Raw genomic sequence first — 547580 nt, 5'->3', positions numbered from 1 at the left:
AGACCTGGGCTTCACAGATGATCTCGCTCTCCTATCACATACCCAACAACATATACAAGAAAAAATAACACAACTCAACGCATTCAGCCAGCAAATTCAACTGAAAATCAACTGAAATAAGACAGATATCATGACCTTTAATATTGCCTCACCATCACCAGTACAGATAGAGGATTATGTTCTCACCAATGTAGAAACATTCACATACTTGGGCAGCACCATTAGTTAGGTCGGTGGAACAAGCCAGAACATCCAGAAAAAAAACAATAAAGCCAGGAACACCTTCAGGAGCTTAAATACAGTCTGGAAATCATCAAAATACACCACCAAAACCAAATTCAAGATTTATCAGAGCTGTGTACTTTCAATACTACTTTATAGTGCAGAATACTAGGAAATGAGAAAGTATGGCATGTCCAAACTGTCTTCATTCCATACAACCTGCCTTAGAAAAATCTCCATATCTTTTGGCCCAGAACAATCTCAAGCCAAGATCTATTGACACAGTGCAGCCAAGAGGATCTGAGCACCATCATTGCCAGGAGGCATTGGAGATGGATCAGTGCTTTGGATGAAAACTGATTCCATCACCAGAATAGCAGTAAGATGGACACCTGAAGGCAAGGAAAAAGGAGGCCACTTGAAAACAACATGGTGAAGAGCTGTGGAAGCCGAGCTGAAAAACCTGGGGCACAACTGGGGAACCACTAAAAGACTTGCCAGAAACAGACGGGAGTGGAGGAGCTTCGTCACTACCCTAAACACCAGAGGCGTAATAGGAACATGATGATGATCTATCTCTATCATGGCAGCATCATCCAGAGACATCAAAAGCATCCGTCCACCATCAAGAGGATCAAGTGGGCAGTCCGTAAGCAGATGGCACGCTGTTTTCTCTTGAGATCCCCAGGGGCAGGATGGGGAGCTCAAGAAGCTCCAGTGGTAAGGTGCAAGTTAAATGGCCTGTGAGCACAACATATCTTGTAACGAGGAAGGCTCTTTTGGCTCATATGGTTGTTCTGAGGGGCATGTGAGTGCTCATCCAGAGAGACTATGGGACACAGATCTGAGTTGTCTATCTGCTAAGAAATGCGCCAGCAATCCAAAATATATTCCCTCACCACCTGTTGCTGTTCCTTAGAAAGGTCGCATCTGATGTATTGCCGGAGAGGCTCAACTATTTTAGAAAAGGGGGATCTTGACTTTGGCTAGCATGTATGATGTGACTTTGAGATGAAATTGTGAAGTAAGCTGTCTAGATAGTTGGCTGTGTGCAGTAATGTGGCCAGGGTCCTGCCCTCACACCTAATCACGGCAGGAGCAATGTCAGACGAGACAGGAATGTTGGACACTGGAGTCGTCCGGGTTGCACCAGTGATGATGCAAAGGGCAGAGTGGATCATTGAGTCCAACTTTCCACGATGACTTCTGGACCTCATGCTGCCACACACTATTGAACAGCTGCAATAACTAGAGCTTTGGTAGATGTCCACAAGGTTGCAATGCCAGCACCTCACGAATTGCCACCAAGCCTGCAGAGAAGTGCAACACTTGATTTTAGCACATCTTCTTGATGTGCTGTCAGAAGGACAGAGAGTAGTCATGCTTTATAATGATAGTGGCCCGCCTTTGTAAAGTGCTTTGAGATCCTTGGAAGGAAGGTGCTGTAGAAGTGAAGTATTATTAGTCCACTTTAGTATTAAAACAAACTGCAGAAACAAAGAATTTGCCCACATAGCGAAACAAGGTAAGGCATTATGATCCCTCCAGAGCAAGCCAATTAGAGTTTTTATTAAGAACACAGATCAGGGTGGAGGCTGACCTCCAGTGTGAACTTTCAAAGTAGGAGTCCAAAGTCCTGTTTCTCACTTGTGGTGATTAGTGACCATACACTGAAGTCATGGCTCTAGGTCAGGACGGCTTGAAGGTCCTTTTACATTATCTAGCATGGTACATATGGCCCCCCTCGCCACAGTGGCTGGGCACCTGTTTCTGTTCCTGCACATCATTTCTATTAAACCTGTTAAAAGCTGAAGTAGCCAAAGCACAGGCAGCAACTTTCCCCAGGATATGGGAGAAATGCCTGGGGCCTGCAAGAGCCAACTAGCTAGAAAAGCAACCAGTAAATAATTTATATATCGCAATATTGCTGGGGGGCATTCTGCACCAAAAAATTAAAAATTCTGCACCAAAAAATTAAAAATTCTGCTCCCAATATTTTAAAATTCTGCAAAATTCTGCCGATTTTATTTGTCAAAATAACACAACATAACCACACCAGTTTCAATTATTTTGGTAATTTGTTTCAAAATATCTGTCATCAAGCATGTCTGTAACAATACAAAAATTCCCCAGGAGTAGAGAGTTAAAGAAACCCCTATGACAACCCAGTTCCTGTTTCTCTGCTCCTTTCCCCTCCCCAGAGCCCAGCTGGGGGGCCCCTGCAGCCAATATACCCAAATGCTCTCCTCCCCAGAGCCCAGCCATGGGGCCCCACTAGCCCAGATATCCGCACTCCCTCCCCTGCAGAGCCCAGCCATGGGTCCCCCAGCCCAGACACCCACCCCCTCTCCCCCAGGAGCCCAGGGATCCAGAGGGAGAAACAGCCTGATGCTTGGTCCCAGGCTTATGTGGAGTTTCCTGCATGCTGCTGTCTCTTTCCCTCAGAGCATGCTGGGAACTGCAGGTGCCAGGAACCCTCTAGCTCCCTTCCCCCAGCAGTGTCTTCTATGTGCAAGCTGGACTCTGCCAGGTCCAGCAGTCCCTAGTGGTAGCTAGCAGCACTGCAGTCCATGGCTGTGGGGGAAAGGAAATTCTGCGTGCACAACATTAATTTCCGCAAAATTCTGCATTGCGCAGGGGCGCAGAATTCTTCCAGGAGTAATAGCAAGAAGGAAGCCCAAGGAAGACAACCTTGCCTGCTGTACATATCTCCAACTGGCTGTGGTCCAAAGTAAGTTACTCCAGCACCTTGAAAACAGACTCTGTAAGTAATAGATGGCTTTTATGAATGCTGAATATTGGAGTCATCAACCCTTTTAGAAAACAGGTTTTTCCAAGAGCAAGTGAAAAAGAACTGCATGTGGGTGTACCATGCCCTCTGGAGCAGTCAAGCACTTAGAAAATCATTAAGGGTCTAATCTTTGAAGTTTGGAAATCATGTTTTGTCCAGACCGCCAGTCCTCAGGCAAACAATCCCGCTCTGATGTGACGAATTCTTGCTTGACGTACATTTAAAAGAGATCCTAATGGCTTTTAAAGCTGTTTTGGTCATTTTCTTATCCCTGTGGGGGAAGTGTGTTCCAAGTCGCAGTTTGAGCTCTGAGGATCTCTTCACCTTCTCCTCCATCACAACCAACTCCCACCCTCACAGGCCCACGTCCATTATCATTCTTCCAATGGTGAGTGGTAGGATACCCTATCTGAAAATCACGTTTTCTGCTAGTTTAGGACTAATAGGGATACAAGCAGTCCCATCCCTATGGGCTTCATGAGTTTCCTTCTCTTCTTGCCAAACACACACCAGACAGTTACTAAGATAACATTAACTGCATAGGTAACACAAATAGAAGGAAAACTCATGAGCAAAGTCCTCTGAAATTAGTGGTGGAAAAAGGTGACTTGAATGTGAGTTCTGCTTCTGCACTCCTGTTTCCACTAAATTTATGGTATCTACAGCCAAGTCTAACAGTCTTAAATAAAGGAACAAAGAGAAATTTTTACCTACAAAACCTACTGTACTGTCATAGTTCTGTATGCACAGAGGAATCCGCTCCAGTTCCTTTATGGCTAAGGGCAGAGAGGAGAGCTGAATAAAACTGAGGTTCTCCAAAATGTAGTTTATTGAAGAGCCGAACCCACCCACCCTTTCCTTAGAACCTCTTTTTTGCTTAAGCAAACGTGCCTTGGCAGTAGACTGAGTAAGAGTGAGAGTGCTCATAAAAGAGATGGCTAGAGGCTGTTGGCTTCTTAGCCTTCACCCACCACATAAGGATTTTAAATAGAGATGGAGGGTGGGAAATATCTTTAGGGACCCACATCTGCACTTTGGAATTTTATCAGATTTTTCTTTAATTTCCTCCTTGACTTATTGAATGTGTAGTTCTTGTGTTATTATCCAGACAAGGAGTCCTCTTTTTCCTCACAACTAGACATCGGCTTTGCTCTTTGATCTGTCCCAGCCCCACAGAAGTATCACTTGGAAGAATACCTCCTGGCAGGCAGTTCATGGGCAGCTCCCTTTCTCCAGGACTCAGTGGGACTAACAGCTCCAAGCTAGCTCCGCCCAATCAGGGAAACCAACCCCAAAAGTAAGAATCAGCAGATATGCTGGTTGGAGTGAAAGTCACAAATCAGAGGTATCTTTGGAATGTTTCACCTATCTGTTGTAACTTGTCACTAACAAGAAATGTAAGCTCCTTAGGGCAGGGACTGTCTCATCAATACATGGTTCTACACTAGGCCTAGCACCATAGGTCCCTAGGTGCTGCTATAATATAAATAATATCATATGCATACAAAATATTGCACATATAAAATTGCACGAAGAAATCTGAAGGCTAAGTTGAGGCCCCCTTTGAAAATTAGGCTCATAATATTTGTTCTACTTCTCTTGAATATCCAAAGTGCCTAGACTGAAGATTTAGACACTTTCACAACACTAACAAAACTATTCTTATTAAATACAAGCTAAACCCTACATCCAGCAGTAAATCCCACCCCACATAAATAAACCAATCAGCCAACAACAAAAATATACCCTCCCCCTCCACAACCCTACCCTCTGCAGATCTTATTGATACCCAGAATCTGAGCAACTAAAAGGGCTTTGCAGTGCATCCTGAAGTTGAACAAATTCAGGCTGTTTCAGACCAAAGAGGTGAATGGTGATTTTAGGAGCTGCATTATATATAAACATATACCAGGAGGATTGACACTTAACATCCTAGAGTAGACGGACAGATGTTATATAATGTCAGGTAGAACTACCTTTGTCAAGTTTGGCTGATGAAGTGGTCTCCTGGTGCATTTGTTTCAAAGACACTGGTCTCAAATACAGTGGTGTTAATTAAAACACAATGCTGGTGTCATAAATATAAAGGGAAGGGTAAACCCCTTTAAAATCCCTCCTGGCCAGGGAAAAGCTCCTCTCACCTGTAAAGGGTTAAGAAGCTAAAGGTAACCTCACTGGCACCTGACCAAAATGACCAATGAGGAGACAAGATACTTTCAAAAGCTGGGAGGAGGGAGAGAAACAAAGGGTCTGTGTGTCTGTCTATATGTTGTTTCTGCCGGGGATAGACGAGGAATGGAGTCTTAGAACTTTTAGTAAGTAATCTAGCTAGGTATGTGTTAGATTGTGATTTCTTTAAATGGCTGAGAAAAGAATTGTGCTGAATAGAATAACTATTTCTGTCTGTGTATCTTTTTTGTAACTTAAGGTTTTGCCTAGAGGGGTTCTCTATGTTTTGAATCTAATTACCCTGTAAGGTATCTACCATCCTGATTTTACAGGGGGGATTTCTTTATTTCTATTTACTTCTATTTCTATTAAAAGTCTTCTTGTAAGAAAACTGAATGCTTTTTCATTGTTCTCAGATCCAAGGGTTTGGGTCTGTGATCACCTATGCAAATTGGTGAGGCTTTTTATCCAACATTTCCCTGGAAAGGGGGGGTGCAAGTGTTGGGAGGATTGTTCATTGTTCTTAAGATCCAAGGGTCTGGGTCTGTAGTCACCTAGGCAAATTGGTGAGGCTTTTTACCAAACCTTGTCCAGAAAGTGGGGTGCAAGGTTTTGGGAAGTATTTTGTGGGGAAAGACGTTTCCAAACAGCTCTTCCCCAGTAACCAGTATCTGTTTGGTGGTGGTAGCGGCCAATCCAAGGACAAAGGGTGGAATATTTTGTACCTTGGAGAAGTTTTGACCTAAGCTGGTAAAGATAAGCTTAGGAGGTTTTTCATGCAGGTCCCCACATCTGTACCCTAGAGTTCAGAGTGGGGGAGGAAACTTGACAGCTGGTAAACTCTGTAGGCAGGTTATCAGTTCTGTCATTCTTCCATAATTGAATCTAGTACAAAAGAGAAGTGGTCAGTTTTGAATGAACAAAAGATTTACTGAAAAATGGTCTTAGAGAAGTTTAGGGCCTCAGAAGTGCAAGAGAGAGAGAGAGAGAGAGAGAATGCACTATGCACAGTACTACAAACTGCATTGGGAAATGTACCAGCCTAGGTAGGCATTTAACTGGCTTCCACTCTCTACCATAAACAGGTCAATACATAATGGGGCATAATGCAGAGTTCTCTGCTATCCTAATAACATATTTATGGAACTAAAGAAATAGATCAAACCCATCACATCATCATCCTGAAAGCTATAAGACAACACTCAACAGGTCACTTTTTAAAAGTCTCTTCTCACAGTATCATGCCCTGTAAAAGACACGTGCTTAAATTTGCAACTTAGGTTTTAAACTAAGAAAGGATTATGTCCTTATCTCTTTTTAGCTGAAATCTATTGTTCTATTAAACACGTACACAGTCTCATTTCCAGCAAGATCCTCTTATTGATATTCATTAGTAGAAATCTGACAAGGATGGGGAAAAACTAGTAATACTGGTGCTACTTGGTAAAGAACAGACTAGCGGCTTTAAATGAATTGTGGAGACATTACAGGCTAGACCCATAAAGGGATTTAGGTGCCTAAGTGCCACTTTAGGCACCTAACGCCAAAAATTTAGAGGCCCCAAGCACCTGCTCAGCTGCTGCTTAAATCTCTTGGTGCCTAAAGTCCCTAGGTGCATAAGTTTCCACCAGTAAAGTCCTCAAAATTTCTGCTGGTGGGCATACACAAAACCCCCTAAATCCTGATGCAGCCTAACTGCTCAGTACCTCACTCACACATAAGCTCTGGCAGGATCCTCAAACTAGGCATTTCCCCCACCTATCTTGCCTGCAGGGCCTGAACTGATAGGCTACTCAGAGACCACCTATCAGATCAGGCACCACATAAAAAAATGACTGTGGTGCCCCCTCCCATTATACCCTACATCCAAGTGGTTAGAGCACTCACCTAGGATCCCACCTCCCAGGTGAGTGCTTTAATCACTAGGAGGTATAGGGTATTCTGGGATGAGTCTCTCAATCTCTTTGAAAACAACAAGGAGTCCGGTGGCACCTTAAAGACTAACCGATTAATTTGGGCATAAGCTTTCGTGGGTAAAACACCACTTCTTTAGATGCATGGAGTGAAAATTACAGATGCAGGCATTATATAATGACACATGAAGGGAAGGGAGTTACCTCACAAGTGGAGAAGCAATGTGGACAGGGCCAATTTGATCAGGGTGGATGTAGTCTACTACCAATAATAGATGAGGAGGTGTCAATTCCAGGAGAGGCAAAGCTGCTTTTATAATGAGACAGCCACTCCCAGTCCCTATTCAAGCCCAAATTAATGGTGTTAAATTTGCAAATGAATTTTAGTTCTGCTGTTTCTCTTTGAAGTCTGTTTCTGAAGTTTTTTTTTTCAAGTACAGCTACTTTTACATCTGTTATAGAATGTCCAGGAAGATTGAAGTGTTCTCCCACTGGCTTTTGTATGTTACCATTCCTGATGTCTGATTTGTGTCCATTTATTTTTTTATGTAATCTCTTCGGTTGCTGTTCCACTTTTTATAAAATATTTAAATATTCATGGGGCCAGCAAGAGATTGAGTCTATAGCTTAGTGCTTAGGGCACTCACCTGGGATATGGAAAACCCAAGTTCAAGCCATCTGCTCAATGAATATTTATACAACATGGAACAGCTTCAATGGGAAAGACCACACCAGGTTATGCTGTAGGCCAGTGGTTAGGGCATATACCTGGGAGGTGGAAGACTTGGGCTCAAGAGTCTTCTCTACATCAGGCAGGGTGGAGACTTGAAACCAGGTTTCCTACCTCCTGGGTGAGTATTCTAACCACTGGGTTAGAAGGTGGGCCTCCTTCTCAGCTTTTTGTGAGAAAAGGCTGACCTGGCTTAGGAGCCTTACTCCAGGTGAGGGTTCACAACTGAGAAAGCAAGTGGAACCCAGAGTTATTTAAGTATGTCTACACTGCAATTAAAAAAACACAGCTGGCCCCATGCCGGCTGACTCAGACTAAAGGACTGTTTAATTGCAGTATAGATATTTGGGATTGGGCTGGAGCCTTGGCCCTAGGATCCTGCAAGGTGGGAGAGTCCCAGAGCTCAGGATGCAGCCTGAGGCCGAACATCTACACTGCAATTAAACTTCCCCTTATGCCAAGCCCCTTAGCCCATGTCAGCTGGCATGGGTCAACTGTGGGTTTTTAATTGCAGTGTAGACATACCTAAGAGGCATTTCTTCTTTGAGTGCTTGCTCATGTCCATTCCAAGGTAGGAGTGTGCTTTCCCCGAGCACCACTGGCGGAAGGTTCAGTGGTATCCGTCGGCTTGGCTCTGGTGCCCCCTGAAGTCACGTGCCCATAGTGTTGGTATAATGGGTCCTACCAGCCTGCAGTCCCCTCAGTTCCATCTGACTGCCTGTAACGGTTGCTGGAATTACCTCATCCTTGCGTTTGCTAGTACTCCTTCAGTCAACTTTTCTCTGCTTGTTGTATATAGTTACCTTTATTCATAATTGTTAAGTTTTGGTTGTTAGACAGATAGGTTAGCAAACTCCGCTCAATGGGGTTCATTCCTGCCCACTACTGGGGCATGCCTTGGTCTCTGGGGTTTAAACCTTGTGCTTCTTGCCACAAGGCTATGCCCATGTGTCACAAGCTGCCTTCAGTGTCTGGGGGAAGCTCACGCGCGGGATCTGCAAAGACTTCAGGCCCCGCAGCAAAAAGATAGAAACACTATGCGCAGAATTATCCCCATGGAGGCAGCACTTCAACCTCCCTCAGTGCGAAGTCACTTGGACTTGGCACCGAATACTTCAGCCTCTGTTAGGAGCAGCCCAGCTACTCTTATGGAGACTCAGCGCCATTCCTCATCTCCAGCACAGAGAAAGGATGCTCTGTCTGCCTCTCATGAACCTCAGCACCGCGAAGAAGATCACTCCATCGAGGGGCTCTCGGCACTGCTCTCCATCAGTGCTGAGAAAGCAGCAGAAAAATATGGACAGACTTCAATCCTCAACCTCGAGTCAACAGGGCAGAGAGATGCTAGTAGAGTGTGACCCGCGCCGGGCCACTCTGAGGCTCTAACAACCCGTGTGGTGCCGTTGACTCCGGCCATGGAACGGGTACCACTGAGTCCGGCACCGATGGACTCTCCACCGCAAGAGAGCCAGCAAACCTCCACTGCCCTGGTGGTAGCATCAACACCAGAGGCATTTATGGCAGCAAGAGATCTACCCTCTCTTCTGGTACCGCCATTCCCGGCCTTATGGGAGATGTCAGTGGTGGCATCCCTGGGAAGAATTTCCATGGCACCGTGGCCTCAGTTGCCTTCAAAAGGGAAACTGGCCATGATGGTTCAGTCCCAGTCTCCTCCCTTCCAGCACAGCTTGCTGGCACAAGTCAGCACCACTCCAACTTGGTCTCTGGGAAGGGACTCTTCAGACGGACTCCAAGACAGAGTCTTACATCTCCCACTGCAGTTAAACAGCCCGTTAGCACGAGTCCCGTGAGCCTGAGTTAGCTGGCATGGGCCAGCTGCAGGTTTTTAATTGCACTGTAGACATACCCTAATAGACATTTCGTACTGGCTAGCTTATGCAGCTTTTCACTCAGCATACTGGCTTTTGTGATCTGATTCTTTGGAGCTAGCTCTCCCTGTCCATTATATAGGGCAGTGGTTTTCAACCTGTGGTCCACGGACCTCTGGGGGTCCACAGACTGTGTCTAAGATTTCCAAAGGGGTCCGCATCTCCATTCCAAATTTGGTAGGGGTCCACAAATGAAAAAAGATTGAAAACCACTGATATAGGGAAACTGAGGGTCGAACATAGGGATGTGCATTCCACTAGGTGGCAGGGTGCCTAAATGTTAGGCAGTGTGATCCCGATTCTACGTTCCCCTTCTGGATCTAGGCTTAAAGTGTCCCCTGGATCCCACATATTTGTACAAAATACATATTTTGCAAACGCCAGTTGACCTTGTTCCTTTCTATTCACATTCCTAAAAATGACACAAGCAGTATTATTCGATGAAGAGATATGGCACGCAAAGGAATTGATGGGAGTTAATTATTGAACATCTTTGGGCCCTTGGACTATTAAGGGAAAAAGAACATATGACCATTTTGATAAGAAGTATAGCTGTCAACATCTTGTCTGCAGCTGGATTAGAAGGCAGACCAATTATAGCTGTAACAGCACACAAGAAGTAAGTCCTTTCTCAGAGGTGACTGGACTGCCAATAAATCCTACAGAAGGAAACAGAGCCACCTGTCTATCAGACAAATTTACAGAGAGTCATGGGGCCTGAAAATTGCACTTGCAGGCAGGGAGTGTCATTTTTTGCAGGAACTCAGTGTGACTTGATGGAATTCACTGTGCAGGGCAGGCAATCTCCAGCAGGACAGGTGAATTGTATGGCATCTGGAGTGTATAGGTATGCAAATATATTTATGGTTTTATAGGGTTTGTTTTTAACCTGTAGTCACTGTACAAGTTTAAGAACACACATTGACTTGCTGAAAGGTAACTCTAGGGAACATGACAAAAAAATAATTAAGGAGGGCAAGTTACAACATAGCTCAGGTCCCATCTCTCTTCCCCCCAGTTGATTTTTGGTTGATGTGCAGACAAAGCTACTTAAGAAGGTAAATCCTAAAGCTGAGGTATGCTACGGTAAATTAGAGTAGTCTGGGAGCTGCTCTAAATTATGCCAGACACCAGGATAAATAAGTATTTTTGTCACCTTTCTCCAGATGTGGAAACTGAGACAGAAAAAGATTTACCAAAAGCCATTGAGACATTCAGTATCAGGGCTGGGACCAATACTCAGGCATTCCTGGCCCTGTGCTCATAGCACAAGATAACGATCAATGGCTCTCTGTGTTTCTACCACTATGAGTCCAATTCTCCCTTTGGTGTATTGTAAATTACTCCTGATTTGTAGAAATAGGTTTGTTATTTGTAAGCTATTCATCACATAATTTACGCAACCAGGTTTCAAACAATGTTCACTTCAAATCTTTGCTGTGCATGGAGTGTGCAGTTGCTCACATGACATTGTTTCTGCACCCTTCCTGGCCCCGCACCGCTCCTGGAAGCTGCCGGCACCATGTCCCTGTGGCTCCTGTGAGGCAGGGGAGCAGAGGGCTCCGTGTGCTGCCCTCGCCTGCAGGCACCGCCCCCCGCAGCTCCCATTGGCCAGGAACAGGGAATCACAGCCAATGGGAGCTTCTGGTGTGGTACCCACAGGCGAAGACAGTGCATCGTGCAGCCGCTTGCCGCACCCCACCCCCAGGAGCCACTGCCACATATGCTGGACACTTCTGGGAGCAGTGCAGGGGCAGGGCAGGCAGGGAGCCTGCCAGAGCCCCACTGCGCACTGCTGCCACCCTGAACCCTTCCTGCACCCCGCACCCCAAACCCCTGCCCTGAGCCCCCTCCCACACCGCACACTCCCTCCCCACCCCAGCCGTACATTCATGGCCCTGCATACAATTTCCCCACCCAGATGTGGGCCTCAGACCAAAAAGTTTGCCCACCCCTGATTTAATCTGTATGTGCATTCACTATTGGATTTAGACTGTATAGTATGCCGTAATGTAAACAGGACTCCGGCTCTGTACATATACTATACTGAGCACAAGCCTTCAAGGTTCTTTTTTCCCCCTGAGAAAGAAAATATTTGTGCTGACTGTTCAGCATAGTCTGTAAAACCTTAAGTAGGTAATTGCACTTCTAGCTGACTACTGTTTGGAGGGAAAGAAACCAGCAAGCCATGAAAAAGTCTGTATCTATAACTTTAGTATATGCTTCGAGTTTGTACCAGAGTAGACAGCAACTAAACCAAACAACCACTCAAGAAAATTAATGTTTATGCTTTCTTTCAGCAACACTGCATAGAATCATAAAATATCAGGGTTGGAAGGGACCTCAAGAGGTCATCTAGTCCAACCCCCTGCTCAAAGCAGGACCAATCCCCAACTAAATCATCCCAGCCAGGGCTTTGTCAAGCCTGACTATATCATACTTGGGGCTGCTGCAGAGTTTTATAGTGTTTACATGCTGGAGGCTGTGCGTGGGCAAATCAGGCATGGTTGTTCTTACAGCAGATTAGTGTAAAAGGCACCCCAGGCTGGAGAAGTATGGGGACACAGCTGTTCAACAGTCAAGGTTGTACCCTAGGGAATGGCACACTCATCCTAACTCCCTTGCCCCACAAAAAGAAAACAAAGCAAAATCAAGTTGCTTGGTCTTTGGAGTAGGAAACTATAATTTCTTCTTTGAGTACTGTCCCTATGGGTGCTCCACTTCAGGAGTACATGCACCCCATGCACCTTTGATTGGAGACTTTGATTGGTAGCAGTGCCCATTTGGGTCCACATGTGTGCCCTAGCTATCCTCATGCCCCGTACCTGGGGTATATAGGGTATAGATACCCAGTGTCGGACGTACCATCCTCAGTTCCTTCTCAGCCTAAGGTGGAGCATCTTGCAGTGCCCACTTCATAGCTAGTTTTTTCTTAGAAACAGCATTCTAGTTTAACTTTGTTGGTTTAGGGTTTAATTAGACCTTTTCAGTTTTTTCCTAATTATACTAGTTTTAATCATTTTTGATTTGGGCAGAGGACTTCTTCGAGAGACTCTTTGTCCTCCCCTCATGCCTTTCCTTCTTTTGAAAGAGTTTATTCTCAGGTTATGCCGAAATCCCCTGGATTTAAATGTTGCCTCACTTGTTGGGATTCTATCCCAGTTAGTGATGGTCACTTTCACTGTATCCGCTATTTAGGGGACACCCATGTCCCATCTAAGTGTAACATTTTTTCAGGGTTTAAGAGCAGGTCTAGAAAAAGCAGGGAGATCAAGCTTAGGTTTCTCAAGATGGAGTACTCCCTTCAACCTGCCTCAGACCCTGATACCCCCATGTATAGTGGCCTTCCAGTAATCATAGTGCCTCATCAGCCTCCACAGCCCACTCACCCATTAGATCTTCACAGGAGAAAACCAAGGGGGAATACTAGCAAGGCTTCCAGTAAGAGGAGCTCCAGATCCCCTCAGAGAGAAGGCTGTGACAAGAAGCCTAGGTCAGCACAAAGACCTGCTGTTTTCATGACCTCACATCCGAAAAAGCATATTGCTGACATGCTAAGCTCTCCTGGGACCCAAGGCCCCTCCTTATCTAAGGCTTCAGGTACTTCTAAGTCACATGGTACTGACCATGGGCCCTGCTTCCACATTATCAGTGGTACCCAAGTCAACGTCGCAAACTGATCAATGTCATTGAAAGTCACCCTCAGTATCACCATCTCTCACTCCAGAACCTTGCCAGGTTTCTGTTCAGATTCACTGGGTACCACAGGAGTTTAGTTCTTACTTGTTTATCACAAATTGCTAATGGGTACAGAAAGACTCTTGGTACTGGAGCATGATCTGTCATTGCAAACACATCATTCTTCGGTATCGCCCTGTTCATTCCTAAAAAGAACTAGCAACATGCCTCAATACTACCCCTCTCTGCTCCTCCCTTAACCTTGAGGAGGATAACTCCTTTACTGTCAGATATCTGTTTGAGATTCGCTTGATTACCAGCCTAGAGCTACCTCTTCTCACTTACTTTCTGAGAGAGACGCTCCAAGACACAATCAGACTCTTGTCACTCTACATTCTTCCTATTATGACCAATCTTGGATGCCTCCACCTTTTCCTTATGGACCCCCTCAATGGTCATATTAGGACTGGTGGACTGATTATCAGCAACAATGCTCCGGTGCACCCAGCTATACCCATGCAGGAGCGCCAGAGGCCACAATCATCCACTCCTCTTGTCCCTCTGAATCAGTCTCCACCTCAGGAGGAATCTTTCAAAGGATAGGAGAAAAGGGTTGATGAGGACACTACACCCCAAACTAATATTTCTGCCTTCTCACCAGACGAGGCAGTGACACCTCCCCCACCATATATGGATAATTTGAAGCAGTTCCAGGAGCTTCTGAAGAGGGTCACTGACTCCCTTCAAATCCCATTGGAGGAGCTCTGTGAGACCCAACATAAACTTTTGGACAGTCTCCATATTGCACCTCAGCTCGGGTAACCTTGCCCATAAACAAAGCTTTACTTGAACCTGCCAAAACAAGAAGGCAAACCCTGGCCACCATACCTCCAAATTGTAAAAGAGCAGATGAAAAACAGTACGTTTGTGCTAAAGGTTCCAAATTTCTGTTCACTCACCCTTTAATTCCTTTGCCACTGATGCTGTGAAGGAATGTAGTAAGCAACACCGTCCTTAGGCCACTATGCGAACTTTGGTTGCGAAAGTTACTCATCTGTCTCACTACAGTTTAGAATTGCCAGCTATCAAGCCCTGATCACATAACATAACCACACTAGCTATGGGAAGTTTAACTCTTTTATTGACCATTAAGAGCAATTCCATTCAATCATCACGGAGCGTCAGTTATTAGCAAGGACTTTGTTGCAGGTTTCTCTGGATGAATCTGACACAGCAGCTCAGTCTATCATTACAGCAATTGTCATGTGCCATGCCTCCTAGCTGCAATCATCAGGAATCCCGAGAGAGAACCAGAACAGTGTTGTGGACCTTCTTTTTGATGGGCTCAAGCTCTTCAGTAAGTCCACTGATGAGTCCTGTGAGTCCTTGCACTCTCTCAAAGATTCAAAGGCTACTCTCCACTCCCTCTGCATCTACATGCCTCTGATTTAAATATCACAGATGGTCCATCCCAATTTTCTGCCTATCAGGCCTTCAGAAATGCCTAAGGAGAGACCTAGGTTCCAGACGAGAAAACCATCTGCCACCCCAATGAAAACTGCTCAACCATCATTGTCATCTAAGAGTCAGTTCTGACGCTTTGGTTGAGGGCTAAGAACTCTCACACCTTCCAGATCTAAAGCTGCATTATCCTGCCCCCGCCTACCCCCACCACCCTCTGGAGATCATCTCTCCCATTTTTAAACCACATGGGAGCAGATTACTTCTGACAGATGGGTTTTAGGGGCCATAACATTGGGCTATTCCATCCATTTCCTCCCCTTTCTTCCCTACTCCCCCCACATGAACATCTGCTGAGACAGGAAATCTTATCCCTTCTCCACCCAGGAGCCATAGAACCAGTTCCCACCTAGCACAAAAGGAAGGAGTTCTAGTCAAGTATTTTCTGGTTCACAAGAACGGAGGATGGGTGTCAGTCTTAGATCTGAGGCTGTTGAACACTTTCATCAAAACACAGCAGTTCAGGATGGTGACACTCACAGGTATAGCTCCATCTATGGATCCAAGGGTTCACAGCCCTTAACCTAAAAGACATGTATTTGCATACAATCTCACAAGATGTTTCTACATTTTGTAGTCTACCGGGAGCACTTCCAATACTGAGTACTCCTCTCAGACTCTCTACTGCCCATAGAGTCTTTATGAAGGTTCTGATGTTGGTAACCACTCAACTATGGGAAAAAGAACGAGGAGTACTTGTGGCACCTTAGAGACCAACACATTTATTTGGGCATAAGCTTTCATGGGCTAAATGCTTATGCCCAAATAAATATGTTAGTCTCTAAGGTGCCACAAGTACTCCTTGTTCTTTTTGCTGATACAGACTAACACAGCTACCACTCTGAAACCTGTCAACTATGATAGTAATCAGCTACTCTTATCTTGATAATTGGTTCCTCAGTGGCTGCTCTGGCAATGAAGTTCATTCCACAGTAAGAAAGCTATGACACTGTTTGACAACCTAGGTCTCCAGCTCAACAGAGAAAAATCCACTTTGACACCAATTCAGTCAATATGGTTTGTAGGTGCCACAGCAGATGTCACAACTTCCAGAGCTTACCTACTGACAGGCAGATTTATAACAATAATGAATCTGATTTTGCAGGTTCAAATGAGTCCACAGACAATAGCCAGGACTTGTCTGCAGCTCCTAGGTCACATGGCAGCCTATTCCTTTGCCACACTTCATGGCAGGTAGCACTTTTAATGCTTCTGAGGATGGTTAAGAACTGTTTACACCCCTAACAAATCGTCTGAACAAATTAGTGTCAACCCCTTATCAGATTCTGGAGTCATGTAGTGGAAAGACCTGGAAATGGTCTGTGCCCCCTCACTCCACCTCACACCACCATAGCATCAGATGGATCTCTCATAAGGTGGGATGCTCATCCTTGAATGCAAACCAGTCAAGCCAAAGGACCACCCAAAAGTCCATTCTCCATATCAATTTCCAGAGCAGTCAGAACTCAGAGCAGTCAGATTTTCCTGCAAACACTGCCTTCCCATGATCAAGGGCCAATCCATCAAGATCATGACAGATAACAGAGCCAGCATGTACTATATAAATGAACAAGGAGGAGCAAAATCCCTCTTCTTTTGTGCAGAAGCAATAAAACTATCGAACTATTGCACAGCCCATTGGATTTTCATCTTGGGCTCAGATTTGCTAGCTCTTCAGAAAACCATAACTGATGGTTTGAGCAGACACTTCTGCCAGAACCACACATGGGAAATCAACAACCTGATTCTTAAGCATATATTCCTTACCAGGGGTTCTCTCTTGGCCATCACCATCAACACAAAGACCCAAAAGTACTGCTCGAGTACTGCTAGCCTTTTGTCTGAGAAACTGGTTTGTGGCTGCTTCCCCAGATTTAGAATATCTCTTGGTGATATCATACAGTAGAATCTTATAACTTTGCATATAATGTTGCCACGCATATTTTACCAGGACAGTAATGATCCACAAATCATGAGTTTTCAAATGATACCTGTCAAGGTTCCCTCCCCACTCTGAACTCTAGGGTACAGATGTGGGGACCTGCATGAAAACCCCCCTACGCTTATTTTTACCAGCTTAGGTTAAAACTTCCCCAAGGTACAAACTATTTTACCTTTTGCCCCTGGACTTTATTGCTGCCACCACCAAGCGTCAAACAACTATATAACAGGGAAAGAGCCCACTTGGAAATGTCTTTCCCCCCCAAATCCCCCCAAGCCCTACACCCCCTTTCCTGGGGAAGGCTTGATAAAAATCCTCACCAATTTGCATAGGTGAACACAGACCCAAACCCTTGGATCTTAAGAACAATGAAAAAGCAATCAGGTTCTTAAAAGAAGAATTTTAATTAAAGAAAAAGTAAAAGAATCACCTCTGTAAGATCAGGATGGTAAATACCTTACAGGGTAATCAGATTCAAAACACAGAGAATCCCTCTAGGCAAAACCTTAAGTTACAAAAAGACACAAAAACAGGAATATCCATTCCACTCAGCACAACTTATTTTATCAGCCACTTAAACAAAACAGAATCTAACGCATATCTAACTAGATTGCTTATTAACCCTTTACAGGAGTTCTGACCTGCATTCCTGCTCTGGTCCCTGCAAAAACAACACACAGACAGAGAGAACGCTTTGTTTCCCCCCCTCCAGCTTTGAAAGTACCTTGTCTCCTCATTGGTCCTTTTGGTCAGGTGCCAGCAAGGTTGTCTTAGCTTCTTAACCCTTTACAGGCGAAAGGGTTTTTTCCTCTGGCCAGGAGGAATTTAAAGGTGTTTACCCTTCCCTTTATATTTATGACAATACCTTACAAGGCATAGTTTATGATAAATATTGTACAGTTTTGAAGAAGGGGTGGAAAGAGAGATACAGATTGTCACACCTTGTTGGCCAGTGTGGGGTTCACATCACAAAAAGTTGCCAGTGTTTGCTTACCCCAACACTTACAGATTCACCAGAAGATTAGTAAAACTTTTTCCACATTCAGGGAACCCACTCCTATGTGGATCTTGAATTTGGACCTCATCTTTCCAATGCAGCTTCTTTTGAGCCACTAGCTAAGTGTTCTCTTCTACACTTGTCAGTGAAGACTGCATTTTTAGTAGCTAGGAGAATTGGTGAGCTGAGGGCCTTAATGTCTAATTCCCCACTACATGTTTTCTATAAAGAGAAGCTCTCTCTCTGGCCACATCCCTGATTTGTACCCAGGGTACCCTCAGACTTTCATATCAAACAGGTCATTCAGTAACCAATTTTTCACCCTCAATCTCATCTGACTAGGAAGAAAGCTCCCTTTGGATATAACGTGTCAGGAGGGTGTTGGCTTTTTATTTGGACAGGGCTAAACCCTGCAGGGTCTCTCCCAGGCTTATTATCTCTGTGGCAGACAGTATTAAAGGGGCCCCAGTTTTGACCCAAAGGCTCCTAAGTGAGTTTCAGGTTGTGTCCTCTTCTGCTACAAGGCAGCTAATGTCCAGCCTCCTCCCAGGGTTATAGCCCGTTCCACCAGATCTCAGTTTACTGCCATTGCCCTGCTGAAGAATGTACCCACTGTGGAAATACGCAAAACTGCCACATGGGCTTCAGTCCACACCTTCTCTAAACACTGTGCCTTAGTACACACCTCTAGAGCATAAACTGCCTTAGGGTCTGCAATTCTGCAAACGGTCTTAACCCAAAGAACCCACTTCCTTTTGGAGATACTGCTCAGGAGTCACCTGAAGTGAAGTACTCATAGGGACATTACTGGAAGAAAAAGGAGTTGTTACTTACCCTGCACAGTAACTGAAGTTCTTTGAGATATTTGTCTGGATGGGTCTTCCACTATCTGCCCTCCTGACTCTCTGATTCAGAGGCCTGTCTTGGTGGAACTTTGCAAGTGAAGGCATTCATCTGACACCGCCCTATAGACCCTCAGTATGGGGCATGAGGCTAACTAGGGCGCCTGTGCGGACCAAACAGGCACACTATCACGTCACTGATTATAGGCACGTATGCACCTGAAGTGGAGCACATCTCGAAGAACACCAGTTACTGTACAGGATAAGAAACATCTCCTTATTGTCTTCTGCATCTAGAGGCAATCTTTATTATTTGAAAGTTATTGCTTTGTCTCTCACTTTGTAACTTTCATTTTCTAGGATGAGAGTTTTATTTTATTTTATTGATGGGTTTATACTTTAAGATCAATTTCATGCTGCTTCCATAACTTTCCTGTTGGTGTTTTTTTCCCTTCGGAAATTGAGTTTACTTGTTTCTATCTCACTTCTGATAGAAGCTCTAGGCCTATAAGGGGTGTCTGTCCCTATCTGCCTTATGTCCAGATTCAGCCACTCTTACTCATGTTGAGTAGTACCTCACTCTGCAAGTAGTCCCATTGAAATCAGTGGGAATATTTGTGGAGTAAGTTACCACTCAGTGAGCTTGCTTGTAACCCTGAGCCTGAGCAAGGGGAAGTGCATAGTTATGCTGTCCCAGGAGAAGGGTAGGAATCAGACTGTGACTCAGAGTCAGAATCTGGTTCCTGCTCCTCCCTTGCATCAACACGCAGGCTGACATGCCATGGCCCACTCCCCAGCTCTGCCTGCCCACTCGTTTGGAAGGGGGAGTGGCAGCCCAAGGATGGCGGTTCTCCTCTCCTCTTAGGCAGGCTCCAGCGATGTGGGTAGTTCATGTAGCAGCACAATCGCTCCACCCATTATTCCTCTGTGCAGGAGCACTTCAGGACCCACGACTGAGCCCAGTGGTGGTAAGGGTGTCAGGAGTAGGCCGCAAGAAGTTAATGGAAGTTGAGGCCGCTCGATATCTGGTAGGAGACGCTCAGCACCTTGTGGCTTTGGGCTGTGATAGTCATCAGGTCTGGTTGGTAAAAGTGGAGATCAAAATTCACATCACATTTTTCATTTTGTATTAAAACTGCTCTGAGGATATCCACCAGGAGAGCAAGAGCCCTAACCCTCACAGAGGTGATATGTCTCTTCACTGTCTAATGACTCCTTAATGAGTGTATAAGCACTGCACCATTATTGAATTTTAATTGACTTCTTTGTGGCTTTGTGCTATAATAAAAAAGACAGAAAACACCAAATGTAGTGAGCTAGGCATAATTAAAATAATAATACCTGAGAGACACAGAGGCCTTTGCAGAAAAGGCGGCAAATGTAATGCAATGTGAGAGAGAAAGCAAATCGTCTGTAAGTACAATAGCTCTTTGTAGAATAGCAGGACATTTTTACAATCATTAAACATTCAAAGTATTTGGTGACTTATCTTAAAAGGGGACATGCACTGACAGGAAGGAAATGTCTCACTTTCTGGAATGCCATAGTGGAATTTGCCTGTAGTTGTGGGAAATATTCATTTTCACCACCTTCCCTAACCTACTTCCACACACCAAATGTCTGCCCCAATTATCTGGTTATTTGAGGGGAGAGATTTTCAAAGGCACCAGCGGCAGTTTGGTTTCCCTTTGGGAATCAGCTGCCACTGGTGCCTTTGAAAATCTTCCCTATGACCTGTACCTCCCTCCTCTTCCTCTCCTCATACTCCAGCATTTGTTATGATCAGTCACACTATGTCTAACGTTGGCTCTGCAAGCTGCACAAATGCACCCTCATAGAGCCCCATTAGCTTTAGCAGGGCTCCGTACAACCACAGGGGTCAGCCTGTGTGGATCAGATTACAGGACTGGAGCCAAAGATTGTGAGCTCTTCGGGGCTTTTTCATCTGTCTGTAAAGAGCCGTAGACACTATTGGGACCATAAAAATATTCAGTAGTGTAACAGTAATAATAACGGGTGATTATATGCACTTCCTTCAATTACTATGTACATTTACCAGACCCAACGATTTTAACATTTTCCCTGGTGATACATACTACAGGTGCGGCCAGGCAGGAAAGATGATCTTGTGATCAATGCACTGGCCTAGGATTCAAAAGACCTGAGTTCAAGTCCTAGCTTTGCTACAGGTTCCTTGTGTGACTGTGGGCAAGTTACTTAGTCTCTCTGTCCCTCAATTCCCCATCAGCAAAATGGGGATAACAGTGCTTCCCTGCTTGGCTGCAGCATTGTGAGGATAAATATATTAAAAATTGTGGGGTACTCAGATACTGTGGTGGTGGGAGCCATAAAACATCTAGCTAGACAACCAGCTCTGAGCTAACAGGACCTTTTATGTTAATGAGCATTCAAATAGGCCCATCTCTCTCATTCTGGGATGCTACCTAATTGGAGTTTGTCTGGGCAGCTTAGCTATAGGTTTAGATGCTTTAACAGCTCCAGTTTGAAAATGCAAAATTAAAATCGTAACCACTTTAGAGGTTAGTCAGGAAAGTTTTGCCCCCCAGAGCACACACAAAAAGGCAAATCAGCTGGCCTGCTCTGCACAGAGCGGAATAATTGTCATTAGTGCATCTCTGCGTCAGCTCATTCCAGAACCCGGTAATAAGTAACCAGGACGGTGCTGGGAAGAATCTGGAAAGTAAATCTGCTTTGTTTCCCCACGGCCATTACATTCATCAGCTGCAAAGATTTTTCTTTCTTGCTTTTCTTTTTTAAAAACATCAGAAACATGTGCACCCTTAGAAACACTTGAATCAATCCATTAAAGCCTAGCAAAGGAACACGGAGGAGATGTCTCAGGGCAAAGTAGGTCAAACATAAAATCACTGCAAAGGAGATTGTCAAGATCTGGAAAAGGAGCCAACACAGAGCATCTGGATGTTTGGGGGGTGAAATAACAAAGAAAGAAAATCCAGGTTACTTTGCACTTCCGTTTTCAATAACCTCTTTGCTCACCGGTCTGCGGTGCACCTAGAGTACGTTTACCAATTTCCAGCAACAATGTGAAGAGCCAAAAGGCAGGTGGTATATGAAGGAGGGTTTTTAATGTTTGAGGTCACCTAGACAGTGCCAGGTAAGCACTTTAAAAGTCTCCAGCATGACAATTAGAGGCTTCTGCAGGAGCCCCAGACACCAGTGGAGAATTCAAGCAACACATGAAAGTTGAGAAAATTTCTCTCCAGTATCAGCACTGCCGCACGCTGCCTGATTCGCCACTCACTTACCCTGGTGTAAATCAGGAGCAATTCTACTGAAGTAAATGAACCAGATTCTGGTCCCTATTTCACCCTGCTCCAGTGCTGTACAGGGACTCTAAATGGCCTCTGGAGGAATTTACCCACTGAAATGGCCAGGATAGCATGGGGAAGTAATGATGGCAAAAAGCAATTTTTATTTCCCATGGTGGGACCTGCACTGAGAACAGCTCAGCTATACCCTAAGATTGAACCCAAAGTTCTCAAGAACCTTTAAACTGGTTTTGTGTCTTGGTGCCACCAAACCTCAAGTTCAGTACAAGCGAAAACAATGCCAGTGTTCACAAAGAAAATCAAACTGACTTGCTTATTTTCCCTCATCCATGCCATGTGGTCTATCAGTTTAAGTGATCTTTCCATGTCTGTTATCTCATTTGAGTCACCAATTGTGGGAGAACAATTGATCAATTTAAATGCAATTTAAATGTTGGACAAGGTTTTAATGATTGGTAGGCTAAATTACTATACCTGGAAACTCAAATCGCCCATGTTCTTTAAGAAAAGATTACTTTTGATTTCAAGAATAATTAATTATGAATTAACTTTTACACTCATTCCTTGTAACATATATATATATATATATATATATATATATATATATATATATACATACACACACACACCCTAATCCTGGACATCAGCACAGAGTCCTCAAGCTCCATTGTCAGCACTGAACTACCAACTGGATGGCCATTATATGGCTGCCTCACATGGCTGATTTACATTTCATTCCTAGCTGAAGGATTTTTTTCCTCACCTTACTGACCACAGGGAAAAGAGGGGAGCACAGCTACCACGGACCCCACAAGTCTAGTTTGGCAGCTTTGGATGAGTGAAGGAAGTTGACATGTCCGTAATGAATTCCCTCTTGAAGCAGAAAATGTCCTAGATCAGCATTTACTATGAACCCAAAGAAATCTACATAGGGGAAGCAGTTAAAATTGAGTACCAAGCGATCCCAGTGCTTTCAGCAAGTACCCACCACAAAACTGTCTGCCTCTGTAGGCCTTGCTTTCTCTGTCTGGAGGGAATCCATGTCGTCAGTGTGGCCAGGCAGAGACAGGTCATGCCTGGAAAAATGATGTCCACTCACGGTAGGTGGGATTTTTTACTATTCTCTGTCCTACAGAATGAATACAAAGTGAGCTGGAGCCTGCTCCTTACTGCACATCATCGACAGGACTCACCTAAATTCCAGTCCGTTGTACCAGTGCAAACCCACTAGAGGTGTGAGGCCTGCATGGATGTTATCGAGGACATAACCTGAGGACAATGGGATTGCTCACATGTCACTGATGTCCCAGTTTGAGCTACAGAATTTCTGTTTCTGGTGATGATGCATGAAGAGCAAAGAACACAGCTTGACTTTACAGAGCTGGCAGTCTCTTGTCAATTGAGCACATCTGGCATGAGCAGCCTTGAGAGGCAATAAACACAGTTCTACTCTTAGAGCGTCACTTTCAGAGCACAACTACATTGGAAGAACCATATAGCTCCTTCGCATACCTTAGGCTTGAGCTCAAACTCTGCATTTGTTACTGGTTCCAGCAGACTGTCGGACAATGGAGGGCCAGATGGATAGCAGGGGTGGCCTAGTCTTGATTCTTGTGGTTAGGTCAGAGTTGTTTTTCAGTCAAGCTTCTTTGCGATATCACAAGTCTGGTCATCAAAGGTACTACCAGGCTGGCTGGCGTCTCAGGCCCAGTTTGCCTCGCAGGTATTTGCTTCTTTGCTTGGTGTCTCAGCCTGCCTTATCAAGTGTTCCTGGCTCTCTGAGTCTTCATGAACTCTCATGAAAAAGCCCTTCTCCCTCTCTCTTGCTCTGTGGGTATCTTATACATTTGCTTGTCTCTGGAGAGCTTCTTCTCGGGAAAGTTTAGGATACTCTTTTTTTTCTTTGAATTGTTATAGCTATTTCCAGGCTCCCTTTGGCACCACAGAAAAGTGTCTCAGGCCAGATTTTCAGAAAGCTGTGTGTGCAGCTGCATGTACAACTGTGGTGATTTCACATGCACATGATTAGTCAGACATGTGGCCAGGCAGACATGCAGTCTCTGTTGGTCCACGTGCAGATCAATGGCACAGTGACCCATCCAGTTTGCCTCATTCTGTATAAAGTACAGTGATTGTCATCTCAGTTTATGGCCAAGTTTAAGTTAAGGCTTAAATTGGGAAGGGAACAGTTATGTGCAGTTTATGCGTTCTAGTACTACTCACTTTGCCTTTTGAATGATGCCAAGGCCATAGCATTGGTGATATTCATCCTCTCCTCATGCTTTCCTGACATATTTCTCTGCTTTACATTTGAACCTTTCCACACAGCTCAGATTCTTCAACTGTTGCTTTTTTGTTGTTGTTGTTGTTCTTTTTTTAAAAAAATCTTTGAAATAATTATAAATAAGAATTCTTTCAAAGGATGATAGGCAGACAAGCAGTACGTCACGTACAAGATTCTCTATATAAAAAATATCAATTCTCACTAAAGAAAGTCCACAAAGGAAAACATCACAAAGAGAAGTTAAAGAAGGACAAGATTTTTTTTAAGCTAACATTTGTCAACAGAAGCATGATTCAAGATTTCTTGGCATGTAACAAAATACCCAATAAGAAAAAGACAAAGCATAATAAGAAACTTTTGATATTTAGGAAGCAATGATGTTTAGTAAGATCAGCATCTGAATCTAGTTCATCTTAAAAAAAAGGGTTATTTTTATTATTAATTACTATTATCGTTGTTAAGATGAGACAACAGAAGGACACAGCAGTATTATATTCAAAGAAGCTATACAACTTTTCATTTTTTATTTCTCTAAAGTTGGGCAGGAGAAAACACTGAGCCCTGAAAAACCCAGAGAGGTGAACTTGGAAGATGAGGTTAACACTTTGCTACAAGAATGATGGGCTCTTTGAGAAATACCAGAGAAATTTGAAATTTTCAGTTTTACAAAACTACAAGTTGCCTCACTCATTCATTCTGTAATACCTGATGTTACAAAATTGACGTACAGATGGGGGCCTTTTTTTAATCCAAATGTGATTCATTGCATACTTCCACTCTATTCAGTTGCAATCAAGGAGGACAGACAAATCTTCCACAGCAGTAGACCCAGGGATGCCCAAAATCTGAGTGTTTGTTGATTTAATAAAGTTTCCCAGAAGTTGTAATTTATGGGGCACTAACACTTGGGGGGATTCTTCTCTTTACTCCTGCAGTAGAGAGGCTGTAAAAGCCCCACGGTGGCTGGGAGAAAATTATCCTAGTGCAGTCACTGTGAAAGACAGCCAGTGCCTGCCCTACACAGGCCCCCTCACAGAAGAGAAACTCAGCTATGATCATAGGCTACAGCCATTTTGCACATAAACATCCTCCATCTTACCACCTGCCTCACTATTCCTTTTATGAATGTATAGGTCATTGTTTAATTTGACCCAGATGAGTCCAAATTAGTTTAAGGTTCTTCTTTTAGGAAAAAAGGTATATCCAATGAGACATTATAAACCTACTGTTCCCAGGTTGCTAGCCAACCTACTTCTAAAACAGCTGAGGAGAGTGGGGGAGAACAAAACAAGCCTATTGCTTGCCACCTTGTTTAACGTCTCAATGAGGTCTTGTGGTAGGACAGATATCTAAGACTACTCCCTCTTTTCCTTTCTGCCTTCTCTTGGGTGATAGGCTGAAGGAAAGAGGGCAATGAAACAAGTCCCCCTTAAAGGCAAGAAATCTTTCGGCGATAATAAAAAACAGTATAGTCCTTATTATTCTCCAGGGTGGTACCTCACCGCAAAAGGTAAGTGGAGGCCAAACAAAAGACAAAAAAATAATATCAAAAGTATCTATGTTTCAGTAGATATGACAGGTCTTCACATCAGGTGGGCAGAGTTTTGGGTTAGCAGCCCCTAGCTGGCCCTGTCAGCAGCAGGGAAGTATATGGGGCTTTTAAACCTCCCCCCACCTCACATGAACAGGTCTGCTGGTAGTAGCCCCCACAGCTGGCTCCTTAGCGGTATCATTTCCCAGTGCCCGGGGGCCTGAGGGAAAGTAGCAGCAATAGTGGCCAAGTGCTGAAAACACAGCCCAAACCAAGGGAGCTCTTGGACAGCTCACCCCACCGACACCACTTCTTGGAGACTGGATGGATCTGCTGCTGTTGCCATAGTCCAAGAGCAAAGCAGCTGCCGTGACTGTAGAGACCTAATGAGGGTGGGGCAGGGCGGGGGCAGGGAAGAGAGGTTATCCCACATCTGCCTGCTGTGGGGTTCTCAAATCTTTCTCAAGCATTTGGTACTGGACACTGTCTGAGACAGGTTTCAGAGTAGCAGCCGTGTTAGTCTGTATCCGCAAAAAGAAAAGGAGTGACTTGTGGCACCTTAGAGACTAACCAATTTATTTGAGCATAAGTTTTCGTGAGCTACAGCTCACTTCATAGGATGAATTCAGTGGAAAATACAGTGGGGAGATTTATATACACAGAGAACATGAAACAATGGGTGTTACCATACACACTGTAATGAGAGTGCTCAGGTGAGGAGAGCTATTACCAGCAGGAGAGTGGGGGGGAAAAGACCTTTTGTAGTGATAATCAAGGTGGGCCATTTCCAGCAGTTGACAAGAATGGCCATCATGTACCAGCAATGCCCCTCTGCCATGTACATTGGCCAAACTGGACAGTCTCTACGTAAAAGAATAAATAGACACAAATCAGACATCAAGAATTATAACATTCAAAAACCAGTCAGAGAACACTTCAATCTCTTTGGTCACTCGATTACAGAACTAAAAGTGGCAATTCTTCAACAAAAAAACTTCATAAACAGACTCCAACGAGAGACTGCTGCATTGGAATTAATTTGCAAACTGGATACAATTAACTTAGGCTTGAATAAAGACTGGGAGTGGATGGGTCATTACACAAAGTAAAACTATTTTCCCATGTTTATCCGCCCTCCCCACCCCCCCGCTGTTCCTCAGATGTTCTTGTCAACTGCTGGAAATGGCCCACCTTGATTATCACTACAAAAGGTTTCTCCCCCCGCTCTCCTGCTGGTAATAGCTCACCTTGCCTGATCACTCTCGTTACAGTGTGTATGGTAACACCCACTGCTTCATGTTCTCTCTGTATATAAATCTCCCCCCTGTATTTTCCACTGAATGCATCCAATGAAGTGAGCTGTAGCTCACGAAAGCTTATGCTCAAATAAATTTGTTAATCTCTCAGGTGCCACAAGTCCTCCTTTTCTTTTTGTCTGAGACAGGTAACAGGGCTAAATGAACCACAGGTCTGATACAGTCAAGCTGCTTAAAATCTAAGCATCCTTCCTACGCCTATAACAGACTCTTAGGTTGCTGGTAAGTGGTGCCTCCCTACGCTAAGTTAATTAACCTGGTTTGTAATTCAACTAGAGCAAAGTGGACTCTCATAAAAAGTCACTATTGAAGTGTCAAATATTATTATTATTGTTTCATCCTAATGGCTTTCTACATATTATTTATGTTTATCTCTATTCCGTGTGCCTCTCTTTGTAATACTCTTCTAAATGTATTAGGAGCAGTGGGATGTTGATGCTGAAGAGAGGAAGCAATTACCCAGTCCTACTACCCACGCATAAGTTACTAATTATAGTCTAGGTCGGAGCAGAAGGAAGGAGCCAGTTACATTATGAATTTATTTTTATTAATGAGGACGTGGATAGACATCGGGGTTCCAATTATACCAAGCTGCATTTTGAATGGGTTTGCTTATAGCCTAGCCTTGTTGCAGCTAATCACTGCAGCAGCCCTGTGGAGTAGAACTGTATCCCCTACATGGCCCTGTTCTGAACTGGCTGAGAACTGGTTGGCCTGATGTGCAATGGATTTACGTAGTCCTAAAGGGGATGTGTGTATTTCTTAAAGACATATACAGTGATTCCAGGATTTGTCCTTAAGAGATACATATCCAGTGCAGGAACAGGACACAAAGCCATTTGGCGGTGTGGTGGCGGGAGCTAAGACCTCATGTAAATGAGGCCTTCACTCTCCCAGGAGCCCTCCATGAGTTTCAGGGGTCACTACAGTCCTAGGACATCAATAACCCTGACACATAGGAGAGATGGGATCAAGGATGTGAAAGCCTTTTTTTTTCAATTACTCTTTGAAAAAAGAGGAAAGATGTGCGCGTGTGTGTGGAGGGGGGAGAGGGATCATCCTTGGGGGGTGGCAGGAGCTGTACATTTACCCTCTGTCACCCTCATAGTGGTGTGGTGTGGTGCAGTTCTTCAGCCCTGACTGTTCCCTTCCTAGCTGAGAGGCCACTAGCACCTTCAGAGCTGTCAGCAAGGAAAACTCACTTTTTGCTGTGCAATAGTCTATTTAAGGTACCCCATGACTACATGACAGTCAGTCAGGGGAACCCATCCCCATTGCCAAAGCCTTTGAGAGGATCCGTATGTGCAGGTCCCTCCATGACATCAGGGCCAAGTGTCTGGGAGGAGTAGAGCAATGTCATGGACTCAGCCCTTGGGAAGTGTTGAGCAGCCATATACAGGCTATGAGAAGTGCCTACAACATTTGGGATCTGTGGAAAGCTGTGTGGCTGAAGAGTCCCTCTTCAGAGGCTGGTAGGGTCAGGATTTGTCCATAATTTTTAAACAGAAAGACAAGCGTCAGCTTGGATTGTGGAAGGCAGTGCTCCTCAGCTGATTCAATAAAAAATAAATGAATAGGCAATTCCACCATGTGTCCTTTAATATCTAAGTATTTCTAAATAAGTGGAGCCTTTGACTATGATTGAGTCGCCCACTAGCGCTCCTCAAAGCTGAAATTGAGAAACAGTGGCCTGCGAACTTTGTGGCTATTAAGGTACATGCTTTTAAAAGGTTTCCTAGCCTATGCACATTTAGACAGCAGGATCAAAGGACTGATTCATTTAAAGTAGAAGCCCCTTTATTGGAATGAGTGTATTAATGCCTCCAGTTCCCCAGCTCAATGCAATCTAGATTGCATTGAGAAGTCCCATTTTGTAGAGGGGAGATTAGTGTTTCCAAGTTTAAAAAAAATGTTCGTGGGGGATGTGATAGAAAGAAGGTTGAGAACCTCTGCTGTAGCCAAACACAGGTGTAACTGCATAAAATTTAATGTCCTGAGGTAAGACTAGATGATCTAGTGGTCCCTTCTGGCCATAAATTCTATGAATTTACGAAGCACTGCAGCTATATGTTGTATGTAGCACTGTACACATTAAGCAGCAGCTACTTTGTGACCAGGGCCCTTAATAAAATACCAGATTTAAAGGGTTTGGAAGAAAGAGCAGAGCTCATTTTAAAAAAGCAGCCAGGAGCGTCTAGCATTCATATTATTCTTTTCTGAACGGAAAGAGAAAAAATGCACAGAATTTCTGGCTTTCAGTAGACAGTCTTTCTTAGCTGATCAGATAACAAAGGTTCTGAGGCATACTTACTTCCAATTGCAAAGGTAAAATGCAGACTTCTGTTTTTACATGCGGCACATACTATTCTGTAAAGACTAGATCCAGCCATTCAATCTTATTAAAAGTGCTCCAGTCTATGAATAGCTGCTATTTTGAGTTAGAAATGAGCTGCTGCTACTGCTGCTAACTAATCTATTAATTCTTCTTGGGTTAGACTGATGTAACTTGGATGAGGGCTTTCTTTGAAAGAGGATACATCCGAGTAGGCTTGCCACATTCTGGTTTAATTGGCTTAAACCCCAGGCGCCAAGCATTCGGAGCACTGAAGTGACACTCCTGCACAAAAGGGTTCTCTCTGTCTGTTTTATGTTGGCTTCTTTGGTATCTGCCATGAATTCACTCTCACTGTAGATCACACAAGTGTACCTGCTATAAGACACTGAGCTTTGATGGGGGCTGTGTCTGCATTCTAAAGGCAGGTTTTACATGGCGTGTCAACGAGGTAGACTGCATCGCAGATCCAGGGTTAGGTAACAACGTGAATATGGTTCTAGGTAGATACAAACTAGATACAAACTCTGAGGAGGAGAGACTCCTCCCTGCCTGGTGACCTGTAAGAAACCACCTGTAAACTCACAGAATCAGAGGGAGGCAAACAGGAAAGTCACAGAGGGATCAGGCTCTTAAAGAGATAGACGCTCCAAAAAGTACATGCAGATCGACTACCACTATGTTATAGATTGAATAGATATCTGCAGGTGTTTTAAGGTAGCACTCCTTATCAGGCACAATATTTAATTTAAATATTAAACATTTAATATTAATATGGAATCTGCGCCCAACAGAAGTAAAAACACTGCAGACAGCATAGAAATAGATTGCTTCTTTTTAAAGATTGGTAACAGCATATCATTCACTGCTTGCCTATTTCACTCTCACTGGCCAGAGAGAAAAGGGTGTACCAAGTGAATTTTCCAAATGTAGTGTCTATACAGAACTCTGAAGATGTAAGTGCTAAAAGTGATAAGTTATTACTACCATTCTTATCATTTATTTGTTTTCATATAGGCAGACACTACAGTAGTTATTAGCAACTTTCTGAATGGTAAGGTCTAATGGTTATTGGTCTAATCGGCTGACACTACAAATTAAATATTCATTGAAAGCTGTCTGCTACCAGAAAGCATTCAAACATTGGAACACTGTCAGGAGTACCTGTAATGTTTGACACTAGGCAAAGTTTTTATCTTGCTTACATGGGTATGCTGTAGGCAACGGCTCTTTTCCTAAGAATTGATTCAATTAGAGAGACTCAGGCATAGAGAAAACCTTACTGGTGACATGCTCAGCTTCTAAAAAAACTAGACCACAAGTCAGAATACAGCATTTCTTCCAGAATGTAACTACCTATACATTCAGTTACACAGAACTTGTAAAACTCTCCTTAACACCATCTGGTGACTCTCAATAATGTTATAATATCCATTTCATAAGAACAAAGAGGTACTTCTAATTCCCACAATTGCTATTTCTCCGATGTTCCTGTAGAAGACACGGAGATAAGGATCCTGTTCTGTTTAAATTGCTAGCTATTACTTTCTTTGGTTCAGTAAGAACTACTCAACATTAGCTGAGATTATTGACTCCAGCCCTGTGTTTGGCTCCGTGCTACGTTACTCAAGAGAAAATAGAGCCTTGTTTCACTCCTAGATTCCATAAATTTTCTGGATACAGATGGTTTTCTGGGAATATAAATTGCTACCCCTGAGCCTTTAAATACACGGTGCAAGTAAAGCTGTTGCAGAATTGGAAACATGAAAATGTTGCTCTATTATTTCTAGTCCTTCTGTTTTGGGGAAGAGAGAAAGTCCCTGCAGCTGACCTACTCAGACCTTCCAAATCCCCGTAGAAGGTGGATCTTCAAACCAAGCAAAATCTATACTATGACACTAGTCCTACAAAACATGCTTCACTTTAAGCCTGTGAGTAATCTCATTACTTCAACGATATTACTCATGTGCTTAATTAAGGTACATACATAACTGTTGGCAGGATCAGGTCCTAAGATTGCTGAAAAGGATGGAGCAACTTACCCATTATCACTGCTGCCTTTGCCTGATGGACTAAGAGCACATGATGTACAAGAGCTGATGAACACACCAGCATTAGGATAAAGACAACTGAGGTCAGAGAGGCTACTTTCCTGTGGACGGCCTGAAGAGATGAGGATAGAAAACTGGATGACAATTTATAGCCAAGAAATTGGTCTCATTTTAAAACTTTGCTTCTCAAACATTTTCTTTGTGCTATCTATGAGGCTACAATAGCTATAGTGATGGGGGAACCTGGAAAGGGGTTGGAGTTCAGATTCAGTCTGGGTAATCAGGCAGAATGAAGACTTCGCTTTCAACTCATATTCAGATTGCGAACTCTTTGGAGCAGGAACCATCTCTTTTTATGTGATTGTACAAGGCCTAGCACAATCTGATCCCTTATTGGGCCCTTAGGTGCTATGACAAGAAATAAAAACCACAATAATATGGATGCTTATTCAAATTACCGTGCTTACAAAACAGGGCTGAAAGCATCACAAGAACAGGTTTGCACATGGAACTTCTGGCTGGTAGTATCATGACTAAGGCTAAGATTCTGTCATGGTTATTTTTAGTAAAAGTCATGGACAGGTCACGGGCAATAAACAAAAATTAATGGAACCTGTGACCTGTCTGTGACTTTTGGTGCTGCGGCACCATGGTTTCCCCTACCACTGTGGTGGCTGGTTTCCCCTCTGCTGCCGGAGGGGCCCTCTTGACCCACAGCAGATGGGAGCTGCAGGATGACCATATTTCCCAAAGAAAAAACGGACGCCTCCCTGCCGCTCACCCGAGGCGTCCCCCTCCCCCCATGCAAGGCTGTCGCCCGTCACTGGCCCCCTCAGGAGTCTGTCATCGGTCCCTGGAACCTTGCGGAGGGCCCCCTGTCGCCTGTCACTGGAAGCCTGCCAGGGCCCCGCTGGCTGCCAGCTCCAGGATCCCACAGCCCCAGGGGCTGAAGTGGAGAATGTCACTGAGGTATCTGGAAGTCAGGGAATCTGTGTCTGCCATGACCTCACGTAGCCTTAATCATGAGAAAGTCTGGTCTCACAGTATCATGAGTGGAAGGATGGTCCAGTGGTTTGGGCAATTGGAAGGCCTGGTTTCAATGCCCCGCTCCAAGAATATCAGAGATGGAACCACATAAATAAAATGGAGGGAACCAAGAGTGAAAATACACAAGATGTGCAACTGCCCTGAGGGAGATATTAACAAGAAATGTTGGGGAATATGTTCACGCATGCACCCAGCTGTTGACTATTTCTACTCCCCTGTGGTTTAAAAGAGAGAGAAAACTATCTGAGACACAAAAACAGACAGCTTGTCATAAACATAGCTAAGGGTAAGCCTAGAATTACCCAGAGCTAAGCTAAGGGTAGCCTAGAATTCCTCCTTACCTGTAAGGGGTTAAGAAGCTCAGATAACCGGGTTACCACCTGACCAACAGGACTAATGGGGAAAGAAGATACTTTCAAATCTTGGGGGAAAAAGGTTTTTTTGTGTGCTCTTTGTGTGTGTGGGTGTTCTCTCTTGGGGCTGAGAGGGGCCAGACAGAAATCCATCTTCTCCAACCCATCCTAATCCAAGTCTCCAATATTGCAACCAGTATAGGTAAGCCAGGCAAGGCAGATTAGTTTATCTTTTGTTTTGCTTCTGAATTTTCCCTGTGCTAAGAGGGAGGTTTATTCCTGTTTTCTGTAACTTGAATTTTCCCTTTGCTAGAGGAAAGCTTATCCTTGTTTTGTTGTAACTTTGAAACTAAGGCTAGAGTGGGTTCCTCTGTGCTCTTTGAATTTTCTGCTACTCTGTAAGGTTAACTACCAACTTAAGTTTACAGAGATGATTCTTTTACTTTTTTCTCTTTAAATAAAATCCTTCTTTTAAAGAACCTGACTGATTTTTCCATTGTTCTAAGACCCAGGGGTTTGGGTCTGTAGTCCCTTTGTAACCAATTGGTGAGGATATATGCTCAGGCCTTCCCCAGGAAAGGGGGTGTAGGCTTGGGGGAATAGGACTCCAAGTGGTCCTTTCCCTGATTGTTTGTTAAATCACTTGGTGATGGCAGCGATCCCAAGGCAAGAAAGGAATCTGTGCCTTGGGGAAGTTTTAACTTAAACTGGTAAGAATAAGCTTAGGGGTCTTTCACGCGGATCCCCACATCTGTACCCCAGAGTTCAGAGTGGGGAAGGAACCCTGACACAGTTCTACCACCAATTTCCACTCTTGATCACTTTAGATAAGCTATTACCAACAGGAGAGTGGGGTGGGGAGGGGGGGAGAAAACCTGGATTTGTGCTGGAAATGGCCCACCTTGATTATCATACACATTGTAAGGAGAGTGATCACTTTAGATAAGCTATTACCAGCAGGAGAGTGAGGTGGGGGGAGAGAAAACCTTTTGTAGTGATAAACACCCATTTTTTCATGGTCTGTGTGTATAAAAACATATTCTGTATTTTCCACAGTATGCATCCGATGAAGTGAGCTGTAGCTCACGAAGCTTATGCTCAAATAAATTGGTTAGTCTCTAAGGTGCCACAAGAACTCCTTTTCTTTTTGCGAATACAGACTAACACGGCTGTTACTCTGAAACCTGAAAGTACATAGTTCTCCAACACTTCCACACCAAGAGTGGGTTTATTGAATGAATAAAAAAAAAAAAAGCTAGGGAAACAGAAAAGTCAGAATTATTAATGAGTGCCATTCCAAAATACTGCACAGTATACAGAGATGGATGTTAAAACGACCTGTGATATGTATGGTATTAGCTAGTTATCAGCCACTTCCATAGATGGAGCTTTCTGAAAATTCTGACTTTTTTCATTCTTAGAACGCTTGCTGATCTTCAGAGGCTGGAGCCTTACCCGGTGTAAATCAGCATAGCTCCACTGGTTTCAATAAAGCTAAACTGCTTTATATCAGCTGAGGATCTGGCTCCATGAGCTTTCTGAGTTTGTTCAAGAATTTGACCAGCTTATTTCATGAATCTGCTGCTACAGGCCTGTTGATTTTTAGAGATGATCCTGAAACAAAACATCAGATCGCAAATGAGCCCAAATGATTGTGAAAATTTGGATCCACCTCCAAACTTTGTGGCTTAATTGTAGTTTACGGCTACCCCTACAGCTCAGCAGCACTGGAGCCGACAAAGAGCCTTGATACAGTGATATCAGAGGTCAGAAAGAGACACATGAAAGAGGTGCCCACACAACAGAGCAGATAGGAAAATATATAGAAAGAGCCTAAGAGAGTAAAAGTAAAAAACCGATGCATGTTGAAAAAAAGCATTTCCAATACATTTGGTGCTCACGGTCATTGAAGAGGTCAGGAGAGCCTCAGAAGGATAAGATTTTAGTGACAGGAATGATAGGCATTTTGAGAAATGTAAATTAATTCTTCTCTCACTGTTCCTGGGGGATAATGAGGGCAGAAGCCAGAGACAGAAACACACTTTTGAGGGGGAGTTAAAGAAATAATGAAGGAACACAGGGTCATGCCAGAACAGGTGAAAAAGGAATTCCACTTAGTGTAGAGCGTTAAAGCATGAGAACAAGATAACAATTCCATCCCAGAATACCAGTCATGTGATATGAAACGAGGGGAGAACTTGTAGCAGAGAAGGACAATGAAATGCTCCATGGAAACTAGGGACAAAGCACAGTTCTGCAATAAATGGGTGTTATCCCCATATTTGACAATGATCCTGGAAATTCTACAGACCATGGGATTGATTCACCATGGTGTTCCTTCTGTTTTATGCTAGGGTAATTCAATGGACCAGGCAGTGATGAAATAAGGCCCCTTGACCACTGTTCCCTCTAAGCTGTGTGCGTGGGTGGCTCACACGGCGAAACACCGCGTGCACAAAAATTTGCACAGAAGCACAACAATTTGCACAGAAGATATTTTTTGCGCACACCACCTGTCAAAAATTAGAGGGAATATTGCCCTTGACCTCAGAAGTTTGGAGGCTACAATCTAATAAGACTGGATGGAAGCCAACCAGAGAAATGCAGTTAGATTCAAAATAAGCTGCATGGATTTACAAAAGAAAATCATGCCTAACACATGAAGAGGGCAATTTGAAGAGCTGACCGGTGGTTGCTGTGGGTGTAATTTACCTGACCTTCAATATGGCATGAATGAATACATTATATTTGCATTTATATAGTTACTTTTCATCCACACGCTTAGCAAAGCACTTTGCAAACACTGCACGAACCACACAAAAGCTGCATCCATGACAGGTGAACAAATAGATTGTTAGGGATAAGCTGTTTGAATAGAATACTAGTTTGGAGACAAGAGACTGATGCTTCTAAAGGCAGCAGCATGGTCTAGTGAATAGGGCAAAGGACTGTATATTAACATAGCATTCAAAAGCCTCAATTAGAGCTGGTCAAAAAATGTTAGTTGGAAACCTTTTTCATTGACGAATAGACTGTTTTCAACTAGATTTTTTTTAAGGAAGAAAAATTGTTGGACAACTTTCAGGCTCAGGCTGGAGCACAAGCACTTGGATCCACCCCCAAGCCGGAAAGTCTACACTGCAATTTTAGAACTCTGTACCCCCAAGCCCTGTGAGTCCGAATCACCTGCCACAGGTGAAAGGGGTGTTTAATTGCCGTGTAGACATACCCTAAGAGGCTATTTTCAGTTCTCTGGCTACTGTGATTTTCCGAATATGTTGTTTACTACAAAAAGGTACACTGTAAAAATCTTTCCTTTCAAGTTAATTTAAAGGATGCTTACTAATTATGTGAGGGGAGACATCATAAAAATTGCATTAGGACTAGGGTGACCATATTTCCTTGTGCTGAATACGGGGCACCTGGTAAAATTATTCATATTCAAACGAGTTCAACAGCAATCAATCAGAATTATGCAGTACAAACATTCAAATTAACATCAAGTTTATTGAGCCCCCAGTAAAAAGAAATACTGTGTAGTTGGATTCTTTTTATTTACCTTATCTTTAAGGCTTTAGGGTTTACACAGGGAGGGGTGTGTGTCACCCCTCCCCACATGGGGAGAGGTCACACACACTCTCGTACACCTCTCTAACATGGGTGTGGGGTGGGAGCAGACCGACCAACCTGCCCCTCCCTGCCCCGCGCTCTCCACCCTGCATGCCTGGCTGGGCCCCCAGGGATGGACCCAACTCTCCTGGTACCTGGCACTGTGTCTTCCTGAGGCAACACGTGGGGTGGGGACACGCAGGGTCACATGTCCCGTTCCCTGCCCCCAGATTCTTTCCAGGATTCACACCAGAACGTGGCCAGCAGCAGCCTTTTGACACTGTGCAGGAGGGAAGGGACAGGAGCTGCTTCCAGCCGCAGGGGAGGAGGTGGGGGGAAGAGATGACCTGGCCTATGTCTTTGCAGAGCTCATCTCTTCTCCTCTCCTTTCCTCTCCCCTCCCCCCGCCCCCCTGTAGCTGGAAGCAGCTTGCCTCTTCTTGCCAGCGAAAGGCAACTAACACCTCCAGGCTGCTGCTGGCCACCGACATAACCCAGCCGCCGCCTGTCCCCCAGCTACAGCACGGGTAGGAAGGAGTTAAGCCCTAAGGCTGTATTGTGCACCAGGGCCCAGGGAACCTGACTGCAGGGGCTTCCGCGAACTGGGACAGAGACATGGCTTAGCAGGGGAGGGGCAGGCCCTTGATCCCTAGGGGCAGGACCCGGGGGCGGGGGTGAAGAGGGTGCTAAGCCCCTGCCCAGGGGGCTGCTGTGGAGCCTGCAGGTTTGGGGCATGAACAGGATGGAAATAGCTTCCCCCCCAAATTTTAGAGCTTAGATGAGGGGCAGAGAGGCTTCCCCATGCCAGCACTGTGTGGGACTTTGGCACATGCAGGGTTTGGCGCCTCCTGGCCAGTGCCCCAGGCCAGAGGCTCTTGGGCTTTCCTGGGGCACCGGTCCAGCCAGAGGTAGTGGGGGAAGGAAGGAGCCTGCTGGCCGTTGGTGAGCTGAACGCGCCGAGCAGGATCTGGTTCTCCGCACCGCACTGAGAGTGGGGCATGTGCCACCGGGGGAGATATGGAAGAGCAGTGGGGGTGAAGGGGCAAAGCAGGGGGAGGTCAGAGAGGGAGCGTGTAAAGGGCCGACGGGTGGGCAGCAGAGGCGATTCATAAGCAGCCATTGCCTGGCACCTGCCTGCACTTACCAACCACTGCGGCTCAGTGCGCAGGCAATGCCGCCCAGAAACGGGACGGGGGGCAGGGCCCTGCTGGCCGAGAGCCAGCACACAGCAGGGGCTGCGCTGACAGACCAGCACGGGGAGTGGCCAGCCTCAAACGCTGCATCTTGGCCCTGCCACTTGCCTTGCACACCCACCCCACCATTGGCCACTGGACCCCCCTCCCCCAACTCCTGGTGGGCAGGAGGCTGGCGAGCAGGGATCCGGCCAGCAGGAGGATCCACCAGTACTGGTGCGGGGGGAGGGGAGAGATAAAAAATACGGGACAATTTGCCCATTTTTAAGAAAAAGTTGGGATACTTGCCGGAGGGCTTAAATACGGGACTGTCCCTTTAAAAATGGGACGTCTGGTCACCCTAATTCACCACATTTGCTGAAAGAATAGACAACTATGTAACTGAAAGAGACTGTTAAACTTTTCAGAAGGGTCCTCAAAACAAATGTAGGCTGAAATGTGCAGCTTCTATTGAAGAAGTTGGTGATATTGAGCTGCCCATTAAATGAATATTTATCAGTCACTTACATGATTTTCCAAAGACATTGGTGAGAGTTTTGTGTTTGTTCGATTTCATCTTTCCCCTGGGTTCTTCATAACTTGTGTCCATTAGTTTAGATTTAAGTCAGTGCTGGATATAAAGACTCTCAGAAGCTTTGCTACTGGGAATAATAATTTTTAAAAAATCAACTTCAGACTGGCGTCTTCTTCAAACAGCCTCTGTATTATTTCCAAACAGATTTACTACATGAAATGGCTGTGAGACATGCTACTACGGGCCCGATTCTGATCTCATAGTGGTGTAAATCCATTGCAGACAGTGGCGTTACATCATAGGAAGTGAGACCAGACCCAGACCCTAATGTGCTCCAGTGCACCTTCTCTAGCAGTTCTCTTCTTCAGGCAATTTGACCACGAGAAATAATACCATCACTTGAAGACATGTAGGTCTAGCTTCTGCTCTCAATTAGCTGGTTTTCATTAGAGGACACCAAGGCATCCTAGCTGATGGCAAGCTAGAGAATTGGTCTACAGTTAGTCCACATCAATCTTAAATATATATCTCCTGCAAGACTTATCTCATCTTATCCAATTTTAGAAACAACTTAATAAAGCACATTTATCACCTCTTCTCAATATAGGAGGTAGGCCAGCTCTGTCTTTATTTGGCTCTTAAACACAGCTTAACCTTGATACTCTCCCCCTAAATAGCCATGTCCCCATCAATCTTCTTATAAAGGGCATGCCACTTTCTCCTTTTTCATTTCTTGAGGATAGCTCTCTGGCCTGGTATTCATGTCTGTATCTCAAAATGGTAGTCTTTAGGAGTTTAGATTGTAACTAACCTGATACTATTCATACTTAATAATGGCTGCAAAAGGGATCCTCTTCCTTCCATGTGTCTGCATTATGCACAGTGATTCAATGAATGGGTTACCAGATTTATGTAATGGCATTTACTCACCAGCAGGCCAAAGAATATTGTTGCTCCTTTGGCTCGAGCAGTTAGCTAGTTATTCAAGGCCTTGCAGGTTGTTTCCATTAGGAGGAGAATACGATGATATGATTCAGGCATATTCTTTGGTACAATCTTGTTTAATTATGAAAATTGCATAATAAAGCCTGTTTTCCCTGATTGCAGTAGAAATAAACAACAGCAGACAATATCCTTGGTCAGAAATCCCAGAACTGCCACTCTAGCAAGGTCCGTGCCCAAAGCAGCCCTGCCTCTCTGTTGCACACTCAACTTTTTCTCTGGTTGTCTCTGCCTCCAACGCACACAGCCTGTGAACCACTACACTAGCTCCTGCATTTGCCACGAGGGAAATCCCTCGTTCTGCACAGAAGAGCTCTGACCTATCACGCAACCTAGTGCTGGTCCCTACATTGTTTCCCACTGACTTTACTACATGAAGGGACTCAGTTGGTCTTTCTTTGAGTCTGAAGTATGGTGCTTGGCACACACACTTTTTCATAGAATCATAGAAGATTAGGGTTGGAAGAGACCGCGAGAGGTCATCTAGCTCAAAGCAGGACCAACCCCAACTAAATCACCAGTGCTTTGCCAAGCCGGGCCTTGAAAACCTCTAAGGATGGAGATTCCACCACCTCCCTAGGTAACCCATTCCAGTGCTTCACCATTCTCCTAGTGAAATAGTTTTTCATAATATCCAACCTAGACCTCCCCTGCTGCAACTTGAGACCATTGCTCCTTGTTCTGTCATCTGCCACCACTGAGAACAGCCTAGCTCCATCCTCTTTGGGAACCCCCCCCTTCATGTAGTTGAAGGCCGCTATCAAATCCCCCCCCCCACTCTTCTCTTCTGCAGACTAAATAACTCCAGTTCCCTCAGCCTCTCCCCATAAGTCATGTGCCCCGCTCCCCTAATCATTTTCGTTACCCTCCGCTGTATTCTCTCCAATTTGTCCACATCCTTTCTGTAGTGGGGGACCCAAAACTGGATAGAATACGCCAGATGTGGCCTCACCCATGCTGAATAAAGGGGAATAAACACTTCCCTCGATCTGCTGGCAATGCTCCTACTAATGCAGCCCAATATGCCGTTAGCCTTCTTGGCAACAAGGGCACACTGTTGACTCACATCCAGCTTCTTGTCCACTGTAATCCCCAGGTCCTTTTCTGCGGAACTGCTGCTTAGCCAGTCAGTCCCCAGCCTGTAACCGTGCATGGGATTCTTCTGTCTTAAGTGCAGGACTCTGCACTTGTCCTTGTTGAACCTCATCAGATTTCTTTTGGCCCAATCCTCCAATTTGTCTAGGTCACTCTGGACCCCATCCCTACCCTCCAGCATATCTACCTCTCCCCCCACCTTAGTGTCATCTGTGAACTTGCTGAGGGTACAATCCATCCCATCATCCAGATCATTAATGAAGATGTTGAACAAAACCAGCCCCAGGACAGACACCTGGGGCACTCTGCTTGATACCGCTTCCAACTAGACATCGAGCCGAACTCCTGGTAATGCACTGAGTCCCTCAGGAGCAGCGGGGAAGTGGGGCTTTGGCACGTAGAGAGAAAATGCTGCATTCCCTAGGGAGAATTCTGCTTCCCAGAGATCTTCTGGGATGGTGCAGGTTCACATTGTCCGTCTGCCCCTTTCATGCAGATGAAACAAACAAGATCTTCACATCAGCAAAGTGTTCTATGTAACTAGGATGCTTGGTCTGGGGGGGGGGGGGGAATCGATTTAACTGGAAGACTCAGACCAATCAATTGTTCTGGTGTGAGGATCAAAATGACTATTAAAAATTCATCATGCTATATGCTTATATTCCATATAGACAAGGAACAATTTTCTTTATAATCACTATTCTTATTTTTAACTGCAACAGGCTGACACTTCAAAGTAACAGCCTTTTAAAATATGTCATTTTGTTTTAGCTTCCCCTCACCTCCTTCATCAGAATTTTTAAAACCTACACTTGGGTTAAATCTTTCAGTCAGGAATTCAGATGATGAAGGCAGTTCAAAGACAGCTCTTGGAGATTTATATGGGCATGAACTCTTCCCCGCCACACTTTTTTGTGTGGAATATTGGTACAAATTTTGGGGTGCAAAGCATGTTTGCATTAAGCACAGCAGTAGGCCCACTGAGTCAATAGATGGTACAGTATCGCCAGCCGTGAGTGTTCAAAAGCCATAATTCAGGCCACCCCATATCACGAGATTTTTTAAAAATAATCAATGTCTGAGGTCTTCTTATTTTTGAGCCTTAAGGGTTCTGATTGCTAGTTTTTCTGCACAACCAGGACTATTTTAAATGCAAACTGACTCTCACGAACTAATAGGGTTGCAGGAGCAAAAGCTTTAATAGAAAACACCTAACATTGCAAGACTTGCAATAAAACTGTGAGAGGCGGCAACAATCCTGGCCTCATGGTCACTCTGGCTGGTGCAATAATCCTCAGTAGACTATGTACTTTTGATGATGATTGATGTACCCATGGAATGCCTGGGAACATCAGCAATAACACCGTTCCATATGGACAGCACTACTAAGCCAGGCAGTAGTGTTCGTATGTATTCAGATCTGAGTCAGGCTACCTTTTTATCGCCCATATCTCTGGTTTACCTCCACTGTTATCAGTTGCTCTCTCTTGGGACTCTGGACTAGATTCCCATTCTCCATACATTTGCCACACTAGTATTGCTTGTCTACTTACTACATTGGTGCCATCAGCTGCTACCACCTCAGTCATGGCTAACAGAGCACATTCATGTCTACGTTGGTTGCTATGTTTCGAGGCAGTCTCCCATGTCTGCGTCTCCAAAGGCCACAAAGTAAGGTGCTTGTGTAGCTTTAGGGTAAATATTACCTCTTTCTTTCTCTGTCCCATTCACCCTCAAAATTCCCAGGTCTCTGCTCACATTATAGTTTTGTGTGGATTTGATGGCATAACCATGCACCCTATGCTTTTTCCCGTTAAAAGACATTTTGGAGTGTCTTGTTCACTTGCAGGTTTGTTTACTCCAAAGGGCTTGTCTTCTTTTAACCAAGCAATGAGGAACTTTCACTGGGCTGCCCACTTGTGATATTGGAAAGATGGAACAAGCACCAGGCCTCTTATCACAGGTGGGAAGTGGAGGTGAGAGTAGGGGAGGGAAAGGAATGCCCATTAGAAGACTGTGTGGCTCATACACAGGAGCAGGGAGCAAAGACAGACCTAATTTAACCAACTGAATGAAAGGATAGTAGACAAATCAAAGACTTGTCCCCTCCCTTTAAAGATGACTTGGCAGTGTCCCTTCCAGCAGAGATGAGAATGATATTGTCTTCTGCATTCCAGTGGGAGCTATAATTCATTCGTGCATTGTTCTCATGACAAAGACGGAATGAGGGTGAGAAATGGCACAACATGAATCTAATCCTATGACGAACACAGTAGTAATAATGGATTGGGTTATAGAGGCAACTCGACGTCGTTACAATTCCCATGCAGCACTGTTCAGTGCTATACTCTCAGGATCTCCCTTGGAAGCTAGTTTTCAGTGAGAGAATGGAAGCTATCAAAGTGTTTTGCAGAGAATGTACAAGCTTCTGCTTCCTGATTATATGCCACACACACACAAAACAAAACAAACTAAAAACAAAAGCCACCTATTTTAGTCAGTCAGATGCTACATAGCTACAGGGATCCTTAACCATCCTCATTCTTCCTCTCAAGTGGGTCAACAGCGTGTATTTGCAAAACGCTGTCATATTTTGTTTCTTTGGAAGAAAAAGAAAGACACCATTTATTACTAATTAAAGATCTAAAACACTGGCACTTCTGCTTGGTTAAGCAGCATGCTGGATAAACAGAAAAAGTAGAGCTTGGAGAAAATGCACAGAATTCACCACATATAATAGCATAAGTGGCACTCTGGGTCACAGAAATGATAAATGCACATTAGCATGATGCTGCTTGACAGAGACGGCCAGATCCTCAACTGGTGAAAATGGGTATAGCTCCTCTGAAGTCAATAGAGCCACACTGATTTGCACCAATGGGGCTATATTGGTTTATACCAGGTAAGGATCTGGCCCAAAAAGAATAACCCAGATTCTTCAGGTTCTGGCTTTTGAGTGCAACTACACATGAATTCCTAACATCACTGTCTTCCCAATGTACCACTGTCCTGAAACATCTGTGCATCAACAAATCATAGGCACCCAAGTATTTTTCCACATAATTTACCATATCTCCCTGCAGAAAGATGGAAATAGGTAAGTCTTTAGTGAATCATGCTTCCTGATAACCAGAGCTACATAAACCACAAAGCTTATTTTCTACTAACTGCAAGAAATTATGTTACTGCGACACTGAAGTTTCTCAGCTGGGGTTCAACTGTGGCCTACTCCGTGTAGATGGGCAAAGCTGGAGGAGGGCACAAGTCTCCTCCCTCCACTGCCTTTTACCTGTGTGCATGGGCAGAAGACAGTCACAGTCCAAACTCTCACCTAAGGATGAGCATCATGTGAGGAGCCACTGTTGACCACTCTAGGGGTGCCAGGAAGAGTCTGAGCTATAATCCTGCCCCCACTCCTAAAGCTGGAGATTGCTGCATAGCATTGTGCATACTGAGCTGTAGCATTTCCTCGTGTTCCCATGTGGCACAGGGCATATAAGACACAATCCAGCTCTTAAAAGCAAAGGACCCAGAAGACCCTCCCTAATTTAGATTGCCCGGGCCAGGCCTGGCACAAAGATTTGTGTATAACCTTGAATTCTAGCTAGAGGGGAAATGCCTTGCAGAAACACTGAAAGCCCTACTATTGATCTACAATGAAGCCTGACTCATTCACACTGGTTTGCACTCCAGCCCCGCAGCACCCACGGAGTCACTGCCTATGAATAAGTGTGTCCTAAATGCACCCAAAGGTGGCCAGACATGGGCTCAGACAAACTGTCTGAAGACATGAGACTTGAGAGCCTTCCTCTGAAAACACCCCATGACCAACCCACCTCGTCTTCACACCTTTGCTCCTGGGCCCTTTGCAGCAGGTAAAATCTATGTGATCCATTAGCATATAGGGTCTGTAAAGGGTAAGTGGCCCCTGGAAGAAGAAGGGCAGTAGATAGGGTTGCTACCTTTCTAATGGCTGGTAACTGGCCCCCCCACACCTGAGGCCCTGCCCCCGCCCTGCCTCTTCCCCCAAGCGCCCACCCCGGCTCCACCTCTTCAAGGCCCATCCCCTTCTTTGCCTCTTTCCCCGGGCCCCAATCCTTTCTCTGCCTCTTTCCCCCACAAAGCCCTGCCCCGGCACTCCACGAGTTGCCATGAGCCGCACGAACAGCCAGGCCCTGGAGGTGGCGGTGGCTGCTGCTGTGCTGCCTCCTTCCTTCCACTTCGGGTTGCCACAGGTAAAAAGACAGAGGCATCAGGGCTTGTCAAACGGCACCCAGACACGCAAGCTGAAACTGGGACTGTCCGGGTGAAAGCCAGATGGGTGGCCACTCCAGCAGTAAAGCTTGGTGTACACAGACCAACTCTGCCTCACCTCACTGCCTCAGTGGGGCTGGCTAGAGGAGGAATGGAGTTGGCAGGGGCTTCTCTCACTTATGCTGGGAGCCACACCGGGACCTAGGAGGTGCAAACGTTGGTTTAAACTACCCCTGGGCCTACATGCAGTCACACCCCCCCCCAGGCTGCATCTTCTGTGCTGTGCTTCTCCGAATGTGCCACAATGCAGCAGCACTCCTTTGTTCCTCAAGCCCAGCGGTTCCCAAACTTGTTCTGCCGCTTGTGTAGGGAAAGCCCCTGGGCCGGGCCGGTTTGTTTACCTGCTGCGTCTGCAGGTTCGGCCGATCGCAGATTCCAGCGGCCGCGGTTCGCTGCTCCAGGCCAATGGGGGCTGCAGGAAGCGGCGCAGGCCAAGGGAACCACTGCTCTAGTTAATAACGTGCAAGAACAGCTTCCTGGCAGAGCACACATTAATCACTAGAATACCCAGAGCATGGGATAGGATAGCCCAATTATTCCCAAACACTTGGCAGGAAGGAGCAACAGAATATCAAAGAGTCATTCCAAGGTCACACAGTAGCAGTGGTATTTCTGTAAGCCCGCACTGTACGCTCAGCGAACATAATAGTTTATATTGCACCAAAGTATTTTCAAAATTAATAGTCACCAAAGAAGAAACACCCCAACATATTTGTTGTATGTGCAACAAATACATAGCCCTCTTACCTCACACTGGGATATTATTTGCCGCTGCAGACACTGGGAATGGAGATTCCTAGTTCTTTCCCCTTCCGGCCCCCCCCCCCATATTTGCCTAGTCCCTGCTACATTTTACCTCACAGAAGTTGCATAGCTTTCTTATGGAAGTTGGCTATAAAGCCTCAAATTTCCAGCCTCCCTCTAAATTACGTTGTATTTTTTCCATAATCACTTCTTTCTTAGCTGCTCCAATCACTCACTGAGAGACAAGGTGGGTGAGGTAATCTCTTTTATTGGACCAACGTCTGTTGGTGAGGGAGAGAGAAGATTTTGAGCTTACACAGGGACCTGAAGAAGAGCTCTGTGTAAGCTTGAAAGCTTCTCTCTCTCACCAACAGACGTTGGTCCAATAAAAGAGATTACCTCACCCACCCTGTTTCTCTAATATCCTGGGCCCAACACAGCTACAACAACACTGCATATATCAATCACTCACTGACAACTGTTGTAAATAAGTAGTAGCAAATTCAAGAAGCAAGCATTTCTCCTTCATTTGCAATATGCTTCTTTGTTACTGAATCACTGATTAAAAATAATATAAAGCAAGGCAAGTATTTCTTAGGTTTTGTACATGTCTGAAAGTGAAAACTGAGAACAATTTTTTTTTTAAGATACAAATTCTTTTATATTGTTTGGAATATGAACCAAGTGTGGGGGATTTTCAAAGACACAAATGGTAGTAAAATGTCTAGGGTAAAATTTTCAAAAGCACCTAATTTTCATTTTCAAAACAGACCTTACTAAGAATAATGGGTATTCAGTATTTATCAGAATCAGACTGTGTACACGTGTGCATACCTAATCCACATAGAAAGATGAGTGAGATTCCTGCACCACTTCAACACTGGAGTAGAATTTTCAAAAACATCTAAGCAACTTAGAAGCCTACGTCTTATTTTCAAAAGTGGTTTAGGCATGTAGAACCTGATTTTAAAGGTGTTTAGGCACCTAAAGATGCAGATAGTTGCCTAGTGGGATTTTTCAAAAGCTCCTAGGTGCCTATTTCCCATTTGGGCATTAGGCACTTTTGAAAATCCCACTAGACACCTATCTGCATCTTTTGATGCCTAAATACCTTTAAAAAAATCTAGCCCTTAATATTCTAAGTCTTACTGAAAGTCAATAGGATTTAGATTTCTAAGTACCGAAAAAAGAAAAGGAGTACTTGTGGCACCTTAGAGACTAACCAATTTATTTGAGCATAAGCTTTCGTGAGCTACAGCTCACTTCATCAGATGCATTCAGTGGAAAATACAGTGGGGAAATTTATATACACAGAGAACATGAAACAATGGGGGTTACCATAAACACTGTAACCATAGTGATCAGGTAAGGTGAGCTATCACCAGCAGGAGAGCGGGGTGGGGGGAGAGAAAACCCCCTGAAGTGATAAACACCCACCCCCTCATGGTCTGCGTGTACAAAAACCTCCTCACTGCATCTTCCACTCTATGCATCCGATGAAGTGAGCTGCAGCCCACGAAAGCCCACGCTCAAACAAATTTGCTAGTCTCCAAGGTGCCACAAGAAGTCACTTTTGAAAATGGGACTTGGGCAGTGGTAGTGTGATTAAAAAAAAAAGAGAAAAAGTAGTGGGTAAAACTAACCTAAACTAAACTCCATATTTCCTCAAACTAGAAGTGGGTTAACTCCATTTACCAGCGTTTATCCTTTACTACATTCCTGGACTTAGGCTCTTAAGTAACTTATGTGCTTTTGAAAATGTTAACCCTAACTCTCCCTGGGACTTTCAATGGGAGTCAGACAGCTAAGCTACTTGCCATTTGTGCCTTTGTCAAATCTTCCCTCGGGTCATCTGTGGTAGACTTTCCAGTGACTATGCTAACTTTAGATTGGCCTGTAATAAATTATGCGGCTACTGTATATATCACTGAAGTTCAACAAGTATTATTCAACCATTCTCTATATTTGCATGCTGAGGTTGTAACTCTGATAAGGTTAGTTTTCCTGCCGAAAGCTGGCATTTCATTCAACTAATATGCAACTATTATCATTGAAAGCATATCTTTGACAAGAATCTCAACACGAAAATACCCCTCTACATTGCTTTAGGTAAGGTTGGTGACGCCCATTTCTTGTGAATGCAACCCCCCAAAATAAAAATTGAAAAATAAAAAAAATGGAGAGAGAAGGTTCTTTCCCAAATTTGAAAAATGACTCTTTTTCATAAACATTTCAGTCAATAAATTCATATATTAATAAGAAATCAAAAGTCACATAGCAACCTTAGCTTTGATTACAACAAATATGAATTTAACTTCTAGGTATGTTTAATTAAATATATTTTTATATTTGCAACATGTTTAGACCATTAATGAAGACCCCTGCATTCTTAATTATATTCTTATATCTCATTTGTTTACAAACATGCATGTGCTTCTTAAAATAGAATTGCACCAAAGTAACAGATATATCAGAAAACATTATCATGATATGTGTATATTACCACACAAAATAATTACTGAAAATGCAAAAATATATAAATAATTTCAGAATGTCTTTGATAAACATAACATCCTGCCCCCCAATACTATAGAAAGATCTGAAAAAAATGTATACATATGTTTCATGAACTTTAAAATATAAATTACATTAATATTCTGATATTATGCCTATCACTGTGATTTAGGCCAGTTTCTACAGAAATATATCCTCAGAGTCATCTTTATTTGCAGCCACAACATTTTTTGTCCAGAAATTTAACCATAGATTTCAATTAATATGAAGTAGACTGCGCTGTTGTGAAATTGAGTTCTAGCTTAGAGGCAACATTCCATACTCTTTTTAGTGTAATAACTGAACATAGTGAGAACATATGTACTCTTGGTTAGGAAGTTAAAGTTTGCAAAGCAAGCCTGTTCCGTAGTGATACTGCCCCATCCTGGGAAGAGTATACCTATCTCTTTTGGAGACCTGAAAATGCTGCCTATCTAGCACCTTGGCAATGCCTGCATAGCATGTCATGCCAATAAAGCATAATTAAACTGAATTTAAATAAATTGAATTGATTGTAGAAGCCTGTTTCTCTGCAGGCCATTATTGGATAGGTGTGGGGTCTGCCAGATACAGGCAGCTTTAACTTGTGGCCAGAGCTACATGTGTGTGTGTGTAGGTAACAGGTTTGGGGGAGGCAATATACTAATATCAAATATAGTATTTGGTTCCCCTTCCTGCACCTTATCTTGCCTTCCAGCTGTGTGCAGCACAGACAGAGTTTAGTCTTTTCAAAATGTTGATCTTTATATCTATATATTATACAAGTTAAATCTCTGCTAGCTGGAGAATGACAAAATCTCTACAGGCAAATTAATACTAAATCTATCTATCTATCTAAATACAGTACATGACAGCTTAGTAATAGCCCTTGAAGCAATTGTGAATATAGTCAGTAACAACTCATTTAAAGATGCTTTCTAATGTAAAATATAACTATGCACAACACATACATACAGTCTGCTAGGGCTCTCCCCTGGGAGGCTTTACCTTTCTCTGTCTCTGTGAAAGGGTGTTCAAACTCTCTGTATGGCACACTAGCTCTTTAAAGTCTGGGAGACAAATGATAGTCCCACAGTCTCCTGCAAACACCCCTTGAGGCTCTGCAATGACAGCCTGCATTCTGCTGAGCCTGCACCAATTCTAGTCATCCTCTTCTCAGGGGGGTGAAGGAACCTCCAGGCTAAATCCAACAAACTGCCAAAGTCCCTGGACAACAGATCTTGCAGCAGACCTTTCTGGTTCTTGCACCACTGAATCTTTTAGTATGAAAGGCTCCCATGCCTTCTTCTTATAAACCCATCCATTTCCCCTCGATTTCTGTTTGGTGACACTGGGTGTGTCCTGCCCAGGCTGCTTGCCAACAATGGAAATCACACAAATAACTTCAAACAGGTAATGAACATTCCTAGTGCCTGCCATACTCAATTTCTAGATGATTCTGGCCCATCAAGAAGAGTCACCCGACCCAACAAGTCTGCACAAAAAGTACCCCAAAACAAAGACAAGAACTGTGTATCCTGTCTATGGTTTCCTCCCGTATTTTCACAAATAAATGCTGCAATGCAAGCATCTGGGTTGCATACACCCTCTTCCACCCCCAACCCCCCCACCCCAAGATGGTCAGTTTGGAAATATTAGATTATGGAGCACAAACTGTAATGCTCACCAGACAGTTCGACAGGCCTCAGCCCACAGACACCATGATTCCATTTCTAGCCCCGCAGGTTTTATTAGTGTATTTAAGAATTGATAAATAAAAAAAATTCAAATATTCACTTTTTTTTTTAGTTAGAGAAAAGGGTAGTGATTTTTAATCGGCTTGCAATAAAGAATCCACTTTGCATCCAATTCCAAAAAGCCAATAGCAGAAGGCAAGTGGTTAAAAAGCAGGATAAAGTAGAGATTAATGAGACATATCACATATTTCCAATTCAAACTTGATTTTCATATTCATCAAGAAAAGGAGGAAAGGAAACTATCACTATATTTCTCCAGCATGAGGCTCCAGCAGTCCTTTCTAGGCCTTAGGTTGCGTGAATGAAGCTGGAGGTGCTCAGTTAAACAAGCAACTATGATTCATGCTCCTTTAAAGCAGCACTCCTACACTACTGGGACTTAGTGCAATAAATTGCAGATGTGGGTTTTGACTCACTTCCTATCCTACAAATAAAACTAATTAGTTATTATGTAGGAGCTTAGTAGGTTATAGCTGGGTTTCAGCCTCAGCATCTGTACATTCAACTTCACAGTCTACTTATTGTCCAGTTTGTCTCCAAATTGCAAAAGGTTAGGCTAGTCTCTTGGATTATGAGGTTGAATCAAAGCACATTTCACTTGTGACCATTAAATAATAATCTCTATATGTCCTTGAAGAAACACCCAAAAAGTCTGACTATAAGGACAGAGGGATAAATTTAGAGATATGTCTGGTAAGAAATGTAAGTAGCCACAAACTCCAACAGCTTGCCTGTTACAAAGCATGAAGGATACTTGTCCCAGAATTCCCATGTCAGTTTGCCTATAGAGTTCATATTGAACAGTAAAACCTATGTGCATGTTATTATGCAGTTGCTTCATGTAAAATCTAGTATCAGAGGGGTAGCCGTGTTAGTCTGTATCCACAAAAACAATGAGGAGTCCAGTGGCACCTTAAAGACTAACAGATTTATTTGGACATAAGCTTTCGTGGGTAAAAAACCCACTTCTTCAGATGCATGGAGTGAAAATAACAGATTCAGACATTATTATACATGAAAAGAAGGGAGTTACCTTATCAGAGGAGAACAAGTGTTGACAGGGGCAATTCAATCAGGGTGAATGTGGTCCACTCCCAATAGTTGATGAGGAGGTGTCAATTCCAAGAGAGGAAAAGTTGCTTTTATAGTGAGCCAGCCGCTCCCAGTCTCTATTCAAGCCCAAATTAATGGTGTTAAATGTACAAATGAATTTTAGTTCTGCAGTTTCTCTTTGAAGTCTGTTTTTGAAGTTTTTTGGTTGAAGAATGGCTACTTTAAATCTGTTATAGAAAATTGGAGATTGAAGTGTTCTCCTATTGGCTTTTGTATGTTACTATTCCTGATGTCTGATTTGTGTCCATTTGTCCTTTTGCGTAGAGACTGTCCGGTTTGGCCCCTGTACATGGCAGAGGGGAAGTGCTGGCACATGATGGCATATATCACATTATGGCTGGGAGTGGCTGGCTCACTCCAAAAGCAACTTTCCCTCTCTTGGTATTGACACTTCCTCATCAATTACTGGGAGTGGACTACAGCCACCCTGATTGAATTGGCCCTGTCAACACTGGTTCTCCACTTATAAGGTAACTCCCTTCTCTTCATGTATAATAATGCCTGCATCTGTAATTTTCACTCCATGCATCTGAAGAAGTGGATTTTTTACCCACGAAAGTTTATGCCCAAATAAATCGGTTAGTCTTGAAGGTGCCACTGGATCTGTTTCCCACTCAGATTTTCTACACATGGTTCAACAAGAGTGTTACCTGTGAAGTATTTGGAACTTAGAACTCTGCCAGTGTAGCTAACTGTGGTTACTTATGCCCGGACACAGCAGCTCATATCAAAAACATGGGTCTTTAATCACTGGATCTAAACCTGTAGGAGGTGAGGCAGCCCTCAAGAGGGTGTCATGATCACATAGACGAGGCCACTGTAGTACATACTTCCAACAGTAGATAAACTCATCGTATCTGCGGTCTCACAGAGCTTTCTGTCCCACAGTGCATGCAGATTTATAACAAACTATGACCAGATACAAGGGATTAGACCAAGACCCCAAAACACTAAGGAAACCTCCTTTACGGATAAGCTACTGGTAAGCTGTATAGTCACTAGGAAAGGCCACTAGGGGGAGCCAAGATCACATGAACCAAGCCAGTATACTACATGAGCATTTTAGGAGTGTTTTAGTTGCTACCATATTCTTCCTTAGATTTTAAATTATGGCTCAGGGAATCCCATCCTTTTGACTTAGAGTTAGCTGTTACATACCGGCATTTTCAGATATGGTTCCCCAAACAGAACCCCCCCCCCAGGTGTCCATTGTGTATCCTCCATCATAACATCACTGAATCAAATCCAATAGCTATTCTAGCCCTACCCCCACAGGATTTACAGCAATATTACAACTCCAAAAAAAAAAGATTAAGAGACTGTTTTAGCTCCTGGTCTTCCAATCCATGGGACGGAACACACAGTAAGGATTACTCATGGAGTAAGGGTTGCAAAATGGAACCCTTAGTGCTTTCTTTTGGAGCATCCAAGATTGCTTGCAACTTCTTTTGATTCTTATATTTGTTATTATTATTTTATCTAACATGTAAATTATGGTGGAGCTTATAAACCAAGCAGCGTGGAGATCCACTGTGCTAGGATTTGTAGGCACACATATAGTAAATGACAATCACTTTCCCAGGTTTCAGACTAACAGCCGTGTTAGTCTGTATTCGCAAAAAGAAAAGGAGTACTTGTGGCACCTTAGAGACTAACCAATTTATTTGAGCATGAGCTTTCGTGAGCTACAGCTCACTTCATCGGATGCATACCGTGGAAACTGCAGCAGACTTTATATACACACAGAGATCATGAAACAATACCTCCTCCCACCCCACTGTCCTGCTGGTAATAGCTTATCTAAAGTGATCATCAAGTTGGGCCATTTCCAGCACAAATCCAGGTTTTCTCACCCTCCACCCCCCCACACACAAACTCACTCTCCTGCTGGTAATAGCCCATCCAAAGTGACAACTCTCTACACAATGTGCATGATAATCAAGGTGGGCCATTTCCTGCACAAATCCAGGTTCTCTCACCCCCTCACCCCCCTCCAAAAAACACACACACAAACTCACTATCCTGCTGGTAATAGCTCATCCAAAGTGACCACTCTCCCTACAATGTGCATGGTAATCAAGGTGGGCCATGTCCAGCACAAATCCAGGCTCTCTCACCCCCCCCCCTTTTCCCGGGGACACACACACACACACAAAAACTCACTCTCCTGCTGGCAATAGCTCATCCAAACTGACCACTCTCCAAGTTTAAATCCAAGTTTAACCAGAACGTCTGGGGGGCGGGGGTAGGAAAAAACAAGGGGAAATAGGCTACCTTGCATAATGACTTAGCCACTCCCAGTCTCTATTTAAGCCTAAATTAATAGTATCCAATTTGCAAATGAATTCCAATTCAGCAGTTTCTCGCTGGAGTCTGGATTTGAAGTTTTTTTGTTGTAAGATAGCGACCTTCATGTCTGTGATTGCGTGACCAGAGAGATTGAAGTGTTCTCCGACTGGTTTATGAATGTTATAATTCTTGACATCTGATTTGTGTCCATTTATTCTTTTACGTAGAGACTGTCCAGTTTGACCAATGTACATGGCAGAGGGGCATTGCTGGCACATGATGGCATATATCACATTGGTGGATGTGCAGGTGAATGAGCCTCTGATAGTGTGGCTGATGTTATTAAGCCCTGTGATGGTGTCCCCTGAATAGATATGTGGGCACAGTTGGCAACGGGCTTTGTTGCAAGGATAAGTTCCTGGGTTAGTGGTTCTGTTGTGTGGTATGTGGTTGTTGGTGAGTATTTGCTTCAGGTTGCGGGGCTGTCTGTAGGCAAGGACTGGCCTGTCTCCCAAGATTTGTGAGAGTGTTGGGTCATCCTTTAGGATAGTTTGTAGATCCTTAATCATGCGTTGGAGGGGTTTTAGTTGGGGGCTGAAGGTGACGGCTAGTGGCGTTCTGTTATATATCTCTGTGTGTATATAAAGTCTGCTGCAGTTTCCACAGTATGCATCCGATGAAGTGAGCTGTAGCTCACGAAAGCTCATGCTCAAATAAATTGGTTAGTCTCTAAGGTGCTACAAGTACTCCTTTTCTTTTTGAGAATCACTTTCCCAGATATCTTTTAGATTGTAAGTTAAGACATAAAAATGGATGAGACAAACAAGTAGGTTGAGAAAGGAGGCAGAGAAGCTGGAATAACCAAAATAACAGGTTGCATGCAATTTTTAGTCACTTAGGAGCAGTGATCACAACTTGCCACCTGCCTAACCATTATCATATTGCAGTTATTGGTGGATATCTCGGAAGAGCTAAGTTTTGCAGAAGGCCTTGGAGGAAAATAGTACAAACATTCCTTTAAAAACTCTGTAGAAGTTTGAGATATGATAGTTACAAAGCCTGTAGAAAGTGGCATCATCACATCCTTGGTTTTACTTACAATTCTTCTCTGTACTCACTAGATAATGTATTGGCCTTTTGGCAGTGGTATTGAATTATGAGATCTCATTTGTTTTCCTGTTTTGGCTCACACAGATTTATCTCGTCGACATCAAAATGCTGATCCATCAGTCAGTTCCATGGTATGCAAATGAGGCTTTATCAAAATTCATGTTAAACACTGGGCCTTGAAAACCCAGAGTCAGCAGAGGCTTTCAGAGAGCAAATAGAAACAGGTGTCTGAATGAAAGTTTTCAAATGAGTAGGTACTGCACCGAGTAGATATTAACAAAAAATAATATTGACAGAGTGGACATAATTGCTACTTCAAGGAAAAGGAACATGACAGAGGAAAAAGAAGATCACAATAACATAGGAAGTAAAAGAATAACCCTGAAAATCTTGCCAAATGGCTTTAGGGCTAAGATATGACAGAATATAAATATTAAGTAACATAGATGCTCTTGCTCAGAATAAATGAAGAGTCTCGATTCACAAGCACTAGATTCACAGTAAACCCTAAAAAACAAAACAAAACAAACAAAAAAAACCAACTGATTTTGTTCTGCATAAAAAATTTTCCAGCAGGAAAGCATGAAAAGTGGAATGACATCTTGCAAAATACAGCATAAGAGGTCTATAAATAAGACTTTATGTTCTAAAGTCTTGTCTTGTCTCATTCATTATAACTTATGTTTAAGTCCTAATTATATGTCACAGAACCTTACAAATAAGGAGTAGAACCAAGCAGCAATGCCATTCCCCTTGTGTTCCCTTGTATCTCCCCTGAGGAAAAATAGACCTGTGTGCCTGAGAAAGTAGAATTTATGCTGAAGCAATTTTCAGGCTCCTTTTACCTTATTTGTGGTATCTCTTTTCATGCAAGGGGATGGGGCCACAATAAGGAAATCAGAATTCCTGACATGTTGTTGGTGAGAGGAAGAGGCGATTATCAAAAAGCATAAGGACTAAGAGCTTTGAATTCTGTAGTAATGCTGCAGTTCCATAAGAGCCTGTAATTCTTTTGGCTCTTATTCACAGCACTGAGTATATAAAACAATAATCATGACTGCATTATTTATTCACTTATTAAGGCTTTCATAAAAGGAAATGAATAACTTTCAAAAATACTCTTTATAAGGCCAACGCCATCATTACCTTAAACGGCATTATATATTAAAGAACAAGATTCCCCTGTAAGCCCAAGGAAATGCAGTGTCAAAGCTGAAGAAAAGTAATAAACTTACTCCAAGACCATGACGTGAGTCATGAGCTATTCCTTTCGTTATTTGGATATATCTGAAAAAATGCTGGAGGTTGTAAGTGTCATGGCTAACTTGGGATGGAACCTTAGTGAAAGGGATTTGAAGAAAGAAACAAAGAATACTTCACCCGTTGGACCCATAACAGGCTATGTGACAATACTGTGAGCTTGTCACGGCGCACAAGCTAGGTTTCTGAAGGGCATACGTCTCCCCTCAGGGTCAGCCATTCCTCAGAACGTTGCCATTAGGTCTGTGCAAACCTGACAGGGTTTAGCTCACATAAGTTTTACAAACTGAACTGCAAAGGATTTGATTCACAGGGACTATCAATTAACCAACTGTTGTAGCTTCACATAGATGTTCAGGTTTATGTACAACCCAAACCTCCACAATATCCCCCAGACGCTGAGCTTCCCCCTTCCCAGACAGCCTCCTTTTTACCATTAGATATGTCTGAGGGACCTGTGGTATGCTCACTTGCTTGCTGGAGCTCGGTGCTCTGGGATCTTCAAAGGCTACGGTGTGCATTACCCTCAGCAAGTCTTTAGGAATTCCATTCAGGGTCTCATATTGTGCTCATCACCGTGGTATCTGAACACTGAATGACTATTGGCTCCCTCTCATCCTGCGAAGCTCTTCTAGAGGGACAGAAAAACCCTGATCACAAGGCAGTAACAGCTAGGAAAGAGACCCTGCCCTGCTGCAGTCACTTAGGAACTCAGCACAATCACACAGCCCCCATAACCCTTAGCTTTGGGTTACTAGGGAACCCCTGGGTGTCAGATCTAAAAGCCACACCATGCTGTATGTTAGCAATGGGCCTGAGCCACAATGTTCAAGTCCTGATTTAAACTTCTGCAAAGTACGGTAGTGTCTGGGGCTGGGTTTTTGGTGTGGGCCCATCTCCTCTAATCACAAACAAGTCAAAAATGTACACAAAACAATGAGTCTCTATCAGGATTGATTGTGAACTCTGCATTTTTAAGCTGAATTTGTACCCCAGGTTTTACTTGTTCTGTCTTGAAGTGAGTTAACATTTTGGTTTGGAAAAGGATGAAGAAAGGGGTTTGTGTTCAGGATGTAGTATTACCTAATGGGAGGTTTCCTCAGTAGTGGATCGTCACCCACAGGAAAATGTGGGTGGGTAAACCTCTCCTGTACAGGCTTTTGAGTGAATACAAGAACTCTACTTGCCCATACAGCAGAGACATAGACAGTGCCAGCTAGCTGCTCAGTAGGGAGGGAGGAAGGGTTGGAACTTGGCTCCCCAACATGGCTAGACCAAACCAGGGTCAACTCTTAACACATGCCAAGCCTCTCCCAATTCATGCAGCAAAGGTTAGATATAGAGCCCCCTATTAGGAAGAGGGGCTGTGGGATGGGACACAAGAATTCTTAGGGGTAGGTAGACAAACTCTTTTGGAGGGGGAGAGTGAGCTAAGGAGACAGGGGCTCTTGGGAAAAAGATAGAAGTGGAGTACATGCCACAGTCTAGCCCCCTCATCAAACAGGTTCCCACTCCCCAGCAGCATCAGCCCACTTTCCAACTCACAAAATGCATAATGCCCAAAATACTGCCCCATGACCAAATCCCAAAATCCTTTGCAAAGGATGGTAGGATATATGGGTCACGGGAAGATTGGGGGGAGGCATTTTTTTGGGTCACAGCCCAAAGCAAAGTTTGAGAATATACTTTGCTTAGTAGCAAGCTGGAGAGCAGTGGGGGTATTCTCGTTCTTGGCTCTCTGCTGCATTTGGCTTTGTTTTTTTATTTATTAGGCTGTGCTGCCTTTTAGTTTATGATTTGTGCTAGTTCCATTTTGTCAGGTGCCCAAAACTGTGGTGTAGGACACACTAGAAATAAAATGAATGACCCTTGTTTTAAAAATAAATCTGACAAAAAGAACAATTTTAGTTTGATTCCAACAGGTTATTTTTAATCAGTATGCAGTTAAAAAAAGTAGAAAAATAACCTTGTTTTTTTCATACTAAATGCAAAATTATGTTATTTTTTTTGGTTGGAAAAGGGCACATCATCTGAAGTAGTAATTATATGCAGCTGTTATGTAATTGTTCCTCATATTTCGATAAAGGACAGCAGCAATTGGAGGTGTTTCTTGTGCATTATTATGTGGCATGTACCTTTTTGGCAAGAACAGCAGTAGCTATTCATCTGGAGGCAAAAGTATCCCATAGGGATTTTTGAGCACCAATCACTGAACTGGGGAAGATGCAGTTTCAAGTTTTCAATCTATTTGCTGTGGAAGAAGGCACTGCAATGTGTGTAGACATAAACTTGTGTCAGCTCCATTTGTCTTGTAAGATCTGCACTGAGAGATTCAGATTTAAAAACCCACAATCATATACACCCCCACCCCTACAAAAGTTCAGGAGCTAAACCCTGAGAGAAGTTGAGCTACAAGTCCCACAGAAGTCAGCAACTCAGGTGATTTTTGATGGACGAGAGCAGAGCAGGCCTTTAGCTGAGGGTGGAGGACATTTGGGCAGTTTACATACAGGCTTGCAATGTTGTGCTTACTGAACAAAGGGGCAAATTCAGCCCTCTCCCCCATGGCTTTGAAAAACCCCTGTGCAGTGGAAATGATGAGGTTCTAGTGCTCAGGGAAGTTAGAGGATGAGAGCTGTGCAGGTGGAGAGCATCCTCTGTGCACCACGGAACACCCTGCTCATGGTAGGTGGGGCACGAGTGGGCCCAGGCCAAGGGACTACCACTGATCCAGTCTCCATGGAATGGCTGTACAGCTGATCCACTACTTGGTTGGATCTCCACCCATCTCCACAACTCAAGCCAGCCCTGCAATCCGGATTTGTACCAAAGTGTGGGAAGGAGGAGAGCTGTGATCCTGGGACCGTGTCCCTAGCCTCTGTTTGCCAGAAGCTGTGAATGGGTGACAGGGGATGGGTCACTTGATGATTACCTGTTCTGTCCATTCCCTCTGGGGCACTTGGCACTGGCCACTGTCGTAAGACAGGGTACTGGGCTAGATGGACCATTGGTCTGACCCAGTATGGCCATTCTTATGTTCTTGCTCCCAAAGCTCAGGAGCCTGCCCTTGAGCTTAAAAAGAATCTCCATTAGCTAGTAGCAATATAAACATACATTGGGACTGGAGCAATGTGGATTGACCTCAAGAGCACCACAGGCTGATTGCTACTAGGAGGTGATGGGAAGTGCAACCTCCTCAAAGGGGAGAGCATGAGCCTGCATGTGTGATATGACTGGAGAGAGAGAGAGAGAGACAGACAGAGAGAGAGGCCGATATCCTTAAAGATACTTAGGCATCTGTCTGCCTCTTCAGGCACCTAAATCCACCATTTAGGCACCACTGGCCTTTTCAAAGCTGCTGCTCAGCTGTTGCCTCTCCCCCTAGGTGCTCAAGTTTCCATCAATCAGCATTTGAAAGCCACCTAAGTGAAAAAACACTGTCCCACGGCTAACAAGCTGCTCACAATCTTAGCTCAAGCTGAAGCAGGATTCTCAAACTAGGCAGGGGACCGTCTAGCTTGCTAGTGGGGTCCAATCCCATAGGCATGCTCACAGCAGACCTAACACCTGGTACTTGCCAGTCCCCGCATCAGGAGGGCTGGAGGCAGGTGCAGGGGGCAGCAGAACACCCTCACAAAACACTGGGGTCACAGGGAAATGTAGGGCGATTGCAAGAGAGTTAGCGAGTGTGAGCAGGAGAAACAGAGAGAGAGAGAGATCCAGCTGCTAGAACATGGGCTACTTAAACAGCTGACCTTGCTTATATGCGCAACTCTTGGAGAGAGTTTGCAGCTGAGGATCCTGAGCTGAGGGTGGTGCCTGTCTCTTGCCTGTCAGCCAGGTGCACCAGGTCAGTCACTTAGGCGCTTAAGCTCCTCACCTCTCCCTGTGCCTCTCCATGGCATTTCACTAGGCAGATCCCTGCTTAACTGGCTGGCTTCTGAAAATCCCTTCATTAGGTGCCTAATTCTCCCCAAGCATTGTACGGGCAGCCCAGGTACCTAGGTTGGAGCTGAAAACTCCACTGGGCAGCAGGCCCCATAGGGGTTAGGCATTGCAATTCTAAATAACGTAAAGGTCTCCAGATTGACGAGTATTGTAAAACAACATAGAAGTACAAAGTAAACAGTAAGATACTATCAAGAAAGCCCAAACAGGTTGGGATATGTCTCCAAAAGTCTGAAGGCTTCTCCAAACCACTGACATCTGGAGGCACACAACAGCCCCTCATCTCCCCACATTTTTTATTTATTATTATTTGCATCATGGTGGCACCTAGAGATGCACTCAAGGTCAAGGCCCCCCCATTATGCTAGGCATGTACAAACACATCGTAAGAATCAGTCCCTGTCCTGAAGATCTTACAACCTACATAGACAAGACAGAGAAACTGTGGAAGAAAGGAAGTGTTGTCATCCCATTTTACAGATGAGAAACTGAGGCACAGAAAGATTAAGTGACTTGCCCAAGGTCACACAGGAAGTTAATGCCAAGAACTGAACCCTAATCTTCTGCACCTCACATTTCCCTTTCCACACTCCCTTTAGTGTCCTTCTTGTAGCTCACATTCCCACCCCCTTACTTTCCTGTCAAGTTTCCAACCATACAGCATAGAGGCAGAGCTCCTGTCTCTTTCCCCTGTGCCAGCTCTTAGCATCCTCTGCACGGTGCTTCTTTTTTTGTTGTTGTTCGCTGTGTATCCTGGGGCCCTTTATTGGCTAGTAATGATCTGTGACCTTTCCCCTCTAAGTATATTTGTGGCCCAGTCCTTCCCCTCCAGATTCTGCTGCAGGGGAGAGTAGAGGTTCCCCAGTGATGGACCAACTTCATGTCAGTATTTTACTATATAATTTAGGTTTAAATATTGGCTTAAAGTAGAGCCATATTTTAAAACAATGTTTAACTATTTCAATTTCCCAGGAAAGTTTGCAATGAAGTTACATGGTTTTCCTTAGCTTACTGAAATGGGCTTCATTAATATCCATTGCGCAAAGGCTAGAGAGAACAGTACAACTGGTAGATACAGGAGCCCACAGAAAAAATAAATGCCAATACAAAGGGGTTCCAGACACTGGGATTTCATATAGTGCTAGCCATGACTATGGAGTTAAATGCAGCAGCCAGCTGTTACAATTCATGTGCAAAGCCTGCTCATTTTAATTAACCTTTTGGGAAATAACATTTCATGTGTACAGTACCTTTGATTTTTCTGCAGCACTAGCAAAAAAAATTCCCTAAGAGATTCCTAGCAAATTTCCCTATTTTTACTAGTATTCTGCATAATTACTCTTATTGAAATTCTCAACTTTATCAGACAATGTTATCATGGGATAAAGTCTGTCCCCACTACACAGAGTTTGAGCAGCAGACATCCTTGCAATCTCCATCACAGAACTATTGCATTGGTTCACTCAGTGCAGGTGTCATAGGAGGGCTACTTCTTTAAATACCCCTTGCAGGGAAGCAGTTGCTTTACAGTCTCCATCAGTACATGGCTCACAGTCCCACAAAGCTGGAATTGCCCAGGATGCTCCATTGAAAATAATGACCTCTTTCTCAGGCCTGGGAGCCACAACAAGGAACCTGGTATCTCACTTGTTTCACTCCCTCCTCGGCACTGTTTCCCCTCACATGTTCATAACTGTGTCTGTCATTTTCAAGCGTCTTCTTCTAATCAGCAGCCATACTCTTTGCTTCTCCCAGGTAATATTTCTGTTCTGTCTCTATGGAATCACAGTGCTACCCGCATTGGAATGGGAGAGATGGCTGAACCCTTCAGAGGAGACATGGGGCGGAGGGAGATCAGAAACACTATTTACCATTAGGGCAATTTGGTGCATTCCAAAGGCAACACAACAGTTTCTTCAGAAACACTTGTGTGAGCCAAATGTTCAAGTCTTGGACAGGCTGTAAGTAGCACCAGGCTCTCAATGGCCTGGCCACCCCAGAACACAAGTAGCCTTTAAGAGGTAATAGAATAGTTTACCTTTTGACATCTAATTTAAGTGGCCTAACCTTCCCCAGTTGATTTCTAACTGTAGGGTGCACAAAAACCAAAGATCCCTGGTAGTCTCGTTGCTGAGATTACTCTAGAAGAAACTGATGGAATTCCTCTGAGAAGCCTATGTCAGCTCAAAGGAATTTTATGAGACACATTGCTAGGTAAAGGGAATCTGGGTCTAAATGTAGTATATTCCCTTGTATCTGAGACAATAGGTCTGGACACTGCTAAAGAGAAAGAGGTGCAACCAAGCTGCATTCTACTCTAGATGTAGTTTCTGAGTGCTCTTCAAGCCACCCATGTAGAAACATTGTACTAAGCCATCTGGATGAGACCATGATACAATAACCAAAGGGAGCTCCCCATCCAAATGGAAAAGCCACAGTCTCTTGGCTCAATGGAGCTCAAATGTGTTTCTAGAGGGGACCACATCCTAATACAGAGATTGTCTCACTGATACCTCCTCTCCTATTCGCGATTGCACATACCAACTCCCCCCAATCTGTGACCATACCAACCACCTCCCCTTCCATTCAGAACCACATAAAATCCTGGAGGCAACTGCTTCTATGGAAAAGTAATATTAAGAAACTATTTAATGCTGTTATAGCCAATTGAGATTTGGCAGCTGGAAACAAGGTGTAGAGGCAGCATTACCAGGCTAAAAGCCAGCTCTCAATGGTTGGTCAGCAAGTGCTGCACAAACTAAAGTATTGGAACTACTATCCTGGCAATACAGAGCCGGAAAAGCACTCTTAGCTACTTGTGCTATTTGACCCTCTTAAATCATCTGGGGACCCATTCAACAGTGGGGAGCAGGTATCAACTCCAGCATCTTCTCCAGATGTTATCCCCAGCCAGCAAGATAACATCACCTCTGTCTTCTTGGAATGAACCTCAGCCACCTAGCCACCAAAGCCTCAGTCAGACATCAGGAGAGCTGAGAAGCTGCATCATCAGGAATGGATGAGAGAGAGATGTAGGGCTAGATCACCAGGCTGGCTGAGCAATATGCTCTCAGTCACCTTTCCAACCCCCATCCCCAGTCTTGGGGTTGGTCAAAGGCCAGTTTGCGCCAATATAACGTAGAGCAGGTGCTCTAAGTCACACTAGCAGAAGTGGTCCCCTAGGGCCGACTATGCCAGCTTCAGACCATCTAGTGATTCTGCTACGTCAGGGGAATCTCCAACCACTCCTTTTGGGCAACTCTCTGGCTGTTCTCCAATTTAGAGCCAAGTGTCTGGTATTCTACTCCACTATACAACACTGATCAGTGGTTACTCTCCTTTCTGCTAATGTGCTATGAACTAAACAAAACAGTTAAGGTGACCATCTTAGTTTGTCAGCAGTTAATCCATTCTCAAGAGCTATTACTCCTGCCATCTGCAGCAGATTGACCTTAACTTCCTGCCATTATTTTTGCTGTCTTTTGATAACTCTGAAAATCAAAGTGGCTTTATCAAACAATGGTGAGTTGGGTTCTGAGTGGAACAGCAAAGGAGCACATCAAAGCCATATTTGATCCAGAGGACTGAGACAACATTTGATCTTCATTTGTTGTCTTTCAATGGCTTGTGCCTGCATTGGAAGCAAAGTACTTTTATCTTTATCTGGTTTTGATGATTTCACTGGAATCTTCAGTAAAAATTAATGAAACCTGTTCTCACCAATAGTTTTCCCTCTAGGATGAATTATGTCATGTAGCAAGACAAACAGGAAAAGCTGGCAAATAGATGTTTTCCATGGTCATAAAAAGTAATACAAAAAACCCAAAGATTAAAAATTTTTCTGTCAAGCAACAATCTGCCTGCCATTTAGGACATAAATAAGTAACACAAAGGAAGAATGTAAAAGATGGATCTAGGTCATTTGGAAAGGAAAAGCAAATACCTTCAGCCATTTTCCTAGCAATTTAGCAGTCACTTCAGAAGACAACATAAAATTTATACCATTAGCAGAAGAAAAAAGTAAGGTAATCTTCTATCAAAGGAGTCATCTTCTGCATGTTGCCTGATTGTGGGTTTTTTCTTTCTTTTATTCCATCTCCAGGTGTACCAATCTTGCTGTGAAATGAAATAATTAACTGCTGGATTGCAAAGGAAGGTGATAATTTGCAGCACATTCTCTGCTCATTTTCTTTAGAAATTTAGTAGAAAAAACTCAGTTCTTCTCAAATGCAATTTCTAATTTTGCTTAATGGCTTCTACTTTCATCTCAGGAATGACTGATTTCTTTCCATTTTGTTTAAAAATAAATTGATCTGGCCTTTGTACATTTCAATCCCTTGGAGAGTACTTTTCCAATAAATGGTTTAACAGATTTCAAACCAGTACTCTGGTTTCTCTTCAGATCATATAAATCTTTCGCCTTTTACTGAAAAATTACTAGTAAATGCTCAGCTTGTCTACTGTTATCCTGGACTCACAGATGATTACAGGGGTTACAGTGGACAAGAAGCTGGATATGAGTCAACAGTGTGCCCTTGTTGCGAAGAAGGCGAACAGCATTTTGGGCTGTATAAGTAGGAGCATTGCCATCAGATCAAGGGACATGATCATTCCCCTCTATTCGGCATTGGTGAGGCCTCATCTGGAGTACTGTGTCCGGTTTTGGGCCCCACACTACAAGAAGGATGTGGGAAAATTGGAAGAGTCCAGCAGAGGGCAACAAAAATTATTAGGGGGCTGGAGCATGTGACTTATGAGGAGAGGCTGAGGGAACTGGGATTATTTAGTCTTCTGAAGAGAAGAATGAGGGGGGATTTGATAGCTGCTTTCAACTACTTGAAAGGGGGTTCCAAAGAGGATGGATCTAGACTGTTTTCAGTGGTAGCAGATGACAGAACAAGGAGTAATGGTCTCAAGTTGCAGCAGGGGAGGTTTAGGTTGGATATTAGGAAAAACTTTTTCACTAGGAGGGTGGTGAAGCACTGGAATGGATTACCTAGGGAGGTGGTGGTATCTCCTTCCATAGAGGTTTTTAAGGTCAGGCTTGACAAAGCCCTGGCTGAGATGATTTAGTTGGGGATTGGTCCTGCTTTGAGCAGGGGGTTGGACTAGATGACCTCCTGAGGTCCCTTCCAACCCTGATATTCTATGATGGGTTTGGAAAGGGCCTCTTGGGACATCTACTCCAGCCCCTTTACATAAATAGATCTAATCTCAACTCAAAAATGGTTTGTGAGTTTGCTATAATTACTTTGTTAGGCAAAACTGTTTTATCATCAGATTGTCCTTACCAGTAAATATGATGGCCTGATTCTACACTTCAATACACTATTTTTACATTGGCTCCTTTGAGGTCAGAAGAGTTACACTGGAACACAACTAGTTTAATGGAGTGGAGAATCAAACTATTATTTTATTTCTTTATTCCTGGTACCAAATGAGTGCCTTTGTTAAGAGTCCATTAACTCTAAGTCCATACTCATGTTGTTTCCTCTTCATTCCCTTCATTGGGATAGGGATGTGTAGGAAAAAAGACAGGTTTGCACCTCAGCAAAAAGACAGGTCACTCATATTCCAAATCCCCTGGATCTCCTGGGATCCACATGGATCTCAGCATGCCCCAAAGGCATGGAACTATCCAGGTAGAGGCCTCAGGCCAGATGTACAGAAGTATTTAGGCTCCTAAAGCTGTGGAGAAGCACCGAGTGGGATTTACAACAGCAGCTAAGTGAGTTAGATGCATAATTCCCATTGACTTTGAAGGGAGTTAGGTGCCTAACTGGCTTCCGAGCTTTTGTGTATCTCACTAGGTGCCTATTTGCATCTTTAGGCACCAAATACCTTTTTAAGTCTGGGCTCTTGTGACTCCACAATCCCTCTCACTTCACTGAATGTCTCCAGCCTCTTGGCAGGAGCCAAGCTTGCAGGGGATCCTCTGAATTTCAGCCCAGTAAGAGACTTACTTCATAACTTTCCATTCTGTGTTCACGCAGATTATCTCTGATATTTTGAAGCACTGTTTATTTATGGATGTTTTAAATGTATTTTATGTTATCCTCTAGTTATAAAACACCAGACAGCATCTGAAAGTGATGGCAATTCTGAACATGATGGATGAGGCTCCTCCCACCCCCAGCTCCCATCAGTTTGCTAATGAGGAGTCATTTGTTAATTTCCTCAGATAAAACTGACAGACAATTACCATTCATTTCATCCCAGGCAAATGGATTCCTTTCAGAGCTTTCTGGCTCTCTTTTGATAGCAGGGATTATTTAAAAAAACCCTGCCTGCTACAACACTATCTCTCTTCCAGAGCTTTAATAATTTATCCTCTGTTGCTTTGAATTGTTTTTTGTCTTTTTTTTTCCCTCCCAAGGGTCTGCTCATTTATATATATTTGTACCTTTGCTGCTCAGAATACTAGGTCTATATTTGCTTCTTGGTGACACATTTAAAAAGAGGGAAATTTTTGTACACAATTTTTCTAGAAATACTTGCTAAATTGGTGAACATTTATTTTTAAAGAAGTCTGTGTTACAGAACTTAGTGAACCTCTATTTACTTCTCATTTTTTAAACTAGAGACGAGGAGGATTATTTCAAGTGCATTTGGTGTATGTGATACAGTACTTCAACTAACACAAGCCCACCCTGGGCCAGATGCTTAGCTGTGCTAGGATAGGTTTGCACTGCTCCCCTGGCACAGAACAAGCCAGTTTGCTAAAGTTCTGGAGGATTTCCCTTGGATAAAGAGGTGCTAGGGAGATGCAGAACGCTTATGGCTGATTCTATGCAACTCACCGCCTACAGCTGGTGCAAGGGGCATGACTGTGATCCTTATGCCCCGTGACAGTCAGCTGTCATAACAACCCCTTAGGGTCACAGGCAGATGGTACAACTTAGAACAGCCTGAAGGCTGCACTGTGTTGTTCCAAGGAATTGGCCCAGTGCAGATCAATTTAGGATTGAAGGAATGCAAATGTAGCTTTAAGACCATTTTGCATATCTCTACACCCACATGCTTCCTAGAGCTTTGCCAAGTGCTCCTTGGCCACAGTTCAGAATCTGGTCCATTTGTCCTTCTGGGACTGAACACTGCCAGCCGCTGTAATAATAAACATTATTAAGGACTCCCTCCCCACTCTATTGACAAAAAGAAGTTAATTGTAGAGCTCATGAAAGGTGCCAGATAGACTGGTCTGGAAAGTGAATGATTCACTTTATCCACAGGACAGCTACAATATGCAACAACTTGTGGCCGCAAACAACAGATGTCATAGTCAAAAGCTCAACTGCACACAGGACTTGATCCTATGCATTGAAATCAATTGCAAAGCTTCCATTGACTTCAATGGTGCAGGAATGGGGTCAAATGTGGTACTGGGTATACAATCTCTACCTCCAAAAATGCAAGCCCTTGAGCCAAAGGACAATGTCTATTAGCAATGGAACTAATAGGGATTAAAGCCACTCTGGCCAGCCACTAGTGACAGTTTTGGGGCAAGTCTGATATTCCTTTCAGTAAGATGCAGTGACACACACGACTGGGCCTTTGTACATCAGTGAATGCCGCTTAGTGGACCCTTGAGCTGATGTAAATCTCCTTGAAGGATCAAGACCTTAGCTCCTACATTAGGAGCAGCGGTATTAAAAGTTTTCTCTCACGCATTGCCTTTCTTTCACATATTGTATTGCCATGCAAATCTCCATGCGTCTTTACTGTTTGGCATCTGTCTTATGGATTCCTGTATGTGTTGGGCTGGCCTGGGCTCACTTCACATAGACCATCAATTAACTGTTAGATAGTAACGTGCTTCAGATATTCCCAACTGGGCCATATTTGAACAAGGGTCCTAGACATAAACTGAGACCTAGACGTAAACAGAGACAATCCCTATGTGTGTACAACACCTGGCACAATGGGACCTGACTGGTGTTTCTGAGGGCTACCATAGTACAAATAAACAAAACCAAATAAATAAATCATGCCAATAAATAAAAAGAATAATAAGTCACGTGGGAAGATTACATATTCGATTAGAAACCACTTCCAGGACCCAGCCTTTATATTTCTGAGACTATATAATGCTGCTAAATCTGTATTTGGAGTTTTTGTTAAAACGAAGCGATCCCCTAGCCAATGTGTAATTTCCATTGTTTTCTTCTGCTATTTGAACAAATCAAATTGCACTTTGTTTTTTTAAACACACCTTTTTGTTCTTCTTCACCTTGCAAACCTCGCAGCGGGTGACCCAGTTTCAGAAAGGTGGGGCACTCTGAAGCATTAAGGGAAAATGTATCCCTTTGTAAGAGAAATGGTGGCTACCTATGAAGTAAATCAAAACCAGAAAGACCCCAAATGTCAGAGGATTTTGCTCATTGTTAGCACACTGGGAATTCATTTTTTCTTTTAGCTGAGTGATTCCCCCCTCCCCCATTCCCTGCCCAAAGCCATCCACCTTTCGTACATATCCAAGTTGTAGGCAAATGCAAAACGCCAAACATTGATGGAGTCAGCAGAAACAAGGGTGCTCATATATACTTGCTCCACAGTAAAACATGCATAAGCTGCACACATACGATGTAAAGGGGTGCAAAAATTATCCAGGGTCAGATTTAATTTAGGAATCAAAATGTGAACTCAATTAATCTGTGTTAGAATACACCATCCCCTCCTCCCCGCCCCAGCTGGATCTTGACAAATCATGAGGAGATTAAACATTAAACAGTTTCCTTAATCTTTGTTCTTTAAAGAATAATTAGCCATCACTTTCAAAGAAACCTGTTCCTTTTTGCAATGCACATATATTTGTGTGCTGTTTCATAGTGAAACTGTTTTAAATGAAGCTTAGTACTATGCAGACCAGAGGAGCCAGGAGAGAGGTTCATATCTGACATGTCTTGTGCCTGGAGACTATTTCTTGCACAGGCTATGAGGTGGTGAATCATTGAGTAAGTGTTCCCGATTTCTAACTTCTGTGAATTTAAAACTGGGGTGGTCACTTAAACCAAATGTCAGATGATTAATTCCTTTCTCTCTCTCAGTAATTCCTAAGTGGCATTTGGTAATCACACATGGCTCCATCTCATAAAGTATTGATGTCACAAGCATTTATTGCTACAGTAATCAGAGGAGGGAAAGGTTACTGTCTATGTATGTGCACATTCATATGTATGACTTCTGCCTATTCTTTGTGTTTCTCCCTTTGATTCTTCAACACATTAAAAAGAATATGTAGAATCTAGCTGAGCACCAGCCTACAGGGAGGGGAAGGCAGTCCAGGTTAGCTTTCAGCCTTACCACAATGGCCCAGCGAGGGCAGGGGGTACTTCCAGCTGAGCTCTCTGAAAAAAGGCTGCCTAAAAATGATTGTTTAAATTTCAGCTGTCCCTAGGAGAATGTCGAGCACTTCTTTTATGTGACTATTTTTGTTAATGTGCTGCCTCAGACTGGTGAGAGCTACATATGCTCTATTATTTTGTTCAGGTTCAATTCTTCCCCCAGTCCCACTGAGCACAGGGGAGGGGGAACAATCAGGGACCTGGTAATGTCTCCCTGATTCTGTGTCAGCCTAGCCATGGCATGATTTAAAGCAGCCTGAGTGCTGCTCTAACTTACAGCACTTGCATAAGATCCCTAAGGACCTAGATCAGTGTAGGATTGGCAAAAGTGCAGTGGATTTATGTCCACCCAGATATGTCTTCTCCCTCTCCTTGCATTCCCACTATACTTTGGGGAGAGAGTTGGGCTTTGGAACTAGCTCCACTGATTTTACACCAGAGGGGAGATAAATCTTCTGTGTGCCACTGATGATCAGCCTCTGTCCCCTTTGTGCCTCTTGAGGAGCACAAAGAATCCTGACCATGATGGATCTGCCCGTGTACTTTTATTGTAATACATACTGTAGATTGGATACACACTCATCTATTTATACCTGCAGCCAAGGTCTCTTTGCACATCACAAGGCTGTCTGAGCAGTCTGGTCAGTTCCACAAAGCTTGGTGATGATCCTGCCAGACTTGACGTGGGAGTGTGACCACACTGTCGAGAGAGTGGAAATAAACTTTCTTAGCAGCATGAGATAAATATGGAATCAGAAAGAAGCAACTGTGAATTTGTGGACTGCCGCTAATGTACAAGTAAGCTGATAATTCTGGGGCTAGCATCCTAGCGGTGAAAGATTAAACTCCAGCTAGTTCATTACTGCGAGTTACCCAAAGGGGAAAATACTTTTAAAACAAAACCATGTATGTGAAGGCCTGATCCAAAGCCCATTTAAGTCAATGTTCAGTTTCCCGTTAGTCAATACATTTTAAAAAAGTTATCTACGCTCAGTCTACCCAAAACTCAACATTTATTGCCAAGCAATGCGTTATGAGTAAGGACCCACAGCATGTATAGGAGCCAACCTTTCAGAAAATGATGAGAAAGCAGAGCCGTGTGAACAACTGATTTTTCAGTTGGTTGACAACACCAAAAAAGTCGGAAAACAATTGTTTCAGGTCAACCCGGAAACAAAGTTTTTCAAAAGCATTGGTGAATCAAAAAGTAAAAAGTTGTGAGTCAAACAAAATATTTTGCTCAGCTTAATTAGTTTCATTTTGATTCTGAGCTTTTTCAACATTGGTTTAAAAAAGTAAATAAAAATGGAAGGACATTTCTAAAGGAAAAAGTCATTTCAAATAGAAAAAAAACCCCAAACATTTCATTTTAAAAATGTCATTACAAATTCCCAAAATGTTTTGCTCTGCCTGAATCTGCAGTTATTGCTGAAAAAAATATTTCAGCTGAAAAAAATTCACCCAGCTGAACTGACCAGACTGCTCAAACAGCCTTGTGATATGCAAAGAGACCTTGGCTGCAGGTATAAATTTTACCCACGAAGAGGGTAAAACACCAGCAGTGATTACAACACTGATGATGATGTAGGGCCAGACAGTTCGAAAAGAGCATGTATCACCTGTGTTGAGAGGTATGTTGGTACCTCACTGGTAGCTCCATGGGGGGAAGAAAGGATATTTCTGCACAATGCAAAATTAGACTCTGAAACTTCCACTTCCCACTTGTAAAAGGATGGCAGTGGTAGGGATGTAACCAATCAAGGAAAATGGGAGGCAAAGATGACTGAACCCAGTGTTGCCATCCCTCCTACACTTCTTCTGGAGTGGGCGGGCATATGCAGTACATGCATCTTCACACCAGGTCCCACTACTGAACCCCAGTCCTCAATTGGATCCTCATGGGCACACCCTGGCAGCTGTATGGAGTTCCACGGTTTTCAGAGCTGAGCCTGCACAGATCTGACTGTAAGACTGGAAACCTGGTGACCAGTGTCTGCTTATTTCCTAATGCAAAATTTGGGTTTGGACAAAAGTATTTGCTCTAAGTCAGAGTTAGCTCATCCTTTTCTTTAAAACAGACTTGGGCAAACTACAGCCCGTGGGCCACATCTGGCCCATGGGACCGTCCTGCCCAGCCCCTTCCCCACAGGGACACCACCCCGCTGCGCCGCCAGTGCTCTGGCCCGCAGCTCCTGCCAGGCAGCGCAGGCGGTGGGGCTGGCTCTGGTCAGGCGGTGGGGGCTGGCTCTGGTCAGGCGGTGGGGCTGCAAGCTCCTGCCGCTCTGAGTGGCATGGGGAGGGGGCGGGCAGCGGGGGGGGGGGGGGAGGCTCCACGGGACAGTCAGGGGATGGGGAACAGGGGGGTTGGATAGGCGTGGGAGTCCTGGGGGGCCTGTCAGGGGTCGGGGGTGTGGATAGGGGTTGGGGCAGCCAGGGGACAGGCAGCTGGGGGGTTGGATGGGGGTGGGTGGTAAGGGTTGGGGGGGGTCTCGGGAGGGGGCAGTCAGGGGACAAGAAGCAGGCGGGGCAGGATGGGTCGGGGGTTCTGAGTGGGGCAGTCAGGGGGCGGAAAGTGGGAGGGGGCAGAGGCCAGGCCACTTGGGGAGGCACAGCCTCCCCTACCCAGCCCTCCATAGAGTTTCACAACACCGATGTGGCCCTCGGGCCAAAAAGTTTGCCCACCCCTGATTTAAAACAATAGAAATAAATGTGTGTACGCGTAGAGACACACACACTTTTTTTTTCCTATGCAGAAAATGGTGTTTGGAAATTACCATCACAAAAATTAAAACCTAATTTTTTTTTACTGGTTATGGAAATTTCCAAGCACTAACAATTTCAAAGCCAAACTAGCCCCGCGATGGAATGCTTTAGAAGCAGCAAGAAATATATGGATTTTTAAGCAAATACTCTATGAACTAAACAGTACTATTTCACATCAACAATCACACTCACATAGGTATGGTAATACTAAGATTTATCAGCACTGTTACAGTAATTTCACCAAATTCTACCTTGCAGCATACTCCACAAGCTCAAATATCCGCACAGCGTTGGATCTTCTTGCCTAATTATAAGCTTTATTTTTATTTATCTTTATTTTTTCACCTGCAGAGCAGTTTGACCTCATAATAGCTACATACATGGCCTTCCTTCGTTGTTTCTCTGCTTTTTTCCCCCTTGTTATTTTGATTAATCACCTGCTTCTTTTGCATCATTTAATTCCATCACTTCTAGTGATGTGTTTATGTTTCTCTCTAACGGCTGAGTTCTGGCCCCCTAATTCACAGTGGTCCGCTACTTCACACTATTGAAATCAGGAGGATTCTGTGAGGGGAAAGGTGCTACTGGGCCTGAGTCAGGATGACAGATTCAGGCTCCTCGTTCCTATTTTGACACAAAGAGTCTCTCACGTCCTAACTGTACCATTCTCATGTGATACTCCAGCAGCGGAGTTCTTATCAGGGTGAGTGTAAATGAAAAACAAGAAAATTTGCTTGACAGAGTCTTCACTGGGAATCTTCCTTGCAGCTTAACAGGCTGCTTGGAGAGCAGATGCTTGAGTATGTGTCATTTATTGACCTTGCCACTTTGACCATACAGCAACAGCAGCGGTATACATCAGATGGCCCAGGCACACCTGTCACATCCGCTCTCCCGGGGAATTGACAGATTAACTTTAACATTCAGCTTGGCTTAACGATGATGTATCCAACACCACCTGAAGTGAAACAGAAAAGAGGCCACGGTTACCCAGACTCTCGACTGAACAACAATAACAATAGATTTTTTTATTTCACTGCATTATTGAAGGCTAACAAATGCCATTTTATCCACAGCTGCTGCCCCTCAAGATTTCTTCTACATATGTGCTTTGTGTTTGCCTTACTGGTTTTGTAAAAAGCTGTGCACACAGTGCTAAATAAGCAATTCATACTAATACTTACAAACAACAACATGGAAATCTAGGCTTCCCTGGAGCCCAGAATATTTCTATATTACTCCGATGCCTGAATTTAACTACATGGGCCATATCCAAGTCCGCATGTGGAAGACAGTCATTAAGGGCCAGATTCTGTTTTCAGTTACTACATGCACTGGTGTAAGGCCTTGAATCCAAGTTAAACACTGAGTCGGATAAAGCCTGTGAAGTTACTCCAGATTTATCCCAGTGTAAATGACAGCTGAACCGGGCCCTTAGGGCATAAATACAAGTTGGGATTCAGTTGTGTGGAATGAGCCAAATAAGACAGGTGTGGGTCCCAAGCGCAGTAGGTGGGCAGGCTGGAACAACGTGATTGGCAGGCTGCGAGAGTTGTACTACCTGGTGTGCAGAGGCCAAGCAAAAAGCTGTTCACGGACACAGTAGAAAGCACTTTTGACAGGCAGGAATAAACCCAGAAGAATGATGCCAAAGACAGAAAAAACAAACACTACAGCTGCCCAGGCTACCCACGGAGAAGATAGTTCAGGACCAACCAGGGCCCTAAAGACCCCTTTCCGTTAAATAATACATTGAAAATATGGGCAATATTCAAAATCTATTTCAAATATAACACAGGAGCCTTTTTAGACTATGTAAAATATATAGACTATATTGCATATACATCATATATTTATAGCCAGTTTGTTTTCACACTGTGTCAGTAAGAAGCAAAAATGGAGCAGTGAAACAGGTATAGTCAATATATTAAAGATATTTAACAAAAATCAATCAGGAAAATATAAACATAATGGGACAGCTCCTGACCTGCGTAATGGCCCCTTTGCAACACTTGGAGCAGGTGTGGTCACCCCAGTTCAGAACGTGAACTTTTCACAAATCCATATAGAAGCAGTGCGTCATTTGTGCCAGGGCTGAGCCCCGGCACTTCTAGGCCTGGCAGTTCATAGCCCCGGCACCTCTGGGCTTCCCGCATCAGTTGTGAAAGTAAAAAATTGTTTGAGCCCTGGCATCTCTTTCATTACAAATAAGCACTATAAATAAGCATGTGTGGATCTCACCCAGCTCCAGACCAAATGCACTACATCCCCCCGCCCCCTCTCATATTGTAGTCCCAGCTTACCTTCTTCCTGGAGTTTACTTTGTCTGGTACTAAAATAATAAAACAAACCTCGGGTCAAACTTTCTTCCCAAACTTGGCTACAGCATCTTACAGCATCCGCTGCAAGATCTCACTCTCCTGCAGACCCTTGTTCTCTCTGCCCACCAGGATACTACAACCCTTCTTCTATCTTGGCTGAAGCTAACAAGGATCTACCTGCTAGGAGTATAATTTGGTAGTAATTGCACATCCTACCTTTATGCAGGATTCAAGCACTTAGTGTCAGAGTGACTCGGAAGAGGCCAGCATTCAAGGTCCAGGAATCTGCCATCCCGTTACGCCAAATGACAGAAATTTCATTCTTGGATACATATAGACCGTTTCTGACGAGTTGCCCTGCATGCTGCTACACTGGTCTCAGGAACAATAACCGAATTCCTTAAACCTACCTTTCACAGTTTGATCCCTCTGCTGCTCCTCTCCATGGAATCTATGCTCCTCCCCCATTACTGCAGTGGTCATGGCACAGTGCTTAGGCCTTGCTATACTACTAGGAAGAAGCAGATCAGGACAGAGTAGGCTGTGCTCTGCATGACCCCAGAAAACATAAAAACGTCTGCGCATCCAGACTGCCTTCTCCGCTCCACAATCTGCTGTAAGGAACAGCACCATTAAATGTTAATCATCAGGTCCATCTCAACTTCATTTTTCTGAACCTACTCACATACTATCAGTCTATTGGCCAAGCTCTAGTGCTGGGCATGGCACATCTGAAATGCCCATCAAAAAAGGAACACAGGGCCATATTCTACCGGGCCCAATCCTGCCTCTCTCAAGCCATGATGAAACTGAAATTTAGACTTGGTCCACACACTTCGGAAGGAGCTTAAGCCTTCTCCACTAAGCGGTAGTTAGAGAGCTAAACCTTGCCTGACATCTTTTCACCACATCCCACCCTCTTGCAGCCTCAGCGAGTTTTTAGGCAAGCTTCCATTTACCCAGGTCTGCTATTCAGGAAGTTAAGATCCCTTCTGTATTCCTAAGCAAGACTTTGGGGAAATTTCAGCATTATTCATTATTCTTATAAATCTACCAACCAAATTGCACCGGGTGCTTTAGTAGGACCCAAGAACAAAAAGTGCCTGCCTATAGAGCTGATCTTCTAAATAAGCAGCGAAAGTTCTTAAAAGTCTAGCCCAGGTTTTACATGGGAACCAACACACAGTAGAACAGGATATTTTGTGGGTTTAACTTAGCTTCAGGGCAACGAATGGCCAGGCCAGCCATATTTAATAAACCTACATGTAGTTTATCTTAACATAAAATGTACGAATTAAATATTTTCCAGTAGCCTCATCTGCCATGCTCAGTATTTTAAATGCTCCTGACCTTTGGCCATTATAGACAAGCAGGGAAGAAGGTCTCATCATTGCCAGGTGTTAAGTACTGGCCCCCCTCCAGAAGGGGCTTTTATGGACAGCACAGAAATCACTTTCTCTAGCAGCATGGCACAGCACCTATTCTCATTTGTCTTTTTGCATCTCAGATTCTAAAGCCTAAATTGTATCCGGTTTCCTCTCCTCCAGCTCTTCCGTCCTCCTGAAGAGGAAACCTAGCAATCATTTGAACAATGGCTCGTTCTATTTTTGATGAGCCCATGGAGAAAGTTAAACTGCAGAGCTAATAAAAACCCAACAGCCAGTCAGAACAGCTTCTTTGCCTTTTTTTTAAAATATTCACCATATTCTGATTAACGCAACTCTCTCCATCCCGAGCCACACAGGGGTGCTGAATGACACTGCTCAACTCAACAGACAGCAGTTGTCTTCCTGTTATTTACACCTCTTTAAAGCCTCCCGCTGCCTTGACCTCAATACTCGTTAGAATGCGACTTAATTCACAACATTTTTAAAAATGGACTTAGAGTGATGCTATAAATGGATGGTTCCCAATTTATTTGGGCTAAGGACCTATTTGTAAACCTTGATGGCAACCCAGAACATTCCCCAAGACCCACCAGACCCAATGACCCCACACAGGAGTGGGGTTCATATATAAGGTTCCAGACACTTTGGCCAAATGTGAAAGGCTGTGGAATCCCTGCACTGGTAACTGGGGGATGGGTGGCAAGTTGAGACACCCCCCACCCAAAAAAACCACACAGCCCTCCCATAGGAAGCAGAGACTAAGGGGTGGGGGGATTTGGGGTCGGGGGGTGAAATGGGGAAATTAAGGGGACTGGGGGGTATAATGAGGAAGAAGTTGGGAGGGGCCGGGGAAGGAACTAGGGGGGCTATGAGTGTGGGGGTGCAGTAGGGACCTGGGGGTAGGACATAGAGAAAGAGGGGTCCAGGTGAGGGGGAGGGGGCTGATAGCTCTCCCAAAAACACATGACTGACCCCCCCCCCAGCACATGGGAACAGACGGTAAAGAGGTGGGGGATAGGGGCTCCTGGGGATGAAGTGGGGAGGAGCAGGGGAGCAAAAGGGGCTGGGGATGCAGTGAGGGAAGATCTGGGGATATTGGGGGTCAGGGTGGGTGCTATGGAGGGGGGTTTCCCAGCTGTAGGGAGGTGTACATTGTGCAGCCTATTTGGGAAGGGCTGGGAGGGAAGGACGGACCGTATAGAAGACAAAGTGTCACCCGACTGTGGGGAGGGGATACGTCAGGGGTGTGTGTGCAATACTTACGTATAAGCATAATCTGGAGAACCAAAGAAGGGGCCACTTTTCCCCACCCCTGTGGAAAGAAGGGGCAGGTTAGGAGGAGCGGTCAGGATCCCCAGAATCCTTGCCCCCCTTCCCGCTATCCCTTTTGCCATCTACCAGGACTGCATGCCACATACAATGCAAACAGTCACCGACTGCCTCCTCCTGGCTCCTGTCCCATGGGACTGGGTGGGCTCAACTCCCCGCTCTGGGTATTGTGACGTCCAGGGTCACAGCATGGCTCTGATGGATGGCCAGCAGGACCAAATTTGTATGGGTGGCACTGAGTCCTGGCACATGGAGTTGCAACACCGCCCACTCAAATTGGGCCCAACCAGGCCCCCAGCATCACGATGGAAGGGCAACTCGACCAAACCTGAGTGGTGCTATGTGAGCTTGTACACCAGGTCACAATGCCTGGAGCAGGGAGCTGAGCCCAGCCAGCCCTGTGACCCTTTGTTATGTTCTGGTGACCCAATTTTGGATTGTGATCCACAGGTTGAGAAACCCTGCTATAAATAATTCACAGCTATTTGTATCCATCATAGGTGGAATCAGAGTGTCCTGGAAGGGCATGGGGGGAAAATAAAACCCATTCATTCTTCACCAAACTAGCAGAAGCAAGATATCCAAGCACTGGAAAAGATATAGAGGCAGAGTCTCAGCTGGTGTATATTGTTCTAGCTCCATTGACATCAATTTAACACTGAGTTGCACCTTCCTCAACAAGTGGTTCCACTGATTTCAGTGGGACCCCTTATGGAGGACAGTGCTATTCCGCAGGAGTAAGGGTATCAGACCCTTAAGAGGCTAATCCAGCTACTCCTCAGTGGAGGTTGCTCAGGCAGAGGACCTGACCCAGTTTCCCTGCTCAGGGTGGTGGAGGGCCTGGAGTTTCAAGTTCCCTGCCTGGTGTGGAGCTTAGCAACTTGTAGGCTACTGAATTAGGAATGGGACCACAGAACTCCTCCTTTTACATGGAGTCCTACAGAATTTCATAGAAAATTCTAACCTTTCTCTAAATTTTTGGATCTCATAGAATTTCAAGGAGACCCCTATCCCTGAGATAGGATTTTTGAACAATCCTATATTCAGAAAAGGACTGAATACCTATGACACTTTATAGGAACAGTCTACAAAGAAATTAGAGCCATTTCCACAGAGCTCTGTTAAATCTCTTTAGAACTCTATTGGTTTAATCCCTATTAAAATCTACAGGAATTGTCCATATACTTCACCCCAACCTCAGCAAATCTACTGATTGCCCAGCCCAGATACTCCTGAGGGGTGCAGAGTATTTGCCCCATGGTCTTGTTCACAGTCGGGCCTGTAAGAGGTCTGATGAGGCAAAGCCTTCTCAGGATGGCAATCCGTGCTCTCTCACACAGTCTCATTGAATCAGATAATGAATTCAACGGGAGCTTGTCTGAGCAAGGCCAAAGCAAAAACTGAGTAAGGACCTGAGGATATGGCCCGCTGACATGAATAGGGCTACTGATGTGGTTAAAGATTATTGGCATGAATGACAGGATTGGCCTTGAGTTTGAAAACACAATTACAGTCAATGATAACATTAAACAGGGTTACATTCCAACTCTGTTCAGAAAATGTGGTAGAACCCCGCTAGGGATATGAAGTGGATAGCAAGGATTTTGACAGCACATTTCCTTTCTTAAAAAGCTCCTGTCCACTCTGAACACACAAACAGTGCTAAAAACTATGCTAGCTTCAACCATGCTCACCCACAGCTATCAACACGGTCCATGGACAGAGGCTGCTTTACCTCCACTGGAAGAAAAACTGCGGACATAATATAGAGGACTGAGGAGTAGCATGCAAAAATTATATCCCAGAATAGCAGGCCAGGATTTTTAAAAATAAGGCCCAGAGGCTCATAGGTATTCAGGGGCCTGAATATCTTTGAGGAGCTGGGCCTAAGAACCTAAAGTTAACCTCCTAAATCCAAATATGAAGCACTTAAATATGTGGCTTGATTTTCAAAAGTGACAAGTACCCAGCAGATGCCATCAAATCAGTGGAAAGTGTCAAGTGCTCCCACTTTAAAAAAAAAAAATTCAGCTACTTATTTAGGATCTTAAATTTAGGCTCCTGTTTCAGAAAACCTTGGCTGCAGTGAGCACAACATAAAGTGCAATCAGATCCTCAGATGAACCCTTCTCTTTTCTTCTTTCCTTTTTTCTCCTCTTTTTCCCCTTGCTTTCAGCTTTGATTTCTGTGAACTTTCTGTTACATGTTGCTCAATCTTTGCATCATGTTTATTTGTTCAAATGATACTGAAACTTAGAATCATAGAAGGGACCTTGCTTGGTCATCCAGTCCGGTCCCCTGATTTAACTCAGACTTTCTAGAGCTCTGCTCCTGCTGCAGGAAAATACACTCACCTCAATTCCTGTGAGCAGCTTCTAAGCCAAAAATAAAATAAATAAATAAAAAATAGTGACTGGGCTTCTCAAATCTGGCTCCACGCCCAGTATTTAATTATGAAAACAGGAGCTTGAGTGGAAATGCTGATATCCCAGGCAGATCTTCTATCTTATCTCCAGCACACTGTCCAAAGGGAATTCATTAACTGCTTCCCTGTCTTACCGTAATTGGTAATAATATTTTTTTTTTAAATCCCCACCTTTTGGAACTTGCTGTTGTTAAGATTCCCCCCTTCCTCCTTCTCTCCCATCCCCAGTACTGCATGTTTTTACAATACTCATGCTTTTTGAGAGTTATCAATAGGACCACTTGCAGAGTGATGTGCCCTGACAACAGGAATGAGGGTGGCAGAATATGAGTTAGAAGGTGACCTGGTGGATGCGGGCACTAAACTAATAGATGACCTCATTAACTTTGCGCACTTCACCTCTCTGTGCGTGTGTTTCCCCTTCCACTTTGTCAGTCTTGTTTATATAGATAGTTCTTTAAGGCAGAAACTGTCTCAAATGTATAGTGCCTAGAAAAATGAGGCCCTGATTTCATCTGGGCTCTCCAAGAGCTATTGTTGTTATTAATTATTATTATCAATAATAAATAATAATAATCAGATCCTGAATAATAATTTCAAGATATGATCCTTTGACAAAGGGCAGATCACTGTTATCACCTATTCTGCAATAGAGTCCATTGAGCCATTACAGGGAATGATATCCATGGAAAAATACGACCTACAACCAAAACAATGAAAGACTTGAAAGCATGGAGGAACCTTTTCAGACCTTGTGATGCAGACTAACCACAATACAACACCAACACTTGTGGGACTATAAGAAGAAATGTAGTTGGCCCAAAAAGGGTTGGGCTGAGTTAATTAGATTGCTGTGCTAGCAAAACAAATAGAGCCCCTCTCTTGCTAACTTGTTTTCTTGCCCTGGCCAGTTATGGGAAGGAGGCGCCAGGCAAGCAGTATGCTTTGAGTCTCTTGATCTGGACGGCAGATGGATGACTCCGTCTCCTATAGGAAGGAGTCCCCGACCACCACCACCCGTCTCCTCCCCTTGGGAGTTATAGTTGTGGAACCCCCATCCCTAGGACAGTGCATCCCATGCCTTCCAGTCAATGGGGGTCTCCTTCTGATCCCTTCCCTCAGATAGCTCTTCCAAACCATTCTCCACTGTAGTACCTGTGCAGAGAGCCTGAAAACGGTTTCTTACCTCTATCTGCACTGGTGGGTACATGGGTTCTCCTCTTTCTTCTTCTGGAGGTCACATGCTGCCAATTTTCTTCCCCGTCCTGCACTGCCCTTTCTGATTCTTCAGCTTGCTGTGCCTGCAGTACCAAATGCTGACTTCTATCCAGAAAGTCTTCTTTTTCTCTGATGCAATACAGGGTTGATACTTGGGTCTCTCGTCCTTTAACCTTCTCTTCCAATATGGAGACCAGCTTGCACTTCGTGTCTATCCTCAGAGAAAAACAAACATGGTACATCCTGTGCAGGTCACAACAGTGGATCACTCACAATCCATAATGTCGTCCTTCTAAGAGCCTCCTCAGATGTTGTATTTACTGCTCACAGAAGCCTGAAAGGCAAAAAACTCTGTGGGAACTCCCCCATACAGAGCCAAACTTCATAACTTACATATGACGATAGCACATACAATCCAATGAGATATTAATGTCTAGCAGATCAAGACTTTTAGAGTGGCACCTCACAAGGCATACTTGGCACAAAACATATCCTAATTATATGACAGTGGTGAATATTGAGGTGCCAGGGTGTCACAGCGGGGTCCCTCAAGGACCTCTATTGGGACCAATGCCATTCAATATATTCATAATGATCTGAAAAAAGGGGTAAACAATGAGGTGACAAAGTTTTCAAATGATACAAAACTAGTCAAGATAGTTATGTTCAGAGCAGACTGTGAAGAGTTACAAAGGGATCTCACAAAACTGAGTGACTGGGCAACAAAGACGCAGATGAAATTCAATGTTAATATATGCAGAGCAATGCATATTGAAAACATAATCCCAACGATATGTAAAAAATTAAGGTGTCTAAATTAGCGGTTACCACTCAAGAAAGAGATCTTGGTGTCATTGTGAATAGTTCTTGGAAGACATCTGGTCAATGTGCAGCGGCAGGCAAAAAAGCTAACAGAACGTTAGGAACCATTAGCAAAGGGATAGATAAGAAGACAGAAAATATCATAATGCCTCTATACACATTGATGGTATGCCCACGCCTTGAATACTGCATGCAGTTCTAGATGCCCCAACTCAAAATAGATAGAATTGGAAAAAGTACAGAGAAGGGCAACAAAAATTATTTGGGGTATGGAACAGCTTCCGTATGAAGAGAGATTAAAATGACTGGAACTGTTCATCTTAGAAAAGAGACAACTAAGGGGGGATATGACACAGGTCTATAAAATAATGAATGGTGTGTAGAAAGTGAACACCACAAGAACCAGGGGTCACCCAATGAAATTAATAGGCAGCAGGCTTAAAACAAACAAAAGGAAGTACTTCTTCACACAATGCACAGTCAACCTGTGGCACTCATTGCCAGGGAGCATTGTGAAGGTTAAAAGCATAACTGGGTTCAGAAAAGAATTAGATAGGTTCATGGAGGGTAAGTCCATCAATTGCTATTAGCCAAGATGGTCAGGGACAGAATCCCATGCTCTGGGTGTCCCTAAACCTCTGACTGCTAGAAGGTAGGATTGGATGATAGGGGATGAATCACTTTGATAAATGGCCCTGTTCTGTTCATTCACTCTGAAGCATCTGGCTCTGAACATTGTCAGAAGACAGGATACTGGGCTAGATGGCCCATTGGTCTGACCCAGTATGGCTGTTCTTATAGTCTTTATATCAGCTAGAAAATGTGTCTCTTTCTGTTTTATAACATGAGGGCAGTTTGTTGCTGTATGACCTTATTGAAATGTCAAGTACCTGCACCCGCAGTTGAATTTAATATTGCACTGTCAGTGTGTCACTGTTCATACAGAAACTTAATGAAAAGATTTATTAAAAAAAGCTAGAAAAGTATAGATTTTCTTTTTAGCATTGTAGTTTGCGTATTTTTTCTGAACACAAAAAAACTTCACAGACCTGTCTTTAACTGGGCTTCTCTTGTGCACTTTGCAATTTTGCAGGCCCAGTTCATGTCACTTAGGGATAGGATTCCAGAAGTGCTCAGCATTGGCCAAGTTTTACTATTAACTTCAAAGTGAGCAAAAATAGGACAATCCTGAGTACTTTTAAAAATTTCACCCTAAATGTCCACCTATCTGATTGCACCTGCAAAACAGGTACTTAAGCACCTAAGTGACCCAAGTAAGCCTACAAATTGAGAGTTACAAAAAAGGAGCCAGATTTAAAAGTCTGGCCACACAGGGTTACAGTTCTTTCCCGTGCCTTAATCTTGCAAGACCCTGGGTGATGCACAGCAGAGAATGCAAGTGCTTTACCATTTAACTTTAATTAAGCCTCACAACACCCCAGTGAACAAATTGTGGACTTTTAGTTTTCCTCAGGTGTGCTCCACCTCTGGTCCACCCTGAGACCCCACCCCCACTCCACACCTTCCCCCAAGGCCTCGCCCTCACTACACCTCTTCCTGCCCCTGCCCTTGCTCCTGCTCTGCCCCCCTCCCTGAGGCCATGCCAACCCACCAGTCGCTGCTCTCTGCCCTCTCCCAAGCTCCTCCCTGAGCCACCAGACAGGTGTTTGGTGGCGGCGCTGAACAACCATGGCTAGTGGGTGCTAGGCACTATTTTTTAACACGGAGTCGGTGCCTATGGGAACAGCAGCCATATTTTACAGCTGTGGAAAATAAGGCATGGAGATCCTATGACTCAGATCCAGGATGGCATTTTGGCACCGAACACCCATTATTTCAGTGGAAGTTTGGAGCCCAAATACCTTCAAGGATGTGGGCCTGTGTGGCTTGTCCAAGGTATCACAGTGAGTCAGTGGCAGTTCTTGGAGTAAACCCCAAAAGTCTTGATCATCAAGTACCTGCTGTAACTACTAACCCCCATTGCGACTCCCTGTGAAACTGGGCCTGTTGCTTTAAGCACTGGAGTTTATCTTGGAGGAGATAATCAGAGACCAGTGGAGGGTTCATGACACCTCTCCATCTGGAAGTAGCTTTTCAAGCCTGTTCATGCCAACTGTGAATGAGTTCCTCTTTGCATTCCATTCCCTCGCAATATAATGCATTAGGAATCTTTTTTTTGCTAATGGAGTTACAGGCACACCAGTTGAAAGCCAACAGCCTTTAACACTTCACTGGGAGTGAGACCAAATAGAGATTAAGTTATTGGAAATATTAGTAGCAATAGTATCTGTGGCTGCTGGAAAACAAAATGAAAATGTGTTAGCTGTTACCCGATAGAATACACAACATGCTAGTTACTGTCAGTTATGACAGGACTGTAAAGTAAGTTCTGCCAGGCTAGGATAGCATAAAAATGCATTTACAAGTGTTGTTTTGTGAGTTGATCCATTTGCCTCAATGAAATAATTGCAGGCTGTGTAGTTCTATGGTTATCTATATACCACTTCACTAACCCTGTTTTGGTGTGTGGATAAGATGCATGCAGTGTGCAGAGTGGAGAAATACCATTATCTAGCAAGTGACAACAGGTCTGTTCCATTGGTACCATTGCTGAAGTGCTGCCTTTTAATGTCACTCTAATGCAAAGCTTTTCAGGCTGATGGAAAAGTCCCTTTGCTGGCTCTGCTTACTATTTATTACCAAAGCCACAGAAATTCATTTGGGATGCCATTAATCAGGCTGAACTGACCTGACAAGCTCGCATAGAATGAAGACTGAAATGTTAAGCACACCCTCGGAGTCCTGATTCTGATTTCAGTCTGCACTGTACATTGGGAGACATTCTAATGACATCAAAGGAATTATCTCAGATTTACCCCAGGGCGAATGAGATAAGAACACAACCTATAGTGTGTACCTTTAACTCCTTGAAGATAGGGTGAAGGAAGGGATGGGTCTGCCAATGAACCAGCTGAGCAGCGGGGAACAGCAGAGCAGCACACAGCAGGAGTTTGCCTAGGATTGGTGAGTATCGAGTGCATGTTTGCTGAGTGAGTATCCGAGTGTGTGTTTGCTGGGAGGGCAGTTTGATAGCCTGAGCAGGTGCCTGATTGGGTGGTAGCCTGAAGGGGGCCAGGATTGGGGGTGTCTGTTTGTTTGTTTCAGGGAAGCCTGGCTGCTTAAAAATAGCCAGAGCTCCGCGAACCAGCTGAGCAGCGGGGAACCAGCTGAGCAGCACACAGCAGGAGTTTGCCCGGGAGTTCGCCTGGGGTGAGCCCAGTGAGGCTTACATCTTGCCAGCTTCTCTGAGGAAGCTCATAGTAGGAAGGTGATATGGGGGGGGGGAGGTTCAGCTATTGTGACCTGCACTGGATGTGCCATGTTTGTCTTTCTTCCACAGGACAGAAGCGACTTTGTCTGTACAAAGTGCAAGCTAGTATCCATATTGGAAGAGAAGATCGAAGATCCGGAGCAGCAGATATCGACCCTGCGTTGCAAACGAGAATCTGAGGATTTTCTGGACAAAAGTCAGGATATGCTTCTACGGGCACAAAGCTCTAAAGATTTAGAGCAGGTTGCACAGCGGAGCCAAGAGGCCAGTGTAGAAGCTTGGCAACATGTGACCTCCAGAAGAAGAAGGGGGAATGTCCAGGTACCAGCAACACAGACACAGGTAAGTAACCGTTTTCACGTTCTCTCCACAGGTACCATTGCGGAGAGTGGACCAGATTATACATCTGGGGGGAGAAAGCAGAAGGAGACTCCGCTGGTTGGAAGGCATGAGATGCGCTGTCCTGAGGTTGGGGGTTCCACGACCACCACTCCCAAGAGAAGGAGGCGGGTGGTGGTGGTTGGGGACTCTCTCCTCAGGGGGACTGAGTCATCTATCTGCCGCCCTGACCGGGAAAACAGAGAAGTCTACTGCTTGCCAGGGGCTAAGATTCGTGATGTGACGGAGAGACTGCTGAGACTCATCAAGCCCTCAGATTGCTACCCCTTCCTGCTTCTCCACGTGGGCACCAATGATACTGCCAAGAATGACCTTGAGCGGATCACTGCAGACTACGTGGCTCTGGGAAGAAGGATAAAGGAGTTTGAGGTGCAAGTGGTGTTCTTGTCCATCCTCCCCGTGGAAGGAAAAGGCCTGGGTAGGGACCGTCGAATCGTGGAAGTCAACGAATGACTACGCAGGTGGTGTCGGAGAGAAGGCTTTTGATTCTTTGACCATGGGATGGTGTTCCATGAAGAAGGAGTGCTGGGCAGAGACGGGCTCCACCTAACAAAGAGAGGGAAGAGCATCTTTGCTAGCAGGCTGGCTAATCTAGTGGGGAGGGCTTTAAACTAGGTTCACCGGGGGAAGGAGACCAAAGCCCTGAAGTAAGTGGGCAAGCTGGATACCGGGAGGAAGCACAGGCAGGAACGTCTGTTAGGGGAGGGCTCCTACTTCATACTGAGAATGAGGGGCGATCAGCAGGTTATCTCAAGTGCCTATATACAAATGCACAAAGCCTTGGAAACAAGCAGGGTGAACTGGAGGTCCTGGTGATGTCAAGGAATTATGACGTGATTGGAATAACAGAGACTTGGTGGGATAATTCACATGACTGGAGTACTGTCATGGATGGTTATAAACTGTTCAGGAAGGACAGGCAGGGCAGAAAAGGTGGGGGAGTAGCACTGTATGTAAGGGAGCAGCATGACTGCTCAGAGCTCCAGTATGAAACTGCAGAAAAACCTGAGTGTCTCTGGATTAAGTTTAGAAGTGTGAGCAACAAGAGTGATGTAGTGGTGGGAGTCTGCTATAGACCACTGGAGCAGGGGGATGAGGTGGATGAGGCTTTCTTCCGGCAACTCACAGAAGCTACTAGATCGCACGCCCTGGTTCTCATGGGCGACTTTAATACAGCGGTGCATAGACAATCCAGGAAGTTTTTGGAAAACGTAGGGGACAATTTCCTGGTGCAAGTGCTGGAGGAACCAACTGGGGGGGGTAGGGGGGGAGCTTTTCTTGACCTGCTGCTCACAAACTGGGAAGAATTAGTAGGGGAAGCAAAAGTGGATGGGAATCTGGGAGGCAGTGACCATGAGTTGGTCGAGTTCAGGATCCTGACACAGGGAAGAAAGGTAAGTAGCAAAATACGGACCCTGGACTTCAGGAAAGCAGACTTCGACTCCCTCAGGGAACTGATGGGTAGGATCCCCTGGGGGAATAACATGAGGGGGAAAGGAGTCCAGGAGAGTAGGCTGTATGTCAAGGATTCCCTATTGAGGTTACAGGGACAAACCATCCCGATGTGTCGAAAGAACAGTAAATATGGCAGGAGACCAGCTTGGCTTAACGATGAAATCCTTGAGGATCTTAAACATAAAAAAGAAGCTTACAAGAAGTGGAAGATTGGACAGCTGACCAGGGAAGAGTATAAAAATATTGCTCGGGCATGTAGGAATGAAATCAGGAGGGCCAAATCACACCTGGAGCTGCAGCTAGCAAGAGATGTTAAGAGTAACAAGAAGGGTTTCTTCAGGTATGTTTCAGAGGAACAGCCGTGTTAGTCTGTATTCGCAAAAAGAAAAGGAGTACTTGTGGCACCTTAGAGACTAACCAATTTATTTGAGCATGAGCTTTCGTGAGCCACAGCTCACGGCAACAAGAAGAAAGCCAAGGAAAAGCATGGGCCCCTTACTGAATGAGGGAAGCAACCTAGTGACAGAGGATGTGGAAAAAGCTAATGTACTCAATGCTTTCTTTGCCTCTGTCTTCACGAACAAGGTCAGCTCCCAGACTGCTGCGCTGGGCAACACAGCATGGGGAGTAGATGGCCAGCCCTCTGTGGAGAAAGAGGTGGTTAGGGACTATTTAGAAAAGCTGGACGTGCACAAGTCCGTGGGGCCAGATGCGGTGCATCCAAGAGTGCTAAAGGAATTGGCGGCTGTGATTGTAGAGCCATTGGCCATTATCTTTGAAAACTCGTGGCGAATGGGGGAAGTCCCGGATGACTGGAAAAGGCTAATGTAGTGCCAGTCTTTAAAAAAGGGAAGAAGGAGGATCCTGGGAACTACAGGCCAGTCAGTCTCACCTCAGTCCCTGGAAAAATCGTGGAGCAGGTACTCAAGGAATCTATCCTGAAGCACTTACACGAGAGGAAAGTGATCAGGAACAGTCAGCATTCACGAAGGGAAGGTCATGCCTGACTAATCTAATCGCCTTCTATGATGAGATTACTGGTTCTGTGGATGAAGGGAAAGCAGTGGATGTATTGTTTCTTGACTTCAGCAAAGCTTTCGACATGGTCTCCCACAATATTCTTGTCAGCAAATTAAAGAAGTATGGGCTGGATGAATGCACTATAAGGTGGGTAGAAAGTTGGCTAGATTGTCGGACTCAACGGCTAGTGATCAATGGCTCCATGTCTAGTTGGCAGCCGGTATCAAGTGGAGTGCCCCAAGGGTCGGTCCTGGGGCCGGTTTTGTTCAATATCTTCATAAATGATCTGGAGGATGGTGTGGATTGCACTCTCAGCAAATTTGCGGATGACACTAAGCTAGGAGGAGTGGTAGATACGGTGGCAGGGAGGGATAGGATACAGAGGGACCTAGACAAATTGGAGGATTGGGCCAAAAGAAATCTGATGAGGTTCAACAAGGATAAGTGCAGGGTCCTGCACTTAGGACGGAAGAATCCAATGCACCGCTACAGACTAGGGACCGAATGGCTAGGCAGCAGTTCTGCGGAAAAGGACCTAGGGGTGACAGTGGACGAGAAGCTGGATATGAGTCAACAGTGTGCCCTTGTTGCCAAGAAGGCCAATGGCATTTTGGGATGTATAAGTAGGGGCATAGCGAGCAGATCAAGGGACGTGATCGTCCCCCTCTATTCGATATTGGTGAGGCCTCATCTGGAGTACTGTGTCCAGTTTTGGGCCCCACACTACAAGAAGGATGTGGATAAATTGGAGAGAGTCCAGCGAAGGGCAACAAAAATGATTAGGGGTCTGGAATACATGACTTATGAGGAGAGGCTGAGGGAACTGGGATTGTTTAGTCTGCAGAAGAGAAGAATGAGGGGGGATTTGATAGTTGCTTGCAACTACCTGAGAGGTTTTTCCAAAGAGGATGGTTCTAGACTATTCTCAGTGGTAGAAGAGGACAGGACAAGGAGTAATGGACTCAAGTTGCAGTGGGGGAGGTTTAGGTTGAATATTTGGAAAAACTTTTTCACTAGAAGGGTGGTGAAACACTGGAATGTGTTACCTAGGGAGGTGGTAGAATCTCCTTCCTTAGAAGTTTTTAAGATCAGGCTTGACAAAGCTCTGGCTGGGATGATTTAATTGGGGATTGGTCCTGCTTTGAGCAGGGGGTTAGACTAGATGACCTCCTGAGGTCCCTTCCAACCCTGATATTCTATTATTCTAATGCTCTCTCAAAGTCCAATTCAGGGTGACACACTCTATAAACTCATTACCCAGCATTGAAGGGTTAACTACTAAGGTGCATATGTGGGTGCATGAAATGAAACCTATTTCCATGAACCTCTGAGATGAAACTCCCAAACTGCACCGGCACAACACACAGCCAAACTGTAGAACTTTTTGCCAGAAGATGTTGGGAAGGCCAAGACTATCACGTGGTTCAAAAAAGAACTAGATAAATTCATGGAGGATAGGTCCATCAATGGCTATTAGCCAGGATGGGCAGGGATGCAAAAACACGTTTGAGTGCCCCTAGCCTGTTTGCCAGAAGCTGGGAATGGGCGACAGGGAATGGATCACTTGATGATTACCTGTTCTGTTCATTCCCTCTGAAATGCCTGGCACTGGCCACTGTCGGAAGACAGGATACTGGGCTAGATGGACCTTTGGTCTGATCCCGTATGGCCGTTCTTATGTAGATTCAGTACAGTGAATGAAACATGGATTTCCATTGCCATAAATGCACATAGCAGAGTTAGCTGAGCTGAACTTTCAGTACTTTGTGACAAGTAATTATAATTTGCAAACATAACTAGCAATTACAATGAACTATTTGTTTTGTAAAAGCTTAGTTTTTATAAAGTAAGCTATCAGCAGCTTCCTAGCACTTTTTAGGGTTTTGTCTGTCAATAGCGTGCAGAAAACATTAACATAATCTACATTATGTAAGAACGGTCAGGAAGGCACAGATGTAATCAGTCACAGAGGCTGTCAGACACATGTTAAACTCAAAGTGAAACTGCCAGAGCATCTGGAGTAGTACTATGAAACCTGACATAGCACAGAATATTAACCACAAGAGCTATAAATTTACTATTTGTCTGATCCTGAGTTCCCTACATACTCAAACATCCCATTATAGTCAACAGGAATTTGGGGTGTGCATGATGAGGCCCTACGTTTATAAATCTCGGCTCACATGAGCAGAGGTTACAAGTGCTTTGGAGGATCGGATTAAAATTCAAAATGATCTGGACAACCTGGAGAAATGGTCTGAAGCAAACTGAATGAAATTCAATAAGGACAAATGGAACGTACTCCACTTAAGAAGGAACAATCAGTTACACACATACAAAATGGGAGATGACTGCCTAGGAAGAAATACTGCAAAGGGATCTGAGTGTCATAGTGGATCACAAGTTAAATATGACTCAATGGTGTAACACTTGCAAAAAAAAAAAAAGAGCAAACATTCTGGGATGTATTAGCAGTAGTATTGTAAGTAAGACACAGGAAGTAATTCTTCCGCTCTACTCTGCGCTGATTAGGCCTCAACTGGAGTATTGTGTCCTGTTCTGGGCGCCACATTTCAGGAAAGAGGTGGACAAATTGGAGGAAGTCCAGAGAAGAGCAACAAAGATGATTAATGGTCTAGAAAACATGACCTATGAAGGAAGATTGAAAAAAATTGGGTTTGTTTAATCTGGAGAAAACTGAGAGGAGACATTATAACACAGTCTTCAAGTACATAAAAGGTTGTTACAGAGGACGGAGAAAAATTGTTCTCCTTAACCTCCGAGGATAGGACAAGAAGCAATGGGCTTAGGTTGGACAATAGGAAAAGCTTCCTATGTGCCCGAGTGGTTATGCACTGGAATAAATTGCTTGGGGAGGTTGTGGAATCTTCATCATTGGAGATTTTTAAGAGCAGGTTGGACAAACACCTGTCAGGGATGGTCTAGATAATACTTAGTCCTGCCTTGAGTGCAGGGGACTGGACTAGAAGATCCTTTGAGGTTCCTTCCAGTCCAACAATTCTAGGATTGTCTCTCCAGCATCTTGTCCAAAGTATTACAAACTATTCCCCTAATCTCATACAGACATAATTTGGTAAATTGTTAAATGATTAGGAGTCACTGCCAAAGACAGACCAATAGAAACAAATGAGAATGGACAGAGGGTCTGAGGAAGGTTGACGTACTAACTGTAGGTTGTTCTCTGAAGAGTAGCTTTCAGAAGGCCTCTCAGTGTGTGCACTCAAGTTTGTATCCCAGTCTGTAAAGGGGTTAGCCACTTTTCTAACCTTTTTTTAAAAAGTTCTAACATTAACAAAACTATTTAGTTTTGCTATAACCATGTTCTCAGAAATGGCTAAAAGTTGAAACTTTAAATATAATAATACAAAAAAATTAAAACTCATTACCACAGTACCTGAGCGCCTCACAGGCTTAATGCATTTATTCTCACAACACCTCTGTGACGTAGGTATTCTATAGCATTTTACAGATGGGCACCGGTGCACAGAGAGGCTAAGTGACTTGCCCAAGTTCACACAGGAAGTCTGCAGTACAGCAGCAAATTGGCTCTAGGTCTCCTGTGTCTCAGTACAGCACTGTAACCACTGGACCATCCTTCATCTCATTTTAGTACCTTCAGAATTAAATATCAATAAATGTGCACACAATTAACTGGTCCATTTAACTCTGGTAATTGAAAATAAAATAAGTAAACATCATGTTGTGGTTCATCTTATGATTATTATTGAATAGCTTTGTTTTCTATTCTCATCTCTACTCCAAATGTCCTTTAGATACTTCATGTGTTTCCTTGTCTAAGGTACCATGTGTGCTATTGATCTAAACCTCTTTCTCAGGTGATCTTTCTAGGCCAGGACTATGGTTACTGACTAAAGAGCATGGTAAAGTTCACTCATCCTCCGACTAAAATGCATAACTTCCATGGACAGAGTGTCGGGTCCAGATTGCCATAAACAAGTACTATTTATCCACCCCACAATTCAAATGAACTCATCTGTCTATGTTTAAAAATACTGATATTGCATCAGAAACTAATTATTTGAAACACCTAACTGTTGTAATTACCAAGCTGTAGCAGGTGACTGGAATAATAATGATGAGCACTTGTACAGCACTATATATTATCAATGGTGTATAGGTACTAATGAATTCATCATCATAATGCCCCTGTGGAGGTAAATATAGTCCATCAGTTCATACTGTATTTATCTCCATCAATATTATTCCCAGTTTACAGATAGGTAAAACAGACACATAGATTAAGTGAAAAAAACCACAGTCAGCACTTGGGACTTCCTGGCTCCCAGCCCCATGCTCAGTCCACTATCCCATGCTGCCTCTCACATGTATGGATCAAGCAGTGACTATAAACTCATTCATTATAGTGCTGCATAGTTAATACTCAGCAAACGTGTTGTTAGTACGATGGTATTTAACATGTCTCATGTTTCCTCGATCTCCTTTCCTATTTGCATGGCAAACTCGATTAGACTTTCTGGCTATAATTTCTGACCCTTCTCAATTCTTTTTCCCTCATATCTAAATTTTCCACTAAATTCTATCAGTTTGCTTGCTTTAATATAACACACATCTGCTTTTTCATCATTGTCCTTACTGCTACAATCCTTGATTCCTCTCCAAAGCTGGTCTCTGGCCTCACCGGCTCTTGCATTGTTCCCTGTGTCCCAAAGCCATCTTCCTCTCCTGCCAGGCACATCAAACCCCCTCCTTAAATCCTTCCACTGGTTACTTCTTACCACACCAGATTCAGTCTCCTCATCCTAACCTGAGAGAGAGTGTTCTTGCGTGGGCAAGACAAGCAAGGCAAAGTTTAAAAAATCCTCATTTATAGGGTCTTGAGGCAATCAATTCCTCTGAATCAGCAGTGTTCATCTTGAGAAGACCTCCAGGTAGCCCAACATGAAAAGAGCAACCATCCAGCATCCTCCACAGCATCAAAAGAGGCATGATGGGCTGTCCTGGATGCCCCAGGCATGGTTGGTCTTGATGCAATGAACCATGCCACACCTGAAGCTGTTCAGCTGGCTCTAGAGGCAGTGTGGGAGCCCAACACCAGGTAGCCAGTCATCCGGCCTAATGCTGACGTGGGAGTTCTTGGTAGTGGCAGAGGCTGTCTTCCATTCTGTTGGCGATAGTGAGCTGATGATGTTATCAGCTGGATGGAAAGTGTGCAGCATAGGATTTCTGCTATGCAGTTCGTGGCAGGGTACATCCCATATATCCCTGAAAAGCAGCAAGCACCTTGCTGTACCTTGGTGATCAGTTTGTTGGCTGCATTCCAACACTGGACATTAGGTGGAGAAATATTGTCTAGCACTGTAAACCACACATATTTGGTTGGCTTCAGTGTGCCTGTGATAATTCTCATGGTATGATTAAAGTGTACATCTACTAGTCTAATGTGGGCAGAGTTTAACTCAACCGGAGCACAGTATTTGCCAACTGAGTAGCAGAGAGCAAGCCCCAAACTACTCAGTGTTTGCACATTGGTTCCCCAGGTAACCCCTACTGCTTAGTTCAGGAGACAGTTTCTGCTCTTGCTCTTTTGAGCTCTTTTAGTGAGATGGTATTTGTATGTGAGTGTGCCATCTCCGGTGACCCCTAGATACACTGGCTTTGAATAATTTGCTGATCATTCAAAAAGATGTAAAGCTAAAGTTGACTCTCAGGCCTGGTCTACAGTACGCGGTTATTTTGGAATTAGCTGAGTTACCTCAGAATAAAACTGGTTCCATCCACACAATTAAATCAGTTTTTTCGATTTAAAGGGCTCTTTTCGCCGATTTCTGTACTCCACCTCGGCAAGTGGAGTAGCGCTAACATCGAGATCGCAGTTCCAGGTTACGGGTACTGTGGATGCAATTCGATGATATTGGCCTCTGGGAGCTATCCCAGAATGCTCCCTTGTGACTGCTCTGGACAACACTGAACCCTGATGCACTAGCCAGGCAGGCAGTAAAAGCCCCGGGAACTTTTGAATTTCCTGTTTGGTCTCCATCAGCACGGGTGACCATCAGCGCAGTACACCATCACAGGCGACCATGCAGAGTCTACCATCTCAAGAGGCAGTCCTGGATTCACAGACGAGCTCCATCATGGTCCAAACGGGAGTTACTGGATCTCACTGCATGCTGGGGAGACGAATCTGTTATGGCAGAGCTACGTTCCAAAAAAAAAAAAAGGAACACAAATACGTATGCTAAAGTCTCCAGGGCCATGACGGAAAGAGGCTACTCCATGGACACAGAACAGTGTTGTACAAAAATCAAGGAGCTCAGGCAAACATACCAAAAATCCAGGGAGGTGAACGGGCGCTCTGGGTCACAGCCCCATACATGCCGCTTCTACCATGAGCTGCATGCAATTATGGGGGGTGACGACACCACTACCCCACCACTGTCCATGGACACCTGCAAGAGAGGAGTAGTACGGAGCGAGGAGGATGATTTTTTGGAGGATGAAGAGGAGGAGGAGGACAGTGCACAGGCGGCAAGTGGGAAATCTGTTTTCCCCCCTAGCCAGGAACTATTCTTAACTCTGGAGCCAATAGCCTCCCCCTACTCCCAAAGCGTGCTCCCGGACCATGCCCTTGGAGAAGGCATTTCTGGTGAGTGAGAGCTTGATCGGAGCCACGCGGTGGTGGGTGGGGGGAAACCCAGCCGTGCTGGGGTGTTCGTGTTTAGTTTAAAGGGCTCATCCCTGCTCAGAGCCTCATCGGAGTCCTGCGGTGTGTGTGTGTGTGGGCGGGGAGGGTGTTGTGTGAAGCGATCATCCCAGAGAGCCCACAGGCTGCCTGCAAGCTGAATTTTGTTGCCTGGCTGCTGCCTGCAAGGTGAATTCTGTTGCCTGGCCGCATGTGATAGCTTACTCACACCAAAGTGGCAGGCACTTCAGTATAGGAGGCAAAATGAGACCTTGTACAGAAAGAACATGTGCTGTGTACTATGATTTGCCTGTTTCACTGAGAAACAGTGTCCCCTTTGTTCTCTAAAATGTATCTTTTAAAATACTACCCTACCTTTTTCTCCTCTTGCAGGAGGTGCAAATGTTTCAATGTGGCCCCATCTACTCCATCCCAGAGGCTGGTCCAGATTAGAAAGTGGAAAAAACGAACTCAGGATGACATGTTTGCTGAGCTCATGCAGTCCTCCCACACTGATAGGGTCCAGTTGAACGTGTGGAGGCAAACAATTGCAGAGTCGCGTAAAGCGTTACATGAATACGAAGAGAGAAGGGACGTACGCGATGAGAGTAGGCAGGATGCTATGGCCAAGCTCATGGGGGAGCAAATTGACATGCTCTACTGTATGGTGGATCTAATGCAGGAAAGGCAGAAAGACCACAGACTGCCGCTGCAGCCCCTGAATAACAACCCTCCCTCCTCCCCAAGTTCCATAGCCTCCTCACCCAGACGCCCAAGAATGGGGACCCACACAGTCAACCCCAGAGGATTGCACAAGCAGCAGAAAGCTGGCATATCCTAAATTTTGATTTGGTTTCTGGACTTGTCCTTCCCTCCTCCTCCACCCATCTAGATTCTGATTTCTCTCAATGTTTTGTGCAACAAATAATAAAAAACGTTTTTTAAATAATTGTGACTTTATTTCCTTTAATATATATATATAGGGGCGGGTAACTAAGAGAAACAAACAACTTTCACACCGTACCCTGGCCAGTCATGAAACTGGTTTTCAAAGCTTCTCTAATGTGCAGCGCATCCTGCTGCGTTCTTCTAATCTCCCTGTTGTCTGGCTATGCAAAACTGGCCACCAGGCAAGTTGCCTCAACCTCCCACCCAGCCATAAACATCTCCCCCTTACTCTCACAGATATTGTGGAGCACACAACAAGCAGCAATTACAACTGGAATATTGGTTGTACTGAGATCTAACCAGCGTGCCAGCATGCTTTCAAATATCCAAACGCACATTCTACCACCATTCTGCACTTGCTCAGCCTATAGTTGAACTGCTCCTTACTACTGTCCAGGGTGCCTGTGTATGGCTTCATGAGCCATGGCATTAAGGGGTAGGCTGGGTCCCCGAGGATAACTATGGGCATTTCAACATCCCCGACAGTAATTTTCTGGTCTGGGAAGTAAGTTCCTTCCTGAAGCTGTTCAAACAGACCGGAGTTCTTGAAGATGCAAGCGTCATGTACCTTTCCTGGCCATCCCACGTTGATATAGGTGAAACGTCCCTTCTGATCCACCAGTGCTTGCAGCACCATGGAAAAGTACCCCTTGCGGTTTATGTACTGGCTGCCCCAATGTTCCGGGGCCAAGATAGGGATATGCGTTCCGTCTATCACCCCGCCGCAGTTAGGGAACCCCAGCACATTAAAGCCATCCACAATGGTCTGCACATTTCCCAGGGTCACTACCCTTGATATCAGCAGATCTTTGATGGCGTTGGCTACTTGCATCACAGCGGCCCCCACAGTAGAGTTGCCCACTCCAAATTGATTCCTGAGTGACCGCTAGCTGTCAGGCGTTGCAAGCTTCCACAGGGCTATGGCCACTCGCTTCTCAACTGTGAGGGCTGCTCTCATTTTGGTGTCTTTGCGCTTCAGGGCAGGGGACAGCAAGTCACAAAGTTCCATGAAAGTGGCCCTACGCATATGAAAGTTTCTCAGCCACTGGGAATCATCCCATACCTGCAACACTTTGCGGTCCCACCAGTCTGTGCTTGTTTCCTGGGCCCAGAATCAGCGTTCCACAGCATGAACCTGGCCCAACAGCACCATGATCTCCCAATCGCCACAAGCCGTGCTTCTAGGAGTGTCTGTGTCCATGTCCTCATCAGTAAAGTAATCGCGCTGTCGTCGTTTCCTCCCCCGGTTTTGCAGGTACTGCACATACTGCTGGATAATGCGCGAGGTATTTACAATAGTCAAAACTGCAGCAGAGATCTGATCGGGCTCTGTCAAGATTCCTTCCCCACTCTGAACTCTAGCTTATAGATGTGGGGACCTGCATGAAAACCTCCTAAGCTTACTTTTACCAGCTTAGGTTAAAACTTCCCCAAGGTACAAACTATTTTACCTTTTGCCCTTGGACTTCCGCTGCCACCACCAAACATCTAACCGGGTTTATTATTGGGAAAGAGCCCTTTGGAAACGTCTTTCCCCCCAAAATCCTCACCAAAACCTTGCACCCCACTTCCTGGGGAAGGTTTGGTAAAAATCCTCACCAATTTGCATAGATGACCATAGACCCAAACCCTTGGATCTTAAGAACAATGAAAAAGCATTCAGTTTCTGAAAAGAAGAATTTTAATAGAAGTAAAAAGAATCACCTCTGTAAAATCAGGATGGTAAATACCTTACAGGGTAATTAGATTCAAAACAGAGAATCCCTCTAGGCAAAACCTTAAGTTACAAAAAGACGTAAAGACAGGAATATCTATTCCTTTCAGCACAGCTTATTTCCTCAGCCATTTAAAGAAATCATAATCTAACACATATCTAGCTAGATTACTTAGTAAATTCTAAGACTCCATTCCTGTTCTGTCCCCGGCAAAAGCCTCACCCAGACAGATCCAGACCCTTTGTTTCCCCCCCGCCCCAGCTTTGAAAGTATCTTGTCTCCTCATTGGTCATTGTGGTCAGGTGCCAGCGAGGTTATTCTAGCTTCTTATCCCTTTACAGGTGAAAGGGTTTTTCCTCTGGCCAGGAGAGATTTTAAAGGTGTTTACCCTTCCCTTTATATTTATGACAGGCTCCATGGCTATGGCGCCTGCATGGGTAATCCTGGAAAAAGGGCGCGAAATGTAGGAGAGCAGAGTGGCAGTGGAAGCTGTGCTGTTCGGCTCACGGTAGCTGTCATAAATATAAAGGGAAGGGTAAACCCCTTGGAAATCCCTCCTGGCCAGAGGAAAAATCCTCTCACCTGTAAAGGGTTAAGAAGCTAAAGGTAACCTCGCTGGCACCTGACCAAAATGACCAATGAGGAGACAAGATACTTTCAAAAGCTGGGAGGAGGGAGAAAAACAAAGGGTCTGTGTGTCTGTCTATATGCTGGTTTCTGCCTGGGATAGACCAGGAATGGAGTCTTAGAACTTTTAGTAAGTAATCTAGCTAGGTATGTGTTAGATTATGATTTCTTTAATGGCTGAGAAAAGAATTGTACTGAATAGAATGACTATTTCTGTCTGTGTATCTTTTTTGTAACTTAAGGTTTTGCCTAGAGGGGTTCTCTATGTTTTGAATCTAATTACCCTGTAAGGTATCTATCATCCTGATTTTACAGGGGGGATTTCTTTATTTCTATTTACTTCTATTTTTATTTAAAAAGTCTTCTTGTAAGAAAACTGAATGTTTTTTCATTGTTCTCAGATCCAAGGGTTTGGGTCTGTGGTCACCTATGCAAATTGGTGAGGCTTTTTATCCAACATTTCCCTGGAAAGGGGGGATGCAAGTGTTGGGAGGATTGTTCATTGTTCTTAAGATCCAATGGTCTGGGTCTGTAGTCACCTAGGCAAATTGGTGAGGCTTTTTACCAAACCTTGTCCAGGAAGTGGAGTGCAAGGTTTTGGGAAGTATTTTTGGGGGAAAGATGCATCCAAACAGCTCTTCCACAGTAACCAGTATCTGTTTGGTGGTGGTAGCGGCCAATCCAAGGACAAAGGGTGGAATATTTTGTACCTTGGAGAAGTTTTGACCTAAGCTGGTAAAGATAAGCTTAGGAGGTTTTTCATGCAGGTCCCCACATCTGTACCCTAGAGTTCAGAGTGGGGGAGGAACCTTGACAGTAGCCAAACAACGGCTGAAAATGGTTGTCTTCTGTGGCTTTCACGGAGGTGGGAGCCCAGGACAGACAACATGGCGAAGCTCGGAAGCGTGGCAATAGCGGGAGAGCAGAGTTGGCAGTGGAAGCTGTGCTGCTCGGTTCACGATGGCTGAGCACAGTTGGAGAGATGGATTCATAGTAGCAGGAGAGCAGCGGTGCGCCATCTGCCGAAAGCAGTATGGTGTCTGCATGACAAAAAGGCATGAAACGATTGTCTGCCATAGCTTTCCGACGACACACACCCAGAAACACCTGTGAGAATGTTTTTGCCACATCATGCACTGGGAGCTTAACCCAGAATTCCAATGGGCGGCAGGGACTGCTGGAACTGTGGGATAGCTACCCACAGTGCACCGCTCCGACATTCAATGCTAGCCTTGGTACTGTGGACGCAATCTGCTGAATTCATGCACTTTAGTGGGGACACAGAAGACCGAATGTATTAAATAGCTTCTGAAAATTCGAATAGAATAATTTCAAAATAATTTCGCACTGTAGATGTACCCTGAGTGTAGCGGAAGTAGAAGCATGTTGACACGATCTTTGATGTACTTGGTTTCTGTCTCTATTTTTTGCAATAGTCACCAAAGGCAGCCAGATCACTTCAAGTTTTCTTCAATCTTTTGGAAGTCATGGTCCCTTGAAGTCAAGTGGATATCATTGGTGTACATGAACCCCCTTGGAGATGACATTCAATGGAATACATTAAATAAAGTTGGTGCAGCACCAAACCCTATGAGAGTCCATTCTTCTGCAATTTCCAGGTGCTGGTTTTGTGGCCCAGAGCCAATGGAAAATGTTTTCTCAGAGCATCAGCTCAGTTGTCATGACAACCCATCTCAGAAAAACACTTGAATCTTATACAGCAGACCAACTTGTGACAAATAGGCACAGCTGTAAAATCAAAAAAGAGCTCCAGTTTTCTTCTTCTCTTGAAATCCATCCTGGAATGTATGTAGTAAGTGCTAACAATTGGCCACAGGTGCTTCAATCTGGTTGGAAGCCTGCCTGATTATCACTCAAAAATTGTTCTGTCATGGGCATAATTTTCAGTAGGATCATCTGCTCCAGGAATTTGTAGATACAACTCAGGAGTGATACTGGATGATTGCTGGGCTGCTAAAGAGTGGTCTTTACTTAGGTTTGGTAAAGCTGTCACCTTAGTTTTCCATCATATCTTGGGTATCATGATCTCCTTTATGATGTGGGACATGAAGTTAGGCAACTGGTGTTGGCTTTTCTTCCCAAGATGTTTTAGTAGTTTTGATGAGGCAATGTCAAAGCCTCAGGCTTTCCTGGTTTTCAGTGACTTTTCTTTTTCTTCCCTAGAGAATGAGTGGGAATTTTCATCTTGGTCAAGCTGTGGAGATTGTTTGTATTGACCCTGCTCTTTTGTGATTGACACGAGGGAAATTTTAGCTTTCTCTGCTTTAGCAGTGTTGATCAGGTATGTGGTACCATTGTTTGGAGAGACCTATTGCCATGTATCTGGTGGGCTTTGTGTTGCACCAGACTTCCTGATGACTGTCCATGCTCTCCTGCTAGATCTTGACATGTCCATTTCTGATATTGCTTTTTTCCAGCATGTTCTTTGGACTAGATTCAGACTCTAGGAGATAATTAGCTATTTCTGACTCACTGGGTTTTTATGCTATTTAAGGAGCTCTGCACATTCTTTGTCCAGACATGGTATATAGGGGTTTGTTTTTTTGCCAGCCATGTGGGATGGACTTGGAGGCGACCTTAAAGATTGCTTTCGTAAATCTTGAATATGCTTGATCTATTGAGATGTTACTTGGGACACACACAGTATATTGGTCAATGGGCTTAGTGTAATTGTCCCAGTCTGCTTTTCTGTAGATCCAATCTAGCCTTGGCCTAGAGGTCACGATAGGCATGGTAACCCCTATTTGGAGGAGGATGAGGTGTTGCTGACTTTGGGGGAAATTTCCAAGGACTCTACAGATGGCTGGTAGAGGGTGGCCTCCAGCAGAAGTGACGCAATTGAGGTCAGGGAAGGTAGCCCTGTTTCTAATGGGCAGTGTGAAGAGTTGCTGGTTGCTTCAGGTCAATGTAGTTCCTTGAGAGAGGCCCAGTTTGCAAGGTCTATCCCACTTTGATTTGATTCTTTATAACCCCAGGTGGTATGGTGGCTATTGAATTTTCCATCATAGATGGCAGGATGCGGGAATGATTGTAGTTGATTCAAGGGCTTGCAGAAATTTACCACTTTAAATTGACTGATCCTTATGATGTCACAGTAGTCACATGTAGATGGTAGACTCTCCACATCGGTTAAGTTACATGAGTGTCTCAGCCATATTTTTCATGCAAAACCAGAGATTATGAACCGCCTGGCAATAAGGGAATTAACATGGATTACCTGAAGGCAGAGGACATCAGAATTGTGATGTCAGGTGATGTTTTCAGGACCAGAGAGCTTTGTGCCCAACAGGGCCTTGACATTCAGTTGTAGAACCTTGAGGGAAATGTCGTGTCTGTGTTCCCAGTAACCGGGATCCAGTAGCTTTGGTTCGCTGCTTTGGTTCCCCTGAAGGGTAATTAAAAAGTACATTACAAGAATATAGCTGCATTGTGCCCACCTTCACCTACGAAAGTCTCTATATTTCCCATACCTACATTTCTGCTCCAACATCCATCTACCTACCTTTCTGTTGTGTGAGCTCAGCTCTACCCCATCACCTTAGCCCATCCTTTGTTTCTGTCTCACAGTCTTGCCATCATGCTTTTGACCATGCCATGGTCCATGCCTGGAGCACTCTGCCCCATCCTCAGCTCCTGAGCTTTCACTTCAAACCCACTTCTTCAAGCACTCCCGTCATCCCTCGCGTTGTTAACAATCCTCACACCTTCCTATTGTACTGTGTCTGGTCTCATTTCGATTTTTTAGCATCTTTAGTGTGGGGAATGTGTATATATGTATATTTGGCTCAGCTCCTGCAAAACACTTACATCACATCACAGCCAGTGGACTAGTCATGTGCTTTAAGCCAAACATGTGTAAGTAAGTGTTTGGCGTATCCGCGCCTGTGATTGTGAAGTGCATTGTAAATTAACAGCAATATATACACAGATAATCTTATTTTATTAGGTTTCCTCCTGTATTAGGATTAATAAATTAGCTATTATACAATTTTTGAAATATCAGTTATTTTAACACTGATGTTTAATAACTGCATGGTGGTTTTATTAAAACCTCACTATGCTTCTAAATAAGCAATTATTTTTTACTAGTGTACAAGTCTCACTACACGGGAACTACTAGTTAAAGCATTCGCTTCCAGGGACTTGATGACAGCACCTGATTACATGTCTGATACATGACTACATTTTAGACAGGAGCATGTTTCTTGTTCGATCAATGCAAACATTTTGGACATCAATAAAGTATGATAGATTTGACTGTGGGGGGATGAGTAATAAGGAAGAAGGCCAGTGCTTTTCACTTACATGCCTAAGTTAAAGTTTCAGGATTTGATTTGTTTGTTTTTTTAGAAGAGTGAAGAGAACAGACAGCTTTGCCTACTGGAACAATTTCACTGAACTGTAAACAGGAGATGCTTGAAATCTCGTCACGCAATCTCCCAGTCAGTAATGAACAAACTGCAAACCCCCAGCTCCGGAGGGCAGACAGGCACACACTGAGTAGGTAAAGTTAAAATGTTGTTCCTGTCACTCATTTACTAATTGATGGGCTGGTAAAATGATCCTTCAACAGCCACATTATAATTGTACGTGAGCATATAACTTCTTCACAATTAAAAGCATGGGGGGATTGCCAGACATTTTCCTGAGTAGGTGCTAGCCAATGTACTAAACACATTCACAATGCATAACAAAAGACTGCTTTGTATTTCAATATCATGAAGACAGATTCCCTGAAATCCCTTTCATTTTGTGTGCATGACTAGGGCAACAGCTTTTACCTCTTCATCTAATAGTCAGGTTTCGGCAACAGCTTTTACCTCTTCATCTAATAGTCAGATTTCAGATGCAATGCAGTACAATAGTAGCATATCCTGACATAAAACGCTAAAAATTGTGTGTCTGGTGTCTGACACCTCTCCATGCTGATAGCCTTTTGGCTCAGAACCATGATCTTATGTATTCAAGACCTGTTGAGAAACCACACGGGAACATTTCAGTGCATCTTTTCTTGAGGGGTAAAATATCAGAAAGATGAATATTTTAGAAATCAAACAGCAATGTCATAGAAGATTATTTACTCTTTCTTAAGCGGCATACAGGGAAAGAATTATGTTGTCTTGGTGTGATACAATGGGGTACAGGTGGGAAGAAATCAAATCTGTTATGTGTCATTGTTATGTTTCTCCATAAACAAGAAGCAACCCTAAACTTTCAATCTCAGTGACTTATTTTAGCCTAAGGACAATCAAGAAAGATCAAAAGCAAAGTCTCCATAGAGACCATAGTGTTTGTGTGTCTCTTCTGTAGCAAGCTCTAGTAACTCTGAGAACAAAATGTCTGTATGATATTTCCTGTAGACAAAGGTCAAGCTCCTGGAGATTTAAAGTTGCAGTACACAGAAAAAGGAACAACATTGTCAATCCACAGCCACCACGTGTGAACCAACTGTAATGCTCATTCTTCCTATGTCTCCCATACACATTCTGCATGATTCTTAGTGGGATGGAATGCATCTGCCAACAGACTAAGTAACCAAAACCGTAATTCATGCTGTGATTTTTTTTTCTGCACTGATCAGCAGCACATGTTGCATGACACAGGAGATGCCACATATTTTGCAGAATATATCAGACGGTTATCACGGTGGTAAAATCCATGGAATACTGCTTTAGCGGATGCCACATACAAAAAGCCTTAGTTCTATTCAGTGTCTGTACCTTGCCTAGGAGAGGTGAATCACATTGTTCCTCAATAAAACAGCATGTCACAGTGGGACCTTCTTCAAGGTTATTGCTGTGAGCACCTACAATAAAAAAAATCTGAAAAAAATTTAAAAAAAAAATCACACTGCCCCCCCTTCTCAATCTCCCACTAAAAAGGATGAGGTGGGGGGACAGGATGGTCAGAGAGATGAACTTTACGCAGCTGCTTATAAGAGTGTGTTAGAAATATGAAGCACATCAGATAGTGCAACCTGAATGATAGGAAATTAGGTTAACAGAAATTCTGTTACACACAAGTCCAAAGTTCTACTTCAATGTATAATTTTTTGCCAGAGGACTTTACACACTGAAATCTTTTTATACTGAAATAAATGCCACAGAAGAGAAGGGTGGCTCACCAGGCTATCTGGATTAGAGTGGGGCAAATACTTCAAACCATTTCCGTGTTCACATTGGAAATTGCATTCACTTTGATTGTCTGTCTTATGCCTCTTTCAGGTTCCATTAATTAACATGCTAGCACTGAAGATTACTGGCAGGAACATGCACACTAATTTTAATCTGACTATTCCATTATTCACACAATGTGATTTTTGAAATCACACTGGGGAATATACACCCAGATATCCTAATTCGAAGAGTTACTGCATGCTAATCCAAATCAGGGAACAGAAACATATTATGGCCCATGTGCATTCAGCTAGAAAATTCTTGGATTTAGAATATCAAACACACGCAAGCAGGTGGCATTCCATCCTGTAGCAGGAAGTGGAAGAAACACACACACACAGAATTGTTAGTTCTTATGTTACCAAACTCAGATTTTGTGGTGTTATTGGAAATCAGATCTTCACATACCCTGCACTTGTCAGTATTTGAATTACAGAGCTGCAAACCCCACTGTCCTTTCCAAAAAACAATGTATAAATTCATCTATAGTTCTGTCTCAACAGTTTTTGACTTCTGGTTTCTAGACTTACACTAAAAGCCTGCATTAATACATCGTCAATCATAGCTATTTTGTCTCACTGCTGAGGTGTAGACTCAATCAGCCTAATGAGTGTTAAACTTCTATGCAATAATAGGAACAGTTAGTTTCTTCTTTAACAGTTAGTACTTCAGGACCTAATCTAAAGTGCATTGAAGCCAATGGGAATCTTTTTACTAATTTGGGTTTTGGATTATCTGTCTATGGCTACTTATGTAGCTACCTATGGCTCCAACACCATAGAATCTGAATGTCTCATAATCTTTAATGTATTTATCCTCATAGCACTTTAATGAGGTAGGGAAGTACTATCAGCCCATTTTATAGATGGGAAACTGAGTCACAAAGCAACTAAGTGTCGTGCCCACAGGAAGTCTGCGGTAGATCAGGAAAATGTACTGAGACCCACCACCTTGACAATTGGACCATACTTTCTCATATGTTTGTTTACTGCGAAAAGGGATTCTAGTCTATTTGAGAGGGGTTTGCTCAAACTGAGAATTTGAAACATACCACAGATTATAAGTAACTCTGCTGCTGTTAACACAGCCTTGGGGTTTGATTTCTGGAATGCATGGGTGAATGGAAAAGACTGTCTCCTAGGATTATAGGATTGTCCTCATCCATTATACTTCACACGAAACGCATCCCTTTCAGATGTCTTTTCATTATGGGGCTTAGCCGGCTGCATAAGTAAGTTGGGGACTTACTTAATGGGTCATTGGGGTTTAACATGCTGTCACGGAGTGTGGGGGAGTCTGGGCCCTGCACCTCTCTTCCTGGGATTCACCATGACTCTCCAGCAGCCAGTAAAACAGAAGGTTTATTGGACAATAGGAACACAGTCTAAAACAGAGCTTGTGGGTACAACCAGAACCCCTCAGTCAAGTCCTTCTGGGGGGCAGGGAGCTTAGACCCCAGCCTTGGGGTTCCCTGTGTGTCCCACCCAGCACAAAACAAACCAAAACCCCTCCTGCAGGTTCTCTCCTGCAGCCTTTGTCCAGTTTCCCCGGGCAGAGGTGCTACCTTCCCCCTCCCCCTCCTGGCTCAGGTTACAGGCTCTCAGGTATCCCATCCCCAATGAAACTCCCCTGCCACATTCCCAGGTCAACACTCCCCCCTCCCTACTGCGTCACACATGCCCACTTCGCTTTCTGACATTGCATCTTTCTACGGTAAATTCTATAGTGAACAATGAACAAATTTCCTGGTTTGGGGTTTTTCTTTTGTACTCCCCATCTCCACTAGAGACATAGCAGGGCTCTACAAATTAAAATTGCAATGGTCTTATTGATTTATTTTATTTATAGCACAAAGTATACATGTAATTGATTTAAATTGTTACATCAGGTACTGCATACTTGCTACAAAACAATGCAAGTCCTTCAGAGAGGGACAGCATTTCCTGTGTAATTTTACAGCTGTAAAGTGCCATGTGAAGTGGTATACAAATAAACACCACTACAGGAGTTTACACAGCACTGCAGCTGCACAGGACAATTTACTACAAGGCAGAGATACTAAGCAAATGCAATCGACAAACTGTATCCCTGTACATAGACTCAAGTCATTAACTGATACACAGTACAGATAACACCCAGAGTTGCAACTGGATGTGATTGCTTCATGAAACAGGTGTATTCCCAAGTTAGATTTCAAGGAAGTCTGGGAGGGTACATAGGATGCCATAGATCAGGGGAATATTCCAGTATAGGGAGAGACATGGCAGAAAGCTGTACATGTATCAACCAGTCTATTTAAAAATGAATAGCCCACAGCAATAGTCATAGTCCCCATTTTCGCTTAGCTGCCTGTTCACAATTAAATCTGCTGCTCTTCTTAAAAGTGACTGTCCCAGTAGCTTATTTTAAAAATAGCAAAGTTTGTTTCATACAGGAATTGTGCAAGACACAGCGGTAGAGATACGATTATGGGGAAGATATTCATTGATATGCTCAGCTACCTTGCCCGATGCTGGCGACAAAAGGCAGCATAAACCTAGTCTAACTGGTTAGTTATATCAAGTTTACTGCTGCTTTGCTTTGGCAGTGATGTAAAGCAGCAGGCTCATATGGGTCAATCTGGCCAGTGGCTTGCACTGTAATGTAGGTCTACAGAAGCTTCTTTCCGCCAAGGCTTGAGTCAGAGGATTACATTTCAGAACCCAGCACAATGAGGCCGCAGCCTGATTAAATGTAAATAGTACAGATAACAATAACCTGGACCTATTTTGTCTATTTTTCCCCCCTTTCTTATCTGAGGAGCTTTGGCAATTGATTTAAAAAATATGGTCTTAAAACAGAAGAAGCCATCATAATAGTGGTAAAACAGTAATGAGTAGAAGGTGGCAGGTGTACATTATGGGGTCTCAGCTGAGCAACTCTTTTAAAATCAACAGATTTTACAAAGGCAAAATCCTATCCAATTTTGTCACTTGATGCTCTTGTTTCATAAGGATCATTCAGTATAGGTACTTTCATATACATTTTCTACTTTATTTTGTTGCATTTTACTTGTGCTATTTAATCATATATAGAATTATGTTAGAATAAGAACTAAGTTTTTAAATACAGTAGGAAGAAAATGAGCACTGTTGAAAGAAAAGCCAGTGGCCACTCCTCTCCAGAGTATAATAGCATCAAGGTAGGCAAAATTATGGATATAAACTATACAACAACCTTTCACTTTACTATATAATTATTTACATGCCAGCAACACACTCTGCATTGTATGAGGCCGAATGGAAATATCAAAAGGAATTGATAAAATGTCTGTTACTCCTAAATAGGGTTAGAGAAATGCTGCAGCACCAATTTAAGTATTGGTTCAAAGGAAATAAACCCTTGTTTATTGCCAATAACCAAAATTTGTGGCAACGAGTGTTGGAAGGATATTTGACTTCCTCCTGATACCATTTTACCACATAATGTACACCTGACACCACCTACGCATTCATTTACCACTTCTATGCTGGCTCATTCTGTTTTAAGACCATATTTTTAAATACATTGCCAGCGTCCTAATGATCTTCAATAAAGAAAGGAAAAAATCAAACAAATTCAGCTCAGATAATTGCTAGCTGCACTATTTACAGTTAATCAGGATGGGGTCTTATTGTGCTAGGCTCTATACAAGCTTAGAGGGAAAATAGCCTTTTTCCCCAGAGAGTTTATAATCTCAGATAGTGTTGTCAATTAATCACAGTTAACTCACATGATTAACTCAAAATAATTAATTGTGATTAAAAAATTAATCATGATTAAATCACACGGTTAAACATTAGAATACCAATTGAAATTTATTAAATATTTTGGATGTTTTTCTACATTTTCAAATATAATTGATTTCAATTACAACACAGAATACAAAGTGTACAGTGCTCACTTTGTATTTTTTTTTTTATCATTTTTACAGTGCAAATATTTGTAAACAAAAGAAATAGTATTTTTTCAATTCATCTCATACAAGGACTGTAGTGCAATCTCTTTATCGTGAAAGTGCAACTTACAAATGTAGGGTGTTTTGGTCACATAACTGCATTCAAAAACAAAACAATGTAAAACTTTACCGTCAACAAGTCCACTCAGTCCTACTTCTTGTTCAGCCAATTGCTAAGATAAATAAGTTTGTTTACATTTATGGGAAATAATGTTGCCCAATTCTTAATTAAAATGCACTGAAAGTGAGAACAGGCATTTGCCTGGCACTATTGTAGCTGGTGTCACAAGATATTTATGTGCTAGATGCACTAAAGATTCATATGCCTCTTCATGCTTCAGCCATCATTCCAGAGAACATGCTTCCACGCTGATGACGATTGTTAAAAAAATAATGCGTTAATTAAATTTTGTGACTGAACTCCTTGGGGGAGAATTGTATGTGTCCTGCTGTGTTTTACCCACAGCCTGCCATGTATTTCATGTTATAGCAATCTCAGATGATGACCCAGCATGTTGTTCATTTTAAGAACACTTTCACTGCAAAATTTGACAAAATGCAAAGATACCAATGTGAAATTTCTAAAGATCACTACAGCACTCGACCCAAGATTTAAGAATCTGAAGTGCCTTCCAAAATCTGAGAGGGATGAGGTGTGGAGCATGCTTTCAGAAGTCTTAAAAGAGCAACACTCTGATGCAGAAACTACAGAACACAAACCACCAAAAAAGAAAATCAACCTTCTGCTGGTGGCATCTGACTCAGACGATAAAAATGAACATGTGTTGGTCTGCACTGCTTTGCATGATCATCGAGCAGAACCCATCATCAGCCTGGACGCATGTCCTCTGGAATGGTGGTTGAAGCAATAAGGGACATATGAACCTTTAGTGCATCTGGCATGTAAATATCTTGTGACGCCGGCTACAACAGTGCCATGCAAATGCCCGTTCTCACTTTCAGATGACATTATAAACAAGAAGCAGGCAGCATTATCTTCTGGAAATGTAAACAAACATGTTAGTCTGAGCAATTGGCTGAACAAGAAATAGGACTGATTGGACTTGTGGGCTCTAAAGTTTTACATTGTTTTATTTTTGGATGAAGTATGTTACATTTTCATGATAAAGAGATTGCACTATAGTACTTGTATTAGGTGAATCGAAAAATACTATTTCTTTTGTTTTTTACAGTGCAAATAGTTGCAATCAAAAATAAATATAAAGTGGGAACTGTACACTTTGTATTCTGTGTTGTAACTGAAATCAATGTATTTGAAAATGTAGAAAACACTGAAAAATATTTAAATAAATGGTATTCTATTGTGGTTTAATAGCGCGATTAATCACGATTAATTTTTTTAATCGTTTGACAGCCCTAATGTCAGGCTCTGATTCTGCAAGCACTTGCTCAGTGGCTTCCCTGGGATGGTTCACACGAGTAACATTATGCTCACATATCTTTGCAGGAGCAGGACCTAACTTCTATTTATATTACAGCCCTGCCTCAAATCAGGGGCACCAAGTCTCAATTTTTTGTGAGCTTCTGCAATTTCACATAATTAGTATTAGCTGCTGTCACACCCAGAAATTCCTGGGAAAGGCACAGGACAATATTAGTTGGAGCGCAGCACAGGGAGGGGGCAGCCTAGAGAGGGGAGCAGAGAATGGAGCTGGGGAGAAATGCCCAATGCAACACTTGTGGGACTGCTAAATGAAGGGAACTAGGGAGCGTCTCTATTATCAGTGAAGAGAATAAAGGGCTGGATTCTGCAGTTTCACACGTATGCGTTTTTTGGTAGGATTTTGACCCACACACTCAAGGAGAGGCAGGCTGGGGGGTAATAAGTTTTCCTGCCAAGTTTTTCAAAGTCGAGAAAGATATATTTTAAATCAGGATTTTAAACCATTCATAATTTTTCAGGGGGTCTGTCATGACTTTTGAGCTTGACAATGCTGCAAAATGTGCTAGATACTTGTCAAATACAGAGGAAAACACAATCCCTGGGGTTGACTAATGACAAGGGGAGCCACCACCTTCAACCTCAAAGCACAAAGAACAAATATCCAGCACCTCTCCTTTGCAGTTTTGCACTGCACCTCTGGTGATGTCTAAAAATACCGCAGTAAACATCTTTGGCCTTTTCCAAGTACAGGCTGGCAGCTGGGTTTAAATAATTTTGTATCATTACACTTGCGAAGGATTTCACTCCTCAAGATTAATTCACCCTGTCCTTCTCTTGTGCAAGGCTCTTCATTAATCAGAAGAGGAGGAAGGTGGGGGAAAATTAATGACATGAAATAGTGCAAGTTTTCTGAAGCCAGATGGGGGAACAGGCTAAATAAATAAATGTTGAAGCTCTCAACTAGGTCAGAGCAACTATATGCATCCTCTAGTCTCCAATATGTCTTTGAGATAAACAAGGCAGCATCAGCTCTAAATTGTCTTGGGAGAGGGAGAACATTTAAATTGTTAATCTCTTTCGGGCAGGAACTGGCTTTTTCATTATAAGTGTATATATAACAAACCATTCAGCATGTGTTACCCATCCCCCTCAGCGTCCAATCCACTGTGAAAGCGCATCTATAACAGCTCCCAGCCACAGGATTTATTCTTTTAGTATGTTCTCAGATCTTGAGGTCCCTACTTCAATCCCAGGTCATGACCAAGATGGAACTCCTGACATTACAGGGCCTAGGAAACCAGGGCCTGGATGCTTAATTGGGATGTCTAGGCACTACCTACATTTGAATAAATCATATTGTTTACTTGTATCATGCATTTGAAAAGCACATGAGTCACCTGAACAAGAGCTATCCTTTCCCAGCCAATGGTCCAGGTAATGAATTACTGGAATCTGCTGGTTCCTGAGATAGGCCACGATATGTAACTGTGCCTTGGGGGTCATAACTGAGAATGCCAAATTCAGGACAAACTGCTGAGAAATAGGGCAAACACAACCCAAAACTGGTGGTTATTCTTTTATAAGATATACTAAACCAGACACAAAAGTAAACTCCTGTTTCACCACACTGGCTAACAAGAAAACATAAAGGCAGTTTCCTCAGGCATTCCAGTCCTTATATCACCCCCAGAAACACTGGATTCAGAGATGAGTGGTTCTTTACAACCGGTCTCATCAAATAATAGGTTCTTCAGATCCCAAAGGACCAGCTACACACCCAGGTCAATATATAACTTAAATCTTACCCAAAAATCACACTGGTGCCAACCCTTCAGTATTTAAGATCTAAAGGTTCATTAATAAAAAAAAGAAAAAAAAAGAAAGAAAGATGAAAGTTAAAATAGGTTAAAGGAATGGTTAAAGGAATCAATTACATACAGCAATGGCAAAGTTTTTGGTTCACGCTTGTAGCAGTGATGGAATAACTTGCTGGCTTAAGTCAAGTCTCTGGAGTACATCCACAGCTTGGATGGGTCATTCAGTCCATTGTTCAGAGCTTCACTTTGCAGCAAAGTTCCTCCAGAGGTAAGAAGCAAGATTGAAGACCAAATGGAGAGGATGCAGCTGCCTTTAATAGTCCTTTTTCCATGTGGAGGGTATCCCATTGTTCTTATTGTGGAAAATTACAGCAACAAGATAGAGTTTGGAGTCACAGGGGCAAGCATGCATTTTGCCTAGTCACAGCAGGACATTCCATTCAGTGTAGATGGGCGTCTCCCATGGTCCATTATCAGTTAAACTGCTCTTTCAATGGGCCACTCAATTAGAACAGGCCCTCCAAGATGTGCTGGCTAATTACTTTGTGGGCGTTCCACCAGGGGCTAACATTTGAAATCCAAGTATAGAGCCAATACTTATAACTTCACATACAAAAATGATACATGCATACAGACAGCATAATCATAACCAGCAAATCATAATCTTTTTGTAGACCCCTCATTTGACAACCTTTGTACAATATTTGCTGCAAATATATAAAACAGTGGTTGCAACAATGATCTACATGGTCATATTTTAATCAGATAGCCATCATTTCATGGAGCATGTTTGGGACCCAATTTCATACTGAAAAGGAGAAACTAACATCAAAAAGGAGACTTTCTAAATAAATCTTATGAACCATTAGTTTTCTATAGCAATTAGCATATGCAGCTACACAAGCTTTAAAGTAAAAGCAGAAAGAGCATGTCTTCTTCACCACTGGCTCCACCTCCCCGAGGACTGATGTGATAAGCACTCTTCTCCCTCCTTAGCTGCAGCAGACATACATTCTCTAACTCAGTCAGCAGGATGAAGCCTTGTGATGAGATGTGCAGGACAGCCAAATGAGCTAACTCCACCCGGAACTGCTTGGGAATAATATGGGTTCATAGATTCCAAGGCCAGAGGGGACCATTTATGATCATCTAGTCTGACCCCCTGTAGAACATTGGCCATAAGATTTCCCTGAATTGATTCCTGTTTGAATTAGAGAAGATCTTTTAGAAAAGTATCCAGTCTTGATTTACAAATTGCCAGTAATGAAGAATGTGATGGGTTGCCCCCTATTCTGGGGTGCCACCTGATATACTGGGGTACCACTGAGCCTGCCTGTTCCACCAGCATGGGCTCCCTCTCTCTGTCCTGCTGATCCAGGCCCTCTAGCCTCTTTAGCATACACACATACAATCACTTCTGCTGTGCCTCCTTCTCCAGATGGATCTGCCAGTACCCTCTAGTTAAATCCAAAGTACTGAGGTATTTGGCTTGGCTCAGCACATCCAGCATATCACTAATTCTTGGCATGGGATATGCATCTGAGTCTTTAATGAGTAACAGCATTAAGTTTTCTATAGTCCACACAAAAGCTTACAGCGCCATCCCTTTTGGGGACCAAGACCACAGGGAATATTCACAAGCTGTCAGATTCCTTAATTACTCCCTGGTTCCAACATGTTCTGTATCTCCGTACAAATTTGTTCTTTCACCTTGCCAGTGGCCCTGTCAGGCCTGGAAGGGGGAGGGAGATTGTATCCCTTTTGTGAAGATTTTATGGGACAGCAAATGCGTTCTCCCTGGCTTGTTGGAAAACACCTCCCTGTGTCTTGCAGCGCTGACAACAGCTCCCCCCTTTTGACTGGTGTTAACTCTTTACAGATTTCAATGCTTTCCAGTGTTGATCCATCTTGCCATTCAGCCATCAAATCAGTGGGGGGTGGAGGAGCCTCAGTTTCCCCTTCCACACAACAGATCATGTTTGCTCCATCCTCCCTACTGTGATAGGCTTTGAGCCAGTTCATGTGTACCAGCTGGGGAACAGTATCATGATGGGGCTTTTTGACTTGACACGTGTCCTCATTTGCCAGTTTTACTTCCTTGAAGGGCCCCTCCCAGGAGTTTTGCATTTTGAACTTTTTTGCAGGGTTGAGTACCATCACCAAATCTCCTATGTCAAAAGTGTGTTTACAAGTATCATACCACGCCTTTTGTTTGGCCTGAATGTCTTGGAGGTTGTTTTGGACAACTTTCATTATGTCCTTTAGCTCCCTTCTGAACATACTCAGTTACTGTTCTTCCCTTACCTCATTGCACCCTTTCCATGAGTCTTTAATGAGATCCAGGGGTCCCCTTACTTTTCTCCCATATAAAAGGTCAAATGGATAAAACCCCATAGACTCTTGGGGTAACTTCCTGTAAGCATACAACAGAAATGGCAACAACTCATCCCAACTTTGGCCCCTTTTCTTGGCATACATTTCCAGCATAGATTTTAGGGTCCCATTAAACCTTTCTACCAACCCATTGGCCTGGGGGTGATAAGGGGCAGCCTTAAGTTGTTTCACGCCACACACCTTTCATAGCTCGTTGAATATCTGCAATAAAGTTTGTGCCCCGATCAGACAAAATCTCCTTAGGGAAGCCCACTCTGCTGAATATAGTGAGAAGGGCTCTTGCTGCTGTCTCAGCTTCTATATTAGACAGAGCAGCCACCTCAGGGTATCTAGTGGAAAAATCCACCATCACTAAAATATACTTGTTCCCCCTCCCAGTGGGGTGTGACATAGGACCCACAATGTCCATTGCCATTCTCAGGAATGCCTCCTGTATGACAGGTAAGGGATGCTGGAGAGCTTTCTGGGGTTCTACAGGTTCCCCCCCCCCCTCTTGACACACCACACAAGACCTGCAATAATCTCTCACATTATTCTGTATTCCTGGCCAGTAGAAATCCCTCCTTAGCCTGTCATAAGTCCCCTGGACCCCCAACTGATCAGCAAAGGGACCATCATGCGCTACCAGCATTAATTCCCCTTGGTGCTGGCTTGGTACAACCAGCTGCTTACAGGGTTGCCTGGAGGCTCTGTTCTTTCCCACAGGATCCTCTCTATATAGTTTTCCAGCCTTTTCAAAAAACTTCTTCCCACCCCCCACCCCATCCCTTCCTGGAGTTCCCTCTAGGACACACTTCCTTATACTCTCTAGAGAGGCATCTGCCTTTTGCTTTGCTGCAAATTCCTGACAGCTAATACTTGGCATAACTCCCTCAGTCATTGATACTCTGCACCTGGCCCTGGGGACTTGTTGCTTTCAGTTGGGCAGAGGCCTGACTCCACCTCTCCCACACTTGGAAGCATGCTGCCACCCTGCACTGCAGTGCCAAGGGAACTGTCACCCACCTCCTCTGTGGATTCTAAGGTTCCAACACCCTTCTCTGGGCTCCTCCCTGAGATACACACCTCCATGCTCTCTAGATCAGGATCTATCCCTTGTTTAGCTGTGTCAGACTTGCAGCCACCCGCTGGAACAGGCAATACAATGACAGGCAATACACTCTCCTCCCCCTTTGAGGACCCTGCACAATACTCCTCCTTCCTGTGAGTTACCACACCAACAGTCTTGGCCTTGTGGAAAAAATCGTTCCTTACCAACATGTCCACCAGGATGTCCTCTAGCATCCCCACCAGTAAACCGCCTTCCAAACCTTCCCATTCCACACAAATTTTCGCTAGTGGCATGGGAAACCTGTCTGGCCCCACCCTCTTAATGCTGGCCATTGGGCCTGGTAAAATACTAGCCTCTGGGACCAACTTGGTTGAACCAGAGAGGGCTGGGCCCCAGTATCCCTCCATCCCAGGCACACTGTGCCATCAATCTTGATAACCTTAATGTGTTCCCTGTCTGGTTCACCAGGCCCTGTATCCACCAAGCTGGTATGGTAAGTCGTGGGCGTACCCTCCGGGGCCTCGGACAACCGAGCCAATATGGGTCAAGGGAGGTTTATTTTCCGTCAATTTGGGGCAGTTATGTATCAGGTGCTCTGTAGAATTATAGTGGAAGGACCTTCTAGGGTCTCCTGATTTTAAGGGTGGTTCGGGATGGGTATAGGAGGTAGGAGTGCCCCACCTCCTAGTCACCCTCCCTTTTCCCAGAAGCGGTGACCTTGCTTCCCACCAAACTTAAACTCCTCTGCCTGTGATTTATTTCTAATAGCTGCTTGGGACTGTTCAAATTCATCCACAAAAGTAGCAAGTTTGACAGTTTTTACCCTCTTATCCCATAAACACTGTTTTACATCATCACGACACATATTCAGGAAATGCTCCTGAGCAACAAGATCACACATTTCTTCAAAGCTTGAAATATATCTTTCCCCCTTACCCACTTATCCATCAAATCTCTCATTTGGTTTACATATGACACATTACTCATTCCAGCCTCTCTCTTAAGGCTTCTAAATTTCACTCTACAAGTTTCAAGGTTAATCTGAAACTGCTTTAAAACCGTTTCCTTGAATTTACCATAATTTGAAGAATCACCCATTGGCGTCTTATTGAATATATCCAGAGTTCTCCCAGACAACTTTGCAACCAAAGTGGTCATCTTTTGATCATCAGGAATCTCATGGAGCACACACAGCCTCTCAAAGGTGATGGAATAGTCAGCAATGTCCCCTGTCTCACTGTATGCAGGACACAACCATTCCCATTTGTGGATTTTTGGATAGGTAGGGCCCCTAGGGTGTGGGGTTCTGTTTCTGACACTCCATCAAGGCAAGTTCATACTTTCTCCCTTTTTCCCTCTTCTCCATTTCCTTATCTCTCAGTTCCAGGGCAGCTTTTTGCCTGGCTGTTTTTGCCTCCATTTCTTTGGCTTGTAGTCCCATGGTCTGCTTCTGGGCTTCCATGCCTTCTGGTGTGCTGCTTCTTGTCTGACATTTTCTGCTTATCTGGCATTCTCTGCTTCCAGCAATTCCATACATCTCTTGTATTCTTTTTTGTTTTCTGCTGCCTGCAATCTGCAGAGCTCCAATTTTGCAACCGTTTCACTCATCTTGCTGTTTTCTGTTCCTACTTCCTTGAACCAAAATAAGCAAACAGAAAATAACAAACCGATAAACACTTTGTCTGTTCTCTAGCCAACACACTTAAAATCACCACCAGTGTCTCGGAGCAACAAGCTGTGCATATGACTCTGCTCGTTGTGCCACTGTGATAGGTTGCTTTCCATTCTGGAGTACCACTGAGCCTGCCCGTTCCACCAGCCTAGGCTCCCTCACCCTGTCCTGCTCAACCTCCTCTAGCACACATACAGGGATACACCCAGCTGCAGAAAGATATGGACACTGAAATCAGCTCTGCATGGGAAGACTCAACTAGGGGATTGCTCAGCACTCAAGTGCACTCCCCCTCTGGGGTGCAAACCCAAAATTGTATGGTTTTGCACTGTACAGAAAAACTGTACAGCATAAGTTCATGAAATTTGGTCCTCCCTCAATGTGGAGGAAGATATGCACAGCTCCCCCCCACCCAACCCCCCGTAATGAATTTCACAAACTGGTTTTGTGGAAAAAAAAAAAACAAGAGGAACAAAAACAAGTTTATTAACTACAAATGATAGATTTTAAGTGATTATAACAGATAGCAAACAGATCAAAGTAGATTACCTTAGTAAATAAACAAAACCCACAAACTGATCTTAACACACTAGATAGGTAGGATATAAATTAGCAAATTCTCACCCTAAGCGATAAACAGGCTGGCAGATTCTTAAAGCACAAGCTGCCTTAGCTTTCCCAGGTTTTCATACACAGGCTAAAAGATTCTTCTAACCTGGGACCATCACTTCCCACAGTTCAGTCCTTGCCCCTCAGGTGTTTCCAGGTGTTGTTGATGCAGGGAGAGTGAGGTACCCCAATGATGTCATTGTTCCCCTTTTATATCTTCTTCCCACTTGCTGGAAAGCTCTTTCACCGTGACCTGGGTCAAACAGTTCCCATTGTGTAGTGCTAGCTCTGAGAGGTTTCTATTGTACACAATTCCTGGGGTAATCCTCGTGCTTGTGTGAATTCCCTCAATAAGCCCTTAACATTGTTTGGCCTTTTTACTGTTGTACCTGAAAGGCAGCTTGTGGGTTCTCTCAACCACTCAACATGTTTCAGTAGTACAGACATAGTCCAACTTCACATATGACGATAGCACATGCAATCCAACGAGATATTAAGATCTAGCAGTTCAAGACTTTTAGAATGATACCTCACAAGACATACTTTGTACAAAACTTATCCTAATTACATGACAGTGGTGAATACTGGGCTGTCAGGGTGTCACAGTTCCCCCCTTAGATTACTGACGGAGGGTTAGTCACAGACTAATGCGAAGGCAGTGGGCCCAATTTCCTCTTTCCTAGACAGGGCATCATCTGCTACCATGTTCTCCCTTCCCTTTTGTGTGCACAATCTCCATGTCAAATTCTTGCAGGATTAGGCTCCAGCATCCACCTTTGGACGCAACATTTCTGGTTTTGTAGGAGTGGAAAATGCCTCTTCCTCATTTATAATAGGAAGCATCTTAAGTGGAGATAGCCTTTTAGGACTTTAAAAGTCCTAGAATTTAGGACCTCCCAATGTGAGAGTTGGTATCATTGCTCATTAGAGCAATTTAGCTTACTGAAGTTATACACTGATTTAAGTGTACCCACACAAGGGTACACTTTCGTATGTACATGAAGCTTTTGTATGTACATCAGGTAAATCACAGTACATGGGTCACACCAACAGCGCGCATACAGAATGCCTGTTCCATTTTCAATTCCCATCCTGTGAACACATGGCAGTAGTTTGCTGCAAGCTGAGCACGTAGCATGTTCTGGGGGTAGCCCCTGGCCCTTTGCTTCAACTCTGAGCAGCTTGCATCCTGGGATTGGTTTTGCCAAGAATTGTGGCAAGCCAGGTGAGTTTAAATTAAATTTAAAAATCCCATGATTCCCCCACGTCTTCTTTCTGGGCTGGCTCGTGCTATTTTTGGATTGCTGTTGATCAGGATGAGTGGGAGGCTGAAGTGCGGAGACTTGTTCAGAGGCTTGAGCAGCCAGCAAGGCATCCCATAGAGAACACAAACGTGAGGGAAAGCTGTAAGGGATGTCAATTATTTGTATGTTGAGTCCCATTGCTGAACCTGTTAGCCAGTAGGGGTTGTGTGGGGGTGGTTGAAGTTCAGCATTCCCTATGTGCTTTTGCAAAACCCATGCATTATTTTCTTTGTTTCAAGGATTTTATATATTCACTGCAATGTAAACAGTTTCTTTTATGAAACAAAAAAAAAGTTGTAATGAAACCAACGGAAAAAATCATCTCTCTGAATTTGGATATACATTAAATTAACCAAGCTACAATATAAACTATGCACAAATCTTTAATGAATGGAACAGTGCAAACAGAATTGAAAGTGCAACAGTAAAAATATTTCAAATACAACAATTTTGGGAGGGGGCTAAAGTTACAGGTGAATATAAACCTTGTCCTCAAGGTTTTGGGGCTGAGTGCCGCAGATCAAAAATCTCAGGGGCATTGCAGGCCTCAAAACAGCTGGATTCCCAGAGGCAAGTATTCTTTGTGCCAAGCTTGGATCTGGGAGATGAACGGGAGCTGCTGGGAGTACTGCTGCGGGGATGTGATGGTTAGGAGTTCCTGCTGGTCCCAGTAGCCAGCACTGTCCAGGGGATGAAGGACATGGCTGGATCCCAAATTATGGGATTGCAGGGCCTATTGGCCTAGCAAGGATTTCTTTTGCAGGAGGGCATTCTGGCTCAGCACAATGTCCATGAGTTGCCTCTACATCTCTCAGTCTTTTTCCATGCTCTCCTGTGTCATGGCGATGCTGTCCTTAGCCACAGTCAGTTTTCCTGGCTACTATGACACAGTCCTTGGCCATTGCCATGATCTCCTGGGACAGTTACATTTCTTTCTCTCTCTTGGTCATCAGGTACAGCTTCCACCTGTCAGCCAGCCTGGCTTTCCTCCATGACTCAGGCATGAGTTCTGTAAACTTGTCCTCCTAAGTCTTCCTTTTCCGCCACCCTCACCTTCAGGTTGACCAGCCTGTCAGCAATAAATAGAGGCCCTGTCTTTGATGGTACGGCTGTTGCAAGTGCTGGGGCTATGGGACTAGGGGGGAAAAAAGCATCAGTCACTTATTGCTCATATTCCACATAAATCATAGGCATTTTTTTAAGTATGTATGCATATGTACTTTACCTCCCTGAGACTCTTCCCATTCTTTGGGGGAAGCTCAGAGATCGTAAGTGGTCTGCATATATGAAGGATGCTGGGTGCATTTGGATTCCAGTGTATTGTATCTGCTTTCATGTTGCTAAGGGTGGTTGGGGTGGTCAGACCTATGTTCCAGATTTGCTTTATCAGTTTGATCTGCAAAGCACTGTGGTATAGCCATTGGAGGCATGCAGAAATTGGTGAGCAGCTACTCTGTGCATATGAACAAAATATCAAACTAATACAATTCAAAAGAAAGCTTCTTCACTTTGTAAGAGGACCCGAGTTCCTGATAAATGAGGAGTTAATGCACAGGTATGGGATGTGTCACATGTACACAAATGTTTTCAAATGGGATTAACTCAATTTGATCCAGTTTAAAATTCCCATGTACACAAGCCCATAGTGTTTATGGAAAGGAGGAAGGAACACTGTGCCCAAGTAACACAAGCTGTAACTCTTTTGCTGATCCATTGCAGTGGGAACATTAAGGTCTTTCAAACTTATTTTGGATTCTGTTCCTGTGCTAGTCAGACCCTTCTATTATGGTTATAAAACGAATCCTTAATACCTACTCCCCCCGGAGAAGAATCTGTTATTTAAATATAAATTGATAAGCCACTTACACGTCAACTGAATATACAGGAAGGTGGATAAAACATTCTGCCCCCCAGATTATCACAGTTGCACACAGAGCGATGCAGCACGAGGCAAATCCTCTCTTCATTCTGCAACAGCTAAGCAAGCCAGAGATACCTCTTTTGAAAGTAAGTGCAGAGAAGCTGCAGAGGGTTGGAGGGCGATGTTGATGCAAAGAGAGACTCAGGCAGCCAGGACTCCTTGCCTTGCTCTATGGGAGGGAGAGGGGTCAAGCACTTGCAACGAGGACTCCTGCGTTGTTTCAAGCACTGTGAGGAAGGGTTGTAGACAGCATTCCTGAGTTATCAGCCCAGTTAGCGTACAGAGGGGGAGCAGGAAGGAAAGTGCCTTTACAGCATAGAGACCGTTAGGATTCCTTGATTCTATCCTTCCTCAACACACAGACTAACCGTCTGCTGCCTTCTCCTTACCCCTGCAAGATGTGGTGCACCCTTAGGCTGCTGTATTTTGATATTCCCTATTGTATGTATCATAAGCATAAGACAGGGAAGTGTTTGACTCACTCCCCCTGTCCCCCGCCCATTCCAGAAAGAAAGCGAAACCAGCTTGTTTGTCACAAAACAGAGCAATTTAAACGTATTTCTGCACTTCTGGAGAAAAACAGAGCAGGCACTTTTGTTTGTTCAACTCATCAATTTGGTGAACTGGTAATTTTTTGGTGATAGCAATATTTTTAGATCTAGAATTGGATTTTATAGGAAACTGCCTTCCACACCTCGTCACCTATTTATTTATGAGCTGTTAATTTTTTTAAGCATCTGTATTAATTCATGGAGACAGTAGTCACAGATAAAGATGCGGTCATTCCTTTTACAATCCTATATTTTTTGTTAAATTATATTAAAACTCACATCCAGCAGATATGTTCTCCCAGGTAACATGGGGGAAGAGATTACAGGGACCCCTTTCCCCTCTTCATCCATAATAGGATATCTCGGGTAAAAAACACATTGGTTAATTCATTTTAATTAGCAAGCTACCTATACTTCACTTGCTATTGTTGGAGTCAGGTTGCTTAGCTAGAGTATGGTACATTTTGCTTGGGTTAGTCTTGAAAACACTCATTTCACCTTGACATTTCCATTTATAAACCTAGGTGCTTTTGAAAATCCCACCCTATGTGTTAGACACCTAACTTGCTTGGACCCTTTTGATAACTCCACCCTAAATATTTATCCTGGTATTTACTGGCACTGGCATCTTTGACATCATTGGTCACTAATCACATTTATTATTTAAAAACAAAAATCATCATCATCATGACACACTTTTGTGGTTTCAACCTATCAACAAAACCTCTTCAAACTGACTTTTCACCGTCAAGGGGTCTGCGTCTTAAATGCTTTAAATACTCTTAATTCTCCATATAGTTTCTCAGACTTAATCCTTTCCTTTCTACAAACCCAGTTTCTAATCAGGAAAATTTGAGATATTATGGAATTAATTAGTAGGTATTGTATCAACGATGACAACATTAAACCATCATTCTATAGATCACTACACATAAGATCTGGAAAAAAAAGGAAGTTCCTCCCTTACAAATACAACAGGAGTTTAGTGGGTTCTCAAACTAAAATCTCATTTCCTAGAGTGTATGGATGAGTGGCCTATCATCCACTTATATAATAATGAATTCTGCAGAGGATGTAGATTTTGAACTTCTATTTGTTCTCATAATGCAAAAAGTAGGGGACATTCAATAAAATGAAAGAAGTGGCAAATAAATAGATTTTTTCAAACAATGAACAATTAATCTGTGGGACTCAGTTGCACAAGACTTCACTGAGGCCAGGGGCCTTTCAGGATTCAAACACAGGACAAGATAAATTAATAAGAATATCCACTGTTAGAAAAGTAAATATTAAAAAAAAAATCCAAACAAACCCAAGAGCTTTGGAAGGGACATAAACCTTTATGTTTTGGGATATAAGCCAATCTCTAAATATTTGGGGTTTGGAGAAAATTTGCCCTGGGTGAAGCATATCCCATAATTATCTACTGAAAGGTTTTTTTAAAACCTTGAAGCAGCTGGTGTTGGCCACTGTCAGACAGGATACTGGACTAGATGAAACATGGCAGGTCAGATCAGGTATGACAATTACTATGTTCCTGGTCTAATTAATTGCACAGATGTCACCATCACACTTTCTACTGATCTACTTTTTAAAAAAAAACCTTTTTACTTGTACCTGCTTTGACTTGATTCTCAAAGTCTTCAGCGCCTCTCGCAGCATCCATCAGAAAACATTTCCATACTTGACTCAGCTTATGGGACAGGACCTCATGGTCTATGTCCTTTTAGGTGAGAACCCAAGGTGGAGTTTCTCTGAATATTTCCCAGAATAGTCCAAGACAAGATTTATTGAGAACAGAAAGAAAATCATTCAAACAAAAGCAGTGGTTTTGTATGACATAGCTTGTCTTACACTCTGAAAAGTTAAGCCAGCTAGGTACACAAAAATGGTTCAGTGATAAATGGCACCACCTTCTATTTTATCACAGAGCTTTTTCCTCTCAGCCTGTCATTTTCTCAGACAACAGCTCACACACACTTTCTTGTTGCTTTGTCCCAGGGTCCTCATGGCCCTTCTTCAATTTCTTGGTCATTTGCACCTTTCACATTCCTTTGATATCCCAGAGCTGCTATAATACTGAGACACAGTTCACAGAACTGTTTCCCCAGATGTCCGGGATGTGGACCTCAGCACCACCTCATATGCAAAATTCATTGTATATTTTGAAGTTTTCTTATGCTTATTGGCCCAGTTAAACCATTTTTGGGGAGTGGATTTCCCCATTTTCTTACTTTTCAAATGATTCACAGAGGGCGTACGCACACCATAGGTCGACTTTCAGTCCACAATTGCCTCTGTCCTCCCCTGTCCCTCACCCTGATTGCCTTAACTAAACTTGCTAACTTTGAAACCAAGTCACTCTCTTGAAGAGGTAGGTTGTATTTTCCTCCCTACTACGAATGCCTCTTCTAAAAACTTGTACTTCTAGAACTTTTAATTCAGGAAAGTCCCTACAGTCTGCTTTATACAGGAGGGCAGACTAGTTGATCACACTTGTCCCTTCTGACCTTGCAATCTATGAATCTAGACTTTATGAAATGTAGATAGACATATCAAATCTCCCATTCCACTTACATATCATTTTACACTTGAAAGATTAGATGACAAATTCCTCTTCTTTATTATGAAAAGTTTATTAATGTTAAGCTACATTTGATTGGTTTCTTTACTTTCATTCTATATGTGCAGCTGCACAGTATTAACCACTGCAAATATAGTTGCACAAAAAGACATGAATGGCTGTCTTTCAGATACGCCTTTAATTTACATTATATTCACAGAGCAATAAAAATAAAAATAAAATTAAGACGTTATAAAAACTTGGAGGTTCATCAGGTCAAACATTGAAGGGTTTATCCTCAGGAAACAATATCATTGTTGCCAGCAGGAGGCTAAACTGCAAGTATTAGTAGGACCATTCAATGCATCAGATTACGACATTCCACTTTCTCATGGACACTTAAAAAAACCAATTGGAATACGTGACTTATGGAAAGGGCTAGTGCTAACTTCTTAGCAATGTACTTCTAAGGTTTATGATATATGAGCATTGGTGACTGACCTGATCTTTATTTTTGAAGGGGTAAAGGGAGAGAGTTATGCAGTATCCCTATTTACTTATACTTAGAGATACTTGCTGAGATTAAACCAAGCTATGTGGTAACAACATAGATATTACCAGTTCACAGTTCTGTATTGTGTGCACTAAGTATATCAACATTATCCTTCCCAAACTACTATGTCCCCTGTGAATATCTAATGTGTGTAAAAGGTATACTGTATCCAAGAGATTAGAACAACAATTTCAAACTACCTTCAGTAAATTTCAGGGATAAACGAAGATAACTAACTCCATGAATATTGCTTTTAAATAGGATGGGACCTCACCTCTGGAATGGGCATACATATTTGTTCTCAAGGTTTCGGTAAATTGTTTAGTAAAATATAAAATACATTTTAAAGTACATCAACTTTTGTCGTGAAGCTGCACAAAATTAATGGATGGATTTCGTGACAAGCATTACATGAACTGTAGACATAAAATGGGACTTTACCTAGGGATGCACTCCTCCCCAACATTACATGTGAATGAAAATCTTATACCATGCAAAGTACGTGGTAGGCAATTAGGTGCTAATTCAGCAAACAGATAGGCACATACTTAATTTTACGCTTGTGATTAGTCCTATGGACTTCAAAGGAAACGTTCATGCAAGTAAAGTAATGGTTAAAAGAATCAGGCCTTTAAACAGTAAATAACTTACGGAAGGTAGAGAAAGCCAAAGGGAGAGTACTTGCACTTTGACCATTATAAAAGAATACTTGGGTAGAAGATAAGAGTGATAGGGAGAAATTAATTGTACAACAGACCCCTCACACTCGGCTCATTTTTGTTAAATGACGAAGATGACTAGGGCAGGCCCAAAGGTCTTCCATAACCATATAAAATGTCAGATATGAAGACAATTGAAGGGGACATATTTCTCCAGAGACAGTATGCGAGGGACATTTTCGTGAAGTTATCAGAACAAGCTACCACTGAAGGGGACAAATAGGCAGCAACTGTTGTCCTTGTGTCCACATTACTGAAAATGTCTAGCCTTTCTAGCCAGCCAGCACTGTCACCACTCTTACCAGACAGACACTGCTAGTCTCATTCTTTCCTCTAGGAAACTTACATTGTATAACTGTTGCTCTAAACGCATAGCATTAAAATAAAGAGGAAAGGCACTTTGATGAAGAAAGGGAAATGAAAGGTGGAAAAGATTACAGCTCCAGAGGCACTTCGGGGCAATTGCCTCTGGTGTTAGGCCTGAGAAGAGAGAGTTAGAATTCTTCCCCCCTCTCCTGCCCCATTCTACTCAACATTTTCAAGTCCATTCTTTGTAAAGTCCTAAACAGTCCATTTATGTCCCCAGATGGCTAAATGGGATATTTAATAAATTTTATTTTCTGTTTAGTCAAAGTTAATCAGTACATATCCCACAGGGGAAAAAATAACTATACATTTTGTTCTGTGAATAGTCTCAACTTCATCAATCATGTAACTGATGCACATAATTCCAAGACAATGGATTTAAAGAAATATAAATCTTGGCAGTCTGTGAAAGGGAAAAAGTTACAAGAGGCAATTTTGTAATGTAAAAAGATAAGTCAGCAATATATCCATTACTTTGCAACCCTTCCCTCAGACACACCAACTTACCACCACCCACTGTTTTAATATGGTTTTGGAACAAGTAAATCTTCCTACCTGAAAAAAAAAACAAACCCAACAATGTTTGATGCGTTCAGGTCATTCAGCTAGAGTGCAGTTTCTGGGTTTATAATTGTTCAGCATTGCAAAGTTCACAGAAATAATGTGCACATTCTTAAAGATGTCAATACCACTAAACATATGTGACAGAGGGATCCGTGAACTGGAAAACTTCCTGATCGTACAAGTCTTCTGGTAGCTCTTCTTCTCCATCAGCAAAAAATGTGGGGAATGGAGGATTTTTATTGCAGTCTCGGTAAGTCGGTAAATTTGTATCTCTGACCTAGAATGAAAAAAGGTTTAATAAATCAAACAGATGATTCACAGATAGGAATATATTTAAACCCCAGGAAATCACTCTTTTTCTATGCATGAGGAAAACAGCATTCAATTACACTTATTTTTCTAAAGAATTCCATGTCTGGACATTAGTTAAATTAATGACCATATCAGCTCATGAATCTAATATTTTGTGCTTGAGTCATTAGACTTTAAAAACTTAATAATTCAACCTTTGTACCGTGCTATGGGATGAATCAAAGTCAACCACTAAGAAATCAGAGTAAAAAATGACACCTACCATACAACACTTTTAAGTCGATAGTCTGCATATTTTTAACTACTATTAATGTAAGTAAAATCTAAGATTAATCTAACAAAGATTAGAGAACTAGGTCTGTTCACTTCTGAACCTGGTAGCATTTTGTGTACAAGAGTTTCATGTTTTGCTTCATTTAGAAAATTTCCCTACTGCACCTGTGAATTTTTTGACTGAGCAACAAAGAATTTTTTTTTTTAAATGGGAAGATGTAATTGTAAAAGTACAAAAGGATGAGAGAGAGATGAAACTACTCCATTCATTTTTTTTTTAAACTGACCAGATTTTAAGTTGACTGTGTCCCGAGAAGTGAAGTACGACTGTACTTACAATTTCAGAAACTCAAGCGCTAGACATGGAGTTTAACATTTTCCTACTTATCTAAACATATTTCTTTATAAAAATAATAGAAAGTCACATGAATTTTAGGAATTGGGTTTAATATGGGTCACCAGTTTGCATTCCTCATTAACCTTTGTACAACCAAAATACTAGTCTGAAACTGTATTTACCAAAAGCTGATTAAATTGTAATATCATTTAGATTTTTATATTGGATACACAAAATGCTTGCTATAAGAAGATATTAAAACTTAATTAAAAGCTATCACCATCAATTCTTCCTGACTTAGAAAAAACTTAATGTCTGTTGTATTTAAAATACAGTAGTTTAGTAACAAAGAAAGTACAAACAGATTGCTATTTCATATAAGAATTTATGGTAAATACCTATATAATCAAAAGAACACAAGAAGCTATGTCTTTTCGACTGTTGCTCTTCAGTATCTAAGAAGTATTTGGTTACTTTATATCTCCCCGCACTCTCTCTCTCACACACACAATTTTGGCAACTCATATGAACTGTATGCTCATATGCAAATGACCAGCTACACACAACTCCCTATTTGCATGTGCAAATCTGGTCATTATGCATGAATTCACAATACTTCTCTGAGCAAACTAGGAAGACACTTGCACACAGAATCATAGAAATGTAGGACTGGAAGGGACCTGAGAGGTCATCTAGTCCAGTCCCCTGCATTCATGGTAGGACTAAGTATTATCTCTAGACCAGGGGTCCTCAACCTTTTTCTTGCTGAGGCCCCTCTCAACATGCTATAAAAACTCCAGGGCCTAGCGGGTGTGTGGGGGAACTCTGGGCTCCAGGCTGGGGGGGGACGACCCTTGGGGATAGGTGTAGTTAGACTTCTTTTTTTTTTGTGGGGGGGGGGAGGGGAAGAGGGGGCTCAGCCAGCTCCACACAGCGGGGTCCAGGGAGGGAATGCTACCTCCACCCCCTGACTCACCTCAGCAGGCCACCCACTTGCCTGAGTTGTGGAGGGATGCAACCAAAAAATATAACAAAGCAGGGACTCAGCTCAAAAAGTTTGAAAACCACTCAGGGTACAGGCAGAGGGTAGCTAGGGGCTATGTGCGGGCAGGGGGTAGCTAGGGAATGCATGGGGGAGGGGTGGTAGGTCAGGGTGCCAGCAGGGGGTACCTAGGGACTGTGTGCGGGGAGGGGAGAACAATTTTTCCTCCCTCCTAACCATCTTTTATATACTCTTGAAAACTGTTACGTCAACTCACCTCCTGAGTAAACACACACAATTTTTTCAATCTTCTCTCAGCAAATGGAGGGTGGGGGGGAGGAGGGACAGCTCAGCGGTTTGAGCATTGGCCTGCTAAACCCAAAGTAGTGAGTTCAATCCTTGAGGGGGCCATTTGGGATCTGGGGCAAAAATTGGGGATTGGTCCTGCTTTGAGCAGGGGGTTGGACTAGATGACCTCCTCAGGTCCCTTCCAACCCTGATATTCTATGAGCATGCTTTCTAGACCTTTAATCATTTTTGTTGCTCTCCTCTGGATTTTCTCCAGTTTGTCCACCTCTTTCCTGAAACGTGGTGCCCAGAACTGGACACAATACTCCAGCTGCGGCCTAATCAGCATGGAGTAGGTTTTTTGAATATGTGCAGTTGAAAAAATAAATAAATAAATAAAATGCTCTTTATGTTTCAGAGCAACAAGAATTCATTTATGAAATGGATCTAATCATACAGCATTCTGGAAGTTCCTAACAAGAGACTATCCTCTAACTCAAGTGTCACTTATATTCAGGACTCTTAAAAAATTATGCACTTTTGCAAATTGTGCTTTTCATTCCTTCATGTGTTTGATTTAATTACTTTTATGCCCCACTCATCTTTCTTAGATGAGACACAAGTCAGATTATTTATGACATCTTGTGACAATATCTGCAATCCGACGTGAATCTGGTGAAAACTAAACTTGGGCCATGATACTGCTAAGGCTTACAAATGAGTTTAATTTTATGCAGTGAAAGCAATCCCATTGTCTTCAATGGAGCTACCTGAAGTGTGTGAAGTAAAGCACAAACATAAGTCCTTGCAGAAGCAGGACCCAGGTTTATAGAACATAAAACTTTAAGAAACAGTAAATTTTCAAGAAATCTATTGCTACAGTGAAAGTAGCATACTGACCTTTTTCTACTGACCTTTCTACATGTGAAAAAATTTTAAATTTAGCCTTGCAAATCCAATCTTTGAGGAAAATAAGTAGGTAGAATTATCAGTAGAAAAATATTTTCCTCATGCCCATAGGTTGTATGAGGTAGATGATAAAGCCTGGTATCTGCAGAAAAAGGAACGACCCACTGAAGGGCAATGAAATCTCATTTAAAACTAACCTCACCATTTCTATATTACTATATATGGAGTTCTTTCTGAAAGCTATAATAATCCCCTTCATCTACTGAATTTAACTATATTCAGAAGTAACATATTACAACAGAGATAAATATGCTCTGCAGAGACAGGAAATTTGTTTTTTTTATTACCCACTTTTATAACAGATCATGCAGTAAGTTTAGTAATTGAAAGACTGGTCTCACTTGATTGGAAAACACATACAATGGAACCAGTTGTTTATGGCAGAAATTGAACAGAACAAAAGACAGGCCTGAACAATCCGATACCAGCTGACAATTCAGTTCTGATAGGAAGACAGTACTTTACTCAGAATACTTGATAGTACTTTAGCCTCCCCACAGAGTCCTACAGAGATATCAGGGTGGATAAAAACAGATTTAAAAAGTATAGTAAACAAAAAAATATTAAGCAGTTCATATTTGCTGCCAATATTTTAAGAAAGTCACTCCACTAAACTTATGGAATTCATTGGTTAAGCATGTGGAACCAGAGCTTCTGAAGTGCTAAAGCAGCTTTGAACAGCAGTAGCTTCTTCTGAAAGTACAGAGAGAATATTTTCATTTTAGTTTATTCTACTAGTTCAGTTCAACTACTAGTTCACCCAAGTTGAGAAACACATTGAGAGGTGAAAAAGCAGAAAAACCAGTTTTCCACTTCTAATCTAATCTAATCTAATCTAATCAGGAAAACTACGTGTGAAAGAATGAGATCTACTAGTTCTAAAATCTTGAAGGACAAGGTAACCAGAAAGTTAAATTCACCAACTACAGATATTTCCTTTGTTTAGTAAGTTAGTTTTAAATGAAAAACATGTTTTGATAAACTTTTCTTTAATGTAACCAGCACATTTAAGGTCGTTTTAGTTAACAATTTTAAAATGATGTTTTTGTGCATTTAATTGAATTCCAATTTCCAAAGGCACCCTGACACAAATCACAAGTAAAAAACAAAATATAGTAAATAAGAAATGCATCTTTTGCCATTTTCTAAAATGAAAAAAATGTAAAAATTAAGAATCTGAATAAATGCATATTAAGCTATATAATTGCTTAAATGTGTAAGAATATAACAGTTTATCCTCCTGATTAGCAAAATGTAATGCCAAATGGCACCAACCAATTTAGGAAAATAACTAAAAAGTACAAATGCCAAGTTAAGATTACAATAGATAATTTAAATCGAGGCTTCCTATTTGCTAATTTAAATTACGATTTAAATCAATCCACCCTGACAGATATACATTTTGGGACCACACCATTGCTAAAGGCTTGTCTACATGGCAAATGATTTGCTGGTATAGCTACACCAGCAGGATCCCCTAGTGTAGGTGCACCATTAGCAGACAGGAGGAGTTTGATAGCATACTAACACCATCTCCATGAACTACATTACCTATGTTGACAGAAGTGCTGCTCTCTCAGCACAGTTGGATTTAAACTGGGTTTTTTTCTAGCACAGCTAAGTCCCCTGGGAGGGGAGAAAGTAGGTGTGATTTCTCCCCACCCACCTTTCCACCCACTCCTAGTTTACCTAAGTATGATGGCAAAACTTTATAGTGTGAACTAAGCTTTAGATTTAACATCCTAGCTTCCTATGACAGAAACTGCAGGTTGGAATTTCAGCTGCGAAGTCTCAATAGCTTCCTAAATGAAACGAGTTTCCAGGCTTAAAACACAATTTTTCTTGCTAGAGTTAGAGGAGGAATTGGTTTCACATGTCAAAGTGGCTCTCAAATCCTTGAGACTATTTTAGGTGGTCTTGGAATTATGTGCTGGTTATGATACATGATGTTTTTGCACAATCTATTGCTCCAGGATGCCATATTTCTCTTCTGCCATATACTTATTAACGCTGTTCTCCAGTCATGCACAATCTCCACCATGTATCTACGACGACAGCTGCAGTGTGAGTGGACTATCATTTGCATTTTACGTCTTATGTCAAACAAATCTTTTATGTGGATTGAGGTTAAAATTGGAAAGTCATGACTGCCAAGGTTCTAGCTCACAAGAACGAGGTAACCTAAACAGTAAAGTTTAGTGCCATCTTCATTGTAAAAAAGGAAATGAGTTACTGAGTAACTGTTTCAGAGTGTTACCATGTTAGTCTGTATCAGCAAAATCAACAAGGAGTCCTTGTGGCACCGTAGAGACTAACACATTTATTTATAACACATTTATAAGCTTTCGTGGGCTAAAACCCACTTCATCAGATGAATGGAGTGAAAAATACAGTAAAAAGAATATATATTACAGTACATGAAAAGATGGGAGTTGCATTACCAAGTGGGTGCTAACGAGCCAATTCAATTAAGGTGCAAGTGGTCTATTCTCAAAAGTTGACAAGAAGGGGTGAATACCAAGGGAGGGAAAATGACTTTTGTAGTGCAAACGAGGCCAATGCAATCAAGGTGGCCCATTTCCAGCAGTTGACAAGAAGGTGTGAGTATCAGCAGAGGGAAAATTACTTTTTGTAGAGACCATCCACTCCCAGTCTTTATTCAGGCCTCATCTGATGGTGTACAGTGTGCAAATGAATTCCAGTTCTGCAGTGTCTCGTTGGAGTCTGTTTTTGAAGTTTTTTTGTTGAAGAATTGCCAATTTTAAGTCTGTTTTTGAGCGTCCAGGGAGATTGAAGTGCTCTCCCACTGGTTTTTGAATGTTACAATTCCTGGTGTCAGATTTGTGTCCATTTATTCTTTTGCATAGAGACTGTCTGGTTTGGCCAATGTACATGGCAAGGAGGCATTGCTGGCACATGAAAGCATATATCACATTGATAGATGTGCAGGTGAACGAGCCCCTGATGGTGTGACTGATGTGGTTAGGTCCTATGATGGTGTCCCTTGAATAGATATGCAGAAAGAGTTGGCACCGGGATTTGTTGCAGGGATTGGTTCCTGGGTTGTGTGGTGTGTAGTTGCTGGTGTGTATTTGCTTCAGGTTGGGGGGCTGTCTGTAAGCAAGGACTGGCCTGTCTCCCAAGGTCTGTGAGAGTGAGGGATCGTCCTTCAGGATAGGTTGTAGTTCCTTCATATTATCAGGATATTAGGGCTGGAAGGGACCCCAGGAGATCATCTAGTCCAACCCCCTGCTCAAAGCAGGGCCAATCCCCAACTAATGCGCTGCTGCTGCTGATGCGCTGGAGAGGTTTTAGTTGGGGGCTGAAGGTGATGGCTAGTGGCGTTCTGTTATTTTCTTTGTTGGGCCTGTCCTGTGGTAGGGGACTTCTGGGTACCCTTCTGGCTCTGTCAATCTGTTTCTTCACTTCAGCAGGTGCGTATTGTAGTTGTGAGAATGCTTGATAGAGCTCCTGTAGGTGTTTGTTTGAGGGACTGTAGCAAATGCGGTTGTATCTTAGAGCTTAGCTGTAGATAACAGATCGTGTGATGTGGTCTGGGTGAAAGCTGGAGGCATGTAGGTAAGTATAGCGGTCAGTAGGTTTCTGGTATAGGGTGGTGTTTATGTGACCATTGCTTATTTGCACTGTAGTGTCCAAGAAGTGGATGTCTTGTGTGGACTGGTCAAGGCTGAGGTTGATGGTGGGATGAGAATTGTTGACATCCTGGTGGAGTTCCTCAAGAGCCTCCTTCCCGTGGGTCCAGTCACTGTGCAATCCTATTAGCGCTGCCCTTGTCCTTCTCTTCCACTGGCCTACCTTCTTGTCCATTTTTGAGCTTTATTTGCCTCATCACTTAGGAGTATGCACTTTGGGGCAGAAGCCAGGTTTTTACGTGATGGCCTTTTAGTTCATTCCATTGATAGCTTACTCAGTTGGTTAGGTTTTTGTTTGTACATTTTTGGCGATTTTGAATCGTTCTCATTATGAAATGACATACTGTGCTTACCCATTATGGACTGTTTTGAATTCCCTGTCAGTAAAAGGAATTAAGAAGTTGATCAACCACTTGTTTCAGCACATGAATATTCAGTTTTATTTTCCATTGAGAAGTTTTAAAACACCCTTTTATTCTAGGATTTAGGAATAAAGTATCTGTTCTTAACTGTTGATATTTATAACCTTCTCAAACTTCTGTCCAATGCCAGTTCACCTGTGTTCGTCCAATAGCCCTGTTTGGCCTTAACATTACATTCTGCACATTAATTCTAAAGTTGCATTTTGCAAAGCATTTTTTTTTGTGTGCGTTCAGGTGGGTTCTTATGTATTGCAGTATACTTCAAAGAGACCCTCTGTCCTTTTCAGCAGAATACAGCAATACCATTTTTCTTTACAACACCCTTTGGAGGTTTCACACGTTCCAGAAACACAAGGCACATTTGATGTAACAACTGTTTTCTTTTGATTTGTTAGTGTAACCGAAATTAGCACTCTTTTTGTGTTCTCTTCCAGCGTTTTACATCCAACTCTTTCACCAATTGTGGGTTGACTGCGTAAGCTTTGCTGTTGATGTCACAGCAAACACAGGTGCATTTATGCCAAACTGAAAAAAGGTCTCGTTTCCTTTTGTCTTTAGAAGGTTGCTTAGAGGGCTGCTGTTACAGGTGTATGCAACCAAGGAAGGAATTTAAAATTTTCACTTTAAAAATGTGCTTCATTGTTAAAAGGCAATGTAATGGTTCTCTCTTTTTAAGATGGCTATTAAACGGTTTCTTTTATGTTTATAAGGACAGTACACTGAAGACTTTAAATACTGTGTTACTACAGTAAGCCGTGGACCAAAAACAAAACAGAAGAATTAGTTGCATACTACAGCAGTTACACGCTACTGTGATTCAAGTATAAGTGCTAGTAAAGTGCTCATAACCCAGATACTAAGGGACAAGAACAGCCTGAGGATATCCTGACCTAGTAAAAGTGTCAAAAAAGAAGAGCCCCCTATGAGCTTTTTTGTTCTTCAGTGTCCTCTGAAGTAGCAATGCAAGAATTCAGCAATAGTATATTTCAGAGCAGAGACTGATGTATCTTGGAAGATATAAATATCCAGGGAGAAAGTCAGTGGTTGAACTGACCACAGCCCAAATCTCCCTCCCTGCAGCATCCTGGAGCCATGTGCTTCTCTGCAGAAGGCACCCTGCTGGCTGGGAAGCCTATGGATTGCACATCACTTCCATAGGGGGCGCAGCACACTCCCTCAGGATTCTATGAACTCAGTAGCATGCAAAGCTCAGTTGGTTGCAGGATCAAGCCTTTAATTATTGTATTCTTTCTATGTATTAATAGCAACAGAAGCATCAATCTGATTATAGGGAGAGATCTTGAGGGGGAAGGGGGGAGGAATAGTATACAATCATGTAAGGAAGACTACATCATAATAAATACACACAAAGGGACTGCTGAGGTTGCTTGATCCCACACAATGCGTTGTGTGGGTGCAAGGTCTGCCTGCATGGAGCAGCTTGCAGGATTTGGGCCTGTTTTCCATGACGCTCTCCTAATGAACCTTTAAGAGCCATTATCTTTATGGATTATAAAGCCAAAAAAAGCCATTATGATGACCTCGTCTGACCTCCTGTACCACAGAATTTCACCCAGTCATACCTGCATCAAGCCCATATCTTGAGGGTCAGCTACAGCATATTTTCTTAAAGACACCCACATTGATTTAAAGATGCCAGGTTATGGAGAAGCCACCACGTCCCTTACTGACCCAGTTACAATGGTCAATTGCCCCTTTTTAAAAAAAAATAAAAAAACAGCACCATCTCTCTAGTAGCAGTCTAGCTTCATATTCAAACTCAGGACTGCAGAGGAGCATGGAAAGGAACATACATGCAAAACACACACTCTACCATTAGCGCTACAGTCAACATCTTGAGCACACCGGTATCTAGTTTATATATTGTTAGAGTTGGTACTGTAATACTTTTACACATATTAAAAGCACTCTTTGTAGGTAAGGTACTGTTCTCCAAGAACTGAATTTTATTGGCCATCCTAGGGACAGAAAAAGGTCTGAAGCTTTAATCCACTATGTTCTCTACCTGAGATTTAAGAACTGATCCATGGAAGGTAACATTACCAAACACTAGTATCCTGTTAGCTTTGAGTATCCAGTAATATTTAGGTGGTATAACTAAATTTAGTAGTGGTATTATGTATTTTGTTTTGCTTATCTACAATATTATATTCCCTTTTATATCTGTTTATAATTTTTTATTGAAGAGTGAATAAAATAGTTTAAACAAACGAAAGGTTTTTTACATGCAGGAAGTTAAAACTGGTTTGGTCACGTTTTTGTCATTAAGTCTATAAAACAAAGGCAATGGACTTTGCAGATACTTAATAAGCTGTGGATATACATTATTCATGTACTGTCAAGCATAATTGGCAGTATAAACAGAAATACAATTCAATTTCAGAAATCCATCAGCATAAAATACTTAAGCATCAAGTTTGATGCCCATTTAGGAACCGATTAAGTCATATTCACATTTGCAGTTTAATAGGGCTGCAGGCTATGTCAGTGTTAGCAACTACAGCAGCAAAATGCAGACTGCTTGTGAAGCAGAAAACTTGTTGAAGTGTACAAACTAAGTCTAATATTTTTGCTTCTGTCCTAATTTTTCTGATGTGAAAAGGCTAGAAAGTTGTGGCTACAGAACGCATACTGAACTACCATACCTCTTCTAGCCCTATAGCATCCTTAAAAGACTAGACAGAACATTTAAGTTGAAGAATTGTATCTTTACTTCATACTTTTCCTCAAAGGAAAATTGCATATATGCCATAGTTTTCCTTCAACTGAAATAGAAGTCTCATGTACCAGGACAGGGCAAATGCAAAGGACACACTGAGAAAGCGGGAGGATCGGCGAATTATCTCAAGTGCCTATACACAAATGCAAGAAGCCTGGGAAACAAGCAGGGAGAACTGGAAGTCCTGGCACAGTCAAGGAATTATGATGTGACTGGAATAACAGAGACTTGGTGGGATAACTCACATGACTGGAGTACTGTCATGGATGGATATAAACTGTTCAGGAAGGACAGGCAGGGCAGAAAAGGTGGGGGAGTTGCACTGTATGTAAGAGAGCAGTATGACTGTTCAGAGCTCCGGAATGAAACTGCAGAAGAACCTGAGAGTCTCTGGATTAAGTTTAGAAGCGTGAGCAACATGGGTGATGTCGTGATGGGAGTCTCCTACAGACCACCGGCTCAGGGGGATGAGGTGGACGATGCTTTCTTCCGGCAACTAATGGAAGTTACTAGATTGCAGGCCTGGTTCTCATGGGAGACTTCAATCACCCTGATACCGGCTGGGAGAGCAATACAGCGGTGCACAGACAATCCAGGAAGTGTAGGGGACAATTTCCTGGTGCAGGTGCTGGAGGAATAAATTAGGGGAAGAGCTCGTGACCTGCTGCTCACAAACTGGGAAGAATTAGTAGGGGAAACTAAAGTGGATGGGAACCTGGGAGGCAGTGACCATGAGATGGTTGAGTTCAGGATCCTGACACAGGGAAGAAAGGAGAGCAGCTGAATACGGACCCTGGACTTCAGAAAAGCAGACTTTGCCTCCCTCAGGGAACTGATGGGCAGGATCCCCTCGCAGAATAACATGAGGGGGAAAGGAGTCCAGGAGAGCTGGCTGTATTTTAAAGAATCCTTATTGAGGTTACAGGGACAAACCATCCCGACGTATAGAAAGAATAGTAAATATGGCAGGCGACCAGCTTGGCTTAATAGTGAAATCCTTGCTGATCTTAAAACACAAAAAAGAAGCTTAAAGAAGTGGAAGATTGGACAAATGACCACGGAAGAGTATAAAAATATTGCTCAGGCATGCAGGAGTGAAATCAGGAAGGCCAAAAACACACCTGGAGTTGCAGGTAGCAAGAGATGATAAGAGTAACAAGAAGGGTTTCTTCAGGTATGTTAGCAACAAGAAGAAAGTCAAGGAAACTGTGGGCCCCTCACTGAATGAGGGAGGCAACCTAGTGACAGAGGATGTGGAAAAAGCTAATGTACTCTATGCTTTTTTTGCCTCTGTCTTCACGAACAAGGTCAGCTCCCAGACTGCTGCACTGGGCAGCACAGCATGGGGAGGAGGCGACCAGCCCTCTGTGGAGAAAGAAGTGGTTCAGGACGATTTAGATAAGCTGGACGAGCACAAGTCCATGGGGCCGGATGCGCTGCATCCGAGAGTGCTAAAGGAGTTGGTGGATGTGATTGCAGAGCCATTGGCCATTATCTTTGAAAACTCATGGTGACCGGGGGAGGTCCCGGACGACTGGAAAAAGGCTAATGTAGTGCCCATCTTTAAAAAAGGGAAGAAGGAGGATCCTGGGAACTACAGGCCAGTCAGCCTCACCTCAGACCCTGGAAAAATCATGGAGCAGGTCCTCAAGGAATCAATTCTGAAGCACTTAGAGGAGAGGAAAGTGATCAGGAACAGTCAGCATGGATTCATCAAGAGCAAGTGATGCCTGACTAATCTAATTGCCTTCTATGACGAGATAACTGGCTCTGTGGATGAGGGGAAAGCAGTGGACGTGTTGTTCCTTGACGTTCGGAAAGCTTTTGACACGGTCGCCCACAATATTCTTGACAGCAAGTTAAAGATGTATGGGCTGGATGAATGGACTATAAGGTGGATAGAAAGCTGGCTAGATTGTCGGGCTCAACGGGTAGTGATCAATGGCTCCATGTCTAGTTGGCAGCTGGTATCAAGTGGAGTGCCCCAAGGGTCGGTCCTCGGGCCGGTTTTGTACGATAACTTCATTACTGATCTGGAGGATGGTGTGGATTGCAGCCTCAGCAAGTTTGCAGATGACACTAAACTGGGAGGAGAGGTAGATACGCTGGAGGGTAGGGATAGGATACAGAGGGACCTAGACAAATTAGAGGATTGGGCCAAAAGAAATCTGATGAGGTTCAACAAGGACAAATGCAGAGTCCTGCACTTAAGACGGAAGAATCGCATGCACCGCTACAGACTAGGGACCAAATGGCTAGGCACCAGTTCTGCAGAAAAGGACCTAGGGGTTACAGTGGACGAGAAGCTGAGCACATGACTTATGAGGAGAGGCTGGGGGAACTGGGATTATTTAGTCTGCTGAAGAGAAGAATGAGGGGGGATTTGATAGCTGCTTTCAACTACCTGAAAGGGGGTTCCAAAGAGGATGGATCTAGACTGTTCTCAGTGGTAGCTGATGACAGAACGAGGAGTAATGGTCTCAAGTCGCAGTGGGGGAGGTTTAGGTTGGATATTAGGAAAAACTTTTTCACTAGGAGGGTGGTGAAACACTGGAATGTGTTACCTAGGGAGGTGGTGGAATCTCCTTCCTTAGAAGTTTTTAAAGTAGATATCCCCTACAAAAAACTACACTGATTGGGTTAAAGTTGAGAGTACTCATCAGTAATTTAAGTGTAAAAAAATATTACAGAGATGTTGTAATTATCCCCAAACCCAAGCATTGTAAACCCAGGAAATTCAGAATTAAGGTTACCCATAAAAGATATCTAATAAAGTTTCTATTAACTTTGTCTAATACTCTAACAATGGTTAGAGTTTACCAGTTTTTAAACAGCAAAAAGGTAGATGGATTCCTCCTTCTTAAACTTATAATGTGTGAGTAGGGTTGCTTAGTGTTTGCAAGAATCCATGCTTTCACTATATGTGATATATATCAGTACAGTAAGTCCAAAGGCAACTGTGTGCCTCAACAAAAGATGAAAAAAAAATCCTAAATTGTGATACCCCCTCAGGTATTACAAAACCCATTTAATAAGGAAATAGTCTTGTGCTTTCCCTTTAAGAATATAACAGATTAACTTGTGTATAGGGCAAGGGAGATAACTCCAGAATCGTGAGCTCCTAACAGAGCAGATTCTGCCTCTTTTCTTCTCGATTACATCTGTGGAACAGCCAGTAGTTCCAGTCCCTCTATCTCAGTAAAAGGAATAGAAAGAAGGACATAGGTATTACCTGAAGTAGGTTGCTTCAGTAATCAAAAATCCCAGTTTGTAAGTGTTCAAACTCATATTGGTATCAGAAAAGTTCTTCCATTCTTGCTCAAAGTAGTTTTTTTTTTTTAAATTATATTCAGCAAGCTTTTCTAGCTGATTAGAAATATTACTTTGTCAAAGTTATTTACCTGCGTGGTTCAGTGCAAAGTATAAAAGGCAAGCCCCTTCTAATTAAACCAGGGATTCACCAGCATTCAGTTCTGAAACTTCACTCTTTCACTGCTGAAAACAAGGCCTGAAAATTCATGTGATTAGTCACATTCTGGACCTATTGTGGATACACGTATTCCTAAATATACATACACACAGACACACACACACACAGTATATCCGCAAGGTGCACTAAAAGGTGGTTTAGTGGTTGCCAAGCAACAGACAGGGGCTCTAGTGCACTGTCCCTTTCCTCTTTTCTTACGAAAAAATATTGCTACTATGTTCCTGCCTATTCTGGGCTCAGATGAAGAGGGGTTTCCAGCCACCAAGTGCTTAGTCTCATTCAATAGGACTGTTACAGGCAGCTTGTACCGGAATCCAAAGCAACCTATGAAAGGTGGTGTCCCAGGGCAGCTACCCCTGCCATAAGACCAAACTACTCTCAATCTGGAGTAGAGAGAAAAAGTATGTGTAAATGTAGACAAAGAATCCTGGAAGGAAGTTAGGAGGTGTGGGCTCCAAATAAGGAAAAAAAAAGTGTAGAGAGGTTAGTTGAAAAGGGAGAGAAAAGGAGAGAAAATCCATGCAAGAGGTATTCCACCAAATGAGTTTAACAGAGAGATTTCCAAAAAAATGGGCTTATCCTAGCCCGTCCTTAGGATGCTTATTCAGATGGCGGTAAAGGAGGTGTCTGAAGCAATGAGTTGGATTTATGACTACAATAAACCTCAGAATGAGCGTGGGGACTCAAGCACTAGGTAATATCTAAGGAATTAGTTTTGATTAGGTATCTGATATCTGTAGTATGCCACACTATGCTGTTTTTGGAAAATTCTTCCTAAGGTAGAACCCGCAGACCTAGGAGCTCTCATCTACTGAGTGGCTACAGACATGCTTCAGGGCTATGTGGCAGACAATGTATTTGGCAGCCTCTCTTCATTTGGCATGAAGGGCTTAATTCTCAGGCACAGCACTCTACTGGACTTGTTTATTGCTAATTTAACTGAAGTTAGTTCCCTATTTTATCAGACGGTCTGCCCCATTCCTTCACTCATTGATTTGATATTCCCCCTTCCCAATTACTGAATGTGTTTGTGCAGGTGATTTTTATATTTTTTGTAATAACTGTATACTGTACTAACTAAAGAATGCTCTAATGTCAAAGTAATCAGCTATTTATTGCCAAAAAACAAGGGTTTAAAAATATTAAGTTTGTAGCATTTATGGTTGTAATGGTGTTAGTCTGAAACCGTTTTGAAATGTGAATTGACCCTATTCTTCTCAATCAAGTGTTGACCCTGAAGTCTAATGATTTCAAATGATTGCAAGTGCAACATGTACTTATTTGCCTGTTCCGAAATGTCTACTTGTAGACATCTGAAATTTGGTGGAAGCTAAGGTTACTCCTCTGTGACTTAGCATATTTTCAAACACAAGTGTGCCGTTGCATGTAATTTGCACATGATTAACACAGTCTGTACACAAAACGTGGATACTTCCACATGTAAATTGCCAAAAAAAAAAAAAAAAGGAGAAATATCAAAGCAGTCCTAAAAGTACCTTGCATCATATTTTCCCAAAATAAAGCCCAGTAACATTACTAACTATAAAGAAGACATTTTGCCTTTGATCTTTGTGCAAGCTTCCAACGCACGTCAGTAGGTGTCATCCATGGCGGACGGACAGTGTAAAGTATAAAAGGAAAACCCCTTTCTAATTAAATCAGGGACTATATTAAAAATTTTAATTCAGTGTTCCACTGACTGAATTTGTCATCACTGAAACAGGTAATGTAACAAATACCTATCCACTTAAGTGGCACAGCAAGAGACTGCCATCACAATTGAAATTTGTTATCCTGTTCACTTATAGATTTCCATGCATTTGTTTTACTAGGTTGGCTAGTGTGGTTTGGCTCAGCAGTTTTCAGCTTCCTGTTAACAGTTTTGCTGACTAGAGAAGCAGTGCTGTCTCAAGGACTTTTTAACATCTTTTTGGTCTGCTTTCAAGAGCAGGGCTGCTTTTAAAGCAAAAAGAAAGCAACAAGTCTAAATGCAAGTGGGAATACTGTATAATCGAACTGAATGTGACAGCTCAGTAAAGAAGGAAATAGACAAGGGAAAAGATCCAACCCTGAGACACAGCATGTTGCACTTACAGTACACTTTTTTCAAAGAGAATAGTAAATTGTTCCCTGCTGTAGCCCTTTGTTTGCAAGTCTAACAGTGCTGGGTTTTAATAAGACTTATCTGATGTAAATAAAATGCGATTCAAAAGTTAATACTGCAAAAGGAGAAACAAGATTTTTTTTTTTAAATACACCTTCATATGGCAGGTGATTTTCTTTAAGCAACTTAAAGCCACTGCTCAGAAAATGAATCTGTAGGATCCACTTAGAGTGAAATCTGACCTTAAAGTCTAGGAAAGCTGTAGGCTGGCAGAAAATAGAATACAATATTCTGAGTCTCAATGACCTCATAAAACAAGGATTAAAGAAGAACCAGTCTTACTCTATTTTTACTGCCACCAGACGTTTATTGAAGATACCCTGTTGTTATTAAAACAAGACAAGACAATGGCACCCCAGGCGAAAGCAGCTTCATCTATGAAACCAGAGCTGAAACCTAGTTAGTTCATATGGGCTATGTGAAATGGCCTCAATATTTACTATTTTGATCTAATAAAAGTTCTCTGGAATTGTGTGCACAGCAATAAGGGTTATACTATCAAAATAACACTCCAAGGAATGCTGATTATCTAATAAATGTCCTCCCCCCCCCCAATATAACTATTTACTTTTTGTGTGCGCTTTTTTTGTTTACAAAAAGCTGAATGTTCTTGATTGAATCTATCACAGGCCCAGATTAATCCATTCAGCACACCAGATCTGACCTGCACGTTGGAGTTCAACACTCCATGGCTTGAAGAGTATTAATTATCATAAGCATTCTTTTGGTTGACAGTACTGTGTGAATTGCCTTTAGGATTATTTATATATATACATTTTCAGCCACCTATCATTTTTTGAAGACCTCTTTTCAGAAGAGCTTACAAAATATAATCCCCCCTTTAGCTGCCAGGCACATACATAACCTTTCAAGGCAAGTGACCATCTAGACTATTTTCTTCTAGCAGAATCTTTCTTTGCAAGTACTGGACTAAGGAGAAGAAGAAAACAGAGCCTTTTGCGGTGACAGGACTGTGTTTCTTAAAATTAATTTTAAAATAGTTTTCAATATCAAAAAACTATACTATTGAACCCATTCTAGCACAGTAATAATCCACTGCTATGTTGTGCATTTGTAGGCAATTGGTGCATACCTCTGGTATCTTGAGAGCCTATCTATGAGCCTTCAACTGCCTAAGGAATATCCTGCTAATGCACACTGTGGTATAGTTCATCACTATGTGAAAACAGAGTCTTGTAAGTTTTTTTAAAAATTGAAAACCAACTAATATACTACAACAGAGTTTTTAGTAAAACGCTAAGAGAAAATAGAAAACATTGTAACATTTTCACTCAACTACTTCGATGAGTGTATTGTTCACTTTCCTGACCCTCACCCTATGTTTTCTCCCAACCGCATGCCCAAGAGACTAGCTGGCCTTTTACAAACTGTCTGTAGCCCAAATACCAGTAATTCTCCTGTAAGGAAAAACATTAAAGCTACTTAATCCCTCCCAATTTAAGAACTATAGAGAGTAGGAGAGCTGCACCAAGCTCAAAAGTGGAATATCAGGTGAAATTTTCAGAAGTGCCTGGAGTGACTTACGAACACATACCCATAGAAAGTCAAGAGGACATGTGCTCCTAAATCAAATGGGTACTTCTGAAAATTCCACCCACAGACCTCATTTAGTAACTAAGCTCTAGAGGGTTACTACTGTAGAGGGGGTCAAAAAAGCAGCAACAGGGACAAACACTACAACTTACAGAAAATCTGTCTTTAGTTTACAGACATATAGTTGTACAAGCTCTCCTAGTGAGAATACCCTTGCTCTGCAGTATCTGAGATTTTAATGGTCAGAAAGGCCTGTTACAATCTGCTGAACTGTAATTCTCATTCTTTGCTATGATAACTAAGCAAAAGTCTTATAATTCAGAAAGGTAGAAGTACCTACTTGACCCAAATAAGGGCTGAATCCTTCTTGGGAGATACTGAGCACCTCTTGTGAGGTAGAGTAGAGATGGGCAAAATTGTTTGAAAAAGACAATTTATATTCACCTAAACATACAGTTCAGTTAATCTGAAACTCTTTGCAAATTTGACACTAATTCACCCAATAGTTTCGGCCAGCTTTTTTTTTTTTTTCAGGCTAAATTCACAAAATGGCAGGAAGAGGTGGTGATGGTACTATCTACCCATTTTATAATTTTTAGCCCAACCATTAAAGCACTCACTGGGCTGTGGGAGATATGGGTTTCAATCCCCGCTCAAGAGCATTGATTTGAACCCTAACCTCAAGGCTGAACAGTCATTTCTTCTGTGTCTCTCTGGCCTAATGACTACCCAGCTATTTCATACAAAGTTGAACTGCTTCACCAGGAGAGAGAGAGACAGACGTCTCGGAATACCCCATAGTATGGTAGTTAGGAGACCTGAGTTCAAACCTCCGCTTTGAAATGGGGATTTAAACCCAGGTCTCCCACATACGAGGTCAGTGCCCTAACTTGGCTAACTGTTATAATACCAGCATTACAACCTGCCCCTCCCTTCCCCCCCCCCCCCACATTTTGTGAATCCAACCCTTTAAAAATCACCAAGACAGGCTTTTTTAATTTGGTTTCAGCCAAACAGAATCCCACCCCCATTTCTCAAAACTGACAGCAAACCAAATAAATAAAATAAATAAATAAATTTGCCCAGCCCTACTACTGAGCAATTTAGTATATGTCCCCTTCTTGCACATTTCATTATTATTCATAATATTTTAATGAAAGAAAATTTTAAAAGTTTAAAGATTCCTGGGGGAAAAGGTCAAAGTATTTTTATAGCTTCTTTCAGTTTATCCAATGAATATCTTTAAAAAACAAAAGCCTTGGTACAGTATACATTTATACTTAATTCTATAAGAAATGCATTCTCTCCCTGCTTCTCTCCCCCCCCCCCCCCATGGGGAGTAGGGAGATAGAGAATGCGGGGCAAGAGAACGTACAAAAAACTCCAGTTTTTCATGTAGAATTCACTAGAACATTAACCCAGATAGTATGATTCCATTTTAAAAATCTGTTCCATTCTTTCATACCAATATATCTGTAAACTATTTTGCAACCCAATATCATGCTAAACTAGACCTCAGTGAGATTAATACCATTTATGACTCTTTCACTTACAGTTCTTTATGGTTCAAGGCCCTTGTTAATAGCAATGTAGAAGAAAATGCAGTGCTAAGTACATTATAAGTATAGAATCATAGAATATCAGGGTTGGAAGGGACCTCAGGAGGTCATCTAGTCCAACCCCCTGCTCAAAGCAGGACTAATCCCTCATTAAATCATCCCAGCCAGGGCTTTGTGAAGTCTGACCTTAAAAACTTCTAAGGAAGGAGATTCTACCACCTCCCTAGGTAACACATTCCAGTATTTCACCACCCTCCTAGTGAAAATGTTTTTCCTAATATCCAACCTAAACCTCCCCCACTGCAACCTGAGACCATTACTCCTTGTCCTGTCCTCTTCTACCACTGAGAATAGTCTAGAATCATCCTCTCTGGAACCACCTCTCAGATAGTTGAAAGCAGCTATTAAATCCCCCCTCATTCTTCTCTTCTGCAGACTAAACAATCCCAGTTCCCTCAGCCTCTCCTCATAAGTCATGTGTTCCAGACCCCCAATCATTTTTGTTGCCCTTCGCTGGACTCTCTCCAATTTATCCACATCCTTCTTGTAGTGTGGGGCCCAAAACTTGGACACAGTACTCCAGATGAGGCCTCACCAATGTCGAATAGAGGGGGACGATCACGTCCCTCCATCTGCTCGCTATGCCCCTACTTATACATCCCAAAATGCCATTGGCCTTCTTGGCAACAACGGCACATTGCTGACTCATATCCAGCTTCTCATCCACTGTCACCCCTAGGTCCTTTTCTGCAGAACTGGTGCCTAGCCATTCGGTCCCTAGTCTGTAGCGGTGCATTGGGTTCTTCCGTCCTAAGTGCAGGACCCTGCACTTATCCTTGTTGAACCTCATCAGATTTCTTTTGGCCCAATCCTCCAATTTGTCTAGGTCCCTCTGTACCCTATCCCTCCCTGCCACCGTATCTACCACTCCTCCTAGCTTAGTGTCATCCGCAAATTTGCTGAGAGTGCAATCCACACCATCCTCCAGATCATTTATGAAGATATTGAACAAAACCGGCCCCAGGACCGACCCCTGGGGCACTCCACTTGACACCGGCTGCCAACTAGACATGGAGCCATTGATCACTACCCGTTGAGCCCGACAATATAGCCAACACTCTACCCACCTTATAGTGCATTCATCCAGCCCATACTTCTTTAACTTGCTGACAAGAGTACTGTGGGAGACCATGTCAAAAGCTTTGCTAAAGTCAAGAAACAATATATCCACTGCTTTCCCTTCATCCACAGAACCAGTAATCTCATCATAGAAGGCGATTAGATTAGTCAGGCATGACCTTCCCTTGGTGAATCCATGCTGACTGTTCCTGATCACTTTCCTCTCCTCTAAGTGCTTCAGGATTGATTCTTTGAGAATCTGCTCCATGATTTTTCCGGGGACTGAGGTGAGGCTGACTGGCCTGTAGTTCCCAGGATCCTCCTCCATCCCTTTTTTAAAGATTGGCACTACATTAGCCTTTTTCCAGTCATCTGGGACTTCCCCCGTTCGCCATGAGTTTTCAAAGATAATGGCCAATGGCTCTGCAATCACAGCTGCCAATTCCTTTAGCACTCTCGGATGCAACGCGTCCGGCCCCATGGACTTGTGCACATCCAGCTTTTCTAAATAGTCCCTAACCACCTCTTTCTCCACAGAGGGCTGGCCATCTACTCCCCATGCTGTGATGCCCAGCGCAGCAGTCTGGGAGCTGACCTTGTTCGTGAAGACAGAGGCAAAAAAAGCATTGAGTACATTAGCTTTTTCCACATCCTCTGTCACTAGGTTGCCTCCCTCATTCAGTAAGGGGCCCACACTTTCCTTGGCTTTCTTCTTGTTGCCAACGTAGCTGAAGAAACCCTTCTTGTTACTCTTGACATCTCTTGCTAGCTGCAGCTCCAGGTGCGATTTGGCCCTCCTGATTTCATTCCTACATGCCCGAGCAATATTTTTATACTCTTCCCTGGTCATATGTCCAACCTTCCACTTCTTGTAAGCTTCTTTTTTATGTTTTAGATCCGCTAGGATTTCACCGTTAAGCCAAGCTGGTCGCCTGCCATATTTACTATTCTTTCGACACATTGGGATGGTTTGTCCCTGTAACCTCAACAGGGATTCCTTGAAATACAGCCAGCTCTCCTGGACTCCTTTCCCCCTCATGTTATTCTGCCAGGGGATCCTACCCATCCGTTCCCTGAGGGAGTCAAATCTGCTTTCCTGAAGTCCAGGGTCCATATCCTGCTGCCTACCTTTCTTCCCTGTGTCAGGATCCTGAACTCAACCAACTCATGGTCACTGGCTCCCAAATTCCCATCCACTTTTGCTTCCCCTACTAATTCTTCCCGGTTTGTGAGCAGCAGGTCAAGAAAAGTACCCCCCCCCCCCCAGTTGGCTCCTCTAGCACTTGCACCAGGAAATTGTCCCCTACATTTTTCAAAAACTTCCTGGATTGTCTATGCACCGCTGTATTGCTCTCCCAGAAGATATCAGGAAAATTAAAGTCACCCATTGGAACCAGGACGTGCGATCTAGTAGCTTCTGCGAGTTGCTGGAAGAAAGCCTCATCCACCTCATCCCCGTGGTCCGGTGGTCTATAGCAGACTCCCACCACTACATCACTCTTGTTGCTCACACTTCTAAACTTAATCCAGAGACACTCAGGTTTTTCTGCAGTTTCGTACCAGAGCTCTGAGCAGTCATACTGCTCCCTAAAGTCTAATCTTTAATGTCATTTAGTTTAAATAAAAAAATGTGAGCAAGATCTCACAAGGTATTCAGATTCTGAGGTGATGGGGCCCATCTATGTATTTACCAATTTTAAATACTTGTCTCCGACACAAAGATGTGACCTAAATGCAAGATCTTTTGCAAAAATATATTTTAGTACAAAAGAGACAATTTATAGTTCTCATGTAGTGATATCATTAAATAGGAGCATAAAGACATGGTATGCTATTCATCCACCAGTTACAGACAAGGTCTCACAAATTAAGACTTAAAAATAATGGCCTACAACAAAATTATACTTAGACTCATAGACTTTAAGCCCAGAAGGGACCATTGTGATCATCTAGTCTGACCTCCTGCACACCACAGGCCAAAGAACCTCACCCATCCACTCCTGTAATAGACCCAGATTCTCTGGCTGAATTACTGAAATCCTCAACTCATGATTTAAAGACTTCAAGTTCAAGAGAATCCACCATTTACTCCAGTTTAAATCAGCAAGTGACCTTTGCCTCGTGCTGCAGAGAGAAAAAAGGGTTATATATAGTTTTAAAATGAAGAATTATTTGTACCACAGGCCTAAATCACCACTTCTCCCACTCTTATTTCATTGAACCTCAAACCCATTAACCATAACTACATCAACCTCAGTTGTGTGTCTCAGGATTGACAAGAACCTCTGAATGCAGCTAGAGAAAAGACTGGTTTTTCATCTGTTTAAATTAATGAATAATCACCCACGGTTACAGTCCAAAGTACTGATGTCATGCCCACTACTTTTGGAGAGAAGTCTGATTTATTTGCCAAAAACATCTTTCTGGACATCTGTATAATCCCCCTTTCCTCCCTCACTAAAAAAAAAAAAAAAAGACTGATTTGTGTAATCCACCTCCTAAACTAGGAAATGAGGTCATATCCAAAGCAGGGTTCAAAGTTGCCTCTCAACTCTGAAATGATTTTGAGACCAAAGTCAGAAAAAAAGAAAAATTGATGCGTGATGTGATGTTATTCCCCCCCCCCCCCAGAAAATGAAACATTTCCCTTCTAAAGTGAGGGGTTTTGTTTGTTTTATTAAAGCAAGCAAAAAAGTCTGTAATGCTGTTCCACAAACGGTGCAGTACATATCACAAACTCAGTGTCTATAATAGAACACATACCAGAAACATGAACTTCTTAATCACAATATTCAAACCTTCTGAACTATTAACTTAGAGATTTTCAAGAGGTGGATAATTTAATTTCCCCTGTCCTGATGCACTGTAAGTATATATTGTGCAACTAACACCTGGCAATCTGTCCAATTGTTATTGCTGTCTCTCTGGTCACTGATCTTAAAGGATATGTCTACACAGAAATAAAACACCTGCAGCTGGCCCAGGTCAGATGACTTGGGTTTGCACGGCTCAGGCTCTGGGGCTGAAAAAAAAAAGTCATTGTATAGACATTTGGTCTTGGGCCGAAGCCTAAGCTCTGGGACCCTTTCGGGGTGGAGGGCCTCAGAGCTCAGGCTCCAGCGAAAGCCTGAATGTCTACACACTGATTTTTTAGCCCTGCAGCTAAAGCACTGTGATCCTGAGTCAGCCGACCCAGGACAGCTGTGGGTGTTTTACCCCTATATAGACATAACAAGGTATTGAGAGTCTTTGGGTATCTACTCCAACTCAGAGGAACTGGCTTAACTTCCTGCAAGTAGTAGATACCTGCAAGTACCTATTTACAATATGCTTAGGCAATGTTGGAAAGAAAGGCAGTAAGACAAGTCTATTTTGAAAGAGTCCTTAGAGCCAGTTGGTTTCTGACTTGCCCATGCCTTGTCTTTTATTTCACTATTATGGCTTCTAGAATTATGTATGCATACTTGAAATACACATGTTCCAACTATTACGGGAAGTCAGACTAGATGATCACAATGGTCCCATCTGGCCTTGGAACCTATGAATCCCGAGAAGATTTCATGGGATTTTGAGATCATTTCCTTAAATGCTGCAGAAAATGGCAGTATTCTGTGCATGTTAACAGAAGAAAAACATCCCATGACCACTAGCTGCCCCATTTTCACCTTTACTGTTTTTCAGAAAGCAGTGTTGGAGAAAGACAAAAAGGTAGCATTCCAACTCCTGCCATGTATGGTCAAGACACCAGATTGCTCTTAACCAGATGTCAACCACACTTCTGTTCATTCATGATCAGTACAGCTCTCAGAGCAGGTACTTTGAAAAGCTCACCAACAAATCCAGTGGCTCAGTTTAACAGTGATAAACAGAAATGCACGAGATTGAAGCTACCTATTACAGAATCATATTCAAGGTGTGTTAATGTACTGAAGGCTAAACATCGATAGGCATTTCCATTACAAAGCAAAAACAAATCTGAATAAGGGACTCATCATTATCTCTACTGATTATTCTCCATCCCAGTCCTAATCTTGCTCCCATTGGATTCAAAGGTGCAAGATCAGATCCTAAACAAATAAAGAGCAAAAACAACTATTTTCCACTACAAATCAACTTTCAAACAGGGGAAAATGTAGACCACATAAAATACTGTCAAGATTATGAATAGTTATTTGATAAATGAAAGAACTTGAAAAACAAACGTACCTTTACCAAACAATTTTTGTGACCTGGGACAGAACCATTTACATAAATAATGTTGTTCTTTGTGTTGATCCTCCACACCTGCAGGATTAAAAAAAATGGAAACCTATGCATTTTATTATGGTTTCAGGATTTATTCAATTTACTATTTATAGCCAGTTAAAAGTTGGTAAATGTGAGCAATTGTGGAGTAAAATATAGCTCCGCAATTGGGATGCTTATGCAATGTAGGAATATATTTTATAATATATTGTGTATGCATACAAAAGGCATAAGTATGCCCATGTTGAATGGCAAAATGAAGCACAAATGTGTTAGCAGAAGTTGGGACTCTGGGGAGAAGAGGTGTGACTGAGCCTTTTATGTTATTTGTCCTAAATTTGCCCCAACATTTGAATCAAACTCAACTTTGAGCTGGCACCTCTCAAATACATTTGAGGCTTGAACCATAAGTCAATAGGAGCCTGTCTGCCGACTTCAATCAGCCCTTGAAGCTCAGATCTTAATCTAGCAATCACAATTTTACTTCAGTCTCTCTTCCCATTATAGTGAGAGCTATAGCAAAACCTTGTGGGACAAATTAGCAGGATAAGCAAGTGTCACAGAAATGTTGTAGAGTAGCAGCCATGTTAGACTGCATTCGCAAAAAGAAAAGGAGTACTTGTGGCACCCTAGAGACTAACAAATTTATTTGAGCATAAGCTTTCGTGAGCTACGATGAAGTGAGCTGTAGCTCACGAAAGCTTATGCTCAAATAAATTGGTTAGTCTCTAAGGTGCCACAAGTCCTCCTTTTCTTTTTGTCATGGAAATGTTACTGCAAACAGCTGCTAATTTTTCAAGTACTTGTGAAAGTGCTGAATTGAACACCCTGAAAATATAAGTTCTCTACTTATCCACCAACCAGATAACAGCAGCACAAACTTCCTCCCACCACAGCACTAAAATGTTTCTTGTACTGTCTAAAGAGGTCACCTGTATGGGTAAGCGTGTCTTCATTCCCATTTAGCGCTGTGACCATGTGTGCATCAGGAACTGGACTGGGACGATAACCTCATCTGATACAGGGCAGTGAACGGGGCAGCCACCAGACTGTAAGAACTTATTGCACTGCTGACCTGGCCTGGATCCGAACTAGAGCTCGCACAGGCTCTAAGAAGTCAGCTGGTAACCTTCCAAAAAGTACTTTTCCTGCCCGCCTCGCAGAAAGACAGTGAGGCATATACCATGTGTGCTAAAGCCTCATCTATAACTCCAATCCCACCTCCAAAACCCAAGCCCTTAGGATGCGTGCACATGGGGGAGCAGAGCAGATGCCTTCTTTTTAAGTTACAAGATGAGGATGGACACATGCTGTTTGGGCCTTTTTGGCTCTCTCTTTCATGGTCCAGTTATGCTGGCCTAGTTTGGGTTCTGACTGAAATGTGATATTGCACTGTGGAGTGTTCCCCCTTTTCAACCCAAGCAGCTAGTCAAAGACTGGGACCCCAGGGATGTTCCAGGTGGGAGCAGAAATTGGTGATAGTGAGGTATTTCTTTGATGAAGTTTTATTTATAAAGAATGCACAAAATCCTGTGTCACTGAATGCAGAAAGAATCAAATAGCAGGAAACAGCTTCTTTTGTTCACAGCACCAACACCCAAAAACCTCTCCCCACATTTCTTCCAGGGTTAGACGCTGTGTTTTCAGCTGCTCTGCCTCTTCATTCAGGGTGTTCTCAGTTTCTAGGTATTCTGCCTCCCTTTTCCCCTCACCTCTCCGCAAAAAAACGATACTCAGCAAGAACATCTGGATGGGTTCACATTCTTTTTTGGCTTAGGCCATGCCTACAGTAGAGAGCTTACAGCGGCACATCTGTACCAATGCAGCTGTGCCACTTTAAGATCTCTCATGTAGCTGCTCTATGCCGACGGCAGAGAGCTCTCTGGTTGACATAATTAAACCACCCCCAACGAGCAGCGGTAGCTATGTTGGTGGGAGAAGCTCTCCTGCCAACATAGCACTGTCCACACCGGCGCTTCTGTTGGTGAAACTTATGTCGCTCAGGGTGTGTTTTTTACACCCCTTAGCGACATAAGTCATACAGACAAGAGTGGTAGTATAGATATAGACTTTGATGGGGGCTTCTGATTAACTCATCCTGACAGTTATGGCAATTAAAGGAGGCGTTCACACCCAATCTGAAAGAGGTTTGTGCTCCAAGCAGTCACTAGTACCTGTCAGCATAACATGGTGTTCTAGCAGCTGCCAAGCCTCATTATCTGACTGAAATAGAGTGAACTCTCTCCACACGTGACTACTATATTTAGAACTCACCTTTAATCCAAAAGCGGTCCTGTAGACATTACCCATTTTCCCAGGCATTTTCGTTCCACGGAAAACTTTGCCAGCATTCTGTACCAAAATAGGGCCAAAAATTACATAGTTACAAAAGGTACTATTGCAAACTGAAAGGGGTAGCAATTATAAAGCTTCCTGGCAAAGTTCATGGAGATAAGGAAGATAGATTACAAATTCAAACAGAGAAAGCTACATTTGTTAACGTAGACTGTTTCACATATTGGACAAATTGACACCAAGAGGAATCTTAAAGATGGTATTTGCAGTGCTGAAGATCCCCATTACTGATTCGCATTTCTAAATGCTTCCTACTGGTGCGCAAAGTTTGTGTGTCATCGGAAATAGTGTAGACTCACTGTATTATGGCAAGCTGAGACTTCCTGCGCAACGTACAAATACACTGTCAAGTTACACTGAAACAATTCAGGGTGTTCCAGCCTTGACAAAGCTGTTTACAGATCTGAGGTAACATCCTCACTCCTGCACCTTTACATCAGGTAAAGTGGTCAAAAAGGGGTAAGAGCTCTAAAAGCCCTCTGAAAAAAAGAGGATTCCCCTGCCACAAGCCTTTATCCAAGGCCCCTTTGATAAATCCTGGAGCAGGGGGTGTGCCAGAGGAGGGCTGCGGCATGCAGCACTGCCTCCCATAGCACAGCTCAGGGAGGTTGCTGTAGACTGCTTTTCAAGGCTCTCTAAATTACCTTGTGGCCCATTCCAAGACCCTTCAGCAGCCTAGGATCAGGAGGGTGCAAAAATGGCTTAAAGTCACTTTAGCCCACTTCACCCTGGTCCGAATTCTGGTTTTTGTCTTCTAGATGTGCAGCAGAGAATCTCACCCTTAGTTTCTTTTCCTTTTAATAGGAAGGTATGTTTTCAAAATGAAGGTTGTCTCTACTTCCATACCATCATCTAGGATTCTCTGCTGCTTCCTTCCCATGTGCATTTGTAGTGTTTCTTTTTCTTTAACTTGTGTCAAAGCCATGAGCCCAGAGAATCAACTGCAGTAAGGCTAATGGGGGATGTTCCTGTACTCAACACTGAAATGAAACCCACAGTAAAAACGGTCCATATGGATATGATCCAACATCACGGACATTATTTTGCCCTGGTCATCTTATCTTCCCTCTTTACTTCTTAGTTTCCTAGTCTAGTTCTATTTGTTTCATGAAATTACAAATGGCACAAACCCAGATGAAATTCAGAATACCTACACAAGAATTACTTCAGGTTTCTTAATGATTAGTACCAGCTGCTAAACAAAGTGTTATATGGCCAAAAAAATCAAATTTTCCAGCATTATACGAAAAAAAATGCCAGAAGTAGAGCTTAGCAGCCCAATTTGCAGCTGGAATGGAGATCAGTACTAGTTGTTCCTATAGTCTTATGCGGCCTGTCTTGTGCAGCACAGTACCATTTTGTTCCTGAAGTTTTCTCAAGTGTCATTAATCATTTCATCCATTCTTTTGGACATTTTTTTAAAAATCACTCCAGGAAATTTTTAAAAAAGACGACATAATCAGGTCTCAGTACAATGGCTTTGTTGGTCCCAGCTCTGGTTCCCTGGCATTCAGATAATACAACTGTTTATATAACACCAAGTTTAGTCCCAATAATGTGCAAACTTCACAGGTCCAAAGTTTCTATACGAGATAAATATAAGTTTTACAGTAATTTTAATTAGAAGCGTCTAACTGTAAAGTCCAGACCACCTATCTAGGGAATGGACTTCTTAATAATAAGGAAGCATGTAAATAAATCAAAGCACACTTTATTTTAGCATTGAATGCTATAGTTTGAAAGAGTTGTTAAATAAGGACTATACAAGCTAGTTAAGTTCAAGAAGCTAGATAAAATTCCACTGTAAACCCTTCAAGTCAACAAAATACCAGCTGGATCTTTGGCAGATAAGGCAAAATGCCCAAACCCTTCCAATCTAACATCAAAAGGTTTGGCTTGTGACAATGGTTACATAAATGAAATTATAAAGAGATTTCAGATCCCTCTTAGCATTCATTTAAGAGTGGATTTTATTTCTCCCTACTTTATTATGAAACATAATGTTTAGTAATATCTATTAGCCAAATTAAAAAAATTATAAAATATAATCTTCATGTACCAAAATATAAACAAAACATTACTACCTCAGGTTAGGAAGAAACTTCTATGGACATGTTATTCCATATATTGTCTATGTAGCTGTTTGTACCTTTCTCTGAAGCATCTGGTACTGTCAGACAAGACACTAGACTAGAAGGATAACGGGTCTGTTTTCGCATGTCTAAATACTGTAAAATGGTTTGTTTTAAAACACACAGCTCTCTCCCCTGCACTAAGTTTTACTCCAAAGCATGGTGGTGAAGAGTATCTAAAATGAGATAAATGAAGTTCAACTACTTACAGTATTGGATATTGCCCCAGGTCTTCTGTGTGTTTTAGTCTGGCCATGGCTGGCCGGTTGGCCTTTAAATCCCCATCTTTTCATGACTCCTTGAAATCCTTTACCAATTCTGAAAATAAACAAAGCCAAATTAAATTTGCTTTCAAATAGATTACCAAACAAATAAAGATTCTGGCACAGTAACTAGAGGTCCAGTTAGGCTCCCGATCTTTCACCTTAAGTAAAGCTCATCAACCAAAACATATTCTAAAGTCTTCATTGATTATATTATATTACTTGTGCTGCTTTTGGGAGAAAGAGGCAGTGGAGGAGAGTCAGCTAGGCAAAAGATTAATTTCATCAACATACACTAAGGTTTCTTGCTGTACTGGTCCTCATCTCAAAATACTGTAAATTAAGTGTCACCAACCAATTGAGTTTAGAAGCAGAAAGGAAGAAAAATCTAAACTCAATTCAAAAACTACACTTTGCAACTCAAGCAAGAGACTGGAGAGGCTCAAGTGTTGCTATGATGAGCCTTGCAGTGAACAAAACAACATTTTGCTTCCCAAACTACAAAACACTTATCACATAAAAATCAAGTTTTGAAAATGTAGGTCTAAGCAACAATGAAAATACTTCAAAAATGTCTAAATGATCAGATCTGGACTGATTCAAGAAATATGGTCTAGAAATTAAATATTCCTTGTGGTTCTTTCCTTAATCTTCTCTAACCTGAATGATAATTTTACACACCTTGAAGTCCGCATTTACACAGAGCTCAAAGATCATGTGGTCAGATTTCAAATGAAGTATCAATGGTTTTTACCAATGAGGAAACTAGAAGAATAGTAAAATAATTGTTTAACCTGTAATATTTTACCATCCAGAAGCTTTTGGACCAAAAGGGTGCACCATTTTAGCCTGAAAATATACACACTACCTTTTCTTCAATCAATAAAGAAAGATCTCAATACAACCTTTAAGTGAGGAGGAGAACTGTGAATGCTGCCTTCCCCCTTTACAAACACTGACAACTTTTTACATTTTCCTCTCATGCTGGGGAATCCAGAGTTAAGACTGAATTCTGTGTTAATGATAAAATTTGTGAATGTTGTGCAGATTTACCATCTACTGTATGGCCAGATGCAGCAATTTAGCTACAGTCGGAATATAATGCACTTTAGTCTTAAGTATAAAAATGTTCTGTCTAACATCTGACTTCTGCATTAAACAGGCAGTTCTCTGAAAAGAAAATCATATGCACTAAGTGTATTTACTCCTCAATGTATTCCAATGATCATTTATATGACCTGCGGATGTCTGCAAGACATAAAGAGGATAAAATTTCAATTATATTAACTTGAAAAAAAACATTAAGAGATGTGCTCATTTAAATGTAGTCATTACAAGTACAGGCATGCACTATTCAGAGCCTTCAGGGGGAAAAATATCCAGCAGCTCACAATATTGCTTGGCAACAATCTACACAGTAACAGATTTTTTATTATTGGTATAAGGAGTTGCAAAAGTTCACTGTCGAAACATAACTTAAGCAGACAACATAAAGTCATACTTGGCCCTGGTGGATGAAGGTGTTTAAGCACTCACCTATCTTTCAGCATAAGAGTTGTTCCACTGAAGTCAATGGACTACTTATGTGCCTAAATTTAGGCACATGCTCCACCGAAGTGGGCCTTAAAAAGAGTGATTTTAACCATCTCACCAACCCTCTCTTTCCCAACACATACAAAGCAGCTTCTCTCACAGAGTTAAAATAATTTGGCTCAATTTAACAATATATGATAACATGAAGCAGTACCCCTATTGGTAGTAATTATCAGTAGAGTAGCTATAAATTTCTTCTCAGTCTAATACTAGTATATGTCATGCTGTTATAGTTTGTACAGTAGAAACATTTTCAATAAGCATTGAAAGATGGAAGTGAAATCACATGGGAAATTTCCAGTTTAATTCAGGCAACTAAAAGAAAAATACTTGCTGACTTAGGGGTTTTACAGGTACAGGTTGAACCTCTCTAATCCAGCACTCTCTGGTCCAGAAACATCCGTGGTCCAGCATAGGTGCTGGCTCCGTGGCTGCTCCGGGACTGGCGCACTCATAGGGAAATGTTAGTGGGTGCGGAGCATCCAAGGGCGCCAAGCTACCCCCTCTGCCCTCCTCCCCCCACGCCTCTCGCGAGCCAGCAGCCCCACACTTACCAACTCCTCCTCCTCCCTCCTAGCGCTTCTGGAGTGCCGCAAACAGCTGGTTCCTGGCATTCAAGCTCCAGGAGGAAGGGGGAGAACCTGGGGCTGGGACCCCGGGTGGCAGCAGAGCCCCTGGGCGAGGGGCCATGCTGGGCGCAAAGCCTGAGAGTGCTGGAGCACCTCCCACACCCCTACTTCCTGCACGTATGGAGACCCACGGGCACTCTACATTGACCTCCCGTGGTTCGGCAAATTCTCTGGTTCGGCACCAGTCAGGTCCCGAAGGTGCTGAACTAGAGAGGTTCAACCTGTATTTAAAAAAATCAGAGCCCACTTTACAAACAAAACCAAAAGCCTTTAATACAGTTTTAGTTAAAATAATAAATGAATCTGGTCAGTGACATGAGGTGGAGTCAACTGTTAAGCGATTTGATGTACAAGCCACTTGTATGATATACAATCATTTAGCACACACAACTATCTATTGGTAAAAATTGGCGTTATTTTAAGACATTTCATATATAGCACTAAGAGTGACATGTATTAAGACAAAGGGCTCATATGCCAGATCTACACTTGTTAACATTTGTCTTAAAGTTCACATTAAGTTGCTGCACACATAGGAACAGCCATCCAATCTGAATTTGCTGATATATGGGGAGCAATGTTTGCAAATCAGAAATAGATTTTTAATATACATTTTATAGATTCTACAAACACCGTGCAATAAAATGATAATGAAATTCAAAGATGGCTAAGTTTAATTTAAATAAGTGTTCTAAATGAAGCAGCTTTCAGTTAAAAGGTAGCTTGCACAAACCAATGTTTCCCTTTGCCTTTTCTGCTGTATAGAGAAGCCCTGAAAGTGTTGTGTACATGTGTACACGGAGGTGGTGGTGGTATTGGATTAATATTTTTTCTGATATTTTTTTATTTTACAAATATCAGGACAATCAAGTCTTATCCTCCCTGTTTTTGCTGGAATACTAAGACTACAAGAGAACCGGAGGGCCCTCTTATCATTTAGTTGAACAGGTAGAGTGTTGAAGCTTCCACAAAGAGATCCTTTCTCCCAACATTTTGCCAGGAGTGGGTTATTTGTTTAGAGCCAATAGTATACTCAGCACTGTAAAGTACACTCAAAAGAGCAGTTCTTGCCTGTAATGGTTTCTAATATAAAAGATTTACATCTATTCGAAAACAAGTTGTTAATAAAATACAGACAAGAAAATTTAACAGTCTGATTAAAAATCCCTTTCCCAACTCGTTTGTTCATTTTTCTCTTATTAGTTACCTGTGATGTCATAATCCTACTAGTTCAATTGTTCAGAGGCTTCTAAGAGAAAATGCGTAGGTAAAAAACTTTAAGGTCTTGTATTTGTATGAGTATTTTTACACACATGGTTTGGATGAGGGGAACTTCTGTTTACATTCTTGCTTATAAAAAATCATAGCATTAAAACTAGTCAGAAAACTACTTACTCTGCAAACATTCATAGTTCACATTATTATACAAATTAATTTGACATCAATTTCAAAATCGTAAAACTACAACAAAACTAGTCAAACATGGAACATGTCTTCAAAATCACAAAGCTTACATCAGATACCATATATCTGAGAAATTTTTAAAGCTTATCACAGCAAGTTTCCACCTTAATTTATTATTGCAAGCAGAACTAACTTCAGAATATAATTCTTAAATTTTTATTAGCTTTAATATCTCAGAGTTTATTTTTTCTCTGCAGCAATGTCAGAAAAATATCTGTGAATTTGTAACTTACAAGAATCAGAAGTGGGAATACTTGAAGTCTCACATGTATGTTCTGTAGAAATTCTATTCTTCTCTTTAAAATACGTTATCTATTATTGCAGTGTAAGTAGGCCACTTCTGGCATCTCTAGCAGGAAGATGGACCTAGTAAATAACCAAACTCCAAAGCAACTAGGTCTCATTATAAGTGAACAGTGACCACACAGAGAAATTGGGACATAGTTCTTCAGCAGCAGAAAGGCATTAATAAAAACCAAAATTCAACATCTGAAGAAACCAGTATCAAATAAAATGGTCCTGTCAACTTTAATCAAGCAGCATAATCCCATGTGTCATGAAACTGAACATCCACCTCAAATAGTTCATCCAGAAAGCCAATTGTTTAGACACAAACTATCTACTCTGCTGTAAACTGTACTTTCAAAAAGTAAAAATCAAAAAGCAATTTCACCAAGTGTATATATTTAAGGGGCAGCACTCCAGGAATAATCGTTTACTCCAGTATGTACTAGAAGACTTGTTTTCAGCAAGTGCTGCTTGTACTATGGGATAACGTTTCCCATTTTTAATAATTTATGCAATGCAGTAGCATACCGCACTCACCTACTTTCTGCTCTCAGTTGTAATCCAATTGTTTCCTTATGCATATATATCACTTTGAACAAACGCTCAAATTTTGCAGGATTGGGGCCCTAAATGAATTTACAGGAAACATGGACAGACTAAAGAATAGTGTTCTGATTAATCTTAAATTTCCAGTGTGTTGAACTGGAATATGAAAGTATTCTTTATTCATGGAGGTCTGAAAAATCCTTCTCTTACACTGGCTAATGTAAAGGAAATTCTTCTAGTTTCACAATGGAGGCAATATATGTGTTTAGTGCTTTGAGGTCTACCATGGCTCTTCCATCAGATCTTTTTGCACTGTGAAGAATGGAATGGAGACCTTTGAATTGCTTTACCAGAGCAACTTGCCCTATAGCCTTTCTGGACATAATATTTTGATTTGCACATTGCCTGTAATACTTTTTATACAGAAGAAAAAGTTGCCTTTCATCTTGAAGTAAGTTTAAGCACTTATAATGTACAATCATTTATTCTGTCAATTTACATTGCAGGAAAAGAACATTACACAGAGCAATGTATATTTTTTCCCCAGTCACATTCACTTTCTTATGCTACGTTTGTTTTAGAGGTTTAACTGTCCATTTCCCTTTTTAAAATACAGAACAATTCAGATTTAGTATTATTTAAAGTAAGGGACTATTACAAATGGTTTAAGTCAAAATTAGTGCAAAGGACCTGTATAGGTACATCCATGCTCGTGGGGCCAATCCACTGTGATCCTTGCTAGCAACATGAGACTGTTCTAATCTGAGCCCTTCTTGAACAGAGATGGCAATCTATACAAACCTGTGTGCTTCTCTGCTATGCACAAAATGGATTTTTCATGAAACCTCTACATTTATTTTTGCCACTTAAGAAGGATTTTAACCTATGGGCTGACCTTACAAGGTCCAGAGTGATTTGAAACTAATGTGAGCTGAGGGTACTCAGCACCTCACAAGATCAGGTCCCATACTAGTAACTCAAGGAAAAGAAAAAAAATACTACAGCAATTAGAGAATTAGTAGGCTTTTAAGACACCTTTTTACTGGTACTTTTAAGTAGGTTAGTTACCCGGTTTTACCTGTACTATATTCTAGTGAATGGAAGGGTCCTACAACCTAGAGTTTTATTTTAAACAAAAACCACGTGTGTGTGCATTGCCAATCTGAACGAGTATGTGATCCTAAACAATACAGCATAACTAATGAGTCACGTCAAATAATAAGGCAAAAAAATTAATAAAATTTACTAGGTCATTCTCCTACACAAAATACTACTGAACACCAGAGTTGAATTCTATATAATTTAAGCCTCCCTGTCTCTAAATTGTTTTGAAATCTGTCAGTGCCTCAATCAGTATTTACATTAATCTTGCTGACTTTTTAAAGCATATTTAATGGACAAGGTCTTAATTTCAAATACATTTGTTTTGAAATGGCCTATCATCATAAGTGAATTTGTACAGCTACTAACAACATATATGAACACAACAATATATACTATTGAGGTTAAACCTAAATAAACATTTTATAACAGTTAATGAAACAGGAATAAATCCCCAAAGCAATGTGAATCTATTAGCTGGGTCACCACTTCCTCGAAAGGTGCTCCATTTCATGTGCCACTCTTCAACACACATTTTGAAATTGAACTTTGAGTGGGCAAGATGAATCAGATGATTGAAATATTTCAGAGTTAGAGCTGTACCACACTTCAGTATAAATCTTTCTTCTAGAATGTGATCAGTTGACATTCTCATCCTGTTCTTAAGGCATACATGACAAAATAATGGCCAAACCTCCCCTTTTTTAGGCGTTTTGCTTCATTATTAATTGGAGTTACCACTTGATTTATGGTTGACTCAAAGAACTCCTGCAAGGTCTCATATCCTGACTTCCCGTTTCTGTATCTACTGAACAAGACCTAACCTCTCCAAACACTGTGCACAATTTTAAACTGAATACAATTATAGTTTAATACAAACTCAAATCAGGCATAAGAAAAGTATGATCCTGTAAGCTTGTACTCATGGATATAATCCCATTAACTTTAAGGAAGGGTTTGCCAGATTGGGCCTTTAATTTGCACTTTCATACACAAATTAGAAAAGGAGTACTTGTGGCACCTTAGAGACTAACAAATTTATTTGAGCATAAGCTTTCGTGAGCTACAGCTCACTTCATCGGATGCATTCAGTAGCTCACGAAAGCTTATGCTCAAACGTATTTGTTAGTCTCTAAGGTGCCACAAGTCCTCCTTTTCTTTTTGCGAATACAGACTAACACGGCTGCTACTCTGAAACCATACACAACTAAGTTATGCAAAATTAGTATATCCACCCCACTTTGACCGAATCAAGTTAAATTTATCATATCTGACATGATATATTTAGAAAATACATATTAGAAAGTAAACTCACTAGTGTGAAAAATAGCCAAATAGTATTTTACGAAGATTCTGATATGTTAAAGACAAAATATCTAGGATATAAAGCATCTCCTAAGGTATTTCCCATCGCTAGCACAAACTATAACCAGTAAGTGCTTCCCATTCTGAAGAATATGGTATTGGCTATCATTTCATACAGTACTAGTATAAATGAAGTTGCTAGAGAACACTCCTTTTATAAAATCCAATATACATCACTTCACTCCTTTTCTATGGAATGAATTGTCTTCCTGGTGTTACCTGAGGGAAAACAGCTGTTCAAGTCAACCATATAATACTGTATAATACCTCATTTTTCAGTTTTAATGTAAGCAAAATGTCAGCATATAATGAGATGACTTATTTAAAATAAAGAATCCTATTTAAAACTACCACTTAGCTTGTGGCAAATATGTCATACATAACAGATCTGAAATAATGCTTACTGTGGCATTTTGGGGATAAAAATTATTTTAATGTTGTAAAGGAACAAAATCTCAGTTGTTTAGTCAAATATTTTAGAAACGCACAATGTATTTTTCGGCTTGAGTAACACAACTTAAGAAAACTGAAACATGGCGTTAAAGTATACCAGTGAGTCTAGACTCTTATTTTGCTACCAAGTATTTAAAAAAAACAACCAAGAAGGCTGGTTTTTGTTTTGTTTTTTGGTAAGTGCCAAAATCCCTGATATGTCAATGGTCATACCTTTCCAAATACTCATTAAATGGAAGTAGCAGCAAAGTATAATAGAGCACAGCATGTGTCCAAATGGCAATAAGAGAGCACCTTTCCTGGACCGTCTGCTTCAAAGCATGTTGGGATTATACAATACCATGCGTCAGGTCAGAAATATTCTGCAGGTTACAGCTGACATAAAAAAGTTATCATTAATAAAATCTTTACACTTTTCTTGCATGTAAAAAGAGGTTCAAAACTGAAATGTGATGCTCAAAACTGAAGTTATATTTTGCCCTCAACTAAGTGTGTGTTCTCTCTTTCCAAGGCACGTTCATAAGTGCTACTAAATTCTGGTTCCCAGTTCCACTGAAGTCTATTATAAAAAAGAATTTTTAAACTATACCATAAACTTTATGCTGGATTAAACACACATATGATCACTTTCCAAAATGCAAGCGACTACCAGTTGACAATAATCACTGATTTTGTAAACCAGAGCATTTTACCACATTAAACAACAAACAACAAAAAGGGAAAACACACACATATAAAAACACCTGAGCATTTGACTTTACATCATGATCAAGACACGTAACAAAAAGTGTCACTACAGAAAGATCACCTATCAACTTCAACTCCTATTTTAATCTCCAAAATGCCCTTCTATGATAATGTGCCTTTACTAGGCCTACCTCTGCTTTCATTTAGCAATATAAATGTCCAGTGTTAAATCATATTTAAAAATCAAAAAAGCATTCTTTGAAAAACATTAGAAAGCAAAAAAACCAAAACAAAAACACCACAATCACAAATTATTCTGTTTTTCTTGCCTTCTGAAGCAATGTATGCCTAAATTTTACATGTCTTGGTCATTTAAACCTATCTAAAATGAAATGCAAGAAGCTAATGAAATGTAAGATTCACTTTTTTAGCCATTTCCTCAAAAAAGCAACAACTCTTTCTGCTGTCAAAGTTAAGAGAAAAAAAATGAAAGATGGCAAATTTGTTTTTCTTTAAAAACGAACCTCTGTAAAACTAATATTTTTAAAACATGTAACCACCTCATCTCATACCTGATGAATTTGGAATTAGGTTTTTGAAGGAAAACAATTGTCTATTCACTGAAGTAACTAGCAAACTTTTAAGAGCATTTCCAGCAGTTTTGGAAGTTACAAATGAGTTCAGACTATATTACTTCATGGATCAGATCTCTGTGAAATAGTGCAGAGCCAACTGCAAAGCTTTTTGATTGTTTTTTTATTATTTTTCTTCTTGACTAAGATGGAAAGTAAGATTGCACCCTTGCAATAAGTGCTTTTCAGGTTAACTCCAAAACAAAGCTTTTTAGGAAAGGAAAAATAAGGCTTTTTGAGAACTGTTAGACCTCAGAGTGCACTGAACTAGGAATTTTAACATACTGAATTTTTAGCATTTTCCCACAAGGGCTTATTTTTGAGTTTAACTTTGTCAGGGATGAGTGTGTGTAAGATTCAGTGTAATACTGCATATAACTCATTCTGTTTGTGACATTACATTTAAAGAATTATATTCCACAATGTTCTTTAAACATCTAGGTGAAAGGAACCCATTTCTCTAAAAGAAATCCATAACATTACACATAGTAGCAGCACTATGGTTACACATCTGATTCAGAGACCCTGAATTTTGGTACATCAATTATGGTGTATTTTGCTGTAATCTAGAAGAATGCATTACTATAAGAATGCTAATAGCTCTCCACCAGCTACCAAATACACTTGTATCTGCCAGAACTGCACTTTACTTAGGGAATTTTTCTTTAATATTGGATTTAAGACTCTAGAGCTCTAAAAAGTTTTGTGCATGAAGCTCTCAGTGATCATAAAATTAATTTTTAAAACAAGTTTACACAAACCATTTATTGGCAAAGCTAGTGAATTAATGGCATTAGCTGGATGAGAGTCAAATGCTGCAAAAATATCTAAGGACAACTGCCACTGTCATTTTTCCTCACTTTCAACTCACAAACTATCAAAATACTCAAAATTTATTTAACTACCTTGTGTGCCTGTGAACTTTGGTAATGTAGGAACAACCTCTGAGAAGGACTAAGGATCTAAAACCTATGGGTTTTCTTAAGTTATGCAAGAAGAGTGAAAAATACAGTGTAGAAAAGAAGTCATGATAAGGAACAAGGTGGATGGAATATATACAGAGTGTGTGTGGCAGGTGGGAGCTGAGCATGAGAACAGACTGGAACAGAAGTCCCAGTCACAGGAATAATAGCAAACTACAGAGTTCAACAGCCAAGGTTGGTTCCTCAAAAAGCAGAGTTGACACAGCAACCCCATTCATTGTTTGTTACTGAGAAGGGAAGTATGCCATTCCATCCCCTTACACCGATACTTGAGTTCTTGAAAAATCTGTCACATCAGTGAACCGCAGCAGTGACACACTATGGCCTACATGCTGAAAGAGTAATATTTTTTATAGTGGTGTATAGCAGCATTATGTGGGAGACAGAGAATGGGAGAGAGAGTTTAATCAATAGGTCTTCCACAGTCAGGAGAGAATCACTGCCGTTCCAAACCCTGTGATTGTTGCAGGCATATTTTTAATGACAACTATATAAAACAGTTGTAAATTACTATAAAGTAGAACTTCCTGTATTCCCAGACAGCATTTCCAATCACAACCCCAACATGGAATATCTCATACTGAAAGCATGGGCCAGGAAGCATTACAACTCATTAGTAACCAGCATCTCCAAAACTCTTTCAATGATCACTATCATTATTTGTATTAGTGTGGTGCTAGGAGCCCAGGACCTCATTATGCTAGGTGTTGTACAAACACAGAGCAAAGAGACAGTCTCTGCCCCAAAGGGTTTACAGTAAGTATAAGACAAGAGATAACAGACGGATACAGACCAATGAGGAAGTACAAATAAACAATGAGAAAATGTTGGTCAACATGACAGAGAGTGATCGCTGCTCACTAACAGATGGTGTTGTATTGTTAAAGCTAATCCACACGAAATTGGCGTAGCCATTTCACAGTTATAAATCCTGATTCTCATGGGTGACTTTAATTTTCCTGATATCTGCTGGGAGAGCAATACAGCGGTGCATAGACAATCCAGGAAGTTTTTGGAAAGCGTAGGGGACAATTTCCTGGCGCAAGTGCTAGAGGAGCCAACTAGGGGGGGCGCTTTTCTTGACCTGCTGCTCACAAACCGGGTAGAATTAGTGGGGGAAGCAAAAGTGGATGGGAATCTGGGAGGCAGTGACCATGAGTTGGTTGAGTTCAGGATCCTGACACAGGGAAGAAAGGTAAGCAGCACGATACGAACCCTGGACTTCAGGAAAGCAGACTTCGACTCCCTCAGGGAACGGATGGCCAGGATCCCCTGGGGGACTAACTTGAAGGGGAAAGGAGTCCAGGAGAGCTGGCTGTATTTCAAGGAATCCCTGTTGAGGTTACAGGGACAAACCATCCCGATGAGTCGAAAGAATAGTAAATATGGCAGGCGACCAGCTTGGCTTAATGGTGAAATCTTAGCGGATCTTAAACATAAAAAAGAAGCTTACAAGAAGTGGAAAGTTGGACATATGACCAGGGAAGAGTATAAAAATATTGCTCGGGCATGTAGGAATGTTATCAGGAGGGCCAAATCGCACCTGGAGCTGCAGCTAGCAAGAGATGTCAAGAGTAACAAGAAGGGTTTCTTCAGGTATGTTGGCAACAAGAAGAAAGCCAAGGAATGTGTGGGCCCCTTACTGAATGAGGGAGGCAAACTAGTGACAGAGGATGTGGAAAAAGCTAATGTACTCAATGCTTTTTTTGCCTCTGTTTTCACTAACAAGGTTAGCTCCCAGACTGCTACGCTGGGCATCACAAAATGGGGAAGAGATGGACAGCCCTCTGTGGAGATAGAGGTGGTTAGGGACTATTTAGAAAAGCTGGACGTGCACAAGTCCATGGGGCCGGACGAGTTGCATCCGAGAGTGCTGAAGGAACTGGCGGCTGTGATTGCAGAGCCATTGGCCATTATCTTTGAAAACTCGTGGCGAACCGGGGAAGTCCCGGATGACTGGAAAAAGGCTAATGTAGTGCCAATCTTTAAAAAAGGGAAGAAGGAGGATCCTGGGAACTACAGGCCAGTCAGCCTCACTTCAGTCCCTGGAAAAATCATGGAGCAGGTCCTCAAAGAATCAATCCTGAAGCACTTGCATGAGAGGAAAGTGATCAGGAACAGCCAGCATGGATTCACCAAGGGAAGGTCATGCCTGACTAATCTAATCGCCTTCTATGATGAGATTACTGGTTCTGTGGATGAAGGGAAAGCAGTGGATGTATTGTTTCTTGACTTTAGCAAAGCTTTTGACACGGTCTCCCACAGTATTCTTGTCAGCAAGTTAAGGAAGTATGGGCTGGATGAATGCACTACAAGGTGGGTAGAAAGCTGGCTAGATTGTCGGGCTCAACGGGTAGTGATCAATGGCTCCATGTCTAGTTGGCAGCCGGTATCAAGTGGAGTGCCCCAAGGGTCGGTCCTGGGGCCGGTTTTGTTCAATATCTTCATAAATGATCTGGAGGATGGTGTGGATTGCACTCTCAGCAAATTTGCGGATGATACTAAACTGGGAGGAGTGGTAGATACGCTGGAGGGGAGGGATAGGATACAGAAGGACCTAGACAAATTGGAGGATTGGGCCAAAAGAAATCTGATGAGGTTCAACAAGGATAAGTGCAGGGTCCTGCACTTAGGACGGAAGAACCCAATGCACAGCTACAGACTAGGGACCGAATGGCTAGGCAGCAGTTCTGCGGAAAAGGACCTAGGGGTGACAGTGGACGAGAAGCTGGATATGAATCAGCAGTGTGCCCTTGTTGCCAAGAAGGCCAATGGCATTTTGGGATGTATAAGTAGGGGCATAGCGAGCAGATCGAGGGACGTGATCGTTCCCCTCTATTCGACATTGGTGAGGCCTCATCTGGAGTACTGTGTCCAGTTTTGGGCCCCACACTTCAAGAAGGATGTGGATAAATTGGAGAGAGTCCAGCGAAGGGCAACAAAAATGATTAGGGGTCTGGAACACATGAGTTATGAGGAGAGGCTGAGGGAGCTGGGATTGTTTAGCCTCCAGAAGAGAAGAATGAGGGGGGATTTGATAGCTGCTTTCAACTACCTGAAAGGGGGTTCCAAAGAGGATGGCTCTAGACTGTTCTCAATGGTATCAGATGACAGAACGAGGAGTAATGGTCTCAAGCTGCAGTGGGGGAGGTTTAGATTGGATATTAGGAAAAACTTTTTCACTAAGAGGGTGGTGAAACACTGGAATGCGTTACCTAGGGAGGTGGTAGAATCTCCTTCCTTAGAGGTTTTTAAGGTCAGGCTTGACAAAGCCCTGGCTGGGATGATTTAACTGGGAATTGGTCCTGCTTCGAGCAGGGGGTTGGACTAGATGACCTTCTGGGGTCCCTTCCAACCCTTATATTCTATGATTCTATGATTCTATAGAACCAGGTTTGATGTAACTGGGTTCTGACAGACATCTGACCTAGTTAAAGCAAACTAAAGTTTTCAATTAGTTAAAGTTAATAGTTCTTCCCATGACAAACCCTTTGCCTACCCATCACTATATCGCTCAAGTGTATTTGTATCAATGCATTCTGTCTAAACAGCTAGCGGCAGCCTAAAACATTGTGGGCATTTTTCAAAGAATTGCCTTGCCCTCAACAGCTCAAAGGTTTCTGTGATATTTTTATGCTATTGCTCACTGAGCATTGCACTTATGAATAGCTGTTCAGGCAGCTGCATCCATTAAAAAAAGCTTAGAATGAAACCAAAAAGATGGGAACATAAGTGTTTTGGAGGCAATGTTGGATGAAACTGAATGGAAGCAAGTAGAAGTAAAGGGCACAAAGGGGAAACCATATATTCAAAGACAATTTAATGTTTGCCAAGGGGTCATGAGGCAATCTAAATATAGAGTTACAGAAAAGAAGCCAATGTAGATGAGCACAAAACACACACAAAAAAGGAGAGGCAAAAAGAGGTACAGAAAGAAATTTATAACACATCAGATACAGAGGAGCACTGGAAAGATTACAGAATCATACTGAGAGCAGGAGTACTTGTGGCACCTTAGAGACATACCATACTTTTCCACAGTATGCATCCGAAGAAGTGAGCTGTAGCTCACGAAAGCTTATGCTCAAATAAATTGGTTAGTCTCTAAGGTGCCACAGGTACTCCTTTTCTTTTTGCGAATACAGACTAACACAGCTGTTACTCTGAAACCTCTCATACTGAGAGCAAAACATCATAAGAAAACCTAAAGTTAATAATAAGAGTTAAGAATTTAAGAGTAATTTCTATATTAAGAGCTGCATATATAGGTTATATGGAACAGACTACCAAAAGCAGCATTAGGAATAACTAATTTAGATACCTTTTAAAAATTATCAGGCAAATAACTAGAGGGAAAAGATATTCTAGATTACAACTCGTAACTCAAAAGATGGGGTGGATCTGTCATACAGACTGAAAGAGGCCAGGAAACCAGTTCTATATTTAGTTTCCCAGTAATTCTAAATAGCATCTAGCAAGATATATTGGTAAATTATATATGAGCTTTAACCCGCTCTCACCTCCACAAGGAAACTTTTCCTACATCTTGATTTAAAAAAAAAAATACTGCTGACATCTATTTCATAAAACACATTAATTATTAGATAGCACCTTTGTTATACCTGGAAATGTACAGACATAGTTCCTGCCCTGGAAGCCTTGCTATCTAGAATTTAGGATGGCCCTTTAGCTTCTGAGAAATTATTTTTAATTTATTAAAAAAGCAAAGCACTCAGGGGCTTTTTTTGAAGTGTTCTAAAAACAATCACCTAATGTACTAATGATACAGTGCTTTGCTTTGCAAACAAGCTGCTTTGTTAATAGGACTAGTCTTCCAAGACAGATAGAAAGGTGATTTTAATATGCTGCCACGTCCCACAAACATAATAGAAGCAAGGATTTACTTCCCTATTTCTACCAAACAATTCATTCTGATTGATACCTCACCTATTCCGGTCTGAAAGATTGGACATTCTAAGAGATTTTCCTTCATATATTGTATTGATATAGTTTCTAGATGTTATAGGTATTGAACTTAAAAAAACAACAACAAAAAAACCACATATCAAAGACCTTAGTTTACAAAACTGGTATCTACCACCACATACAACCGGTCCATCCCAGAACATTACACTTTTCTGAGGGGGTTTTCTAACAAACAAAAATAAAGGCTTGTTTATACAGGGAAATTGACTGGCGTAGCTATAATGGAATAAGATATTCTGGTATAGCTATGCAAGAAAAATTCCCCATGAGGGCATTATTCCCAAATTAAGTTACTTATTTCAGAGTAACTGCACAAGGAGTTATTGTAATATAGCTATTGCTTATTCCACTACAGCTATCCCAGTCCATTTCGCCATGTAGACATCCCATAATGCTTTGTATTTTCAAAGCACTGAATATTAGCCAATTAAATCTCTCAACACTCCTATGGAAGCAGTTAGGGATTTTCAGTTCACAAAAGGGGAAACAGGAGTAGAGACTGGGCCTGCTTCACAGTACATCATGACACAAATATACTTTATTGAAATAAGATGATTTGTGATTCCTATTGTCTAGATCAGTGGATATTACGCATGTCTCGGAAAGGATAAAACTGATTTTTGGTGGCAGGGTGCACCCTCTATCATTTGAGCCATAAACTGGTATTCACAGTGGTGTGAGCAGAAAGCATTCCTCCCACCCTACAAGGAAAGGTATAGCGATGCTTGTTAGCAGAGAAGAAAGGCTGGAATGTGGAAAAAAATATAACAGACCACATACTGTAGGTGTCTGGCAACCCTGTTGCTCCCACGCACCGCACGTCTATTCAAAATGCTGCTGCTGAGGTCATCTTCCTGACCTGCCATTCTGACCACATTAACCCCCTCTCTTTGCATCCCTCCACTGGCTCTCCCTCCTCCACCAAATCAATCACAAGTTTTTGTATTTGCATTAAAGGACCTTGACTCTTTATCCACATCCTCTATATCAGATATATTAAGTTACTGAACACTATCTTCACTCTGCTAATGATGGCAGCCTTGATTGCCTGCTTATGGGCTTCTTTCTCCAGTACCTCTGAATTTTCTCCCATCCGTTTCACATGCATGCGGAAAACTTCCCATCAATTACTGTAAACCTCCACCTTATCCTCTACAAAAACTACCTCTCTGCCCTGATGCTGACAAATTATTCTGGTCTGACATTGGCTAGGAAAGTGCCAAGTGATGATTGCAGTTTTTCCACTAAACATCCTTCTAGCCCACCCTTCAGCCAGTGTGTGTGTTATATCCCATCTGTCACATCAATTGTGAGCACTCTCAGGCAGAAACTGTTGTCTTTGTTACACATCTGTTTCGTGTCTACCACAAAAGGCTCCCACTCCATAACTGAGGTTCCTAGGAAATAATGTAGTACAAATAATATATCTTCCTAAATAGCGCTCCACCTTCCCCTCATATAATATGGTAATATCAGAGCACCTATGATGAACAGTATGCTTTGGCACACACTTTAGCAGCATGGTGATATGGAAGAAAAGTGCTAAATCAACAAAAATAAGTTTTAAAAAATAGTCATTTGTTCCAACTGAAATAGCCCTCCTTCATGTTTAGATATGAAGAAACAACATCTACATTTATTTAATAAAAATAGAATGGTGAAATCAGTAAATATCAATTGTGATTAACAATGCAATTCACCTGTTTATATTTCAATAACTAGAAAATGGCCATTAAAAGCCCAATTTTCACCACTTTTTTTTTTTTTTTTTTAACTTCACCAACTCCTTGAAGTTTCTCACGAATGCTTCGCTGCCAAAAATTTGACACTGGACTTTTTGTTTTTTTTTTAAATATAGGGAAGTCTGGCAAGAAGTTTGTGAGAAACTTGGAGGGTGGGGTGAGGAGGGGAAAATCAGACAGATTGTAATTATTTGAAACATATCTCAAAAAAATAGGTGAAATAAACCCACCAAATTTAGCTTAGTTTACTTGTTTTTTCTGAACAAGGAGTGGTTCCTTTGCATATTTTTTGGAAATCCTGGATTTGGGACTCTGGTTCTATGGACCAATTCATGCCAAATTTTACTAACCTATAATTGCTATGGAGGAGAGTATTAAGAACGTCTGCAACTGAACCATGACACAAGAAATGGTACCACCTTGTACAGCTTGTCTACACTACCTGCCAAATCGGCGGGCAGCAATCGATCCAGTGGGCGTCAATTTATTGCGTCTAGTATAGACGTGATAAATCGACCGCTGAGCTCTCTCCCATCGACTCCGGTACTCCACCAGAATAAGAAGAGCAAGTGGAGTCAATGGGAGAACGTCAGCTGTCAACTTACTGCAGTGAAGACACCGTGGTAAATAGATCTAAGTACGTCAACTTCAGCTACGCTATTCACATAGCTGAATTTCCGTATCTTGGACTGACCCCAAGCGGTAGTGTAGACAAGCCCATATATAAGATTTACATTGGTATTTATATCATGCATATCCATTCTTTTTTGTCTCCTCTCTCTTGCAATGTTTTTGTAAGACTCCTCTTCTGCCTTTTCCAACTTGAAACAATTTCCTACCTAAAGTGTTTTTCCCCACTGAAACTTTCATTCACATCTTTTTCCTTATCAAGTTACTCCTCAGAAGATAACAGCAGCCTTTAGTCATACAACAAGATCCTCTGCCCTCACTTAATACTGCTGTTGACCTTAAGAATTAGAAAACCTACATGGGAATTTGGCAAGCATTGTGAAACACTGCAAATTCAGCCTAACTCATACCCACAACAATCCTTGACCCAAACTCAGGAAAGAACCTTACACAGGAATGCCAACCATCTTTAACACTAACAGTGAGACACACTCATTATACTGTACCATATTAATGAATGCATCCCCCACACAACCCCTGATTACTCTACAATTTGTGTGTTTTTTTCAAATCTACCTTTGCCAACAATTAATGTTAGGTGAAAAGAGAAAAGAAAAATAAATGACAAAATATCTGAAAGGTAAATACAATATATTAAAAAAAGTTAGGAACCTACGTTTTGGCAGTGACATCCACAAACTGCCCTGGACGAAAGTGAGCTGCATACAGAGGCGTACCTTAAAAAGGAGGGAAAATATATCATTCAATTAAGTGCTGAAACTGCCAGCATCCACAGTTGTTAAAAATAATTTTTACGAGAAAATATCCATTTAAATCCTGATTCTTTAAAAAATTGATTTTTTAAACAGAATGTATGTATAATTAATTAGAAAATTAATTTATAATTAATTTTTATAATTATAAAAATTATAATTATAATTATTGTAATTTATATTATAATTTATAATATTATATATATAATATATAATATATATTATATATAATATAATTATATTATAATTTATAATAATTATATAAATTATTAAAATTTATAATTAATTACAAAATCAAGTAATTTAAATCACTCTACTCTATCAATGTCAGATTTGTCAGTGAATACAGACAGTGATGAGGTGACCCTCTACTAAATCACCAAGCAGAAAAATATCGACATCTAGTATAAATAAATAATGAAGTGTATATAACTGTACGAGCCCAAAGAAAGAGAGACAGACAGACAGCCAAGGGCAAACAATTGAGAGGAGAGAGGAAAGATGGAAGATGCTGCAGTAATGTTTGTAGTACATATTTAGGACTTTAAATGCACCGAACTTTCAGCCTTTGCTTCAATTATCAGACCACACTTTCTCCATATGCCTTACTGGATAGTATTAATGAGTAGCTGCAATAAAGTCTAAGATCTGTTTGCAGACTCTCTCCACTGGCTACAAAAGAAGTCATAATATTTTAAATAGACCATTAGGACCCTGTTTTAATAAAACTAATTATTAATAAATTAATAAAATGCCTGGAGCAAAATTATGTTGGCAAAAGCATGTAATATAAACAACCCAAATTCACATACTAAATATATCCTGAAAAATTTTAAAAACAATTTTTATGAAGGTTAAGTGTCCAAATCTTCTGGTTAAAAGACAAAATTCTCAATGGAAATCAATGCTCCATTTTGCTTAATCCTTTCTGCCTCAAATAGTCTGAAACAATGGGATTTCAAGAGGTACCTAATTCTTCTCAACCAGGAAAGCACAGAGAAGACTGAAACCTCTTAAACAACAACTTTTCCAACCTCCTGCAAAACATCACTTATGGTGTCCTTATAAGAGTGCCAAAGTCCTTTGGGAAGTGTATTCACATTCATTTCTAATACTGATTTGCATTTTAGCCAGTTTGCATTAAACAACTTTTCCAAGAGATGGAACTGATTTGCTACAAAAAGGAGAAATGGCGGAAGACGACGACAATTCCTTTCTCCACCCACAGAAAGTAAAGGCCATTTTCTATTTTCCTCCTTTTCAAAAATTTGATTTGGCCCCAGTGATAGGGAAAAAATGTTTTAAATTCACTTTCATACCTAAAAAAAAAAAAAAATCAATCACACCTTAATGTCCTCTGTTTACGTAAATCTAAACCAAGAGTAAATCATACATGTAATGTATTCCAGCTCAAAAAGATTACCTGGCTTAATTATAGCATTATCTGACACCTTAAATATTGTAGTTTTCTGCTTTGGTGGTACTCCTGCTTCTCTGAAAACCTCCAGTGCAGACTCTGGTTTCTGGAAGAAAGAGCACGCATAAAACAAGTGAACTTAAATTATAAATTCATTATAAATTCAGTGACCACCAGAAAACTGTTTACAACTGTCAACACTATTTAAAAAACAAATGCCACATTGTATTTTTACTTTCAAGAAAGACTTAACTTTATATTAAATTACTGTAGCATAATTTCTTCATGAACTTCCTGAACTTCAATCAAGGCCATTGTTGGATCTCATCTGATCCATCGATCTCATCAGATGATCACTGCACACTTAGACTGTGTCACTAACACCAAGGGATCTGTAAAAACTTCCAAAGCTAGGAGGGAGAAGCCAACCGCCACTTTTTTTCATGTACACAAATATTTTTATTTAGAATACATTTTCACTAACCGTAGAGTAATTTAAAGTGTAATCTTTATTTCAGATGTCATTATAAATGCACATTTGTACTAATGATACTGCTTTACAGTGCCACAATGTGTATGTAGTTTTATAGACTGTAAACCCTTCAGGGCAGGAACATAATCTAAGGCCCTGATCTTGCAGAGACTTCTTGAAATACTTAACTTTAGAGAAGTCAATAGTTCCACTGAAGGAAATGGGGCTTCACACAGAACAAGGATCCACTGCATAGTCAGAGTCTGAACAGCAGAAGACCCCAAGAACAAAGTTTTTATGTATTTATTTTTATTTAAAATATACCTAATTCATTTCAATGACAAATCATCTTTGGTTACAAATGAGAGCTTTTTATTTTATCAGACACATCAGCAGCTGCCTTTTAGAAACATTACAGCACTGACAGAGTACCAGCCAAATGGAAACCAAGTATATGAAAACTGAAGTTGTATACAGTGGCTCAGCTGAGATTTTTCTTCAAATGAAACCTCCTAGAAAGCAATTTAAACAACTGACAGCAGTGTCACACTTGGATAATCCCGTCAGTGAGGGGGTCACTTTTAAAAAGTTCTCTGAAATTATCCTTTTCCCAATAAAAACACTTCTCTGAACTTTCAGACAAATTTATCCGGACACCTCTTAAGGCTGTTTAGCTTCATTTGAAAAATCAGCATATTGTCCATGATTTTATTAATAACTATATGTAAATACATTTTATAAGAACAGCAAAAACCATATTATGCTTGGTTAGAAACCAATTGATAAAATTCCTTTGATTTCTAATTGATTGGAGGCCAAAACACCTTTATGAAAATGTCGCTCCTCCACTCAAGTAAGAATGCTGATATAGGGTTCAGCAGTTCACTATTTTTTTTAAATGATTTGCTGACTTGCATTCATATAGTAAAACATTTTAAACAAAAGATTTTTAAAATAATCATGATTATTCTATTTATATGTTTTCCAAAGCTGGTTGTATTATTGGTCTGATGACTGATCACATGTATACTGTACTATAGTGCATGCAGAAGTGAAAAATAAAATAGGTATCTCCTTTATCAGATGTATTTAAGTAAGTCTTGATTTAGATTGCAAAGTAAAATTACATTTGTTTAATTGACCAGAAACTGAATGCTTAACAGTATATTCAAAATGGGCTTGTGAGGAGGGCTAGAATGACTGTACACACACATACTGAAGTCAACAAGGGATAAGAAAGCTTTTTTCCATTTTTCATCAAAACATCTGACTATAGCTTTCTATTGCCTGACTTCAGCAAATGAAACAAAATTTCATCAAGTGCTCTAATGGACAAAGACAAAGGTAGGTATTTTTATGTACACAAAACATCACTTAGCCTCCTTGCAAAGATGGGAAAAAACAGATTTTTAAATGGCAACATTACAGAGGATATTGAATATGTTCTCAAGTGAATATCATTTTAAAAGGTCTATTGAAAACATACTGAGCAGTATAGTATGGACTGTTGCAAATCAGACTACATCTGCAAAATGATTAATAGACCTCAAAACCAGAGTTTGCTTATTTTTTAAAAGACATTGATAAAAACAGTCACAGTACCATGCATTTTGGGAAGGAGACCAATTAACTGTGCATTAAAAAAAATAATTTAGAAAGTTTATCCACTTGAAACACAGTGGCATCTGCCAAGCTAAAAAAACCAACACATTCCTAAAAAATGTATTTAAAAAAAAATTAAAATAATTTGACATTTACAAGAAATACATAAAACCTTCATTGTTAGTGAAATTACTAAGGGATTCATCAGACGATTTACTAAAGTGAGTCACTGTCAAAATCTGGGGAGGACAGATGTTACTATGGGGAACTAATGAAACAAATTAATTATGCTGTCACACAGAACTAGTTTTCCACAGTTTAGCTTTTCAAACTCACATTTGGAAGAAAATAATGAAGTGATAAATATAAAAAGAGGATGAAGCTTCAAGTTTCAATGTAAACCAGAAAAAGGTACCATTATTATATTTGCAGAGTTCATAACAAGTGTAAACTGTACAGAAATAAAATAACCTGTGTCAAATTCTTTTAAGCTATCTAACATTATGGGACAAATTTACTCCAGATTCAACCTCAGAAGTTACCAGTCAAGGTCCAGATCTACATAATTTTTTTTTTAATGGATATAGTTGAATAAGTTTAACATAATTAATAGAATTATCTGGAAAAAAGCAACAATTTCCTATTAAGGAACAGATAATTTAATAAACAATAGTCAATCTGATATTTTAGATCATTGTGCATCAAAGAAAGCTATACAGATCACAATAAGAGCAGTTTAAATTGGACATGCGATTGCATGAATCCTACATTTTCCTATATTATCCTATATTTTCCACGGACTGAATGCACTTTGTTACTCAGCCAAGCAAGAGGACAATGTTGAGCGTCAGGACTATCACGCATGCATTTCTTCACAGTTGTGCTTCCCTGGTGCACCACCAGCAGTTTCAAAATGACTAGATACATATGATTTTTGTCAGTGTTGAGCTAACACAGCCAGGAGCACCGGTGTAATTTCACCAAGTGAAAAAAATGTTCCTTTAGTAGAGGATATGCACCAGAGAGACAAGGCATGTGGAAACCAAAGTAAACATTGGTAAGATGTGCACCAGCAAGCAAATAAAACTAAGATCACACAGAATATAAACCCTTTTCCCATGAAAACTTCACCGACTTTCAGTTGGGGTTTTGGGTAGATTCCCTACTAGAAAAACTGAGGTACAAGCCCTCAAGAAAAAAACAAACAAACAGATCTCCAAATAAGCCACGTAAAGCCTTTTTGTATCTGTTTAGGTCAAACAGAGATGACCGCAAGAACAATGCAAAGAGAAGCGTGACAGTTTTATAAACATAATGAATCTCAAAAAATGTGCTCTTTTGAGGGAAGGCTAGGTTACCATTATGATTCAATCTTTCCCCCTGGGATTGACAAAACTGCTAAATTGCTTCAGCCATTGAAGACTGGCTTGGACTTCTGCATCAGACATCTAGAGCTGTTAAACAAATCAGTGGTTTGTGACACCATCATCAATAAGCTATGTTCACAACTGTGCATATTTTAAGTTTGAAGTTTAATTCTTCTTTCAGGAATATTATACGCAAATGAGCAAATAAAACAATGGTAAAATTAAAGCAGAAATGAATAAATCAGAATACATCAGCCAACTACATTATGAGAATATCCAAAGGATTATCAGAATCGAAAGAGGCCCACCGTAACTCCTCTACTCCAGTGGTTATTAACTTTGTGGGCCAAGATTCCAAATTAGGTCCAATGCAAGTTTGTAGACCTAAGTACCTGCTCCCCCTTCCACTGCTACTACATGTTCCCATTTCCTGCAGTTCCCTCCATTACCAATACCATGCTTCAAAGAAGCTTTCAAAAATACAGCCTTCTACCATTTCCAAGAAGGAAAAAATGCTAATGTAGTTGTCCTCACTTCCCAGATTTTTCTAACAGATTTTGGAAAAGGTTGGGGTGAAGAGAAGGAAGGGAGAATGGTGCACTCCTCCTCCCCATGTCACCCCCACCCAAACCACCCCATGGCACACGAGTGCGTGAAGGTGAGAGACAAAGATGAGCCTCTGAAACATGTATGGTTGCAGACTCATCTTTTACTAAACACCTTTTAATATATCACTGTTTTGTCTGAAAGCATTTATAATTAGTGATCCTTATTGAAATAACAATTCTAACCAAAAAAAGGAAGTAGTACACTTACATAAAAAGGAGATGAATGTTTCCCTCCAACGATTAGAGTGGCTGTTTTTCCATTATACTCTTCCTTCGGTGTGTACTTTAAAACATGGCAGTCTTTCACCTTAACAAATAAATCACAGTAAACAGGGTCTTAAAACAGACATCTGCTCATATTCTAATTTAAATTAACAATAGATATTAAACAATGTGAGCAAAGTCACAGTGTCGACTCGATTTCATTTGTCTAATAGATGACACAAAGTTCAAAGAGAAAATTTTAACCATTTATAATGAAGCATCTTTCTTTCAAGTAACTGTTCACCAGAAAGCCTACTAGAACAGACATGTGTAACAGAGAGTATTCTTATATAAATCCTAAAAGTAAAATCAGGTTTTTAGAACGATGAAGTTAGGTTATATTATCACAACTTTAGCTTTAATGAACGATTTTATATCCTAAAAGTAATGTTAAAATGATCTAATACACAGGTTAAAGAAAGAGTTTCTATACATCTGGGTATAATAATGTTTAAATTATCCAAAAGTACAAAGCTTGGTTTAAAAGTAATAAAATACATTTATTCGTGATCTGCTGCTGGAGCATGCAAAGGGACTGAAAAGCTGGCTTCAACAACCAGTTGGGGGATTCCAGGAGTGGCATAAAGCTGACAAAACTGGCTCTACACCAGTGGTTCTGAACCAGGGGCCCGGGATCAGGTTTCAGGGGATCCGTCAAGCAGGGCTGGCATTAGACTTAATGGTGCCCAGGGCAGAAAGCCAAAGCCCCACCCCATGGGGCTGAAACTGGGGGACCTGAGCCCTGCCACCTGAGGCAGGAGACGAAGCCTGAGCAACTCAGCTTTGTGGGGCCCTGTAGCGTGGGGCCATGGACAACTGCCCTGCTTATTATCCCCTAATGCCGGTCTTGACGTTTACATGCAGAAAAACAGTTGTTGTGGCATGGGTGGGCCATGGAGTTTTTATAGCATATGGGGGGGGGGGTCCTCAGAAATAAGAAGGTTGAGAGCCCCTGCTCTACACCACTTGTCCCTACTTTAGCCTTGTTGGGGTTGTTACTGCTCGTGTAAGTTAGAGCAGCCCTGAGATTACTTCAACTTGACTAAGGACTAACCCAATTCCCAGTTGCCTCTAGGACTGGGAAAACAGAAAGGGGATAAAATGCCACCTATGCTGTCCCCCTCCTCAAGTGCACCACACACGATCCAGGGCACCTGACAGCCCCTGCCCTGAAGAGTTTACAATCTAAAACACAGAAAAAAGGATGCACTGTGCAACCCTTAAGAAATGGGTAACTTTGGTGGGTTTTCCCCCTTAAAAGCCCTTCCCCCCCACTATAGAGTTTAATTTCTTGCTTAGTCTAGAATTTTTTATTAAAAATCTAAACACAATATTTAAGCTTAAATTCAAAGTATCTCTCTTACCTGAAGTAATGTGACAGCATGTCTTTCACCATTCTTGGTCCACAATGGAATCATTCCCAACTTTATTGCAACAAGGCCAACTCTGCGGGAACCTTTAGATCAAAACAAACCATGCCCATAACTTTAGACTAAATATCTGACAGAATTGGAGTCTGTTGATCGTTGGGGTATGCTACCAGATCTTTTTTCCTCTATGGGAGAGATTAAGGGAGGAGAGAATAAGTTCTTAACTTTGTGGGCAGGTTGGGAATAGCAGGGTTTCTTTAATATACTACTTATGTTTGTGCAGAGCAATACATGGGCTCAATATTAATTACAATATATAAATTTCTTCTTGAGAAGTCACTTCTGAAAAATACTAACATGACTTCCATTTTTGGCAAACCAGATGAATATCTAAAACAAAAATTAAGTGTTACGTGAGAAACATTATTTCACTAGGTTCCCCCCACAATATTTAAGTTTTTATTTTATTCTCAGCCACTGTATAACAAATCTATCCCATTAAAGGTTCAGATGCTTAGGTCTTTAGCTTGGAACACAGAATCCACAAGAGGAATATTTAAGAAATAAATATTTCAAATGTGTGGGGGGAAAAAAGCATTTCCAAATGTGTTATACAATATTTACATATTGCATCAGTCACTTAGTGGCCATTCTAAGTATATGAAGTCATCATCTGCAATGCCAGAGGCTATATTTTTCCAGAGGCATCTCTAAAGTCTTGGTCAGCGTCACTGCTGCAACAATAAGCTAATTAACTAAACCATCAAAAAAAAAATCTAGAAAATAAAATGCGTTCGTTTAAGACTGGACGTCAGAGGGTTCCTGTGGACACTGTGGGACTTTAAACACACAAGCTATGCTACCTAGTATGCTCTCTTCTGTGCAGTGACTGGGAGTCAATCTGTAGTCCCTTATGGATCAGGAATGCTACTGAGCCAAAGTCCCTGATTTTGGAATGAAGTCGTTCACATCAGTCAACAACAGCTAATTACGTGGTACCCTTTGATGTGTTCATGACAGTCATATTCCAAGGGTATGGAAGCAAGACAGGTTTTGAGGGGGCGATGGCTGGAAAGGGACGATAAATGTGTTGAAATTGAAGGAGAAGATCCTCAGAAATAAGAGAGGAACTTGAAGACTGCTTTGGTCCTTGTAGAGGTAAAGAAACTGACTAAGGTAACAAAGAAGAAACTTTATATGACACCAGTCCGATATCATTTGTATACTGTAACAACCCAATGACAACTACAGCCAGAGCTGCATCTATTCATATACTAACCTGGTTCCCATGAGTGCAGTGGCCAGGGTTCATCTTTCAGTGGACACAGTTTGCTGGCTGTTTGAGCTCTGTATTCTTCTGCTGTTACCTGCTTAAGGAACTGGGTGTTCTCTTCAGAAAGATGTTCATCCCACCAGGTGGTGCTATTAATATGCCTGACTATAGAGCACCAGGGTCCCCTACCAAGTTAAAAAAAAAAGGGGGCGGGGGGGGAAGTTGTTGTTGCTTATTAATATAGATAATGCCTTTTACTACTGCATCTCATCACAAAAATTACAAAAGAATTAAAAATCATTAATAAATCATGCTCAAGTGATGGCACTCAAACTGTCCCACCCTGATCATCATCCTTCAGATTAACTTACATTTAATTTACTAAACACAAATAAAAGTCAAAAATAGAATCAATAGGAGCAATCAACCACATGCTAAAACAAATAAATGGGTCTTTTATCCTACACACTAGAGCTCACCAATCTCAGGAACTAGTGGATAACCAAAGAAGCAAATTTCAAAATGGAAAATTTCGAGCTGAGAAAGCCACTGCTAGATTTCATTATCAGCCTCAAGAGAGGTTTTTAAACCCAGGAACTCTCAACCAGCACATCAGCCCCTCTCAACTGCCTTGACAGAGAATAAAGCAAGGGACTGCTTCTCAGGTAACCAGGGACCACACCATTTGGGGCTCTGAAGGACATCAACTCTACCTTACTTGCACCCAGAACCAAACAGGAGCTCAGAACAAAGACTGAGTCACAATTACTATGTGCTCACAGAAGATACCACAGACTCAGGAAGCAGGCAACTGTGCTTTGTACCAGATTAAAGACTTCAAGGTGGCCTTCATAGAGAGGATATTACACTGCTTCATCCCACTTCTTTATATTCTTCCCCATGTCAAGCATTGCTTCCATTTTAACAAGATTAAGTCACAGCCTGTTTGCTTTAGGGATATTCAGGTTCCTATAAAGGCCAAGCACTGGGAAAAATAATGAAATTGTAGAATCTGATTTTCATGGAAGAGTGATGTCAGGATGACATACAATGGTGGAGGAGACCATGTAGATAGATAATCATGGGCATACAGATAGCAATGAAAGCAACAACCTCTCATACTCCTCAAGTTGCATTTACCCTGATTCACTGCCAAAAGAAACCAATCACTGATACGCCAGTCTTGGTTCCATATCCTACTTTAAAGCCAAACTGATGAATTCCTTAGGCCTCCTGTGAAATTCGAGGGTTGCTCCATCAGTACTTCCTCATATTACAAACAAAATAGGGATATTCTTAAAAACCAGTGATGTCCTTGAGTGGATGGTAACTGAGAAGATTGTTACCTGTGTGTTACTATAGTATGAAAATCAGGGTAATTACCTCATACTGCCTCAGCATGGAAGGATGCACACAAAGGGTACATCTACACTGCAATAAAACACCCACAGCAGGCCAGAGTCAGCTGACTCAGGCTATAAAATTACAGTGTAGAGATTTGGGGTTGGGAAAAGAGACAGGGCTCTGGGACTCTGCAAGGGGACAGGGTCCCAGAGCCCAGGTTCCAGCCTGAACCCAAACCAGGTTGGATAAAAATCAATGATTTTTATTTTTAAAAGATTTTTTTGATAAAATGCTTTCTGAGGAAAAAAACTATTTAAAGATAATTGTAATTAAGACACATTATAGCTCAAAGATATCTCATCATGGAATAGGGATTATACATTCTAATTCTATAGTTTGAGAATATATTCATGTAATGTTTAAGAATGTAAATGAGTTCCAATAGTTCATGGATTAGGGACCCAATCTTATGGGGTTCCGGGGGCTTCTGTATAAACTTAGGTTAATCTTTCTATCTACCCAACAGTACTCAGCGCTTAGTCTAGAAGATACCTTCAGAGATGCTTAGTTTTGCAGTTCTCAAACTGTGGCTCCAGAGATAACATGCTTGTTAACAGCAAAAATGTTTTAAAATAAATAAATAAAAATATATAGAGGTGAGAAATAACAGACCTCAACCCTGTTGTCCCTCTCTCTAATACTTACCCCTCTCTAAAAGTGCAAAGTTTCAACAAGTTCAATGAATAGAAGATTGTTGGGAGCGGAATAGATCTGGACAAGGAGAAGTAGTCTGGAGATAAATGTGAGCAGGGAGGGACGGGCAGTAGAAACAAAAGTAAAACTGTTTGGGCAGCATATTCCAGACGTCTTGAGGTCTTTCTAGATGTAGCGTTCATTGACTGGAGATCTACCATACCGTTCTCTCAGTAGAAGGGAAAACCTATAATGGCAGCAGGCCGTAAAAGAGACCCAATTTGGGAATATTTGAATGAAGTTCCTCTACCTGTGGGTAAGACAGGCAAACGTGGAAAATGCCAACAGTGCAACAAAGAAATGCAATGCCTGGCTGCCCGAATGAAACATCATGAGAAGTGATCCTTCTCAGGAGGAAGCTGCAAATGATGAAAGAAACATGTCTGAACATGCAAGATCTTCAGGTTGGTAAACTTTTTTATTTCATACTTCTTTCTTAAGGGCTGTCTGTCTTCCTTCTGGACTATTTTTGAATTCTCATGTTTGAGCAAAAAAATAGTTGTTACTCTATGGTACTATCATTTTAGATGAAGTTGTGATAAAAAATAAATAGCTGAAATAGGCAGATCATCCTTTTACAATTTCACCTTTAAAGTAGTACTGAGTGTCAGTGAATGCAATGAGTAATACTAAATGAGCAGTATGGTAATAATAATTAAATAACTGCACTGACTTATTTTGTTTAGGAGAATCCATCCTCAACATACAGGATTCTGAAGACTCTCCGCCTTCAAGATCACCATTATTTTCTATAGTTTCAGAGTTATCTGCCAATGACAGTGTTTCAGTCACATCATGTATGTCACATAGCCACAGTATATCACCTGTAGCAAAAAGAAAAAAAAAGAGTCTCCATCATGCAGAAACAACCATAGATAAGTTTGTGATAAGAACCAGATTACAAAAAGAGGTAACTGATGAAAAAAATGACCTGTCTGTTTATGCAACAAACTCTTCTTTCCGTATGATTGAGAACCCACACTTCATTAACATGGTTCAGTCAGGATACAGTCCACGCAACAGAGTAGATGTCGCAGGCAAATTGCTGGATAAAGTGTATGAAAGAGAAATTGAGCAGTGTGCAAAAGGTCTAGAGGATGAAATTGTTAACCTGAGTCTTGATGGGTGGAGCAATGTCCACAATGATCCTGCTCTATGGGCTTGTGTGACAACAGAAGAAGGGAATATCTTCCTTACAGAAACAATTGATATATCCGGAAATGCACACACAGCAGAATACTTACAAGAAGTAGCAGTAAAAGCTATAACAAACTGTGGGGGAAAAAATTCAAATGTCTAGTACGCAGCTTGGTCACAGACAATTCTGCAAATGTATCCAAGATAAGAAAAAATTATTCAGAAGAGAGTCCCAAGCTAACATACGTTTGCAGTGCTCATTTGATGCACCTCCTAGCCAAAGACTTCATTGTTCCAGAAATAAAGGCTAATGTTGTTGAAATTGCAAAATACTTCTGTAGCAACCACTTTGCAGCAGCAGCTCTGAAAAAAAGTGGGAGGAACCACACTAATTCTCCCACAAGACATGTGATGGAACTCAGTAGTGGACTGTTTTGAGTACTACATCAAGAATTGGCCTAATATGATGACAGTTTGTGAACAAAATCGTGAAAAAATAGATGCCACAGTCACAGCCAAAGTTCTCAACATTGGGCTTAAGAGAAATGGTGAACACATGCTGAGTACCCTGAAGCCTATTTCTGTAGCCTTGAACAAAATGCAGGGAAATAGCTGTTTTATTGCTGATGTTGTTGAAAATATGGAAGGAACTAAGTGAGATCTTAAAGAGAAATATGCATGACAGAGTTAAATTACAAGCATTAAAAAAAACAAATGGGGGAAGCACTATCTCCAGCTCATTTTCTTAGAAATATTCTCAATACTCGGTAGCAGGGTCAAACCTTAACTGCTGAAGAAGAGGAGTTGGCTATGACATGGACATCCAGCAATCATCCCTCCATAATGCCAACTATAATAAACTTCAGAGCTAAGGGTGAACCATTCAAGAAATCTATGTTTGCTGATGATGTTTTAAAGAAAGTCACACCAGTGAACTGGTGGAAGTCACTTAAGCACTTGGATTCAGAGACTGTTGAAGTGATCATCTCACTTTTAACAGCCATAGCTTCTTCTGCCAGTGTAGAAAGAATATTTTCTTCCTTTGGACTAATTCATTCCAAGTTGAGAAACCATTTGGGTCCTGAAAAAGCAGGAAAGCCTTGTTTTTCATTTCCAGATTATGAACAAACTGGAAAACGAAGGTGAAGACGACTGAGTTAGCTGCAGAAGCCAATATTTTAAGTTTCTCATGTTGACTTGGCTGACATAGTTGATTTAATTTTGGGTTTTTTTTTTTTAAATGTTTCATTTAACTATTTTAATTAAAAACAATTTTAACAAAAACAAACCAGATTTTAAAAAAAATTGAATGTTTAACTAAATTCAAAAATTCATATGCTTGTTTGGTTAAAATATTATGTTTGCTGTTGAAGAAAAAAATCCAGAATATATAATGTTGTTGTTTTAATTAAATAAAACAATTTAAATGTCTGTCTGGTGATGTTCTCCTAATACAGCATGGCAAGAAAATCTTCCAAATATTAATGATTAACATGTTGAATTGAAGATACTTCACCTCCCAGTGACTTCATAAATATCTGCTTCAATTAGCTTTGGTAAATGAAATAACCAAACAATCATTCATTTTCTGATATAGCTGTAAAACTAACCTGAAAAGTTTTCAAAATAAATCACTTTAAAAATGTAAAGTGTGTACCTTCTAAAAATGAAACCTACATCTACCTCAGAGTTGTGAAAAATCTGTATTAAGGTTATACCAACCAACAAGAACACACTTTTATGTAGAAATCCATGATTAAATTGAGTCTTCCCGACTAGTGATTTAAATCAAATCCACCCTGATCCAAACACCTACTGTGCAATTTTATACCTCTGCAGCTTGAGTCCAAGTCAGCTGACAAGGGCCAAGCACAAGGATTTTACTGCAGTGTAGACATACCCAGAGTGGCCCCAGTAGCAGGGAGGGAACACATTCTGGAGGGCCTAAGAAAGGACTGTGCAAACCCATTCCCACAGACGTGGTAAGAGGATACCGTCCATGCTACGAAACAGCATCATGTCCAACCAGTTACAGCCAAGCAAGGAAAGCATGTGCCAGAACAGTGACTTGTTCTGACCGAGTATTAACCCTGGGGTGTGTGGACACACATCATTCCTCGCTATTGGTACTGCGCTAGCTTGTAGGAACCCCAGCCACCCCACTGTTACTGAGGCAGGCAAGGGAGAGGTACAAACATGTAACAAGCCAGTCCTTAGCAGACATGCCAAAGCTGCGAGAAAAAAAACCCCACAGAAATTGGGCTTGTTTTTGGGTTAACTAGCTTGTGAGTTGCTTGTTAGCTAGTTTTTGGCTTGTAGCTCGTTTGGCTTGTACCTTGTTGTTTTTGATCAGCTCCAGGCAAGCAGGGGCAAGGAGGCGGCAAGCGGGTGAAGAGCGTTGGGGTGAACAGCAGTCCCACCACAGTCCCAGACTGCATGCGGGGGGTTGGGAGATCTAGTCACACACAGTGTTGGGGGTCTTAAGGATTGGCTGGTTTTGAAATGGGATTAGGTTGATTTTTGGCTTATTGTGAAGGTCGGGGTGCTTATTTACTGCGTGAAAGTTGGCAACTGTGGTGGCTAGTCACAACCTCGGGGGAAGGCTGCAGCAGAGGAAGGGCCTTAAAGAAGGAGCGACCGGCACCCACAGACGATGAGGCCAAGCCCCGCGGCGCTGCCAACACCCCCTGCCCCGGCGCACCCCCGCAGCCTCTGGGGAACGCGGCGGGCCGGCACCCCTCGGGCACAGGCCGCAGCGCGGGCACCCGAGCCCAGGTCACCCGAGCCCCCGCCCCGCTCAGGCTGGGGGCGGCGGGGGCGGGGCTCTGCGCGCGCCAGTCCACGTGCGCACGGAACCAGGCAACAAATCCCCCGCCCCGGAGTGAGCGCGGGCCGCACCCCCCCCAACCCTCCCGGGCCGTGGGGCTCTGCTGCGTCCCCTCCCCATAGCTCCGCACCCACCTGTTCCCGGTAGCGGCCGCCGCTCCCGCTCCCTGCACTGGGCCGCCCGGAACTCCCGCCAGCAGGCGCCCCCCCGCCCGGCACAGTAGCTGCCCCCAGCCCGGCATAACTCCCGCTCCCGGCACAGGCTGGTCTGGCCCGTGCGCCAAAACCTTCCGCCCGCCCCGACGCCCGCGAACAAAGTTCCGGACACTGGCTGCGAACGCCCCGCAGGGGAAGAATTCCGAGGGCACCGCGCCAGGGCGGGGCCTTGTCAAACACCAATCTCCGCCCCCAAGGCAGGGGAGACCGAAGCTCTCCTTATTCCATTCACGCGCAGGCCGCTGCGTAGATGGCTGTGGGGGGGATTCTGAGAGAGCCATAGAGTAAAAGGGAGTGGAGGGAGCGGCCACAGGTCCCTGCAGCTGGAAAGAGGGGGAGAACTTCCCCCTGGTGGTGGGAGTTGGTTACTGCAGGTCAACAAAGTGCTGAGGGAAAGGAGTACTTGTGGCACCTTAGAGACTAACCAATTTATTTGAGCATGAGCTTTCGTGAGCTACAGCTCACTTCATCGGATGCATACTGTGGAAACTGCAGAAGACATTATATACACACAGACCATGAAACAATACCTCCTCCCACCCCACTCTCCTGCTGGTAATAGCTTATCTAAAGTGATCACTGTCCTTACAATGTGTATGATAATCAAGTTGGGCCATTTCCAGCACAAATCCAGGTTTTCTCACCCTCCGCCGCCCCCCCCCCACACACACACAAACTCACTCTCCTGCTGGTAATAGCCCATCCAAAGTGACCACTCTCTTTACAATGTGTATGATAATCAAGGTGGGCCATTTCCAGCACAAACCCAGGTTTTCTCACCCCCCTCCCTTTTTCCAAAAACCACACACACAAAAAGAAAAGGAGTACTCCTTTTCTTTTTGCGAATACAGACTAACACAGCTGTTACTCTGAAACCACACACACAAACTCAGTCTCCTGCTGGTAATAGCTTATCCAACATGACCACTCTCCTTACAATGTGTATGAAAATCAAGGTGGGCCATTTCCATCACCCCATACACACACAAACTCACTCTCCTGTTGGCAGGAGAGTGAGCTGGTGTGTGTATAGGGGTGGGGGGTGAGAAAACCTGGATTTGTGCTGGAAATGGCCCAACCTTGATTATCATACACATTGTAAATAGAGTGGTCACTTTGGATGGACTATTACCAGCAGGAGAGTGAGTTTGGGGTCGGGGGTGGGGAGGGGGGGCAGAGGGTGAGAAAACCTGGATTTGTGCTGGAAATGGCCCGATTTGATTATCATACACATTGTAAGGAGAGTGATCACTTTAGATAAGCTATTACCAGCAGGAGAGTGGGGTGGGAGGAGGTATTGTTTCATGGTCTCTGTGTATACAATGTCTTCTGCAGTTTCCACAGTATGCATCCAATGAAGTGAGCTGTAGCTCACGAAAGCTTATGCTCAAATAAATTGGTTAGTCTCTAAGGTGCCACAAGTACTCCTTTTCTTTTTGCGAATACAGACTAACACGGCTGTTACTCTGAAAAGGGCTGAGGGGCACCACAGTGCAGCCGGTTGGCCAGGCCACGTGGGTTCCCTGGACATTGCTGGGCAGGGCCCCAAGCTCTTTGCTTAGCATCTTGGTGTCACTTCTCCTCAGACCACGCAGACAGTGTGTCCATGCCTGCCCAAAGTGTAGCTCGCCTTGCCGGGGTTGGGCTTTGTCTTTGCATGAGTCTAGGCACCTCCCCAGGGCAGTAAATGCCATGGTGTGAGATTCAACCCAGCACCAGCTGCCCCATCCCCGCTTTCCAGCTAGGATGGCCTGCAGGTGCAGAACTCCACGCAGTTACGATAGGTCTTTCTTCACTATTGCTGTCCTTGTGATAAAGGCGGGTTCCAAGAGCTGTTTCACATCTCAGTCAACTTCCATCAGGACGGTCCCAATAGTGGAATGGGAAGTCATCCTCATGAGTCCAGGACTGGTTTGAAAGGAGGGCAAACCAATCTGGATTCCAACTGGAACAGTTTAACACACAGGGCGTGGATCAGGCTGGTTTACTGTTAAGAGCTCTTGCCACATGGCAGAGGAGAGAGTCTTACATAGATCTCAGATGCTTGAACACACACTCAAATTGAAGCCTCATGCTACAGTGTTTCCAAAATACTAGATCCTATGTAGAATAATAATTTAGAAAAACAGATCATAATTATACTAAGCTCACAATAGCGCTGGTCATCTGTAGATCTGAAAGCACTTTACAAAGGTGAAGTGGGATGTGGCTGAAGTGGAAAACACACACTCATCAGTTATGTGGAGTGTTTGGGAACCTCATTGTTCGAATGGTCACTAGGCTACACACAGGAGAGGAATTCAACCTGCAAAACAACTAAAACTAGTCACTTGTCATGGGGTCCACTCACCACAGTGGCTCCTCCTGCTGGCCATCCTGGGGATTAGCTCTGCCAGTTGGTGTGCCCTCTTCAGGTGGTGCCTCTTCCATTATCTTCTCAGCCTGCAGACCCACCTCACTCTAGGAACCGTAGCATCCTCTTCATGACTTGGCCCCCTGGCCGGGTCACCAGCCATGTTTCCCCCTTCCAGGGGTACCCCAAAGTTTTTCTTGGCAAACAGTCCCAGGCAGTCTTCTCCTATGCTGCCCTGATGATGCCACTTCCCCAGTGGCCAGTAGGGGAACCTGGGCCCACTCTCTATTCTGGGTTCCAGTCCAGGGACCCTCAGCTCAGCAGTTCTGGGCTCTTACCTCCACTGCTCCTTCCCTGGACTCTTCCTGCTCCCCCGCTCCTTCTGTGGGAGTGCCAACTCCTTCTTCCCATGGAGTGACTGCTGCTTGCCTTCCTGTAGCCTTTCCCAGCAGCCTTATCTGTTCTCAGCTCCTGGGCTTTTTGGCCCCACCTATTTCTGCCCCACTGAGCCTCCTTAATCAACTCCCTGCTCCCTGGCTACTCCTCCACGTGCAGCCTGGGCAGTTAATTGGCCTCCCTGGCAACCTTAACCCCTTCTAATCCTGCGTGGGGTGAACACCCAATCACATGCCTCCTCACATGAGTTACTTGGGAAGCACTCTGCTCCAGTGGATTTGGCGTGCATTTTTCAGTCTTGGTTTTAATCGTGGTTCTGATTCTGATTTATTGTGTAATTACCTTTGCCAGTCACATAGCCAGCACTTTCAAAAGTCTGTGTGGCCAAAAGTGGCAAGTGGGGTAGCTAAATAGGGTTTTTCTTGGCCCTTGAAAGGCCTTGGTCAAGTAGGCTGCCGGAAAGGACGTGTGGGAATCAGCTCTACCAGCCCTATATTTTTCAGGGACCCATTGTCCCATGCTGGGTGATCTTCAGCTGGGGGCGGGGGGGGAGGCGGGTTCAGTCTGTGTTACTGTGCAAGAATCTGAAAGTAAAACTGACTAGAAATACGTGACCTGACTAGTCTAGTTTTTCACTCCAAGCTGAACAAAATTTAGATAACAAATAAACAGCAGCACAGAAGGTGATAAACACAATGGGTTTGTTCATAATCAAAAGGATTATTAGTAAGGTAGTGGTGAGAACTTGTTGTGTTTTTTTAATATATGAATTTTCCCTGAAGAGTATGAACTATACTGTTGTAGGCTAAGGCCAAATTCTGCCCTGGGTTGCGGTATGTAGGAAGCCACCTCCCTCCACAATACACCCAAAAATACACAATACACAACCTGTATCTTAGGTGGGCAAGATTCCCACCTAAGATACAGGTTGTCCCCTCCCACAGGTTACGGTAGGAAAACGTTGTGAAGTTCTCCTTGATCAGTTTACTCCAAATTCTTGGTTGGGGGAGGAGGGATATTCCCCATGGGATTGTTGGAGAGGATGATGTGCATCCCCCCAGTCCCATCCTCTTCTCCATGGATCCAGAACCATAGAGAGACCCCTCCTGCACAGAGGAGATTCCAGTTCTGAGGCTAGAAGATAGATGGTGCCATGAAGATGGCTGTATCCGCACTTTCTATGCAGATGGGGACAGTTCACTCACAAAGGGCCTCTGCCACACATGGTATGGGTCAAACAACTGGGTTCTAATATTAAAGGAGTACAACAAGGGAGCCCTGCTACCATGCCCTGTGGCACATCATTGCCCCGAGGATGCGTTAATGACTGAAGGCAAGCCCCACAGTGGGCAAGTGTTCATGGTGTGTTCAGCAGTACAAAACAATCAAAGATGTATGCTGCTTCTTTTCAGAGAATGGTGCACCTAATAGCATATCCTCCTTAACCCCCACCCCATCCCTGGTCTAACCTGAACCATCCTAGTGTGAAATAAGAGATGTCGCTTGAACCAGGTACATGAATAGTGCTGCTCCACTCTGCCCTTCCGCCCCTTTTTGCATCTCTGGCCTGTAAAGGGATAAGATTTCATCTTAATTCTGTGTTATCATATTTAGTAAAACGATGTATCTCAGCCTTCTTAAGGGCCAGTCAAGGTCCTCTTTCTTTATATCTTTGAGTTCTTCTATTCTAAACATTGGCTTCATCCTTCAGGAAAAGTACTTTAATATATGACAGTCAGATGGGAAAGATTGAAATTATGTCTCACTTTTTTTTTCAGGTGACATATTACTGGGCTAGTCAGAATCTCCGTGTATCCCACCAAAAGCTCTGGAAGCAGTTAATTAATCTGGAGATGTTTCAGGCCTGAAGATAAACGGCTCAATTTACCCCCAGTATTAGTAGGTGCTGCTGTTCCCAGAGATATCCAACCTCCCCCTCGCCCCTGGGTGGGCAGGCAGTGCCTGAAGTGTCACCTTCGGCCCCCCTCCCTCCTCCTTCCAGCAGGGGAGAGCAGCTGAACTTGCAGCTGTGGTTCCAGAGAATTGTCACTGCCGGCGGCTGCTTAGGGGTATACTGATGCTCAAAGACTTGATTGCTTAAATGTTCACCGACAGCAAACTCCAAAGGGGCGAGAGTTTGGCAGAAGCGAATTCATTATTAAAGGCAAGCTAAAATCTTTGCAGTGATTGTTTCACAGTATTTTTCTCAGCTTTTATGAGGCTAATAAAGAAGAATAAAAGTGTTTTTTTTTTATTGTTTTCAAATACAAAATGGGAGAAAAGACCAGTAGAATATAAATCACGGTGTAGTTACAACAGGCAATTATACAGAAAGACACATATGTAGCATACTGAGATAAAGATAATACCACAGGCATAACAAATAAACACAGCAAATTCTGCTGATTTAGCAGTAGAAAAGTATTGAAAACAAGTAATTGACATGTAAATACAGCATATGGGCCAAATCCTGGTCTCATTTGCATGGCAGAGGCTTTCATTGATGTCAGTAATATTCTCCCTACTCTTCACAGTGACAGCTAACACTTCAATACAGCAGGAGGATTTAGAGTCCAAGCCTGCAGCTGTACTATGACCGTGCCTGTTGGGGTTAGTCCCAACTACAATGGCACTGTTCAAATCAGGGAACCCAGGCTTGGTATTAAGCATGAGATCATTAGAACACCAGGGTTGGAAGGGACCTCAGGAGGTCATCTAGTCCAACCCCCTGCTCAAAGCAGGACCAATCCCCAATTTTTGCCCCAGATCCTAAATGGCCCCCTCTAGGATTGAACTCACAACCCTGGGTTTAAGCAGGCCAATGCTCAAACCACTGAGCTATCCCTCCCCCCAGATTTCCAACTGTGTTCAGTATGAACCTCTCTTTGCTTCATTTGAAGTCCGTGGTAATGTTTACATTGAGTTCAATAGGCGAGAGTTAGGGCAGTGTGGTGTATTTTTGAACATCCCACTCCTGACAAGGGTGAAATTCTGGCCCAGTGAAGTCAGTGGGGAGCTTTGCCATTGACATCAGGGTTTTGTGTCTTATCAGAATTGAATGCTTGATTATAAGTGGTTTGCAGTGTTGTTGTAGCCATGTCTTCACCAACAGAAGCTGGTCCAATAAAAGCGATTACCTCACCTATCTTGTCTCCTTAATCATAAGTGGTGGTGTTAGCATGGTTACTTGTCCATAAGATTTCAGTGGAAGCTAAGCATGAGACGAGAGGACAGAATTTGAACCTAAGCATCCTCTTTCGTTTTCTAATATAAATGGCTTATTGAAATAAAAATGAAATAACCTATCAAAACGATTGGTTGGCGGTCTTTATGTTGCTGTTTCTCTTCCACTTGAGCTGTACATTCATTATCTTTTTCCATTTTGATGGACAGGGACCTTCTGCATTCAGGGATAACAGGTTTAAGAGGTTTCAGAGTAACAGCCCTGTTAGTCTGTATTCGCAAAAAGAAAAGGAGGACTTGTGGCACCTTAGAGACTAACCAATTTATTTGAGCAGAAGCTTTCGTGAGCTACAGCTCACTTCATCGGATGCATACTGTGGAAAATACAGAAGATGTTTGTTTTTATAGACACAAACCATGAAAAAATGGGTGTTTATCACTGCAAAAGGCTTTCTCTCCCCCTATCCCACTCTCCTGCTGGTAATAGCTTATGTAAAGTGATCACTCTCCTTACAATAGCATACACATTGTAAGGAGAGTGATCACTTTACATAAGCTATTACCAGCAGGAGAGTGGGGTGGGGGGAGAGAAAACCTTTTGTAGTGATAAACACCCATTTTTTCATGATTTGTGTGTATAAAAACAAACATCTTCTGTATTTTCCACAGTATGCATCCGACGAAGTGAGCTGTAGCTCACGAAAGCTTATGCTCAGATAAATTGGTTAGTCTCTAAGGTGCCACAAGTACTCCTTTTCTTTTTAGGTTTCAGAGGCTCACCTATAATACACATATATATGGAGAAGACAGGTTACTTGTTAAAAGTATGTATAATTTTGGGACATTATAGTTTTTAAACTGTATTTTCCAGGTCATTATATACTAATAAAGCTGACCTGGCAATTACACACTGTTAAGTGTAAATGTTGCAAACCAAAGCGAAGATTTCAACCAGCCAAAGAGCCACCATGCAAGAACTACCCAAAGAGCTTAAAACGGAAGGCACCAATCCTACAAAGATTTAGGCATGTGCTTCACTTGATGCACATGGTTCATCCCATTGCTTTGAATGAGAGCATGCAAATGCATAAGTGAAGGATGTACCTAAGACCTGGTCTCTACACACAAAGTTGCACCAGTTTAAAGGTGTGATTTTCAACCAATTTAATTAAATTGCTGCGATTTTGTGTGTGGCTACTCTTAAATTGACATAAACCTAGATAATGTCAGTTTTGCTTGGCCCTGTAAATTTAGTTTCCAGTGCCATTCACAGGGACAAGCTAAACTAATTTAACTAGTTTTAAACCGATCTGTTTACACAGGCGTTTACACAGGTTGCGCTAACCTGGTGCAAATGTGTGTGTGACACGTCCTTAGGCTTTGCAGGGTCAGTGCCTAAAACACACATGTAAGACATCATGAGATGGAGCGGGTGAACAGAGAAGATGAGGCTTGAGACAACAAAGGAGCAGGAGAAATGAATCGGGGAGAGCATATTTTCTTCCTTTTCCATAAGCAATGAGTTTCTTTCATTGAGTTGTCTTGCTTCATAATTTTAAAACATCCTCTGTATCTGGATAATGGCTGTTGGTTAAGCACAGGAGTGACAATGAGCCATGCCAAAGGGGCGGTGAGTTGAACACAAAGGTTGAGTTTTAAATGTGAGCTGCACTAAAATACCCTAACATATCTTTCAACAACATGAAGATTATCTTGTGAGAGCAATGTTTTGCACTTACCTTGTTTTGTTCTGTTTCTGCAATGTATAGCATTTAATCATCTCTTTTTTCCTTTTTCCTGTTGATTTATAAATACTGGAGCACAATGGCTAAGGGGTCCAAACCTTCTGTCATTTTAGCAGTCTTTTCTAATGTTCACAGTCCCACTGATATCAGTGTGCCAAATTCAATTATTGTCCATCGTAGGTATTTCTAAGGTTGTTGTGGCTTTGCTCTCTATGCAACATTAAGAATATGAGGAAACCACACAGGCACAGATGGGTTCCAACTAACAACATGGCTTAGTTACATACACTACAGAAGCTCTTCCAGGATTCTGGTGCAACAGAAGGTTTTCTGCACAGAAGACAGGGAAGCCCACTAGAGGGCTCCCAAACGATTTAAAGGGATATTACCAAATTCCGATATATTACAATAGCCTTCACAATCTTTAATGTATTTATCTTCCCAATGCCTTTGTGAGGTAGGAAAGTGTTATTACCCCCATTTTACAGATGAGGAACTGAGGTCTGATTAAATGACTTGCCCAAAGTCAGGCTGGAAGTCTGTGCTGGAGCAGGCACCCTAATCCCAGCTAGTAAGCTAACTATGGGGCCATTCTTCATCTCATTTATGTCACTGTGAATCTGAAGTGATTCCCTTGACATCCGGGGTGTAATCACATGGGTTTGTAAAATGTGATGCACGCTTATGTAAGTGGAAATAACAACCCTGATGTTAGTACAAGTCATATAAATGCATGCTTGCAGGAGTTGTTCCTTTGGTTTTTTTTAACCGCAGAACTAAAGTTTCTCCCTCCCTTTTTTTTTTTTTGATTTGCAGTCAACATGCTGATGCAACATCAGATCTTTTCTTGCAGATTTTTATAAAGCTAAAGACGCAATCTCTTTTTGGCTGGATGACTGCAGCTCCTCAGCGTGTAATCAGATTATGAATTGGCTGCTATGTAATCAGTCAGAAGTGTATCCCATGCTCAGTGAGAACAGAATTGAAGGCTTCCTGCAAAGCAGCGAAATGACTAAACTTTTTTCTGGGGGGGAGGCATGCAAACAATGTTACTTAATTAAATTATTTTCCATTCATATACATTGACACGTATATTTTTCAGAATCTAAGGACTGAGAAAATGAAGATTCATTCTGCACCTTTACAGGAGAGAAGTCATGTTGTGTTGATTGATTTGGTTCTGGGACCTTCAAGACTATTCTACAAAATCAGGACAACAAGAGGGGGCAGGGAAGAAGGGTTTTGAGTGCTGTAGCAGAAGAGCAATTCATATTAAAGTTAAGTGACGAGGTGGTTAGACTGCAATAATTTAGACTGCTACTAATTCTTCTTGGGTGAAACTCCACCCCAGTGGTGATGGTCCACATAAAGACCTCTGGATTATTTAAACCCGGAGTTAAGGATTTAGAAGGGCTTTGGTGGTGTAGAGGGCCTCATGCAGGCCATCTGTGCTGTGACAAATTTCACCCCCTCAGAAAAGGGAGAGAATAAACACTGTGAATGGAGGCAACTGTTTTCTTATCCTAGGAGCCATTCAACTGACTTTAGAACTCCTTCCAGGCCCAAATGTGTGAATGAATTTAATTACCTGTGTGTAATATGGGGCTGAATCTTCTCTTAAAGCCACTTTAAAGCATAGGGACTTGCTCCCTATGAACACAGAACACAGTAAGGTCACTCCCTTCTGAAACCTCACTTTAGTCAGTGCAAAGAACGCATTTGGCACCTCGCCCACCACACAAAACTCAATAGAAAGAGGGGACACCTTTGCGAAGTAAAAGCCTGTAGGCAGAAGCAAGCAGATGGCGGCTGAGTTCAGTGGGTTGGTGGGAGGACGAGTGTGATTAGGAGGTTCCAAATCCAATCTTCCTGCACAGGCAGCAATGCGCTGGTAGAGCTGCTTAATGAGGCAAGGTGGGTGAGGTAATATCTGATGCAATCTTTACATTAGAGTCAGGTGCAGAAGGCAGTTGGCATGGGCGCCACTTCTGCCAACTTTATACCAGCTGAGAGTTCCCACACACCAGGGGAATTTTTAGCTGGCCAGAGCTCAGCCATTTGAGTTGTGCAAACTGACTGAAATAGGAGAGAATTTGGCCTTCTGTGCACGGAGGCCAACTTCTGTTGGTCCAGTAAAAGGTATTACCTCACGCACCTTGTCTGGCTAGCATCCGGAGACCGACATGGCTACAATTACGCCTCATGCTTAGTGATTGTTTATCATGTTCAGTGACTTCAGGAGAGGTGAGGTAGATGCGTTACAGTTTGCCTATTCCTGGTCGTTTTAAACTGGAATAGAGATGCCAGGGTAATGACATTATTTTTGCTTCGTTTTGTGAAAGTACTACCTAAAGATAAGACATCAAATATACCTAAAGTATATAATACTACAGTCATTCCTGTTCAACATGCCAGGGGCAAGTGTCAACACTTGCCTCCACTGTTTGCCCCAACTATGGGTAAATTGCTGTCGAGCGCCTGACACTTCAAAGAACATCACTGCATTTGACTGCTGTTCCATGGCTGCAGTGTAGGAGGGCAGCAAAGCAGTTGAGGCTAGAAAGAATGAGGGCTAAAATGGCAGGTAGTAAGGTAAGGTAGTAAAATTACCACATAGACTAGAATTTAGAATTTGGTGCCTTTCACACCCATTCCAGCATGTTAGTATGTGATAAAGTGATCTGAACTCCCTCTCTGTTGTGGGCTGAACCAAAATCCCAGATCCAAAATCCCAGAACTTGAAGGGGTTGATACTCATTTACCCCCAGGCCGCTGGACATCCAGGCCCAGAAAGGTGCTATCATCATCTGCAGTTGCAGGGTAGGCCTCTCGCTCTAGCAGCGTTCAGAAAAGGAGTCAGAAATGCCAGTGCATTAATCCTCACACGCAGCAGGACTTTGACTTCCTTCATTATTGCATTTCCACCCTTCCCCCACTGGAGGCGCTAAACTTCGGGAATATGTAGCTAATGATTATCTTAATTATCTTCCATCCCTCACCTTATGGCATAATAAGGAGTACTAAACAGATAATCAATTAATACAGCCCCTTTACACTGTTTGCAAATTATCTGCAAACAGACTCTAATTTTTGCAAATGTGGTTTTCTAGTCAAAATTATTCAGCGGATGTTTTATGCAAACAGAATTCAGCTTATCTGTCATGAACTATTCACTGTGACTTTGGATACACTCTAACCACAATTTACTATTTACACTGTGTAACGGTCACCTTGGTCATGGGATATTGATTCTGCTCTTTGACTGCATCACTGAAACTTTCATAAACAAGGGGAGAGGTTGAATAAGTTACTTGTGACACGAACATTCATGTGAACACGTTAGCAAAAGTAATCATGACACTTTCTGTTTTCATGAATGTTCTTGCAAAGGGAAAAAAAAATCATGTATATGAATGTGTTTTTGAAAAGCAAAGAGGTTGCGAATATTCAATTGTATTTCAACTAATGCTCCTGAAAACTATTTTTCTCTAGTACTTGCTCAGCTCTGGAAAGGACCATGATGTAACTTATTTAAGATAGAATGTGCTACAGATTCCAAATGGAAAATAATAAAGCCCATCTTTGATAACAAGCTAGTTTCTTTCCCTCTAGAATAAAAGTTTTCAGTGTTAGTGAAATTGAAGAGACAAGCTCAAAGAGGCAGCTTTATTAACTAGCAACCCTTGAGCTGTAATATGATGGGGGGAACTCAGTGAGCCAAATTCTGTTCCGTTTAAGACCCAGTCCTGTAAATAGGTCTGTATGGGCAGACCCACTGAAGTCAATGGGGGTCTGCACATTTTCAGTAGTCCATCACACAAATCTGCATGCAGACCTTTACATCTGTGCAGTCATCCCCCAGGGAGCCACATGTATAACTGAAAGCAAAATTTGGTGCAGTAAGTTTTTCCCCCATTATGTTTTGGCTGAAAGTCTGCTAACGAATAAAGTCATCACTTTCAATTTTCCTCTCCAGTTGCATTACCAAGAGAACATTTGATCTTTGGAGAGAAAAATAAAAAAAGAACATGTTTTCCCAGGGTCTTAAAAATTATTTCTTCATTGTTTCCATTTGAAACCTGTAACACCTTTTTCTAAGAGGACATTACATTATGTTGCTTATCATGGTGCAACATTGTGATGATAGATAATTACTTCAATTGTAAGGTAATAATAATTGACAGGATTACTATGGCTTTTCCCCTAGTATATGAGGTTTCGCTCAGGTAACTGGGAGGAGAATTTGGCCCATGATCTGATTTATGAATTATGGATTTTAATGTGTGCATTAAACCAATTGTGATTATAAATATCTTTGAATATTCTGAACAGACCAATGGACAGAAGTTTGAGACAGAAAACAGGGACTCAGGAAAAAGAAAAAGAAGAGATTTTAGATCACTGATTGCCCCACAAGGACAGGATGCAGTCCCTGATAGAGGACCCATCAGACATTAAAATGATACATTTATGAATTAAGGACTGTGGAGGAGACTTGCAGAGTTTGCTCAAAGGATCTACAGAGAACTCTGACCTGTCCAACCTTAAGACAGAACGGTCACCCTGAAATCCTAACTGAATTAAAGGAAATGTGAGAAATACTAATTTGTGAGCTGTATTTGTACATTTAATGATATTACTCATCACAAAGCCTTTAGTATCTGTTGAACTGGGCCTTTCTGAGTAATAAATTATTTCTCAAAGCCATATTAAAACTCTTTTGCCATATGGCTAATTATGCTTTCAGCACACCATCTCACATCAACTCATGTATTACTTAGATTTGGTTATGTGACCTGATGGGGATTTCTAGCTGACTTTTCAGTCGTGTGCATGTGCCTTTTCAAGTACTTATGTGTAACATGGGAAGCCTTTACTATGCACTGAAGCAGAAGAGTTTGCTGTTTGAAACCTGCAGTGCAAACTCTTTTTCATTCAATCACTGGCGATGGCTATTTATTTTTCAGAACTCAAAATTTTATTCTGTTCAACCAATAGAAAGCTCTGCAGGTTCTGTAACTTTCTCATGAAACTTTCATATACAGTCTCCGATATATGTGAAAATGATAGACAATTTATACACTACAGTATATGGTATCTGTTTCAACAGCCAAGATCTCAAAGCTGGTATTTAGGTAATCATATATTGCGGAACCTAAACATAACACTGTGACACTGCACCACATATTCTTCATAGTGATATTATTATGCTATGCTTAGGGTATAATAATGATGCATGTTGTACAAGACGGGTCATGTGAGGTGTCATTGGAAAAGTTACAATTTGCTGAATATGGTTATCCTATTTTTATGCACGTATCATTTTTGTATCTGAAGTTATGAATATTGACTATGTATCTCTTATTTCAAATGTACTTACACCTGGGTGACGCCCACTAGGCAAGATGCTTTCAGTCTAGATAACTGGTTGGGAAGGGACTATTCAGGGTAATGAGCCATTAGAGAAAACAATAGGCCTTAAGAAAAGCTTATCTACCACCTGGTGAGCCTTCCTGAGAATACTCCGGACAGCCTGTAAGGAATGGATGCTATGACTCTGCAAGAACATGTGACCAGGCCACATGATTCTGGACTCCATCTTAGGATGTCAGTGTTTTTCCACAAACTAAGTTTGGGACAAAGGGTTCCTACCATATGCTAAAGCTATATAAGGCAGGGAGTGACATCATCTGTTGTTCTTCGCTCCTCACACAAGAAGACTCCTGGAAATACCTGAGAAACAAAGACTGAACTGGGGGAAGTGTTGGACTCAGGCTAAAGGGATTTCTACTCTGTGTATGAAAGACCTGAGTATTCCAAGCTGTAAAGCAAGTGCAGCTTATCCCTTAAGAATCTGCAAACTGCTTGTATCATCAGCCAGGGTGAGAATTCACTAATTCATATCCTATCTTTCTAGTATCTTGGACTTAGTTTGCATTTTTGTTGTTTGCTAGGTAATCTGCTTTGATCTGTATGCTATCACTTACTATCACTTAAAATCTATCTTTTGTAGTTAATAAACTTGTTTTTGCTTTATCTAAACCAGTGAGTTGGAGTGAAGTGCATGGGAAATCATAGCTCAAGGGGAAAAGGCTGTTGCATATTCCTCTCCACGTTGAGTGCGGGAGGGGTGGTGAACTCTATGAGTTTATGCTGTACAGTTCCCTGTGCAGCACAAGACGGTATAATTTTGGGTTTATGCTCCAGAGGGGGCGTGTGCCTGGGGAGCTGAGAGTTACCTTGGCTTTAGCCTTTCTACTGTTGGTTCATCCAATGGCTAGTCAGAGAGCCTGCCTGTGACTGCAGCTGGGTGTGACCCTACCTGTGCGAATGTTGATGGAAGCGTAGGGCCGGGAGCAGGTCTGCAGCTTGTCACAGTAGCACAGTGAGAGAGGAAGCCCAGACAGTTGGGTCATAGGGCTCAGTGGTACCCCAGTTCCAGGTGGCATCCCGGGGGGAACCCGTCACAAACACCTCCAGTAAGTGACCTCCTGACCAAATGTAAGTAACCACTTTTGGGTAACCACAAAATCTCCACTACAATTTGGTTCAGTCAAAGACTACCTTTACGAGGAAATCAATTTTTTTGCTGATCCATCAAGACAAGGTTCACTGTGTTTGTCTGTGAAAAGAAAGAATGACTAATTGAAATCTGGAGCCTTGCGCACCAAGACAGACAGTATCTTATAAAGAAAGGAGATGCTATTTGATTTCTGTCTCCACCGTACAAACCAACGTGCAGAGCACAGAAGAGGACTCCTAGAATGGCTCTAGCTGTCTGACATTCACTACCCTTCATCTTTCTCACTCACTTCTAACAACTGAAAAATAGGTCTCTTCAGGAAAAATCAAAAAGTAAAAATGTAAATGTGTAGATAAGTGGTTCCCATCCCTTTCCATCCTTGGACCTTGAGTGACCACAAAAGAAAGAGTCACGATTCCCCTTCCCATCTCTACATGAAGAAAGGGAGGAGAGTTGTGACCCCTGCCTCCCATTCCCCAACCCAGGCTCACCACCCCATAAGCTGAGAAACCATGGTGTAGACCAACTCCCCTCCCCACCAAAAAACAAACAAACTGTGAGCAATGCCCCACCGACCAAGCATTACTAACTGAACCTGGACTTCCCCAAAACCTAAGGAGGCTGAGATATGCAAAGCAGCGCTCTATTATGTCATTTTTGACATGGAATACCAAGGTGGCTATGGTAAATGTGCAGTAGGTGAGTTAGGTGATCTTAATGACAAGTTTCAGAGTAGCAGCCGTGTTAGTCTGTATCCGCAAAAAGAAAAGGAGGACTTGTGGCACCTTAAGTCCTCCTTTTCTTTTTGTGATCTTAATGGTTTCTTCTAGCTTTAGAATCTATGAATCTAAACATTGACTCTGTTGAAGAGAAAATAGGTGGTGAGCCTGGGTTGGGGAATGGGAGGCAGGGGTCACAACTCTCCTCCCTTTCTTCATGTACAGATGGGAAAGGGAATCGTGACCCTTTCTTTTATGGTAACACAAGGTCCAAGGATGGAAAGCGATGGGAACCACTTATCTACACATTTACATTTTTACTTTTTGATTTTTCCTGAAGAGACCTATTTTTCAGTTGTTAGAAGTGAGTGAGAAAGATGAAGCGTAGTGAATGTCAGACAGCTAGAGCTATTCTAGCAGTCCTCTTCTGTGCTCTGCACATTGGTTTGTGCGGAGAAGACAGAAATCAAATAGCATCTCCTTTCTTTATAAGATACAATCTGCAATACCAATAGATAGGAACATAGGAACTGCTAGACTGGATCAGACCAGCAGTCCATCTAGGCCAGTATCCTGTTTCCAACTATGGCCAGAACCAGCTGCTTTAGGATATGTCTACACAACAGCTAGGTAGTGCAATTTCCAATGTGGGTAGACATACACATGCTAGCTCTGCTTGACCTATTACCTACAAATAGCAGTCTGGGTGCAGCCACCCGGGTGGCAACTTGGGCTAACTGCAATCCTGCCCAATCCCTGGGATACAGACACGGATGGCTAGCCTGAGCCACAGCCTACACTGCTGCAGCCACCCTGCTATTTTTAGGCAGTAGCTCGAGCAGAGCTAGTACATACATTTTTACCCTTGCTGAGAATCACCCTGCTCAATTGCTGTGTAGAAATACTGAGAGGAAGGTGTAAGATCCCCGCAGTAGATCAATGTGCCCTTCACATAGGTCCCATCCTGATCGCTAATAGAGATTGCTTTAAGCCCTGATGCACTTGGTTTACATCTCTTCCAAATTTTGTGTATTTGTGTCTTTCTGATAGAGTTAGTTAGGAAGCAAAGTACTACATCAATGATCATTATTTAGAGAAGCTTTAGCACTTGATACTACTAACTCCCCTCCTTTAAAAAAAGTGAATTTATTCTCTTGGTCCTCACTCATTGTCCCTCTACCACCTCACCCTTTTAGTTAAGCAGAAGTCATTGCTATATTCAGTCAATGTGCACTGATATAGTTTCTTCTCTATTAATTATAAGTTGATGAAAGACCCTGACAAGAAAAAGAAATTGGCTATTAAATTTGTAGGTCATGAAAAAATGTTTTTTTTAACTGAGTATAGCACCTTGCCATTCAGGATCTCAAAGCATCTTCCAAAAATTAATGAATTAAGTCACACAACACTCCTTTGCAGTTCAACTTGTTAAAAGTTATCATCCCACTTTGCAGATAAGGAGTACTTGTGGCACCTTAGAGACTAACCAATTTATTTGAGCATAAGCTTTCGTGAGCTACAGCTCACTTCATCGGATGCACACATGCTCAAATAAATTGGTTAGTCTCTAAGGTGCCACAAGAACTCCTTTTCTTTTTGCGAATACAGACTAACAGGGCTGCTAGTCTGAAATTTTGCAGATAAAGACACTGAAGCACAAAGAAATTAAACCACTTGCCCTAAATCAAAGAATAAGTCAGTGGCAAAGCTAGAAACACAGAATGACTGAATTCCAGTTCTTTGCTTGAACCACTCAGCTGACAAGGCTTCCTTTGGGAGTAGAAAAAAAGACCAAAAATAAGAGGAAAATCAGGACTGGGAAAGCAAGGGTGTTATAGGTCAGTAATGAGGTGCGTTTGCAGATCTGGGTATTCTATGATAGGAGAAATCATTGTATTTTCTTGGAAAAATACATCCCTAGAGGGAGAGATCTGCTGCACACTGGTGTTAGCTGATATCAGCTGACACAGACCCTAAGTGCACAGTCAACCATTAAATGAAAAAGTGGATTTGAGATCTATCGCCTGGGACATCTATAGACAATTTACACCTATGACCAAGTAAAATTGGCCAACACATATCTCTGCTGTTCAACATCAAATCACCTGAAGGAATACTTATTAGGCAGTTAGAGAAATTACTCTGCAAGGACACAGATGGAATAGAAGTGAAATGTGCTGGACAGGTAGCCACACACTTCACGGATATACATTATCTTCATTGAACGGTACCAAACCATCTATCAAAACCGATTCTTTGGAAAGTACTTTTAAATGAAAACAAGAAAACTAAAACTATATATTACGCAGAAATCCATGCTTTTAAACAAACTACAGGATAAGGGTGGAATTTTCCAACGCACTCACCATTAGCCTGATTCTGTTGGAGTCAATGGGCAAAACTCTCATTGACTCCGATGGAAGCAGAGTCAGGCCAATACTGAGGGCTTTGGAAAAACATCTCACCCTAAATAGCTATTTTTGGCCAAAATTTCACCATCAGCTTTTAACAGGTTGTGTGTTCAGCTGCTGTGTATTTTGCAAAACCGAGTGTTAGACCTCAGACACTAGAAATCATACCCTGATTTTTTTTAAATGGAGAGATTCTAAATCTAAACACGACTTGTTATTTTCCTCCCTCACCCCATTAAAAAAGTAGGTCTAATAGTCTTCTCGTATAAAACAGCTTTTTCACTGTGTACAGGCAAACTCTGTACCAATGAAGCCTACAAGCTATTTTCCTTGTCAAAATTAGGCCATGCAATATCTGTCTTGGATAGTGCGCCACGCAAAAATTTGGTATTGTGAGTGAAATGAAAAATACAAACAAAACAACTAGAAAACAGGTGGGATTATAAATCAAAGGTGGCCAAAATGTTGCCCATATACCAGCCAGTCAAGTGGGGATGCGTGGATCAGATGGAACACGGCACTTAAGCACATGTAGTCCTTGAGGACCATACCTCCATATTAAAGATAAATGCAGCTATAGTCTGCTCATGTTACACTAATCAGATATGCCCTTGGGCGCTACACAAGTTGCCAATGAAGCTATAGGCTGGCTGGGCTTGTTTGGGCATCCCTGTGATAAGCTGCTGTCATTAGAACTGTCCATGCTTTGGGTTGTAGTCTTTCAGAAGTGTCTAAGAATGCTTTGGTCATTCTTTCCTTGAAGGACAGTGTGCTGAGTAGAGGGTTTAGAGCAGGCAACTTTGTGGCAAGAGAGAAATAAAGACAACAACTGCAAAACTGTGTTGTTTTTATTTTAAACATGCAAAATACAGTTCATGCATCTGCCATTTTGAAAAATCTTTCGTTTTGCAGCAGATAAAGCCAAAGATATTTTGGCTATCCACTCTCAAATGTTTCAAAATGCTTTACAGTGGAAAGATAATAAGAAATTTAGCAAAATTTCAACAAACCTGTATAAAAATCAGATACAGATAACTTTTTATTTCAAGGTGGCATGCTGTAAAGAGTTCGTTTCCTTCTTCTCATAAAAAGTTTTCAACAATAACAACTGCTTAACAGATTCAAGCCTTTAGGCTACACATGCAAAAAAAAATTATTTTAGTTAAAAATCACCAAAACGTGCTATTTTGTTGTTTGTTTTAAAGTACTGTAGTTGTAGTAGTAGCAGTTTTGAGCTCTGTAAAAGTGTGCGGGGCAGTTCATGGCGCTAGTGTCCTGGAAGACTCGTACTCTGACATACATTTTGGTTTAATCCCTTTGCCATTGTAATAGTCCACCACTTGATTTGGAACTTCAGCCAAAACGCTTTTTGCTAGTGCAGCTGGGGATGCCTGCAGGAAATGGTAGAAAACACAGTGTTAACCTGTCGCTATGCAAAAGGTGCCGACTGGTCTTATAACCAGAGGCGCTGGGAGTTCATGGTCATAAGCATGGAATAAAAGCAGACCAATAGCAATTGAAGTACATGACACTACCTCAGGGCCTAATACTGCAAGTGATTCTGTGTCAGCAGACTCCGGCACCTCACTAAAGTCATCAGGGCTTTGCTCAGCCTGCCCCCTGCTCAGTTCTGAGTGTGGGATGAGGACGTTACACTGCAATTGCTGTACCACTGTATATTTTTGTTTGACTGCTGTCCACGAGAGTGCCAAGTCATAACTAAAGGGATTGCCTGGTGAAAATTCTCTTGTCTGTGTTAACTATAACACTGTCAAATTGAAGAGGATTTAAAAGTATGTGAAAAGACTACTTTACTTTTCACCATCCCTGACGTTTGCTTACCCTTCACTCCTAAGCGGTCTAGACAATAAAACTCAACGAGTTCAGGTCACTTTAGTTTTTAGGCTCCAATCCTGCAAAGACTTATGCATGAGCTTAACCTTAAACATGTGAGCAACTCCACTGAGTTCAAAGTCAACCATGTGAAAGGGAAGCCTTTGTTTAAGTTCTGGGGGAAGTTTTAAATTCAAATAAAAATGTTTTTATTGAAATTGAAACAAACACGAAAAACATTTCGCTGATAGGCTTCATGAAGCCTTAAAACAACCCAAATTTGAATTACGGGTCGAACCTAGTGGCCGTGTCTCTGCAGGTGCTACATATTTTCACTCAACGATCCTTAAATGCAGAGAGATTCCATAGCTGTGACCCTCTGCACGTGCAGAGGCCACACATTGTCATTAGAGATTGCTACCCTGAGAAAAGGCTGGCATACATGATCGCAATTCCTTATTGTAAATACAGTAGGATTTTGCCAAGGACATCTTGAAACATCCTGGCTGACAGCAGAGGAAATATCCGTGCATATTGTGGGGTTGTTATTAAGTTGACAAACCAAGGCCTGATCCTGACATTAGAGCCGGAGGGCAGACCCTTGTGCCCAAACAGAGTCCCGCTGGTCTACCCACGCATTAAGGGGCCAACCCTGCCCTGCTTTTCAATATGCCTATTTCCAGTCCTCCTCTAGTTTTGACAAGGAATGCTAATTAAGGGGCCTGATCCAACTCCCATTAATGTCATCATAAAGGCTCCCATGGACTTGAACAGAACTGGAGTGGGCTCTAAATCAGGTACAAGCATTACTGAACTGACAGCAATAGCAAAGCACAGGTGCCTGACTCTCTCTTCTTAAGCAAGGCGACTCTTGCAAGGGAGTATTCAAAGGCTATAGTCCTTGGATATTTAACTTATTTTCTCTGGCTAATAGATTTTCCCCTCGTCACTCTTTCTAGGTAATATTTTAGGTTCACGGTATAAGCTGCACTGTCGGAAATGAACAAATTACCGCCCCTGATTTATTCTCCTCCTCTCTGTCATTGGTTCAAATGCTTATCCCACCAGATATTTAGAATTTGATTCATATAGGAAGTATACTGTGCATTTACTTATATTTATAAACATGCCAATCCAAAGGTACAGAAAAAATGCAGTTAATTTAGATTAATTTAATAGTAACAAAGTATATAAATAATGAGGAAATACAGGCATAAATTAGAGGAAGCAAAATTAATATCTGCATTTTGAGTTTTTGTACTTTACTGGTAATGTACCAAAAATTAAAACAGTAAACACATAAAAGGGAAATAGCTTCACATTATGACATTTGAACTGAAATCTGCAGAGACAGTCAAGTGTTCAAATGCATGAGACACTTCTGCGTAAACAAACAGAGAAGGCAAAACAAACCCTTCTGGTGACAGCACACGTACATATATTTTTTCCAGGTATAAAAAGTTACAAAGCCCTTCAGTATTAATCCCTTTTGAAGGACAAATGTGGAATTTTCACACTGTTCAGCAATGGCCTAACTCTGCTCCCACTGAAATCAATAGAAAACACCTATTGACTTTAGTGGAAGAGCAGCAAATTTAGGCCAGGGCTGAGAATTTTGGAAAATGCCACCCCAAATACGCAAGAGCTGTTACTACACTGACCGCCACGTCCAGGCTAAATTAACACAAATAGACTCATACAAAGAACAGAAAGGTAAAAGAATGAACAAAACATGTACAATGCAAAACCAAGAATCCACAGGACTTTGCATGGCTCAGTTTTCAAAGCAGCCCTTATTGACTTCAGTGTGTGGTGGGGACTGGCATTCGATACTTCTGAAAATCATTAAATACCAATACTCCTGCCCCACCACATCATCACCTCTTCTCTCTGCTAGTGTCAGATCCAGTTTTATTTAACGAAAGAATCAGTTCTGTAAAAGGACCCTATGTCATAAATATAAAAGGAAGGGTAATCACCTTTCTGTATACAGAACTATAAAATCCCTCCTGGCCAGAGGCAAAACCCTTTCACCCGTAAAGGGTTAAGAAGCTAGGATAACCTCGCTGGCACCTGACCAAAATGACCAATGAGGAGACAAGTTACTTTCAAAGCTGGAGGTGGCGGGGGGGGGGTGGAAAACAAAGGGTCTGTCTGTCTGTGTGATGCTTTTGCCGGGACCAGGTCAGGAATGCCCTTCAGAACTTCTGTTAAGTTAGTAAGTAATCGAGCTAAAAATGCGTTAGATTTTCTTTTGTTTAATGGCTGAGAAAATAAGCTGTGCTGAATGGAATGTATATTCCTGTTTTTGTGTCTTTTTGTAATTTAAGGTTTTGCCTTGAGGGATTCTCTATGTTTTGAATCTGATTACCCTGTAAGGTATTTACCATCCTGATTTTACAGAGGTGATTCTTTTACTTTTTCTTTCATTAAAATTCTTCTTTTAAGAACCTGATTGCTTTTTCATTGTTCTTAAGATCCAAGGGTTTGGGTCTGTGTTCACCAAAGCAAATTGGTGAGGATTTTTATCAAGCATTCCCCAGGAAAGGGGGTGTAGGGCTTGGGGAGATATTTTGGGGGGGAAGACATCTCCAAGTGGGCTCTTGCCCTGTTCTTTATTTAACACGCTTGGTGGTGGCAGCATAGGGTTCAAGGACAAGGCAAAGTTTGTACCTTGAGGAAGTTTTTAACCTAAGCTGGTAAGAATAAGCTTAGGGGGTCTTTCATACAGGTCCCCACATCTGTACCCTAGAGTTCAGAGTGGGGAAGGAACCTTGACACCCTATATTGTGGGTTCACATTACAGAGCCCCATTCACTTCAGTGGGGCAAGCCTGGAAGCAGGAGTCCATTCTAGTGGATCTCATTCCAGAATTGGGGCGCTAGCTGGTAAGTTTCTCAGTGTATGGATCATGATTCTCCTTGCTCTGGCAACGTGCACCCACTTTAAGGCCAAAGTGGTGTAAAGAGGCATTTGTGTAAATGAGAATAACACCTTATTTATGTCTTTGGTCTGTAAAGCACATGCACTCCAATGGCACTGCATCAACAATAACAAATAAGAGTTATTCTTCATAGGAGTTTAACACAGATGAGAAATTAATTTTCCCTATAACATTTTTCCTGCATTTAATGATATGCTTGAACAGCATTGTAGCAACAAACAACTCAAGATGAATACTTCTCAACTGATGGTTAATACACAACAATCAATTCAGCCAGCAGTGGGAAAATACTTCCCCCTGATGATAATTGGTATATATTACAAATTACTTTGATTCAGTTCTAGAGGCTCACCATGCCTAATCTTTAATTACAAAGCATAGTACAAAACATTGCTCCTTGCAGAGGTAGGGGCTTGGCTTTGCACACTCTTCTGTGATATGTGTTATTAAGTCACAGTTGTTAGGCTTTATGATTAAACACAATGGAAAATGGAAAATGATCCACAGGCTGCATCAGATTTGTGCATGGTGCATCTATCATGAGTCCAAAAGGCTGAAAAATTCAATGCTTAAAATCTCCATCGCAGAATGCCATTCATTACGAGATTTTCATATTCTTATACATTTTGGCAATTGTTCATGGGCATCACTGTTCTGCTTTTGTTAGATAATGACACACAAATATTTGGATGATGATAATTTTGGAGGACAGAAATTCAGTTCAGTCCAGAAAACATTTTTTCTCTCTATTTTCATGTTACCCCGTAGCAGTCAGGCTAAATGTGGAATCTAGTAAAGATGCACAATACTTGTGGACAATTGTTTTTAACTGTAGTGAGTACCTGGCTGTTATCAAAGCCCCATGATTCTAGGATTTGCTAAGAACCACCCCTATTATAATTCTTTCTACAGCATCAAAGGTGTGCATTACCCTTGAGAGACTAGTCTAGAAGGCAAGGTCCCTGCGCTGAAGAATTTACAAATATAAAAATCTTATCCTTGAAGGTGCTAAGTGACAACATGCAGGAATAGCTTAGCACCTCATAACACTCGGCCTTCATAATGAAATTATATTGTTGGTATTAAAATGACTGTGAACACTAGCAAAGGACAATACTCACTTCCTTGAGAAATCCTGATCCAGCAAAGCACTTAAGCACATGCTTAACTTTAAGCTTGTGAGTAATCCCAATCACTTAAATGAGACTATTTATGTGCTGAAAGTTATGAATATGCTTAAGTGCATTTCTGAATCAAGACCTCCCCAAGGGATTGATTTTATACGCTCATTTTTACTGACTCTCCCTTCCAGACTTCACCTCTTTCTCCTGTAATTATAGTGATCCAACAAGTTATTCTAATATTAGACTCATGAGGTAGATTTTCAGTTAGGCTAGTATTGTCCAAATGTAGGCAGGTAAGGAACCTCACCTTGCTAATAGAAACATTATCTTGGGTACTTCCTGTAATAAAGAGATTCATCAAGAGGTGGTTATCATCACAAGCATTTATTTTGCACCTATTACACTGGCATCTGTGCACCTTAAAGTGTTAAGTTGAGACACTCAAGATCTCAATAAAAAGAGACTGAATACCATGCTTTATAAGTTACATGGGTACTTCTGATATGGAGAGAATATTGTGTATATCTAGAGAGAAAGAGAGAGAGACCAAGTTTCTCTTCTTTTAATGAGTGAAATAACTTTCCAAGATTGCTACCCTTTCAAATTTCTGAAAGTTAACCTAAAACTACTAAAGACAATAGATACTTGTAATTTCCCACAATTAGCAATTAAGATCACAGACTCGCTCACAAGTTAGCAGCAGCACGATCTATTCAGTGTCCAGAAAGAACTGCAATGGTCAGCATCAATCAAGGATGATTTCAGCTCTGTCCTAAAGTTACAGTATGGCACTAAAAACAGAAAAAGAAGCTGGCTTTGCGAGTTCCTCATGGAAACATATTTTCAGCTAACTAAAAGCAGGTCTAGTACCAACTCCAATAACTCACCTTTCAATGCTTTCACAATACACTGCACCTCATGTGAAAAGCTGCACACTGTGATTAGCGTAGAGGGGAATTTTTAATTGGGAGCAGGTCACAATCGCACCTTGTTAAAGCTTCTGTTTCACAGCTGGGGTAGTAGCACTGCTGACAAGTAATGGATACAACTACACCTTCAGGGGAAGATCATCAGCTGACGACTTCAGTGGAACTATGACAGTTTACACTGGCTGAGGATCCGCCTCCCAGAGTCTAAGTTTACCCCAAACTAAAGCTGGAGAGGCGAGAGAAACCAGGTTATTCGGTGAGATTGGGGTGAACGTCGCAATGGGACCTTATGGATGTAGGAGGGAGGTGTGTTTCTCGTTAAAATGTGGCAGAATGAGATTTGGGAGAGGAGAAGATGAATTGAGAATCTCCTTGTGGTAATAAAAAAAGCAGAGGGCAACAAAATGTAAGCAAGAGACACGTATTTGAAGACACAGAACAACCCACAGATGTAATAGGCCCTCAACAATCCTAAAATCAACATAACCTTTGGTGGAGATAAATCCAGAACTGTGGTTCACTAGTACATAGGAGCTGCATGGAAAGGTCTATTCCACAAAGAAAAAGAAATTCAGTTAATAGGATACAGTAGAGTGGAAAGAACTAGTCAGAATTAAATAGTGAAAATATTGTTCCAAGGCTCCTTGCTGCTAAAAGACAGGAAACAGCTTTACTAAAGTAGGAAGGAAAAAGGGGAGAGACAGAGAAAGAAGAGGAGGACTTGTGGCACCTTAGAGACTAACCAACTTATTTGAGCACAAGCTTTCATGAGCTACAGCTCACTTCTCAGACGTTCTTGTTAAACCTTGGATTTGTGCTGGAAATGGCCCACCTTGATTACCATATTCATTGTAAGGAGAGTGGTCACTTTAGATAAGCTATTACCAGCAGGAGAGTGGGTTGGGGGGGGGGGGTAAGGGGGTGAGAAAACCTGGATTTGTGCTGGAAATGGCCCAACTTGATTATCATACACATTGTAAGGAGAGTGACCACTTTAGATAAGTTATTAGCAGCAGGAGAGTGGGGTGGGAGGAGGTATTTTTTCATGCTTTGTGTGTATATAAAAAGATCTTCTACACTTTCCACAGTATGCATCCGATGAAGTGAGCTGTAGCTCATGAAAGCTTCTGCTCAAATAAATTGGTTAGTCTCTAAGGTGCCACAAGTACTCCTTTTCTTTTTGCGAATACAGACTAACACGGCTGTTACTCTGAAACCTGTCAGAAAGAAGAGGGAAAGGGAGAGAAATGAGGCAGGAGAAAGAACAGAAGAGGGAAAGGGGAGAGATAGTTGAAGACAGATAAGAGAAAGTTGGCTCACACACACACACACACACACACACACACACACAAAATATACCCTCCGTTCTCACAAGGAAGAAAATGGGATCCTGTGAAGCCTCATTGTATGTGGGAGAGTTGCTTCTGTGACATGGTGCCTGAGTTTCCCTGACCCAGAAGAAAGTCAGGGCTGATGCCGAGAGTTTTAGGTGCTACCATGTAGGAGATGGTGACTGGAGATGGGAGTGTGCAGGGCCAGGGCATGGCTGCACTCCATTTGCCATGTTCCCCCTTCAGTTTTAGCAGGTAAGTTAAAGCTGGTCCACTTTACCCTTTTCATAATGTATCTCCTCCCACCCACTGCATCCCCTAAGGGTGCATTCTGGGGAATAGTGGCTGGCAGTGGATTCAAGGTGCCATGCTTACACAGAGTTTGGGGAGACGGAGTGGGGGTTGGGGGGGGGAGGCAACAAGGAATCACTGGCCCTCCCCACCGATGGTCCTGCGTCTGCTGGTTTAGGAGGCTGAATTCTGACAAGGAAACAATCTGGTGTAAACCGGGTGAGCTCAAATTCACAGTGATTCCAGTCTCTATGTGGAAATGACCCATCTGGGGGATACTATAGGGCTCAGGGACAAGAGCCAACAGAGAAGGAAGAAAAACGGAAGTTTAAAATAAATCAGGACATATACAACTGAGAGGAGAAAAACTGAGAAATACAGAACCGAGGGCTCATATTGTAACCAAACAGGAGACACCTCAATGTCCCATTGATATATAGTTATTCTCCTCTCTCTTTTTTTCCTTCTCTCTCCCGCATCTTAGCTTTATTCCATTTCATTTTCAAAATAAAACGCTGCCATTTTGCTGGGACTGGCGCACTTGAGTTCTTGTTTCAACCTAAGGTAAGAGCAGCCTCTGAAACACAGCCTCATAACCGAACAGACTGAAAATCCGTCTTACGTGTTTGAAGTTCCTAAATGGCACAAACTGGACGATGTCTCGAAGAACAGGCTCGCCTTTGGGGGACCTCAAAATGCCATCGTCGCCATCTAGCATCTGCATGTCGCTGAAATCAGCGTTTCCAACCCCAACGATGATGACTGACATAGGCAGGTGGGAAGCATGAACGATGGCCTCCCGGGTGTCAGCCATGTCTGTGATCACGCCGTCTGTCAGAATCAGCAAGATGAAATATTGCTGCAGGTTGCGAATGGAGAGAAGAGCAGGGGAAAATGTCATTGGTTATATAAACCTTTATCTTAAGCTTCCTCCCTTTTTCTAATGCACATTTATGGCAACCATAAACCATGGCTTTGGACAAAGTCTGTTTTTAAAAAAGAAATGTTCTCAGAGGTAGACTGCATCCCATAGGAATCAACTTCCATTGGGGTGATCCCTAGATTATCTTGGTGTTTTTTAACTGGGGGTTGGCTAATTTCCAGGGGAAAGCCAAGAGGAATACTATGTTGAGGAGAATGGTGGATTCCTGGCTGCTTGGAGCATGGCACGTGTCAGGACTTTTGCTTGGAGTCCTGACTGGTCTGGCTCCCCCCTTGGGTTGTGATCCCTACATGACTCACTTTCCTCTGCTGATAGTTTCTGACTACACTCTTTTGCTGAGAACCAATGGAAAGAGAAGAGAGACGGAGATAGGTGCTGCATTCCAGCATCGGAAGCTGGGGAAGAACTGTAATGGAGATCACAATAGCTCTGTTTAGGGAGCCAACATTGCTGTCAGGCAGAAAGGGAGAGTGCAGCTTTCTGCCCAGTGGAGGCTGGCTTACCATCTCTTGGCACTCAGGGGAGGAATAATGCATGGGGAGGGTTCCTAGTTTGTCCAGGAGCATGACAGGGGCTCCTCCAGGAGAGGAAATATGACTTGGGAGTGGAGAGAGAATGAGGAACTTTTCCAAATCCACTGTCAAACCTGGAGGAGAGGTTTAGTCATTCTCAGGTTTCTAAAAGAGACTAAGCATTTTGGTGCATTTCAGTTCCTTTCCCTACTCTGAGTTACACTGAACTAGATGAAATGGGATACGAGACATTCATTTGATAAATGAGGAAGAATGACTCTCACTTGGGCCTTTCTGGACAGCGAGGCAGCTGGAGTGCACTTTATACATTTACTTTACAAGGAAACTGATTCCTGTACAGGGAGTAGTAGAACTGAGTCACAGTGTGCGGGGGAACAAAGCAGAGAAACACTATACAGTTAAAACTGAGCTGTAATATTATCCATATATAAAATGTACACACACACACACACATTCACTGCCTCTCGTGTGTGAAAACCAAAACACACAGAGATTTTTTTTTCCTGAAGAGTCATGCTGCAAAGTAAAATAAACGTGTTTTTTCTTTCCTTGCCCAATGTGCGAAATACAGCCCACAGTGTTCTATATTTTGGTCAGCAGCCATCCTCCCAACCTGGACATCTCAACTATGGAGCAGTGATTATAGTTACATTTTAAATGAAAATAGAATAAAATATAATTATAATACTATTTATTACACATCTATTTATTATGCTATTTATTTTTTCATCCAGAGCCCCTTAACAAAAGGTGGTTAAGGGTTAATATCCTCATTTTGTAGATGAGGACACCGAAGTACAGAGAGGTGAAGTAACTTGCTTAATGTAACACTCTAATTCAGTGAGAGAACTGAGAAGAAAACCCAGGTCTTCAGACTCCCAGCGTAATGTCCTGGGACTAGATGGACTCTGTCCGGCGGATTTAGGGTGACCAGATGTCCCAATAATATTGAGATTGTCCTGATATTAGAGACTGTGTCTTATGTATGCAACTATATCGCCCCCTCCCCTTCGAGAAAAAAAAAAGTGTCCCAATTTTTCACACTTGCTATCTGGTCACCCTAAGTGGATTCTTTTAAGAAGTCTAGCCCCTAAGGACTATACTATGCCATAATTCATTCATCTTCCTCTGCATTAAACCACTCTATTTAAAACAGTGTTGCGCGGAGAACACCACTGCAGCGATATACCAGACAGAAGAAGAAAACTCTGGGAAAGCCCTAGCTGTGGTGATGACAATGATGCCATTGTACAGATCTGTTCTGGTATGATATACAGTGCAGTCCTCTTCCCCTCAGAGACAGGCAAGAATTTCTTTGATCTCTGACTTCAATATCAATGCTATTCCTGCACATTTTTCAGAGCCAATTGTAGATGAGGCTTCACAGTGCTAACACATTTTCCCTCCCTCATTTTCAGTCCTGCTGGGCAGAGGGAGAATAAGTACAATGCATTTCAATCACATTTAAAATAAATTCTGTACTTAGGTCTTTCAGCTGAAAGAAACTGTCATGGGTCTTCTCATAAATGGAGAGGGGCAGACCTTTCTTACTACTGTTAAAAGCAACAGAACACTTCATGATGGGAAAAGCAAACAAAATTCTACAGCCATAGTTGAATATGATTCCAGGGAAACAAAGGAGCTTCCAGTATGGGCTCTGTGATGTGGCCATCTTTTTTAACGCTTTGTCTCCTAAGATCAATGTATTTAGGGCCAACCCCTAATGCTTCATTCCAAAATGGCTCTTTTGTTCTTACAAATCAGTAAGTTCTAAATAAAGTCTGTGCCTCCTAATCATTTGTAGAGCCCATCACTCTAGTATCTAAGCATCTCATGCAATCGCATCAATGATCTACTGGCTATCAAGTGGTTTGGCAGAAATCATGCTGTAATATGGTGAAGACGGAATGTGAAAACAGAAAAAAATGGCAGGTAATATGAAGAAAATGCCCCACACTGTATAAAATGACAGACAATTAGTAGGAACAGTGGGCAAGCAGGGATTTACATTTGAGTGCTCCATCAATGAATGGAGCTCTGTGTCTTTTCTGTGGGATGTTTGTCATGAAAGTCTGGAGTAAGCTCACAAGGATCATTGTGTCAGGGTCTAGCACAGTTATCACTACCAACTCGCTGTGGGCCTTGAGCATATCATTTGGCCTCTCCTGTGTGATTATTTATCCATGTTTAAAACAGCAATAACAACATTGTGCATGTCTATAGCACCTCCCATCTAAGCATCTCACACAGTTATGTGAGCTAGTCACAGAAAGGGTTTGAGACTCCTGGGTCCGATCCCTGCTGATGTAAATGGACATAGCTCCAATGGTAGCCATTTGACCTCCGGGGATCTACACCAGCTTACCCCTGCTGAGGATCAGGTCCAATCTTTCCTGATATGACATCAAGCCACAATTTATATTATATTGGATTGGGAAAAAAACAGGTTTTAGAACGAGCTTGGGAATATTTATCAGAGAAAATGTCAAGTACAGGGCCCTGTGTGACACTGATTCTATTTGTCTTATGTGAAGACATTTATGGAGGCTGCTAAGATATAGCAGCACTGAGAAATTATTCATATATATCAAAATGACCCAGATCATGACTGCCTAGCAAAGATCCAATATATAGTAAGACAAATAGGTCCTAGCATAGCTTGCAGTTTGCTGCTATTCTTACCGATGCCTCCTTGGTGTTAGTCTCCTCCGAGGCTGACTTAGCCACCTTCTGGATGATGGGAGCAATGTTTGTCGGCCCATAAAGCTGTAGCTTAGGAAGGCAGCTCTGATACGCTTCAACGACTCCTTGTATCCCTTATATAAAAATGAGCAAGCAGAGGAAGTTAAGAAGGAAAGTAACAAGGAGCACATATCTGGTACCATGTTTAAGTTGCAAGTTAAAGACTCTTGATCAATTTTTAAATGATTTGTGCAATTCTAGCACATGAGGAATAAACTGCCTCAGTCAATTTATTCTGCACAGTTGTGAATTTGCACAATTGTTTCAAAGAAGCTGTGTCCAGCTGCCCTGACCTCCTGTAGCTGTTTTGTAATATATAATTCATTACCCTGCTCTTCTCCTTACTAACAGCACCTAGTATACATTTTGCAGGGATTAGCTGTAGTTTGTTCAAGTTAACATGCACAATTTGCAAATGCATTAGACTCATCATCTTCAGCATAGACGCTAAGCGATCACTTGGGCACCAGTGAATGTTCATACTTAAGGAATATAGACTTTAGTGATGAAAAGATGATACCCCTTTGACAGTTCTCTCTCTTATTAGAGAAAGCTTTACTTCTGCTTCATCAAAGCAGCTATCAGCAGGCTCCCTCTTTGTTAATACATTTGCCAAGAAACCTGAACATTTCCCTGGTGTTATGAAAAATATTTTTTTCAGGGTTAATTTGACTAATGGTTCTCACAATTTAAATCTCAATCTGAGCAAAAAGCGTACAAGCTAAAAAGAAACAGAAAAGCACTTTGCTGTCTACAGCAAAATGTACTTCAGTCACCAGGTCTTGATGAAGGAGGAGCCATTTTTGGACATTGTGTCACCCTTCTTTCATCTCTGGGAAGTGGGAACTGAGGCAGGTCAAGGTAAATTGTATTTGCAGACACCGTGTAAAGATTGGAGCTCAGCTATTGGTATTTTCAGCTCCTTTTCCTTGAGAACAGGAATTTCCCTGGTGTGTTAGTGAAAAGTGAAGGAATTTCAAAATTTAGAACTCCTGCTGCACAAGGCTAGAGGGTTAGTAAGAAAGTGAAGGACCGAAGTACTTTGAAGAAGGAGGCTGAACAGTGTCATTATTTCACTAAGATCCTAAACTGATCTTGTTCTGAAGAGGAACTCTCAATGGAACTTGTGGAAAATGACAATAAACAACCCTAACAAATCAAAGGAGGCTGGAATTACATTATACAAATACTATGGAGATTAGAACACCTTGATCTTTAGACAGTTATGTACCTACCGAGCTTATTTTCCCTGCCACTTACTACAGTACAAGTTAAAAGAATGCTCTTTAACTCTAGCTGTGATTACTGGTTAGATTGTAAGCCTACTATTATAGGTTACAAACTTTTCACCAGTAACTCCAGAGAGGTTAAATTAGATAGGACACCACATAGCAGGGCAGAAGTCCTTTGTCTGGGGGGTCCCTTTCCTTAACACCCAGTTTTAAACTCGATGAGAATCTGGTCCTGATATACCTATTGTCTCTTCCACTAAGGCCTGCAAACTTTATTAAGATAAAAACACAAAACAAAGTTTATGCATATATTATATTTATTAATAAAAAGATATTAAAATACACAAAAATAAATCCTATCCCATGTAGTCTGGTATATTTCAAAGGGTTTCTCTGAACCAGGAAAGGGGAACATATTATATACCAAATATACCTTTTTTTTGCATATATCCTCAAGCAATACCCATCAGAAAATATTTACTCTCCTGTCATATTATAATAAAATGCCTCTTTTAGCTTAAAGTTTATTACCTCTTGGATTGTTTGTCATCCTTGGACATCCCTTTGTTTTCCAGACTGCCCTATTAGCTTACATACAACTTACTTCACAGTGTAATTCATAAAGGTTTGTTATACACTTTGAGTTCCTTGGATAAAGTATGCTATTAAAATGCAAAGAGAGTGTGTGTGTATCTACACACAAAGAAAGCAAAGATTATTGCTCAGATTGCAGGCTCTACAATCTCTCAGTTATCTTTCTTTCTCAAACAATAAATAGTATGTGAGCATGCACAAAAATAATTGAATTTAAATACCTAGAGTATTGAAAGCTTGTTTCTCCTCTAAAAAGTGACTCCGTAAAAAATGGCATCACGGGGTTCAATATTTATTGTCCACCCCCAACTATTTCCATATCAAATGCGCTCAGTTTACAGATAACTTTTTTTTTAACTGCTTGCCTGAAAACTCACTGTGCACTCAAAGAATCAAGCTGGGTTTCCTTCCATCTCATGCAAGACAACCAATAATAAAGGTTCTGCAGGCCAAATGGTGCTCTCTGATACAGCTGTGCATCCTTAAGAGTTTTCAGTGGTTTTAATGGGTTTGCAAGGGTGTAAATGATTGGAACTTAGTAAGAAATTCTGCTCATGTACAACTAAGAAAATAATCCAGTTCCTACTTTCTTAGCTGTGTTAGCACTTTTAAGCTAATAGGCGTAAAAAACAATAAAAATTATTTTAGCTGCTGATTTTCTGAGTAAGGATATGCGATCTTTACTCAGTCACTATTCAAATAGAATGGCACTCACTTTTATCCTGATGTCAGTGTTCCCTAGTGACCAGTGACAGTTTGCTATTCACATACAAAATGGGATTTCATTTTTTACTTCTAAACGAATCAAAAGAATGCTTTTTCACTACAGGAGTCATCAATGTATTGGTCTGCACCAAGAAGCATTCGGCAAGAACTTGTTATCACACTAGCTGTGTTTTCTATGATTTTTGTAAGTATAAAATAAATTATATGGGGAAAAGTGGGGCCCTTACGCTCTTTATTTCACCTTCCCCCCGCCCCCAGGAGCACCCGCTTGTTACAGAATATATTGGGGTTCTGACAATTAAAATCTAGGGTGTTTAAGGAAGCTGAAAGAGAGATCACAGAATAATTGGTTTAGGAATTAATCAAGAGTCAGTGGCAGGCAATGAGGAGTTGCGCCAAATGATTAAACTGGATGCTCTGTGATCTCTCTCTCACTTTCATCCAACTGGACATTATTTTTAATGGTACCAAGTAGAACTGAATAATAATAATAATAATAATACCTAGATCTTCTATAGCAATTTCCATTAGTAGATCTCAATGTGCTTTACAAAAAAGATAAGCATCATTATATCTTTGTATTATAGATAGGGAAAGTGGGACAGAGAGCAGTGAAGGGATTTGCCCAAGGTCACCCAGCAAGGTCACCCAGTAGGACTAGAACCCACATGTTCTAAACCCGAGATCAGAGTATAATCCACTAAGCTATATTTAATAAGCCCAATTGAGATTTTTTTTTGAGTGTGGTTTTAAAAGTCTCCCTCAGACATTCCCATGCTGCACCATGTCTTCCTATGCCTCTCCGTCTTAAATATCCCTGCATTCTAAATGTTAATTGATTAGATGACTGAGTCCTAAATACAGAACATGACAAAGTAAAATGAATAACAAAAAACTAACAAAATAAACAAGCCAATGGTAAGTTCAAACCACTACTATGGAATGTCTCTCCCGTCCCTTTGCTTTTCACCGGCCAGGATACTGAGCTACATGGACCGCTGGTGTGACCCAGAATGGCCATTCTTATGTGTTCTCATGGGATCCCTCAATACTCCCACCTCTGCTGATAAAAAGAAAATATTCTAAATCTCTAGTGTGCTCTCTCTCCAATACTTTGTACAAAGTAAGCAGTAAGTTATGTCACTACATATTAGTGTAAAAGCAGCAATCATTACTGCCCATCACTTATAACTACAACACATTTATCAAAATCTAATCAACAATTTTATCCTTTAACTACTGATGATTAGCAATAATAAATTTCAGCTATTAGCTAGAAATCAAAGGCCCAAATTCTGCATTGTGTTGAGACCAAGTTGTGCTGCATCACTAGAGTAACTAAGGGAAAGGGGATATGGTCAGGAATGTCTTATGCCACAGTGATCCACAGCTGCTGTTCTGAGCCCTTGACACCATATGCAGCCGGTGTGATTTACAACAGTCAAATTATGTCAGGGGACTGGCTGTGCACACACATGGCCTTGGATCAAGAGAGTGCAAAGACTGCCTTTGCATCTTCCATCATCCTGAGCTGTGCAGCATTTCCCTTAACCATAGCTGAGGATCTAGGCAAAAATAAGGAAACACTGGAAACTCAGTTTTCAAAAAGTGTCCTGTGATTTTGGGAGCCTCAGTTACTGGGTATCCAACTTGACACACTTTAAAAACAATCTGATTTTCAGAATGTAGATGCTAAGCACTTTCTAAAAACCAGGCATCTCATGTTGGACACTGCAAGCTGAAGCTCCCAAAATTACTCGCCACTTTGCATATGGCAGAAGTACAGCAATCTGCTTTCCTTAATGCGAGTGTTACCTGCACATTCTGGGTTGTCTTCATTAAAGTTGATTGCAAAGTCATGAGAGACCTACATATTGACAAAAAGGAAAAAAGAATAAGACTTTAGTTCAGAAAAATGATTCCAAGTTGTCTTTCAGTTTCCAAACACCCATTACATGCTTTCTGTGTTAAACCACAGGAATCTTTTAAACTTGGAGCCAATCAATTTGAAATGCAGAGTGAGTCGGAGCTCCCTGCAGAGCTGAAGGGACAAGAAAATTTGCTGGAATCAAAGAAGTATCTGCTGACAAAAAAACAAAAAAGAGAATATAAAAAAAAAACACTTCAGCACATGAGAACTTCAGTAAATATGCTGCAGAAACGGCACTGCCAACATCTGTCACAAAAGAAAGGCCTAGATTTCAGCACACATTGAGAGACATGCTCTCTCCAGTTGAAAGATGAGAGTTAAATAAGGTTATGCTACACTGTAAAAATCACTATTAAAATAACTATGGGTCTGTAGTAAACCCCTCATTCAGACTGATGAGCAGTTACTCACATGAAACCAGTGGGATTACGGCGAGGAGAGGAGTAACTGCTCCCCAGTGTGAACCAGAAAATCACAATCTGGCCTATTACGATGAAGGAAAAAATACAAATAAATACATTGATGAAGTTGAGATAGGTTGATGCTTAAATTTGAACCAGGGCTAGGGAAATAAAAAAATAATAATAAAAAACTCAACCCTCAACCACCAAAATTATTCTAAATGTCAATAGAGTTGCAAATGCCCCAAATGCAAATAGCATCCTCACAAAAATAGTTATGTAATAAAATACACACAGATCCCCTTCCCCTGGTTCCTTGTCTAAGAAAAAATACTGAAAATGCAAAAAGTGGATGGTTTTTAACTAAAAGGGAAGCGTATTAGACATTAAAAACATCTGTTTCCAAGCCCCCTTCGGCTCTCTGGCACTCTCAGCGTTGGACCCCACAGTGATGATCTGCTGGGACTGATGTTCTCCTCTGAACCACCTCTCCATTTCTGAGGCTAGTCCTCTCCCCCTGGTCTGCATCTTTCTCTGGTTCTCGTCTCCATTTTTCTCCATCTGCCTCCACCATTGTAGTCCTCATCCTTTTTACTCTCTTTAACTTCACTGCCCTGTCACTTATCACCCATATTTCTCTCCTTAATATACACATTTCAAACATCCGGCCCAAATTCTGTGTCATGCTGCACTGTCCATAAACTGTATGTGGCAACTGTAATGGTGGGATAAGTGCATTTTAAGGGAGATTGACCCTTTGAAACTGCATCTATGAGACATCGGTGTTGTACTGCTAGCCTAAATATGGCTGCGCACCGATGGTGTGTGGAGTGGCTGGCATAGGCCATAAAGAGGGTTTGTTTTGCGTAAAAGGGAGACTGGTTGACACAGAAATATGGTAACATGCAGTCACCTGCAAGGGTATAGTTCTGAAAGATAGGATCAGGTACCTTTATCCCTGGTCCACAAGTCTTCCTACTTAGAGATCAAAGGTTATGTGCTAGCAGTACACTGTTTGCTGTCCACAAAAAGCAACGTGATGGGCTCCACCCATTTAACGGTTACATAAATGGGCTGGGACAAGGCCAGTAACTGCTGTAATATTGAACAGCACCTGCTAACTCACTTTAGAATGGGCCCTGCATGATCTCCACCAGTGGAATTCATGTGTTTTGCTACTTTAGACAGGTTTTATATTTTCAGGAGAGAGACATCAAAAAGGTTGAGTAGGTTGTTCTGTAAATGCACGACTCTTAATCATATCAGTGATGGCGGGGTTGGGTAGAAAATGTGCTACCCTCATTTATAGTCTTACTCACTATGATCATGCTTATCATTATTTAAAAGATACTATGAAGGAGTTGAACTTGGGTAGCTACTAACATCACAAAGGAATTAAGCCAGCGTCCATCAAGGAATCTGTGAACTCATCCCAAGCCCAACCCGAAGTTTGGTATGCTAAACCCACGTTTTGGTTGTCACGTTCATGGGGTGTCACATGACCACTCATTCATGCAGTCATGACAGTCTCCCGTTTGCTTTGTAGAAGAAAAAGCAGTAAGCCACCAAACATTTTCCAATATCAGCAGACATGAAATGGCAAGATTGTCAGATACACTTTGGAGGTGTTCCAGAACATTTCTGTCTCGCCAAACTACATGCCTAAGGGCACTATCTGACCGGAAGACCAGCTGCTATCTGCCAGTCTCACAGCCGGCTGCAGGCCAAAGGTAATTGCAACTGTCAAGCACTGTTATGTGAGTTTTCATTCAGTAATAATTTTGCTGTTGTTCACTCGATTCACTCTTTCTCTGCTTGCTAAGTTTTCTACTAGCTAGGTCTCTGCAAAAAGATAAAAGAATCACATTATATACGTACCACTGTTTGGTTTGTTCAATGCTATGGCTATTCAGTGTTTCTGGGTCCTAACTTTCTGAATCCCTAATGTAGCTGAAAGTATAGCAAAATAACTGCACATCAAATAGTTCCATGACACCGTGTAGGTCTTTGTGGCTGTAACAGTTGACAGATCATCGTGATTAACATCATTCAACTGGTTCAATGCTGCAGCACCAAGGTCCATGTGCTTATTTCAGAAATACTTATTGATCAGGTTAGACTAATGAGGAAACCACAAATCTAGCAAATATGCATGATAATCAGAGTTAGAATATTGTCAGAGCAACAGATATTATATTCTTCCATCCTTACTCACACTGAGCAGTGTTTTATTCCAAGAGCAGCTCCATTTTGTTCAGTGAGACTACTTGCGGAGTACAGGATTATTCAGTGTGAGTAAGGGTGGCAAAATCTACCCTAAATAAGTGGCAGGAAATATCATGAAGACACAAGCATTTGCCACCTCTTCAAATTCTCTTAGAAATGAACCATCAGGAATAATGCACAGGTGTGAGATTGTTTTAATGGTTACGTCCTGATTTCTAGCAAGAAAGGCACCACCTATGGAAGGCAAGTGATGGTTGTTTCTCAGGTATCTTTTCCCAAACTTTTGAAAACTGAGCCCCCTTCAGGAAAAGGAAACCAGCTGTTCCCACATCCAATGCATAAACCTTCCATGTCCCCCTGTTTAGGCCTTCCTGACCCACCAAGGACACTTCTGGAAATGCTGCTCTAAGTATCCTTCTCTCTACAGCATCTCCGGTGATAACCCACACATCACTGATATGTGATCACTGATCACATTACTCCAATCATGGGAGTTGTCCCACCACGTCTCTGTGATGCCAATTAAGTCATAATTTTCTTCATATACCATGGTTTTCAGTTCATCCTGCTTGTTCTCCATACTCCTGGCATTTGTATATAGGCATCGAAGATATTTCTTTTACAGACTGTCCTGTTGCTTTTCTTAATGCAATTGTGATTTCTAGACCCTTCTCCAGAAATTAGCCCCTTCCCCTTGTCTTTGTTACTTGAGCCTAGATGTGCATTGGCCAGATTTTTGTCACCATTCTCCATAGAACCTAGTTTAAAGCTCTCCTGATCAGGTGGACCAGATGATGTCCAGAGATGCTCTTCCCAATAGTTGATAATGGAGCCCATCCCAGCACTGTAATCTGCTTTCCTGGAACATCAGCTCATTGTCAAAGAAGCCAAAGCTCTCTTGCCAACACCACTTGCATAACCATGCATTTACTTCCACAATTCGACTGTCTCTGTCTGGGCCTTTTCCTTCAACGGAGAGGATGGACAAGAACATCACTTGCTCCCCAAACTCTTTTATCCTTCTTCCCAGAGCCAAGTAGTCTGCAAAGTCATTTCTATCCTCCAGGAGAAAGACAAACATGGCACATCCCAAGCAGGTCACGACAATCCCTCTCTATCCATATTTCCCACCTTGTAATGTAACAAAAAATCTCCTTAGATGATGTATGTACTGCTTGCAGAAGCCTGAAAGGCAAAATCCTGTGTGGGCTCTCCCCCTAGGCAAACTTCCTCTGTTTGTTTCTCCTCTGTTCACTGCATAATTTGACTGTTACCTCGTGTTCCCCTGTGTCTGTTTCTTGTACCACCTGTCATCTCTCTTCATATAAGCTTAGACTGTAAGCCTAGACTGTAAGCTTTTTGTCAGCGACCATCTTTGTTATTTGTGTGTAGTGTGCTGAGCACAGTGGGACCCAAATCCCTGACTGGAGTTTCTCAACATTAAAATAATACAGATACTAATAGAATAGTAATAAGAGAAGCTCATGTGACATTTAAGCAAGCTTTTTACATGAAACAAGGAGTGTCTGTGAGAAAATGGGAGAAAATCAATATATATTAAGTAATTTAATATGAAGCCTAACTGGTATGGTCAACGTAGAGTTGTTTATGACAGCAAGCAACCAAAAAGTGTGATAAATGAAGTATTAGGACATTTGTGCTCAAACAACATAGGGGCATACAGGGTCTACCTGTTTATGGTAGGTAAAAGTACTATAGTTTTGCACTGATATCACTAAGAACTGATTCATATTTTTCAAGTGATGCAAAGTTACAGACTATTTACATTCCATACTCTGTAATATAGAACCATATTGTATTGTATTTATAGGGAAGACAGAATAATCACTGTTCATCACTGATATCTGCTCTTAATTTTCCATAGGTCCAACTCTACTGAGTTGGGAGAGAAGGAGGTGTATATATAAGAACAGACACTGGCTTTAGAAGCATCTCCTAAGGGTGCCAAGATACAAAAGGGACCAGATTAGCAAGGACTTCCATACAGGTGACAGGTATTGCGAATCTTGATTTGGACTACTATTGGGCAGGATCGCTGTACATTGCAAACCCCTCTGATGTACACCAGAGGCTTGATCTAAAGCTCCTTCAAGTCAATCAATGTCTTTCCACTAACATCAGTAGGCTTTGGATCAGGCCTCAGATGCTCCTGTTTTCAACACACTGCAATAAGTAAAAGTGTTGGCTTTTTTAACTTTAACATGAGCTGGGTTATCAGGCTGAAAGGTCTCAGCAAACCTGATTCTGATATTTGAGCTACATGAAGTGATGCACTAGATGGTGTGTGTTCCACATGGAACAACAGGATAGTCATGCACTACCATTCAATAGCTCTTCTGAATTGGTAACCTAGTGGCAGGAGCGTACGTTCGATGCACTGCACATTGGGAAATGCTTTAGGCAATTATACATTGTGGAAAATAGCAATGCCAGGTGGCTGTTCAGAAGTAGGCATGATATTGTGATCTCCTCTAACGGGGTGCAATGGGTCAGAATTTGCCAGAGCAAGGTAATCTTAAATGCCACGAAATCCCACACGTAAAAGATGAGTACAGTATTAGTTTACTTACATTTGAAACATTGACTACATGGTACATTAAGCTCTGCAAAGAATTACAAAGAAGCAACACACTGATACATTCTATCTGCACTAAACATCCCCAAGGAGTGTCACGGAATAATTGCTGATAATGCATAAATGGTTCCAACCACTTGAGCACCTGTAAGGCTTTCTGCTCCAAAAAATAAATTCTACTCAAAGAGAGATAACTTCATCAGAACGTCAGTGATGGCTACATAACATTAGTCTGGTATTTCTTAGTGTGCTGCAAAAATAAATTCTCTGAGCCGCCTGGTAAAGGACAATTATTTACAGTCTGGTTATAACCATATCTCCTAGAGGCTTGCATTGTGGCCAGTTTAACATTCACTGCAGGACTATTACATGGATTTTGTCATACCAAAGAGCCTAGGACTGTCCCTAACCATAGGATACTTGAAATTCGTCTCTGTAGCCATGATGGTTACAAGATGATGTCATTATTAGAACTGGATGGGAAACTCTTTTCATCCCACAAGAATTCCAAATTTCAAAAAATTTTCCAGTCCTGAATCAGGGAGAAACATCAAAATTGTGAAAATTTTTATGAACTGAAAATACCCCCAAAATTTCAGATCAGGTCAATCAAAACATTTTGTTTTGAGATTTTTTAAATATTTTATTTCAATTTTGACCTTTCATTTTTTAAAAACGTTTTAAAAATCATAAATAACATAAATTTCAAAATTAAAAGTTGTTCTGATCACCCAAAATTGAGCTTTTCCTTTGAAAATGTCGAAATGTGATATCTGACAATTTTTAAACTTTTTTCAAAAATTTTGTGAAACAGGAAATTAGTCAAACTGACCCTTTCTAGTGAACACTTTTAGTTCTGACAAAATGGCATTTTCAGATGAAAAAAATATTAATTGAAAAATTCCTATCCAGCTCTAGTCATTACGCTGTAATGAGCATTTCCTTAGCTCATACGCCAATGTCTTGTTTCAAAGATGTGTACCCTTGCAAAAGTACTGAAAAGACCTTGGACTGATCATAAAGTATTGATTTGCCAACTATTTTCTTTCTCAAACCATTGGGTAACTTGTTCAGCATTGCAAACTGTGCGAGACAGTAGCTAGGCATGGGTTTCACTAGCAAGATGTGACTGCAGTGCCAACGCACAGTCCAGAGCAATATCATATAAATGAACTAATGACTAGTAATTGCTTATGTACAACTTGGCCTGACAGCTACAGACAGCACCTTGCACAGATTATGCACTAGGAACACAGTACTTTGAACATTTCACTGTTTTCCTGCAACATCAATGTGATAGTACTTGGATTGCCTGACAAAATGATCTGACAAATTCCGTGAAGGTTAGGGACATGCTTTATTACTTATTCAAATACAATTTGTCAAGGGTGCATGAACAATAATGTACTGGGTGCATACAAACAGAAATGCTGAGATGCACAATGTTTTACACTCACATATGAATGAACAATATTAAGCCACCAAAAACTGAAAATGAAATTTCAAATCCAGAACTGCATCATATTTTGCACACTCTTAAGACACTGTCAAATGCAAAGAATCATCAGTCAAAAGCTATTATTTCCAGTATGCTTAATAATATAATAGTCTGGCAGTTGCACTGCATGCAACTCTGGCTAAGAGCATTTCTACTTGGCAAAGCTTGTTAATTTTTTAAAAATTATTTTATAGTTTACCAAAGAGCATCTTGCAAGTTTCCATAGCCAGCAACCAGATGATAAAGGAATTTAGACTCATGATGGCAGGATCTTCCTTTCTTCCTTGGTCTGCAATGTCCACATTTAGTAGGCTTTATTTGTAGTTTTGGTCACATTTTGTCCTACTTTCTAAAAGGGTGGAAATGTCATAGGTGTACACATTTTTCAAGGTCAAGGCTGGCTACTAACAGGAGAAGTATGGTCAGGTTCATGCTTACCATAGCCTAAAGGTGCAGACTCCTGAATATGTTTTTGGTCCTGGGACAGCAGCAAAGTTTTCTCCTGCAGTCTTCACAACATACGCAGCTGGGATGTTTCATTAGGGAAGTTAGCATCTCTTTCAGGAGTAATGGAGAGTTGAAGAAAAACTAAACACAGCATTCCATATGCTGCTCCTTACACATGGCTATTCAGGCATCTGTCTCCATTTATTTTTTAAATAAGTGCTCTAACTTTTGGCAATTCTCTTTTCCGGGAGTTGACACAATTTTAACTGCTCCTTTTCTACTTTAACAACGTCTTTTGTGGTGGTGTGTGGTTTGCGACCACTGCTCTGAGTCACATCTTCTAAAAGACAAGTTTGGTCAGTCTTCCCCGCTTCCTAGTCCTCCTCATCATGGTTTTCCTCATCATCCTCTGAATCCATACTTTTTGCCATGCCCTGTTCTTTTTTATGACTCCTCTATATAAGCTTCAGAGTAGCAGCTGTGTTAGTCTGTATTCGCAAATAGAAAAGGAGGACTTGTGGCACCTTAGAGACTAACCAATTGTGCTATTCAAGACATGGGCGATCAGTATAGGATATTGCCTTGGGATAACTTGTATGTGCTCCGACTTGCGTGTTCTGCTCTGGGCTGGTGAATGAAGCTTCTTCAGTCTCTGAGGGATCTGACTGCTTTTGCTCAGCTGTAGAAGCAATAACTAGCTCCGCTTGATAAAGATCACTGCTATCTCGGGGTTCATCCACCAGTAACACAGCAGAATTGTCTGACAGAACTATCACCTTCAGAGAGGTGGGTGTCTGAGAGGCCTACTCTAGTCCAAGTCTGAGCAATCAGTATTCTCAGAGTTACAGTGCGTCCTCACTTGGGTTGGAGGGCAGCCTGATGAAGAGAAGAATTACCAGAGAAAAATGATCATACTGCAAAACATCAGATAGCACAGCTGGAGCTTATGAGGAATGAGGCGTGCGCCACTTGTCACTATTTCTGCTCCGAAGGATTTCCTGTCCCACCCCAGAAACAGCCGTTCAAACTCTTTAGCTGCTAGCAAGAAAAGAATCAAATCTGAGCATTTTCATTTGGAGCTGAAATATGGAAAAATGTCACAGTCAGTCAATGTGGCACAGCAGAGGTGTTCACGCAAGGGAAATACTGTAGAAACTGTGTATAGAAGCATGTTTTAAAAAGAGCTCACACTCAGAAAGGTTCTGAAATGCCTGTGGAGATGCACATTGCCATTGCTCCACACTGTCAATCTAAAGTGGAAGAGAGACAAGGTGGGGGAGGGAATATCTTTATTGGACCAACTTCTGTGGGTGGGAGAGACAGGCTTTCCAGCTTACACAGAGCTCTTCTTTAGGTCTGGAAGTAGAAGATGCATTTTACCTGTAAAGAACAACAGTTAGCATGTTGGACATTGCACTTAATGCAGCAAATAAGAGGAGGTTAGGAGGTGATGAATAGGATGGAATATATTGAAGCCAACAATAGACTCTTACCTTCCTACGTCAATCCCTAACTACTAACAGAAGCCCAACATGTACTGAAAAAGTCGAAACTGTCCAGCACTTAGGACTATATAAATTCTTCTGAAAACATGATACAGTGTACTCATGAGACACTGACCCAGATTATAGTTATGGTCAAGTTGTATGTAAGTGGCATACAACTGATTATGAATATTAAGGAAATGTTCAGTAACTGCTTTATAAACCCTAATGCACACTTAATAGTAAGTTATGGGCCTTTTTTCTATTTTACATAAAAAAGACCTGTACTTTGTACACTTACCTTCTTCACTGCTTTTAACAGCTACATTGCTCTGGTTCTTTCTCATCTTGTAACTGCACAATGATTAGTTGGCTCCTATTTGGACCTCATGTTGTCTCACAGTCACCACTGATGTGGATGCTCCCATCTGAGACAATTCGTGAGGAATATTTGGCATCTGGGGATATGTCTACACAGCAATTAGAATCTCATGGCTGGTCCATGCCAGCTGACTTGGGCTCGTGAAGCTCAGGCTAAGGAGCTGTTTAATTGCAGTGTAGACTTTCAGGCTGGGGCTGGAGGCTCCAGGACCCTGTGAGGTGGAAGGGTCCCAAAGTGAACATGTGCAGTGCAAGTAAACAGCCACTTCGCCCAAGCCCCCTAACCCAAGTGAGCTGACACAGGCTGGCCACAGGTGTCTAATTACAGGGTAGACATATGTCCCTTGTCCCACAATAACCCTTATTAATGTATCAATTTTGAAACCTATTTCCTTCTTCCCAGGGGACACAGGTTTTAACTAATTTAGAAAAGAAGTTAAAACAAAGCTGGGAGCAACAGCAGGTGACAGTCTATGGGAGAACATAGCTATTGCATACAGACATGATTTCAGAAGGATGTACTGGACAGCCGTGTTGACAATTATTAACATCATTTCCAGCTGTGCATGCATGTGCTAGTTAAGATTTACAGATGTATACTCACATAGTAAAACTGATTTCCTCCTTCCTCGCCAGTTATTTGCTCAGCATAGTGTTGATAGGGCTCTCTCTTTCGTGGGAGCTCGGACCAAATTGGTTGCAGGTCCCCCATCTCTTGCTGTAACCTGGTTATTCTTTTCCGTGGGTTTTCATTTGACTATTTGAGGTCAGACCATTGCCACTCCATCATCTCTATGGCACTTTCCCCTTGAGCAGATTGCAGATGTTACTTTGGTCCATTGTTTTTTCTTTTGAAAGTCTGTGTGCTTTGTGGCTCCCTTTGCTCACGCACACACTCAATTTACAAGTAATCGAATTCACAGGTTTAAACGACTTCTCCTGAACCCATCTCCATCTCCTTTTTGTGACTGTCCTTGTCTGTCATGGTATCATAGGGTCCTCTCACCGCTAGAGGCGCCTCCTTCTGACCGTCCTGGGAATTAGCTCTTCCAGGCTTACGCTCTCCCTCCGGAGGTGTCTCCCCCATCCTGTCTCGGTCTGCGGCTCCCAGATCTGCAGTCTCCTCTGGTCAGGTCACTAAGGTCCTCCCCTTCTGCAGAATTCACAGTTCTCCCTGACCTGCTGTCTCCACTGCCCTTGCCACTCCCCAGTGGCTGGTAGGGGAACCCAGGCCTGCTTTCTACACTGGGTTCCAGCCCAGGGACCTTACAACAAGCAGCCAAGGTCTCTGCATGGTCTGACCCCTGTTGCTGTTTCCCTGGGCTTCTTTCCACTCATCTGCCTTTCCTCTGCACCCCACCCTCCTAGAGTTGCCAGCCTCCCAACTCTCTCCACTCAGGGACTAACTGCAGCCTACTTCCCTGTCTTCCTGTAGCCACCTTGCTGTTCACTCGACCTAGACTTTATACTGACCCCAGCTTGTTCCTGCCTAGCTGAGCCTCCTTCTAATTAGTGGCATGTTCCCTGGCTCCTCCTCCAGATGCACCCCATAAAGTTAATAGGCCTGCCTGGTCACCTTTACTCCTTTCAACCCTGTATAGAGTGGTTGAAGCATCACACATTGCTTAAGTCCTATGAGACCAATTCCTTACCACCACAAGGGCAGCCCTTGCTACTGCATTTAAGACTTCCTACGTGCCCTGAGTTGCAATGTTCAGTGCAAGTCCCCAACTTTACTATGAGTGCTTGCTTGTATGGTTTTCAAAAGGAGTGTGCAAACAACAGTTTTGCCTAGCTAGGAAATCACTCCATGATGGTGTGTCTGTCTTTCCTACAGCACCTCTGACTCCTTTGAGAGTCAGGTAATCTGTTACTGAGGTGTAACAGAAGTACGATGTCGCCAATACGCTGGTCAGACTGGCACAACCTGCAGGCTGATTATTTCTGCTGGAAAAGGAGCAAAACTTCATGCTGCCCATTATAATGTACTATCACCATCAGATGTCTTGTCAAGGAATTGCAGCCAGCAGAGTAACACATTCCTCTAAGTAGCCTCTCAGATAAGCATGCCTTCTGTGACACATTTTGCTGTTTGCCAATGCACTGCACACTTTGGGCTTGATCCAGTGCTCATGGAAGCCAAGGGAAGTACTCTCACTGACTTCAGTGGATAGTGAATCAGACCTTTGGTTTGTGCTCTATACAGCTGAGTCCTAATGGCATTGTCACAATTTTTCCTTCCTCCATCTGCATGGGGTACAATACAATAATACTATGCTGAGAAGAAATCTGCTGTGTAGACTTTGAGGCTGTCTTCACAAGGTGTGTTCTTCCCAGATTGCACCTGACTTAAACCAGTGCAGAATCATTAGATAGCTTCGTGTTTCTTATCAGCTCAGGAACATCATTTGGTTATTCTCCACACACCACTTTACACAAGCAACACAGAATTTGGACTCCCGTCTCTCTGTTCTCAGGCACCTTTCTGACTCTATTATCCCCTCTGCAGATTTTATTTTCTTATGTTCACCTCTTCTAGCCTCAGTATCAATCTAGTCCTCACTCTTTTTGCATGGGTACCACTTGTTTCTAGCATGGATATTTTCTTGCATTCCATTGCTTGCACTGATGATAGTCCCTTGGGCACACAAAATTGCCACAACTTAGCACATCACTAAAGCCATTATTTTTGGGAACAACGTCAACTTAATCACATCCTCTGAAAGCATTAGCGCCAGCCCCAACATTAAAGCGAATCTTCCAAATGTTGGGTCTGTGATATCAAACCTTAAGAAGTTTTTAATGGTTCCAAAATATTGCTCTTAAATATTCTTCAAAACCTAATCTGAACCTGAAAAGATAAGGCACAGTCATCCTCATGTCAACCTCATAAAAAAGGATATGGGTGTGTGAATGCCATTACATTGTTTTTGACGTAACATCATTAATGTTGGACTGACTCTTAGCATTGTGTATGTAATGAGATAATATCTTGAGCAGAAAGTCATCAGAATGAAACAAGCTGAGGGAACTATTTCCCCCAAAGATAAACCATCTCACCAACAGCAATACACTGTGCCATATAAACCATGGAAATTAGAAAGATTCACCTGTACACCTACTTTATATTCTGGTGGTATCCTGGCTCCAAAACCAAAGGCTGGGAACATTTTATCACTGAAAACAAAATAAAAAAGGGTTTTTTTTCCACCAAGAAATGTACATTGTTCCACTAAACATTTATTCCTTCATATTTGTTCATGAAAATGGTGACAAAGCAGAAGAGCACAGAAAAGGCTGCTAGATCATGCATGTCATTTGGTCACCGTTATTTATGTTTGCAAGAATCGTCACCCTTTACTCGCACATTTAGATTCCTGTTTGTGTTTCTCAGAGCATCCTGAAACACAGACATTACTAGATTCCCAACACTCTTCTCTGAGATGGACTGTTATACTCTATATTCTGACATGCCGTTTGGTTTTCTTTTCCTATTATGTCCTGTTATTTGATATGCCTACTGTAATAGGTTGCAGATCAAGGCCCTGATCCTTGAAAGATTTAAGCACACGGTTAACCTTTTGCACTACGAATAGCCCCATTGACTCTACTGGCACTAATCACCGTGTATACTGTTAGGCATACGAGTACATCTTTGCTGGACAGAGTCTACAACTTCTCAGATTCTCCCGACTCTAGCAATTCCTCCCTTATTTCTACAGCTGGTGGCTGTCTGCCTTTTGCTGGTCATTGTTGCTACCTGTAATTAACTGCTAGTTATTGCTCTCTCTTTCTCTCCTTCCTGCTCCCCCATCCAGATCCAGCAGGACACCTCCATGAAACATAGCACACTGAAATGAATTTAGCACAACATCAAAATGCACTTCCCCATCACACAGCCCGTCTCAAACAGAAAGAAAAATGGAGACTCCACCAAGTGAGACCAAGAGAAAAAAACCCAGAATAAATCAGTAATGACTATATTTAAGACTAGTATGAATATCGCTTTCACAGTGGAAACAGCACAAGCTCTGTGTTGGAGAGAAAGTATAAATGGAAGAAGTTTATGACAAGAGAAATAGGAGACAGGAAGCAGAGGAGGGCAAGAGAAGAGTGGAGTAAGACAGTGTGCGGTGAAGTGCAGAAAGAGACAGGGGAGGAGTGTCAGGTGAAAAATCTAATGTTTTTGGAGATTCAGACCAACTGGAGGAGTAAAATGGTCTTGAAGCATCCCACAAGTGGGGAAACGGATACAGAGCATGGTAAGTGTAGTCCTATTCTGTTTTCTGCCCCATGATTGAGAGTAGCGTGGGTTCCTTACAGTATTTTAGAAACAATCTTCATATAGGTAAGATCTGTGACAAAATAGTTCTTCCAGGTAAGAAGAGACAGGATCATCCTACTCAAGATGACAGCGTCTAGTGAAAGGAGGATTGTGTAATTAAGTGTGTTTGTGATTTGGGTTCACAAATCCAGGTGGGAAGTGTCTTCTGGCAACATTACAGAAGGGGAAATTTCACCTACGACAAGTTGCAGATTGAATGAGGGTTTCCACCTGTAACCTGACTGGTGTCTACTAAAATCTGTTCAAAGATTTTATTTTACGTTAGACATAGGTTGGGTGATGAGCTGGTATATTTAATGTCATGGTAAAATTGCTTCCAAGTGTTACAACGAGATGCTTTGTTCTTCATTCCAGTTTGATCATCTGGATGGAGATGAGAGAGATCCTGATTCAGAAGACCAGGAGACTACATGGCCATTGATTTCCTTCTCACTTCACAAAGCTCATTTGTGCAGATGCTATAGACTCCTCTCTCTCCATAGGGTATATGAAAACTGACAAACTCTGATGACATCTTAGCCCCTTTTCAGCAAAACACTTGGGCATGTGCTCAGTCTTAAGAATGCTCTTAAATTGGTCATCCTACTCAGCAAAGCATTTACATACATGCTTAACTTTAAACAAGGTCTTAAGTCCTAATGGAGTCATTAACACATATGCATCAGTGCTTTGCTGACTTGGATTCAGCTCCTCTGCTTGAAGACTGCACTGAGTAGTCAGGAGGGTTCCCTGAGAGGCTGAGTTTCTGTTACTATCTTGGGAACCTCCAAAAATACACAGTTTTGGGCAGAACTTTTAATTGACTCTGTGGTCAGTCCTTGCCTAGTGAATAACTCACGACTGCAGACATACTCACAGAAATATATCAGCACCCACTACAAGTGTCACACCACTCAGTTGGGCATCCTGCCGGAAAGGTGCCATGGTATTTCTGGTCAATCTTTTGGGAGCAGAGCAAAATGGAAGTTGTTTTTTTTTTAAAAAAAGCTCTCAGTCCTTGGGGACTGCCTGGCTCAGGGGACTGACAATGGGATGTGGAAATAATCACCACGCCCAGATCAATGGTGCCTAACAATGGCTTGGCTGTAGTGAGTAAAAGTTGTTCCCACCTGAGGGCTAAGCTCTTATGAACTGCTGCCTTGCTATGAAATGTACTTGCTGTTTAAATCTGGGGGAATGTAATATTGTGTCCCATATGCTATCCTATATGACAATGAATCATTTGCATGGTAATGAAACATTCATTCCAAGAGATGTCATAACCTAAGGGGGCAGTGAAATTTTATGCCAACCATCTGCTGATTGCCTTCCCTTTGATTAAACACTTCTGGAAGTGGGCAAACCCTTTATAATAGATGCAAATTAGAAGTCAGCTACCCATTAAGAGGATAAGAAATAAGAATCAAAGAGACAGCAAAATGGGACAAAAATTTTGTGTTACATCAATGATTAAACATGGTTGGTTTATCAAATTAAACCCTATATTGCTGTGATTGACTAGATTTTAAGACTAGAAGGGAGTATTATGATCATCTAGTCTGGCCTCCTGCATTATACAGGTCATAAAATTTCATGCTGCAATTACTGCATCAAGCTCCAAAATTTGTGATGGATCTAGAGAACACCTTTTAGAAAGAAATCTAACTTTGATTTCAGTGGTGTCCCTCTACAATAGGTATTTCAATTGTGTAAATGCTGCATATCTAGATGGAAGGGGAAATGGAATTTATCAAGATGATAAATGATTATTGCTAAAAACTTCTCTTGTCTTTTATATCTCATCACCATCTCATTTCCTTTAACCCCTTCCGCTGCAGCTTTGTGCACAATATGGAAACTCTGGGCTTGATTCTCAGCTCCATTTCTGCCTATTCTTCCCTGCTGAAACGTAGCAGGAAAAAGGCTGCCAAGGGGCTGCCGAGAGCTCCCTTGGCTGCAGAAAAATTCCTTTAGGTGCAGGGGATGGGTTAGGGCTAGGGAGGAGACATGACATAGGCTGGAGGGGCATGGCATTCCACCACTGCAGCTGCTGGCAACGTAATTTAGAGCAGTCCTACAGCTGCTCTATGTTATGTCAGGAGTTGTTTTGGCATCTGGACAGTGCAGGATGGGGGCTGCCCCAAGTGTTATTGAGCCCCAAGAATACACCTCTGGCTTTCTCTCACATGTCTTCTTTCAAATGTATTTATACAAAAAAGAAAAAGAAGAAAAATCATTACAGCAGAGTGTTTGGGTAAGAGTGGGCTCTGCTGTAATGATTTTTTTTTCCTTTTTCTTTTTCATATAAACACATCTGAAAGAAGACATACAGCCAGAGGTATATTATTGTTTGTCCTCCCTATTCTGTCACAAAGAGCTTTGGGCATACACATGTAAACTGCCATCCACATCATGACGGACAGCACTGCCAAATACATCGGAGGAGACAGCAAAGGCAGGGAAAGACAGTGGTGCTACACAAAACCTAAGGTTGACTCTGGAGTGTTAATAATAAATAAATACGACTACTACTACTAATAACCTCACCTCGGGCAAAACCATTTAAAAAAATTACAAAGAAAGAACACCTTGTCAAGTTCACTTGATATTTTTTTGCAGCTTTCCCATCTACACAGAGCAGGAAAAGCTCCTCTGAAACTCAAAGCAAAACATAATTTGCAAAATCCTGAATTATTTAACTTCAGGGATGCTAAATATTATAAAACATACATGTCACCGGGAATAAAAGAAAATCAACGTGAAGGTCAGCTATGACAAGGATCATACATTTTGGAAATATGTTTTGAGAGTTTGCATTTTACATAGTGAGAACTTTGAGCTCTAATACATGTAAAGAGGAAACTAGTGAAGCCAGTGACAACTACAAAGCTGTCCTGGTAGGTTAAATAGTTGCCATAATTGTGCTGCTTCTTATTTGTCTGCAGAGATATAACTATTGGTATTTTATTCGGCTAAGCAGATGCATAACACTTAAGGGATACTATAGGCTGATTGAGTAGATCTAGATTAGGTTTAGACTCATAGATTCATAGACTTTAAGACCAGAAGGGACCATTGTGATCATCTAGTCTGACCTCCTGCACACCACAGGCCAAAGAACCTCACCCATCCACTCCTGTAATAGACTCAGATTCTCTGGCTGAATTACTGAAGTCCTCAACTCATGATTTAAAGACTTCAAGTTCAAGAGAATCCACCATTTACTCTAGTTTAAATCAGCAAGTGACCTGTACCTCGGGCTGCGAGAGAAAAAAGGGTTATATATAGTTTTAAAATGAAGGATTATTTGTACCACAGACCTAAATCACCACTTCTCCCACTCTTATTTCATTGAACCTCAAACCCATTAACCATAACTACATCAACCTCAGTTGTGTGTCTCAGGATTGACAAGAACCTCTGAATGCAGCTAGGGAAAAGACTGGTTTTTCATCTGTTTAAATTAATGAATAATCACCCACGGTTACAGTCCCAAGTACTGATGTCATGCCCACTACTTTTGGAGAGAAGTCTGATTTATTTGCCAAAAACATCTTTCTGGACATCTGTATAATCCCCCTTTCCTCCCTCACTAAAAAAAAAAAAAAGACTGATTTGCGTAATCCACCTCCTAAACTAGGAAATGAGGTTATATCCAAAGCAGGGTTCAAAGTTGCCTCTCAACTCTGAAATGATTTTGAGACCAAAGTCAGAAAAAAAGAAAAATTGATGCATTCGCAAAGTAGGAAAAAGTGTGATGTGAAGTTATTTTCCCCCCCGGCTCACAGAAAATGAAACATTTCCCATCTAAAGTGAGGGGTTTTTTTTGTTTGTTTTATTAAAGCAAGCAAAAAAGTCTGTAATGCTGTTCCACAAACAGTGCAGTACATATCACAAACTCAGTGTCTATAATAGAAAATATACCAGAAACATGAACTTCTTAATCACAATATTCAAACCTTCTGAACTATTAACTTAGAGATTTTCAAGAGGTGGATAATTTAATTTCCCCTGTCCTGATGCATTGTAAGTATATATTGCGCAACTAACACCGGGCAATCTGTCCAATTGTTATTGCTGTCTCTCTGGTCACTGATCTTAAAGGATATGTCTACACAGGACTTGGACTTGAGTCAGAGGAAAAGTCAGGGCTAGGGTTCAGGTTCAACAGAAACGTTGTTGATAAATATAAGATAACATACACGGAAAGGAATCATGTGAAACACTCAAACATCATGTGAAATACTCAAACATTCTAAACTAACCATTCAGGAAAAAGACTTGAGAATCATCGTAGACAGCTCAATGAAAACATCTGCTTAATGCACAGAAGAGGTTAAAAAACCAAAAGATAAGGATGTAGAGAGGACAAGATAAAAAACAATCCTGAAAATAAACCTTCATCTTGAACACAGAGTTCAATTCTTGTCACTTTATTTAAAAAAAAAAAACAGCAGAAATAGAGGGAGTTCAGAGACAGGTGACCAAAATGAGAAGAGATATTTAAATGATTTGGACTGTTTAGTTTCGACAGGAGACTAATGAAAGGAAATGAAAGCATTTTGTAAATTTGTGAATGGTACAGAGAAAGTGAACTGGGACATCCAATGAAATTAAATGGCAACACAATTAATACTTATAAAAGGAGTTATATTTTTCAACAACACATCATTAACCGGTTGGACTCCCTTACACAAGCTATCACGGAAGCCAAGGGATTAATTATTTATATGAAGAATATCCACAGTTTTATTCAACTGAATAAAACTTACTAAAGACAGAAACCCTTATGCTTCAGGGCAGGAGTCAAACGCTACCTGAAGGGAGATAGGACAAAACTTCTCTGGGTAAGTCACATGAACCCTCCTCTGAGACCAGTGGTACTGGCCATTGCTCAAGACACTGGATTAGCTGGATCATTTGTTTGGTGATGCCTTCGTTCCTAAATTCATGGAAGTCACTGAGAGCTATCTTTGCTCAGCATCTCTGAAAATCAGGCTACTTTTATTAAGTATCTAAATACAGATTTAAGTACCTAATTTTAAGGCATCCACATTGGGAAATTTTGCCTTTAACCTGTCTGTGTGTCATGTTACCGATCTGTAAAATAAGGCTAATAATTATCCACCTCCTTTGGTTTTTGTTGGCCTGCTTTTATCAGTGAAAGTACTTTGGCCGCAATTCAGCAACTTGTGCACCTGCTAACTTGAAATACATGGGTAGTTCCATTGACTTCAACTGCTTCTAGTTAAGCATGTGCTTAGGAGACCCTCCCAGGAAAATGTGGTTTGCACTGAGAATATAGTTGCAAACTAATAGCACTGTGCTGGTGGTAGGGGAGTGGGAGGCAAAAAAAGTCTAAAGATTAATTTTAGGTTTCAGGTGGCCTCTTGGCAAATGACTACCTGCAGAATATATATTCTTGCTTTTCCTGATGTTGATCACATTGATATTATAAATGGACTAAAACTAGAATCTCAAATTATTTGAATTTCTTGCAGCGAGTGTATCTGATCAGAATTCTTAAATCTAAACCTGCCTCTGTAATTTTGGTTCAGGGTCAGAGCAAAGCTAGGAGGAGAATATTTTCCAATTTCTAGTTCGAAGGTGACCAAAATCAACTAATGAGTCTTTCATTTTCCAATCTAGCTATAAAAAAGCCACTGAACTCACTCTGTTACAGTAAATTTTCCCATGATAATATCAAATGTTATTCTCACTTAAATAGACATCTCAAATTGCCAGATTAAAATCTGGATGCCCATTACACATTTCATTTTTTTAAAAACCAGGAAAAAGAGCAAAAAGGCAAAAGACAGAATCATCATTAAACTCTATTAAAACTGTAATCTTTTATGTTTAGGGAATGACTTGGAAGAAAATGAGCTGAATTAAGTATTTTATCCCTAAACCATATGAGTGAATCATGTTCCTGAGTATATTAAGTACTTATCTCAGAAGGTCTTGATGCCAATAAATATGGAATCACAACAGCTTATAAGGGATTTGCTGTAGCTCCAAAGAAAATATAGCAACCATTTGAAATACTTTAACATTTCCAGTTCCTTCATCACAACTGGAGTTAGGTAAATTTAGGATACCCAGGGCTGATCTGCATGATCTGACAGGGCCAAACAATGATGACCTGGGTTTGGGTCAGGTTGGGTCCAACTGCTCCATGCTCCGTACAAGTAGCCTCTCATGGTCCTGCACAGCAGCTGGGCACAATTGCATCCCTATGCTCTCACAGGGGTGGGCCATGGCTCAACAATTCCTCTCTGCCAGCCATCAATGCTGCTAGATTCAGGGCTTGTGGGTTGGAAGAGGACAAGTGGAGGAGTGTGGCAGTAAGCACAATCCCTCTGCATTCAGAGGGATTGTATTCTTCTCCGTGTGGGGCCAAATCACTCCCAGAGCAGGACAGTACTTGTTAAATACAACTGAGCCCCCAGTTTTTAGTAAGTCCCTGGTTAAGCAAACTTCCATTGAGGTTAATGGACCTCAGGATTTGGCCCATAATGCACAGTAGGTTTCCATGGAGCAGCAGGAATGGGTTGACATTACTTCTTGTAATACAAAAACTGCTCAGAGAACCTAAAAGTATGATAAACTAAGGCTATTGTTGCCCTGTTTGGCTGGACACAGACAAAAATTCTACATGGTCCTGTCATAAATATTCAAAATCTAGACATTAGCATTCATGCATCAGCTTTAGTTATAGCTGTATTTGAAATACAACAAATTACAAAATGCTTCTTAGTCGCCTTCAGGGAGCTGGAATCTGCTCAATAATATAAATTTATAAAATGGGGCTTCAAGAGTATGAAGGTAATGGCAGTATCCCCTACAAGGGGCATAATTAATGAATAATGGGAATACAAATTCCCTGAAGCTAGCCACTGAACGGCATCTACTAATGAAGTATCTAACAAATCCAAATCCAAATACAATAGCCTTAAACTTCCCCTGATAAACATGAAAAGAAGACTGAAAAAGCTCTGCAGTGCAAAAATACCAAATGAATTCTGAAATTCATAGGCTAAGCAAAAAAAAAGTGTAAATATCTATTGAAAGAAGCCTTTGTAAATGAGGTGGGAAATGGGCGAAGGGAAATGAAAGGTATTGGTGATAAAACGTAAAAAGACAAGATTGTCTTGCTAGATTATAGCCTAGTAAAATGGCATAATTGGAGAGGTGAGACCAAAATGGCAAGCTTCCTTGTTAGTTTATAAATAAATTGGCCGTGACCTGACTTATACTTGCAGGTGTAAAATGACGTAATTCAGGAAACGTCCTTTGTTGAACAAATGGGACTGCATTGTTAGAAAGAGTCTGGGGGTGCTCCATGAGACCATAGAAGGGCTCTTACTAATCTTCCAGATTGCTAGTCAAGTGAGTTCTTAGGAGGATGTGTATGTGTCTCTGTAGTTTCCAAAGGGTTAACTAAATTGCCCTGGAAGATCAATGGAATTGCACAGTAAACTGATACCAAACCCACACAAAGGACAGTTTCACAACCCTTCTGTCTTGGAGGCTTAGAACTCCACCTGTCTTGCAGAGGATATCCTACCCTTCACGGTAAATTTTACTGAACAACTGTGAGAGCCTGTAAATAGGACAAGTGCAGTTTTAAAGTTCCAGACTATACATAACGCTGCATCACATAGCAAAATCATTGCTACATATATATTGAGTTTTATCCTTTTTCATTGCATCACGATAAGCAGGGGTGGAATTACATTATTTTTAGAAAAAAGAAAAGGAGTACTTGTGGCACCTTAGAGACTAACCAATTTATTTGAGCATGAGCTTTCGTGAGCAGTGAGCTGTAGCTCACGAAAGCTCATGCTCAAATAAATTGGTTAGTCTCTAAGGTGCCACAAGTACTCCTTTTCTTTTTGCGAATACAGACTAACACGGCTGTTCCTCTGAAACCTGTCATTATTTTTAGAGTTTCAGTGATGTGAGTGACATGATATGACTTTTCCTTACAATGTTTTTCAGTCATTTTCATTTTGTTTTCTACCAGATCTAAACAGATGGAAAATTCATTGTGTCTGGGAGCTAGGGAAAGTAGGAGCATATTTAGGCATATATATATGTGTAAGAGAGATTTTTAATTTGCTCCTGGAAGGAAATGAATTTTCTAGGATGACCAGAAAAGAAGTATTTGTAGTAACCCTTCTGTGACCCAAGAGAACCAAATTCTCTGCTGGTATAATTCAACTGAAATCAAAGTGACATTCAAATTGAAGAAAATAATAAAAACAGATACAGCAAAATCAGAAATAAAACATGTTGATAATTAGGTATTCAACTAGATGCCCTATACAATATCTAGGAAAAAATTGCCAACCTCCCCCCCCCCCGCTTCCCTGAGCTATTGATTTGGAATCCAAAATCAAGGTAATTTTACAAGGTATTTGCATGTTGCTGAAGTCAGATTCTCACCACAGAACTCCTGAATCAGCCACATTTATGATACTGAGGGCATATATTTATTTCAGGACACTTTAAAGACATTTTCCCTGGCTTCATCATTTCAGTCAAACAAAAGCCAGCAATCAATAACAGCTGTGTCCATGTGAACAAAACACAGACTACTACTCAGAGGTCTGTGGGATGGAATACTGCATCTTCCTTTGGCAAATCTAAGCTTTAAAGGGACAACCACCACTTTCAGTTATACCTGTGTAATCCCACTGACTCCAAAGAGGTGATAAAGATGTGACTAAGCAGGCAATTTGGCCCCACGTCTTTCTGTTATGCTATTCTTTGACAAAAGGTGTCAACTCTTGTTACAGTAAGTGATTAAACTTGTATGAGAAGTACTGGAAAATTGTTTTCCTCTGTGAACTGATGGGTTTCCAACCAGGACAAATATGCAGCTCAGCTAAATGTTAGTATAACTGAGGAGAGCTACAGCGCAGATTATAATATAAATAACTAGTTATATACTTGAAAGATGCAGGGAAGAAATTCACTAGTCTGAAAGCTCCATATAAGTTGTAAATAGGAACATGGGGATTATCTACTAGATCATTATGTTTGTCCCATGCTGGTGGAAGATGCAGCAGACACAAAGCTGGTGCCACACTTATTCTTAGCCAAAATGCCAAAAAGAACCACCACCCATAAAGATTTATGAAATTACCTAGTTTCCACAGTAGATATATCGGGCTATCTGTGGTACACTATTTTCTACTGCATTTGTGAGTTATAAAGATCTGTTCTTCAGGTCACTTTCTTTGGAGGGAATCACCACTAGACAAATTACATCTACTATTATTTACTCGTTAATGCTGACAGAGAGCTAAGAATCGCACAAGACAAAGTTCTAGCCCTGAGGAGAATAGGCTGACTAGATAGATAACACAGACCAAATTGGAGACTCCAGAGGCAGTTTCTCTCTTAGAGCAACACTTCTATTGTTTTGTCCATGGAGAAAGCAGTACATTTTGTTGACATGAGCTAGCATTTGTGAATTTTGAAGAAGAAGTGAATCTGAGGAGGAATTTCAAGGAGACCAACATTGAACAGGGGTGAAGCTGAGAGCAGTAAGAAATGAGAGCAGAGACATGGGCAGGAGCGGAGTTGAATATGTATCAGAGAAACCATTACAAAGTCAATCTTTACCAATTTTGACCACACGATTATCATAGAGATTTCCTGTTCTAATTACAGAGATACACTGTAATGATGGTAGCCAATAAAGGCTTTGTAATGGTGACCACTCCAAATATGTGCATGAGTGTGCAGGCACAGTATGTGATGGCCAAGGTCCTGAGGATCTAGTCCAAGGATGAATTAATATAGTACCTAGTATATAATCCAATGACTATTTAAAAATACCATCTGTCCCAATTCAGCTTCTGACCCTGACTCACCATAGCACTTCAGCAGATGCTTAAGCCCAATTAAAGCCAAATGCTTAACTCTAAGCGTGTGCTAAGGATTTTGTTTAACTGGGGAGTGTAAGAGTATTGTTTTTATACTTCTTTGTTCACTTTCCTGGGATGTAAGTGGTGCAATACATGCTTCAAGAAGTATGAAAATATTCTTTTCCCCAATGGTTTCTAACCTTATTTAGATAGTTTGATGATCTTTTCTGCTTACTAACTCCAGAAAGGCTGCCTCTGTAATTAAAGTGATAAACAGATATGTTCAATAATTAACAATATTTTTATTTATTGAGCTGCATGGGTAGATTAATTTTTAACATGGCTTTAAGTAGTGAATTTATGAAAAAGTAAGTGTTGCATACAGTGAAAACTTACTAATTAAAAGAAACACCCTTTGGCCACAGATTTAATTAATTAGTATTATATTAACATTACGACCAAAGCCAACTTCTGCTCTCCTCCTTGTCTCTGACATGATTGTTTTAATGTATATTCTTCAGATGACTACAGCAAAGGTATTCATTGTATTTCTTCATCCTCAGTGCAGGTACAAAATAGCTATAGAATGAGCTCTATCTGTTGATTTTAAGATATTGGGATGGGAATAGGTTCTGATTAAAAACTAGATCTTATGAACTAAGCCTAAATACTTTATTTCCCTCCTGAAGGCAGAGCACTTAAGCAAGTGCTTAGCTTCATGAATGGAACGCCAATGGAACTTGCTTAACTTGTGTTAAGGTTGCATCTATGACAAAAGGCAAGGGTGCCCTTGGAGAAAAGGGGTGGGCTGGTTCTAGATCTGAGAAGTTTCATTTTTAGTGTATTCCATCGGAATAGTTGAGTTTGAGTCAGCCAGGCATAAAATATTGAGGCAATAATGATTATTATTTTTAATTAATAACAGTACATAATCAATAAGAATTATTATATACCGAGCACCAACAATGTTCTGCAAGTATGAGAAGCTAATATCAAAACTCACCACAACTGCAATGGGAGCACCATCAAACCCTAAAGGGTTTTTCAAATCTTTTATTAAAGTTGGCCAAGATATTGGATTTGTAAAGGGGTTTTGGATTTTCACTCTAAACATTTTGCACTGCTCTAAGCATACATTATTCCTGCACTTAGCTGGAATTATTTACTCTTTGCTCATTAGTAGCCATTAGGGAGGTGGCTGGACACCTGTATTTTACAATTTGGTACTTTAGTATTCAGGGACAATATGGGGATTTAGAATTAAGGAGGTTATTTGCATAAATGAAAACACGATGTTGGTATCTGGGGACAGATATAATCCTGCTTCCATATGTTTCAAGGGCGACTTGCAATGTAAAAATAGAAGATTATCTCTGAAGGTGAACAAGCAGAGAAATATAAACTAAAAATAATTTTGTATCAACTTTTGAAATTTCAAACTTTTAGAATGAGTAAAGTGGATACTGTGTACTATGAAATACTTTACAAAACTATGGGAGTGAGAACACTACAGAATGGTAGCAGCATAGTCAGAATGAGATGTCCCATGATTTTGTGATCTGACAAATATTTTTTAAAAATTGTAAATACATTTACGCTTCATCTTTTTAAAGTTACAAATGTTAATTTGATTATATGGAATCTGATTCTCCTTTACACTAAGGCCCCTTCATATTCCTCTGGTAGTGTAGCGGGGCCTGAAAGTAGGTATAAATGTAAAATTTTGTGTAAAAATTAGTCATAAAAAAGAATCTAGGACCATATTGACTAGTCTGATATTGTATGTTGTATCCACTACTAAGAATAAAGGTTCCAGTTCAGCAAAGCCGTTAAGCATATGCTTAACTCCATCCCTATTTAGCAAAGCACTTAGGTATGTGTTTCCGTCTGATTGATGTACCTGGGGTTTATGCATGAGCTCACATATTTTGTTGAATCAGGGAAGAGAATAAAAAATAAATATTTAATTTAAAATAGAGAATTTGATTAAGGGGGGCAAGAGATTAGAAATGCAATTTATAAGCAGAAAAATACAAATTTCAACATTTCAAACACAGGGCCAGATTTCAAATCCAATCCACTTCTTTTGTTCCACACTTGCTATAATTAAAAAAAACTATACTAATGTGGAATCATTTACAAAATATTTCATAATTCAGCTCTGTAGATAGAGCAGAATTTTAAACAATGTAGCTTTATTTAAGACTGTATGAACAGGCTCTTTTTTAATTAGATTCCAATATACATCTTCCCCTTACAGAGACAATCATCTCTGTGTAATGATGAAGTGATACTCATGGTTGTTTGGTCATTTTCCAGCGCTGTCTTTGGGAAAACAAATCATTGAGGCTCTCAGGCCAGACATTTTAATATACTATATGCTTCTGGAGATATACTGTATTGCTCTGACTTATGCTATGACCTTCAAAGAGAGAAGCTCTAAAACACCATGAGGGATACATCTGTTATATTATTGCACTGTTATGTGTTAACCAGACATGCTAGCTAGAGTTGTTAATATAACAAAAGCACAACAGAGCTGAGCCAATCCTGAGGAAGAGTATCTGTTTGAATTATTCACTAAATATGGCTGATGGGAAATGGTCACGAGACTTTTCAAGGTATAAAAAATGTTCGCTGTCCAAATTGGGACAAATTTCCAAATTGGGACAAAAAGTAAAAAATCTTGAAAATTTTCCTGACTGACAAATTGAAAAAAGTATCACAACATTGTATCAAAACACTTATTTGACGTTTATGAAATGTTTCATTCAAATTTTGATTTTTTTCCTTTTAATCTTTTTTTTTTAGTATAAATTAACTGAAACCTTGAAACAAAAGGTTTTCTTGAACCAAAAAAAAAAAGGAAACTTTGTTTCAAAAACGTCAAAACAGGACATTTTTGACAATTTCAAATTCAAATGTCAAACCCTTTTTTCAACATTTTTTCAAGTCAGGAAATTCATCAACACCAACTTTTTCCCACAGAGAATTTCAGTTTTGACAAATTGGCAATTTTTGATGAAAAAACATTTAGTTGAAAATTTTCCAGACCCGCTCTATTACAAACATTGATTCACTTTGTTCACAAATATATTTGCAGAAAAAGATGTTGGGAACTGTTTTGCAAATATGTATTTATATGAGTATATCTAATCCATCTATCTAGGTTCCTATTTGGTGCTCATCACAGCGGCATCTAAGCACTGGTTATATATGTTCGGTATCAAGGAGATGTTTCCCATTATGAATAGAGAGCAGCAGCATGGTCCAAGGACATGCAAAGTGATTGAGGGCCAGCTGCCACAGACAGGATATAGTGAGCTTTCTGTTTGTTTGGTTTTTTGAGCTAGGGTTTTACCTGTATATGGCCCCAGAGCAAAGCTAAGACTTTCAAAGTGATGAGTGATTTTGCCTCTCAATATTTGGGTGCCCAACTTGAGGCACCTTAAAGGGGCCTGATTTCCAAAAATGTTCAGTATCCACCTTCTGAAACATAGATCCCCTTGAGATTTCTCAAGTTGGGGACTTCGAAGATTGAGGCAGCCAAAATCATTTGTCACTGTTGACAATCTTGGTTCAAGTTTTTACTAGTGTTAGATAAAAAAAACCTGTTATAGTGACACAAAGTGGAAGTTGGAATTTGATCTGCCTCGTGATATCAGTTATGTTATTCCCAGAATATCTATGTTTGGTGGTGATCTAGGAAGCAGAATAGAGCTTGACTTTCAGAATCTTAAAAGGGCTTGCAATACTGCTAGTTAGAAAGTGCTTATTTTGACCTGTAAACCTAGGAAATTGGATTCTGAAATCATTGAGGAAGAACAAGCATGGAACGCCACAATGTGTTTGTTTCTTTTTTTGTTTTGAACAGTCACTTTTGTGACCATAACCACAGATGACTGATTTTTTTTTAATGCATTAAGCATTTCCATAGCCAGAGAATGAAGTCTCTTTATTTCATTTGTCTCACTGGCCAGACACATTCGGAAAAAATAATTAATGGACTTGGCCAATTTTAACATGACTCGATTATAACAATAGTTCTCCCAGGGAAGAAAGGCCTTTGAAAATTTTCAAGTGAAAATATAGTTGTATTTTATTGCTTTTGTATACCGATCTTTAACTTTCTAATGGGTCATTTTCACTAACAGTTTATCTTAAAGCAACATTTCCTCCATGGAGCTGTAGACTTGTTTCACCTGATAGCTTGTTTGATAATATTTAATGTGACTCTCTTTAATTCCAGTAATTTTTTGAATACTTTTTAGAGTCTGATTTTTATTCTAATGAAGGCTGCTCTTTCATATCATATCAACTACCCAGTACTATTTTTTCTTAGCCATTAATTATATCACCTATACACTTCATCTTTTCCTCCCCTTATGACACTTACAAATGATAACATGACTTGAAGCAAGTACTGCCAAAAAAATAAGAATTCTACACAAATGAATGGCTATTTGATCATATTAGGTTATTTCTGTAACACTGTTTCAGGGACATCTGAAGCATATAGGTAAATGGGCTTTTGGATGAACAGGGAATACTGCAGAGCATTAGGGGATGTAACCACAACACTTAATTGAAAGCTTTAGTTACTCAGGGGCCTGTTATACTGGGCTGACCTGTACAGAAGTCAAAGTTACAAGAAGATCTGATTGTGATATCAACCAAGCTGACCATAGCATATAAGACAGTCTTGCCACTTGTTAATTATTGGTGCAATGACATCCAATTGCCCCAGGCTTTCCACTAAACTACAAAGTTATTATAGTTTTTCTAATAATGAAGGTGTTGTAAATAATATCCATACCTTGCCAAGGTCTTTACACACCCAAAAAAGGATTTTTTGTTAAGTATTAGGCACAAGAAGCACTTCAGTGAATAGTGAGTCACTTGTGCTATTTGAATACAAGAAGGGAAAGGTACAAATAACCAGAACTATGCAAAACTCAGTGGTTTCAGTGAACATTTTCTGTTTCATTTCACAACACCTGAGATCTGTTAAGCCGAAGGCCTGTACTCTAACTTGACCAAAGTAACAAAAATTCAACTCAGCTTGTTACATAAAATTGTTTATAAAAGTCAGCAAAGACAGACAGACTGGACTAGTTCAATTAAAAAGGTTTACTGAAACAGCCGAAGGACTGTGGTGAAATCATGTCTGTTACACCAGAGGAGCCCGAGACTGGAAATTAATGGACCAAAATTAGTATGTTGGAAAGTAGGCATAATGGTGGATAAAATAATAAGAGGATCCGATGCACTATTCCAACTATCTTCCGCTTTTGGGATCTTTAAAAAAAGACTTGGTTGGGGATCAAATGGAGAATGGATTCCTGGGAGATTCCAGGAGGAAAGGCAGACAGGCCTCTGACTCTCTGTAGAGACCCTGTACTTTGCTTGTGAGCCATGAGGATCATTATACTATCATGACACCCAGACCTCAGCACACCAACACACCATCTGACCCTTCTGTACCTGCAAGGACTCCAGCCTGATACACATGAGATACTGATCTGTCTTCCTTCCCATATCTGTTCCTTTCTGTCCTTCACTTTCTTCCCCCTGTCCAATCTCTCTCGGCTTTTCACCTAAGTTTGAGGGTTTTGCGGTGTTTTTTGCATATTTTTGCATATGAAATTTAATAATGAAGATGCTCACAGTCCCCTGCTGAAGGAATAGTTCAAAGACATTAAGGGAGAAATAATTCAAAGGCTGCAGTTCAACACAGTGCTACACCTGCCATAAAGAGCTTATGTTGGAATATGAAGACTATTCTGTGAGCGGGCTGGTTTTTTACTCTTTAAAATATAATATTTTCTTCTTTAGAAAATTATTATTGTAATTCATAAAGTGCTCACAGCATGCTGGATGAAATACAAGAAGGTACAAAGAAAAAATCCTTTCTAGAGCTTGTCAAAATTTTTCGAATGGAACAGTTGCTTTTGGAAAGATTCGTTGTGCAAAATCACTTTATGCAGCCCCCCCCCCCCACAGACACACACAGACACACACACACACAAGAATACTTAAAGGGTTTTTTTGGGGGGTAATTTAGATTACTAATGGCCAATCTATTTGACAGAGGCAGGAGAGCTATTTGAAATCAACAGGGGTGCACAACTTTCTCAGAGGGTCAAGTAGTCAGATACACATTCACAAGCACATCAGGAAAGGTACCTACGTTGCATATATAAAACAGTCATGCAGGTGTAAAAAGGACTACCACGCTCCCAAATATGTAATTCAGCATGTAGAAGCAGACAGGGAAGACATTTCCTGTACACACCAATGATATATGTTAGAGACAGATGCTCTCTGTTAAATATACAGAAACACTGGTTTAAAATGAATGAAAATGTGTCAATGTATTTGTAGATTGAAACTTTTTTTACCCATAAGACTTCCTCTACGTGACTAACATTAAATTATTGCAGCCAGCAGCATTAAGTCTTCGGTTCCATACTGTTAAAACACCTTCTAGAGACAATTCTATTAGCAAACATGGTTATTTACCTGTCATAGTCTTGGCAAATCTCCCCAACAGCAACCAATGCCTTCAAATACTCATTAGGCTGATACGGATGGATGTAGTGCAGAGAGCAGCTGTTCCTGGGATCTCCATTTGATGCTGTGAAATCGATAGCTACCTGGAAAAGAAAAGAAACAGTTGCTCTGTGTAGATGTTACAGTGCATAGGTATCTCCAGATCTGCCACATTTCTTTATCATATGCAGGGGCTGGATACCACCGTTTTAAAACAAAAATGAAACCAATTAATCAATTCTGCAATAACATTCCTTTTGTAGCACTGTCACAAGCAGTGTAGAAGTCAGCATAAAGAGCATCATTAGACTGAACGTCCTATATCACAATTAATTTTTCTAGCTAAGAAACGATATGTGGGGTGCATGCCTGTAATGCATCTGTTGAGGTTGTATATATAAGTATAATACTGTTCTTTCCTGTCTTAGAATGCTTGTTTTCTGGCTAACCCTTCAAAGGAAGTTATAAAATAAATTCAACCAAATCAAAACTATTATTATATCTATAAGTATATTTAAAGTAAATGATAATGTTATGATATATGTCTAAAATTATGTAAGTGGAAAAACTATGAATTACATAATTATTCCATTTAGGGAATGATATTCTAATATAAACCTATCTAATTAATTAGCTCTAAGTTCTCTGAGTTTAATTAAATTCTTTCTAGTCAGGTGATTCCCAGTCTATAAATCTGTCTCTAGTATAAAATCTGTATAGAGTCAAAATCCCTAAACAAACATATTCCAAACCGGGTCAAATTCCTTTCTTCATTTCTTTGTTACTGCTTATTGCTATTATTATAATAATAAAAAGTCTAACTAGCCCTTGTACAGTGATTTTCCTCTTCAAAGCATTTCATAATCATTAACTTAATTAACCCTCTCCATTTTGCTGATGGCAGAAAGCTTAATGGTTGGTTCGAAGGCAAAAACAAAAATCATGTTAAGCACAGATTTTTATGCTGAATGCGCTCACTGTGGGTTGCGGGAGGCATCCAGCACTGAATTAAGTTTTAATTAACCTTTTAAAAATTCTGTTTTTCCTTTTTGAAATTCTGTTTGTACTTCCTGGATGCTAATGACATTCCAAATGAATCATTCTGTGACATCACAATCATAGACAGCATGAGCTGGAATGACATTTCTGACATTTGCAATGTTGCATTCTGGGATCTTTTCAGTGAACCAATAGGAACCAAAGGATTTCACAGAGGGAAATAACATTTTTTAACAACCGTATAGTTAGAGGTATTTTCTGATTCCCTTATCCCACAAAACATGGTAAGCGGTGGTATTCAGCAGAGAAGTCTGCACTTAACTCAGTTTTGCTTTGCAATTCACCTTTAAGCGACTTGCCCAACGTGACAAAGGGAGTTGTGTAATACTTGGAACTAGAACCCAGAAAGTCCTGGCTTCCAGACCTGTGCTCAGACCACTAGATGATATTTCCCTTTAGCAACATGTAGCTCCCCTGAAGAGCTCTATCATAGGCAAACATTCTGTGTCTAAGGGTGGATTTTCAAAGGGCCTAAGTGATTTCGTAGCACAAGTCAAGGTACTAACTTTAGGCTCCTAGTTTTGAAAATGTTGGCCTTTGTCTTGATTTTTAATATAGGAATTTTTAACTTGTAGAAATTTTGGCAGAGATTTTCAAAGATGACAAGAGCTTTTGATGCCCAGTTCTCATTAATTTTAATGGCTTTTGGGCATACAAATCTACAGCTTTGAAAATCTCAGTCTTTGTCATTAAAAGTTGTGAGAGCCAATCAGAACTTTTAATCCTCGCACCACTGATGCTCAGTTTCCACTCTGTGATCTAGAATGTTGTTTGCAGATTCTGTTTCATGTTCGATATCTCCTCCTCTTTAAATCTTTAAGAACTGGCCCCTTAATATCTGACTGGAAGAACATATGTTTTGTCATGCTACCAATCAGTGCTTTGTTTGATCAGCCTGGGAACATCTCTGCTGCCTTGACCAACTGCAGTCACCTCTATGACTGACACATCTATTAGGAGAAATGAATATAATTTAAGTGGGAAATAGGATTATCTTTCAGCCCCACTTCCCTATATAAACCTATGCAGCTATCCTGCCAGAGATTTTGTTTGTCCTGATATTTTCCCCACAGGTTTCCCCTTGAGAACTAAGTTAACAAAGAGAAAATTCACCACTTTTTACCTTACATGTATAACATTTTGCATCTATATCATCAAGATTCAAGCTGCCAGCTAGTCACACCTTTGAATAATGATCCTATTAAAATCTTCAGCGCCACAGCTATTGGAGATTGGGCTGTTGACAACCAGTTGATAAGCACAACAAGAATAATAGCAGGAGACACGCTCAGAACATTTTGAGCAGCTGTTCGCATTGTACACACTGAGCCAGATTCTCAACTAGTGTAAACTGGCATACTTCCATTGAAGTCAATGGAGCTATTCTGGTTTATGCCAACTTAAGGTCAGGCCCATTGAAAGAAAAAGTGAAAACAGGTATGGCGTGGGGAAGGAAGAAGAGCCCTTACAAACCAGGACATGGATTTATGGTCTTGTTTTCACAGAACAGAAAGTTTAAAAAAATTATATTTAGAAATGTTGGAACTTTTTGACAAAAAATTCCCAACCAGCTCTAGATTCTCCACCCAAAACCATTCTCCACCGAAAACCAGGGCTTGTTATACCTTGGAAGGAAGTAGGTATGAAAGGGAGTAGAGACTATGCCTTTTGCTTAATCTTACCAGTGTCCATACACGGACTCTGCTCACATTTGTATGAATCCCAACAACCTTGTGTTCCTTGCAAAATATGCTAGATCAAGGACTCTGGGCCAATATTTTCAAAAGCATGTGTCTAAAAACAGGAGTCTGATTCATAGTTAGGCACCTAAATCAGTGGTCTGATTTTCAAAAATGCGAAGCACCTAGCAGCTCCCAGCAGCTGATTTTCAAAGATGACAAGGCATCTGCTTTTGAAAATCTTGGCCTATGTATGCATATGGTTATTTAGTAAAACACTTCTATTTTTGCTGAAATAAAATTAACTTAAAGATTTTGCATAGCTTACAAAAAAATGATTGCTGTTCTACTCCCTGCACAAACATTTTCTCCTGTACCAGAATAAGAAAGGACAGGTGCTCTAAAGATGCAATAGATGTTGGCCTTTTCCCTGATAACCCCAAAAGAGACTCTTAATGAGGTTGGTGTGACATGCACCAGAAGGAATTGGACAAATCCTTCTTCTTGCAATGACTGTTTGCCAGGGTCATGTGGTGCTTTTTAACCAGAAGTGATTGCAGGATGTCAGAATGAGCAGCAGGCTGAGTGTGCAAGGCAGGCCTGTTGTAGGCGGTGTTTTGGGGGGGCGTGTGGGCAGGAACCAGATTGAAATGCGTTTCTTGACTGGAAATTGTCCTTGTAGTACAGATTCACTTAATGCCTGTGTATTTACAGACCGTGAATACCCTCATTTCCTATCATGATGCTTTTATTAAACTTGTGATTTTGCTGCATGGTACAACCTTCTCAGCAGGTATCAGCAAAAGAGACACATGCTCCGTGCTCTGTGTTCTGGGCAGGAGAGGAATACGCTCTCGGTCTTCCATCATCAACTACAACTACAGCTCCATCCACAAATGTGCAAAGCATAACATCAGCTGTTTTCTCTGAATACAGTAAGGTCTTTAAAAGCTTTTAAGCTTTAAAAAATGCACCTCTTGGGACACAGGGGAAATGAATGATGAGTTCTCTTTTCTTGCGCTACTAATAACCTTCCACAAGAAACAACAATGCCACTCAAATGCTGATGCATTGTGTTGCCAAGGCTCAGTTTTGACCCTGCTTCTTGCCGAGAGGAGGATTTCTACGGAAAGCTGAAATGATATCTGCAATGGTTCCAAAACAGCAGCATGTAGCAGCTCTAGTTTCTTAATGTTCCTGTCTGACAATTTAAGGCACTCAGTCTTGCGTGTTAGGACCAAGACTGCATACATGTGGGGAAGCTTTCTGATTCTAAATGAAAGAATCACAGAAATTAGGGATGGAATTTGCTAGTCTAAACCCCCTGCCAAAGCAGGATTTTTTCCCTACAACATGTTTGGTCCAGTGTATCTTTAAATATCCCAGGTGTTGGCACGTCCATCACCTCCCACTGTTCAATGTGGGTATCCCACAGCAAAAAGATTATACACTCTTAGGAAGATTTCCATAATCTGTGTAAAGGTGTTTTTAATGCAAGGATAATTTCCTGCTTAGCCTTCTACCAGCTCAGTCAGCAAATTATCAGCTTGTCCTATTGTCTTGACCTGTTTGACCCAGAAGCGGTCCTGTATGCTCTTTCAGTTGCAGCTCTTAAAATGAGTGTTTCACATCCTTTCTGACATACTTCCTAAAGGGAAGAGAATGTCTTCTGACTGTAAACCCATTAACTTTGCCAACTTCTTCTGACTGTTTTCTCACACCTAGCAGGGAACTCTGTCAGATCACTAATACAGACTTCTGCAATAAAAGCCTCACAGAAGTAACCATGTGGAATCTGCGCGATTGAGCATAAAATTCCCTAGAAGAAAGTTTCACAACAAATCATTATAAAAAACACAACAAAAAAAATTTACTCTTGGTTTTCTAAGATGTTTGTTCTAACCATGAACTATGTAACCACAATGGATGAACAAAGTATCCCAAGAGCACACAGCATGATGTTACAAAAGCTCTCATTAGTGCTTTAAATTAGCAGGAACACTATACGATAGCTTTTTGTTCCCAAACCTATGCTTAGCATCTTAGCTTCCCTCCCCCCATCAAATGCCCTTTCAGATCACAGCTGCATTGTACTATCTGTACACTGCATGAACACAACAGAAACATAATTAATCCTAAAACACAAAGAGGGTTGGATGACTTACTGCGAGTTTGTGAACTTTGCTTCTGTCTTAGCAAAGAGGAGGGCAATATATCACTGTGGTTTATCGGAACTCATTTCTATGTTAACATTAACATTCCATAATGGTGTACAAGAATTCAGGAAACACGGTCCTCTTTCTGATTGCAGGATTATGGATTTCATAGATCTATAGTGTTCCAACAAGCCATCTTTGACAAGTGTGAGCATATGAGCCTATGTAATTAATGCAGAGTCAAACATCTCTGCACATCTTAACTGCAAGCTGCTGGATCATTAAAAAAGGCATGTGTTTTTGCACTGACTACAAATAAATCACTCGCATGAATTCCAAAACAAAATGGCATGACATAGTCTTAGGATGTGCCCCTTTACCAGTGTATAGTTTCTGTGCACTTGAGAGCAAAAATGACAGAATATACACACGATGAATCCATTTGCACGTGCATGAATTGCACAGTGAAAAAAATGACATGTTTGGTGTGAGAAAATTAAATGATTTGTGCACAAAAGTGACAGTGGGTGAAAAAAATGTCACATGAACAAATTGGGGCAAGGCTGCGTCCCTTTTAAAAATGGTGCTGTAGCAAAAATTATGACAGTCATTGTACTGGATGCTTAGACAAATAGTACCTGGGGACTAGGATAGTGGGTTGGAAGTGGAAGGACTGAAAGGTCCAAGAAATAGATGTGGTTGACTGTAGGTGGGTATGTAATATTTGGCCAAGAGCAGGGGTGAAAGTAGGCCGGTACGGGCCAGGCAGCGTGGATGGGTTGGCTGGGGGAAGCTGATCCCCAGCCCCACCTCTTCTGCCCAAGGCCCCGCCCCATACAGGTAAGTCTTTTATGTTACTTTCACCCCTGGCTGAGGGATTGTTTTTCATTTTCATTTCCTTTCCTTTCATTTCATTTCATTTCATTTTTTCATTTCATTTCATTTCCAGTATAGTCACTGGAACTATACTGATTTACACCAACTGAGGATCTGGTCACTGGAACTATACTGATTTACACTAACTGAGGATCTGGCCCTATATATACTATGGACTTTAGTTGCTGTGGTTTGAGTGGTATTGCTGCAACATGCCAAATGAAAATGTTACGTGTTTGATAATCATACTGTGATCCCAGTTTATTTTATAGTCAAAAAATATTTTACAGGAAGAGTTTAGCCATTTATGAATACATTTACAAAATGGCAAATCAGATCACTTTTTCCTGTGAAAGTGATGAATTTGGTGTTTAAAAGGAGTTCCTTTTATTACGGTCAAGGAAATTACAGTCGGAAAACACTTACTGTAAACTGTATTTGGCATCCACCCATGATGTAATCTAAGAAAGAATGCATCTTGTGGATCTGGAAATAAGAAAGCAAAGACATTCAGATGAACTGTGTATTGCTAAAGGATCCAGACTTTGAGACAGCTTGTTTAAGGAAAAATAAAACATGGACTGGGATGGCGTGGGAGAAATCAGAGAGGGAGAGACTTAAAGCTAAGTTAAGAGAGGAAAAAAGAAAGATGAGAAAGCAACACAAACCGTTCTGAAACCACCGAAATTATTTATGCACATCAAGGAGAGAAGAGAACAGCATTCTTCTGCCTGAAGTCACTGGGGATTTTCCCACTGATTTAAGAGAGAGGAGCAGGCATTTTTTCTGAATTCAGAGACATGACTTTGAAAGAATGGGAAGGGAAACATCTCACAGAGATGGTCATCCCGGTGAACTTCGATGTACGGATGCATAATGGCAATGTATGGCATATTTGATTGCTTACTGGTATTATAAAACAACAGGAAGGAGTAATTGGGGAATGTTGATTGTTTGCACACTAGTTCCTCTACAAGGCTGAGCTATTTTTCCTTTTTTGAGGGGCTCCATTTCTATTACTCCTTTATTATCCCAAATCCTTGATTTTATGGATTATTTAACAAAGACATTGTTAAATACACTGAAATATGTTCTAAAGTCCCCCCAATCAGCAAACTTACCTTAAAGTTCTCAGACAAAAACTATGTTAAGGTGGAGTTAACATGGAGAGCAATTTAGGGTACAACACATTACGGGAATGTTTTAATTATGCCCAGAAGAAACATCAGAAACCAGGGAATTCAGAGGTAAAGGTAAACTTAAAAGAAATCCCACTATGTTAAGGTATGGATATTTAGGGCATCCAAACAACCTTCACTCTGCTTGACAGTAACACAGTGTAAAAGTCACATGTTTATCGTTACAACATTTTAGCGTCTAATCCCAGAGGAGATTCAATTGTTTTTTTATTCCCTCCCCCCGCCCAATAGTGTCACTATGCAGGACACTGAAGGTTAAGAAAATGTTGAAAGAGGGTAGTTTTTCACAGAATTCTCTGAAACAGAACATTATCTGTCAGACTCTGCTAAAAGAGAAACTTTCAGTTATGAAGATTAATGGTAACAAACGACAATTAATCCTAAAATATTTTCTTCAAAGATAGCCTTAGCACAAGATCTCAGCGACTTGTTAGTGTATGGGAAGTTGTAAGTGTCTGAGTTACTTCATTCTTAAGATCATTTGGACGGGTGTGGGGGTGAGGCACGGGGGTTGGTCTGACAGACATTCATTGATTCCAAGACCAGAAGGGACCATTTGTGATCATCTGGTCTGACCCCCCTGTACAATACAGGACAGAGCACTTCCCCAAAATAATTTCTAGAGTAGATCCTTTAGAAAAATATTCAATTCTGATTTTAAAAATTGTCTGTGATGTAGAATGCAACTCTGCCCTTGGTAAATTTTTCCAGTGGTTAATTCATCTCACCGTTAAGAATTTATTCCTTCTTTCCTGTCTGAATTTGTCTAGCTTCAATTTACAACCACTAGATAGTGATATACCTTATGCACTAGACTGAAGAACCTATTATTAAATATTTGCTCCCTGTGTAGATACTTATAGACTGTAATTAAGTCACTCCTTAACCTTCTCTTTGTTAAGCTGAATAAATTGAGCTCCTTGAGTCTATCACTTATTCAGCAGGTTTTCTAATCCTTTAATGATTCTTATAGCTCTTCTCTGAATCCTCTCCAATTTTTCAACATCCTTCTTGAACTGTGGATACCAGTGTCACCAGTGCCAAATACAGAGGTAAAATAACTACTCCTACTCAAGATTCCCGTTTATGTAACCAAGGATCGCATTAGCCTTTTTGGCCACAGCATCACACTGGGAGCCAGGGGTGCTTAAACTATTTGTATAGTGGGGGCGCTGATAACCACTGAACCAAACTGTAAACCTTGTATTTGATGGAAACCGCTTTACACCAGGGGGGCGTGGCAGCACCCTGAGTTCCAGCACCTATACTGGGAGCTCATGTTCAGCTGATTATCCACCATGACTCTCAAATCTTTTCAGGGTCACTGCTTTTCAGGATAGAGTCCCCAGTCCTCAATACAGCCTTCATTCTTTGTTCCCAGATGTATACATGTAGAATACATTATACATATACATGTACTGAAATTCATATTGTTTGTTTGCACTAAGTTTACCAAGCAACCCAGATCGCTCTGTGTTAAGAGACCTGTCCTCTTCATTATTTACCACTCCCCCAATTTATGTGTCATCTGCAAACTTTATCAGCAATGATTTTATGTTTTCTTCCAAGTTATCGATACAAATGTTAAATAGTGAAGGGCCAAGAACAGATTCCTATGGAACCCCACTAGAAACACACCCACTCAACAATGACTCCTGATTTAAAATTACATTTTGAGACCTATCAGCTAGACAGATTTTAATTTAGCTAATGTGTGCCATATTAATTTTATTTCATTCTAGTTTTTTAATCGAAATGTAATGCAGTACCAAGTTAAACATATTATGGAAGTACGTCAACACTATTAACTTTTATCAACCAAACATGTTATCTCATCAAAAAAACTATCAACTTAGTTTGACAGGATCAATTTTTCTTAATACTGTGTTGATTGTCATTAATTATATTGCCCTTCTTTAATTCTTTATTAATCGAGTCATGTATCAGCTACTCCATCATATTTGTATGGAATCAGTGTCAAACTAACAGGCCTATAATTACCTTGGTTATTCCATTTCCCCTTTTAAAATACTGGCACAACATGAGGTTTCCTGTAGTCTTCTGGAACTTCCCCAGCATTCCAAGACGTATTGAAAATCACATTTACAGTGCAGTGAGTTTCTCAGCTAGCTCTCTTAAAACTCTTCAAAACAAACTATCTGAACTTGCTGATTTGAAAATGTGTAACTTTAGTAGTATCTATTTAATATCCTCCTTACAGTCTAGTGGATTGAAAAGAGTCATCTCATCACATGATAGGGCTACACCAAATACGTAACAGAAATATGTATTGAACACTTTTGCCTTTTCTGCGTTATTACCAGTAATTCTATCATTTCCATCTAATAATGGAAATTACCACAGGGTGCCGCATTTCTTAAAGGAACCACTTTAAAATTAATTTTAACTCCGTGTAATGAACCCATTTACTGTGAGTTCTCAGAAAAGTCACTCTAAACTTGAAAAGAAAGAGATGTAATTTTGGGGAGGGTATGATGTATTCTTCCTGTGTAACAAAGTGGTTGAACCTCTCCTTTCAGTGCAACATTTTTTTATGGGGCCATGACCAGCTTCCCTATAGTAATGCTCAACTTTGAACAGTGAATCTATAAATATGGCATTAGAAAATTCCATGTTTACTGAGTCTTAATGATTTCCATATCAGTTTACAGGTAAAATATGTTTTTACAGCTTCCAGCCCCTCAAACACAACCTGGGTTCTGACTCAAGTTGGGCTGTTTCCTTTTTCAGCTTATTATGACAGGTTTTGCTGTATTTTTTATATGATATGCCTAAGAAAGGATAGACTGCTAGAACCCAAATAGCTTCCCTTTGCCCTTCCCATGTCACAATTTTTAGTTCCACACTTGAGATTTTCTTTGCTGGCTCCATTTCCAAAAAAATCTTTATAAATACATTATTAACAACTGGGAGGAGGAATAGACAAAGTATTCTTTCAAATGCAGGTACCTTGCACTGGTTAAGAATGACAATGCCTGAATTCTTGTAACTCTTCTTCTTTGCTTTGTACTTGGGGTTTATGCACTCCCACTGTACCTGTGAAAACACCAGTCACTGCATGAAAGAAAATTCATGTAAACAAATTGAATTAATTAAGGTTGCATGGTATGTTCTCTATAGTTGATTAAGTCCCATCAAATGGCCCAAAGACAAAGATGGCTAAACATTAACTGTACAAGGAGTGATCTTAACCTAGTCCCACCTACATTCTGGTCTGCAAATATATGCATAGTTCTCAAACAGACATTTAACTACCCAAATCTGTGTACGCCCATGCAGGTTTTACATGTGAAACATTTAGGGTTTTTATAAAGAGATCATTTCAGAAAAAGTGGCTCCGCATATAAATAAAAATGATGGGGGGAAATTGTCTGATACTTGATATTAAATACTTTACTCCCTACATATTAATATAACATTGAGGGTTTGCATTAAACGACAAAGAACACAGCAATTTAGACCTGAGATTGAAGTACTTTCCTTAACCCCTTTTGTTGGAAATAGATCCTTGAGAGTGCAATATTATATGCTGTAGATACTATGAGAAAATAAGAAGTTAAAAATAAGAAATTAATCTAAGTACGTAAAAGGAAATTAAATAACGACCGCCACATAGCACTCGCTGGAACGCTTTCAACTAATTTTTGTTGTTGTTGAAATATGCTGATTTGTTGAAGCTGAAATGTTGTGCAGTAGAAAGATCAATTTCAACTTAAAAGTTACTTGGTTTTGGTAGTTTAAGACAGACCAAACGTTCAAACTTTGACCTCTAAGTAGTACCTTCAAAAATATGCATACCTGCCTCTGCACAAGCACAACCCACATTTGCATGTGCAAATACCTGTCTGCACATGTCCCATTTTGCATGAGCGATTGCATATGCACACTTAGGGCCTGAGATTTGAAAAATATTGTCTTTAATGTTATTTCAGGGGCATTTTTTGAAAATGGGGGGAAAACACTCAAGGAAATGTGTGTGTACTGACATGGTGCCAGGCAAGATGAAAAATCCATCTACAAAAGGGGCCAATACTATGTTGTAGTGGGGCAGTTACTCCACTCCTGAGGGAAAAGGCTAGGCTGATTGGGGAAGCAGCCACAGCTGAAGCCATGCCCCAATCAGGCCACAGCTGGCCCTATAAAAAGGGTTGTGAGCCAGGAGCTAAGTCAGTCTCTCTCTAGTGGTGGAGAGAGAAGGACCCAGCTTCCTGGGAGCAGGGTACCAGAGGTAGAGCAGTGCTGGGAAAAGGCAAGAGGAGCTGGGGAGCTCCAGCCCAGGCTGCAGGCCTTGTGCAAGGCACTGGGCTGCAGGGAAAGACAGCAGGTCCAAACCCCCCTTGCCAGTGATGAGTGGTTTACAGACTGCAGTCTGCCCCAGTGAGCAGGGGCTAGATGATGACTGGCAGTAGCCACTGAGGCAAGGTGGGGATAGAGGTTTGGGGGTTCCCCTGGGAGGGGAGACCTAGACTCTGGGTTACTGCTGAGGGCAGAACCCTGAAGAAAAGGGGCATCAGGGTCCAGGAGGGACATGGGGGGCCAGCGGCAGGCAAGACACTGGCCAGGATGAGGTGCTCCATACACTGGAGAGCTAATTCCCAAGAAGACCAGCAGGAGGTGCTGCAGCGGTGAGTCTTTGCCTTGCTACATATGTAAATAAGTATTTAGACCATTTTTTAAATTGAATGATGTTGGCTTGAAGTTACTGTATTTTGTGTATTTGTGGAAGAAATCCTTAATTAGGTCCTGACACATTTAAAGATGTGATGCATTTTAAGCATGTAAATAGCCCCGTTGACTTCAATGGTCTTTAGGCAAAGCCCTAAGAGCAATTGTACCAGCCATCATCTTGGCCAACACACTGGGGATTGAACTCAGGACCTCCAGAACGAAAAGCAAAAGATCCAAGCTGTTGCAATGAGAGGCTGTAACAACTCATATCCTCTGTGGATCAGCACAGCTGGGGCCTTGTAACACACACCAGTGACTTACACAATTACTTTGAATATTCAACATTTCAAAATCAGGATCCCTTTCAAAATATCTAATAGGGAAGGATACTGCTTTAGAGCAGTGTGAGACCTTCTCTTCACCAAGGGCTAACTGTGTGCCTGTACTGCACTCCTAACCTCGTGGCTCCTGGAAACAGGTGACCTAGCTGATAACAGAGAAAACGTTTAACAAAAATATTTTCAAGCTGTATGAAGTAAGCTGCCTGTGCCCCAGTTTGCCCTACAGCTCAATTATTTGTCTTGTGAAATGAATTTTCTGACTGAGGTAATAGGAAGACACAGGACCCCATGTTGCTGGGAAATTCTCCAAAACTGCTTTTCTAATCTCAGGAGGATAGTTCAGGCTCCCCCCAAAAAATTTAACAGAGTTCTCCATGACAGGAGATGGCAGCAGAGTAGAGGGAAGAAATGTGATTGCAATGCAAAATCATTGATCACTCGGCTCTGAGTATATTTTACATTAAACTATCTTCACTGGTAGCAGCTATTCTATAAACTTATTGGATGCATTTATAAAAAAAAATTGCTTAGTTTACCAGTTACAATGGAGGCAGCAGTATCTAGTGGACAGGACAAAATATAGGAGCCAGGAGTTCTAATCCCAACTCTGATACCGAATTTCACCAAACAGATCATCACAAACCTCACCACCTTCCACTCCAAGTGCAAAGTGCACTTCTCTGATCTTGCCTTCTCCAGGATAAACTCATAGCAGTGTATACATTTAAAAAAAATAACACTTCAGTATACATACAATTCTCCCTTAGGGAGAGGATGCACCACACATAATAGATGTTGGTCACAGCCACCACTCCCAGGAGGAAACATAGGGTAGTGGTGGTTGCAGACTCTTCTGAGGGGGACAGAGGTGCCCATCTGTCACCCTGACATGGCATCCCAGGAGGTATGCTGCCTGCCAGGAGCCTGTATCTGACATGTTATGGAGGGATTGTCGAGGATCATCTGGCCCTCTGACTACTACCCTATGCTACTCATCCATGTGGGCACTAATGATACTGCGAGTCTGACCCTCAGCAGATCAGACGTGACTACAGGGCTCTGGGAGTAGGAGTGAGGGAGTTGGGAGCGCAGGTGGTGTTCTCTTCAGACCTTCCAGTCAAGGGTACGGGCCTTGTTAGAGACAGATGCATCTTGGAGGTGAATGCCTGGCTGCGAGGATGGTGTTGCCAGGAGGGCTTTAGCTTCCTTGACCATGGGATGCTGTTCCAGGAAGAAGGACTGCTAAACAGAGATGAGGCCCACCTATTGAGGCAGGGGAAAAGTATATTTGGCTGCAGACTGACCTAGTGAGGAGGGCTTTAAACTAGGTTCAACGGGGGCAGGTGACCAAAGCCCACAGGTAAGTCAAAAACATGGAGACCTGGGAGAAGGATCAGAATCTGGGGGGCGCATGGACTGTTATAGCAGAAATAAAGGCGAGACAAGACAGAATTGGGGGAGAGGGGGGTATCAAATCCATATCTTAGATGTCTGTATACTAATGCAAGAAGTACAAGGAATAAGCGGGAAGAACTCAAAATGCTAGTAAATAAACACAACTATAACACAGTTGGTATCACTGAGACTTGGTGGGATAATATGCATGACTGGAATATTGGTATAGAAGGGTACAGCTTGCTCAGGAAGGACAGGCAGGGGGGGGGAAAGGGAGGAGGTGTTGCCTTATATATTATAAATGTATACACTTGGACTGAGGTGGAGATAGAAATAAGAGACAGACCTGTTGAAAGTCTCTGGGTAAGGATAAAAGGGTAAAAAACAAGGTGATGTAATGGTAGGGGTCTAGTACAGACCACCTAACAAGGAAGAAGAGGTGGATGAGGCTTTTCTTAAACAACTAACAAAATCATCCAAAGTACAGGACTTGGTGGTGATGGGGGACTTCAATTACTCCGACTTCTGTTGGGGAAAATAACACAGCAGGGCACAGATTATCCAACAAGTTCTTGGAATGTATTGGAGACAATTTTTTATTTCAGAAAGTGGAGAAAGCTACTGGGGGGAGGCTGTTCTTGATTTTTGACAAATAGGGAGGAACTGGCTGAGAATTTGAAAGTGGAAGGCAACTTGGGAGAAAGTGATCATGAAATGGTAGAGTTCATGATTCTAAGGAATGGCAAGAGGGAGAACAGCACAATAAAGACAATGGATTTCAAGAAGGCAGACTTTAGCCAACTCGGAGTTGCTAGGCAAAATCCTATGGGAAGCAAGTCTAAGAGGAAAAACAATTGAAGACAGTTTTTCAAAGACATTATTAAGGGCACCAGAGCAAACTATCCCACTGTGCAGGAAAGATAGGCAGTATGGCAAGAGACCACCCTGGCTTAACCAGGAGATATTCAATGATCTAAAATTCAAGAGCCCTACAAAAAGCAGAAACTCAGTCAGATTAGAAAGGATGAATATAAACAAATAACACAAGTATGTAGGGACAAAATTAGAAAGGCCAAGGCACAAAATGAGATCAAACTAGCTAGAGACATAAAAAGTAACAAGAAAACATTCTACGAATACATTAGAAGCAAGAGAAAGCCCAATGACTGAGTAGGCCTGTTACTCATTGGGGGCAGGAGACAATAACAGAAAATGTAGAAATGGCAGAAGTGCTTAATGACTTCTTTGTTTTGGTTTTCACCAAGAAGGTTGGTGGTGATTGGACGTCTAACATAGTGAATGCCAGTGAAAATGAGGTAGGATCAGAGTCTAAAATAGGGAAAGAACAAGTCAAAAATTACTTAGACAAGTTAGATATCTTCAAATCACCAGGGCCTGATGAAATGTATCCTAGAATACTCAAGGAGCTGACTGAGGAGATATCTGAGCCATTAGCAATTATCTTTGAAAAGTCATGGGAGACATTCCGGAAGACTGGAAAAGGGCAAATATAGCGCCCATCTATAAAAAGGGAAATAAGGACAACCCAGGGAATTACAGACCAGTTAGCTTAACTTCAGTATCTGGAAAGATAATGGAGCAAATAATTAAGCAATCGATTTGCAGACATCTAGAAGATAAGGTGATAAGTCAGCATGGATTTGTCAAGAACAAATCCTATCAAACCAACCTGATAGCTTTCTTTGACAGGGTAACAAGCCTTGTGGATATGGGGGGAGCAGTAGATGTGGTATATCTTGACTTTAGTAAGGCTTTTGATATTGTCTTGCATGACCTTCTCATAAACAAAGGGAAATTCAAGCTAGATGGAGTTACTGTAAGGTAGGTGCATAACTGATTGGAAAATCATTCCCAGAGAGTAGTAATGAGTCCTTCACAATCATGCTGGAAGGGCATAATGAGTGGGGTCCCCCAGGGATCAGTTCTGGGTCTGGTTCTGATCAAGATCTTCATCAATTCTTTAGATAATGGCATAGAGAGTAGATTTATAAAGTTTGTGGATATTATCAAACTGGGAGGGGTTGCAAGTGCTTTGCAGGATCAGATTAAAATTCAAAATGAGCTGGAGAAATGGTCTGAAGTAAATAGGATGAAATTCAATAAGGACAAATGCAAAGTACTCCTCTTAGGCAGGAACAATCAGTTGCACACATACAAATGGGAAATGACTCCCTAGGAGGGAGTCCTATGCAAAGGGATCTGGGGGTCATAGTGGACCACAAGCTAAATGTGTAACACAGTTGCAAAAAAAGCAAACATTATTCTGTGATGTATTAGCAGGAGTGTAGTAAGCAAGACCTGAGAAGTAATTCTTCCATTCTACTCTGCGCTGATTAGGCCTCAACTGGAGTATTGTGTCCAGTACTGGGCGCCACATTTCAGGAAAGATGGGGACAAACTGGAGAAAGTCCAGAGAAGAGCAACAAAAATGATTAAAAGTCTAGAAAACATAACCTATGAGGGAAAATTGAAAAAAACTGGGGTCGTTTAATCTGGAGAAGAGAAGACTGAAAGGGGCCATAACAGTTTTCAAGTACATAAAATGTTACAAGGAGGAAAAAATGTTCTTAGCCTCTGAGGATAGGACAAGAAGCAATGGGTTTAAATTGCAACAAGGGTGGTTTAGTTGGACATTAGTTAGGAAGTTTTTCCTGTCAGTGTGGTTAAGCACTGGAATACATTTCCTAGGGAGGTTGTGGAATCTCCATCGTTGGGGATTTTTAAGAGCAGGCTGGAAAAACACCTGTCCGGGATGGCCTAGAAAGTATCTAGTCCTGCCTTGAGTGCAGGGGACTGGACTAGATGACCTCTCAAGGTCCCTTCCAGTTCTTTGATTCTAAGGCATTTCAGTGCTTAATGCTCTTCAGGAAGGTGTGCAGCTTCTATGACAATTTGGGTGGTAGAAGAACATACAAAATAGAATAATAGTGTGCCCTTGGGCAAGTCACTGCACTTTTCTGTGCAGCAGTAAAATGTGGATAATAATGCTTACCCAGCTTTGTAAAGCACTTTAAGATCTATGGATGATGTTCTAGATAATTCCTAAGTATTAAAATATGAAATGTACAAACAATGAAAACCTAACTGATCAATTAGCATCACAAGCCAAATCATCTTAGGAAATTCCTGGCAAGTAAACAAACAGAAGGAAAGAATAAGTTTTCATCAGGTAAATACACTACCTGATTTAGTGAACTGAAAAGCTTTTTGTAAAATAAATGTTTAGGCTCCCTGACTGTGGGTTGACTTAAAAATGACAATTTTAAAATCAAACTCACCTCCTCCTTTACTTATCTGCCAAGAACTGACCCCAGAGCTCTGCATTTACACAGCAGGAGCTGATTATATGACAAGCATCATTTTCTAAAATTCCCTAGACAATCCTTTCTGTCATCAGCTCTACTTGAGGGAACAATCTGCAGCACAGGTCTTGACAGGTAAGTAATGATGCAAATTGTTTTGAATATTTTGCTTTCACTGCTAAGACAAGTTTGTTTTTTGTACTCCTACATTCTGCTATTGATATGGTGTCTGTCACCTTTATTGATTTTTTTTTTCCATCACTTAAATTAACCTTTCAGCTGAGAGGTAACTAATATGAGAGTCTATACTCTGACATTATTGTTAACCACCATAAAACTGAGATTCATCATTCTAATAGTGTGCCAGTTAACATTTCTTCCATGTGCCTGACAGCTCTGGGCTATGAGCTCTTCTCTCCTCATGAAACAGGAGGCAATATGACTTCACCGCTTCCTGCTAATTTAATACAAGAGCTGCGCAAAAGGTTTTACAACGAAAGGCCAAATGTAGGTTGGTTTGTTTCTTTAGAACCCACAACCCCAATCCAGATTGAGGGAAACAGCTGAGTGAACCTGAGCCATTTTCATGTTTTTTTCCTTCGCTTGCCTTCCATGAAATTTGGCAAAATAATGCTGACACTTGCAAGGCAGTCATATTTCTAAACCTCCATTCTCTGAAGTGAGACACAGATCACCACAACAAGGGACACTACTCCCTGAAATAAAGGACATTGTTTGCTTCCTCAAATGTTCCTTCTCTTACCCTACCAATCCCCCAGAAGTGGAGTGAAAAATTATGGGTCCCACTGAGACACTTCTTTCCATATACATGTAAAGGAGAGAGAATGTCTACATTTGGTTCCATGTGTCAAGAAAACTTCCTAAATGTAAACTTCTAAAGAATAGAAATTTTTAGCAGCATACTTCCAGCAATGGCATTGGCCAGTATGTCAAATAAATAAAGGTACCAGACTGAAGGGGTTCCATGTACCCTGAGGCAAGAGTAACTGACACAGAGCTTTTGTTTTCACTTAGGACCTGTGATCACATCAGATATACCCCAGGAAAACACATGTTAGGAATATGAAGTATGACGCCAGAGTAGGTGACACCCATCCAAAATGGTGCATGGACCATCATCTGTGTATTTTTCTCCAAATAATTGCTTTTAATTTCCTTTTTCTTTTAGGACATTGACATAATAATGGGTTATTTTTTGTTTCGGCAGCAAGTCACTATTTAATATGTTATTCTGTTGACTCTGGGTGAGCAATTTGCTTTCAGGGCATTCATTCCTGCTGGTTCCCAAGGTTCAAATGGCACCTTTCTGTGCCTGTAAGGGCCATTGTATTCCCTGCCTCCCCCCAGGAGGACAGGTGGTGTTTGCACACTAGCTGCTGCGGGGGCCCACCATGGGTAGGCTGGCTGCTTTTAATCTCTGCCAGGGCTCCACAGGAGAGTCACAGGTGCAGACTGCAGTGAATATCTGTGCATCCCCTGTTTTCTTGACCAAGACTCTAAAGCTTAGCCAGCACTTCTGGAACTGCGCTGGTTGCCTGCAGATTACCTGATGAAAGGGAGATTACTGATGCACTGTGCTGTTGCAGCCCCCCTTTTCTGCCACCAAGCTTCTGATAGTGCAGAGCATCGAGTGGATTTGACCTTCTGATCTTAAAAAGAGAAGTGGCGCTGTCTACTAAAACTGGGCAAATTGAGACTTGCCTTGGTACATTACTAAAATCACTAACTGCTTTACTGTCTCACACATGCCCACTTATGCGAGTGCAATAGAACCCTGATCATCTGAAGAGTTTGGGACAACATTCGAGAGTTTTGGATAGAGGGGGGAGCTTTGAGCTGGCTTTGAGGCCCCCTCCTACTTTGCCTCAGAATCTCACTTATTGGAATCCCCAGAGAAGGCACAGTTTTGTCTGACAGAACATTCTAATGAATGAGGCACATACAATGGAAATGCTATGGGGAAGTTAAATAATCTTGTGGAAATGGCAGAAGAGATAGCAGATGTAGGAAGGTTTCTCCCTTCCCTATTTTTTTCTTTGTAGAGACAGATTTTTCGATTACATAATTTCTCCCATTAGGGTCCAGGTGGTTTGTTTCTATGGCTTTTTTTCCAATCCATCTGGTTCTATTGCCTCTATTTTCAAAATTGTGTGGGTTTTTGGTTTTTTTAATTAGAGGAGGATTCCCCCCAGTTCAACTGTGAACAGTTTTACCAATTAGTCTTTATCATTCTTTTCCATTCTGCTTTTTAAGTGGCCAGGTTGTTTAATGCATTAATAAACATTATAAAACAACTGCACAATATAGGTGTCCCGATTCAGGAAAGCATCTTTACTCAGAACAGCACTTAAGCTAAACTTTAAGCCTGTAATTAACGTCTCACTGAAATCAATGCTTTCCTGGATAAGGGTATAGTTAAGCATGTGTTTAAGTGCTTGTCCTGAATTGGAGCCATTGAGACAAAAGCTATGGTTAAATTGTGAAGGACCAGTTTTGGAATGATAAGACTCAAGGAAAGGTACAATAGAAGGATAGGATATGTTTTGCAGATGTTTGTTAGAGGTTCAGTTTTTTAAAACAACCCTAATATGCATTCTCCTAAATAATGTTTAGCATCTGCTATAAAAATAGGTGTCTTCCACTTTAAAGTAGCAGTATTTTGAGATGTGCAATGTCTGCGTGTCATATAAGGGGAATGACTGACTACAAAATCCTGTGACAGTACAACTCTCCCCATACCATGCTGGGGATAAAAATGAACTTTGTAAAATTGTTCCTTGTGTTTTCTCCCCTCATAGCACAGAATACTTCATTAATCAACCTGGGGCAGCCCAGATGTTATGAATCCCATGTCTTCAATGCTTTCCTATCAGCTTTATGGTTCAGAGTGTCTCTGATCATTGTGTGTGTCACTTTTGGTGACAGAGCACCTGTCTTTTGAAGAAATTTCCATCAGGGATGCACACATTTGACCATTATGTGCTCCTTCTCCCACTCATAGGCATTTACTTAAAGCTGCTGTTTTCTCAACAGGCTGGCCTTGCTATTATTATTCAGCTTGGTTCCTGCCCCCTCTTTGTGAAAGCTCTCATTCCACTTCATGATTAATTTTTGACATGCACCAATGCATGCAATCTAGTAATTGCTCTAAAATGTCTGAGGCCAACTCAACCCTGGTGTAAGTGGGTCCAGCTCCACTGACTCAATTTGGCCCTGTAAGGACAAGTTTGGATCAGGCTTCATATTAAGGCTCCATTTAAATGATTTATAAAGGATTAGTAAGTGGCTGGCTGATGTTAGAAGCATATTGTAGACATGAGTCACGTGTTATAGCATAGATGGTTATAAACACATCAGCAGAAAATCTTATAGATGGTGATAAGCAACCTACTGACTCGGACTCTGAACCAATTGGTTAGCCATTTATTAACCTTATTTATAAATAGAACCTTAATATAAAGTGTGAACCAAGTTTGTTTTGCACTTTTAGCTTGATTCTTGCATCTCCATTAGACAACACGGGCAACAGTCTAGGAGTCCAACATTATTAATTCCCACACAGAGAATTTATCAACACTAATGGCTCCAGGATGAAATAATAGGAAATGACAACTTCTCCAATTAGATATGCCAAATCATTTATCTTTTTCAATAACTGCCATCAACCCCTATTTGTGAGGCTCACACTGACATAAAGAAGTAGAATTATTAATGAGGTAATTCAATTTTCTCTTAGGAACTGTAATTCATAAGAAACTGGTTAGTTACATCATGATGATTTCCAGTAAGAGCTGGTGGCAGCAAAGGCATGGAAAGCAATGGGGGAAAGGAGCAGGGAAAGAGGGGAAAAATGACACTCAGCCAATAAAGGGTCTTTAGCCATCACGTGAGTTGCATTCCAGCAGCTGATAGAACTTCTATGCTTAGACTTGCATGAATATAAATAGGAGAATAGTTGTATTTCCAGACAAATTTCTATCAGATACATAATTACAGTAACAGTGGCACCTTCCCTTTTTGCTGACTTCATTTTCAGAACATCTTGTCCAGGTAATAATAGGATATCATACCAGTTAGTTCAAATATCCTTCCCAGAAGCAGACTGGCAACTTTCTGGATCTGAGTGTTGCTAATAAGTTAGTCTTGTGATGGGGCGCTCAGCTGCCCAGGGAGGGATAAGCATGCTCAGAAATTCCAATTAACTCTAACTCATCTCCAGTTTCTGCTGGAACCATTAGTGATTTTTTAATTTAGTGTAATGCCTGCTGAGGAACATGGCTGGGAAATAACTTAACGTTTTAATGTAGCCACTGTTAGGCATCTTAACAGTGTATACTAAACACAACAAAACATTTAAAATGTAAATTAAAGAACCAACTACCCCCAAATGGAAAATATCCAATTGATTTCATGAGGGTCAGGATTTTACCTCAAATTAAAATAGAAAAGAACAAAATGGAATTTCAAGGGCATTTTCTACATATTTATAAATACTCTATTAAAGGAAACTGCTTTATACACTGATGCACTGAGTTCCCCTGGTCCTAGACCATCCTTGATTCTACCTTGTCCCTGCTCTACATGCAGTTTTCACTCTCTGACTCAATCCTGCCCAAATCTTGGGGCTCTCCCTTTTCATCTTCCTTATTCTCCCAAATTGGTTTGTATACCACTGACCACTCTCTGATTCTTAAAATTCTGTCCTCCATCAGCTTTTGCAGCTCTGTCCTTTCATGAGTCGTCTCCTACTTCTCCAATGTCTACTTCAGTGTCTTGTTGGGTGGATCTACCTCCCCCTCCAAATATAACCAAGATATTCTGGAAATCTTGTGAGAAGTAAGATCAATATTTTCATAAACTTCCAGCTCAATTTCAGAACATAAAAACAGCTATACTGGGTCAGGCCAAAGGTCTCTCTAGCCCAGTATCCTGTCTTTTGACAGTGCCAGGTGCCCCAGAGGGAATGAATGAAACAGTTAATCATCAAATGATCCATTCCCTGTTGCTAATTCCGAGCTTCTGGCAAACAGATGAGGGACACCATCCCTCCCCATCCTGGCTAATAGCCATTGATGGATCTATCCTCCATGAAACCAAACAGGTTTGGGTAAACTACCAAAATGCACCTCCCAATCTTTCAGGGGACACCCAGCACTGTTCTCCAGGTCAAATTCTGGACTCAACAATGAACTTCAGTGAAACTCTCCTGATACATCTAATAAATAGGTAGGCTCAAATTCTATACTAACTTACATTCCATTTAAGTCAATGGAACTGCATAAGGAGCAAGTCAACTTGAAATCTGGCCAGTAAATTCAGATGTTATACAGGGTTTGCACCTACCTGTCTCCCTTCCATTGCTCCTCGCATTTCCTTGAATGTTGAACTAAATTCTCCAATGAAGTCATGTTTGCCATTGGAATCCCAATCCCAAACTATGCACTGGTGAGGGAGAGGAAAGAACAGAGGAAAACATTGTTCTTTAGGCAACAATTTTGCAACTGTGGAGCAATTACAGTATTTATTTGATTAAATGTTATATATGGAAACAAAACTAAGCATACAGTAAACATATTCTTGTCAAGATCGGAATGAAATGACATGTGAAATCTCAACATAGCTCACCAGAAGGGTGAGATGTTTATTGTATTAATGGCTGAAGAAAGTGAAATTGCATGTTTAGTGAAAATTGATTGAACAGATTTTATATCCAAGTATAAAGCATGTTAGGTATAATTGTATATTCATGTTCACCCAGTGTTCTTAGTTATAATAATACTGAGCACTTCGCTCTGCAAAGTGCTTTACAAACATTAATTCATCTTTATAACACCCTTGAGAGGTAGGTAAACATTATTATTCCCATCTTACATTTAACAGAAGAGAAACGGAAGTTACACTGAACAGTTTCTACAGTGGCCTTTGCGTTTGTGTGCCTCTCTGTTAGGTGCCCATCTTGAGATACCTGGTCATCTGCTGTTCCAGTTGCCTTCCACTAGAATTGTGGGGACTCAGCACTTCTGAAAATTAGGCCCAAAGTGTCTCAGGTTGGCACACATAAATGGAGGCACCCAAAATCAGATGTCACTTTGTAAATGGTTGCCCAAGTGACTTGCCCAAGGCAAGAAACTAAATCAGAGGAAGAACTGGGGTTTGGACCCAAGAGTTCCTTGCTCTAAAGAGTAGATCACACTGCCTATTAATAGGTACATATTTTAGCACCAGCAGCAGAGCTGGCCATAATTGCAGGCCATTTCCATTTTAACTGCTTGTTTTCAGCCATTCATAACTTTCATTTGTAAACATAGTCGCTCTGGCTAATTTATAAGAGAATACATCATCACCTTGAGCTTTAGAAAAGTTATTTATTATTTTTTTTTATTACAAACATATGCAGAAAAACCCACAGTGGTGAAACATTTCAGGGTCCAGCTGCCCACCTTGACTGGCAAGCAGCTTAGCACTCATAGAAAAATATAATTGTTAAACAACCAATTTTAAAATTGGCACATTGTCAGCAAATATTCCAACACACCCCGTAAAAGACAGAACCTCACATTGCTCCCCATGTTCCTTCAGACCAAAGCTTATGTACTTGGACACGTCTTGCAGTATGCCTGGAAGGTCAATAAAAATAGACTCTAGGGTCCAGGGGACCAGCTTGGCAAGCCAGGGACCTGACTTCAAATGTAGGTGTGAAGTGTTTGTTTTTAATCTCTATATATCAGACAGATTCTTAAATTCATTAGTCTGTTTTGTGGAGACAGGGTAGGGAGGTAACTAAATTCATAGCTGAGACTTCACAGGTGAATATGCCACTGCTCACTTTATCACTTAACTTCCTTTCTTCCGAAGACTTTATTGTAGTTTGACCTTTCAGACTTTCCCATTTAGAGTGCCTAATAAGTGATGTCGTCTACTGCAGTCAAGTTTCTTTGATTCACAAACAAGCTATATCTAGCAGTCACACAAGGAAGATTACAGCATCTGTGCTCTTCCAGACTCTAGTCAGTGGGAATGGTTCACGGATTAGACAACCCTCCTGTGTTGAGTGTTCTGTCATCTTTACCATATCGGGTGCGATGACTTTTTTTTTAACCTTTCTATGAAAGGGTCCCAAAGGGATGGAAAAACTTCAAATCAAACAAGTAAAAAGAGTTCTCTCTATAAAGCACAGAATTATTTGACAGTTTTGACAGATGAAAGAGAAATGTTCCTCTGTATGCATGTTTATTATATTTAGTTTTACTCAGCAACAATAGTATAGAATTGGGTTCCCTGTTCTGATAGCAGGAATATCTCTTGAAATATAACTGGAAACAGCATTTCCATCACTAACAGTGAAGATGAACCTTTTATAATGAAATCTTCAAACAAAAAAACTCTGGTACACATTAACTACAGCAGTTAGAGGCACTGGTCAAAAAACCCACAAACATGATTTTGCCAACATTTTTTAAAATTTTGAATTGTTTTCTGTTCCACATAACTTGAAATGGATCCACTTTCTGTTTTCTGTGGAATGGTCTGTTACTAAAATTTTCAAAATGATTGAAATATTTTCCCAATTTTTTTATTTGCTGACAACACAGATTTCAGAAAGAAAACACTGTTTCTGGTGAAATAAGTGTATAAATTGAATTATTTTTATAATTTAGAAAACAATGAGGATATTGGTAAAATAAATCTTGGAAAATTTAGTGAAAATGGAATTTCAAAAATGTTGACAATGTTTTTTGAAAAGTTTTTTACTTGCAAAAGGGCAATATTTCAATGGAAAAAAATTCCATATGAAAAACTTCAACAAGCTCCAGTGTTTAGTGTGTGATTAAGCTCCACTGGAGGATGAACATAGGATCAGACAAGGTTACCTCTAACCTCCACCATGAGCAAATAAGTTTTGAAACAATAAAAATCAGTTTCTGCATAAGAAAACTAAGTTAGAGCTCTTCACCCACAGAGCATAATTAAATGCCCAGTGTGATAGTCCTGTAGCGTACAAAACGGTTATTGTTGCACAAATGGAATTCCAATTATTAAATAACTCAGGACTGTTGAATGTGTGACTCAGTGAGATTAATTGATATAGCACAAAACAAACAGTACTGTGCGGTTTGGAGGAATTTCTTGGATTGTATTAAAAGCTTCATGAATATTTATTTTGCCAGTAAGTGGGCAATTGCATCACAATGATAGTGTAACAGTCTGAGATTCACGTGATACTGTTCTACATTAGGAGTTTTTTATTGTATATATTATATATCAGTTCTGCTCAATTGATGTCGCTGTCTCTTATAGAGGATAAGGCCACATTCACAAGTATGAGCCAGATGCTTTGCCTCATTGGGGTGAGCTAAAGCAACACTACCCATGAGTTTTTGGCTGGTTTGCATCAGAGAGGCACAAAGCAGCCAGAGCATACCCCTTATTGGTATGTAATATACAAAAACACCCTAGGATAAAATAATGGTATTTAGGTTTCAAATTCAAGCACTTAGAAGTTAGAAAATGCTAGCTTTAAAGTTACCAGTGCAACCTTAATTCTGCCCCTCTGAGTGCCCATCCAATAAGGCACAGATACTATATATATTTTTTTTACAGGATGTGATCATGTAATTAGACTGTAACATAATGCATACGCAGAAGAGGGCTGAATAAAGGTTGCACAGGCAAAGTGAATGTGAAATTTTATCAAATCAGTATGATAGTGTTTTACACCTACAGTACTTTGCAGAATGAGTATGACTAGATAATGGGACAGGGTGTGGAAATCACTCAGTATGTCCTATAATCTGATGGCATTACTGTATTGTATAAGTATGTTATGCACTTCAAAAATTAAAGTTTTTAAAAACAGAAGTGAAACATTTCAAGGTCCAGCTGTCCACTTTGACTGGCAAGCAGCTTACCTGCTTTCCCGCCTCATGTCTGACATAGACAAGATAGTCAGCACTAGTAGCTACAGAGGACAAATGCTAGTGGCCCCATGTCCTGAACAGAAGTACTGAACTGGTGGCAAATGCTGCTGAGCACTCATACAATACCCGTCAATTTTCGTTAGTAGCAAGTAAAGGGGTTCAGTGCTAGAGCATAGGACTAATCTTCTTCTGCAGCTGCAAGTCTCTCTCTGACAAATGGAAAAGAAAAATCCAATGAAGGGAGACAGGTTCATAGAAATCTATGAACAACAAAAAATGTGTTTCTTTGCCCTCAGTATTATGTGGCCACTAAAGTTTGCAGGAGAAGGACCAATATTAGTTTTTCAGTAGCCCTTGCCCTTAGTATTTTAACTCCAGTTATATCCTTTGAGTTTTACCTCCTAAGGTGGCCCTATGTGATCTCGCTCTAGTCATTGTTGAATTACTGGATCCACTTTCCTTCTCTAAAACACAACCACAGGTTACTGGAATATACAAAAAGGAAAGAATCATGTTGCTTTAGTGACTCATCTATTATCTGCTTTTCATTAGGATTCTAAGCAGAGGTTAAGAAGGAAGGACTATTAGGGAGGTTAGAATTTTAATTGGAGATTATCTAAGTCAAATTATGTTTAACACATTCAACAAAGCATGGCTCAAACGGCTTGTCTGTTTCATTCCAAAGGTGGTCTAACTTTAGTGTTTGAGAAGCCTGTGCTATTTGGCACAACCTCAGCAGTTGAGGGATACACCAGGGATAGTTCACAAGGAAACACAGTATACTGTCTGCAATTGTCTTACGGCAGTGAATACTTGGCAGCTAGATCAAGTACACATGTGACCAGCACCGGAGCTGCAACCTGAGCTGGGGATCCCATGTGGGGCAGCTGCTTCTCCCTTGGGCAGAGGTGACTTTGCAGCACCAGCTCCTGCTTCGCCTCCCTCCCCGTGCCACTCGGGTGGGGGCTTGGCTCGGCCTGGCCTGAAAGGGTGTGGAAGCAGTGCTCTTAAAGCTCAGGGCATGGGGCTCATTGCAGAGCCTGGCCTCCAGCTCTCACACACCGCGCAGGGAGAGAAGGTCACTTCTCCTACCCCGGCCCATCTGGCCCAGACAGGCAGACTGACAACACCCCCCACCCCTCCTGTGATCGCTGCCTGCAAACGCCACCGCCAGCCTGGCCCAGGGCGTGGGGACTAGGGTGCCAGGTCATCAGTCCACCCCAGCCTGTTCTCAGCCAGGGTCGACTCCCCCCTGCATCTTGTAGGCAGGCTCTGCTTCAGCTCCAAGCCCAGCTCTGCAGGTGGCAGGTGACTCCTGGGGGGGAATGAGCAGGGGGCTGTAGGGTCCGGTTTTAGCCTCAGCCCCCCCTTCTTGAACTCCACAGACCCCTGGTTGAGAACTACTGCTGTAACACACACACGTTGGTAGGTTACACTTAGCTAATGGGCAAGTGATTCATCCGTCTTTATGGAACATCATAACTAGGGACCAGCATAGTTCCTGGGCACGGCCGTGATACAAATGAGAATTTTTAATCATCTGTTCTGCGGAACCAAAAATGCAGAATGTTGGGCTTTAAAATTATCAGCCTGAATGAAAAGAAGGGGAGGGAGGAGAATTCTTGCTCTGCCACAAAAGGCAGTTCCTCTCTTTCAAGAGCAGAGATTCAGTTAGTATTTTATTGATTACTGTTACAGGACACCAGGCTGAACTGCATTTACTTCCCTACTCCAGCCCTTGCAGAAAGTCCTTCAGTGTAAAAGGGACTTTCTACGGAATTTTCACTGCACTGCACTAGAGTCTCAGAACCACGGTTTGAAATGGTGAACACATGAGCAGTGAGGCAGCTGGGGAAACCTCACAGCAGGCAGGAACCATTAGTTACCTTCAAAACAGACTGCTTTAACCAATGACTTGTTTATTATTTTTAGTGTTGTTATTTACTTTTGTTATTTTATTATTTTTACTTTGTATTACCGCAGCACCTAGGAGCCTTAGTGCTGGACCATGACCCCACCGTGCTAGGTGCTGTGCAAACAGAACAAAAAGTCATTGCCTTAAAATAAAATCACGTACAATAGCACTTTATGGTCTAGGACCCGATTTTCAGTCACTTGGTAGGTGTGCTGTGGTGAACGTGAAAATGCATACCTATTTTGCACACACCCCACTGGCAGCTTGCATGCAAATCCCCAGTTTGAATGCACAAGTGACTATATAGGTGCCTATCAAGTTCCACACACATCCAAAACAGATTTGTATGCACACTTCTGGTAGCACATACCCAAAGTAGGTACATATTTGTCTATTCACAATGCTCTTGCCTACAAATTTATGGAATATGAGGCTCTCAATAAATTTACAGCAAAAGAGCTCCATGTCAACTACACATTCTCTGCACCCTCAGCAAAAGTGACCCAAGCAACATTGGATGGAGAAACAGAAGTGGAATAATTTTTAAATACCCTGTTTGTATTCATAAAGAAGTCAGAATCTAATGCATGACAAATATATTAGAGGCCACATCCTCAATTGCTGTAAATTAGCATAGCTCCACTTATCTAGCTAAGGATCTGGCCCTATTAATCCATTTTCCCCCACCTTCTACTTCATTACATAAAATGCAACTGTTTCTAAATCATAACATGACGGACATATGCCTGATGGGTACTTTTGCAAACACTTCATTCAGATGCCTTCTTGTTTAAGTGGGAAGACTATCGGCGTGTCTCACTCAGTTTTTCCAATAAATATTCCCCCCCACTCATTCTGTTCCAGTCCTTTGTGCAGAACTGATAAGTCAGTCCTTGCTGAGACCCCTCCCCAATTATTTTTCACATTCACTATCAAGAGATAAGTGGGACCAAATGTGTGCAACTCTAGTCGGGTAATACCTTAAACACCACAGAAGGCATTATTTTATTTAGAGGTTCGTCAGATTCAACTGGGGGCACGTTGATAAAACTAATAATATAATTCGGGAACCTAGCAACTAAAACTCTCAACCCAGAACAAAACTTTACTCATTTCCCATTATCCACCCTCAACCCCAGAAAAAAGCTTGAGTAACTACAGGAACTCAAAGTCATCTGATAAAAATCAACCCTTTGAATGACACCTAGAAATGAACAGCCAGATACTGGACTCTTGGGAAAATGGTGCAATCCACTATCAGTAGTAGCAGCGCTAGAGCATTGCAAATGTCTCCACATTCCACTTGTAGTAATGACAAGTTTTTGTATAAAGTGATTGATTACACTGTAACTTATTTTGTCAATCAAGGAGGGCGTAATGTGTTACTCTGGGGCACCACTATAAAATATGGTCTGGCACACAGTACTAGGTTTAACTGCCCATAACTGGCCCATTTATTAGATGGATGACACCACTGTGTCAGTATTGATGATGCTGGATCTTCTTGGTTATGGGTAATTTCTGTAAGTACGAGTAAGACCTTATGCTGGTCGGGTTTTGCCATAGGGCAATATGGACAATAAATCAATTCACAAATATTAAGCACCCGTAAAGTTAAAAAAATATTTTAAGACTCCAAACCATCTGTCATTACGGAATACAAGAAAGAAAGATTTTAAGATTTCTATATTAGAGGCAGTCAGTGTGTGTTAAACGAGGCATGCGATATAACTGGAATGTACAGACTTGGTTAAACTAAGATATCAACTAGCATATTCAGGACAAAAGTCCCATCTCCCATCTGCAGGGTGGATTTTTAAATTGTGACTCTGCATTCCACGCTTGTTTCATAGGTGGAACTCCCATTGATAACAAAAGCAGCTGCTTATTCTGAAAGGGCCCAATCGTGCAGTTTTTACAACTCTCATTGATATCAAACCTGTCCAAATGGTCTCATGATTTGGATGAAGTACAGAAAGGATGCTGATTTATACATGTGCATGTGTGAGAGTGTAAGTGTGAGAGAGGCACAGCAGAGAGAGAAGGAGACAGATGACACAAGGAGAGTGAGGGAAATGGAGGAATGTAGAAATGGAAGTCAGAGGAAGAGGCCAGGAGAGGGGTAAGCTGGAGGAGAAGACTGGATGAGCAGATACAAAGAGGGGAAGGAGACAAGAAATATGAAGGAAATGGAAGTAAAGGAAAAGATGTGAGAATGAGATTTAACAGAAGGAAGAAACTGAAACAAAATTAACTGAGAAGAAAACCATTTCTCATGCATCTTTGAAAGATTCATCTGCACTCCGCCCACTACAGCCCTTCTCCAGGTGGCTTATTCTAACAATTCACATCTCTGATCAGCCTCAAAATGTTATTAAAGCTAATGTTAAAAAAAATTATGCAATACATAGGTTGAGAAAAGAGTGTCTGTACATCTGGCTATAGAGTTTAGATTATCCACAAATACAGAGTTTGTTTTTAAATCATATGACACAGATTTCTAACTGGAATTAATTTGCAAACTGGAAACCATTAAATTAGGCCTGAATAAAACTGGGAGTGGATGGGTCATTAAAAAAACTAATTTCCCCCACTGTTACTCTCACCTTCTTGTCAACTGTTTGAAATAGGCCACCCTCATTACCACTACAAAAGTGATTTTTCCTCCCTTGGTATTCTGCTGTTAATTGAACTGTTTCGTTAAATTGATCCCCTCCCCACATCCCCACTTGGTAAGGCAACTCCTATCTTTTCATATTTATATATGTATTTGTACCTGCTACTGTGTTTTCCACTCCATGCCTCTGATGAAGTGGGTTCTAGCCCACAAAAGCTTATGCCCAAATAAATTTGTCAGTCTCTAAGGTGCCACAAGGACTCCTCATATGGACACAGAATACATAATCAGCAATAACTCATATTTAGGTGAATACATTTAACAATACAGTTTAGATATTAGAATCCAAATACTCAGGTACATCACTCATGAAGTGTTGTACAGAGAGTTCGTTGTGGAAAGCAAAATTTATCAATGAGTGGAGATTGTCCCTCAGTAATTGAGAATTAGGTTGGTTGTCCATTTAGAAAATACAATCTATCAGGGAAGTATTTCAGTTACTTTCCTTACTGTGCTTCTCATCAGCACTTCAGCTCATCCCTCCTGGTTTTGCCGATGTCTGGTGAGGTGTTCTATGTAGATGTCCCTCGACCACCTGATGGCGTCTGTCACCATGAGATGCCGCATCAGCCGAGCGTCGCGTTGACCAATTCTGCATTCTCTCAGCACTTGCTCATTATACTACCATTTAAAGAAGTACATAACAAAAACACTAACAGAAAAATGTTTCCTCCTCCTGAAAAAGTTTTCCTGGCCTCAGGCCCAGGATGGGTTCAGTGCTGCACCAATGAAAAGCAGACTGGTGCCTTTTTTTGGGTGGAGCTAGAGTATACTCTAAGCATCAAACTTTCAAAACTTGGGCTCTAACTGCACCTACAGAGCCAAAACCACATGCAGAAGTGCACCAAGGTAAAAGCACACAATGGCATTTGTGTGTGAACTTGAGTAATTTCCTTTGCAAACATGCAGTACCAACGTACATGCAATTACCAATTTGCCAATCCACAAAGGTACATTTTCTTGAAAATGTAGCCACATAAAATATTGCTAGAATTAGGAGAGATTTCTGAGCATTGGAATGTGGTGCACTTCTTATGCTAAATAGTGGTAAACTAAGAAAATACAGATTAGTAACTAGTTAGTGAAAAAAACGTTGTGAAAAATACAGCATTAATCTGTTTTACGATAGAATATTCATATTAGCGATTCTTTATGCTATTTTTTAAGATTTGTGGCATGCTTTTGATGTGATTGCTGGTACTATTACTTTTTTCTTCTTCTTTCTCTGATTATTATTGTTGTTATTGGTATAATAGCATCAGTGTGCTAGGCTCTTTACAGAAAGATATGAAAGTAACATCCCTGTCCCGAAGAAATGGCAGTCTAAATAGGGTCAACATGCAAACACAGGGGAGGGGTGGAGAAGCAAAAAAATAAAACAAATAGCATGACTGAATGGAGAAGATGTGCACAACTCTTGATGGCTTCACAATTTTATTTATTTTGTTCAATATGGTGAGCATTCATGATTTTGATCAATCTTAGTTAACACTTTCCTGAAGAGGTGTCCTTAAAGAGTACCGACAGGCCAGTTAGACTAATCGTTTTATTCTGCATGGATGTTTCACAGTATCTGTGCCAAGTCCTGTTTCTCACTGAAGTGTGATTATTTGAATTTAACTACCAGCCAAGTTAATATACGCACGTTTTACATAAGTTTTCCTTACTTCCTGCAATCATTGAGAGATAACTCACCAGCATTAAAAGGAAACAGTTTGTGGTCATAGGTTTCAGAGGAACAGCCGTGTTAGTCTGTATTCGCAAAAAGAAAAGGAGTACTTGTGGCACCTTAGAGACTAACCAATTTATTTGAGCATGAGCTTTCGTGAGCTACAGCTCACTTCATCAGATGTTTACCGTGGAAACTGCAGCAGACTTTATATACACACAGAAATCATGAAACAATACCTCCTCCCACCCCACTGTCCTGCTGGTAATAGCTTATCTAAAGTGATCAACAGGTGGGCCATTTCCAGCACAAATCCAGGTTTTCTCACCCTCCACCCCCCACACAAATTCACTCTCCTGCTGGTGCTAGCCCATCCAAAGTGACAACTCTTTACATAATCAAGTCGGGCTATTCCCTGCATAGATCAAGGTTTTCTCACATCCCCCCCACCCCCATACACACACAAACTCACTCTCCTGCTGGTAATAGCTCATCTAAACTGACCACTCTCCAGGTTTAAATCCAAGTTAAACCAGAACATCTGGGGGGGGGGGGGTAGGAAAAAACAAGAGGAAACAGGCTACCTTGCATAATGACTTAGCCACTCCCAGTCTCTATTTAAGCCTAAATTAATAGTATCCAATTTGCAAATGAATTCCAATTCAGCAGTTTCTCGCTGGAGTCTGGATTTGAAGTTTTTTTGTTTTAAGATAGCGACCTTCATGTCTGTGATTGCGTGACCAGAGAGATTGAAGTGTTCTCCGACTGGTTTATGAATGTTATAATTCTTGACATCTGATTTGTGTCCATTTATTCTTTTACGTAGAGACTGTCCAGTTTGACCAATGTACATGGCAGAGGGGCATTGCTGGCACATGATGGCATATATCACATTGGTGGATGTGCAGGTGAACGAGCCTCTGATAGTGTGGCTGATGTTATTAGGCCCTGTGATGGTGTCCCCTGAATAGATATGTGGGCACAATTGGCAACGGGCTTTGTTGCAAGGATAAGTTCCTGGGTTAGTGGTCATAATTACATTGGATTAAATGTTTGATTCCTCTTGTTCTTCCATTGACAATTATTCTAATGATAGTGTCTCAATTAATGTACCAGAATGATAAAAAAATGTCTACACCTACATCATTTTCCTAAATGCAGAGGAAATTGCATGTTAAGCTGACAAAATGTTGACATTAAGGGATGAATTGTCAGCTCATCTTTAACCAGTCCTCTCTTTCTGTATCTTCAATTATTTGTGGCATAATTAAGGCCATTTACACAATCTAAAAGTACCTTATTGCACATTTAAACCAGGTACTTAGATATCTAACATGGACTGACAGACACCTCTTTTGGTTACTTGCTACCATAAATTGTGGGTAGAAAAGCAGATGTCAGTGGTTGAAAATCTGGCCTTAAAAGAATAGCTATACTTGCTGTAGTGAAGGACACACTTTTTCAAGACACTATCTTTCTTTTCAGTATTATTTCTTTAAATCCTCCAAGCAATGAGAGTATTTTTATGTATTAAAAACAGTGCTGCTATATCTTTCCACTTTCCCCCAAATCCCTTTGCTTCTCTGTTACACACCTTGCATTATAAAAACAATTCCCAACATGTTAACTAGAATATTCTTTTCTCATGGTAACCTGCATTATTCTGCAGCCAGCACAGTATGTGTAGCTGGATAGCATTATCCTGATAAGCAACCATACCAAATTATGTGACTGACTTATTTTTATAGAGACATCATAGGCAGTGAGCTGTTTCCTTTCTTTGAATCCCAGTAGCTCTTCTCTATACTGCTAAATGTACTAAGTTCAAATACAGTAAAGGACAGCCATAAAAAGACTTTCTTTCATTTGAAAGTTGCTTTTATTAACTTCCTCTATTTTGCAAGTTTTGGCACGGAAACATAATGATTTTAATCTCTCTCAGGAGCCAAGTCATCAAGAGCAACAAAAAGAGCCTGGGCTTGATTTCAGTTCAACTGAAAGGAGATTGTGATAAAACAATAAACAATAATATCTTCCATTTTATATTGGCTTTCAACCAAATAATCCCAAAGTAACCTAAGCAAACCCAACAAATGGACAAGCCAAATACACACTGGGATTGCTTCATCCATTACTGAAATGCACCCACCTCTGGGGTGAGACATGGCTACTGTTCAAAAGCTCACAAGAACATTACATGACAGTTCAAGGAAGAAAGCAAAGACTAATATGGTAACCAGTTAAAATGGCAGGGAGAAGTTGAGTAGGAAGAATTTAATTGCCTGTGTTGGCCTCAGACCAATACACGGGGTCATCGCCCTTGTCCATTTGAAAAGTGCTTTGATATCTTCAGTGTCACAACAGCACTTTACGTTGCAGTAGAAACTATTTGAAGCAAATTTGGATCCAGATCCGAATCTCTTGGGGCTGGCCCCCATAATTCATTATGCCAAAACTGTGGCTCCAACCCTCTTCCCTTTTAACTAGGGGTAAATCCAAAACTGAACTTCAGTTTAGTTCCCTCTCTACCTTTTTTCAGAACACGGATAATTTTTGTTTTTCATCAAAGGCTCAGCATTTGTGTACATGGGGAAGAGGGTACATCTCTGTTCTGATTCATCCACAACCCATTGGTAATCGTTCTTCTGTTTCCCTTTATGTAGTTCCTTTATTTACTTCAAAGGCAGAAGATAGTTGATAATGGACATATTTTCAAAGCTGCGACTTGGAAAGAAAAATGTAGAACCACAGGACAGCTTGAGGAATTTGCAGGATTAATTATTTGGTCATTCTTAGTTAACAGTTCTCTGCAGGAGATCTTCAAAGAGTATCTACTGGTTAGACTAATCGTTTTAGTCTGTCTAGATGTTCCAAAGCATCTGTTTAGCTCCTATGTTTCACTGGTATGTACAGTTTCAACTTACTCTTCTGTTTTGTGCTAGGTGTTCAAAATGGAACCAGAGAAATCCCAAGACTAGCTTTATCACAGTGCTTGGTGTTGTGCTTACCACTAGAAAAGCAGACAATATTGGCCTTGATAATCTCTGGAAATGAACCACTGGTCCTTTTCTGAAAATCCTAAATTTGAGCCTGTCAGTGCCGTTTCCTGCTGCTGAGGACTCTCTTGTTTGTGTATAGTGTTTAGACATAAGAGTTTTGCTCACACTGTTCAATGGTGAGTTTTGAATCTCACATATCGAGTACTTGCAATGGAGTGCTCATAAGTGAGGAACAGGCTATTCACAGGAAATATTCATAATATATAAATATATAATTTCAAGGAACCCATCATCTGCTCATGGACAACCCAAGAAGAGAGACAAAATTCATCAAATAAATTACTGTTTACACATTACGTGCTTCGTTCTACTGCACTGTTTGGTACAGATTTGTCACAATAGTGACTCAGACCCATTAGGCCTGAACATATTTTCCACAGCATTCAGTCTGTGTGTAGCAGCAGCAGATAAACCTCTTAGAAATATTGTTTCTTACACTGAAAATTGACACTTTCCCTGTATAGTACCAGTCTATGTCGCTGAATTCCGTATGAGTTTTCATTAATCTAGCATCATGTGTCTTGCTTGCAGGCTTAAAGAGTGTGTGTTGTTGTTCGACAAACTCGCCAAGTGTTCTGTTTATGGGGAAAGTCATGGGGTGAAATCCAGGCCTCACTGAATTCCCACTGACTTCACGGCAGCCAGGATCTCACATCTGGTCTCTAAATTGTCTCCTAGATGTAGGACCTTCATTGGGATCATTTTGCACTTCCCACTTTCTGTTTATATTGCTCCCACCCTCACTCTCCCTTCCACCCATATCCAGATCTTTACAAGATACTCTTTCAAAATGAATAAATTCGAAAGGCTGCTGTTTTCAGCCTCCTACCTTCAGGTCTGTGAGGTGCCCTAAATTGCATGTGACAGCGGCAGCCAGCACACTCCTTTTGAAGTGCAGCACACTTAGCAATCTGATTTTCAGTACATGTTACAGATAGGCCTGAATGGAAAAGTTAAGGGTTCAGATTTGTATGTGAACTTTCCCAGGGTGCTCAGGTCCAAGTTTATGACTGATCTTCTGGTGTGTATGCATATGTGCATGTGTGCGCACACACACACACACACACACACAATTTGCTGCTCTAAAACAAATCCCCAATATATCTTGATCACGATGTATTTCATACCTGTGAAGAGGCACATCTATGGTTCCCCTTTAACCCGGCTCTTAAGTTAGTTTTCAGTGCAACATCTTATTTTACCCTCTATTCCATGGCTTTTTAATTTAGCCATTCATCACCCTTAACAACTTTTGTGGACCTTAACAGCAGCTTTGTGGAACTCTAAATATACCTCACCCTCACCCACTATCTATCTTGGCATTAATATCTTTACCAATTTCCAGTAAGGGTTAAATTAAAATCATGGAATGATATTCAGACCTTTCAGAAATGATTACATATCAATTAAATAATGACTATTGTCTCATTTCTTGAAAACCTCTCAAGAAAGTTAATGTGGAACAACCAATGACCTTATTGACATTTGTGTATAATATTCTAGTTTCTGTTTGTTTTGTTTTTAAAATATTTTTAAAGCTTTTAACAGACAGAAAAAGGATGTCAGTAAATTAGTTACACTTCCTGCCTAAATCTATGCTGGTTTTTCTGAAACAAAATACGATTTCCCATGTCTTTTCCTCCTATATCCCTGAAGAGGTTTTTCACATACTGTAGTCCTTTGGCACTGGGAATCAGATTAAGAAATAACCTAGAAGAGCATTGGACTAGGTAGGGCTAAGAGGACAGAGCAAAACTGTATTACTCATTCTAATTTCATTCATTCAATTGAAAACAACAATATTTTAAAGTAAGGCACAAGAATGTTCAGTTTCCATGGAGTTCCTATTACTCTGTCAGCTTCGACCACAAGACTATCTTTAGTCAGAGCACAGTTTTCTTGATTTGTGACATGTCCCCTCATGAATGGGAACTAAAATCTGTGGTTATGTGGTAGCAAAGAGAACAACAGTGCTTAATGTTATTGTGCCTTATCCAGTGCAACTAACCAGTCACCAATTCAAAGGAATAGATTTTTGGGTCTCATTGTCTTAATTTTTAAGAAAAGTCACAAGGAAAAGAAAGCTCTGATCATGCTAATAAAAAAAAAAATTCAAACCCCACCATGAAATTCAGTAATTACTCCAAATGATCGATTATTGTGCTTTCCTTCACTTTACTGGTTAAGGGCTTTACTCTTGTAAACTACTTTATAAAAAACCATTAGTGATGGTGCAGAGATCTGGACTGCAGGTGGCACCATTATGTCATATGAAATAAAACCACATTATTCCCAAGCTCAGTAAGTCTTCATTATACAGTACTTAGGAGACAGCATGAGTTTCTTGATGACTAACTTGCTCAGGGATCTATTCTATAGACTGCAATCCTTGTTTATGTACAGTACCCAATCCAATGTAAATCAAATGTGGGGAATACAGTTCTCTCAGATGGCTTTTGAAAAGAAAGTATATTTCCATGACATGTACCACAGAAAGCATCTGGGCCTGATCCAAAGTCCTGTGATGTCAATGGAAAGATTAGGGCAGATACTCAGCAGATGTAAATTGTCATGAACTCCACTGACCCATTTAGACAAGCTGAGGATCTGAACCATTGACTTCAATGGGCTTTGGATCAGGCCCTTAGACTAAGCCTGGCACACAAGAGCTGCAAGTAGAGTGAACTGACATCTCTGTCTTTAAAACAATTGGTAAAAGGTAGAGCGACTTTGTCACTACAGCCGATTTGGCCAAAATGAAAAGGTGGTTTATTACCAGAAAAACTCATGCTGGGACAACAGAACATGTCAAATATTACAAAAAAGTGACCGTTTATAACATAATGATGAACACAGAGAAACAGAGAGACTGGACATTAAATTTGCAAAAAATACCATACAATATTTAATATTGTATAATATTTTAAATATATTGCAAAGGAAACCCCCAAATTCTGACTCTGTACTAGGCTGAGCAATATAGGGGATGCTTGGAATGGATATGGGAGGCAGAGAATAACAGGCGTCTATTATCGTCTAAGAGAGATGCTCATAAAAAGAGGGAATACTGCACATTTTGTTTTGTTCTTTGACATGCACGTTAGACTTGTGTCAAATCACACTCTGTTTTTAGGAACACTAAGCTTAGCAGCCTTGAGAGCAGCATAGACATTTGCCCATTCTCTATTCACACAGAAAAAAGTATTAAATTTATGATGCCTCCCATTGTGTGAAGAAACAGAACACACTGGTTCGCAGATGACTTTTGGCTTCTATTGAGCATTCAGGAGAAGTGGCTTTTGCAAGCAAGAATACTAGCACATAAGGCATACTGTACAACATAGTATTCTCTCTCATTGGGAGTTTGCCACTATGTCAGCAGTTTGCTTCACTATCCTTCAGTGTTTCTGCAGTATCATCTGGAGCTTCTTTAGACGTCAGTAACTACTAACTGTCAATTGCCTTCAAGGCTGGTTCCCAGCACTGTTTCAATCTAGTTTGATCAATTATTCCAGAGCAATGCAAGCTATCCCAGAGAGACCTCTCTGTGGTACTGTGGAAAATGTGGCTAGACAAACAAAGGGTTGGTAAACTATTTGCGGGGGGTGGGGGTAGGAGAGGGGGAGATGAGGAGGTGACAGAGTCAGAGGAACTCCAAAAAGGAAGATGGAATCCAGAGGAAAGTTTTCCAGAAAATATGAGAGAATAGGCAAGTAACGCTTTATATGAATGGACACTAGTGTACATTGCTCAAGGAAACTAGTGAGTATTTTATACAGTATCACACTTTTCTCATCTACAATGTTTGTGGCACACTTTGCTTTCCTACTGCCTGTCAAACAGTGTTCGAAATGTCAGGAGTCAGTCCCAACGGTTTATGGAGCTACAGCCTACCACATAAAGGGAGACTGGGCTAACTGAAAACGGATCCCAATTGAAAGTGGATCCCTCATTCTGGTAGCTGAATTTGAGTGAGCAGCTTGGCATTTTAAAGACCTACTGTAAACAACAGTTACTTCAGACAAGTAGTAAATAAAAATCCTATTTATAATTATTGACCTATTTACAAGCTAGTGTTACCCCTAATGAGTGGTTAGTGCATAAGCCAGAATGCCTTGGGTCTAGTCACAGCTCCTCCATGGACCCATTGTGTGACTGTCACTTTCCCTTTGCATTAACACAGGGAAGCAAGGGGGTATAAAGGTGTACATTTCCTTTCCTGGACTGCTGCTTAGGTGGCATAGCTACATTCTGCTCCTAACTATAGGCTACAAACAATGTTGCCAACTCTCATGATTTTAGCATAAGTATCTCGATATTTGATTTTTTCTTATAGCCCCAGCTCCTGTGATTATGTGAGCATCTCAATTCTTCTTTGAAAAATAAAAGAAAGTGTCTAGCCTTTGTGGTTATGGAGAAAAGCTGGAAAACATATCCTAGAGGCTCAAAAGACAAATAAAAAGAACCCTCAATTTATTATTTTTTAAATATCACAGTTCTTAAGTCAGTCTCATGATTTGTTGAGAGCTGACTTGTGACTGTTGAGTGTTTGGGTTTAGCAATACTGTATGAATAATGTGTCAGTCTAGCTCTTAATTTTTCCATGCTTGACCCTAACCATCTATAAATTGGCTACTTCACAGGAGTGATGTATAACTTAATTCATCATAAAGTGCTTCAAAATCCTTGGTTGAAATGCTCTGAATAAGTGCAGAATATTATAATTCACCAAGTACCTGCATTAAGCTTTAACACTAGTTCCTCTGTCAGACTCTGGCCAGTTAATTGTACTGTTAGTCAACATATTTTAGGCATAGCATACACCAGATTACTGGTTATTATGTGCATGGTATTTATATATATATATAGGTGTTGGGAAGTTACGTTAACTGATTTTATTATATTCTTCCCACAATTCTGTATACCCATATGAAGAATCCAGCAACATTTTGCAATCTGGAAGTCAGCCTGGGCATTAGAAAATAGGAAATTAGTCAGAGCAAAGATCCATGAATACTTTGTACGAAGTACAATTAGGGAGTACTTTCATGGCTCATCAACACTTGGAATGTAGTATTCAAAACAAGATATAGGCAAGTAGAGGGAGGTAGCAAAGACAAAGCTGGTACAAACTAATGGATTAAATTAAACTAAGTAATGTGTAAAGAGTTTTCTAACTTGTAAAATCATACTATAAATACTACTCACTGAAATGTATATCTTTGAAGCACACTTTCTATATAAGGTGAATATGCTGCAAGATTAGAATGGCTTCTTGTAAGGAAGGCATATGTCTCCTTTTCATATTGTGCTGCTTTGTCTTTAGACAATATATTTGGCTGGGTTATTTGGTCTCTTGAACACTTTTAAGAACAAACCACGAGTGTAGTCAAACAATTGACTGCACATTTTGGTCAACAGTACAGATGACCCAAAGGGTCAATACTTAGATTGTGATTAGCTTTAAACTAGCATTCAGATTTGATGCAAAATCAGGAGTAGGGTTAGAAACAAATTCAGAGCCGGGGATTCAAATACAAATTCCCTCCTGACAGCTTCTGTGTTTTGACCCATCTCTAACTATCTGTTCACTGATTACTATGCAAAAAACCTCAATGACTCTGGTAACATAGTCAGAAGCTAGAAGTAAAATATAAAAAGAGAAGAATGGGATAAAGAGTTCCCAGTTTTATTTCAGAACAGATTTTCATCAGGAACAAAGAACCACTAGTGTTTAAGTCAACGTGTTCTTTGTAGCCACTATTCTTACCTCTCTGTATTTAAAGGTTAAATCATTGATATCTGAATCAGGAAACGGCACTAAGGAAGGACTGCTAGGATAGCAATGCCAAATGAAAAACTGAGTCGCAGGAAGGAGCTTTAGGGAGCTTGTTCAGCTTTTAAGAAATGGAAGTGGAGTAAAGAGACTTATCAACTTGCTTCTGTAAACTTTAAGCCACATTATTTCAAAATGCCAAGCTGCTTGAGGTCTTTGATTCAAAGCATTTCAAAGAGCTGGTCAGAAATTTTTCAATGAACTGTCTCATTGGATATTGCCGATTTGTTGAAACAGAAACTTTTTGCAGGAATGGGTCTGTTTTGACAAAATTTTGGCTGGGACGGTTTCTCAGGATAGACTCTCTGGTTTTGCAGAGAGAGAGAGAGAGAGACAGACAGGCACCCCAGAATGGCCAGGGCACTCACCTGGCACGTGGCAGACCCAGGTTCAAGACTTTGCTCTGAATCAGGCAGAAGAGAGGCTTCACCTAGCTCTCCCACATCCCAGGTAAGTATCCTACGCACTTGGGTAGAGAGTCAATCTCCTGCATTCAAGCCAAATGAATAATTTAATTATTTACAGAGAGTGAAACAGCTCCAACAGGACACATTGAGATGGACTTTATAGCCCTGGAGCGGAATGTGAGAGACCCTGCTCCAAATCAGGTCGAGCACCCCTCTATTGGTTTTGAGGAAAGTTTCAGTGGAAACTGCTGGTGAAAAGCTGAGACAATGAGCCCAAGTTCAAGTTCATGGTCTGAATCAGCTAGAGCAGGGACTTGAACCTTGGTCGCCCACATCTCAGGTGAGTGCCAAAACCACTGGGCTATAAATGTCAGTTTGTTCTGCTCTTTCAATCTCTCCTATTGGAGCTATTCCACTTTGCATAAGTAAACATTCATTGGGCCACAGAGAGTGACTCTAAAGCCACGTATTTACAGCACCCACCTAGAATGTGGGAGACTTATGTTTAAATCGCTGCTCTGGCTGATTCAGGGAAATGACTTGAACTTGGATATCTCCCATCCCAGCTGAGTGCTCTAACAACCAGGCTATTGGCTATTCTGGTATGACTGATGCACTCCCTCCCTCCCTCTCTCTCTCTCCCCTTCCCCCCACTCCACCCCCCCCCCCCAAAAAAAAGAATTTTGAAAGGTCTTGATTGTTTGATGTGGAATGAAAACAAAAGTTGAAACTTCAAAATTTTTCATGACATGGAAAACTTGTTTTCCAGCCAGCCTTATTTATGACCAATTGTAGATTTACACTATATATGTTTTTCCATTGTAAGAAATTACAGAACATATAATTGTTCTCCATAGCACAATAACATTTGTTTATGCCATGAAGTACCTTCATGGTGAAGACAGAATTTAGCACAATGCTAATGGCATTAACAGGGTAAATAAAAATCAAATTTTTTTAAAATTTAAATTAAATGCAGGTTTATTTTTAAAAGTACATCTATTTGAAATTATGCCAACCTATGTTAAGATGTAAAATTATAATTGATTAAAATAATTTAAGATAATTAAAAATATTAAGTAGTAGGTTTGCGGCCAAATTTTAAGGAAAGTCAAATCACAGAACTGATGGAAGTCAATGGTCAAGAACCTGGAACCAGAGTTTGTTGAAGTGCTGAACCAGCTTTTGACAGCAGTAACTTCTGCAGCTGCTGAGAGAATATTTTCTTCATTTCAGTTTACTCAACTAGCTCAGTTCAATGACTAGTTCATTCATAGTTAAGAAAGTGATTGGGAGTTGAGAAAGCTGGAAAAGTTGTTCTTTAAGAAACAGGAATGAGAGGATGAGATCTACTAGTTCTAAAATCTTGAATGACAAGGTGTTCTGAAAGAGTTAAATTGCCCAACTACAGAAAATGCTTCCTTTGTTTAATAAACTAGTTTTAAACGCAAACCATGTTTTGATAAACTTTTTGATGTAGCACATCTACAGCAGTTTCATGTAGCTAATAAAAAACTTTCAAATGCTGTTTTTGTGCATTAACTAAACTCAAATTTCCATCCAAACAGAACTTGACACAAGTCACAAGTAAAAAATTAATCCTCATCTAGTAAGCAAAAAATGCATCATTTACCATTTTCTAATATAATAAAAATGTAAACTAAATCTGAATAAATGTAAATTAAGCTGTATAACTGCTTGAACAAACGTGTCAGTACAAGATATCCTCCAGGTTAGCAAACAGAAACACCAAATTTACTGTGAAGTCTATATTTAATTGTAAATCAACATATTTTAATGGTTACCAACCAATGAGAATCAAGCTTTCTTTAGGAAAACAACAAACTGGTACAAATAAAAACAAGATTAAAACTGATGATTTAAATCAAGGTTTCCTGCCTGCTGATTTAAATTGTGCTTTAAATTGCTTTGATTTAAATCAATCCACTCTGGGCAAGATAAGCATATCCAGTACACTTGCAAATTAACAAGATGCTTTAAGGGTCCTCAAATACAGAGAATGAAGTCCATAATCTATGAAACAGAAATCAACAGAAAAAACAAAGAGTGTTTGGTGCTCACCTTAGACCCACAGGTGAGCACCAAACTGGGATGTGCAGACACTGAGACTAGGTCTGCCTCCTCACGTATATACATTTCTGCAGGGCACATGGGATCAAGTGCTCTACAGACCGTGTCTATAGAATCATAGAATATCAGGGTTGGAAGGGACCTCAGGAGGTCATCTAGTCCAACCCCCCGCTCAAAGCAGGGCCAATCCCCAATTTTTGCCCCAGATCCCTAAATGGCCCCCTCAAGGATTGAACTCACTACCCTGGGTTTAGCAGGCCAATGCTCAATAGGCTCTTCTAAAAGAGAGACCCCACTACCAAAGAATAGAAGCCAAACTACATTATCCTGAACTGTCTGCTACCAAGTCACTTACTGGAAGATGTTTTGGGTCTGGCCTCCAAAAAAAACCCAACAACAACAACAAACCAAACCACATTAGCTTTACTACCACAGATAGAGGCATCAGAAACTCTGTGGGTCATTTGCTCCCTGCCAGCAGCTGCGCACATTTGACTAACCCTTCCAGTGCGTTTGAGGCCACATGGAACAAATTCGTGGTGGCTGTTCTACTCGCATTAGCCAAACGTTGGTGTTCCCTGTGTGGCTGGCGACCGGTTTTGGGCAGAGTAGACTAGCAATGTGAGTGGGATCCTGGACTCACTTCCATTTGTGATATGCTCTAGTCATATATTGAGGAAAGTGTGGTATACTTACTGCTCTGGAGGGCTGCTGCCGCTGCATCGTTCTGTAGGATTTACAGCAGATTTCTACAGCTGTCTTCCCTCTGCACAGAGTATCAGATGGAAGCATACAGCTCGTGGCCTTTAATCACAGGATCACACCACACGGGATACTGTGACTTAATGCATTTACATTAAAGAAACAGGCCAAGATTTTCCAAAGCGATTTAATGATTTTGGGTGCCCCAAATTCTGGGTGATTCAACAGTTAAAGATTGTGAAGTGCACCGATAAGGGGGACCATATAAGCCCAATAGACAAAGAGAGAGAATGAATAGGAAAGGGAAATAATCTTTATGTCACAGGGTAGCAGGCTCAAGACCCCAACAAGACTCTGTTACTTTTAAGCCCCTGTAGTGGAGTGCCCCCATGGGCTGCGTGAGGAACTCTTGGCTTGATCTTTCACTGAAACATTAAAGGAATTATGCCAAGGGCATCTGTATATTTTAATTTCTGGCAACCCTCGTTAATCCTTTCTTACTGAAAATGGGTGAGTATTTATTGTTTGCAGTGTTGTTGTAGCCGTGTTGGTCCCAGGATACTAGAGAGACAAGGTGAGTGAAGTAATATCTTTTATTGGGCCAACTTCTATTGGTGAAAGAGACCAGCTTTGGAGCGGTACAGAGCTCTTTAGAGCTTGGAGCACCTGCAACACTGAGTTTGTGGTATTCAGAGCATGCTACCAGACATCTAAAAGGGACTCATGTACCAGGGTACTCAGAGCAACTCCCTGTAGGGGGGCTAGTTACAGTACACATTGACGTCTGGTACCAAGAGCCTCCAATATGAATTTGAAATATTTTAAATCCTGGAAAGAGTCGAGTAACTTTTAAAAATGATCTGTGCTTAAAGTGTATCCCACAAAGAAAAATGTAAAAAAAAAAAAACAAAAAAAAAACCACTAAGATTGCTTAGGAGGAACACCCAGCCACACAAATGCTTAAACACACAGAAATATGCAGCTAAGGTATCTTTCTTTAGCACATCTTAACCACCCCAATCATCACATTCACCACTTTATCCACCCCTCTGAAAACCTTTCCCAAACACCTCCAACACGTACAATATAATACATATTCCTTCCAGTTGCTCCATAATGAAAACGCTTATCTCTGACCACAGCAATATCAATAAACTTGGCAGAATTCAATTTTTAAAATAATTTTGATAGATAATATTGATGTTTATTTTAAAGCCTTTTCTTCTATTTTTATCCATTTAAATGTTCACAGTTGCAGGAAATTATGGGGAGAACAGGCAATGGGGAAAGCGGTCTTGCAATAATTATTTAATGGCAATATAGACACTGATATTCAAAAATGTAACACCTTATAACCAAACACAAATTGTCAACATCACATGTCAAAATATACTAAATATATACTCTTAGATCAAACGCTAATAAATTCTCAAGAAGCATTTTTCTTACTTTGCCAAAATGTAAATTTCAATTATTAGCGATGGAAATGTTTTTTCATCAGTTTGTGTATGTGTGGAAAAAATCAACATTTACCTATTAAAAAAAATCAAGTCTTTCCAAATCTAAACATCAACAGCTATGCACCAGTCAACTGTATGATGTTGTTATTTCCCCCGGTGGAAGCATGAGAAGAATAAATGAGGGAATCTGGGTCCTTGGAGCAGACCAGAAGGCGTGGGTTGTTTCTGAGAAGGGGTGGGTTCAGGCCTTATTCCACAAACTTTTAAAGAGTATCTGACAAAGCAAAGAATCAAATTCCAGTAACTTTACTGAATACTAGTATGTACTAAATGCCCCAAATACCCAGGCAAAGAGAAGCAATTAAGCTCATTACTGTTACTAGGGGGACATTCAGCACATGTTACATTACTGGGATTTTGTACTTTACCTTTGCAGGTCATCTTAACACTATGCAGTATAAAAGATTTAATAATCTTAAAGAGATTAAGGTTTCAAATGCTGTGAACAAAATGTAAGCTCCTAATATGACAATTCTAAAATTTAAAATGTACAAAAGCAATTAAAACATGAATTTCTGATTATTTTGTGCATGTTTTACATATTCATAAGCCTGCTCAAAGGGGCGCATGGTGCATTCTGATGAGCAGTGTTATTTCCCCACCTTGCAAGCCAACTTTTGTACAGCAACATACTAGAATCTGTGTAACCTTGCATTAACTGTCCTATTAATGAAGTTTGCCATCAATATGATTTATTCAGCCAGGACTTGGGGCTTTAAGCTGAATTCCCCGTTATGCATGAATATTTGTTTGTAGTATTACAACAACAGTGGTAAAACCTGACACCAGTAAGTCTCTTCTGATCAAATTATAGCCTTGTGCTGAAATGGGGACCCATATGGGCCTTGTAGGGAGGCGAAGAGTCACCGACACGACGCCTCCTGCTGGTCATCTGGGAATTACCTCTTTCCAGCCTTCAGAGTGCCCTCTGCAGGCCGGTGTCTCGCCTGCCACTGGCCCCGTGTTCCTCCTGGACACCGGTGCCCTTTACCCTGGGGTTATGCCCCAACAGTACCCCCACACTCTGGGTCTCCCCTCCCTGGGGAACCCCCAACCCTCTAAACCCACCTTTCCTCAGTGGCTACTGCCAGTCAACATCTAACCCCCGCTCCCTGGGGCAGACAGCAATGTAATGGCCACTCATCATTGGCTAGGGGTTAGGACCAGCTGCCCCAGCCTATTCCCAGGCTGCACCTTTGTAGGCCTTCACCAAGGCCTGCAGCCTGGGGGTTTACCAGGCTGGAGCTCCACAGCTCCCTTTGCCCTTCCCTAGCACTGCTCCACTTCAGGTACCTTGCTCCTAGGCAGCTAGCCCTTCGCACTCCAGGGCTATAGTGAGACTCCTTTGCTTCTGGCCCACAGCTCTCTTATAAGGGCCAGCTACACAATCAGCTTCCTCGAGCTGTTCACACTCCTCTTCCCCCAGCCGCAGCCCTCTTTAGGGCTGCTTTTACTATTGGCTCCCCAGGGCTGTTTTAACCCCTTCAGGGCCGGAGTGGGGTGACCACCATTCCCATTATTAATTCCAGTATTGAAATTTCGCTGCCTTTATCATTTCAAACTGCATCAGACTGACACAGAGTTGTGTGTTTAAGTTATCAATTCAGATAAAAATCATGTTTGCCCCCGAATAAATATATTTCAAGGAAATAATTGTGCTGTATAAGTGATCTTACACCTGTTTGATACTCTCTCCTCTTACCCATGTGTCATAAATATAAAGGGAGGGTAACCACCTTTCTGTATACAGTGCTATAAAATCCCTCTTGGCCAGAGGCAAAATCCTTTCACCTGTAAAGGGTTAAGAAGCTAAGGTAACCTGGCTGGCACCTGACACAAAATGACCAATGTGGGGACAAGATACTTTCAAATCTGGAGTGGGGAAAAAAAGGTTTTTGTCTGTCTGTGTGATACCTTTGCCAGGAACAGATCAAGGATGCAAGCTTTCCAACTCCTGTAAAGTTAGTAAGTAATCTAGCTAGAAAACGCGTTAGATTTCTTTTGATTTTTGGTTTGTAAATTCGCTGTGCTGGAGGGAATGTATATTCCTGGTTTTGTGTCTTTTTGTAACTTGAGGTTTTGCCTAGAGGGATTCTCTATGTTTTGAATCTGATTACCCTGTAAAGTATTTACCATCCTGATTTTACAGAGGTGATTCTTTTACCTTTTCTTTAAATAAAATTCTTCTTTTAAGAACCTGATTGATTTTTCATTGTTCTTAAAATCCAAGGGTTTGGGTCTGTGTTCACCTGTACCAATTGGTGAGGATATTATTATCAAGCCTTCCCCAGGAAAGGGGGTGTAGGACTTGGGGGACTATTTTGGGGGAATAGGAACTCCAAATGGTCCTTTTCCCTGGTTCTTTGATAAAGCACTTGGTGGTGGCAGCGTTTTACCTAATCCAAGGGCAAAGACTTTGTGCCTTGGGGAAGTTTTAACCTAGTCTGGTAGAAATAAATTTAGGGGGTCTTTCATGCAGGTCCCCACATCTGTACCCTAGAGTTCAGAGTGGGGAAGGAACCTTGACACCATGCATACAGTTATAGGGGTTCAGATGCTTTTGCTTTAAACTAAAAAATGGATTAGTTTTAAAAAAATAAACAGTTTAAGTTTAATGAGGGAATTATTTTAAAAGCCAGATTTTCAGGAAATTAGGTCAACCACAGTGCATTCAAACTGTATGCAATAAACAGCCATGCATGTTTGTAGTGTACAAGCACTGGGTAGTATCCTTATAAATAGTTTGGGAGCCTTCTAGTAGACCTTCCTGTGTTCCTCACAGAAGCCCCCAGAATCTAATCACAGCAGCAGTGTATGTATGTAGCTAGTTCTGTAGATTAATATACAAAACAGTAACACAATTATTTTAAACTGAGCTGTGTCTAATTTTTTTGGTAAGACTCAAAGACACAACACCATATTCCAACCGATAATATATCTGAGCAATTCTCATCAATATATGTGGTCTCTCAGATGATCAGGTCCTAATAATTCAGGGCTTTACCAGTTAAAATGAACACTTTGAATTCCACCCAGAAAACTACTGGCAATATTGATGTAATGTGATTTCTTTGATACCCCACTCAACTAGGCAACAGCTCCAATCTGTACAAGCTTCTGAATGGTACAGTGTGTAGTCCTATTCAGAGCACATTACAACAGTCTAGTTCTGAAGTGGTCAAGGCATGAACAGTCGTGTCCAGGTTGCCATTCAAAATTAAAAGGTCACATTCTTCTAGCCAAGTGCATACCTGGCTACTATGGTTACCTGAACAGACAGAAGTGACCCAGTTTCCAATAGATATCACATTCTCAATTAGAATTTTAAATGGTAGATGCATTATTTCAAATTTCTTGAGATATCCCTCACCAACCCTTCCAGCTGCTTCTTTCAATCTAGCAACCAAGCAACACTGGGACAGCCTGTGTAAATTGCCATAGCTCCACTGATGTTCTGTCCCATTATCTCTACCTTATTAAAACTGTAAAACAGTACACTAACCTCCATCCAGATTCTAATCTCAAACAGACACTGGTTTATTCATTCAATTGCACCTGCCAGGTCAGAAGTGATTAAGAAATAGAGCTGAGTGCGTCTGGTATTTTAAAAATACCACAGTCCATGTCTCTTTACTAATGCTTCCAAAAGACTGCTAAATAGTGAGCAAAGGTGACAAATTAGACACTTGTGATATCCCAAAAGGACAGATATTTCAGGACACTGGAGCAATTGCCCATCACCACTCTGCAAATTCTCAGAAAGAAAATAATGAAAACACTCAAGAACAATTCCGTCTACACCAGCTGTGTCAATAAAATCTCATAGCCAACAGTATCAAAGATAGCTAGAAGGTCTAGAAAAATAATGGACATCTGAATGTCATCCATTGTTCCATAAAGATCAACCACTAATGCTGTTTCTGGCCCACTCCTATGTCTGTAACCTAAGGACAAGGAAATCTGAGGATTCCAGGAAACACCAGAGATGACCAACCATAACCTTCTCTATGACCGTTCCTAAAAGTGAGGATTAGATATAGGTAAACAGTTATCAAGATAGTTAGCTCAAGAGATGATGACTTGAGAAAACAAACCCTCATTATAGTTTCTTTAAAAGAAACTGGCTTCCTGTCTTCTCCTCCACCCCAATGTGGAGACATGGCCAACTACTACCAACAATTGGCTCATACATCCTTTTTGGTCTTCACTAGCTAGGAAGAACATAGATACAATGTACAGACTGTGGTCTGAAGCACAATCACTTGCTCCAACTCAAGCAAAGCAAATTAAAGAGTTGCCTTTGAAGATGCTGACCTACCCCCATAATAACATGTGACCTCTCTCAGAAAGTAACAAGAAAATGTTTCACATGGAGAAAAAATTGACTCTGTAAATCAGTGGCACCAATTTCAAGCTATCAACCACCTTGAGCAATTCTGCTGAGCGAGACTTTGCAGATTGCATGGTGGAAATGAAGAACCACTTCTTCATCATCCACAAAGACACATGTAAGACTTCAGAAGATCTATGTTGCAATTGGTATGAAAAATTTGTGGATGATACAGGATTTTAAATTGACAGATTTTCCTGAAGACTTAGACATGAACTCACAAAAGCAAAGAAACTGTTAGTTAGGATTGCTTCACCAAAGCATTTAATTGGTTTTGTGGGTTTATGCCTGCATCTAACTGTTACTTTATTTTGGTGGGAGAGGAGTTGTATTTAATATTCTTTATCTAAGATGGTAAAATTTGTTTCTAAACTTCAGTGCTAAACTGCTGTACAGTTATGGTATGTTATGGGTATAAGAAACATAGCAAATATAGATCAAGAAGCATGTTTAGGTCATATAGTCCATTCTCCAGTCAGTGTGGAACAAGTCCTCAGAATCTCATTTCTAGTGCTTTGTCCAGTTTCATTTTTAAATGTTCCTAGAGATGGGACTTACTAATTTATCTGCTACTGTGCTCACAAAGAACGAGACATCTCTGATTTGTATCACAGTCAGCAACATTTATGGGGAGTTTCTTTGTTCCATTTCAGGGACATGCTGGCTAGTGTTCACTTTGAAAGGGGTGGAGGAGGGAAATAGTAGCGAGAATTTCTCAAGAAACATTTCCTGTATCAGTGCTCTTCATTGCGAAGCTGAGGAAGAAGAAAGCCTGTATTTATTCACCAAGGGAAGCAACCATGCACTCCAATGCAAGAAGAAAGTAGGAGTTTATAATAAAAATGATGCACATATTATTGGAAGCTTCTTTCCATTTGTCCACAAAGGAACAAATGCAGAATCACTTTTTGGAGCCCCTAGTCTAAAAGCAGAAAAACTACAAGACATTATCATGCTGCATTCAATTTTCATTTACTTATTGCAGTCCCTATGCCCTTGTTCCACACACTGACCAGTATCTGCAATGTCAGGAAGAGGGGTTCTTCCTTCTTTTCTCAGTGCTTGAGAAACAGTGGGGCTCTGGCCGAGAACTGAAAGCTGCTCTCAGGCAAACACTGAGTTTAGGCCTGCCAGGATCATCCCAGGGGAGGGAGCAAGATCCTGGCTCTTATTGCTCTGTCAGCAACTCAGCTTTTGCTATGTGTAGCAATTATTCCCTCCATCCCCTACTGCCAGTTGATGAGCAATTTTGGGTCCTTGGAGATTTGAAAATCAGCTAGTTTCCTTCTAACTGTTACATCTCAGATAGACTCTCCTTTGTGTAATAACACATGCACCCCAAGTTGTTATTGCAATAACTCTTGCCACTTATACAGTCCTTTCATCTTCAAAGCACTTTACAAACATCAATTAACCCAAATCTAGATTATTAATTAATCTGACAACTAATTTGCTATACGTGTGACAGCTGTAACAGTGATAGAGCCTGATGCGACTCCTACAGAGGTCAACAGAAAGACTCTGCTTGACTTCAGTGAGAGTTGGATCAGACCCGTTGTATGAGGAGGATTATCATGAACCAGCCTCTTCAATACATTCTAGAGTTTCTTCCCTATAGCCTAATTTCTTTTTTATAAATATAGGCCAGAAGGGAAGAGGTAGGGAAGAGACCTGGATCTCTGTGATCTGTGTCCTGTGGTGAAGGAGGCTAGAACACTGTGGAGAGTCAGGGAGCGGAGCAAACTACTGATTGCCACCATCTACTCCCTGCTCAGATGCATTTTCTTCTCCTCCGAGGTTTTAGTGCCCACCTCCGCTGCTAAGATAAAATCACAGACCTAAGAGAAGAGGAAAGAACTTCTGGACATCAAGGATATCAGTGAAATTATGTTGTCTGGGGACATGGCATGGGCAAACTTTTGGTGCACTCAGCTGGGCTCAGTCAATTTTTATCTAATCCTGAATACATTGTACTCTTCAACTATAGGATACAGTTGGCTATATATATGCTGTAGAGTAACTTGTTAATTTTGTGCAGTTTTCTAGACTACTGGCACCTTAATTCCTGGATCCACCTTGCTTAGAGTTTATGGAGAATATTTGATCAGTCCTCAACTTCTTCATACAAATCAGTGATCAAAATGCATTGCTGAGATTAATGAATCAAGACTACACTCATTAAAAAAAATTGCTGAGGTATACATTAACCAGATCTGACAAAATGGGAAGAGTAGCTGCCACTGATTGCCCGCAACCACTGTAAACTTCGTGAGGAAGAACCAATAGGTTTTTAAAACGCATAGCCCATATAATGGTACTCCTGTAACCACTGGCATGTGGACAGGGAATGGGAAAATGTGAAAAGAAATATAAACATTTAGAAGACTAGAATGTTAGCATGGTCATATACAGGAGAATCAGGACCTATGACTTTTGTACAAGAAGGCCTAAAGATACCCTCAAAGGATATGGATTTTGTGGCATGTTTTTTCCCTTTCATTTTCCTCAAAATAAGTAGATCATTCTCTGAGGGACCAGTTCTGAAACTCTTGCTCTTGTTGAGTGGTACTTATTTACATGAATAGTCCCATTGACTTTTTGTCAGGTTTCTATTGCATCAAATACATGTATGGATTCCACTCCACAATGATCCAAAGAAATCCACATTTTCATTTTGACAAGACTAAGGGAATCTTAGCTGAAATTATCAAGAAGCACATCCTATATCACAAAGAAACTTCCCTGAAAACTCACTATAAAATTACTTCATAGGTACTACCAGTCAAGTAAATACTACTTATACCAGTCAGTAAAGAAACAAACCTCTGAGAATTACTTAGTTATTTCAAGAACTTTAATCTCATCTAATGAAAGAACAGATTTACTGTAAAAACTGCTTGAGACATTTTTAGGCCTCATGTACAAAAGTCATAAGGCTATCTATGTGTAAGTATTTCTCAACAGGACTAAAAGTTGCAGAAGTGGTACTGAATCAGGTTTGACTGACAGCATACTGATGGGTAAATGAAACTATAACCCTCTGCTAGGAAGTTACTTCTAGACTATCTTCTAGCTTTGGTTCTGGCTGTCAGTTTGGTTCTACATGGAATTAAAACAACAGCAAAACAAAAAAAGAACAAATGCACATTCTTCCCAGGAAAGGCATGAAATCCCTAGACAAGTTTAAATTGCCTTTTCAGCTTGCTTGCATTTTCCTTTTTTCTATTTGGCATTTAAAATCCTGCACAAACATTATTGCTGTTGACCATACACCATGTCTTGTTGCATTAGCACTTAGAATCATGCATGACAGATAAAACACAAAAGAGTAAAAGCACTAATGGATTTGTCAGAATGTATTACTTATTGCTTGTCACTTAAGCTTTACTTTTAGTCTTCTTCAGAGGTTTCACAAGGTTAACTTCACCACTGGCTGCTTTCAGAGATTTTGAGTGCTTATTGAAGGATTACGGTGTACAAAATACCTACATTAGCAAGACTGTAGTAAGGTATTGATGGTCATTGTAAGCTTATTGCTCTAGAAAACATTCCAGGGATAACTTAGACAAATATCAAAATAATCATTGCTGTTCACTGTTGCTTCACATGGGCTAGTGCATCCAATACATTTATGGGCCTTTCAAAAAAGAATTGCTAATGATCCAAAGGAATCCATGAGATTCAGCACTTTTGAGCAGCCTAGAAGAAACTCAGGTACAACTACTACTAAACAAAGACACACAGAGGAAACGTCCTGAAAATCCACAACACAACATAGGCTAAAAGTTGAATAGAAAGAGCATCTTGGAAAGAGGATTAAGGTTAAAGTAATGAAGTGATATTAGAAGGCTAATATTAATACATGAATCCTGTATGATAAAATCTACATTTCTAAGAAAAAACAAACCATAGAACATCATCTATAATATTATAAGGCATGAACCACATATAATAGTATCAGACAGGCCAAAGAGGTTATTATGCATATTGTTTATTTAAACAAAATGTAAATCTGTCTTAAGAAGAAAATGTTAACAATCAACCATATCATTTTAGCATAAAGATTCAGTTTTAGCAGCTTTAACAGAGCCTGTTGGATTGAAAAATGTAGTGCATTATTATTATTTATATAGACCCCTATCCTACAAAAACCTATGCATGTACAATGCATCTCTAGTACCATAGATGTGCACAATGCTCTACAAAACAGAGACAGATGGAGTCCCTGCCTTGAAGAGTTTACCACCCAAAAGATCTGATTCTATAATCTTTATGCTGAAGAATAGTACTTAATTCCATTAATAGACCCAATGAGGTCAACGGGACTACACATGTGAGAACTCAACTACAGACTGACAAATCAGGGACTACTTGTGTGACAAATTGCTACTCAGCACAAGTAAGAATGGCAGAATCAGGCCCCAAAATTACTTGTGGGCTTAGGGTGATCAGGTGTTCGTTTTTTCGACTGGAACACCCGCTCAAAAAGGGATCCTGGCGGTTCTGGTCAGCACCGCTGACTGGGCTGCTGACTCTCCAGTTGGTGGCACGGCAGGGTTGGCAGGCTTCCTGCGGGCCTCCACTCCACATGGCTCCTGGGAAGCAGCCAGCATGTCCCCGCTTCTGGCTCCTATGTGTAGGGCAGGGGTGGGGAACCTAGGGCCACGGGCTGGATCCAGACCCATGGTTAATTTCATCTGGCCCATGGCACGCCCCCGCGGGCCTAGAGCCACAAGCGGGGGAAGGCCTGAGCCTCCGCGCCCCCCTGGGCAGGTGAGTGGCTCATGATAGACTTTTTTCTGTGGGTCAAAGGTCCGTGACAGAAAAAAGGTTCCCCATCCCAGAGCCTGTCCCCCAGCTGGAACCCTCACTCTCCTCGCCCTCCTTGCCCCAACCCCCTGCCCCAGCCGTGATCCCCCTCCCACCCTCCAAACCCCTCCGTCCCTCTCTGGAGCACCCTCCTGCACACCAAACCCCCCAGCCCCACCCCAGAGTCTGCACCTCCAGCCAGAACCCTCACCCCCTCTCGCATCCGAACCCACTGCCCCAGCCTGGAGTCCCCTCCCATACTCTGAACTCCCCATTTCTGGCCCCACTCCAGAGCCCACACCCCCAGCCGGAGCTCTCACCCCTCCCCACACCCAGCCCCCTGAGCCAACCCAGTGAAAATGAGCAAGTGAGTGAGGGTGGCGAGAGCGAGCGACAGAGGGGGAGGAATGGAATGAGCAGGGGCGGACCTCAGAGGAGGGGCAGGGCAAGGGTGTTCAGTTTTGTGTGAGTAGAAAGTTGGCAACCCAAGCCAATGTCAAAGAAAGGGCAACATTTTCAATTACGATTAAGGTAATCTATCTTTTTCTATTTAATAATGTGAGGCCTGTTGCATGTGAGAAGACTGTCAGTGGAGCTACTCAAAATAATAATCCTGCCTATGCTTCACAATATGGGGGAAGATTTTCAAATGCACAAATGGCAGGAAGATGGCTAATTGCCATTAGTGCTTTTGAAAAATTCCCCCCATATATTTAAAGCAGGGAAACTATCCTTATTGTACTCTGCAGAGATTTCTCTGATTTCTCTCTCTCCGGCTTTTAGTACTTTACTTGTATCTACCTTTTTGTCCTGGTTTCCTCCCAGTTTTGCATGCGTGTCCTTTCAGACTGCTCTCAGTGCATGCTCCACAATATGCATTCCCTGCAGAGTACACGGTACTTTTTGTACTGTACAGCATGTGCTTGTCACTGTTTGCGCACCGTGTACTCTCTTCTGTGCCTTCCCGAATGTTTATTTACAACAGCAGCTAATGTAAAGGAGACAGTTTCTAGCTTATGTAACCAAAGAGTCTCTGGAATAAGAGAAACCTGGAACTATTAGGATGAATAGACAGAGGACAGACAGAAGCTCCTTAATATGCAATACTAGGTTCAAAATGCCCCTTTATTTAAAGTGAAAGATAGACCACATTTTAGGTGCCAACATTCCACAGCTAATGACGTTCAATGTGTAAGAGGTAAATGAAATTGCTCTCAAAGGGATCATGTTCTCCTTGAGCCTTGTAAATAAATATTAATATAAACTGATCCCTGGTCTTTAGAAATTAGGAAGAAAACATGTCAGCTTTAGCCCAAAGGACACTGTCCTCCCCCTCAACATGCTTACAAGTGTGCAATACCAAAAGGAGTTGCAGATCACCACTGAGGGGTGCCTAGACCCCCAAAATGGTGTCAATGTCTGTGAAGAAAAGCTGAGCAGCTCATAAATCTAATACTCCATTAACATAATACCTTCAGGAGTAGTAATTGCGACTCAGTAAAATGAACTAAAGCTTTACAAACCAGCCTGAGAGAAATAACAAAAATGTTCTCTGCACCACAGCTAAATAGGAAGATAATAAAAAAAACCTCCACGAGGAATCCAAAATTAACAGATTCTGTAAAAGAAACGGATGAAAGAGTTTTGAGGGTGTCTATTCGCTGGCTGCTTTAATCTTATTGACCTTACATGTCTTATTTTAAATACAACACATCTTTTGTGCAAGAATGTTTCAAGTGCCTGAAGCATTCTAAAGCTGTTGTGAATCTGAGACCTATTAAAGGCAAACTTTTGAAAATGAGCTGTATTGTTTTAATGTGTTTTTGTGATGTTAATCCCTGTTCCTCATAATGGGAGTCAAAGCACTGATCTCAATACACATGTGATTTCAATGGCAGAGATGAAAGGCTGGGGCATGCAAGGCTCTGCTCCAATTGACATGTGCAGAGCCTTGCATGGTGAGGTGCACAGACTATTGTTAACTCTTCTTTCATCAGGAATCCAAAGGAAAGAGGTTCCAATGAGTCGTTGCAATCTGTCCATTACTGGGCAAATGTTACACAAGCCTATACCTCCCCCTAAGCTTTTCTGGTTCCCCAAAGGCTCCATTTAGAAATGCCTTTCAAAGTGACATCAGAATGAAATAGCTAGTACACATGCAAATTATCCAGCTTTAAATTATTTCTGTGCCCAGTGTTCAGACTACCCAGGCAAGCGGCTGGGGCTCAGTCAGAATATACTAAAAGCCTCCATATTTAATATTGTGAAGGATTTTTTTCCAGCACTTCGCAGAAATATATTACTCTCTCTCTCTCTCTCTCTCTCTCATTTCATTTTAGAAAATAGAAAGTCCGTTTTTTTTCATAAATGCTCTAGTCTATAAGTATTCCAGCACAGGAACTTTACGCTGAAAAGTAGAATGCTTAGGCAATTTATACTGTACCAAAAAAAGTACACAATACTACAGACTCCCAAAATTCCTTCCTCTGTTTTCCTCTCTGCTGTTACAGGTCCGAAGTTATGGTCCAAATGGAAAGCAAATGGAATGGTAATTTTCGAAGTAATACAGCCCTTGCGGCAAACAACTCATTTTTGGAAACCTCTGTATCACACTAATGTAGTCTTGCAGTGCCACCTATCCAAGAGGCTTAAGGGCCTGAATTTTAAAGAAGCTCCAACCTGGATTCTTACTGGGGAGGTATGATTTTGCACTCACAATTAATGGTAACAGTATTTGTGATAAATTGCTACCACTTAGGTGTCTATTATAGATACCTGATTGCGGGCATAGGCAAGTACTTGGACATCTGAATCTTTGGAGCTGTGCCTGCAATTATTTACATACACAAAATTACAGAAAAAACAAAAGCTATTTGTTAGGGGCTGTAACATGGGCTGTCTGCTCTAGAGGTTAGAGCCAGAAATAGGGTCATGCTCGGGGGTCACATCAGCAGTCCAAACCAGAGTCAGCAACCAGGGTCAGGGCAAGGAAGCAGGATGAGGAAGCAGGGGATCAAGAACAGGGACGAGGCATGGTAACAGATATAGGGACAGGGAGAGAAAGCAGGAATGAGGAGCAGAAACCAGGCAAGGAAGCAGGGACTTGGTCACCGGGGTCACTGACAGCCTAGTTGCTCAGACAAGAGAAGTGACAGGAACAGGAATCTTTGGACACCACCGTGTATAATCAGAAGTTTGCTGTTTGTAATCTGACCTCACTGAGTCAGCAGATGTAGCTTCTGGTGGAGGGGAATTAGCAGCAGTTCCCTTTGCAGCTAATTGGGACAGAGAATAACGCTCCCCCTCACCAGTCACATATGCCTGGGTTTGAGACCATCAGTGCCAAATCCTCCCTCCCTGGGCACCACAAGGTCACTCTTTAACATTCATAAACCAGTCGGAGAACACTTCAATCTCTCTGGTCACGCGATTACAGACATGAAAGTCGTTATTTTACAACAAAAAAACTTCAAATCCAGACTCCAGCGAGAAACTGCTGAATTGGAATTCATTTGCAAATTGGATACAATTAACTTAGGCTTGAATAGAGACTGGGAGTGGCTTAGTCATTATGCAAGGTAGCCTATTTCCCCTTGTTTTTTCCTACCCCCACCCTCAGACGTTCTTGTTAAACCCTGGATTTATGCTGGAAATGGCCCACCTTGATTATCATACACAATGTAAGGAGAGTGGTCACTTTGGATGGGCTATTACCAGCAGGAGAGTGAGTTTGTGGGGGGGGGGGTGAGAAAACCTGGATTTGTGTTGGAAATGGCCCACCTTGATTATCATACACATTGTAAGGAGAGTGATCACTTTAGATAAGCTATTACCAGCAGGAGAGTGGGGTGGGAGGAGGTATTTTTTCATGCTTTGTGTGTATATAATAAGATCTTCTAAACTTTCCACAGTATGCATCTGATGAAGTGAGCTGTAGCTCACAAAAGCTTATGCTCAAATAAATTGGTTAGTCTCTAAGGTGCCACAAGTCCTCCTTTTCTTTTTGCGAATACAGACTAACACAGCTGTTACTCTGAAAAAACTCTTCTCAGGGTGATTGCTGTGGAAGGCCTGTGCTTTTGCAGGGACATGTACACGATGAACTGGCTCCCAAGAGTGTTCTTTTGGCCCACAACCCTCCCAAATCAATCAGATAGTACAGGGCCACTCTGCACATTTGGGAGTCCAGGATGTCATGGACCAGGCACTCCTCATGGTCTTGGTCTTCAACTTGAACCAAGGCGTGGAGGTGGCATATCTGGATGGGGAATGAATTATCAAGGAAAGGCTTCAAGAGGGAGACCTGGAAGACTGGGGTGGATCTTCCAGGATCAAAATATATCAGGACAAAACAGATTGTGCTGGTGGGGGAGAGGTGAATATAATTGAACTGCTTGATAATAGTAATACTAAAATTTAATATCCCTGTGGGGGTGGGGGAGACACCAAAGCAGCATTAAATGGTAGCATTTAATTTCAGAAAGGGGAACTGTACAAAAGTGAGGAAGTTAGTTAGACAGAAAGTAAAAGGTACAGTGCCAAAAGTGAAAACCCTACAAGCTGCATGGAAATTTTTTAAAGACACCATAACAAAGGCTCAACTTAAATGTATACCCCAAATTAAAAAACGGAGTAAGAGAACCAACAACATGCCACCATGGCTAAACAACAAACTAAAAGAAGCTGCAAACGAAAAAGGCATCCTTTAAGAAGTGGAAGTTAAATCCTGTTGAGGAAAATAGGAGCATAAAATATGGCAAGTCAAGTCCAAAAAAGAATTTGAAGAACAGTTAGCCAAAGACTCAAAAAGTAACAGCAAACATTTTTTTAAGTACATCAGAAGCAGCAAGTCTGCTAAACAACCAGTGGGGCCACTGGACGATCAAGATGCTAAAAGAGCATTCAAGGAAGATAAGGCCATTGCAGAGAAACTAAATTAATTCTTTACATTGGTCTTCATGGCTGATGATGTGAGGGAGATTCCCAAACCTGAGTAATTCTTTTTAGGTAACAAATCTGAGGAACTGTCACAGATTGAAGTGTCATAAGAGGTGGTTTTGGAAAAAACTGATAAATTAAAGAGTAATAAGTCACCAGGACCAGACGGTATTCACCCATGAGTTGTAATTGTGGTATGTAACCTATCATTTAAATCAGCTTCTGTACCAGACTGGAGGATAGCTAATATGACGCCAATTTTTTAAAAACATTCCAGAGGCGATCCTGGCAATTACAGGCTGGTAAGCCTAACTTCAGTACCAGGCAAATTGGTTGAAACTATTGTAAAGAACAAAATGATCAGACACAGATGAACACAATTTGTTGGGGAAGAGTCAACATGGTTTTTGTAAAGGGAAATCATGCCTCAACAATCTACTAGAATTCTTTGAGGAGATCAACAAGCATGTGGGCAAGGAGGATCCAGTGGATAGAGTGTCTTAGATTTTCGGAAAGCCTTTGACAAGGTCCCTCACCAAAGGCTCTTAAGCAAAGTAAGCTGTCATGGGATAAGCAGGGAGCTCATGGATCAATAATTGGCTAGAAGATAGGAAACAAAGGGTAGGAATAAATGGTCAGTTTTCAGAATGGAGAGAGGAAAATAGTGATGTCCCCCAGGGATCTGTATTGGGACTAGTACTGTTTAACATATTCATAAATGATCTGGAAAAAGGGGTGGAGTCAGGAGGCAAAATTTGCAGATGATACAAAACTACTCAAGATAGTTAAGTCCAAAGCAGACTGCGAAGAGTTACAAAGGGATCTCATACAACTGGGTGACTGGGTAACAAAATGGCAGATGAAATTCAATATTGATAAATGCAAAGTAATGCACACTGGAAAACATAATGCCAACTATACATATAAAATAATGGGTTCTAAGTTAGCTGTTACCACTCCAGAAAGAGATCTTGGAGTCATTGTGGATAGTTCTCTGAAAACATCCACTCAATGTGCAGCGGCAGTCAAAAATGCTAACAGAATGTTGGCAATCATTAGAAAAGGGATAGATAATAAGACAGAAAGTATCATATTGCCTCTGTAGAAATCCCTGGTACTCCCACATCTTGAATACTGTGTGCAGATGGGGTCGCCTCATCTCAAAAAAGATACATTGGAATTAGAAAAGGTTCAGAAAAGGGCAACAAAAATGGTTAGGGGTATGGAACAGCTTTCATATGAGGAGGGATTAATAAGACTGGGACTTTTCAGCTAAAAAAGAGACAACTAACAAGGGATACGATAGAGGTCTATAAATCATGTCTATAAAAAAACCTTCAAAAGCAGATTGTTGTATCAGTAGCTGCTTAAATCTTTCACATACAAGTTCATCTTATTCCATTGATTGACATGAGAACTATGGAAAGGAAAGAGGGTAGAGGGGGATTAGAAGTATTATAATGGAATGTGCATCATTAGGTGGGAGTGGGGTAGGCAGAACACCACACAGGGCTTTAGCAGACCAAGAAGTCATAAAATGACCCTCAAGCGGGCCTCCCTGGAGAGAGGACGTCCTGAAGCTTCTCCCAAGATTTACAGATCAGAACCTCTCTAATGTTTCAACATCAGGGCACCAATTCAGCAAAGCACTTAAAGATGTCAAACTTTGAGCTTGTGTATAAAAGCATCTCTATTATAGTTATCTGGAGTTAAGCAGGTATTTATGTGCTTTCTGAATCAAGGCCTGGGATGCATGTTCCATTATATAAGGCAAAACATCTAGGCTATAATTTTCTTATCTGGGTGCAATATTTAAATCTAAGTCTAAATCTGGAACCTAAATAAGTACTCTCATTTTCACAGGTGCTGAGCCCTTGCAATGCCCCTTGACTTCAATTGTCCTTCAAGTCACCTTTTGGGCCACCCCTGGATAGCTCCTGCTTTTTCCTTTTGAAGCTGTACATTGCTGTATAATACAGAATACTTGCTCCTCTAGCCTGAGTTTGAAAAATCAGATCTTTTGGTGTTTAGGTAACTAACTCATGGATATTTAATTTTTTCAAGGAATTTATACAAAATGCAGCCTAGAAAGATAATAGAGTAATTGTTCTGACACCTCACAGACTGCCATCCCACACAAGCTCAGGCCCTACGCTACCAGCACTCCCAGCTACCTTCGAGACACCACTGACTTCCTGAGGAAACTTCAATCCATCGGTGATCTTCCTGATAACACCATCCTGGCTACTATGGATGTAGAAGCCCTCTACACCAACATTCCACACAAAGATGGACTACAAGCCATCAAGAACACTATCCCCGATAATGTCACGGCTAACCTGGTGGCTGAACTTTGTGACTTTGTCCTTACCCATAACTATTTCACATTTGGGGACAATGTATACCTTCAGATCAGCGGCACTGCTATAGGTACCCGCATGGCCCCACAGTATGCCAACATTTTTATGGCTGATTTAGAACAACGCTTCCTCAGCTCTCGTCCCCTAAAGCCCCTACTCTACTTGCGCTATATTGATGACATCTTCATCATCTGGACCCATGGAAAAGAAGCCCTTAAGGAATTCCACCATGATTTCAACAATTTCCATCCCACCACCAACCTCAGCCTGGTCCAGTCCACACAAGAGATCCACTTCCTGGACACTACAGTGCTAATAAACAATGGCCACATAAACACCACCCTATACCGGAAACCTACTGACCGCTATTCCTACCTGCATGCCTCCAGCTTTCACCCTGACCACACCACACGATCCATCGTCTACAGCCAAGCTCTGCGATACAACCGCATTTGCTCCAACCCCTCAGACAGAGACAAACACCTACAAGATCTCTATCAAGCTTTCTTACAACTACAATACCCACCTGCAGAAGTAAAGAAACAGATTGATAGAGCCAGAAGAGTTCCCAGAAGTTACCTACTACAGGACAGGCCTAACAAAGAAAATAACAGAACGCCACTAGCGGTCACCTTCAGCCCCCAACTAAAACCCCTCCAACGCATTATTAAGGATCTACAACCTATCCTAAAGGATGACTCAACACTCTCACAAGTCTTGGGAGACAGGCCAGTCCTTGCCTACAGACAGCCCCGCAACCTGAAGCAAATACTCACCAACAACCACATACCACACAACAGAACCACTAACCCAGGAACTTATCCTTGCAACAAAGCCCGTTGCCAATTGTGCCCACATATCTATTCAGGGGACACCATCACAGGGCCTAATAACATCAGCCACACTATCAGAGGCTCGTTCACCTGCACATCCACCAATGTGATATATGCCATCATGTGCCAGCAATGCCCCTCTGCCATGTACATTGGTCAAACTGGACAGTCTCTACGTAAAAGAATAAATGGACAGAAATCAGATGTCAAGAATTATAACATTCATAAACCAGTCGGAGAACACTTCAATCTCTCTGGTCACGCAATCACAGACATGAAGGTCGCTATCTTAAAACAAAAAAAACTTCAAATCCAGACTCCAGCGAGAAACTGCTGAATTGGAATTCATTTGCAAATTGGATACTATTAATTTAGGCTTAAATAGAGACTGGGAGTGGCTAAGTCATTATGCAAGGTAGCCTGTTTCCTCTTGTTTTTTCCTACCCCCCCCCCCCCCCCCGATGTTCTGGTTTAACTTGGATTTAAACTTGGAGAGTGGTCAGTTTAGATGAGCTATTACCAGCAGGAGAGTGAGTTTGTGTGTGTATGGGGGTGGGGGGATGTGAGAAAACCTGGATCTATGAAGGAAATAGCCCGACTTGATTATGTAAAGAGTTGTCACTTTGGATGGGCTAGCACCAGCAGGAGAGTGAATTTGTGTGGGGGGGTGGAGGGTGAGAAAACCTGGATTTGTGCTGGAAATGGCCCACCTGTTGATCACTTTAGATAAGCTATTACCAGCAGGACAGTGGGGTGGGAGGAGGTATTGTTTCATATTCTCTGTGTGTATATAAAGTCTGCTGCAGTTTCCACGGTATACATCTGATGAAGTGAGCTGTAGCTCACGAAAGCTCATGCTCAAATAAATTGGTTAGTCTCTAAGGTGCCACAAGTACTCCTTTTCTTTTTAGTAAATAACTCCTCCACATATTTCTTCATCTGCATTAGAAAGCCTATTTACCCAATTCCCTTTTTCTTACATGTAGTTTAAAACAGAGGCAGTTCTTCTCCACTGCTTATTCTCTTTCACCCCTACAGCTATGTTACACTGCCAAAGCATTCCCATAAGTATTTGCTCAAACACAACTGGTTTGACCTTGAAGGACTTGGGAGCAGAGGGAAAAATCCTGTATGACCCCAGCTTCCTGATGCTGCCTAGAGTAACTCTTTTGAATTCTTCTCCTTTTCACCATCTAACATCTGGCTATCACATATGATCTCATCCCCATTGGCCTACTCACTCTCCCCTACCTCCATCCACCTCATCCTCTCCTCTTCTTTCCTACTCTCTGTCATTCTCTTCCCCACCATCCCCACTCCTTTCACCCTCCCCTGCTGCTTCAGAACTCATCCCTCCACCTTTTCACTGTTGCCCAGCATGCCTACCCCCAGTAACGAACAAAACCCCATGAAGCAACCACAAGCATTTACATGCCTACTAATATGGCCATTATCATCATCATCACACCTACATCACTACAATTCTTTAACACTATCGCTAGTATTAAGACAATAGGTCACAATCACCATAATAAATGCACAAACCTAAGCCACCCTATGATTTCTTGTCCCCTTTTTTCCTTAACCTTAACCTTTCCCCCTACCCATCTGTCTCCTGAATGCTTAGATTGTAAGCTCTTTAGGAGAGAGATTAGGCTTTCTATTTATTTACATGACACACACATTTTGGAGTGCACAGTAAATTATTAACAATAAAAGTCAACTTTCTCTGGGGAATACCCAGCTTCTGATACTGATACCAAAATAGCAGAAGGCTATGGGATTGGGTGTCAAGGGCAGAGAAGGAGATGAACTTCAGGAGATGAATAGAAACTCACTTTTACCATTATTGGACCTCAATTTGTAGTGGAGAAAATGCAGCTTAAACAACAACTAAACCCAATTAAAAATATGAACACACATTTTGGATAGAGGAAAGATTTTTATAGATTTTTAACATTTCACATATGCAGGGGTCGGGTGTGTATATTGTGACAAAGTTCCTCCTCTGCCTCGGTGGGTCCTGCACTTATTGGCGGATTTGCTTGCCTCAGAGATTCATGGCCGCCCTCAGTTTGGCCACTTTTGCTAGTGGCTCAAACCTGCTGTTCACTCATCTAACCTCACTGCTGGCCAGCATGGGGAAAGGGAGGAAAACATCCCTGCAGTCTCTGCTGACCCACCCAGTCGGTCAGGGGATAGGCCAGGGACCTTCCCCTCTGGTGGGACCCACAGTCCAGGTCACCTCCTCTTGTCTCAAATAGGGAGTTGAGAGGGCTGGGGAGAACCCAGGCCCACCCTCTAGTCTGGGTTCCAGCCCAGGGCTCTGTGGATTGCAACTGTCTACAGTGTCTCTTGTAACAGCTGTGTGACATCTACAACTCCCTGGGCTACTTCCCCATGACCTCATCCCAACACCTTCTTTACCCTCACTGCAGGATCTTCCTCCTGAAGCCTGATCACGCTTGTATTCCTCAGTCCTCCAGCAGCACACCTTCTCAGTCCCTGCTCCTTGCACACACACCCCCTAACTGATGGGAGGGCACCTTAGAGACTGACCCATTTATTTGAGCATAAGCTTTCGTGAGCTACAGCTCACTTCATCGGATGCATACTGTGGAAAATACAGAAGATGTTTTTATACACACAGACCATGAAAAAATGGGTGTTTATCACTACAAAAGGTTTTCTCTCCCCTCACCCCACTCTCCTGCTGGTAATAGTTTATCTAAAGTGATCACTCTGTGTATCCACTTTAGATAAGCTATTACCAGCAGGAGAGTGGGGTGGGGGGAGAGAAAAACTTTTGTAGTGGTAAACACCCATTTTTTCATGGTCTGTGTGTATAAAAACATCTTCTGTATTTTCCACAGTATGCATCCGATGAAGTGAGCTGTCGCTCACGAAACCTTATGCTCAAATAAATTGGTTAGTCTCTAAGGTGCCACAAGTACTCCTTTTCTTTTTACATTTCCTTTGAAAACAAATTTGAATCCTTAATTGAAGCTAGCATCAACCAAACTGTTAGGCTAAGAAGAACACCACCAGGCAAAGAGAGAGAGAGAAGGGAACTTTCTGCTCAAGTGTAATGTTTCAAGCATAAGGATGGTCCTAACATCTTCACAAACCCTTTCCAAACTCTAATCACTCACCTGCTGTATGCAGCATTTCTAATAGACCTACAGATTTCATTAGTGAAGTAAAAGGGGCTGGTTGTTTAGTGATGCCCTTCATAATCTTGGAATTCCCCTCATGATTTGCAGGAGTCTAAGAGCAACCCAATTAGAAGACATGTAAACATGGCCCCTGCCTTGGTTTCACCAGAAGCATCAAGAGAAAATGAGCTTCCCCACCATCAGCATGCAAGGCTTTCACCACCAGTCTGTCTGATGGTCCAGAAGTGTGGTGCTACAACATCACATATTCCTCTCTGATCATCTCGGTTTCCACATATTGACAGCTGTATTATTATATAAGTTCCTCTGATAAGCGAAGGTTGTTCATATGTGGGAGTGGGGAAGCAGTGATTAGATGGTAGCTTCCTTATCCGAATATACTTCCACTAGATTAATAATTCTAATTATAAATTGTCCAGCAGCATGTATAAACTGCTTGGCGCTTACATCCACCTTATTTTCCAGGTTACTATAAGAACCACTGCAATTCAATTGACTTAAGTGGAGTTTCCCTTGGAGAACTCACATTGTCAGAAATGGTAATTAGCTGAACAACTTGGACTATCATTGCTGCACATCTCTAATTTGATTTGATTAATCATAATCCAGCTGTGTGATCAGCATTGGTGTCAAAGGAGAAGACATTGTGAAGTTGCAATCTTTCATCGAAAACTGGAAACAAAGTTTGGTTTTCTAAAAGGAAAACTGTTCCATGGTATAGACAGGCCTCTGACCTTTAGTCTGCGATCCTCATCTCCACTGCACAGAGAATTTACAGACACTTTAAATGATTTCCAGGCTGGATTTAAGTTATTCATCACAACCTGTGAAGGAAAAGAAAGAAAGGAAAATACTTGATATCTTCATGTTTCAAAATAGAATGCTAAACAATAACTATGACTTTCAACACAGTATGTTAATCAGAAAGGGGAAAATGTGTAGAGAGTAAACCTTTGATCCATCAAAGTAAGTACACCATATTGTTGGCAATGTTTTTGTAGCAATCCACTGGACAAGCAAAGACTGTTCTGCTTAATGAAATCTTTTCTATGTGTACGGTTATGCTTGGATGGCAACAAGAGAGAATTAATACAGATTAGGCCCTGATCTAAAGCCCAGTGAAGACCACAGGAGTCCTCCTACTGACTGCAGCGGGCTTTGGATGAGGCTCTTAAAAAGCAACAGCCTGAGCTAACTAAAAGCCCAGTGTGTTAAAACCCTTGAAAATGTTTGAAGTTTAAAGAGTTCATACAAGTACTCTTTACTGACATAGTGACTGCTGACCAATTAGTTACCCGGGAGCAAATCCTGCCCCCGCCCCTCCAACAGATGGAACAAGCCCTGAATGTAGCAAAGTCTTTGTGGGTCTACTGTGAAAAGATGTAGAGAGCTAGCTCAAGGACCCAGACCCCTGCATGCCACAGGACTGCGTTCCAGTCAAAGCAGCAGTGTTGGAAGCGACTGTGTCTGCACTAGCAGCAATGTACTGTAGCCCGGTGTACGTAGGTGTGGTTGGGGGGAAGATTCCATCTACTCTGGCCCCCTGGACCTTTCCCACACACAGCCCATTTTCTCAGGTTTTTTGTTAGGAAGAGGATATGGCCCATGGTATGTGCTGTACCAGGTTATTTACCATGATGGTAAGTACCAGTGCCATGCAATTAGAAAGTTAATGATATGGTCTGAATTCTGGATTCAGATTCTTGCCTGTGGCTCCCACAGACTGCAATAGGAGTCAGGCATATGTGCCTGAAGTCAAAATCTGATTCAGTGACTAATTTTTCACAGAATTTTGATTCTCCACTTTGGAATCCATGAAGGATCCGACCCTTTTGTTCTTACGTTGGTAAAATTCCCACTGAACACAGTCTTGGAGCTCGGACAGTGGGATCAAGCCCAAAGACACAAAAAAAGGGCAAGAGCCACATATGTGAAATCATGAAAAAATAGAAAGTTGGGTATACGCAGGCAGAGTGGTCCATCTGGAGAACCAGTCAAAGTAAAGAAAAACAGCCCTGGAGCACCCACGGAGTAAGTGTCTATGGCAAGTGTTACCTGCAAGGCAAAGTAAAGGCTGGCAGAATCCTGAGAAGTCTGCCTAGAGTGGCTAACAGACTAGGGTGACCGGAGGTGTCACCCCATTTGGCACCCGCAAGTCTCTCTTTTGCTAAGGCACAGGGGTAACAAGGTCACCTAGAGTAGGGGTTCTCAACTTTTTTTTTTCTGAGCCTGCCCCCCCAACATGCTCTAAAAACTCCACAGCCCACCTGTGCCACAGCAACGCGTTTTCTGCATATAAAAGCCACGGCTGGTGTTACGGGGTAACAAGCAGGGCAATTGCCTGGGGCCCCACGCCACAGGGGCCCCAACAAAGCTTCATTGCTCAGGCTTCGGCTTCAGCCCAAGGTGGTGGGGCTCAGGGACCCAGGCGTCAGCCCCGTGCTGTGGGGCTTTGGCTTTCTGCCCTAGGCCCCAGCGAGTCTGACGCTGGCCTGTTTGACAGACCCCCTGAATCCTGCTTGCAGTACCCCGGACCACTGATTGAGAACGACTGACTTATAGTTCTGGGTGCCCCGAGAAAGTGTCACCCCATCAAACACAATTATATGCTGTAAATTAAATTAAGCATGCATCTTAGGTTCCAAGAACATTCTCTTCTCATTCCCAGCAGGACTAGCTGTACTGAAGCCAATAGTTATCCTCGTGCGAAACTGGAGGGAAAGGAGTAAGTAGAACCTCAGCGAGTCAGTGTGGCTGCTTGGGAGTGTCCTTTGAAATAAAACTATTGAGAAAAAACTATTCCTTGCTACAGAGCAGCAGTGCCCTTGGAGAATAAAACCAGCCCATTACTCACCTCAGTCCTGTGGACGAGCTGCTGGGTGGCGTCATCATTCATCCGGAAAATCTCCAGAAATGGATCAGATTTGCTGAAAAAATCCTAGAATAAAATTCAGAGCACTTTATTCTTGAGACCCATTAGAGTGTACCCACAGCACCCCTCTGCTTCCCTGCTAACGAAAAAGAAATGCTAATTCTGTTTCAGTGAGACCATTAGGTATCCCAGAACTATCTTTTATCCTTACTCGTCCCACCAGGACTTACACAATGGTTCCGCTGGTCTCAGTTTGGCTATTCAATCATGGCGATAGGCATTGTTTACAGTAATATAGTTGCCTGCTTTCTCTTTCAATGATAACTGCCCCACCTGTATCCAACCTGATTCCTGCTAAGTGCAGCCTATCTAGCGGATTTATTTCTGTCCTAAATATGAGTTTGGTCATTCATCATCAGTTTTATTATATTTGTCAAGCTGGACCAGATTTCAAAGGAGTTACACCATGGATGAATTTAGTCCTATTTAGATAACCCAAACAGAATTTCAATGGCTGGGATATAATTATATTGTCAACAAACATTAGCAGAGGCAAGCTACACTGGAGGCTTGGTGATGTATTCTTAGGGAAAAGAGTCCTCCTAAGTATTAAAGACATGACCTAGTGTTTAAACAATAAACAGAACAGGGGAAAAGGGAAGCTGCTAGATGCCCCTAACTATGGGCAAATCCAAAATATCTCATCATTACAAATAATCCTTTTTGGGCACTTCGCCTGAGTGTCTCAGCTCTGCTATTATGCACTGCATGCAGCTGATTGTAGGAGAGGGCTGCAAGTGTTTACTGGACCCCCATCCTGGATCCTGTTCCTGATGAAGCACTGAGCATCGTTTGAGCTGCTCTAAACTGTGCTGCTGTCTATAGCCCCGAGAGGCTGCTACTAAAGCTGCCGACAGTTGGAGCACAGCAACGTTCTGACCATGGCACCTTTTCTCTCAACCACAACCTCCTACCGGCCCCCTGTAGCAAGGAATCCCTAGGTAGATGGTTAAACCACCTTTCCAAATGCAGCAGAAAGCAGCTGGAGCATGGGCAAGGATGTGGCCTATTATTTGAAATGCACAAACTCAGTGTAGGCCCTGATCCTGCAAAAATGTAGGCATGTGAGTAACCTTATGCACCTGAGTAATCTCACTGTAGTTAATGGGAGTAGTCATAAACATACAGTAAATGGTGGTAAGAGTCTACAGGATCAAGCAGTCACAATGCAGGTTTTTAAAAAGTTTTAACAAACCTAATATGAACACAAAAGCATTTATGGATCTTTGATAAAAGTAATTTCAAAGCAAACCATCCACCCCCTACCCTCGAAAATTCCTCTACAGTACTGAAAATTCAAACAGAACAACAACATTTTGTGAGTACAAGAGAAAAAGAAAACTGGAAATAGACTCAAACAAATAAAGAGAATCAACACAGTGTCACTCTAGTTCAGTTTCATGAAAACACTAAAGAACTGGCTTTAGTGGAGTGCCCTAAATACATTATTTTTAAATCTATGCTGTTTTCATAATCTAGGAAAGGAAGGATTTTTAATTTATGAATTTTAGCTTATGGTGTCTCCTTAAATACATAAGAAAAATCCAATTCTTTCTGAACCTATGCAGTAAACATCACTTAACATTAAAGTTCCTTAGTAACAACTGAGAAAAAGTCTATGCTGAAGAAACACTTATCTGCTAAGAGTGTTATCAAATTTTGTTTCATAGTTATTAATGTTTTCAAACCATTTCAGCTGTTACAGCATGTTTCTCAGCATGTTAAGCTTTATTTTATTTCACAATAATATTAGAGCAGTCCTCTTTCTGGAAGATGTATCGTGCAATAAAGGTTTAATGTCTAAGTGTTTTAATAATGTTAAATGATTCATTAAACGTGTGCCAGTGATATAACGCACAATGTTCTTTCAATACAAAAAGAAGTTACATAATTTTAACACAAGCACGCGACTTACAGTTTCAAAAGCAACGAGTGAATTTTGTTCATTCAAATTTTGGATACCCAACTTGAAATGTCTTCAGGTAGCTTAATCTTTAGATTGTGGGTGCTGAATGCTTTCTGAAAAATCAGGCACCTTTGCAGGGTCTTAAACTGAGCACCAAAATAGTAAAAATCACTCGCCACTTTTGGAAAATTAGGTTTATAACTGCATTGCTAACAAACTGCAGTGCTAAAAATATCCTTGAACAGCATAAAACTAAAAGTGAAATGGTCTTTTATTTCATACACATCACAGTTTGAGACTCATTTTTCTCAAGTTAATTTCCTCAGAATGGGAAAACGATAGTTTGTCTGCCTGAGTGCTCAAACGTGATTACAGCATTCAATAAATGTACCTGCTTGTTAGGGTAATTGTAAGGTAGCTACTCATGTAATACAAGCATTCTGGAAGTTACTGTTCTACTGTGGAGAGTTTCCATTAGATCTCTTGAAACAAAGGTCTGCTATCTGAGCTACGTGGGTTTCAGTAAAATATGAAATTGTAGTGCTACCTTCCAAATGTGTACTACTATAAAAATGTAACCTTTATTGGCTCAATTATGGCAAGCTTTGATAGCTGTGGGTTTTTTATAGTTTTGCCTGAGATGCTACAGCCTTTCCCCTGAAGAGAAACTGACAGTTAGTTTCACTTATTCTATTATCCTCAATCGCCACTGAAGCTTTATGAAAAAATCTTCACCAGTGATTAAACTAGCAACAGACCCTTTCTGTCTGCCAAACCCATATTTCTATTATAAAGTAGGTAGATTTTTTTTTTTGAAAAACAACACTTGGCATTTTAAAAAGGGCAGTAAATACTCATAACACGAATGAGCAATAGCCAAACTAGCGGTGGTGTTTTCCCATCTGGACCAGCACCACCATCTTGCGAATAGCTCTATGAATGGTCTGGTGGTTCCTTACTATTTAGGGCTCTTGCAGAATGCATGGGTTCCCATCACACTTGCAAAATGAGGCCACTGTATTATTTGTTGAGTTTTATCTTCATCAGCTGCGTCACACATATTTGTAGTTGTGGGCTTATTACCAGCAAGCAGAACCTGGATCTCTGAGCCAACACATCAGTCTGATTTTGAATGGGATATTGTAGGCCAGTAATACGTCTCTGAGTCCTGGATTGTCCCCTTGAAGAAGGAAGCCCTTCACCTGTGGAGCTTTGCCTCTCTCATGCCAAAGAGGGGCTCAGCCATCTCCATGGCACTATTTTTCCACCTACCCTCACACCCAGCTGAGGATGCGCCACGCGGGAGAAGGGACTGGGGACTGGACAGGTCAGATGAGGAGTGAGTGGGCTGAGGCAGGGCTGTGGTTGGGACACATATATCATCCCCTTCCAAGCCCCATAAAGCTTAGCGTGAATAAGTAATGAAGCTTGGGACAGTGTTATTATTTCCACAGGAGACTTCTTTTGTTGAGAGATGGGGAGGCTGCCTGTGGTCATAGCTGTGTGGAGGGACAGGGCTTCTGTGTGGATAGCACTGGTCTCTTGTGGATTCTAGGGGCTCCACAAGGTTTCTCAGGTAGGTTCCAAACATTTTTCATGAGGGGAAAACTCCATCCCCATGACTGGAGGAGAAGAGATGATCTTGCTCTAAAACAGGGCTTGACAATGTACATACAAGTACTGTATTCTATAGGTGACATCAGTCCATCTGGTCAGTGATCTGTTAGTTTAGAGGCCTCTAACTGAACCTTAATGGGATGAACCTTCATGAATTATCAGATCAAGCATATCTATAGTTGCATATTACATAACAGTTTGCTATGGCTAGGAAGGTTCCATTACAGAATATTGACTAAGTCATCTCGGTCATATAAAGCCTGCACCTCCTAAAGATGGTTCAAATTAAATGACGTCCCGCCAAACAAACCAGCAAGTAACATTTTCTAAAACTATTTGACTTTTAAACAACAAAATCCCTGCCCTATGAATACAGTAATATATGCTAAAATAACTTAATGATAGCCTTGATTAGACCATTCAGTCCACAAGGAAATTTTATTAATTAAAAAGTTATTACTTCATTGATCCATCAGATCAAACACAAGATAACAAAAAGAGCAGGTGCCACATAAGGACCTTTTGGGCTTGTCTTCACTACCGGTGATCAACACTGCTGCAAGCGGTGAGTCCAGTGAAGACCCGCTAAATCGATGGCAGAGTGCTCTCTGCTCGACCCCAGTACTCCACCTCTCCGAGAAGAGTAAGGTAAGTGGACTGGAGAGTGTCTCCCATCGATAAAGTGCAATGAAGACACCGGGGTAAATCGACCTAAGCTATTTCGACTCCAGCTACGTTATTCACATAGGTAGAGTAATGTTACTTAGGTCGACTTACCCTGGTAGTGAAGACAAGCCTTTTGCTAATTTAGATATGCTCCATAAACAGATACCCTGTGCTTAAAAGACTCTCTAAAACTACCGTGAAGTGACTATAGCTCAAGTGCTGAAGCATAGCTTGCATTAATCCTTTTAACTGGACTCATAACAGCCACAATCACAACCCTCTCAATGCTATTTTCAGCAGATTATGTGGTACGCTCATGGGAAGGAAATGGACAGTTGAAACACCTGCTATGCTGTACCTTTCCTTTTTCTTTTGTGGACATAACAGCATGAATGACAGCTGAAGTGAATGTTGTAAAAAGCAGTGACTAAAGTTAGTTTCTTAAATCCACATTTTGGCACCTAAATAAATGATCTGATTTTCACTGAGGATCCAGCAACTCCCAGTGAGAGGATAATTCATCTTCCAGATGGGAATCATCATTTATGGTCATTAAAGATGCTAAATACAGGGATGCTATTAACCCTTGTGTCCTAATCAAATTCCAGCACTGTTGATGATATTCTGTCTACCTACATTCTCAGTTAATATGCTATTATTCCTCACTTATGGTCTGAGCCTCCAAACACTGTGCACATACATAACTCTACCCCTGTTGATATAATTGAGCCACTCACATGCACAAACTTACATGTGCACATAAGCATTTTCAGGATCAGGCTCTTTGAGTCCCAAACTACTGTGTGGTATTAACATACGTTACTAATTAGGAACAGCGTAATAGCCAAGAAGGATCTGCATTCTAATGGTGGTTATAGGGATTCAGTACAAGAGTGATTATCTGATCTTCAATTATCTGAAATTCCCTGTTATCCAAAACAGGGTCATGGCCCCATGACATCCATTAATTACAATGACGTTTCCTCTTCTACCTTAAATAATTAAATGCCTCCTATTACATTTGGATATTCAAGGTTGTGACTTATAGGCAAAGTTATTGGGGTGCCATAAAGGTGCCATAGCGAGGTAAAGTATAATTAATAACAATGGGCAACAAAGAGAGATAAAGATGAGTGAAGAGGTAGGTTTTAGTCTATGCACAGATTCCTGATTGAACTGGAGACGGCTTTGACAAACACATAAGAAGGAATCTTTCTCTCACATTTCAGATACATTTTGCTGATTAAAAAAATATATATATATTGTCCAAGATGATGTAGAGCATTCAAACATTATGTTAAAATGCCTACTTTGAGTATTAGATCTTGATTCCTTGTAAAAAGCTCACTTATCTTAGCACTTCTGATCTGTTGCATTTTAAATAAATGAGGTCTCAGCATAATTAAATTGTCTTGGTTTTAATTACATTCCCTTGAGGTTTTTTTAATTACTTTGCAACTTGAGGAAAGCCTCATTGGGAGCATTGATCTGAAATCTCTGATGTGTTTAATAACGTGAAGCAACAAAAATAGCTGTGGGGGAAAATCTTATTAAATCATATTTGCAGGCATTCTTATATCTTTCAATAAGGTTAATATCAAACAGCTTACCTTGTCATCTAATTTCCGTGCACTGAATGAAAGTTCAACATAGTCATCGTTGCCAGATAATTCTTCAGCAATCACCTAAATGAGAAGCTACATTTGAGTTTTGCATGTATAATGAAAGAAAATAAAATTAGGAAAGATGCCATTTACCAGCATAAAGAAAAGGAGTACTTGTGGCACCTTAGAGACTAACAAATTTATTTGAGCATAAGCTTTCGTGAGCTACAGCTCACTTCATCGGATGCATTCAGCATGCATTTACCAGCATGTGGACTATAGATCCTATCAGCTGGAAACTGACAGTCATCTTCCAGGAAACCAGACACCTAGCTAGCAGAGATATCAAAATAGGTCGAAACAGTACACTTTCCTCTGGCAAAGTATTTTGCCTCTAACTGAGTGGCAGATGTTTATAAAACAGGTTGTTAATTTTTAAGATAGTTCTATGCAACTTGCCATGATAAATAGAAAGACAAGGAATGAAATTACCTGTAATTAATTACCATGAAATTCAGGCCTTGTCTGAAGTAGGAGGGTTTTCTAGTATAGTATAGTATAGTATAGTATAGTATAGCCCGATAGTGGAGATGCAGCTATATCAGCATAAAGACACTTACACTGGGGGATAATCTATACTATGAAGGCTTTGCTGGTATAGCTATACCAGCAAAACCAGTATTGGAGATGCAGCTTAAACCAGTTTAGTTAAATCATCTCTCCAAACAGCATAAGCTCTATTGGCAAAATGACTCTTTTGGCTAGTATAAGCTGCTTCTGCAAATGGGTGGGGTGGGAGAGGGGTGAGGAGGAGAGGTTTGACCCATATCTACATCAGCTAGAAGTGTGTGATATTTTCACATTCCTAACCAATGTCGCTATGGGCAGCAAAACTTTGTAAAGTAAGCCTAGTCTGGTATAGCTTATGCCAGTTCTCCTGGCTGACATAAGGTATGGCAGTATAAGCAGAGTTACTCCGATGTAACTGCATCTATACTAGTGCCATGTCTACAATAGCTATACTGGTATACTCTAGTAGCTTATATGGGCAAAACTGCGCTTTCACTGGTATAATTTATTCCAGCCCCCCTGAAATAAGCTACACTGGTAAATCACACCCCTGGCTGACACAGCCATGCCAGCAGAAGTCTGTAGTGTAAATATGGCCTTGGGCTTTTATTGGCATTGTTATGTCAGAAAAAACTTACACGCCTGACATAGGTATGCTGGTAAAACTTTTAAATGTAGAGCAGGCCTTAAATAGAGCTAGGGCATTGTACCTGAAAATGCCACCAAAAGCAAAATGACATTTCAGTTTTTTTCCAATTGAAAAATAATTTTCTGCCCACAAAAATGCTCCCACAAGACATTCCCCAAAAGAGAACACAAAACAGAGATTCGTGCCCGTAGCCCACACATTCAGCAGCCGTATCTGTATCCCACCCAGTATCAAACCATAAGACTCCAAAACCTTGGAGGACTAGTAGGGTGACCGATGACATCCTTCAAACCGGCTAGGTACTGCCTGGGTCAGAGTGATAATCAATGTACTACAACATGATGCTTCTACTATTCTACTGTACAATTCTCAGGAGTCAACAGTGCTGCTTGAAGCCTCAAACTGTTTCAGCAGCATCTGCTGCGACTTTTGGGGACAAATAATAATAAAAAAAACCAGAACAAAACTGGAGGCTGACTTTAGCCTACAAAATGTATGTCATATAAAACTGGTATTTGGTCACACAAAAAATTCACAAGCAGGGATGTGTGCTCACAAACCCCTAATTACACATGAAAATACAATCACACATGCACACACACACATTCATTTTATATGTGTAAGTGAGAGCTGAGTTGCTGAAAATTTGCCCCATAATGCATTAGATGATATTTCTGTTCCAGGTAGACTACTGGCTGGAAGGATCATGTAGGTAGGACACATCACCATTAGGACATAAGGATTTGTACACCAAATGTTAAGCTTCAGCAATATTTTATAATTGAGTTACAAATCCCTATTTATGAGACCTCTCTTTGAGTGGTTGAAAAAGCACTGCTGTATTATTTTATTATTATGTAATAATAATATATTGATTAGACAATTCTAAAGGTAGCACCATACTAAAGATAATAGCACACCTATCTGGGACATGAGCCTTTCCAATTCACTGAAGAATACGTAACTCAATAGGAGTCGTGCATTAAAACCAAGTTGCAACATTAACATTAGTAAATTCCCTATTTCACAGATGCTCCATATGTATCCTGGGACCAAAATGAATTAAAAATATTTCACTTTGATTTACCATGTTGAGACATCCAGGTTTTCAAACAATTATTTCTGTTTGAGTTCAACTGTTCTAATTTGAGTAAAGTCCATCTGCTTTACAGTACCATTGAATAGGAGCCAGGACATGTAAGCCTTAGCCCATGTTATTGACAGTAAAATTGTGTTAATATTTTCAATACCCAGGTAGAGAAGTAGTTAGCAAAACTATCTGCAGAAAGGCTAAGAATATGAACCTTCTTATTTATTTTGTTGTCATTCTAGGTTTCTGAAGGGAACTCTTAAATATTACTACTGCTTTGCACTTATGCAGCACCTTTCTGAGGATCTCCAACGGCAGCAGAAATGTCAATCAGCTAAGCCTCACAAGAGGCCAGTGAAGAGGGAAGTATTCTACCAATACACTGAGGAATTGAGAGGTTAACTGACTTGTCCAAGGTCAGTCAGCTAGACAATGGCAGAGAGAGGAATTCATCTTGAAAATCCTGATTCCAATTACTTGCTATAGCAACCAGGCAACATTGATTCTCAAACCAGGAGTTGCACTGTTGTAGTCCAAATCCTCACCTCGCTAGTCTCAGGTTTCATTATTTTAAATATTATTAAATATCCATAGTACAGCAGCACATGGAGTTCCCAACAAGTATCAGAACTCCCATGTTCTAGGAGCTGCGTTAACACATAAGAGGATTATGCACCTGATTCTCGTTCACACTAAGTCCCATTACATCAGTGGTCTCACCCTTTTTGGGCTCAGGACCCATTTGTAAATGTTGATGGCCTATCATGACCAAGTAAATAGGTTGGGGGCGAAGAAAAGTTGTGTCCTGCCCCTGGAGGGGGTGGGAGGCCCTAGCAGAAGTTGGGTCCTGCCCCTGGGGGTGTTGCTTCTCTACACTCACCCCACAGCACAATGAAGTCAATGGGGCTACTCAGATGTATAAAACTAAGCACATGTATAAGTGTTAGAAAAAGCAGGCCTAAGTACATTTTTTAAGACTGTAAAGCATGGATTAGAAACAATCAAATAGTAAAGCTTTCTTGCTCTGTACCTTTATCTGAATAATGCACTTGATGACACTTGAAAAAAACAAAAATTACTTTCTTGCCATTTGTAGATTACAGCTATTTCCTCAGAAACATTCAAATAAATCGAACGATTAAATCATTTTTTCAGTTTGGGATCATGCTAACAACTCAGTAGGAAACTTTTATGGAGAAGTAGTCACATTAGATATCTTTAAGCATGGGGAAAATATATTTAAGTCTGGCTTACTGTTATGGATGATTTCCCTGCTGTGTTCCCATGTTTCAGTAAGGATTTGGAGAGCTTCCTCTGTGAAACTATCTGTGCCAACACCAAAACAAAGGGAAAAAATTAGAAACTGTAGTAAATACATGGATTGTGATTTGATTTTTGTTATTGCAATTATTTATATTTGCACCTGGAACCTAATCAAGGATCAGAGTCCCATTGGGCAAGGCACTGTACAGATAGGTAACAAAAGCGACAGTCCCTGCCCCAGGGAGCTTACAGTCATGACATGACAGGCAGGATGCAACCGGAGGACAAAGGGGATGGGGAAGGGTGGGTGGATAGGGTAGAATTAACATAGTTGAGCAGAAAAGCAGAAGCTGCAGCTCATCGTTTGCTTAACTAATGACAGATGGGAGGCATCAGGGCAGAAGGAGGCTTTTTAAAAGGGTTTAAGTAACAAGATGGAAGCTTAAGACTGCCAGGGAGTATTTTCAATCCTTGAGGGGGCCACACAGGAAAAATAATTCAACACAACTAAGCTACCAAAAATTACAACAACATTGAGTCTCTTTCTACGAGGCATCACAGTCTGTTTTACACATTCTTTAAAAACCAACAACTTTAAATTCAGACATAAACAGGCTGCATCACAGCCTGAGTTCCAGCTTCGTCTCCACAGGGAACCACACTTTGTCTGGAGTACAGCACACCGACACTTCTAGTGGGTGACTAATGTACATCACGTAAACATTATTCCAGGCATAATGATGAATTGTATGTTTTCCGTTACAACAGCCAGTCGATTTCCATAACCTTGAGACATTTAAACTAGGCTATTAAAAGTATGAGAAAAAATATATTGTAGGGAAAATTCCTACACTAGCCCACAATAAGCAAGTGATGTGGTGATAGACTGTAGTAAATGACCTCATTTATTAGGTCATTTCCATTATATGATTCTATACAAATGGTTTTCATTAGAAACATGTAAAAAAATTATGAAATACTAGATATACACTAAAAAAACCGAGGAGTACTTGTGGCACCTTAGAGACTAACACATTTATTTGGGCACAAGCTTTTGTGGGCTAAAACCCACTTCATCAGATGCATGGAGTGGAAAATACAGTAGTCAGGTATAGATAACACTAATTAAGAGAAAGTGTTATCATCAATTATTTGCATTGCAGTGGTTCCTAGGAGCCCCATTATTTGTTCAGAAAGCCATTGTGTTAGGTGCCATACAAACACAAGACAGAGAGAAGGTTCCCATCCCAAAGAATTTACAACCTACTATCAAATATGCACAAAACATGCAAAACAGAGCATGGTTTTGGTGTTAAAAACAATCGTTTCCCATTTTGTACAACACATTTTTAAGACATTATGGCCCAGATGCACACTCTATGACCTTTAAAGTGCAGTAACCTAGAAATGGAGACAAAAGTCACTCTTATGCAAAGCAAGTGAAAAACAACAATTACCCACTGAAGAGACCATAAAGGAAAAAGGAGGGGTTTATGCCTGCTCAGCTGATGTTCTGGGAATTTGTATGGATTTGAACAATATGCTAAATTAGTTACAGTAATTATCATAACAGCTTTAATTATCACACAGTATACTAACTTAAAGAATAACATACTGAAAAGTACAATGGCAACCTGCACAAGTTTGATCCTGTTTTTCATTATCTCAGTGGGAAGCGGACTTTGAGCAGTCTCTGCAGTGGATAAGGAGGACTGAAGAATGGCACCCATGTTTTGCTTTGCAGAATCACATATCTCAATCTCACACAGGCAACTAGCACAAAGACAATGCTGTTCTTTCTGATGCAATTCGCTGGACAGTGACCCAGTGATGTGGGGCATAAGCGAGGTCACACAACTGCTTTAACAGTGATAACAGCAGCCTTTGGTACGGGCGCAGCCAGAGCATGCTTAGTTTCACTTTAAGAAGTGGGGTCCAAGGAAGAAGCTGATGCCATTAACTCTTTTAAAAAATATATATATATAGTTTAACTAATTCATTGCATGTAAGAGTTTTGTTCAATGGCCACAAATACTGCAGATGAGACTGCTGAATTAAGCAGTGTACTAGGACTCTTGTGTTCTACTCTTGACTCTTCCAAAGATTATCCAATCGACACACATCTGCGTCTCAGCCTACCCATCAGTCAAATGGGTTCAAGTAAAAATCACCGATCTCCTGTGAGTTTAATTAACTTTTTTCAAAGACCTGTCAGAGATCCTCAGGTGTTAAGCACTACAGACGTCCAAAGTATTATAAAGTTATGGGCTCTGTGCATAATGGAAGAAAGGGAAAGTATCTTCTGAAGCAGGAGAGCAAAATACTATTAGTCAGAATAATTCCTCCTTCCAATATGCTTTTTAGTCCTTTAGATGTACTACATTAATCTCTAACGTATGATAGAACTTGGATGGAAAACAATCACCCTCCACCTACTCACCTGGAGTTGCTCAGTTATCCTTACCCAGCCTCCATTAGTAATTCCAGCATTTTTGCCCAGAACTATTCACCCCATTTCAACTTCTAGCCTTCCTTTCGCTCCTTTGTGAGTTGTTCAAAGTACCAAGATGCATTGCACATAAAGTAGCTTGAAACTCTGGGGTCTTCACTTGTGTGGCAGCTACATGCATCAAAATACAGTGAATGGAATTTATTTTGACGTTCCTATTATTAGCTCATTTTAATGAGACCAGCTCTCTAAGCTATTAGTGTCATTTTGCCGCAGCAAACACTCTGCATATGTAAATATGTGTATTCGTGTGTGAACACCCACACGTTGTTAATCAAGTGGCCGGTAAAATGGATCCATCTGGCAGCTCTACGTCTGCATCATCGCCTCAAATAGTAATTAACAATTAAGATTTGCAGGCTGTCATTTAAATAATTGACAAAAAAATCAATTTTTACAAGCAGTAAATTGCCCTTTTTGTTTGCATGCTAAAAAAGTAGCTGTTAGGGGCTGGAATGGCTTCTTTTTTTTTTTTGAAGCTGCCATCAATTATGAATCACATTTATTGCTTATCTATAGATGTAACATTACTTCCCCAACAGAACCATAAAAAACGTTAGCTATTCTGGCTGCAAGCAAGCAAGTTTCAGCCAACTGGAACACATGAACATAGGAAGCAGCTGTTTAAGTTCAGAGTTACAAAGAGATGGTTGAACTTGCAATATGGCCAAAGGCAAGGCATTTATCAAAAGTCTTTTGTTTGTTAGACGTCTTTGGTTTGACTCCTACTTCAGCAATTCACAATTGAAAACTTTAGGGGAAAAGGTGTTTCGGCAACAGCGATGTGAAGAAGTGGCACAGAAAGTGAAAAATTTTCTCTTTCTACAAAACAGATATTGGGGGGCTGATTGGACCCTGTTTTTCCCAGCAGATTTTTAATACATTTTCATGAGGTCCCTGATATTGTACTGAGAACTGGAAATAGAGTAGAAAAAAAACAATGTTCCATTTAAAGAAAAAAACACCAGACACATAATGATATTATGCATATTCAAATATATGCAAATTAGAAAGTAGCTTCATCCGGATTTCAAGATCTTCAACATTAAGGCCAAATTCTAAGATCAGTTACACTGAAAAAACTCCTTTGAAGACACTCTGGGCTTGCATTGCTGTACCTGAGCTCAAAATCTGGCCCAATGTGTTAAGGAGAGAGATGCGCCCAAACTAAAACTCTGGATCTTGAGGTGATTAAATCTGGATCCATATTTTGCACTTTGATCCCAGCTCCAGTTTAAAATAGTATGAAAGCTTGCTCTGCCTGTTTTGTTTTGTTTTTGTTTTTTCAAAAAAAACCTGTGGGGAATATAGAAGTTATGACAGTGAAGATCTATGGCATTGGCAATGATTGTGTATAGTGCCAACTTCCCATAAAAAGCTCTGGCACTGTACATCAGAATTAACCTACAATATCTGTTACGTGAGCTTTGGTCCTTTTTTGACAAGCAATTACCAAGCATGCCAAGCTGCCAAGCAGTGTAGTGGTAGAAGTGGTTTTAAGATGTGCACAAAATTGACTGGGATAAATGTCCAAGATCATTTTCATTTGTGACATATGCCAGGATATGAACTCTGGTATCTGGAGGTTCAAAGGCTAGACTGGTAATCTAGTGTGTCAGCTAAAGCTCATGAGAGAACCACAGTAAAAACAGAAAATAATTTAGTAGCTGTGGAATGTCCAGACCCCTGACTTATCTCTTTCTTAGATGAACAATAGCAATACCTGTAGAAAGCACCTTTATACTATGTCTACACTGGTGTGTGTGTGTGTGTGTGTGTATACATGCTCACGTCCTGCTTAGCAGTTAAAGTAATAGCATACACCTCTACCCCGATATAACGCGACCCAATATAACACGAATTCTGATACAACGCGGTAAAGCAGTGCTCGGGGGGGGGGTAAGGGGGGTTCTCCAGTGGATCAAGCAAGTTCAATGTAATGCGGTTTCACCTCTAATGCGGGAAGATTTTTTGGCTCCTGAGCACAGCATTATATCGGGGTAGAGGTGTACTTTCACTATTTCACCCCTTACCACATTTAATTTTATTGTAGACACACACTGTTAGGATATAGATATCCAGGCCTGTCTGTAAAGGCCTACACTCTAAGAATTTAGGTGTATTCTTATCACTTAGCTCGTTATAGAGGTATAAAAGAAAGAATCAAAATCACAGTCTGCCGGTGTAAGGTCCTTCTCTTACTGTGACAGTCTGAGGCCCTGTGCTTAGGCTAAAATCTTTGGCTTAGCAACAGAGGCAGCCATAAGCTGGGAAGCGACCGGTCACATCCTCACATTCCAAACTAGTCACATTGAAATAAGGTGCTATTGGGCTGTTAGGAATACAATCCTCCAGAGAAAGGGAAGTGCCTAGAAGATGTACAAGGAAACTTAGTTTGATAGCATCCTGTCTGGCAAGAACTCACTTATCAATAGTTGGGATGTGAAATCCTCATTTCTGTTTCAGAGTAACAGCCGTGTTAGTCTGTATTCGCAAAAAGAAAAGGAGTACTTGTGGCACCTTAGAGACTAACCAATTTATTTGAGCATGAGCTTTCGTGAACTACAGCTCACTTCATCGGATGCATACTGTGGAAACTGCAGAAGACATTATATAAACAGAGACCATGAAACAATACCTCCTCCCACCCCACTCTCCTGCTGGTAATAGCTTATCTAAAGTGATCATCAAGTTGGGCCATTTCCAGCACAAATCCAGGTTTTCTCACCCTCCCCCCCCCACACACACACAAACTCACTCTCCTGCTGGTAATAGACCATCCAAAGTGACCACTCTCTTTAAAATGTGTATGATAATCAAGGTGGGCCATTTCCAGCACAAATCCAGGTTTTCTCACCCTCCCACCCCCCTCCAAAAACCACACACACAAACTCACTCTCCTGCTGGTAATAGCTTATCCAAAGTGACCACTCCGCTCACAATGTGTAGGAAAATCAAGTAGTCCCCATTTCCCCATTGTTTGTCTGTATAATCTCTGTCTGGTTCTGTGATTGTTCCTGTCTGCTGTAAAATTAATTTTGCTGGGTGTAAACTAATTAAGGTGGTGGGATATAATTGGATACATAATCATGTTACAATATGTTGGGATTGGTTAGTTAAATTTCAGTAAAATGATTGGTTAAGGTATAGCTAAGCAGAACTCAAGTTTTACTATATAGTCTGCAGTCAGTCAGGAAGTGAGTGGGTGTGTGTGTGTGCGGGGGGGGAAATGGGAACAGGGAACGGGGGTGGGGAAATTGGAATCATGTTTGGCTAAGGGCAGGAATGGGAACAGGGACACAGGTGTAAGGCTCTGTGGTGTCAGAGCTGGGAAGGGGGACACTAAGGAAGGAAACTGGAATCATTCTTGCTGGAAGTTCACCCCAATAAACATCGAATTGTTTGCACCTTTGGACTTTGGGTATTGTTGCTCTCTGTTCATGCGAGAAGGACCAGGGAAGTAAGTGGGTGAAGGAATAAGCCCCCTAACACACACAATGCCCTTCCCCCCCCCAATTAAAATGCTGAGGGTTGTTGATGTTTCACCCATATTTGGAACAATGGTTCATTAAGACAAGATTAAAAGAACTGACCTACTCACGTTCACACTCTGTAGACCTCTCCCCATTACATTATTGTCAACCCTCTCTCTCCACTGCTGCTGTATCCAGCCCCACTTTATGGATTACGTTCTCCATAACACATGCAACTTCCAGACTTCAAGATTGGATTTGAACCCTATAGTACTGATCAGTCCACAGCATGTTTAGAGATGAATTAAGGCTTTTTCCTATTTGCTATTGATTTTAAACAATGACAGCAGCCAGCCAGTCAGAACAGGATATTGAGGGGGAAAAAATCAGTGCCAACAACCATAACATAACAGGACCCAATGATATTGTTTGAAAGGGTTTATCAATATTATAAAATGGTTTGAAATTCATTTAGTGTGTGGCACCTCTAGCTCTTTGGGAAAAGCAGTTTTAATTCATTAATTTTTCAAGGATCAATGCAGTCATTCATATAAAAGATGCAATATGTAAAACAAAGCGTCAAGAACTGTGACAAGTATTCCGATAACATAAGCCTCTGAGTTTCATGCCATACTGGAAACAATATAACTTGAAAGATCATGTGGAACACTCCAATACAAAAGAATGACTAAACTAGGCCCCCCAAGGATTACAGAAGGATTTTAAACAGTTAGTAAAAGAAAGCTAACAAGATTGCTGCATGGGATAATTTTACAGCACTCTGAGCCAGCAGGAATAAAATGGCATTCACGTCCCACAAAGTACATTATTCAGCCCATTAATGAATTCAATTACTTCATTCTGAAGAGAGCACAGGCCAGATTTTTAGTGGTATTGAGGTGCCTAAATATATAGGCAGGCGCCTATCTTCATTTTTAGATGCCTAAATACACTTAAAAATCTGGTCCTATGTCTTTTGCAGCATAAGAGTAGTCTTCAGTCTATTTCTCCACTATTCTTACACAGACTATTTCTATTAAATAGAATTTAAATTAATTCAGGTATAATCATGGATCTTTTAGCCTTTTTCCAACTTGAGAGCAGTGGCTGAAAGTGGATTAATTATCTTCAAGTGCATAATCCTGTTAATGACAAATAGTATTAAAAGTATATGTGAAGTAGTGACAATTATTATCAAGCAGCAAGATCCTTAATAAAATGTGTGTGTGTGGTGGGGGAAGTACGGGGGTCGGGGGGGTACTACATCCCAAAATAATATTTGCTCAGATTCATGCCATACAGGGACGCAAACATCTGCTTGACGGCAGCTGTAGCTGTTCTCCAGGGATGCTGATCGCTACGACAAAAGGCAAAGTGATAAAGTGCAATAGTTTATTTTCTTTCTTTATTTATTTAACATTTCTGTACTTAAACTACCCAGTTTTCTGGGGACAAGCTTAGGGCCTAATCCTGAAAACAGTTATGCATGTGGAGGGCTGGTTGTGATGGGTCATGAAACCAGAGAGCTATCTGGGAGTTTTTCTATACCAACTTCATTAGTTCATAAACATTAAGAATAGAGCTGGGCAAATGTTTTGACTGAAATGTTCTGGCAAAAAATGCAGATTCGGTGACTCCAAAACATTTCATGAATTCATATCAACCCTGCCAAATTGTTTCAGCAAAAGGTTTGTTTTTTTTTTCAAAATGAAATTTTTCAATTCAAAATGACTTTTCGTCTAAAAATTCCCTTCATTTTTATCTTTTAAAAATTTGAAAATGTTTAAAAATGCTCAAAATCAAACCAAAACTTTTTGGTTTGGGGAGAATAAAAAGTTTGGTTTGGCCCGAAACAATTTTTTTTAAAAACTTTTCGATTTGCCATAAATTTTGAAAAAAATCAATTTCTGTTAATCTCTGAATGATTTCTCCCCCTGCCACACACACCAAATTTTTCAGAATTGCCAGAGAACTGAAAACTCCATTATTCACTGAGCTCTAATTAAGAACATTACATGCACATATGAGCATAGTTACTTTGAGCAACCAAGTGGCAGCAGAGATGTGAAAAATACAGCCACTGCTGAGAGTAGAGCAGGGCTTCAACTGGGACAAATCATGGTGGGTGAGTTTGAAGTGGCACTTCTTTTTAAAGCCTGAAATCTTTCTCTGGTATCTCAGCTTGCATTTGAAAAAAAATATGTATTGTCCTTATGGTTATGGAGAACACTTTCACAATCTGAACCAAGTGTAACTGATGCAAAGATATCTGCCTGAGTTAACAGAAAGCCTGAAACAATTGCCTGAAATTGAGAGATGTGCTCTGCCTAACTGGAGAGTTAACACAGATGCCCGAAGATGATAATTTAATTGTTAACATTACTAATCATTTCACTGCTTAACGAAGCAGTGAGACAGGAGAAGGACAATCATATGAAGATCCACTGAGAGTGATGTTTCATTCTGGTCGCATTGGTGAGTGGTGATTGGGAAAGTAGTACCAATTTCTTTCACCTCAGTCAGACAGAAATACCAGAGGGTAGAAGCAGAACCCAGAGGAGCCCCTAAGCTCTGCCCCTTGTCCTGACCAGCAGGAACCTGTTCTGCTCTGGCGACAACTATGGAGCCAGATGACATCCTCTCTCGCTCTAGCAGCACTGTTCCTCCCTCACTAGGGCTGACTGCAGACCCAGGCAGAACCTGCTGCATTGGTCTCCTCCCAACCCTGAATTATTCTGGAAAGCTTTAGTCCAGAAAGTTCAGCTATATGTTTAAATTCTGATTAGAAATACATTCCGATTAGAAATTTTGCACTCAGGTAACTAAAACTTGGACTGGAGCTAGAAACATCAAATTTGGCTTGTTTGGTGTTATGGGTTCTATTCTTAAACAAGCTCAAAATGGGCTCTAAATCAAGGAACTTTCATGCTTTCATGCGTCAGGGTTTGTGCATTGCTGCAAAAAGCAACCTATAAAAATTATGAAAATGTTTCTTCTTCAAGATACATTTATTGAAAATATCTTGGGATTCTCACTACAGCACAGTGTAAAATCTTGACAGGAACTGGCATCTGTTTGTCTGTAGTGACTTTTGCAACTGACAGAGTTCTATTACTAAATGTTAGTTTTGCACATTAAACTTAGGGCTTGTCTACATGGCAAGCCAGGGTGTGAAACTACAGTTTTCCGCGCAGTAAGGTCCTGTGAGGGCCCTGCTACAGCACAGTGAAAGTTCCAGAATGCGGCTCAGCGTTCAACGGCTACTTCAAAGCAGCAGTGCTCAGCCACACTCTGGGACTTTTGCTGTGCTGTATCAGCACCCACAAGGGATGTAACTACACAGCAAGCTAGTGCGCTGTAGATTCACACCCCAGTTTGCTGTGCAGTAACTTGCCTTGTAGACAAGCCCTTAGAAATGAAGTAATACTTGCTGGAAAACTTAACTGGTGTAGTACAGCACAGTACATCCCACATATGTAAGCTGTATAAGAAATTTCAGTTTGTATGATCTTTTATATATTAGGGGATCTAAAGAGAGGGCATATTTTAAGGCAATGTTAACAAGTAGGCAGAATTCAACTTGACCTTTTAACATTAACCTTTAGAATTTCCTAACTTTTAAAGCTTTATCTCTCAATGTAGCATTGTATTAATGTGCCACTAATTTTTGCATGGAATATATGTATTAACATGGTGCAATTAATATTGGATTGCAAGGACACTTCAGAGGAAGTGAAGAAAAAACATGACATTGAAAGGCCATTTCAGAGTGGAGAGCCTGGCTCAACAGCTCAGATCAGATATGCTGCTGCCTCTGAAGGAAGAAAAGATTTTAAATATTATTTTTTAAAATCTGTAACCATCAGGAAGACTGCTGCTGTTTTATTTGAAAGGGCTACTGTTAAGAGTGGGGAGAAAAAAAAAACTTTGAAGTAAATGTCTCTATTTAGCATACTGACTTTTCCCTAATTGCACACAGCAACCTGTTGCTCTTTCCTTATACTTGCCTACAAATAGCCTAGTAATCTGAAAGGTACGCTGAATGTATCAACACTTAGCCTTCCAGCTACAAATAATGATTCCATGCCAATATGTTACTACTTGAGAGATTCACCTGTAGGCAGGCAGAATGATCTTGTCAGCACATTGGAACTAACACTCCTACTTTTGTTAAAAGTTCAGTGGAATCATTCATGATTCTAAGTGATCAGAGCCTAACAGGCTGCATCTCATTGCCCTCATCACTGTGTGGGGATATTGGTTCAGTGCTGAATCACGAAGAAGAATGCTACCAGCCTCACTTCCTGAAGTACTTGGATTTTCAAAGTCTTCCATCCAAGGCCCAACATTGCTTTTGGTATATGACATGTGACAAGATCACATCTGAATGTAATATGGTTGCAGGCAGTGCTTAATTAGTGCCACGGCTTGCCAGGGCTGAGCCCCAGCACCTCTAGGCTTGGGAGTTCATAGCCCTGGCACGTTTAGGCTTGCTGCATCAGTTATGAATGTAAAAACATTGCTTGGGCCCCAACACCTAATTGCTTGAGCCCTGGCACCTTTCATTACAAATTAAGCATTGGTTGCAGGCTTAGAAGTTTCTGAGTATCTCTGAAGAAAGAGATACCCACTTTTGTCTGGTTAGAGCAAGTAGTGTGTTGCCTTCCCAAATGAGCTAAATCATCATCTATCATCTTTGACTAACATGATTCCTATAGATCTTGCTTTTCGAAGGGAGTATTACAGGTTTAGTGCACATATAAAAAAAGTGCAGGTTTAGTGCACATATAAAAGATAACCTAACACAGATTCAGGTAATGGTTAATTTCTTTTTGGTCAAACTCCACCTGGAACAAAAGAATGAAACATGGCACATTTATGAAAAAAACTTAAGTCTTTTCGACTACGTATAAGAATCCAAAGCCTATCCTATGTTTCATATAACATCTCCTATTTGTGATGGGAAAGAAACTGAATTGATAGACAGGCACAAAAAATCATAATGTTTTATGCACCCATTAAATTGCAGTGTAACAACAAATTCATGTCTAAGTTAGCTGAAGAACAGCAGCCACCCCATTATCATCCTACAAAATACAGTAATTACAGAAAACTGCTAAGTGCTGGAGTAAATGGGGTATGTAGAATCCCTGTTGCAAGATTTTCAATCCTGGTCTCATATTTAGCTCCATTTGGGTGTCAATTCCACTGCTAATATCATATTTGTAAAAGAGTTGATGAATTATGCAAAATTTAAAAACACAAACAGCCCAGCTATGTTATCAGAAACTTCAAGGCTACATTTCTGTGGTCAGATTCCAAGTTATTATTATTTTTTCTTGGTTACCATTAACAGTAAAATTACACCACAACCAAGCCAGCTGTGTGTTATTTATAGAGGCAGAATCATTATAAGGGCATGTTTTTGCGAATGGCGGCAGCAATGAGGTTTTTGCATTTTAAAACCAGTTAAGAAAGAAAAAAAAATGTAATACATTATTTTCTATATTTCTTTTCCCTCTCTATAAACAGCTCCTTTTCTTTGACTGAAGCCACAAAATGCCCTCAAAAGCACTGCCAAAAAGAACATGGTTTATCGTGCATTTAAAGATCCTAATTAACCACCCATCCCTGTTAATCTCCCCAAACTACAAATCTATACATACTTGTTTTATAAAACCAATGAGAAACCTTTCCTTCCTCTGGAACCTTTCTTTTATATCTTGGCACACATTTATAGGGCCAAATACTCCGCTGTGCTGTGCAGCTGAGGAGAAGGGGGGAAGAAGGGAGGTGGCTCCTCTTTTCTGATCCTGGGACCAAAACAACCCCAGTATAATTTAGAGCAGCCACAAGGCTACTGTAAATTCTAACAGATTTAGCTGTCCCATTGGGCCCATTTTGAAAGTTCCTGCCACTTGGTGTAGTCTTGACCGTTCGAAAAGAAACACATTTGCTCTTTCAGAAGTATTTTTTATGACTCCCACAAAAGAAGTCATGTTTGGCAGGGATGATATAGCAGTATCCAAAGCAGGGAAATTAACCCAATCCTCCCTCGAGTTTGGTGGTGGATTTTTATCAAGGGGCTCCTGAGAGTCACCTCCAGCACATTGCAGATGGTTAAGGCTAAGATTTTGTCATGGATATTTTTAGTCAAAGTCATGGACAGGTCACGGGCAATAAAGAAAAATTCACAGAAGCCTGTGATCTGTCCTGACTTTGACTAAAAATATCTGTGATATAATGGGAAGGGGCTAGACAGCTGCCAGGTGATTGGGAGGTCCGGGGCCCCCACCACCTGAAGGGACTCAGAATTCCAGTGTCCCCCTTCCCACCCCTCAGCGGTGGGAGCTGTGGGGGTCCACCTGCCCCACTATCATGGGCAGGGAGCTGCGGGGATCCCCCTGGCCCACGGCAGCTGGAAGTTGCAAGGTACCTCCGCTGTCCATGGTGGCTCGGAGCTTGGGGGCCCGCTGCCTCATGCAACAGGAGTACCTCACAGCTCCGTGCCACTGCAGGAGGCAGCAGGACCCTGCAGTTCCCAGCTGCCAGGCTGAAGTCACAGAGGTCTTTGGAAGTCACGGATTCCGCGACAAAATCGTAGTCTTACTGATGGTGCTTGTAGATAAAACTGCCTGTAATCAGAGACAAGGTGGGTGAGGTCATATCTTTTATTTGACCAACTTCTGTTGGGGAAAGAGAGAAGCTTTGGTGCTTACACAGAGCTCTTCTTCAGGTAATCATTTGGATTTTCCTGACAAACCATTCCTTCTAGCATCCTTGAGATTCAAAGGATGCCTCTGTGATTCAAGCTTCCTGACAGTAATCTTCAATTGCTTCTGCTTTTCCTGAACAACAACAAGGAGGACAGGGAGGAATTCCTGGGGTGGGGAGGGTAGTGAAAGCAGCTGCTTCTTCTGTGGAAAGCAATAAAGTTCCTGTTACAAGTTTAAGTGGAAGTGTAATCCAAACCAGAGCTTCACAAAGCTCCTTGCCAGCTCTCAGTGTAGGATATGTTACTCCTAACCACAAAATGTTCATTTACATTCAGCTCAGCTGGTGCATGATGACTTAACAAGTCTAAGACCGTCCTTAGTACTCTTATCAGGAATAAAGCCGGGATCCAATATACCTCAACCCTTCAGAGCAAAAAGCCCGCCATTTAGAAAGAAACCCTGCCAGAAGCCGCTTGTGTCTCTTTTTACATAAGCATGCACTTTCACACCTATGCATTGCTCAGTTGAGACCTGATTCTGCCACCCTGACTCATATTGGCCCCAATTCTGACAACATTTTTCCACCTACTTTACCATAAGAAAGCTAGCAGTCCCATTTACTCACCCATGGGAGCAAAGTTAAGTAGGTTCCTAAGTCTTTGCTGTATGTGCCATGTACTCATATGATTAATAGCTTACTCCCAAAGCAATTTCGCTAATTTTAATGAGGCTACTTGAGCAATGCAGTACTGCTCAGTGTAAGCGTGGCAGAAGAGGGCCCTTAACTTAACTGGATCAAGCGTCGTAGCCTTGTATGTCCCAGGTGCACCTGAAGAAGGTTCAAATCAACAATGCCTCTCTGTATTAGTCCAGTATAAAGCACCAAAGTGGTGAAGGAGAATGAGTGAAATTCATCAGATGTGATAAAATCAATGGGTCTTTCAGCAAAGCAATATATTTAGTACTGATACTAACAGAAGAGGGTAGGGGGGGAAAAGGAGGGAGACACCTACTTGTCCAAGAGTGCATTCCATGCCACCAAGAAAATCTGCGTCTTTCAGTCCATTGTGGTTGCTGCTAATGTCATGGACTTCAAACCGTAGCCGCTGAACCTCTTCAAAGTAGAAGTCCACTGTGAATAACTTGGAGAAGATTGGATTTATACAGGTTCGAATCACTTCTGTCCTGTCAACCTGCCAAAAAAACCCCCCCCAAAAAGTAAGAGAATTTGTCTCACTGACTTCTTACTCTGTTAGTAATGGGCTCCAACATGAACCAAATTGAAAGCGAAATTAAAACACAAAATTACACTCCACTTACGTGAATGAAGAATCTTTAAAAAGAGACAGTAGTTTAGATACAAAATGTGCTTGGCCTTTATTTTAAAAAAAGGTTTAATAAGCTAATTGGCTGAGCTTGTGAGGCTTTACATGCAACTCAATGGCATTTCTCTGTCTGTCTGTCGGACTATCTGTCTTTTGTAACATAACTTTTGAATGTCAAGTCCAATCATATCCTTGTATGAGGAGAATGGGATCACGTAGAACTCCGGTAGGTGGGGGACATTTGGGGACCCTGGTATGGGGGAAGGTGGGAATGGGGATACACAGAGCCCCTACCACTGGGGCAGAAGAGTGTACTGTAGGGCATAAGGGGACGTAGGAATGAGGGTGCACAAAGAGCCACCGGCACAGGGAAGAGATGGGGGGGCTCATGAATGGGAGACAGAGGGAACGGAGGGCACACAGGATTCCCTGACATGGGGAGACTGGAGTTGCATGGAGTCCCTTAACTCGAGGGGGATGGGTGTGTGACACACAGGGAGCTTCTGGGGGAGAACGGAGGGATGAAAGGAGCCTTTGGCGAGTGCAACAAGCTAGGCCTATACAAGCTACAAAGTGTGCGACCCCCTAATGTTAATAGCAGCGTTCTCATGTGAAAACAGGAGTGAGGTAGATTTAAGAAATTTCCTATATTCTTGAAAAAAGAAAAGGAGTACTTGTGGCACCTTAGAGACTAACCAATTTATTTGAGCATGAGCTTTCGTGAGCTACAGCTCACTTCATCGGATGCATACGGTGGAAACTGCAGCAGACTTTATATATACACAGAGAATATGAAACAATACCTCCTCCCACCCCACTGTCCTGCTGGTAATAACTTATCTAAAGTGATCATCAGGTGGGCCATTTCCAGCACAAATCCAGGTTTTCTCACCCTCCACCCCCCCACACAAATTCACTCTCCTGCTGGTGCTAGCCCATCCAAAGTGACAACTCTTTACATAATCAAGTCGGGCTATTTCCTGCACAAATCCAGGTTTTCTCACATCCCCCCCACCCCCATACACACACAAACTCACTCTCCTGCTGGTAATAGCTCATCCAAACTGACCACTCTCCAAGTTTAAATCCAAGTTAAACCAGAACATCTGGGGGGGGGGGGTAGGAAAAAACAAGAGGAAACAGGCTACCTTGCATAATGACTTAGCCACTCCCAGTCCCAGGAAATGGCCCACCTGACGATCACTTTAGATAAGCTATTACCAGCAGGACAGTGGGGTGGGAGGAGGTATTGTTTCATATTCTCTGTGTATATATAAAGTCTGCTGCAGTTTCCACCGTATGCATCCGATGAAGTGAGCTGTAGCTCACGAAAGCTCATGCTCAAATAAATTGGTTAGTCTCTAAGGTGCCACAAGTACTCCTTTTCTTTTTGCGAATACAGACTAACACGGCTGTTACTCTGAAACCTATATTCTTGGAAACCCAAAGACGACACATTACTATATATTGTTTCTGGTTTTATAAGACAGTTTCCAAAAAACACTTAGGCCACCATTGAACTAGGTGTAGTTTTAAGAAATAATGCAAACCCAGTACCAGAGAGCTCACAGTATAAGTTCTAGGCAATATTCAATGAGTGAATAAACAGATACAGGAAAGGGGACAGGGGGACAACGTAACGATAGAGAGAGATGCATTGCACCTGTGAGGAGTCACAGTGCTCTCAGTAGTCAAACTCAGAAATGCAGGAGAACATGAAATTGACTAGACACAGTGAGTGAAAGAGAGCAGTGCATGCTGAATGAAATGCAACAAATTAACAAACAGCACAGTGAAAAGTAAATGAAGGTCTATACCCTATATACATCTTCACTGCAACTCCATTGTCGTTAATGGAACTACACCCAGGATGAAGTTGCTTTTCTATCCACTGGTCAGGACTTTCAAAAAGATATCATTTTTATCTTTGCAGTGTTTCTTTAACCTTGAACTTTGTTACTTCACTGGGTGGCTTTATATTCATAGGCTTTTTTAAAGAATAAAAGGAAGGGGGACTGAGTCTAATGGATATGTTATCACCTTTACCCCTTTCTTCCTACATGCTCTCATGTAACAAAGATAACAAGAACAATACTGACTGCTGCTCTTCACCAACCACTGTGTAACTTTTAACTCTCTCTCTCTCTCTCTCACACACACACACTCACTCACACACACACACCAATTGGCAAAATTAAACACCTGATCTCAGCAGAGAGGCCATGGGCTGTAAAGATGCATAATAAAATTCATACTTGGAGAGCGTGATGAAACCTAGAGATCGGGCATCCCAGAAGTAGTCCCTTCAGACCACACTGAGAATATTGGTGAAGTATGAAGTAACCTACACTACTGCTACCTAGACCAACTGTTCTGTAGATAGTTAAAGGATTACAGTATCCAGTGCTATCAGCTTAGCATTTGCAAAGCAGCAAAGTCACAAAGAAAAATTAAATGGGTGAGGGAAAGAGGAAAGCTTTTAAAGGTATTCATTTGGAATTACTTGTATGAGTAGGGGCTGGGAGAATCAGGCTCTTGGAGAGTAATATATAAAATATATTCATGTTTTTCTCACTAGTAAATCACATACTGAGAGTATCTGAGGGATGCTCATGCCTCTGCCCCATTCCCTAAAATTGTGCAAGAAACTCTATCAGATCAAAACGTATTGCTGTGTCTTCATAAGAGTGCTCAGAAAGTACTTTACACACACCTACAAATACAGTACCTGGTTTCTAATCTTAGAAGTAGTTTTTGCTGCTTTTCATTCTGCTGCATTATTGGTTACACTGCAAGCAATGGAACAATTTCTATTTTCCACACACTTTGTCCTAGTCCCAAAAAAAACCCGAATAATTCTGTAAGATTAAAGGAACCAGTTCGAAAATGAGGTAGATATGGGCATGTCAGTCACTCATTCGACAACAGAAGTGACAGATTCTATCTTTTAGGGAAGAGAGATGGGTTCCTTTGTCTAATCCTTGGTGAACAACATCAGTTATGGGCAAAAAGGCAAATGCTTGCTTAAGCTCCCAGAGAGAAAATGCCATAATAGCTCAAGAAGTGGCAATCAATAAAGACATGAAAAGAGTACAGTAAACCAAAAGCATGAAGAATAAAAAAAGTGAGGAGTGTGACAGACGTGGCAATTTCTTGCAATATCCTGGACAAACCTTACTGATTTAAGTTTAAGTATTTTAGGAGTTCATTGTATTAAAAATGCAAATGTTTACATATGATTGAGGGATTGTATGTAACGTGTAGGGAGGAGACCTGACTAACATAAACCCTGGGAAGTGGTATGAGTTTTTAAGGAGTCTTTTAAATGATATGCCAGACAAAGTGAACTTGTAGTTGAGTGTGTTTCCTAGGAAATACTTGGGAGGAGGGGAATGCAAATTCTCATCTCTGGACCCAACCTTTTGAAGCTCTGCCCCGAGGAGAAGCCCATTGTTTGCTGATCACCTGTTCCCAAGATCAAAGGCCCAAACTGTATAAAGCAGCAATTGAGGATTCTGGTTCTGAGCAAATGATGTTATGAATTTGTAGCCATAGAAAAAACCCTTTTGGGGTTTGGGTTATCTTTGGTATGCTTATTAGCATGTGTGTAGGTTCTTTTATTGCTTTAATGTGTTTTCTCTGTAATGCTTTCACCTTACGCATACACGTGCTTGCTTAGGAAAAAGCTGTGTGGTACCTTACAGCTGTGGGCAATTACGCTGTTCATAGCTTCTGAGGAGAATGCAAAGCAGGCCTGTTTAGGTAGTATGCCTTTCTGGAGAATTCATGGCGTAGGCAGGGAGCTGTGCAGCCTGGAAATATCCCAATCAGAAGTGAGAGAAGTGCGTGTCTCTGTCCAAGAGAGGTGATGGCTGGGAGCCAGAAGCCTAAGAGTGGGTGCCCTTTCTGGACCACAGAGGAGGAACACAAGTGCAGCTGCCCTGAACCATGACAAGGAGTCTGTGGTAACACAGATTTATTTTAATGCTCTGAATGATTTGTGCTCATGAAAGGTGCCAGATTAACAGCTCTGGAGATAAAAATCATTGAATTAATTCATTTATTTATCAAACAGTTGCACCACTACTAACACCACTGCAATATCCTCACATGGCCCTGCCAATATACCTTGCAGTACTACAGAGAGTCCAGTCGGGTCCTACCACCACTAGAGGAGAGAGGCTCAGTCTCCTCATCCATTTCATTCTTGGGATCTCTTTGCTTAGACCAGTGGCTCTCGACCTTTCCAGACTACTGTACCCCTTTCAGGAGTCAGATGTGTCTTGCATACCCCCAAGTTTCACCTCACTTAAAAACTATTTGCTTACAATATCAGACATAAAAATACAAAAGTATCACAGCACACTGTTACTGAAAAATTGCTGACTTTCTCATATTCATCATATAATTAGAAAATAAATCAATCGGACTATAAATATTGTATTTACATTTCAGCGTATAGCATACAGAGCAATGTAAACAAGTCGTTGTCTGTATGAAATTTTAGTTTGTACTAACTTCGCTAATGCATTTTATGTAGCCTATTGTAAAACTAGGCAAATATCTAGAAGAGTTGATGTACCCCCTGGAAGGCCTGTGTGTACCCCCAGGGTATATGTATACCTGGTTGAAAACCACTGGCTTAGATTGTCAAAGAATGATGGTGCAACCCATTTTATGCACACTGTCCCCTAATCACTGCACAGAGAGAGACCACCAAATCTCTTCACACAGGCTATCAAGCATTCTTTAGATTGCAGTAACTTTCAGTCTCAACTCACTGCCAAAGGGATCTCAATTCAAATGACTCACATAGTGGCAAAAGGCTCCATCTCTGAGGCTGTCAGTCAGTTCAATGACATGAATTTGACCTAATGTTCGAAGCAGAGAAACTCACAACTAGAGCTGGGCGAATAACTGCTTTTTTTTTTTTTTTTTGATTCACTGGCAGTTGTGAAAAAACACAAACAGTTTGACCCAAACCAAATCCAAAAATTTAAAATAAAATAAAAATTAAAAAATCAGCAATTTGAAAAAAGTTCTCAAAATTGTTTAGTTTCTAGACTGTTTTTAACATGAAAGCAAAGTAAATTAAAGGCCTTGATCCACAAAATGGTAGCAGCGAAAGGAGGAAGAGCTGGAGAAGCCTTCCTTATAAACTTTTGCCCAGTGAATGCCTGGGTCAGGCATTCACCCAGGATGTGGGAGACCCAGGTTAGACTCCCTCACCCTTTGCCTGACGTGGACAAGGAATTTGAAGATGGGAGTCCCATACTGCAGGAGAGGGCCCTAACCACTGGGTTATGGGATATCCTGGTGTAGGGCTCTCTCAGTCTCTCCTGCTAAAGCTCTTCCACTGTGTATAAATAATTAAATAGTTCTTGGAGCAGTGACATGAAAAGATTTGTGTCTCTCACCTCTAAGGGGAGTGTCCTAACCACTGGGATACAGAGTCATTCTAATGCTCTTTCTCTGGCCCAATGAATATTCAAGTAAGTGAAACACCTTCTACAGGAGAGAGTGAGAAAAAGCCACCCCAGGCTATCCTGTAACTGAGGGGTTGGGATACTCTTCTACCATGTAGGAGAGACCCAAGTTCAAATCCCTACCGACGGGATTGAAAAAGACGAGTGCACTGACCACTGAGCTAAAGCCTATAAAGGGAGAAACAACCTTCTGCATTTGGTAAATGGTGCCTAAATCTGGGGGGAGGAGGGAGGGAATGGCCAAAACTAAGTGAATTTGTGTTACATTCACATATAGTTTTCGGTGGACCAAAGCTCTACTCACAACCAATCATTTGGGTTTCTTCTGAACTGAAAGTGATCCGATCCGCTTGCAGATAAATGGTCCTTTCGCACAACCATGCGCCAACTTCAGTGAAAACATCCAAAACATCTTTAAACCCTTTCCTTCACCCAAAGTTTTCTTTAATTTAATCTACTAAACCAATTCCTTGTAAATTTCATAAATTATCCATCAAGTTAATGGCAAGCACACTGCTTAACAAATTGACCATTTCAAAGGGCCTCTTTCAGGAGTATGTAAGACCTCTGCAGCTAGAATCTAAGAAATCTTCCTTGGCACTCTCTCATCAGCACTGTTATGCAGCCACAGGGATAGTTCCCTTTCGTCTTTCCTTGTGTCAGTGCAGAAAGCAGCAGGATTTAGGCCTAAGTGTTCAAGGGCAGAGCTAAAAAGAGACTGTTCAAGAGAGCGCACTTCATGCAAATGGAGGGATGTGGCTGGAGAGAGACAATAAGAATCCAAGTGTCATTTGTGAAAGGAAAACATCTGTTTTTTCAGGCCTGTGGTTGACTGAAATCCTTCCCTTGACATATATTGTATTATAATAAAGCCCATTTTTCTGAATTTCCCAAGCTTTCCATGTTATTGAGATAATACATCATGCCAGCATGTCAGAATATTGCATTATGCAAAAAATCTATATGGAGAGAAGCAATGTCAATAACACCACAAGCTATATAATTCTTCATGAGCTGCCAGCTCCTCTCGGCAGTCAGCACTTTACAATAGCATCAACCCCATTAGTCTAACTTGTCTCTGGTTTAACTTTGTCAGCATATTTCACAATTATGCTGCACCTTGCTTGGAAAGGCCTGCAGTGTCCCTCAGCTCAGAAACAGCATTCTTCGTCACTTCCTGACTGACTGTTGTGTAACTGTACATGATTAGACAGCAGCTGCGTTCCACGCTAGAGAAACAGTGATGGGTGAAGTGATTCAAGTATATATATATTCCAATCACTTTGGGATCCTTTGGCATGAAAGGTGCTATATAAATGCAAGATTGTCATTAACTATAGCCGTTGGGGAATCTATTCTTTTCCAAGTGAAGTATCCTAGCAGGTAGGTTTAATTTCAAAATATGGAAGTTCTTTTAATGATTGCGCAACCCATAGGAAAATGTGAGGGAAACTGGTTTACAGGCTTTCATAGGTGTCCCAGCTTTTAGCTGGTATCACTAAAGAGGCCATTTTCCTAGAACATGCCAGTGTCCATCAGGAGACTCAGGGTAAGGCTTACTTGTTTTAGTCTGCCATAGCTCACCTCAATACCTGTCGGCCCTGCTGAATTCAGGTGCTGGGACATTTGGCAACACACTCTGGGAGGGAGTTTGGGTGCAGGAGGGAACTCAGGGCTGGGGCAGGGGATTGGGGCATGAGAGGGGATTCGGGGTGTGGGCTCCGGGTGGTGCTGACCTCAGGTGGCTCCTGGGAAGTGGTGACATTTCCCTCCAACTCCTAGGCAGAGGGATGGCCGGGGGGCTTAGCGTGCTGCCCCTGCCCGCAGGTGCCACCCAATCTCAGCTCCCATTAGCTGCGGTTCCTGGCCAGTGGGAGCTGTGGAGCCGGCGCTCCGGGCGGCGCCTGAGGGAGGGGGCAGCACTCAAAGCTCCCCTGGCCGCCCTTTCGCCTAGGAGCCGGACATGCCAGCCACTTGCTGACAGCTATGCGGAGACAGGCAGGAAGCCTGCCAGCCCTGCTGCGCTGCCAACCAGACTTAAGGGCCCAGTCAGCATTGCTGACCAGAGCTGCCAGGGTCCCTTTTAGAGCGGGAGTTCCAGTCACAAACTGGACATCCAACAACCCTACTTCTTAAAGATACCACCAATAATAGGGTCATGCCTATGACCTTAAGATTTGTTGGATCCCAACACTTGTGCCACCTGCTATTTTGGGCTACTATCAAGTGAGACATTGCATGTATAACAATGTATAAGAGTGGGATGAATTTTCAAAAGAAATTAATGGCAGCTATATGCGTGCTTGATCCATGTCAGCAGTTCTGCCTGTTGCTAAAATTTATCTCAAAGAAAACAATGCTACAGCTAGTAGCACAATCACTAAACCCAGTCTGTCACATGTTTGGGATTAACTGCTCATTGTATTCCTCTCAGTCTCTGAGTGCAATCGCACTAGCTGACCCTCTCTGACTGGGTCTTGGGATACAGCACTGTGTGTACCAACCCTGATTGCTCAGCAAGCCCAACTAAATTAGGGTGCCCTGCAAGACATCCCTATGCACTTCTATTTTATCTAAAGCTTCGATAGGCCTACTTTATCCCATGTACCCCAACCTTGGGGGGGGGGCGGTAACCTGCAGTCTCTGGCTCCCTCTCTCCCCTGCTCTTAAACTGCTGACAAGTTTCTAACCCCCTCAAAGTTCCTTTGAGCACCACCACCAGGTCTGCTCTGAGATGGACTTCCAAAGAGTTCTCTCTGCATTGTTCTTTAATTATCAGTGAATGTGCAGCAATTAGAAGCATTTGTCCACTTTCCTGTCTACCTGCAAACCAGTCCTGGAGGAATTAACCTCTGTGTAATCATATAGCAACCAACGTAAACACAATAAAACAGACAGATGAACATATCATATTAGTAAAACAATACAGGCATCTCCCACATCCTCCATATGAAATCGTGAGAAGTAGCAAGCATATGAGAGAGAATTGTTGTGATAAGAATTAGATCAGTTCAATGGGGAAAGAATGCTATGCTGCTGGTTCCTGCTAGAGACAGATTTCCCTTTAAATTTGTACTTTGCTTTAAAATTTAAAATGATTTTTTTTAATATAAATGTTTCTTTCCATAATTTTGCTTATATAGCTTTGCACTCACTGCTCTCAGCCAGAAACAGAAAAGGAAGGGCAAAGGAGCTGGTTAGAGGGGGATCTTTCATCTCCTCCACAATTAACAGCTGGAAATGAAAGCCAATTCAAGCAAGAGAAACCAACAAGACCTGGTTCAGACAGCTGGCACTGATGACTAACATCCCAGACCTAATATGATTATAGATACAGCTTTTTCTAAGTGCCCCTGGGCTTGGAGAGCTGGATAGCTGAGGGGATTACTTAAGAAGTGAAGCTTTTCACCTGTAGGTCATGCATTAAAATTTCACACAAGTTAGTTGCAGGTAAACGTCACTAGGGACAGCTGTTTGATGGCTGTGTGTCTTCCATTTAGTCCCTACTAAGCATGTATCCATGTCACTAACAAACTCACCATTATCTCAGTGGGCACTAACTGGCACCTTTGTTGGTAGTCTCAGCGGAGAGGCCAAGAGATGAATGTCTGTAGTATCTGAACTGCCTTCTTACCCCTACGGAAGAGTCTTCCAGGTTTAAAGCATTTACTTATACCTTTAAAAAATAATGCCTGTGGCAGGGGGGAGTTGTAAACATGCAAATCCCATTCAGAAAAGACAGAATGTGAGCAGTGGCCCTATAGCGTGCTCTTTGGAAACTTTACCAGTCTGTATCTTTTCAGCAAGACGCAGTCCATTAGTTAAACACATTTTTCTCAATATATTTTACAGACGAGAATAAAATAAAGGGCTAAGTTTTCACTGAAAGCCATTCTAGAAATATTGATTCAATCAGGCAAATCACATTTGTCAGGGGGGATGATAAAATGTATGGGGATGAAAAGGTGGTATTATTTTTAGGTCATTTGAATTTTAACAAGATTGAAACTTTTCCTGATACAGTAGCTTATGCAAAATTCTGATACAAGTGTAAAGCAATTTACACTTCGCTTGGTGGCTCATGAATATGTTTTTTTTATTAACAGTGCTTTCACACTGCTTCATCTCTATTCCACAAATGAAGAGTCATTGAAAAGGTTACCCTACTGTATAGCTCTTGTTTTCATGTTAATAGATGTTTGGAAATAGTGAAGAGGAGCAAATATGCCTTTAACTCTTTCGTAGCCTAAAGATTGCAAAGCAGCACATAGCAAGCCTGTTATTACTACCACAAAAGCTGTGGACTGTAGACAGGCTGGAAATGAACTGTTCACTGTGAATGACCTCAAAATATCTACAGGTAATTTATTTTACTTATTTAATATTTATACTAAATACCACTCAAAGGTACAAGTCAGAATAAGGACACCCCACCGTACTAAGCATTGTACAAGCATATGGGAAAACACTGTCCATGCCCCAAATATACAAGACATACAGTGGAGTGAGAGTAAAGATGTATAATTCTTTCACTTTCTTAGTGTCCGAAATAGGGTCTTGATTTACAGAAAGTGCTGAGCAGCTACCATCTGAAAATCTTTATGGTGTCTCAAGTTAGGCACCCAAAAATTGAGGCACCAAACTGGCTAGTTGCTTGAAAATGTATGCCTAAGTTTTCAACCTGGATATGAGGACAGTTAGGCTGCATGTACCTTACACCTTTGTAACCAAGTCTGGGGACAACCAGGTCCCCAGACTCCATTGTAACTGCTAGGATACATGGGACCTTAGTCTCACTTGACAAACTGCTCAATCACTCAGTTAAAGAAAAATAACCACCACATTCATCTGAGCATAAACCTCTCTTCCGTCCAGTCCATGTTTTCACCATCTCTTCTCCAGCAGAGCTCAGAATGTTAAATGTAACTATGAAATATTACATACATTCCCATATTCCATGTACACATTTCTAGAAGAGGCTATTACTAGTATCTTGCAAAGAAAAAAAAAACGTACTTTTCACTCTGCAGTCCATTTAATCAGCCTCTGCTGGGAAGACCTGAACTTACGCTGAGCTGATGCTTTAGCATAATCATTAGTTGCCTGATAATCTAAAGAGAAGTAGTGCCTTTCAACAGTATTCAGCTGTTCTGTAACTATCTCATCATAGTTGGCTGGAATATCCAAGGTAGCTGCTGTACGAAGCATTACACTTCATTACAACATAAGAGCAATAGATGGGGGGGAAATCTGGCTTTATGCAGTTCTAATATAAAGCAAAGGATCTGAAATGAAGACGTGAGAAACCATTTTTTTGTGCCTTTTGCCTTGCTCAGAAACAACATTTTGGATTTTTTTTTATTGTTTTATGCAGATGATATTTCCATTTTTCACAGGTAGCACAAAAGTTTCTATTGACTTGCCACTATTGTTGTGAGTCCGACTCAGCTTAGATGTTTCTACAGCCTTGTCAATATTTTTGTGAGATTTCTGCTCAGTGAAAATGCCACAGATTCCCTTTTTAAAATCTTTACTAGCAGAAAAGGTCTACTTCGTGGACCCCATTCTTACAGTCAAGCCTTGTCTCATCTTTATTGTCATTTTTTCTGTCAATCTATTACGACTCTAAGGCTGACATTCTGGCCCTATTGGAGTCATTAGGAGTTTTGCAATGGACTTGAATAGGGCCAGGGTTTCATCCTAAGAATTTAAATAACCCTAACATTTCCTTTTCCATTAGCATCAGATTCATAACATTACCTCACACATTCAGTCACCTACAACTAGTTCTCTGCAAGCTACATGGCTGATTCTCTTTTGCCACTTCGCACTGTGGGAATAAGTTCATTGGGCTATGTAATACTCCTAGCAACTTACAAGTACCTTATCAAATCCACTTCATCAGAAAACCAAATACAGAACAAGAGCAGGCTTTCAACTACCTTCCAGAAATTGTTTTAATTATTAAATATTTAATAGTTATTATATAGCTAGCACTTAGAAGCCACAACTGAGATCAGTCCCCACTGTGTTAAACATATGGGAAAAAGCTACTAATACTATGGTGATGGGGGATTATGTATGTAGCTATATAGATCAATGGATGCGATCATGCTTCCATCAGACCTTGTGCGTCCTTTCTGCATTGACTATCACATGGCCAGTCCAGATGACAAAGAGACAATGTTGCTAGGCTGGAGAAATCAGCGGAGTTTATAATAGTTCCCTAGAATGATGGAGCTAATATAAACCTTTTGTCCACCTTTTCTCACTCTGATTCACAACCTGGGGTGTAGCTGGATCTTTAGTTGCTTCTTCATGTCCAGATTGCATCAATGGCTAAGAGGAGAGCTGGGTCCATGGCAAACCCAGTAAACACACATAACTCAACTTATAACCGGATTTTAAAATTGTACAGGTCAAGATTTTTTTAAAGGATCTAGTGATATTTTGACTCGTGCTGACCTTGACACTTTAAAGAGGCCTGACCTTCAGAGGGAAGAGATTCAGCACTTTCTGAAATCAGACCCTTTAAAGGAATCTCAATCTGGGCCAAATAACTAGTCACTTTTGAAATCTTGGCCATAGTACACTGGGTATCAGAGATATCTTTCTTTTTAACCTTGACTATCTTTTCGTGCCGTAGCAGCACTTGATGGCAGGATGGAATATTGATTCTCGCATCATGCTCACTTGGCACCTGAAGATGTATTTTGTTGAGGTAGTTTCCAATAAAATGTCTGTACTAGGCACTGTGTACTGTGATCCTGGGGCCATTCTCTTTCAATACTTACAGCTAACAAAATACCTTCCAGGCATCTATAAACAAACAAACAAAAAAGGGGGGAGGGGGAGGAGAAGACAGAAAATAGAGCCCCTAGTTACACTTGTGTAACCCCACTGAACCAGTCCAGGTGTGACTGAGGGCAGAATATGTCCCAGTGTGTTATGCCTCCAGCACAGACAGATGCAGATACAATCTCATCAGTAACACGATCAAGGAAATGATCAGAGAACCAAGGAGATTGTGGAACAGTCCTTCAAACACAGCAAAGATTTTAATCTGCTTGCTTTTATTCCAGTCCATACAGTGGCTAAAAATTATCATTCCCTCCAAAGCAGGGGTTTGTGGTGGTAGACAGAGGCTACCTCTAAATCCCAGGACTATTTGAATAAAATGAAGGCATTCCTTGCAAGAGAAGAGCAAAACTAAAGAAAATAGTGGTGCATGCAGATTAGATGTGCGTATACCTAAGTGTGTTAATTTAATGCTCATTTTGTTGTCTTCTTCTAAGTTTCTACAGTAGTGGTATTATTTGGTGGGGTTCCCACCCTGCTTTGAAGAGTCCAAACAAATCCCAACAAATCCAAACTTAACCACTTCCCAGGGTTTTCTTAATAATACCAACAACAAAAATATAAACCTATGTCTAAATTCTCCCACAAAATTTGGATGTTCCTGTGGCTTTCCCAGAGGCCCTTCCTCATGCCAGCCCTTAGTTTCTTCTGCTCCAGAGAGAGGATCCAAATCCACTTTGGTCCTCATTGAAGCTCACAAGATCTGCCTGTCAGTGTGAGTCAGCAGTATTTATTTTGCATCTTTATGCAGTTATTCTAGCACTGGAGGACCTCAGAGTGACTCAGTGTAACACCAACAGACCCCGGTTGTCGGCAGGCAAGATCGAACTTGGGAGCTAAATGCATGAGCCTCTATTGCATGAGCTAAAAGCCCTATGGCTCTTAGCTAAGGTTGTAGAGCAGACTCATTAATCTCTTTGAGTGGTCTCGGTGCCACTAGATGGGACAGAACATCACACTCAGGAGGTGTGTGGGTTACATCAGCAGAGAAACTTCTAAATTCTTATGCAGTCTTGGGAGCTATCTAGCAGTAACACTTAAAGTGCCTTTCAGCACAGTTGTTGTTGTAATTATGCATTACTTTGTTTTTGAGTCAGCTGAAATATATTGTATCAAATCTTTCCGAACCCTTCCCCCCACCAGAAAAAAAGATCTTTTTAAAACTAAGGGCATAGAGGGCAAATCTGTCTGGTAACCTGCACATCCCAGAGAATTTGTTCATGGAATATACTGTAAATTATCCCAGGTTCCTATCTTGAACAGTTAAGATGAACTGAGAAAACTATAGCAAATTACAACAACGCAACTGGCATGTGATGTGTGAATGATGCCTGCTTGAATGGATTATAGTTCAAGTGGAGTGCCATATGTAACTTATTCTAGTTCTTTGTTAGCGAAGCCATTGTGAGCTGATAGAGAGTGTAAGAATAGGGATCAGTAGGCATTTCTATGATAGTTACATGCTCTGATTTCAGTCTTGGGGGAAATTTTTCAAAGGTGCGTAAGAGCCCCTAACTGCCCTTTGTACCTTTGAAAAATCTCTTCCTTCTCCATTCACAGCTGTTCTAAACTGCCCCAGCTCCACTGATTTCTCTGACAACTACAACTTACCCCAGCTATGGGTCTGTCCCTCTGTGTTAGTACCTGTGTTAAACTGATGAGCAGCCATGGGTGAACTAGATGTTTCAAAAAGACTGAGCTGAGTGTTGGTGCCGGTAATAAAAGTACTGTACCTTCTTTTCCACCAACCTACCTCCTGGGTGCTCATTAAACACTGCAGGAGAGGAGCAATGATTATGATACCATTATGAACATGCCATAGAGTGTTCAGACAGGACTTGTAATTGGGTCAAAGTGCCTTAATGAACTTTAGTAATATACTTAAGTAAATGTCTAAAATTATAAAATTGATATCAGTGGCCATTGTGGGTGCACATCGCAGGATTGGGCCCATAGTGTTCTCATAAAAAGTCTACATTGAATCTGGTTGATGCTATGAGCAACACATTTTTTCAGCATGGTTTAGCGAATGCCTTTCCAAAGCCTCTTAATGAATTTTGATCCCACTATTAAGTCTTGTATAAATACATCACCATAATCACTCTGTGGCAGGAGTGTCAAAAATGCCACTCCCTGTATAAGTAATGAGCACTCAGAAGGCAGAATGATGGACAGAAAGCACAGTAGTTTTATTAACTGCATAAGCACTCTCCTCAGATGGAGTCTGATTAGGCTTCTGGAAATGTCTAGCTCACATTGGGTATGCTTAGAAACCTCACACAGGCTTTACCGAAGGCACTTCCACGCTAAAATTACATCATTCATTTGCACAATCATTGGGACACCAGTGAAAGCCGAGGATGCTCATCAACTTGCAGGATAAGGGTTTCTGACCCCACCCCGCCTTGCCTGTAATTTCTTCAGTTGTCTATCTGTCTTTCATCTAATACTCTTGGATGCCCCCTCAGGTTGCATGAATTATACAACCCCCAAACCAAGTGCTTAGGATTGATGCTAGTCTTTATATACATAACAATATTTTAAATGAAGATCATATGTTCAAACACAACACTTAGTATTGCTTTTTTTTTTGACAATTTGATGCGTCAGGCTTCAATCCAATATCCCCTCAGTTTATATTCTCTCTCCACCCTGCTTGTTTTTATGACGCATTGATTCTTTGCGGGGGACAAGTGTGGCATCCTTCCAGATGGTGATCTGGAGGTATAATGTATTGCACTGCATAGCTTCATGTTCTGTTAGCCACAATAACAAATTAGCAGCACAGTCATGGACAGGATTTGCAATCCAGGGCACAGCTCTATCCTAGGCAGAAATTTGTGGATTCTTTTTAAATAGGGTATTTTAATCTATAGTCTTTCCCAAGACTTAAGAAAGCTCCCTGGGGCTGCAGTTCTTGATTGACAGAGCTTTCAATTTCACATTATAATACTTGCAGTCAATGGTAGTAGGAGAGAGGTCATTTTGCTGTTTATTTCTGTGTCAAAGGGGGCAGATTTTTATCAATGAATAACTACACAGACTAATTTTTTTTTCACCAACATATTATCAATTTACTATTTTCCGACAAGCTGAATATTTTAAGATATGGGTCTAACACAGAGGCACACTAATGTCAAAATGAAAAAGTCACAGGATGCTTTGTGTACACAGCATTAAGCTCTTAAAGGGGAAGAAAATTCCAGCTCAGATGCAGACTTGCTCCAGTTGGACTCTCCAGGGTTTGGCTTGATTTTTTACTTTTTTAAAAACTCTACTTTCACCTTGCTATTTGTTGAGTCACTACATAATCCATATTCCTACTGGAAACAAGAAAACAAGGTCACCCAGCTGGTCTTAGAAACAGAATTAGAAGTGTGCCAGATGCTTGGAAGCGTCTCTTTTCCAGAGTCCATCATCAAGGAATCGCAGTTGTACAGCCAGAGTAATGCACTTGCAGTTAAGGGTATGTCTTCATTGCAGAGTTATCTCAGGTGACTGGCACCCAGGTTAGCCTACATCAGGTGTGAGCCACTGTACTACAAACCCCCACCTGAACTGCTATGTCCTCACTGGTGCTGCATTCCCCTGTGTGTGTTGCTAGGACTTCTGGGGGAATACCCCATGGTTCTTAGCACTGCAGTAAGTTGAGCCACTCTGTGATTCTTTCCCAGTGAGTTATGGGAGAATTTGTCCATCCTTCTGAGCACAAGGAGGGCGTTATGAGAAGGCAGTAGAGTAATACTAGCATTTGAGGGATTTAGCATGCATCTAAACTATAAAGCAGGCAAGTTATCAGCCTAAGTGAGAGCAACACCTGGGCTCTGATCTGTACCCCTATTGGGCTAACTAGCCTGGATGTAAAGCACCAAGCTGGTGAGAAGGTTTGTGTGTGGACAGGAAGCAGGTTAGGGGCAAAACCCAAGGAAGAGCTCAAGTTAAGTCTGCAGTGAAGACACCCCATATTGCATTGGAACAATGGAATACAAAGAGGCCAAACTATTCCAAAGTGAATATCAGCGAACCCCAGGGTATATCTTCACGCATTTCCTGCTTCTGCTATTTAACAGGTATATTTCAGAATCAATTCTTAGTATCACTATCAGCTGTAGCTCAGTTCCAGTTAATCCATTCACACTAGAAGTGGGAATGTCATGGCAATGCAGCGAAGATGTGTCACATCTCTGATTGCTTTACATCTGCTTTAAAGAAAGCAGCCTGCTAGTCTGACAGAAGTTTGGGGGCTGTCTGAGGATTCCTAGCCTACATCAATGCTTACATCTGTATTGTATTTTCTAAAATAGTTCTCTGCAATCATTTGGCTCACTAGTACGCAACTGTTCTAGATGCAGGAGCTGCTTGTAACTGAGTGTAGATTGTACCATTCTGAGCACCTATTACTGGGTAAAAATATGTACCTGACAAAGTCACAGAGTTTTGGAAAAAAGCTTAATAAAAAAGAGTGAAGTTGTTAGATGGTCCTTGACTGGCTGGGCATTAGTGTGATTACATTACAGTAAGTGAGGAAACCACGTTAGGTCAGTGACCGATTAATTAATTGACTATAAATAGTGATTTAGAAAATAAAGATTTTCTAATTTATATACTTGGGGACCTGGAGCGTAACTAATATGGCTTCTCATATAGGTTTATGAATCATGTCAGTTGATACAGGCCCAGTCAGGCTGTCAGCTTAAGAAATTCATCTGCTAATGATACACTCATAATTAAAGATTTATTAATTTGCTTCTAATGTCATAATTCAAATGTTAAATCAATTATGTCACTGATGCATTAAAAACAGGGAAACAAAGTACACAATTATGTAGCACATACTGTACGATACCATGGCTCCTCATACTCTCAATCCACTGACAAGTCAATGGGACTCTTTCCAGTGCCTTCAATGAGCTTTGGGTCAGGCCTTGAACTGACTGTCCAGAAAAAAACACTTTTCCTACCCTCCCCCCCCACCCCACCCCCATCAACATCCTTAGCTGCTGTTTTTCTGTTTCACATTGAAACTAAAGTCCTCACAAGACCACCAATTAGGCCCCATTTGCTTACACAACAGCAGCATAAAGACCTGATGCAGTTCTCACTGAAAGCAGTGTAAACCTTTCCACTGACTACAGTGGCAGTTAGGCCCTATGGGCAGTATTTGTATTTCAGCCCAATGACCCATGCCATCAGATCACGTATGGTGCCATCAATATGTGTAGCTCACTGTGTAGTAATAGAAAATACCAGGAGTACTTGTGACACCTTAGAGACTAACAAATTTATCTTGCCCAGAAAATCATCCTGCATGTTAACCCTGTGGTTGTTCATTGTGTGTTGGTCTTGGATTGAAAATCATGAAATTATCAACACGGTATGTAACTAGCCTTTTTTCTTCTTTTGAAAACCAAGTTTGTGCATGCCAAGCCCTGAAATCAGGTCTCACAAACTATGGCTTTTTGACATTAAGAAGTCAATATTTACTAAGCATTTCCACATGGTAGTTATCTGAGTTACCACAGTGTTGCCTGATACTCAGAACAGGTGACAACTGTGGTCAGTCACATGCCACATACTTGGAACTTTTGCTACATGTTTACTTTCTAAATAAAGACCACAATAGTTAATCCTAAGGGCAGCTTTTGGAGCTTTATTAATTGAAGCAGCCCAAACACCACCACAAATGTCTTACTACAGTATGCCATCATTCTATTGTTCAGTGGCGTAGGGATAATCTTATAAATGGCACATTTTATACAGTACATAAATATCTTATGTACCATACATTAAAGTAGCCTACAGAAAATGGGTGCATAACTCCCTAGGGCCCCTTTGGAAAGCTTAGCCCAGAGATTTATGGGATCACAATCCAAAGGGCAAGAACTGAGAGCCAAAAGTGCGTCAGAGCAAGGCTCTGAGCTCAACAAGGAAGTTGCTTAATCTTTCAGATCTGACACGCACCTGACTTGAGAGGCGTCAGTGACCTTATCAATGGCAACATGTTATAACAGCCTATATGCCAAACTCTTACAGTAGACAATGTACAACATCTTAAAAATCTATTTGTTGCTTATTAAAAATGATATGATCTTATGCTTGCAGCAACTAGGATCTAATGATTACATCAATTAATTAAATAAATCTTTCATTGTAACTGCTTTATACAGGATGTTTTATTAGTTTTGATCCAAGGGAAAAGGTCCAGACATCATTTGGTAATAATTTCAAAGTGCTTCCTCACAATAAATATTTCTAGCCGTCCTTGTGCTCACATGTGATTATAATTAACTTGTCATCAATGTAGATTTTGCATTCATTTCCAAAGCAGTTTCATCGTACTTTAGGGACTTGCGGAACTGGGGACATGTAAATATCAAGGAAGATATTGATATAAACTTGTAGAGAGTTAGAAATATTGTCATTTCCAAATGCATTAGAGTTTTTTGCATCATGTTTAATATGTTTTCTTCCCTGTAATTTTTACTTTGCACTAATAAGATTAATATATTTTAGACATGGTAGGTTTCTAATATCACGTTCAGCAAGTTTATCAAAGGCTTTTGCTCAAGCGAGTCATTTTAATATTTGCCCTTTACATATCTCCTCTAAAATTCCTCTTGCAGGGCTTCTTTTCCAAGGGCTCTTCTGAGTGTCACGGTGCTTTATATTAGCAAACAGACACAGGCGAAAATGAGAACTGTAAATAGTGCCTGAAGAAAATTAATCTTTAGACCCAGATTACTATGAAGAAATATTCCTGTTGTGATTCTGTTCAAAAACTTGGGCAAAATAGAAAACAAGTTTCTAAATGCTGTTCCAACTTGAAAGAGATTTACAGCTACAGGATTTGCCACTCATGCTTTATTTATCTTACAAACCAAGATCCAAATAAAGAATTACAGGGGCGATGAGAGGCAGAATAGTCTAAGTAGGGAAGGCACTGAACTGGGACACCGCATATCCAAGTTCAGTTCCAGGCTTTGCCACAGATTTCCTGTGTGACCCTCTACTGGTCACTTACTCTCCCTGTGACTCAGTTCTTCATCTGTAAAAATGGAAAAAATAGTTCCCTTTTCTTAGTCTTTGTCTTGTTCATGTAGATTGTAAGCTCTTTGGGGGCAGAGACTGTCTCTCTAGTATATGTATATACAGCTCTTAGTACAAAGGGGCCTCGAAATTGGTTAGGGCTTCTAGAGAGCCATTGTAAAACAAGTATTAGTAATAATGATCATAATTATTGGTGGTGATGAAAATTACCCTAACGTACTCCTGCAGCACATACCAGACAGACAGAACAAGAATGCCCTTTTGGACCACTACCAGGCACTCTTATGCAGTAACCGCAGTTTAAAAAGGGAACCCCATGTTGCAGGAGGAGTAGATAGTCATAAAGCAACAAAGCAATACCTTCTTGCATAATACAGAACATCTTTAGCAAACCCCAATCATCGTTCAAAACAACAAACAGTGAACAAATGTGCACTGTTCGGCAAACAAAAAGAAGCTGTGACCTCAGAGAATCTAGTCCACTGCACTGGGAGCCAGCACCACTCTCTTAGCAGCAATTATTGCTGGCACTTCTTCAACTGACCGTATTGTGGCCAACGAATTGCTTGTACTTAGCTATCATAACTTGATATATTATGCAACTTGAGCCTGGATCCTGTAAATGATAATGCCTGGGCATATTACTTCAACTGTGAGGAGCTCCACTGACTAGAGTCCATCTGGGGCCTATCAGCTGCAGGGTCAGAGCACTGGTCGTTAGGACTGAGACATACTTAAATCTACCCACAAACTATTCAGACCAAAGCAGCATTTTTGATTGGGATATTCAACTCTCTCTCCAGGCAGACTGACATTTCTGACACATTTGAAACAATCTACGTGCTCATTGCCAGGTTCAGGTGATGGTATTCATTATCTTGTGGCGTGACATTACAAGCAGTGAGGAGAAGAGAGTACAGGCTGCCATGGCTGCAGAAGAACAAAGACTGGGGAAAACCGATGACAGTGGGAGGAGTATCTGTGTGACAGAATCTGTGGAAGAACATTGTTCAGCTCAGTATCTTATTGCCATTCATGGGGGATAAAAAGACAGCAGTGTGACAGAATAATTACCACAGACAAAAACTACTCTATTCCATTTCAAATGGATAGAAACCAAGTGAAGCAGATACCACCACAGATTAAACATGTGTCAATACAAAGAAAAACACAATACAGAAGCATCTGGGCTTCAAACAATCAGTATCTTCAGAAAGCCAACCCATTTTACACAGGAGTTAGTAACAAAATAGCTGCCTCTTCTAACAGCTACTTTTATTACTTCTTGAGAGGACAACCTTTTTGTTCATCCATAGAAGGTAGTGCACATGGTCAAGCAACTCAGAGAAAATGGATTTATCCATACATGCTGAAAATTAGGAGAGAAAAAATAAATGCAATTAAATCACCCACTGAAATCATGAGACATATACAGTCTTTTACCATTATATTTATCTTCAGTCTTCTACCTTTTCTTTTATTTATTGCCACTAGAAGGTTTATGTTGCAGGTCTCATACTTCACAGCCCAGTGCTGGGATTCAGAACTGGGTTCTATTCTTGGCTTTACCATCAGCTCCCTGTGTTAACCCTAAGCAACACACTTACAATCAGATTTTCAGAAATGGCCTCTTATTTTGGACGACAGGTTTGGAACACACAACTTCTGATATCCAAGGTCTGATTTTCGGAGCTGCGGAGCATTCAGAGCTCCCATTGATTCCAGCTGGAACTGTAAGAGCTCAGCACTTCGGTAGGTCAAGCCTGAGGCATCTAAAAGAAGGAGCTGAAGAGTAGCAATCTACACTGCTAGCTTTTCCCTACAAGAGAACTCATTCCTCCCATGTCTGAGGGTCCAGAGTCTGAAGTTACAGGTTCCATGTAGCGTTACCTGTAACTTTTGCCTTGGGTTTGTAAAAGTTTGTTATGGAGGTTTTTTAAAGACGCAACAAATGGATGCTACATATTTTTCTGTCCTTTTCAATATTGCTGAAGCTCACAATTTTATTACAAGTCTCATGACTTTTTGACTTTTTCCTGAAAGCCCCAATCTCTCATGGAATGAAGAGGTTACCCGAGACTCTCACTTTCATGACCAAAACAAAATATCCTTCATACCCCCAACCTGCAAGTTTCTAGCCCTAATGTTTACAGATAAAAAGCTTGACAATATGAAGCAAGTGCACCGTGAAGACTCAAAAACCATAAGGCAATGAAAGATAACCCATTTATTTAAAAAAACAACCTCATGATTTTTAAACCAATCCCATGAATTTGGGGGCTTCTCTCATAATATCTCAATGTTTGAAGTTAGCAATACTTCCCTTTACATTAGTATGTGTAACATTATTGGATGGTCCATCTGTGAGGACTGAACTCAGGACTCCATGCTTTTAGATCCAAAGGTCTTGGCTTCCACCCCTCCAGATGATCCATCTCAAAGTGTCATTACATTTGACTATATCAATGAAATATCCAGGATTAAGATGACACACTTAGTCAAAATTAAGACATAAAGTTGATGGACTTATAACATTTGCAGACATCAACTGAAAAGAGATGTTTATACATTAATGCCTCTCCATTACCATTCAAATTGACTTAATACTCATTAACAGCCAATTCCCTGTAAATATTGTACAGTCATCTGGATTGTAATTTTTAGTTACTTAATCCACAGACGTTCAAAGTTTAATGCCCTTTTTGGCACACAGCTCATTTATCTGAATTTCAGAATCAGTTTTGTGAAGGCAAAAAATCTTCTGCTAATCCATCCGATGAAGTGAGCTGTAGCTCACGAAAGATTATGCTCAGATAAATTGGTTAGTCTCTAAGGTGCCACTAGTACTCCTTTTCATTTTGGCCTTAGAAAGAGACAGTTGGCTCCATTAGCTCTAAGATATTGTACAAATTCTTATTTGTAAATCCAGTGTGTGAAACTGGCTGCACTAAATACTTATATGATATGTTGGAAGGGATACTTCATGAATATTGGTGGTGACAGCTGAGAAATGAGTATTTAGGACTGATCCTGTAAAGTGTGGGCACTCCGGCTCTGTTCCAGCAGAGCACTTGAAGAGATGCTTAACTTTAAGCATGTGAGTATTCGTGTTGGCTTCTTTGCTGGATTGGGGCCATAGTGCTTAGCACCTTGCACAGAATCAAGCCCGTAAGGTAGAGAGGGATTGTTTTTAAATTAACTCTAAATGTGTAAAGCTGTAAGAGAGTTGTGACTTTTTGGTTCAAAAGTTGTGGCCAGAGATTGTTAAAGATGAAGTTTTGGTGCAGTCATACATCAGGATGTCAGCATGGCACTAGGCAAACATGCTCCTGGAGGGTCTAGCCTCAACCTGTTTCCTAATTTGGTATGAAGACCCCTTCGGTACCCCCACAATGAGCATCAGCCCTGGATGTGCACCCACACAAAAGCTCCAGCATCTTCTTCCAAGGCACACAGCCTACTTTCCAAACACAGAAGAGATGCCGCGTGATGGAGGGGTGACTGGACCAAATTTGAGTGAGTGGCATTACGACTTGCCACATGGAACTGCCACTCAAATTTGCAGTGTGTGTTAAAAGTCGCAGTTTCCACAACACAACTGCAGCCTGAGATTTTCTTACAGCTTTACCAATTGGCATATCAATCATGACCCTGACCAATCCCTTCGTATGTTGTATCCCCATCCTCCACCTTTTGTCTCTTTTGTTTGGAACAGCCCTCCAAAAAAGAAACTGCATCACAACACTAACAACACCACAACATTTCTTCAAAGACTGGACAACGCTCACACACTAAGAAAAAGAACTTGTAAAATTAGGTGTAACAGGGTGACCCCACCATAACAATACAGATCAAAATCAACTTTATCTGAAGATCTTGATTTAAACTGCAGAGGTCATTGTTATGTAAACAGATAACTTTCTCTACAATAAACCGGGAAGCACGTGTTTTATTAAAACCACTCCTACATAGTAAATACATAACAATGATCTCCTCAGGTTAAATGAGGATCTTCAAATCAGGTCTATTTTGATCTGTCTTGTCATGGTGGGGTCACCAGGCGGCCCTGTTATACATAATTTGACAAGTTCTTTTTTCTTAGGGCTTGGCTACCCTTGCAAGTTAGAGCGCATTACAGCAGTCCCGGGCACACTAACTCCTGAGGCGTCCACACTGGCAAGGCATGTAGAGCGCCTGGACTCTGCAGCTGGAGCGCTCCTGGTAATCCACCTCCACGAGAAGCATAAATCTTGTTGCGCCGTGGCTGAAACAGCCGGGCGTCAGTGTGGACGAGGTGTTGCATTACTGCACTGTGATTTGCCTCCAGAAACATAATCCCCTGAAATCAAGTGGCCACTCTTCTCATTGTTTTGAAATCGGCTGCAGGCATGCGGATATCCCCTTTCAAAGCTCCGTTTCTGACAGCATTAGATTGATTTAGCCTTGCACCTGTCCGCACGATGAAGCCATTTTTGTCGACTTAAAGGGCTCTTAAAATCGATTTCTGTACTCCTCCCCAGTGAGGGGATTAGCGCTGAAATCAACATCACTGGGTTGAATTTGGGGTATTGTGGATGCAATTTGACGGTATTGGCCTCTGGGAGCTAACCCAGAGTGCTCCATTGTGACCACTCTGGACAGCGCTTTCAACTCAGATGCGCTAGCCAGGTACACAGGAAAAGCACTGGGAACTTTTGAATTTCATTTCCTGGTTGGCCAGCATGGCATGACGATGCAGAGCTCATCAGCAGAGGTGACCATGCAGTCCCAGAATCACAAAAGAGTTCCAGCATGATCCGAATGGGAGGTATTGGGTCTGATCGCTGTATGGGGAGACAAATCCGTGCCATCAGAACTCCGTTCCAAAAGATGAAATGCCAAAATATTTGAAAAAATCTCCAAGGGCATGAAGGACAGAGGCTATAACAGGAACCCGCAGCAGTGCCGCGTGAAAATTAAGGAGCTGAGGGAAGGCTACCAAAAAACCAAACAGGCAAACAGCCGCTCTGGGTCAGAACCCCAGACATGCTGCTTCTATGATGAGCTGCATGCAATTCTCGGTGGTGCCCCTACCACTATCACACCCCTGTACGTGGACTTCTGCAAGGGGGGCATCTCTCACAACAGGGATGAGGATTTTGGGGACAAGAAAGATGATGAGGAGGAGGATGAAACCATTCTTCCTGACAGCTAGGACCTGTTTATCACCCTGGAGCCAATAAGGGCTCCTGGACCTTGAAGGCAGAGAAGGCACCTCTGGTGAGTGTACCTTTGTAAATATAATACATGATTTAAAAGCAAGCGTGTTTAATGATTAATTTGCCCTGAAGACTTGGGATGCATTCGCAGCCAGTACAGCTACTGGAAAAGTCTGTTAACGTGTCTAGGGATGGAGCAGAAATCCTCCAGGGACATCTGAATGAAGCTCTCCTGGAGGTACTACCAAAGCCTTTGCAAAAGGTTTCTGGGGAGGGCAGCCTTATTGCGTCCTCCATGGTAGAACACTTTAACACACCAGGCCAGTAGCACATAGTCTGGAATCATTGCATAAGAAAGCATGGTAGCCTATGGTCTTGGTGTTTGCTGGCATTCAAGCAAGATCCGTTCTTTATCTCTCTGTGTTATCCTCAGGAGAGTGATATCATTCATGGTCACCCGGTTGAAACAGGGGAATATTATTAAGGGGATATTCAGAGGTGGCCATTCCTGCTGGGCTGTTTGCCTGTGGCTGAAAAGAAATCATCCCTGCTTTTAGCCACGCGGTGGGGGGGGGGGCATTCACTCCAAGCTGTTTGCGTTTGACTGGCAGGGATCTTCCCTGATACTAGTCACGTGGTGGGAGAAGGGGTGAAGCGATCATCCCAGAGAATTGGAGGGGGGGTTAGTTGGGTTTGTGCTGCACGTTAACCTGAAAACCGCAGCCCCTCCTTTTAAATGGCCAACCCAATGGGTGCTTGATATGGGAAAGGGGGGCATTGCTGTTTGAAACCATTCACCGTGAAGTGGCTTCAAACCATTCACCGTAAAATGGCCAACCCAATGGGTGCTTGAAATGGGAAAGGAGGGTGCTGCTGTTTGAAACCATTCACCGTGAAAGAGTCTACCCATTGTTCTCTAAAATGTGTCTTTTTAAATACTACTCTCCCTTTTTTTCTTCTCACAGCTGCAAATGTGTCAATACTCCCCATATCATCTCCGTCCCAGAGGCTAGCACAGATTAGAAGGCGAAAAAAATGCACTTACAATGAAATGTTCCCTGAGCTCATGCAGTCCTCCCACACTGAAAGAGCTCAGCAGAATGTGTGGAGGCAAACAGTGGCAGAGTCCAGGAAAGCAGAAAATGAACATGAGGACAGGAGGGATGAACAAGATGAGAGGTTGCAGGAGCAAGAGGAGAGGTGGTGGCAGTGTGATGAGAAGAGGCAGGATGCAATGCTGAGGCTACTGGAGGATCAAACTGATATGCTCCGGCGTATGGTGGAGCTGCAGAAAAGGCAGCAGGAGCACAGACCACCGCTGCAGCCCCTGTGCAACCACCCGCCCTGCTCCCCAGGTTCCATAGCCTCCTCACCCAGACGCCCAAGAACGCAGGGGGGACGGACGCTCCGGACACTCAACCACTCCACCCCAGAGAAATGACCAAGCAACAGAAGGCTGGCATTCAATAAGTTTTGAAGTGCAGTGTGGCCTTGTCCTTCCCTCCTCTCCCACCCCACCCGGTGCTTCCCTTCTCCCTCCTCCCTGCCGCCCCCCCCCCCCGGGCTACCTTGGTAGTTATCCCCCTATTTTTGTGACAAATTAAAAAAGAATGCATGAATTTGAAAGAACAATGACTTTATTGCTTCTGCAAGCAGTGATCGAAGGGGGGGAGGGCAATTGGCTTACAGGGAATTAGAGTGAACCAAGGAGGCGGGTTTTCATCAAGGAAAAACAAACAGAACTGTCACACCATAACCTGGCCAGTCATGAAACTGGTTTTCAAAGCTTCTGTAATGTGCAGCGCGCCCCACTGTGCTCTTCTAACCGCCTTGGTGTCTGGCTGCACGTAATCAACAGTCAGGCGATTTGCCTCAACCTCCCACCCTGCCATAAACGTCTCCCCCTTACTCTCACAGATATTGTGGCGCACAGAGCAAGCAGTAATAACAATGGGAATATTGGTTTCGCTGAGGTCTAACCAAGTGAGTAAACTGCGCCAGCGTGCTTTTAAACATCCAAATGCACATTCTGCCACCATTCTGCACTTGCTCAGCCTATAGTTGAACAGCTCCTGACTACTGTCCAGGCTGCCTGTGTATGGCTTCATGAGCCATGGCATTAAGGGGTAGGCTGGGTCCCCAAGAATAACTACAGGCATTTCAACATCCCCAACAGTTATTTTCTGGTCTGGAAAGTAAGTCCCTTCCTGCAGCTGTTCAAACACACCAGAGTTCCTGAAGATGCAATCGTCATGTACCTTTCCCGGCCATCCCACGTTGGTGTTGGTGAAATGTCCCTTGTGATCCACCAGTGCTTGCAGCACCATTGAAAAGTACCCTTTGCGGTTTATGTACTGGCTGCCAAGGTAGTCCAGTCCAAAGATAGGGATATGCGTTCAGTCTATCGCACCACCACAGTTAGGGAATCCCATTGCAGCAAAGCCATCCACTATGACCTGCACATTTCCCAGAGTCACTACCCTTGATAGCAGCAGATCTTTGATTGCGTTGGCTACTTGGATCACAGCAGCCCCTACAGTAGATTTGCCCACTCCAAATTGATTCCCGACTGACCGGCAACTGTCTGCCGTTGCAAGCTTCCAGAGGGCTATCACCACTTGCTTGTGAACTGTGAGGGCTGCTCTCATCTTGGTATTCTTGCGCTTCAGGGCAGGGGAAAGCAAGTCACAAAGTTCCATGAAACTGCCCTTACGCATGCAAAAGTTTCGCAGCCACTGGGAATCATCCCAGACCTGCAACACTATGCGGTCCCACCAGTCTGTGCTTGTTTCCCGGGCCCAGAATTGGCGTTCCATGGCATGAGCCTGCCCCATTGCCACCAGGATGTCCAAATTGCCGGGGCCCGTACTTTGAGAGAAGTCTGCGTCCATGTCCTCATCACTCTCATCACTATGCTGCCATCGCCTTCTTGCCTGGTTTTGCACATACTGCACGATAAGGCGCGAGGTGTTTACAATGCTCATAACTGCCACGGTGATCTGAGCGGGCTCCATGCTTGCCATGGTATGGCGTCTGTAGAAGAGCAGGAAAGCAGAGTTGAAGCAGAAGCAGTGGCTGACAAGGTGGCCAGTGAGGTGGATTCAGGAGAGCAGAGTTGCAGCGCAAGTAGGAGCCCATGACAGCCAACATGGAGAAATTTGCTATTGAGACAAGAGCAGGAGAGCAGAGTTGCAGCGGAAGTGGTGGTTCGATGACGATGGTTAGCAGTCCTACTGCACCATCTGCTGAAAGCAGTATGGCGCCCGCACAGAAAAAAGGCATGAAACGATTGTCTGCCATTGCTTCCATGGAGGGAGAGGCAACTGACGACATGTACCCAAAACCATCCACGACAATGTTTTTGCCCCATCAGGCACTGAGAGTTTAACCCAGAATACCAATGGGCGGCGGAGACTGCAGGAACTGTGGGATAGCTACCCACAGTGCAACACTCCGAAAGTCAATGCTAGCCACAGTACTGTGGACGCACTCTGCCGACTTAATGCACTTAGTGGGGACACACACAATCGACTGTATAAAATCGCTTCCTAAAAAAATCGACATCTGTAAATTTGACCTAATTTCGTAGTGTAGACATACCCTTAGTGTGTAAGCATTGCCCAGTCTTTGAAGAAACACTGTGTTGTTGTTAGTTTTGTGATGCAGGGGTTTGGTTTTTGGGGGGAGGGTAGGGGGAGAGGGTGCTGTTGCAAACAGTGGTAGAGCTTGTCTCTGCCTTAATCTCTTTAACTAGACTAAATTCTTAGGGCAAAGTAGCTTCCTGAGAATGGACCACTAGTATTTTAGTGGAAATTCCTGAAAGGGGGGATTTCTTCTCTTCAAAGATTAGTGTATACAGTGTAATTAATGCAAGTTACAGTAAGAAAATACCCAAACTGCACATCACTCCCCATCACAGCTGGAAACTAACATGTAAGACACTTGACAGCCGATGATGCTTGGCAGAGGGGGGACAGTATATTAATCCTTACTTCATTTTATCTCTCATCTGTATTTTTTAAAATATTACTAATACTCCACAAGTAAATGGTATTGTGCAGAGTAACCATCATCTGTCTTTATCAAAGAAGCTCAATGGAATGGGTCACTAAGTTCAGTCCCTCTACTGCTGCAAGGAACACTCATTTTTACATGTGATTTCTGAATTGTAACATGACACTTAATACAAAGCAGATGTAAAAAAGGTCGAATTCCAAATTGCAAAGTTCATTGCTTGAATTTTTTTCTTGTCATATGAAACAGAAGCATGCACACCTTAACTCTTAAGGTATCACTAATCTTTGCATCATATGCTATAATTGTTAGGAAATGTGTAAGCGGCCAGTCTCAAAAGAGAATTTGGAAGACCTATGTTGAGTTACTCTTTAGAAGACTGTTCATGCACAAAGCTCCAGATGAAAGTGAAGTTTACATGGTGACCCTCATCTACTATTTTATTTCAGAGGGAATGAACAATTCCATGAGAACCTATGTTGGTGGGGTAGAGTGTGAGTTGTCCTTGTATTAAAAATGAATTTCAAAATTGTAGAGGTAAATCTTGGAAGATGCTCTATATACAGCAGGGAAATCCACAGGGTCTTCAGGCTCGTGGTTTCAACTTTTACCTTAATACTGTATTCTCAATCCTAAATTTCTAGAAAAGAGATCATACAGATAATTGATTCCAAAAATCATACAGATGTTTGAAACAACTCACAAGATGAAGCAGGACATATTTTGATTATTTTTACACTGATTCAAACCCCATGAAAGGCAATAGTGCTGCAGCAATGTAAATGAGAAATTAGTATGGTCTCCAAAGGATACTGACTTGTACTTTCGAGGATATTTTTTGCTTCTTTATCATAACACCTCCTTTGGTTACAAATCAGGACAGTGACGCTGCAAATAAAGTCAAGTGCTGGGGAAAAAATGTGGGGAGATATTGTGGGGCAAAGATCAGAACATGTCACTATTTTGTAAGGGAGAAAAATTACTTACCCTCTACTCTGGTAACAATTTGCAAATCAAGTCTTCTGCAATAATACTGCTCCAGCAACCATTCCATCTCACAAGATGGTGTAAAAGCTGGTGAAATACTGTGTTCTAAATTATTCCCTAATAAAGGATCTCCTTATGAGAAATACGAGATATTTTATCGTTATACAAAAGGCCACATAAAGATTGAGATTCCATTTAGGAAATTTCATATGAAGAATTTCACCTGTATACTGGGAGAGTCAACCTGCTAGCTGTCCCTAAAAAGGAACCTGGTGAGTGTGTGACTGATGACACAAGAAGATACCTCTGTATTACCGAAGTTATGCTATGTTGTTTAGTAACAGAAAAGATTTGTTGGGACTGGAATTAGCTGTATCTTTTGGGCCTTGACAAGCAGAGAAATAGGCTGTCAAGACCTGACATACAGCACTCACACATTCAAACCAGATGTAAATTAAATCAAACCAGATGTAAGATAGAATTAGCACATTGAACAGATATCCAATCTAACATGTATTTTCAATTAAATAAAATTGTGTTGGCTCAAGAAAGAAGGTTCTTTTCAAATGCACATTGGGGCTGACAGTGTTTCATAAAACTTCTGAAAAGCTGGGAGCCTGAACACCCTCCTCCTGACTATCAAACAGTTACCCACACCGTCTGTTAAGTACATCTGTCATTGCCAACCTTAAACTTCACCACCTCTATTTACAACTTCACACATTTTTAATTCATATCACATTCCAAACTGTGTACACATACTACTATGTCCCTCTGTGCCCCCTAAAACTCTACTGCATATAAGTAACCAAGGAGATTCATATTAGACAGAGAATCAGATCTTCGGCCATAATATGACAACTTTATGTTTGCCGTATAGCCAGCTTACATGGCCACTTGAAAACTCTCCTAGCGTGGAGGGATCTGTACGTGGCACTCGTGCAGCTAGAGATTGCTGGAACAGACTCCGGCTTGCCCTCTTTATTGCAGACATCCAAAATGTTCAAAATGTTTTCCCCTGCTGTTTGTTTTTCTTTGTAACTGGAGTCCAGGTAACACGGACGGGGTAAACAGAATCACAGAATCATGGGGTTAGAAGGGACCGCAAGGGTCATCTGTCTAACCCCCTGCCAAGATGCTGGATGTGGTGTGATAGAAAGGTTTTGTGAAAACACAGGCACATTACTGGCCAGGACAAGAGTCACACGTGAGTTATGAAGTTCATCCTAAAGGAATGGTGGTAAATTTTATAATCCATTATGTTGGCTCATTTGTGCTGCATGTGTAGTCAACTCATATGTAAAAATAATGTCATCCTTTCACAAAAGAATTGCTATATTTTCCTTATTATTGTAAATTATCTCCCACAGCCTCAATCCCAGAGCTTCTATTTTAGATTCAAAAGTAGAAGTGTCAGCCCATTTAATCAGGTTTTCATTCCCTTTACAAGTTTCCCTGCTTTAAGAGTGTCTGTCTCACCAAGGGAAAAAAGAGAGAGAAGTCCATTGTGAATACATGAAACATCAGCTCAGTCTGTATAATAAAAAGGTAACTCAAATTACTTTTAAAGATGATCTACATCTCCAGAAGGTTAACAAGATAGAATGTATTGGAAATCAACATATTTTGTGTTTTCTTTTGCTATATTCATTTTCTTGCTGTTTTTTTGGTTGGTTGGTTGGTTGGGTTTTCTTTTGTTTGATTTTTTGGTGGTTAAATCCTACATATTATTGTGGTTCAGTTATTTTACTATGACAGTAGGATTTCACCTTTTTCTGGAACATTTAAATACTATTGGCCAAATTCTGATCTCAGTGACACTGGTAAATCTAGAATAATTTCAGAAACTTCACTGGAGTCATTTCAGTTTCATAGAGATTAGAATCCAGCCATAAGTGTTTAATTTGTTTAATCCATTAAATTTAAACAATAGCAAGAATTGCAATTATTAAAAAGGATATTAAGGTTACCAGAAATCAATATTAAAGAAATTAGAAATGAATTATGCAATCGTAAGACCATCTACAACGTCCAAAAACAAAGCCAACCCTTCCCCCCCAGAGACTCAGTGCAGATCGTGACAAAAATATTTGCACTAACCTTATCAAGGTAAACCCTTAGGGTTGGTATCGTCAGACAAAAACAGAAATGGATCTGAACACCTAGAACACTGTGGAAATTCATATCTGGATCCAGAGCTAAACTTTGTTGCTCACGTCAATCCGTAACAACGTGGGGGCTTTGGTTACAGATGAGGTGACTGTGTTTACAAAAATCAAAAACAGGGACACATCTGTGGTGATAGTTTTTAAGTCACAAAATACTCATACTTAAAAAAAAGAAAGTGTGTTGGCCCTCCTACTGTGAACTTCAAACTCAACAGCAACATGGGCATATTTCTCTCAGTGTGGAGGATATTTTTTCAGTAACTTAGTGTACTGAATAAATCTATTGTGCAACACTGAAGAGAGTCATTAAAATTTACTGTGAGCTAAAGAACAGCTCCAACAGTATCTACCCTTGTTTGAATTTTCTCTTCACTCCAAACACTGTTTATCACAATGAATACTCATTCCACTGGACTGTTTGGTCATAGTAAACACAGAGCAAATTCTGTTCAATATATCAATATGTATTAAACAAGAATTCTGTAATTATTTTTTAAAAACCATGTTTTGATTGATGGAATGAGAAACCAGGATCTCTCAAAGAATTCTAGGGATATTGGACCTTGACGTGAAAAGACAGGACTGCTTGAGTAGCCCTGGAACATAGGATCACTTCAGCTATGGAGCTAGTGAACCTGACAATTCTATTTTCTGGTCCATCTCTATCCAACCAGAGTTGAACAGTTTTACCTTATAATCTCTTAAAAGGGGAAAATATACATGGATGGGCCAGATTTTCAAAGATACTAAAGACCTTCAGCACCTATTCAATACAATTACAGTAGTAGTTTTTCTTCTGAAAAAAATCAGACCCTAAATACATAATTCTTTTCTTCTATAGAATTTTCTATACCATCCAAATTCATATTCTTCTTCCCACCTGTAAAGGGAGCTAATCCCGGACCCTTTACAGAATGTGACTTACACACGCACACACATATATATATCCTGGGATACAATCCAGGTTCTCACAATAGAGGCAAGATTTCATCCCCAGTCTAAATTCTTATGCAGACACACCCCAATCCTGTTGGGTGCCAAAGTGCTCTTAATTCCTATTATCTTCAAGGAATCAGACCCAGAGTGACAAGGACATAGAGAGGAGGCATCCTCTCAGTTATTTAATCTAGCAATAGTGTTACCTGACTCCCCCAGTGTTTCCACCCACTTGTCAGAGATACCACAAATCCCTGACAGCTCTAATAAATGCTAAATGTCAGTGTTTTACTGATCTTCAGAGTTATTTACTGTTTGCCCGATATAAAAAAAACCACACATAACTGGGGTTTAAAGGGTTAGAAATTCAGCTGAAAGTTCAGTTTCCAGTGGAATAAAGCTTGCCATACTGTATTGTGTGTGGGTCAGAGGTCAGTTAAATTCTGTCCAGTTGTAATTTTTGCTACAACTCTATATTTCAGTTGGATTTTGCACCGGTACCAGGGTTTCCCCTCTGCTGTTCTTGGAGATATGAAAAAAACTGCAGTAAATGAAAAATTAAAATATAAAGAAAAGCTATGTAAATACAACAATTTTTCTCTAGGAAACTAGAATAACTCTTTTCCCCCCACAGAAGAAAATTGATTTAACCTCATTTAGTGCTCTCTAGGAAGAAATCGTTCAGCCATGAGCTTCCTAGGGAGCTTCCGTTTGCTATACAAAAGCTCAAAATGTCACCATATTTACAGACGAACAGAAACCTCCCACTCAAAGAGCTTCAGTGTAGCTACCAGTGACAGCAGTGGACTGCCAGTTTCTTCCTTTCACAGCTAATGCGTTATTGTTAAAATCATATGCATTTTTCTATTAATGATATTAGGTGCAGTTGGCTTTGGGAAATGTAGCAGCTCCTTGCCTAACCTTGGACATACATCCTGTTTCATTCAGGGAACGACACTTGAATTCTGTTTCTGTGGGTTGTTTTTCTATTCCGTGTGACAGTCAGCGGTAGCTGAAGGTTCAATTTACCTGTGAGCCTGTCCGATACCAGAATGCACTTTGTCTCGGCTAGTGCTGTGCAAATAATCTTTTTTTTTTTTTTTTTTGCTCACTGCCTACACCAAAATAAAAACAGAAAACAAAAATCATTTCAGATAGACCTGAAATGAGAGGTTTTTTCAGCTGTTGGTGAAACAAACAACCCCTCTCTCACCAAATTTTGGTTCAGGTCAAATGAACCATTTTGTTTGACCTGAAACAAAATATTTTGCTTTGGCTTGGGGAATTTTTAACTGTGTTTTTATCAAAAGAAAAGGATATTTGGAAATGCCATTCACAAAACTGGAGATAGAGGAAGGTGTGCTGTCACTGCTCTTGTAGTCCCATGGTCAGAGCACTCACCTAGGGTATAGGAAACCTAGGTTCAAGTCCCCACTTGGCATGAGTTGGAGTGAGGAGTTGAACTACAATAGTCATTGGGCCAGAGAGAGTGAGTGAATGATTCTATATACAGCAAAGTGGTTAGTGGACTCCGTACCTGGGGGGAGGACACCTTTTCTCCATTCCCTGTTCCAGTGAATATATAAGTATTTATACAAAGTAGAACAGCTTCAACAGAAGGGAAGCTGCTCCAGAATACCCTATTGCCCAGTGGTTAGTACACTCACCGGCTACATGAGAGAGCCCAAATACAAATCCCTGCTCTGAATCATTCAGAATGGGGTCTTGAACTCAGGTCTTCCACACCCCAGAGGAATGCTCTGACCACAGGGATATCAGGCATAAGGGTACTAATGGCACCACCACCCAGGCTTTTGCAAATGGTACCTAAGTCGCTTTGTGACTCTAGCCCTATTTTTTGGACCAAAACTATTTGGTGAATTCCACATATATTTGCAAATAGTTTGGGTCAACCTGAAACTGCATTTTTCAGTGAATACACTATTCATCCAAAAAGAAAAGGAGTACTTGTGGCACCTTAGAGACTAACCAATTTATTTGAGCATGAGCTTTCGTGAGCTACAGCTCACTTCATCGGATGCATACCGTGGAAACTGCAGAAGACATTATATACACACAGAGATCATGAAACAATACCTCCTCCCACCCCACTGTCCTGCTGGTAATAGCTTATCTAAAGTGATCATCAAGTTGGGCCATTTCCAGCACAAATCCAGGTTTTCTCACCCTCCATCCCCCCCACACACAACTCACTCTCCTGCTGGTAATAGCCCATCCAAAGTGACCACTCTCTTCACAATGTGTATGATAATCAAGGTGGGCCATTTCCTGCACAAATCCAGGTTCTCTCACTCCCTCACCCCCCTCCAAAAACCACACACAAAAACTCACTCTCCTGCTGGTAATAGCTCATCCAAAGTGACCACTCTCCCTACAATGTGCATGGTAATCAAGGTGGGCCATTTTCAGCACAAATCCAGGCTCTCCCCCCCCCCCCCCAACACACACACACACAAACTCACTCTCCTGCTGGCAATAGCTCATCCAAACTGACCACTCTCCAAGTTTAAATAATTGCTAATTGCTAATAAAAAATTGCTAATAAACAATGGTCACATAAACACCACCCTATACCGGAAACCTACTGACCGCTATTCCTACCTACATGCCTCCAGCTTTCACCCTGACCACACCACACGATCCATCGTCTACAGCCAAGCTCCGCGATACAACCGCATTTGCTCCAACCCCTCAGACAGAGACAAACACCTCCAAGATCTCTGTCAAGCTTTCTTACAACTACAATACCCACCTGCGGAAGTGAAGAAACAGATTGATAGAGCCAGAAGAGTTCCCAGAAGTCACCTACTACAGGACAGGCCTAACAAAGAAAATAACAGAACGCCACTAGCCGTCACCTTCAGCCCCCAACTAAAACCCCTCCAACGCATTATTAAGGATCTACAACCTACCCTGAAGGATGACCCAACACTCTCACAGATCTTGGGAGACAGGCCAGTCCTTGCCTACAGACAGCCCCGCAACCTGAAGCAAATACTCACCAACAACCACATACCACACAACAGAACCACTAACCCAGGAACCTATCCTTGCCACAAAGCCCGTTGCCAACTGTGCCCACATATCTATTCAGGGGACACCATCATAGGTCCTAATCACATAGCCACACTATCAGAGGCTCGTTCACCTGCACATCTACCAATGTGATATATGCCATGAATGCCCCTCTGTGCCAGCAATGCCCCTCTGCCATGTACATTGGTCAAACTGGACAGTCTCTACGTAAAAGAATAAATGGACACAAATCAGATGTCAAGAATTATAACATTCATAAACCAGTCGGAGAACACTTCAATCTCTCTGGTCACGCAATTACAGACATGAAGGTCGCTATCTTACAACAAAAAAACTTCAAATCCAGACTCCAGCGAGAAACTGCTGAATTGGAATTCATTTGCAAATTGGATACTATTAATTTAGGCTTAAATAGAGACTGGGAGTGGCTAAGTCATTATGCAAGGTAGCCTATTTCCCCTTGTTTTTTCCTACCCCCCCCCCCCAGACGTTCTGGTTAAACTTGGATTTAAACTTGGAGAGTGGTCAGTTTGGATGAGCTATTGCCAGCAGGAGAGTGAGTTTGTGTGTGTGTGTGTGTTTCCGGGGGGAGGGGTGAGAAAACCTGGATTTGTGCTGGAAATGGCCCACCTTGATTATCATGCACATTGTAGGGAGAGTGGTCACTTTGGATGAGCTATTACCAGCAGGATAGTGAGTTTGTGTGTGTGGTTTTTGGAGGGGGGTGAGAGAACCTGGATTTGTGCAGGAAATGGCCCACCTTGATTATCATACACATTGTTACTCTGAAAATTGTGAAGAGAGTGGTCACTTTGGATGGGCTATTACCAGCAGGAGAGTGAGTTTGTGGGGGGGGGGGAGGACGGAGGGTGAGAAAACCTGGATTTGTGCTGGAAATGGCCCACCTTGATGATCACTTTAGATAAGCTATTACCAGCAGGAGAGTGAGTTTGTGTGTGTATGGGGGTGGGGGGGTGAGAAAACCTGGATTTGTGCTGGAAATGGCCCACCTTGATTATCATGCACACTGTAGGGAGAGTGGTCACTTTGGATAAGCTATTACCAGCAGGAGAGTGAGTTTGTGTGTGTGGTTTTTGGAGGGGGTGAGGGAGTGAGAGAACCTGGATTTGTGCAGGAAATGGCCCACCTTGATTATCATACACATTGTGAAGAGAGTGGTCACTTTGGATGGGCTATTACCAGCAGGAGAGTGAGTTTGTGTGTGGGGGGGGGGGGGCAGAGGGTGAGAAAACCTGGATTTGTGCTGGAAATGGCCCAACTTGATGATCACTTTAGATAAGCTATTACCAACAGGAGAGTGGGGTGGGAGGAGGTATTGTTTCATGGTCTCTGTGTGTATATAATGTCTTCTGCAGTTTCCACGGTATGCATCCGATGAAGTGAGCTGTAGCTCACGAAAGCTCATGCTCAAATAAATTGGTTAGTCTCTAAGGTGCCACAAGTACTCCTTTTCTTTTTGCGAATACAGACTAACACGGCTGTTACTCTGAAAACTATTCATCCAAACACTTTCACCCAGGTCTAGTCTCAGCATAGTTGGGAGCGTGCAGTATATCTGAGCTCTTTTCTGAAATCACATAAGGTTTCTTTCAGTCAAATATCAGAGTTTGTGTGAGCATGGAACTTGTAATTCAGGGACAGCAAGTGTCCCCATACCAGACCCCTGACTCAGCAACGTTCCCTCCCTTTCCCTCAGATTAAAAAGCACAAAGCCACAGTCATCGGCGCGTGTACGCGCGCACACACTCCACGCAATCCCTCTACAAGGACATTTGTCTCACACTTGTAGACTGTGAATTTCAAGGCCACCTAAGAGATATGGATGCACCATTTCTATTCATATTAATGGTAATTAGGTGTCCAGATCCCTGGGTGGCTTTGACGATCTCAGACATAACGTTTTGAACACAGTATATCTCACAAGGACAGTGCTGATAAATATGTTCAACCTATGCAGTCAACACCTCCACAACTGAATAACTTGTCTCTTACTCATACATATCTGCATTATGCTAAATGGCATTCCAATTTTGGCTTCATATAGTCACATCGAGATGCATAAACCTGCTCATTTCTCAGCTGCACTACCACCAGCGATTCTCCCCATCACCTATGAAAACCCTGCTTCCATACATTCATGCCTTTGGGGGATCACATACAGTGGCAAAGCAGTTTTTGATTGCAGCCAGTAGGCACCATAGACCTTTATTTTGCTGTAAACTTTCCTGGGCCAGTGAACAACTTGGCAAAGGTTTTCAAAAGTGACTGATCTGGGTGCCTTGTTTTGGGGTACCTAACGTGAAACACATTGGAGGTGCCTGATTGTCAGAGGGCAGGTTGCTCAGCCCTTTCTGAAAATCAGGCCAATTTAAGACATCAGGTCTAGTCACTTCTGAAAATCTTGGCCCTTGTCTCCTGAATTCAATGAGTTGACTCATTTGGGACTGAGTTTGTTCCCTGGTGATGCTGCTTTGCCTTGAAATGGCTTTTCTTAGGAGTGGAGAACAGGCATATGCTATCGTAATGGTACTTGCAGCACTAGGCAGGTGGCATGTCTAAATCCATCACCAGATGGCATCCACAGCAGTCACGCTAGCTGTGAAAAGGCACAATGCCAGCTGAATGAGTAGGCATGAATATACAGAGTGAAAAGACCTTCATATAACCCAAGACAAGGAAACCTGCAACTCATGAGTTGCATATGGCGGCTTCTCTACTACTATGTGGATTCAAAATTGTTGCTATGATCGGAAGGGACATTGCATTAAAAGGCACTACATTCCCCTTCCCAACCCCCACTTTCTGTAACAATCCACCAATGCGTAGCAAAGAGATAAGCTTCTTGGTGTTTCTCTCTTTTTGTGTTTGTATGTCTGTTTATAAAATCACATAGTTAGGTCATCCCTGAGTTTTAATTCTAAAAGGTCACTTTCAGATGCTTACAGTGGTCTTTTTAGGTTGGTATTTGCCATGTATCAAGTGGAGTGCCCCAAGGGTCGGTCCTGGGGCCGGTTTTGTTCAATATCTTCATAAATGATCTGGAGGAAGGTGTGGATTGCACTCTCAGCAAATTTGCGGATGATACTAAACTGGGAGGAGTGGTAGATACGCTGGAGGGGAGGGATAGGATACAGAAGGACCTAGACAAATTGGAGGATTGGGCCAAAAGAAATCTGATGAGGTTCAATAAGGATAAGTGCAGGGTCCTGCACTTAGGACGGAAGAACCCAATGCACAGCTACAGACTAGGGACCGAATGGCTAGGCAGCAGTTCTGCGGAAAAGGACCTAGGGGTGACAGTGGACGAGAAGCTGGATATGAGTCAGCAGTGTGCCCTTGTTGCCAAGAAGGCCAATGGCATTTTGGGATGTATAAGTAGGGGTATAGCGAGCAGATCGAGGGACGTGATCGTTCCCCTCTATTCGACATTGGTGAGGCCTCATCTGGAGTACCGTATCCAGTTTTGGGCCCCACACTTCAAGAAGGATGTGGATAAATTGGAGTCCAGCGAAGGGCAACAAAAATGATTAGGGGTCTGGAACACATGAGTTATGAGGAGAGGCTGAGGGAGCTGGGATTGTTTAGCCTGCAGAAGAGAAGAATGAGGCGGGATTTGATAGCTGCTTTCAACTACCTGAAAGGGGGTTCCAAAGAGGATGGCTCTAGACTGTTCTCAATGGTAGCAGATGACAGAACGAGGAGTAATGGTCTCAAGTTGCAGTGGGGGAGGTTTAGATTGGATATTAGGAAAAACTTTTTCACTAAGAGGGTGGTGAAACACTGGAATGCGTTACCTAGGGAGGTGGTAGAATCTCCTTCCTTAGAGGTTTTTAAGGTCAGGCTTGACAAAGCCCTGGCTGGGATGATTTAACTGGGAATTGGTCCTGCTTCGAGCAGGGGGTTGGACTAGATGACCTTCTGGGGTCCCTTCCAACCCTTATATTCTATGATTCTATGTTTGTTATCAGGCTGAGAGTAAATTTTGTTTCCAGGAATGGTGCATGTGGGAGGAGGGATGGATTCCAAAGGAGCACAGTCTCCTTGCAGATTATAAGCACGGGCATGCAAGTAAGGAGGGAGAGGGCTTACATTAATGGGTGCACATGCTGGGCAAGAAGAAGTGTTCTACTTCTAACTAGCAAATGGCTGCATGTGAGGGAATCACTTTTTCTTTTAAAGCAAAGTAATAAAACAGCCTACAAAATGTCATACAAATATGTATCAAATTATATAATTGCCCCATGGACAGCAAAATGAGACTTTATAATGTACTTCCTCCATGTCATTTATTAATGGGGAGAGGATATACATTTCTAAATACAAAGTCATCTTTGCAACCACTTAAGTATGGAAGATCCTTGAATAACTGCCCGATAAAATTTTTTTGAAAAGCAGATTCCAACTTTTTGCTGAATAAAACATTAGAACAGCCATACTAGGTCAGCCCAAGAGTCCATCTAGCCCAGTATCCTGTTTTCTGACAGTGGCCAGTGCCAGGTGCTTCAGAGGGAATGAACAGAACAGGGCAATTATCAAGTGATCCATCTTTTGTCATCCAGTCCCAGCTTCTGACAATCACAGGCTTAGGGATACCCAAAGCACGGGGTTATGTCTCTGACCATCTTGACTAATAGCCATTGATGGACCTGTCCAGGGGTGAAAGTAAGTTAGAAGACTTACCGGTACGCCGAAGTCCTGAGAAGGGGGTGTGGCCTCAACCGGAAGAGGCAGGGCCTTAAATCCCCGGGCCCTTTAAATCTTGATTTAAAGGGCCAGGGCTCCAGCTGTGGTAGTGGCAGCTGGGAGCCCAGGGCCCTTTAAATCACCCCCAAGCTACCAGCTGCAGAGGCGGCTGGGAGCCCCGGGGCTCGGGGGCAATTTAAAGGGCCCAGGGCTCCAGCTACCGCAGCAGAGCCCCGGGCCCTTTAAATCACTGAGGAGCCCCGGGGGCTCCGGGCTGCCACCGCTACCCTGGGGCTCTGGGCTCTGGCAGGGTTTTAAAGGGCCTGGGGCTCTGCTGTGGTAGCAGCTGCCGGAGCCCTGAGCCCTTTAAATCCCCACCTGAGCCCTGCTGACCGAGCCCTGGGGTAGCGGTGGCCGGGCTCCATTGGGGATTTAAAGGGCCCTGGGGCTCCAGCCGCTGCTACCGCCCCGGCCTTTTAAATGCCCGCCGGAGCCCCACCACCACTACCCCAGGGCTCCGGCAACAGGGCTCCGGCGGGGATTTAAAGGGCTCCAGGAGGGTTGCTGGAGCTCCGGGGCCCTTTAAATCCCCACCAGAGCCCCGCCACTGCTGCTACCCCAGGGCTCAGGTAGCAGGGCTCAGGCGGGGATTTAAAGGGCCCCGGGGCAGTAGCGGCGGCTAGAACTCCGAGGCCCTTTAAATCCCCGCCAGAGCCCTGCCACTGCCGCTACCCCGGGGCTCGGACAGCAGGGCTCAAGCCGGGATTTAAAGGGCCCCAGGGGGGTAGCAGCGGCTGGAGCTCCGGGGCCCTTTAAATCCCCACTGCAGCCCCGCCACCGCTACCCCAGGGCTTTAAATTGCCCTCTCAGAAAGCTGGTCCTGGTACGGCGCACCAGCTCTTACCGGTACACCGTACCTGGGCGTACCAGCTTACTTTCACCTCTAGACCTGTCCCCCCTGAACTTACCTAATTCTTTCTGGCCTTCACAACATCCCATGAAAACAAGTTCCACAGGTTGACTAAGCTTCGTGTGAAGACGTACTTCCTTTGGTTTGTTTTAAACTTGCTGCCTACTAATTTCATATTGTGAGCCCTGGTTCTGGAGTTACGTGAAGAGGTGACTAACACTTCCTTGTTCAGGCCACCTTTCCTGATTTTATAGACCTCTAGCATATCCCCCCTCAGTCATCGGGTTGCCACGCTGAACAGTCCCAGTCTTTTTACTCTCTCCTCATACGGAAGCTGTTCCATCCCCCTCATCATTTTTCTCGCCCTGCTCTGTACTTTTCCCAATTCTAATATATCTCTTTTTTTAGATAGAGTGATCAGAACAGCACACAGTATTCAAGATATGGGTGTACCATGGATTTACATAGTGGCATAATGTTTTCTGTCTTATTAGCTATCCCTTTGCTAATGGTTCCTAACATTCTGTTAGGTTTTTTTGACTGCCACTGCGCATTGAGTAGATGTCCGAAAACTCTCCACAATGTCTCCAAGATCTCTTTCTTGAGTGGTAACAGTTAATTTAGATCCCATTATTCTGTATGGATAGTTGGGATTATGTTTTCCAGTGTGCATTACTTTGCATTTATCAACATTGAATTTCATCGACCATTTTGTTGCTCAGTCACCCAGTTTTATGAGATCCCTTTGTAGTCAGCTTTGGACTTAACTATCTTGAATAGTTTTGTATCATCTGCAAATATTGCCACCTCACAGTTTACTCCTTTTCCCAGATCATTTATGAATATGTTAAATAGCACTGGTCCCAGTACAGATCATTGAGGAACCCCCACAATTTACCTCTCTCTGCTGTGGAAACCCTTTGTTTTCCATCTTTTAAATGAGGTACTGATCCATGAGAGGACCTTCCTTCTTATCCCATAAATGCTTACTTTGCTTAAGAGTCTTTGATGAGAGACCTTCAGAAAGTCAAAGGCTTCTGAAAGTCCAAGTACACTATATCCAGTGGATCACCCTTGTCCACATGCTTGTTGATCCCCACAAAGAATTCTAAGATTGGCCAGGCATAATTTCCCTTTACTATAGGCATGAATGGTTCTTCCCCCACATATTGTGTTCATCTATGTGTCTGATAATTCTGTTACTTATTATTACAACCAATTTCCCTAGTACTGACGTCAGGGTTATGGGCCTGTAATTGCCAGGATTGTCTATCGAGCCTTTTTTAGAAAAATCTGTCACTGCACCAGTAGAAACATACCCATTAGGGACGTGGAAGCCTTTATCAAAAGCCTAATATATAGTAAATGCCAATGGGTTGAGCAGGCCATGTAAATGCAATTAAAAATTCTTTTTGTGAAATCTGGTTTAGAGCTAGCAAGAGCCCAGTGCTGAATTTCCCATTTTTCTGCTTTTTAATCATGACAGTAATTCTGTACACATTTGAAGCACATTCAGATCTATTTTCCAGCGAGAATCCAAAGGATATCACCCTGCAGGAGTGTACAAAGAGTTCAGTGTTTCGGACTTTTTAAAAAAATGAGCCTTTTGTTGATGGTACAAAAAGGAAAAAAAATGCTTTTGGATTGTCGATGTTAGAATCTACATTTACACCTTTTCTTTAAAACGTGGACACCATTCTTGCTCCTCCCTCTAACCCGATAAAAAGCTCCAGAGCACATTCATTTGTATTTATATATATATTTGTATTTCCATCCTTGACATGTCATCTTTTTATGCCTCGTGGGCCCCAATCCTGCAAGTGTTTCTGTATGGACAGGCCCCACTGAAGCCAATATGCTCATTGTGGGCACAGGGATCCACCCCCACTGATTCAACTGCAAGGTTGGAGCCTTACATTTGTAAGGTCGCCAACACAGTGATTTATCTGTGTCTGTCCAGCACTTAGCATAATAGGCCCACATGCCTAATGGGACGTTTGTGTGCTACCAGAACATAAATGGTTAATAATAAAATATGTAAAATGGGAGCATGTGAGGCCCTGATTCAAGCAAAGCATTTAAGCTAAGCTTAGCTTTACTCATGTGCTCAGGTTTAAACACATGCTTAAATCCATCCCTATTCAACAAAGCACATGCTTAAACCCCAATGAAATCAATGAGATTTAAATGTGCGCTCACAGTGCTTTACTGAATAGGGATGGAGCTAAGCACATGCTTAAAGCTAAGCATGTGCATAAATGGTTGGTTGAATTGGAGCCTATGGAATAAGCATTATTTAAATCTAAAATGAATCATCCTTAGTATATCATGCAATTGAGTTTTACTATCTTTCAAGTCAACCTTTCAAAACTCCCATTTAGCACAAAGAGGAGAGGAGAAATATCTGCTGATCACGGAAATACTATAGACAACTCTTTAAAAAAAAAAAAACTATCAAAAGGAGAAGAGATAAAATCAGCTCTTCGGTTTCAAAGTGAATGTCCTGTTCATTTTGATGTGGCCCTATTCTAAATCACATAATGCAAGTATGAATTAATGCTTTAGGGAGGGAGATAGAGTTTGGTCTTTTTCGCTCTCAAAAAGCCATTGGAGAATAAATTAGATAAAACTATATTAAGTTCACCTAGGTTATATTTTGAATTGTTCTTGTTTGTTCAGTGTTTTATAGTAATTGCTTCCAAGCTATCCTCATAAGATACGTCCAAAAGATTTCCTATGCATTTATTTGCTTTAGCATTTTGATATTTGCATTTTTAAAGGAAGCTCAGTCATAGCTTTTATTCTGTCTAATCTGTCTACTAGGCTTTTATCCCATACTCTTCCCTTATGTACCTTATTCAAAAAATTTGTAAACACAATAAAAAAATCTCTAGCTTCCCCATGAATGCACCCCTCCAACCCCAAAATTGCTGCCTAGCCAGCACAGGTATTTCTGTTTGCTTCTTTCGGTTGCTGTTTTTGGCTGTTGTGTTTTGTTGTGGGAAGAATAGGTTTCACATTTTAATCTGAAGGCAGCAAGAGTAGAAACGGTGCTAATCATCTTTGAGGAATGAGCCAACTCCTGAGAAAACGTGGTCATATGTCTGACAGGGTTAAGAATTCCACTGTTCCTGTGAAACATACTGTAAGTAATCAGTGGAGGTCCTGGATGCACAGAATGGGGTGGCTTGGTATCTGGGCCGATTCCATGGAGGGCCTTGAAGATAATGACTGAAACCTTGACCGAGTGATTATCTATCATTGTTTTCATTATAAGTAAAACACTAAAGTATATAGGAATTTCCTAAAACGCGCCCTATAAATAGAGCAATCTAATCAGCCATATTCACTATATTGTAATTTTATCTGTCCCATCCCAACTGATTGGATCCATTCATTGTCAATGGGTTTCAGGACAGCATATACATGTCAACAGTATGTTTTTTAATCTTAAAATAATAAACAAGGTTACAACTGTATACCTTAACCTATACCTATCTTTCACAAAATTCTCAGTGAGTAACCTCGAGCCTACTCAATATTTACTAATCAATTTTAAATTTGGACTATTTCTCTAAACTTCAGAGAACAAAATGACACCAACTGATAACGGAACAGATTGTGTCTGTCCCTGTATGAGTCTGCAAGGGAAAAGAGCCTTTCCTTTGCATTCCCATTCAGGTGTTAGATGAATCCCAGACCTCTCACATGGTAAATGTTAGGACTACTCCAGCTTAGTGCCAACACCGGCACTAGTTTCTCCAAAGTAAAGTGGGAATTGGGGTCAAACAGCTCAGTCATGACTCACAAGAAGTGGAAAGTGTAATAAAAGAAACAAGTATTGTTTTACCTCACCATTCTTCCTCACCCTTTCACTGGTTTTGTCCCTCTGTTGTCTGAGAACAAAATTAATTGATTCTAAGACCCGAAGGGACAACTGTGATCATCTAGTCTGACCTCCTGAATAGCATGGGCCATAGAATGTCCCCAAAATAATTCCTAGAGCAGATCTTTTAGAAAAACATCCAATCTTGATTTAGAAATTGTCAGTGATGAAGAGTCCACTATGACCCGTGGTAAATTGTTCCAATGGATAATTAATCTCACTGTTAAAAATGTACACCTTACTTCCAGTGTGAATTTGTCTAGCTTCAACTTCCAACCACTGGATCATCAAACTCCACATGGCAGGAACTGATATCTTTGCTTAGAACCAAAATTTTCAAAAATTACTATTGATTTTGGGTTACCTCAATTTTTGGATGCCCGACCAGAAGCACTTGAAGAGGGCCTGATTTTCAGAAGGTTGGTACCCAACTCTTTTTTAAAAATCAGGCCCCTTTAGAGATGTCTCAAATTGGGGCTAGATATCTATTAGAGCTGTTCAGAAAACAGAATTTCCATCCTAGAGGAAATTCCAATATTTTGACATTTATTTTGGGATGAAAAGACAAAATATCAAAAATTGCTATGGAACAAAATGTTCCAAAAACTTAGATTTGGAAATGTTGAAAGGAACATATTTTACATATAACATATTTTGGTCAGTTTGAAACATCTTGGGTCAAAATACTGATTCAAAACAAAACCTTTAATTTAGAATATTCGCATCAAAATATTTTGTTGAAATTGACCTTTTCCCATGAAAAATATCGATTTTGTTGATACCCCCCCCCTTTTTTTTTTTTTGGTAAAACCTTCTGGTCAAAAAAGCTTGACCAGTTCTAATATCCATACAGTGTCTAACCCAACTGCTGGAGCCTCAAAGTACTCCTGTAATCCAGATAAATGATGTGGTACTGTTTTTGTTTTCAATAGAGTATAGCAAATTTTTGAACAGAAGATGGGTCTCCACATTTCTAGTCCTGTTTTCACTACAAAAAATCCCTCCTCTCCACAAAGTCCAGTGTCTCAGAGCAGAAGTCAGCCTTCCCATGAAAACCTGAGTCTAAAATATTTTCTCAATAGACCTCTTTATGATTTACATTACATGTGTACATGTAAATCATCCTCTTCTAGGCCCTAATTCAGCAACGAATTTAAGCCTGTACTTAAGTTGATCCCTATTCAGCAAAGCATATGCACATGTTTAACTTTAAGAGCTGCTTACGTTCAAATGAAGTTAATAGGCTTTATGCCTGTGCCTACAGTTATGTACATACTAAAGTGCTCGGCTGAATATGGACTGTCTGCTGAATTGGACTTTAGTTGGAAATGATCGTATTTTCACCCCATGTCATTCAGAGGCAGCCCACACCATATACAGTAGCTACTATTATCATCAAGAGCAAGCGAACTAGTTAGTGTTCAGGCAACACCTGGATTATATTAAAATTAGAGGTAATTCAGATTAAAATTCAATTATTTTCTACCTTGCAGCAACTTTCCTTTGAAAAACCCAAAACTTTAGAGCATGTTAAAATATATTCTCATGTAAACAACATAAATCAATGGCAGTCCAAGATTAGAACAGGGTCATGTCAGAAAATGCATAAATCAGAAGATATCCATGATTTTCAATAAAAAAATCTAAAAAATATTTCCAGTGCTTGGATTGTGGCCAGATGTGCAGAACAGATGTTCAAGCTTTTGTCTGAAACACTCAAAAAAACCCCAAAACCTTTGTGTGATACACTCAGGCACAGGTGAGTGCTTCCAAGAACAGTGTTACAAACCACATTACTTTTTCATAAATTAAAGATGAAATATTTATTCTGCCTTTTCCTAGGGTTGTTATTGCAGAGGATACCTGCTGTATGACCTGAAAATCACTGAAATGGTTATAACATACTTTGCTACATTTCTTAGACCTAAGAGGGAAGAGATGTGGAGCTGCAGAAATTACAGGCCAGCGAAATAGCTGAAAAATAGCACTGCAAGAACAATGTTTCATACAAAAGGCAAATCTATTGCATGCATTACCCTGTGTGATATCTGCCACTGTCTTCAAGGGTCAAGCTGGGCGAGTTCACAGAAGCTCAGCGAGCTGGTACTTGCTTTTGTGCTCAATAATCTGAAGTATTCATATTTAAAAATTAAACCTCCTGTCTTTGGGTTGCAAATATTACCTTTAAATTATGAACCACCAGTGCTGTGCTGTCTTCCTGAGTCTAAAGACCTCCTGCAACAATAGCCTTGAGAGCTGTGAACTGCCCCATTAATCTCACTGGGGTTTTAAAACTGAAATCTAACAATGCTAATTTAAATATCAGTATTGTTAAATTCCTTCACTGCTTATCAAAGTACACCAAGAAGAAGAGATTCAGATATATTATGAAGATCTGCAAAATCTAGTGCAACATCTCATTTGGGTGTTACATGTAGCTGGAGCTTGAACTTTGAGCAGGGTATCAATTTTTTTTTTTTTTTTTACCGTTATGATCTGTAAAATCGACAAACCAGAGGGGAATAAAGAAGCCTGGGAGGCATTCATGGCCCATCAAGGGGAGTCAAGCAGCAGAGCCTATGGGGCAGCTGAGACCCAGCGAGAGGGAGCTGAGCCCAGGTTGCTCAGCAGAGCCCAACAGCATATCTGAATCCCATGAAGTTCAAGCCCATCCCAAGAAGTCCAGCGTTGAACCCACATTCTGGACCTCTGAGCAGTCAGAGAGTCTCTTTTTTGCATCTCAAGAGGGTGGAACTTGATTTATGGGTGGAGTTTCAAGTGTACCACTTGTGGCTGTTGGTTTCCCCCACCACCACCATACCTCCTGAATGTATTCTACATCTAAAATCAGAAACAATTGTCTATACAGAAGGGTGAGACTTTCATATGCTAACCAGACACAAGTAGTGGTATTTTTTCCTCACTGTCAAACTGAGTATACTGTATAGCTTCTTGAATGACACTCATGTCTCATGACGCATATTGGAGAACAGCAGTAACCCTGAGATACAGCAGCATCAGAATGTATCTCTAACTGCCAGTCAAATCAAACTCCAGTGCTTAGCTCTAACATAATATCTACTATTGAGGCCAGACTTAGGCTTTTGAGGAGATGATCAGTTTTCATTTCTTTATTGTAAAAATACAATGTAAAAAGACATTATTGTAAAAAGACAATGCATTTTGATGTCCATGAGATGAAATTCCTACATTCCTATTGTTTGTATTAGAATAGCAGCCCTATCCGGATCGGTGCCCGGTGTGTATTGTACCAACACATAGTAAGAGACAGCTCCTGCTTAGAAGAGCTTACACTCAAAACAGAGAAAAACTGGAAGTGGAAACACATGAACAGACAGAAGAAGAGACTTGCTCAAGGCCACAGAGCAGGCTAGTGGCAGATCCAGAATTAGAATCCAGGTCTCCGGACTCCCCAGTCCTGTGCCCTATCTACTGGACTACACTTCCTACTGGATACCGTCATATTTGATGATGGATAACTAGTGCAAGGCAACCAGCTTTTCTGGGGCATCTCTTTGTGCTTGAGGAGGACATGTAGATGTCTTGGGGAGTTGATAGATAAGTTGGAGCGGGGTTAGAGATCACCCAGAAGATAAGTGGAGCTAAGGAGCACAGGCTGAAGCTTGAAGTGGCTAGAGACTTAAAGAAAAGCAAGGCCAACACCAGTGTCCTTGTGAGGCCAGAGAAAACAGAACAGACCAAAAGGAAGGAAGCAACCCAGAGAAGAATGGAAGGTCCCCGTGTATGGATGAGCAGGTGGCAATGAGTGAGGGAATGTCTCTGGACCCCACCATGGAACCCAAGACAGGATCTGGTTGTAAGTAGAGCTGGGCAGAATGTTTTTTTGGTCAAAATTTGCTGATTCATCTTCACGGAAATGTTCTGTAGAAGCTGTTTGATTACAACAAAGTTTCTTGCCAGGTTGACTGCTTGTCTGCTCAGCAGCTCTGGTGGGCTGATGGGGAGCCAAGAGCCTGAGAGCTCGAACTCCTCAGCAGCCTGGGCTCCAGGTCACTGGTCCTGGGGCGGACCACCAAGCAGACTATGCCAGAGCCAGGGCTCCATTCCCTTTCACACTGAATTTGCAATGGGGAGGGTGTGTCATTCAGAATTAAACCAAATTTCAAAATATGGAAATCCTCTGCAAAATGGATTTACCTTTCTCCCCCCAGCTCTGGCTGTAAGGTAGAGTTATGGGCCATTCTGGAACACAGACTTCTGTCTTGACTGGATTATACTGAACACTGTGCTATCATCTCATGAGTTAGACTATACTAGGAACACCCAAAGATCTTCCTTTATTGGTCAGCTCAGACTCACATTGAAGACACATGAAAGCCATGTCTCCCCCTTCGGAAAGAGTTCTCTCATTATCCGTAGTATAATTTTATATGAATTACTATGTTAATAAGCTAAGATCCCAATTTAAAAGCATGCTTATGGGGGGAGAGGGGGGAGGGATGAAGAAATCAACCCCATTATAATACCTAGCACTCCTACACCATCTTTCACCCAAGGATCTCAAAGCCCTTTAAAAATATTAATCAGCTAAAACAGGATTTATTTTTGCATTTACATGAACAAAACTGATAAGAAATGAGCAAATTCTGATGCGATTTTAATTGCATTGATATACAATAAAAAGCATGTTTTGGGCAGAAAGTGCTACACAGATACTTACTGGTTTAAATATTAACTACAACTATCCTCACTAAAGCTGCTAATGTGTTTACACATTTTAATTTCTTCCATACATTTGCTTCCTGAAAGCATGTCAGAAACTAATGACAACTTTCAAGTTGGCTAGATTTCATTTTCTTGAATACAGACAAGTGGGGTTTAATTTGAAATCCGACATCACTATAAAATATTAAAATCGGAACACAGTGGTTTTACAGTTTATCTTCAGCCAAGTGACTGAAGTGAACTTGTACAAAAGCGGGCCAGTTAGCTGAAAAAGAATGATGAGTCAAAATCATATCAACATGTTGATACATTCTAAATCATCACCATACTAACAGAAAACAGCATTAAGGCTAATCAAATCAAGGAGTTAAATTAAAAACTATAAAGCTACCTAAAAAATAAAATGAGATATGCTAAGCAGCACTGAAGGATCATCTATTCAAAGTAAAACACGTTTTGAAAATAGGTTTACTCTAGCTGGGTGAAGAAACTTCCTCCTCGTGTCTGAAGGAGGAAGGGAAACTTGAGAGCAGCGGACAATTACCAAGAGGTAGAACAAAAGAAGCAGGTGACCCCAGCAGAAGTTGACAACGGGACTCACGGGGGAAAGTGGGAGAAGAGTGACATTTTGCACCAGATTAAGATGAGGGAAGCTGCTGCAGCAGCAGGCTAGCAAGGGGTTGGAGGACCTTGCCTGCCTGCCTGACGGGACATAGATGGTCCCTCAAGGATTCCCACGGGAAGGGTGAGCTAGTGAGGGACATTGTGTTTAGGATGTTTTATTGTCTTGGGTGATTGTACTATCCTGCGCTTCAAATGTTAAATATAAAGAGCATAAAGTTGAAAAAACTGTACATTCTTTGTAAATAAACAGGATTGCATCAAAGAAATACCTCACAACATCAACAATTTCTCCACCTAGTGGAAACAACCTGGTTTGGCTAATTGCTCAGGTCAAAAAGGGTAACAATATTATATTGATTTTTATATTATATATTTTGGATTATGAACCCAGAGCTGCACCAGCAGCATATGGTGCAGCGTACTCTCGGGTGTCCGGCTACCACTGAGAAAGCTGGGAGGAAGGGGACTGGCCAAATCAGTTACACAAGCACCTGTCCATACCACAAAAAACAATGTTTCAAACTGGCTACAGGGAGGCAAACCGGAAGCCTGAGTCTCTGGCAGGGGCAAAATACAGTTAGCTACTGATTATTTTAACCTTGGGCTGTGTGGATAACAATCATGTCTGGAAGCAATCGTGACATGAACTAGTTATAAACTCCGAGAAGAGCTGTAGTATGGATGGAGCCTTAGTGGCTTCACCTCTTCAGACCGTTGAAGGCATCAGTGATCCTTCCTAGAGCTCTGGATAGAGCACAATAGCTGCCATTATTGTCCGAGCACTACTGCACAATTACTGCACTGCATCAACAGCTACCAACAAAACCTTACCATTGCCTCTAGTCACACTTGTATATAATGTACAATAACTTCCTGAAGTTTCCTCTCCTCAGCGCACTTGCACAGCATCCAAGACTAGGAGAAAGCTATCGGACATTTTGACAGGTGTTATAATAAAAACAGATAAAACCCACAAGGGAGAAATGTAATGGTCATGCTGCTACTATTCTAACTCCTCGCAGAGCGTTAACATGAATCAGAGCACAAACAGAGGCTTTTGTGCATGTTACTGCCATGTCCACTGCCGCAGCAAAGCAACAGGGCCTGAAAGGCAACAGCGTGTTAGTGCGGCTTGTGACAGCCACAGAAAATTGGTGATAATGCTACAGCCCTGACAGCACAAGAGCAAAGCCTCACTCTCTGTACCACCTCCTCCATTGTCCAAACTGGTACAGGACCAGGAGGTAAAGATAATGAGAATTAATGAACTTCCAACAGACGTCACACTCACCAGGCGAGATTCTGATTTCAGTTACACTAGTGTAAATCTGGAGGAACTCCTTTAACTCCAGATTTACACTGATGTAATCCAAGTCAGAATCTGGCCCTCCGACCTCAGATGAATTCCAGCTAACATCCTCTTCCAATGTTGGGTAGGAAAGCAGAGAATCTGTTGGAAACAAGGAGAAAATTGGCGATAGTCTGTGGAGGAAGATTGGAGAATCTCTTTCTTTCGCTTCTCTCTTATGGGGAATTAGCAAAACCAGCTGGCTGATGCTAGCTGGCAAATGCTATTTCAAACCCCTGTGGGCCAGGCACTATATTTTTGAAACACCGTCTTTATCAAATGCCAGTTGCTAGGTCAGGTGAGAGAACCATGAAAGTGCAAATCCACAGACACAGCCAGGTTTTCCACTCCCTTCCCCCGCCACATTCCTCTTTATTGCTGTAATTTTCCCCGCCCTTCAGGCTCAATGCTTGTAAAAAACACAGAAGAGCTAGCTCCAGCCAGACATATTCAAGTTACTAACACCACATACTAATACACTTGTTAAAATGTCCACATTAAATAAGATGAACAGTATTTTGGGGCGGGGGGAGGAGGGGAGAATAATACTAAATCAGGGGGCCCTTGAGATGCTCGGGGCCCTAAACAATTGTTTAGTTTCCTTATGCTTAGCACCACCACCAACCTTTAACGTGATTGGTAAGTGAGAAGTTTAGACTTCCAAATCCCACTGGCAACTTTAGTTCTCTTTCTGACCAAAAGCTATCGGTCTATCTAAAATCTGTATAGTCTCCATCACCTTAGCTTCTGAGAACCTAATTAGCTGACCTATTAATTTTAAAAGTGGCAAAGTTAAAGGATGATCTCTCCCTATATTCTAAACACACTAATTTTATATTCAAATATAAAATCACAGAAAATTAGCATAATCCAGATGTGCTATTGTCTAAATTCCCAACCCAGGGGAAAACAGACCTTAAAGTACAATTGCTAAAGAAGGGTGACCTTACCAACTGCAGTAACTGGAAAGAAATCACATTACTCTCAATGCCTGGAAGCATCATGCGCAACATTATCCCAGAATGTATCAAGAAAAAAACAGATTTCCAATTTAGAGAGGAACAAGGAGGTTTTAGACCACCGAGATTACATGAAAACCATATTGTTGTTCTCAGACATATTATAGAACAAAGTGTGGAGTGGCAAGAGCCCATTGTGACACATTTTATTGATTTCCAGAAGGCTTTTGACAGTGTATGCAGAAACAGTCTTTTGAAAATTATGGCATACCAAGAAATACGAAGAAAAATAATTAGAATCATCAAGGATCTATATGCTAATGCCAGATGTGCCATCAGAGATGGTGACAACATCAGCCAATGGTTTGCAGAGACAACTAAAGGCAAGCAAACAACTTTCATAAACTTGAAAAGATTTGGAAAAATAGCATGAGTGGCACGGATACTAAAACGTGAACATTTTACACCAGCATCATGTCTGTCTTTTATGGAGCAGCGTCATGGAAATCTATAACAGAAATTGTTAAGAAGATGAACTCATTCTGAAGTAAATGCTTGCAAAAGATTTTCTGAATTCATCTAAAATAATTTATTTCAACATCAGAAATTTTAAGGAGAGCAAACCAACCTAATGCATCAAACATGGTAAGATGATGATGATGGACATATTTGGGACATGCTTTAAGGATGTTACCAACATGACTTCCATAGCAAGTGATAATAGGGACACGACCTGGAAAAAGAAAAAGAGGGCAAACCTAGAGAAACATTATGCAGAACAATAGAGAAAGAAGTCAAATCCATTGACATGACACTCAGAAGCCTGAACAGACCAGCACAAGACTGAAATAAATGGTAGAAACTGGTGGCCGCCCTATGCACCTGGGGGTGCAGGAAGATAAAGAAAGAAGAAAAGATTGTCCAAATTCTGTCCTTTGATGTACAGGCATGGGTAATGTAGATCTCATTAACTTGAAGAGATACACATCAATGGACAGAATTTGAAAGACTGAGTGTGGACAGATAGAAAAAGTTCAGACATTCATGAAATCCCTGCCTTTGTTTATTCACTATTATGACTTTTAATATAAAAAATGATAGTACAGCTTATCATTATTAGGAAGGGGAACACACTGCTGATGGCAGAAAATTCACCAGAGATTTCAAATCTCATCATTCCTAGTTAATTACAGCAATACTCAATCCCTTTGGTTTTCACAAAATCTCTCCATGGGCAATGTTTATCAAACGGATTCAAATAATTTACTTCAGTTTTGTCTAGAACTGTTTCCAGCTTATCTCCACCAAATCCCTGGATGAATTTGATATTAACATTACCAGTAGAATGTTATACAGACAGTACATGGCAATCAAAGAAAGAATAGTTTCTAAAATAACCATTTTCTTTTTTAAAAAAAACTAAAAATGTCTTATCAGCTGAGATAAAAAGGGTAAGGGACCACATTCTCCACTTGACATACATGTGTAAGTCCCATTAATGCCAATGGGAGACAACCGTATTTATACTGAGGGGGAAACAGACTCATCATCGACTTGCTCTTGTACCACTGAGGTCAATAGGCACTTTGCTATAAACTTCAATGGCAGAAGATCAGATCCTATTTGCATAAGATAGTTATGTGCAAAAGTACTGCAATCATCAGGACATTTGTTAAAAATCTTCACTTTAATTTAAGATCGTGTTTCAAAACAAAACTAAAATGAAAGCCATGACTAATCAGAACTATTTTGGCTGTATCTTCTGGGATAGTTTCACAGAGTAAGATGAAGAGCCAGATCAGGCAATTCTTTAAGGTATGTCTATACTGCAATTTAAGCCCAGGGTTCGTGGGACTCAAGCAGGACCGGCTCCAGGCACCAGCAGAGCAAGCATGTGCGTGGGGCGGCACAATGCCAGGGGCGGCATTTCAGTCTAGAGCCTCAAGTCAGCTGACTCATATTAGGGAACCCCGGGCTTGAGCATCTACATTATATTTTATGGGTTATTACTGACCTGAGCTGCTGCTGTTGGCCAGGTCGGGTGGGGTGGAGGGAGGCTTCCATTTTCAATAGAGAGGGTTGCAGATTGTTGGGATAGAGAGGATCAAGGAAGTTGTCCCATGGAATTGTGGGATACTTGTGGATGACTCCAAGGACTTGAGTCAAGTGGGGCTGTGGCCACACTGCAAAGAAATAGGGCTCGGACCCTGGGTCCTGGCTTCACTCAAACTCAGACCCTCCAGCCCTGCAGGGTTCTGGGCCTGTGGGTCCAAGCTCTGGGTCAGTGCAGTTGCAGTGTAGATATGCTTTCCTAAATTGGAGACTTACTTATTAGATGAATAGCTTTCAGTGCCAGGTCTGATTATAAACTACTCATTAAATTAAAGGTTTCAGGACTGTAAAGCTTTGCAGAACTAGCAAATATACAATAACTTACTTGCAGAACTGCGAGTCAAATACCCAACTGACATAAATCAAGCTGAAAATCTGGACCTGAGAGCTCTGATACCTAGGTCTAGGTATTAGAACTACTTTGGGACAGTGTCTCTATTGCAAGAGACCACCCAGTGTGCACCAGCAGTGAGGCTCCCCCACTAACAGCTGAAATCACTGAGAGCTATGTTCGGTGGTGAGCCCTGAAGACATCTTGGCAAGTGGCGGGCTGACAGAGAGGGCCAGAGCAGAGCCCCGCAGAGGCGTGGCAATCGGCTGGCGGGGCAACGAGAGAGTGCCCAAGCAGCAGAGCGTGTAAGGTGCCTCCTTACCCCCCCTTCCACCCAGGGTGGGAGGTGAACTCTGCGGATGAACCTTTTGGATGCACTGGCCAAGGACAGCAACTGTGAGTGGGGTGCAGAGAAGGGACAGGAGGTTAAAGGGACTTTTGGGTTGCTGGACTTAAGACCCTGAGGGGAAAAGGACACTGCCCAACATTCTTGGGGGTGGGTCTTTTGCTCATGGTTTATGTTTATGAACCCTAGTTGTGGTGTTTTCCCAATTTAATGCTGAGTTACTTCCCTCCTTTTATTAAGTTTTTGCTACACTCAGACTCTGTGCTTGCAAGAGGGGAAGTATTGCCTCTTAGAGGTGCCCAGAGGGTGGTATGTAATTGTCCCAGGTCACTGGGTGGGGGCTCAAGATGGTTTTGTGTTGTATTGTTGAAAAGGAACCCCTAGACACTGAACCCAGCCCTTGTTGCTGCTGGCTCCACCTGGCAGAAGGTTTACACATATATACATATATAGGAATATTTTTAAAGGATGGACAATTTCAGTTCTGTTAAATGTAAGTGACCATAACACAAACCAGTTCAGCTAAGATAGATTAATTTTAAAACTACACACTTTGTTAAACACACTATGGAAACAATTTAACACCTAAAAAAGTGTTATAGAAAGATATGCATGCATCAGACCCATTCCAGTCCCAAATGTATGTATAGACTTTATTAAAAAAAGGGATATTTTCTCCCTGAGGAACGCCAAACACAGTTCTTCATGAATATGTATAATTAGATGTTCTCTGTGAGTGAGAAGTAGTAATTAATTCAGTGTTAAACATCACAACCTATTACTTGAACTCCATGGCAACCAACATTGCCAAAAGAGAAAATGAATTTTCAAAGCCTATTTTTAAATTATTACATTTATACATTTTCCAAAATTTCAAAGCAGGCTTGCACTATTTTTAGACAAAGACAATAGAAATTAACTTTTTCAAGTGATAAGGAATAAGCTCATTAATGAGGGAGGTTATAATTTTTTTGACACAAAAGAATGACTTGATGGCAGGTGAACTAAGACTTCTATGAGATTGGGGTTATTTTTTTTGAAGGTACAGAACTGAAAATGTAAGACAAAAGGTGACTGATATGTACAGTTGTCTCAATGTGATAAGCAAAGCACTCTGAGAAGCATATTTTCAAAGTATGCCTCATGGTTTCAACCACATGCCTATCACTGGCTTTTAGATGCGATTGGACCACCAGAGAACATTCTGAAATTCTGCACTTTAATAGTTTGTTTAATGATTTTTTTCCCCTGTATCATCTGGTACTTATCCACACTCAAAACGGTATGTGGAAATGTTACTTTCACTGCATTCCATTAAGGACAGGTGCAAGCTGTAGAACGTTGATACAGATTTCAAATCGACTTTGGTTCAGGGATGTTCAGAGCGGACAACCTTATTTTTCATGGAATATGAAAGTTCATTATTTGCATCGGATTCTTAGCTAAACAAACTCAAAGGGAAACATTTCCCCGAAGCATCATTTACTTCAGAGGAATGAACCTAGATGAGTGGGTGGCACTGATACCAGGTCTGCCGTGTTTCACTGGCTTGTAAGTGATGGACAACTCACCCAGGTAGTGGCCAATCATCTCGGGCTTGATTTCCACCTGGTTGAAGGTTTTGTCGTTGTATACGCCAACAATGCTGCTCACCATCTCGGGGAGGATGATCATGTCGTGCAGGTGAGTTTTGACTACCTCTGGCTTCTCCATGGGAGGGGCCTCCTTCTTGGCCTTGCGAAGGCGCTTCAGTAGGGAATGCTGCGTACGACGCAGGCCGCCGTTCAGACGCCTGCGCTGGTGAGCACTGTACAGCTGCATCAGCTGCTCGTAGGACATATCAAGGAGCTGATCCAGATCAACACCTCTGTAGGTGAATTTCCTAAAGGTCTGTTTCTTCTTCTGTTCGACTTCCGCCATCTTGGCCGCGTCTCCTTCCGAATAGACGCGGCCAAGATGGTGGAAGCTAAACAGAAGAACAAACTCAAAGGGAGCCTCTTATCTTGATAACGCAGTAGGATTTATATGGGCTGCTCCCACTATTGTTAATCCATGCAATGATCAAAGAATAAAACCCATTGTGTCTCTCTCTTCACAAGAAAGCTGTGGCCTACTCTTTGACAATACCGAGGTTGCAAGACTATTTTGGTTCTCTTAATATGTAGTAAGTGGGGGCTCAGTGCTTCCCGCTCTTTATATGGACAGAGTCAAGCAAAAACCGGCAAAAAAAGGGCAAGGTACCGAATCCCCTGCTACATTCTCCCTCTCTCCCTAGAGTCAACAGAAGAAGCCCTCTCACACGATTACAATGGAGTTAAGGCATACTGGGGAAAGTGAAGCCGCTCTTCATGGCAGGATCTTCTAAAGACCTAGCGGAATCCACTTGAAACTTAATGTTGCTCCAAGCTCCACATCTACTAGCCCCCTCAAAGAGGTAGGTGGCAAAACCTGTGGCAGCATGGGAGGCTAAGGGTGCATCATAGAGAGGCCCACAGGGGCCTCACACCCCATGCAGATGTTTCTAGAGCAACAGGAGGATAAAACATAAGCTCCACAAAGATTCCAGGCTACTCTAACCCCCACCCCAACCCCCGCACTCCACCCTCAAGAAGGCATATTTTCTCCTGTACTTCTCATTACAAAATTCTGAGGGTTTATCTGAGTAGGTTTTTATACCATGAAGAATATAGCTGGTCTATGTTACATTAAACCTACTGAAGAAAATAATTACATTAAGGAAACCTTCAGCATAAGGATGAAACAAATAACTACTTATGCTAAACAATCTGTTCCACCTTATATTTAGCTATGACACTGAGTACCTTTCCCAGACCTGAAGAAGAGCTCTGTGTAAGCTAGAAAGCTTGTCTCTCTCACCAACAGAAGCTGGTTCAATAAAAGATATTACCTCACCCACCTTGTCTCTCTAATATCCTGGGACCAACACGGCTACAACACTGCAAAAAACAAATACAGGACATTTAGGGGAATTAACACAGCCAAAATGTCATACTCTTTCAGGATATAACTTCCTCAAGTAATTGTTGTGTACAAATATTTTTGCATATTGTTTGTAGTGCTGATCTTGGGAACTAAGAAACATTGGTTAACTCTGCAAAGAATTCCAAAATAACCCTTTTAGTTGAAAACTACTATTCAGTTCAGAACTCTGAAATGGTAGAATCGTCCCTGTAAGTTTTCATTAAGACTAAGCTGCAGGCAATTAATTTTTTTAGAAATAGTAAAGGTCAGATGTAAATCCAGAGTTAGGGCACTGAAGTCAATGGATTTACTCCACATTTAATATCAGTGTAAATGGGATCAGAATTTAGCCCTCTATATTGCACTGAAAACAGTCACAAATCAGGCTGAGCAATGGAATCACCATGGCGCTATAAACAAATGCAAAAATAACTTCACTTCTCAAGACAATTATTATAATGTTACTATCTTAAAAAGACTTATAATTGGAAGCCAAGAAGCTGTCATAATAGAAGAAACAAGTAAAGTAGAAATGATTTGTCAGCAGAACTCTGGATTAGGTCAAGCCTTAAAGATGCAATCAAACCTTTTCAGATACGAGATCCAGTTACTGCAGTGCATTATATGGCTGGATGCAAGAAAGCTGGGGTTATTTGAGTAACATCGCTCACCCTCTCCAGTAGCCAGTGGGATGAGTTATGTGAAAATAGAAGGAGGAGACAGAGCATCAGTAAGGAGAAAGCAATAGGAACCCTACTAGTAGGTTGTAATTTTGAGAGGCAGTATCAGGCAGTAAGGTGCAAATTAATGAAGAGTGGTGATTGCAGCTGTGGAGAGAAAGTCCAGACAAAAGACAGGGGCCTGGAGGAGAAGAGACTGCTTGAAATAGGAAGAAAAGGCGTGAGCACAGGAGTAATGGCCTTAAAGTGAGTAGAGGACCAAGGAACTGATTAGAGTGTCTGGCAGATGAGAAAGACGCAACAGAGCTGGGGATAGATACAGAGAAATGGTCCTTGGCAAGGAAAGAAAAACAGAAAGACACATGCTCAGCTGCAGGGCGAGAAAGCATTTCTGAGGCAATCGACTCTGGGTGATCTGTTCAGACAAGAGGCCCTTATTAAACAACAAAAAAACCTCACAATATTCCACTGTCATTGTCCAAAACACTGTAGTAGCTTTTACACCACCTTATAAATCAGAGACATTTTATGCCTCAAAATGTGAACTGTATTCACTGCCTGCTGAGCAATTTCCCTTGAAGGAAAAGTGCCTTCTACGAAGAATCTAAATTCTAGTACATTTAATACCACACCAAAATTCTCTCTCTTTAGACTGGAGAACTCAACTGGATCCTAATTCAGGAAAGCACTTAGTGCAATTTAAGTACATGCCTGAGTGCTTTCCTGAATGGAGGGGAAGGGGGGAGATCTTTATCACAGCCTGACACAAGCACGGGGTGAGAGACAGTGCTTATCTTTTACTCAGAGCTGAGACCTGATCCAGCAATCCATGTGCCTTTGTAACTCCTTGTGAAGTCAGCAGTTGTGGGCGCACCCAGGGATTGCCACATTACGGTCTAATTAAAAGCAGGTAGAAAAGCTTCCTCTGACATGGACAAAAGGTGAGTGTCCGAATGAACCAAATGCTCAGCCACCAGGGAGCACTGAACTAGAGATTCTGCTTTCTACAAGAGTGTCGTGTAATGAAAATAGCACCATGACTCCAATACAAGCTGAATATATTAGTGATCAAAAAAAGTCCATCACGCCCCCAAAAAGTATTTTTTTTTTATTTTGAGGCAAGTTAATATTGTATTTCTGTTCTTTTTTATAACTTCTTGTCTGAGAAGGTTTAAATGTTAAAATTTCCCCCTGCCTGCATCAGCCATTTTCTCTGAGAAAGGAAAGAGATCAGACATTAATTGGCCCATTCCTATGAAGACAAGTGACTGAGGTTCCCCAGCAGGATACTGGATGTGATGAGGAAGCGTGGGGCTAGCTGAGGTTTCTGTCAACTTGCCTGTCAAGCAGATCTAAGAATAACAGGAGTTGCTGCAATTAGCCACTTATTTGCATTCAATTTAAAAGTGAGACTTCATAAACAAAGTCCTGTCAGCAAATATTTAAAATGTTTATCAGAATTCCTTTTTCTGATGAGAAGCAGTTCAAGAAAATTGGGTTAGAAGTTAGCTACTTTATGGCCTAATGAAATAACTGCTCATACTGTTCTGTAACTTTGCTGATACTATGGGACACCGATATTATTGACCTCCATAGCGCTATGACAATTTATACCAGCTGAGGATTGGCCCCTGCATAGGCTCGATGGCAAAGAATTCTCCAGTGTCTTTCAGAGAGTAAACAGACAGAGATAAACTTCTCAGCCCAGATTTTTAACGGTGTTAGCTACACTCAGCGTTGCAGGGTCTAACTGCTTTAGGCACTTGGCAGCCTAAATCCCATTGACTGTCAATGAGATTTTTGACTCCTCAGTGCCTAAATCACTTTTGAAAATGAGACTTTGGTGTTGCAAATCTTACAAAGGGGGGGAAAAGACAAAAATACTAAACCATGGAAAGGACGATAAGTAACTTCCTTCCAAAGAGAAAAAAATGATCATAAACAGGGAAGGATTATTTTGTTCCAAATCTGAGCTTGAGAGGAGGTGGCTCTGCTAGCACCAAGAACTGGGGAAGAGGCGATGGAGGAGAAGTAGCACCTCTGCAAGTACCTGGCATGAGGGAAGGGGCAAGAGGCTCTGTCAGCGTGGAGCAGAAGATGGTGAAAGGGGGCGAGAGGTGGCTCTTCTCATCACCTGGAAGAGGAGAGAAGCCTGCTCGCTGACACCTGCTGGAGTAAAAGCAGGAGGCAACAGCTCCCCGGTTGCAGTGGGCTTACCCTAGATGGCCCTGCTGGACATAGGGTGACCAGATAGCAACTGTGAAAAAATGGGACAGGAGGTGAGGGGTAATAGACGCCTATAGAAGAAAAAGTCCCCAAAAACAGGACTGTCCCTTTAAAAACAGGACACCTGGTCACCATAGCTGGACAGCACCCAGGAATTACCAAACTAGGACAGGAGCAGAGTTGTGGGGTGCAGGCTCATCCACCTTCCTGGAGATTGTGGAGTCAAACGTGGGCGGGCAGGTATATGTGATGCAGTGTGTGGCATGATGGTGTCAGTGCAGGATTTGCTACTCTGGTGCATGTTCTCACAGCAGCAGCAGACAGGTGAAATGCCCCAGGGCATCTTCCTCACCTGCAACCTCTTCCGCTGCATCCTGGAGCCTTTAAACGAAAAATGTATGGCCAGCCAAAGAGTTTTAGTGGATTTTGTAGCCTTCTACTTAAAGTTGCCTATCCTGCCATATAAGTACTTACAAAATGTGTGAGATGCTTGTTCATTTATGCTATTTGTGCCACAATCAGCATTTCTTTGCTTTTATAATAAATATTTTATGATAGTTTATATAGAATAGAATACACTTATAGAGGTTACCATTAAAAAGTCAGCATTTGTCAAGCCTGCTAAAATACCACATTTATCAGCTATCCTTAGAGCAGAAAGTTATTGTTTCTGTTAGACAACGTTGTTGATTTTTCAATGTCAGTCACCTTGGCTATTCAAATACTGAGACCCTAAAATACAAAACACTAAACAAGTGAACAATATGACATAAAGAGATTTCATGACAATTTATTATCCAAGATCTCTCTCACTTATCATTAGTGATTCTGCCATCTGGGTAAAAGATCAATGAAACCAAAATTGCCTACAAACGAAAAGAAAAACCCTTAAACCAAGAAGAGGAAACAAGTCCAGATTCTAGCACCACTCTGTGGCCAGTACATGAGTGGTAGGCATAGTAGTATGAGCCTACATCAAGTTACTGTACATGGGTTCAATCATGGTGATGCTAATGCTCAACTACTTTAATGTCTCCCTTGTTAATAATTCCACACTTGTGATCAGTTAGATATCTATGCTCACCTATGTCTCCTCCTAATTCCTAGTAAGAAATTCCCAACTACATAACAGATGCACAAGTGCACGATGGGATGAACATAAGTTCATAATGTCACTCTGTTACATGTGTTTTCTCATGGCCCGTGGGTTGGAACAGCTGTGATTTATGAGCAGTGTCTTTGACTAATAGTATGAGACACTACCAGGTCTATGACAATCACTTCCTCTTTAATAAATAGATTCTCCCTCTCTTTCAGATAGAGATTTGTATGTGTCTTATGGTATAATATGCCCAAACCTGTTTCATTAGTAATGAGTGGGTATGGCAATAATAATCTTTAAGAAAATATAACAAAACAATGCCATAGCAACAGGCCCGGCCCACAACATTTTGGCACCTGAGGCGAGGAGCTCGAATGACGCCCCAATGTCCCCTCACTTGGGCCAAAACTTTGAAAGGTCTCAATTCTGCCTTCTTCCTGTTCTACTCTTCTCATGGTACTGCTCTGCTACTTACCCCAATAAAGGAGAACTAACAACTTAAAATGCCTTGTTCAAAAATGTTAAGTAACACTTAACTTACATTTGCTGTTCAGGCATTTGAAAGTTTTCTTGTCTACATAGTAAACACTGACATTTTTATCTGTTTGAATAATCAAAGTGGTGTTTTCCGGGCCTTCTTGGTTGCAAAAATTTGAACTGCTTCCTGCTGAAGGTCCACAGTCTAGGCCAGCTCATGCTCTATTGAGATGGTTGCAAGGCCGACCAGCCTCTCCTGTGTCATTGTGGAGCGTAGATGCATTTTTATTAACTTCAGCTTGGAGAAGCTGCATTCTCCACTGGCAACTGTTACAGGAAGTAAAAAGAAAAGGAGCACTAGTGGCACCTTAGAGACTAACCAATTTATTTGAGCATAAGCTTTCGTGAGCTACAGCTCACTTCACTGGATGCATTCAGTGGAAAATACAGTGAGGAGATTTATATACACACAGAACATGAAAAAATGGGTGTTATCATACACACTGTAAGGAGAGTGATCACTTAAGATGAGCTATTACCAGCAGGAGAGCCGGGGGGGGGGGGGGGGAAGAAAACCTTTTGTAGTGATAATCAAGGTTGGCCATTTCCAGCAGTTAACAGGAACATCTGAGGAGCAGTGGCGGGGGGGGGGGGAATAAACATGGGGAAATAGTTTTACTTTTTGTAATGACACATCCATTCCCAGTCTCTATTCAAGCCTAAGTTAATTGTATCCAGTTTGCAAATTAATTCCAATTCAGCAGTCTCTCGTTGGAGTCTATTTTTGAAGTCTTTTTGTTTTAATATTGCGACCTTTAGGTCTGTAATCGAGTGACCAGAGAGACTGAAGTGTTCTCAGACTGGTTTATGAATGTTATAATTCTTGACATCTGATTTGTGTCCATTTATTCTTTTACGTAGAGACTGTCCAGTTTGACCAATGTACATGGCAGAGGGGCATTGCTGGCACAGAGGGGCATTCATGGCATATATCACATTGGTAGATGTGCAGGTGAACGAGCCTCTGATAGTGTGGCTATGTGATTAGGACCTATGATGGTGTCCCCTGAATAGATATGTGGGCACAGTTGGCAATGGGCTTTGTTGGAAGGATAGGTTCCTGGGTTAGTGGTTCTGTTGTGTGGTGTGTGGTTGCTGCTGAGTATTTGCTTCAGGTTGGGCGGCTGTCTGTAGGCAAGGACTGGCCTGTCTCCCAAGATTTGTGAGAGCGATGGGTCGTCCTTCAGGATAGGTTGTAGATCCTTGATGATGCATTGGAGAGGTTTTAGCTGGGGGCTGAAGGTGATGGCTAGTGGCGTTCTGTTATTATCTTTGTTGGGCCTGTCCTGTAGTAGGTGACTTCTGGGTACTCTTCTGGCTCTGTCAATTTGTTTCTTCACTTCAGCAGGTGGGTATTGTAGTTGTAAGAATGCTTGATAGAGATCTTATAGGTGTTTGTCTCTGTCTGAGTGGTTGGAGCAAATGCGGTTGTATCGTAGAGCTTGGCTGTAGACGATGGATCGTGTGGTGTGGTCTGGGTGAAAGCTGGAGGCATGTAGATAGGAATAGCGGTCAGTAGGTTTCTAGTATAGGGTGGTGTTTATGTGACCATCGCTTATTAGCGCCGTAGTGTCCAGGAAGTGGATCTCTTGTGTGGACTGGACCAGGCTGAGGTTGATGGTGGGATGGAAATTGTTGAAATCATGGTGGAATTCCTCAAGGACTTCTTTTCCATGGGTCCAGATGATGAAGATGTCGTCAATGTAGTGCAAGTAGAGTAGGGGCATTAGGGGACGAGAGCTGAGGAAGTATTGTTCTAAGTCACTATAAAAATGTTGGCATACTGTGGGGCCATGCGGGTACCCATAGCAGTGCCGCTGATTTGAAGGTATACATTGTCCCCAAATGTGAAATAGTTATGGGTGAGGACAAAGTCACAAAGTTCAGCCAGCAGGTTTGCCGTGACATTATCGGGGATACTGTTCCTGCCGGCTTGTAGTCCATCTTTGTGTGGAATGTTGGTGTAGAGGGCTTCTACATCCATAGTGGCCAGAATGATGTTTTCAGGAAGATCACCGATGGATTGTAGTTTCCTCAGGAAGCCAGTGGTGTCTCAAGGATAGCTGGGAGTGCTGGTAGAGTAGGGCCTAAGGAGGGAGTCTACATAGCCAGACAATCCTGCTGTCAGGGTGCCAATGCCTGAGATGATGGGGCGTCCAGGATTTCCAGGTTTATGGATCTTAGGTAGCAGATAGAATACCCCAGGTCGGGGTTCCAGGAGTGTGTCTGTGCGGATTTGTTCTTGTGCTTTTTCAGGGAGTTTCTTGAGCAAATGCTATAGTTTCTTTTGGTAACCCTCAGTGGGATCAGAGGGTAATGGCTTGTAGAAAGTGGTGCTGGAGAGCTGCCGAGCAGCCTCTTGTTCATATTCCGACCTATTCATCATGACGACAGCGCCTCCTTTGTCAGCACAGGAAGTGTTAGACGTATGCACAGAGCAACAAAAGCATTTGGAAAGAGGGTGGTCATCGTATTTGTGCACATATATTCCAGAACAGTCTTTGGAGCTGATCCTGCTGAAATGTATCTTGAAAGGACTTTCAGTTCATCACTAAATCACTCGCATCAATATTGCGCATGTCATCATGTGTCAACACTGTCTCTACTGCCCTGCATTGCTGGTGTAGGTCTTCTTCAGGTATAGTGAGGGGTTTTGAATATCATACAACATCCCAAATATACTGCTGTGATCCTTGAGCTGCATGAAATGTTCTTCAACTGACTGTATTGCACAATCTAGCACCTGGTTAAAGAATTCAACTTTGAATTGTTGTTTGGGGTATCTTATGGGATTATCCCATGCCTTGCAATCAAAATGTCTTCTTCTTCAGTGACTCTTGTATTCTTGAATGGGTGGGAAAATAGGTTCAGTGTGAAGTTCCTCTGCCAACTTCTGTGCACTCTTCAGAACATTTTGAAATCCTTCATCTGACCGGTAAGACTGTAGGTATGACTTTGCTTTGTCCAGTTGTTCCAATGCTCCAGATATATCAAGGTCAACACCTTGGAGTCTCTTGCTTACAACGGTTATTTCAAACAGTATGTCATGCCACAACACTAAGCCACATAGAAATTTAAAGTTATGTATGTTTCTGGTGATTCCATTTCCCTCTGCCACTGTTCTCCCACGAACAGTTCCTGTCATAGCATTATCTTCCATAATGGCAACTATGGCATCATCTATCTTCCCAATTTGGTGTTTGATAGGCTTTATCCCCTCCACTCGACTTTCTCATCGTGTGGCACTCAGTGGTTTCAGTGTCAGAGAAGATGTTCCCATATGTTGCTTCAAAAATTGCCCATCAATGAGTTGATGCAGAAAAAAATACATAGCTGCTTTGAATTACATTAAAAAATTCAGCAGCCTCACTAGAAGCTGATGCTGCATCACTGACCACCAAGTTCAATGAATGAGAACTGCATGGTTTAAAAAGAGCTCGAGAGTTTAACTCTCAGATCCATGTCTATACTACTCTGTTCTTTTCTCTCATGTTGGCACCATTATCGTAGCCCGGACCTCTCATGTCAGCTATCGCAATTCCCGTATCTTCCAGCTTTTTAAGAAGCACATTTCTCATACCAGCTCCTGTAGTATCATCAATGTCAATAAATTCCAGAAAATGCTCTTTGACAGTCACCATTGCAGGGGCATTTTCACTAGGTTCTATTGTTGTTACAAAATGCACCATTAAAGTCATTTGTTCCAAATGGCTGATGTCAGGTGTGCAGTCCAGAATAACAGAGTAATATCTTGCTGACTTCAGATCTGCCACAATCTTCTGTTTGACTTTTGTTGCCAGTATGATCTTATTTTGAATTGTTTTTCCAAGGTAGTAGGGTGTGTACATTTCTTGGGTGGTGACTCTTCTTAGATAATCCTGGAGAACAGCATCAAACTCAGCCATCAGCTCCACAATCTTAAGGAAGAAAAGGAGTACTTGTGGCACCTTAGAGACTAACCAATTTATTTGAGCATAAGCTTTCGTGAGCTACAGCTCACTTCATCAGATGCATACTGTGGAAAGTGTAGAAGATCTTTTTATACACACAAAGCATGAAAAAATACCTCCCCCCACCCCACTCTCCTGCTGGTAATAGTTTATCTAAAGTGATCACTCTCCTTACAATGTGTATGATAACCAAGTTGGGCCATTTCCAGCACAAATCCAGGTTTTAAGTTTCCATCGTTTGGCACATACAGCTGATCTGAAGTGCCACACAGTGCTAGGTTTTGGGCAGCAAGCATTCTCTCAATGGCAATGAGCCTTTTGAGAACATTTTGCCAGTAAAGAGACTCTGATGCAATCTTCTCTTGATGCTGATCATCTATGGTGACCTTTAACCTTAGTCTCGTCTCAAGCTCTTTCCACCTGTGGAATGCTCTCTGGTGATTTGCTGCCTTCTCATGGCATGTCAGATTTCTAGCCAGATTTTTCCAGTCCTTTGTTCCTGTAGAACCCAATGTGGCTGGATCATTAGACTGGAAGAGTTTGCAATAAAAATAGTATGCAGCATTCTGGGTTTTTGAGTACATAAGTCATGGCCTCTCCACTTTATCACCATTGGGGATTTCACGCCAGGTAATGCGTTGGATAGAAACTTCTATTTTCATTGTCTTTGGGAAACATGAAGTTTTTCACTTGCTGTGGCCCACGCAGTACAAGGAACTCCCTCAGGCTACTGCTCAACTGGGTCCACAGTCCTGGATCATCTAGATTTAAGGAACTAAACTCAGCAGCAGCTGTTCCTTGCACCTCCACCACACTCTTCTCTGATCTACAATTTTCTTCAGGAATGTGCATGGTTACATCCATTTGAGATGGAGATATGGATGCTGCAGTAGCTGCCAGGTCACCTGCACTCTGACTAACTGGAAGATCAGGCATCTCCTCACCACTCACATCCTCACTGGGGCCAGAAGGCTCACCATGAACATTCGTGTCTACGTATCTCAGGAGAGCTCCTTCCTGCTTAGATAGAAAAGCTTCCTTTGCTTTCTTTCTTTTTCTGAATGCTGCCCCAGAAAATGCTGTCCCAGAAAAAATGCATGTTTTCTTCTTTCACACATGACTGCTGTTCTGTTCCAGCTATAGTGGCTCTCAACACTCAGTTGAAGGGGACAAATAAGCAGACTGGTAGCAGGGCCTGAGTGAGGGAAGAGATCAGCGTTTTAGGGACCTCACCTGCTCCTACTAATTCAGTTGACTGCCTGTTCTCCTTAAGTGAGTTCAGGGAAGCAGCAGGAAACAGGAAGCTCCCTAAGAAGCCGGTGTTAATCAGTCCAGGCTCCTGGGGGTGCTAGAGAGGTACATAAGAGGCTCCTCCTCCTCTCTCTCCCTGCAGCTCCTGCTGCTTTCTGTTATTCCCTCTCACCTTTTCTCCTGCCTGCCTGTTATGTCTCTTGTGCCCTCCTTCCTCCAGCACAGCACTCCACCGTCTCTGTGTATCTAGAGCAGAGAGAATACATATGCACCAGCAGCAGACACAATTTTCTACACTCTGGGTCCTAGTGGCACCCCCCCTACACCTCCACCCACAGCCTGGCACCTGAGGCGGCCGCCTCAGTTCGCCTCATGGTAAGGTCAGCCCTGCATAGCAAACCAAAAGGAGGATATAGTTAGTTCAAATACACAATCAATAGCCATCAAGTGACTCAGATCCCTGGCTCTTAGAAAGCTGGGAATTCAACTCCCTTTCCCCCAAAAGCCACCTTGTCTCTGTCTGCTTGGCCATCATCAATCTCTGCAATTTGTGTTTACCCTTTCATAGGACTTTGCAAAGCATGACCTCCTGATAGTTGAGCTTTGAAGAGAGACCATCAATTGGAGTCTTAAGGTGGTCACATTTTATGACTCCTGCAGCCTGCAACTCCCTCTCTTTCTGTTCTATTTATGTTGTTTTGTCCCATCTCCGTCCTGAGGAAGTGTCCCCAGATAATCTGGGTGAAAACAGTTTATGGAGTTATGACACAGGTAGTGTAGGGTAAGGACAGGACAAGATTTGAAGAGTAAAAATCCTTAAATATCCTTTTGTAAATTAACAGAAACAGATGTTTTGCTCTAAATATGATTACATTCCATTAATCACAAGGGTTCTAAATTTTAATGCCTCTGCTCCTAGGGGTCCCAGATTTCCTAAATCAGTTTGAAGGCTTTTGTTTTAAAGGTTAATTTGAAATCTCCACTGCTGTTTAGAGTAATTTAGCAAGAGTGCCCAAAAGCAATAAGCCATTTTTGAAGTCAGCAAAAACGAAATTATTTGAACTTTCTCAGGGGATGAGAAATAAAAAACTAGCTTAAGTTTTAGCGTTCTCCATTAAATAGAAGCTATTCACTCATGGGATGAGATACGTAATAGAGTACCATCAATATTTTTACATAAAGTCTTCTTCAGGTTCTTTCCCTTCATTCTGACATACAGTGCTATACAGATTTGATATCAGGGTTGAAGAAATGTAGGTCATCTTAAAAAGAACAGCATGTATTTCAAAGTTTGGATAATTTGGTATTGATACATAAAATCAGTGAATCTAAAATGTGACTTCGATGTGAATCTTACAAAGGGGGGAAAAGACAAAAATACTAAACCATGGAAAGGACGATAAGTAACTTCCTTCCAAAGAGGAAAAACCAATCATAAACAGGGAAGGATTATTTTCCTGGCCCATTGCTCTGACTGTCCCTCCATGAATCCCTCCACTAGCTTTCCATTTTCTATTACATCTTGTCCCCAGCCTTCAAGGTGTGTGTCCTCACTCACACAACTCCACCCCTCCCTACTTATGTGTGTGCAATTTTTGATTGCATTTCCCAGCCCCTCTTTCATTCTGAGAGCAATGCTAGCTTTGAAAAGCCGTTTCTACACTACTCCCCCTCTTCTGCTTATTCACAGAACACCCACAATAAGTTAAAATGCAAAGCCACTACGGTCTCTCCTCTACAGGGCCCAGCTCCACTGTCATGCCAACAAAACAAAACAAAACCAGCTAACCAAATAATGGCTAGGTCAGCCAGCAGTCTGGAATAATTGATTTAATTTATTTATTTTCCAAAAAACACGATTATTTTGAACCACAAGGTTGTCAAACAGACAAACTGCTATCTTGTCATCCTTAGCTTTGTTCTTCCATTCCCCTTCCGTTTGTCACACACGTGTGTGTTTTGTTTCAAAAGTGGTCAAAAAAATTCAGATGAAAAGGATTTTCTTCAACAACTGACTTAAAAAATATGTCATGAGAATTCGTCAACGTAGTTGAAATTTTTTATTTTATTTTTCTACACAACATTCATGTATTTAAAAAAAAAATTACACTTTACAAAAAAAAGGTTTTCATACTTTTCCTTTGTTTGAAACAAGGTTTTCAGTAAAAGAAAAAATTTAATAACATTTTCAACATTTTATAATTCACAAAAATATTGAAAAATACCAAACATTTTAACACTTCCTAGCAAAAATAACTGTAATTTTTTCACAAAATAGGTTTATTTTTTAAAGCCAGCTCTGTAAATTACATGTAAGATATTGGGAGTAGGGATCATGTTTGCACAGCACCTCTCACTATAGGACCCTAATCCTGCTTGGGGACCTCTACGTGCACACCAATGCAAATAAATAACAGTTGGATATTTAGAGTTGGATATTTAGAGCAAATAAATAACAGTTGGATTTTTAGAGTTCAACTCAAGCTCTCTCTCCAGATTTGTGTTTCCTCCTCACACTGCTCAGCCCACAGTCTAGACCACCCTCACACCCCAGAATGTTTGGCCAGGGCAGCAGCCTCAGAAGCCTGTTTCCTCCTCTTTCATTCCCCCCATGCTCCACATTACTGGGCAAGGCTGGCTTTGGTTCCGATCTCCAGGGCAGAACATTAATCACTTCCTCACCTGGATTACTGTGGGGTTTTATGACCTAGTGAGATCCAAAAGTTGGTAGCAGCCTGCAGCATAACTGCATAAAATCAGTACAGTAGAACCTCAGAATTACAAACACTAGAGTTACAAACTGACCAGTCAACCACACACCTCATTTGGAACTGGAATTACGGAATCAAGCAACAGCAGAGACACACACCCCTCCCCTCCAAAAAGGCAAATACAACACAGTACTGAGTTAAACCTAAACTACTAAAAAAAATTAATGGAAAGTTTAAAAAAAAAAGATTTGACAAAGAAAGGAAACTGTTTCTGTGTTTGTCCCATTTAAATTAAGATGGTAAAAAGCAGCATTTTTCTTCTGCGTAGTAACATTTCAAAGCTGTATTAAGTCAAAATGTTCACTTGTAAACTTTTGAAAGAACAATGATCATATTTTGTTCAGAGTTACGAACAGCCTTCATTCCCAAGGTGTTTGGAACTCTGAGCTTCTACCGTAGGTCCTGGAATTACGGGTGCAGGGAATGCTGCCACACCCCCTAGCTTCCATTATATACAGGGTTTACAATTTGGTTGTGTGGCTCTCAGCACCCCCACTATACAATTTTTTCCAGAACCCCTGGGGTGCTACTGTATTTAGAAAGAGAAGACAACATATGAGGAAGCTTTTATCCTATTCAAAGTTAAATTTAAAACATGGCTCTGGACAGAGAAAAGTAACTTCAAGAAAACCTCAATAACTACTTGCAGTATCCAATGCACAATTATGAGGGCTTATATCCTCTGTAGTCTTCAGCCACTGCAGAGTGACAATTACACACACTTGTTCAGATATGGCATTCCATCCAGTAGAGACCCATGACATACAACATAGGGGAGGGTCACAGGAGACATACCTATATACTGATGTGCTAAGTGTGCATGTAACAATAAAAGTAACAGCAATCTTTATGTAGACTCTAGAGCTTTGCTATTTTCCTCAAGCCAGGTCAACTTTAAGCATAGTCAGAAACCTTGAGTTGAATGAGCCAGCTGTTACAACTTTAGGATGGTCCTAAAATTGGTAAGTGATGAGGTTATTCTTTATTTGTATTGTAGTAGTGCCTAGAGGCCCTGATCCAGAATGGGTGCAAGGCTATCAACAGGGATATATCAATGAGAAGCTACCTGATCTAAAGAGGTATAGATTATAAGATGAGACACAATATGTAGATGCAACAAGCTGATGGGGCAAACTACAAGGTAACAGTGAGATGACAAACGCTAAATTCTGCTGGGCTGCTGTGCACTCTACCATAGCCTTCAAAAATGAATTAAATACCAGAACTGAGTTATGATGTTTAATCAAGCAGCCATCCAACAACGGATGATGACATGAAGAGATGGGGGAACCACAGTTTAGCAAAGAGCTCACTTTTCCAGCTGCTAAATCATATTTAAAACCGCTGAAAATACACAAATGCTTTCCTCATATTACTTTTCCTTTTAAGCAATTGCTGTACTTGTCACAGGGGTGTTATGTAGCACAAATGTGAGAGGAAAAGATCAGCAGATTCATGGATAAGAGGGCAGACAAGTCAATTGTCTATTAAGATGTAACCCACACTATGAAAAATTTTGAAAACACCTGCCATAATGTATTCGAATTCATCTGAAATTAACTTGCTACAAATTTCAAAAATCCCTTTTACTCAGAACAAAAACATTTTAAATAGGGGGTGAATATTTTTACTTCAGAAGTTTTGCCTGGGTTCAGGAGGAGGAAAAATCAAAATGACATTCTGCTCCCTGATAAGAAAAGGCAGCTCCCAATACGAATTGGAAGTTGTGGAATTAGGAGGCTCTCTACTGCCTGCCCTGCTTCCCCTTACTTTTGCTTTTGGAAATCAGAGACATCTAATAATAGCGGGCAAGGTAGATAATGTAATCCTCATATTGCCTCCACAGATACATAAGCTTCCAGGCTTTCCAATGTCAGCACTTTTTGTACAGAAAGCACAGTGTTTTGTCAGGAGAGCTCTGATGTTCACTTTGCTCTGCTTTGTAGTGAATGGCATTATCATCTCCCTTGTCCTCTTTCTCAAGGGCCAATATAGCTAAGGGCAAATTTCCGGTTATTTTCATACCAGGTTTTCTATTTTATATGATGTCAATTTTACATTTTCCCCATCCAAAAGGAAATAAGATAGGAGCATACTAAATAAAACAGTCAAAACCAAAAGTCTGATTGTGTTATTGGAAACTGTAATTACATATCACTGCCATACATATTTTATATTACACAGAGAGAGCGCGAGAGAGCACTATATTAAAAGAACATTATTAACGGTGCTAAGTCAAGAATTACAGTCGCCTGTGCAACCTTAATTTTGCTTCCGGGTGTGAATGTATTATGAAACAGTCTTTAATTACATAGAGGACTTTGGCCTCATTCAGTGCACAGAATGGACGGTGCTCCCTGACTGAGCTGCTATTTGATATTTTATTTTATCCTCATTATTCTGTGTGTGGTCCCAGGCCTTATTTACCGCACACTATTCAAACCCTGCTCTGAAGACAGAATTATTAATTTCCTCTTGGGCTTTTCTATGGTGCTCATCGCTAGAGTATCTGAGCACTTCACAGATATTCATGAATTATTTTCACAACATGCCTGTGAGATGAAAATCTATTATGCCCATTTTACAGATAAAGAAATTAAGGTCAGAAGTATCCACTAATTTTGGGATACCTGGGACCTGATTTTTTTTAGAGTACTTGGCATTACATATACCGTCAAAGCACAATTCCCATTGACTTCAATTGCAGCTGTGAGCACTCAGCACTTCTGCAGATCAGACGTCAATATCTCAAGGTGGACACCCAGAAAATGTGGAACACACAATTAACAACACCTGTGAAAAGTTTGGTTGAGTGACTTCCCGCCCCCACACCCAAATCAAGAGATTAGCTTTAAAAACATGAGCTATTTTTAAAATACTAAATTAAGAGTTCTTTTTATTTGCTTTCTGAGTCTTTAGGGTTTAGTTTTCCTCCACAACCATGAGGACTACACACTTACATTTTTAATGAACATCAGAGATTCACATGACTGCAGGATCTGGGGCTTTAAGAAAGGCAACATATTTTGTGAGATCCATGATGGGCCAGTGAGCAGGACTGCTACATGTCCAGTTACCTCCTGGAGCTTCTATTCCAGCAGCTGCAATCCCTCTGGTTCACTTACACGGGCTTTGGGGGCCAAGGGATCTGTGGACACATGAACCCAGTGGGCCCTCCCTTGCCCTGTGCCTGGCCTATTCTAATCATAGCCTGTGTACTAGCACTATAGAGGGATGAGGCAGAAACCCTTTGTACTGCATATAGGGGATGCAAATGTACCCCTCCTCAGCCACGTCACCTCTGGTGCACCAAGCCAGAAACATGGGTAGATTTCATCCCTAAGAGTTCAGAATTAAGCCCACTGCATGGGCCTTCTGTAAGACCAGTATAAGGTAAGAGAACTTTAGTTAGTATCCATTTCGATTTTAACAGCTGTAGCATCTCAGGCTGACCTGGCTGGTTTCCAGAGAACACATCCTGGGAGACCATCCAAACAGGAATGATAAATAGAGCAGTGAACTGACATTTCCATGTCAGTGGGAGGAAGACAAGCGAGATTTCAAGTTGGCAGAGTTGCTAGGGTGATAAAAGAACATTTAATAATAACCAACTATAAAACCCAAATTAGGGATTTGAAAGCCAACCTGGAATCAAATTGACAAATACCTAGATAGCAGTTTCAGAGTAGCAGCCGTGTTAGTCTGTATCCGCAAAAAGAAAAGGAGTACTTGTGGCACCTTAGAGACTAACCAATTTATTTGAGCATAAGCTTTTGTGAGCTACAGCATCCGATGAAGTGAGCTGTAACTCATGAAAGCTTATGCTCAAATAAATTGGTTAGTCTCTAAGGTGCCACAAGTACTCCTTTTCTTTTTGCCAGATAGCGGTGCAAGTGTAAATTTTGCTCCCTAATTGGAAGATGAGCTCTTTCGAAAACCTGAACTTGACTGTTCTTGATGGGCTCTTAAAAATACGACTCCATGTGTTTTGGAACCTGATTATGTGAGAGATTGCCTCCCCACCCATTCCGTATGCCCGTGGTGTGATCAGTAGGGCACGCTCACTCGGAGCTCGCTCAGTATGAAGCAGCAGCAGCAGCTGCAGGCATCCTCAACACTGGAACTCGCTCCATCCTTGGCTTGCCAAAACACAGGTTTGTTAGCATATCTGGGAAAGATTCTCTGGTTTCTCAGACTGTTGAGCTGTGGGCTGAAACCTGTCCTCGGGATAGAGGGTTTATCATTTTGCATGTGTTTAATTTACAGGACAGGCATCCAGTGCAGAGGGTGTTTTATGTTTATCTAGGTGCTTTATTTTGTATTCATTTGAATTTTTAAAAAGCCAAAGAATCATCAAACTCTCTGTAATCGGCTGTTTCACCTTAACCGGTGCCCTGCTCATTGACCTTCAAGCCCCAGAATTTTCCCTTCTGCTTCAATCCCTATGATATCCTGTTTCTTCCTTTTACTTTCAGTTACTTACTAGCTTCCTTTGCTGTTAGGAATTTCCCATGAAGTCTATTCAGGAAATAAAGTGCTAACCACCACTGTGAAACTCTGTGCTCTCTCTCCTTTGCTGAGAACTGCTTCATGCTGGCTGGAAGACAGTGGGGGAATTGAGAGAGCAGAGGCATCCTGACAAAGTGGCCCTGCGGTGACCGTAAGAGACATTGCAGGGGAAGCCCTGCTGTATAAATATCAAGTAGGGAGGTAGAATTACTTCTGAATACAGTAGTACTGAGACCATTCCTTGAATACTGTGTCCATTTCAAAAAGGCTATTAACAAACTGGAGAGGGTTCAAAAAACAGCTACAAGAATGGAGCAAGGTCTGGAAAAGCTTCCTTAACATGAGACATTAAAGAACCTCCGAACACTTAATTTATCCAAAAGAAGGTTAAGAGGTGAGTTCATCATGGTCTACAAATACCTACACATGGGATAAGGATTTCTGACTCTTTAATCTAGCAGACAAAGGCATAAACAAGCTTACAAGTAGGAGCTAGACAAATTCAGACTGCAAATAAGGGGCACATTTTTAACAGTGATGTAATTTACCACTGGAACAACTCATCTGAAGACATGGCAGATTCTCCATCATGTGAAGTCTTTAAATCATGACTGGATGTCTTTCTAAATGATATGGTATAGCTCAGACAGATGTTATGGGCTTACCGCAGGAATCATTTGGTGAAAATTCTATGGCCTGTGTTATCCAGACTAGATGATCATAAACGTCCCTGCTGGTCTGAAAAACCTATGAATCCATGACTCCTTATAGCCCTAGCGGGATATGTGAGAATCCAATGGGAATGAGCAGATGGGGCAGAACTGCAGATTTGAGGGTCACATGAGGTGAGAGACACTTGGCAATTCTATGTTTTCTTCCTACTGGGGTGAGTAAAAGAAAACCTGTCCTAATGGCTGAAGTGGAGATAAAGAACAGCACCCTGACTCATTTATGCCAAAAGCCATCCCGGGTCACAAATTGCTAACAGTTAACTATAGCAAGCTTTCAATACCACTTTATACCTTCTCCTTCCCTCATTATAACCGAGCTTCCACTGAGAGAGCAATACATTGTCGTAATAGGAATTTGGCATTTGATTACTTTTCTTCTTCTGTTGGGGGAACTAGTGGGCTAAAGAACTAATGCTTTTGTGTCTGTCCAAAATACATTTTTATCTATTCAAAATGGATGATTAGGATATTTGAATAGTACAAAGCATTAAAATGGGGAAAACAAGAAAAGTCGACAAACTGATAATGACCCAATTACTTTATTACTTTGCATTCACAAAAAACACCACCAATTCTAATTCCACATTTAAAAAAAGATAAAATTCCAATAAATATTCATGTGTTTCATATTTTTAGACAAAGACTGATGAAAATTCCTCAGGGAGACAAGTATCAGCTCTTTGCTTAGAACTCCTTTCTACAGTTCAGAAAACTAAATTTACCTTTTCCTGCATTTATTTGTTTATTAATAGCCTTCAGGAAATAATACTGTTAGCTTCATTTTTATAGGACAGCTTCTTGCTTGCTTGCTTATTTTATTTAATGTCTGTGGGAAGGATAATTTGGGGCAAGGAGAAAATTGGGTTCTCTTATTATTTTAGTATACTTATTATTTCTATTACAGTTGTGCGTAGAGGACCCAATAGAAGATCAGGCCTCCATTGTGCTAGGCACTGTACACAAATATAATAAAGAGTCCATGCTCCAAAGAGCTGCTCCTCATATAATAAAACTGGTGAACTAAATAAATTTATGAGTATGGAGGGAGACAGTAAAGAGTGGATCCTAATCAGTTTAACAAGAAATGTCATCACATCAACTACCGTGACACTGCTAGCGATTTTGTTATTTATAGAATCACAAAAGAGATTCTTGTTTGGGAAGGAAATTCTGAGACCCTTATTGGTGGCGTATGTATGTGTTTCTGTTTTGCCAACAAGGTTTATGAGTAGTAAGGGAGGGAAATCTCCATTATTGTTTCCTCTATTTGCTTTCCTCCTCCTCCTCATTTCTTTTCTTGCTTTGTATCTTCATTTACATTATTTCTAGTCTTGGAAGGATTTGGTTTTTTGTCAGCAAATGTTGGTAAATACTGTACACACAGACAAATATTTCTATTGATAATAAACTAAATTAACAAGCAAATGAGAAAAGTGCTGCTTGAAGATGTCCCGGTATGATTTAAGGATATTTACTCTGTATATTTTGACACATGACGTTGACAATTTGTGTTTTAACAGTTATAAAGTTTTAAGTTTCTGAATCTCAACGTCTGTTGTCATTAAATAAGCGTCTGAGTGGCCCAACAGTTTCCCACTACTCTGAAAATTTAGATTAAAATGACTGCTTAAAACCCATAATTTCCCACAACTGAAAATTTAAAAATTGATAAAAAAAATTAAAATGCTTAAATAAACCTTGATATTACACACCAAAATTATAAAAAAAATCAAAATCAAATTCTGCCAAGCCTAATTATTTCCTAAGCTTTTTTCATGGATTGTGTCTTGGATTTTTCTGTTTTTCATGCATCTACACCAGGAGCCTGATTTTCAAAAGCATATGTAGGTGCAAATCCTGCAAGCAGGAGACGCGTGCACACTCAGTTTTCGAAGGATCACATGCAGAGCAGGTTTGAATGGAAAGACGGATGTATGCAAACAAGCAGGGCAGAGAGCGTGGTCTCAAGAATCGGCAAAGACCACTTCTTTCACAACTAAAAGAGCTACACTGAGCCAAGATGGCAGGCATGGCTTGTGAAGACCCATGTGGAGAAGGGCTCCAAACAGGGCCGGCTCCAAGCACCAGCGTTCCAAACAGGTAATTGGGGCGGCAGTCAGAAAGGGGCTCCCAAGTTTCCACGGAGGTGGCAATTCGGCGGCAGCTTCTCTCTCTCTCCTGCCGTCCGCGGCGGTAATTCGGCGGGGACAGTTTTTTTCACTGCTTGGGGCGGCAAAAACGGTAGAGCCAGCCCTGGCTCCGAGCAACCTTCCAATGGATGCTGGGTGAAATTGCTGAGGTCCAAATTAGGCAGAAACTGAGAGGGGAGAGGCCCCTCAATTTTAACTTTTAACAGATTTAATAATTTTACTCTTGTAGTTGTTGGGTGCTCATGCCTGCATTACATGCCTGGGCCCAAGATAGAGCTGGAGTGGGAACTGCAGCCTCAGGCCAGGCACATAATAGGATTTAATGTTTTTCTTCCCTCTTTTGTGCCCTTTGTCTGGGATCCAGAGATTGATTGATGCTTGGCCAGGCATCTCTCTCCAGTTCAGCTATTTCCCTCCATCTCTCCCAGGCTACACATGGCAGTGGTTCCCCCGGGGCCTTTTTAGGCCTGTGGTGGGAACAAGACTGTAAGGAATGAGCCCCCAGTACCCCAGAAGAGCATCTTGGGGTGAAATCCTGGCCCCAATAAAGTCAATCAGAGTTCTGTCAATGACTTTAATGAAGCCAGAATTTCACCCTCAGTGCTAAAGGAGTGGCTCTGGTCTCTTTGGGTTTTTACTTCAAATGCAGCTATTCTTCTGCTCTACCACGAATATCTCTGTTTTTTCTACCATCAGTAACATAGTGAGAAATGCAGGTAAGCAATCCAGGTAATTTAAAATGAATGTAAGCTGTGACTTCTGTGTAATCACTGTATGTCTGGATGGTATTTTTTGATTTAGTGTTTCCCTGAAATAATATTAATGTATGTGGAGGAAGGGAGGGAGATTCCACAGACAATTAGAGATGAAGAAAATCAAAACTCTGGATATGAACTATGGGGAAGTCTGGATTCAGAATCAGTTTCAAACTCTGCAGCTGTGTCCCACCTTTATAGATAGATACCTCAACTTCTAATTAAACTATGATTTCAGGTCCAAATCCTGAAGTAATTAAGTAAAATTCCCATTGAAATCAATTAAAGTTTTGTCAGATCTCGGCAAAAATATTTATCTCTTTTTGCAATTAGCACAGTAGCATTGCTCAACTGTTGCTAATTCAAAATTGCATTGACTATCACAGCATTAATATAAAACTATTTAGGTCACATGATCCCGTGTGAGCCAGCTAGATTCCATTTGGAAATATAGGTGGTTTGTGAAGGAGGGGCAGCAGCAAAGCTGAGGGGGCTCTGGTGAGGCCCTTCCTACCACTTACCTTAAGAATGCTGAATCACTAAACTGGATTAAGTAGTGCCACCTCCCAGCAGAACCAAGTAAGCATCTCCCTTGGGACAGGAGGCAGACCCTGCTACTCACCAATCCAAACAGTCAGTGGGATTTGGTGTAACCAAGGGACTGCCACCTGTAGGTCACTGTCATTGGCATGTAAGGAGGGAGTTAGATGGACTGTTGCCAAAGTTACTGGGGTGCGGGTAGACTTTTGTTCTTCATGTGGATGGAGATATAGATATAGTGCTGCTGTGTTTTCCCAAGGTCATGACTGTGTTCCCTTACCCCTAATAAAGACTTTCTTGTTTGTACACATTCTCAGAGTGCTTGCAAGTGGGAAGTTCTACCTAGTAGGGCACCCAGGAAGGATACATTTAATTTCCCAGGTTTCTGGGAGGGCCTGCAAGATGATTTAGTTATTTGGCACAAGGGACCCGATATAGACTGAACTAGGCTTTTACATCAACTTGCTCTATTTACTTCTTGAATCTAGCACAAATAATGAAATCCCATAAAGAGGGGTAACACACAAAAGGGCTCCTATTCAATTCAAACATCATAATAATGACAGTCAGGACCTAGTGTGTAATGTGATAATGGCTAGGTAGACACCCAGTAGAGATTACAGATAGCTATCATATTTGTTTGTTTAGATCTTACTATTTAAACACAAATGACTTAAAACTATGTGTCCGTACAGCCATAGGGTATGTAACCCCATGTTCATATCACTGTTACCCTATCCTTGTTCCTTCTTTACCTGTTTGTTAAAGCTATTCACTGTGTCTCTCTTATACTGTAATGTTATTAGGGCAGAGACAGTCTCTTGATATGATTTTTACAGCACCCAGTACAACGGCACATTTGTATGCTACTATTAACAAAAAGCAACACGCAGCTACTCAAACAGTCACAAGCATTTACCATTTTGCACATTGCTGCACAAATCTCTGTGTGTACCTTATAAATCCCACAAAATGGCCTCTTCCAGCCCACCCCCTTATTACTTATTATCATTATTTATTATTTGCATCATCATAGTGCTTAAGAGCCCATTCATGGGCCAAGACCCCATTGTGCTAGGTGCTGTACAAACATAGAACAAAGATGGTCTCTGCCCCCAAAGAGCTTACAATCTAAGTATAAGGACAACAGACAGACAGGAGAGAGCAAGGAAACAATGAGACAATATTGGTCAGCATGATAGGCAGTGGACTGTCAACCATTTTGGCTTCCTTTTCTGTGCTCCCCCACTGTGTTTCCCCTCTGAAGCTGTCAATTACCGAGTTTCCTTAAAAACAGAGCCAACACCCCTCAGACAGTCCTTCAGCAGCTTTACGCACTTTCTACCCTACACATCCAACAAGCAAATGATCCAAAAATGTTCCTGTCTGTATATCTAATCATGCGTTCAGGAGAGAAGCTTTTGGATGGACTTATGGAGTGCCAAGCAGTAACTTCCTCTAGCAGATTTATTTCCCTCTCATCTTCCCTGAAGACACGGTCTCTTCTGTCACTGCTTGCTTCCTTTGCCCCTAGTTAAGAGCTATGCATTGATGGCAGACCACTGTCATGGGGAAATGGACTCACACTGTGATGGGATCTTTACAATTATTTCAAAACAGACACTCTTAAATGATTTCATAATCAGCTAACATTGCTGCATCATCCCCTCCTTGTCAGATAATCCAGCACAGCTCTGCTACATAAATGGGCGATGGGGAGGAGGGAGAAGAAAGGGGACTTGTTGCATAATTTGAGTCTAAAATACTACACAACACGAGTACTGAGCTCTTCTCAGAGTGAGTGGGTATGACTCATGGCCCTTTTTTGTACCTTGTTAATTTTTTTTGTGGTCTTCAGTTCATAAACACATAGCTGCGTGCACAGCTCTGACTGTAGGCCTGGCTTGACATGTAATTGGATAAGGAGGAGGCCTCATTTTTTGGGATGCAGGATTAGGGAGGTAAATGAATCAGCAGGCTGGAAACAGAATGTCTGTACCAGCTGAGATAAGGGGGAACATCCAGGGAACCATTTACAATGGACAAGATAACAATGGATAAAAGCCCAAAACGTAAGATGAGGCAAAGAGTAAGCCGTGCACAGACAGTGCAAGGGCAGAGCATTCTGTACAGGGATTGGTTCCTACAAAGTGACCAGGCCAACCCCAAAACATGTGATGCAGTGTATAGTAAAATGCAATAAATGTATATAAAGGAAGAGGTTTGCTGTGTAATTTTGGATGTGTGGTATGCCCTACACCCACCCCTTCTGCCTGAATCTGGTCAACTAAGCATGGCTTTGCAGTGTGACAGTGTGATGTTATTGACATAAACTGTGACTGTCTAGATCATTGTTGCAACCACTGTTAAATATTTGCAGCAAATTTTGACAAAGGTTGTCGCATGGGGTGTCTATGAAAAGGTTATGATTTGCTGGTTATAATTATGCTATCTGTATGTGTGTATCATTTTTGTAGTTGAAGTTATGAATATTGGCTATGTACTTGTATCTCAACGTGTTTGAGTCTAAGTAGCATTAGTGAAGCATTTGGTCAGCTTCTTGAGAAAGGAATTTGCAGATTAAGTGCCCAATCAAGAAACACTTAACTGGCAATGGACCTTGGGAAACTCCAATCCACATGAAAAAAGTCTTCCTGGGACATTCAATGTAGCATGTGAGCAATGGCTACTGCCTGCAAACTGAATCATGCATGGACATGTGACTTGCTCAGGTGGCTACAAATTCCATCCTGTTGCTGTGATTTTGCACAGGAGAACAAAGGGGTTTCCACTCACAAGAGAAAAAATATAAAAGGCCCTGGAAACTTCCATTTTGTCTTCAATCCTGCTTCATACTTCTGTAGGAACCTTGCTACAAACTGAAGCTTGGAACAAAGGACTGAATGACCCATCCAAACTGTGGATGTACTCCAGAGACTTGATTTGACCCTGCAGTTTATTCCATCACTGCTACAAGCCTGAACCAAGAACTCTGCCATTACTGCATGCAATTGATTCCATTTAACCAACTTTATTTATAAAAAGAAAAATATATAAATGAGAATTAAACCTTTAGATTTTAGATTCTAAAGGATTGGCAACAGCATGATTTGTGGGTAAAATCTGACTTGTATATTGACCTGGGTCTGGGGCTTGGTCCTTTGGGACTGGCAGAACTTTTTTTCTTTTACTGGGGTATTGGTTTTCATAACCATTTGTCCCCATAACCATCAGCACTGGTGATGATACTGGAAACTGGAGTGTCTAAGGGAATTGCGTGTATAACTTGTGGTTAGCCAGTGGGGTGAGACCACAGTCCTCTGTTTGGCTGGATTGGTGTGACTTATGGAAACCCAGCCTTGGGTTGTAACTGCCCTGCTCTAAGCAATTTGTCCTGAATCTATACTCTCAGTTGTGTCCCTCCAGAGGCAGCATTGTTACAGACAGATAAAGGAACGCGAGTGCCAAGACTGGAGTTGAATTGAGTTCTTGGGGAACAGAGTGGAAGAGGTCTCGGGCACCCCAACATAGCGATGCAGTGACTCAGTTGCCACTTGTCTGGAGCAGGTAAAGTAAACTCAGTGAGGAGCCCAGAGTAAATCCAGGAACCACTCATCTGGAGTAGGTAAAGTGTACACCCTTTGAGTGTGAGGGCAGCTACCTAACAGTAGGGGAATGGGCATTGGAAAGATTTAAGGGTTTAACTATGAGAAAGTTAGCACCATGCTGGAGAAATGGGTTAAATCTCAGGGTGAACCCTATGGACTCTCCAGAGAAGTATTAGCGGGGAGACTGGGAGTACGTAAAGAAGAAACTCCAGAGAGGGATATTAGATTTTAAAAAAAGATTGCTTTGCAAAGCGAGGCAAAAGTCTGTTAAATGCCATAAATAAATAAATTACTGGCAGAGCACAGCAAATATCTGTTAAATGCCACTGACATTTAAAAAAAAAAAACACACAGGACCCATTGGCAGCCATGAAAAAAAAATTAATATCTATTTTTATTCAAGGACAAAGAAAAACCAAATCATGGCAGCAGTTTCAGAAGAATTATTTCTGATGGCAGAAAGATTATAAACAGATTGTGCCATCTTATGGAATGAATGCAAAAAGCATAAAGAGAAAATCAAAGTTGTAAGGAAAAAAAAAACAATGAAAAAATTCCCGTAATGTCGGAAAGAAAACAATGACTGTTAACTGTTTGCATAAATCCAAAAAGTAAAAAGCAGCCATCCTTTAAGGACTGTATTTAGGGAGTACAGCTTTGCCTGCAAAGTATATACATTTAAAAATAAGTGCAAAACCCATAAAAAAATAAGTGTAAAGCCACCAAAAGCTAAGTGGGCTAAAAAAAAAGTTATTTTGAAAAATAAAAAAGTTACAGTTCCCAAATTTAGTAGCTAGTAAGGTCTATAAAAGTGTCTTATTAAACAATGAAACATTAACGTAGGTAATTTTTAAAAGGTACATCCAATTAAAAAAAACTTGCACAAATTAACACTACAAAGCTGAGAAGGGATGAAATAGTCAGGGGTATTAAAAGTAATAAAGCATTAAAAAAAAGTGTTTAAACCAAGAACACTTGGTTTAATAATAAAACCCAGTTATGGCAGTATTACTCGGTACAGTTATGCCTGGGGTAACTGGAGTTGAACTGAGTTCTTGGGGCACCAAGTGGAAGAGGTCTTAGGGGAACCCCAACAAATACCACCACTAATTAATTCTCTAAGTACCTCTGCCCTGTACTCTGTGTTTGAAGAGTGGCGAGCACAATGGAGCCCCATTTCTTGGTTGGTCCCTCGACCTGTAATAAACAGGATTAAAATATGTGCCATGGGATTATCAGAAGCTAACCCTTGTTTTTGTGTCACCAAATCGCAAGTGTAAATAATGGCTGATGTAATTTTGTACACCCAATTTAGGTAACTTGGACATTTAAGTACTAATTTGGGTCCACAAATCAGGCACTTAGATGTCCAGGTGATCTGAACTGTCCCTATAATCATTTGCACCTGCCATCTGTGGGTGTGAAGATAAAAGTCTTTGAATACGTCCTGGCTGAAAAATTGGCTCTATATGCTAAGCTATTTACATTTACTCATGCTGTGTATCTATGTTTTTCCTGGGTCTATTAGGTCTGTTTTGACCTTGGAAGTGGAAAGAAACCGTGACATTTAAGAAAATTCAATGCAACAGGGACCTGCTGTACAGTGTATCCAGCAAGCATCCTCTGAGAAATCCTACCTTTTATGCTACTAAAAAGGCTATTGCTTAAAAAAAAAAAATGGTACAAATCCAGAAGATTTACAAATAATTTATGCAGAAACAGTGGCAGAGTTCTCTGTGTAAATTATGCATATTTTTTATTCATTAAATCCCCTTTTTTCTTCCTATACATATTATCCAAGTTGTCATCTCTTATTCACATACCACAGGATGCGCAATTCAAATAAAGAAGGCAAACTTATACAGTGTAAGTAAGAGAGGGTGGTATTTACATTTGTGGTCTGAATATTTATTAAGAGAACACATTTCAGATGCATTTTTACAGAGTAGTTTGTTTTGACAAGCTTATTGCTAGAATGCTTATTTGCTCTCCTCTTGCTGAACATCATGAAGGTAGCATGCTAACTGAATGTACAGTAGGTATCTCAGAAAGAACCAACAGAGACCCCACTTCACTGGGTGCACTATCCTGGTTTTGATAACTGGGACATGAGGGGAAACTGCCGCACTTACAGATGAAAGAAGGGGGACACGGACACAGAGAGGACCCCCTCATCATCATCTTTCTTCTTTTTCTTCTCTCCCCTTCTTATCTGCTTGTAACCTTATCTTCTAAGTTTGGAGAGTTCCCCTCCAATCTCAAGTCTGAGGGGAAAGGTGCCCTTTTTGAAGGGAAAAGGATGGCAAGAAGAAAGGAATAAAATGATGAAAGAAGAGAATCTTTATCTCATTCCTTCATATTCTCCATCATCTCATTCCTTCTCAGCAGGATTAAAAAAAAAAAAAAAGAGTAGCCCAGTGTTTAGGGCACTAACCTTAGACTTGCGAGACCTGTGTTCAAGTCCTTTCTCTGCCAGGGATTTCCTATGTGACCTTGGGCAAGTCATTTAGTCTCTGGAATTATTTTGGGGAAGTTCCATAGCTGGTGCTATACAGGAGATCAGACTAGATGATCACAGTGGTCCCTTCTGGCCTTGGAATCTATGAATCTGTTCCTCAGTTCCTCACCTGTATAATGGAGATAATCACACTTCCCTGCCTCACAGGGCATGAGTGTGAGGTGCTTGGATGCTAGAGTAATGGGGACCATATAAATACCTTAGCTAGCTGTAAAAAGGGTACAACACCACTCACCTCCCTCTGAGAGATGTCTGAAGATAAACTCATTAGTGTTGACAAGTTCAGCTGATCAAAAAGTGGCTTTTTGTCACAATGGAAAAATTTCTGTAGAAAATATCCATTTTGAACTAAATTTTTCAGGCTTTCATAGAAAAAATGAAAATAGAATTATTTTCAGTTTTCAGCCAAAACGTATGTGGTTTTCAGCGCAGGAATTTAAAAATTTACAGTTTGGGGATTTTCATCATAAATTTCCAGGGTGCCTTACAGACATGCAAGGTTGGTTCTTGCCCCCACGACATTTATCATCTAAGTTAGGGTATAAGAAAGGACTAGTGAAAAATCATGTTGCAGGAGAGTTGGAGCAAGAGAAGGGCAAAGTTTTCACTGGAGCCGGCCCTGCCTATAAGTGCAATAAAACCCTAGTGCACAGCCTTCTGTTACAGACATACTTTGAGAATTTTTGAAAACAACTTGGATGAGTAGTTTGGAGTGCTGTATACAGAAAGATAGGCCCACAGTACTCAGCTGCATGGAACAAAGGCAAAACATCGACTTGAATTATTTAACCTTTCTAGCAGCTAACAGAGATATGCTGTATCATTAAATATACAGGATCCTCTTCTGCCCTTGATTTCATGCTCATCCTACTCTTTCTTAAAAACAATTGCACTTCTGGTTCTTGCAACCATCACTGAAGCTACTGAGAAGAATTCCTATGGTTTTAATTCAACACAGAGTCACTGATGTTTGCTTGTTAAACTCATTATCCAGCAGGAAAAGCCAAACAAAGATGGTGCTATGCTACTGAGTCAATGGGAATTTCACTTTTCTTCAGACACAGGAGCCAAGATTACAAATGTAACCTTAAAATAAGATTGAGAATGCAGCTCAGAATTACCAGCTCCTTATTTCATTCTCTCCACAGTTTTTAAAGTACATTTGTTTGAGTTTGCCATCCACAGGCCAAAGCTTGAAAAGCAGTGACACAGTCAGATATTTGCTAAAGATGATTGAGACCTTCAACTGGCCATTCCTCCCACGCCCCCCATCCAAAAAAACATCTGAAGTGCTTTATATTTAGAAAAATTATATAAACAAAGAACCAACATTAAACATATAGGCATGTACATTTATTATCATTCTCACAGGACCCCAAAAAGTTCTCTCCTTGCATGAATAGTCCAGATAAAATTATGACTAGCACCTGTAGTTGAAGTCAATGGGTCTAGTCACACAAGTAAGAACTACAGCACAGACATAATTTAAGCTCCCGGGGGCAAGGGCAACCTTTTTGTTTGCCCTGGTCTGTGACTCGGGCTCCTAGGCCCTACCGCAATACAAATAATAATATCTATACATACTTTGTATGGAATGCTGGCCCTGCGGAAGTAAATGGGATTTTTGTCACTGAATTCAATAAAGCCAGGATTTCACCTATCTATATATAGTCATGCTTCTGCTGACCAGGAGCAGATATCAGGGCCTTGCACGTCACTTTCTCATTGGAAGAGGAAGTAATGTGGTATCAGGGTACTTTCTTACTGTAATCTGTTTATTTACGCTATAATATCAGTCCTTGGAGAGGTGGTCACAAGCGGGGTACACACAATCCCATTATCAGTTCCCAAGAAGCAACTCTATTCCAAGAATTGGCTCCAGTTCAAGACATTAAGCCAGACAGCAAACTCTCTTGCTAATTCCTTTCACCTAGAGCTTTCATCACAAACCTAACAATAACGGAGCACATTTCCAAGACTATACACTGCTCTCATGCTAAGAAAAAAAGAATGTGTAAGACTATATGCAGTAGCACCACTTGCTTATGCCCTACACAACATATCACATACAGGCTTGGTTTGCCTAAGCATACATTTGATTGGCAGTCATGGAAAACACTCAGGAAGTAGACTAACAGGCTTGCTACCTGATCAGACTATCTGGACTACAGCTAATGAATGGTAATATTTGTTTAGACTTGAATAGACTTGCAGAGCCAGCCCATAACAAGCGAGGCAAGCAAAGGCCAGCACAGAGGAAAACAAAGAGGACAACAGAGTCTAGCCGGTGTGTTTTGGGAAAGTCGAGGAGACCACAGAAAGCTGGTTTGGACTGGCACAAAGAGCACCAGGAACAGAGGTCACGGAATGGAACACCCCCAAAGGAGCCCAGGACTTAAAACCCTACTGAGAGCTGGAGCAATTCGGAGATTGGCAGCGAACCCTGGATGACCTGTGCGCACAGGACAGAACTCCCGTCCACCCCTCCCCCTCTTCTTACGTTACACCCAGGCCTGGCGAGCCTCAGGTAGTGCGGCGTGAGTATGAAAGTGGGTTAGGGCACTAACGCTTTCTTCCTTCCTCTGAGTGACGTAGGGAGCACCCATCACCCTCCGCTGTTATTTTATTATTTTATCAATAAAAGCTTTAAAACTTAGACACTGATGTGTTCTGTCATCTCCTCCCTTAATGATCCTGTGGCCACAGCCGGATCACCTGATGCCTCAGGCAGATTGGTAACAGAAATCTGTCACAGTGGATATCAACTACTGAGAGAGCAGGTTCAGGGTTCTGGGACTGGTAGGTCATGGGTTGGATTGCTGAGAGGATTATGGGTTTGAGCGTAAGGCTAGGGTGAAGGGAAGTGGGATGGGCTACTGATGCTAGTGGCGGTCAGAGATAGCAGTCTTAAATGTTTGGAGAATTCTAGCTCTCTTTGGTAAGAAACAGGAAGTTAAATTGTTTAACCTACCTTGTAGTTTATACTAAATTTTCAGGGAAATGCTACAATTGAAGCTATAATGCACCCATATAACAGTTCCCAGTTGACAGACTAATGAATACAGTAATATTAAAATAAGATGCAAATGCACAGTGCTGGACAAACAATATTCGGAAGTATTTTTTTCAGTTATTTTAAGGAATGTTCAGAGTTTAGAAAAATAATTTTTGAGAAGAAAAAGGCACATGGAATTCAGAATCTGAAATGTCTGGTTCCCTGCAGAAAAAATAAGATTTTTTTAATCATGCTTAGTTTTTGGGGATCGATTATTAGAGTTATTGAGTGGCATCCTTCATTTCCCCTTTTTAACTCTTAAGGCATATAATTTCTCTTCTTTAAATTCCCTTTGTGTGGAACATTTTTGGGATTATAGAAGCAAAAATCTGAAAGGTTTCTTAGAACCCACACAGAACGGTTTCTTCAGAGCGTGGTTTGAGACCCATCACAACATAAAATTACCCATTCTGGATTAATTTTGGACTGATATTATCTCTCTAATACAATTGCAAATCCATCTAACAAAGGCCCTGTAAAAGAACACAGTCAAACATGAGAAACAGAATATCTGAATAGGGGAATTCTTGCTTTTCTGTTTAATCTTATATATGTATAGAGCAGTAGCTAAGCTACGTTAAGCCGTATAAACAGTTAAACCTGAAGGAATTGTATCTACTCTACAAAAATCCTACCCTGCATAAAAAAAACCATACATTTTTCTATTTGTTTAATGGCAATTTGCCATAAATCAAAGTGATCCATTTTACAATGCACCACTCTACTGTATACCGTGATAACAGGAATCCTTGAGCAGTCTTCGCTGAACCATGTGTTTTAAAGTTAAGAACTGAATGGTATGCCAGAATAAAGAAATTGAATTACTTGAAGTACTGTAAACAACTGAAAATACACGTGCTTTCATTTGTTCCTTGTGATCAGAGTTAATGAAAACTGTAGGTTTTCTTACACAGTAGGTGTATGATATCTGCATTTATAGTCAATTATACGGTCATCAACCAGACAAGGCAAAGCGCTCCAGAATATAGCACAGGAAAAAAATCCTACATACACAGAAGGATGGCCTAGATGACAATGTTTTGTCTGTTTGTGATAAATATACATTAATAGCAATAAATACTAATTTATTGGATCCACAGGTAAGGAGAGCACACTTCTGAAAATTAGTTCCTTTTGGAGTCAGAAGAATCTACAAAAGTTTTGGTCACAGCATTATATAATGGAGAAAGGATGAGTTGAGAGTACATGTGCTTCTGGGCCAAAAGGTCTTTTGCATTTAAGTGATTTGTGTGGAATCATCTAATTTGATACCAAGAGGCATGAGACCTCGTAAGAGAGCTCTGGCTAGCAGAATTTAGAAAGCCCCCTATAGCTATGGAATATAGGAGCAAGACTTGCTATATAGAACCCTGCCTTTGAGTTGATAGTAATCTAATATAGGCCCCAATCCTGCAAACACTTATGCACATGCTTAACTTCACTCATGGTGGTAATAACCATTGACGCCAATGGGACTGCTCGCTGTAATAAAGTAAATTTAGTGCACAAGTGTTTGCAAGAGTAAGGTCATAATGAATATGAACATGGTTTATTGATATAATCAGAAAGAAAAATGAGCATAAAAAGAAACGTATCAACTACACATTCTTTCCAGAGAGTCACAATATGTCATGTGATCACAGTGGAATCACGTGATCATACAGAATTCAATAGAGCTAGTCAAAAAAAATTAAGAGTGGGTAGTTGGTCAAATATTATATATCCATCCAAACAAAACATTTTGCAAAACTTTTTTTTTTAATTTTAAACAATTTTTTGCCAAAATCCCCTCAAAACATTTAAGTATTTTCCAAAAAAAATTAATTTTGAAATTGTGCGAAAATGCCCAGTTTGTCTAATATCCTCCTTGCTCCCACAGAAAAGCATAGGTTGGTGGGGGAAAGGTAAAAAGTCAGAAAAGTAACGTTTTCATTTATTTTAAAAAAGTATGTTACTTTTCACATTTAAAAGTGTTAACAAAAAAACGGAAAATGTTGCTTTCACTGAGAAAATAAGTCTCTCACTTTATTGTTTTCCAATTGACAAAAATTGGAAAAGTTTCCCCCTGCCCCTCCACATTCTTAATTTTTCATGCCCTCCCATGAGGAAAAATTATTTCCCATAAGGAAAAATACAAAATGGGGATTTTTCCATGAAAATTCCTATTTTCTAGCCAGTTCTAGAATAAAGTAAGAACTGTACAAAAAGGGCTAATATACAATTAGTGCTCATTCCTGGAAGGTACTGGAAAGAGAGCTGGTCAGAAATTTTTTGATGAAACATTTTTATGGTCAGAAGATGCCAGTTGACCAAAACTGAAACAGTTTTGCAGGAAAAAGCACTGTCACTCAGGGCTAGGACTTGAGCCTAGCTCTCCTATGTCCCAGGTGAATACCCTAGCCACTGAGCGCTTAGCTGTTTTTTGTTTTTTAAATCTTTAAAAAATAATTTAAAAAAATCAAATGATCTGCATTTTGTCCTGATGCAAAAAAGAGGAAAAAATATTAAATGTGAAAAATTTTTCCAAGACAGGAAAACCATTTTCCACCCAATTCTAGTTGGGAACACATAGGAAATTAAGTCAGTGAAAACATGCACACACTAACAAAGATATTTAACTTTAAGCACATGAGTATTTCCATTGAAGTCACCTTTGTAACAACGGAACAGTTATATCCCAAGGTCACAAAAGTACAGGCCATCAGCTATTCTCAATGTGACACAGTAGCTTGTCTAAATAGAAGGGTTGTTTTTTCCACTGAAGTCAATGGGATGTCTCACATGCTTACAGTTAAGCACATGGATAAGTGTTTGCAGAATCAGAACCTAACAATCACTCACCTACACAAAACATCTCCCAGAGGATTCAGATATATATTTTATGATGAATCATTCTAATTAAACTGTTCAATTGTAACGTATAAGTGACTATCTCAAAAACCAAAACCTCAAATTCTTAGCCTTCCATTGAAATCTTCTTGTTCCTTGCCACTCAGAAGTTTTATTTATATCACCTCGAACACAAAATATGCTGAGACATTCTGTTTCAAAAACAAAATATTATGAACTTCTCCCAAGCTCCTGCGATATGCCCACTCAATGTTGTGGGATGTTGATGCATTTCGACACAGCAATAGCTGTCGGACAACTCTTATTTACATAACATTTCCATGTTGTCATACGTTTCCCAGTGAAATCTGTGAGTGCTATTGAAAGAATGTGTATCCATCACCAGCTATGTACAACTCCTCATTACATATCAGTTATTATATGAGAGAAGTGTTTGCTGGTAGCTCAGTATGTGACAAATTTCTAATAAGTCAGGATGTGTCTACACTGCAATTAAAAACCCACAGCTGGCCCATACCAGCTGACTCGGGTTTATGAGGCTTGGGTTAAAGGACTGTTTAATTGCTGTGTAGATGTTCAGATTCAGCCTGGCACCTGCAAAGTAGGAAGGTCCCAGATCCCGGGCTGCACCCAAGCCCAAACATCTACATGGCAGTTAAAAAACTCTTTAGCCAGAGCCCCGTGAGCCCAAATCAGCTAGCACAGGTCAGCTGCAGGTGTCTAACTGCAGCATAGACATACCCCAGGAACTCAATGCTAAAGTTCCAGCCCCAATCTGTATACAGTTATAAGGAACACACTGGGGTGTGAAAAACAATCCATATATTTAAGAAAGCTACTCTCTGTTGCTGAGAATAGATGGTCTACATTTTTTTGGGTCATTAGAAGGGACTCCTTCATTGTTCCAAAGCTGATAAGGGAAATGGCTGCCTTCATAGACCTCATATCCCTTTCTAAAAGTGATTATTTTGCTGTATTTACATATTATATAAGAACACATTAAACAAATGTTAAGGTTCAGAGTCCAGCAGTCAAAAGTTAGGAAATGCCAGAATTAAGGTTGCCTGTGCAATCTTAATTATGCCCCCCCCCCCCCCACGTGTGTATGCAATATGATAAAGTCTTTAGTTTCATTACATGGCTGCATACTAATTTTTCCCACAGGCCTCCTTCCTCATACAGTGCATGGGATGGACCATGCTCTTTGAACGGTTAGGTATTTCTTTTTATCCTCAGTTGTGTGCCCATTCCACCTCCACCCCCATTATTTACTACACACCATCCTTACCTTGCACAAAATACAAAATTATTAATTCCCTCCTGGGTGTTTATATGGTGTTCTCATTGTAGTATCTTAGTTCTTGACAATCCTTAATGCACTTATTCTCACAGCACCCTTGTAAGGGGAGGTGCTATTATTCCCATTTCACACATGGGGAACTGGGCACCAAGATTAGAGCCCAGATTGACTCCCTTATCATTCCCCTATTTTCTGCATCATTCTGGCTTTATGAAAGGAAAAAATTCAAAATAAGTAAACCCTTTCAAGATTAAAACCTGCCTCGTCTTTCTCTACATGCTGCTGGGAATATCTTTACAACACAGGAAAGGGCTACAGAGAATTAACATAACTGAAAAAGAGGCTCCCTTTTAACAGCGACAAGACTGGTTTTGAGAAAAGGTCCTCATATCTCTCTGCTTCCCAGAATCCTGAGGAGAGATATTAGGGTAATTCTTGATTACTTTGGCAGGGGAGAGGAGATCACTGGCTGTTTCCCATGTTAGATACTCTCTTGATTTTATCTGATCAATGGCTTAGTATTCTCTTGATGGCGCTCCCCTGACCCTGGCACCACGGGCTGTTGCTCACGTTGACCACCCCTTAGGTCGGCCCTGATGTACAAAGTCCTGTTTCAGACAACAAGAGGCAATGTCTTATCACAGCTTCACGTGGCTTTCAGCCAGCACTCAGCCCCAAAAGCTCTCTCTCTCTAGGCTTTTCTTAGGGCCATGCGCTCAGTGCATGTTCAGGCTGCAACAATACCCAGTGAAACCTCTCCACCCACATACTTCAAATTCTTGAGTGGCCTCACATGTGCCTTTGTTCTGGGCAATATCGGCCTGTATTTTGGTTTGAGACCCCTGTTGTTTCAGCTACCTGGTTCCATAAAGGAACTTAATGGCTTCTTATGTCTTTCTTAAATAAATAGTGGTGGTTACATGCCCCCATTTCAATAAGGTTTAATCTGAGCCAAAACTATATGACAAGTCCAAGAGTCCTAGGAACCATTCACATGCACTAAGTTCACTTATTTAAAAAAAAAAAATCTTTATTCTTTACTATTGGTCTAAATAATCTATTTTCTTTTATAGAGACCCTGAGATTAAATAAACAGAAAAATAAATATTTTGAACAAAGCATGGGGGTTTTTTTTGCATTGCAGATCTTGTTAAATGCTTTGCCCTATAAATGGAAGAGAGGATCATGATCTGTGCTGCATGGTTGTTTTCTACAGCTGTACATGATTAGTAATTTAGTGCTTCAAAACCTGAAGTGCTTCACAAAGCCTTGTTTGAATCAGTCCCTCACTGAAGCATTCATAAAACGCAAAGCGCCTTAATCATTTGAAATGGCCAGACCCAGTGCAGGCCCAGAATCCAATAGCTGCTAAAAAAAGACTCAGGTGCTCTTAAAAATCTGAAGCAGCCTGTTAATTTTAAATTGTTCTTCACTACATGAGCCCATGAATCCTGATCTTTGAACCCATCTCTAAATCAAAGCAGGTTTTATTGCAGAATTATTGGAGGAACCTCTATAAACATGATAGTCTAGGACAAGTCAAACCACTGCCATCAAATCACATTTAATGGTTTTCTTGAGTTAAAAAAAAAATAAGTGTGCGTGCACACATATCTATATCAAAAGCAGCTTTGTTCCCGTCTTTTTATAGCAATTACATGCCAAAAAAGTAAAACAAGTACAGTACTACCCTGTATATGAATTACAGGGCTGTTGGGGTAAACACTTCCTTTGACAAAAGGTACTGTATTTTTGTCTCAATTATATTAGCATTATTATTATTTATTGGCTTATAATTATTTATATTGCAATGGCACCTAGAAGCCCCCTTCAGGGATCAGGGTCCCATTGTGCTAGGCACTGAACACACACACACACACAAAATATGTTTCCTGTCCCAAAGAGCTTACTGTCTAAGAATGTTATAAAACACACACCGAGGTGCAGAACAGTCTGAACACAACATACACTATCTTGAACAAAAATCACCAGAGAAAGGAATGTTTTAAGTGTAAACTTACAAGTATAAGCCTCCAACTCTGCAATTCATAGTTGAGTGCCTGAATATGGATTTAGGAGCCTCACTTTACGCACTGAGGTTTGAAAGTTTTGCGTACAAGTGACTACAGAGAACACAGTATTGCCTTTCCCACACCTAGCACCTACTCTTCCTTCCTTTCTTGTTGGTGGTGACATACCTTCTGATGCCCTTCCTTTAAGCTACATGCCTTTAGCTTCCTGCAGTGCATTTTTTGCCCTCTCAGAGCAAGTATGAGCAGGTTTGATTATATTAACTTGTCTTAAGTGACCACACTTTCCATTCTGTAATTTGTCAACATGTCTGTCTCTTCATGTGCCCTTCTGCACCATACACTTCACACCTACTTCTCTCACAGCATATTTCTCTCCATGTATGTCTATCTGAACTTTTTATTCTTCAGTATGTTCCACAGTGTGGCAAATTCATTTACTATATTAGCAATCACATTCTTAAAGTGCTCACCCACCTGTCTTCAGCAATAGTTCTGGCTATTTGTCAACCAGCAGCAACATTTGCCATTCAGTGGTATCTGAGATGCCACAGTCCCTTATACGGAGAGGAGGAAATAGCGATAGCAACTATTGACACAAAAAAACTGTTGACTTCTTAATGGTGGTCACCATATGTAACTATGCCCGCTGGGAATTTTTCTGTGTCAGCAGAGCACCAAATCTTTTTCTACTTGAAAGTCATCATATTGCTCTTCATATAGGCACCTGCAGTGTCTCAGCTCCTTAACCCTGTACAAAAACTTGAAATGAAAGGCAGGGACAACATAAAAAAATATGAAGGCACACAGTAAATTCTTTGCTCCCTTCACATATAATCAACAGCTGTAGCCCAATTAATCTGCAGTTCACAGAAGACTTCAACATAAAAGCACACTGCTTTTTAGACACAGCTGCACATCCAACTCGACCAGGAATCTTCAGAAAACCAACAATGATACAATGAAACAAAATAAAATCAACCCACATCAGCTGTAACCCAGTTATGTGAAGAACTGCACATGGTTGTTCATAAAGGAATAAAGATATCTACAGAAAAGTTCTATGCAGACTTTTGGGATTTTAGTACAGCAATAATATTTAATATACAAAACTTTTCTACATGTAAAATCATCAGTTATTCAACATGACAATTTCTCTGGTTCTCAGCTTTGTCTTCCAGACAATAAACTCATGACTACCCACGAATGAACTGTTGACTCCCAAGCAACAGAAAATACCTACAGCTCTCTGAAACCATGAAGCGGGATGTGCCTTTTGGTTGTCAACATTAAAAAGTCTTATAGAACAATATTTCTATGACTCCAGAGTAGGCGAAAATAGTAGTTCTCCATTTTAATAAACTCACATAATTGAAACAACTCTACTTTGTGACCTTGAAGCCACACAGACTAGCCACTGTCTGTCATATTATTGAAATCAATGGGAACAGGCCATAGTTGCTTCATATCACCACCATCATTGAAGATTTCGAAAATGTCAAATCTTCAGCATATTTATATTTACGTGGCCTGTGGATGAATGTGCTGAAGTATTTAAAATGAAGTTATACAGCTTATTGTGTTCATATTTGTAATATTTACACTTGGCAAGCCTCCATTTGGATGGCAAGGTAATAACCAGAGCCAAATGTGAATGGCTTTTTATGACTGAATACATCCATAAAGCTCTTTTATATACATACTGTGGTATTCAGGGGGAGAAACTGCCTTAAAAAGTCAGAAAATCACTGTGGTAAGACTACACACAACCCTAACTCAATCCACTGTTTTGGGTGCATTACAATATAGCCTCTGATGATTACACGTTATTTTAAAATACTGCAATATAGTATCATGCAGCAGCCCTTTCTTAGGCACTGCACAACTTATACATTTCACAGGAACTCTCTTCTCAAACCCTTTGATCTTCAGATGTCCCCTTTAGTCTCTTTGTTCTATACAAGCTCCACAGAAGCCCTCAATATATTTGACCAAACTTTTCATGAAGAAGCAAATGTGACAAAGCTCTGTCCTTGCCTCCATGGGTCCCACGTTTCCTGGTGGATTTTGATAGCCTCAGAGGCTCATTGTGACCCTCCATGTAAACCTTCTCTCTCTCTAGAGACACGGGTCACAGTCTACTGAGCCATTTTCATCATAAGCCAGCAAGGAAGGTGAGGAGAAACTATCCTTCCTTGCACAGTCTCTGTTGTCTCCCAGTCTCAGTGATTAATCAGGGGACAAACCGGGGGGGGGGGGGGGGGGAGTGAGCCCGGGCCCACCCTCTACTCTGGGCTCCGGCCCAGGGACCCTAATAGTATCAGCTATGGTAGCTGACCTTTTAGAAACATGACATGTACAATTCCCTGGGCTACTTCCACCACAGTAGCCCTCACTTCCTCAAGCTCCACTTCACCCTTACCTCAGGGCCTCCTTCCTTGTGCCTGATAATGGTGTGTACTACTCAGCCTCTCCAACAGCGCAACTTCCTCCCACAGCTCCTGTCAAGGTTCCTTCCCCACTCTGAACTCTAGGGTACAGATGTGGGGACCTGCACGAAAAACCCTCTATGCTTATTTTTACCAGCTTAGGTTAAAACTTCCCCAAGGTATAACTATTTTACCTTTTGTCCCTGGACCTTATTGCTGCCACCACCAAACATCTAACAAAAACAACAGGGAAAGAGCCCACTTGGAAGCATCTTCCCCCCCCCCCCCCCAAATTCCCCCAAGCCCTACACCCCCTTTCCTGGGGAAGGCTTGATAAAAATCCGCACCAATTTCCATAGATGAACACAGACCCAAACCCTTGGATCTTAAGAACAATGAAAAAGCAATCAGGTTCTTAAAAGAAGAATTTTAATTGAAGTAAAAGAATCACCTCTGTAAAATCAGGATGGTAAATACCTTACAGGGTAATCAGATTCAAAACATAGAGAATCCCTCTAGGCAAAACCTTAAGTTACAAAAAGACAGAAAAACAGGAATATACATTCCATTCAGCACAACTTATTTTATCAGCCATTTAAACAAAACAGAATCTAACACATATCTAACTAGATTGCTTATTAACTCTTTACAGGAGTTCTGACCTGTATTCCTGCTCTGGTCCCGGCAAAAGCAACACACTGACAGAGAGAACCCTTTGTTCCCCCCCCCCCCAGCTTTGAAAGTATCTTGTCTCCTCATTGGTCATTTTGGTCAGGTGCCAGCAAGGTTATCCTAGCTTCTTAACCCTTTACAGGTGAAAGGGTTTTTCCTCTGGCCAGGAGCGGTTTAAAGGTGTTTACCCTTCCCTTTATATTTATGACAGCTCCTGATATGCGTGCCCACCTGACTAACTGGGAGGTTTTTAACTAGTTTCAGCCAGCCCCTGATTGGCTTCAGGTGTCACAATCAATCTAGCATTCTCCCTGCCTTCTGGAAAGTTCTTAATTGGTCCCAGGTGTCTTAATTGACCTGGAGCAGCTGCTATTTTCACTTATCCTGGTACCAGGGATTTGTTTAGCCTAGAGCTAATATATCTATCTCCCACTACTTTTCTATAGCCATCTGACCTTGCCCAGTCACACTAAGTTATCCATATATGAATATATGAGTCCCCTTTACTGTGCACTTTACAAGCTTCCCATGTGTAGGACAAACTCCCTAACAAAATTTGTAAAGCTGCTGCCTTAATCACTTTTAAATCCCCTACTAAACACCTACCTCTACCAAGGCTATGACCTACTTCTGTTCCGTTTGACACGGGCTAGGCAAGTGGCGAGCTGCGACTTCTGCTTTTCTGCTAAAGTCTCTTTATCTTATTGATACTCATGCTTTCACAATCCAGCACTCCTCCATTGTCTGTTTCATCCACATGTTGTTACATCATGTCTCGTATGTAAACTGTGCTCTCTGGGGCAGAGAATGTCATCTTTGTTATTTGCCTGTGGAGTGCCTAGCACAATGGACTTATTTTACAAATAATAAACAACAATACCAGGTAAAAAATGTGGGATTTTTTTTTGCTGGTTATGTGTTCAAAGAATTATTGTTCAGTCAAGACCAATTTCCTTTAGAACACTTCTACTTGATGAGTGCTATTTCCATGCAAAAAAATCTCACCATTCATATTTCTGCTATTCAGCTGAAGAATTGTTAAAGATGATAAAACATTTTATCAAAGTGTATTTTTTCCATTGATCTCACTGTCACAAAACAGCTAGATGTTTTTTTCCCTCAAATGTTCCCCAAAATAATTCACTGTATAGCAGAAACCAAGCATGGCACATTTAATCCCAAAAGGTAAAATTCTAAAAGTTACAAATGGCTGAAAACAGGAGGTTGGAATGAAAACAATTAAAGTTAAATAACCTTAACTTTAATTAACTACTGTATATTTGTTACTACTCCCAAAATTGCTTTTGAGGGTGGAGAACCAGGTAAACAAAACTGATGAGAGGAATCATAATTGGGAAAACATCCAATATCAACCACTATTGACTCTATATCTTAACTGATGCTGTGAATGACAGCATCCATGTTTCACAGTGATTAACTTGTATGGATGTATATGGAGCTTCTATAGGAAAGATGTTCTGTGCACAATAGTTTATTTTCATATAGAACAGACAGAGGTGAAGAAAACAAATACACAAAAGCGAATACAACAAAAATAAATGTGTGGAAAAAGAGGCAGAAGAATAAAAGTATGCACTCAGAGTGAAAATAAATTCAGGACCAACTAAACCTAGAACAAATATGCAAGAAAATAAGTTAACAGACATAATCATTTAATTCAGTTGTATGAATGCAACCAAATAAGCAAAGAAACTATTTAGTGATGCAAGAATGTGTACTCAAAGAAAAGTAAAGTAGTTTGACATAACCAATACAAAACTGGACAGTAAATGCGGAGACTGATAATGCAGGACAGAGAGATTGCTTAGGAGCAAACCCGGCGAAACATTGTCATCTGAAATTTCTCTCTGAAAAAAGTGGATAAATTTGGTGTGAAAAAGGTTCCAGTTTTTCAACCCGCTCTACTTAGGAGAGAGAGACAAACATTAAAAAAGCATGGGCTGTCAGCATGATTGAGAGTAATGAATGCAGGGTCCAGAGTCAGAAACACCCCTGAGCTCTGATTCCAGCCATTGCAAAGACTTCACTTGTTGGCATGGAGCAAATCCTGAATCGAAACAGGATTTTGCAGAGGTAGGGGGAAGGGGACTGTTTGCTGCTCACCAGCAGTACATACAATTTGAATTGAAAATGGCTTTTTTGTGAGGATTTAGGGGTGGGTGGCAAAACTGGGCTTTCAACAGCTAGCAAGTCTCAACCTTTACTATGGAAATGGAGAGCAGTAACATTGCAGAGACTATTACAGCCTTCCCGATGTAAAAGTATAAGGAAGGCTAATGCAGTTAATAAAGATAAAGAGTAAGAACTTGCTAGAGTATCTTACATATGTGTATTACATAAAGTGAACATGGAACACACACCCAGTCAACAAGCCCGTTTAAAAAGGCATGAAAGAGAAAAAATGAAGTTCAGATTACCGAGCACCTGTACTGAATTTGCTGCCTCACTATTCACAGAGGAAGCAAAAAGTCCCATCTCCTCAGAGACTGGGCTGTATGGTGCGTGCGTGCGTGCGTGCGAAGCACCAAAATGCTGCTTTGAAAAGCAGCAGCACAAAAGCTGAGCAACAAAAGCTAAAGTGACAAAGGGGTTAACAAGACTGCATGGAGATAATTTCACTTGTTCTGGTCAGACTGCTCGCAGGAGTGATGTGCACTTGATACTCCACCTCGAGAGTCCCCCTCTCCTGTGGATTTCCACAGAGATCCATCTTTTCTCCCACCATTAGGAAGTCTCTAAGGGGAGAAATTGTGAAATGGCATAGACTAACAATACCTGTCTTTTTATAGAGTGCCTTTCATCTGTCCACCTCAAGGAGCCTCACAAATTAAATATTATTCCCATTTTAAACAGGGGGTGACATGACTAACACAAGGTCACCCAGCAAACCAGTGGCAGAGCCAGGATCAGAACCCAGGTCTTCTAAGTCCTACTCCTAGTCCTGTACCCGATTCACTAGGCCACATTTACCCTGCTATCAGCAGTAGGCAAGCTGGCACCCAGCTCTATGTCACCTTCAGATCAGATGCAAATATTGCCTTCTCCCCCTATCGAAGGGCCTCGCTGAGATCAGCATCTAGATGGAAAGCAGCGGGCAGAATCCTGAAAACTAAAGAAACAAAACAAAACACTTGCCACATCTGCACCACTTTCTGTTGAGGGTATCTGCCCTCAAATCATTAAACCTTAGTGCTCACCTGTATTCTTCACTGCTTCTAGATACACAAATAGCCACAGTCATAAAAAAAGATGCTTTCCTGTGGTTGACAAGAAGACTGCTCCCTCCTGTCAGATTCTGATTAGTTCATGAGCGGTGATTCATACACTCATGAACTACAGGTTGCAAGATTAATGATCTTTGCCTACAGATGAAACTGATGATCTCAAAAAAAAGAACACACACCCAGCTCCACTTGGTTCAGAGCATAACAGCCCATCTGCTCAGCAGTACAGGCCACCAAGAGCACATTACCCTGGTGCTCTGCTCTCTTCAATTACTCCCTGTAGAATACAAAGATTTTGGACTGAATTTTCAAAGCCTTCCCTTGGCCCAAGTTATCTGGAGCCAGGGCTACTTCACTCTGCCTTATTTTGACCTCCCACTAGAATAATGGAATGGTCTACCCCAAGAGTCAGATTCGTATGAGAAGACAGAACTTTCACACGAATCTAGAAATCACTTCTCAGAGCAAAATGCAAAACCCACTTCTCTGACCTAACCTTCTCAAGAAAACACAAAAAATAGTTATAAAAAAAAATGAAGTCTGGCCCCTGCTGACTGCGGGGAAGAAAGAGGTAAATAATGTTTGTGTGTTTGTTTTTCAGTTTGGCAATGTGCTCAGATACCACGTGTTCCATGTAGAAATCAACATGGATTAGTCTGGAGTAGGTTAGGCTATACACAGGGAGAAGATCAAGTAAATCCCAACAGGAAAATAGGAAAGCTCTTGACAAACGCATTGATAGTTGTATAAAGAGAAAGTATTAAGACCAATACAAAGGATGGTAGAGTAACAGATTTAATAAAAGTATCAAGGGAGGAACCAGGCAGCTACAGAGCCATGAACAAGACTAAATGTAGGAAAGGCATTGAGCAGTATAATGCAGCACTGGGATTTACTGTAAGGTCAATAACCTTGGATAAACAAATGAAAGATGATAAAACATAGTACAAGTCTGCTTACCTATTCCTTGAATAGTGACTATCTAGGTTGACAAAAAGTTCCAAGTATATATAGTCCCTGCAGACTATGAAATACGTATCTACAAAGCAAATAAGCATGGAATAGAGAGGAAAGCTACTAAAACATGATTTTAAAAATAGCAAATAGCAGCATCAGTAAATGAGAACTGTTCAGATGATGAATGGGATACAAACTGAAGAGGGCGTGGGGGAATTAGGACTACTGAAACTACTCCAGTTAGTAGGCTGGTGAAACCATACAAACACCTAAAGTTATGTCTACACTTACGGCAGCGTGTAGAGTACAGACACTACATGCCCAGCTAGCACGGGCATAAAGAACAGTGTAGTTTGAAAGGCACATGAGTGAGTAGAGTGCCCTATGCGCCTGAACCCTTCGGTGTATACACTACATAGCTTTCTTCATGCCCAAGCAGTGCTTCCTACATCTACACTGCCACCTCCCCACGACCAGAGCCTTTCATTGCCGTGTGTGGGTTACAGCTACACACTGCAATGACAAGTGTGGACATAGCATGCCTTTCACTGTGGCATGTAGCTACAAGTGTACTGCCCGTACTCCACACACCGCCATACGTGCAGACAAGGCCTAAGATAGAGTGTAGGGGAGAGAGGGGCTTGCCCTCTCCAATGCATTTAGGATAAATATGGTAGGTGCAGCAATCATAATGTCTCCCGAAAGAAGATGTGTCTACCCATAGATAAACAGTACAACAGACTTTGCACTGAATTGATAACACTGCAAGAAGTTTTGCTTCAGTCAATTCTACACTAGCTAAGCATAAAATCTTGTGAGGAATGTTATATTAAAATAATTCATTTCCGCAAACATTCAGAAAAAGTTTCTCATCTTTTTTCCTCTATTTTTTTTTTAAAAGAAGGGTACATACCATGATAAAATGGGGAACATTTATCCTCACAACAGAATGTTACCTGCCTTAAAAAAACACATATACCTCCTTTTACGAGTTTATGATAATAACCCTGAAGCTTACAATCCATTGTTGCATATTTCACATTGTTGCACCATTTAGTTTAAGATGTTCTCCTAACTAAAGCTTTATAAACAGTGGACTGTATTTCTTTGAATTCATAAACAATCAATAGATTATTGGAGCTGTCACTGTATTTTCTGATTCCTGACAGCCATTGATCACATTTTACCCTCTTTTAAACTTCACAGTTCTGCTAAGGTCAAACTCAGTGACCGATAGAGACCAATCGGGCCAGATTATCTCAATAGATTATATGCAGCAAAGTCTCTGCATAGTACCCTGAGCAGGTAGCATTTTTGTGGACTGTACAATGTTAAAAAAGCAGCAGGAATCCCAATTCCAGGATGTTACTGAGACCAGTTCTTAGATTCACAGTTCCAAACACACAACATATGAAAGGATGCCCGTGGGGAGGCTGCATGAAGGGACTGATCCAGAGACAACACTTCAGTTAGTGTGGCGGACTCTGCAAGCTGTGAGCTAATGGGCAGAAAACCTCTTTTTGTGACAAGTACAACTTCAAAAAGGAGGAAAACCAACTTTTCAATATAGCAATTATTGCTTTTTAAAATGGAAATAATGTTTTCTAATCTTTTCATGAGAACAAGCCAGCTCTGCACGCTGATGTATGCATCTGCTCAAAACTCACTCTTAAGTGCAGCAGTTTACTATCTCCTATAAGATGGAGGTCACAAAACTATTATATACAGAAAAACTTCACTTAGTGCTACGAGGCAAATGGTAGCAACTAGAACTGGTTGAAAACTGGGGCTTTTTCCCCCTGTGGAAAGTGTCCAGGTTTTGGTAAAAACATCAAAAAATGAAAACGTTTGGCAGAAAACCAAAACGTTTGATTAGGAAATACTGCCACAATGCCTTATGGGAATTGTAGTTCAATTGCCTCATTCCCAGATTCTCCTCTAGGGGCTGGGCTCCATGGCCAGACTATATCTCCCTGCTGCACCATGGTGAGCCACCATCAATCATCATGGGAGATGAAGTCCAGATAGTGAACTCAGCCTACAGCGGAGAATGGGGGCATGAGGTACAACTGAAATACAATTCCTAGGATGAACCAGGGTAACATTTTCCAAAAACAAAATTCCAGATTTTAGCTGTGTGGGTTTTTTGATGAAGCCTCAAAATTTTCCACATAAAGACACTTTATATGAAAAATTTTGTTTAGTTAAAAACCAAAATTTTCCATCAAAAATGGTTCAGATGGAAGATTTCAACCAGCCCCAGTATAAACCAAACTTGAGACATTGGAAGTGCAGGCTGAAACACTATTCACGACAACAAGATGTCCTGTTCTGCCTGGATTTTAGAGTCAACGCAAGATTTATGAACTCAGGGTCAGCTCTGGTCAATCAATACTTATATGGGAAATATTCAAGGAACACCCAGAATGATGCAGGAAGTTAAGTTGATTCTTTAGTTAAGTCAGTGGTTCTGAACCCTTCTATACCAGTACCTACTTTTCCATACCCCAAGGAATCCCCCTCCTATCCAGCTGGGGCCAACTTCCTAATAACAATATCTGAAGAGAAGGATGGTAAAAATCCTTCCACCCAAACACCTGTTTCTGATACCCCAGGTTGAAAACCTTTGAGCAAAGTGTATCCTGTCTCATTCTAACCCTGCAAGTTCCTGTTTACTACAATCTGCCAGACTACCAAAGTCAATTCAGGTTTGTTCTCAAAGTCTATGCTAGAGACATGTGAAGTTTGTATGTCTGTAATAAATAGCTATTGTGAGAGACAGGCATTGCTGTTGTAACGTAGGTTACGTTTAAACTCTGTGGTAAAAGTGTCACATTCATCTTCACCAAAGTTTTAAATATTAAATGGGTGGATCATTGAAATTCAGGAAAGAATAGACGAGGGATCAAAAGTAGACTTAAATGTATTTTTATGAGTTCGGGGTCAGGATGACTACAGCAAGATAGCTCCTTTCCTGCAGAAAGGTACCATTTGTCTTTCTAATTGATGCCAGTCAAAGGGAATTCCCAAAGGAACCAAATGTAGTTTAGCTTCTAAGCACAGTGATAACACATTCTCCCTATTCAAAGACAGACTGAATTTTCAGATGAAATCCTCCTTTAAGGTGAAAGGTAAAGCCAAAACACTTGCTTTTGTTCTTTACTCCTTCCGTGTGACACACAAAGACTCTCCCCATTTTTAAGAGCCAACAACATATTTCCTACTTGTTTTTCAAATTAGAAAAATCAGCTCCTCACTCCCTGACTTCACTCGATGCCCTTGGGAAAAAAAAACAAAAAAAAAAACCTCTAATGACCTGAATAGTGAGGTCACATACTGTCACCTGAGTAGATGTGTATCGCTCCTGCGTGGAGGATAGTCGTGTTGGTAATATACACCAATTGCTGGGGTGATGCACTATACCTAGTGACTAACTCTACCTTGTGAATGAAAATATACCTTAAATTGTGAAAATAAAATGTTTACAACCCCAAAAATATAACTGGTGCCTTGTATAATAAATATTCTTTGCACTTTCATCTGAAGATCACAAAGCAATACAAACGATTAATTAGAGGAGTGATGGACGAAATAGCTAAGGCACTAGACTAGGACTTCAGTGCCTGGTTCTGCCCCAGATTTCCTGGGGGAGATCCTCACTTGGTGTAGTTATGTCATTGCCCCCAGACTGTGTGACCTTGGGCAGGCCACTTAATCTGCCTGTGCCTCAAGTTCCATGTTTGTAAAACAAAGATACTATTTCCTTTCTCCCTCCCTTTACCTGTTTTGGGACCCTGATCCTGCAAAGACTATACATGCTTAACTTTACTCACCATACATAAAGTTAAGCATGTGTGTACGTCTTTGCCTGATCAGGGCTTTTTTGTGTATTTAGTTGTCATGCTAATAGAACCTCGTTGTTGCTATGGCAACTGAGTTAGATTATTAGCGGATAGCCCAGCCAGTTTTGGCTGGTTTTTTGGTTAGTTCAGTGTGTGGCAATAAATGGCTGCTTTTAAGGTTAACAGCTCTGTGTCTCCAGTGATTTCTTCCTAAAACTGTTGCCCCCAAGGATATAACAGGCTTTATGCTGTAAACTCTTCAGTGTAGTGTACTGTCTCTTACTATGTGTTTATAGAGCGCCTAGCACAATGGAAGCCAGCTCCCAGTTTGTGAACCACTGAGACCCTAACTTGTCCATATTGTGACTTCATGTGACAGGAGAAAAAAAGTTTCGGGATGCCCCTTGCATCCAGCCTAAAGAAAAGAAGAGTGCTGGCAACCCCTTGAATCCATTGGTGACCCCTAGACTTAGACCCCCTGTTCTAGGGGATACCTTAATACAAATAATACTAACATCTGAGCCCCATGCTGCTCTTAAGTAGTATAGATACAGTAGATATTATCAAGCCCATTTTGTAGATGAGTAAATTACGACAGGTTAATTATGTTGCTGAAGATCAGACAGATAGTTTGTGGCAGAGTCAGGAACAGAATGGAGGTGTCTTCCTGACCATTCCAGATATTACCAGCCAATAATCTTGCCTTGGGAATTTTGACTTGTAAAACTGTGGAAGAAATGTTTTGGGTGGTGTATTTTTACCTGCAAAACAATATGCAGCTAGTACACTTGATACTTGTTTGGCCTGGTTTGAAAAATTAATATTAGAAAATTCTTAGCCAGTTTTATGATTACTGTTAAACTGTTTAAATTCATGGCTTTCACAATAAGCTAATCTGAGTGGCTCTGAGAAAAACTTGCAGAACCTAATGAAGCATGAAGTCAGAGCCACTGATTAGACAGCACTGCTGCAGGCAATATTTGTAAGTATCTTAGGATGCTTAAACAGACTGATGGAAATGTAGTAGCGGCGAAACAGTATTTGTAATAAAAATGTAATTCAAGTGCCATTTTCTTGAGACAACAAAGTTCATTAGTCATACATTTTGTCTCCCACCACATTTTAACTCAATATAGTACACACAAAACAGTGATTTTTCTTTATTGCTTCTCAACGTTTCATGCACTGCACCACACAAATATTTGTCAGAAAATGTAGCCCTAAATCTTAAATATTGACTGTCTAAAACCAGTCCAGAATTTTGCACCAGCAAGAACACATAAGCACTTGCAATGGTGCCCACAAATCAAGTAGCTGAGTACCCAGTCCAGCTACCTGATTTACATGTGCAAATTTGTGGGTGCACCTTCAACATTACTGGCATAAACATCAGAATGTACAAGCGAGATTGAAGATGGCAGCTGAAAATATGGCCTCTGTTACATAAATATTGTCCGCACAAAATTGAGCATTCCATGATAATTTGCACAAACTCTGGTCACCAAAATGAATAAAGTAAACAAACAGCAATAATACAGATTTTGGCTCATAGCAGAGTATCAATTTGGTATCTAATTAGGGGACTGCCCTTGCAAGGGAATGGATTAAAATGACCTGTTAGCTCTTTGTTTTCTCTAACTTCTATTGCCCTATAGAAGTGTGCTTGCTTTCATTTATTTAAACTAAGAGAAAAAAAACGTATGACACTATGCCAGGAAACCTGGAAAAAGGGAAGGTGGACATCTGCTGATGGACACACAGTTTGCCAAACTTAAAAGCCCGAATCCAGCCTCCTCCCTCCCACACTCAAGAGAGGTAACCTCTGAGCGCGAGGGGAAGTGGACAGCTCAGTCTTGCCCGCCCACCCACAGTCTGAAAATGGGCTCCTGAAATGGATCCCTAGCGCTCTCTGTGCCCCCACGTACACCCCCTCTCCTGCAATCTGTACTGTGGGAATGGCTGTGCCTGGGCTAGTGGTGCAGCGTGATGAAATTTAGGTCAGAAGGCAATAGGTACGTCGAGTCAAGCTGCCAGCGTTTGAATTCAGTTCAGAATAATCTGTCGGGTTCAGAGGACCTCAGATTTCCCAAATCAGCCTTTTTAAAGGCAAAAGGAAAGAAACACTATGCAGTTGGGCTGTGGGGACAGAGCTGTTTAAATGTAGTCCCGTAGAATCATAGACATGTCCGGCTATAAGGGACCACAAGAAATGGTTTCGTCCAGCCCCCTGCGTTGAAGCAGGGCCAAGTTAACCTAGACGATCCCTGACAGAGGTTTACCAAATCTGTTCATAAAAACCTCCAGTGATGGAGATTCCACAAGCTGCCTTGAAAGTCTATTACAAAACATAACTTCCCTTATGGTTAGAAAGTTTTTTCCTATAATCTAACCTAAGTCTCCCTTGCAGCAGATTAGCTTCTAACTAGAGAGGGGATGTTGTTATTAATAACCTGATGCAACAGGTTCATAAATGTTACAAAAAAGCCTTTGCATGTTTCCAAAGAAAATTTTAATAGAGAGGGACCCCAAAATAAAACTTCAAGATCCAGATACCATCTCCTTGAGATTTGGATGGCTCCTTTGACTATATTAAGTCACAACATCAAACATGAGTACCTTTGAACTTTGGGAAAATTTGGATCCAGACTCATTGTGTTTTAGGCCCAATGTCTACTTGCAACAGGCCTTGTACTTATGGAGCGTAAGCCCATGCGATGACTAAGCAGAGGCAAAACAGTAACAAAAGGCAGCAAGATCTATCCAACAGCAGCCAATATTGATCATCATCACATAAAGCAAGGTAACATAAGCAAAAGGAGTAACAAGCAAAAAATCTTCCCTGACCTGGGCATCAACCCAGCCATCAGACCCTGTGTGCAGAACCCTTCTTTTCCACATGCACACTCCCCTTCCGCTTCCCAGCAACCCTTCTTATAAACATTCCCTTCAGTACCTAGGCGGGGGAGAGGAAAGTGAAATTGGAGTTAACCCTTTTTGTACCAGGGATACCCTGTCTCTTGGAGTTTGTATTCTTCAATCATGATGGCATGGATGGGGGATAAGGTGAGTTATCAGCCATGGCATGTGGGCCTGACTGCCAAATTGTTGCAGAATATTCCCTGTAAGCCCATGACAGTGTTCATCATGGTAATGATAGTGAATCAGAGCGTCATCTTGTGACCTGGAGACAAAGTCAGTCGACTTGGCATCTCTACAATGGACTCCCACAATGATCCGTTCTAGAGCCTCTTCTTTTCAATACACACACACACACACACACACACACACACACACACCTATGACCTATCAACAACTAAGACCGAGAAGTAGGTACATTTTTAGATGACATCTGTTTTGCTGATGTGGGTAATGATCAACCCTATATCAAAAGGTCACTCAGCCAGGACATGAATGCTCTGGCCCCTTATCTTCATCAGTGGATAGTTACACTATGTTAGTCTAAGACTATGGCCACAACCCTCCATATGGCCAACTAAGGCAAATCAATCCCTTACTGTCTGTGCTGAGGATCGTCCACTCCCTTTCCAGCCAGTTCTCAGTTATTTAGGAGTCAAACTGGACTGTAGTCTAACATTCCAGTCCCATGTAGAACATTTAAAGAAAAAGATCACCGTCCACACTACCTTGATCCAGAAGCTAGCAGGAATTGCCTGGGGAGCAGAGGTAAATGTTTTACCAACCTGGTGCTGGTATTCGCTCCAGTGGAATATCGTGAAGCAATTTAGGGCAGAAGTCGGCCTACGCGTCTCGTTGCTTCAGAGCTCAACACAGCCACCTGTATCGTTAGTGGCTGCCTTAGCCACACATTAACATGTGATTTGTATGTGTTGGCTCATATTGCTCCACCAAAACTTTGACAAGATGCCATTACCCTTAAAACTACATGGAGGACTAGGATGGATGAAAACAACCCGCTGCACACAAGGCTGACAATGGTTCCAGTAGGTACATATAAGAAACACACACTTCCCACCAGAAGATCTGCCCAGCTCTAGAGGAAAACCAACTACACCTGCAGTTCCTGCTGACTTGCCATGACTGACTGAGATCCTTTTGCAGCCTCATGCAGTTGTGTCCAGTGCTGCCAGCTCAGTGTCAATCTCGGATGAACAAAGGCATGTCAGGGCCAATAGCTATGTCCTCACAGATTGGCAGTGACTCTGGGATGGAGACAGAAGCATACTGATGAATTTCAGAAGCCCTAATTTACCGCCACCTGTTTGCAAACTGGGATGTAAATCCTGGACCAGACTTAATAGGCTGCTGACTGGAATAGCTAGAGTGGCTGCCTCAATGGAGAATTTTGACTGAGCTCAATCTACACAGTGTGACTACACAATGCACATGATCAAACATGGTGAAGGAGTGGACTGCAACACCTTACTACTCTCAACAATGCAGCAAGTCTTGGCTGAACAATCTAGATATCGACTTGTGATTCATATGAAAAAAAGACTAGTGCTGGAGTGGGTGGGGGCAAGGAGAATTATCAAAATATTATTGCAGAGAAGCTCTTAATATTTTTGCTGTACGAGAAATCTGACCAGGAGCTAGTGAATATGTGAGCAACTTGTCTCTGAATTGGGATTAGTGTGAAAAATTACAGTGTGGTGTATTGAAAACTGTAATCACCTCAAATTCTTAGGGTTTTTTTTCCTGGTCCTGCTTGCAGGTTAGGGGACCTTATAAGGAAGTGTCACCCATCTCCTCCTTATGGCCAGGGGTCACTTCAAAGGCATCCTGTCCTTTTTAGCTCCTGCTTGTGGGCCCCTTAAGAACCTACTACCCTTTCCTGTGGATAACAGCATCCCCTGCCAGGGCTGGTCTACTAACATAAATAGTTCAAGTGCTGAAATAAATCCATTACCATAACAAAAGAATTCATACTCAGCCGTGCCACACATGGAGCTTTTCCTCTGTCCCCAGTCTGCTCTACCTGAAGCCACTCCTCCCAGTCTTTTCTGGCTGGACCTCAGCCCTGTGGCCCTGCAGCTTCCTGCTGCTCTTTAGAAGAACTCCCCTGATCCAACCCAGGCATGCCTCTTTCGCAAGCATGCCTCCAATCTTTAAGGATGCAACCCAGCCTGTTTACTGACTGACTGCTTGGGACACCCAGTCTAGAGCAAGATGCGGTGAGTTGTGCCTCTCTGTTTTACGGAGCAGCCTGCTTTTTCTCTCGGTGTGTTTTGGGGTTCTTGTTGTATGTTATCATTCTAAATTCTAAGAAATAAAGTAGTGTTACATTGCAACCTTCCAGCAAAAGTATGTATGCTTTTATCTAACTTCTCTGCGTGTATGCCATACACATAACAATCAGCAGCTCCTGGTCAGATATGTTCTAGCATGAAAAGATTTAAGGCCTTAATTTTTCAGCTTTCTTCTTTCACTGGTGCATGCACAAATTTGCAGATACACACAGTGTGTGCACACACACTGTTTCAGCGATAACATCTGTACGTGCAGGTAATGGGTTTTCCCAAAGAGATTCCACCACCTCAATGGGAGAGTCAATAGTCCTGGAAAAGTGAGCGCAAAGGCATAGCTGTGTGTATGTGCAAACGTGCACACAAGTTGAGGCTCACCTAAAATCAGACAGTATATTCTTCTCCACGCTCATTTCCTGATAACTCTCCCCAATCTCCAATGTGAGTGGATAACACAAATTCCATAAGAAAGATGGTCACAATATTTTTCCTTCAGGGGACATGAGAATGCTTTTACTTCGCTGTTTTTAATATTGTGCAATGTGACTGGTTATTAAACCAAGGTGCTTCTATCTATTTTAAAAAGGGGGAAAGTATTAAAAGAAGAGTGCGGTCTGAAGATCAATGACCAAACTTTAATATAAATAGCCCTATGTGACACAGAACATTTGGGTGAGGTTGGTTTTGCTTTTTGTTTTAATTGGGAGTCAGTAGAAAATGCAATGCTAAAACAGGTAACTCATGTGGAACTAGTCTGTAGAAAAAGCTACAAGATATTATAAGAAAAGAGTTCAACAGAATGTTATCAGACATGTTCTTGTTGGGGGGGGAGGAGGGGTTTGAAAGAAAAAAATCCCAGGCTAAATAAACTCCTGATGTGACTGTAGTAAAATGTATTACTTATTGTGGATGTGTGCTACTAGAAGATTGACGAATGTAATAGAGAAAGTTTAAAAAACCTTCACCAAAAATAGTCTTTTTTTTTTTAAGGCAGAAAATCCCCCATGATCATTCCCATTTAGTGTCTTGGCTCCTCCTCTGATATGAACTCATGTAAAATAGCACAATCCCAGTCAGAAATTGTCTTAATAATCAAGAAGAAAGAACTCCTTAATGGAACAAACTTTTGGAATAGAGAACACCCCCAAAATATCAAGTCTTCATATAGTTGGTTGCTATTCTTTCAAATACAGGCTTTTTGGAGAATGGACTGAGTTAAAATATTCAATAGGCCTTTAGTCTGTAAACTTCCTAGTCTGTAGATTCTGTAGACTTCCAGTGGTTCTGAAAAAGGAGGAGAGGTGCCTTTGTCAGTCCCCTCACTGTACAGCAAGACTTTAGGGACATCTATCAGCAGAAGAAAATAGAAACAAAAAGTGAAATCTTGGCAACAAGACTGATTATCAGATACTCTTGAGAAGGGGAGTTGCTAACATTCATCAATCTCAATGTCTGATTAACTGCAAGCAAAATAATTAATACAAAAGATCCTTCAGTCCATCCCACCTTCCATTAGGAGGAAAACGGATTATGAAGCCACATAAGCAACTGCACAGCTTTCAATTTTAAGCCCCATTTTGACGCCACGTGACTGTACCTTTTTAGCTGATGAGTCAAGTGCCTAGCACCGCCCTCTAGGAACACTGAGCAATGAGGAAACATAAGCATCCAAGAACAACCCCAACCCCACTCCAGAGGTGGAGTCAGCCAAACCTCAACTAGGAGATCGTTCTCCACGAACAGCAGCAGAGCAGTCACTGTGCTGTACCTAGGTCTGTATCCAGAACAACAACAGTCTAGAAGACCCACAGCATTCAGGCACCGGACGGTAGTAGATTAGACTGGTAGCGTCAAGTAATAATTTCTAGAACAAAGGCCACGCAATGGCTTAAGGAACCTGGCCATCTGGCTGGAGGTGTTTGACAATCACAATAAATAATCGATCCAATGCTAGAGCTAAAATCCCAGGCTAAATAAACTAATATAACTGATTATAAAAAATATAACTAATTTTTGGTTGGCTAGCCAAAACTGGGGGGAGGAAAAATTAAATTGTTTCGGGTTGACCCAAAACAATTTTTAAATATTGTTGTACCTAACAAGTGGAAAAGAATTTCATTTGTCTCCCATGTAGTGTCTGCGAAGTCTTGATTCGTGCACTTGTTTTGTACAGTAGATAAAAGAAAAAATTGTTTCAAATAAAAAAAATTTAAAGGTTTAATATTGAAAATGTTAAAATGAAAGGTTTTGGTTTATTGGGTTTTTGTTTGTGTTTTTTGACTTTAACAATTCAGCAAATTCCACACGAATTTGCTAAATGATTAGGTCAACATGACTCTGCATCTTTCAGTGAAAAAAATAGTTTCATCCAAAACAATTTCGCCCAGATCTATTCAGTGCTTCTCCACTGGCCTCCATCAACCCGGAAGAAAACAGGTCCAAAGGTGGCTCCAATGTCCACTACTTCATGGAGCTCCACTGTCCTGAGCTCAGGCATAGAAGATGTAGGTAGCTTTTTTTCCGGTCCTGCATCTGGAGGAGGAGAAAGCTTGGCCTAAACCCATTTGGTTTTATCTGCACATGAGCCAGAAATTTCTACACAATGGGAGGAACTTATCTCAAGTCAGCCATTGAGTAAAAGCAGCTCAGGTTAACCAAGCCATCTACTGTATGAAACAAATCTACTAATCTGGACTTTCCAGACACTATGTGAGAGTCAAAGAATCTCCTTCACCTCCCACACAACCATGTCATTGAAAAAAAAAAAAAAAAAAACCTGTATTTTGCAATCAGCTTCATCGCATGACTTCTGCCTCTTGTCCTCTAGCTGCTTTGCCTTGCCTCCTAGTTCACCTTTTGCAAGTTATCCATAAGCCAAGATGATCTCTGAGGGTAAAGCCTTAAAGGAAGAACACCTAGGTATAGGCGTTGACTCCAGGGGTGCTCCAGGTCTCAAGCACCCACTAAAAAAAGACAGGGGGTGCTTAGCACCTGCAGGGCTGGATTAATCTTTTATCGGCCCCCAGCACCCAGACCATGGCCATGCCCCCACTCAGCCTCTTCTCCCCAAAGCCCCATGCTCCACCCTGAGGCCCTGCCTGCCCGCTGCCCCAAGGCCCCACCCCTGCTCAGCCTCTTCCCCATGAGGTCCTGCCCACTGCTCAGATGGAGGGGGAAAGAGAGGAGCACCAACTGGCAAAAACAAAAGTCAGCGCCTGTGCATCCAGGGTCCCCCAATCAATGGCTGAGGATAAAAGATTAGACGATACTGCCAAACCCTTAACAGAATGGCCTGTTAGAGAGCTGTGCTACCTTCTGAGGCCTTTTGGAAGAACTCTGGTTCAAATAACTGTTCAGGGAAGACCATCCAAACCAAGCCCTTCAGTTTGACATGAGAGATGTGCCTAACTTTCAAAACAAAGGAGATAGTAGTTGGTCCATGACACAGGCTTAATGTTTAACTGTATAACCTCCCAGTTCTATCACAGACACTTGATCAAGACTAGGTTCACCTATGTGAATTGAGAGGGATAGTCACATATTCATCATGACCAGGAAATCCTGAGATGATTCCAAGCATGCATCATCCAAGTGGATGTTGAAGTCACTGAGCACTATTAGCCCTGAGCCCTTCAATACCATTGCAGCAAGGAACTCTATTAGCTCACACCGGAACTTTACAGTGCCATGGGCCAACCAGTAAACCAAAACCATATCCAACAAACCCCATTCCAGGACTCACATACAAGCAGTACTTGATCAAGTTTTAGAGTAGGAGACCTCCAGAATGTCAAGTTGCTTGCAAAAAGCACAGCTATACCACCTCCTCGCTGATTCTGCTTAACTACCTTAGTACTGAATATCTAGCCAGAACCTGCTGCAACAAAACTAGTGCAGCAGTATCATCCAACCAAACAGATTTCAGTACTACATGCAAGATTAGGGACCTCACCATTAAATAATGGACAGATGAAACTTTATTCCATATCAATCTTGCAATTAGCAGCATGAACTGAAGACTGGCTTTTGTCCATGGGCATTCCAGCTTCTTGAGAATTGACAGTAAATAGCTCCCTTGGAACACAGATTAACATCTCAATCCTTGTTTGTACCGTATCAGGGTGGATGAATGTGTGTGTGTGGTGTGGGGGAGCGGTCTTATTGCCCTCTACCACAGAAGGCAAGGAATCCAAACCTTCATAGCTAATGCCCCCACCCTCAAACCTCCATGTCCCCAGCACACAGCAGCGTTTTTCCAACCTTCTCAAGTGGCCTTCAAACAGATATAGGTAGGTACCAGAATAAAGTTCTAGGGCAAACTAAAGACCACCTAAAGCAGCCCATTCACCCTCCCAAGTCAACACCTCTCCTCCTAAAACCACAAACCCTGCTGGTAATGGCGAGGGGAGAAAATCTAAAACTTAGCACAAGGAAGGAGAGAGACAGTTGTAGGGAAGACAATGAGATCTAATTCTGAGGTGGAGGAAAAGGAAGGCATCGGAGCAAGGAGGAGTATAGGTTGGGGACGAACGGCTCCATTTTTTGCCACCTTTCTAGTGCACTGCCTTAGGCGGACATGTGGTCTGTCTGTGCAGTAAGGCTGGCTCTGAGCTTGCTAATATTTCATTGACTGAGTAGTTTCATTTCTATAGAGAATGTATTCTTCTGTGTTCTCTTTATATGTTTATTTGATATAATTTATTGGTCATGTGTTATCTTTTGATGGCACTTTACTTACCTGTATTGTATTTATTCCAAAATGCCAAAAGGGTTTGAAACACTCACAAAAGAAAGGAGTGACCTGAACAAATCTCCCAGGTAGCAGATACCCTCCTATTTGCTGCTGGCTGTAAGAATAGTGCTACAGAGAGGACTGTATTTGTAAAACTCACAAAAGCGGTCACTGTCTTCCAAAACTGCTGTGTCTTTTCAAATTCATAATATAAAAGGGCAGACATCACATTCCATCTGGCTGCTTCACGTAATATTACACCTCCTGATCTCATTTAACCTAATATGACCAGACAGAGCATTGCAACCTATCAAGCTTTCAAAGTAATATTCCTACTTTCCATGTGTAGATAATAACCAGCAAACAGGACAAAACTATCTTCCCTGTTACCAGCTACAACAATTTCAATAATCAGCATACCTCAGAGCAAGACTGTAGTGTTATATATGTGCACACATACACTATATGCAAGCATACCCCATCTGTGGTGGTAATAAATTATGTGATAAACAAACTTATCATATACCTTTGACTTCTTTTCCTCCTTTGGTTCACCAATCCATCTCCCTTCAACTTATTCCAATAATTTAATCCCTCAAACATGTTCAAACAACTGCCATTAAAAAAAAAGCCTACAACTTGCCATTGAAATGTTCTTCCTTCTCTCCCATTTTAAATGGAGAATATTTCCCCTCAAATTATACTTGCCTAAAACCCAGGAGAGGCAAAAGTCAGTCTTGGACTACAACACAGCTCTTCTGTGCATAAAAGTGCCATGAATTTAAATTCTGTTCTGTCACATCTTCCTACCTCAGGCTAGAAATGGGCAATTCATAACACAAGAAACAGGAGATTCCCAGCTATTCCATGCAATGCTCAAGTCCAGTCTTAGACCATCTTGAGATGTCAGATTTTTAATATTGTGACATGATGCGAAAAAGATATTTAGGTCATGTACATGAGTCCCTGTCCAGTTGGACTTATAGTAAGTAAGGCACCTAGTCTAACAGGAAGAGGGATGCAAAAATAATAGTCCTACTAAAAACCCATTTAAAAAAAAACTCTTAAAATTGTTTTTCTATAGCGTATTTTGCATAAACAGACGTATCATAGTGTAATGTGGCCTGAAGGGTTTGGGCATGCATCATCATCATTTGTATTAGAGTAGTGTCTATAGGCCCCCCAACTACAATTAGAATCCCATTGTGCTGGGCACTGTACAATCACACAGGGTGTGTCTTCACTGCAGAAAAAGGTATGCTCTTAACCTGGAATAGGTAATGGGAATTAAAACAGCAGCAAAGATGCAGGCTCCCCAGCTCCCTATAGGCTTTAATTTGAGCTGCTAACCCAAATTACCAGCCAAGCCTTCAGTATTAGTTTAACCCAAGCTAGGCAAAATGAGATAAGAACACACTTCTTCCCCCCCACCCCCACCCCCCCCGTGAAGACGTACACATCATACGAGAGAAGTTTCGCAGTGTAGGGACTACAACCGAAACAGACAAGGCAGACAACAGGTAGGAGGGGAAACAGAGGTGCAGAGAGGTGAAGTGACGTGACCAAGAGTCTAGAGCAGTCAGCAACAGAGCTGGGAATAAACAACAAGTCTCTTGACTCCCAGTCCATCATCTGAATACCTTATTCATGGCCATTGCACCATGTGCCAAGTATCACTCTAAAGGAATTTTATATGGGATGATATAAGTATTTACATATAGATTTACAGTGGCAGTCCTGACTGATAGTTTTTGGAGTACCTCAAAGTGACTGTAAAAATGGCATGCTAGAGTTTATGTTTCTTGCCTCTCAAGGGTTTCTGGATCAAATATGATCCTTTTACCCATAAAAAGATAATTAGAAAAATGATCAGCCATCTGCAATCTAAAAATCACATCCTTGCTCTTCTTGGCCTGTTCATCACCATGAGTGGAAGATTCTCCCAGCCAAATTCTGTCTTCAGTTATATCTATGCAACTTCATTCAACTGAGCCCAGCAACTGGAACTTAAGTTTTGTTAATTATGTATGAGCCAGAATAGAAAACATCTTGTCCTATCAAATCTATGTTGTCTCTGCAGCACTGACAGGAACACAGAATCGTAGATCTGGAAGGGACCTTGAGAAGTCATCTAGTCCAGTTCCCTGCACTCATGGTAGGACTGAATATTATCTAGACCAGTGGTTCCCAGACTTGTTCCGCTGCTTGTGTGGGGAAAGCCCCTGCTGGGCCAGACTGGTTTGTTTACCTGCTGCGTCCGCAGGTTTGGCCAATCGCGGCTCCCAGTGGCTGCGGTTCGCTGCTCCAGGCCAATGGGAGCCGCTGAAAGCAGCTTGTTTTTTGTTTGGATGATTTATGTCCTAATCAACATAGCATGAATTGCGATTACAACTAAATATACACAATGCTTTGTGGGTTAGTTAAATTCATTGATTTAAATTACTACATAAACTGTAGTAAAAGTTTACAACTCAAACAAACAATCTCTACACCAAGAATTCTTCCTTTTAGAAATTCACAAATAGACAAATACATTCAAGAATTTCACATTCTGTTCACAGCAGTACAAATCAGAAAGAAAAGGTGAAGTTTGCCAAATTTGTTGCAATCTATTCACTTAGCTCCATTAAACACCACATACTAATCTTTAGCAGTGGATCAGGAGGTTTTTCTAAATAATTAAACTTCTAGTATATGTTTCCATTTCTTATTTGCAAAGCATGTATCTTATTCTGAATTATCAATCACATTACACCTATTATGCAATTAAGATTATAGATTTGAGCGGGGGGGGGGGGGGAAGAGACAGGTTTAATTAAAAAAGTCAGTTTGCAACTTTTGGGATTGCCTACTGATTGAATATGATGGAGCATTCATCCGCATCTAACATGGGTGTCATTCTTATGCTGCATAGAGAAAAAACTTCATGCATTTTTTCAGTCGTTTTTCATTTCTATAAAATGGCGCAGAGCTGGATTTTAATGCAGTAAAAGACGAGGAAAAATAATTGTATATGTCATGTGTGCACACATTGAAGTGACTTGGAAACTTCATTAACAAAGAGCTGTTGGGTTTTTTAAGCCATCTATCAGGCCTCATGGTAGCTACAACACTGCAAGTCAGCAATATGTGAAGAGAAGATCTTGTGAAAAAAGAACTCTTTTGTAATATCCAGCTTTAACGTTTTAATTGTGTTGACTAATTTGTTGTATAACCTCCACCACTTATTGAAAATGACAAATAGACTAAGGCTTCAAAACCTCATGCATAATCTTATTATAAGAATTTTCTCATTCTTAAATCATTCTAAACCTATGTTACTGTAAAGGATCAGGAGAATCAAAGAGGAATCCTCAAGCAGACAAAAGAGGGAGAACTTTTTAAAAATAAAATCTGATATTTCATTATAAATATCACTTATGTGGGAGATTTTCTGAGGCAGAAATGGCAGGGAAGTATCCCACAGATTTATTATGAAAGAGTGGAAACAGTGAGTAATGAAGAATTATTTGGGAATTGGCTGGATTCCTAAGCTATTAATTTACAGACTATTTAATGTTTGTTGGGGCTTTTCTGCAGTGGGTTGTTGGGTTTTTTTTCCTCCATAAAGCAGTAGAATTTTGAAAGAAAGTATAATTTCAGGGTATTATCTGGTCTCCACTGAAACACTTTTTATTTTAAAAAACAAGTTTGTTTCTGGGTTTTTGGCCAGGGAAGGGCAGGCAGGCAGGGAAATGGTTATATGACCGTGACTTCTTATCTAGACTACAGACAGGGAAAATCCAAAGAATTCTTTAAGGGCCTGATAAAGTCAGTGGAAAAGCTCCAATTGACTTCAGTGGGCTTTGCATCAGGCTTAAATGATTACATCTATCTACTATTGTTGTAGCTGTGTTGATCCCAGGATATTAGAGAGACCAGGTGGGTGAGGTAATCTCTTTTATTGGACCAACTTCTGTTGGTGAGAGAGAGCTCTGTGTAAGCTTGACTCTCTGACCAACAGAAGTTGGTCCAATAAAAGAGATTACCTCACCCATCTTGTCACTCTTACATCTATCTAGTGCATTCATCACCATAGTACTTAACCTGAGCTCTACTGTAGTACCTCGGAGCATCAAGTTCATATGCATTTTATTGGCCACTTACCTCAAACCACTGCCCATGTGACTGCATTTTCAGGATGACACAGGGATCTGGCTTGGAAAGGGCATCCCGGTCTGATATGCCTTTGCATGCAACTCGCAGCTCCACTTTAGTCAGGCATGGGCTGCTAAAGATTCCCAGGGTATTTGCTGCTGATTCATAGATGTTGCTCATTTTCTGCATTCTCTGTTCTGTGAAGAGAGAAAAAGGGTTGATCAAAAACAATTTATCCACAGTGCAAACCTTCTGTTCACCTGGAACCTGATCCAATTCAGTGCTGTGCCAAAAAAAGGACTCCCAATATCATGGGTGAGATTCATAGCAAAGTCAAATGAAAATTTCTAGAGTTTTTCTAAACCCTGGAAGATGTCTAAATATAGAATAATAATTTATAAATGTGAAAGTTTGATAGTTGCATGGATTATTTATTTGGCTCTATTAGTTTGATGGTGCCTAAAGGACAACCAAGAATGTGGCCCGACTGTGCTAGGCACTGTGCAAACACAGATGGTCCTGCGCCAAAGAGCTTATAGTCTAAATAGACAGAACAGTCTCAAGGTGAGGGAAAGAGTTGGACATACCAGCAGACTGTACAACATGATGGCACCAAACAACAGATTAGTTCCAGAGTATATTTTGGGTTGTGTGTGTTTGTTTAGGTGGGCATTAGCTAAATGGAAAGAAAAGTGAAGGGTAGGAGTGGGAGGGGCCAGAGTGATGGAGATGCAAGTGTGGAATGAAACTGTGGTGGAGACTGTGAGGAAGGGGAATGGGGAGGGTTGAAGCAAAGAGTCAGTCAGTACAGGGCAGAGAAAGTCCAGTCAAAACATAAATCAGACGAATCCAAACTGAAACCCATCAGCCTCACCCCAGAACTTTGGGAAGCTTCAGATCTGAAGTTTAACTTCACAAGTATCAACCATCTCTATTTACAGCTTTATTTCTGCCCTTTATAATACATAGCACCACATTTCCCCAGGCTGAAGGGCTCATTGGATGTAATTCTGAACATGCCCTCAGAGTCCCTCAGTTCAAACCAATACAACATTTTAATGAAAAGAGTTTAGCCATCCTTCGCTCAGTCTCCATCTGGCTGTACGCCACTTAACAAAAGGTGCACATTCACTTTAGTACTTCCACATAACCCTACAAAGGGAAAGCCCCTACCATAAAGATGCAATAGTACACATAAAACCTGAATTATATTTACTCTCTACTTCCCATCCTCCTCACTACAGAGCATAACCTCCACAGGTCAGTGTTATATTTATGGCATAGTCAGCAGAGCAAAAGAATGTATATGGGTAAATCTCATCATTACGGATTGTACGTTCTTCGGGTCGGGGACCATGTCTTAAGAGCTTGTACGGTGTCTGAAAAAATGGAGTGTAAGGGCACTAGCTTAATACAAACGATTCAACAACTATCACCCATATTGCAGCTCAAGCTTTTGTTGCCAACAGTATAACAATGAAGCAGTGGCATCAAAACTGTGATGTGATCTATTGTGCCAATAAGGAATATTGGACCACTTTAATTGTTCGGTCATGTGTGAACTTCACAGGTTAATTTGACCTCTCAAATCTGACTCCTCTAATATGTGGCTTATCTTTCAGGTTCCCCCCCGCCCCCCGCCAAGGTAAGAGCTGTAAACAAGTAAATTCATACTCTGCTAGAGAGCAGGATTAACATTTCCAGATTATCAATCTGTTTTCTGTGGCCTCTTTAAATCCTCCTTGCTGCCCTCCATGCAACACCTTTATTTTCAGAGGTTCACATCCGCAGAGAATTGTTTCAATAAAAGCAAACGTTTGGTAATTTTGGAAGGAAATTAAAATGGTCCTTTTTTCATTCAAAATAGTTAAAAAACCAATGTGAGCACATCAACAGCACCACCATTAATCTAAAAGGCACAATTATTTCAGAAACTTTCAACATTCAGAACGAGGAAAGGACAATGACACGTCAATGCAGACTTTAAAAGAATGCAAATTAAATTTAGGAATATGTGTCTAAGTGATGAAGCGGGCCCGGTTCTGTTCAATATCTTCATTAATGATCTGGAGGATGGTGTGGATTGCACCCTCAGCAAGTTTGCAGATGACACTAAACTGGGAGGAGAGGTAGATACGCTGGAGGGTAGGGATAGGATACAGAGGGCCCTAGACAAATTAGAGGATTGGGCCAAAAGAAATCTGATGAGGTTCAACAAGGACAAGTGCAGAGTCCTGCACTTAGGACGGAAGAATCCCATACACCACTACAGACTAGGGACCGAATGGCTCGGCAGCAGTTCTGCAGAAGAGGACCTCGGGGTTACAGTGGACGAGAAGCTGGATATGAGTCAGTGTGCCCTTGTTGCCAAGAAGGCCAATGGCATTTTGGGATGTATAGGTAGGGGCATTGCCAGCAGATCAAGGGACGTGATCGTTCCCCTCTATTCGACACTGGTGAGGCCTCATCTGGAGTACTATGTCCAGTTTTGGGCCCCACACTACAAGAAGGATGTGGGAAAATTGGAAAGAGTCCAGCGGAGGGTAACAAAAATGATTAGGGGACTGGAACACATGAGTTATGAGGAGAGGCTGAGGGAACTGGGATTGTTTAGTCTAAGGAAGAGAAGAATGAGGGGGGATGTGATAGCTGCTTTCAACTACCTGAAAGGGGGTTCCAAAGAGGATGGATCTAGACTGTTCTCAGTGGTAGCTGATGACAGAACAAGGAGTCATGGTCTCAAGTTGCAGTGTGGGAGGTTTAGCTTGGATATTAGGAAAAACTTTTTCACTGAGGGGGTGGTGAAACACTGGAATGCGTTACCTAGGGAGGTGGTGGAATCTCCTTCCTTTGAGGTTTTTAAGGTCAGGCTTGACAAAGCCCTGGCTGGGATGATTTAGTTGGGGATTGGTCCTATTTTGAGCAGGGGGTTGGACTAGATGACCTCCTGAGGTCCCTTCATAGAATATCAGGGTTGGAACTCTCTCTCTCACTAATGACAGACGTGTGTTGTCTGTCTACAACAATTCCTCAAATCATTATTTTCTGTCATTCTCATGGGCTCAAACAAAATTCAAAAATTGTGAAAAATTTAAATGAATTTGAAAAAAAAATCTATTTCAGGTCAAACAAAACATGTTTAATTTGACCCCAAATTGTTTTGGTTTGGGTTTTTTGCATTTGTAAAGGGCTAGATGGCAACAGTGACCTCCCCTAAAAGCCTTAGGCCAGCAGTTAGAGCATTCACCAGGGATGTTGGAGACCTAGGTTCAATTCCCCTTTCTGTCTGAGGACGAGAACAGATTTGAAGTTGGATCTCCTACCTTGCAAGACAATACCCTGACTATGAGACAGGTGTTGGTCTCTGCTGTTGAAGCTGTTCCACTTTGTATAAATAATTAAATAGTCATGGAAGCAGAGAGTTGAATATGGATCTCCTACATTCTAGGTGAGTATTGTAACCACCCAGGCTAAAGAGTGATTTCACACTGTCTTTCCCTAGCCTAGTGACTACTCCTTTTTGTTATGAATGACTATGAAATGTGTTTGTTTATTGTGTTTTACTGAAACTATTTGGCTAATTTGTGTCAAATACCTGAATAGTTTGGGGTCAACTGAAACTACATTTTTTGTTGAAAAAAAATTCACCCAGCTCTAGTTACAACCCAATGACGCAATAACCTACGAAATGGTCACCAGTCTTTTGCAAGTCTCTGGGTTCTATGTGCTTCTAAGTCAACTGGGTCTGGGTAGAATCTAGTCACTGTTTCTAGCTTTGGGTCTATAATGCACGCTCCTAGGCTCAGACTTCTTGCCTGATGTCCTTCCTTGGAACATGGGGTGCCAGCACTCAGCTACCCTAGACTCCAAAAATCAGTGTCTGGGACTCCCAGTCACTTCAAAGGCACCCTCAGAGTCCCTCTTTTGCTGTGAGCACTAGGTTCCTTCTAGAAGCCCAATGTGGTAAGAAAGCAAGGAATGGAGTCTTAGCAAAGGAATATCTTAACCACTGTCACTTTACTCTTAAAAATCACTTTATTGTTACAGGTCTTTGAAAAACAACAGAAGTCCTGATATGCACTTTCCATTGGTCTGATCTCACCCCATTATCTGTGTGTCTGAGGTTGATCAACATTTCAAGCCTGGTGGAATCCATCCTTCCCATTCTCCCTTGAACATCCTGCATGTGGCAATGCTCGGCTCCCCAGTGCTTAGCGTGGCACCCCTTCTTACATAGTCTCAGTCTTCTTTTGCCATGTGCTTAGCTGGAAATCTCTAATCCCTTCCCCCAGTCAGGCATGTCACACTATATAGAAAACCCATTGTTCCATAGGGGTCTTCCAGTGGATGAGAATCATTCAAGGCTATTAACCCCAGATTGCTGACTTGATCATTTCTCTGTGGTAGTCCTCCAAAGAGGGATAAAGTGCCTTTCTTGGGCAGGGCAGCTGCCTAGAATGCAATTCAATAAACTGCATTGGGCAAGTTAAGACCTGTGTTCAGCACATAATCCAAAATGGAGTTCCTAATCCAAAATGGAGTTCACAATTTGATACACACATATCCCAAAGTCATTATTAAGGGGAGGAAGGGGAACTGTGACATGTGACAGTATGAGTAATTAAAGCTCTAGTTCAGGAAAGCCTTAAATATGTGCTTCAGGCCTAGTCTACACTGGAGGGGGGCGGGGGGATGAGCTAAATCGGTCTAAGTTACGCAACTTCAGCTATAAAAATAGATATCATAGCTGAAGTCGACTTAGAGCTACTTACTGTGGTGTCTTCACTGCAGTAGGTCGACTGCTGCCACTCTCCTGTCGACTCCACCTATACTTCTCAGTTCGGTAGAGTACCGGAGTCGACGGGAGAGCGCTCTGTGGTCAATTTATCGCATCTTCACTAGATGCAATAAATCGACCCCTGCTGGATCGATTGCTCTGGAGGTAAGTGTAGACATGCCCTAAGTCTCTCCCTATTCAAGAGCCACATGCTTAAATTGAGTAGCATGCCATAAAATGCTACAATCCAAACTGCAAAATATGACAGAACACATTGTTCAAATTTATAGCGTCTTCTGGTCTATTTTTAATTTGTCATTACAACCATCTTAGACTGGGTCTGAGAACAGCACATGTTTAAATGCTGTTGTGAATAGGGATCTAAACAAATTAATATAGCTGACCTTTAAAGGTGAACTATAGATGACATTTTAAGAGAGTTTGGTTTGGATAGCACCCAAAAATTTGGAGTACGATGGGCTTCTTAAATTATGTCTAATTTTGACTCGCCTGGAATGTTATGTATGTAACGGATTAGCACAGATACCCTAAAATGGTTGTAATCACGAATTACAAGCACACCAGCAATAGTATAAACTTCACCAATATATTCTGCAATTTACTGCCATGTGGATTGTATCATTTTGTGGGACACTTCTCAGTTAAGTGAAAGGCGTATCACAAGCTGACTTGCACAGCTGTGGTTTGAAAAACAACAAGAGGGGGGTGGACCAGAGACTCACACAGTCACCTCTATTCTGAAGCATTCAAACAAGCCCAAAATTTGTGAACCACTGCTTTGAAGGGAAGAAGATCTCTAGATAGGGTGACCAGCAAGTGAGAAAAATCAGGAACGGGGGGTGGGGGTGGGGGGGGTAATAGGAGCCCATATAAAAAAAAGCAACTCCCAAATATCAGGACTGTCCCTATAAAATGGGGACATCTGGTCACCCTATCTCTAGGCCGTATGTTGTTGAGGTTTGGTAGGTCAACTAAACCTCAACAACTAAACACCCCAACACACACCTGGAACAAGTACTACCAAAAATCCAAAACAACATTCAATAACTTTTTAAAAGATATTAAAGCTGGGAGTAACTAACAGTTGGTAAAAATCTATCATATGGCTAAAAATTACATGAGAAATCATGGCCACAGTGAAGTCAACTGGCGTTTTGCCACAGACTTCCAGGACTTTCTTCTATTCCTTATGTATCCTAGTTCTATCCCACACAAGTTTCAGTCAGCTATGGTGGAGAGAAGACTGTGGGGGAGATTTTCAAAGGCACAAACAGCAGTTAGATGACTAACTCCCACTGAAAACCAAGTGGAGTTTGCCAGCAAACTGCCACTTGTGCCTTTGAACATCTCTGTGTGCCCTTGTAACCCAACCTCCTTCAGGAAGTACTGCAACAGCCTCATCCACTAGATTTCAAGATATTTTTATTCCTCCGCTATTCCAATATTTAAATTGGTTTGAAAACCAGGTTAATTTTACATCATACACATTTTATATCACTACTGAAATGTCATCCTTTGTGCAGTAATCAGTTGATGATTATTTTAAACCGGATGACTTCAAAACCGGGGAGAAAAAAATCCGGAGAGTAAGAGATGTATTTTTCCTCCTCCCCCAGCAATCATAGGCTGTTTTTTTCTGAATGGTGAATAACTATAAAGTTATATCCCTTTTTAATACTGCAGCCTTTTCTTCAGTTCTTACAATTACTAAATTTATCAACGAAAAAGATCAAGTTGCAGCCTTATTCTTTTGTTCCATTATATTCTTCTCTTTATATAATCACCAGTTTGGGTTGCTCTGCTGATGTCATGTTACCAGGAAACGGGGAACTCATAAAATAGATTTTGAGCCTACAATATGCAGCTAAAAAAAGTATTATTTTTATGGTTCACTTAGAAGTTAGCCTATTATGCAATCTGATAGTCAATTATACAGATATATCCTTGATAGAGGAATAAATTAGAGTATTCATTTTTGCTTGCTACACAATCTCCTCTCTTTGCTTCATTAGTATTTCATTATTCCTTCAAAGTTTATATGGTTTTTGTTCACTGATGAACAGCTACCTTTGAGGGGGAGAGATGGAGTGGATCCAAAAGACAAGTGGACTAAGTGGGATGTGAAAGTACCCTCTTCGGGTCAGATCATGCTGAATTTTTTGTTCACTGCCTTATTCATTCTATTTCATTTCCTCAGAAGAACTGTAAAATAGTGTCTTAGACAGTGATATGTTGCCAATATTTCAACCCAGGACACCCATATGGATTTTTCCCATTAGCCAGTGATAAACCACATGGACCCAGTAGAGGGGGAATGCAGGTGAAAGGCGTGGAGAATTTCTTTATACGTTTTTCTGTGTAAACATAATTTCTGCTTCTAAGGAAAAAGTCAACATCAACTAGCAAACAAACTTACTGATATATTTACCAGTATATGAAACTGTATTATACTAGAAATGTTTACACTTTACATGTTCCAAAAAATATACTGAGTATGCTGATAGCATAGCACAGGGTTTAGCTTGTTCAATTTGAAATCAGGAAAGCAGGGGAGACAGTGAGGATCTTGGTGCATGGATTAAGTTTCCCCCTCAAGAATTATTTTGAAAATATCCAACATCTGGTACAATCAAATGCATTCTAGGAGACAACAATTTGTTCTTTAGAAATAGGTTAATGAATGCTGGGGATAAGTCATCACTGGCAGGGATGATTAAGCAGTCAGGCCCAGATCCACAAAGGTATTTAGGTACCTAAATTCCAGACTTAGGTGCCTAAGTCTTGTTTTTAGGTGCCTAAATTCCAGTTTTGTCTCAATGGGACCCATCAAAACTCCTACTGAACCCTATAGGTACCTAAACTCACTCAGCACTTAAGTTTTTTAGGGTAAAAGTTTCCTAGGCACCTAGGCACATGCCCAGAGTCTGAAACCTATCTCCCAGCTAAGCCCCAGAGCAATTTGTGAGTCTGTGGAAGACTGGTGTTCAGCCTCCTAACTCACATGCAGGGTCCAATCTGGTAGGTGATCTCTGAGCACTCTGACCACATCGTGGCCCATTCAAAATCCAGGGAGGGGAAGGTGGTGGTTGTACTGCCCACCTTATAACTTTTAGCCTAGAGCTTAGACCACTGGTCTGGGATGTGCCCAATGACTGTTCCACTGTAGATAAATGCTTAAATAAATAGTCATTGGGCCAGAAAGAGACATACTCTGTAGCCAGTAATTAGAGTACACACCTGGGAGGTGGGAGACACCAGGTCCAATACCCCAGCTCCAATCACTCTTTCAGTATTTATCCAAAGTGGAACAGCTTAAAACAGGATAGCTTGAGAGAGCCCCACATCAAAATATCCCATAGCTCAGTGGCGAGAGCACTCCCTGGAGAGATGGGACACCCCTGTTCAAATGCTTTCTGCCAGAGGGGGAGAAAGGAGGGAATGGAAGCTGGGTCTCCCAAACCAGTAGCATTCTAACCACTGGGCTAGAAGTTAAGGTGAGCAGTATTTCCTCCTTCAGCCATTTTGCATGGAGCAAGGCAGATGCCTAACTCATGCCCTCACAAAGTGGCTTAGGTGCCTAAGCTGCCTGACTCCACGCAGCTGGTTCCCATTTGTGGATCTCTAGCAGAGATAGGCACCTGCCTGTAGCCCAAATGACAAAGGAATACTTGGGTGTCTATCTCCAAGAGAAGGGTGGGGATTAACACACACCCCTCTAGTTGGCTTCTTCCATTGGCTAGCTAAGGCAACTCCACACCTATTATGCTGGCATTTGTGGATGGTATTCTATCATTCCCCTCTATTCAGCATTGGTGAGGTCTCATCCGGAGTAGTGTGTCCAGTTTTGGGCCCCACACTGCAAGAAGGACGTGGAAAAACTGGAAAGCAACCAGCAGAGGGCAACAAAAATTATTAGGGGACTGGAACACATGACTTATGAGGAGAGGCTGAGGGAACTGGGATTGTTTAGTCGACAGAAGAGAAGAACAAGGGGGGGATTTGATAGCTGTTTTCAACTACCTGAAGAGTTCCAAAAAGGATGGATCTAGACTGTTCTCAGTGGTACCAGATGACAGAACAAGGAGTAATGGTCTCAAGTTGCAGCGGGGGAGGTTTAGGTTGGATATTAGGAAAAACTTTTTCCCTAGAGGGTGGTGAAGCACTGGAACGCGTTACCTAGGGAGGTGGTGGAATCCCCTTCCTCTGAGGTTTTTAAGGTCAGGCTTGACAAAGCCCTGGCTGGGATGATTTAGTTGGGGATTGGTCCTATTTTGAGCAGCGAGTTGGACTAGATGACCTCCTGAGGTCCCTTCCAACTCTGATATTCTATGATTCTATGGTGCCCCTCTGTCCCGGTTAACTGTATAGGGAGCCTAGGATCCTAACTCATCATGGAGGATCACTGTATCTTTCCTGTGATTTTCTAGACATTTAAAAGTTAGGTGTCATGATGCTCAGTGTTGCAACACCTAAGTATCTTCGTGGTCCCACTACAACGGCTTAGATTGAAAGCTCTTTGTTCTGTGTTTGTACAGCACCGAGCACAATGGGGGACTGGTCTATGACTAGAGCTGCTAAGTGCTACAGTGACAAATAATAAGTAACAGAGAGGCAGTGAACTCTTATCAGATCATCCCAACCCTTCCTTCAATTGTGTGGAGACATTTTTTATGTGGGACTTCCAAGAATCCCCTTTCTAGTGTACGCAGCTTCATGTACTGTGGCAATTGTGTATACTCCAGTTTTAAAGGTGCTGCAACCATTCTGGATGTAGAGTTCAAACAGCTGGAATTGGTTGGACACTGAATCTCAAAAAGTGGGGAGGATATAGTTTCTAGGCAAAGGGCCTTCTGACTGTAGTCCTGATCTGAAGTCCACAGCAGTCTTTTCATAGACTTAAATGGGCTTTTAATCAAGTCCTGTGTGTTACATTGTTTTTTGTGGTTAATTTTATCCAGCTAGAGTCACTGTAGGTAAATTGAAAATGAGTACTTGTGGCACCTTAGAGACTAACAAATTTATTTGGGCATAACCTTTCGTGAGCTACAGCCACTGAATACATCTGATGAAGTGAGCTTGAGCTCACGAAAGCTTATGCTCAAATAAATTTGTTAGTCTCTAAGGTGCCACAAGTCCTCCTTTTCTTTTTGCAAATACAGACTAACCCGGCTGCTACTCTGAAACCTGTAGGTAAATTAAAAGGCAATATTGACTGACTGGATTTTGAGAGACATACCACATTGCTGCAAATCAGTGGTCTTTAGGTGCTTTTAGATCACAGTAAATAAGGTTGTGCTCATATTCTGAATATTAACATGTACATCCATTCTTAAATATGTGCCATACAACAATAATTAGCTTTGGGTCAAGTTCTGTTCTCAGATATGCATGGACAGCTCATTGAATTTGATGGGAAATGTGTGCTGTATAGGAGAGAAAATGGGTCTTTTTATACTGTTGCACACCTTAATATCACCATGAAGTAACCATTTATATGGAATAATGGCTCCTTTTATTTTGGTTTTAAAGATTAATAAAGTAGTTAGGTTAAAAATAAAGAAACAAAGAAACAATTCAAATTTTTACCCAAAATGAGGACCCATCTTCAACCAAATTCTCTTTTTAACTGTATGTGAACTAGCAAATTTAGGACCTGTAAATCACCTCCCTGCAGTTCCACCAGTGATATTGATGGCAGAGACTGTAGTTGTCATAAATATAAAAGGAAGGGTAACAACCTTCCTGTATACAGTACTATAAAATCTCTCCTGGCCAGAGGCACAATATCCTTTTATCTGTAAAGGGTTAAGAAACTCAGGTAACCTGGCTGGCACCTGATCAAAAGGACCAATAAGGGGACAAGATACTTTAAAAATCGGGGGTGGGGGGGTGCAGGGGAAGCTTTTGTCAGTCTGTTCTGTGTGCTTGCCAGAGAGAGAGAGAGAGAGAGAGCGAGCGCGCAAGCAATCCACTTTCATTAGAATTAGTAAGTACTAGCAAGAAAATGCATTAGTTTAACTTTTGTTTTGGCTTGTGATTTTCTCTGTGCTGAGAAGAAGGTGTATTCCTGGTTTTCTTTTTGTAACTTTAAAGTTTTTGCCCAGAGAGAAATCCTCTGCATTTTAAATCTGATTGCTCTGTGAGATTAGCTTCCCTTCTAATTTTACAGAGGTGTTTCTTTTACCTTTTTTCTTTCTAATAAAGTTCTGTTTCTTTTAAGAGCCTGACTGATTTCTCTATTGTCCTAAGACCCAGGGGTTTGGGTCTGTGATCACTTTGTAACCAATTGGTTAGGATATTATTCTCAAGCCTCCCCAGGAAAGGGGGTATAAGGGCTTGGGGGGATATTTTGGGGAAATAGGAACTCCAAGTGGTCCTTTCCCTGATTCTTTGTTAAATCACTTTGTGGTGGCAGCGTACCCTCCAAGGGCAAAAATAGTTTGTGCCTTGGGGAAGTTTTACCCTAAGCTGGTAGAAATAAGCTTAGGGGGTCTTTCATGCGGGTCCCCACATCTGTACCCTGGAGTTCAGAGTGGGGAGGGAACCCTGACAGTAGTGTTCACAAACTTGGGTGCTTTCACCACCAGGTCATCTAATCCCATTGACTGAAATGACAAAGGAATACATCAAAGCAACATGGGCAAAATGTTACACTTGGGAGTCCAGAGATACCTAAATCTATACTGAAATGAATGGGAACTGCAGATGCTCAGCACTCCCAAAGATCAGGCCACTGATTTAGGTGCCTTATCATCTATTTAGATGCCTAAATTTAAAGCACCCAAGTTTAAAAACATTGGCCTGGCTATATACCTGGAGCACATTGAAAACTAGTGTGACACTAAATGTGCCTTTGTCCCCCTCTAGCATCTGGAGAACCTAAAGAGGTCTATGAATCTACTATTGCCTTCAAGCTAAAGCTCAAGTAATAATTGCTCATGCTTTTAGATCCCCATAGAGCACCTGACCAGGCCAACTGCTGGAGTTTCAGGGATTGAACCTGGGAGCTGTGGATCTAAATGCATGAGCCTTTATTGCTTGGAGTAAAGGGCCAGATCTATAAGTTTGAAGTAAATAATAAATTTCTAAAACTCTATGTGGTTTAGTCATTAGAGGTGGGACACAGAGAGTGTGGATTAGTGCGCTATACTAGCAACAAAATGACCCCATTTAACATTCCAGAAAATGGCTTGCAAGGTAGATTAAAATATCTATTCATGTGTCTTGCTCTCAATTCAAAGCTATGTGTATAGTGCATCATAAAATTATAACAGTACTTTTCCAGTTTATCATGAAATAAGTCCAAAATGTTTATCTGAACCTTTATATTTTCCTCTACCCTTTCTGCCTCATTCTGCCCTCCTACACATGCAAAACAAGTGGGAACTTGTATCTGCAGCTGTCTGGGCTAAGTGCAGAGGGACTGCTTCCCAACAGCATCTTGGCATAAGAAAGCAGAGAAATATATGTAGTCTGCTTTGAGTTCAGTTCATAGTGGATGTACTGAATATAAGCTAACAAGTGGGTGGAGAATGGGAAAGATATTGAGATAAAAGGTGCTCACTGATGTGTCCTGCATTTTGAAATTGGGTTTGATAATTAGAAACCTATACTCCAGACCAAAGGACAAACAGATGGATTAGGGGTTTTGATGTTTCCTGCCACCATATGTTGAGGGTTGTATTCTGAAGCAGTTGTTTTACTGGCATCCTGGAAGTGAAGAAGAGGAATCAGAGGGAGCTGGTAGCAGCTGTCTGCTTCTGCATTAGTAAACACAAAGGCTGTGTTTCAAAAAGAGCTAAATGACATGTCCAGGCTGTGTAGCAGTGGGGAATACTAATCATGGGGCTCTATGAAATGAGGCCTGTTGATGAAAATCCTATAAATTAGCACAAGAGCTAAAAGCTCTAAAAGTTGCCGTGGTAACTTTTCCCATTTATATATATTTATAACTCACATGCAGTAGAGAAACTTAGCATTCAGAGCATATGAGCAGTCAACTTTGATTTCTAGACTATTTGGAATTGAAGCTCATATATCAGTAGAAAGATAGAGACAATGTATGGAAAACGAAGGTCACAGATTTGAGTTACAGCTTCAACATAATAAAGCCCTCCAAATTAGTAATATACAGGCAATCACCTCCTTTTTGGTGTAGATTTGATAACTTACTAGTTTGCAAGAAGCAACTCAACCAATAAAATTTAGTTTCTAAAACAATTTATTTATACTGAATGAATACAGAAAATCTGCCTACTTAGCCTGATCCAAAGTTCATCCAAATCAATGGAAAGACACCCATTGACTTCTGTGGGTTTTGAATCAAGCCCTAGGCGTCTCCATTAGAAGTGATATTAGGACAAGCTGTAGCCAACAAATAAATAGAAACGTATGTGCTTTTATACAGCACCCAATAAGACAAGATCCTTTGTCTTACATACAATAGTTAAAAGAAAAGGAGTACTTGTGGCACCTTAGAGACTAACCAATTTATTTGAGCATGAGCTTTCGTGAGCTACAGCTCACTTCATCGGATGCATACCGTGGAAACTGCAGCAGACTTTATATATACACAGAGAATATGAAACAATACCTCCTCCCACCCCACTGTCCTGCTGGTAATAGCTTATCTAAAGTGATCAACAGGTGGGCCATTTCCAGCACAAAGCCAGGTTTTCTCACCCTCCACCCCCCCACACAAATTCACTCTCCTGCTGGTGCTAGCCCATCCAAAGAGACAACTCTTTACATAATCAAGTCGGGCTATTTCCTGCACAAATCCAGGTTCTCTCACATCCCCCCCACCCCCATACACACACAAACTCACTCTCCTGCTGGTAATAGCTCATCCAAACTGACCACTCTCCAAGTTTAAATCCAAGTTAAACCAGAACATCTGGGGGGGGGGGGGGGGTAGGAAAAAACAAGAGGAAACAGGCTACCTTACAATACAATAGTTAGTATATCATATAATCACCTAGCCCCCATGATAATGACAGGAACATTTACCTCACCCCCTCTTCTCTTCCCTCTCTCTGCAATAATTCTCCTTCTGAAGTCAGCTGTGGCTCACGAAAGCTCATGCTCAAATAAATTTGTTAGTCTCTAAGGTGCCACAAGTCCTCCTGTTCTTTTTATTAGGACATGGAAGGCTCCAAAGTGCAGTTAGAAAACACTTCAATGTTGGTAATTTGGGGCTTGATCCAAACCCTATTGAAACATCCCATTGGCTTCAATGGGTTTTGTATCGGGTTCTCGGCTCCTTACTAATGCATGCCAGTGACTAGGAATCACTAACAAATCACAGAAACAAAGTCTCCCCTCACTGCACTTGTTGTTAGCTCTCACTGTGATTATAGCACAACAGTGCTTTGCGCTGCAGCTCTTTTCAGAGGCTCTGAAAGCGATTCATGAAGAGTCATTTAAAAACACACTTCTGCGATGTCCATGTAACGGAACCCTTTAAGAGGTGGAGGAACCACAGAAGAACAAAGATTAAGAGATTTATTTGTTCATTCTCTCTCATGGTGCTTTTTCCATTGGTTATAATGGGAATGCAAGTCTACTCTCTCATATATAGATAAAGATAATTTGTGTGTGTGTTTGGTATCAGGCACTGACAAAAGCTCACACCTGGACTGAAGTCTTATGTAATATATGAATATTAGAAATGCTTTTCCAAAATGCCCTGTAAAGAACACTAAAGACAGAATATTTGGGGGTGGGGGGCTTATGTTAACATGCCTGTAAAAAATATTTCCCCTGTTTGTGATTTGTAGCAACAGCACACCCTTCAACTATTTGGCTAATTAGCACACTATTCTATTTTTTTGGGGGGGGGGAGGGGTCCTGGATAGCATTAGGTTTTTGAGAGGTCGGGAACAGAGCCAAAGACTCCTGACTTCCAGCCCCTTCTCTAACCACTGCACAAGTCTATTTCCTAAAAGTAGCAAATAATTTACCCTTTACATCCATCCCAGCTCTGGTCAACTTCTATAGTCATATAAACTGCTTCAAAAATTAAAATGAGAGTTAACAATGGCAAAATGCAAAGTGTCAACACTAAGTTGAATATAAATTACCATTTAATGAGAGAAGTTGATAGGTTAAGTGGATCCTTCCAAAGGAGAGAAAATGCTGTGAAAAGTATTTTTTTATCCCCCTTTTGATTCTTTGTGACTCAAGCAACAATCCAAAAAGATTTCAAGTGACAGTTACTGAAAAACTGCAGAAACTCTTCACAAAATGAACAAGGAGGATCAGGAGACTCCTTGATTGTGTTATTTCAAACATCGGACAGCTCTCATACCATAGGTAATTTAGTCTGGCAGAAGGGTAGAAGGTCTCAGAACAAAATGCTGAGAGTGTAAATGGAAATATACACACACTGACAATTCAAACGGACTCATCATAGAACCAGCTGGTTCAATTACAAGGGTATAAAAGAAAGCCACTGGAAGGAAATTAAGACATCTGATACATAACAAAATAAGGCATAAGAATGTATCACATCTAGCCAATACTTTGTTTCACGTAAATGAGAGAAAACCACATGAATAGCTAAGGCATTGATCCTGCAAAGACTTACGCACATACTTAATTTTATATGGTGTGAGTAGTCCCATGGAAATCAACAGATTTACTTTCAGTGTGTAATGTCGCGTGTGTTTAAGTAAAAAATTATATATGTTGGTGGCTTTTTATTTGCCTTTTGGTTTCCGAGCCTTTAGTATTCACTTCTCTCCAACAATGAGTTAGAAATTTACTTTAAAAAAATTAAAACTAAGATGTTCACATAACATGACTCCAGGAGCTGGAGCTTTAAGACCAGCACTAGTACCACAAGAGTCCTGATAAAATCATGGAAGTTGGCAACACTGAAAAAAAAAATATCACATACCTCCTTGACTGATTCTAAGCTCTTGAGTGTCTGCTACATTGCCTTTTCAAGCTTCTTTCTGAGATAGAGAGAATAATAGGGCAGGATCAAAGAGTTCCTGCAGGGAAAACTTTAGGAAACACAAAACTCAGAAGAAAGCTGAGGCTGAGAGATTTCTGTTTTGTTGATATTTACATCATTAAAGGCAAACCCATGGAAGGTTGTACATGGACTTTATCCAGTGCTTATATAGTCTTTTTGGGAAAGGGTGGAAACTCCACCTGCATATATAAACAATATGATATATGAAGTCAGTAATCTACTAGCATTAAATTGGAGCTCTATATCCACAGCACCTTCCAAAGGTGTCTTGACATGGGATATATATATTTTAGTGGTTGTGACTAATGGCATTTAGATTCTATTTTATTTTTTTCTCTAAAGCTTTCTACTTTAGCCCAATGTCTGTGCTGATTATAGAAGAAAGTATAGAAATGAAGTGATAATCACAGCTTTTTTAATTAAAAAATTGTGTTTAGGAGAAAATGGTCTTTGTCCCAGTAAGTGAGGCCTAGAAGTCTGGTAGAATTAGTTCTTCATCTGAAGGTACTTGAAATAATTAAGGCTGAGTTACCCTACCGTAGTATCAAATAGAGGTAAACCTGGAACGAAACTAAAGACCCCCAAACCTCAGCACTTCTTAGGCATATCTCTGCTACCTAACAAACCAAGTTGGGAGCCTTCACAAAAATCTGATACAAAACAATTTTAAAAAATAATCTCAACAATGGGAAAAGATGAAGGATCTGATTCTTCACTCCCTTGCTGGTTGCCTAATCATTTATACCTGTACAACCTAGGAATAAAATGCTACCAGATTAGAAGGATAGTATTTTATACCAGCTTTGCAAAGATATTGTCAAGGTTCCTTCCCCACTCTGAACTCTAGGGTACAGATGTGGGGACCTGCACGAAAAACCCCCTATGCTTATTTTTACCAGCTTAGGTTAAAACTTCCCCAAGGTACAAACTATTTTAAAACCTTTTGCCCCTGGACTTTATTGCTGCCACCAAGTATCTAACATATAACAGGGAAAGAGCCCGCTTGGAAACGTCTTTCCCCAAAAAATCCTCCCAAACCCTACACCCCCTTTCCTGGGGAAGGCTTGATAAAAATCCTCACCAATTGGTACAAGTGAGCACAGACTCAAACCCTTGGATCTTAAGAACAATGAAAAAGCAATCAGGTTCTTAAAAGAAAAATTTTAATTGAAGAAAAAGTAAAAGAATCACCTCTGTAAAATCAGGATGGTAAACACCTTACAGGGTAAACAGATTCAAAACAGAGAATCCCTCTAGGCAAAACCTTAAGTTACAAAAAGATACAAAAACAGGAATACACATTCCATTCAGCACAACTTATTTTATCAGCCATTTAAACAAATAGAATCTAACGCATATCTAACTAGATTGCTTATTAAGCCTTTACAGGAGTTCTGACCTGCATTCTTGCTCTGGTCCTGGCAAAAGCAACACACTGACAGAGAGAACCCTTTGTTTCTCCCCCCCCCCCCCCAGCTTTGAAAGTATCTTGTCTCCTCATTGGTCATTTTGTGTCAGGTGCCAGCAAGGTTATCCTAGCTTCTTAACCCTTTACAGGTAAAAGGTTTTTTCCCTCTGGCCAGGAGGGATTTAAAGGTGGTTAGCCTTCCCTTTATATTTATGACAGGTATAAATGGCTAAAAAAAAAAAGGCACAAAGCAAGCAGAGAATGAAGCTTCATATAATAATTCAGCATAATGTAGTAACGGATTGGAAGTTCCTCCCTTTACTGGGTATTGCAAACTGCTAGTTTTACCTGGCAGATGGTTATAGGATTGTTTCCTTCAGTTTAAAACCGATCCTACAACAAAGGCTTCTGCTACTAATCCTAAGAAAGGGATGTCAAGAATTGTACTGGGAGAGATCCTCCTGGTTATATTCTAGCTTTGGAATTACAATAGCCTTGTCATTTACTGCAATGACTCTGTTTATATGGAATAACAGCATGATAAATCATGCATGCCACTATTTTACATACATGGTATACTACCAATTTAAAGCTGCACCAATGCCTCCATCCTTTCTTGCCTTTCCCTCAGCAGAGAATTTTTTTTTAAATGGCTGATTTTCACTTAAAGATTCTGAGTAGATGAAATTTTCAAGAGAGCCTAAGTGACTTAGTCAACTAAGTCTCATTTTCAAAAGTGAAAGTTGCTGAAAGTCAATGGGATTTAGTCTCTTAAGTGCCTAAGTCACTTTTGAAAATGGGAACTAGGAGCCTTAGGTGCTTTTTGAACATTTTACCCTCTATGTTTCTAGGAAGATAAAGTGTTATTGTTGTCAATCTCATAATAGAGAGACTGCTGGGAAAGAGATACCTCTGAGTCTTTTGGAACATTTCCATAATTGGATTGTCCCTAAAACTTTTTTTTAAAAGGGAACTGATGAACACATACAGCAGATTTGTTCTTCCTGTGAAATCTGAATGTCACCATCAATCTTTCTTAGCAGCTACCAACAACAAGAGGGTAAAATAATTCAGCTCTGCTGTTTTGTGCAGTGACTAAATAATGCACCTGAAATTAAGTAAAATCTAATAAGGAGACACGCTATATTATTGGAAGAAGTTCTATTGCTGACAGCAACACGAATTATTGCACAGAAAGGGCTCTAGAAATTGTTGATCTTGACAGGAAACACAACACTACTTGGTAGGGGAGCAAAACATGAAAATTCACATTGAACAATCAATGGCTGTAGGCTCCAGGCAGATAGCACCCTTGCACCTTGTGTCTCTACTATTTTGATCAGCATTTAAAAGACAAACAGAAATAAATGTTCAAAAACTAAATGACCTAGTCACTGCAGTAGGCTTGATCAAGGTAACTAATAATGCAAGTTCTCCATGAATTTAGATTTTAAAAGCAGTCCTGAGCTTTCTCCCAGATCCTGTAATCACTGTCAAAGTGATTTCCCCCCTACCCCTCCCAGCTGCTTCATAGAAAATCATCGGCCTTTGAATGAAGTATAAAAATAGAAAATATCACCTGACAGCAAGTTTTCAGTTCTTCAAAATGTTGTTTTTATATCAAAGACAAGAGGGCAAATTCCACCAAAAGATACTTGCGTGTTCATTGTACATTTCATCTTTGGAAATCAGGTGTCTTAATTTAAATGGGAACATGGGATACTGTCTTAGGAAATTGCTTAGCTTTAAGCTCTTAATGCTGTACACTGTATAAATCACAGCTGGAGAATTTAAGGTATTTGATGCACCAGAAACAATGCTTACTTAAGAGAGAAAAACCTACATTTACCCAGCTTTAAGGGCCTGATTCTCATTTGTACAAAGAGTACCACTGATGAGTAAGTTGAGCTCCAAATATACAGAACTACACAGCACTAAAAACCAAGAACAGTGTACAGCACAGAAACTAAGCACTCAAAGCAATCTGTTCCCTATACAGATATTTATGTCTGGATTTTAATTTTAAACTAGCAAACAAGTAGGTTTTATATCTGTAATTAACAAATAATCTATATGCACAAATACTTCACGCAAATACCACCACATCAACAATCAGTACCCAGATTCTAGAGTATTTGCAATACATAGGAACATCAAAAACGCATTAGATCTTTGTCCCTAACTGTTCACTGATCCTGTGCACAGTTCTGACTGTAATGATGCCAAGTGTATTGGTGGCTTTAAAAAACATTAATTCATATAACTGCCTGTGCTATGCATGAAAGGTCCTTGGTTTATATAAGGGTCACATGAACCTACACAAGTTCTCTTATACAAAATGTTAGGTGGGAATAGACATGAAAGGTTCCTATGAGTCTGGAACCCAATGCCTCACTGTACTTCTCCTTTCTAAGTAAAGCCCTAGTTTTTATTTCCCTCTGTGTAATCTAAACCTCAGACTGGTACAAACATGCTTAAAATAAATAATAAAATAATAATAATAAAAAAAAAAATCTAGTCTTAAACAGCAATACGATTAATAGAAAAGTGTGTTTTCCCACAATATTTTGAGGTGCATTCTCAATAACAGGACCTCAAAGTAACTGAAGACCTCAAAAAGCTGACAAATAGCTCTCTTTCTGCTTCAGATATATTATGAGCCATTGAACCCAGCTCCAGAAACTCCTGAGGAAAGTACTGCAGAGCTCCTAAATCATTCTGAAAATATCTAGCCCTCATATACAGTCCTATCATTTTGTTAGTGTAGCGAGGCGATGACTCACCAGTGTGGCGCCTCCTGCTGGTCGTCCCTGGGAATTAGCTCTTCCAGCCTGGAGCGCCCTCTGCAGGTCAGTGTCTCACCTGCCACTGGTCCCCTTGTCCCTCCGGGACCCCGGGACCCCTCTACATCAGGGTTCTGCCCCCAGTAGTAACCCACAATCTGGGTCTCCCCACTCAGGGGAACCCCCAACCCTCTATCCCCACCTTGCCTCAGTGGCTACTGCCAGTCGCCATCTAGCCCCCGCTCACTGGGGAAGACTGCAGTCTGGAAACCACTCATCATCGGCAGGGGGGGTTGGACCAGCTGCCTCTACCTATTCCCAGGATACCCCTCTGTAGCCGCAGTACCTTTCCTGGCCATTAGCAAGGCCTGCAGCCTGGGGGTTTTCCAGGCTGGAACTCCCCAGCTCCACTCCACTCCACTCCAAGTACCCTTTTCTCCCAAGCAGCCAGGTCCTTCTCTCTCTCTACTGCTAGAGAGAGTGTCTACCTGAGCTCTTGGCTCACAGCCCTTTTATAGGGCCAGCTGTGGCCTGATTGAGGCATGGCCCCAGCCGTGGCTGCCTTCCCAATCAGCCTAGGCTTTTCCCTCAGCCCCAGCCCTCTCCAAGGGCTGGCTTTAACACTTTTGAGCCAGAGTGGGGTGACTGCCCCACTACAGTTAGCCATAAATTATGTTTGCCACACAGTATAACAATTCAATATTAGCCTGACGATTGATGTATGAAGTGTCCTCTGTCCCACAGCAAGGATGTCAATTATATATATTTTTGCCTGGTGCAAAGATTTGGTTATATGAACATCCTGCTGCTCATGTGCTGAAGCACTGATTCTGTAACTATGCTGAATCCATACACAGAGTGGTTAGTTTTCAGAACTGTCCCAACGTTAGAGGAAATACATCAGCAGATGACTGAACAGGAATATTAAGTCAGACTAATACATCAAAGTAAGCTGTTGCTTGGATGATGCATTACACTAAAATTATTCCTATACATCAGCAGAGAATTGTTGTTCTAATGATGCATTTGTGTAATACATTATTAAAGTGAGACACATCAATGATGGATACCTCGGAAGTTAGCTTAATTCAAGGGAGAAAGAATCCAGATGCAGATTCAGTCATTACAAAATGAAACCCAACACACACACATACACACAGAGAATACTGCAAGACACCTTCTTAGCACCAGGTGAAAAGGGTGAGACTAAAGTAGATTTTCTGACAATATTTCCAGTGCCTCAGGTTCTGAGTTTGACCCTGTCCAGGGGCATGGGAATTTCTGAATAGGATGAACACTTATAATGGCTCCCAAGAAGTTGAGGAACTTGTTGCTTTTGAGAAATTGGCCACTGCACAGTGTTTCTTATGTGGCTACTGCCTCGAACATGGACATTCAGCTCACATTTTCCCTTCCTCCTGCTCCTCTGCCCCCCATTTCTATGCAATTTATGTTCTTTCCAACTACACTTACACCTGAAAATGCTCGTTTCACCAGACTTAGTATCTTCCTCTCCTTATTAGTCTTTCATAGACATAATAGTATCACCAGTTGGGATAGGCTTATGAAGATATGACTTAGACCAACTTCATTTCAGTTGCATAAAATCTGACTGTCCAAAAGAAACGTAACATAAAATGGGCTCCTGAAATCTCAACATACATTAAAACCTGTCAATTCAAGTTCTGAGGGTATAGTGTTCTGACGCTGTCCTGCCACCCTGGACGTCCTAGCAGAAGTAAAAAGAAAGCTACTGCTTTAGGCCTTTTATATAGCTGAGTCAGGGCCACTGCCTCAGTTCCTGTTGAACGTTTAACTGTGACTCTTTAAATTAGCCATTGCAGGACTGGCTGCTACTAGGGTGACCCGATTTTATAGGGATTGTTCTGATATTCAGGGCTTTGTCTTATAGGGGAACCTATTAACCCATCCCGATTTTTCACGCTTGTTATCTAGTCACCCTAGCTGCTACCTAATAGAAGCTGTTATAAGGGAGTGGCTAGTTTGATCTGTTAAACAGATTCTGGATTAAGCGGAAAGAAGTCACTGCCATTTTCTCAGCTATGGGCAGTGGTGAGCTGGAGCCGGTTTGCACCGGTTCACTAGAACCGGTTGTTAAATTTAGAAGCCCTTTTAGAACCGGTTGTTCCACGAGGGACAATCGGTTCTAAAAGGGATTCTAAATTTAACCCGCCAAAAGTGGCACCTTAGGCACTGACTCCATGGGTGCTCCAGAGCTGGAGCACCCACGGGAAAAATTTGGTGGGTGCAGAGCACCCACTGGCAGCTCCCCGCCCCACCTCCAGCCCCAGCTCACCTCCACTCCGCCTCTGAACGCGCCACCCTTCTCTGCTTCTCCGCCCCCCCAGGCTTCCCACGAATCAGCTATTCGCATGGGAAGCTGGGGCAGGCGGAGAAGCAGGCCGCAGCTTCCCACTCAGGCCCAGGGAGGCAGAGGTGAGCACTGCAGCAGGTAATCCAGGGGAGGGGGAGCACGCAGGGGAACCGCTCCCCGCCCCAGCTCACCTCCGCCACCTTCAGCCTGAGCGGGAAGCTGCTGCCTGCTTCTCAGCCCTCCCAGGCTTCCCACCGAACAGCTGATTTGCGGGAAGCCGGGGGAGGGGGCAGAGAAGCAGAGCGGGGCAGTGCGTTCAGGGGCAGAGGCAGAGCGGAGGTGAGGTGAGCTGGGGCCGGGCGTGGGGTGGGGAGCTGCCGGTGGGTGCTCTGCACCCTCCAAATTTTCCCCGTGGGTGCTCCAGCCCCGGAGCACCCAGGGAGTCGACACCTAAGGTGCCACTTTTGATGTGATCAGTGGGGGAGTAGCCGCTCCCCCTGCTCCCCCCAGCTATGCTCCCGCGCCCGTAGGAGCCAGAAGGATCTGCCGGATGCTTCCTGGGAGCTGCCCCAGGTAAGCACCTCCAGGACTGCCCGCCTCGCCCCCCGGCAAGGTCCCTCTGGCTCTTAGGGGTGGGCACCCACTACGGTGGCCCACAAGACCCTCCTGCCCGGTTCTGGGGGCAGTCAGGGGACAGGGGAGAGGGGTGGATGGGGCAGGAGTCCCGGGGGCTGGGGTGGGCAACAACCCCCTCATGGGGTGAGGAGGGAACCCATTGTTAAGATTTTGGCAGCTCATCACTGACTATGGGTTGATAATCTGGCCGGAAGAGAGACTTTTAGCTTTCCCGGGGAAGAGCCCAGACTCCTCTTCCCCTCTAGATAAGCTGCAGCCAGAATGCATCATTCAGGTATCTGCTGAGAGGTGCATATATAAATCTGTACATGGGGATCAGTTATTGTGCACAGAAACAACTTTTATTGGTCCTGGACAAATGCTGTATTTTCTTGAGTGCCATCTACTAGCACATTGCCTATTAACATGCATACAGCATCACTTCTGTGGAGCACTCTCGGAACAATCCACAAATTCTCTAGTCTAGGCACACCTATATGGGGACACTCAGGAAAGTTAAAGTGAATTAATTAGAGATGTGAATTTAGTGTGCATTAGTTAGAGCACATTAAACCCCTGTGTGGATGCTCTCATTCTGACGTAAAGTGGCCTTAGATTGATTTTGCTTAATTATTCACACCCTTTTCAGCTTAATCTTCCTGAGTGTCCCTGTCTACACACATTCTCAGAGGGCTAAAGAAACTGATTATCTCTTTCATGATCTGGGGAAGGAATGAAAAGAGACAACACTGCAGCGATTTGGGGAGACGCGTATGCATTGGTAAGAACCATTCATATTCTTCTGATCACACCGACATGTGCACTGATCAGAAATGGTGTGCAGGGCAGGGAAGGCAGAGATATCTGCAAGGTTTGGATAGAATTCTCACCCTCCCTTTTCAGGAGCTCACCTTCAACACAAAAGAAAAGGAAATGGAAAGAAACTCCATTCTTTGGTATGAAAGTTCCCCAGGAACCTTTCCCCTCTGCCTCTTCCTGTTTCAAATAGATTCACTTAACAGGACAAGTCACCTACCAACTCATTTTAGGGAGGTGTTCTCCTTCACAAATTTGCATCACATAGAGGTTTCCACACCCTGCAACCATTGGACTTACTGAACCTTCTGATGCAGGAATTAAAGGAATGTAACTGCCATTGGAAAGCTCACTGGTGTAGGTCTTTGAGGAGAAAGGCAGCTTATTATGACAAGAAGAAAACTAAGGATCATATTTAATTTATTTAAAGATAAAACCATCATAGAATATTAGGGTTGGAAAAGACCTCAGGAGGTCATCTAGTCCAATCCCCTGCTCAAAGCAGGACCAACACCAACTAAATCATCCCAGCCAGTGCTTTGTCAAGCCGGGCTTTAAAAACCTCTAAGGATGGAAATTCCACCACCTCCCTAAGTAACGCATTCCTGTGCTTCACCACCCTCCTAGTGAAATAGTGTTTTCCTAATATCCAACCTAGACCTCCCCCACTGCAACTGGAGATCTTGTTCTGTCATCTGCCACCACTGAGAATAGCCTAGCTCCATTCTCTTTGGAACCTTCCTTCAGGTAGTTGAAGGCTGCAATCAAATCCCCTCACTCTTGTCTTCTGCAGACGAAATAACCCAAGTTCCCTCAGACCCCAAATCATTTTCGTTGCCCTCCACTGGACCCTCTCTCCAATTTGTCCACATCCCTTCTGTAGTGGGGGGACCAAAACTGGACGAAATACTCCAGGTGTGGCCTCACCAGTGCCGAATAGAGGGGAATAATCACTTCCCTCAATCTGCTGGCAATGCTCCTACTAATACAGCCCAATATGCCGTTGGCCTTCTGGGCAACGAGGGCACACTGCTGACTCATATCCAGCTTCTTGGCCACTGTAATCCCCAGGTCCTTTTCTGCAGAACTGCTGCTTAGCCAGTCAGTCCCCAGCCTGTAGCAGTGCATGGGAGTCTTCCTTCCTAAGTGCAGGACTCTGCACTTGTCCTTGCTGAACCTCATCAGATTTCTTTTGGCCCAATCCTCCAATTTGTCTAGATCACTCCTGACCCTATTCCCTATCCTCCAGCGTATCTACCTCTCCCCCCAGCTTAGTGTCATCTGTGAACTTGCTGAGGGTGCAATTCATCTCATCATCCAGATCATTAATAAAGATGTTGAACAAAACCGGCCCCAGGACCGACCCCTGGGGCAGTCTGTTTGATACCGGCTGCCAACTAGACATCGAGCCATTAATCACTACCCGTTGAGCCCAACAATCTAGCCAGCTTTCTATCCACCTTATAGTCTATTCATCTAATCCATACTCCTTTAACTTGCTGGCAAGAATACATGCTTCCATTCATTCGTATTTTTTGATTCTTGAGTAATTCACTGAAGTCTGAGAGCACTTTTAAACTCAGACATATGGCTTCTGGTGGATTTTTTTCCCCCCTCAGAATTTTGTTCAGTCAAAGATTACACTGGCAAATGAAATATTTAAACTTGCTCTTATCTTCCAAGTGCTCGAGATGGATTATAATTCATCTCTGCAATATTTTAAAATTAAAATATTAATTAAAAATGCTGTTCAGTTGTAAAGGTCTTAATCTTTCCTATGTTGCTCCTGCTCATCTGTCTAGATCTGCTGCTTTTTGCAATTAGTATTTTCTACTGTGGTGACCAGAATATTTGGGGAATTTTGCACTTTCTTGTTAGAGTTAGTGTCTCAGTTTAGAACCGTTGTGCAGAGGCAAGTACTGTTCAGTTGTCCAAGGTAACAAAAGTCCAACTCAGCCTTTACATAAACTTGTTTATGAAAGTTGGCAAAAAATGGGGCCAAAGGTGGTACAAACTGGATTTTTTAGGTTAAAAACTGTGATAAGGGGACTTCAAGGCTCCTGGTAATGTTACAGGTTTGTATGACAATGAGCTGAAAGGTTTTAGAAATGGGATGAAATGTTTATAATCAAAATTGCTGCAATGTGTTTTGATTGGTTAATTTTAATGGAATGAGGTTGCCACTGTTTCTTGAATATTCTTCAGGTGGGGATCCCTGCATAGGAAGGGGAAGGGGAAGGGGCCGGGGGGGACTAATGACACAGGTGGGAACAAAGAAGCAAGATTTACCATCATGGCTGCTACCCCCACTATCTCCTTTCATGATCCACCATGATACCACCAGGCATTCATCGTCCTGATCCTGAAAGATGTCCTGAGAAGAGAGAGGTAATCAGATGATATTTTCACCTCTATCAGTTTCAGCTACCTCCCAAACAACACCTGGGATGTGAGATTGGGTACCTACTGTCATCTCCTTTTGCATATGTAATTTTCCCTTGACTTCTTGACTCAGAGCTTCAGAGATATATCGATAGACATAGGTTGTTCAGTATGCATGTATGCACATATACATATGAGATACTGCATATATATTTATATATATTGAATCCTACCATAAATATATTGCCGATACACAACCAGTCTGGCAGTAAAATGGGCACACTGCATGGATTCAACAATCGAGAAAAGCAGCAAGGCTACTGTATTTCACGATATTGTATCCTAATATTCATGCCTGAAAACACTGAGGTTGAGAGCCACAAAGACATTGCCCCTTCAAATCCTACCTGCCCAGAGAATAAGTTCAAAAGACAGTTGGGGGTGGAAGAAAGGTAATTATGGATCAACAGGAACAATCCATTATTATTGAGGAAACTAAAACAAAAAACAAAAATGCTTTCACCTTCAGTAAATGATCCCAAATCTTCGAAATTAGTTGTCAATAAAACCCTGGGAACACCACCCTTCATCTTTTAAGGTCTTTTTTTTCCTGCAAGAACTTGAGCATTGCAGCATTTGAGTATTGCAGAGTACTGGAAAGGAAGACATAGAATACAGGGCTTGTCAAAAAATTTCCATCAAAACCATTTTTCAATGGAAAATTGCATTTTTGAATAAACTAACTTTTTGTATGCAAAATATCCACTTTCCAAAGACAATTTTGATTTTTCAACAAAAAATGAATGCCTGAAAACAGAAATATTTTGCTCAAATATATTTAAGTTTTCATCCACAATTTTTGAGCATTCATATTTCTGCCCCCCAAAACTAAAATTTTTCAATGGAAAAAAGATGACATTTTTGACCAGCTCTGATGATATGATTGTACTCAAGAAAAAATAATCTCACTTTACACAAACCTAAAGGCAGTGAACCTACATATGAATGATTCTAGCACACACTATCATGCTGTAAAATATAAAGCTGATAGAGCAGAGACCTGAGTCAAAAGCAATTCAACTCTCAGCCTGCATCTCTGAAGCAGTCTTGCCTGACAAGTATTTCAGACTGAGAGGACTAAACCAAATCTTCAGGGAATCTTGCAATTACTTAGTGGAGAGAGCAGAGAAATCAGTGTTACAAAACTAAATGCTGTGAAAGCCAAGACTATAACAGGGTTCAAAAAAGAGCTAGATAAGTTCATGGAGGATAGGTCCATCAATGACTATTAGCCAGGATGGACTGGGATGGTGTCCCTAGCCCCTGTTTGCCAGAAGCTGGGAATGAGCAACAGGGCATGGATCACTTGATGATTACCTGTCCTTTCATTCCCTCTGGGGCACCTGGCAATGGCCACAGTCAGAAGACAGGGTACTGGGCTAGATGGATCATTGGTCTGACCCACTATGGCAGCTCTTATGTTCTTATGTTCTCTATAGCAGTTTTGCATTTTTTGTGAGTTATTTATTGATGCTAAAGCACCGTAAGTTAAAGCAGTGGAGACAATGGCCCGATCCTCATGTCTGGTCAAGAACATAACCTGCTTAAAGGTGAAGGCTGATTTAAACTGTCATAAACAGGACAAAGGGCTTCATCTAGACATTTGTACCATCCATCACCATTGTATCCAAGTCCCTCACAAGATTCAGTACCAAACATGCCAGAGATTTGCATGTTTCTTTCCTTCCTTCTCTCCCCTATTGATCAGAATCAGTTTGTTTTGCTTGATTTTGTTGTTGTTGATGTTCGTTTGAGGGTGGCGGTTGGTTTGCTGTTGTGAAAGGCTAGGTCAGTGAAGTGATATATGCATTTTTTACTGGTGAGTTTATTGGCTATTTCAATCTCTGCCAGAAAGTTCCCTCTTCCATACTCACCTGTTTTATTCCAGTGGAAGGTAGCTGTCATGGGAAGTCATGGCTGCAGAGTAGGTGATTCCCTGAGACAGCCTGGTCCAATACCATTAAGTTCTCTGAATGTCAGAGCTGAAACCGTGAACTTAGCTCCATAGTCAATGGGGGGATGCTAGTGAATGGAGCTCAGGAGTAACATGCTCTTGGTATCTTGTGTTGTCAAGTAAGCAATTTACTGCATTCTAATCCAATCAGAGCGTTCTCATGGTTGGTGGTTTCATTCTTTAGAGCAATTGCAATAAACGCGCCTAAAATTCACAAATACATGGATCACCATGGATAAATCTGATCAGATGGGCACAGTGTTTTGGTCAGGCACAGACAGAAAGCAGCACTTTTAGCTAGCTGGATTCCCAGTAGTAGTGAGGAGTCAAGAAGGATGCCTAGTCTGTGGATCATCTTGGCAAATTGGAAGGCAGATGCCCTCAGTGGAGGAAGCAAACTTTTCAAAGCATTTCCTTCTCACCACCAGCACTGCACCCCTATCTTGCCTGGGTTCAGCTTCAACCAAATAATAGTCACTGGTTGATCTGGGATCTCCCATACAGCACTGTGCTCATTTTAAATCAACAGGTTCCTTGCAAAACTACAATGACTGCAAATGACTACACTGGCTCCATGGATGCAACTGATCCTCCTATGTTCTCAGAAACTGAACTGATACTTTGATGATGGAGGGGCTCTATTCACATACCTCCCAACTCTTCAAGTGGCTACAGTGGGACACAACTGGTCACCACTAATCCCTGGGGAGCCATCACCACTGTAGCCACCAGCCCCAGCACTTCGCCTGCCAAGTCCATGCCATGCTGAGCCCTTGCCTTCCAGCCCAGCCCACACTGGTATAGTGTCACTCCCTCCATCCCTGAGCCCCCATGCAGTCACTGAGCATGCCCAAGGGGGCTGAGCATGCCAAGAAACAGCTGAAGCCACTGCCCTCCATAGTTCTGTCCCAGACAGCGGTACACACCCTGCATAATGTGCGTACAGCTGCAGGCAACATTGAATGTGGGAAATGTTCTATTTCAACTGGGACAAGGAGCCTGGGGTGGGGGCGGCGGTGAGGGTGGGGGGGTCACAACAGAACAGTCTTGTGAAACTCAGGATTGGGGGAGGTATGTACACCCTGAGCTATGCCTGTAGGACTCCTCTAAGACAATCTCCACAGGATGTGGTAAAGAGAGCCAGACATACACATCCAATATTTCCCGTCTGTAGAAAGGGAGACTAGATCCCACATTTTACTTTAGAAACTAGCCAGGGCACCAGTGCAGATATCATGGGCCAGGTGCTTATTTAGTATAAATTGGCAAAGTTCCACTGACATCAATGGCACTGCTCTCATTTACATCAGTCAAGGATCTCACCCTACAGGAGTGATTTGAGTTATGTCTCCTCCTGCCAATATGGTGGCCGTACGCCCCCACCTTATCCTTGTCTGGCTGGTAAAATATGTGCGGCAGGTCCCACATCCCACCCTGTCACTGTTTTCCTTTAGCATGGCAGCAAAGCAGACCCTGCAATGTATCCCCAGGCCCACCAAGAGCCAAACAGATGTTTGGATCAGAAAAGGGCAGTTTTGCCCAATGTATTTTGAATGAGGAACACACACCGACCCCATGCCTTTCAATTCATTTGTCCCAACTGTTCAAATGAGTTTTCTGAGAGCACTACTGTCACCATAACAACTGTATGGTCAGTGGAGATGCCACAAGCAATCACAAGGCAAAAGGGACTTTGATTTAAAGGTTTGGAGTGTGAACCAAGCAAGTTGTCTTGGGCCCTCAAATCACTTCAGTGGGAGTCACAGGTGCGCAGCATTGAAACAGAACAAAAAAATGGAGGGAAAGAATTTCTCTTGCAAAACACCTTCTCCTGACTTTAAACTTCCATGTCTGTTTTGCTTCCTTCTTTGTATACAGTTTGTTTAACTAGACTTCAACTGCGCCTAATACTGAGAGACCCTTCCCGTCCCTTCTACACATTGGCCAGGTTTCCAGACTTTCCTTGTGGCAATACTCACAGCTCACATTGCCAGTTTTTGACAGATGATTTGCTGCTCTGGAATTAGATTCAGCGGATAAAAACTGAGCATTCAGAGGACACAAAGTGTCACTAATGTTCTCCATCTCTAACAAGAATAGGTGCTATTTCACATTGATGTGATTCATTAAGGCAGCCAGAGAGAGAAGCGGGATTCTTTGCGCTGCTGAGTCACTGGCATCCAGTGAAGGTAACTTGTGGAATTATTACTTTACTTTCACAAATTCTGCATCCTGCTCCAAAAAAAGGAATGATTACTATAGATTCTGTAATCACTGGGTCTGATGGCCTCCACTCGTACAGGAGGGGAAAAGCAGGGACATTTCTGCAAGATTCTTCTCCTGAGATTTATCACCAGTTCTTCTGTCTGGACAGGAATTTCTTATTCAATGTTGTGAGCAGAATACTCACTTTCTATAAGATTTTGCTCTAGAAACCAAATTATAAAATCCAGTCAGAAAAGAGAAATACCACCATGTGATCAGTCTCAGATAAGCAACACTGGTTGAATATCAAGACTCAAGTAACAATCAAAATTCTCGATACATTTCATTGAACAGCAAGTACATTTGAGAGAACAGCAATGTGCTTCACCGACAATCCACAACAGAAAGACGAAAATCCATTAAATAAATTATTCATTGCAAACTGTTTGTTCAGTTATAAGCATGTTAAAGATGAGGAAGGGTCTCTCTCTGCAGAATAGTTAAGACTCTTAGGGTATGTCTACACTGCAATACACCACCCGTGGCTGGGCCACATCAGCTGACTTGGGCTCACAGGGTTCAGGCTGCAGGGCTATAAAAATCTCAGTGTAGACATTCTGGCTCAGGCTGGAGCACGAGCTTTGGCTGGAGGATGGGTTCGGAGACCCTGCGAGGAGGGAGGGTTAGCCTGAACACTTACTCTGCAATTTTATAGCTCCGCAGCGTGATCTCTGAGAGCCCGAGTCAGCTGACACAGGCCTGCCACGGGTGTTTCATTGCAGTTAGACATATCCTTGGGCCTTGAATCTCCTCTTATTTACATAGGCGTTCCACTGACATAAGTCAGGAGCACCTCATTGAATTAAATGGAATTACCTCAGTGTAAGTGAGAGGAAAATCAGGCCCTTACAATCAAATTCTACCCTTAGGTAGATGCAATGGATTAATGGGAGTTGTACCCACATATCTGATGGCAGACTTTGCCTCTCAGTAGATTTTCTAACTGGATAAAAATGATTTCTTTCTACTAGAGCCTCCTGTTCCTGAAATAAAATATTTATTATAGTTCACATTATCATTCCTTGATATGAGGGCTGCTGGTATAGCTCTGCAGGTTTAAAAACTACTGGAAACCTTTCAAAGGCACTCTTAAGATTTAAGGTATTGTGAATTGTCCACTGCAGTTACACAAAGTGAATGCTACCTCATGCTTGACTGATTGATTTTTACCTAATTTTAGATCCTTTTCAACATTTTAAATTGCATTACTAGATTGAGATATAAAAAAACTTTGCTGTATATAAATGTTCAGAATATCTCCTAAGGAAAACCAAATAAACTGCATTCAGGGTTACACTTAAACAACAACAAAATCTCAAACACTGAAAACCTATAGTTTAAGTTGCTAATCAAAAGAAGCAGAGACAGGCAAAAAGGCGTCCTTTAAAAAGTGCAAGTTAAATCCCAGTGAGGAAAACAGAAAGGAGCATAAACTCTGGCAAATTAAGTGTAAAAATATAATTAGGAAGGCCAAAAAAGCATTTGAAGAACAGCTAGCCAAAGACTCAAAAAGTAATAGCAAAAAAAATGTTTAAATACATCAGGAAGCCTGCTAAACAACCAGTGGGGCCACTGGATGATCAAGGTGCTAAAGGAGCACTCAAGGACAATAAGGCCATTGCAGAGAAACTAAATGAATTCTTTGCATCGGTCTTCACTGCTCAGGATGTGAGGGAGATTGCCACTTTTTTTAGGTGACAAAGCTGAGGAACTGTCCCCGATTGAGCTGTCAATAGAGGAGATTTTGGAACAAATTGATAAACTAAACAGTAATAAGTCACGAGGACCAGATGGGATTCACCCAAGAGTTCTGAAGGAACTCAAATGTGAAATTGGAGAACTACTAACTGTAGTCTGTAACCTATCATTTAAATCAGCTTCTGCACCAAATTACTGGAGGATAGCTAATGTGATGCCAACTTTTAAAAAGGGCTCCAGAGGTGATCCCAGCAACTACAGGCTGGTCAACATGGTTTTTGTAAAGGGAAATCATGCCTCACCAATCTACTAGAATTTTTTGAGGGAGTCAACAAGCATGGGGACAAGGAGGATCCAGTGGATATAGTGTACTTAGATTTTCAGAAAGCCTTTGACAAGGTCCCTCATCAAAGGCTCTTAAGCAAAGTAAGCTGTCATGGGATAAGTAGGAAGGTCCTCTCATGGATTGGTAACTGGTTAAAATATAGGAAACAAAGGGTAGGAATAAATGGTCAGTTTTCAGAATGGAGAGATGTAAATAATGGTATCCCCTACGGGTCTGTACTGGCTCCAGTCCTATTCAACATATTCATAAATGATCTGGAAAAAGGGGTAAACAGTGAGGTGGAAAAATATGCAGATGATACAAAACTATTCTTCCCCCTCCCAGGTTCCTTATCCCAGTGTCTTTACCCAATCAGTCATAGTTTTCACCCTACACCTAGCTCCCTGTCCAATCTGTTTCCCCTCCCACCAACCCTCATTTCCCTGTGACTGGTTCCTAATCCTAGTCTCTTTGTCCCCCCATTCCCCATTTCCTAGCTCCTCATCTGATCTCAGTGCTCCCCCACCCACCCCAACCCTGGCTCCAGGTATCCCCATTTCCCACACCAGTTCCCAGTTCTGTCCCCATCTCCCTATCCAACCATTTCCTGCCTCACCTCCCAACCCCAGCTCCCAGTCTCCTTGCCCTCCCAGTTCCAGGCACAGTTTGTCTCTTCCCTCCATGCAGTCCCAGACTTGCCAGATTCCTGGTCCCCATCTATTCCTTTACCTCCTCTCTGGTCTGGATTGCTGTCAGATCAGACCGCTTTTCTTCTTCCCCCAGCCTGCCTAAGTTCCAGTAATGGGTCACTGAGAGCACAGGAGAGGCAGGCTCCCTGCTCTCGGTTCCATTGCCTGGCCCCACCCCAGCCCAGGAAGTGGTCTGGCTTCACTGCGGTATCCTTGGGCCAGAGCATACTCAGTTCGCCCAGTGGAGAGGGTACATGCGCAGAATGGTCTGCACTGGGAGCTGTAAATGTAAGGATCCACAGGTCTAGTACCTGGGCAACTGACACCTCCACCTCACCACCAGGGAGCCAGGTAAAGCAGCACCCAAAAATTACTAGCTTAGTCTCCACACGAGGTACTGACAGAAGAAGCCGGAGTGACAGAATCCTGTGGCTGCTTGATTGGTCCATACCAACTATTTAAACCAGGAAGTAGCCCCAAGGAGGCATCTGAGCAATAATGCACACTCTGGAGTAGTACTGTTGTGGATCTTGTCTTATGGCCCATCTTGCTCCCGACGCTTGCCTTCAATTCCAGCAAGCTTGACCTTGGTATCCATCTCCTGACGTGGCTTTGTAACTTGTCTCGACTCCTGCCTTCAACCCCAGGCCAGCACAGACTACTGACCCGACCACCTGCACCCCATTGCAGTGAAAGCATCCTCACTGAGGACAGAAGCTTCAGAGATTTTAGCTGCTAAAGTTGAAGTCTCTACTTAGCATGGGCAAACTGCAATTTTTCAAAGGCTTATAACTCAGCCAAATTTGGACAGATTTTCACCCAGATGGCAAAAGGCACACCTCTGACACAAAGGCCATTCCCTGCCAAATCAGTGCTCTGTAGCATGGAGGTGCTAGTGTTGTTCAAAGAAAAGTTTGCTTAGGGGTGGTGCTGGGGGGCATTTGGGAGCTATAGCCACCCCAAAATTTGCTTTAGCCTCCCCATAGCAGCTGCCACTCTCTGGCAACCCAGCTCTGAAGGCAGAGGGAGAGAGTGGTGGCTGCTGGCCGGGCGCCCAGCTCCAGCAGAGAAGCCCAGATGGATGGCAGGGGTGCCCAAGAGCAGCCCCCGGCCCATGTCGCCGCCCACCAGTACACTGCCCAGGGCAGGTGGAGGATCTGGGGCTCCCCACAGTGACCCAGATTGACCCGTTTCAGCCCAGACTCCTGTGCCATGCCCCCGCAGTTGCTGTTCCCCAAGGGCTCTGCCAGCCCCGAAGCTGAGTCCCCCCGCCTGGGTGACTCTTACCAGCTGAAAGCACTGCCCACAACATCTGGCTCCAGCTTCTGGCCTCCAGTGGGGCCAGGGGGTGGGCCCCCGGGGGGTGGGGGGCAGAGGAGCAAGGGGTGGGGCCACAGAGAGCGGAGGCGCCTCAAGGCAAGGCGGGGGCTCTGGCCCACCTCAGCTCCCCCACTGGGAAGAGGCTCGCGCAGCCCCTGAGTTTGCCAAAATCTTATAATATGAGCAAAACATATATATAATTCCCTAGCCTTGTTCTTGGAAACAATTGAACCATTTTGACTGAAATTTTTCAGAAATATTTAGCTTAACACAGACACCTGGCATTTAAAATTTCAGCCTATATGACTCATACACTTTAAGGTCAGAAGGGACTATCGTGATCATCTGGTTAAAGTTTGGCAAAGGTATAAGCAACTAAGAACAGGTCTTACAATGAGAAGTGCTGGGCAATTTTTATAATAAGCAGCATCACCTGCCCTGCCTATAATATCCCCATGGAAAGTCAATTGATATGCAAAGGAGATATCAGCTTTCCTAGGATCACTGAAATTTAAAACACTCCATCTGCATCATGATGCAGAGAGCAAGAAAAGTAATGTATGCAAAAGTGATTTTTAAGGCAGCAATTATTTAAAATTTGACTGCTACTCCATAAACTATTAATTGTAAATAGTGCCTGGTTAGCAGAGGTGTTCCCTTCTCCTGCTCTCAACTCATCTCAAGAAAATAACCAAACATACCTGAAATTCATTAGCACTTCCAGCTTTTTAAACAACATTTTGAACTAACTTTCATCATCTTTCAAAATAAAACTTTGCCTGTCTTCCTGCCTGAAATAATTGTCTGTGACTCATCAATTTGCACAGGACTTAATGAAATGCTCTCCATATTCTGAAGAAATTAAGTGCCTAATTTAATCCACATGTCTTCCTATGGGTTTTTTAATTATTCATTTCTCCATGAAAGCAGAAGGTTGCAGGTCTGGAGTTATTTATAGATGTAGAATCAGAGAATGGGACAAAAGTCACTCACTTTCTTTTTTTCAGGACAAACTCAATTTTGCCTGGGCAAAGTGTAAAGTATATTCAGGCACAAAACCAAAAAAAAAATCTCAGGCAATCACATTTAATAACACAAGAATGATCCCCTACTGTCAGAATGAAACCTGGCAGCTCAATCAGTACCTTTCAGTCTAGTTAGCACACTTATCCACAATGAAGCATTGATACCATCAAATTGTTCTGACAGGGCATATACGTGAATTGTATCAAACAGAATGATGATGACAGGAAGTAACTAAACCTTTCACAATCATGGCAGAATTCCACCAAGTTGTGATTTTTAAAAAAACAATAATCAGTTGGACAATTAGGTCTCTTTATAAAGTAAAAGATGTCCGGAGGTGCCCAACCAAAAATGTAATATCAGGGTAGTTAGGGTCTGGATAACACTCACCAATATCCCTGTAGGTTTTTACATTTGTCAGATTTCTTGCTTGGCATGTTGTTCATGTAACCCACTGGTGTGTATTTTTACAGGTCCCCCTGTGCCCAATCATTAGAGTGTGTGTGTACGTTTGTTAGCAGTTCGTTTTACATGATGTGGAACAAAACATGCCATTGTAACTGTGACCCAGGGTTCACCCTTAAGTGTGCAAACTGCACTAGCCTTAGAAAAATTAATTCAGTTCCAGGCGCCTCATTGCTGACGTAAGGCATTATTGCTCTTGAGAAGATATGAAGTAGGGCAGCAAGGCTGATCCCAAGATTACAGGATTGGCGCTATTAGGAACCATTATAAAAGTTTAATTTATGCTGTCTTCCAAACTAAAGAAAATGCCAGGAGGAATCAAACTATGTGTGCAGAAACCTTAATGATATATAAACAGTGCGGTTACTTTATTCAATGCAAAATGAATGATAAAACTAGGGAGATTAAATTGTAGTTGTACTGTGTAAAAACAATTCTCTCACAAATGTAAAGCACCACTGTTACACTTGGAAGACAATAAAGAAAAGGAGTAATTGTGGCACCTTAGAGACTAACCAATTTATTTGAGCATAAGCTTTCATGAGCTACAGCTCACTTCATCGGATGCATACTGTGGAAAATACAGAAGATGTTTTTATACACACAGACCAGGAAAAAATGGGTGTTTATCACTACAAAAGGTTTTCTCTCCCCCCACCCCACTCTCCTGCTGGTAATAGCTTATCTAAAGTGATCACTCTCCTTACAATGACAGGTTTCAGAGTAACAGCCATGTTAGTCTGTATTTGCAAAAAGAAAAGGAGTACTTGTGGCACCTTAGAGACTAACCAATTTATTTGAGCATGAGCTTTCGTGAGCTACAGCTCACTTCATCGGATGCATACTGTGGAAACTGCAGCAGACATTATATACACACACAGATCATGAAACAATACCTCCTCCCACCCCACTGTCCTGCTGGTAATAGCTTATCTAAAGTGATCATCAAGTTGGGCCATTTCCAGCACAAATCCAGGTTTTCTCACCCTCCACCCCCCCACACACAAATTCACTCTCCTGCTGGTAATAGCCCATCTAAAGTGACAACTCTCTTCACAATGTGCATGATAATCAAGGTGGGCCATTTCCTGCACAAATCCAGGTTCTCTCACTCCCTCACCCCCCTCCAAAAACCACACACACAAACTCACTCTCCTGCTGGTAATAGCTCATCCAAAGTGACCACTCTCCTGTAGCTCACGAAAGCTTATGCTCAAATAAATTGGTTAGTCTCTAAGGTGCCACAAGTACTCCTTTTCTTTTTGTGAATACAGACTAACATGGCTGTTACTCTGAAACCTCTCCTTACAATGTGTATGATAATCAAGGTGGGCCATTTCCAGCACAAATCCAGGTTTTCTCCTCTCCCATCCCACTCTCCTGTTGGTAATAGCTTATTTAAAGTGATCACTCTCCTTACAATGTGTATGATAATCAAGGTGGGCCATTTCCAGCACAAATCCAGGGTTTAACAAGAACGTCTGAGGAACAGTGGGGGGATGAAAGGAATAAACAAGGGGAAATAGGTTACTTTTTATAATGAAACAACCATTCCCAGTCTCTATTCAAGCCTAAGTTAATTGTATCCAATTTCCAAATTAATTCCAATTCAGCAGTCTCTCGTTGGAGTCTGTTTTCAAAGTTTTTTTGTTGGGATAGTCACTTTGAGATCAGAAATCGAGTGACCAGAGAGACTGAAGTGTTCTCCGACTGGTTTATGAATGTTATAATTCTTGACATCTGATTTGTGTCCATTTATTCTTTTACGTAGAGACTGTCCAGTTTGACCAATGTACATGGCAGAGGGGCATTGCTGGCACATGATGGCATATATCACATTGGTAGATGTGCAGGTGAACGAGCCTCTGATAGTGTGGCTGATGTTATTAGGCCCTGTGATGGTGTCCCGTGAATAGATATGTGGGCACAGTTGGCAACGGGCTTTGTTGCAAGGATAGGTTCCTGGGTTAGTGGTTCTGTTGTGTGGTATGTGGTTGCTGGTGAGTATTCGCTTCAGGCTGGGGGGCTGTCTGTAGGCAAGGACTGGCCTGTCTCCCAAGATTTGTGAGAGTGTTGGGTCATCCTTCAGGATAGGTTGTAGATCCTTAATAATGCGTTGGAGGGGTTTTAGTTGGGGGCTGAAGGTGATGGCTAGTGGCGTTCTATTATTTTCTTTGTTAGGCCTGTCCTGTAGTAGGTGACTTCTGAGAACTCTTCTGGCTCTATTAATCTGTTTCTTCCCTTCAGCAGGTGGGTATTGAAGTTGTAAGAATGCTTGATAGAGATCTTATAGGTGTTTGTCTCTGTCTGAGGGGTTGGAGCAAATGCATTTGTATCGCAGAGCTTGGCTGTAGACAATGGATCGTGTGGTGTGGTCAGGGTGAAAGCTGGAGGCATGTAGGTAGGAATAGCGATCAGTAGGTTTCCGGTATAGGGTGGTGTTTATGTGACCATCGCTTATTAGCACTGTAGGGTCCAGGAAGTGGATCTCTTGTGTGGACTGGACCAGGCTGAGGTTGATGGTGGGATGGAAATTGTTGAAATCATGGTGGAATTCCTCAAGGGCTTCTTTTCCATGGGTCCAGATGATGAAGATGTCATCAATATAATGCAAGTAGAGTAGGAACGTTAGGGGACAAGAGCTGAGGAAGCGTTGTTCTAAGTCAGACATAAAAATGTTGGCATACTGTGGGGCCATGCGGGTACCCATAGCAGTGCCGCTGATTTGAAGGTATACATTGTCCCCAAATGAAAAATAGTGATGGGTAAGGACAAAGTCACAAAGTTCAGCCACCAGGTTAGCCGTGACATTATCGGGGATAGTGTTCTTGACGGCTTGTAGTCCATCTTTGTGTGGAATGTTGGTGTAGAGGGCTTCTACATCCATAGTGGCCAGGATGGTGTTATCAGGAAGATCACCGATGGATTGCAGTTTCCTCAGGAAGTCAGTGGTGTCTCGAAGGTAGCTGGGAATCCTGGCAGCATAGGGCCTGAGGAGGGAGTCTACATAGCCAGACAATCCTGCTGTCAGGGTGCCAATGCCTGAGATGATGGGGCGCCCAGGATTTCCAGGTTTATGGATCTTGGGTAGTAGATAGAATATCCCAGGTCGGGGTTCCAGTGGCGTGTCTGTGCAGATTTGATCTTGTGCTTTTTCAGGGAGTTTCTTGAGCAAATGCTGTAGTTTCTTTTGGTAACTCTCAGTGGGATCAGAGGGTAATGGCTTGTAGAAAGTGGTGTTGGAGAGCTGCCGAGCAACCTCTTGTTCATATTCCGACCTATTCATGATGACAACAGCACCTCCTTTGTCAGCCTTTTTGATTATGATGTCAGAGTTGTTTCTGAGGCTGTGGATGGCATTGTGTTCTGCACGGCTGAGGTTGTGGGGCAAGTGATGCTGCTTTTCCACAATTTCAGCTCGTGAACGTCGGCGGAAGCACTCTATGTAGAAGTCCAGTCTGGTTTCTCAACCTTCAGGAGGAGTCCACCTAGAATCCTTCTTTTTGTAGTGTTGGTAGGGAGGTCTCTGTGGATTAGTATGTTGTTCAGAAGTGTGTTGGAAATATTCCTTGAGTCGGAGACATCGAAAATAGGATTCTAGGTCACCACAGAACTGTATCATGTTTGTGGGGGTGGAGGGGCAGAAGGAGAGGCCCCGAGATAGGACAGCTGCTTCTGCTGGGCTAAGAGTATAGTTGGATAGGTTAACAATATTGCTGGGTGGGTTGAGGGAACCATTGCTGTGGCTCCTTGTGGCATGTAGTAGTTTAGAAAGTTTAGTGACCTTTTTCTTTTGTAGAGAAGCAAAGTGTGTGTTGTAAATGGCTTGTCTAGTTTTAGTAAAGTCCAGCCACGAGGAAGTTTGTGTGGAAGGTTGGTTTTTTATGAGAGTATCCAGTTTTGAGAGCTCATTCTTTATCTTTCCCTGTTTGCTGTAGAGGATGTTGATCAGGATGTTGAACTGGTTCCGCAGTTTCTTTGAAAACGTGTGGCACAAGCTGTCAGCATAGTCTCTGTGGTATGTAGATTGTAATGGATTTTTTACCTTCAGTCCTTTTGGTACGATGTCCATCTGTTTGCATTTGGAAAGGAAGATGAAGTCTGTCTGTATCTGTACAAGTTTTTTCATGCAGTTGATAGATTTCCACTCCATACGGCTAAATGCAGTGCCTTGCATAATGACAGGTTTCAGAGTAACAGCCGTGTGGGGTGGGGGGAGAAAAAACCTTTTGTATTGATAAACACCCATTTTTTTCATGGTCTGTGTGTATAAAAACATCTTCTGTATTTTCCACAGTATGCATCCGATGAAGTGAGCTGTAGCTCACGAAAGCTTATGCTCAAATAAATTGGTTAGTCTCTAAGGTGCCACAAGTACTCCTTTTCTTTTTGTGAATACAGACTAACATGGCTGTTACTCTGAAACTTGGAAGACAATGTATTTGTCAGCTCTGTAAGATAACAAAAATCATAGCCTAGAAACATGGGACCAAATACAGTGCAATTTCCATTGATTGCAAGCAGAGTCACACTCCCTGATACCAGCTATGAATATAGCCCCATAAAGTTAATCTCATCTTAATTTATGAGCATAACACTCAGCATCTGCACTGTTTTTTCAGCAGTAAAAATTTTCTCTCGATGCACACCCTCTGTACCTCTCATTCATAGTCACCATTAGCCACGGCCATTTGTTCAAGTGGCCCCACCCAGATTGACACCTGTGCGTGCTTTCACCTCAGAATACTACCAGAGGAACTTTTAAATCCGACACTATTCCTGCATGACAGGGAAGGAGGTTTAAAAAACAAGAATCACACACACACACATATTTAGGTCATTCGATACTGTGTTGGGGATAGTGGCATTCTAGAAATGGACAAAGCTTCAATGGAATCAATAGCTCTTTTCATACAAGAATATTTCTTATATTCCTGCTAAGCTGCATACACTCCAAACCCTCAGACAGTATCCCCAAAGCTGTTTTAAAATTCACAATGTAAGTTGGAAAGTTGTATTGATTTTTAAGCTCTTTCATTTAAATTTACTATGAAGAGACACATATTCTCCCTCTTTAGAGATGGGGACTGGCCTACTAGACAGTACTAATGAACTAAGCAAGACATGAAAAGCTATAGGTTGTAATGTTTAGAGCCATTATATGTTTAGGTTAACACAAGGCATTACAAGTATAAATGACCCATTCCACTAACCATATTAGTATCAATGACTGGAATCTATAAAGTCAATTATCACAAGCTGGCAACAAGCAGACACTACCCCAGAAAGGTCTCTTCAACTTTAGAGCCATGTTTAGGGTACTCCTTTAAAAGAATAAGGCCATTGCTCCTTATAGCTTTAAGGAAAGCCTATGTTTTTAATTAGTGCTGTGAATTTTGCACTCTTGTGCTAGGTGTACCATAAGCAGCCAGAAGGAGATGATCCTGCATGAAGTTTACACTAAAACTATTACTGTGTTTGCACTGAATGGGGACATATAGTGAGGTTTCTTGTATACAGTCCTCATATGGATTATCATCCAGTTATGTGTGCATGCACACCACTTTGGCTATATTCCAGAAAACCAGCTCTAACTCTGCATGGATGGAAGTCTCCACAGTATGTTCAAGCAATGCTCCTCCAGTGGTATCCACTAACACACAGTCATTTGTGGACTAGAAATCACTAAATGGATTTTTTCTGCTCACTAGCGCAACATGTCTCCTGATCCAAGCAAGAAATTAATTTGCCTTTGCTGGTCATTATGGGGGGTTTTTTATTTTAAACATATGCAAGTCCTACAGTGTTTCCCGGCTTTTCCCTTTCTAGAGGTGCCAATGCCATGACACCTCAAAGAAGGTTGTTTCGGATGTCTAAATGTAGGCTCAGCTGTTGCAGCAGCCATGGAAACATGCAAGACATCTACAGAACCAATTGTCTTACCTACAACTGATCCCCTACTATACCTCCTTACTAGACCTTTAGCTCAGGTCTACCTACTTCATATTAGAATATACCACAATTACAATGCAATTGCATTACTCCTACATCTAACACACACCTTGTGCCAAGGTATCTACCATGGAAGTAGAGATATATACACTGCAGTTATGCTTTCATTATAACATTCATACACCTCATACAGGTCAGGATGACTTTGGTACAAAGATGATTAAGCAGGGAGTTAATATCTTTACATTTCATTCGTGTAGGAAGGAAGGCTGGTCTTCTCCAATGCCATAGCCATTGGGATTCAGGAGACCTTGGTTCAATTCTGGACCCAGCCACAGACTTCCTGAGTGACCCTGGGCAAGTCACTAGATTTACTATGTGCCTGAGTTCTCCACTTGTAACATGAGTATGGTACTTCAGTACATACAGGAGTGATGAGAGGTTAAAATTCAGTACCAATTGTAACGTGGTCGTATGATATGGTGATGAGCTCCATCTAAGTCCACAGATATGTTGATCGGCGCACTTATGCCTAAAATATATTTTTTTGGGAAAGGGGGGGGTGTTTGATATGAGTGATTATTATTATTTATATTGTGGGAGCAGCAAGGAGTCCCAGTCACAGCCTAGGACAATACTGTTTTAGGTGCTGTACAAAACACTATAACAAATGGACAGTCCCTCCCCCAAAGAGTTTACCATCTAAGTATAAGACAAGAGACAACAGAAGGATATAGACAGACAAATGGGGGAGCACAAGGAAACAATGAGACAGTATTAGTCAGCATGATAGGCAGTGTCACAGCAAGATTGAATAAGCAGGGCCAGGGAAGAGGATGTTGCAATAGCCCAGGTGATGATGAGAGCCTAGGCAGGAATTTTAGCTGGGTGGATGGATAACAAAGGTTGGATCTTAGAGATGTTACATGGAAAGAACTGGCAAGATTTAGACTATATGACAATCAAGAGGGCGGGCTGAGTTGAAGATGATGGCCACGTTACAGGTAAGGTTGCCAACTCTGACTGAAGCTATTCCAGGAGATTTTTTTCCCCAAAATGATGATGTAATATCATTTTCTTAAAATATCCAATTAAAATCTCATGGATTGCTTTCAGCGGTCACCAGGAGATCAATGACAATTCTGGGAGACTCCAGACCCCATTGACAGGGAGAATAGTGAAGTTGTCCACAGTGACTGAAAAAGGAAAGAGGGAGAAAAACCGTTAAGCACTGTGTTTTGGCTGAGCGTACACCGATACCTGGTCATCCATTAGGGGATGGCAGAGAAACAGGCCGAGGTTTAGTTTGGACAGAAGACTGGTCTGGAACAGAGAGGCAGATCTGAGCGTCATCAATATCTTAGTGCAAACAAGCTCCCAAAAGCTTATGCTCAAATAAATTTGTTAGTCTCTAAGGTGCCACAAGTACTCCTTTTCTTTTTTTGAAGCTCCCTATAGTTTTTACTGAAAGATAGATCGGTCAAGTCAACACTGTAGCTCCCACCCATGGTTGACCCATGGTAAAATTACAGTCCCTTGTCTGCTCTTGAACTTTACAGAAGGATAGCTAACATGCAGCAGTTATCCTGCAGTAAAAAAGAAAAAAGCAAAAAACAAAACAACACTTTTTTTTTTTTTTTTTTTTTTTTAGCAGTGAAGACAAAGTCATACACTGAATTTGGGTTTGTGGATAAGATTACCTGGAGACAGGATGTAAAGGGAGAAGAAAAGGGACCTATAAAGGATTCGAGGAAGGGGAAGCCAAAACAAACTAACAAAACAAATATGTCTCCTTTTAGAAGGTCTCAGGAAAGGAGCATTCATAAAGTTCAGAAGGCCCTTCTCTTGAATCCCCCCACCCCCACACACAAACTTGGAGTCAGTAAACAAAGCCTAGCTGGGGTCAGGATAGTTCCCTGGAGCCTGAGACAGACCACAGCCCATAGCAGCCTGTATGGCTTCTTGTTCCCTGTCTCACTCAGTTTGCTCTTCCTGTTTAATAACTAGTCCCAGGGTGGAGCAGGATCCTTGACTAAACACAGGTTTGCTTGGGCTGTAAGCTTCAGACTGTTCCCTAAAGGGATAGTACACCCCACCAGAGAGACCCAGGATAGAGCCCCATGGAAACTACACAGGAAGGAGGAGAAAAGGATGTTCCAAAAAAAAAAAACACACATTGAAGAAGTGAGGCACAGAAATGTTGCTGGGCTTTACAAACTACCTGTAAACCTCCCTCTGTTGGTGTCGCTCCCTCTCTCCCCACCCCAGATTTACAGCTTGGGTTCTCTCCAGTGAAATAGTATTTTCAAGCCACTATTGAAATGCAGCAATAAACATAGTCACAACGTGCAATTTTCCAGTCAATTTTCCATCTTTATCTGTGAAAGGGCTATACCACAAACAGTGACTCAAGAAGCCTCAATGTTTTCTGCTGCTCTTTCACTGTGTCTGGTTTATATTCTTATATTTTTTTAAATCCCTGTCATCCATTCTACACTTCACCTCACCTAGGAGTCTCAGCAAGAGATTTCCTCTATAATTCACAGGCAATAGGTTCCACAGCAATAAGTAAATAACTATTCTCCATCTCAAAAACCAGACATATAAGGTCGAATTTATAGAAGTTGTTTTTTTAGAAATCGGTTTTATATATTCGAGTGTGTGTGTCCCCACAGAAAATGCTCAAAGTGCATTAAGTGCATTAACTCGGCGGAGTGCTTCCACAGTACCAAGGCTAGAGTCGACTTCCGGAGCATTGCACTGTGGATAGCTATCCCACAGTTCCCGCAGTCTCTGCTGCTCATTGGAATTCTGGGTTGAGATCCCAATGCCTGATGGGGCTAAAACATTGTTGCGGGTGGTTCTGGGTACATATCGTCAAGCCCCCGTTCTCTCCCTCCCTCCGTGAAAGCAAGAGCAGACAATCGTTTCGCACCTTTTTTCCTGAGTTACCTGTGCAGACGCCATACCACGGCAAGCATGGAGCCCGCTCAGGTAACCGTCACCCTATGTCTCCTGGGTGCTGGCAGACGCAGTACGGCTTTGCTACACAGTAGCAGCAACCCATTGCCTTCTGGCAGCAGACGGTGCAATACGACTGGTAGCCGTCCTCGTCGTGTCCGAGGCGCTCCTGGCCACGTCGGCTGGGAGCGCCTGGGCAGACATGGGCGCAGGGACTAAATTTGGAGTGATTTGACCAGGTCATGCTCTTTAGTCCTGCAGTCAGTCCTATTGAACCGTCTTATGGTGAGCAGGCAGGCGATACGGATTGCTAGCAGTCGTACTGTACCATCTTCTGCCGGGCAGGCAAGAGATGAGGATGGCTAGCAGTCATACTGTACCATCTTCTGCCGAGCAGCCATGAGATGTGGATGGCATGCAGTCCTTCTGCACCGTCTGCTGCCAGCCAAAGATGTAAAAGATAGATGGAGTGGATCAAAACAAGAAATAGACCAGATTTGTTTTGTACTCATTTGCCTCCTCCCCTGTCTAGGGGACACATTCCTCTGGGTCACACTGCAGTCACTCACAGAGAAGGTGCAGCGAGGTAAATCTAGCCATGTATCAATCAGAGGCCAGGCTAACCTCCTCGTTCCAATAAGAACAATAACTTAGGTGCACCATTTCTTATTGGAACCCTCCGTGAAGTCCTGCCTGAAATACTTCTTGATGTAAAGACACCCCCTTTGTTGATTTTAGCTCCCTGAAGCCAACCCTGTAAGCCGTGTCGTCAGTCGCCCCTCCCTCCGTCAGAGCAACGGCAGACAATCGTTCCGCGCCTTTTTTCTGTGCGGACGCCATACCAAGGCAAGCATGGAGGCTGCTCAGCTCACTTTGGCAATTAGGAGCACATTAAACACCACACGCATTATCCAGCAGTATATGCGGCACCAGAACCGGGCAAAGAGATACCGGGCGAGGAGGCGACGTCAGCGCAGTCATGTGAGTGATCAGGACATGGACACAGATTTCTCTGAAAGCATGGACCCTGCCAATGCATGCATCATGGTGCTAATGGGGCAGGTTCATGCTGTGGAACGCCGATTCTGGGCTTGGGAAACAAGCACAGACTGGTGGGACCGCATAGTGTTGCAGGTCTGGGACGATTCCCAGTGGCTGCGAAACTTTCGCATGCGTAAGGGCACTTTCATGGAACTTTGTGACTTGCTTTCCCCTGCCCTGAGGCGCATGAATACCAAGATGAGAGCAGCCCTCACAGTTGAGAAGCGAGTGGCGATAGCCCTGTGGAAGCTTGCAACGCCAGACAGCTACCAGTCAGTTGGGAATCAATTTGGAGTGGGCAAATCTACTGTTGGGGCTCCTGTGATGCAAGTAGCCCACGTAATCAAAGATCTGCTGATATCAAGGGTAGTGACCCTGGGATATGTGCAGGTCATAGTGGATGGCTTTGCTGCAATGGGATTCCCTAACTGTGGTGGGGCTATAGACAGAACCCATATCCCTATCTTGGCACCGGAGCACCAAGCCACCGAGTACATAAACCGCAAGGGGTACTTTTCGATAGTGCTGCAAACTCTGGTGGATCACAAGGGACGTTTCACCAACATCAACGTGGGATGGCTGGGAAAGGTACATGACGCTCGCATCTTCAGGAACTCTGGTCTGTTTCAAAAGCTGCAGGAAGGGACTTTATTCCCAGACCAGAAAATAACTGTTGGGGATGTTGAAATGCCTATATGTATCCTTGGGGACCCAGCCTACCCTTTAATGCCATGGCTCATGAAGCCGTACACAGGCAGCCTGGACAGTAGTCAGGAGCTGTTCAACTACAGGCTGAGCAAGTGCAGAACGGTGGTAGAATGTGCATTTGGACGTTTAAAGGCGCGCTGGCGCAGTTTACTGACTCGCTTAGACCTCAGCGAAACCAATATTCCCACTGTTATTACTGCTTGCTGTGTGCTCCCCAATATCTGTGAGAGTAAGGGGGAGACGTTTATGGCGGGGTGGGAGGTTGAGGCAAATCGCCTGGCTGCTGGTTACGCGCAGCCAGACACCAGGGCCGTTAGAAGAGCACAGGAGGGCACGGTACGCATCAGAGAAGCTTTGAAAACCAGTTTCATGACTGGCCAGGCTACGGTGTGAAAGTTCTGTTTGTTTCTCCTTGATGAAACCCCCCGCCCCTTGGTTCACTCTACTTCCCTGTAAGCTAACCACCCGCCCCTCCTCCCTTCAATCACCACTTGCAGAGGCAATAAAGTCATTGTTGCTTCACATTCATGCATTCTTTATTCATTCATCACACAAATAGGGGGATGACTACCAAGGTAGCCCAGGAGGGGTGGTGGAGGAGGGAAGGAAAATGCCACACAGCACTTTAAGCACAGCACTTTAAAAGTTTACAACTTTAAAATTTATTGAATGACAGCCTTCTTTTTTTTGGGCAATCCTCTGTGGTGGAGTGGCTGGTTGGCCGGAGGCCCCCCCACCGCGTTCTTGGGCGTCTGGGTGTGGAGGCTATGGAACTTGGGGAGGAGGGCGGTTGGTTACAGAGGGGTTGCAGTGGCAGTCTGTGCTCCAGCTGCCTTTGCCGCAGCTCAACCATACACTGGAGCATACTGGTTTGGTCCTCCAGCAGCCTCAGCATTGAATCCTGCCTCCTCTCATCACGCTGCCGCCACATTTGAGCTTCAGCCCTCTCTTCAGCCCGCCACTTACTCTCTTCAGCCCACCACCTCTCCTCCCGGTCATTTTGTGCTTTCCTGCACTCTGACATTATTTGCCTCCACGCATTCGTCTGTGCTCTGTCAGTGTGGGAGGACAGCATGAGCTCGGAGAACATTTCATCGCGAGTGCATTTTTTTTTCTTTCTAAGCTTCACTAGCCTCTGGGAAGGAGAAGATCCTGTGATCATTGAAACACATGCAGCTGGTGGGAAAAAAAAAAAAGGGACAGCGGCATTTAAAAAGACACATTTTATAAAACAGTGGCTACACTCTTTCAGGGTAAACCTTGCTGTTAACATTACATACATAGCACATGTGCTTTCGTTACAAGGTCGCATTTTGCCTCCCCCCACCACGTGGCTACCCCCTCAACCCTCCCCCTTCCCCGTGGCTAACAGCGGGGAATATTTCTGTTCAGCCGCAGGCAAACAGCCCAGCAGGAATGGGCTCCTCTGAGTGTCCCCTGAAGAAAAGCACTCTATTTCAACCAGGTGACCATGAATTATATCTCACTCTCCTGAGGATAACACAGAGAGATAAAAAACGGACGTTGTTTGAGTGCCAGCAAACATACACTGCAATACTTTGTTCTACAATGATTCCCGAGTACGTGCTACTGGCCTGGAGTGGTAAACTGTCCTACCATGAAGGATGCAATAAGGCTGCCCTCCCCAGAAACCTTTTGCAAAGGCTTTGGGAGTACATCCAGGAGAACCGCGAATGCCAGGGCAAAGTAATCCTTTCACATGCTTGCTTTTAAACCATGTATAGTATTTTAAAAGGTACACTCACCAGAGGTCCCTTCTCCACCTGCTGGGTCCAGGAGGCAGCCTTGGGTGGGTTTGGGGGGTACTGGCTCCAGGTCCAGGGTGAGAAACAGTTCCTGGCTGTCGGGAAAACCGGTTTCTCTGCTTGCTTGCTGTGAGCTATCTACAACCTCCTCCTCATCATCATCTTCTTCATCTCCAAAACCTGCTTCCGTATTGCCTCCATCTCCATTGAAGGAGTCAAACAACATGGCTGGGGTAGTGGTGGCTGAACCCCCTAAAATGGCATGCAGCTCATCATAGAAGCGGCATGTTTGGGACTCTGACCCGGAGCGGCCGTTCGCCTCTCTGGTTTTCTGGTAGGCTTGCCTCAGCTCCTTCAGTTTCATGCGGCACTGCTTCAGGTCCCTGTTATGGCCTCTGTCCTTCATGCCCTGGGAGATTTTGACAAAGGTTTTGGCATTTCGAAAACTGGAACGGAGTTCTGATAGCACGGATTCCTCTCCCCGAACAGCTATCAGATCCCGTACCTCCCATTCGGTCCATGAGGGAGCTCTTTTGCGATTCTGGGACTCCATCATGGTCACCTCTGCTGATGCGCTCTGCATGGTCACCTGCAGCTTGCCACGCTGGCCAAACAGGAAATGAGATTCAAAAGTTCGCGGTTCTTTTCCTGTCTACCTGGCCAGTGCATCTGAGTTGAGAGTGCTGTCCAGAGCGGTCACAATGGAGCACTCTGGGATAGCTCCCGGAGGCCAATACCGTCGAATTGTGTCCACAGTACCCCAAATTCGAGCCGGCAAGGCCGATTTAAGCGCTAATCCACTTGTCAGGGGTTGAGTAAGGAAATCGATTTTAAGAGCCCTTTAAGTCGAAATAAAGGGCTTCTCGTGTGGACGGGTGCAGGTTTACATCGATTTAATGCTGCTAAATTCGACCTAAAGTCCTAGTGTAGACCAGGGCTTACAGTACACCAGGCTCACAGTGAGGTTTCCAACAACCTCACAATCAAGACTCTACTGTATAGTTTTTGCACAACATGAAACCATGTTGAATTGTAATTAGAAATATAAACGAGAACCTTGAAAGCTGTATTATGCAAATACTGGGATAGACCGCGAAAATCACAACTGCACATTCACTTTCTTAGCAATTCCGCAAACTCGTAAAACTTGCTTTCTCGTTCTTTTACTTTTTAAAAAGCAATTTTCCTCTTTTCTGAAAAGAGATTATTAAATTAGAATGAGATTAACATTTCCTCTCCCCGCAATCAAGTTCTTTGGGACTCAGGGAAGCAGAAATTTGCTTGATGGAACTGAGCAATTCAGTTACTTGATTAAAAAGACTAGACTGCTGACAATTAGGAGCACCAAAGATCTTATATTGAAGCTTTTCATGTGTTAGCCCTTTAACTTCAAGTCAGCTTTCAATAAGGATCGTGAATTAATTGATCAAAATGAACTGCACAGTTGGGCTAGAGACAGTTAACCTAGTTCAGGTGGGAGTGTTTATTTAAAAAAACCAGAAATGATGTCCAACAAATCCTCCGCAACTTCAAAACTATTTTAGTGGTTTACATGAGGAGAGCTTCAAAGAAAATGCTTAACCCAGACTATTCTATATCATGAAATAAGGCCAGTGATTACTGAAAAATAAATACACATGCAATGGCACCAAAATGAGGAACTGGCTACAAAGTGAATTTTTAGCAATTCTCTCTTTGCTGGTCTAGTCGCAGTGCAATTATACCAACGGCATCACAAACTGGCCACAGACATTTCTACCACCATGTCACCTAGATCTGCTTCGAAGACGCTGTAATAAAAATGCCTTTGTCCAAACCTCGCTAGTCTAGACCACTCTTGTTAATCCATACCAAGCAGTACTGCACCGGTGCTAGACCAACACTGGTGAATTACCTAAAATTCTCAGCACAGCCTGAGTCAAATACAGTTCAGGTGTAATTCAGTTAACTTCAGTGGAATTACACTGCGGATGAATATGGCCCACTGTATTTACCCTTAAATTGGAGCTCCTTAGTTAACACCAAAAGGCGTGGACAAGACACCAAAACAAAGTGCACATTGGAATGCCATTAACAGCCAAGAACAAACTCTGTAATTTTAAAATAGGGGAAAGTTCACCTTTTGATCGCGGTATGTGGGTAATGCAGAACATGGACCCAAACCTGCCACAAGTTGCACAAAGAGAGGAGGGAGGAACAGGATTTATGGAACCTCTTGCTCCTACTTACCAAAACCACCCACCCAGCAGCAGCCCTAGTGGAAATCACAGCAGAAAATGTTCAATGGCTCCCTACTGGTTCCAGTTTGCAAATAGGTGTTGGAACAGAGATGAAATTATAACACGGTAATCAGTTGCTTAGGTTACTGGATTTCCAGGTGAAGCCAACTGAGACCAAAGGGAAGGATATTAATGGAGCGCATCAGGTGTTTCCACCAGGGAGGGCATTTCGCACTCAAGAAAGTGATATGAGGGTGATCTGGCTATGCTATCTGGATTCTCCAAAGTACAAAGGAAGCATGGCTTTCTGCTAAGGGGTGTGGTCAAGCCTCTCTCTGGTTACTGTATCTATTCCATGAACAAGACCACACACCAATGGCCACTATATCCTCCCCACTTTCAAAACTATTTTAGTGGTTTACATGAGAAGAGCTTCAGCAAAAAGGCTGGACATCAACCCAAAGTATTCTATACCATGAAATAAAGCCAGTGATTACTGAAAAATAAATAAATACAGCTGCAACAGCACCAAGATGAGGACCTGGCTACCAAGTGAATTTTAAGCTATTCTCCCCTTGCTGGTCTGGACCCAGTACACCCACCACCACACCTTTTTCCCTCCTCTCCCAGGTCCTGTCCTATAGCCTCAAGGTGTATTTAGTGCACAGCAGCAACGCTCCATTTCCTAAGCCACCACCTCTCCCCAAACACACACATGCACACCTAAAAGGCTCAGCAAAAACGTTCATGATCTCTCCCTACAGTATATATTGAGAGTTACCCCAGAAGCTGAGCCAAGTCTTCTGCAGTCCAAGTAAATCCATAAAAAACAAAGAGCAGGCACTTGGGAATTCATTCCACTGAGCGACACTAGTAGGTCCTACTTAATCACCAGAACCACAAAATACAACTGTTTGGCCATTCAAAATTCATTTTAATTGGATATAATCCACATACCCAACATTTTAAAGTTGGGCTTTTCCACTCCTCTTCACCACCTTGTTCTTTGACCAAGAACCAACAGTCTGGCAGAGTCATGCTATTTACTGTGACTGGTAGATTTTTATCTTTATATAGAAGCACCATCCCTCCTGAGAATTATCACTTTCAAAAAATAAGCCTGGCTGTAGCATGTCCCCAGTGCTATAGTCCACATAACATTTGACATTTTATTTACTTTAGTTAATGTAAAGAGCTTTTTGTTCCACAACTTACAGGAGATTGTTGCTACAACCATGTGTAACCCATGCCTGCTTGGTATGGTGCTCTGTCCCCCTCTAGTGGCACCTAGACCATCTAGAGTTTGACGAGTCTGATACAATCATGGCAGCTCATGCAGTAAAGGCTGATGCACATAGCCTCAGAGGTCCCAGGCTGGATCCTGCCTGCCGACAACATGGGTCTATCAGTGTTACAAATCGGGATTCATCCGGGATATGGACCAGAAAGTCTCTGAAGCTTGGGATATGCTTCCTTAAGGTAGGGGAAATATGTAACCCATGCCTGCTTACTGTAGTGCTCTGTCCCCCTTTAGTGGCACCTAGACTATCTAGAGATTGATAAGTCTGCTAAAGCCTTGGCTAAAAGCCAGGTGGCTTTTAGTTCACATAGTAGAGGCTCATGCACTTAGTTCCAGAGGCCCCAGGTTCAATCCTGCTTGCTGACAATTGGGGTCTGTCAGCATTACACATGTTTAGGGCACTAAGGCCTTAACACAAGATAGATAGATTTCTGTCAGAGAAAGTCTAAACAAATGGATGCTGTCACAGAGCTATTATTGTGTATAACACAACAATAATACCTATGTGGATGTTAATTCAACACAGGCATCCCGCCCTTAAGGAATCAGGGTTTATGAACTTATGAGTTTTGTGACGTTTCAAAAGAATCCAAGTGCTATACACCCTGGGGTCCTTTGTGGGCTTTTATCTTTCCCTCATAATTTTCAGCTCTCCAGAGTAAACTGTTGAGTAAAGAAAACGTTGATTTGGAAGCAAACTGATTTTATATTAATCAGTAAAGTTCAGACTGCAGAACAGATCTTCAGAAATACACTTGTGGAATGAAATGTCAGGACAAAAGGGCGGGGGAACCACTTGTCCCTTTACAAACAAAAAGTCTTTAGGGGAGACCTTTTTTCAAGTGTTATTATTCAACGTACTGCAGACACAGCAACAGATTGGGTAGAAACAAGAAATAAAGGCTTCAAGATTTGTTCCAACAACTGCCAAGTACAGCAAGATGAATTAATGCAGGAGCTATGGTCCATTCCTGATCTATATAATAGCTGCTAAGTCATCAGGGATGGCCTGACTTGATAGCAAAGGGGTGGAGAGGACTTAGCTACTAGTTTCCACCACCACCACCCTCAACTCTCTATTTCCCCATTTTGGATCTCATGCCAGCCTCCCAACCCTGTACACAAATCCCACCCTTGTGTAGGTCAAAACATCTTTTTAGAATCAGGAAAAAGGTTTAATGGGGAGATGGTAAATTCTGGGGTGCTAGCAGGTGACTCTGATGCTGGTAGCAGTGACAGCAGTGTCAATGCTCACTAATCTGATACTAATGATTCAGTATCCCTGCCATGCTGAGCTGTTTAAAGTTGCCCAGAGCTCTTTTAAAAAAACCTAAGTCCAAAGGGATAGATGGATAGATTCCCAGGCCAGAAGGGACGACTGTGATCATCTAGTCTGCCCTCCTGTATAACACAGGACAGAGACTTCCCCAAGAAAAATTCCTAGAGATCTTAACTTGATTTAAAAATTGCTAGTTGTGGAGAATCCACCATGACCCTTTGGTAAATTGTTCCAATGGTTAATAACCCTCACTGTTAAAAATGTACCCCTTATCTCCAGTCTGAATTTGTCTGGGTTCAATTTCCAGCCACTGGATCATGTTATACCTTTGTTGGAAGAGCCCATTATCAAATATATGTTCCCTGATAGGAACTAATAGACTGTCATTGACTCACCCCTTAACCTTCTCTTTGTTAAACTAAATAGATGGAGCTCCTTGAGTCTGGCACTATGAGGCATGTTTTCTAATCCTTCAGTTACTCTTGTGGCTTGTCTCTGAACCCTTTCCAAGTTATCAACATCCTTCTTGAATTGTGGACACAGTATTCCAGCAGCAGTCTCACCAGTTCCAAATACAGAGATTAAACAACCTCTCTGCTCCTATTTGAGAGTCTTCTTGTTTGTGCATCCAAGGATCTCATTAGTCCTTTTGGCCATAGTGGTAGCCCCACCCTTGTCCCATCAAATCATCCAATGAAAACCAAGCTGTCTATACTTTGTATATAAACATTCTGATTTGTTATAACAACTACATAAGGTCACCACTGCGGGCTGATGCAAAGCTCACTAGAGTCTATGGAAAGATTCCCATTTACTTCAATGGGCTTTCGATCAGATCCCGAAGTCATTAAGAAAACAAAAAACCCTGATTTGGGGTTATGTACTTTCTTTTAACCGCCATTTTAAAACACCAATTTACTGGTGAAAGTGACCTTACCTCCACTTTAAATAATTTAACATTTCAATCCAGATGGATAAGATTGAACACAACACTTCTTCCGAACCTGTCAGAACAGAAGCAGCCAAAGCAGGAATACTGGACATTCTAGTCAAAACTACAGACCGTTCTGTGACTTTCTCTGCCCTGCACTGATTGGCTGTTTGCTGCAGTTCTCCGCTTCCCCATACCTCCCTCACAGACTCCTCACCAGTGTCACTCCTCTCCACCCTGCTCCGTTCCTCTCCCCTCTCCTCCCCTCCCTTCCTTTTTCTTTCCATTCAGCTGATCCCCCTCCTAAGGAACCCTCCCTGTCAACCATCCCCAAATAATCATGGAAATAACATGACCTTTGCTGCCATCACACTGTTCACTCTGCTTGTGTGTTCTATTCCTTGCCCCAACCTAGTCCATGACTAGGGCCCCTGGGCACAACATTAATACAAATAATAAATAAATAATAATAATAATAATCACACCCTCTCCTAGTCTGAGAGCAATGAAGCTCAGCAGTAGCTTGGTCCCCCCCCCCACCCCCATGCAGAAATTTTCGAACAATAAGCAAGGATGCTTCCTAACCTCAAATATTGTTTACCACTGTGAGCACATGGCTTTACTGTCAGCTAGAAAAAGCATACTGTATTTTAAGGACAGACTAAATGTGCACATTACATGATTTAAGATGCCATCCTAAACATCCTGCATTCGTTTGGTTGGCGGTCTGGAAAATGCCAAGGTTCTAAAGGTTATTAAGAACCCATGGTGGATTACAATGTAAGTGGGAAAGTTTGCCGTCACAATAACAGATTCAATTCTAATGAGGAGGAAATTGAGGACATGATCAAAAAATAAAAAACAAATCACACACAAAAGACCTGACTGACCCTTTGTGCTATTAGCGAAAGAACCACCTTTCTCACCCCCTCCCTGAAAGGAGAAAAAAAAAAACTCATAGCAAAAGAAAAATGAAAGGGAAAGAGAAATTAAGTTATTGGGCTTTGCCAGCGATATAATACAGAACCATTTTTTAGTCTAAAAAGAGTCATTGCTATTTACCTAAATTGACAGTCTTCTTATAGTTCTTTAGAGTATTGTACTCAGAACGGATGTTTAATACATCTGAGAGCAGGACTGAAAGTAAATAATGTATGTGAGACAAATGGCTCTAAATCCCTTCATAAATAGTAGATTCTTCCACAGATGCTACTATATATCCTGAAAGTGTGTCCTCATTGCTATGGAATATTGGTAGCTATCATTCCTTCCCAGCACACAGTTTCTCCACAACAGAAATTAAAAGGGATATTATCAGATAGTGTAGGCCCAAACTTTCAGCTTTTTAAAAATAATTTAAAAATATAATCAAAAGGCTTTTAAGATGAAAGGATGTCTTGTGCTGTTGGACCTGGAGGGGACTCAGACCTGAATTCCAGTTCCTGGCTTTGGCACATACTCTGTGTGGCCTTGGGCAAGTTACTGAACCACTCTGTGCCTCAGTTTCCCATTTGTAAAACAGGGATAATAGCACTGCTCTACTTCACAGGGGTTCTGTCAGGGTAACTATGTTAATACTTGAGTCATTCAAATGCACTGGTGTCCCAGGCCACAGACATGCCTATGTAATCAGAGTCTGAATGAGCTCTCCTCTGACATCTAGTGATGAACTGGGGGAAAGACTTCAGGAGCAAACCATATTTGCATAGACATACCTACTCTGCTTAGGTGTTCAGCAGATGGAGATACTTTGCCAAAGTGATCAATCTTGGCTGGTGTTGGGTTACAATTCACTTAAGCATTGAGTGCTGGGGTAATGAAATGCTGGTATCATTACTGTATGAGTAAAGGGCAGCAGAACAGTACTTAGCCTGCCTTGATTTAAGGGGTCACCGCAAACCAAACCCCACTTGGTAAGCAGGGGGTAGAGATGCCAAATCCCAGTGAAAGTGAGAGGGTGGCATGGGTCCTGCTTAAAGAGAGTCCTAGACACCATTTGACCATCCTCCTCCAGTGTTTAAAGACAGGGCTGATTGGACTCATTTGAGAGTCCTAGTTTCTGTTCAGTGATTACTAGAGCTGAAATCACTGATGGGCAGATCTGTGGGCTAAGCCTTAGAACAGGTGCAGGAACAGTGTTGACGTGGAAGACAACCCAGAGACAGCACTAGCAGTGAGGTACCCCACTCCCCAGTGAAATCACTAACAGCCGTGCTAAGTGGTGGAAATCCAGAACACGATGTTGCAGACATGGCCGTGAGTGGCAAGCAGCAGCAGTGACAGCAGCACAGCTGACCGGTGGCAGAGATAACCGTGCCAGAGGTGGCCAGGAGCAGAAAGTGGTGGCAGAGAAAACAGCGGCAGCAGTGAGCCAGGTCCAGAGGTGGCAGTGGCAGCAGCAGAGACGTTGCACAATGACCTGCCTACCCCCTGACTTTCAGGGGTGGGAGGGGAACCCATGTAAACGCACCTCTGAACTCTGAGTCTTCACTGACCAAGGGGCAACTAACTGTGAGTGGGGTGCAAAGGATGGAAAGGGAAGCTGTGTGTTTTAGGGACATTCATTCATTGGACTTTCAGATCACAAGGTGGGAAACCGAGGCAAAGGACACCGCCCAGCGTCCTATGGAATGGGTGTTTGCTTAGTCACCTGCTTTGAGTCGTGGTTGTGGTGTTTCCCCAGATTTATGCTGGGTTCCTTTTCCCTTTTAATAAAAGTTTTATTTTGTTATACACAGACTCAGTGCTTGGAAGTGGGGAAGTATTGCCTTTTAGAGGTGCCCGGGGTGGTGGTTAAATCTTCCCCGATTACTGGTTTGGGGCTCGAGCTGGTTCCATTTTGTACAGTGAAGAGGAACCCGGAGATACTGAACCCAGGCCTTGTTGCTGCCAGCACCACCTGGCAGAAGGATTATACCTCTAGAGACAGGAGCCATGCCTATAGGTTGTTTGTGACAAATAAAAGTTGGTGGGATTCTGACAAAGGAGATTCCTCCTTTTCAACCTTCCTCACTTTTCTTTCTGCTTCAAATCTGGCAACTGCCTCTTTACTTCCTCAGGGCTAAAACCTGCCCCTAACATGCAGCCCACATTAATAGGCTGTGGAGGGGGTAGGAATCCTGCAGGAGCCAAAATACTCCGCTGGAGCCACTCCACAACACCACCACGGCCTCAGAGCCTCCCCCACCCTGGGTCGCCTTGGTGCTTCTCTTGCTGCTCATTCCTGTCTAGAGAAATAGCAGCAGAGAAAAACCAAGAAGAGTCTCATCGGTTTCACTGATGCCAAATAGCAACTGCTGCAACTGTTTGGAGTTTTGTACTGTTCAGCTGCTGGGTGGGGAGCTAGACCACAAAGTCTCTCTCCACCGCTTCACTCCCTGGCCATCCCCCACAGAGCACTTCCAGCAGCAGTGACCAACTCTCAGTCATTTTCACATCTGCTGCCCAGAACTACTGGGGAGCAAAGAAACCGAGATGCATCTTCTCACTTTCCCTCAGCTGTTTCTTTCATAAAATGTACAAGCAGCAGCAGAGGCTTCAAGGCCAACCACCACAAAGAGGATGGGAACAGACAAATAAATACACCAATGTGATGGGCATGTAAACCTAAAGAGAGTGAAAAGCTTCCCCCTTTTCTAGCAGTCAGGTGGGGATGTGGAAAGGGGGAAGCATGACTTAACCCCAGCAGAAGTCAGGGCCAGAGAAGTTCATTCCCTACAGCAGCCAGGCAAAGGACAAAGAGCTTCCTCCTCCTGACAGCCATAAGCCAAGGAGCAGGGAGAGAATCTAGTTAAATCAAAACACCACCACAAGTGGAAACCTCTATCAGGACACAAGGACAGCAGCCCTCCTAGCAACTGAAGGCAGGTGTCACTTGGATTCTCACCAGATCCTGCCCTTAGGCCTTGATGAAGAGAATATTTTCCCTTGCATCCCACTGAAGCCTCACCTTTCTCTAATATTTTTGATCCGCCTCCAGCTAAAGGTTTAGTCTTCTGGCTAGTATGTGTCTTGTAAATGTTTCGAGTCTTGCCCTGCAATCTTTGTGCAATGACACGTCTCTGAGTGGGCATCGGAGATTCACCCTTGGAGCCTCTATTGCCTGAGCTAAAAGACTCAGGGCAAGTCGACATTTAAAATGTGGCACAGGTGCAGTTGCACCGCTGTAACACAACTACACCAATGGGAGGGCTTCTCCTGTTGGTGTTGGATCATATTAAAGAAGTTCTGTATTAAAATCACAAAAGAGTTTGATTCCCCATAGTTTAAATTCCAGGGTATTACTAATTAAGAGGTCTCTTGGTTTTTGGTACTGTTTCTCTCCCTCTATGTGTGAAACTTGCAAGCTGCTAATTGCGTTAGTACATTCTAAGACAGAGTCTGTTCTCAAAGCAATTCACACAGAGAGAGATTCAAAGCAATACTCTGTAACAACAGAAACAGCACCCAGAGACTCCCCGCCCTTTTGTTGTATTAACAGTTGTGATTAAAATAGAGATAGAGGATGTATGTGGATGGATGCTTGGTGTGGATAATAAATGAATGATCAGGGAGGTGCCAGCCTAAGAATCCAGTATCCATTGGCTGAAGAAGGCGTCAAGTGGAAATAACCAGAGGACCCCCCAGAGGGCAGACTGGAATCCACCCAACAGCCTCAAGAATGGGAGAACCAAAGAACAAGATAACATCTAGCAGCATGGAGCCGTCAGGAATGTGCCATCTGCTGATTGATTCAGCAACAGCATGATGAAGCAATTCCCATAGACTGGCATAGGAAGAAATTCCTATAAAAATGGACTCTAAAAAGTGAGAACTTTGGGGTCTGATTCTGCAAACCAACTTCCAGGAGCATCAGATGAGCCTCTGACAAGGCCCTGCTCCCTCCTCATGTCCAGGCCACCTGGCCAGTGGCTTGGCATGAGCAACTCTAAGGCTGGTAACTATGATAACAACCTTGCAGAACCTGTGTGTGTGTGTTTGTAGGAATGAATGTGTGAATAAATATGAGATTGAATGGAATGTTATAGCTATAACTAACTGCTTACTATGATTCTTTCTGTATTCACAATAAATGTGGTATTTTGCCTTTTCCCCTTTAATAAGATCCTGCTGGTTTTTATTTTATTGGTATAACATCGGTGCAGTTAATCCACCTCCATGAGAGGCGGTAGCTATGTTGGCAGCAGAAACCCTCCCATCGACATAGTGCTGTCTACAACAGAAGTTAGGTCAGTATAACTGCATCACTCACAGAAAATCCACACCCCTGAGCAACACAGTTATACAAATGTAAGTTTATAGTGTAGACCTGGCCTCAGCTCTGTCAGCCACAGCTGTAGCAGGCTCAACCACCTCTACAGAGGGAGACAGTGTGCCAAATCAAGTGGGCATGGCTTAGTTACATTTCCAACCCAAACACAACAGCAGGTTCCTAATGCATACAAGCCAGAGAGTGAGCTTAATTCAGACGGGGTCAATGAAATATAAGAAAACATTAAAATAATGAGAGACTTAAGAATTCTTTCAGTCTCAGTCTAGAATATCATCAGTAACACAAGTAAGTAAAAAAATAAAACTGTTCCATTTTTAAAAATTATTAGCAGGAGGAGTTTTGCGGAACTAGCCATTTAACGAATGCTAGAAATCAGATCCTTTTCTCTCTTCATGAAAAGCAACAGGAATAAAAAAAAATCAGTTACTGATCTTTATAAACAAAATAAATCCACTTAAAAAGGACACAAAAACTTTGAGCTTTGAAATGTTTTTAACCTTGATTTCATAACGCTCTCTTCACATTTTTTATTTTCACACCTAACAAGAAATAAATGTTATAGTACAACTCACATTATCACCTGAAACTATGTCATATAGCAGGGATCGGCTGTGGGAAGCAGCACGGGCCGAGGGATGTGCTGGCCACCGCTTCCTGCAGCCTCCACTGGCCTGGAGTGGCGAACCGCAGCCAGTGGGAGCAGCGATCGGACAAACTTGTGGATGCGGCAGGTAAACAAACCAACCTGGTCCGCCAGGGGGCTTACCCTGGTGGGCCGCATGCCAAAGGTTGCTGATCCCTGTCATATAGAATAGCTTTCTATTCATCATTCCCTTCCTGTCCTTTTTCATGGTTTGTGTGCAATGTACCAGTCTTGGCAGAATTATTATGGCACATGTCAGATCTTGTACCCCTTCAGCACCCAAAATATCCATGAACTTCAGTAGGAGTTTTCAACGCACACGGAATACAGAATAAGACCCTAAATGTGATGCCATAGACTTTCAGATTTTAAGGCCAGAAGGGACCATCATGATCATTTAGTCTGACCTCCTGCACATTGCAGGCCACAGAATCTCACCCACTCACTCCTGTAACAGACCCCTAACCTCTGGCTGAGTAACTGAAGTCCTCAATTCTTGATTAAAATACTTCAAGTTATAGAGAATTCCCCATTTACTCTAGTTCAAACCTGCAAGTGACCCATCCCCCATGATGCAGAGGAAGCCAAAAAAAACCCTCCAGGGTCTCTGCCAAATCTACCTAGAAGAAAATTCCTGCTCAACGCCGAATACGGTGATCAGATAGATCAGTGGTTCTCAAACTTTTGTACTGGTGACCCCTTTCACATAGCAAGCCTCAGAGTGCAACCCTCACATATAAATTAAAACACTTTTTTATATATTTGAAAACATTATAAATGCTGGAGGCAAAGCAGGGTTTGGGTGGAGGCTGACAGCTCATGTCCCCCCATGTAATAACCTCACTACTCCCTGAAGGATCCCAACCCCCAGTATGAGAAACCCTGAGCTAGATACTGAGCATGTGGGTGAGACCTGCAGCCAGACACCTGGGAAAGAATACCTCTTTCAGAGAAACAATTTTAAACCAATAGAGACTACGTGCTGTATAGTTCAGCAGGTGTAAACTGGTTTAACTCCAGTGACTTCAATGGAGCTATCCGTTTATATCAGCTGGAGATCTGGTGCTACATAGGAATCAGCAGTAACAAACGTACATACTGAACTCAGTCCACATATGAAACTAGGGAGATACATACAGAATATAAGATAGCATTATTTCTGTAGCACTTACCATCAGCAAAGTGCTCTATGTACATTAACTACTCGATCCTCACACTTTGAAGTGAGATGAATTATCAGGAGCCTCTTACAAATAAGGAAACAGAGGCAAAGAGATTTGCCCAAGGCATGCAGAGAGTCAATGTCAATGCCAGGTTAAGGATTATGGAGTTGTAGGCTCCTAGAGTGAAACCTGGATCCCAGTAAAGTCTATGGAAGTTTTGCCATTGACTTAAATGAGGCCAGGATTTTACCCTTAGTCTTAATCTTTCCTTTATACCAGTGGCTTTCAACCTTTTTGATACCATGAACCCATATTAGAACAGAAAAATGTTCTGAACCTCCCAGCCATGTACCCATTAAGTAAGGGAAGGGAGTTCATTAATTAATGAACATAAAGCACTTTGAAGTCAATGGGACTGTTCAAGTGCTTAAAATCATGCACGTGACTATGTGTTTTGCTGGATAAGGACCTAAGACTTTCCTGCAAAATATAACTAGGGGGAGAGAAATTATCTACATGCTCTTTAGTAACAAGCAATAACGTGTGGAGTAGATGATGTGAACAGTGAGCATAAGGTAATGTACTCAGTAGGATACCCTTGCAAAAAAACGTATCTTAATACACCACAGACCGCACAGCTAGAGCTGCCTTAGAGAGCCCTGATGCTTAGCATCAACATACTTCCATCTGGAAGTGCCCCGAGGAGCACAGAGACCAACCCTGACCAGTGGGTGTGTGCTCTTCTCTCACTGCAAGGGGCTCCGCTGCAGGTGCTGTACACTTGCATATGCCCTTTCACCCCTTTGCATTAGAGGGCATTTATCATGTGTAGGCAGCTATGTAGCTGGCACACCAGGATACCTGCAGCTTATGGGTCTCAGCAAAGGATTTTGTTGTGAGGAACAAAGTGAGTGTAACTAACTGCCCTGCATGCAGATCACAGCAATACCTACTACATCACCTTTTCACAGAGGTCAGCTCCTACATTTCAACCCATACATGGCAGCATAAGGTCTTAAGCAGGGTGTGACTTGACCCTTAGCTTAGCAAAAAGCCTTTAGCGGCACACGAACTTTGCCTCCAAACAGAGGCATGTGATCTAACTTCCACCTTATTTGTTCTCACTGAAATCTGATCTGGTTATCATTATTAGTACAGATATATTTGCCCACTTACAGTAATTATACCAGTTTTAAAAACTCTTATACTTCTTCATTACCAGGTCACATAATAATCAGCTTACACCAGTTTAATTTCTGGTCTAACTTATACCATCACTGAGCCAAGGAAATTATGGTCGATAAAAGGATTCTTTTAAACTCAACTTTCCTGGCAACAGCTTCTGGGACAATTTTAGGGCAACTCTCTCCTTAATCTTCTCACATCTTTCTAAAGCCACTGGACGCTGACCCTGCAGCAGACCTAACAGATCCTTTGGTTACTCTGTCAACACACACTGTGGCACGCTGTGTTTTAAAAGTGTAGCTCATATATTTTGAGGTGGAATTAATATGAACCTTTCACTGTACCCATCTTCTTCCTTTTTGCTTTATGTGTAAGATCAGTGAACCATTTCCAGTTGATCAAATCCTGAAAATTCTCTCCTAGCCGTTTCACCCAAAACCCCAATCCAACCACAGAAACAGTGCCTTTCAGAGAATTAATATCCAGGCCTGATAGTGTCATAGTTGGGAGTGTATAAAACAGCATTAAAGAATTATTCATCTGCTAAATGGGTTATTAAGTACAACTACCTCCAAAATAAAGCATTACCAAGGTATATAAAAGTGCAATGTAATTTCATTCCAACAGATGCTTATTAAACAGACTGTCTAGTAACTGTTTATGTACAGTGATATGTGTTACACCTAAGAAGGTAATAAAAACCCAAGTCAATATGAACCAGTATTTTAGGCAACCTATAAAGCTGTTTGCTACTGTGCGCATATTGCAATGGCATCACTGTCACCTGTATCAATCACGCTTTCTCTTTGAACAGAAATTCACTATGGGCCAGACTTTGCCAGTCTAATTCGGGCTGAGTGGTGCCTTGCTCCTCAAGTACTCCCAATGGGATAAACAGGAGTAAGCGAGCAAGGCTGGCAAGACCTGGCCGTATTATGTCTCTGGAACATAAAGATGAGGAACCGGAAAAGAAGGCTACAGTGAGAGCACTGCCAGTAGCAACATGTACAAACAAAGATTTGTTTTACTAACCCAGCATAACCCAGAACACTGAAAGCATCACAGGCAAACAACAGTAATGCTGGAGCACCCAAGCCGAGGAGTTTTCCACTGTAAACTCAAAAGCTATCTTTACATGTTTTTATATCTACACTTCTCACGTTCACTGTTCAGCTGTGGTTTCAAAATGCATCTCTTGAGTCATTTAACTTACTTTTAATTTGTATTTCTTCAAAGGCACTCAAACAGTATTATCAACAGGTCTCTGTCACTCTAGAGAGGAATAAATATTTTTGTACAAAAATAAAGTCTGAAAAAGTAGGCAGCAAATCTGATTGAGATCAGGCAAACGTTTTCAAAGAAACTTGCCGTAAGAAATTGTGGCTTGACATAAGAACAAGCACAGTACGTTGTTTTTCTGCAGTATGAACTAAAGATCAGAGATGGGAAAATAAAGTCTCTCGTACCACCTTATGACAGAACTGAAGGATTTTGGAAATTATTCAGTCAGGTTCTCCAGTAAATAAATTGCTCCCAAGAATGAAATGGGAAATAACAGTCCTATAAAAAGACAGCACTGGACAAACCACACTTAAAATGAACTATTTATTGAAAGTCACTCAAGGCCTCGAGATAGTACAGTCTCTGATCAGATTACTTACATTTTATTCTAGAAATAATTAGAAGATGACAGATGTTTCATCCACCTTGATGATTCCTGTTATCTGATGTTTTTTACAGCCGACGTGCCCACTGCTTTTTCAGTGACACCTCTTAGGAGTCGAGCCCACAGTGTCTCTCCTTATTCACGAGAAGTAAGGAGGATGCCACTCACATCACATTTTACTTATCTCCAGCAGGACGACAGGGAGTAGCTTTCTTTCCTAAGATGTCAGATGGCATTCTCATGCATACGAATCAGCTACAGCGGGCTCACTTTTGATAGTCAAAAACTACTTTCCATTAGCTAAACTACAACAATAGAAACATACTGAAAAGTACAAGAGTAACCATGCTGCACACTAGCATTGCTAAGCTGCTGCACACACACATAAATCTCAGCTTCAATAGTAAAGACCAAACTGACTTTTCCTCAGGTTGTCTGTTATCTCTCCTGATCTTGTCCAAGAAGAAGATGAGTGTCTCTGGTCTCCAGCACCGCATGCGACACCCTGCTGAGGGCAAATTTGTCAGCATACAGAGGGTCTAACACAATGATGAGTTAATTCTCTTAGAAGGTTTGTAAATACAAAATGGATCGACTTCTCTTTTCTATATTCATTCTGGGAGAAATGCTAGTCCCCATGAAGACAATGGGAGTTTTGCCATTGACTTCAATGATGACAGAATTTCACCCTCTGACTTTTCATTAAAACACATTTATTTTCTTCCCTCCTATGCTTGGTGTTTGGACACTTAGCTCTGAAACGGTTTATGGTCTTTCCCTTATTGCAAAGCCCCTGTATAATTATCGTATGAACCTCTCCTTCTCCTCCCAAACCCACATCCACTTGTATATTTTGTAGCAAATCCATACAAAGTACTGAACAAAATAACTCATGTCTTTCCCCATACCACAACCTCCACTGAGTTCTGTCCTACATCCCCTGCCAGTACCTTGAGCACATCTCTTGATGGCTTTTGGTGCCACATTTTCTACAGTGGGCTTTTGGCTACCAGTTTAACTGAACCAGCAAAAACCCCTAGGGTAGATATAATTTACGCTGCTACAGTGCCGACTGTAGCTTACCCCTATGCTAGGGATATGCACTAGCAGATCTACACTCATGGGTAAAAGTCCAGTTTAGACAAGACCTTAAGGTCTAAGCCATAGGAAGCTCATTAGCTTCCCTTGGTTACTAAGTAGTGTTGGTAAAACAGGATCCTGAAGCATAAATGGCATTCAGCTGAGTCTTTACACTTCTGAGTATTGAATAATTTTTCTACCAGATCAGGAAGTACTGAATGTGTTAGCCCTTAGCAATAAGAAACATTAATCATTCCCCTTTACAAATACAGAAACTTAGAATCAGAATACAGATAAATCAACAAAAACTTTGATCATGACAAGCCATTAGCCAGTTCAATGATTTAATCTCATACACGAATCAGATGTGGGGGCGCATCCATTGGGGATGTTCAATGACTGGTCACATAGCGTGCAGCCCTTTCTTGAGCAAAATTTCCACTGCAGTCAATGTTACCGAGCATTTGGATTTCAACTTGCATTTCAACTTTATTTTTACCGTTGAGATTTGACATGTCTCTTAAGTATTTTGAGTGAGAAATGAAGCTATTGTTTTAGCTATCTCTGGCCCATCTAGCAGTGTGTCATCTCCTTTAGAGACACAGTTGAATGTGGTCAACTAACACACACTATTCATAAATCCCACCCAAAGTGATTTCCCTGTAGGGGCACTTGGCTTTACTTGATACCCTGTACACCATTCATCTTTCAGAAATGGCCCATAATGGTCAATATTTAATGTGTAATCACGCTAAAAGCTGTATTTTAAATGTCTCTCTCCTGTCTCTATGTGGACCCTTTACTTTCAACCAACCATTCATTACAAATCCAAAGGGATGAGATTTTAGCCTCTCATTTCTAATTATAAGCTACACTGGATATTTTAAATTGCGGTTATAACGAAGACATAAGTCACAAATAAAAAAAACAGCTTCATACATTATCCTTGTAACTGAGGGACACAACATGCCTCATTTTTGCCAGAGAAGATGGCTTTGACTAAAGCGGTTTCCATCACACCAGCTCTCACAGTTCAGAAAAGAGGACGCTAATTCACAATACAGTTGTGGGTTTCAATTCTTTCATCTTGAAGACACCAAGATTTTAAAAAACAGGTCAATTGTGCGTGAGCCTTTATAACAATAAAGCAAAATTTACAATGGAAAATTATTTTACTTTGAACCTCTTAAAAGATATGAATGTTAGGATGGCCATTAAAGTCAGCGTGCCCACAAGTAGAATTGAAATTTAATGACAGCTAAGCAAGTGGCAATTAACTTAAAATAAAAGCTAGAGGCACCCTCCATTGTACCCCATCTATTCCTAAAGGCAGAAAAGGGAAGCTACAGTACCTTCTACAGGGTACCTGCTCATTCAAACAATGCACTGTGGTGCCAATTCCCAGGTGTACAGTTGTTTCCAAACACTATACATGTATTTTGTACACGTGAAAAATAGCATAAAAATAAGTTGTAGCACAGTGGAGCAAACTGACTACAGCTGCTTCCATAGACATGAGACTGAACCCAGAATGTCAATACCAAGCTTAAAAACATGACAGACTTTGCACAGACACAAAGGAACATACTCTTGAGAGCTACCTAGGTGATTGACTTATTCTTCATAATAACGCTCCCCCACAGTGAATTGTATCCTAGTTACACTAATCCCGTTTCTCTCACTCTCTTTTAACCGTACTTCATTTGTACTATATTCTAGACCATACAAAACAAAGTATGTTTCATTTCTTTGATCATCATGTAAAGCCAAGCCCTGTTAGCCAATATGCTTGGCAAGAATTCCGTTACTTTTATCTTCTTCACTGAAACTTAATGATCCCATAAAGCTTCCACTGTAAATTAAACAATCCCATCAAAGCATCTGCTAAATGTTTATTATAACACATGATGTACCGAGGCAAAATTTGTACCAGGAGTCAGCAAATGATGCGTGCCCCCATCAACTAGCAAACACAACAGCAATAAACAGCCGTTTTTCATAGTAATTAACAGAAGACCAAACAAGAAACAGCTGCCTAGGTTATTTAAAAGCTTGTTAGTTACAGATTTTCACAATTATTTATATCAGAATAAAGCTATAAAATATTTTGCATCCTTAAGATTTCTCTTGTCTCTTTGTTTCCAGGGAAATTCTTTGAAGTTAATATCCCAGGTAAGGCAACCCCAACCACTTTACAGCCACTGTGTAAGTGCATAGATGGAAAATATTCTTTGAACATTACAGTGCGGTTCTGTAGCAATATGTGCCAGTTGCCTATCAACAGAGTCCCTCTACACTGTGACTGACATATTAACTCTCATACGTCCTCACAGGGAAATGAGCAAAAGCCAAAATCATTATAAAAGAAAATGAGTTTCCCACTCCAACTCTGCTAATTTGCAGAAAATGAGAGAGAAGCTCACAAAAGCAAATTAAAATACAATATATATAATAAACTAATACATTTCAAGCATCATAAAGGCCATAAGCCCGGAGTCACAATGGACAACCTAGGAGAGAGATGTTTGTTTGTATTCTCTAGAGGTGCAGGGCATTTTGCTTTGCTGACTGAAAACTGTCAATCTGAGTGATTATTAAGAGATAATTCACATAAAGGAAATCGCAGTACACAGTAAGGTGGGGAAATGAGCACTGATTCCACTAGTGGCATAGCAGAGCTGGGTCCACAATGCACAGATAAATCTCTAAGCCCTAAAATGGAAACTTTCTCATCTGGAACACACTAGGTCTCTATCTGCCCAGTATTCAAGTAAAGGGCACTTTATTTTACCCTCACCTGGACCCCTGGTCCTCCTCTTTGGTGCCCCTGCCATCAGTAGCTGCCTTAGCCCTATGCAACCTCTTAAAGGGCCCTGCATTGCATACATTTCTGACCCAGCAGCCAGAGAACCATTGTGATTTCCATGTCTTGGTGATCTACCATACCATCCAACAGTGTCATCAGAGGACGCTGGCAGACATTCCGTTGGAGGACCTGTGCCGGACACAGGGAGGATGACAGAGTAAGAGGTAAAGGAACAGGACAGAGAGTTGGTGAGGAAAAAAGAAGGCGGGCTGAGGGAGAAAATAGCAGATAGTCTCATTTCCTGGCCAGTGTCTGTTTTTTCTGGCCAGACAGCAGGAGCAGAGCCAGATCCATGGGTTCTGCTGCCCCACATGAACTGGAAAGCAGCCCTGTCTGCAGAGACCCATACAAACAAACAGTATTTTCCTGGCCAGGTAACAGTGCATTCTGCCTTTAGCGTACATCCAGCCCTGAGGAGGTCAGTCTACTGACTGGCGCTGCACAACCGTTCACCCCTCCTGGGAGGCCCAGCCCCCATTGGCACCTCGGGAAAGAGGCATGGGAGCTGGGCTGGCATGCACTTTATTAATACTCCCTGGGCACTCCTGGCAGATGGCTTTGCAAAGCGGCATGTGTCATAGGCCCCAACCCAAGGGAGCGGAGCTTTCGCTACCCTGACGCCTGAATTAGCTAAGCACGTGCAGCACTAGAGATGGGCTCCCACAGCCAGAGCCAGGCCCGGCTTTCACACCCTTCTATAGTGGCCGGGACAGGGGGGTGCTGGGATTCTCCAAACTTCAGATGTAGGTCGGGGGGGAGGGTGTTTGTACACCCCACTTCCACAGCTCAGGGGTGTTTGGATCCAGGGCTGTGGTTTGGCCCCATCTCTAATCAACACACACACGAGCAGAAGGCGCAACGATAGCTCGACAGAGCAGGGCGCAGCGTCCCTGCCAACCACACCCAGCGGCCTCCTCCCTCGGGACCGGCTGCAACTCACACAGCGGGGCTCGCGGCTGCTGCAGCAGCTGGGGCCAGGTCCAGCCGAGCCCGCTGCAGCAGGAGCGTCCCCGGAGCCCCCCCTGGCCGGGCTGGGGCGCTCTGAAGCGGCGATCGCCTCGCGGGGGGAATCCCCACGAATCCCCATCACAGCTGCTGACACGCTGCGGCTCGAGTTCGGCTGATGCTCCGGCGCCCTCTCGCGACCAGCCTGTGTAGCGGCGTCTATTGACGCCCCCAGCCTGCGTTCCCACCTGGATTCTGCTCCCTGCCTTACTCCTCTGACTGGTACCGGACAAACAACGCCCCTTCTATTTGTCATTACCCCACGGCAATTTGCTCCTGGCTGCACTCAGACCTTCCAGCCTAACAGCCTGGTTCAAGGGGGGAGTTTTAGGTGAAACTTGATCTAAGTTCCAGCCTGATCATTATATTGTCCTTTACTTCTCATTTTTACCTGCTTGAGCCTTCCTTTGTGAGACTGTAAAAAGAGACTGGTTATTATTTTGGGGCATTTTTTGTGTACACACACACACACACACACACACACACATTATTTAAACAACCGTTTCAGAGGTAGATGTAGCTAACCTTTCAAAGCTGACTGCATATGCAGAATCACTGTTCCATCATATATATTTTAATAAGATGACTCAAGTTAACAGGCTGAAAGGTCACACAGTGATGCAATGCAATTTTTAATCTGATTCATCATTAATTATTGTAAGGCTATGTCTATAACCAAACCAACAGCATGCATTATAACAAAAAATATAAATTCCAGCTAAACAGAAACAATTCCTTCAAGCAAGCAATAAACTATAGTCCCCTAAATCAGGTTCTTTTGCTTGTGTGTGATCTTTCAAATATAAAGGGTGAAATCTTTTCCCTATTGAAGTCAATGGGAGTTCTCCACTGACTTGACAGGCCAGGATTTCACCCAACAGATCACCTCACGCAACGGAAGTGAGAAACTGTGGTTAGATTTTATGCTGTAAACTTTGAATTAGGTCACTTACAGAATTATGTTTCTGTGTTCTGGCAATATGTATAAACTACTCACGTTCCATTTTTGTGGTTTAGGTCAGTGGTTCTTAACCCTTGGTACCCACGCCCCATGGGGAAACATCAGCTCATCTAGATAGATACCAAGTTTTACAACAGGCTACATTAAAAGCACCAGCAAAGTCAGTTCAAACTAAAATTTCATAAAGACAATGACTTGTTTATACTGCTTTATGTACTATACACTGAAATGTAAGTACAATATTTATATTCCAATCAATTTATTTTATAATTATATAGTAAAAATGAGAACAAGCAATTTTTCAGTAATGTTCTGTGACACTTTTGTATTTTTATGTCTGATTTTGTAAACAAGTAGTTTTTAAATGGGGTGAAACTTGGGGTATGTAAGACAAATCAGATCCCTGAAACGGGTACAGTAGTATGAAAAGGTTGAAAGCTGCTGGTTTACTTTGTCATCAAAATCCCCTAATAAAATACTTTCCAGCCTTATGGTACAGTTGACTTTAATGCCGTATATATTTTATATAAAGCCTAGTCTATACACACACACACACATATATTTCATGTAAGGGCGCCTATGACCCTGATTCAACCACACATTTAGGCTTAAGCTCATCCCTCATCAAGACAGCACTTGAGCATGTGCTTAATTTTAAGCCTGTGCTTAACACTCACTAAAGTTATTGTAGATTTTCAAAGGCAGCTACCTCCCACTAAAAGTCAGACCTGAGCACCTGCTTAACTGCTGTCCTGAATTGGGGTACTTTCCTGAATCAGGGCTAAAAAAGAAAGCACTATGCCCAGTAGTGTTTGTACGTTTGTAGAATAGCACTATTTATTTTGCCAGTTTGTGATAGGCATGTGACTCTTGAGTGACAGACTAGAGGGAGAGCTAGTAGTTAATGTGTCAGGTCATCTAAAGCCTAGTCTATACTGCAAAAATAACTCATTGTTGACAATTGGTGTCAGGAATGGATGCAGCTGAATTGATTTAAACTGAACATTTTAGCAATAAGGGTAGACAAGGATGCACTGCATGCAGCATTATTTGAGTAGCAGTAGTTAAAACCTACTCAGAGCTGCACCTGTTGTCAGCAATGGGCAAGTTTCATAGTGAAGACAAGCCTGTAAAGAATTTAATTCTTTTAATTCACACTTTAAAGTGGTGCATTAAATTTTTCAGTGCAAAAAACACAGTAACATAATATGGTTGAGAGTGTCAAGACACAAAGTTAAGAAAATCACAGTTATGGTTCCCGCAGCAACCATAACATAGCTCTTTGTACATATGTTATCCCCCGTCTTTGTGGTTTTTAAACTTCATATTTGCTTGGAGCTGCCTCGGTGGTGCAGTGTATCACATTATATGCTGGTAAATTCAATGCCTTCATATTTATGTGAAGTATTGCTGAGTAGTGGTTGTCTTGGGAACCATAACTTGGAATATTCTGATTTTTATACATTCAAATTCTCAACCCTACCATTGCATTAATATAGTGGACTTTTTCTTCTGCATCTGCTTGTTGCTTGAAGCGTGAAAAGAACTAGACAAAGAAAAATTGTGACAGCCCATTCAAATAACTGTACATATTTTTATTGGAATATACTATGAGACACTCAAATATAGACACAAATGTACATGTCTGTCAGAGAGAAAAGTCAAATACAAGACATAATGGTATATAATGGAAACGTCTAGGGAACCTTAACATTGTGTGCTAACTATTATGTACTATACCTGGAAATACATAGTGTCATGTTTATTTTATTGTGGGATACCAAAGATGTAGTTACAGATGTGTGATGCAACCAGTGAGATTTACATTTGCCTGTATATATCTGGAGCGCTGCACCTTGGAAAACTGTTAAAAGTTAGTCAAAACATGTCTAGGCTTGATTTTCTGCCGAAGGCATTTGGATGCCTGATTGTCATTAATCTTGCAAATTATACAATATGGTAAATTTGACCTCCTACTCCAGATCAATTTCTGCCCTCAATCATGCAGTTTGATAGCCTTTGTAATTTTATACCAGCTAATTGAATTTCAAATGCTATTTATGTTCATATTAATCATCTCTTTGGGAATTTTACATGTTTCTTTTCCTATATAAATTAGATAGTTGAGTTTGAATTTAGTTAATAAACACACTGCCCTCTACGGCCCTGAATCAGGAAAGCACTTACCATAGAGCCATCCCTATTCAGCACAATAGTAAAGGGACTCCAGCATCCAAATCCCCCCATTGCTCTAAACATCTCAAACCTCATGTGTGTGTGCGCATGATGTGATTTTCAAATGCAAATACCTTTGTTGGACCAGATTCTTAGCAGGCGTAAATCAGCATTGTTCCATTGGAGTTCATGGAGCTACACCAATGTGTACCAGCTCAGACGCAGTATCTGATCCACTATTTCTTAATGGAAATTGCTTCCCACTTTTCAAAGACACCTGCCTTCAGGCAAGGTTATTGCCTTTTTGTGATAAGTGAAGTTTTATAATAAACGGGCTTTGAGTTTCGTGGTATGGGGAATAAGGGCCTTTTCACACTTGAAGAGCAGCTAAATTGAATTTACCCAGACTTTTCCCCAAAAAATTCCCATGAGCCAAGAACAAAATTGAGAAATGTCAATCCAGAAAGTGTTCTCCTTCCCCAAAAAGTGAGTTCCATAGTAAAGGGGCTTATATTGAAAGTATCTCTTCAAGCGAAGGTTGCTGCTGTTCTGCTACTCTACTAAACATGGGCAAGATTTATTTATTTTACTTTTTCAGAATTTAAAAAAAAACAAAAACTATTTTTGCAGCCACAGGTTTTGAAGCTGGGCAAGTGGCTTTGATGGGCTGTGAAGCTTATTGGACTCCACCTGCATATGTTTACTGTCAGGTATTCTAGCAATTGCACCAGAAAAGATGAAGTCATAAACCGATGGAGCATTTCTCGGATATGTGCTAGCTTGAAGGCTTTTCAACACTATGAAGTAACGTTTTGGTGACAATACAACTATGTAAGGAGCATCTGTCTTTTGTAAGGTTTCTGTCAAAACATCCACAAAGCTCTTGTTATTTCTTGGGGGCAGGGACCATCTTTTGGTCCTGAGTTTGTACAGCGTCTAGCAAAGTAAAGTCCTGGTTCACAACTAGGACACCTAGGCACAACCACAATACAAATAACAACAACAATAATACGCATTTCAATATATGAATCAGTGTCTTTTTCTTCGGCTTTTATACTGCTACTCATCGCTGTTTTCTCTGAGCATTTGTCTCTCAATCAATACCCACACCACCACCCCTTCCTCCGCTTAACAAACAAACTTTTGTGTTCTCTCTGGCAGTCTCTACTACATTTACCTCTCTGATTTATTTGTCTGATTCTTTAAGAAGTGAGCACCTAAATGAAGTCTACTTTGTGGCAGCTCAGCTGGAAACATGAAAAGAGGATCAGATGCAAAGTTATCTAAATCAATTGCACACACAAAGCCAATTGTGTAACAAAGAGCCACTATCCTGCAGCCCTTAATCAGCCAGAACTCCCTATTGAAGTCAACAAGGCTGATTAAGGGCTTCAAGATCAAGTCCCATTTCTCTCTCGTTTAATGAAAAAGTTTATTTTGAGCTCTGAAAACATCAGATTATATGAACTAAGCAAATCCAGAACTCACACTTTAATGAGAACTGAACTTTGCTTTATGCTTAATCTACCATACACAAAAATTAATCACATTAGTGCTCTCCCTTATGTAGTATACCAAATAAATAATTAAAACTTGCCTGGAAAGATTTAACAAATAATGTGCGTGTTCTCTAGTTGCAAGTTTTAAAGCAAATATGGAATTGACAGTGGAAGATGTGTGGCCCTTCAAATATACTGAATTGATCTCACACTATTATATCTACCGGGAGCTTTTGGAAGATTAAAGAGAAAACTCCCTCAACTCTTTTCTTTCTTGAAGTTGACTTTGAAAACAGCACTCGCACCACTGCAACTCAGCACGCAGTTTCCAATTACAGAAACTAATCCAAAAGGAAGTTGTATGAGCTAGAACTACAAGAATTAAGAAAAATCTCAAGAACAAAAACATTAAGGGACCAAATTCTCCCCCTCAGTTACTTTGGTAAGTTTAACTGAACTGCCCTGTTGTAAGTGAAGGAAAAGTTTGCACTAAGGAAATAAAGAATTCCAATTAGCTGACACGAAAGATTTTGTTATTCAAAAATACTCAAATTAATATTTTCAAATTAACAGACAATGATTTGGAGTTGCTTGTCCAACAGCAAGAAAAACTCATCTGACAGTTTTCACAATTCTTATTTCCAACCTCATATAAGGATGGGGGATGGAGAACAGTAAGTGTGTGTGTTGATCATCCTGCTGTACCAGTTCTGCCGCTATTAAGCATATGCATCATGTATTCTATGCAACTCATTATCTATGTATGAGCCATTTCTGGTAGCACTATTTTATTCTAATATGGGCCATCATTCTGCATGCTGAGACATTTTAGCTGTACCTCATCAGGAACTTCAGCACCAGTTCAGGCAGGTAAGAGAGGCACCAAAGACCCGCAAATAGAGAGAAAGAAGCACAGGCTTCTCTGTGAAATGTACCTAGCTAAATAAAGGGGAGAGGATAATCAAACAACTATTGACATTCTTCAGGAACAGCAATAAACTTTTGCCTTAGGACCCAAAAATCCTTGTGTATTTTGCCTTGTAATATCATCTGGCTGAGCCGTGTTTAATTTTGCAACCCAAGACACACTATTATTGCTCTCCAAATACTTCCAGCATTTGTGGAGTCAATCTGCAATATTATTTAACAAACTGGTGCTGGGTTGTTCTTTGGGGAGCCCCTTTCCGTTTCATTTTAGGCACCTGCCATCCAGCCGGCTGCATAGGAGAAGCTGGGGATAAACTCACACGAGCTCACAGAGAATATCGATCCCGTTCATCATAGAAACGAGCACACTCGCTGAAATATTAATCTGTACTCAGCTGTAAAAATAACAGCGAGAGCCAAGTTAGCATCGTGCACTTCAGCACGATGGATCAAATTACGTTCATTTCTCTTCAGATCAAGCTAGTAAATAGTTTTGTTATATGCTGGAACCCAAGGCATGCCTAGGAGATCCAGAACAGTAACACTGCATGGGAAATCACAGTCACAAGAGGTCCCAGCTGGAAAAGCCAGCGCCTAGGTCAGATTACAGATTGCCAGTTAGCACCACTCCGCCGTTATCCCCAGCTGGGGAGAAAGGGAGGAGAAACTGACTAAAGTTTATTTCTGTTTCTTTTCCTTAAGCGTAACCACACATTTTGGAGAAAGTTAGAGCCCCACAGCCGCTGGGACAGACGCGTCTCTCAGCAGCCAGGGCCTCGCCTACCTGTGCAAGTGATCGGCTGCAAAGGGCTGGTCCCAGATGCTTGTGGAGCGGGGTGAGGGCGTCCCTCGTTTGTTCTTTAAATTCTGGCTCCCGGGCTTGGCCGGTTCAGAGAGAGGAGATTGTGGAGGCGGTGCTGCTGCTCTGCGGGCCGGAGCTGGATCCCTCCGGAAAAGCCGGCTCCATCCTCAGGGCATCGGGGAAGCTGGAGGTTGGAGCACCGATGGCCGCGGCCAGGCGGGGTGGGAGGTGTGGCGCTGGGAAACAGCAGCTTCACACGAGGAGAGAGGTCCACCTTCTGAGCAGCCCGGGCGTCTCGCGCGGGAGGCAGATGCTGGGCTGAGAAGCCGACTCACGCGCCCCCTGGTGGTTCCGGCCAGCACAGCAGCACCCCGCGCAAGGTAATTCCCTTCACATGACTTAAAGCGCTCTCTTTCCCTCCGCCAACTTCTCAGGCCGCAGAGCCCGCGGCTCCCAGGCGCGCACTTGGCAATGTGTGTACACTCAGTTAAAGCTCTTCCAATGCAGCCTCTAAACCGCCACAGTCTAAGTACAGTTAAATACCGGGAAAGAAAAGAAAAATACGTGATTATTCAAGTTCCTAACCAAGCTCGAGCAAAATATCAGCGTCAGCCACCGCTCCAGTCACCCGCATACGGTACACACTCCTGCCTCCTTCAGCACTACAATCCGGACGCACAGTTTGCACATACAGAGGCAACCGCACTTTCCAGAGTCCAATAGGTTGTGCAAAACTAGCCTGCTGCTGGTGGACAAATTCAGAAATACAAACCTTCCCCCTTAAAAGAAAGATGGTGTGGGGGTCTCCTCCACCCCTAAAACTGACAGCTGCGCTGGAAGTTTTAAGGTATCTGCAGCTTCAGCACGTCCGCCCTGAAGTTCAGTGGAGGAAGAAATGAACCACCCTAACCCTATCCCGAGCTTTCCAAAGGACTGATTCAGCCAGATTGATTGACTGATTCAGCAAACACACAACACTCACCGTACCTAATCTCCCAGTAGCCTATCAAAAGCAGTGGGAATTAAAGACCGAGTCTGTGTATGTTAATGTGTCCAGATGCACAGACTGGGAATGACAGGTTTCAGAGTAACAGCCGTGTTAGTCTAATGCTGACGCAGAGGAGACAGTCTAAATGCCAGAGGGAACAAAAGACACTGCTCACTTAAAATGATGGCACTGCACCAGCAACACCATAGGTCAGGGAAGGGTGGGTACCTTCAACCTAAAATAACTTGGTGGGGGGGGGGGGGGGCGGACAATAACAACCCTTTTATTATATACGTTTTTCCCCACCCCTCTCTGCAGCTCCATGTACACATGTAGGAAGCACGGTGTTCAGATCCCAATCTGAATTTTTTCAAATCACTGGAGTGTTCAGATCTGGGTTTAAATTTGGGCCTACCTCTAACAAAAATCCCACTCACATCTCTAAAAAGGAAAGCAAAGCCTAGGGTGGCAAAGGCCCCAATTTGGCAAGGTCCTTAAAGAACATGCCTCACTTGAAGTATATATGAGTAGTCTCAATGAAACTATTCACATGCTTAAATTAGGCACATGCTTAATTAGTTTGCTGATGTGGGGCCATAATCTCCATATATCACCCTAAAATTGGGTAGGAGGAAGACCTCTAAAGGGAGGAAGGATGGTCTTGTGGCCAAGGTAAGAGACGAGGCATTGAGCAATGGGGGTTTCGTTCCTGGTTCTGTCAAAGACTGCCTGTGTGACCTTGGGTGACCAGTCACTTAGGTCCTGGTCCTGCAAATACTTAAGCATACATGTAACTCTATTTGTATCTGTCAGTAAAGCATGTGTTTAAGTGTTTTCAGGATCAGGCTCTTAGTCTCTCTGGCCAAGATATGTAAAGGTATTTAGGCCTAGCCGATTTAGGAGCTTAGATCCCTTTGAAACTTTGGCTCCCAAGTGTCTAAGTCACTTTTGAAAATAAGGCTTCCAAGTCAGTTAGGTGTTGTAACAGTGAGCAGAGCAACGCCTAAATACCTTTACAAATCTGGGCCTTTGAGGCCTCAGTTCCTCATCTGTATCTAAGTTATACCCCTTACATTACAGGAATACTGGGAAGATAAATTCATAAGCCCCTTGTGGGGCACTCAGATATTACAGTAATGGAGGCCCTATAAATACAGAGACAGACGCAGTGATTTTCCCCCAATATGAAAAGTAGATATCTAGCTATTTAGAAAGAACATTTAAAAATAAATGTCTCCAGTGATGCAATTCTCCAAGGAAAGGGGACCTGAAACAGAGACAGTCATTCCTATGCCCCGAACCTACTCATGTCAAGTGTGTGCAGAGCTGACAAATCCTGTCGTGCTGCTCCTAAGCACTATGAGGTGTGAAGTACAGAAAGCAAGCAATGTAATCATATTCAGTAGCCAAAACCGAGAACACTCAGCACAGGCCTCACATGTTAAAAACAAAAAAACAACAACAACTTGTAATGGAGGTGAATTCCTCTGCCAACAAGCCTCAGCTCTCTAATTAGAGGCACTAACATAACACTGTCAGTGTTTGTAGAAGACATGTTAAAACGTACACTGTAAACCTTGATTTTTCTCAGTGCAGAAACAGTGCTAATTAAAAGCAGCATTTTACTAAGCATATTATGCAAAACACGGTGACCTGGAATTCATTCCCAGCATAAAAATCAAAGCTCAATCATTGTATTTATGCACTCACAAAAATAAACTTAATTTACTTCTATAGCATAGAGTCAGATTTACATAAAATTCATCAAACCATAATCTGTTGTTATAATCAGTGATTTCCCTTGTCTTTTCCACTTACCTCTTCCCTGTAACTATTTCTGTCAGTGTAAAGCTGTGTTGTCTGCATTATTCAGATCACCTAATGCATAACAGCATGGCCATGTAACTACTCGAGTTCTCAAGAAAGCCAAGACATCCCCATTTTGGATTCATTTTGATCACAGGAGTCTTGAGTTTAATAACATAAGGGGCAGTAGCATCACATTGTCCTATGCCAGTACTGATGGAGCCTCTCACATCAGAGAGGAGGAAAGCACTGGCATATGGCCAAGGAATGAAAAAGAACGAAATGTGGATTTACTAAAGCAAGGTATGTTATTCCAGAGAAACCACAGGGGTTAATGACAGGCAGGACCACATAAAGAATTAATGTACTGTATGCTGAGTTTGGGATCCTTATTTGGTTGATTCAGGATGACCAGTTATAAATTAGATTTCTGCTTTCCTTTGTTTTCATCTTATCCTCCACTGTTCAAAGCAGGCTATTTTTTTTCTCACAGAGATGTGTATAATAAGCACTCAAATATCACCCTGTGGTTATTTATACCTCACTAATATGCTCCTCGCCATTTTGTCGCTTTTTGGTATTAACTGCTACGTCTCCAGCTAGTGTTGCTGAAGAAACCTCAGTTGCTGAAGCTTACAAATGGGATAATTAATTGTTGAAAAGGAGACATGGATACCAAAAATACCTGCTTCCTCCTGTGGGTGGCATCAATATATCTTCAGTATACAAAGGTCTCTTTAAAAGAGAGAGAGAAGATTGTGTCTCATTTAATATAATCATGGTGAAAACAGCCGTTTGTGCTAATGACTTCAAATAGTCCGTTATTTAAATTAAGTTAATGATTTAAAAATAATGAGCATTAGTATCGCTCACTTGGTAACATTCCTACCTCTGACCCAGCAAGCTATAAGAAGCTTTGGCCACATTCTGGGCAAGCACCTCAGTCATCAGCTAGCCACATACCAGACATGAGGATGCGAATGTATGGCCAAAAATCACAGGCCTTTACAGCTTGAGCAAAATGAGACCCTCCATTCGTTTCACTGGTAGTAGGGTTAGATCCCTGTGTTCAGGCCAACCACTCGAGAGTGAGACAGTTATAAAACCATAAACATGAGCAGATCTGACACAAGCCAGTACTTTAAAGGCCATAGGTTCAGCCTGCATGCCCAGGCTTCAGCTCATATTCAGTGCTGATGCTGCAGGAGTGTGCTATGCTCTCAGAGAGAGCTGAAGATGACACACTCAGCTGTGGATTTCCATACAGGTGAAATGTGAAGATCTCATGGCACTTATACAAAATATAGTGATGTCCCAGTCAGTGTTCTCTCTCAAACAAAGAGGTTTCAGAGTCCAAGGCTGCATGTGTGCTACTGCTGAGTGACCAGTGATTGACACATTCACATACACAGTCCCGGCCCCATTATTATTAACTCATTGATTTGTACATTTCTTTTGAACACTTTTAATATGAAAGGTGCTAACACAAAACATGGTTTTATCCTATTTTTAGAATTCTTTCTTTGTAGTGAGACATCTTGTACCATTAAGCCATAATATCAGGTCATGCAGCCTCCCTGAACCAGCAGTTATAACAGGACCTAATTTCAATGACACATCCAGCTTTTACTGCTTTAAAAGCATTTTGAAGAGAAGCAAGTGGTGGATATTGTCTTCACAACCACTGGTCTGTTACTCCTGTCATCCCAGGAGACATTTGCACATTTCTGTTTGAAACTTTGGGAAGTGAACATAGAGTTTGTGAAAGTTTCTGGATTGAGACCAAGACCCTGCTTTTCAAAAGTGACTAGTGGTTTTGTAAGTCTCAGGTTCTGGGTGCCCCAGTGAGACACCTTAAAGAGGCCTGATATCCAGAGAGTGCTGAGCACTCACCTTCTCAAAGTCAGGTTCCTTTATAGTGTCTCAAATTGAGCACCCCAAAATTGAGGCACCCAAGCACACTAGTTATTTTGGAAAATCTTGGTCCCAATTCCTATTTATTCACAACATTTACAATTTACAGCAGAACTGTCCTGCAGCTCAACACTGATCTAAGTGTGAGGGAGGAGTTCATTTCCACCTGCAAATTTAAAAACAACCCCAGAAACCTGTTATATGCAGCAATGGGGTCCATTCCAAAAAACAAAATATTTTCTCCTTGGACATATTATTATGAGCCCCATGAATACAAGTCATCCCTGCCGGAGGGCATGGAGACCTGGAATTTTTCTAACAGATATGATGCTGCTCTCAGTTTTGCATATGGTGCCTAGATACTTCAGGGTTAGGCATGTTAGAAATGTATACAGAGCCTTAATTGTATTCAGAGAGGAGTTGAATTCCACCCAGTGCAGAAAATTATCCCATCCCTCTCTTCAGTTTGGCCATAGAATTTTAATGAGCAGCTCCCAAGAGTTGCTGCCAGAACATCATTGCCAGCCCAGCACTTGGATCAACTGAATGTATTATAGAAATAATAAAGACAGGAGATTTTTTGAATTAAGGAGCTGTGATTACATCTTGGAGTCATGGGGATTATACAAATCAGTTGGGCTTTGCTATTGTGCTGTGTATCATCTGACCCCTTTGTTTAGATTATAGCCCCAGAACTCAAGTCTTACCTGTTATTTATTCTTTCCATCAGTGTTCCCCCAACTTTTGAAAGTGGAGTTCCACCTAAGGTAAATGAAACCAATAGTGTTTCTCAAGGACTACACTTCCTAGGCTTTGTCTTCACTGCTGGAATAAAGGTGTGTTTTTACTGTAGGATAACAAATGTGCATTAGCTATTCCATTGTAAAATCCTAGTGGAGATAAGGCACTGTAGTTTCACCATGAAGTAAACTAAGCAAAGTCAGCCAGGGCTGGGGATACAGCACTGACCTCATCTAGCCATCTTGTGGTAAACATTACAGGTGCCTTGTCTCCAGAGGAGCTGGTTGAAAATTTTCCAGTGGAATATTTTTTTGTCAGAAAATGCCATTTTGTCAAAATTAGATATTTTCCACGGGAAAATATCAATTTTGATGACGTTTTGAAAAAAAAAATTGAAAAAAGAGCGAGACTGAAAAACTGATAGCTGAGGAGCTGTGTGGAGGTGACATGGTGCAGCAGCCTTGGACTTTGATCTGTAAAATATCTGGTTATTTTTGTTGCTAGTCAATATACTACACAAAAAGGCAGCATTGTACCATCCATCGTGCAATATAGCGCTACATTCAATAGTCAATAAAGGCCTGTCCATTAGAAGTAAATCTTGCACATACAACATCAGCAACAGTAAAGAATCTAGCTCATGTCCAGGACCTCACACGCCTACTGATGCCAGACAGTCACAGCAACAACTACCTAGGAAATTAACATCATGTATTTGGCAAGGTTGTTTGTTCTTTTATTATTACCCTTAATTTAGCTATAGCTGTAAAGCGATGTCGGGCCAAAAAATGGGGAAAAGAAGATGCATTGCATCCTTAACACCCTAAGAAAAAATCCTGCTGTGGAGAAAGTGAGAAAAAGATAATGAAAGAGTGAGGTGGGAAGAGTTGGTGACCCTGAGCTACATGAAATAGCTCCAGTACAGCCTATCAAGCCTGTTCATGGAACACAGTTCGTGCCACATGCTACCATTACAATTCCCTCCGTATCTCAAAACCTACTGTGTTCCCTTACAAAGATAGCCTCCCTCATAGAAGAGGTATGCCACCCACAGGGACAAGAATAAAAATTAGCCTCCTTCTGAAAAAAAGAACCTGTCACTGCCTGCAACTTAGGAAATGAGAGCCCAGTGTCCCAGAAATACCAGAGAACTTCTGTGATGGGATTTGGTGGCAGTCATGCTCACTGATGCTAAAATACGCTGCTGCTTTTATAGATCTGCACTTCAGATGCTGAGACTAACGTGGTCACAAGAGGGAGGAGAGCAAGAACATCACAGATTAGCAAAAAATAAATCTTTACTAGCTAATTTATTAAAAAGCACTGAGTATCTCAGCTTTGACCATTGTAGCCAGCAGGCCAAGTGCCTCCCATGGAGTTCTGCAGGGAAGCCCAGAGCTGCTTTCGGATTTAGCACTCCTTGGATCAAGATGGAGCGTGACAGGTTGGGACCTGTAGTCTCTGCATGTTCCAAGTCCATAATGAAGTTGAAGAAAGCTACAAATGATACAATCCATTAGGTGCAGCCCTCAGGCTCAGGCCAAGTTGTCAATAAGACCCAGAGATAGCCAATTATTGGGCACTCTAGTGTAGCTTCTCTAACACATGGTTTCCCAACCCTGGGGAGTGACCTACAAGGGGGTTGCAAAGAGGTATCAGTGTGTCATAACTACCTTCCCCTTTCCATATTCCTAAACGGGAGGGTGGGCCCTGGTTAGATTCCAGCTAGAAGGAAGGAAAGCCAGGAGGATCCTGATACCAGAAAAATGGTGTCAGTGATATGGAAAAGGTTGAGAAGCCCTGCTCTAGCTTATGCCTGGTTTCCTGACACACTGGTACCTTTTGAACATATGTAAAGGTTCAGTGCAATCACCATTTGTTCAGCCATGGATTAAAATGTTTAAAGAGGAAATTCAGTGCAACTCATGTTATTTCAGCTACTGACATTTGCTCTCTTCCCCCCCCCCCCCGCCCCACCACCACTCAGTAGTTTTTAGCTACTCCACAGTGCTTGCATTTCTAGGACTTTTGTCAAATAGCACCTGATTATGCCAGTCTCATGCTATTTTCCTTAGAGAAGAAAAAACTATAAAGCTCGTTTAACAGCAGTGATCTGGTGCTTTTTTTCTCAACAAAATTGGCTGAGAGGAAGAAAAAGCATCTTTTATTTAAAAAAGTTTGCTTAAAATCTCCCAACCCCTTTGTGCTGAAGTTTCACACACAGCAGGAAGTATCTCTGTGTATCAGTAATAAAGAGTCTCTGCTGATGGGGTCAGAGCTGTTTCCTTGCAAGATGTCAGAGTTTCTGAATGCAGCTATAGACTTGAGATCTCATAGGATATTTAATATCTCACATTTACTGTATCCTATAGTTTACACTATAATTTCTTCTGGTCTTTTCATGAGTGTATGCATACAAAGGAAGGTACTGAAACTAATGAGCATTGACCAATAACAAGGTATCCATTGTCCTTAAATAGCCTGAACTTTCATCATTTAGATGCCTTGTTTAATGTGAGCATCTTCTGTAACAGCCAGAAATCTAGGAGGTAAGGTCACCTCTTAACTGTCACTTGGGAGGAAGTCTCACCTTCCAACTATGGGATATAGAAAGAATATGGGTTTAGGCCTCATTATTGAGGCCAATGTTTTAAATAGGACAGGAGATTTTCTCTGAGCACAATTTTGCTATTGTACCCATCCCGACTGAGGGCGGTTCTTTTGTGTGATGTGCATGTACCAGTGGAAAATACACGATTGTGATTTGTTCCAGCATTAGACCTTATTTTTTACTTCTTCCATGGGCCAAAGTGTAACTTACCAGCGATTTTGCTATTAAGTCATGCTCTGTCTTAGTCTGTAATTCTTATGAAGAACATGGCCTCCTCCCCATCTTTGTTTTGAAGTACTAGTAGTGATGTCCCTGGTAGGCAGAAGACTGTGAAGGTTAGATATTAAACAGATGAGTGTTTGCTCCACTACTATGGGTCTCTTTCTGAATTTCTGTGGGAGAGGGAAGAATAACCTGGGCTATTTTCTCCTCTTCGTGAGTGAAACTTGAGAACTGCTGAGGTTCTCTACAACGCGGCAGGGACAGACATGGGAGAAGAACTTAATTCTGTCAATTACACTTGTGAAGCAATTAAAGAATCAGGACTAGGCCTGCTCATGTTGGGTAGTGTGTACCCAGAGCAGTCACGAGCCTGACAGCTGCTTTATTTCACTTCCTCAGTAATGGAGACAGAAGCAAGGTTCGGGTTTGATTTCTGTATTTTGCAGTAGTATCAACAAATTCACCTGGAACACTACTGTTGCTGCTTCTTACCCATCACTCTTCAAAGACACCACAGGTTGACTTGGAGCAGATAACAGGAGACTGATTCCCAGAAGATGACTGAGAATAGGGAGAGCCGTTAGGTAGCTTGAGAAGCTCTTGGATAAACAGCAACAAATACAAGAGAAATTCATTACTCATGGGAGAGGAATTCCTCTG

The 547580-nt window shown here is 41.7% G+C and overlaps 2 protein-coding genes and 1 pseudogene across 5 annotated transcripts; all 3 read right to left on the bottom strand.

Moving 5' to 3' along the window:
• Nucleotides 1–122821: 122821 nt before the first annotated feature.
• MRPL3 (mitochondrial ribosomal protein L3) lies at nucleotides 122822–186405 on the bottom strand. The gene is made up of 10 exons (XM_048838763.2): nucleotides 186145–186405; nucleotides 179956–180134; nucleotides 178671–178762; nucleotides 177251–177349; nucleotides 173000–173099; nucleotides 171480–171540; nucleotides 153651–153759; nucleotides 151229–151306; nucleotides 148916–148993; nucleotides 122822–125124 (listed from the first exon to the last, which is right to left on the bottom strand). Exons 1-10 carry the CDS (start codon nucleotides 186249–186251, stop codon nucleotides 124975–124977), a joined length of 1053 nt encoding a protein of 350 aa, XP_048694720.1. The 5' UTR covers nucleotides 186252–186405; the 3' UTR covers nucleotides 122822–124974.
• Nucleotides 186406–204385: 17980 nt separating this feature from the next.
• On the bottom strand, nucleotides 204386–539402 carry CPNE4 (copine 4). 4 transcript variants are annotated; one of them, XM_048838761.2, is made up of 16 exons: nucleotides 538621–539402; nucleotides 463327–463514; nucleotides 342544–342723; nucleotides 328824–328895; nucleotides 325267–325341; nucleotides 319390–319473; nucleotides 317270–317359; nucleotides 272579–272677; nucleotides 260437–260523; nucleotides 256694–256753; nucleotides 250468–250601; nucleotides 232851–232917; nucleotides 220593–220644; nucleotides 216166–216299; nucleotides 212630–212866; nucleotides 204386–204946 (listed from the first exon to the last, which is right to left on the bottom strand). In XM_048838761.2, exons 2-16 carry the CDS (start codon nucleotides 463504–463506, stop codon nucleotides 204815–204817), a joined length of 1683 nt encoding a protein of 560 aa, XP_048694718.1. In that variant the 5' UTR covers nucleotides 463507–463514; nucleotides 538621–539402; the 3' UTR covers nucleotides 204386–204814. The 4 variants fall into 4 exon arrangements, with proteins under 4 accessions (XP_048694718.1, XP_048694716.1, XP_048694717.1 ...); XM_048838759.2 differs by lacking the exon at nucleotides 538621–539402 and adding an exon at nucleotides 489343–489405; XM_048838760.2 differs by lacking the exon at nucleotides 538621–539402 and having other exon boundaries at nucleotides 232863–232917.
• LOC125631696 (small ribosomal subunit protein uS19 pseudogene) lies at nucleotides 399990–400462 on the bottom strand (annotated as a pseudogene).
• Nucleotides 539403–547580: the final 8178 nt, after the last annotated feature.

This window comes from Caretta caretta, chromosome 2 (assembly GCF_965140235.1).
Source record: "Caretta caretta isolate rCarCar2 chromosome 2, rCarCar1.hap1, whole genome shotgun sequence".
NCBI classification, from domain to species: domain Eukaryota; kingdom Metazoa; phylum Chordata; order Testudines; family Cheloniidae; genus Caretta; species Caretta caretta.
Note: the sequence above shows the minus strand (reverse complement) of the source record. Positions and strands in the feature narration are given on the sequence as shown.

Bases quoted from the DNA above. Each gene is read 5' to 3' on its own strand.
- MRPL3 (XM_048838763.2), bottom strand. From the start codon at position 186,251: ATGCCGGGCTGGGGGCAGCTACTGTGCCGGGCGGGGGGGCGCCTGCTG. The intron at 180,135-186,144 runs GTGGGTGCGGAG...TTAACTTGGTAG, and splicing joins GCGGCCGCTACCGGGAACAG to GGGACCCTGGTGCTCTATAG. The intron at 148,994-151,228 runs GTGAGTTCTAAA...TTAATCCTGCAG, and splicing joins GGACCGCTTTTGGATTAAAG to GTGTGGAGGATCAACACAAA.
- CPNE4 (XM_048838759.2), bottom strand. From the start codon at position 489,376: ATGAAAGGAGATAGTGGGGGTAGCAGCCATGATG. The intron at 220,645-232,850 runs GTGAATCTTTCT...GTCAATATGTAG, and splicing joins AATATAAAGTAGGTGTACAG to GTCTCTCATGACTTTGCAAT. The intron at 212,867-216,165 runs GTAAGAATAGCA...CGCAACCTGCAG, and splicing joins CTAACACCAAGGAGGCATCG to CAATATTTCATCTTGCTGAT.